The sequence below is a fragment of the Stenella coeruleoalba genome, assembly GCF_951394435.1.
Source record: "Stenella coeruleoalba genome assembly, chromosome: 5".
NCBI classification, from domain to species: domain Eukaryota; kingdom Metazoa; phylum Chordata; class Mammalia; order Artiodactyla; family Delphinidae; genus Stenella; species Stenella coeruleoalba.
In genome coordinates this window covers 75570713-76009008 of record NC_137150.1, presented here as the reverse complement: position 1 = coordinate 76009008, position 438296 = coordinate 75570713, and the positions used below count along the sequence as shown (strand labels likewise).

The window sequence follows — 438296 nt, the reverse complement described above, 5'->3', positions numbered from 1 at the left end:
ACTCCTGGCTCGCGTCGAGCTCGACAAGGACCGGAGTTGCGGACGAGGCGGGACGGAGAGGTGTCCTTGCGGGCGGCGCCTCCCCGGAGCTGGCAATGCCCGGGCGCGGCGCTCGCAGATTCTGCCTAAGCGGAGCCCAGCGGCACACGCGGCGAGGCAGCAGCTAAGGCGGCTCGGTAGGGGTCCCGGCGTGGAGACCAAGCGGGCGCCCTTTCCTCGCGGCGGACTGGGAGCGACTGGGAGGTGCGGGCGCCAGCCAGCATTATTTTCTTACGAGGGGTGGGGAGGTGGGATGGGGGGGTGGAGAGGACGGGGGAGGGGGCGGCGGGCGGAGCAACAGCTCCCGAGCCCTGGGGGAGGGTCCTGGAGCCCAAGGGGGCCGTCGCCCGCATCCCCCACCTCCCGCGTTGAGAGTGGAGCTTGGCCCCCTAGAAAGCCGAGCCCAGCCTTCAGCGTGTCCGCGCAGGGGGGCGGGGGCGAGGACCGGCTCCTGCAGCGCGGCCCTTCCCCTCTCACCTCCCCCTTCCCCCAAAACGGAGCGGAGCTGGCCCGGACCCGCTGGCCCAGGAGGGCTGTCGCGCCGGCTCCGCAAGCTCCAGGCTCCTCGCCGCCGGCTGCGGGCCCGCCGCTGCCGGGCGCAGAAGGACTAAGCTGAGGGCGGAATCCGGCGCAGTACCGCCGCCGTTCCGCCCCAACGCAGGCGGGCTTCTCCCAGGGAGCACGGCATCCAGAGATCGAGGGCCGGCGCTCAGAGGCAGCCGGCCGAGAGGGGCCGGCCCAAGAGCCGCTGCGCCCCGGGGGCGCTGCGGGGGAACCCGCGGGAGCCGGGCTCAGGGCGCGCCATGCACGCCTCGGGCCCTGCGCTGCTCCGGCCGCTCGCGCCGCTCCTCCCTTCTCGCCCGGTTGCCGCCGCCGCCGCCGCCGCCGCCACCGCCGGAGCGCCCTCCGCATCCCCTCCTCCCGCCGCCTCCCCGCCCCCCGCGCCGCTCGGGCCTCGGCTCACAGCGGCGCGCGGCCGCCTCCGCCCCCGGCCGGGCCGCGGCCCCCGCCTCGGCGCCCCGCTGGCATCCTCAGGCCCGGCCTCGTGAGGCGCCCGGTACCGTGGGGGCCCCAGCTCCCCTTCCTCACCTAAAATTCTCGCCGCGCCCCCTCCCTCCCTGGCGCCTGGAGCCGCGTCCAGCCCGTGGTCCCTTCGCCGGACGTGGCTGCCGTGCGGTCCTCCCCCGCCCCTTGCTCGGGTTCCTGCGCCCCTAGTCCTAGCTCCCCTCTTTTGTATCCCCCTTTAATCCCCATCCCCCCATTCAACCCAACTTCAGCCCCCGCGCTGCGCCCCCCTTCCCCGGCCCGGCTCGATTGGCCGCTTCCTGAGCTGTCATATTTGAGTCCGGCGCTCTTATTGGGCGATTCTCTGGCCGGGCGGCTATACCAAAGGAGGGCGCACCGGCCTGGGGGCGCCCAGGCAGCGACTGCCGCAGGGAGACGAAGACCAGAGTCCCTGGAGGGCCGGAGGGGCCCAAGAGCCAGACCCGGAAATGGACGGTGGAGATGGAAAGACTGAGTATCTCTGAGGCGCAGGAAGACAGTGACGTGAAAGATGGAGATGCAGTGGGTGAGGCCGATGCAGCTAGGGCGGGGCGGACAGGAACGCTTTGGTGGAGAGTTACCCAGAGGGAACCCCACAGACAGCATTACGAACACCTGGCGTTTGTGAAGAGCTCTTTGCCCGTTCATACTTTTTTTTTTTTTAAATCTCATTTGATTCCCCTCAATAACCCTGGGTTGTGACAGGGGACAGGGCCCGTGTGATTATTCCCAGTTTATAAATGCGGAAACTAAGGCTTCAGAGCCTAATTAACTTGCCATGGGCCACACAGGTCTCCTGACTTGCAACCGAAAGATCTTTCGTCAGCGCCAGGCTGGCTCCCTACCTAACAAGGTGTTAGCCTACCTAGCAAGGTGTTAGCCGGAAGGATGCGCCCCAGGGCAGGGTGGAGAGCCCCGGCTGGAGGAGGACGGGGGAGAGGGCAGAGAAGGACAAGTTACTCCTGCACAGCGCCAGCGAGAAACAGGCAGGAGTGGAGAGGACTTTACTTCGGGTCAGAGAGGACCTAGGCCTGTGGAATGATGTACCTATCCAATTCCCCTTGGCCCTAAACTGTCCTGCTGGAAGCTCCAGCAGTCTAAACACTGGGATGGGTGGGGACGTGTCACCTCTACTCCGGGGAGGGAGAAACAACCTTCACTTTACTCTTCTTCCTCCAGCTCTCTCTGCAGAGCTTCTGACAAAGAGGCTAGAGGTCTGGGTGAGCTTCTCTTTCTTTTTCTGTTGGTCATCTCTTTACAAATTGGAAGATAAACCTTGCCAGAGTTACAAATTGGGAGGAGAAACATTCCAAGAGATCTGAATAAACTAACCCTAGAGTATTCCGGCCTTTGAGTAATCAATCCAGGATTAGCAAAGTCATAAAAAGCACCATGAATTTAGTCAGCAAACATTCATAGAGCATCCCCTGTGTGCAAAGCACCGTGCTAGGTGCCTTAGGGATAGAGAGGTGACTCAACTCTGGTTACAGTCAGGGAGGGAGAGGAGCTAAGCCACTAATTCCAGTTCAGAGCACAGTTCAGTCAGTGTTCAATAGAGGTCCAAAGAGAGCGTTTTGGGAGTTTGGAGAGAGGAGGCATTAATTCCCACTGTAAGGGCCAAAAAGACTCTAGAGGTTGAATCTGGGGCCAGCAGAGAAGGAGGAGTCAGAAGAAAAGGAGGATGGACTAATATTTATTAAGCAACAACAATATGTCTGTGCATCTTATTGTCGCATAACCGTTTTGAGGAAGATGTTATTCTCTCCACTATAAAGGTGAGAAAACCGAGACTTAGAGAATCAAAGTTTGCCCAGGGTCCAGAGTTTGTAGTAGAATGAAACATAAGTTCAGTCTGCTCCTTGCACTCTGCCACACAGCCATGTAGCAAATACGATATGGGAGGAACACTGCATGGACAGAAGCCAGATGGCCTTCAATGTGATTGGGTTCCATCATTGATTCCCTTCTCATTCCCTGAGCTCTCCCTAGGTCATTCCTTTACATTTTATTCAAAAATTTTAAGTAACCATCATCTTATAGCAAAAGCTATGTATGATTAAGTGTGTAAAAACTAGAATAGAGCAAGACAAAAGAAAACACATTCATAATTACAACACCTAGAAAGAACCATTAACATCTTAATTCTTTTCTTAACAAAAAATGGGACTTTACAAAGAGTTTTAGAATCTGCTTTTTTCTACTTAGCAAAATATTGTGGATATATTTTTATGCCAATAAGCATCCATCTACAATATCCATTTTATTGTCCAAACAGAATTCCATTGCATGAATACAGCATCATTTATTTAACCAGTCCCCTACTGTTGGACATTTTTCACTGTCTTGGCAGTTTGTAAAGTTTCCACTGTTTTACTGTTATAAACAATGAGCATTTTTGTAGATAAATCTTCACACACATCTTTACTTGTATCCTTAGGAGAAATTCCTACAAGTAGAATTGCTGGGCCAAAGGATAAACATTTTTTCGCTAAGCATTTCTGAAATCTGAGTCTTCAGCCCCTGCCTCCCTTCCCAGTTCCAAGCTTACCCCTGTCTACTGGAGAACTCCCCCTGGATGTTCCTTGGTATCCACCAGCACCCCAGATTCAGAACTCCCAGATCTTAGAGTGGTGAGCCCTCCTATCCCAGTTCCCAGAGTCCTGCCACCGTGCCCTTGTCTTTTCACTTCTGTCTCTTCTTCCACATTCTCTGGCTAATACCTTCGCCCAGATCCTCCCTACTCATTGCCTAGACAATTACCAACTCTCCCTCCTTGCCCTCCAATCTGTCCTCCACTTTGTCCCCATCTGATCATGCCTGTCACAACCCAACTGAAAACTGTCCCCAAAACTGCCTCTTCCTCCCTGCTAGCTTTCACTATCCACCACTTCCGCACATCATCCAGCCACCGTAACGGCTCTTTAAATCTCTGCAGAGATCACCCTTTTCACATGCACCCCCAGCACGAACCAAATCTGTAGCATCTCTGTGATGCCTCTCTAATGCCTTTTCCTCCCCCACCGCCCCAGGCTGCTAGGCACTCCTTCCTCAGTTCCCAGCACACCTTGCTTTTATCTCTATTATAGCACTTGTTACATTGTATTATCTTGACTTGTTTTCAGAGCTGTCTCCACAGTCTGCTGAACTCTTTGAGGGCAGAATTGGTATCTTACTCATTCTTGTGCCCCATACCTGGCACATAGGAGGGACCCCTTGGCTGTCTGTTGGATAAAGAAATGGTACATCTGGGGATTAGTGATGGGAATTGAGTCTGAAGGGTGGGGTGGAGTGAGGGGACTGACTGGCAACCGTGGGTGAAGGTGGGTTGGGCTCTTTAACGCTATGTGGAGGAGGGTGGGCTTCAGTTTAAAGACAATGAAGAGTCCATGAATTGGGGGACAGGGGTGTCAAGGGCCATTATGTTCTGGGAGGCAAACTCTGGCAATGTTGTAACGAGATAGGAAAAGCAAGATCCAAGAGCAGAGGGGACCAGTCAGGAAGCTGTGGCAGAGCAGATGTATTGATTGATGGAGCCCAGAAGTGACATGGCGATGGGAATGATGCCACTGGCTGGAGGACACCTGTGAAGGGCTGATGAGGAAACCCAGGGGTCAACCACCGTGTAGAGGAGGAGTCCCAAAGGTCAGATGAAAACCAAGAAAGGTGGGCGTCACAGGAACAAAAGGCAGAGGTTTTGAAGAGCTGCTCCAGGATGTGCACCTGGCCATTGTCATCAGATAGGGGCTGACCACCTCGGGCCTCTCTCTGAAGTGAGTACTTGGCTTGCAGAGGGGAGGTGCCTATGCACCACAGGACATAGCAGGCCCTTTGGGAGGTCTGCAGACCACCCACCTCCAGCCATCTTCCCCTTGTACCTCAGTTACCCTTCAGGACTTCATTCTTCATTTCCCCCAGCCATCTTTTTGGAAGAATAGCTCCATTTTGGAAATTAGAATATTAACATTTTAGAATGTTTAGAAATATTTGTACAAGTGGGTCTCAGTAATACTCTTGTACCTAAAACTACTTTCCCCACAATGCTGAAAATCCCACCATTAGATAGTCATGCTTCGGGATGACAATTATTCCCTAAAAATGAATGCAGAAAATCTAGAGACAGAAAGTAAATTAGTGTTTGCTTAGGCCTGGAGAAGAGGAGGAATGGGAAGTGATGGCTAATGGGTACAAAATTTCATGACCCTCCTTCTTTGGGAAGGTCATGAAAATGTTCTAAAATTAGATTATGGGGCTTCCCTGGTGGCGCAGTGGTTGAGAGTCCGCCTGCCAATGCAGGGGACACGGGTTCGTGCCCCGGTCCGGGAAGATCCCACATGCCGCGGAAAGGCTGGGCCCGTGAGCCATGGCCGCTGAGCCTGCGCCTCCGGAGCCTGTGCTCTGCGACGGGAGAGGCCACAACGGTGAGAGGCCCGCGTACTGCAAAAAAAAAAAAAAAAAAAAAAAAATTAGATTATGGTGATCATCGCACAACTCGAGAAATATACTAAAAACCATTGAATTGCACTTTAATCCAACGGGGTAAACTTTATGGTATATAAATTACATTTCAAGAAAGTGGTTGAAAAAATGAATGCAGATACCACTGGGAGATTGAGGGACTTTTACCAGGACTGCCAGTCGTTATTAAGTTAGTGTGGATTTAATCAGCAGGCTTCCCCCGCTAAGGCCAAAACAAGTTTCTCTCACTGAGAGAATGGATGCTTGCTCTTTTTTGTTTTGTTTTGTTTTGTTTTGTTTTGTTTTTAACATCTTTATTGGAGTATAATTGCTTTACAATGGTGTGTTAGTTTCTGCTTTACAACAAAGTGAATCAGCTGTACGTATACATATATCCCCATATCTCTTCCCTCTTGCATCTCCCTCCCTCCCACCCTCCCTATCCCACCCCTCTAGGTGGTCACAAAGCACAGAGCTGATCTCCCTGTGCTATGTGGCTGCTTCCCACTAGCTATCTGTTTTACATTTGGTAGTGTATATATGTCCATGCCACTCTCTCGCTTTGTCCCAGCTTACCCTTCCCCCTCCCTATGTCCTCAAGTCCATTCTCTAGTAGGTCTGCGTCTTTATTCCCATCCTGCCCCTAGGTTCTTCATGACCTTTTTTTTTTTTAGATTCCATATATATGTGTTTGGATGCTTGCTCCTTAGGAGTAGGAATGAGTTAGGGAAAGGAAGGAAAGAACAGTTGGGGCCACTAAGCAGTTTCCAGAGCAAATGGAACCAGAAAAGGGCACAGGTGCCTGGGAGCAGGAAGGAGGATGGCAGAAATGACAGCCAGTTAGGAATTGGAGGTTAAAAGCGAACTTTGCCTACTGCCTAGGAGAGCCCTGCCTTGTAATGAGTTCTTCACAAGGAATTAAAGAACTCTAAGAGCCCTAGGTTCTCTTAAGGGTGAAAGAATCTTAAAGATCATCTAATTCCCCAAAGGTGTGTCAACCTCCCCTGGATATTTGCATTTTGAGAGCAAGTCGGACACCTCAGACTAGATGACTTACCTTTCCTTTGAAGAACTAACTTACTCTCCCCAAGTCAGAGAGTAGCTAACAGGATGGAACATTGTGTGTCTTGAGGGTAGGTCATCTGTGGAGGCTTGGGCCCCAGTGTCTTAGCCATTGGGCACAGATGGCTGAGGTCCCTGGGAGCCATCCTCCACCCCAGCCCGTCCCCCACCAGGAGCTCTCAGGAGGAACCAAGAACATCAGCCATCTTACTCTTGACCTCTGTCTTCCTTGGCTTGGGAATCAAGGATGATAAAAGTGTGCAGTTGGCCATAGGGAACTGGGCCCTAGATTTTTCCAGACTCTACACTCACCTCCAGACCTCTGGGCCTCAGGGAAGAGGAAATGTTCAAAGAGCTCAGGTTGTAGCTGAGGTGGAAATGGCTGATAATAGCTCGATCTGCCACTCTCCCAGGTGTTGACATTTGCTTTGTAATGGAGGCCGTTAATGCCATCAGCTGGAGTGACTAACATGTTCTTTCAGTTGCTGCTGGAAGTGGGAGACCCTTTGCGGCCCAGGGCCTTTTAATGCCCTCTAGTCACAATACTAGATCACTCCTGATCCACAGCTGCCAGCCCTTTGGATTGGAATGCCCACATTCCACGCTGTATCTTTGTTCCTGTTCTTGACTTTGCTTTCTTGCACTTTCTCCTGAATCCTTTTTTCCTAGAAGTATGGGAACATCCCCATGAGTCACTTATTCTTTCAACACACATAAACTGATTACCCATTTCGAGCAGAAAACTATGCAGCACATAGTCGAGTGGGGGGAGCCCAAGAAGTATACCAGCAAGATGCCATCCCCAGGAAGTCAGAGGTGAGGAAATCACAGAAGGAGCTGGAGAACAGCACAGTGCCAGCAGAGATGGGCTTTGCAGCTCATGCCAAGTGCTGCTTGAACAAACAGACGGCTGAGAACTAATAGGAGAAAGTATTCTTATAGGCGGGGGAGCAAGAGGCTTCTGGGAGATGTGAGAAGGGGACAGAAGTGTGTGTGGGAGTTGGATATACAACAACTGGATGGAGTTTTGAGGATTCAAAACATTCCTCTAGTCACAGAAGACCACGTGTTGTATGATCCACGTATTATATGAAATGTCCCAAAGAGGCAAATCTATAGAAACAGAAAAGAGATCATTGAGTGCCTAGAGCTCAGGGGAAATGGGTGTAGGAGGTGGGGATTAATTGCTAATGAGTACAATGGGACGGTGAAAGCTGTTCTAAGATTGTGGTGATGGTTCCACAACTCTAAATATACTACAGAATAATTGAATTTCATACTTTAAATGGATGAACTTTATGGAATGCAAATTATATCTTAATAAAGCTGTTTAAAAATGGGGAAAAAGTGGGATCCAAAAAGACCATTCCCTCAGTAATCCTGCTTAGTTATAGAAGGAACACCCTAGTTTTAAGTTCCTAGTCTTTTCCTGTATGAAGTCTCTTTTTTATTTTCTCCTGGCCGTAGCGCATGGCTTGTGGGATTTTAGTTCCCTGACCAGGGATTGAACCTGGGCCCTCAACTGGGAGAGCATGGAGTCCTAACCATTGGACTACCAGGGAATTCCCTGAAGGCTCATTTTTAAGGTAAAAAACTTTTGAGGACCTCAACATGGTATATATGTACTTTTAGTTAAGAAAATTCATAATGGTAAAAAGCTATTATAAATAGCTATTCTAAATTTAGATTTTCATTTAGTAAATGAATTAATACTTTACTAATCCCAGTAGTATTTATATACGGTAGAAAAGTGGTTCTGTATTTGTACGGGAGCATTTTATATGCCTACAGACAAGGCTTAGTGGCCCTCTCTCAAAATCTCCTTGGTCCTTTGGGGTCCTCAACCCACAGTTTTAGAATCCTGGTCCGTGTTCTACCAAGGCGTGTTTGATTCAGCTTCTCTGTCAGGTGAATGCTTATGGGTGGGGATCCATTAGCAGAAAATGTGATACAATTTCCATCCCATGATGTTTCTGCCTCTTCAACTGCTCAGGCAAAATGGCACCCTTTCTCCTCCCAAACCAATGAGCTTTGCTGAGAGCAGATCCAGCACAGAAGACAGCCAGAGCCATGCCGGTTGGCAGACACTTGTCTTTAGCAAATGTAATTAAAGGCAGCAGCAAGTAAGTGCCTATTAATTTTTCATTAGAAAAGTCAAAGGCAACCTTCTTGGAAAGCAGCATCATTGAACTTCAGCCTTGGTGTTAAAACCAGGCTTTCCCCCACTGTGTATATCTTCTTCCACGAGTACACACACACACACACAGAGTGAGTCCACAACCCCTTTATAGAGCGTGGGAGAGAAAGAGTCAGAGACCATCACCCCTATACCCTTCAGAGGTTATTTTGTCCCATCCCCTGTCTCAAATTACCCCAATGTCTATCTGCATATGTAACTGCCTGTGTATATGAACCTTATACAATATACTGATCTCTCCCTAAATTGTGTTTACGTACCCGTTTGTGTAGTTTGAACCAGATCTTAGATGCCCTTGGGGAGATGACTATTCAAAGCTCTCTATGATGATTCCTTTTGTAAAGAATACACAGTGCTTGCACTCTGACCTGTTTTTTTTTTATATAAGCCAGGGGCAATATGTGAGTCAAGAAGAGGGGATTCGGGACTGGGGCCCAATCTGGCCCTATCAGCTGGCTCTCTGTTGGTAGGCAGAGCCGATTCAGCTGGCTCTAGGCATCAGTTAGCTCATCTCTTTCTTTTCCTCCTTGTACTTCCTTATTAAGGCATCCCACCTGATGAGAAAACAGTCTTCCACTCAACACAGAGGACTAAGGGAAGAGCGCTAAACCTGGGGTCAGAATACCTGGAGGTTCTACACCAGCTCTGCCACTTTCCAGCTGTGTGATATCCGACAAGTCACACGTCACCTCTCTGAACTGCCGTCCCAGCAAGGGTAACTGCTCTCCTACCCTTCACGATTCGTTATGAGGATCCGGACAATGGTGTGAAATTCCTTTTCACATTATCCACCATTATGTAAAATGGGAATCATTCTTAATAATAGCGAATTAATAAAGTCATTCTTAATAAATCCAGATATTCATTTAAGAGGTTAGCATGGAATGAGGTACATCTCTCAGGGTCTCAGGCTCTTGCATACATTTATAGATGACTGTGATAAATATTTTTATGTCTGTGCTGCGTGTGTACCAGCTCGTCTAGTAGTCTGGGAGATCTACCCTTTCATCTCTGCTGTGTTCAAAGCAGGGCCCCCAGGGCCATGCAGATGAGGTCTCTGTTCTCAAAGACCTTCCCTCTTTCAGGATTCTGACAGACTGCAGCCTGTCTGCCCTGCAGACTGGAGAGCTGCGCCCTCCCACAGGCGTGGGTGGTGATTTGGGTGGTGATTAGAGTGGCCTGTGAGGCGCTTGAGCGGTGCCGAGTGTTGTTTCTCCTCTCACTGGCCACTCTGCTTGGCCTTGGAGTGGTTTAGTCCAGTCTCTGTAGCCCTGACTGTGAATCTGTGGTTAGGGATGGCGAGCTAAGCCGTGTTAGCAATCGTGCTGGGGCTGGCTGACCTTCCCCAAGCCAGGATAATCTCTTTCCCTGGCAACAGGCAGAAGCACCAAGGGACAGTGACAGATTGTGAAATCCTGGGGCTGGGCTTTCTAGAATTACTTGAAAAGAGAAAAGTGTAACAATACCTTGCGTTTGTGTAGTTCTTTTAAAAAGAAAGAAAACCGTTTTTCAAAGCTGTTCAAGGAGAAGGCAGCTTTGGAATTTTCTGGTAGAGAGCAAACCAGATGGGTAAGAAATGTATTGTCTTATTCTTATCGACGCAGTAACAGTTTGAGAGTGTTAGGAGAAATCTCTGCTCTCCCCCCACCCCCTGCCCCACACTGTACACAGGTGGGGATACGGAGGAAGAGAGAAGTAGAGTGACTTGATCAATATTACACAGCATGAGGGGCAGAATTTGACCTAAACTTCTTGACTTTTATTGTCAACCCAAAGCAGACAGAGGATGCAGAAGCTGAATGACCTAACAGCTTGTTATGTCCACCTGGGATTCTGGCATGTAGACAGCTCTTCCTGAGTCAGTCTTTGTACCTGGTTCTCTGGGGCATACAAGAATATGCTTCACTGCTTGTAGGTCTGAAAGCAATGAAGAAATGTAGGGGTGGTACATGAGAAAAATTGCCGTCCTCTTGCAAGATACCTACCAAGGATCTTTAAGCAAGGCAGGAGCAGACTCAACAGGCAGGGACGGACAGGGCTGCTTGTGTTGCCTGGGGAGTTTCAGTGCTGTGTGAAGATTTAAAGAAGGTATCAGCAAACTCTGACCACTGGGCCAGACGTGGTCACTGCCTGTTCTTAGACATAAAGTTTTGTTGAAACACAGCCACAGTCATTTATTTTTGTCTCAACCTGCTTTTGCACTACATGCAGAGTTGAGTAGTTATGACAGATTGGATGGCCCGCAAAGCCTAGAATCTGTACCGTCTGATCCTTTAAGAAAAAGTTTGCCCACCCGTGCCTCACACCATACACATAAAAATTAACTCAAAATTTATTATAGGGACTTCCCTGGTGCCTGCTGATCGAACACGTGTTCGATCCCTGATCTGGGAAGATCCCACATGCCACGGAGCATCTAAGCCCGTGTGCCACAACTACTGAGCCTGTGCTCTAGAGCCCGCAAGCCACAACTACTGAGCCTGCGTGCCACAACTACTGAAGCCCGTGCACTCTACGCCCGCATGCCACAACTACTGAGCCCGCGTGCTGAAAACTGCTGAAGCCTTTGCACCTAGAGCCCGTGCTTCACAACAAGAGAAGCCACCACAATGAGAAGCCCACGCACAGCAGCAAAGACCCAACACAGCCCCCCCGCCAAAAGAAAAATTTATTATAGACCTAAATGTAAAACTTCAAACTGTAAGAAGAGTACACAGGAGAAAATCTTTGTGACCTTGGGTTACAAAGATTTCTTTACCACAACACCAAAAGCAAAATTCATTATTTTTCAAATTATTCAAAAAAATTTTTGGTAAATTGGACTTAGGCAAAATCAAGAACTTTTCAAAAGACATTGTTAAATGAATGAAAAGACAAGCCACAGACTGGGAAAAATTATTTGCAGATAAACATATCTGATAAAGGATTTGTAGGCAGCATCTAAAAAGAACTCTAAGTGTGATAATGAGTAAAGATCCCAATAAAAATGAGCAAAAGATTTGAACAGACACTTCACCAAAACAGGGTGAAAATATACAGATAACACATAAGGACATGAAAAGATGCTCAACATCATTAGCCATCAGGGAAAAGCAAATTAAAAATCACAATGAGATACCACCACAAGCCATAAGAATGGCTAAAGTTCAAGAGTGATCATACCAAGTGTTGGACAGGATATGGAGCAACTGGAACTCTCGTATGCTGCTGGTAGAAATGTAAAATGGTACAACCCCTGTGAAATAGCGTGACAGTTTTTTTTAAAGTTAAGCATTCACGTACCACATGTTCCATCAATTTCACTGCTAGGTATTTACCCAAGAAAAATGAAAGCATATAAGAATATGTTCACACAAAGACCTGTACACTAATATTCATAGCAACTTTATTCATAACTAAAAACAACACAAATATCCATTAACAAGTGATTAGATAAACACGTTTGGTATATCCATGTAATGGAATACTACTCAGCAATAAAAAAGGATGAACTATCGATACATTCGACAACATGTATAAACCTCAAAATGATTACAATAATTATCCTGACTGGAAGAAGCCCGACAAAAGAGAGTATATACTGTATGATTCCATTTATAAAAAATTCTAGAAAATGCAAACTAATCTATAGTGATAGAAAGCAGCTCAGGGGTTGCCTGGGAAGGGCAGGGAGGCAAAGAAGAGCAGGAGAGATTGACTGAAAGGGAAACTTGGGCCAGGGGTGTGTGTGGGGGGTGGTAATTGACGTTCATTGTCTTCATTGCGGTGATGGTTTCTCAGGTAGGAGTGTGTGTGTGTGTGTGTGTGTGTGTGTGTGTGTGTGTGTGTACATATATATGTCAAAACATCAAATTGTACACTTTAAATACGTGCAGACAGTAAAGCTACTTTTTAAATTGAGGTCAAATTGACATGTAACATTATATATAAAGCTATTTTTTAAAAGGAAGAAAAAGCCCTGAGCTTGTTATTTCTTTCTTTAAACACTCTGTGCAGTTTGAAGCAGCTGGCCCCCTCCCCAGGTTTTATATTCCTTATTCTCACTATAATGATTTATCTCATCAGCAACCCTGTCCTCCAAAGCCTTGCCTTCCTCCTAGGTGACCACATGTGATAACTGTACGCCGTGGTGTGCTATGGACGACCAGAATTCTATCTCCTCATGTTAATAGGATCACTGTTGCCTTTGGATCCAACCAAGTCAGATATCCAACCTCAGATTCTCATTTCTTTGAGAGTCTATTGCTGGCCACCATCCTGGTATCCATCAGTCTATCGATGAAGGTTAATTACAGAGAACTGAATTCATAATTAACTGAAGCAGAAAGGAATGTGTTAAAAGTTGCTGGGGACAAGTTCAAGGAGGAAGGTGTCAGTCATTCCTGAATATGGGAATTACCTCAGTATGTGGGGAATGATTTGATTGTAGAATAATTAAATCTACATTATAGAAGTACCTTTTTAATGGTGGTTCGTGCCCCCCACAACACATAATAATTTCCCAAACCCTCGTCTTGTGAAATTTCTAGAAAAACTCCAGGGATAGAGAACCGGGGATCAATGGCTTATTCCAGGGATAATTCCCTGGGGTAGGGAAAGAACAAGGTAAACCTGGAACACCTTGTTGGGCTAGAAAGCAAAGAAGCCCTCAAAGATTAATGAGGACATGTCAAAAGAACACAGGACACTGCACATCTATAAGAATGGCTAAAACGAAACAACAACAAAAACTTGACAAGTTCACAAGAAGAGATTCCAGCCGACTCCAGGGTGGCTCAGGGACCCAGCCAGCTGCCGTGCAGGGAGACACCTCACCAGACAGCACCTGGGTATGGATCGAAGATACAGCATCAGCCTCCCTGGAAATCTTTGAGGAACCTGAGGAAAGTGTCCTGGTAGAAATCAGGAGCCCTGGGTTCTGCTGCTAACCTGCCTTGTACCTGCCCATGGGCAGGTCTTTTCCTCTTCTGAGCCTCTGTGTCCTGTGTGTTCAGTAAGGGGAGGGGGCACCCTAAGTGTTTTCAAATTGAGTTTTCTGCAGCCCTAGGAGCCCTTGGATTGCCTTGGGACACTGCAAGGAGAGCCAGGGTTAGGGGTGAGCTCCACCTAGAACAGTCCTGCTTTCATCTGTTTTATGTTTGGCAGATATAACTCTCAGTTGACAAACTCAGGAGGCACAGAAAATATGAATTCCTCTAGTTTCTAAATTTCTAAATTAAATTCTGACTCCCATGACCTATTCCCAGAAGCTGGATGAAATATTCACCCCGAATATTCTTGGATTTCTCCTCTCAGATTGTGCCTCACTTCCAGGACACGGGTGTCCACTAAAAAGCCGTGTCTCTGTCCAGTGGTCTCTGTGAGTCCAGCTGTCTCTGCTGATTCTGTGCCACTCCTGGGACATGGGTGCCTTTTGGAAGCTGACCAATGTCCCCTCTGCCTTTCTCTTCCTCATCCCACAGACCCCTTTCTCTAGCCCACCCTTCGCCCTGGGAAAACTCTCCCTAGCCTGGGGGGATTCCCTTTTGTGTTTCTTTAAGACATTCATTCAGTCAATGCCAGTGAGTCCCCGTCATGGGTTGAACTGTGTTCCCCCAAAAAAGATATGTTGGAGTCCTGACCTCCAATAACTCAGAATGTGACCGGATTTGGAGAAAAGGCCTTTAAAGAGGTGATTAAGTTATAATAAGTCTATAATCCAATATGACTGCTGTCCTTATAAGAAGAGGAAATCCGGACACAGGTAGGCACAGAGGGAAGATGACGTGAAGAGACAGAGATGACGACCATCTACAAGCCAAGGAGAGAGGCCTGGAATGAAGAGTTCCCGCACAGCCCTCAGAAGGAACCAGCACTGCTGACACCTTGATCTCAGACTTCCAGCCTCCAGCACGGTGACAATACGTTTCTGGTGTTTAAGCCACTCAGTGTTTTGTGGTATTTGTTTGCAGCCTCGGGCTGCAGGAAACTCAATTTGAAAACACTTAGGGTGCCCCCTCCCCTTATTGAATGCAGATTCCTTCTGCCTCTTTTACTTCCCTTGCAAACCCTTTAAGTCCTCCTGAGCACTGTTAGCTCTCCTAACATCTGATTGAATGGGAGAAAGGGATAGGGAAAAACAAGTAAATATTTCATAGTTTCATTCAGCTACACATACACGGGCGAGCAGAGAATCAGAGGCTTAACTGCTTAAAAAATCACTAGGCTGATGAGTTGATGATTGCTGTCGTTGGGTGATGGGTCCATGGGGGTTCATTGGACTATACTCTCTACTTTTGTGTATATTTGAAATTTTCCATTATAAACCATTAGAGAGAAAAAAGGAGAGAAAGAGAAGGGAAGCATCACTCCACACCACTGGGCCAAAAGATGATGCAGGTGCTTCCATCTCTAGAGCTCCTCACAGTAGCATCTGCCCCTCTCCTTATCCCTACCAGCCAGACTCTGCTGACAGCATCAAGAATTACCCCGCGCCCCATCCCCAGCTGAGGCCACTGTCACCAGAGCCCGCGCCCAATTTTTAGCCTGGAGACTTCCTTCTCCAGCCAGGCTTCAGCACTGAGGCCTTTGCAGCCCTGCAGCAGCTGCAGCTGCACAGAGCAAGGATGGCAGACAGACCCTCCTGGATCTCAAATACACAGCAAACCTCATCACCACCTGGGCTGCCTCGCTGGGTCCTCTTGGATGGCTCCTCGCTCCAGCTCCTCTCTCTCCTTTTAGGAGTTGTTTCCCCTGCATCCTCTTATTATCACTTATCATACCAAATAACTACCCCAATATTACAAATGATCACTCAAATTACATCCTGAGACACAGCTACAGTGCCTCATGCCCATGACTCCCCATCATCAAAAGCTCTCCCTGACCCTCAACTCTGGGGCAGGGTGAAAGAACCCATAAAAACAGTATTACTAGGGCTTCCCTGGTGGTACAGTGGTTAAGAATCCGCCTGCCAATGCAGGGGACACGGGTTTGATCCCTGGTCAGGGGAGATCCCACATGCTGCGGAGCCACTAAGCCCGTGTGCCACAACTACTGAACCTGTGCTCTAGAGCCAGCGAGCCACAACTACTGAAGACCGTGTGACTAGAGCCCGTGCTCCGCAACAAGAGAAGCCACCGCAATGAGAAGCCCGCACACCGCAACGAAGTGTAGCCCCTGCCCGCCACAACTAGAGAAAGCTCGCGCACAGCAACAAAGACCCCACACAGCCAAAAATAAAAAACAAATAAATAAATAAATTTAAAAAACAAACAAACAACACAGTATTACTCGTGGCATTTCAAATGAGCTCAGGATACTGCTGGGACCAGGGTCACATTACCCCTGGCACTAAGGTTAAGTAGTCAATAAACAGCAGCCCAACAGTTCTCAGCTTCCTCGTGCCCCTTTCAGGGGCCACTCTTTGTTTTCCCTTTTAATTCCTCTTCTAAACTCACTTCTTCCTTTAGAGCCCACTAGTGCTGAAATTTCCATTGGCAAAATGAGAAAAGGAAAATGGGCTTTTCATGGGATTGATTTAATGAAATTTAAGAAAACTGTCCTTTTATTTTAGGATTATGTTCTTCTTATTTTCTGGTCTTAAAATATCTTTTCTTCCATGAAGCAGTGATATCAGTGTACCGCAATATATAAGTTGGGGTTTAATTGCAGGTATAGCAGTCACTCTAGCTATTTTAAGAAGGAAATAATTTAATACAGGGATTTAGGACTTTACAAGATCGTTGGAAGGGCTGGTGGAGCAGAGGTAGGCTGGGCTTCTCGGAGAAACTCCCAGAAGAATCGGCCTGCCAGGAGCTCTGCCATGATCAGGAATCTGGGGAATCAGGGAGCCGTCTGCCGGCTCCAGGACCACATCACCCCCGGCAGTGATCCACAGATCCACATCAGCAAAAGGGATGCCACATGTTGGCCCCTTGACACACCAGAGCCTGGGCCTGGAATCTCTGCTACCGCCACCTCCGGGAAAACCAGATGTTTTTGTCTCCCCGCTAGTCAGGAGAAACAGCAGCAGCGCAGAAGCACGCGGTTGGCCGCGCACTGCCTTCTCAATCTCAGGCCAGGGCATCTGCCTGGCAGAGGGTGGGTCACGTGTGCACCTGGAGCTGTAAGGCCTGCTGCACAAAGGATGGAGCTGCTTCAGCCAGTCTGCAATTCTGTTGCTCAACTCCCACATTTTACTCAGGTGTGAAATCCAAAATTTCCAGTGGGCACAGGGTGGGGGTGGGATCAGTGCTCTAGAGCGTCCCCGTCAAGGACAGAAATTAAACTACTTAGATACGTTATCTAATAAACATAGGAAGAGATGCTCCTCCTCATGAGTCACCAAGAGGATATGAATTAAAATCACGGTTAAAATCATTACTGCAGGGCTTCCCTGGTGGCGCAGTGGTTGAGAGTCCGCCTGCCAATGCAGGGGACACGGGTTCGTGCCCCGGTCCGGGAAGATCCCACATGCCGTGGAGCGGCTGCGCCCATGAGCCATGGCCGGCTGAGCCTGCGCGTCCGGAGCCTGTGCTCCGCAACGGGAGAGGCCACAACAGTGAGAGGCCCGCGTACCGCAAAAAAAAAAAAAAAAAAAAAATCCCTACTGCACACCCAGTAGCATGACTGAAAAGAAGAAGAGTGACAACACCAAGTGAGCGCAAGTATGCAGAGCGAGGAGAGCTCCTGTTCACTGCTGGTGGGAACACATGCTGGTACAAACACTTTGGAAAATTGTGTGGCGGTACCTACTAAAGCTGTAAGTACAGATGACTTCTGACCCACTAATTCCACCCTAATTCCATCAAATAAAAACAGGCATGAGAATGTTCATGGCATCACTATTCTTAAGAGCCCAAAACTGAAGACAGCCCAAATGTCCATCGACAGGAGAATTAATAAACAAGCCGGAGTATATTCACATAATGAAACACTACAGAGCAATGAGAACCAACAAACCACAATTGCGTGCAGCTGCATCAGTGGACATTAAGCCAAAAAAGACAGACACAAAAGAGCGCATTCCATGTGTTTCCAATTAAACAAAGTGCAGAAGCAGGGTCTTGGGAGTTAGCATAGTGGGTCTCCTTGCAGGTAGATAGGAACTGGTAGGGAACATGAAGCAGGTTTCTGGGGTGTTGGTCATGGTTTTTTTCTTGACCGGGATGCTGGTTACACACTGGGAATTTCTGTCTTGCTGTACACATGATACATGCACCTTTTAATGTATATATATATATACGTTAATTAAATTTACAAAATGAAACAGACAACTTAGCTTTCAATCTTTCCCTAAGCACCTTCCCACCCCCCACCCTGATAATAGTGATGGTTCCATTTACGGAACACCTACCGTGAGCCAGGCACTGCAGGTCACACTGCTGATTCTCACTATCTCTGGGTGAGGTGAAAGGTCATTTTGTGGATGAGGCACCAGAGATGAAGAGTAATTACGCAGCTTGTCCAAAGCCATCCAGTGGACAAGCGGTTGAGCCATGAGTCAAACCCACAACCCTACAGCTTGTGCCTTTCCCCTTCAGAAGCCCATTGCTTCTCCAGGATGCTTGGTCTCTTCTCCTGGTCTGCAGCCTGGCTGGGTATGTGGTTTTTTGCCAAAGATTTGGCTGTCTCCCTGTCCCCTCCCCTCCGTCCCCTCCCCTCTGCCCCATTTCCCCTCTGCAGGAAATGCCAGCAGCTTCCACCATCACCAAACACCCTAGAGGGCAACATGCTGTTCCTTGATGACAAGCCCCAGGGAGCCACCGACCCTTACTGTCACCACAGGAGGGTGGTCTAGCATTCCAGAACTTGTCCTTGCCCTTGTGCCAGCCTCTCCTGGGAGCGTCTGGGCAGTGTTTGGGAGCTCTGTCAAGCCAGGGCCTACAGGAGCAGGGCTGGCAGATTCGCACCCATGACTAGTCCCCTGTGACCATGTCTGGGTAGAGTAGGCTGAGACCAGCGGCAGCCAGAGGCCCTGGGTCCTCTCAAACCTCACACCATGACTGGCTCTTAGAGGAAGTTCCTGATGCCCTGGGGAGGCCCCTCCCACAGGCCTCGGGCGTGGCCTGGAGGGCGAGCTCCTCCTCCTTCCCCCCTCCCGCACTGGCGATGTCAGTGCCTGGTGTCTGTGCGGTGAAAGGAAGTGCTGGGTGCCGAGCTAGGCATGGAACTGTAGGGTCAGATGTGATAGAAAAAGATGCGGTGTCCCTGCCCGCAAGTAGCTAACAGCCTTGGTGGTGACAGCACCTAACATTTGTCGAGCACTCACTGTGGGCTGGCACTGTTTCTATCTCTTTATAGGCGTTATCTCATTAAGGACTTAAAAGCACTCTTTGAGACAGGTACTCTGATTTCCGTTTTACAGATGAGGGAACCCAGGCTCAGAAGTTGAGTGACTTGCCTGGCAGGCCCTCTAAGCTGGCCCAGTCTTCCCCTCCCCCTCACGTTCACTATCCTTGTGTAAGCTCCCCCAGTTTGAGCGCAGGCTGGACTTACCGCCTCGCTTCTAATGACTAGAATAGGGTAGAAGTAATGAATGTTGCTTCTGAGACTGAGTTATACAAAGGCTGTGGCTTCCATCTTGGGCACACTCTTCGTTTTCTGGGATCACTCGCCCTGGGGGAAGCCAGCTGCCTGGTGGGGAGGCAGCCTAGTGGAGGGGTCCCTGTGAGTACATTTGGAAGCTGCTCCTCCCCCAGGAGAGCCTGAAGATGACTGCAGCCTCATAAGAGACCCCAAACCAGAGCCATGCAGGAAGCTGCTCTCGCGTCCCTGACCCACAGAACCATGAGATAGTAAATGTTCGTGGTTTGAAGCAGCCGAGCGTAAACAGATCCTGGGGGGAGCTGTTATGTAGCAATAGCTGGCTAATCCATTCGCCTGCACTCATGCAGAGAGAGCTGGAAAACGGACCCAGGTGTGTCTGACCCCAAAGTCCCCACTCTTAACCGCTCCTGGTACTGCTTCCCCTGAGTCATGGAAGGACCACCTCAATGCCTGAAGTGAACTGAGACTGCCTAGAACTAATGATGAGTCTGGGAGCCGAGGAACTTAACCATTCTGTGCCTCAGTTTTCTCAATATACAATGAGGATGATAATAGTACCCAATTTCATAGGGTTGTCACGATGATTAAACAAGTTTATACATGTGAAGCTCTTAGAATGTAGTGAACATTCAAAAAGAGATAATATTAGTATTAGAGGAAATAATGTGTGCAAATATTGAATGAAATAAGATTCGGCTCAGTTCAAGCTCCTCTTAAAAATCAGTGTTCTTGGGGCTTCCCTGGTGGCGCAGTGGTTGAGAGTCCGCCTGCCGATGCAGGGGACACGGGTTTGTGCCCCGGTCTGGGAAGATCCCACATGCCGCGGAGCGGCTGGGCCCGTGAACCATGGCCGCTGAGCCTGCGCGTCTGGAGCCTGTGCTCCGCAACGGGAGAGGCCACAGCAGTGAGAGGCCCGCGTACCGCAAAAAAAAAAAGTAAAAATCAGTGTTCTTGTTTGCAAAATGGAGATAACAATATTGTCAGTCCTTGTCGTCAGGATTAGGTGAATAGCAGTGTCTGGAATGTACTAGAAGCTTCATAAATGGCACCTGAAGCATGATGATCATGACTAATGTTCTAAGGGTGGCACGTGGAGGATAAATGACTAGTGAGTACTGTTGCAGTCCAGCCCCTGTTGACCCCACTCTCCTGAGACACCTCACATTCCCCTGTGCTGGGGTCTGGGAGCCGGCTGAAGGTGGAGGGCGAGATGAGGGTGTGGGCAGAGAGCCTGTGGTTCATGGGAAATCCATGAAGACGCCTAGACCTTTCTTCTGGTCCTTGGGAATGTGCTCCCTTAGAGCACTGGGCTGGCAGCTAATAGGTCCCTCAATCCTCCAATCATGGGATTATGTTAACAATCCCAAGAAGGAAATTGGTTCCATGAAAATCCCCAAGTCCCTGGGGCTGAAAGGCTTAATGAGTTCCCAGCACCAAGGACGCCACCATTCCTCATTCCAATTGATCTTTCTTGCGATCCCATGGTTTGTGTACAAAATATACTCCAAAAGAAATAAATAAGTAAATAATATAAAAAAAAGATGGGCCTTACTCTGCAGCCCTATGTGGAAATGTTTGAGAAAATGTGATGACCATCTTTGTTCAAAGATTTGGAGATTTGGGAAACATGTTTGTATAACTTTCCCAATTTGTCATTGAGTTTTTTAGCATAGTGAAGAACCAGATACCATAAAGAAAACACAAAACACATAGTCCCCAAAATGATACCAGAACATACTTTTTAAAAAGTACCGGAACTTCCCTGGTGGTGCAGTGGTTAAGAATACGCCTGCTAATGCAGGGGACACGGGTGTGAGCCCCTGTCCAGGAAGATCCCACATGCCATGGAGCAATTAAGCCTGTGAGCCACAACTACTGAGCCCATGTGCCACAGCTACTGAAGCCCGCGCGCCTAGAGTCCATACTCCGCAACAAGAGAAGCCACCACAATGAAAAGCCCACGCACCGCAATGAACAGTAGCCCCCACTCACCACAACTAGAGAAAGCCCGTGTGGAGCAATGAAGACCCAACGCTGCCAAAAGCAAATAAATAAAATAAATAAATTTATTTTTTTTTAAAAAGTACAACTGCAGAGCAACCCAAATGTTGCCTTTTTCACCGAGGTCCAACAACGCTGGCTATGAACTTCAAGCAGGAAAGACTTGGATTGTGATCCTGTCTGAGGCAGATCACTTCCCGTCTCTGGATTTTCTCATCCATAAAGTGTCAGGCTTAGATCTATCACTGGTTTTCAAGTTGGGTACCTTGGAGCTCCTGGGGGTGCCCTGGGAGGGGTTCCACCCCCTAAAAAATCAGAGCTTCTGCCCTTTTGTCGGCCTCACATTTTAGGATTCAGATTCTGATTTTTTTGGAAAAGAGCTTTTCCTGCTTAGGGAAAAAAAAAAAAAGACTTGAAAGCTACTTTCTTTGGTCATCTCTAAGGTCCTATCTAGTTCTGGTAACATTAGAGTCTGTGTTCAAGAGGAGGGAAAGGGCGGTACAAATGGCATAGGAAACACAGGAGTCAGACTCAAAGGAGAACTTCCCTAATAGCAAAGAGCATGGAAGGAATAACATGGAAGGAGAGCTGAGGAACTTTCATTTGCAGGGATCTTTGAGAAGAACAGCAGAGGGCTTAGATGCAAGGAGGTAGGTGAGTTGATTCCATGGCAGGAGGATTCCACTGCCCTGTGAAATTCCTACATGGGCTGAGCAATTCCTGGATGGGGAAAGGCCCTGCAGACCAGAAGGCACAGTCTCTCTTCTACATTTCTTTCCTTCTACCTGAACTTACGTCTCCCAGCTTTGCAACCTGAGTCACACATTCAACAAACATCCAGGAGTGCCTACTACATGCCAAACCCAGTGCGAGTTCTGGGGATGCAGCCGTGAACAAGGCGAAAACCCCTGCCCTCTCGGAGCCTACGTCCTAGAGGGCAGCACAGAACTTGACCTACAAACGGCAGTCATTTAGTGCCACCCATACTAGGGCTCCAGGAAAGAAATACAGAACAACAAGAGCGACCGCAGGGAGCTGGGACCCAGGGGTTACTGGGGTGGGTCTTCCTTGAGGAGTGATATTTGAGAGAAAGGTGAGAATTAACCAGGTGGAGAGGGAAGAGGACCCCATCCCACAGAGGGAGCCACAGGGAGGGTCTTCCAGCCTTTCCCTCTGATGCACAGACATGCTTCCAATTTCTACATTAACCAGCTTGCGCCCTGGGTGGTCTCACTGTCTGAGTTATCTTCCCCACCTGTCCTCTGGTGCGTGCTTCTCAAACCTGAGTGTGCATCAGAATCAGCTGGGCGCTTGTGAAAACCACGTCCCTGGGCCCCGCCCCCCAAGTCCTGAATCAGTGTCGATGAGGCGGAAGGGGATGAGGCTGGGGGCACAGCACAGAGCACCCTGTGGCCTTGGGGCAACAGTAAAAGCGATATAATTAGTGTAGTCACGGAGCGTGCGGGTTCTGGAACGCCCTCTGGCTTTATGTCCAGGCTCTGCCACTCACCTGCCAGGTCACCATGGCCCAGTTACTTAACCTTTCTGTGCCTCAGTTTCATCATCTGTAAAATGGGAGTCCAGCAGTATTGACTTCGTAGAACTGTTGGGAGAAATACACAAGTTAATATACATGAAAAAATATGAACAGTGCCTGGCACGTTGTACGTGTTAAATATCAGCTACTGTTATTCTCCATGGGTCGCCCTTGCGTTAGGGGCCAGCACGTGGGTGAGTCACTCTGCATTTGGAGGAAGTGCCTCTGGGTTTTCATATTCCTGGGTCCCCTGGCAACATTGTCATCAAAGAAATACCAAAAGAAACCTACCCTGAGGTAATGCTGCCTGAGGGTAGAGGACATCCTGGGGAGACTTGGGGGTGCTGAGCATGGACCAAACAAACCCCTTCTGCTCCAGGCCTCTTTCTCTCACCCTAAAGCCTCAGATCAGCTGCCTTGATTTATATTTATTCCATATTGTCAGCTTTTACTCCTGCACCTGTGGATCTGATATCACCTGAGCACCTCTCCAACATATGGTCCCTCCCCTGTGCTTGACTAAATCACATGGTGTCAGGGGCTGCCTGAGAGTTCCCAGAACTCACCCCCTCATTGTTCAGAGGAGGACACTGGGACCCGTGGCAGGGAGGGAGAGAGTGACACAGCAGGGACTCTGTGATGTGGTCCTTTACAGAGTCCAGTGTACTTTCACCAAGCTGGTGCCTCCCAGTAGGAGGAGAGGCGGTTACCTTCACCCCTGGCCTTGGTCACGCCTCCACTGATGGTTTCCTTCAGCCCATGACTGGGCTCCAGCTGGAAGACCCCGGGCAGATACGGGGTCTGGGCAGGCATTGGAGCTTGTCATTCGGAGGAAGGAGGGGAACACGTGGTCTGAGGCCCTGGCTTGTCCTACTGGCCTGGCTTCCTCGGATGAGCCCAGCCTGGGCCTGAACAATGTCCTCCAACCAGATGAGACCCGTCATTTAAAGGAGTTCTTGCCCTCAAGGGCCAGAGGCACTGCCACCTCTGGGGCCCCTGGGGAGCAGCCTGTGCACTTGGACTCCTTACTTCCCGGGACCACGAGGTGAGGAAGCGGCTGAGGTTCCCGCAGTGTCTGGCAAGGTGGCCACAGCCTCTGCTCTGCCCTCCACTGAAGCAAACTCAAGTCCCTTCAGCCATTTAACGAGCAGGGCAGGGGCTCCTTTACTCCTCCCAGAAACCCTGTAAACTAGGTATTATTTTGTCCCTATCTTATATGTCGAAGAGGCTCGGGGAAGTGGTGAGGGCAGAAAGTGGAGCAGGAATCAAACTCAGGCCTGACTCTGAAGCTCCGTGTTGCTCTGTCTCCAAGTAACCAGGCAGAGGTTGGGGAGGTTGGTGCTGGGCAAAAATAGAACCACACAAACCAATAACATAGGGCACTAGAGAGCGGTGGAGAGAAAAACGGAGATAAATTAGGGGGACTGAGGATCAAAAGAATGAGAAATTAAAGAGGAGAGGGAGAAATGACATCTCCTTTGTGTCCCTACAGCAGGGGCTATACAGCTGCTTTACGCCTGCTATGTGCAGGTACATCCGGGTATAGCAGGAGAGAGACCCTAGATGTCTGAGCTACACATCCGAAACACAAATGAACGCACGGCCTGGTGGGGTCGCCTGGAGAACCTGCCCATCCAGAGGGAGAGCCTCCACCCTGACCCTGCCATGTGCCCTGTAGGACTGGGGCCCAGGGTTGCCAGAACTCCAGGGCATTTTTTCAAGAGAAGCAGGAAATTAATTTTTAAAAATGTGAACCCTCTTAATTTAAAAATGTTAGTAACCAAAACAGTTTAGCAAATCATTTTAGAAAAGGAAAAAAAAAGCCACGTTCAGCTCACAGACTGCAGGGGTGCAACCTCAGCTTTACCGCACTTGTTTCCATGAGGATCTCACCACCAAACTGTGAGCCTTTCCAAGGCTTCAGACCGCAGGAGGAGCAGTGTGGGCTGGGGGGATCGAGAATCGAGGGTTAGGAGACGGTGAGGAAGAAGCATCCAGATTTCTAGAAGGGAACCAGACTAAGCGAGACCAATGCATTGCCAAAAAGATGCAAAAGAGCCATTCTGCCTTTGACCCTGGAGCTGCCTTCCACCTGTTCTCCGCGGCCACAGCATTGCCAGAGCCCTCAGCTCCAGGCGGAGAACATGAAGCTATGGGCGCAGGAGGGCTGAGTGGGGCAGAGAGGGAGGGTTGTTTGGAGGCGGTGGGAAGCAGCTCAGCCTGGTTGCTGAGAAGTGAATCACATTTCCATGTGATGGGTGCAGTTCACACTTTGTAAGGGAACAGGGAGCAACCGGAGCCTGACTTTTCTAAATATACCAGGGAAGCCAACTTGCCTGGCTCTGAATCGAGATTCCTGACAGGAGGCTCGGCGAGCCCTGGGATCCCACATTTGCAGGCTGCATCCCAGGCTGTGCTTCTCCAATGAGGGGAGAGGGGCTGATGCTGGGAGCTGGGACTTCCGGAAGAAGCCCACAAACTTCCTTTCTTGGTTTAATACCTGTAGGAACTCTGGGAAACCCTCACGGGCCTGGGTTAAGCTGTACCACCTCGGGGTTTCTGCGGTCAGAGGGGCCACTGGAACCCCACAGCAGGCCTCCTCCTCCTGTCGCCCTCAGCCTTCCCAGGGCTGCCTGGCACAGACCCCCCCGGTTGTGTCCTCCAAGCTTCCGGGTACGGGCAGTGTCCCTGACATCTTTTCCAGGGTCTGGGAGGGTCCATCTCCCCCGATTCTCCAATCTCCTTGTAAGTCTGCACCTGAAATCACAGTGTGGGCAGCTGAGGCTCTGCCTCCCTCGACAGGAAGCTCAAGTCCCTGGAGGAGCATCGTACACCCAGAAGTGGCCTGCAGGGCCGTGCTGTGGGCTGGGAATGCGGGGTCCAGCTCTGCCACTGACCGCCTGTGTTCCTGTCTCTCCTTGGACTCAGTGTCCGGACAAGTGGAGGCTGCAGGTGACGATGCTCTTGTGAGGCCCCTTCCGGTTCTGACATGTCATGGTTCCCTCGTGTACAACATGGGCTGGAGGTTTGGGAAGGTACGAGGTGGGTGGTGTTCAGTGACAGTTCTCCATGGAGCAGGTGGGGCTGCTCATCTTCTCCTGACTTTGAATATGAAATGAAGCAGCCTCAAGCAGCTGGCAGGCTATGAGAAGTGCCTGGAGCTTTCAGCTTGATCAGCTGTCCTAATGCAGGGGAGAAGAGGCAGAGGTAATCAAACAAATGTAGGCTTTAGCCTGTGGACAGAGATGCCCATGGCATGTGGGCACACATCTGGGCACCCTGGGCACTGTAGGCCGGGCCCAGCCCAGCTCCGGGGAGGAGCTCTGGTCCTGAGCTGCTGCGGATAAGCAACCCCCAGGCTGTGAGAATTCCTCGTAACCAAACTCTCAGCTGTCATCAGCTTGGCTAATGAGAAGCGCCTGAGGAAAAGGCCGAGTCTGGTGGGGAGGTAGGGTTTTAAGCTCAGACCCCCAGGGCTCCGACTGGAGGTGTCAAGCAGAGTGTTGCAGCCTGGAACCCAGGAGGTGGAGCCCTTCCTGGACCTCCACCTCCCATTGCATCCACTGGGCTTCTCAGGGAGCCTGGTTCAGGGGGTTGCCAGGGGATCCAAGGGCACCAAAAGTCTCCAAGGAGCCGGCAGCTGTACGCTTTGAGAGACTATCTGGGTGGGGTACCCCCCGAAAGTCATCCTAAATGAACCCCCTGCCCCCTGCCAATGCCCCTGTGCTCCAGGGAGCAGGGAGACAGCATGATGGAGGGAAACCACTGTGCGCTTTGGGATCTGTGGAATTTGGATCGAATCCTGCATCCATCCCTGTTCAGAGGCCAAGCCTGAACACATGAGCCAAAGCTGCAGGCCCAGCCCCTTCTTACCACATTGACTTCCTAAGTTTCTTTAAAGGACTTACTGGTATCTGAAACGACCCTATTTAATCATTTGTTTTTGTTTCCTGCCAGTCCCCCAGACCCTAGTAGAAGCCTGGGGACTGAGAATACAGTGGTCCACAAGCCTGGAGGAGTTCCCACCCTTGTGGAGTCTGCAGTCTTGACAGGCAAACAGGTGAGAAAAGATGGCAGTGAGAAATGGGAGGGAAATATAAGCACTGTCACAGTGGCCTCAGAAATTACAATATTGCATGAGACATACTTCACTGTTGCCTGAAACTCTCACTTAACGGGGCTCCTGGTTTTTTCTGGCTCCCTGGCGCTGTGGGAGCATCCAGGAAGTACACCAGGGCCGGTCCTAGGACCTCGGACAGGCACTTCCTGGAGGCCAGGCCACAGCCACTCCTGAAGGACAGGAAGGAATTCACCAGGTGGAGAGGGAGAACCTCCCAGCAGAGGGAATGTGCTGGACAAAGACCAGGAGGTGAGAGCCAGGCGCCCCAAGGGCCTGATAGGTCTTCATGAACATGGGGTGCAGAAGGGTGGAGACAAAGCCGACACAGGTCGCAGAAAGTCACTGGGTCAGGTTCAGGGGTCTGGACGTTGCACCAAGAACAGTGGAGTTACTGCAGGCTGAGACAGAGAACGCGTGATAATACTCGCATTTGAAAAGGCTGTTTTGGCTCTGTATGGAGAATGGATTTGGGGGGAGGGCAAGCATGGAAGCTGACAGCCGGTTGGGAGGCCACTGCTGCCGTCCAGCTGAGATGGTGGTGGCCCAGATAAGAGAAGAGGCAGCGGAGGAGGGACGTTGATAAATTCTATTGATCCTCTGGAGATAGAATCAATAGGATTTAGCGACTGATTAAAAACTAAGTGAGGGCCAGTGAGGGAGCAGAAGAGGGGAGATGACTCCCAGGTTCTTGGCTTGACCAGCTGGTGGATGGGATGCCATCCAGTGAGGTGGGAAAGACTAGGACGGGGGAGGAGGAAGGGATTGTGGCAGGGGGAGGCGGGGAGTTTCATTTTGGATAGGCTGAGCTCTGGGCGCTTACGGGATGCCCAAGTGAAGGGGTCTAGTAGAGCTCTGAGACGGATGCAGGCTTGAGTCAGAGGCCTGCAGTCATCAGCACAGAGAGGAAACGTGAAGCCGTGGCAGCCCTGCTCCTCCTCTCCAGCTCCTGCGTCAGACTCCAGAGGGCCCTGGCTGGGCGGTGACAGGGGGCACCGTGGCCTGAGCCTGATCCCTTCCTGAGCACCCAGTCCCATGGGCAGCCCTCCTGGGTTCTCACCGATGCCCAACATATGGGAAAGTGACTCTTGCTGCCTCATCTTCTGATTTCTCTTAGATGGTTACATAACATGTCTCAACTTTAAAGTGTTCACAACTGATTCAATTTAAAAAAGTAATGTGGGGGCTTCCCTGGTGGCGCAGTGGTTGAGAGTCCGCCTGCCGATGCAGGGGACATGGGTTTGTGCCCCGGTCCGGGAGGATCCCGCATGCCGCAGAGCGGCTGAGCCCGTGAGCCATGGCCGCTGAGCCTGCGCGTCCGGAGCCTGTGCTCCGCAACGGGAGAGGCCACAGCAGTGAGAGGCCCACGTACCGCCAAAAAAAAAAAAAAAAAAAAAGTAATGTGGGCCAAAGAGAACATGTTCAAGGGCCAAATCTGCTCCGGGGGCTGGTGATCAGGGGCCTCAAATTTGAAGTAAGGAGTTAGGATGGAACCTTCAGGGTCAGGAGCCCTGAAGGCAACGTTCTTCAGAGTAAGCCCCTGGACCAGAATCCCCCGGGAGCTTGGGTGAAAATACAGCCCCAGTCTCTATCTCCAGTGATTCAGATTCAGGAGCTCTGAGGGAGCCAGGAATCTGATTTTGTCAAGTACCCTGGGCGATCCTTGATGCACTCAACCTGTGAGTCAGGGGGTTTTGGCAGAGACTTGAGCAAGTTTGGTCAAGGAGGCAGGAGGCAACCAGAGGAGCGGGCTGTCCAGAGCAAAGATCATTTCGAGAACCATGTTGGCTTCCTGGGAGGCATTCCAAGATCCCTCTTCATTCTCCTCAGCATGTCTTGGCTCCTTCCCAAGGAAGAGGAATGCTAATCTTTGTGCTCAGTTTCGAGATTCTGATGGAGCTCCATCTGCTAGCGAGAGGGAGTGGAGTCAATGGGCATCATTAGGAGGTTGGTGTACAGGGGTGTGGGTCTCTCTTCTGGCTCTTCTAGCCATTAGGTGGTGCGCAGAGCCAAATCTGCTCTTTCTCCCTGGATGCTTTCCTGTCCTTCCCAGCCCAGGCCAGCCTGGAGCCAAGCATGGTGGCACAGGCATTCCATCTGTGAGTACTTCTTCCCTGGAGATGGTGGTGTGTTGGGTCAGCCTTTCTATCACAGTGGTAGGACCTATGAACAACAGGGTGAGAGGTAAGCTGAGCAGGTCTCACGATTGCCTTTAGTCTGAGCTACTTCCTCTTACTGGTTTAGGAAGCATGAGTGTTCTATGAGGAGCTTACCAGAATGCTCCCCTGGGGCTCAAGCCACAGTTAACCATTACACATTTTGTTGGCTGGTTCCCCCTTGTTTCTTTCACATACACCTTCATTAGAGATGCATGGAGAAAAAATGAGAGTTCTGGGCCAGGACTGGGTATTGCTGGGGCCCCCAGTCTACTCCAAAACCATATCATTATTTCTAACATCCAGCAGGTAGTACCCCAATTTCAACCGTACAACAAGGACCACAAAGCATACACTGGATTTCCTAACAAGGAGGTCACTAGTGACCTGGAACAGAGCCGTGTCGGTGGCATGACAGGAAGAGCCAGGCTGGGTGCGACGGGAAGAGTGGGAGGTGAGAAGCAGAGGAGAACAGGAGGAGAGAAGGTGGAGGGCTGGGGTCAAAGCCAAGATGGGGAGGCACTCCATGGGAAGAGACGGCAAAGAGGAAGTACAGAGAGCATGGGATGGCTGGAGTGAGATCCCTAAGTGTGTGTGTGTGCGTGTGTGTGTGTGTGTGTGTGTGTGTGTGTGTGTGTGTGGTGGAAACATCTAGAACACAAGGAGGGGATTAACTTTGGACAGAAGGTCACCCCTTCCATTCTAACAGGAGGAAAAGAAAAGGGTATGCTCAGTATAGGTAAGTCTATAGACGTGGTGATAGAAAGTTGAAGGAATTGCTACCTGATGGCACATTTCTCTGAAATTGGGGGTGTTATCCTGGGCTGGGAGTGAGTCAGAGGTTTAAGGAGGATGGAGTCTAAAGGGAATCATGGGCAGTGCCAGCCAGGCAGCCCCAAGGGTGAGGCGCAGCGAAGGGTAGCAGCTGGATGATCCCAGCTCAGGGTTTTGCCAAGAGGGTGCAGTGGGAGGGCAGAGGGGCACGGGGGTTCTGATAACAGTGAGAAGAATGGTGGAGTCTGGCAGGAGAGTCTGATGGGAAGCCTGAGGGGTCATGGGCAAGAGAGATTGGGGAACAGGGAGAGATGGGGAACAGTGAGAGAGCTGGAAGCTTCAGAAAGCCATGGATGGGTGTGAGCAGCAGAGGGCAGGGCATAGCCCCGGAGCTGCCCTGGCCGGGGGTGGGGGGGGGGGGGGGCGGGCAGAGAACTGGTCCCAGCTGTCTCACTATGTGGCCCTGGAGAAGTCACGTGCCCTCTCAGAGCCTCAGTTTCCTCTGCACAGAGAGTGATGGCTTCTCTGGCTCCCAAGCATCTAGGTGGTGAGCTGACATGGGGAGGATGCCACCCAGAGCGAAAGGAACTCTAAGGCCTTGTCAGATAACAGGGCACACCAGGACAAAGCAGCCGTCACCTGGTGACGTTCAGGAATGAGGGTAAAGTCAGGGAGATGATTTCCTGACACCAGGAGCCTCAAAGAGGACATGAGCCTGAGTAACGGGCTGACAGCGGGCACTTAAACTGGGGTGTAGGCACGGGGGAGTGGCAGTTGGCTGATCCAATTTGGGGCTGTTGGTCCCAGCTGGGTCTTCTCAGACAGATAAGTTCACATCCACTGGTAGGCTCCCTTTAGACGCACCAGAAAGTAGCAAATGGTAGACTCCATCCAGGGTTGCTGACACCTGGGTTCTCAATCTCATGTGTAATTCATTACCTATTTGAGATGGTGGTTTATTAAAAACAAAAAACAAGGAAAATCTTCCCAGATCCCAGGCTAAGCCCTCGTGCATCTCTTTTTCTGTTGCCCCCAGGACATGTTAACATCCTCTGATGGGGAAAGCTGCTAACAGATTAGTATTTTTCATGGTGTTCAAGGAGCTCTAGCCCTGAAGATGTTTCAAGGATAAAGACTGAAAATAGCTTTCGAAAAGCCTGCAGTAGCACCCCATCTCTTGGAGAGTCACAAACTGCATTCAGGTGCAAAAAGATCTGAAAAGCACAGCAGGAGAGAAAACTTTGTTTCAACTGAAACTACAGAACCGCTCCCCCCAGCATATCCATACTCCCATGCCCTCATAACTAATATTCTGTGGCTTTCACTTTGACATACATTGGCTAAATAAACCACCTGCTGTAAGACTATCCCTGTCTGCCCTGGCACAGTCAACTAGTGTGGTTGTAGAGGCATTACGTGTGCCCTTGGTTATCTATTTGGTATGTCCCAAGTCGGTGTCATTTAAACAGCTCTTGAGGAAGACTTTAAGGCTGTTAAAGAGACAATAATCCATGGCATGAATAGAAGTATTTTAAATCTATGAGAAAACTCACAGTCCAAGAGTCAAGTTAACTCACACCCACAGAGTGTACTGGACATGCTGCAGACAAGCATTCTCGGGGCCAGACACGGCCTTATAAGGTGGCCTGACATTTTTTCATGGCCCCGGCCACCCTCCAAAAATATCCAGAGACAGAAGAGTGGGAACTGACCTTCCTGAACGTTTCAAAGATTAACAAGCAGGCTCTCCATTAAACAGGAGCACTAACACCTGCTTTACGACCAGCTCCAAAATCTCTCATTTCAAAGCCAGGCAGCCTGCAGGGTCCCAGCCGGGGAGGTCTCCCAAGGCGGAAGACGATAGCTGGAGCCTCAAAGCACGCATCCGAGCTGGGTTTTTTTGCTCTAAAAAGTGTTATTTCCTGTACCCCTCCAGAATATGCTTTAAGATCGGGCTGCCTTTAATTTATATGGACAAGAGAAATCTGTGACTAATTTGCTATAGTGCGCCTTTCTGCCCCTTCCGCGCCCTTGGACCGAAGCTGTGTTCCAAACGCCTTTGACTCCCAAGGCCCCGGATCGCTTGTGAGGTGCTGCCCTCCAGCGGGACAGCCCAGCTACGACAACACGGAGGCGGAAATCGCCTTTGGGTTTTAACCAAGTCCAGCATCTGGAAATGCATCTGGATTGCATCCACGAAAGTCAAAGATAGATGTGGAAGCACTGCCGTTGTAATAAGTCCATGTTCTGGAATTAGTGAACAGAAAACACAATTTCCAAACATAAGCAGATTTATGAAATGGGTACTAGGTGCTTAAGTACACCGCCTCTCACATTTTATTTTTGCTCATCAAGTGACTTTTAAGGTGAATTGCCTTTTTATGGGAAAAAAAGATTATTTTTGGTAATGAGACCTACCCCTATAACAATAAGGGGTATCGGGGTATCTCTCTAAATTTGAAAAAAAAAAAAAAAGATTAGTTTCTCACATGTTTAAAGTAAAAGTGTTGGTCAAAAATAACCCCAGACAGCTCTCTCTTCTAACTCTGGCTCCCAGTTGCCGGCAGGGGAATGTTTAATAGGTGTGGCTATTTTTGCTAATAGTTGTTTAGAACAGTTTCTTCACCACTAAACTGTATAACAACGAACCAGTCTATTTGTAGTGCTGGGATTAAAAAAAAAAAATGAGGAATTGCAAAGCTAGTCTTCATTCTTGTTAAAGGGAACAGAACAACACAGCAGTATTTTCGGAACGCTGTGTGTAACAGTAGGTCTCTTAATTATACCAATGGTAATTCCTCAGGCTGGGGCTTATGCTAACACAGTACACATAGTTGCCATAAAATATGACAATGACAAATTACAAAGCCCTGGCTGGTTTCCCATCACCACCCTAAGACTGAAAGGTTGTGTTTTCTGTGTAGCCTCTACTATTAACTTTACCTCCGTTCTTCAATTTCAGTTGAAATCATTTTCTTTCTTTTCATAAATGAAAGCCTGTCTCCGAAGCAGATTAAACTCTATGTGAGGAGAGAGGTGGTCCTAACCACTGTGCTGGTAATGCCTGTGGCCAGACAGCGTTCAGAAAGAAAATGTTCCTCTTTGGAACAAAGACCACGGTCCTGGACAACGGTGACAACTCTGAGAAAAACTTGGCAGACTCAGGAGGGGGCATGTCCCTGCTGGAGGCACCCTGAGATCACCCAGAGAAATAACTAGAAAGCGACCGGCACAGGGACGCATCAGCACTTTCATTATGAGGTGAGGAAATCTAGGGTCTAGTACTAGCAGGTCAGAAGTGGCTGAGCCGAGTACCCTTCTCAGTGTCTTTCTGCCCACTTGTTACTGTGGACGTCAGTGTGTAAAGTAGTGCCCAGGATTGCTCTGTATTTGGAGTTGTTTTCAGGAGGAGGTACTCAACCACTTGACCAAGTACTGGTTTTATTATAAGATGAACATTGCTGGGCAACAGTATTTCCCCTCTCCACTTACATTAGAAAAGTTAGATTAAAACACACACACACACATTGTAAGAAAAGGGCCCTCAATCTTTTACTGGTTAATTTTTTATTTTTCTTGGTCCCCTATATGAGGAATCTGTCTTGTCCTTCTGCAGCCAGGTTGGAGACTGGCTTGGTAAGCTTGAAGACTGACTGGTAGGAAGAATGACTTTTTGGAAACCTCTTAATATAATCTGTTTATTTTTCCTGTAAGTGTAGAACCATTAGTGAATAGCAGAAATAGATTTTAAAACTGTAAAGAAAGAGCTGGAATCCGTTAACAGAACTGTAACTCTTCCGTAATCCTACAACACCATTCTCAGGCCAATTCAGTGTGAAAAATCACTAGACTCACTGGTCAGTATTTCAAATCCAGGCAGAGCACACACCAGTTTATTTTGAAATGCAACACAGATCAGTATTTTATGAATACAACTTATTACTACATTATCAGGTAAAAACAGCTTCCAAATGCATGCATAGAAAGTTAAGCATAGTCTTTGAACTCCTTATTTCTAAATATACAAAAAATACATTTAAATTATATAATTTTAGTGAATCAAAGACTTATAAAATTACAGTTTTGGTTTTCCCAACATAGAAAAAATATAAAAATGACTATATATAAGGTTGTATAATTTTTTACCCAAATTTCAAAGGAGCATTATGTACTGATATTGTCTTATAACGTTTTATCTGAAACTCAGAATTGAAAATAATTTGCAGGTTGTACCACATCAATGCCAACCTTTTATTATAAATGAATAACCAGAAACATGAGTGAAGTGAGGGCACAATCTCTTCACATGCCTTAACGCTACATTGTCTAAACCCTTCCTGTCAGAAGTTTGCTCCAGAGGAACGTTTTCATCAGGAAGGATGTGCTTTATTCCATGACTAACTCTCCACGGTGCCTTTGATGATAGTCAGTACGTGTTAAATGAATGAACCCAACCTTAGCAAATAGAACACAGCAAGATGCGGATTAGCAGCTCGTGTCTACAAAGCACTACTGCGTACCTCAAAGAATTTTCTGCCAGAAGGTGGTACCCGAAGTGGGGGATCTGAAACACCCAATCAGGTGGGGGGCTGGGCAGTTGATGCCTTTGACTGTGCCCTGAAATGAAAACGGTAAGTCTGACAAAATACCCACCAAAACACCACCTTCCTCATTCACACTTTATAAGAAGATGTGACATCTGGTGGGGTTAGATGTTCTCAATTCATAAGAGAACACCACCACTTCCAAAGAGAAATGAATTCATGTTAGAGATAAAGAAACCAGTTACTGAGAGAGGTGACTGAAGGACACGGTGGCATGGCTTACTTATCTTCAACGAGCATTTCAAATGTTGATGGACAAAAATGCACACTGGGGTTGAGACCCTTTTTGAGAAGGGAGTTGTTCGCTGCGTTCTTGTTGCCAAAGTTCAATTTGATGCATAACCACTATTTGTGACAGGCTGTTTTTCATAGTGACAGATTATAATAGAGAGGCCCGAATAAAACCCCCAAGCCAGCAATCCTGGAAAACCTACATTTCTCATCCCATCTTCTACAACTATTCCAAAAACAAATGAAAAAAATCTTACTCAAATTAATAATAAGGCTAATATAACCCAAATTGATTCTATTTTATAGTAGAAATACATTTTTGGAAAAATAAAAAGAAAAAGCATGAAAAATAATCTTTCCCACATATTTTGTTTATCAAATACAAGAATAGATTCTAATCTCAACACGCCCAAGTTAAGAGTGCTAACTTTAAGAAGCAGAATTTTAATGTTTAATTCAAAAATAATTTATTACACATCTACCTGCATTAAATTATAGGCTGCATATTTTCTTCTCATTTTCATCTTAATTTTCAAGCTTCTATGAAAATAAGCATTTAAAAATTAGTTTTCCATTACGACACTTCTAATATTAGCAATTATATTTTAATTGATAATCAGTCAGTAAGCTAGACTTTTACAGATCAACCAATTAAAAAAAGCGGGGGTGAAGTTTGCACAAAGAACACTCTGTGTTTAAAATCTAATGCACATCTAAACTTGGGCTTTACATTTTTATCCAACCCTTTCCTGAAGAGCCTTAAATGCACAGTTTAGCAATGAAAGTATGGCGACATCATGTTAATTAGACAATGTCCATATGTCCAAAGTATTTCTTGGCTGATCCAAAATGTGGGGACAATACTACTTTTAGCTCATGACTGCCCAACTGGAACATTTCACTGCCTCTGGACTTACAACTTGGTGGGAATTACACAGGACCATAATTAGGAAGAGTATCCAAACAGAAGAGATGAATGAAAACGTGAAGGTAAAATAATAAGGGCATATGAACCCATTCCTGACTGTTCTTCCAGACTCCATTTTTAGAGTAACGCCTTCCGTGTGCTTTCGTTAATGGATTCTTTACTCCTGTGCGACTAGACTGGCGTCAGGTCCCTAAGTAAGAATTGCTCTTGGCAAACACCTTGCTCAAGGGTGTTCTGAGAATGGTACTGTGAAAGGTACTTGTCGCTGACTAGTGACTGAGCTTTCCCTTTCTGAGAACTGTCATTCTGTTAAAATATGATTGAGGCTGAGCCCCAGATAAAGTAGCTTCTCTACAATATACACATACTTATTAAATTCAGGCACACTTCGTAGTGGCAGGCAGTAATGACTCGACTGAAAACAAACAAAAGGGTTCTAGCTGTTTTCTGATTATAGGCACTACTCCAAAGTTTCACAGACATATATACATTGTATAAGTCATTCACTAGATAGGGGGGAAGGTCCCAGCCATAACTTCAGAGCATTCCAGAGGACAAATGGCTTCCAGCATGCAGTCAAGCACTTTGAGAGGGAATGCTAAACACACTGCAGACTGAAACATAGCTGCTGCAAGCTGGGCACTGAGCGGGCACAACTTCATTACTCAGACTGTAACGCTCAAGTATTTAGTATTACAGATCTTTATTTATCAGACACATGAAGGAAACAGGAGGATAAAAAACGCCAAACCCCTTTCCAGCGCCATCATAAGTACTGGGAACTTCTGGTGGAAAGAACATGCTGAGATGGACCAGCAAGGATGTTTTATGTAACAGCTTTTGTTTTGTTTTTTATAAAATCCCAGGCCCACGTGACACTGGATTTTGGTTTTTGTTTTGTTTTGGTTTTTTTTAGTATTTTAAAAAAAGTTCTTACTTATTTTCTATGAAACGTACTGGGAACAGAAAAAGTCTGCAGCATCTTTTGTCATTGGAAAGTTTGTTTCTGGGGGTGTGCAGGAAGCAGGAATTATTCAAATTTCTTGTGTTCTTCAGTATGAGAAAGGACCTTTCTTCTCTGGTGTATCATGTGGAAGTATAACTGGGGAAAAACTGGAAAGAAAAGAAAGAATTCATTAAGGAGACGATTTAAAATCACATGTTCTATGTAAAGCACACGGACTTGAGGTCCTCTCTGACTCTCTGACCACTTTCTCTTTCAGCAACTAAGGAAGGTAACAAAGTGGGCTTGGAGAGAGAGGAAAAACACAGAGGGACTGACTTTCCCGCTTTAGCCGAGGGGGAAGGGTAGTGTGGACTGGAATGACAGACACTACTGACATTACCATTACCAATCAAGATGCCACAGAGCCGCCAAATAATACTCTTTACACTCTCTCATATTATCTTCACATTTAGTCTCTGATTCCCCAACAACTAGGGGAAGAATTCTAGTGATGGAGTTATTATTCCTGTTCACAGAGGAGGAACTCAAGCCCCAGAGAGGGTGGGCGCGTGCCTGGGGTCTCACAGCAAATCACTGACAGAGTCAGGACCAGGCTCGGGGCTCCTGACTCTTAGTCTCGGCCTCCCTGTTACTGCACTGTCATCAGGGAGGATCTCCTGAAAGTACTTCCAGAGAAAGGCTGTTCTTTGAGTGGGAAGACTGAAGAGGGGGAGGAACGCTGTGACATTGATCTGAACACCACTGAGCGAGGTCTGGATGAGGAAAAAGTCCACATGAAAAGCAAGCCCTCAGGCACCGGAGGTTCTGTTCTCGGTCATTTAATAGATTACTTTAAAAAGGACTGGTTCTCAAATGAATAGGGTGGTCCTGCCTCCCTAGGGAGTCCTTAGAAATGCGGGTGGGGGGCGAGTATTGACGGGGGCAGATTACTGGCATTCAGCGCAAGGGGCCAGGAATGCCAAAATCCACAAAGTATGACAGTCCCCCGTGACGAAGCACTGTGCCATCCCAAATGCTTATAGTGTCCCTGCTGGGAAATGCCAGTTTAAACTACCTGACCTTCACAAGGTTACTGTAAACTGGGGGTTCAAAAACCATGTGAAAAACTCCAGTGAGATGGTCTTGGATGTACACTATCCCTCCTTCCCTTCCCAACCGCTCCAATCTCTATTTTTTAGACAGTAACCTGTGTTTTGGGGGAGGTAATTTCTACTACTGCCAACTCTCCTCTCACAGTTTCTTCCTTTTTAAATGGATTCCAAGTTGGCCAAATGTCAAATGATCCTCCCAAAGTACTCCAAGACATCAGTGGGTGTGTGCACACAGATCTGACAAACTGCAGAGGAGGCCCCAGTGCCGAACTGGGCTGCCATCCACTCCACTCACTATTTGCAGGCAGGAAGTTATTCACAGAAAAGACCCAGCTTGTGCATAAAATTCAACAGTGAGAGAACTATTTTGGTATGAAAGCCAGAAAATTTGACAAGCTCTATAATCTAAAAACTGGAAGTAAAGATATAATTAAACCATAAGGAATGCTAATTGTAATCATTTGAAAATGTGTGGCCAGTCACATTTCTACAGACCTACTTTAGTAAAGGGAAACTTTGAGGCAAAGTACACCAAGGACTTTTCCACTGGCTGCATTTGTTATTACGCCACTCATAAGGTGGCTGTAGCCCCACAGGCTCTGAGGGAGGACGACGATCCAGAAGCCATTCATTAGGCCCTTAGTGGCAGCAAGACGGCCAAGTACACCTTCTTCATCCCCCAGGCAAGGGCCTCCTGGCTACAGAGTGTCAGGGGTCAGAACTGGAGAGCCGATATGGCCCTTTCATTTTTTTACATCTTCCAGAGGTTTCTCAGTGCCCAAGAGAAAGGAATGTGTGGGGGAGGCCAGGAGAATGGGGGTACTTGGGTTGGAAATTCTCTACTGCTCTGAGAGTGACTCCCTGGTGACCAGAACTTGGGTGACACTGTCTCCATCTCAATTACCCACAAGTTCACACTGAATCCAACTACAGTGGCTGAAACAATTCCAGATGCATGGCTACTGCTTTTAACTACACTGAAAATCTCCACCTGCCAACGGGCCATTTAGAAGTCTACCCTCTGCTCTTACAGCTCAGGACATGGAAGGTGGAGATGGCGGCTGTGCACGTTATGTGTGTCTGGCTTGGTGTGTCGGAGTCGGGGTAGGGAGCTGTGCGTGTCACTGGACCCACCTTCCTGTAAGGAAATGGGCTCTCTTAAGACTTGAAGGCTGAGAGCAACTGGAAATGCTCTGCTTGGGGCAAGTTTCTTCTGTTCCTCTAAAAATCAGAGGTGCGGTTATGGTTACTGACAACGTGGAGAGTGCCCTGCTTCTTGGCGCCCTCACCCTACTCATTGTTTCTCATTTCTCTCAGCCTGTTTTTTAAGGCTATAGCTAACTTTCTACAGCCTTTTTAAGGCTATAGCTAACACCCCTATAGCTAACTTTCACCAATTTGCACAAGGATGGGGGGAGGTGATGTAAACAGGACTTAGATGTCTACTGAGTCCTGTGGATACTGTACATACTCATACTGCATCTGCAGCAGAGGAGGAAAAGAGCATCTTGCAAGGGACTCCAAAGCACCTCGATATGAGAAAACTCCCATGGCTGCGGCTCATGGGCCACACACAATATGGGCTATGTGTGCACCAACGCAACAGCAGGTCAGGACCATAATGAAGAGGTGCTGCTTTATGTAAGATATGTATATCATTAACTCCCCATTAAAGAGGGTTAAAAGAAACGTAATTGTAGAAAGGAAACCAAATTTGGTAAAGAAAGCTGCATTATCAACAGCAACCTCTCCTAACTCTGCATTTTCTTCTCATAAATACCAAGTTTTGGAAAGTTGGAAATGTGCAGCTGGCTGGAATGAACTGTACAAACTGGTCTCAGTATTAACAACCTAAACAACTGAAAACATTCAGGGCCATTGGCTCAGGCCAGAAGCATAGTGAGTGCCAGCAGACACAAATATGGTCTGCATGACCATCCTGACCGGGGTGGGGAGTTAGGGATTTGGAGGGAACCTTTTAATCCCTGTCCTTGTTCTACAAGAGTTAAACTGCCTTAGAAATGAAAGAATACATCTTTTAACCAAGCCAAGTTCCCTTATCAAAAAGAGGCTGAGAATGGAAGAAGGGGGAAGGACTGAGGTAAAAGCAGACGTCTGTTGAGAGGAGAGCGCTGCCCTACTCCCTGTAAGACAGCTGGCTCTAAGGTCTGTGTTTTCTCTTTTCAGGCCAAGAAGGACAATCCCAGAGAACTGGGCTTGTTTTCCTTCAGGAATCTTACCATCCTATCCTCCTGTGCTTGACCAGGCCCCTTCGCTACGCTGAGAGGTCAGCAGGCAGAAGCAAAAGGCTGGGCAGCACTGCTTGCCCACCAGAGCACAAAGAAGACTCCGAGGTGCAGACAGACACGGGCTGCCCCGGAGAACTGCTCCTGGAACAGAGCCCCTCCTCCTCTTCCACAGACAGAAAACCTTGCAGCAACTCTGAGGTAGGGGCCCCAGATTTCTGACAATGACGCAGCACCTTGTTATTGGGTTGATTTCATGATATTCTCCTTGCCCCTCTCCCAGTCGCCCAATACAGCATCTATCGCCATTCAAAGACCTATGTTGAATTTAAATAAATCCTGTGGTGCTTGCTGGGATATGTGTTAGCCTGGGTGTGGCAAAGCTGCAATTAGGAACTGTTGCTCTAGAGACTGGAAATGAAACTCTAGGGGAACAAAATTAGAAAGGTGAAAAGCTCTAAGTTAATTTTTATTACTTAAATTTTTACACTCTTCCATATTTATCTTTTGTTTGAAAATCAGCTACCTTTTACATTGGAAGAGAGATGGCCTTTAGCCACCATGGTTCTAGCACCAGAGAGGAGGACTTGATCATTAATAAGAGTAGAAAATGAGTCATGTAGCAGAACTGCATCCAAGAACTTCCCCAAGATAAACGTTCACATGAAATCGGGGTGGGCTTTTTTCCTCACAACGCATGAAATGCAATTTTCCACAGGGGACACAAACATGTCACCTATGACTGTTAGGATGATTCACTCAATTGATGCTGTGGGCTGAAGAAAAATCCAACCCTCCAGTCTGAATTCAACCTGAGGTTTAGCGGAGAACGTAGCATCTCTCTCACAGACTAAAATAAGATTCAGAGTCACAATGCCTATGGAAGTAGCTAAATGAGAAGAAACATTAACTTTACGTGTCCTTGGGTAAAACAAGATCCTTTTGGATATGTGGAAATCAATCATAGGATTGCAACTGAACATCAGAATTTGAGAAGAGGAGTAAACAACTCTTCCTCAGCAAACGTGACTCATTTCAGAGAAGCCTCAAACATGGCTTTTTCTCTCTGTTCATGTGCTGATAGACATGTTTGATTATCCATATATTTAAACCTTCAGAATTATTAAAATAATTGGAAACCATCCTGAAGATAACACTATGTCCTATTCAGATGACTCTGTTTATTTCCAAACCAGAAAGTAAGAAATATAGAAAAAATAAATTAATCTATTTTTATTTTATTTGTTTCTAGTTAACTATCAATTCCTTAAAAGTGAAGTAACTGTCTATTTTGATACAGTAAAAATGTAAAAATCTCTTTACAGTGTTTTTCAAATACCACAACAAGCAGTTCTCAAGAGACAGAAAAACTCAAGGTAAGGTCTTTAATGGCTTTCCACTCAGTACTCTCCTCCAATAGACAGTTAACCTATCCTGGAATTCACTGTTTAAAACACACACTGAGAAGGACTGCATTTTGGCAGCTGTATTGAGAAGGGTTCATCTTTATTCAATTACTACCAGAGAAAATTCCCTCTGACAGTCGGCATTCAACAAAAACCAAAGCGTTCCCAATAAATTAGATTTACGGTGTAAAAACAACCAAAGGCATTTCACTCTAGTTATTCTTGAGCCAATTTCTGAAACATAAATAAATATATGCATAAACATCTACTTACTTGGAATGTAGGAGATCATTATCAGAATTAGGAACGCGTAATAGTCAAAAGAGAAATTGTATTTGTTAGGTAAACTGATGGAGTATAGGCCAGACTGTCTGACAAAGGGCAAAGCGGCATATATTGTGAGCAATTCTCCTGACACTCCCATTGGGTACAGCACAATGAAAAGCGTGTACCTAAAACAAAACAAAACATTCATTACTGAGGTTCGAAGCCAGCTTTAGTAGAAAGATGCACCCCCACCAACACTGATTACTTGGTAGAAAGCTATCGTTTATACATTTCCCTGTTTACCCACTGCTTAAATTCAGGTTTTACAAGCCAGTTTTTGAAAAGGGCCAAAGCAAGTATGCTTCTGAATGTTCTAAAAAAATGTGTTTGGTCAGCCTCAAAATTTGGCCTAAATAAACAACTCTTCAAAACAACTCCCTAAAATAATTGAGATGATGCCAAATATTGGTGAAGTAGGGGCACTGAGTCATGGTTTATACTGAAGGGTCCTGCCTCGTGGGGTGGGGGTGAGTTTGGGGGGGAAGGTGTCGGAGCATGGTGTCTAGGAATCCCTACAATCTACACCAAAATCTGGTCTGTGGACTGAAAAAAACAGCACATCCAACGTGTGTATACTGCTACAACTTTTCAAATGTCTGTACGTGCTACTGTGAAAAATAAAATATATCCTAATTTTAAAAGACATTAAAAATTTTTATGATAAGCCTTTAGTCATTACATAATTTTCCAGTCAAAAAAACTACAATTACTATCACATGGGTGACTCCACACAATTTTTTTCACTTTAAAAAAAGGAGTTCCTCAGGTTTCAAAAACAATTCAGAGAGGTTCATCCTATGGAACTAACGGGAAGCCATTCTGAGGTGTAAGTATTGCTAAAGAAATCACCAGCTCAGATTCTAAAAAGCCTTTGGCTGTTTGTGGCTGACAATAAATACTGGGCTCTCAGTGTCCAGGTACAGGAATCGTGCTGAGAAATCTGTGACAAAAGAAAGACATGTTCTCCATTGCTACCTTCAGCCACGCTGAGGAGGATGGTGGGAAAGGAAGACTCTTCCATGGGCCACAGAAGACAATGGACAAAAGAATCTTTCTCTAATTGTAAAATCAGGGTTTGGTCAATAAACTTTCCCTATAACCAGGATAGACAGCTTTCACAAGTCTGCCCAGCTAGGTTAGAAACTGCTATATTTTTCCCATTTTCCTAATACAAATGTTTATTGAAAAAAAAGAAAAGAAAAAGGAGAAGTTCACATGCTTGAAATGTTGGAGACATTTGGTTTATGTCTCTGTTTAATCACTAGACTCATAAATTGTCTAGGAACCATCGTTGCGGAGCACAGGCTCCGGACGCGCAGGCTCAGCGGCCATGGCTCACGGGTGCAGCCGCTCCGCGGCATGTGGGATCCTCCCGGACCAGGGCACGAACCCGTGTCCCCTGCATCAGCAGGCGGACTCTCAGCCACTGCGCCACCAGGGAAGCCCCCCAAGGACAATTTTGATCCTTTGGCTTTGTCACTCCTTCCTGTAGTCATTTCTAACTCAGAAAACTGCTCACAACTGTGTCACACATTAGTTCAGATAATTAGATGAACTATCAGCCTTTTACACAATTCATAACAAATATTACTGCTAAAAATAATCAAAGCAAACTAAACTGATAATATGCTAAAACTGCCATGTAACATTTGTTATTAATTAAAAAGTAATTTAAGAGTTATCTTGTTGGCAAAATTGAGACAAGAATTGGACTTGGTCCATCAAAATGGCAGAAGCTCGTCAGTAAAATTTTCTATGGACAAAAAATGGATGGTATATCAAATCTCTTTTGAATAATTTAACTGAAAAGAATTGATCCCAAGGAAATAAGTAGAGATAAAAAATTTTAAAGTGTTTCTACTAATCAAAGTTATGTACAGTCACGTATTCTGATGAAATCTACAGACCAGATTTCTACCTAACCCGTCTCACACAATTTCGTATTTATTTACTTATTTATTTATTGGCCACGCCGCGCAGGTTGCAGGATCCTAGTTCCCCGATCAGCGATCAAACCCAGGCCCACAGCAGTGAAAGTACCAAGTCCTAACCACTGAACCACCAGGGAATTCTCACAATTTTATTTTTAGAAATAAAAAATAGTATCTAGGCAATAAAGGAAAAATACAGTGATAGATCACTTCAAAAGTTAGTCTTCATTCCCTGTACTTCTTTACCTGGCCCATTTGATGAGGTACGGCAGATGGTTTAATAGACTGAATGTATAAAAGGAGTAACGGATAATTTCTGTGATTGTCCAGGCAATAACAAACAGGAGGACACTGTCTTCACTCTGTACCTGTAGGAAAAGGAAGACAAAAGCAAAAGCAAACACATAAAACATCTTAACAAAGAAGCACTCACCATGCGGGGAGCCGAGTCCCTCACCCCCCTTACAGAGCTGGTGGGTTGAAGAAGTCGACACAGCCCCTGGTCTTCATTCTCAGTGGCCATAGCACAGCACAGAAAGAGCTTACCACGTAAAGGAACACATGCATGCCTATGACAACAATTGTGTAGAGCCAAGTGAGAAGGAATGCGGCTTACTGATGAGTAAGAGAGACAGGGAGGGGAAATTGTATGAGCTGTAGCCCACAGGGAGAAACACACACGATGAGTGAGTTTCTGCATGTTCGTTTGCTGACCTGATGTGGAGAATGTGAACTGGCGTTAGTAGGAGCCAAGAATGGTTAGGTAAGATGGCAGAAGGGTGAATTGGTGGAAACCTTGGGTTCCATTAACAAGAATTTTAATTTGATTTGCATGACAACTTGGAATCCAAGGAAGTTTCAAAGAAGGGCAATATAATGATTAAAACACAACTGAAGCTAATTCCCTGGGCAGGATGAATTCACGTGAGGGAGGCTGGAGACCAGCTATGAGGCAGGGCCCATTTATTCTCCCCCACTGGTGACTTCTGCCCCCCCCGGATGAGGCCTGGTTTAACTCAAGGATTACAGAAGCTTCCATGCTGATCACAGGAGGTGGCTAAAGCCAGAAGAGCTTTGGAATACTTAGCCTCCTCTGAAGTTGTTTTCATGCTGAAAAAAATATATACTTTTTTTTTTAACTTTTAAAAAAATTAATTAATTAATCAATTTATTTTGGCACGCTGGGTCTTCGCTGTGGTGTGTGGGTTTCTCTAGTTGTGGTGCACGGGCTGTAGAGTGCATGGGCTCAGTAGTTGCGGCACGTGGCATCTTAGTTCCCCGATCAGGGATTGAGCCCGGGCCCCCTGCATTGGGAGTGTGGAATCTTAACCACTGGACCACCAGGGAAGTCCCCAAAACAATATACTTTAAACAGAGCTCCTTATGTATGTTTTTTAGGGGATGTTCTCACTAGATGCCTTAGACTGCAAATCTTGCATGAAAATTTATTACCGTGGTATTAACTTTCAGCACCCCCTCTTCCCACCTCAGCTAGGTTATGATGATCCTTGGCACTTGGAAACCGATAATAAGAAACAACCTTGCACACCAATTCACTTATATTTTCTTACATCCGAAAAGAGCAGTTAGAGAGTTGAATGTGAATAAGAAATTCCACTGAGGAAATCAAACAAATTTCAATTACAAGATGGATCCTCTCTTACTCCTAACATCTAATACAACAAAGGTATGGCATTCTAACCTTAACTTTTGCTTTTCTGCATTTGCAATGTTAATTTAGCACTTACATTCTTCCTCAGAAAGTGTACATGGAGTGATCCACCTACACAATGAAATAAGTAGTCATTTACATACCTATTAACTAAATTGCTCTCACAAAGAATTTCATAAATCCATAGTTACTACCCTCTAAAAATAATAAGAATTTTATACTGTCAAGAGCAAGGGTACTTTTTGTTTTCCTGGCACTCTTATATTAGCCAAAGTAAAGCAAAAGCTAAACCCCTCTAAAGCTTTCATGTTTCATTTTTCAGTCTGTCCCCAAATCCTTGCTTAAAACCCATCTATACTAAAATATAATTTCAGAGCACACTTTGCTTTTTGATAGACTTTGTAATCCTCCTCATCTTAAGGAGATATGTTTTTACAGCTATGGGCTGAAGCCTTCCTTAAAGACCTTTGGGTTAAACAAGAAGTTCTTCTAATATTTTGCATTGTAATCGTCTTGAAAGCAGGGAGCTTGTTTTATTCATTTTTGATTCCCAAAAGCACTTTGTGATTTTCTCAAGTAGGAGCTCAACAGATATTGGTAAAGCAAAACAATTCAATCATAATCAGTGGCCTGCTTTTTGATACCTGATATTAGTTTCTACGGAGTCTTAGAGGCCTTCAAATAAGGGAAAAGCAAACAAAGAAGCCCCCCCCCACCCCCCCCCCCCCCCCGGCCTCCCACTCTGATCCAGCCTGCAGGTTATTTGATTCACTGTCCCACCGCCCCATTAGACTATAAACAAAAGAACTGTAACAAACTCAGACTCAGGATGAATGTGAAAACACTCTGTTCCCAGAATCCAGCTGTGAAGACCATGTCACAATTTTAAAAAGACTAAGGATGGGGAAAATGATCATTCTGTACAAATGATATCTTCAGATCAATAGGAAGTACAACATGTTATTAGGGAGGGGCTCACATAAAGTCAGAGATCAAGCTTATCTAATTTGCAGATAAGTATCCAATAACACAAAATAGGGGTAGAATGGAATGAGTTAAAACCAGGAAGATCAATGAGCAGGTTTGGGCTAGGTTGACCAAAAATGTCTTGAAGCCATGTTTCAAAGCTGCATGTTCACAATCATGGCACACACGGGGGAATGGACCGGGGGCAGCCTGGCTGGCCAGGAAACCTTCCTTTGCCTGGTGCGGTGAGCTGCGTGTTGGACCCTCCACACCGTAGACAGCAGGTTTCAGCCCCCTGCTCTACAAAGGGAGAGGAGGCGTGGGGAGTGGGTGGCTTGTGTAATTTAGCCAAGGGAGTTTACAAAGAAATTCAAGCTGGAGAAACAAATGGGTGCAAGAGAAAAACCTTTACAAACAAATAGCATCACCTGTTTGCTTGAAAAGGCTCAGGGAGCATCAGTATATGAAAAGCTGTCATTTTTATTACATTCAAAGAAAAACAGCTGGTGCCACATAAGAAAATCGCTATTGTAGAAACCCTATTCTTCTTAGCATTTTGGAACCTACTGCTTACCACTCTGGTTATTTCAAAGAAATCCCCTGATCATGCTTTCTCTGGTAGGTGTTCTTTCCTCTTCTTGATACCTTTTTCATTTGTGAAGAGAACAGATTTTGGTAAAGTCTCGGAGGTGAGAACTAGAGTCTCTTAATGGTAGAACTGTGAACAGTATGTTTATCTCAGTCTCCTCTGGTTGCCATAATAAAATACCATAGTCTAGGTGGCTCAAACAGCAGAAATGTATTTTCTCGCAGTTTTAGAAGTCCGAGCTCAGGGTGCCAGCATGTTTGCTTCCTTGTGAGGAACGTGAGAGAGAGAGGGAAGTTCTCTCTAAAAATATGTAAAAGGTATCATGTGCAAGGATATTAGTGCCTTAGAGGCATGAATCTCATCGTGAAGATCCCACCCTCACGACCTCATCTAATCCTAACCACCTACCAAACGCCCCCCCCTCCAAATACCATAACACTGGGGGACTTAGGGTTTCCACGTATGAATTTTGGGGGACACAATTCAGTCCAAAGCGTCGTTTCAGACCAGGTGTTGGCAAACTTTTCCTGAAAAGGGCTAAACAGCAAATATTTTAGGCTCTGTGCCATATGCGGCCTTAGTCAGGTATTCTTTTTTGTTGTTTTTTTACACCCTTTTAAAAATGTAAAAACCATCACAAATTGCAGGCTACATGTAGCCCACAAGTCAACCCTGTTTTAGATTCATTTGACTCCCCCAACTTTCCCTGTCTGTTAACCTCTACAAATATCATTCTTCAGCCTTCCTTTGGCATACTCTGCGTGTGTGTGTGTGTGTGTGTGTGTGTGTGTGTGTGTGTGTGTGTGTGTGTGTATGTGTTGTGTTTTGCTGGGGGGGTGGGGGAGGCAATATATCTATAACCAATGGACACTATGGAAAAAGGATGTAGTCTTAAAAGAATACATATAGGCAAGTTTTTCATGTTACGTCATCTTAAAATCTTAGTAATCTCCTTATGTTTGTGATAAAATATATATAACTTAAAATTTACCATTTTAATCATTTTTAAGTGTATATTTCAGTGGCATTAAGTACATTCACCATGCTGTGCAACTATCACCACCATCCATTTCCAAACTTTTTCATCATCCCAAACAAACTCTGTACCCATTAAATAATCTCTCTCCATTTCTCCCTCCCTCCAGCCCTTGGTAACCACCACTCTACTTTTAGTCTTTAAGGACTTACTCATTTCACAACACTGTAAATCAACTATACTTCAATTAAAAAAAAAAAAAAGAACTTGCTCATTCTAGGTACCTCAATTAAATGGAATCATGCAATATGTGTCCTTCTGTGTGTGGCTTCTTTCATTTAGCATAACGTTTTCAAGGTTTATCCATGTTGTAGCATGCATCAGAATTTCCCTCCTGTTAAAGGTTGAATATTATATTGTATGTAAATACCACATTTTGTTTACTGATTCAACTACTGACGAACATTTGCATTGCTTCCACCTTCTGGCTATCGGAATAATGCTGCTGTGAACATGGGTGTACAAATATCTATTTGAGTACCTGTTTTCAATTCTTTTGGGTATACCTAGGAGTGGAATTGTTAGATCATATGGTAATTCAATGTTTAGCTTTTTGAGGAACTACCAAACTGTTTTCCACATTGGCTGCACCATTTTACATTCCTACCAACTGTGCAAAAAGATTCCAATTTCTTCACATCTTCACCAACACTTGTTATTTTCCTTTTTTCTTCCTGACAGTAGCATCCTAATGAGTATGAAGTGGCATCTCGTCGTGGTTTTGATATGCATTTCCCTAGTGACTAGAGATGTTGAGCATTTTTTCATGTGCTTGTTGGTCATATGTGTATCTTCTTTTGAGAAATGTCTTTTGCCCATTTTTAATTTGGGGGGGAATAACCTCTTTTTAATAATTATGATCACAATAGCAGTAAAAATAATTATACCTAATAGTTACTGAACTCATACTACCTGCCAAGCACTTTCTAACATATATTACCTCTTCGAACCCCCATTTTACAGATGAGGAAAGTGAGGTTTACAGAAGTTGAATCCAGGTCTTGTCCCAAAACTCTGAACAGTTCTGACTTGTCTTCTTGGGCTTTAGACATACACACACACTCCCCTGTTGCTGTGGGGAGAACATCTCTCTTGCAATTGAGGATGGGGAGGTGAGGGAGAGGCACAGAGATGGCAGGTGTAAGAGATGGCTAGTATGGTTGGAAAATCAGTGACATGTTGTAAATAAGTAAACTGAGCAAATAAATCAATATATTAAAAAATGGACTTCTCACTGTTGGAATAGGTATTTACAAACATGGAAGGGAGACGCTAGAAAGAACACCAAGATGTTGAATTGTAATTGGAGGAATCAGTATGAGCTCATGATTTTATGTGTGCGTGTGCGTGTGCGTGTGCGTGTGTGTGTGTGTGTGTATACACATATACACATACAGCGATGTAAATACTTTTAGATATACATGTGTATGAGTATATACGCATATAGATGTATTGATACATATATGTATATAGTAGCTTTCTCTACTGAGAGGACCAAGAAGCAATAACATCCCAGTAGCGAGGAGCACCTCAACTACCAGATCTTGGTTCCTAAATATACCATCCTCCACTAAAAGGAACCAGGCTCCTTGGCATAATGGCTGATTCCAGGGCTGGGGCAGGGGAAGTACAAGATGATTCTGGAAATCTTTTTATCAGAAAGTAAGGAAATGCTCAAACAATGATGAAGACAAGTCAAAAGGACAAGAAGAAAGGGTTCCCACTGACCAAATCACAGACAATTTTAGCATCAAAGTAAATAACAGATTACAATCCACTGGATTATACAGGAATTCACAAGTCCAAACTGATATAAATAAAATAAATAAATGAATAAATGAGAGAAAGGGAAAGCTATTCCTTACAGTAGGATGCCAACTAATACATGGAAAAGAAATGACATAAGTAGAGAATCACCATTTGGTAGCCATCACAGAGCTGGCTGATAGAGACCAGGAATCATTCCCGAAAAATACTGATCAATAAAACAGGGAAAATGGTGACTTGAAGGTGGAGAAAGCTGGCAGGCACCAACAGAAGCAGGTGATTGAGGTCAACATCACCAGGGGTGGGTTGGGTATAGTCATGGTGCTGCCACCTCATGTGATACCCTGAGAAGAGCATGGCACCATTTCTCTGGTATTTCTGCCAAGAATGCATGGCTTGAACTGGTTATGAGGGAACACTGGATGGATCTAGGCTGAGGGTCACCCTAGGGAAATTAAGGCCTATACTCTTTAAAACTGTTAAGGACATGAGAGACAGATCAGGACTTCTTAGTCTTAGACTGAGGGGTCTAAAGAGATCTGACAACTCACTGTACATATGGCAACACCCATGTTTCTCCCTTCCCTGTGTATCCTGGTGCTTAGCACAATACCTGGAGCATAGAAGATACTCAGCAAATATGTGCCATCCAGGAAGGGAAAAAAAGACACTTAGTTTAGACAGTTAGTGAAATGTGAATGAGGCCTGCGGATGGGACCATAGTATTGTATCAGTTTTGGCTTCCAGACTGGAGGGTTGTTATGCAGGTGATGTAGGAGAGTGTATGAAACATGTACTTGGGTGACAGGACGTCATGTACAGCTTGCTCTCAAGGTTCAGAAAAAAACGAATGATAAGGGGTAGATAAATATAGAGGAACAGGTGACAGGAACAGGAACAAATGTAGTAAAATGTCAGTAGTCGGGGAATCTGAATGAAGGAAACATGAGAGTTCTCTGTACTGTTCTAGTTCAAATTTTCGGTAAATTTGAAATTACTTCTAAAGAAATTATTTTAAAATATCACCTGACAGCTAAGCAACCACTTTGGGGACATAATTAGAAGCAAACAATATCATCTGGTTTCTATAAATTGCTTTTGATATGAAGCCGCTAAATCTGCTGGAAGAGGCGGGCTCCATAACCATAAAAGAAGATACAAGAACATTTATAACGAAGACTACCAATAAGAGCACACTTGAGAAGGAACAACAGGTTTAATGCTGATCCTAAATCTGTATCGACATCACTGTTGTCTTACACTGTAAGTACCCCAAGGGCAGGTCCGAAAACTCGCTTTGAAAAGGGGTTAGCTTACTTAAGAAGCAAAATCAGACTTTCAATAAATGCTTTAGATTAGGATAATAATGATGATTAAGATAATGATAACTCCCATTTAGTAGGGCTAATTATTCCTTAAGTATGGTAAAAGTAATTATGTCTAAATTTTCACCAGCTAACTGTGAAACCATTTTAATAAGTATAAAAGAATTCATTCCTATGGGAAGTCAATTATATCTCTCTTCTAAAAGTCAATTATATCTCTGCTTCAGGACATAGAATTCAACACAGTTGTGTAGAAATTTGTCACTATAATTTTGGGAAAAGATTAGGTTACATTATAGCTAATATGTACCTAACATTTATTGAGCACTTACTAAGTGCCAGGCACTGTTCTAAATGCTTTATATGTATTAACATATTGCATCCCCAAGACCACCCCATGAGGAGGAACAACAGGGCCTGTTGAACAGCTCCTCAGGAGCTAAAACAGCTGGGCAGCGGAAGCGTGACATGGTGCCAGCACCCTGTCTTTCCCGCCTTGTCAGTTATCCCACTCTACCGTACTGCTCAGTTCTGCTCCTGAGCAAGCCCTGTAAGGGCAGCACCTGTGATTTCTCCTTCCCATGCTTCCTAGTGCTTAGCACAATACCGGAGCAGAGAAGGTACTGAATCAGTAGTCTGACCCATCTGCAGCCTGGCCTGCATGTTCTCTGCCTTGGTTGAAACAGCCTTGGGTGAGGAGGGCAGCTCCCCAGGGAGGGTGAGGCCACAGGGCTGCTGCCTGGATGGTGACGTCAGCAGAAGGTTTGGGCTGGGGCACTGGACAATTCTGACGACAATCCTGGTCCTTTCCATAACTTTCTGAAGCTTTTTTGAATAAAAATGTAACTCACTTAGTTATCTGCTTAAAAGGAATGTCATCCTTGACAAGAAGTTGAAATGTAATAAATATTGACATGTGGTGGTTTAAAAAAAAAAAGATGTCTGGATTAGCGTCTTTTCACATGGTAATTTCATGTGTAAATTGTCCTTCATGATTTAGTCTTTATTAAAAATCCATGATAGGGTACACGGTAAACAAACCAGAAAATAATATTCCTTTTCTATGGAAAATGCAAGTTATATATTAATATTCTTCCCCTTTAAAGGAGAAAAAAATGTGCATCTACATAGATTTTTCTTAACCTATAATGACAAAGGGAACTGGTTAAAAAATTATTTTCATTACAACACAATAACTAAGGACTAATTCTTGACATGGATGATGGCCTAGTTAAACGTTTTGGCCTACGAAAACAAGTCTTGGTCATGAAATTAACTTTTCTGAACATGCAATGAGAAAAATGTATAAGCATGCGGTAAACAAGCAATGCATGATCAATTCTATATTTATGACAGACATGCAGGTCTGAATGCTAATATGTTCCCATTAGTCCAACTTTAATGCTACTATCTGCTCAGCCCATTTCCTGGGAAACATGAAGGAAGAGTGGCAGGTTCCTACCACTAGCCTCTTCTCCAGTCATTGCAACTCTTGAATTAAACAGACCTCCAGGCTTCCAGGCTGCATATCCTTATCTCTCCCAGCCTCAGCTTCCTCACATGGAAACTGAGGCAATATTTGCCTTTGCATGGTTGACGTGAGGTCAGAAAAACCTATCAAATGCTTAGTGAAATGCTAGCCATTTAATATACAGCAGTTATTACTATTATTCCATGAAAGAAAAATTCAATTCAACAAATCTGTATTAAGTTTCTACTATCTATGCTAGCCACTGCTGGGACCCAGTACAGGTTGGTGGCTGCCTCTTAGGCTTAATTAATTACCAAGATGATATTTTGTTTGTTGTTGTTTTGCTTCCTGTTGGTAAGTGTTAAAGGCATTAGCCTGTACCAACTCTGGGAGGTCTAAGGATCTCACCAGCTGCTAGCCTTTCCCAATGATCTTCCTGAGTTCTGTTTGATTTTCTCACCTCCAAAGAGCACATTATTAACTGAAAAGTTTTCATGCAACTATTTCCTTCAACCAAACTCAAACACGAGGACTGCATCAGAATGGGGTCATGATTAGTCCCACCTTGATCATATATACCCAATACAGTCTGAGTATTCTACGAAGCAACAGTCCTTTAACTACAGCAAGACAGCCCGAGAACAGTATTCCCAGCAGTAGGTTACTGTGGCCGCATAGGGAGAGCTGGGGCATACTCACCCCACTGTCCGCCCCAGACCTCTAAATGTATCATCCTAGAGTGCCTACCCAACACTCTAGAGGGGACAGGATTGATCATTGTCAGAAATGTAACTGACATGGTCAAAAGAACACGAAATTGGCAATATACACTGTGAAATGTCAAGGTTCTTTTGTTCTATGATGGTTTAAGAATTGCAAAAATGTCAGTAAGACAGAAAATAAAAACAAAGGCCCCAATGAAAACAAACAAACAAAGAAAAAAACCCTCAAAGGCTATGAATACCATCCCCTGGAGCATAAATATTAAAACAATGTCCCATGATCCTGGTCCACATATATTTTGAGTTTGTACAGTGCTTTAAAAAATAGTTGAGCCAGTTTTTTAAGTTAGAGATTTCACATTAAAAAAAAAAATCTGTATTTCTGCTTTTTCTTAAAAGAGCGACTGCATAACACTCGATCGATTTGCCAATCACTAGCTGAGGTGAGCACGGCCTTTCTTCTGAGATGATGTATACCCTCTAGTCATCATATTCTCCTTGAACTTTCCTTTAACACCCACCTGTGGGACAGACATCTGGTGCCAACTGATAAGCTCTGCTACAGATGGCAAACTGCTACACAAATGTAACATGACTATTTGAAAAACTCCAAAGTTTTAAAAACTATTAAGTAGTATATAAAAACTTGGTTAATTTGATTAGTTTTTACACTTGAAGCTCTCAACATACACTTCTTTGAAGCAGTAACCTCAATAAAAGATTCCCTAAACTTGACCTAAAAAGACAGCACCAATGCAGAAGGCAAAAGAGATGCATGATTATCGAGTTTTTGGTTATGCTGGTAATTTTTTTGCCAGAGAAAAATATAGTAAAGGGGAGAAGATGCAATACAAACGATTATGGCAGCAATTTAGAGAAAAGTCAAGTTAAAAGTCTTTAATGCATCAAGCCTAATAATTAGTCTCCTCCCTCCCTTCCAAATGCAAGCACACCCTCAGCATGCTTCCACACACAACCACACATGTGTATCAAGTCACGTCTTACAAGCTCCCAAAGCGCACCAGGGTCACTTCAGACTGGAAAAGGGTCCTCTCTCTGGAAAATGCAGATGACTTAGTAATATGCTTTATTTTATCCACGATGCATCACAGCTTTTAAATGAGAGCTTCTTGACTATATAGGGCTTCTTGATATGGGTAGGTAAAAAAGGTTATTGAACCCTCTTCCCAGATGCAATAGAAATACACTTCATATATATTTCACAGGAGCAGGGGGACAGGGATGATTTCTTCAGGTTCCCCTGTCATCTTCAAGATTCCCACTGAGACCAGTTACCTGCTGCATTCACTGTGTAGGTCAACTATCAGGAGACTGAACGTACTGGTATTCTTGTCCATTTATATATTTTTAATTAAGTTATCTGATTCTCCATATTTATGCTGAAAATACAGTTATACTGAAAAAAGCTACAGCATATAAAGGACCGATTTGGCAAAGGAGCAGATAATTTAAGAGACAGTTCCTCCTCCTACATATTAAAAAAGTTTTCCAATGAATATTTATCAATGCTTTAAAAATGCCACTCATTGTACCGTGGAGCACAGCTGTTTAAAAGCAGTTTATAGCTAATAATTTTTAACTTTCCTTGACTTTGCTGACATGTTTTAGCAATGCTCACGATGTATGCCACCAGCTCACTTTTAGTGTGAAATGAGAATCTCTGAGCTCACTGGGATAATAATGTTGACTATATTTCTATGGTATCTTTGAACTCAAATGGGAGAGAAAAGGCCTGTGAAATGGTTTTCAACAAAGGCATATGTGGGACATGTTATCATGGTGAATCCACTGCAAAGGCCAAACTGCAGGTCTCTCAAAGGTAGGGTCTATATGGCCTCTTGCCTCACCAGTTAATCAACTGCTACCTCTGCAAAAGATGAGAATACCATCCACACTGTTTCCCACACCTGCAATCAGGATTTTTATGACAATTTAATCTAGAGTACTAAACAAAAAATCCCCAGATTTAAAGAATACAGCATACCAAAGTATACCATATAAATTTCCTTTGGCTACTTTTTTTTTTTTTTTTTTTTGCGGTACGCGGGCCTCTCACTGATGTGGCCTCTCCTGTTGCGGAGCACAGGCTCCGGACGCGCAGGCTCAGCAGCCATGGCTCACGGGCCCAGCCGCTCCGCGGCATGTGGGATCTTCCCAGACCGGGGCACGAACCCATGTCCTCTGCATTGGCAGGTGGACTCTCAACCACTGCGCCACCAGGGAAGCCCTGCTTTTTTTTTTTTTTTAAATCACACAGTCATGCACATATGAGATAAAATATATGGAACCTAACTGACTGAAATAAAGAGAATGGTAAATAATATTACACTGAACAACTACAGTAAACTCCAGTCACATGTGGCTATTTAAAATTAAATTACATTAAAATTCAGTTCCTCATTCACTCTAACTTCATTTCAAGGGTTCAATATGTGTTCACATACAACTAGTAGCTACTATATCGAACAGCACAGACACAACATTTCTGCCATTACCAAAAGTTCCTTTGTACAGTCCTGGGATAGAGGAAATATCCAAAAGAAAAATGCTGGTAACCAACATGTTTCTATCACTATACAGGACTATACAGTTACCCTTTTTGGCTTGAAATAAACACCTGAATTCACTTCACTTTCAAACCATGGGTGAAAACTGGTTTGAGTGTCAAATTCACTTATTGGTAACTCTCCACTGACTGTACAACTTGACAGCACACTTCTATGACACAGGCTTACTTCCCTGCATTATTTATTCTTCAACTCAAGCTGATGACATATAACCAAAGCTGAAACCACTTAGGCTCCCAGCCTGTAAATCTCATCTCAGGTGCTTCTTTGGGAAACTACTATTTTACACGCAAGGTAACCTTTTTTTTCTTTCATCATTCTCATTCCTATTCCATGACAGTTTCCTAGTGCCAAAAGTCAGACATCTTTGTTAATCTCAGGACTCCAAGTATCCAGATTTGGCTCTAAACAGGCTTCCTACTATTTCTAAGTAGCAGCAATTACATATATTAAGATACTACCCAATAGTATGAAAATGTCTTATGCTTGAAGAGGATTCATTCCAACAATGAGCTTCTGTGTCAGAAATTCCATTATCAGAAATAGAAGGAAAAAAAATTAGGAGGAAAGTAGGAGACACCACTGATACATCCAGAACGTCAATTAAATGGGGGAGAAGCGTTTTAGCATAATATTTTAAAAGACTAACTGAACTGTAAATGCACTGGGAAACCCAAGATCTGGAAGTTCTGGGGCAGAGGGAAAGGAAGAAACCAACAGTGCTCAGGCCTGAAAGGCCTGGCCATCTGCAGGGCAGTCTGGACTGGGCAGGCTGGGGCAGGTCTGGCTTTGAGTCCCAGAGGAACCTCATAGAGTGGGGCACTTTCCTTTGGAGCTGACAGGTCAGGCCCTGGGCCTTCCTGCCCTGAATGACATTCCCCCAAATGAAGATAACCGTGCAATCTTCCAGGGAGTTTGTCTGGTTTAACTGCTCCCTCTCGTGCCAGAATTGAGGAATGGGAATGGATGATGTCAGATTTAGCCCTTGGGGTAAGAAAGCAAAAGAAAAGGTCCCGAGAAACTTCAAGTGTGAGGGTGTTTGTGGGGCAGGGTCACCGATGGAGGAGGGTGCAGTGGAGGAGAGCCGAGAGGAGAAAAAGATTAACATTAAACACAAATGAAACTGATTTCCTGATTTTGCTGGGCCTGGAACCTATTCAACTATTAACTGACAAAGGGAGGCTATGTTCTTGTAGGATGTAGTGGTAACACTCATTTGTATGGTTTAAGATGTTTTATTTTATTTTAAACACAACTGACTTAATTATCAAAGAACAGAGTATAATACATTTTGAACAAAGGAATGCCACTGAAGTTTTCCAAGGACTACAAAAGAACTAAGACAATGGGAGAAAGATGCAACATGGAACATCAGAAGTGAGCCTACACTGAACCCAAAAGGATCTAAATATTTTGCAATATTTTGAAATAAAATTTTTACACATGGTTCAAGAAAATGTTGGAAAGGGACAGAAAAACACTGAGGGAAAAACAGACAACCTGATTTTGCCAAAATCACCTATGCTAAATATATTCAATGTCAAAGTGAACCATCCAGCCTTGGGAAAAGTAACACTATCTTTAAGTGTCCATTATTAACAGATGCGGAAGTGGCATTAAAGTACTGCTACAACTGTCTTGGAGTTGTCTAAAGTCTGACAGTGTCTGATTAGCAATCAAATAATGAGGCTTCCCACCTTTAGGAGAGGTGCTAATTTTAAAAGTGAAGGTGATGCAAATCCACCTACAGAAATATTTAAAATAGAAAGTAAGGGAACAGATGGAGTAGGGTGGAGAACTTTAGACATTTAGCACTCAAGGGGCCAAAAGATACTGAATGTCTCCCAATGTCCTTTGCTAACTGAGATGGAACGTCACTGTGGAAATGGCCTGGGCTAGAAGACAGTGGCGTGGCTTCTGGTCCAAGCACAGTACCCAAGGAGGGAACAACGTGCCCCAGATGCAGCCTCTCAGCTCCTCATCTGAATGATATGGATAAGAAGGTGCCCTTCCTGCCTAACCGAAAGCCCATGTTCATGGATGGCCGTTAGGGACAAGGAGCACGTGCAGCCACAGGAAACATGCTAACAAGAGAAGCAACCTCAAGAGGCAGCAAGAGCATGAGTGCACCGCGAGCCCAGCTGGAGGACCCAGTAGAGAAGGAAAACCTATAATGCAGCACAACAGGAAAAGGATCATGGAGTATCCTCCAGGAAAACAGTCGTGGAGTATCGGGGACACCACTGTACTTAGTCCTTTAGCTTCCACAAGAGTGAAAAAGGAGAGGAAAAGAGGAAGAAAAAAAAAAACTGTGTGGCATCTATGAAGGAAGTAGCAATCCTTCTGAAGTGAAACTGCTTTATAAGGGGTTTCAGAAGCTGCTCAGCAAAAAACTGCATGCTAGAGACCTTGATTTCTAAACACTGCTGCCTTGTTTTCACGTATTCCCCTCAGTTAATCTCCACAAAAACTCTGTGAAATGAGCAGGACAGATACCAGTATTACCATGTCACAGATGAGAAAAACAAGGCTCAGAAAGTTGAAGTGCTCTGTCCTAAGCCACAGGGTAAGTGTCGAAGTGCACACTCACCCACTCCTCATGAAAATGATGGCTGTTAAGCCTCCATGTTCTAGAATACTGAATTGGACTTACCTAGAAAATAACAAAAGTGTCCAAGGAAGATGACATTTCTTGAGAAAACCAAAGAAGAGAGATGTTTGTGCAGTATTTCCTTGGGTGGAAACGATAACAATCTACCTGGAATAATGAATGATCTACTTGGTGGCGCTGGCCAGGCAACAAGAAGCACCTGCCCAGGATGGAGCCCTTCCCTCCAACTCGCCCCCCAAACAAATGATGCTTTAGCTTCTTTAATGCCATGGTTTCAAATCTGCCTCTGACTTCAAGGTGGGCCCCTCAAGCTTCCTCTTACATGCAAGTGAGCCTCAGCTCCACAGACACTAGATTTTGGAGAAGGCACCAGAAACTCCACAGTCCCTCCACTTAGCTGGGTAAGGGAACTCCAGGCTTTCATTCTCTAAGAATGAGACTATGGCTCTCAGATTTGGGACAGAGATGGTGAAATTTGGTTAGGTCTCGAGGAAACTAAGCAGAAGTGGGAAGTAAAATCAAGAAAAAAGAAGGGCAAATAAAATTACAGCACAACACTACAGTTTCTTAGAGCATTTCTCAAACCTTAGAATTCATCAAATTATCCAAGGAGCTTAATAACAGTGATGATTCTCTGTCTCCACTCCCCAAAATTCTTTATCAAATGTGGGGCGGGACCTGGAAAGTGCATTTTTAAGAAGCTTTCTGGTAATTCTGTTCCAAATAGTCCATAAACCCCAGTATGAAAAATAGTCTTGGAATTTTCATGGAGAAAGGCCAATTAATTGGAGAGATTTAATCAGAGTGTCCTAAAATGAGCACTAAAAAACCAGAGAAGCACATGGGCAAAGCGCTGCAGAAGAGCACCCAGGGCCTACAATTGACTTTGTACATTTCACATGTAAACGACCTGAGTGGAGAATCATATGCATGTGGTGTGACAGAACCGCTGAAGAGGAAGAGTGCTTCTGGGTCTGAGATGGGGGTTTTCAACTCCACACGGGATGAAGAAAGTATGGTTAGCACACAAAAATAAGGATGTGTTTACATCACATTTCTAACCGGTGAGAGCAAGTTCTGATGCAGTGGGAAGACTGTGAATTCAGAAGTCTGCTTTTCAACTCTGCCATTTGACAGACAGTCATTTGCCTCTCTAGCTTCCAAACTTTAAATGGAACTACAACCTACCTCAAGAGACAGTTGTCAAGAGTGGATAATTATAACATATTTTAATAAAGCCCTCTGTAAACTGTAATGCCTCAAACAACAACAAACAGCATAATGATATCTTTATCATAACTGGAGGTTACTAACTTTCTTAAACACTGATGGCAAGCTTTTTGTAGGCATCTTGCTGAGAAGTTAGCAGAGACGGCAGATTAAGTGTTACAGAGCCCAGTGGCATGCCAGAAAGAAGTGGGAAACAGCTGACTGGTGAAATCAGGAGAATTTACGGAGCATTCCAAAGGAATGTGGGCAAACATCCTTTTCTCCAATGGTGGCAAAGGGTGAGGAAGAAAGGAGAGAAGGCTCAGCACTCCAGAGTATAGTCTATTTTACACAAATTACCGCTGGTAAGGTGTCGAAGGTGTTTGTTGCACTTAGGCTAAAGTCAGCGAGAGCCCAGCAACTTCTTACTCAACCGCTGCCCATGCCCTGGGACTTCTGCTCCAAGAACATGGCGATCTTACACTAAGAACTCCGGAGAGGATGTGTGTGGGCTTCTCCAAAGAGGCCTGGGCCAGGAAAAGGGACAGTGGCCTACCTGTGTGTCCAGGAATCTGGGGCTTGGCTTAGCTACTTTTGGACAAGGAAGAATATGTGCCCTGTGGACTTGTCTGTTTCTGAAGGGGGGTCATAGTGAGGGACAGAAGGTGGCATCTCCCACTGCAATTCACTCTGAAAAATGTCAATCTTTTTTCAGTTCAATGAGGAGACAAAGACACAGACCCAAACAGAGGGTGAGGGGAACAAATGCCCCTAGAGGCCTGATGTGGCAGTAGCAGTGGGCAGCCTGGCTAAGGAACGGGAAAGAAGCCAGTTCAGTTCTGGAGGTCAGGTGGGAAAACTGGAAAGGAAACAGGTTAGCTAGAATTTCTGATTCCCTCCTGTATCCCTCAAACCCTATGTCCCACCCTGAGCTTGTCTGTTTTATCAGAAATTTTATTTTGCTTATATAAAAAGTCCATTTAAAAGGAAAGAAGTGGCAAGGTTATTTGCTCTGTTAGGTCAAGAAAAAGCTTTTGAGCATAGAGACATTTTTTCTTTAATATCCTGCTCATCAAGGTGTCCTGCTAGTGACGGTGGGTCCTTATACATCATTAAAGAAAACCATCTGATCACCTTTTAGTTCTATGATATACCTGGTGACATCTACGTGACTAGCATTCCATGCAGTAAAGAATTATAATGACAAGTAAGGATGCATGTCCTAACGGGCGTCTTAAAAGAAAATATACCTCAAATATGAAAAAAGTAGTATCTAGTCTTAAAAGGTATACAGGCTATACCTTAGTACATCATGTACAATTACAGAAAACAGGGGAATGAGCATAGAAAATATAAGCAGGCCAGAGAGGGTGGAACAACAGTCCAAATCCAAACGTAATGCTATGAAAATGAAGAACCTGTGTCCACTTTAGAGGGAAATATGATGTAAAAACAAACTGAGAATGAAAGTAGAGTACTGTGAAAAGAATTTGAACATTACTATGAGAAAGTGATATATATTTTATGAAGCAGTTATTTCTGAGGTCAATTTCCCTATGCACTGGTTATGTGATTCCCACCATTAAAATAAACAAAGCTGGATATAAAGAAAATACAGATATTTTAAAGATGTTTCGGTAAAACAGAAGAATGGAAGTTTAACAGGGAAGCCATATGTAATGTTGTATAGAACAAACTGAATTATAGCTAACACGAAACTCTACGCAGGAAAAATAGCCTTTGGCCAAGAGAAGGGGGTGAGGAACAGGTCACAGACAGCAGACTGGCCTCTGAAACGCCACAGCAACAGCTATTACCTATTAGCAACTTGGGGTGGGCCAGGAGGGAATCTACTGCCATAAACAAAATGATGAATGGGTTCTTTTCAAAGAAAAGGGGAATGAGGAGAAAAGAAGTGTGATCTTGGAACAGCAAATACTATTTACGTGAGAAAGGAATAAGTCAATTAATCAATAGGGTATATGTGAAAAGAAGAGGACCCAAGAGGTGACAGAAAGACAATAAAATTTACTACAGTCCTAAGAAAATGATATGTTAACAATAGTAGAAATTGGGTAAGTCTGGTTGCAGAGAAACAATTATGAATATGCAAATCTAACAAGCATATAACTTAAATTACTGTAAGGCTCAAATATGACACTACCTGTGAAACCATCTGTTAAATGTCAAGTCTGTGCATCTGTCAGGCAGGAGGTTACTGAGGGCAATGGCCAGGTCAACACAGTTGTAATCCACAGAGACATTTAATAGCTTTCTAATCCAAGCTGTCTTCCTGCTCTGCCCAGGAAATCCTGGCAAATGTCGGTAACAGCAATATGGTAACAACTGCTTAACTTGAACTGTAATCATTTTTGATTTACCTGTCTGTCTACCACCCTGTTTGTCAGAAGTGCTAATAAGCAGAGGAGTGGTTTTTTTTTTTTTTTTTTGCGGTATGCAGGCCTCTCACTGTTGTGGCCTCTCCCATTGCGGATCACAGACTCCGGACACGCAGGCTCAGTGGCCATGGCTCACGGGCCCAGCCGCTCCGCGGCATATGGGATCTTCCCGGACTGGGGCACGAACCCGCGTCCCCTGCATCGGCAGGCGGACTCCCAACCACTGCGTCACCAGGGAAGCCCGAAGAGTGGTTACTGAAGCAGAGGAGAGGAGAAGCAGAGGTCATGAACAACCCATCACCTGGAGCATTAGCTCCTGGACACCTAGGGTCTGACTCTACTGGCAAACTGATTAAACACTCCAGAGTTGAAAACACTCTATCTTCATTTAATTATCGAAAGTACATAATTACCTGTTTAAGAATATAAATGAGTTACTATTAGGAAGAAAGTTTAAGTCACTTAAGACTATTGGGAAATTAAAAATTCGGGTTGCTGGTTAAAATGGAAAGGACAGAGTGTATACACAAAAGTAAAGGAGGAAGAAATACAGGTTAAAAATGATTTATAGAAAGAACTTTGAAACCAATGAAAACAATAACTTTTCCTGACTCCAGAAACAAGAATGAGGTCAAGGGGCAATATGCTACATTAGGATTTACTTGCCTGTTTTTGACTTTTTTTTTTGTTTTAAGAAATGTAATTACTCTAAAAAGTGATCATGTAGAAGTATGAGATTGTTTTACATTCTTCCTACACAGCAAGTGTAGACAGACATCTTCAAGGAGTGAAAGAGCTTAAAAGAAAAAGTCTGTGAATCTATAACAGAAACAATAACTTAGCTTAGTCAATTTTGCTTAAAAACTCATTAGCTATGTGCATTTTTCTGTATGTATATCATACACCAGTAACAAGTTAAAAAAATCATTAATTAAAATACAAATGGAACTGTCTAAGTAAATTCTGAAAAACAAAATGTTTTGACAGGGATTTCAGAGTAATAGAAGACAAAGAAAAAACCAGAATAATGCTAACGGATTAGCAAATTTCATGAGGCTAAAGAAGCCAATAATGCTGGTGATAAGTTACTGGGACTGGAAAACTGAAAACTGAATCTTCCTGGTGGCTACAGGTACTCTTCCTCACGATGACATTAGCAAGTAATAACTGACTTTTAAAAAGCCAAAAACATACTAGAAAACAATTCTCTTCCCTGATACCAGAAAATGAAAGCTTAGTTGTGGATTTACACCCATGGTAAATCCCTCCAGTTCTTACAAGAAGCATCCCTGGGCCTGCCTGGGTATCCACCACCCCAGACCCCCAGCAGAGGGTATCCACCACCCCAGACCCCCAGCAGAGGGTATCCACCACCCCATATCCCCAGCAGAGGGTATCCACCACCCCATATCCCCAGCAGAGGGTATCCACCACCCCAGATCCCCAGCAGAGGGTATCCACCGCCCCAGACCCCCAGCAGAGGGTATCCACCACCCCATATCCCCAGCAGAGGGTATCCACCGCCCCAGACCCCCAGCAGAGGGTATCCACCACCCCAGACCCCCAGCGGAGGGTATCCACCACCCCAGACCCCCAGCAGAGGGTATCTGCCACCCCAGACCCCCAGTAGAGCATATCCACAGATCCCTGGGCCTGCCCAGGTATCCACCACCCCAGACCTCCCAGAACCACTAGACTCAGCACACTTGGGAATTCCATTAACCCTGGTGGGCTGGGTGGAAACAAGTTTGTTTCTCCTGGTCCTACAAAGATTGGACTGTTCTGGGAACGCATTAATGTCTCTCACTTCCACAACGGTCCCACTACAAGGATGAAGATGTCCAGAGTTTATGGTGCTTGATCCAAACAAGAAAGCAGAAAAATATAACTGAGGTGCAGACCACATCCATACCAGCCCAATCTCCAAGGGAACTGAGATTTCAGGACTTTGTGTAATAAGTCTTCTCTTCACAACACTGCATATTTGGGGTATGTTTCCCACTAGTAACCCAATTCCTACAGTACAAGGGATTTTTATCTGGGCTATACTGATATGACCTGGAGTTCCATCTTTAGCCATAACACACATGTGAGAAAGAAAAGTTGACTAACATTTGTTAAAGCTGATAGCTATTTTATTTTTGTCAATTTAAACACTTACCTCTTTGACGCTATGTGTTACTGCCCATATTAAAAAAACTCTTGACATCACCTGGAAAGAAGTCAGGACAACAGAAGATGGAACAATTCCTGAAAGAAATTTTAGGATGGGTAAATAAATGTATTGTACTAGTTTCAAAATGTAATAGATCTTCTAAAACATCAAAATTTTAATGTTTAAAGCCAAAACTATCATGAGCAACTGAAACTTATCTACGTTGCTATATAGACTATGTTTTTCTATGTAGTCAATATTAAAACTTTTTTCCTCCCCCAAAACAATAAGATTGTTAATGGCAATAGCAAACCACAGAATCTAGGTACCTTTCGTAGGCCTTTCAAAACCACTTATACAGGTAGAGAAAATAAAACCACTGCTTAACCTTTAAAATTAGACATTGAAAGTTCCTTTTACAATACGCATTTCAAAAATGAACAGGCAACTATGGAAGGAAAATCAATGGTATTTGTGTCACTGGAATATTGGAAGCTCCTGGATATCAGACTTGATATGATATACTATCTAATGGTTAAATTGGCATCTTTTATAACCCACTTGAAGATTCTGCCAACAAGTGGACAAAATCAAAGTTTATATACCATTTCTTCTTACTTTGTTCTTAACAGTAAGCATTGGTACAATTATCTTCACAATGTTCTCAAGTTATAACACTGGAATCATGTTTAGTTATTTCAGATAATCATCAAGTTCTGCTAAGTTTACATTTCTTTGGCTTCTCCCTTCAGTTCCTACAACCACAATCTAGAGACCAGCCACCACCATTATATAAAATTCTTCCCTCCTTTAATTCATCTTAAACCCAGCAATAAGTCATTATCTGAAAACATTCTCCTATCTTTGTTAACTTTACACTGGAAAGGAACTGCTACAAAAATAAAATCTGGAAGCAGAATTATGGGTATGCAGTCCAGTAGCCTCTCCACCATTCCTCACTGGTCTTACTGCTCCCAGCAACTAGACTTGACAACTTTCCGGACCTGTCAAGTTGCACGTGGGCAGCTCCACACCTGCCAGGAACCCCTCATCACGGGTTGTAAATTCTTCTTCCGCTTTAAAACTAACCTCATCTTCAATACATTCAGTGGACTATCCCTGATCAATTTTCATTCTTCTGAGCCCTCTAAAATACACTCAGACTTCTAGACATTTATATAGTTGGACAAACTACAACTTGCCAAAAGACCATGTGCAAATCATATAAAGCTCTATAGGTTTGGCTATGAAAGAAAATTATATCTTAGAATGAGTTTTAAAGAAGATCTGGGCTTTTAAGAGGTAGGATTTGGTTCTCAAAAGCAAGTAAAATGGACATGTCAAGCACAATGCTTGGCATATAAAGATGCTCAATAAACCTTTGTAGAATGAATAAAAGAAAAATATAAATGTACGGACATATAAATCAATGGAATAGAACTGAGAGTCCAGAAATAAACCCTCACATTTACAGTCACTTGATTTTCAACAAGGGTGCCAAGACAAGTCAATGGAAAAATATTTATTTTTCAACAAATGGTGCTGGGACAATTGGATATCTACATGCCAAAGAATGGAGCTGGGATACTTTCTTACACCATATATAAAAAGTTACTCAAGATGGATCAAAGACCTAAATGTAAGAGGTAAAATTATAAAATTCTTGGAATAGAGTTATTTACATAGATGTAAATTTTGTGACCTTGGATTAGGCAATGGTTTATTAGATATTACACCAAAAGCACAAGAAAAAAAAAAGGGCTTTATCAAAATTAAAAACTTATGTGCTTCAAAGGACACCATCAAGAAAGTGAAAAGAAAACCCCCAGGTAGGAGAAAATATCTACAAATGTATATAATAAGGAAATATATACAAAATATATAAAGAACTCATAATTCAACAATAAAAAAAACTACCCCATCTAAAAATGTCAAAGAATTTGAATAGACATTTTTCCAAAGAAAATATGCAAATGGTCAATAAGCACATGAAAAGGTGCTCAGCATCATTAGGGAAATGCAAATTCAAATCATAATGAGATACACTTCACGCCCACTATCATTAAAAAGACAGATGATAACAAGTGGAGATGTGGAGAAGCTGGAACACTCATGCATTGCTGATTGGATTAGAAAATGGTGCAGACACTCTAGAAAACAGTCTGCCTCAAAATGTTAAATACAGAATTACCCTATGACCCAGCAATTCCACTCCTAGGAATATATATACCCAAGAGAAATGAAAACATATGCCCACAGAAAAACTTGTACATGAATGTTTGTGGTGGTATTCATATTAGCCAAAAAGTGGAAATATTAAAAATGTCCATCAACAGATGAATGGATAAATAAAATGTGGCAAAGCCATATAATGGGACATTAGAAATAAAATAAATAAAAAGTAATAAATAATAAATAAAAGGAAATGAAGTAATGATACATGCTACAATATTAATGAACCTTAAAGCATTATGCTGAGCGAGGAAGCCAGTTACAAAAGATTACATGTTGTATGATTCAATTTACATGAAATGTCCAGAGTAGGCAAAATTATAGAGACAGAAAGTAGATTAGTGGTGACCTGGGACTGGAAAGTTAGGAAGAAAATGGAGAGTGACTGCCAATAGGTACAGGGTTTCTTTTCGGGGTGATGAAAATGTTCTAAAATTGATTATTGTGATGGTTGCATAACTGTAAATACTGAACTGCACATTCAAAATGAATGAATTGAATGATACGTGAATAAACCTTTTATTTAAAAATATGTACGAATGAAGTACAGAGCCTGATGATATAATATGTAATACTGCCAAAGAGGCTAATTAGTGAGTCAAACATTAAGTGTATATACTTAGCCAGATCGCATTTCAAATAAGAAAAACTAAAAAAGATTGACAAACAAAAAGTTTTCCTAAATGAGTTATTAAGCACTTGCCACTCAAGGAAAGATCACCACTCTTTCTAGCTTTTTTTTTTTAACTCAAAGGCCAGCTCATCACATAAAAACATGATTTTTTTTTCCTTTTATTTCTGCTCTTTCTTTTTTTACCACTGAAACAATGGGCTAGACTGCTAACGGTCTGAGCAGTGCTCCAGGGTTGCTGCTATATTTGGGTAGGGATCAAAAAAGTCCAGGATCTGGGGGCTTCCCTGGTGGCGCAGTGGTTTAGAGTCCGCCTGCCGATGCAGGGGACGTGGGTTTGTGCCCCGGTCCGGGAAGATCCCACATGCCGCGGAGCGGCTGGGCCTGTGAGCCATGGCCGCTGAGTCTGCGCGTCTGGAGCCTGTGCTCCGCAACGGGAGAGGACACAACAGTGAGAGGCCCGCGTACTGCAAAAAAAAAAAAAAAAAAAAAAAAAAGTCCAGGATCTGGACCTCAGATTTCCAAGTTCAAAAATCTAATTTTATGCCACTCACGAGCAAGAACTAGGCTCTTGGGAGACTGACTCATTAGTCAAATCCCAGTTATTAAACCAAAATGTCAATTTATTCACTTGTAATAAAGGCACAGCCTTTGTAATTACTAAATGTCTGGGATTTTAGAGACCCTCATCTAGGGGTGCTTTTTTCTGCTGTCAAAATCAGAATGCTTTGTAAGTGTGACTTTAAACAGAGGCATTTGGGAGATCTGAAGATGAATATCACAATTCAGTTATATACAGCTTTATTAATTATCCCTTCTCTACTATAAAGCTCCCTTTTCTAGGAGACATGAATATTTATATATGTTTCCCTTTCAAAAGTGCTAAACAAAAATTATCTGATTTTTTCCTTAAAAGTAAGTTTTGGTAACCAAAAACAAAGATTTACTTTTCTGGTAAATTTCCCATCAGTCTTTTCTTCTAAGTATATTTTTACATACAGTTCAACTTCTATTGTTTATACTCTTTGTGGCTTGCTTTTCTCATTTAACATTTTAAGAAATTTTCTATCTTACAACAAACATATTCTTCAAAAATTTTAACTTGATTCATAATATTCCTTTGAGTTGAATATGTTTGCTTACCTATTCTCCTTCTGTGAGACATTTAAATTGCTCCAATTTCTTGACACTATAAATGAAGTAATGCAGTATTACAAATAACACTTAAAATTTTTTGAGGCTTAGACCTTTTTTTTTTTTTTTTTTTTTTGCGGTACGCGGGCCTGTCACTGTTGCCTCTGCCGTTGCGGAGCACAGGCTCCGGACGCGCAGACTCACCGGCCATGGCTCACAGGTCCAGCCGCTCCGCGGCATGTGGGATCTTCCCGGACCGGGGCACGAACCCGTGTCCCCTGCATCGGCAGGCGGACTCTCAACCACTGCGCCACCAGGGAAGCCCCTTTAGACCCTTTTGTTAAAAAAGGATTATTTCCTTGGGACAGTTCCCAGAGGTATAATTGCTAGGTCAAATGGCATGAATGCCTTCAAAGCTCCTGAAATATACCGCCAAATTGCTTTCCAAAAAGTTTGTATCAATATACACTCCCGCCAGCAGCATAAAAGAGTGCCTGCTTTAGCACAGCCCCAGAAGTGAATTTAAATCTTATTAAGTTAGAGAATAAAAAGCCGATCGATGCTTTCTAATTTGATGCAGATGCAGAGATGTTTCTGGCTTTGCCTGCAGGTGCTTCTGCATTCCCTATCCAGGGAATCTACCTACTTAGGCACCTGAATCTCTTCCAAGTGATGCCATCCATACCAACTCTCACTTAGCTTCTACAGCATATGAACCTACCTCAACCAGTCACCCAGCAATTAGCACTGCTGGCCCTCACCTGACAGCCCAATCTCAAAATGCCTCCTCTAAGAGATCAGTAAAAAAGGCCAGTGGGAGGAACGAACCCTTTCATAGGGAAGATCATATGAAGTCCAGGAGCTCCAAGTTTATCCTTGGATTCAAGCCAGACAAACAATAGAGGGCCACACAGATGAAACATATTACTTTAGCTCTGAAAAGAACTGACATCACTGAGTTGGGTTTATTGTTATCATCAGGTCGGTTTCATAAGAACTGGTTAAAAAATTATTACCTTATCTGCTGTAGGAATGGTATGCAGTGTAATATCCACCCTATCACTCAATACCCCTTCTATAAAGCCTCAAGTGGGAAGTCTGTTTAAAAACTTAATGTTAAGAAGTGTTTGCTCCTCTCCTCTCCTCTCATCATTCCTCTCCAATGATAAGAATTATATAACTCAGTTGCCCTTTTCAACTTGGTAGTCAGAAAGTTTCTAGCCAAATATGAAGCATACTACAGTACTATATTTTGTGTTTAAGTTACCACAAATCCTTGTGGAATGAGGAATACAGACAGATAAGACAGACCAGATCCTCTTTCTTTTCTAGACTTCTTACAGTCAATCCCACTGTGTTAACATTTGTTATACCATTACCCTTTATTTGAATACAATGTTCATTAACAGCATGTTCAAACTACCCAAACCGCACATTTTTTTTATTGTTGACTGCTTCAATTGGTTGTTTCCAAATGACGGAGAGATTCTGCAATCTTATCAGTAAGCTATTACTAGATCAAAATTCATTCAAAATGATTACTAGATATCTATTATTTGTTAATTTAATTCAACAAACATTTTTGGAGTACCTGCTCCGTGCCAGGTACTGTTCTTCATGCTAGGGTTACAACAGTGAAGGAAATGCCCCTGCCCTTGTGAACTTACACTCTCAGGCTATAACTGATTTACTTTGGGATAGCTTTTATTTTTAGCACGTTTTCCCTGAAGTTGATGTGAGGCTACTAAACATTTATAAACTGGAAAATGGCATGAGTGCTTCTTGGTTTCAGAAAGATATCTCTGTCAGCAGTGTGAATCTTTGGCAAGGCAAGGTTATAAATTGAGAAACAATTATGAGAATTTATGTTGAAAAGGCAGTGAACTTTTGAAGCAAAACACTGGCAGATAAAAGCAGCACAGGCACTTGTGTGAGTGCACATAACAAGCAAAAGCTGTATAAAGGGGATTCGGCAATCAGGTTCTTGTTTCTCCAGAACCAGGGTGCTCTGAGGACTCTCCAAACAGTTGAGCCCTGCAAAGCTGAGCAGCGCTAGAAATCCTCCCTGCCTGGTGCAGCCCTCACATGGGCCAGGGTAGTGGGATTGGGAGACTGGCGACATATGACCAAGACCAGTTGAAAGTTAAGTACAGGAAAGGCAACACAGGCTGGGAGCAGAGTAGCATAGTGTTCAGACGGAGCCCACTACCAAAGCAAGAAAGGACACACAAAGTTGGGGCCAGAAATTCAACTAAATGATGGAAATTGAAATCAGAATCTCCCTACCGAAATTCCAAATCCACGAACTAAAAGTAATAAACATTAAATAACAACAACAAAAATCACTAGCAGCAACCAGAAAGGAATGGGGTACAACTTTATGCCATATATTTTAAAAAGTGCTAGCCAAGAAAGGATTATTGCACACCTCCTGCTTTGTTCCCAACTCCCAAAAAGTGATATTGGTGAATCAACAAAATCGCAAGAATTTTCACTAACAGGACTAGATTGGGAGAGAAACACCAATTTCTGACTGGAGTGTAACAGATGTGGAGGCTGGAAAGTGATGGGGAAGTAACTAACTGGGAGCCACCTCACAGATGCTAACTAAGCCTTTCAGACCCCCCAGAGTTGGAAGACTGGTACAAAGTTCCCTATGAGGACAGGATATACTTTCTACAGGGTTGAAGAATCCCAGGATGAAGCGATTAAATCTCAGAAGAGAAGGAAGAGCTCACCTGTTTTTAAATAAGTAACTCGTTCACACTGTTCAAAGCTTTTAAAGTATAAAAAGATACACAGAGAAAAGTCTCCCTCCCAGTTCCATCCTACTACCACTCAGGTGCCTTTCCTACAGGCAACCAATTAATTTTTTGTCTATCATTCCAGAGATATATTTTAGGTATACAACAGCAAATATGTAAGTCAATGTATAAAGATACATTTATACACACTCTTTTTCCAATTTTTTCCACAATGACAGTCTTTTCTTCTTTTAAAAATATCCTGATGATCTTTCTATATCAATACATGCATACACTGTTTTAATTACTGAGGCTTTATGTTTCAATATCTGTGTACTCTCCTAAGCCCTACCACCATGCCCTCAGCATGTAGAAAAATACATAAATCAGGAAAACCTTCATCCTTAAACTGTAGCTTAGAGGGGAAGACAACTGAATCTTAAATACTGTGGAAATGCAGTCAGGGAGGATTCAGTAACACAGCAAATAAAATGGCTGGACAGGGCTGCTTGCCCTTTAGCAAGACGAAAAGACATGGCAACCATATGAACATAATGCAAGAAAAAAACAAAAATAAAGCATGCATTGACGGCAGGAGGAGAATTCAGATAGATTCGAAGCACAAGAAGGATCTGAGGCACCACTGCTGGCTTTTAAGATGGAGAGGCCATGTGCAAAGACTGGAGAGCAGCATTCAATTGCTGAGAGCAACCTCAGGCCAAGAATCAGCAAGGAAACGGGACCTCAGCACTATAACCACAAGGAACTGAAATCTGCCAACAGCTTAGAAGCAGATTTTTCCCTAGAGTCTCCAGATAAGAACCCAGCCCAGCTGATACCTTGATTTTGGCTTTGTGAAATCCTAAGCAGAAAACACAGCTGAGCCCACTCAGACTTCTGACCTATAGAACTATGAGCTAATAAAGAGGTGCTGTTTTAAGCCAAAAAGAAAAAAAAAAAATTAAATCAAGAATAAATAAAATAAAGCTTGCATTGCATTTAAGGGAAAAGTCAAAGATTAAAGCAACTGGAAGGAAGATAATAATTACAGAAGACAAAGACCATCCAACACAAGAATAATTGTTATCCCCAAAGTAGAAAACCCAATATATGGAACAGAAAATGTATTTAATGTATTTAAGTACATTAATGTATTTAATGTATTTGGGTGTAATCCAAGAAATGAAAGAACTAAATCTGTATTGAAAGAATACACTGTATCTCAGAAAACAACTGATAGTGAATAAGTAAAACCAAGAACTTTCTTGGTTAAAAAAACAATACTTTGGGATCCAGGAAAAAAAGCAAGTTACCTACAAAGTGGCAAGAAAATCAGCCTGGCTTCAGACTTCTCCACAGCAACATTCAATGTCAAAAGACAATGAAGCAACACTACAAAGGTCTGAGGGAAAGAAAGTATGTTCAAGAATATTACACCCAGACAAGATGTCATTCTAGTGTAATGGCAAAAGGTAGACGTCACTAAACGTGAATGAACTTGGCACATAATGCCTATGTGACTGACCCCGAGAAACACATGCTGTCAGAAATTCAGCCAAACAAGATACAAATCAAAATAAAGAACTCAGGAATGGAGAAGTCATGGCAAAAGGGCCCATAGTAGGCAATGAATCCATTCATATATAACACTAAGACAAAACAATTATGGTAATTATGGTTATAGAACAGAGTGTAAATGCTTATAATTTATAATATTATTAAATTAGTAACAATTTAAAAATGGAGTCAGGGAAGAAGAGATGGAAGAATTAAGAGATATTGCCTAAAATATTGCTAAATGTAATTCTAATCTAAATTTTTCATAATCTTTTTGTTAAACTTTAAGGGGCCTTTTAGTAAATAATGTATCTCTCATGGTTAAAGGTTTTACACCATATTCTTTTTTATAAACTCAATAATTTTAATGAAAAACAGCATGTATAGCATGAGCTATATAACTTGATTTTACTTTTTTTTGTTGTTGTTGTTGTTTTTTTTTTTTTTTTTTTTTTTTGCGGTACGCGGGCCTCTCACTGTTGTGGCCTCTCCCGTTGCGGAGCACAGGCTCCGGACGCGCAGGCTCAGCGGCCATGGCTCACGGGCCCAGCCGCTCCGCGGCACGTGGGATCTTCCCGGACCGGGGCACGAACCCGTGTCCCCTGCATCGGCAGGCGGACTCTCAACCACTGCGCCACCAGGGAAGCCCATAACTTGATTTTTCTATCCATCTACTTTTTCTTCCTTATATTAATATATATGTGAAAAGAATGCTCCCTGGGATGATGTTTATCTAATATAAATGACGATTAGCACTACTGGTACAATTTTTTTAAAACTTTATGTACCTTTACACATTGTTTGAACTCATAAAAAACATGAGTTAAAAATTTAAATTAAAAATCATCATTCTTAACAAGAAATGAAACATCTGGCATCAGCAAAAGATAATTCTGGAATTGAATTAATTCCAATCTTAAATAGGAATTTTCTTAAATATTTTCTCTTAGAGTACAAGCTATTCTTAGGGAAACAAAGTATTTCTGGCCAAAATGAAGAGAAAAGTGGGAGTATGAAATTCAAGGAAGAAGATTACTGGCTTCTTTTGTTTTTGTTTTTTAAAGAAGGACTGACAGAAGATCAATTTTCTTTTCTTTTTTTCCAGAACATAGAAAACTGGCCATGCCTCTTGGGCTTGCAGCACCTGACCCCCCCAGAAAGCAATTTTCAATATATTTATCATAACCACACTTACTTTATTGAGCTCTGACAAAAGAAATTTGTGTCTTACACTGAAATCAACAGCAAAATTATGGTATTTATATGATAACCTCTGGATTTATTTGAGATTGGCATTTCGAAAAGACATACTAAACTGTAAGATGGCATTACATTTTGTGTTAAAAGGATAATGTTACTAAGTGCTTATTTTTTACCAAATTGAAATGGATATAAAGGAGAAGCATAAGAAATCAGGTACAATGATACTTCATGTGTCTAGCATTGGGAAAAACCGTGTAGTTCGAATGAAATCTTTTCCCTTTATGTGACAAAACTTTAAATACAGAGGTGCTTCTCACACTGGGGCATGTATACCCCAAATATGTGCTTTAGGGTCCAATCCAGCGACATGCTACTAGCAGTCAACTTACTCAAACTCAACAGTATGAACTCAACCAAAAGAAAATAAGATAGAAAAATACATTCATGCGGGCAACTTTACCCAGCATTTCAGTGTGAATGTGTGCACCGGAGTGAGTGGTGGTCTCGGGTCTCCTGGCCATGTTGATTGTGATTTTACTGTACAAAGATAATATAATATTCATCTAATGAGGCCCTAAATGCGAGCCAATTATTTTATCCGGCATTCAAATGAAGGAAAAGTAAACACTTGCAACACTGGAGGGAAAAGTGCCTGTGCTGGACTCACTGAGAGTCGATACTAAGTTGTACTGGTGTATGAACAATTTCAGGTGTTTTTCATTGGAATTTTACCTCTACATAAGCAATTCCACTTTAGAAGACAAAGCCACAGGATATATATAATGCATCTTCATGGTTCATTAATTTTCCCTGAAATTCGGGGGGGGGGGAATCCATTTTTACATTAAAACATAAAGAAGGGGACTTCAAGTGTTTCATATTTATGGCAAGTTATCTGGTCTTTACTCTCAAACCCCTGGAGAGGAAGTATACTCCTCACAGATATTAGGCAGACTTGAGAAAAGCTGGAAAAGCACTATGATACATAATAAAAATATAAGGTAGGAAGTTGAGTGCATGGAAAAAGGGATAGAAAAAATCTCTTGAAACCATGGGAGAAATCAATACCTAAATGGATGTGGTGAAGGCCTGTACACTTGCTTGGGGCAGAACACAAACTTGGCTTAGAGCTCCTTTATGACTAATGTAATGAGAGAAAACAATCCAAGTGTAATTTCAGTGTACATGAAAAAAACAGAACCAAGGGGCTCATTTTTGTTTTGTGTTTTTTTTTTGGCCACGCCACTGGGCCTGCGGATCTTAGTTCCCTGACCAGGGATCAAACCCACGCCCCCTGCATTGGAAGCGTGCAATCTTAACCCCTCGACTGCCAGGGTAGTCCAGGGGCTCGGTTTGAGCATGTACTTATACGTAAAATGGCTTTGACTACAGTAGTAGTTTCAAGTTTACTGGATGTCCTCTATACACTTTTCTGTTTGCTTTCACTGTTTCCTGTTTCAGATAGTTGGCTCTCAGAGTGTCTGCCACTAGCTTGCTCTTCCAGTTAACTGAGGTTCTTACATGTAAAAAGTAACAATAAACTGGCTTTAAGAGATCCAGAGGCCTCTGAAGGAAATGAGCTCTGGAGGGTTTTATCAAATATCCAGAGGCTTTCTTTCATTTGTTTGTTTACTTTTGGGGTCTCCATTTTTTAACAAAGTTACTGGAAGTCTAATCTCTGAATGAGAGCAAAATATAAACATTAAAAAAATGACACATTTCCAACCATTCTGAAGATAACATATTATAAAAGGGTGACACATTTTGAAAAAGATGAAAACATAAAAATATTAGAAGCCATTCTCAAAGAGGACACAACAAGTCAATTATAAGTCATGGAACCTCACTCAAACCTCTGTATTATAGTTAGCATTCCAATAGCAAATTGCCACCTGATTAGTTTTACTGTTCATAGAGCTGTAGGTGTTTTAGATCAGACTGTTAAGTGCAGCCTCGAAATAGGGATAGTTCATATATATTTCACCAGCAAAACGACATCATAAGCTTTTCTTAAAAAAAGAAAAGATTTATTAGTACCTCTATTTTTACACTTACCAAGTTTTGTCTTAATATACTTATGAAAATTCTATTATGTAAAGCTTTTTCAAAAGGCTGAACCCAATCTGATTGTCACTTACTGGAAATAACAGAAGATTTAATGTCAAGTTTGAGAGTATAATCATTTCCTTACTACTTGAAAAAACCAACAATCACGGGATTTCACTTAAGCAAACCAAGAAATACACTTCTGCTAAACCATGTTTTTTCTCAGAGTTCTACCAAACCCTGTGAGTAGGGAAGGAAGATTGAAGATGAAGTTTAACTTTACTAGAAGGTTGTGAAAGAAGGCTTTCTTGGGAAAGATTCTTTATTTAAAAGAGCAAGTAACCATAAGGGTTATTTAAGTATGGTGATGTTTAGCTAAGAAAATCTTGGCTGTCAGAGTTGGAAAGGATCTAAGAGATCAAGTTCGACTCAGTTCTTGATAGATGAGGAAACTGAGGTGTGAAGAGGTAAAGAGACTTGCCAAGCTTACATGATAGTTGAATACAACAAATTAATATTAAACAAATTTATGTTTAAAATTTGGTGGTTATTCACAAAGAAGGTTAATTATTGGTCAATATGTAGCTATAAGAGAATTAAAGTATTAGCAACCAATACGACAAAAGGTTAACATTCGAAGCATATAAAGACACAATTGTTTTTGTCTTTTAAAAAATCAAGACCTTAATGGACAAATAAGCAAAGGGCATAGTAGATAATTCACATAATAAAAAACATAATAAACAAACATGGAAGTATATACAATTTCATAATTAGCAAAAAAAGTAAGAAACAAGAGTAACCTATGATTTTTTATGATTAACTTAGTGAATATTAAAAATAATCCTTTGCAATTCAATTTGGCTTTTTTTTTTTTGGCCCTGCCCTGCCCTGCAGCATGTGGGATCTTAGTTCCCAGACCAGGGATCAAACCAGCACCCCCTGCAGTGGAAGCACAGTGTCCTAACCACTGGGCCACCAGTGAAGTCCCAATTTTGCAATATTTTTGTTAAAAGAATCTTCATACTCTTTGAATTAGTAACTACATGTGAAAATGTATGCAAAAGGCATAATCCAAAGACTAAAAAGTTCACATATCAACAGATATTGGTTGAAAAATTAATATTAAAAAATGGGGGCAATCTAAACATTTTCCACTGGGAGGCATGACAATACATCTAATTCAATGAGATATTTTGTAATTTAAAAATATCAGTGAATACAAGATAAACGTGAAACACCCTGTCATATCAGAAAGTAAGGACACTAAAAAGGTGACTGAGGTTCTATCATAAAGGACTCGGAAGACAATCTGAAGATGCTCCCACTGGCCAAAGATGGCCAATTTGAGCATTAAAAAGAAGAAATACAATGGACTGAATCACACCGGATATGTTAAAATTCATGAGTTCATGATGATAAAATAAGAAGCAAAGACCTTCACTGTCCCTTTGACACGCTCTGATTTGTGTTGTATGGAGGAAGGAGTGTGTGTGTGCGCGTGCACGTGTATATGAACATGCATGTGCGCGTCCATTAGTATCAGTGCCTGCCTGAGTCAGGAAAATGACATCTCTGGTTCTGTATGAGGACAACGGTGTATAAAGCAACATGAAATGCTACCCCTCATTTTGTTTTAACTTACAGACTAATGTCAATTGTTCTCAGAACGGGATTTTTTCCTCAAAATTGAAACTTTTTCCTTTTGGGTTTAATGAAGTATTGCTAGTTGAAGCCAGTCTGACATGGTGACAGAGCTGTTAGACTGATGAGAAGTGTTGCTGCCTGATTTAAAGCCAAACCCTGAACCCTTTTAAAGAATAAAAAATATTGTATATGGGAAAAAACCCCACAAACTTTTACTGGTTTTCTTTAGAGGATTCTGGGAAACCAACACATTATTCTGAAAACTGGTAAAGGGAAAAAAATCAAGCTTGAAAAAAAAGAATATATATATCTTGTTATGTCACAAGAACCTAAGGAAAGCAGTTTGGGAAAGGGGGAAGGGAACTGGATAAGTGGAGAGCCAGGGTGGGACAGGGGCTCACTTTTCACTGTATACCCTTTAATGAATTACCTATTTGAAAAATAAACTCATTTAAGTATCACTATAGAGATTATGTAAAAAAATGGAAAATGGTTATATTAAAGGGAAAAACAGCAATCCAACGGTAGCCACTCTGATTTTAATAATGTAAAAACCGTATATGCACGTAGACCAGGCCTGGAAGGAAACACAGAAAAACAAAATTGCTGACTAGACTTGCAGAATTTAGGGCATTTTTTCCTTTACATTAAAATGAATTCCCTTGTTATATTTATAATGTTATTTGTCCAATAAATAATGTTAAGGTGGGAAACATAGTGTTTTCACTCTGTTACCCATACTTGTAGGAAAGCCCAGATATTTGAACCTTGAGCCCATAATCAAGGCACTAAGAACCATTTGCAGGCAACTTGACTCTTACTGTAAGCAAGAGATCTAAGAAGGATAAAAGAAAGGGCATACTGAGGGCTGTTCATACAGTAGATGTTAAAAGTACAATGACTCTGCCCAGCTCTATTTCCCATTCCTGCACTAATGCGGGGGTGGAGGCGGGGGTGGCATTCACTGAGTAGGAGGCCAGCAGAACATGGAAAGAGCCTGTTGACAGCGCATAAAAGACACACACTGAAAACGCTACTTGCAGGAGGAGTCAAGCTTGTCAAAGTACTGCAGAGGCTGGGAAAGTGAAGAGAAGAGAAAGAGCAATTATAACCTGAACCTAACAATTCCTCAGCTAAATTTAACTAGAGAGGTGGAATATATCTACAGCTTGAAAATGATAGGCAAATGAATGTTCAGGTACAAAAAGGCCCAACCTACACAGAACTTTAAAGGGTCATTGTAAAAAAAATTTCTATTTTCATATCAATCATCTGCTATTATTCTGAATATATTTCAACTGTGAATCCCTCAAATAAATAAATGGACTTAAGGAGGTATAAGGAAATCCTAGGCTCAGAGCAAAACCTTTTATTTCTTGTTATAAGTCAAAATTAGTAAGGATTTATTAATGTCAAGCTTTTCCAGAAACATTACTTTAAAAACTTTTAGCTATGAATAATGAAAATTAAACAGTCACTTCCATTTACCTTTTCAGGTTTGAAATGAAATTATTTATTCGAAGCCTTCCAAATTTTTATGTCAAGAGATATATCAGTTAATATACTTATTTACACTGAACTGTGTTCACAAATAATTCCTAAATATATTACTTAAACACCTAAAATACATTATCCTAAAAAACAAATACTTTATATGCATTAAAATATATATCTAAAAGGTAATGATAACTATTTCTGGGTAGTTAGATTAAATTGATTTTTACTTTCCTCTTTATGTCTTTCAGTATTAGCTGATTTTAAAAATAATGTGCATGTTTCACTTTTATATAGAAATAAGGTTATTTTAGAAATAAGGCCTTTTCACTTAAAAAAAAAATCACCACAACATGATTTAATAGCCACCATATTACAAATTCTGTTAAGAATAAAAATGGGTAGAAGTTCAATCAAAACAATGTATAATTGTTTCCACACACAACTGATTTACAATTATTTTAGCAAAAAAAAAAATCACACGTAATCAAAAATCTAAGTTGCAAACAGCTTTTGGAAGAGTTTATTTATTCAGATACCCCCTATTCTAATAAAGACTTTGCTGGGAGGAGTTGATCATATATAAAGTCATTACTGAGATGTATGATCACATATATTACTTAGGGGTACTGAGATTTATGACCATACATATTGTCTAGAAGTAAACCAATCTATGTTTTTGCTTTTCAAATCCAACTTTAAAAATATAAGGCAGATTAATTATTCACATCAAGTACTCTAATATCACTATATTCTGTTGCCAAGTGGATGGACTCATGCATTGCTCTACTGGCTCAAGACTTGAGCAACCATTCAAATCCTTTGTGGCAACCACTACTGGTTGATTATTCAGTGTGCATTTTCCTCTCTTCCTTACTAACAGAGTACTGCTCTTATATGGAATAGCAGTGTACCCTGCTAAAACACTAGCTTCTTTGGAATCCCCTGCAGTTGGAAGAAGCCATGTGGCACAGTTCTGACCAATGAAAAATAAACAGTTTCTGGAAAGCCTTGCTGTGCAGCCACTTTCTGCCTGTAATGTGACATGACACCACATAACTCATCACAGCCACATTATAACTACAGGACCACACGCACCAAGACAAAAGTGACACACTGCCGTGAACGGTAGAGCAGAAAGACAGATTTCTTGTTATACGTGAAAAAGAAACTCCTATTTGGCTAACGCACAGTAGTCAGAATTCTGGCACGTATAGCCAAATGCAATCCTACTTATATACTCTTTCTTTTGCAGTTGAGAAAATGGACCAAAAATCTGAAGGGAATTTGAGTAGACTTAAGAAGTCAAAGTATATCAGAGTGCAGGACAAGGTAACACTTTTAAAAAGAAGCTATTCCAATTACACTTTCCAGTCATGAAGACTAATGGCACCTGTAAGAAAGATGGTGAAAGTTTGGTGTAATATTTTCTTCTGGTTAACAATTTCCTAAATCATCTATAAACCAGATTTCATATCTCAAAACAAAATCACAAATATTTTATGTCTAAAAACAAAAGCAAAAAATCTGCTCTCTTTTGCAATTATGACATGTGGTATTCATGAGCATCTTTTAAAAACATTTTCCTGGAGCCAAGAATGTGGCTTGCCAGGTCAAGATCTACCAGATATAACTGCAGTATTTACTGCAACATTTAACTATCATAAATAGTTCATTGCCCTTAAATGAATCATTTTTCTTTAAGTGTTGGAAATGTGATTACCCTATTCCCCCTGCACAGATTATTTTAAGGAAAAACTCTACCCATAAGCACCATACTCTAAGCAAATCACCCACAGATCTAAGAGGAAAATGTTATATGAAAGGAGATAAACTCTAGAGAGCTAGAAAATAGTATTTTACTTGATTCTTCACAGTAAACAAAGTACTATGAAGAATCACTTTGTTTTGAACTCCAAAGAAGTTTAATAAATATTTACGGGCTGAATGTGTGAATGAACCCTAAGAATAATCAACACAGATCCCATATCCCAGAGCAGGTTCCTGTAAAGTTTAGGAGAAACCCCTTTTGAGGTTAGAGTTTCAGAGTGGAGAGGGATACCATTTCCTCATGGTGTGTCATTATGAAGCTAAATCTCTCACAGGCTATTCTACTACAGGTGGAATCTACACCGAGTGTCACCAGCTTATTTTGCTCCTACCATGTATCCCTGAAGTACCTGCCAAGATGACCAGAAACTCTGTATTAGGTGCTATCTGTTAGACCATGATTTACTTTAAACTATATAGAAGTAAAGGGAGAAACAATTAGGCTATGCTGTTGCTCAACCTACAACAATAATACAAAAATCTACTATTAATTGAGAGTACTCTATGCATCAACCATGGTTCTACATCCTTTACTTATATTAACTAATTTACTTCTCACAACTCCTATGAGATAGGTGCTATTATTTTTCTCTTTCTTTTTTTTTTTTTTTTTTGGCCGCCGTGTACAGCATGCAGGATCTTAGCTCCCCGATCAGGGATTGAACCAGGCCCTCAGCAGTGAAAGCGTGGAGTCTTAACCACTGGACCACCAGAAAAGTCCCTATTTTTCTCATTGTATAGATGAAGGGAACTGGGGTCCAGAGAAGGTAAGTAACTTGCGCTAAATCACACAATGAGTAAGTGGTAGAAGCAGAACCAAACCCAGGCAGTCTGGCTTCGGAGTCCATGCTCTTAACCACTAAGCTATACTACCTCCAACTATAGGAAGGAGAAAATCAAGCAAAACAAGCCCGTGGATGGTTTTAAAATATGCCCACAAATTCTTTGATACTCCTCCCTTTAAGAGGTAGCCTACTTTTCCTCCCCTTGAGTGTGGGATGGACTTAGTGCCTTGCTTTGAACAAAAAGAAAAAGGTAGGAGTAATAGTGTGTGATGTTAGGGACTAGATCATAAAAAGCACTGTGGCTTCCTCTTTGCCCTCTCTCTTAGATCATCCACTCTGGGGGACACTAGCTGCCGTTTCATAAGGGACTTTCCAGCAGCCCTGTGTGGAGAGGACCAAGTGGTGAGGAACTGAGGTCCCCTGCCAATAGCCATGAGAGTGAGTTATCTCAGAAGCACATCCTTCTGCTCCAGTCCAGTCTTCAGCTGACTGCCGTCCTGGCTGGCATCTGACTACAACCACGAGAGGCTGAGCTAGGACCTCCCGGCTAAGCTGCTTCTGAATTGCAGACGCACAGAGACTATGAGAGAGGAAATGTTTGTGATTTTAAGTCACTCAGTTTGGGGGTAATTTTAATGTATCAATAAACACAGAACCTTTCATCAGAACCATATTTTCAATATAAAATTATATTTTAATACATTTTGTGTAAAATATATAAAAACTTGTATAATTAATATGTGTAATTACACAATCACACAAATTGTATAATTACATAACTATCTGTAATTATATATAACTATATGTATAAGCACATATAATGTACATGTTATAGATATAAAATATATACCCACATATATGTAACTACATGTAATATGTAATTATATAATTATATGTAAGTATAAATTAAGTAAAAAATGATTTTGAGTGTCTGCTCATTCCGTGGAAGCAGTAACCATTTTAATCACTGCAGAAGGGTAGAACAACATATCCCCAATGTCCCTTCAAAAGCTACTCTATTTACTTAATAAAAAATTAAACAACATATATTAAACATATATACATGTAGAAAGATTATTCCTGCCTTATATCGTCACATACTCTTTACTTTTCCTCTTTTCTTATAAGTCAATAAAGAAATAATACATTCCAGCTCCAAAAATCTATCATAAGAACAAACTGTCTATTTGATTCCTAACAGTCTATTTAAGGTGCTAATTTGCCATTATTTATAGACTTGATTCCTTTCTGAGAAGCTGTCATTAACAGAATAACTTAGGAGTTCAAAACATTCTTTATTCAACTCAACTGCCTCCTGGAATTGTTAGTCATACACCTCAAGGTTACAACTATGAAGGCTATGAAAAAGAGCCACCATTACATACACCAAGATTAGTTGACGCTCACTGATTGATATTCCGTTAAAGCCCTCATTCCTAATCATTTAGGTCTCTTTTATCAGATTGGAGTCTTTCTGAAGGTGTTTCCTGCACCAATGTTTTAACTGTCTGTGGCTTTCAAAGCACTCCAGAGCTGTCATTTGGAAACCCATGTATGCCCAGAAGACAAGGGAAAGAGAGAAAACAGTGAGCTGGCTTCTAGTCTAGAAGTATTTGATACTTTGTCCACACCATTCTCCCTGCTTCAGGCTTTAGAAATGGTACTCTGGCCTCAAGCTGTCTCATCCTAACTCAAATTCTCTAAAGGAAGAAGAGTAGAGGCATGACCATACCTGGGCAATGAGGGCTGAGGAGAGTCTGAGAACAGGAAATGCAGGCGGAACAGATTAGGACGAAAGTGGAAAAAGAAATGGAGAAAATGAGCAAAACTGAAGAGGCAGGAAAAATAGAGGGGAGGAAGAAAAGGCAAGGAGGAAAAGAAGGAGGAGTAGAGAGATTTCAGAGGAAGACATGAGAGCACAGAGAGAATAAAAACATGGAAAGGCAAAGAAACAATGTTCCTTCAAGGAAAAGAGAGCAAGTGTGAGAGAGAGAAGGGTGTGGGGGGGATAAATGGTGAAAAAGGCAAAGAAGCGGGGGAGTCATAGCTTACCTCTAGGTCTCTCATTAGGCAACTAGTAGAAACTGGGAATGCCACTAACAGATCCAGAGAATAAGAGAAAAAGCAGGTCTGAGATAAAATGATGACTTAAACTTTATACATCTTGAGTTTGTGGTGTGCATAAAGGAGCCAAGTGGCAATGTTCATCTGGGCAGCTGAGTTGGAAACTCAGAAGGCTGGTGTGGCCCAGAAGAGAATATGTGGGAGCCAATGAAGCTATGGGGAAGGTGTGGTGAGGTCAAAGAGGGAAACTGCACAGGGAAGAAGAAGAAGGCTAAGGACCAAAGCCCAAGTACACCAATATTTGAGGGACACAGAGAGAAAGAAGAGCCCGTGAAAGAATCTAAGGACAAGTGCAGGTGACCTAAGCCATAGGAAGAGAGCTAGGAGAGGGAATGGGCAGGTGGAAGAGTGAACTGAGAAGCAGCAAGGGAAGTGCTGTCCTTACGGAGAATGAGGTTTCCATTAAGGTAAGAAAGTTGAGGAATTATTCTGTGAAGACAGAGGTGAATTTGCTTCCAGTGGAAAAGGGTTCCAAAAAGCATTGTCATCTCTCCTTCTGTGCTCCCATACCCCTTTGAACTTATCCTTTGGGCAAAACTTTTGTCACACTCTGCTTCATGCTTGTGTCCTTGGCTTGAGAACAGGATGGGGTCTGCTGATATTTGTATTCTCGGTGCTTAGTCAGTACAGTGCTTGTCACCTGGCACAAACTCAATAAATGCTTGGAGGTTTTCTGAAGGGCAATGGGAAGTATGCGTTAGTAAAAGTCTTAAAATACGATATGACCTTTGACACATTTCTATAAATTTATCTATAGAGACTAGTCACAACTGTGTATAGATTTAGCTACAGATACAGTTATTTGCAAACTTTATTCAACAAATACAGCATTGATTAAAAATCACAATGTCTACATAATGAATACTATACAAGCTCCAAAAATTTTTATTGACCATCAATAACAAATAAACCTATACAAAACCTAAACCCTCAGCACAACTAAAAGATATAGACAACTACAGACTCAAATCACATGTAAGTAGAACTATAAACACCAAATTCCAGCAGAGCCATGTCTTGAGCCTCTACTGCAAATCTTTATGGAAAGTGAGAGTCTGGAAAAATGGCATGTTAGCAAGAAGAGAGGAACAGAGGGCTGAAATTTGAGGTAAAAATTCCCCCAGGAAGAGGCAGTCCACCCTAGGTACAAAAGCACTGAGAAAAACACTTTGTTGATTAGACTAACGACAGAGAAGGGAATTACTTAAGTCTGTGGGACCCAAGTGGCAATCTCAAAAAGGCATCACTTCTAGGGAAGAAATGGGTAAAAGGGAACGGAGAGATGTCTTTTAGTGAATGGATGGTGAAGGAGGAAAGAGACAGGAGGAAATCTGCACTCCTGTAACACAAATGAGAGCTCAAAACAATTGACAGGCGTACAAATCCTATTCCTACTGATCTCCTCAAACAAAAGGCATCCTTTGAAGAGACTGCACTTCATATGTTTACAGATAAAAGTGTCCTCAAGCTAGTAATCTTATAAATCAAACCAAACTTCCAACACTAGCCACACAATGAATACATAAAAGCAACTTACAATCGTACAAAACTACTATCAGAAGAAAACAAAAAAAGAGGATCAAACATTTTAGCTAATGAAAATGCACTCAAAAAAAAATCACAAAGGAAACTTTAACACAACACTCCAAACTGAATATTATTAAATAAGCATTTGAGTATATGAAAAATTATTTTTAATCAGAAGTTCAAAAACTAAGAACAGAAATGGACCAAACCAGGCAGAAATGAAACAAAAGCTGAACTCAGGACAGAAATAGAAGAGAAAGACAAAATGATATCTGACCTAAGGACTACTTAAATTTCAGGTGATCAAAAGAGAATACATTCTCTTTTGTTAAATGAATACATTCTCTTTTGTTAAATGAAAATTTAACAAAGGGCACTGAAGAAAGGAAGCAAAACAGCGAAGAGAATAAAAATGAAATTAAAGTAAAAGGGATCAGAGAGAAAATGGCTGAAAAAGAAGGGAGGCAAACAAGATCTAACATACAGATATTTGGAGCCCCTGAAAAAAAAAAGTAATGAAACAGAACTAAAATTTAAAACTATAATCCAATAAAACTTTCCAGAAATAAAAGAAGGCCTGAATTACATATCAAAAGAGGCTACTAGGTACCTGGGAAATTGCCCTGCAACAGTCAACTCTAAGGCATATCCTAGTAAAACTATTAGACTTTAAATATAAAGAAAAAATTCCTCAGTGATATCAGCAGGTTGGCAGAATAGGATTTTTCAGCATGAAACATCAATGTGAAAAACTATCCTCACAGAAACATCAATTTGAAAAATTATCCACACATTAAAGTACTTTCACAATAGCTAAGGATTCCAGGTGAGAGATTACAGCACCTGGGTGAAGCACAGAAATAAGAAAAGACTCACTGAAGACCAGAATAGGAAGGATGACCTGCATCACCCTTCACCATCAAGCCTGGGTAGCATAGTACAGAGGGAAATACCCTCCGATGGGGGAAGGAGAGTGAAGTAAACACCCAATTTCACCACAAACTCCAGCACTAAACCTATCCCTGCAGCCCCTGGCTCCAGTCCAGCCCTCGGGGCCCCAGGCTCCAAGCTGGCCCTAGTGCCAGGCAAACCTCCATGGCCACCAGCTCCAGACTGGCTTGCATGGACCTAGGACCCAGGCCTATGATCACAGACCCAGGCTCACTCCAGTGGCAGACTGGCCCCTATGGACCCAGGATTCAGACACACCCCAGCGGACTCAGGTGCCAGGCCCACTAATCTGCTGACCCAGGCACAAAGCCAGCTCGCCTGAGGACTCCAGCAGCAAGCTGACCCACAGACCTCATCAGATAGCCTGCCCAGAATTTCTGGCCAGGTCGACTGGTGAAAAGCTTTCCAAGCTGAAGCCAGTTTATAAAAACAGACGGCAATGCAAGGCTAAGGGCATGAATAAACAGGGAAACATGACACCATCAAAGGAACAATAAAGTACTTGTAACTGATACTAAAGAAATGGAGATCTACAAACTGCCTGACAAAGAATTCAAAATAATCACAGAAGAAGTTCAGTGAGCTACAAGAAATGCAATTAGATAACAAAATGAAACAAGAAAAACAACACATGAACAAAATGAGAAGTTCAACAGAGAAACAGACATCATAAAAAAGAACTAAATAGAAATTCTGAAGCTGAAGAACACAATGACTGAACTGAAAAATTCCACAGAGAACTTCAAGATCAGACTTGATCAAGCAGAAGAAAGAATCACTGAGCTTGAAGACAGGTCATTTGAAATTTGTCAGTGGAACGAAAAGAGAAAAGAATGAAGAAGTGTGATGAAAGCCAATGGGAAACCATAAACTAACCAATACATACATTATGGGAGTCCCAGAGGAGAAATGGGCAGGAAGAGAAAGAAACTATGGCATTATTTATTTAAGGAAATGATGATAGAAAACTTCCCTAATCTGGAGAAGCAAACAACATCCAGATCCATGAAACCCAAAGAACCCCAAAGAAATTATATATACAGAGATCTTCACTGAGATACAATATAATCAAATTATCAAAAGTCAAAGACAAAGAGAATTCTGAAAGCAGCAAGAGAAAAGCAACTCATCACAGTCAAGGGAATCCCTACAAGACTAACAGCAGATTTCTGTTAGGCCAAGAGACGATGATATATTCAAAGTGCTGAAAGAAAAACAACCCCTGCCAACCAAGAATACTATATCTAGAAAGAGTTTACCCTTCAGAAATGAAGGAGAAATAAAGACTTTCCCAGACAAACGAAAGCTGTGGGAGTTCAATATACTAGACATGCCTTAGAAGAAATGCTAAAAAGAGTTCTTCAAGTTGAAATGAAAGAACACTAACAACACGAAAACATATGAAAGTAAAAATCTTACTGTAAAGGTAAGAATATTGTCAAATTCAGAATATTCTAATACTGGAATGGTGGTATGTAAATCACTTTTAACTCTGATATGTAACTTAAAAGACAAAAGTATTAAAAATAACTATGGCTACAATAATGTGTTAAAGGATACCCAACACATAAAAGATGTAAATTGTGATACCAATAACAAAAAAACATGGGTGAAGTAAAAGTTAGAGTGTAGTTTTTGTATGTGGTCAATGTTAAGTGGTTATCAGCTTAAAAGAGACTATTTTACTATAAGATGTTTGATGTAAGTCTTATGGTAACAACAAAGATAAAAACTATAGTAAATACACAAAAGATAAAGAAATCAAAGATACCACTATAAAAAAAAATCAAATCACAAAGGAAGACAGGGAGAGAGGAAGAAAGGAACAACAGAACTACAAAATGGTCAGAAGGCAATAAACAAAACGGCAATAGAAATAGCACCAATAATTACTTTAAATGTAAATGGATTAAATTCTCCAATCAAAAGACAGAGAGTGGGCTTCCCTGGTGGCGCAGTGGTTGAGAGTCTGCCTGCTGATGCAGGAGACATGGGTTCGTGCCCTGGTCCAGGAAGATCCCACATGCCGCGGAGCGGCTAGGCCCGTGAGCCATGGCAGCTGGGCCTGCGCATCCAGAGCCTGTGCTCTGCAACGGGAGAGGCCACAACAGTGAGAGGCCCGCATACCGCAAAAAAAAAAAAAAAAAAAAAAGACAGAGAGTTACTGAACAGCTTAAAAAACAAGATCCAACAATATGCTGCCTACGAGAGAAACACTTTAGCTTCAAGGACACATAGGCTGAAAGTGCAGTGATGGAAAAAGATAGTCCAAGCAAATGGTAACCAAAAGAGATCAGGGGTGGCTAAAGTACATCACACAAAATAGACCTTAATTAAAAAACTGTCACAAGAGACAAAGAAGATCATTACATAATGGTAAAGGAGTCAAATCAAAAAGGACATATTAATTTTGATTATATACACACCCAACATTGGAGCACCTAAACATATAAAGCTGATAACAAAATTGAGGAAAGAAATAGCCAGCGGTACAAAATTAGCAGGGCACTTCAATACCCCACTTCCAACAATGGACAGATCATCCAAGACAGATCAACAATATGGAAACAGCAGACTTGAACAACACTACAGATCCAAAGGACCTAACAGACACACAGAGAACTTTCCATCCAACAGCAGCAGAATACACATTCTTTTTCAAATGCACGTGGAACATTCTCTAGGATAGATCACATGTTAGGCCACAAGACAAGTCTTAACAAATTTAAGAAGACTAAAATCATATCAAGTATCTTTTCCAACCACAACAGTATCAAGCTAAAAACCAATAACAGGAATAAAATTGGAAAATTAGATTCAAAAGGGAAATAAAAAATATCTTGAGACAAATGAAAATGAAAACACAACATACCAAAACTTATGGGATGCATCAAAAGTAGTTCTAAGAGGGAAGTTTCAGCAACAATGCTTACATTAAGAAAGATCTCAGCTTCCCTGGTAGTGCAGTGGTTAAGAATCTGCCTGCCAATGCAGGGGCACAGGTTCGAACCCTGGTCTGGGAAGATCCTACATGCCGCGGAGCAACTAAGCCTGTGCGCCACAACTACTGAGCCTGCACTCTACAGCCTGCAAGCCACAACTACTGAGCCTGTGTGCCACAGCTACTGAAGCTCATGCTCCACAACGAGAAGCCACCGCAATAAGAAGTCTTCTCACTGCAACAAAGAGTAGCCCCCACTCGCCGCAACTAGAGAAAGCCTGTGTGCAGCAACAAAGACCCAATGCAGCCAAAAATAAATAATAAGTAAATAAGTAAATCAAAAAAAAAAAAGATCTAAAACAACCTAATTTTATACCTCAAGGAACTGGGAAAAGAAGAACAAACTAAGCCCAAAGTTAGCAGAAGGAAGGAAATAATAAAGATCAAAGCAGAAATAAACAGAGACTAGAAAAACAATAGAAAAGATGAATGAAACTAAGAGCTGGGTTTTTTTTAAAAGATAAAATTGACAAATATTTAGCTAGACTAAGAAAAAAAGAAAGAAGACTTAAATAAATAAAATTATAAATGAAAAAAGAGGCATTATAATGATATCACAGAAAAACAAAGGATCATAAGAGACTACTAAAAACATTTATATGCCAACTAGATATCCTAGAAGAAATGGATAAATTCCTAGAAATACAACCTATCAAGACTTAATCAAGAAGAAAGAGAAAATCTGAGCAGACCAATAATGAGTAAAGAGAGTGAATCAATAATCAGAAACTTCCCAGTGAGAAAAGCCCAAGACCTGATGGCTTTACCAGTGAATTCTACCAAACATTTAAGGAAGAATTAATATGAATCTTTCTCAAATTCCTCCAAAAAAACAGAAGAGAATACTTCTAAACTCAGAAAATAAAATAACAGGCCAATACCTCTGATGAACACAGATGAAAAAATCATCAATAAATACTAGCAAACCAAATTCAGCAGCACATTAAAAGGATCATACATCATGATCAAGTGGGATTCATCCCTGGAATGCAAGAATGGTTCAACATATGCAAATCAATAAATGTGATACACCACATTAACAAAATGAAAGATAAAAGTCATATGGTCATCTCAATAGATGCAAAACAGCATTTGACAAAATTCTAAACCTTCTCAAAAACTCTCAACAAATTAGGTATAGAAGGAATGTATCTTAACATAATAAAGGTCATATATGACAAATTAACATCATAGTCCATGGTAAAAAGCTGAAGGCTTTTCCTCTAAGGAACAAGACAAAAATGCCAACTTTCACCACTTCTATTTAACATAGTACTGGAAATCCTAGCCAGATCAATTATGAAAGAAAAAGAAATAAAAGGCATCCAAATCAGAAAGGAAGAAGGAAAATTGTTTTTGTTTGCCAATGACATGATCTTATATATAGAAAACTCTAAACTTCACCCCCCCTCCCAAAAAAAACAACTATTCAGTAAAGTTGCAGGACAGGAAATCAACAGAGAAAAATCAGTTGTGTTTCTACACATTAACAATGAACTATCCAAAAAAGAAATTAAAGTCAATTCCATTTACAATATCATCAAAAAATATATAAATATTTCAGAATAAATTTAACCAAGGGGATAAAAGATCTGTACACTAAAAATTATAAAACACTGATAAAAGAAATTGAAGACACAAATAAATGGAAAGATATCCTGTGTTCATGGATTGGAAGAATTAATATTGTTAAAATGTCCATACTACCCAAAGTGAACTATAGATTCAATGCAGCTCCTTTCAGTATTCCAATGGTGTTTTTTACAGAAATAGAAAAAAAAAATCCTAAAATTCACAAACACAAAGGACCCTGAAAAGCCAAAGTAATCTTGAGCCAAAAAAACCCCCCAAACAAACAAAATACAATGCTAGAGGCAGTATACTACCTGATTTCAAAATATACCATAAAGCTTCAGTAATCAAAACAACATGGTACTGGCATAAAAACAAACATATAAACCGGTGGAACAGAATAGAGAACCCAGAAATAAATCCACACATTTATGGTCAAAAGATCTTTGAAAAAGTTGCCAACAACACATAATGGGGAAAGGATAGTCTCTGCAATGATGGTGCTGGGAAAACTGTATATTCACATGTTGAAGAATGAAACTGGACCCTTATTTCATGCCACGTAAAAAAAATCAACTCAAGGTGGATTAAAGACTTAAAATACAAAATCTGAAACTGCAAAGCTACTAGAAGAAAACATAGGGAAAAAGCTTCTTGACATTGGTCTGGGCAAATTGTTTTGGATATAACCCTCAATGAACAGGCAACAAAATAAAAAACTGACAAATGGGATTGCATCAAACTAAAAAGTTTCTGTTCAGCAAAAGAAACAATCAACAGAATGAAAAGACAACCTACCTAGATATCTGCAAATAATATATTTGATAAGGAGTTAATATCCAAAATATTGATATATGAGGAACTCAACTCAATAGCAAGAAAACAAATACCAAAACAGAAAATGGACAAAGGACCTGAAAGGGCACTTCTCAAAGGAAGACATACAAAATGACCAATAGGTATATGAAGAAAGCTCATCACTAATCATCAGGGAAATGCGAATCAAAAACCACAATGAGATACCACCTCACACCCATCAGAATAACTATTACAAAAAGCCAAAAGATACCAAGCGCTGGCAAAGATGTGGAGAAAAGGGAACTCATACACTGTTGGTAGGAATATAAATTGGTATAGCCATTAGAGAAGATAGTATGGAGGTTCCTCAAAAAATTTAAAATAGAATTACCATATGTTCTAGTAATGCCACTTCTGGGTATACATCCAAAGGAAACGAAGTCAGTATCTTGAAGAGGTGTCTTTACTCCCTTGTTCATTGCAGTATCATTCACAACAGCTAAGATACTTAATCAACCTAAGTGTTTACTGATGGATAAATGGATAAAGAGAACATGATACACACACATATATTATCCAGCCTTAAAAAAGAAGGCTGTCATTGCAACAATGTGGGTATATCTGAAGGACATTATGCTAAGTGAAATAAGCTAGGCAAGAAAGAGAAATACTCCATGATCTCACTCATAGGTGGAATCTAAAAGAAGTCACACTCATAGAAGCAAAGAACAGAATAGTGGCTGCTTAGAGCTGTGGGATGGGGAAAAAGGGGAGATGTTGGTCAAAGAATACAAAGATTCAGTTGTGCAGGATGAATAAGTTCTGGAGAACTAATGTACAGTATGGTGACTGTAATTAATAATATTATATTGTATACATGAAATTTGCTAAGAGAATAATCTTAGATGTCCTCACTACAAAAAAAAAGATAACTGTGAGGTAACAGATATGTTAAGTAGCTTGAGTGTGGCAATCATTTAACAATGTATATTTATACTGAAGCATCACACTGTGTATTGTAAATATATATAATTTTTATATCTCAATAAAGGTGGAAAAACAGAAAAATTTTTATGATTTTCAGGTAAAAAGAAAAAATATCTTTTTTTTCCTTTTGGCTGCGTTGCATCTTCATTGCTGCGCATGGGCTTTCTCTATTTGTGGCGAGCGGGGGCTACTCTTGGTTGCGGTGCATAGGTTTCTCATTGTGGTGGCTTCTCTTGTTGCAGCGCACGGGCTCTAGGCACACGGGCTACAGTAGTTGCAGCACGCGGGCTCAGTAGTTGCAGCACGCAGGCTCTAGAGCACAGGCTCAGCAGTTGTGGTGCACGGGCTTAGCTGCCCTGCGGCATGTGGGATCTTCCCAGACCAGGGATCGAACCCGTGTCCCCTGCATTGGCAGGCAGATTCTTAACCACTGCGCCACCAGGAAAGTCCCCAAAAGACAAAATATCTTAAAAGGGCAAGATATTAGGTTGGTATCAGACCTCCCAGGAGAAACACACAAGCAAGGCCGAGTAAAGAACATAATGAATGTCAAACTGGAAGTTCTGGCTAATGCAGTAAGACAAGAAAAAGAAATAAAGTATACAAATTGGAAAGGAAGAAACAGAACTATCTTTATTCATAGATGGCATGATTATCTATACAGATCTACCCAAAGAATCTACCAAAAAACCTCCTGGAACTAATAAGCAAGTAGAGCAAGGTTGCAGGATACAAGGCCACTACATAAAAAGCCAATTGCTGTCTTCTATGCCAGCAATGAACAACCAGAATTTGAAAAAAAAAAAATTTGTAATAACATCAAAAAAAGGAAATACTTAGGTACAAATCTAACAAAATAGGTACAGGATTTTTACGTGGAAAACGTCAAAACAATGATGAAAGAAATCAAGTAAGATCTAAATATGTGGAGAGCTAGTCCATGTCTGTGGACTAAAAGACTCAATATTGTTAAGAGGTCAATTCTTCCCAACATGATTTATAGATTCAACACAATATCAGTCAAAAATCCTAGGAAGCTACTTTGTAGATATTAACAAACTGATCCTAAAGTTTATATGGAAAGTCAAAAGACCCATATAATACTGAAGAAAAAGAAGAAAGTTGGAGGCCTTGTATCTATTACAACCAAGACAGTATGGTATTGGAAAAATAACTGACATTTAGATCAACAGAACAGAATAGAGAGCCCAGAAATAAACCCATGCAAATATCTGATCTTCAACAAAGGCACAAAGACAATTCAATGGAGAAAGGATAGTCTTTCTAATAAATGGTGCTGGGACAACCGATGTCCATATGTGAAAAAGTGAATCTAGAAACAGACTAGACATTTTTCACAAAAATTAACTTGAAACAGATCACAGACCTATTTGTAAAGTGTAAAGCTATAAAACTTCTGGAAGAAAACAGGAGAAAATCTATGTGACCTTGGGTTTGGTAATGAGTTTTTAGATACAACACCAAAAGCATAATCCATGAAAGAAAAAAATTCCTTCATAAAAGCAATTTTTTGGTTTTAAGCTGGTTAAGTGTAAAGTTGGTTGGTTTTCAGTTAAACTTTGGTTAAGTTGGACTTCATTAAAATTAAAAACTTCTGCTTTGTGAAACAGACTATTAAAAGAATGAAAAGACAAGTCACAGACTGGGAGAAGATATTTACTAAACATACATCTGATAAAGGATTTACATCCAAAATATAGTAAGAATTTTAAAATCTCAACAGGAAAACAAACAACTCAATTAAAAAGTGGGCAAAAGATGTGAACAGAAATCTCATCAAAGAAGGTATACAAATGGCAAATAAAAATATAAAAAAATGTGCACATCATTTGTCATTTGAGAAATGAAAATTAAAATAAGGAAACTCGGACTTCTCTGGTAGTGCAGTGGTTAAGACTTCAAGCTCCCAATGCAGGGGGCCTAGGTTAGATCCCTGGCCAGGGAACTACATCCCACATGCATGCCACAACTAACAGTTCACATGCCACAACTAAGGAGCCCGCATGCCGCAACTAAAGGAACCCACGCGACGCAACTAAGGAGCAGGCGAGCTGCAACTAAGGAGCCTGCCTGCCATAACTAAGACCCAGCACAACCAAATAAATGAATATTAAAAGAAAAAAATAAAGGAAACCACTGCATATATACTATGATGGCTAAAACCCAAGGTAGCAACTGCTGGTGAGGATGCAGAGCAACAGGAACTCTCATTCATTGCTGACAGGAATGCAAAATGGTACAGCTACTTGGAACAGCCTGGCAGTTTCTTACAAAAGTAAACAGTCTTGCTATATGATCCAATAATTGTGCTACTAGGTACATAATCAACTGATCTGAAAATGCAAAAAAAAATTTTTTTCCCACACAAAACCAGCACACAAATATTTACAGCACCTTTATCCATAACCATCCCAAACTGGAAGCAAACTAGATATCCTTCGATAGGTGAATGGATAAACAAACTGTACATCCATACAGTGGAATATTATTCAGAAATAAAAAGGAATGAACTTTCAAACCATGTGAAGATATGGATGAATCTCAAAAGCAGATTGCTAATTGAAAGAACGCTGTGAGGCAGGAACTGTTATTAAAATACTAGTGGAAAGATGTTCACTATGAATGAAGAAGAAAAAATTCCTTTCCTAGGAAAGCTGTACAAAACTATAAAAGACATACTACGTCATACAGATATTCCAGATATTCCAAAGTGTTCTTGCTTCCTTCATTAATACACTATTTAGCATTCAACTCCTGCTGTGGAATCATACATCAAAGAATTCTTTTGCTAAACTTTCACTTTTTGGCTCAATGCAATTAACTCGGTCACTAGATGGTGTTTCCAGCTTTGCTGGACTAATCTTGATTTTGAAGCTAAGAACATAAGTGGAAGGTTTACTGACTTCAGACTGTCACAAACCATCTGACCAGAGATCTTCTGAAATACTTTCTTTGTCTCTAGCTTTACAATTAAGCAAATTAAGGTAATTTTTAATTTTAGAGATACCCTGCGCCTATAATTAAGAAATATTTATGAGATAATCTCCAGGGCAATGCAGGAAGTTTCAGCTTTTTGTTACCTAAAATATTAATGATCAAGGCATGAGAGAGCGATGGAAAAACATCCACTTCTCTTTTCTCTCTCTCTTTTCAGTTTCAGCTATTGATTCGTCACTATTTTTATTGGACGTCCTCCAGAAGTCCTTACCTTCAGAGTGTCTCCTTACTAATACAAGGGTGCCATCTAGTGATGGTCATGGGTAAATGTATGCCATAGAAAGTGTGTGTGTCCATCTCCCACCCCAATTCAGTTTTCTGCTGGGGCTTTCAAGATGCATTGAGAAAGCAAAATAAACAAATGGGACCTAATTAAACTTAAAACCTTTTGCACAGCAAAGGAAACCACTGACAAAACGAAAAGAGAACCTACTGAATGGGAGAAAATATTTGCAAATGATATGACTGATAGGGGTTAATCAAAATATATACACAGCTCATACAACTCAACATCAAAAAAACCAAACCAGCTGATTAAAAAATGGGTAGGAGAACTCAAGAGACATTTTTCCATAGAGGACATGCAAATGGCCAACAGACACATGAAAAGATGCTCAACACTGCTAATCATCAGGAAAATGCAAATCAAAACCACAATGAGATATCACCTCAAATCTGTCAGATGGCTATCATCAAAAAGAACACAAATAACAAATGTTGGCAAGGATGCGGAGAAAAGGGCAGCCTTGCACATTGTTGGTGGGAATGTAAATTGGTGCAGCCACTGTGGAAAACGGAAGAGGTTTCTCAAAAAACTAACAGACCTACCATATGATCCAGCAATTCCACTTCTGGGTATATATCCAAAAACCCCCCAAAACACTAATTTGAAAAGATACGTGCACCCCAATGTTCATAGCACCATTATTTATAACTGCCAAGATATTGAAGCAACCTAAGTGTCCCTTGACAGATGAATGGGTAAAGATATGGTATACATATACAATGGAATACTACTCAGCCATAAAAAAGAATGAAATCTTGCCATTTGCAGCATCATGTATGGACCTGAAGGGCACTATGTTAAGTGAAATAAGTCAGACAGAGAAAGACAAATACTGTATGATATCACTTATATGTGGAATCCAAAAAATGCAATAAACTAATGAATTTAACAAAAAAGAAACAGACTCACAGATATAGAGAACAAACTATCGGTTACCAGTGGGGAGAGAGAAACAGGGAGGAGCAGGATCAGGGTTGGGGATTAAGAGGTACAAACTATTGATACCATGTATAAAATAAATAAGCTATATGGATATATTGTATAGCACAGGGAATATAGCCAATATTTTATAATAACTATAAATGGAGATAACCTTTAAATTGTGAATCACTATATTGTACACCTGTAACATACAATTTTGTACATCAACTATACTTCAATAAAAAATGCACTGAGAGGGAAAATGTACTAAATCTATCAATACTGTACTTGAAACAAGTTTCCTAATACTCATACATAGGTATATTTAAACATCTAGCGCATCCTCCTTTTCTATTATTGCCCAGATAACTGACCATCTCTGAAGCTACTTCATAGTTAGTTTCATGGAATTTCAGATCATCCAGCTGAAAGGAATGTTAGAGATTATCTATTATCTAGTCAAACTCCTACTTCTTCAGATGTGAAAACTAATGCCCAGAGGGAGGATGCCTGACTTGCTACACAGCTAGTAGTGTTTCCAATGGGGTTGGTCTGCCTTAGCTTGGTTCCTGATGGACTGGAAAACAAGATAATATTACCTTACCGAGAAGATATTTTAAAATATCTCAGTAACAGGCTTCCATTCAAACCAAACCCCTAGCTGTTCCTGCAAGAATGGCAAAGGGTAAAATTCCCTGATCTAGGCTCTATTCATGGCTTTCCCTTTTCCAACTGGGCACAGAAACCCTCAGGGATTATGTTTTGCCCACTAATAATCAATGGAAGAGCTGCTACAGCTTACTGAGTGCTTGCCAGGTGCCAGGCAGTGTGCGTGAGCTCTGGGTAAGCCCCTCACCTTCCCTGCTCAGGCACGTTGGGCTCCTGATGAGCATATGCCCTATTTGTCCCTTCCCTTCATCTCAGTACATTCAGTCACAGCCAGGAACAACTTACGGAGCTGGATGTTCCAGGCAAAGGGACATTTTATGTACAAAACCATGGAGTGTGAAAATGCAAAGTTTATTCAGAGAAAGTGGCTGAATCTTTGGGTATGAGGAGCAGAAGACGCAGGTGCTAAAACTATCTTTCTTTCCTCTTCTCTCTCTGTCTAGAGGGGAGGAGGCAAAATGTGATCAGGAGGCAACAGAATAATCAAAGCGCCAAAGTAGAGGGAGACTAAGCTAGACTGGTCTGAAGGGCTTGGCTGATTTGGGAAAGATTATGAACATGGTCTTGGTAGAGTTCTGGTGTCGGGATGCTGGGAAATGACTGTACTCAATAAATGACAAAGACAGAATAGCAAGGAGTTGACCAGGCCTCTAACCTCCCCACTGCACCCAGACAGCCCACTGCACCCAGACAGCCCTCTAGGCAGCAGACACAGGCCGGCCTGCTGGGAAAGGTTAAGTCCATTTCCCCACCTCAAAGGGCATCTCCTTCCCCTGTCAGTACTACCACTAAACATGCCCCCAGGCAGAAAGCAACTTCTGAATCTAAATCTGCACCATTCTGTATTCTGTAAGCCAGGAAAACTGGCTTGGGGAAATGGGTCCCAGGGTTGGACACACTAAGAACAGGGTGGAAGAGAGCCAGCAAGGTCCATGTGACCCTGTGTCAGTTCCCACTAACAAAAGGGGACATAGATCTCAGGATCAGAAATTTGTACTTTGGGAATATGGCTATTTTTATACTGTTTGTACTTTTGATACTCATTCCCTTTTTGTTCTTTCTCACTTTTGGTAAAGTTCATTTAAAAAATGTCAACTAAGCTAAGAGGCACCAAAGAAGGCAGTTTTGTTTCTGTGCCCAGCCATACCCATGAGGGCTGGGCGCAGGGGTGAAAGCAGAATTCCAGGTGAGCAAATCTGGGGGAATAACCCCTTTCCTCCACAATGCTTTCCTTCCAGAGTTCTCTTCTGCTGCAACACGGAAGGTTCTGGGTCTGGCTTTAGTAATATGTGAGGGCATGTCCTTCACAATATTGCACTGTAAATGAGTAATAAAAGCTTGAACCTCTGGGGGGCCGGGGAGGGGGTGCGGATGGGAGGAGGCGTTGCAGTTTGGAGAGGATTTAGTTCATTCTCACTGGTGGGAGGGATAAGATTTCTGGTAGGAGACTGGGTCTTCTGGTGCTTGTCTCTCCGGCAGCTGCCCCTTTCCTCCCTGGCACCATTTGTTACTTAATAAAATCAGTCCGAAGCAATATGCTACCTATTAATATTAGGGTGATTACAAATTTCTTAAAATTAATTGTTAAGAAATAATTAAGTAAAAGGTATCATCAGTTTACGAGAGGAGTGCAAGCTGGAATGTACAGCAAATATTTGAAACCACAAATCTAGGATACCTACGTGAAAGGGCTTCTGTCCTTGTCTGTTGATGATATCAGAGTGCTAATACTCAACTTCAGACATAATACCCTCTGGGCTATGACTGAGATCCTGTTCTACAGTTTTCAATCAAGAGAACTTCCAAAGTTATTTATATTGACAGTATAATTTCCAATACAAAGGTTCACCAAACACACAATGTTACATCTTATTAAGAGTATCATCAGGGGCTTCCCTGGTGGTGCAGTGGTTGAGAGTCCACCTGCCGATGCAGGGGACACGGGTTTGAGCCCTGGTCCAGGAAGATCCTACATGCCGCGGAGCGGCTGGGCCCGTGAGCCATGGCCGCTGAGCCTGCGTATCCGGAGCCTGTGCTCTGCAACGGGAGAGGCCACAACAGTGAGAAGCTCGCGTACCGCAAAAAAAAAAAAAAAAAAAAAAAAAAGGAGTATCATCAGTTCTAGTCTCTCTACCTCTAATTTCTATCCCAACAAAGTGGGGTAACCATACTCTGGAGTTAGCTGAGAACCACCCATATCCAATATGCCTCTTCCACAATCTAATCTTGAGCACAACACAGAAAAACAGGTAATACTTCTTTCAGTACAAACTGTACCATGTGGTTAAAGAAAACCACAACTCTTCTTTGCAGTCTTGTAAAAGACATGTCTCAACTGGGTTTTTAAATTCTCATTTCCAAAAAGAAAAACACTGTGTAAATAAAAGCATTATGAATTTTGGTCTGAGGGCTGCGACCACAGTATTTAAGAAATCTTATCCCAGAAAAAGACAAATACTGTTTGATCTCACTTGTATGTGAAATCTAGGAAACAAAAACAAAAAACAAAACTCATAGATACAGAGAACAGACTGGTGGTTGCCAAAAGCAAGGGGTGGAGGTGCGGGGAACGGGTGAGGGTTGTCAAAGGTACAAACTTCTAGTTATAACATAAACAAGTCCTGGGGATGTAATGCAGAGCATGGCGACTACAGTTAATAATATTGGATTGCATATTTAAAGTTGCTAAGAGAGTAGACCTTAAATGTCCTTATCACAAGAAAAAAAATTATAACTATATGAGGTGATGGACATTAAACTTATTTTGGTGATCATTTAACCATATATACATATACCAAAGCCTTATGTTGTACACCTGAAACTAAAACAATGCTATATGTCAATTATACCTTAATTAAAAAAAATATGTCCCCAACATGTGCTCAAAAGGGCTATCACTTGTCCCCTTTCCCTCCCTGCAAAAGAAATCTTGTTCCTGCATTATCAGTGGAGAGCAAACAACCCACTTTAAAGAAGTTGGGGCATGGAAACCCATTTGGAAGGACAGAGGCCTGACTTTCTTACAGAAATGAATCCCTCACGTGGAATTTTAGTTTACTATTTCTGGAGGCTATTTTTGCCAAGTTGCATTGTCACAACCATGGACAAGAAGCAACTCCAACCCATACTAAGAACAGGTGGCCCTGAAGCACTCACTTACACAGAAATTACAATTTAGGAAAAATAAGAATATGGAAGAGTTACACTTATATAAATCTAAATATGGAACATTACATTAGGGACAGAATAAAACTTTTAACATTCTATGACATTATTATTGTTAATAATAAGAACTATCATTTTATTGGGCAATTTTCAACATTGCTATATCTTAGACACTAAGCTAAGTGTTTCTCATGTGTGTCCTCTCGTGTTTTCACAACAACCCTAGAGGTAGGTATTATTATCCTCCTTTTATTGAGGAAGAAATGAAGGCACACAAAAGTTGAGTTACATCCTGAAAGTAACAGCTAGTAACCAACCCAGGTCTGACTGAGGTCTAGACTTCTCATCAACAATATGTAAACTAAAGACATCTCAAGGCATTAAAACAAGTTTCTAAAAGAACAAGCTATCACAGTGAAAAGTTTCAGAAAGCAACAGGAAAATAAACCATCATTCCAAAAGTAAACTTAAGTCGTATGAGTAAAAAAATAAAGGGTTGCCTTTAGGCTAATGCTAGAAACAGCCTATTTATTAGTATTCTTACTGATTTTTTTAAGAAACTGAAAACATTTTGAAACAAGTTTCAGAAAATTTCACCAGAATTTAGTAAGATTATGATCAAAAGTTCACTGAGCTCCCACTAGGAGCCATGAACTGTTAGGTGCTGGGATACAGAAATCAATAGGAGACAGTTCTCATTCTTGGAAAAATTCAGTGATCTTGGTGGGAGATATAGGTATAGTGACAGACCATAATACATTGTGGAAAGTGTGATAACAGAGTGAGTTGCAGGGTATTACAGAAAAGTGAGGAATGGTATGTAATCTAGCCAGAGAGTGGTAGGAGAGTTTACTGGGGGAAGCTGCCAGCTGCAGGGGATGGGCTACCACTCCGGCAGAGCACAAAGCCTGGGCACAGACCAGAGGCAGGAAGCAGTGCAGTAGTATGGGGGGCCGGGGGGACGCAAGAAGGTCAGGGTTGCTGAAGCACAGAGTGGGAGGCAGGGAATGGACATAGGTAAGGCTAGGGAGGTGGGCAGGGTCCAAATCACGAAGATGTTTAAACCAGCGAAGGGCTTTAAGCATGGAAGTGACATGCTCAGAATCATCCTTTAACTCAGTCCCTCGAGGACTGTAAGCATGGATTTGGAGGCACACAGCCACAGGTTCAGCTTCTAGCTCTAGGGCTCATTAGCTAAGTGAACTTTGGCAAGATATAAAACCTTCTAAGCCTCAGTTCTGTCAACCGTAAAATGAGAAGTAAGTAGATTATGAATGTAAAGCACTGAAACATAGTAAATGCTCTTATTATAATGATCGCTCTTATTATTACTAATATTAATATTATAAACCTACAAGTTCAGGGAGTGTGATATGGGAGTCCAGATGAGACATACTCAGACCCTGAACAGGGCTGGAAAAAACAGGACAATCTGAGAACTATTTAGGAAACAGAATTGAGAAAACCTGATGACCACCTGGCTATGGGAGTATGGGGAAAGGAGAGGAGACATCATGGATGAGCACTAGGTCTAGAATGGGTGACTGAATGGATCGTGGTTGGAAGCTGGTGGAGCACCTCACAAGAAGAAGGAGGCTGCTGAGGAGAAGGAGGTGGACATCTAGGAGTGGACATCCAGGAGCTCATGGGGTGAGTCTGGAGCCTGGGGTGCAGGTGTGGCTTGGAGTTAAAGAACTGAGGGTCTTAAGTACCTCAACCCATGAGAAGGGAAGAGATCACCCAGAGGGCCTGTTCAGGCAGAAGAGCAGTGTGCTGGGCCAGATACTGGGAACACCCACAATTAAGGGGCAAGGGGAGAAAGAAAAGCCCCCAAAGAAAGAAAAGAACCACAGAGGACCAGAAAAGCCAGGAGGGCTCAGTATGATGTAAAATAAAAGAACAGGATGTCACAGAGGGGGTCATCAGTGGTACCCAACGTAGTTGAGAAGTTCAGTACATTCCAAACATTAAATTCCTCAGAATTTAACAGAAACTCGTGCTGATTTTAGACCAGAGGGCAATTTTAGTAGGACAAGGGGTACAGAAGCACAACTGCTGGGTTAAGGTATAAATGGGAGCGTGGAAGTGGAAAGAGTATACCAGAAATCTGGTAAAAGGGATGAAGAGGACTTATGTAGTAATGAGGGAGGAAGGCAGGGTCAAAGGTTAGGTTAAAAATTATTTTTAGGATGGAGCATTCTGAGCATTTTGTGAGCTGAGAAGGAAAAGGCAGATGACAAAGGGTGATGATGCAAGAGAGAGAATCACTGATGGAACAAGGTTCTTGAGAAAATAAGAAGGAATTTTAAAGTCCTGTGTGTCAGGCACCAAACCAAGACCTAGGGACACCTGTCCACAAACCATCAGAGGGGAGTGTGACATAGATGCTACTCCTCGGAGTGCATCCTGCCAGAGGCGCTCAGAGGGGCGCCCATCTGAGTGTGGCTTTCCTGAGCCTGAGCCTGTGCCTGTTCAGCTCTCTGCTCCCACCACCCACCAGTGTCTGGCCCCACCTGGTAGGCATTCAATCATGTTCTTGGTATGAATGAATAAATATACTTGTCAGAAACTTTATTTCCAGGGGTAGAAATTTTATAGAGGCATGAGAATATATTCTAAGACAGATAAAAGGAATTTGTGTATTAAAATACAAGGCAATATTAATTAAAATAATAATACACATGCTTGGAAAACATGCATCTAATAAGAGCTTTGTACGGAGGCAGCTAAAGGTTAAGAGAGGGGGGAGACTGGGGGCACAGGGTTCAGTCATATGGAGAAGGCCTGAACTGGTTCCAGAACTCTCTCTGGCTGAACATATCCCCCAATCTACAAATTTAAGCACTTAAGAAGGGACAACTTTTTCACCTCAAAACTCTAGATAAAGGACTAAAAAGGAAATGTATGTAAGATTATTCACTAGCTGAAACCCGTTCACCGTAAAATAAAGTCAGTCAGGTGGGCTCTGGCTCAGACTGGCCAGGTCCCAAGTGAGGCTGTGCCATTTACTGGCTATGGGACCAGGTCCCTTGACCTTCTCTGGGAAAGCAGACCACATGACAAATGAGTCTCCAAGCTCCTTGCAAATCTCTTGCTTAAAGGTGCTAAAGCAGTTTCCTAACCTTCTGAATCACGTTCCCCTGAGAATCTATGAAAGCTATGAATTCTACCCACCTTCCCAAGCAAACACAGACACATCCATACAAAATTTTGCAAATCATTTGAGAAATCTCTGATTGTAGACCTCCTCCTAGTGAGAAAATAGCCGAGGTGCAATTCTTTATAAGGAAGATGTTTGTCTTCCTTAAAAGTAATAGAGCCCAGGTATCATAGTGATCCCTTTAAGGCCCATGGTAGAGAGTTTGCTGTGTGTCCACCTGAACCGTAAGTCCCCTCATCTCTGAATTCCCCAGTGCCCCGAATATAGTAAGTACCCACTTAATTTATCCATTATGTTGATCAGGGCCATAATGGTTTGAATGCATAGTTCTGGAGTTTTCAGACTTTTGGTGCTTCTCAGTGAGTAGCAACTTCAAATCCTCCCTTGGAGAGACAAGTCCACATGCACAGCAACCGCTATGGGTTTACTCCACGGGGTCTATCAACTTTCCAAAATTGATTTCTGCTTAGAGGAGTCTAGTCGCCCCAGACTAGAAGCTATGCCTTAGTTCCAGAGCAGAATTTGATGACCCTCCGCATTCCCCAAAGAGGAATCACATTGTATCTGCTTTTAGCAGAAATCTCTCACATTGATATAACCCTTTGTACTTGTACATTCCAATCCCTCTCACATACATTAAATATTCATCTGAGAGGTAGGCAATAAATGCAGTACTCCATTTTAAAAAATAAGGAAAGAGAGTATAACATTTAAGTAACCAGAGAGGGCTTTCAACAGAGCCCAGCACTCCAAGTCACATTTTTATAAATATGCCAGGTGTTTCTCTATTTACCCTTGTACTGAGAAGGCAGGAGAGGCCTCTTTAAATTGACAAACAGCCATGGCATTTAATAAAGTGTTCAGTGATAACATCTAAATAGTACCCATGATTTTAGAAACCAAAAGCCTAAGCAATTTTATATATAATGATTAAATAGGTTAGTTTTTCAATGTTCAGTAAGAATCTAATCAACCTATCATTCATGACTTAAAAAAAGAAAGCAGAATCCACTCTACATAAGTTGGGGGGCAATTCCATACTCACCTACTGCACAATGTAAAATCTAGAGAGAAAAAGGGGGGAAAAGAGAATTAGTAAAGATCAATAATATTATAGTTTTATTTCATACAAACTAGCCTTTCAGAAGAATAGAGCAGTGTCTGCCAGCAATATTGAATTCGAAAAATGAACATTCAATTTTTAAACTTGGCTACAGACTATTTAACAAAATGTAAATTCTAGTTCAGTTTTTTGTTTATTCATTTTTAGTTTGTGTATCTATGGAAGATTTCCTAAGGAATAAATCTTACCCAGTAGTTTAGCAAATGTCAAGGACCTCTTCTATAATACATCAAATGGTAAGAGCAGCCAGTGTACAACAACTCCCATGTCCCATTTGTACAGAACAGAACTATCACAGACTATGGAACACAAGATCAGAAGAGCCTTTTCCTACCCGGCAGGTCCTTCAATGCAGACATTTATTCTACAAAGCTCTACCCTTGGACCCCATCTTATCTCATTCTGTGATCTCATTATAGGGGTATTCCCAGTCTAATCTCTAACCCCAGATTTCTTTGAACTCCAGGCCCACATTCCTTTGGACATCTCCATCTAGGTGTACCAGCAGCAACTCAAAGATGGCATGCCGGCTTCCCTGGTGGCGCAGTGGTTGAGAGTCCGCCTGCTGATGCAGGGGACGCGGGTTTGTGCCCCGGTCCGGGAAGATCCCACATGCCGCGGAGCGGCTGGGCCCGTGAGCCATGGCCGCTGAGCCTGCACGTCCGGAGCCTGTGCTCCGCAACGGGAGAGGCCACACAGTGAGAGGCCCGCGTACCACACACAAAAAACAAACAAACAAACAAAAAAACAACAAAAAAAAGATGGCATGCTTCAGCAGGAAGCTCACCCCTCCTTTCCTTCATACCTACCATGCCTCTTGATCACCAACCCCCCCACTCTCAGATTCAACTGCTCTTTCCTTTCCTTCACTCCCAAGTCAAACAGGTTTCCAAGTCCTGCCAATGCTTTTGGCATGTATTCCCCAGTTTTTTATTTCCAGCGCATGGGTGAGACTGCTATCTCCTCTCCATCTCAATGGCCATCTAACCAGCCAATTAGGTTCTTCCAAATCCCCTTCCAAATTCATCCTGTATCTGGCACTGCTTTAACCTGGATGGTGGTAGTAAAGAAGTAATTTGAAACCATCTACAAGGTTGATTTAATGACCAAAGCTTTTCTGGATGATAAGACCTAACAACCATTGCAGTGCATTTTGGAATACATTTCTCAAGCCGTCATTGTGTTGTTTGAAACTAACAATAACCCTGGCAGATGGGCAGGACAGATATCTCTACTTGCAGATGAGAAAATGAGGGCTTAGAAACACTGCTCAGCTTCACCAAGGTAGTAAGTGATGTAGCGGATCAAGAACCTAGATTTTATTCCTACTATACTGCTTTTTGTATCATTTCACTGTACATTAGTTATACCTGAAAAAGCTATAACTTGACAAGACTTAGCTCTATCTAAAAAATGCCTAGCGACTTCCCTGGTGGCTCAGTGGTTAACAATCTGCCTGCCGGGCTTCCCTGGTGGCACAGTGGTTGAGAGTCCACCTACTGATGCAGGGGACACGGGTTCGTGACCCGATCCGGGAAGATCCCACGTGCCGCAGAGCGGCTAGGCCCGTGAGCCATGGCCACTGAGCCTGCGTGTCTGGAGCCTGTGCAGTGAGAGGCCCATGTACTGCAAAAAAAAAAAAAAAAAAGGAATCTGCCTGCCAACGCAGGGGACATGAGTGCCAGCCCTGGCCTGGGAAGATCCCACATGTCACGGAGCAACTAAGCCCGTGCGCCACAACTACTGAGCCTACACTCTAGAGCCCGTGTGCCACAACTACTGAGCCCATGTGCCACAACTACTGAAGCCTGTGCACCTAGAGCCTGTGCTCCACAACAAGAGAAGCCACCACAGTGAGAAGACCGCACACCGCAATGAAGAGAAAAGCCCACACGCAGCAATGAGGACCCAATGCAGCCAAAAATAAATTAAAAATTAAAAAAAAATTAATTAAAAAAAAAAAGAATCCGCCTGCTAATGCAGGGGACACAGGTTCGATCCCTGATCCAGAAAGATCCCACATGCTGCAGAGCAACGAAGCCCATGTGCCATAACTACTGAGTCTGTGCTCTAGAGCCTGCGAGCCACAACTACTGAGCCTGCGTGCCACAACTACTGAAGCCCGTGTGCCTAGAGCCTGTGCTCTGCAACAAGAGAAGCCACTGCAGTGAGAAGCCCGCTCAATGCAATTAGAGAAAGCCTGTGTGCAGCAACAAAGACCCAACGCAACCAAAAATAAACAAAAAACAAACCAAAAAAAACCATGCCTAATAAGACTCTGTGCTCAAGTCTATGATTTCACTAAGTTTTTTCTGAAGGGAGGAGGATGGGGGTGGCTTGGATTAAAAAAAAAATCAAGCTGCACAAATATGTCGATAACTGATAAAAGAATTACCAGACTGCAAATCTTATATTTTTCAAAAGAAAACACTGCTAAGAATCTCAAATGTGTGAATATTACAAGATAAGCCAAACCTCCTGCTGCAAAGTTGAGGAAAACTAAGATACGTGCTGACTGAAATGAAATGGAATCAAAGACGAGTGATGAGCATCCTTTGAGACAAGACAGATGATAGTGCCTAGATAGAAAACCTATTCTATTCATGTATGTGGCAAGACATCCAGGCTGCTGATTTACAATAGGACACTGCAGGAAAGGATGGATAACCTTAAGGCCTATCATGTCTTCTTTGTGTGACAGAACAAATCTTAGTCCTATGAGACCCAATCTCCCCTTTTTAATCACATATTTTATAATGCCTCCTTTACTAAATATAAAATTCATAGATGATACAACTTACTTGCACAAAAATTAAAACAAATAAAGTGTCCTAACCAATATGTAAAGAAGAAATAAAAAGGTAGTAGTTTATTTAAAAAAATATGTATTTCCACAGATAAATGCTTGGGGACACAATGACATAATGAAGCAGTCAGATATATGTATCAACTTATGATGAATAAGTTTGGATTTAAAAATAAGAATACAAGAAAGCACTTTGGATAAGAAAAGGAAAATAAAAGAACAGAGGTACAGACCAACCCTAAAATAAAAACAGTATTAAGATAATAATGGACATAGGGGAGTAATCTTAACTGAAGTTAAAACAACACAGCAAGTAAATAACAAAGTAGAGAAAATGAGGAAGTACAACATTATCACAAATGAAGCTAGGTCTTATTTATTTGTAAGTGTGGTGTCAAAATAATCCCCTAGATTATGTCATGGGATAGGGTAGGAAGAAAGTATCACAGAAAACATCCTTCTGCTTTGAAATCCCACTGGGACATACAATCTGTGCCTGGTCTGTAAAAAGAACTTGGAAACAATATTCTCTGAATGGTGTGATAAGGAAAAGAAGATGGATTAGACAAAAAAACAGTAATGCAAGATGTGATAAAGTAGTTGTTTAACTGTGGATAGTTTTAGGAAAAAACTGAACTGTAGTGATTCAAAAAAAGGCAGTATAAAATATTATTAAAATAGTTATATTAAAGAAATCGAGGGGGCTTCCCTGGTGGGGCAGTGGTTAAGAATCTGCCTGCCAATGCAGGGGACACAGGTGCCAGCTCTGGTCCGGGAAGATCCCACATGTCGTGGAGCAATTAAGCCCGTGTGCCACAACTACTGAGCGTACGCTCTAGGGCCTGTGAACCACAACCACTGAAGCCTGTGCGCCTAGAGCCTGTGCTCCACAACAAGAGAAGCCACCACAATGAGAAGCCCATGCACCGCAACAAAGAGAAAAGCCCACACGCAGCAATGAAGACCCAGTGCAGCCAAAAATAAATTAAAAATTTTTTAAAATTTAATTAAAAAATAAATCTGCCTGCCAATGCAGGGGACACGGGTTCGATCCCTGGTCCAGGAAGATCCCACATGCTGCGGAGTGACTAAGCCCATAGGCCGTAACTAGTGAGCCTGTACTCTAGAGCCCATGGGCCCAACTGCTGAGCCCACGTGCCATGACTACTGAAGCTCACGCACCTAGAGTCCATGCTCCCCAACAAGAGAAGCCACTGCAATGAGAAGCCCATGCACCACAACGAAGAGTAGCCCCCACTTGCCGCAACAAGAGGAAGCCCGCACGCAGCAACGAAGACCCAATGCAGCCAAAAATAAATTAAATAAATGAATTCATTAAAAAAAAAAAGAAATTGAATGAGATCCCTGCATTTAACGAGTCTCCATTAATTTAAAGTCTGAACAGGAATCTCAATCTGTTCCATATTTTCAATCAAAAATTTCATTGCTTTTGCAGTTATAGCACTGTTGCACTGGAATCCTTTTCAACTAAATATGCAAGCTGAAAATGCTATAATGTTTAAAGAACAGAATGTGCAGAGTGAACAAATTACTCAATTATTTTGAGATGATACCTTTATTTCACTTAAGCTCCCTATTCATACCAACTGTGCTAGGTAGAATCCTAAAGATGATTCCCTAAGATTCTTGTACCTTGGTTATCCAATCAAACACTAAACAAGGTACCACAGGGCGGGAATTTTGCAAATGTAATTAAAGTCCAAAGTCAACTGATTTTAAGGCACAGAGATTATGTGGGTAGGCCTGATCCAACCAGGCCAGTCTTTTAAAAGCAGAGAGTTTTCTCCAGCTGGTGGCAGAAGAGGAACTCAAAGATATTCAAGGAACAAAAGATATTCAATATGCCATTTCTCACTTAGAAGATGGAGGAGGCCATGTGCAGGGACTGGAAAGCAGCCTCTAGGAGCTAGGAGTGACCTCCAGCTGATAGCTAGTAAGGAAATGGGACCTTAGACCTACAACCACAGGTTAAGTGGATTCTGTCAACAAGCTGAATAAGCTTAGAAGCAGACTCTTTCCCAGAGCCCCCAGATAGAAGCCAACCCAACTGGCACCTTAATGAGACCCTGAGCAGAGAACCCAGCCAAGCCCAGTTTCTGACTTATAGAACTGTGAGCTAATAAATGAGTGTGGTTTTAAGCCACTAAGTTTGTGGTATTTTGTCATGCAGCAAGAGAAAACTAAGACAATGACCTTCTTCTAACTTAATAAGCTTTTTGTTTAATTTCTCGTGAAGATTTTTAGTATGAATATGTACTACAAAACTATCAATTTATATTTGGAGAGGGATCAGCCCATGGTATATACAAAAGTCAGGGGGAATACAGACCTCCACTGGGTTGGACTGTCTCAGACAGCGCAGGACATCTACTTATAGCACCCCCATTCATTGTGGCAATCAAAATACCCTCTCAGTTTTCTAAATCGCACTCTAGAGGGGTCACACTGCTCTTGCTGAGATCTACTGAGAATTACTGAACTAAAATAAGCATACCTCATTCAGAAGACTTGCCATGTTCAAAATCTCCCTTGAAAATATGTCATCGTGCTAATGATCCAATGTCAGCTGCTAGGAGTGTTCACGCGGTTGAATGCTCCCCAATGTGTCTGCCACCCGTGTCTGTGTTCCCTGGGTGAGCCCCCCTTCCCCAGCCTCTCCAGGAGACCCCCCAAAGCCAGCAGGAGACTGGGGCATGAATGGAACTGGTAGAATTTGTACACAGGCAGCCAGGCTCCAGCGCTGGTGCTCTTAACCACTACATATATTGTTGATTTTGAGATCTGTGCCTTACAAACCATAAATATTCAGAACTTTGAGCAGTACATTTGCTTCTCTCCTGTGTCTGGAATGAGAGATAACCAGAAGTACAGATTTAGACTCATTCATGAGCAGTTTCTAATGGTTTAGCTGGATGGTCAGGGACTTGGAAGGAACAGGATTGGAAGATAGTGACAAGGAAAGTTGGGGAAGAAGTATGTGGATGGATCTCTTAGAATGGGCATAGACATTGAAAATATTTGTCTCACGTGAATGCTCACCAAATGGCATCTACTGTAAAGGAGACTCTTAATGATGGTGGACAAAATGATGGACACTATTAACGTCAACTAGACTCTTCCCAGCCATCCCAGTGTTTCCTCAATAGACCCATGAACAAATTGGACACGTTAACAAGAATGGAGGCTACGCACGGGCTCAACAACATGAACTTCCTCTTAGCAAGGCAGACCTGGTTAACCCTACTGCTGAGCGCCTAATCTGCCAACAGCCGAGATCAGAATTAAGTGCCCCATAAAGCATCATTTCCCAGGCGGACAGCACACAACCTGAGGGTAGGTCGATTACATGGGATTTCTTCCACCAAGGAGGGAGCAGACATTTGCCCTTACTGGAATAAACACATACTCTAGATATGGATTTGCCCTCCTTGCCCACAATGCCTCTGCCAGTGTCGCCATCTATGAACTCACAGGGTGCCTGATCTGCCATCATAGCATTCTACAAAGTATTGTGTCTGATCAAAGAACTCACTTCACAGCAAAAGAAATACATACATCAATGGGCTCAGGCCCACTGAATCATTTGCTCTTAACCACATATGCCATCACCCAGAAATGCCTGGCTTAGTTGAAAGGTAGAATGATTTACCGAAGACTCAGCTATGATGCCAACTGGGAGACAGCACCTTGAAAGAATAGGGTTCTGCCTTACAGGACGCAGTTTATACTTTGAATCACAGATGCTGTATTCCTCGTCACCGGATTACACAGGTCCAAGAATCAAGGGGAGGAAGTAGGAGTGGCTACTCTCACTATTATACCTATTAAGCCACCTAAAGAATTTCTGCCTTCCATCCTGGCAACTTTGAGCTCTACTTGTTTGGAGAGTTTAGTCTCCACAAGGTTACTGGTTGCACCAGGTGACAACAATGGTTCTACTGAATTGGAAGATTAGACTGGCATTTGGCATTTTGGGCTCCTTATTCATGCTACTGCACCAATAGGCAAAAAAAGGGGGTTTATCTATGGATGGAGTGGTCAATCCTGATTGCCAAGGGGATATCATGTTGCCATACACAATCGAGGCAAAGCGGACTATGTATGGAAGCCAGGGGGTTCTGAGGCACCTCTTAGCATTTCCAGTAGTAAACGTTAATGGAAAACTACAGCAACCAAAAAGAGGCAGAATGACTAAGGACTCAGACCCCTTGGGAATGAAGGTTTGGGTCACTGCTGTGGGTAAGGGAAATATGGAATGGGTAGTAGAAGAAGGAAGTCACAGGTATCAACTATAACCTCATGACCAATTACAGAAAGAAAAACTGCAAAAAAAAAAAAAAAAAAGCAGTAAACATCTCTCTCTTGAACACTTTCCATTTCCACCCAGTGGCAATAAGCTCATTTTAGTTTCAAAATTCAACCTCAATGTTGAATGTCATCTTTCACAATAGGTTACTTCGAAACATCTTTTTTGTAAAAGTTTCTAAGATTTGCACTAAGGAAATTAATTTTGTAAGTTACCAACAAGTTTGTTCAGTTTCATTTTTTAAAAAGACTTCCATTTTTTAACGAGTAGTTTTAGGTTCACAGCAAAACTGAGAGGAAGGTACAGAGCTCTCCCATTTACCCCCTGCCCCCCACTCAAGCACAGCCTCCCCACTATCAAAATCCCCAACCAGCGTGGTATGTTTGTTACAACTGATGGACCTGTACTGACATATCACTGTCACTCGAAGTCCGTAGCTGAGGGTTCAATGTTGCTGTTATACCTTCTATGGGCTTGGACAAATGTATAATGACATGTACCCACCGTTACAGTATCATACAGAGTAGTTTCACTGCCGTAAAAATCCTCTGTGCTGTGTCTATTCACCCTTAAGTTTCATTTTTAATCCAAGGTAAAATAACAAAGTCCAAAAAAGAGTAACAAGTCTCAAGAGGAATACGAACCCAAGCAGCTTTAGTTCATGGATTTAACATCATTCAGCTATAGTAAGTCCCAATTTCTGTCTTTCAATTCAAAATTCCACATTCTTGGAGAAAAGTCTGACCAGCCCAGTTTGGGCCAGGTGTGCAACCCTGGATCAGCGAGCTATGGCCTGACAGGCAGAGTCAGGGGTAGAGATGCAGCTGGTATGGGTCTAGTGGTAGAACTGCGAAAATTTCCAGAGAATAAAACCCCCTGAGCTGGGCAGCTCCACAAAGCATGTCTACTACACTCATGTTATGGAGAGGTCTAGAACTAATTTGGGTTATGTTTACCAGTATTTGGTTAGTTTTGAAAATTATATTTATGATTTCATCTTTTCTTCTTAAACCTTACCTATATAATAACATGTAGCCTTGAAAGACATCGATATGTTATCAGCAGTTATCATTAGCTTATGACCGACATGTTTTTTCTTCTTTATGTATATCTGGGTTTTGCTACAATGAATATATAGCACTTATGTTATAGATGATTATGATTAGAGGCAAACACCTTTCCCCTCTCCTCTGGCTTCATGAGAAGGCTTTTCTTCCAAATATTTCTGGTCTCTCTCCACCCATTAATCACTTTACTTGGGAAAGGAAGGATGACGCATCTGATCAGTAAATTGGCAAGAATGGGGCATGCGTACCTCAGCTCCACCCTAGGGCTTCCACAGAGAACCCCAAGCTCTCTGGTTTTCTCCATGCTGCCCTGGCCCTTGCTGCCTGGGGGAGGCAGAGTCTACCTCTGGAGTTCAGTTAGCAAACCTGCCTGACTTGCACACTAACACACAGCCTCCCGCTAGGCCTTTATCACTAATAAAGGTGATTTTTAGGGTCCTTATACAATTTGAGTTATTTCCCAATGTTCAGAACATAAGCAAGAAAAAGACGGTATTTAGTGCACTCTCTCAAAGGTTTCAATCCAAACATGTTTTCAAAATCCTTTTATATCCATTTTTGAAGGAGGAAATAGGTGAAATTTCCTTAATCACTGTTACTTTTTCTTTCACTTAGTCTGACCTTTTTTGCTGTATTTGGCTCTATAATTTATTAATTCATTATCTGCTTTATTTTCATATTCTGACTGTGAAATGTTGAAGCCCCACAGCACTTAGAACTGGAAAAAAAGTGTTAAGGTCATCTAATCCAGAATATTCATTACAGAGAGGTTGAGACCAAGTGGCACAGCCAAGTCTTAGTACCCAAATTTCTTGTCTCCAGTGTTCTTTTACATATACTGTGACACTTCTCAAGTACAATTCTATTTTTACTTCTTTAGCCATTTCTGCCAGCTTTTCTATGATAATCATTCAGCCATTAATAAATTCCACCAACATGTGTCTACCATGTTCCTTCTGCGTGACAAATTGTAAATGCGGCAAGTTTCTCTTTGGCTTCTGCTCTGAAATCAACTTTATCTTAAGCAGGATGGTCCTGTTTTTCTTGTACGCTTGATCGTGGAAGGCTGGTTTGTCCTTTAGTAAGCTTACGTCAGTCTTTTACAGGCAACAGATTGTTGAATTTTGCTTTTTAAACGAGTAACCACCATCCTACCTTTTTACTTTGATAAAATTAATGAGTCTACTTGCAAAGACATCAGAAACAATGCATTTGTGTGTAGTCAATCATCCTATAAGTTTATTGTTACTGCTACTGTCTTTTTAATTTAACAGATGTAAAATTCTGTACTTCACTTTAAATCAAAAGATAACCTATCTAAGCTATTTTCTTCTTTTTTCAAAGAACTTTTTTAAAAAATAAATTTATTTATTTATTTTATTTTTGGCTGCATTGGGTCTTTGCTGTGTGTGGGCTTTCTTTAGTTGCAGTGAGCGGGGGCTACTCTTCGTTGTGGTGTGTGGGCTTCTCATTGCTGTGGCTTCTCTTGTTGCGGAGCACCTGCTCCAGGTGTGTGGGCTTCAGTAGTTGTGGCCCATGGGGCTCAGTTGCTCCGCAGCATGTGGGATCTTCCCAGACCAGGGCTTGAACCCGCGTCCCCTGCCTTAGCAGGTGGATTCTTTTTTTTTTTTTTTTTTTGTGGTACGCGGGCCTCTCACTGTTGTGGCCTTTCCCGTTGCGGAGCACAGGCTCCGGACGCGCAGGCTCAGCGGCCATAGCTCACGGGCCCAGCCGCTCTGCAGCATGTGGGATCTTCCCGGACCGGGGCATGAACCCGTGTCCCCTGCATCGGCATGTGGACCTCCAACCACTGCGCCACCAGGGAAGCCCAGCAGGTGGATTCTTAACCACTGTGCCTCCAGGGAAGCCCTCAAAGAACGTTTAAATCTTATTTTCCTAATTCATTTTTGTTTTCTATTATACTTTATTACATATTTATTACATATTATATCTTTCCTTTTTAATTTAAAGATTCACAAAGTGATATATATGTAAATGCACACTAAAGTATATAGAAGAAAAAGCAGAAATTCCCTTGTATTCCCCCCAAATACCACATCCGTCCTCAGAGGTAAGCGCAGTAACAGTTTGATATGCACCCTTCCATACCTTTTCCAATATCTGCAATTTGCTTTTTTTTCTTTTGATTTTCCTAACCTGAAAACATCACCATATTTTAATAATTATTCTCATTACTTTTGTCTTATGAATTAAAAAGTTTATAAACTCTGTTGTGACCTAAAATTTACATCACAAGGTTTGTGTTCCTTTGCTTTCCCTCCTTCCCACTTCGTTCTACCCTGGGAGAATCTGAAATATTTTATGAAATTACATGTGGATACCTTGCAATCTGTATGACGGTCTAAAGCTATGCTGTCAACGCAGTAGTCACTAGCCACATGTGCCTATTTAAATTTCAGTTAAAAGTAAATAAAACTAAAAACTCAAGATTTTTAGTCTCACCTGCCCCATGGGCTCAACAGCGGCTAGTATATCAGACAGCACAGATTTGGAATATTATCGTTGCAGAAAGTTCTTCTGCACAGTGCTAGTCTAAAGAATTGGTTAATTTTATTGGACTTCCCTGGCGGCACAGTGGTTAACAATCCGTCTGCCAAGGTCAGGGACACGGGTTTGAGCCCTGGTCCAGGAAGATCCCACATGCTGCAGAGCAACTAGGCCCGTGTGCCACAACTACTGAAGCCCGCACGCCTAGAGCCCATGCTCCACAAGAGAAGCCACTGCAATGAGAAGCCCGTGCATCGCAACAAAGAGTAGCCCCTGCTCGCCACAACTAGAGAAAGCCTGCATGCAGCAGTGAAGACCCAATGCAGCCAAAAATAAATAAATAAAAAATAACTTTATTAAAAAAAATTGGTTAATTTTATTTACTTATATATCAGTTAAAAACCCTTTGATAATGTTTTTTCAAAGTTCTATTATTTTGGTAGGTGTTTTCAAAATGTCTCCATCTGTAGGAAATTGCATGGTCTGTTATTCAGGAACCTAATGCTGTCTCCTAGCTTCATATGAATCTTTTTATTTTTCAAAGTCTAACGTCCCAAGTTGTTTTACCATTACATTTTAAGATCTCTTCTCTGCTAGAAATCACTTATCTTTCTTTTAAGTTTAAAAATTTAACAAATAGGTGCCCAGGAAGGGAAGGGATTTTTTTTCTTGAAAAACAGTGCCTATGTACAACTCCATATACTCTCAATAACCGTACTGAGAGGGGCTTTCCGTTCTGAATAGTTTTCTAGAATTTTTCCTGATTGTCTTTGAGTTATACTTTCCAATCTTTTCTACTTCTGGTAGCCGTACTTTTTGACAGGTTGTATACTCTCATTCTGTTTTCTAGATACCTTGGTTCTACTATACTATTCATCTGTTAAGTTTCACTACTTTCCTGTATATTTTGTTTTTCTGTTTTATTGATAATTAATTAGCTAGTCCACCAACACATAATATCTCTGATATGCCTGGCACTATGTATTTTGTAATGTTCTTTTTGACATTCAAATAGTACACTCTGAACAGTCCCAATGGTTTCTGCTCTGTAATCTGTTTTAGCTGAGACTATAACTAGGAACTCCTGCCTTTCTTGAATCTTCAGTATCACTTATTTCTCTGCACTGTGGCCTGCTTCCTGCCCTGAACCGCCACCATTGACATTTTTAGTTCTCTTTAAAAAAAAAATTTTAGCACACTCTTTTCTATAGCCAATACCTATCTTCTCTGAATACCGTATCAATTTGCTTCTATTTGCTTGAGTTGTTAAGCAGTGAGGCCTGTGTGGGTGGACTCCTGTTTCCCACAGTCTCCCTCTTCCCTTCTAATGTTGTGACACTTATTAATTATACCCAAGTTCTATTTCCCTCTGGTTTTCACACTGTTTCTGAAGCTGGTTTGTCTGGGTTTGCTGTCATTCCTGTTTGTGTCAGATAGCTCTACTATGACTTGCTCTGCTAGCTTTTCAGAAGTCTCTTTTAGAGGGCTGGTTTCTCAAAACAAGTCCTCAGAATAAAGTTAGTCTAAAATGTGCATATAGCTTGTGTTTCAGAAGTTCCTTTTTAAAATTACTGAGAAATTAGCATGTTTCCAAAAGGAAGAAAAATATTACAGATGATGGTTATGTCCCCAGATGAGTTCAGAAAGGCAAAGTTAATATATAACGTGCCTAAAGTATTAGTAATATCACAGAACCCAACCACCTAGTATCTCTGTGGGAAAAAATCATCCAGTAGTTGAGGCAAAAAGACAAAAACTGGCAGGGAGATAAGATGGGAGCCCTCTTCCTACAAATTCTTAAGATTTTGCTATATTTTAGAGAAATATCCAAAATCAGTTTCCTATTATTTCATTAAAGGATCTGAGGAGAGTTGTGATGTGAGGCATGAGAATTAGACCAGAATACAGAGATGGGGCTTAGAAAACAACAAAAGCTATCTTCTCTCCTTCACTGCTTCTCCAGAACCAGTTCTGCCATTTCAGACCCAGTCCTAAATCAACTCTAGGAAAAGATAACAAATGACACTATTTTTCTTTATTTTATTTTATTTTTCGGTAGATAAGAGGGTTCCAAGCATTAGACGGAGATGGAAGAGAATAAGAAGGAAAGGAGGTGCCTGTGGTCCATTAGATATTCCAAGATGGACAGTGGCAGGTAAATGATATTGAATACATGTACTGATGTACATGTGTTGAAGATGGTCTGTATTAGTCTCAACAATTAATGTCTCTGCAGAGCAGTCCTTAACCTACTGGAATCCTCACTGTCAATCACAGAGGCACATCCAATTACGAGTATTTGAAAATGTCTTTGCTGCAATTACATTCTTATGTTAACTAAATATATTTAGAAATCCAAATTCTCTTAGAAATAATTTTAAAGCGCCATAATGTAGGATCTTTAATTTCTAAACTTTAACTCAGTTCTTAACAAAGCTGGAAAGATAGTCTGTCCTTATCCATGAACATCATGGACCCGAAAAAAAGAATAAAGTAAAAAGAAAATTTATCCGGCTCATTATAGATGAACAGCATTTTTTTTTTTTTTTTTGCGGCACGCGGGCCTCTCACTGTTCTGGCCTCTCCCATTGCGGAGCACAGGTTCCGGACGCGCAGGCTCAGCGGCCATGGCTCATGGGCCTAGCCGCTCCGCGGCACGTGGGATCTTCCCGGACCGGGGCACGAACCCGCGTCCCCTGCATCAGCAGGCGGACTCTCAACCACTGCGCCACCAGGGAAGCCCCTGAACGGCATTTTTTAAAAATTGAGATATAATTCACATATCACAAAATTCACTTATTTAAAGTGTACATTCAGTGATTTTTAGTTATGTTCCCAAGGTTGTGCAACCATACCACCATCTAATTCAAGAATATTTTCATCACCTTAAAAGGAAATCCTGTACCCATTAGCAGTCCCTCCCCATTCTCTCCTCCCCACAGCCCCTGGCAACCATTAATCTACTTTCTGTCTCTATGATTTGCCTATTTTGGACATTTTGTATAAATGGAATCAAACAACACATGGCTTTTTGTTTCTGGCTTCTTTCACAAAGCATGTTTTCAAGATTCATCCATGTTATAACAAGTACCAGTAATTCACTCATTTTATGGTATGGAGATATATTTTATTTATCTATGAATGGCATTTTAAAAATATACTTTTGCTACCTATGTTAATTAGCTCTCAGATTCAACTCAAGACACATTGTAGTTATTCACACACTGATCCCTTGGCCCACAAAGTTATCAGTATTTTACTTTCTAACAATTTATAAATCATCTCATGCCTTACCATCTTCACTGTATTGCGTCTCATTACTTTGGTAAATACTTCTTGGACTTAATGCCTAGCACCACTTTTCTATAAATTGTCCCTTCCCTCCAACTTCTATATGGTTAATGTGACCCTACTCTTGTCTACAGGTCCAGGAATAAGCACCTGATTCAAGCTGGACATATATAGGCCCTTTGCTAGGAATATGGAAATGGAAATAATATTGTTTTTAATTAGCTGCTCTCGATTGCAGAAACTACAATCTCAGGAGTTTTCTGTTACCATTGTCTGCCACACAGACTAAGAAACCAAAAACAAAACCCAGTCTGCAAGAAGAGAAGAATCAGAGAAAAAGAGAGAGAGACAATAGTAGAGATAAGAGACAGAGCAAGACCTCCTGGGTTCCCTGTGGTGCTCCAGTCCCAGATTCCAGGCCATTCCTAAAGCCCAGCTGCATCCCCACCCTTGGATTCCATGGGACATACTATACACTTATAATAAATTCCCCTTACAGTTTAAGTCAGTTTCTATAATCTCCAGCCAAGAGTCCTAACATAGTCATCTACCCAGTAGGATTTTAATGTCTTTACTAGCAAGGGCTCAACCTCCATGGCACCCATTACAGTGACTCAAACACATACTTATTTAACTATCACCTGTGGAATGTTTTGAAAAACTATCTATAAAAATTACTCAAGACATTCTTGGATACGTATGTGGAAAAAAATTAGGATTTCTGTCTACTTTATTAAAAAGCTATATTATTGGGACTTCCCTGGTGGTCCAGTGGCTAAGCTTCCATGCTCCCAACGTAGGGGCCCAGGATCAATCCCTGGTCAGGGAACTAGATCCCGCATGCCGCAACTAAAGGTCCCACATGCCGCAACTAAAGGTCCCGCATACCGTAACTAAAGGTCCTGAATGCTGCAACAACAACAGAAAGATTCTGCATGCCACAATGAAGATCCCGCACACAGCAATGGAGATCCTGTCTGCCGCCGCAACTAAGACCTGGTGCAGCCAAAGAAATAATTTTTTTTTTTTTTTTTTTTTTTGCAGTACGCAGGCCTCTCACTGTTGTGGCCTCTCCCGTTGCGGAGCATAGGCTCTGGACGCACAGGCTCAGCGGCCATGGCTCACGGGCCCAGCCGCTCTGCGGCATGTGGGATCTTCCCGGACCGGGGCATGAACCTGCGTCCCCTGCATCGGCAGGCGGACTCTCAACCACTGCGCCACCAGGGAAGCCCCAGAAATAAATATTTTTTTAAAAAGCTATATTATTGTATCACAAACTCAATATATCTTTGCACCCATTTTGCAAAAAATCATTTAATTTCCTCAGAAAGTCTTTCTGTATTACACTACTACATGCCCATTTACACTTGCTTAGTAAATGTTTTATATTTTTAAAAAGCAAAGTGTTATATTTTCCTAAGAAGATTTGAAGTTTCTTGACAACAAGTAATCTCTATTTCCTCTTAAAGCAAATTCCCACAGAACCTACTAAAGAATAATCACACAGATTACTATTCAGAATATTCATGCAGAGATATAAGTGAGCAGCTGACCTCCCTGGACTCATTTTTTCCTCCTATAAACACGGTTTATTGTCAAGCACGAATAATTTCCATAAGGACAACTTATCTGTAATTAAACAACACTAAGCACATTATTATACTATGTAGGTTAGGTAGGCAATAAAACATTCCTTAATGGACGGCTCAGGAGATGCAGCTCTAGCAAGCCTGCTCTCTTGTCTCAGGTTGAGGGGTCTACTGCCATCACTGCCATCTACAAAGCTAATTCTCTGCACATCCCAGGGAGTCTTCATTCATTTTGCAGAGTTCTTTTCCCAAAATCAAATCCAGGATTTGTCACCTAATTGGGTCTTAGTGGGGATAACAGAGATAAAACCAGAACTCCAAAATATTTTCTTAAATCCCTATTAAAAATTTTATAGGGATAAATGCGCTAATCCCTCCAAGTCTAAGATCTGGTTCCTGAGTAGATTTTGCATCACACTATTTAATGTCACAACCTTCCCTAAGATATCCTTAAATTTTAAAAATTATACCTCTAATATTACCAAGTCTTACAGAGATAGAATCCCCTTTAAATTAGTAAATTATTGAAGTATTCCAGTTGGATACAACTTACTATATCAAGCACTCAGGCAGTTTCTGATGGTCTTGACTCCAAACTTGGTTCTCTGTAGCTTGAGAACTGTGCTGGCCAAAGCTCTGACAGACAGGTGATACTTATTTACTACTGCCCCTTTCCCCCCAAAATTTAAGCCTCTAAGTTTACAATATGGCCCACACAAGGATTTGCTAGTCTCCTCAAACTCAAACTGTTAGGGCAGAAAGGAACTTTACAAATCTACTTCAAACTAATTATTTTACAAATGAGAAAACAAGGTGGACAAGAGATAAATGACTCGCCCAAATTCACAAAGTAAGTTGGTAAAACCAGCATGCTTAGAATAAGGGCACTCAGCCTCCAGCTGTACGTTCATTTCATCATACCATCTAACTTAAACATATAAGTATGGACAGTATTGAAATCTCTCTGCTTTCTGGGAGAAAAAAACCCAAAACCTACAACTTTCTGCTTTCAGAAATGAGGGTGAGGGCTTCCCTGGTGGCGCAGTGGTTAAGAATCCGCCTGCCAATGCAGGGGACAGGGGTTCGAGCCCTGGTCCTGGAAGATCCCACATGCCGTGGAGCAACTAAGCTCGTGTGCCACAACTACAGAGCCCGCGCTCTAGAGTCTGTGAGCCACAACTACTGAGCCCGCATGCTGCAAATACTGAAGCCCACATGCTGCAACTACTGAAGCCCATGCATCCTAGAGCCCGTGCTCCTCAACAAGAGAAGCCACTGCGATGATAAGGCCACACATCACAACGAAGAGTAGCCCCCAGCCTGCCCGCAGCAACGAAGACCCAACGCAGCCAAATATAAGTAAATAAACTAATTAAAAAAAAAAAAAGAGGGTGAGAGGTTGAGGTAACATCTCATTTCATGGAGATAAATGGTCTTTTCTTAAACAGCCTTCCAAATGTCATGATGGGCTTGGCCTAAAGGCTAGGTAAAATGAAACTGAATATCAGATCTTCTCTGCAACCCGAAAATTTTTCACCATAATGAACTATGGCAGCTATGGTGTGTGCCCAAAGCTACCTCATTCCCCCTTTTCCATTAACGAAGTCTACAGTCCCTTGGCCAGAAGTATGGGCATGTGTCCTAGATCTGACTAATCAAGTATTTCACATCACTGGCAAGAGTGATTGGTCTAGGTAAGACCAACCAGAAACCTTCCCTAACGCTGAAAAAATAAGCTCTCTCCCACCAGGTGGAGAAGGCAATCTGCAGTAGGAGAGCCTAAGACTAATATTCAAAGAGAAATAGAGAGAAGCAGTGATGAGAGATGGAAAGAGAGTGCTGCAACATCAAATCCTTGGTTCTCATTCCCAAGCTGGTTCCTTTGATTTTGTAAGTTAACCCTATTATCTTTATCAACTACAGAAGCCAATAAATTTCCTTTTGCTTAAAATAATTTGAATTGCAAGTCAAAAATCCTATCATATACTTACCCCAGAAGACAGGACTGGATATATATATTACCCTTAATACAGGGAAATTAATAAACTATTGTTTAAAAAGGTTTTTGGAGGCTTTTAAACAGGCTCTACTATTTCTTATATTTATCATTCCTGACATCCTACACTCACCAACTTCACTGTTCCCATTATATGCCCGGTCCCTGTAAGTATCTGAGTTTGCTAACACTTCCCTAGGAAGTCCCTAGAATTTTTAAAAATCCTAATATAAGCTTGTTTCATTTGATTGCCAATAAAAGTTAAATGTAAAATATATTCCAGGTAATACAAGTTAAATGAGATCTTATTTATGTAGAATGTCAAAAAGATAAACCAGGTATCAACATTATACACGGCGTTCTACGAGGCAAGTTTTCAACATTTAAAGCAAATCCAGCAGAAACATGGCTACTTCAATATAATTTAGTAGCTTGTTTTTAATTTTAAAACAACAGAAATCAACAACAACAAATCTCAGGACCCACCTCCAATAAGGCTCCAGTTTGGAAGAATTTCAAAGGCTTTTCAATGGAATAATAAAGGCTATGATAGCTACCCTTAGCCAGGTATGCTCTGACCAGACCAACAGCTATAACGAGCCACCTAAGAAAAAAGAGCAATCAGAAGAAAAAAAAAAAGTAAGTAGGATTATAATAGAAAGATGTGGCAATCATAGATATTACTAAAGGTGACCTCAAGATCTGTGTCCTAGGTTTATCGATTATCACTCTCAAACGCTAAGCTGTATGTAATGCACAGAAATGTTGCACCTCCAGCAGCACCCTACGAAGAGTGCTTTTTGCAAAAGCACAGTGGCACCTCACCCATCTGGAGCTCAGCTTTTTGGCAACCTTGCCCGTTGAGAACAAGACCAAAAGGAGGGAAATAAGCTAAATTGGTCCTTGAGCAGCTACATTAGGTGCCAGGAAGTCCAAGACAAGAGAAAAAAACTATTAAAGGAAAATTTTAAATGCCCTGTGCAGTTAAAGGGTCTGTAGTAACAACAGGGTGGAGAGATGTTTTAAACTATTTTTAGAAGTATCTCATTGAACATACCCCTACCTTAAAATCTATTCTTTTAAAAGACTGCAAATGACATATGAATAAATGGTTTGTTTTTTAAAAAGAATAAAAGGTTTTTAAGCTGAGATTCCCAAAATCAATTTAGTAAAGAAAGCCAGATCAATACAAAACACAAAACAGGGAAGCACTTAGGCATATGGCTCTGAACTCTACATTTCTGTTCTACTGTCCTCCAAAATAAATTTCTCAGGCCTTGTAGTTTTTTATTTGTTAAGTTCCATAATTAAATGAGGTATATCACTATTAAGGTGTGTCTCCTTGAAGGTGCTAACAGATTTATTTATGTGTAAAATCTTAACTAAGCAGTGGGGTATGTGGTCTATGTTATTTCTAGAAACTATCATACAAATACATCGAACAAGAGTTTGTAAAAAAAAAAAAAAAGAAATGAATTCCTTAATGGTGTAACTGGTTCAGCATTTTCAGTAGCCTAGAAAAAAAGCTTACTTTACTCTCATATCCCCAACTTTTCTTCTGGTTTAAGATACCACTCCTTACCCTCCACCCCATTCTCTATGTTCATGGTTCAGGAATAAAGGCTTCTTTTCGTCTTCCCCAATGTATCTTAAAATCCCTCTTCAGTACAATGCTCTCATCAAAGCCCTTGCTAAGATGACAAGAATTTTTATATATAAATACACACATATGCACTGATGAATATTCTTTTAAAATCATTCTGTGACCATTTATGTGATAAAGAAAACGTGCATCTGTAATATGGCTTCTAAACCCAGAACTACTACTAACAAGTTCTGTGACCTCAAGTCAAGCAAGTCACAACTTCTCTGAGCCTAGGTTTCAATACTGGCTATTTCTAATACTAGCCATAAAGCCTATGATCCTCTCAAGATGTGTTTGCGTGTGTGTGTGTGAAAAAAGCAAGGTGCTGAAATGCTAATCATTAGCATTCATATTTTTAAAATACCTATGTACACATATTTGCTTGTATCAGTATCTGAAACATAAACAAAATTATCTGCCTTCCAGGGAGGAAATCTGGATGGAAGGGAAGGTAGAGGGAAGATTTTCACTGTATGCCGGTGCATACATTTTCAATTTTGCACCTGGCCAATGTATTATCTATTTTAAAAATAAATAAAACTGGATGTTCATTATACAGTTCTTTCAACTTTTCTATATGTTTGAAAATTTTCATAATAAAATGTTAAGAATTTTTTTTTACAAATTTATAAAATTTAAAAATATATAACAGTCTGATCCTGTGATCCTTGTCATCAAAAATAATGGGGTCAGAGAATTAGAGGAATCTTGGAGATCACCTAGCTCAACTCTTTAGTTTTTACAGATGAAAAAACGGATGTCTTGAGAAATAAAATGATTTATCCAAGGTCACACAGTTAGTGTCATAACTACAACTAAAAACTCGCTGCGACAAGGGATGGACTGAAATAAAGGAGAAACAAGAGGGGGTAAAATCTGTTTCCAGGGTCTATTACGCTTCTCCCCAGTAACTCTGCCTTCCATCTCTAGTGTCTTCCCCACCTCAATCCATCCTACAAAGTCTAAACTCACCTAAAGCACAGGACTGCTCATGTCACTGGGCAAAAACTTTGAACGCTGTTCCACTACCTTTCCCATTAAAGTTCATCCTGGATTTTGAAAACAGCCGCCGAGATAAATGGTCAACTCTGCAGACACAGCTCCCTCCACTCCCTTTGGGGAGAACAGCTCGCCATTCGTGACTTGCCGCCTGGGCTCTCAGCGCTGCAGGATCGCCCGGCACAACGCCCCTCAGACATGGACGTGTGGCTAGCCCATACGTCCTCCCAAGGCCCTCCGGACCAGCGCCTGGGCAGCCTCCCCCGAGCCCCCTTGGAGCACTGGAACTCCAGCTCGGTACCTGGGAACTTGCTCGACCCCCAGCAAACACCCAGGCGGATTCAGCCTCGACTGCCCCCGGAGCCCAGGTGCCGGGGACCGGACTCCCGCCACCGGGGCTGCGCTGCGCGCGGCGGGCCAGCCGGGCCGCTCCTCCTGCCGCAGAGCCCCCTCCCCGGCCAGACTCTCTCCCCGCCTTCCCGAGCCCCAGCCTCACCCCGCGGTCATCACCACATTGTAGATGACCAGGTACGCCGTGGCCAGAGGCCCCGGGCCCTTTTTCTTTCGCGAGCCGCTGGCTTCGCCGGCCCCGGCCCGGGCCCCGCCGCCCCCATTCCCTTTCGTCGCTGCAGTCGCCGCGGCTGCCGCCATATCAAACGCCGGGAGCACGCTCTCCTCGCGCGAACACCTCCGCCCAGACTGGCCACTGCGAGCGGGGTGGTGGGAAGGACAAGGGAGAGGCGGGGCCGAGGCCGCGGGGCGGAGCCAGGGACAGCGCCCACGGCTGCCGCCATCTTGGAGGAGGGCAAAGACGCTCCCGGCCCTCCCGCCCCTCCGCTCGCCTCAGTCGCCACCGCCATCGTGGAACAGGGTAATCACCGCCGCTTTTGCGCTTCCGGTAATAACCTCCGGCGCCATCTTGGATTAGGTCAATGTTGTGTTTGGCCTTATTCGACAGGCCAGTTGTTTCTGCCGTCTGGCTGTTTCGTCGTCCCTGGTTATTCTCTCTCCTATAATTTCCGCCTCTGTGTGGGATTAATAAAATGATGCTTTCATTTTCCCTTCTCATCTTGACTTCTCGCAGTGGTCGTATCTTCACCCCTATACACGCGGTTCGAGTAACCTGCCATTTTGGGTCAGGGCAATTTACGCTGATTTCGCTTCCCATCATCCCTAGAGGCCGGCGGGAACTGCCCTTTATCTTAACTGCTAGCCGGGTTGAAGATTCTGTCTCTGAAGGTTTATTCCCTGCCTTTTGATTTTAAGTTACTTGTACAGTGGAGAACGTCAACGAGAAGTATGTCCCTTTTACTATCCGATTAAAGTTGCCCGTGTGGCCTAGGATCCAGTGTCATTCTTGAGGGCCTGGAGGATGCCCAAATGCGTCTTCCAGCCCGAAGCCGCGTGGGCTCGCCCGTCGCCGAAGCCCGTCGTCGAAGCAGGACGAGGATGAGACGATTAGGCTGCCGGCTAAGGGTGAGGTGTCGAGTGGAGCGAGAAGCTTTCCACCCACAGTATTCCAAGGTAGAGGGATGTTGGCTTATATGGAAAACATGTCTGCTTAAGGAAAGCGGGACAGCTTGGGGAACCTGCTTCAACCAGCTGACCTCACTTTCCATTCACTGCTTTGTTCTAGCGGTTTTTGGTTTGTATTAGAAGTCTCCTAACCGTCAATTTTCTCATGGCCAAATCTCTCTTTAAATTAATTACTGTACATGTGGTGGTATACGATACTTATTTATTCTTTCCAGTAAGTATTTATTTTATGGAGCGTCTGCGAGATTGCACTGGGGTTCATGGCACTAAGTGAAAGACCAAGTCCTCGATCTCCCAGACGTTATAGAGGGAGCCAGGTGAAAATAACTGTGTTAGTTGGTGAAGAGTGTTATCAGTTAGGAAGTTGTTTCAGTAATCCAGGCCGTAGCGAGTAGTGGTTTGGGCCAGAGTGGTCGCAATTGAGGTGATGAAAACTGAATTGAATTCTGGACATATTTTAGAAGTAGCGCTGATAAGATTTGTTGATATGTTAGCTGTGGAGTGTGAGGTAAAAGACATTATGAGTAGCTTGGAATAATTGAGTTGTAGAAGAAGCTATTTTGAAGGCAGAAATCTGAGATTTTATCTTTTACTTGCTGAGCTTGACGTCTGTTAGACATTCAAGTGGAGAGGTTGAGTAGACAGATATAGACACTGAGGTTCCAGGAAGAAGTGTGGACTAGAGGTATAAATTTGACAGCCATCAGGGCGGTGATGGTATTTAGAGCCATGAGATATCTAAAGATTGAGAGGTAATAACTAAACGGTTGTCAGTGTCTCATCCTTACAGCCCCACCGATTGTGTAGAGATCCTGTTGCCTGGTTTTCCTGACTTCTTTAAAGTGCAAGTTGGTGTACTCACGTTGCAGACTGTGATCAGAGGGAAAAATTTTTGCAAAGGAAATAAAGAAGCGAGTCATTTTGCAGAGCAGATAATCACTATCTAAAAGATTCTTTCATTCATTTAACTGATATTTTTCCCAATATAACCTGCTTAGTGGGAAAGTAGGAGGCAGGAATGCATAAAGCTCTGTCGGAAATCAATTTAAAACTCAACGTATCTTCTTACAGTCACTTAGACTCCAGTCTGTTCTCTCCAGTATAGTCACAGTGATCTTTTCCAAATACAAACTTGTTCATTTCTACTACCTTCCCCCCACTCTCTTATGACATTTAAATGGCTTTTAATGGCAATTATGGTAAAGTATAAAATATTTAATGTGACCCACAATAATGTGCGTGGTCTTAACTCCTACCTGCTTCTTCAGTCTCACGTCACACCATGCTCTCCCTAGACATACTACCTTTAGCTTAGTTCTTCCAATGAGTGATGAGCCTTTCTGCCACAGGGGCTTTGAGCCTGTTGTTCTCTCTGCCTAGAATCTCCATCCCTACCTTCCTCCTTCTGATCTAAGTTTGCCATCACTTTCCCTAAACTTCTGGAATGAGTCATTCACCTTGTCTCCACGTACTTCCTCTCATGACACAGGCCACAGTAATTTTATATTTACTCATGTGACTTCTCTCCCCAATAGACCACAAGTTTCATTAGACAGGAATAGTGGTATTTTCTTGTAGTAGTGGTTTGTTTGAGTTGTTTGTGTTTTCCCCTTCATTGCCTGACACATTGCCAGCAACATGATTCTGTCTGGATCAAGCATGATTTCTCTAGCAAAAGTAATTATTTCAAGCCTTAGGACTATCATGACACAAGCAGAGCTCATTAGAGTTCTTCTGTGAAATTGATATGAGGATGCTGGAGTGTAGTGTTCATCTTTTTGTCAGGATTATTAAAAATAAGAGGTTGCGCTCCTGGCTCCAGACAGTCACCTTCCCTTCCATGTGGGGAGAGGAGAAACCAAGCAAACACGAGGGACTCTGTGTTTTGAGGGCTTTGGGTCTTGATTCCAGTCCCTGAGGTCTGGTACTTGATGCTTTTCCTTCAATTTTGTGGGTTTTCTCGTTATTCTCCCCAGCAAGAGAGTCAATATATTTCTTTTGCTTAATCTAGCAGTCCCAGAACAACAACAACAACAAACCACAGCTCTATCCCATTTGTTCCAATAAAAGCCCTGGAAAGTAATCTCTTTAGTTTGACTCACATGCCCATCACTGAGCCAATCATTGCAACCAAAGGGGATACAATATGCTGACTGGCCAGGTCTTTGTCATATACACATAGCAGGAGGAGGGAGGCTTCACCCAAACTATATAAATTGAGTTTATACATCCCCCGCATTTGGGGGGTATAGTTCCCCCAGCGGTAATAAGGGAGTTGTTATCAGCAGAAGAGAATAGATGTTGGGCAGGTATGGTAGGCTGAAAAATGCCCCCCCTCATTGATGTCAAATATCTGTGAATGTTACCGTATTTGGAAAATACATTAAAATTAAAGATCTTAAGATGAGAAGATAATCTTGGATTATCCAGTGGGCCCTAAATGCAATCACATATCCTTATAGAACAGACACACAGAGAAAAAGAGTCACACAGGAAGAGGAGGAGGCAGTGTGACCACGGAGGCAGTGTGACCACAGAGGCAGAGATTGGAGTGATGAACCACAAATCGAGGTATGTTGACAGCCACCAGAATCTGAAAGGTGCAAAGAATGGATTCTCCTTTAGAGCCTCCAGAGGTAGTACAGACTTGCCTTGCAATACCTTGATCTCAGACTTAGAGAATTGTGAGAGAACAAATTTGTCTTAAGCCACCAGTTTGTGGTAATTTGTTACTGCAGCAACAGAAAACTAATACAGCAGATAAAAACAACAGATACTGAATGCATATTATATGCCTCCAAGTATCTTACTCCAAGCCGAGTATTGGGAGAATTGCTACATTCAAAGAATAATTGAGAATGTTAAGCAGGTTAGAGTGGTCTAAATAAACATTATTTCTGAGGACTACAAAGCAGTATTGTTGTGAGGAGAGAAGTCAGGAAAATCTTCTTGAAGGCATGTCTCAAACATAATCATAGGGATGTGTTATGAAAAGGTTGAAAGTCATTAAAGTGAGAGAAGATAAAAGGTAAAAAATGTAAGAGGACACAGCCATGTTGTGTCTACAGAAAGCTAACAAGGGTGAAGGGATAAAAATAAGTCTAAATAAATAGTTGGGACTTGATTGCTGGACTGAGGAATTTAAATTTGAACTAAGACATGGTAATGAATCAGGTTCTTAAATAGTTATAGGTTGAAAATATTATCCGAAAAGAAAAATCAACTCCCATTTATTAGTTTCCTATTGCTGCTGTAAAAAATTATCACAAGTTAGTGGCTTGACACATCATGGAATTTATTGTCTTAAAGTTCTGTGGATCAGAAGTCCAAAATGATTCTTTCAGGGATAAAGTCAAGGTGTTGGCAGGGCTGGTTCTTTCTGGAAGCTCCAAGGGAGAATCCATTCTTTACCTCTTCCAGCTCCTAGAAGTTGTTGGCATTCCTTGGCTACAGTCACATCTCTCCAGTCTCTCCAATCTCTGATTCTGTTGTTGGAATACCTTCTCTGATTTTGATTCTCCTGCTTCTCTCTTACAACAACTTTTGCGATTACATTGGGCCCAACCTGATGGTCAGGGATACTCTCCCCATCTTAAAATCCTTGGCTTAATCTTATCTGCCAGTCCCCTTTACCTTATAAATAACAGTCTGGGGGTTAGAGCCTGGACATATTTGGGGGCTATTATTCAGCCTACCACATTCCATTACCAAAAGAAAGGGAGGGAGGGAGAGAGAGAAAACCCCAAAGACTTGAAAAATGATAAACATTCTTTAAACCATTGCTGAATTTGCAGGAAAGTAAAGGGTATCTCCAAAGTGGGGATCAGAAGTGGAGTGAGGGCTTATGTTGGGCATGGTAAAGAATAGAAAATTGAAACCAGAACAGTGATCAGTTAGTAAAAGCAAAAGCCAGGATTTCTCTGAAGGTAAATGCTAATGCCAGTGCTAGGGCTGAGACTAATCAAGTGAGTTTTCTAGGGCTTTTTCTATTTGGGCACAACCCATTGATTTCAACATACGAATTTTGAGGGGGTCATAAACATTCAGACCATAGAAGTTGCCTTCCTTGACAAAAGGGATTTTGTAGGTGTGATTAAATCAGGGACCCTGAGATGAGGAGATCATCTTGGATTATCTGGGTGGGTCCTCTGTAATCATAAAAGGGAGGCGGAGGAAGAATCAGTCAGCCAGAAGGCAGTGTGACTACAGAAGAAAGTCAGAGTGAGATGCAGTGTTTTTGGCTTTGAAGATGGAGGAAGGGGCTTCCAGAATCTGGAAAACACAAGGAAGTAGGTTCTTGCCTAGAGCCTTCAGAAAGGAATGCAGCCGTGCCAACATCTTGATTTTAGCCCAGTGAGTCCTGTACTGGACTGCTGATCTACAGAACTATAAGATAGTAAATTTGTATTGTTTTTTAAGCCACTAAGTTTGTGGTAATTTGTTACATCAGTAATTGAAAACTAATACAGTAATACATCTGTATCGATAGCAGCCAAAAAGCATTACTAGAGGTAAAATCTTTCATAATAAACTGTTCTGTTCACCAGGAGAACAACAATTTTAAACAGGTATGCATAATTTAAGAGGTATGGCCTCTGTGCTACTGTTCCAATTCTACGTAGAGAATTATAAAACATTATTGGATGATGTTAAGGAAGACCTAAATAAGTGGAGAGATACTGAGTTCATAGATTGGAAGACTCAATACAGTAAAGATGACAGTTCTCCCCAAATTAATTTATAAATTGCATGCAATCGCAATCAAAATTTCACCAACTAGTTTTTGTTGTTTGTTTTGATTTTTGTGGAATTTGAGAAGCAGATTGAGATTTTATATGGAAATTTTAATGGTCCAAAAATTACCAGGATATTGGGAGAACTTGCTCTACAAGGTAACTACATTTATTGTAAACTATAGTTTTACAATTAAGACAGTATAGTATTAGCATAAGGATGGCAAATAGACTGATAGAACAGGATAGAGAGTCCAGGAACAGACCCACACATATATAGTCACTTTATTTATGACAGAGATACAGTAGGGAAAAGATGAACATTCCAGTAAATGATTCTGGGAGAAGTGGATATTCGTATGGGAAAAAAAAATTTCCTACCTCACACTATACACAAAAATCATTTCTAGACTTAAAATGTGAAAGTCAACATTTAAAGCTTTTAGAATTAGTATAGGAGAATATCTTTATGACCTCAAAGGTAAGGAAAGAATTTTAAAACAAGATATAAAAAGTACCAACTGTAAATGAAAAGGTTGCTACTTTGACTATATTAAAGTAAAGGATTTTTGTTCATCAAAAGATAGCATAAAACAAGCAAAAAAAAAAAGCAAGGTACAGAGTGGGAGAGGATATTTGCCACACATGTAATTAATAAATGACTAGTCTCCACAACGTATGAAAACTCCTTCAAATCTGTAAGAGATAATTACATTGAAAACGTGGGCAAAAAATATATAAATGACCAGTAAACATATGCAAATATGTTCAACCTCTTATTAATCAGGGAAATGAAAATTATAAGCACAGTGTGATACCATTAGCCATTCTCTGGAGTGGGTAAAATGAAACTGTTTGGTAACACCAGCTGTTGGTGAGGGGACTGCAAGTGGCGAGTTGGCACATTCACTTTGGAAAGCAGTTTGGCATTATCTAGGAAAGTCAAAGATACACATATCCCATGACTGTTTTTCTAATGCCAGGTTGATGGCCTTAAAGATTCCCTAGGGTACATATATCAGAATATTCAAAGCAGTATTTTTCGTTATAGTCCCACACTAAATGGAACACATCTATCTACAGTAGAATAAATAAATAAATTGTATATCTTACGATCGGATACTTTACAGCGATGCAGGTGAACAAATTGCAGCTCTATTCAGTTATAGCAGAGAAATCTCAAACAATATTGAGTGAAAGAAGTAAGGCACAGAAGAATACATACAGTATGATTCATTCATCTAAAGTTAAAAATCAGGCTAAATGAAAAATTATATTGTTTAAGGGATTCATACACAGGTGGTAAAACTAAAGAAAAGCAAAGAAATTATCATCACAAAAGTCAGGATAGTGGATACTTACCCAGGATAGGTAAGATAGGTGGATAGTGGGGAGGGAGGAATTTATGACCGAGAGGGGACAAGTAGCAAGGATTCGGAGAGTGGCAGGGAGAGGAGTTCTGGGAGTAATGGAAATGCTTTATTTCTTCACCTGGGTGGTGGTTATATAGGTTTTTCCCTTAGTGATAATTCATTAAGATGTATATTTATGTTTTGGGTGCTTTTTGCTTATACTTTATATGTTAGATATACTTTATATGCTTGATATACATAAATGATATATAATGAAAAATAAAGAGGAGTCCTGATAGTAGGAAATACTGCATCAGGATGATCATGTAAGAAGCTATTGTAGTTAATCTGGGTATAATAAAGATGTTAAGGGGGGACATCCCTGGTGGTGCAGTGGTTAAGAATCCGCCTGCCAATGCAGGGGACACGGGTTCGAGCCCTGGTCCGGGAAGATCCCACATGCCGCGGAGCAACTAAGCCTGTGCACCACAACTACTGAGCCTGCGCTCTAAAGCCCGGGAGCCACAACTACTGAGCCCACACGCCTAGAGCCCGTGCTCCGCAACCAAAGAAGCCACTGCAATGGGAAGCCCGTGCACTCCAATGAAGAGTACCCACTGCTCGCCACAGCTAGAGAAAGCCCAGGCACAGCAACGAAGACCCAACGCAGCTAAAAATAAATAAATAAATATATATTTTTAAAAAAAGATGTTAAGGGGACAGCATCGCTGGCACCTCTTTTTTTTTTAAAAAAAATTATTTAGTTATTTATTTATTTTGGCTGCTCTGGGTCTTAGTTGCGGCATGCGGGATCTAGGTCCCCAACTAAGGATTGAACCCAGGCCCCCTGCATTGGGAGCACGGAGTCTTACCCACTAGACCACCAGGGAAGTCCCTGGCACCTCTTTTAAAGGGAAGCTGCTGAGGCAAAACCCTGGTGACAGATAGTGGCCATGTTTTGTACCCTATTATCTTCATCCCTTTGACTACAGATAGGAATACATATACAGATGGTAAGACTATACAACCAAGCAATGAAATGTTTATCACACATTCAGGATAGTGGATACTTCTGGACTTGAGCTGGGCACCTGATCCAGGAGTTATTGATAGGGAGGCACCCCTCTTCCTCATCTTTTCATCTCCATAAAAAAAGGCAACTTCTGTACAAAAGAGGTTATGTACTAATCAGATTTCCAGCTTCCTGAACAATGGAGACCAAAACTGGTTAGTTAGAGAGGAGTGTATTGAAAGGACATTGGATAGCTCACAAAATTGATGGAAAAGCTGAAGAACAAGGTTTGGAACATCGACAGGAGCCAAGGGAAATTAGACATCTAAAAATAGAGACCAAATCAATACACAGGAAGAGTTTGGTTAGTATCTAACAACTTCTCTCATTGGCACAGCCACCATTGGGCATTGGATGCTGCCATTATTGTTTCCTCTGTCACCTCTGGAAAGATTCTAAACTGCCATTTACTTCTCTGTGTTATTCACTCCAGAGTCGAGGTTGTAGGTAGGAGCATATTGTTGGAAGCTGACATGCCCAAATTCTAGAGACAAGGCAGATGGGAAAGGGGCTATTTGCCCACACTTGAGCTTCTTTATTGGAATTACCTCCAAATAGGAAGTGTGTTTAGATACTGGGTGGCCAAAAATGAAAGACACCCATCACAGGAAATATCAGAAATAAACATATCTGGCCCCACAGGGAGGAGGAAAGAGTAATATGATTAAGATCTGTGAAATTCTTTGGGCCATGTTTTAACCGGGGGACGAGAGATTCTGCACAGTCAGGAAAGGCAGCCAGGCTGACTCTTACTTCTGCCCTGCAGTGCATCTTTTCTAGTTTCTCTGTCTGTGATTGGGAATAGGGAGTAGGGTGTAATTCTGATCAGCCCTGTGCTACTGGCCAGGCTATCTTCAATTCAGGAAGCTGAAAGTCCAGATGTCAGCAATCTCCATGGTTGGTCACGTGCCCCAAAACATACCCTTATAGGGCTCTCTCTTTTTCTTTTATTATTTTTTTATTGAAGTGTAGTTGATTTACAATGTTGTGCCAGTCTGCTGTACAGCAAAATGACTCAGTTATACACATATAGACACTCTTTTTTTATATTCTTTTCCAATTTGGTTTATCACAGGATATTTAATATAGTTCCCTGTGCTATACAGTAGGCCCTTGTTGTTTATCCATCCTGTATATAATAGTTTACATCTGCTAATCCTAAACTCCCAGTCCTTCCCCTACCCCCTTCCCCCTTGGCAACCACAAGTCTGTTCTCTGTGTCTGTGAGTCTGTTTCTGTTTTGTAGGTAGGTTCCTTTGTGCCATATTTTAGATTCCACATATAAGTGATACCATGTGGTATTTTTCTCTTTCTGACTTACTTCACTTAGTATGATAATCTCTAGTTGCATCCACGTTGCTGCAAATGGCATTATTCCGTTCTTTTTATGGCTGAGTAGTATTCCATTGTATATATGTACCACATCTTCTTTGTCCATTCATCTGTCCATAGACATTTAGGTTGTTTCCATGTTTTGGCTATTGTGAATAGTGCTGCTATGAACATAGGGGTACATGTATCTTTTTGAATTATAGTTTTGTCCAGGTATATGCCCAGGAGTGGAATTGCTGGATCCTATGGTAATTCTATTTTTAGTTATCTGAGGAACCTCCACACTGTTTTCCATAGTGGCTGTACCAACTTACATTCCCACCAACAGTGTAGGAGGGTTCCCTTTTCTCCACACCCTCTCCAGCATTTGTTATTTGTAGACTTTTTAATCATGGCCATTCTGACTGGTATGAAGTGGTATCTCATTGTAGTTTTGATTTGCATTTCTCTAATAGTTAATGATGTTGAGTATCTTTTCATGTAGAGGGCTCTCTGTTAATGGCCAGATAGGAGATGGTGCTGAGGTCATTCCCCACCTTCCTGAATTGTTATAGTTTCATTATCATACAAAACCCTGCAGAAAAGGAGGGGTGAGTGATAGGATTCAAACTCTAAATTCCACTCTAAACTTCCAGTTAGCCCATAGAATGGCCAGTGATATGACTAATATGAAAAGGTTATATCACATTATTCTTTTGAGAATTTGAGCTGACACCTGAGCAGATGTGGAGAGAGGAGACGCTCTATGAGAGACTGTGAGATAGCTGCCTTAGTACTTGATGACTTTCTATGATCAGCTTCAGGCCATAGGTCTCCTTATAAATGGTTAATAAACACACCAATGAAGATAAATAACATTTATGAACAAATGATGATTAAAATGATGAGATAGATGCCCCCCTTTTTTTCTTCTTCAGAATGTCAAAGATAAAAATAATACTGTTAGCAGGGATATAAGGACATGGGTATTCTTAAATTTTGCTACTGAATGTACAGACTGATAACACTGTCTGGAAGGCAGCTTGACAATACATAGCAAAACCTTCAAACCATGAATGTCCTTTGACCCAATAAGTACACTTCTTGGAATTTATCTTAAGGGATTTAGCTCAACTTTTTTTTTTTTTAATTTTATTGAAGTATAGTTGATTTATAGTGTTGTGTTAATTTCTGCTGTACAGCAAAGTGATTCAGTTATATATATTCTTTTTCATATTCTTTTGCATTATGGTTTATCACAGAATATTGAATACAGTTCCCTGTACTATACAGTAGGACCTTGATTTTTTTTAAAAATTTTTTATTGGAATATAGTTGATTTACAACGTTGTGTTAGTTTCTGCCGTACAGCAAAGTAAATTTGTGATATATGTGTGTGTGTGTGTGTGTGTGTGTGTGTGTGTGTGTATCTCCACTCTTTTTTAGATTCTATTCCCATGTAGAGGACCTTGTTGTTTATCCATCCTATATATAATAGTTTGCATTTGCTAATCCCAAACTCCCAGTCTTTCCCTCCCCCACTCCCCTTCCCCTTGGCAACAAGAAGTCTGTTCTCTCTGTCTGTGAGTCTGTTTATCTTAAGAAATTTAGGGTGTGAAAAAAGATTTAGTTAGTTATAAATGCTCATCACAATGCTATTTACAGTATCAAACTGTTGTAAATAATCTAAATGTCCAGCAGTCCAGACTGGTTAAATTATGATAGAGGTTTAAAATAGTATAGCATTCAGACATTAAAAATGATTTTGCAGAAACTTAATTTCAAATGATTCAGCAAAAATAAAGTGTGTGTGTGTGTGTGTGTGTGTGTGTGTGTGTGTGTAACAGAGAGCACAAGTGTGAGAGAAATTGTGAGCAAAGGGCAAATGTGGAAAATGATGTGATTGTTAAGACAAAAACTATAACAGGTCAGAAATGTCTACTCTGCCTGCAAGCTAACAAGGTGGCCTGGCCCCCACCCCACACACTCTCGTATTTTCATGTATATTTTTCTTTCAGGGCCCAGCCGCAGCAAGGGGCTCCAGATTTTTGTCCCTGGAGACCATTACTGCCAATTCTTGGGGTCTTCCTCCCAAAGGACAGCCTCAAGGCATTGTTCTCTCTTTGTGACCCAGCCCAAGTTCCAGTACCCTGTGCTGAGGAAGCTGGCCTCTTTACCCAGGTCCCTCAATGAGGAAATGTTCTCTTCTTTTGAATACCATGGAGGACACACATGGTCTGGGGCCTGGTCCAGGTGGATGGAGTGTGGGGTTTCACAGGAAGAGGAGCAGGGCAGAGCTTGCTCTCAGGGTGTACTTTGTGGCTTAAGGTATGTGTGGGGGTTAGTCTGGGTCCAGATAGAGGGGCAGGAAGAGGATGTATGTATGTATGTGTATGTTTATATATATAAAATAAAATATACATGTTATTTATATATATATTATACTGTTACATACACACACACACACACACACACACACACAAATAATGAGCCCTCTGAGCCACAAAACAAAAACAGTTTATCATTTATGGCAAAAGCAGCAGCCAGAGCAACATCTTATGTTGGTTACCAAGCCCCATCCACACAGGGCAACATAGTGAGGGCCAGATGGTACACCTGCATATGCAGTGGGGTGCATTACAGGAGAGGAACCCTGTAATGGCATATTGGGGGTGGTACATTCTGATCCCCTTCAGCTCCTTATACAAATATTAGGAAACTCTGATCTTATATATGGCTGCTGGTGACCTGTCTCTCCTGCCCTCCAAAGAGAGAGAAACCTTGTCTTTGTTCTAGAATGTAAGCCAGTCTTCTCCAAGATGGGAAGGAGAGGTCTTTATCTTTACTATTCTGAACATCTCTGGGAAGAGAAACATATCTAATCCTTACCCTACTGGAATGTCTCTGTAGGGGAGGAAAAAAAAAAACCCTGTATCCTCTACCCTCTTAGGTTCAGTGTCTGGGACCCTGCGAATTGAACTGATAAAAGATTAACAGGAGAAAAAGGTTTACTTCATATACATGTGGGGGGCCTCACAGAAATGAAGTGAAAACCCCAAAGAGGTGGTCAGACCCAGAGGGTTATATACCATTTTAACAAAGAGCAATAAGTTTGTGGAGAAGTGACAAGACAAAGGAACGTGGGTTTAGATTTTTATGGGCAGTGAATTGTGGGAAGGTAAGCTTGTGGGGAAAATTAATGGAAGATAAGGGTTGTTTTTAGTAAAGTTTGTTATGTAGCTGCCATCTCTGGGCTGAGACGAGTTTAGAGTCAACTCGTGTCTGGTGATTAAGTGTTATTGTGCTCTTCCTGATATATGAGAGAGGATGGGGACACATTCACAAAGGGAAATTTATGCCCTGCTTTTAGGCAAATAGGGGGAGGATAGAGAGCTTTTTCTGTATCTGCTGTTTCTCACTTGCCTTCAGCTCAAAATAGTCCTTATGCCAAAGTGGCATATTTGGGGGGTGGTACATTCTGATCCCCTTCAGCTCCTTATACAAATACTGGAATTGATTGTAAATGCTTTTGATCAGAAGACCTGAATTGTCCAGCAAAGTGAGATGTTCAGAGTGGATCATCTCCGAACAATATGGAGTGGATCATCTCCCAACAGTATTCTACTGAAGGGTTTAAGAGTGTTTATCGAACTATTCTATCAATCTTTCTCCAAGTTTGAAAAAATTTTAAATAAAAAATTGGGGAAATAATGCAGAGATGCATTTGATATGGAAATTGTTTAGAATATATTAAGTAGAAAAGTGGACTATACATGGTGTGTACTAAGATCTTATTTTTATAACAGTTAGGTATATCTGTCTATAGAGAGAAAAAATCTATAAGGGGATATACCAATATATTATTAGTGTTTATCTTTGGCTGAGTAAGGGCATTAGGTTTTTTGTTTTGTTTGTTTTTGCGGTACGCGGGCCTCTCACTGTTGTGGCCTCTCCCATTGCGGAGCACAGGCTCTGGACGTGCAGGCTCAGCGGCCATGGCTCACGGGCCCAACCGCTCCATGGCATGTGGGATCTTCCCGGACCTGGGCACGAACCCGTGTCCCCTGCATCGGCAGGTGGACTCTCAACCACTGTGCCACCAGGGAAGCCCTAGGTTTTTTTTTTTTTTAATGTTCTTTCTGTTTATATGTATTCTGCTTTTCTTTCCCCAATGAGTGGTTTTGTGAGTAAATTTTTTTCTTTAAGTTTATCAAAAATGAATCCCTTTATGTCTTCTAATGAGGGTAGATAGCAGTGACATGTTGGTTTTTTCTACCCCCATCTTGGATGTACTTAAATTGCCCTGCAAAGTGGGGAGGGAAGAGAGTGAAAGATAAAGAGAAGAGGAGAGAAACCTAGGAGAAGAGACAGGTCTGGGAGGATTTTTCAAATGAAATGCTGATCAATATGAATTCCCTTATTTACCTTACCTACCTTACAAAATCAGTAAATTCTTTAATATTTTTGTGTGAGTTGAATATTTTGGTGGGAAACTCAAAAGGAAGAGGAGACAACAGTAGTATTGGTTACATTTTGGGTGCTGCCTGGGATTTTCAGAGTAAAGTGCACTGCCTAGCTATATTTAGGATTAAATCATCGCCTAGAATAGTGGTTTTCAAACTCTTAAAGATTATTGAGGCCCCTAAAGAACTTTTATTTATGTGGTTTATAACTACTTTATATTATCCATATTAGAAATCAAAACTAAGAAAAATTTAAATCACAAGAATATGTAAGCTGTCAGAGTGATGACATTATCACACATAATGACACCAGAAGTAAAAGCAACAAAAGCAAAAATAAACAAATGGGACTATATCATACTAAAAATCTTCTGTTACAGCAAAGGAAACCATCAACAAAATAAAAAGGCAACCTACTGAATGGGAGAAAATATTTGCAAATCATATATCTGATAAGGAATTAATATCCAAAATATATAAAGAACTCATACAACTCTATAGCAAAAGAACAATCCAATTAAAAAATGGGGGCTTCCCTGGTGGCACAGTGGTTGAGAGTCCGCCTGCCAATGCAGGGGACACGGGTTCGTGCCCTGGTCCGGGAAGATCCCACATGCCGTGGAGCAGCTAGGCCCGTGAGCCATGGCCGCTGAGCCTGCGCGTCCGGAGCCTGTGCTCCGCAACGGGAGAGGCCACAACAGTGAGAGGCCTGCGTACCGCAAAAAAATAATAATAATAATAAAAAATGGGCAGAAGATCTGAATAGACATTTTTCTTTCCAAAGAAGACATACAGATGACCAACAGGTACCTGCAAAGATGCTCAGCATCGTTAATCATCAGGGAAATGAAAATCAAAACCACAATGAAGCATCACCTCCTGCCTGTTAGAATGACTTTATCAAAAAGACAAGAAAGAACAATTGTTGGCAAGGACGTGGAGAAAAGGGAACCCTCGGGCACTGTTGGTGGAAATATAAATTGGTGCAGCCACTATGGAAAAAAGTATTGAGTTTCCTCAAAAAATTAAAAATATAACTATGTGATCATATAACTATATGATCCAGCAATTCCATTTCTGGGCATTATCTGAAGAAAATGAAAACACTAACTAGAAAAGATATATGCACCCCCATGTTCATTGCAGCATAATTTACAATAGCCACGATATGGAAACAACCTCAGTGTCCATCAACAGATAATGGATAAAGATGTTTTTTTATATATATATATATATATATATATATATATATAAAATTTTCATAAAAAAGAATGAAATCTTGCCATTTGTGACATGGATGGACCTCGAGGGCGTTATGCTAAGTGAAATAAGTCAGACAGAGAAGGCCAAATACTGTGTGACCTCTCTTATATGTGGAATATAAAACAACAACAAGAACAACAAAAACCCAACCAACATCATAGATACAGAGAACACATTGATGTTCTCTTTGTTGGGATTGTTGCCCGATCCCTGTGTTTTCTGAGTTGCTACTTCTCACTCTCAGTTGTGTCTGCTGTCCACCAGTCTACAGCTTCTCTAGTCTAACTTTATTTATTTTTTCCCTCTGGTCTAACTTTAAAAGACCCCTTTTCCTGCCAGCGTTCGAGGAGAGACTGTCAGAGGGCCTGTCGGCTAAGGGAGGAGATGGAGGGGGGACAGTCAATCTAATTCCTGTTTTTTGCCTTGTTCTGTGGTAGGACTCAGCTTGCTTTTTGACGGTTTCTCCCCGAAGATGCTTGCAGTGTGGAAAAAGTTGAAACGAAATTACTTACCAATTAGTTTATCCCAAAATTTTGTCAACAACTCAAGTCTAATGTATCACCTCTCTTATTCTTTGCCCTGTGGGTTTAATGCCTTTTGTGCCTTTACTTTCATTTTAGTGAGGTTTTGGGAGGCAGGAGATAAGTTCAGGTGTCCAATCTGCCACGTATGACCACTAGCCTCAATTTAGTTTCCATAGAAACAGCTTCTCTTCCCTTCAGCACCCCATTTTTATTGATTTATATAATAATTAAATTATGTAATTACAGTTGTACAACTGGCATAAAGAAGTTTAAGAACAAATCCAATTGACTCTTGGTAAATAATACTACTCAGTGGCCATCAGTTAGTAGAACAGAAGTGTGTGGGCTCCAGTTCATTTATTTTACAGAAAGAATGAAAATTGTGGTTAGGTTGGGCAAGTTGGATTAAATGGAAATTAGTTAACTGAGCTTCTACATTAAATAAATGAATATAAGACATTCATTAACAGGGTGCATTTTATTTCTATTTTATTTTTTTAACATCTTTATTGGAGTATAATTGCTTTACAATGGTGTGTTAGTTTCTGCTGTATAACAAAGTGAATCAGCTATACACATACATACATCCCCATATCTCCTCCCTGTTGTGTCTCCCTCCCACCCTCCCTATCCCACTCCTCTAGGTGGACACAAAGCACCGAGCTGATCTCCCTCATTAACAGGGTGCATTATTAAAAGTCTAAATGATTTGGCTTCTTGGACAACCAATTTAACTTTAAATGACTTTATCTGTGTTTAAAAACTCCTTGAGCAAGCAGATGCCTTTCCAGAATCAGGCTCTTTTCTGTACTTTGAACGTGGGTACTATTGATGTGTTCAGACTGACTTCCTGGACTCTGGACCCTTGTCTGTCCTAACTCCTATATATCCCATCCTACTTCTGCATTGATTTCCTGGTTGGACTTTTGACCTGCAATGACCTCAATGCATCAGTGAGTTGATGCCTTACATTCCTTTTGAGGCTCCCCTTCATAGGTACATGGTTCCCTCAGTCTCTAACCTTTTAGGCTTCTTCAGAGTAAAACTGACTTGCCTTCCTGTTGGCCTTCTTCTCTGCAGGAAGTCAGGTTTCAGCTTCTGTGCTCTAAGTAAGTTACCTGCTCATCTGTTTGCTTTCCACCTTCCAAAATTCTGGTATTTTTCATCTTTCTTCTCCCATATTTGTCTTTGAGGGGTTTATAGCTTTAATAAAAAGTATTCCTTCACTCTCGGTTTAATGGGGTTCTGAAGAGAACGGTTACTGCTTGTCTTCTGGAGTTCATGTTTGGTCTTCTCTCGACTATGGTAGCTTCCCATTTTCTAAACCCTTAATCTCTTGATTCTCCAGAAAATAGGAGCATTTTGAGCTTTCTAGACAACTTAAAAAAGGTGTCTACCTAGTCTTTTCCTGGGACTGCCTAGCAGAGCCCTATTTGTTCTGTGGTTAATATACTGCCAGAAACAAGTCAATGTGAATTAGCTTTTGTAAATATGAATTAAAAATTAGAGAACTTTTGGGGATTAAAGGTTAAGTGTGTGTTTAAAGTCAAGCCAACTTTGAGAAATTTCCTCTTGATTGGAAATTAAGACTCATAAGGTCAGATGAGCTTTTCTCTTTTGACTATGAAGAAGAGAGTATTTAGAGACTGGAAGTTAAAACTTTTCCGGAGACCAAGAAGGCAGTTGTAGCATTTCCTAAACTCAGAGCAATTGTGTTTCATACAGCTGTATGTGCACTTTCAGTTACAAAGATGTTTTTCCGGAGGTGGGTGGAATTTCAATAATTCTTTCCATCTTTCATTAGTGTATAACTTTTCCACATATTTGTTTTGTTTCTACAGAAGTATTATCAGTTCCTTGCGGGTAGAGGATGTTCCTGACACATCTTAGCATCTCCGAGTGCTAGAAGGATAGAGCTGACCGTAAGGATCAGGTACTGTGCATGAGCTCTTTTAATTTTTATAACGATCTGTGAAGGAGGAAATATAATTTCTCTAATTTTATAGGTGAGGAAACTGAAGCACAAGCTACACAACTCCAGTGAGAAGCAGAGCTGGAACTGATTCCACTTGGCTGATTTCCCAGGTCAGCTAGATCCTACCCCTCATATCCTGCAGTGCTTGCTTTCAGTGAACAGGTGAGATGCTTTCTGGAGAGACAGATCTGGGACTTCATGGAGCTTACAGAATAGGCTGTATGACTGCTTGCTAATAAATGTCTGTTAAATCTGACCAGAGGCTATTGGTCATTGTAACATACCATCTGGAGCAAGACTGTGAAGAAGCCCTATAGCTTAACCTGTCTCTTAACTGTTGGAAGCTACTGATGTCTGCCCAAAAGAAGCTAATAATAATGAATTGACTTTTAGGTTAACTTGTAACCTTCTTCTTCCTTAGTTATCTCCAGCTGGAAGAAATCTAGTCCCAGAGAGTCAAATAATGATGTCTTGTGAAGAGTTCTCATGTACTTCTGTGTGGTCACTACTGGGGCTGTGATCTCTGACATGAAGCCCTCCTTGCAATGTACAAGCATTTGGAACACTGGCAAGGCCTGTGAGCTAAAATTTCAAACAACCAGCAGTTAGAAACTGACTGTTGTCTCTAAGTGCTGTAGATCTCCTGGGTATTTCCAGTTCCAATGGGAAGGGAGTTATGATCAAAGCCACTAAGGTTAAAATGACTGTAGCTATCAGGATGGCCCCTCCCCCTTCCTTTTGGTTCACTGTCAGAAATCTTGCCCCAGGGGTGCTGTCTCTTTCTCTGCTATCTCAGTTGTCCCTGTTGGATGCTCCCCTGTCTCAAGTAGCTACAAGTTCCAAAAGCACCAGAGATTTTTTGCCTAACTGGTTGCTTCATATCACAAGTAATCTGGTAATTGCTTGTGAATTGCAGGTCTCTATTTCGATTTTGTGGTGAGAAGCACAGAACTGGTACTTTTTAAATGTCTTAAAAAGTGAAAAAATATATGAACATAAATAATCAAACACAATAATGTAAGTATTGAGTCTGTGTTATCCAATATGATTGATGAAACTATAGACCATACTTTCCAGACTGATTTCATGTAAACTTTTATGTTTTAATTTCACAATTTGAAAAGTGATATGCATAGTTAAGGTAAAATTTGGAGTTTCTCTTTTCCTCCTAGTCCATCTAAAACAGTGCTGTCTAATAGAACTTTATAGAACGTTTTAATCTGTGCTGTCCAATAAGATAGCCAGCCACTAGTCACATGTGATTATTGAGCACTTAATGTGGCTAGTGCAGCTGAGGAACTGAATTTTAAATTGTATTTATTTTCATTAATTTAAATTTAAATAGTCACTGGTGAGTCATGGCTACCATATTGGTCAGAATAGATCTAGAATACAGTGATGACCTTATAACAGGATAGTCTAGGCTATGTTACAGCCACAAAGAATGCTAAAATCTTGGGGATTTATAAGAACAAAGATTTATTTCTTGCTTGTGTTATGTACTCATTTGGGATTGGCTTGGGACCTAGGTGGATAAAGTAGCCACCATCTGACATGCTGCCAGTCACTATGGAGAGTCTTGCACCAGTACTTAAATTCTCTGGACCAGAGGGGATGAACATCACTTCTGCTTCTACCTCGCTGACTGGAATTAGTCACACAGCCCCATCTCCCATCTCACACAGGGAGTCAGGAATGTGGTCCTAATCATGTGCCAGGGGGCAAAGAGCCTCAGTAATGACTGTCACAGACATTAGCTTCCTTTTCGAAATACAGAGGCATTCCCAAGGGTTAAAGAAAGTAGTATTACCTGTGTTTTCTTGAAAAGTGGAGAGTTGAGTTTCTTTAGAATTCAGTTATTCTTTAGCTCATTGATACTCAATAGCACAGATGTATTAAAAGCACAGATTTTATTAAAATGTGTAGAACTCAAACTTGATAAAAAGACTTTAAGTTAGAGCTGACAACAGTCAGCATGTCTTTTTAGTTATACATAGAAATTCATTTAATATGAAGCTCTGCGATGTAAGGAATAATCAGTGGATTGTTTTTTATATGTTTGGGAAGAGAATGGAATGGAAGGAAATTGTTTTCTTTCAGAATATAAGGTACATTTTTCACTAGCGAGGAATAAAAAGTCCTTTTCTTTAAAAATAATAATTTCCTCACTAGGAACATTTGTGGATTGTGGTTGCCTTAAAAAAGTGAAACAATTTAAATATTATCTGGACAATGGATTCTTTCCAGACTATACTGTGGAATCATAGAATCATCTAGTCTAACATTTAATAGTATGTCTTGATTCTTTCTAGAATATCTACAGTATTGTTTGAATACTCGAGGCCTGGGGGGGCCCACCATCTGATATCTGAAAACAGACTTCCTGTGAAGCAGGAGTGATGGTTTCCTGAGAACAAATGCTTCACTATCAAGACATGGAAAGATAGCACTCGGCTGCTAGTAACAAATTGCACCAAAGTTACAAATGCAGACCAAGCCTTGGTAAATATTAATGACGATGATGATTTTGTGACCTACTAAAAATGTCAGATTTTAGCATTATGAGCGTACTGTAGATACTAGAATGTAATTGAACCAAAATGATGCTCGAGAGAAATTTTGAAGTAAATGTGCAAATTAGGCTACGCAGTATAAACTAGAAGTGCCCAAGTCATTCTGTTCCTTAGTAAAGCACAACCAAGTAAGCCTTTTTTTTTTTTTTTGGCTGCTCTGCGAGGCATGTGGAATCTTAGTTCCCTGACCAGGTATCGAACCCATGCCCCCTGCAGTGGAAGCGTGGATTCTTAACCACTGGACCACCAGGGAAGTCTCTCCCAGCATGTAAGCCATTTATGCAGCAGAGCATTTGTTTTTAGTTTCTGACATCTGTTTGGGTCGTCTACAACTGGTGGCATGGAAGGGAAAAGAAGGCTGCAAAGACTGAACAAAGAGCATGCACTGTGGTAGCCTTTATTTAAAAATTGTGAGCTAACTACAGTTGTAGTGTTCTCATTTACCATTCTGATGGCATAATAAACTGGGAGAACATTAACACAACTTCAAGAAGGCATCAAAAAACCTGTAAACAAACATACACACCACGCATGCGCGCACATATACAGCATACATGCACACGAAGATTATAGTCTAAACACAATCAAAAGTGATGAAGAAAAGCTTTGAATGCTCTAAATCAAATTTTAAAACACTTTATTATAATAAACTGTGGCAATACTGTGGCTATATGAAAAATGTTGTAACTGCTTAAAAAGCAAAAAGAAAAATACTGGCAATTTGAAACTAGCAGCAAGAAGCAGATAAAAATAGAATGGAAGATAACATAAGACTAAGTAACATCAAAATTCTAATGTTGATACTGTGTAGGATTGCACTGAAGTAATTTAAAATTAGTTCTTAAGGAACTCGCAAAAAGTCCCTTGAAATATTAAACTGCTGCGCTTTACAAACAGTGGAAAAGAAAAAAGTATTTGGAATGTTACACACACACAGAGGAAATGTATTAGGCATATCAGTTTATGGTCTTTGTTTATGCCCTTCAAAAAGTTTTATAAAGAAAAATTTAAGTGCCAATGTAGTGAAAGAAAGTTAAAAATTCCTAAAGATGCAAGTCTGAGTGCATTTATCAGGTTAAGAATATATTTCAAGGTCGGGGGCAAGGCATGACTGATGCACATTCAAGAAGAAAAGTCTCGTGGAATCCATAAGGTAAGTAGAGTTCTCTGGAGCACGTTTAAAAATGAAGGTATATTAAACTCAGACTATCCTGAATGAGATTCCAAAGTATGTGGAGTTCTATAGCTGAAATCTATTTCATAGTGGCCAATAAATAATTAAGACTAACTTTTCAGCAAACTGTTTTTTCATACATTCAAACACAAAAATCTTTACCACACATGCAGAGCTGATATTCTAAAACAGCGCAGGTATGAATCCTGGTTTCAGAAAAACACATTAACAAGGATTTTTTTTCCATTTTTTTTCCATAGGTTCCTGTAGAAATCTTCAAAGAGGGGATAAGTTTAGATCTCCTACTGATTTTGGAAGAAAGGAGATTCTGTTTTTCCTAAGGAAGCCAGTCATCCATGAGCAGGAGACGGGTCTTCAGAATCTAAGAAGTGTAATATCCCTAATGCTTAAACTCATGGCAAGTCCAGATCCAGAAAAACTGGCTGGTAGAACAGGGGATGGAAATGAAAAGTTCAAATGTCTATAGTATGCTTTGGAAATATTGTGCCTCGTAAGTTAAAATGGCTCAACTGCCTGCAGAATGAAGTGCTACAGGACTGGAGGAGACCCGGTTCTCTGGAGTAGGAGCTGGGAGAGACCCCCATCTCCAGGGACCCTCTGGGCAGGGCTGTGACCTTGTTTTTTCATGAGTGCTTTCAGTTGGAGAATTTATATGACTTTGCCCAGATAAAGCTTCCTTATGTTACTTTTTCTCTAAAATTGGTTGGTCAGGCAAGTTACTGGTGATTTCCCAAAATGAAATCTAGCTGTACTAGAATCTTAAGGTGCCAGCTAATTTAAATTAATGCCCCTTAGTAACGCTGCTGGGTATCAACCACTATTGCTGAAGAATCAACCCCCAAATGACCTAACTAAGTAATCTATCACACTAGGTGCTTCTACTGTCTTGGGTTTTTTGAGCTTTAGAGAGATAGTCTTTGTAATATGACTTAGAAACTGCTTCTCTCTGGCTTTGTTTCATTCTTCCTCCTCTTCTTCTTCCCCTTCTCCTTCTCCTTCCTCCATGGTTTCCACAATGAGCTCTGCTGTGCAGGTGGCTTCTCCAAGACTGTTGACAGCCTTGCAAGTGTACTTGGCATCATCATCCCCGCAAACATCACTAATGATTAAAGAGCAGTTCCCATCCTCATCATAGTCTATCTGGAAGTGGCGGGACTCCCTGATTGACTGGTCATCTTTGAACCAGACGACCTCAGGGTCTGGGTATCCTGTATCATAGGGAGGGAACACAAGTTGCAGAAACTATTATTTAAAACTTATTATCAGTTCATGCAAACTCTTGAGCTACCTCTATTGATTAAGGGGGTAAAGGGAAAAAAAATTATGATGTTGGCTTTTACCATCTATTTTGATATTTACATTTGAATAGGGGCATGTATTGTAAACACTAATATCTGAAACGCCACATAAGGTATTGTACAGGCATCCCGTTCCCCAGCCATGTAAGGCTTGTACCACCTCCCACCTTAACACAGATATAGCTAACTCCCCGGAACACTGTCCCAGTTCCAACCACATGCCTGGAGCTAAATATCTTCTTGGATTAAAAGAAAACTTTTTTTAATCTTGTATAAAAGAACTTAAATAAATTTAAATAAATAAGAGTTAGAAAAAATGGGCACAAGGGATCTTTTGGGGGTGATGGAAATGTTTAAAAATTGGATTGTGGTAATGACTGCACAATTCTGTATATTTCTAAAAATAATTGAATTGTATACTTAAAATGGGTGAATTTTATGGTGTATAAATTATAATTCAAAGATGATAACAGACCTGTAAAACATAAATTAGGGGAACTGACAATACTGCTAGGAAAAAGAAAGCAGTATTTGTCTTAGTTTGATCCAAAGACAGACTCATTCGTCTCATTTTATGCATTAGTCATGTTGCTGCAAAGTTCAGCATTAAAATATATGTTTTATGTCTTTAAAAACATAATAATACTAACTGACTGGTTTTTAAACTTTGGAGAAGTAGTTTTACAGGACAAAATTGTAGCCCCAGCTAGAATACAAATTACACATAAGAATTCTAACATTCTTTTCGAGTAGAATTTTGCTTTTAACGAACAGCATCCATATGCTTTACTTTCTCCTCAGCATCCAAAGTGATGCAAATACCAAGAAAATAATCCCAAAGAGAAAAGTAAGCAAAAAGATAATTATTATGAAATAATATTTTCTAAAAAATAAAGGAAAAAGTAAAGAACTTAAGACCCAAAGACAGCGGTGATGGTGAGAGCTACAAGCAGTGGCCCAGGACTCTCAGCAGAACCCCCAATCTGAGCACTTCCACACTAGCAAAGGCAGCACATCCACTTTTTAAAAAAAATTGAATGAAAAAAGAGAAAGATTATGGTAGGCGAGGCATTTATAAGGCATCTTGGTAATATAGTGATGCAGGAGAAAAATTGTTTTTTCATACCTACCTTTGGGTTACTTTACCCAAAAGGCATTATCTAGCCATACTGCTGGAGAATCTTACAAAGTGGGAGGCATGGTTCGTTATCACTGCTGTCCTGTGCTATGCTGCCTTGGGGAAGTTGGTCTGACCGAAATGGGAGATAGCCCTCCACTCTGGTTGGCACACAACAGTCACAGACCTGAAGCAAAGAGGCCTGTCTTATCTTGCCACTTATCTTTCTAGAATGTTGCAGTCTGTTGAGACTGAAATGCTATGTGTCACCAACACTGCTAACTTCTCAGGTGCTATGCTAAGATCCCTTAGGGTCCCTTGAGCTCTAACAACTCATTCTGGCCACGTTATTTCTAGCAGGCAGAGAAACATGGGGAAGACAGCACAAGGGCCTGGATCCCAACTTCCCTCAGTTTGAAGTCACACCGCAGGCTGTCTCTGCACTTACCAGATCCACAACTTTTCCCTTGACTCCATGACATCTTTAAAAGACTTGAAAGGTTTCCCCTTTCCACATGTTATCTCACAGTCTCCAGAGCCACTCAAGGCATTAGACACTGTCTTACAGATGAGGACTAGAGGCTCAGAAGAGCTGAATCACCGCCCAAGGTCACAGAGCCCAGTGATTAACAGCAGAGCTGCCTTCTCTGCATCCTATGCTCTGTGCCAGCCTTCCTTTGAGAGCCTTTGGTGGGCAGTTCACATGCTTCCCATAAGCTTGCAAAGCTCATTTCATTAAGCACATTCCATAGCCAAATAGGTCCATGATAAACCACTTTTAACTTGGGTGTAGTGGCTGATGTAAGTAGGTGAAATATCCGGTGTGCCCTCAGTGAGTCACTGAATGGCCCTAATCTTAAGCAGGTAGAGTGGGGCAGTGGGCCAACTCCTCCTGACCCATTTTCCCTCACAGCCTGGCTGCCCCAGAACTGACATTCTGCCAAGGGCACACAGTAGGGGCCCACCAGCCAACCATACCCCTTTTGTAGGTAAGGGAAGAACAGCTACAAACTTACCTTCGATCTTGCAGTCAAATCTAGCAGCACTTCCCTCCACAACTTCTAAATCACGAATGGTCTTAGAAAAGTAGGGTTTTACATGGGGCTTTTCCTCAGCGACAGCCTCAAGGAAAGCTTGGGAGACATCTTCTAGAAGACGGGGAAGAGGACATGGTAATTTCTTTATTCCTTGTTCTCTCCTCTTCCCTGGTTTAAAAAAGCTGACTTCTTTTTTTCTTTTTTAAGTTGTTATAATTTAGCAAATAATGGCGCTTAGAGGACTGAATCATAAGCACACCTTTCTCCTGGGGACTGGCTGGCCTGCTGCCAAATGATTTTGGCAGAAGAGAGAACTGTGACCAAACTGGGGAAATGTTTGGACTCCCTCCCTTATGCTGACACACTGAAAAAGGAAATAATCTTTAAAAAAGTTATCTGGCTGCATTTCATGCTGCTTCAGGATTCAGTTGAGGGTATCGAAGAAGGACGGAAGCACGCCATCCCACCTGATCTCTGTACCCCCTCTGCCCTCCTCTGGAAGCAGCAGGCCTTCATCTGCTCCTTGGAAGGGAAGAGCCAGGTCCTAGAGGCATCTGCGATTTGCCAATAGCTCTATTCTCCACACGGATACTGCCTTCACAGTGTATGACTCTGGACCAGGGTTTGGGATTGGTCCAGGGAAAAGCTGTAACTTTGAGTGGCTCCTGATCCTCTCCTTCCCCTTCAGGCTATTTCTGGGTCACCTGGAGAGTGGCAGGGCTGGAGCAGGAGGGACCAGGCCCATGTGCAGCAGTCTCGGTCCCGGGCTGCATCAGAGCAGCTCAGCAAGCAGCCTCACCGATTACCCTGTCTTATGCACAAAGGGAGCTAGACTCAGCTTCTCACCTTTGGATACGAAAAGCATCAGGCAGTGGTGGGAGGTGGAGGAGTGTCTCAGGCCAAATGAGCCACCTCAGGATAAGGGCCAGACCCTACATGCATCTGAAGCAGGAAGAGGCCAAGGCCTTCACTGAGGAGATGGATGGGGCAGCATCTCAAAGACGGTGGGCAAGTAACTAACCCTGTTGGTGTCTAGGAGGGGCCCTGCCAGTCACTGTCTACCCAGTTCAAACGACATATTCCAGCATCATGAAAAATACCAAACAAATATGGACTATATGAGTCAATTTTTGTTTAAAAGGAAAACGCAAAGACACGTTAAAAAAACGGATATTTTTAAAAAGTACACTGCTATATGTGATTTTTATTTTATGTTTGCCTGTTATACAAGCATCGCTTTTGTAATGAGAAAAACGAAACTTTTAATAAAGCCTTTGCTAATTCTTATGTAAAATATAGGGAAAAGGTTAGTGGAGATCATCTAGTTCTATTAGACAAATAACTCTCCTTCTGAAAATAGTTAAACCTAAGGTGAAACAATTAAAGAATACTACATTTAATAATTATTGTCAGGGCAGTGTAAAAGTAGTTTCAAATTTTTCCTTGTAGATTGTATTATTAAAAAACCCAATCCCCCCACCTTAAGAAAAAAAAAACCTCTAAATGCCTGTCCATCCCCCATCCCTTCCTTTGTCACCATCGGGCTGGAGAAAATCTTCCTGGAGCTCCTTACCTTCAGATTCTAGTTTTTCTGCATTGAGTGGGCTGGTTGGTGACCCTGTTGAAGATTTCCTGCCACTGAGCCCTGAGATCATTGCCATAGAGGAGAGTCTTCCAATGGCTCTCACAGCATTGCCCGTTTTCTGGAAAATAGACACTGGCGTTGGACTCAGGCGGTGTCACTGGTTCCAGCTGGGCAGCGGGGCTCAGGGAAAAGAGCCCAGCCCAGGAGAAGCAGCTGTCCTTGAAACAAGGGCCTCCTGCGTGCCGAGGTTCTGCAGAGGAGTGAGCCCAACCTTGCTCTGCTCAGCACTATCAGCGTGTCAGAAGATGTTCGGAGAATGGAATGGGGCCTGGAACCGATGTGTGCGTTAATGTGACTAAACAAGGTCAACATGAGACAAAAACCCTTTTCATACTGTGCTTCAACTCCCATAAAAGGGATAGTTTATATAAAGCAACTGCAGGCTGAGACGGCTCCAAAGACTTAACTGCTGACAGGGCCCAGTGGAGGCTGTTTCTCATAAAACAATGCTAGTGATAGGATTTTAATTGGCCAAGAGAATAGTTACTACGGATCCCACAGGTCCCGCTGGGAAAAGAGAAAAAAAAAAAAAAGGCCTTCTATTGACCATAGGCAAGTCGCTTAACCTCCCTGGGCTTCAGTTTCCTTCTCTGTATAAGGAGGGGGTTGGACAGGATGATCTCCAAGGTCTCATTTAGTTCTATTTATGATTCAGATACTTAAAGAGATTTCGAGAAATACTCTGGCTGGCCCCAGCACAAGTCTACAGTTCTTCCCTGATGTACACCCAGCATCAAAAAGCAGCACCCAAAGAAATGAAAAGCACAGCACTTTGCTTTTCTTAGTCAAGGCACCTTGGGAGAGGACAGAATTTTTACTGAAAAAGATGCCAGGACTTGAAAATTTTCTTTGCATTGTGAAAATTCTACCAAGCATAGGATTTAGGTCAAGAAGTCCCCAATTATACACATTGTGTCTGTGTTTCTCACCTTTAAGTAAAGATTCTCATCCCTTTTCTAAGGTCAATGGAATGACTAAGACAAGAAACTAAGGCATAACCACTGCTTTCCAGCCCTGCACCCAAAGCATCTTTTGAGGCGTCCAGATGCTGTGCACCACAGACTAGCTGCTGAGAGAGGAAGGAAACAGCCTGACAAGGGACAGGCTAGTTCTCTAACCACTCATTACTCTGCTAACGTGTGCAAATCACTTCCCCTCTCTGGGCCTCACTGTGGGACCTGAAGATTCAAATCTCCCTGCAGCTCTAGTCTTCTACAGAAAGACTGTGATTCAGACACGCAAATGTGCAGCAGGGAACGCTCCCCTTGAGCCCATGGGCTCCCTAATCCCAAACACCTGGATGCAGGACTGTCTCCACTTGTATGGTGTGGAAGAATGAAGTCTTTCCTCTTCTGTTAACAAAATGACTAATACGAAGCTATGAGAACAAGGCAAATCAAAGCGTTACAATATTTCAGAGAAGGTGGCAAATAACAAACGAATAGACCACACATTGGGGGAAATTTTCCATCAGATGGAGCAATAGACCATATAATTTCTAAAACAGGAAGAAATGTAAGTGCTCAACAGGGAAAATCTTAATAACCCACACATCAGAGGTCAATCTTTGGAAGCTGCTTCACGGGAAAAACTAGTTGGTGGGGAAGTTATTTGTCAGAACTGTATGTTCTAGCCTTCCAGTTTCATGCCTTTGAGCTGAAAATTGGTTGCTGCTTTACTAACTGAGACCTTTGGAAATTTTTAAAACATCAAAAAAGAAAGATTCAATTCTTGATAAGTTCCATTCTTGTCTTGAGGAGGCCTTTTTCTTGTTGGACGGCAATTTGCCAAGGCTGGGTTCCTGTGTTCCAGGCGGGCAGGGTCTGTAACGGCTTCCCTAACAGAGCACAGACTCCCTCCCCTGGGAGAGCCAGCGAGGGTGACTAACCAGCCTGGTTTCCCAGGACTGAGGGATTGCCCAGGATGAGGGGCTTACAGGGATAAAGCTGAGACAGGCCCTGGAAAACCTCGGCAAGGTGATCACCCTAGAGCCAGCCAGCCATCATGGGCCCTACATAAACACCAACAGCCCCAAGACTACAATTTCCCCTGAGAATGCGTATTATCTAAATGTGATGGCCAAGAGTACTCCGTGCTATACTGAGTCAAAAGCTTTCTTCCCCAAGGCCCTTTGGTCCATACTGCTGAAGTCTTTGTGGTTCTCAGAGAATAAAGATGGCTGCCCACAAGCCTCCAATTCCTAGTCCTTTGCTTCCATTTTGCATGCAGAGGCCCTGTTATCCTGCTCAACTTACCCACCCTCAATGCTATTACTCACCACCACGTCTCTTCAACATTCTTTTGATATAAATAAAAAACCTACCCTCTTTCAGAATAACTTCATTCTAAAATCAATAATACAATGAGTCATCTATCTATTGCTTGCTTGTTGGGGCTTGTTCCCATGTTACTTCCTTCCCCTTTTATGAAAACCACACCAGGGGCTTCCCTGGTGGCACAGTGGTTAAGAATCCGCCTGCCAATGCAGGGGACATGGGTTCGAGCCCTGGTCCGGGAAGATCCCACGTGCCACACAGCAACTAAGCCCATGCACCACAACTACTGAGCCTGTGCTCTAGAGCCCATGAGCCACAACTACTGAGGCCACGTGCCACAACTACTGAAACCCCCGCGCCTAGAGCCCCTGTTCTGCAACAAGGGAAGCCACCGCAATGAGAAGCCCACGCACTGCAACAGAATAGCCCCCGCTCACTGCAACTAGAGAAAGCCCGCGCGCAGCAACGAAGACCCAACACAGCCAAAAATAAATTTAAAAAATCCTTAAGAATGTCATAAGCTTTAAAAAAAAAAACTACACCAGAATGATAGCAAGGAAGCTTTTCTTACGCAGCTGTAGAGCGCTGTGGGCCCCCTGTGCTTGCCCTGGCCCTCTCCCTCCACAGCACACCCCATTCTATCCCCCTCCACTCCACTCCGCCTCAGCACACAGAACCTCAGCTGCTCTCAGAGGGAACCCCCTATTCCAGGGGTGCTAAGGTCCTGGTATCCAGAGTTTAAAATGTGGAAAACATTTTCCTAAGGAGGAGATGTAACACAAGGTGGTCAGATACAGCTGAACTATTACCAGTGACAATATGCTTCAGGGACATTATGTGTTGAATGGGATTTTGCAGACTACTTTTCTATGTAATTTTGTGAAACATAACCACTGTTTCTGTGGAAAAGCCATTTCCAAATGCTGCTACCTATATTAAAATAGGAAATTAATGTTCCTTTTCTGAATTCTGTCCTTTCCCTTCTCACTTTCAGAAAACCTTATGGCTGATAACACTGTAAACAACAAGAAAAAAATGTGATTCAGATATCACCACAAATTATGGTTTCCGGACACATCTGACTGAAAAATTCCATTTATTTCCTCTCCCATTTCCTTATCTCTTCTCTGCGCCTATCCCCTGGGTTTAGGCTCTTCCTGGCTTTGGTTCACCAGCAGATGTGTGGATGCCTCCAGAAGCCTGAAGTAATAAGGCTGCCCTTTAGCCCACGGCCTCATCCAACCAAAACCCAGTGCAATTCCCTCCTCTGAGAACTGCCCCACCCCCATACCAGTCACCGTATCTGCTCCAGAAATACCGCTATTTCTTTGAGATCTACTGGCCACAGGATCATTAATAAAGCCAACCTTTGATTTTGTGGTCCTCTTGTGGCTTTGTTTTTTTTTAAAGAATATTTGCTCCTCTGATTTCACTGGACCCTAATGGCACCAGAGGGTAAGGTAAGCGGCACACGTGTTCCAACTCACCAGGTACTTGACAGAGGCCAGGAGATCCACCCAAACCTTCAGGCGGGGCTAACCAAGAACTGACTCCCACTTCGGGGAGGCCGCTGAGATGTGCAGGGGGTGAAGTCTCTCAGACCCACACACCCGAAGCCCCTCTCTCACCTTTGCTCCTCTCAACCTTTGTGTGAACTTGGACTTTTCAGTGAACTGCGGTTTAGTCATTCTGTGTGGCAAATCACCAGTGTCCCAGTTGCCCCTAAAATGGTGGTTTCCTTGTTCTCTGCCACAAAGGCAAGGTCCAAATGCCCCAGTCCCCTGAATGCCCAGCTAAAAGACTGCTCCTGTCAGGCCAGCATGATCAGGGTGAGGTCCAGTTCCCACCTCTGCGCCTTTTCCTCCGTCTGTGCTGTTATCCCCTCCTCTCTGTGCTCTACTCATGTTCCATGGCCAACTTCAGACTCCTGTCAGACTCACATCCACCTCTGGTGTGACTGGTTCCATTCTCTGTCCGCACTCACATATATGGGAATGGAGAGCTATAGTGAACATTTATAATTCTTGGTGTGTGTTATGTCCTTTTATGTCTATTTGCTTCAGGTCCCTGTTACACTGTACATTCCTTGAGTATAGAAACCATGCACCCTCCAGTAGCCCAGGAATTTTATAATACTAGTAGTGATAATAGAAATAAAATAGATCATGATAAGTTCTCTATGGTTTTGGATGATCATTTTCTCCATCTGCTAACAATCAGAGGCGATTTGTGTCATTAAACTGTGTGCTGTTAAGACTCTGTACGCTGGAGCCAGTCTCTGGGTTTGAATCCTGGCTTTCCCACTTACTAGCTGTGACCTTGGGTGACCTTCCTAACCTTTCTCTGCTTTGTTTGTCTGAGAACTGGGGATAACAATAGTACCTGCCTCCCAGGATTAAAAAACTACATAGAGAGTGCTTTGAATGTTCCCTATACGTGGCCAGCCCTCCATACATATTGGCTACCGATCTCATCTGTGAACACTTACTATGTGCCAGGCCATGTGCTAAAGGCCAGATGAATATTCTCTCATATAATTCTCACAACAGTGAGAATCTCACAAAGATTTGGTACCACTAATATCCCCATTTTATAGATGAGAAAACGAAGGCACAGCAAGGTTAAGTAACTTGGCTAAGGACATGTAGCTAGTAACATGCAACCTCTCTATGTCTCTCCCATGTCTCTCTTTGTGGAACATGTGCCCACCTCCTTCACTGTAAAGAAATGCAAGACCATCACGCTACCTATAAGGAGATCACATTCTCCAGGGCTGCCAAATAGTCCTAAAGGTGACATTGCTCATCCCTAGTCACGAAGACATGGAATGTCAGTCTTGGTCCCAGACTATTTCAGAAACAAATGTAAACATTTTTGGAGTGAGGCCAGGGCAAGTTGGGAATGAGGGTAGCTTGAATAAAGCAATTATGAGGGGCGACATCCCAGTCCAAAGTGACCCCTCATTACCTGCCATTTTCTTCTTGCCATGTACTTCTTCATCCGGTCCTTGGAGAGTTTCTTGGCCTCCATGTTCTTGGTGTCTTTCATTAGCCATGTATGCTGAAGGCACTGGGTGCAGTCCAAGCGGTTTCTAATAGAGGCAGAGATCAGAGGGTTTCTGAGCAGAAGGGGACCACAGAGACTGCTGGTCAGATCAGAAACGGGAGGTCACCTGTCCCTAGTTACACAGGGCAGAGCCCAGGGCTGTCTGCTCCCAGTCCATCCACCATGGTGAGAATCACTGTGCTCTTGGCCTTTTTCCTCTCTTGGTCTGGGTTACACTGACTAGACCCAGAATACATTAGTGTTGAGAAAGCCTAAACACCAGTAAGCAACTGGAGTCTCATGACCTGCCCTTGGGGTCTAGGGAGGCTAAGTGCTGGAGGGCAGACATGTCTGGGAATGACTGGCACCGTATTCCAGGGTGGGGTCATTCTGCTGGTCACGTGGGGGCTGGGAACTGTGGAGGCCCGATCCTTCTGCCTCCTTGTCTGATGGAGAGAAGAGTGAAACCTTAGGCCCAAACCTTCGAGAATCAGTGAACTCTCAAATCTTATGGTGTGGTTGAGTATCAGCTTTTTCCCATTAAAACTCAGAGATCACATTCTCTGGGCCTGGGGTCACAGCCTAACTGGCCAGTGGTGGAAGGTACTTGGCCACACTCAGGCAGGCAGCTCCTACATGAGCTAGATACAAAATAAGCATCCAGCTTTGTACAACCTATGAATTATGACAACCTTAGAACTGCACTGAAACTCATTTAATCTTCTGAAAGCTCTGGGAATCTAGAAATATTTCAAGGCCATCACCTTAATTGTCATAGGACTAATGAAGCCCAAAATACCAAGTGCTAACATATGTAGGAAAATGAGTAAAAGTAAATTTGCTAACTATAGCAAATGTAGTGGTCTTTAGATAAGGGGATATGGATTATTTTAATTTTCTTATATTCAAAGTTTGTACAACTTACATGTATTAACTTATAATAGAAAAACATTTTTTAAAGTGCTGATAGATGGAGATTTCTGGTTGAAGAGATGCTGAGTTTGAGTTTATGGGAATCTAGTGTCTTGATCTATATGAAATCAATTCTTTGGTGAGTCCATTTTACGAGCACAGAGAAGCCAACACGTTTCTGAATAAACTCAAGGTCAGGTGAGAAAATAGGGTATACACACAATACCTCATTTACTACATCTTGGGTGAATGAAGCCTGGTTGACAGAAGCCATCCTTGGACCAGAGTTGTTAGGAAGGAGATCCGCACCTCCCTGAGGCACCTGGGGAGCGGGGACCCATCACACGGGAGGGGCATCTCGGCCCCCCGCAACATCTAGATCCTCCTTGGGTCACGCCTGCTTCTGAGGTGAAGACTGGGGCAGCAAAGTGCTAAAAAGACCTCGCTGTCAAGGAGTGTGGAATGTCTCCTCTGGAGGAGTTTGGCCCTGAGCTGGCTAAAAAGGACTGAGAGGTGGGTGCGTAACCAGAAAACCAGACCGAACCACTTAAGGGACCCTCTAGCCTCGCTCCTTTAGCAACTGTGCTCTCATGTCCCAGACAGGATTTCCCCCAGAGGGGGCAAGACGACCGACAGCCTCACAGGGGTCTGCGGGCCAGGGAGACAGGGCAGAACCTAGGCCACAAAGTCCCCTTGGTGCACATGCAGAGCCTCTGGGCTGACTCCTCCCGCCTTCCTCCGGCACGCCACCCGTTTCAACACCACCTTCTGGGGAAAAGCTTACAGCTGCTTGTATTGCCAAATACGACTCCCCGGGGCCCCTGGAGCCAGGCCTTGCCTCATCTGGCCACCTGTTCACAGAGTGGGTGAGGCGCCCGACAGCCCGTGGCCCCCCGCCAACACCCCACCACTCCCTTGCCCTGCTGCAGGCCGGCCCTCCCGGCACGTGCACGGCCCCTCTCCATTTCCTACCGTAACGGTAGCTGCTTCCCCTCGCCAGTGAATTCTCTCCAGCCACACCAAGACCCCCTCAACCTCCCCTCCTCTGCTCTAGCCTCCTCTACTGCTCCCACCTCCATCCTCTTCCCCCTGAAATACTGACTGAGCACCTTGGGCGTCTGACCTTTCCTCACAGCCTTAGGCCGTCTATATGCCTGAACACTCAGGCCTCCTGACGTTCACAGATGTTCTTTATTGTCATCTGCTGACCACCTGGGCAGCTCCAGGCAGCCCCAGAAGGTGGAGGAGAGAACCTCACAGTCTGCACGGTTGCAGGGGACAGAGATGGAGCTGGGCCCAGTGGCCTGGGGTCACAGCCTAACTGGCCAGTGGTGGAAGGTACCTGGCCACACTCAGGCAGGCAGCTCCTACATGATCTAGATACAAAATAAGCATCCAGCCAGAATAGCTAGGAGTATGGTCAGGACCGGCAAACAGGGTACCTCCCCTGCAAGCCCCAGAAGGGGGGCTGAGGATTCCGCAGGGCGGCTGCAGGCCACAGCTGTACACGGAAAATAAAAGGGGCTGTTGTTATTCACACACAAGCTGCCTCATTCCGTCAACAGGCAGTCAAGCGCTGCTTTTCAGGTGAGGTTTCTGTGCTTCGAAAGACAGGAGAGTGTCGGGCACCAGGGAGCAGGACCCTTGCGCACGCAGTGCCCATTCTCCCCTCCTCGGGTGCGGAGGGGCCCACGACAGGGAAAGAGAGTCCCTGCCTCTGGACCCCAGTCCGGGGAGTGGGGAGGCTGAAAAGACTGAAATCGCGACCCATTACTTCATATCTTTCTTTAGCAAGCTGCTGATAAAGTCCTTGGCGTCATCGGAGATCTCATCGAAGGCCTCGTCGTCAAAGTCCCAGGTGGCTGAGGTGACGTTGGCTAAGGTTTCGTTATCGTTGTCACCCATGAAGGGGGACAGTCCACTGACCCTGGGGGAGGAGAGAGGAGAGCAGTGAATGGGGGAGGCCAGCAGGGAGGGCGGTCCCGCCAGGGGAGTGCTCCCTGAGGTCAGAGGTGAGAGCGCCCCCCACGCCCCCACGCCTGCCTCCCCTCCCACCCAGGAGAGAAGGGGGCGTGGCTCTCAGCCTCTGCCCGCTGGCTCACTCACTGTACTTCTGGGGTGTCGCCCGCCTGTTGACACCACCTGCCTGTGAAGCTGAGGCGGAGGGACTTTTCTTCAGTTTACCACTTCCACACAGCACTGCAGGGCCTTCCTCCCTGCCTTCTGTTCTTCCCCAACACCCAGGCGAGAACTTCGCCCTGCAGAACCTTCTCCAAGGTCCTGGGGGGAGGAATGGCCTCCTTCGCAGGGCTCCAGGCATGCGCGCGCGCGCGCGCACACACACACCCCCCCCCCCCCCCCCCCCCGCCGTGGACTGGTCACGTGGTACAGCACTCATCACTGCACCCTGTCCCGCCCTCCCACCTCTCACCATCAGCATCAAGAACAGGGCCAGCCCAAGTGGGGCTCGGCAAGGGTGTGTCCACGAAGGGTGGACCTGCAATGCGGGTCGGTGATCCATCTATACTTGACGTCAATGCGCCTGAGGCATTTAGGCCAAACCAGAAAACTTCCCTCAGAGGAACCATGGCCTGTTCATTCGCTGGGTGACCTTGGACAATTCCCCTCATCTCTCTGTGTCAGCTTCCTCCTCTGTTAGATGGACAACCTGCTACTTGGAGTGGTCACCACTGCCACCTCTCCCTGTTCTCCTTCTCCTGTGTCCTCATTCTCATAACAGCAGACATCTATCAAATGTCCACTATGTGCCATGCACTGGGCAGAGAGCTAAAACAGATGGACTCATTCAGTCTTAACACCACCCTTTAAGGCAGGTAACTCATTACTTCGTTTAACAGATAAGGAAACTGAGGCACCAAGTGGGGGTAAGTAACTTGCTCAAGGATTTGCAGTCAATGAGCCTATTTCTTTTTTTTCTTTTTTTTTTTTTTTTTGCGGTACGCGAGCCTCTCACTGTCGCGGCCCCCCCTTTGCGGAGCACAGGCTCCGGATGCGCAGGCTCAGCGGCCATGGCTCACGGGCCCAGCCGCTCCGCGGCATGTGGGATCCTCCCGAACTGGGGCACGAACCCGTGACCCCTGCATCGGCAGGCAGACTCTCAACCACTGCGCCACCAGAAAAGCCCAATGAGCCTATTGCTTAACCGCTAATTTGTACAGTCATTTCTAGGAAGATGAAGTAAATCACAGCGTACAGCACTGGCAGGAGGCCTGGTCCGCAGTACGGAGCTTGGTCTGTGACCATAGCTATTATGCAGTTCTTCTGTACACAGTTCACCCCCACTGCCCCATCAATCTGTGATCTCTGGAATGACTCACTTACCAATAGCTTAAGCCAAATAAAATTTGGAAGGTAAAGTATCTCAAAGCCGAACGGAGCAGACGTCTGGCTTACTGGCCTCACTTCTCACCTCTGGCGGGCACCTCATCTTCCCCCCAGCCGTGCAGCCCGCCACTCACCCTGACCTAGGGCCAGCTTCATGGGCCTTGGAAGAGCCCCACTCTTGGCTTCATGCTCTGCTGCCATCATTTTGAAATTCTTAATGTTTACACAAGTCACCCCACCTTTTTATGCTGCACTGGGCCCTATGATTTATGTAGCTGGTCCTGCCCTGTCCCCACCTGAGCCCCATGAGATGGATCTAGGGCCCTCATGCCATCAACCTTCCAAGTTAAGGCTTCACTAACAACCCTTTCCCCAAATCCCTCATCATAAACAATAATGCAAACCCCTCGGGAGCTGTTTTGGCATCCAAGAGGCATCAGCTTATGAAATACACTTGGCCCTGAAAAACTAAGTTTTGTAAAACAAAATCTATTGAAATATTGCAAGGAAAGCTTGCCATGGGAGGAACCCTCTGGTGAAAATCTTCATTAAAAAGAAGAAAAAGAGCTTTTTCAGTGTGAATTATCTCACCCTAATCAACATATTTGTGCTTTTGAATAAAGGAGTTTTATAGATGGCATTAAAATATCTTAAAGCAAGACACCCATTTATGTTCTCAGAGGGCATGGAGATAATCATTCTCGATCATATCACAATGAGGGAAGGGTGGGACCTCACCAGGCCAGAGTCTGTGCTGTTATATGCTATTCCTTTCCCCTCTCTGGGCCTCAGCTTCCCCCCTTATACACCAAGGGTACTGGACTAGAATTCCTAGGGGCTCCCAGGAAGCCCATAGGCTTAACTAGTCCCATCAAGAAGCAGCCTGACTCTTGCTTGCCAGCTACATGCTTCATTCTGTCTCTGCACTTTCCATTTGAAACAAAGAGGGGAAGTCCTACAGCACTCCAAGAGATCGCCGGGAGGGGGGGGGAGGGGGCAGGGAAGTAAACAACCCTGCTGTGGAATGCTGAAAGGCCGCCTTCTGTAAACCTCCTTTCCTAATTAGGAACTGTCATCCTACAAAGATAGGGCTTAATCTCTGTGATGTTCATAGTTGGGGAGAGCCTCCTCTCCTCTGGCCCCTGGCACTCCTCCTTCCTGGCAGCCCATCCATCTGAAATCCCTCCCAAGCCTTGGCTGGCTCCTCACCTGCCCCAGCTCCCCCAGCATTCCCCCTGATAAACAGTACGTCTCTAAAATAAAAAATATGCAGAGCCTGACGATGAAGACAGTATTCGAATTTTAGTAACGCCTTTCCGTGGTGGTGGGATTTTGCAGAATTTTTAAACTTCCTTTCTTGTACTTTTTCTTTATTGCTAGAATTTGCATAGGATCATATATGGTTGGGTTGTTCAACCCAATTAACAAACATAGTAACCCTAGCATTAAAAACACAGCTACTCACCTCTTTTCCTAGTCTTACCTAGGGTTTTAACTGAAGGGGATCAGAGTATACCTCCCCAAAATATGAACTTGGGCATAAAAATTGCCTTGAGCTGAAGGCAATTAGCCCTTTGTCCTCCCTTTTTCTGTCTAAAAGCAGGACATAAATTTCTCTTTGTTAAGGTGACATAAATTTCCATTTGTTCTATTTGTCCATTTCTTCTCTTCCCAGGAAGAGGAGAAAGACTGTCATCTGCATATTAGATATCGCCGAACAGTCCCTATACATTTCCTAGTCACCTTGTCACAATTTACTCCCTCCAGAAGCTCCAAACCCTTTTTCCTTCGTCTAGTTATTTCTGTATAATTTATCACTCTTTGTTAAAGTAGTATATAAGCCCCAAATTTTAAAGGTAACTTGAGTCACATTTCTTTATGAACACCTGTGCATATGTACATAATTAAATCTGTTTTCTTTTTGTTAATCTGTCCTTTTAAAAAAAAATTTATTTATTTGGTTGTGCCAGGTCTTAGTTGCTGCATGTGGGCTCCTTAGTTGTGGCATGTGAAGTGTTAGTTGCAGCACGCATATGGGATCTACTTCCCTGGCCAGGGATCGAACCCGGGCCCCCTGCATTGGGAGCGTGGAGTCTTAGCCACTGTGCCATCAGGGAAGTCCCGTTAAACTGTCTTTTGTCAGTTTGACTTGCAGACCCCCAAGAACTGAACCAAAGAGGTAGAGGAAAGTGTTTTTCTCCCCAACATAACCAGTGAATTTGTCTGGTTTTCACAAAATTGTCATCAGTGTGGGCAAGTTCTTGGATGGTCTACTTTTTCCTCACTTGACATTGTCTTTCACAAGTGTATACAGAGTCTCAATGTTCATTTTTAATGGTTAAATATTAGTCTTTGTGCTAATGAGTCAACTAAGGACATGACTGCAGGGTGTTCTAATTTCTTAATCTCTTACTGCAGCCAAACCTCACCAGGGAATCTGATGCGGGGGCGTGTTCTGCTTGGAGGACAGAGCATGAGGAGACAGAAGGCAGAAATGCCTCTTGAATTACACTTTCTCTGTGGTGCTTTTTAAGCAGATGACTCCACTGCATGAATGGCCAGCAAAGGAGGCCATACATCTTCCAGCAGAACTGCTGAGCGCTTAGGAAGGGGTTAGTATTTTATCCCATTTTATCCTTGGATGCTCATTCCCTGGTGTGGTGGGAAGATTTGAGAGGGCTGGTCAGGCCCCACAGGAAGAGCTGGGCATCGTTTTGTGCAGTAGCCTAGGAAAGACAGACCCAGGGTTTAGTCATGTTAACCACAGCCCAAGTCCCTGGAGAGCAAAACCTGCGGGTGGTGTCTGGGCCTGGTGTGGATGTGGGGTGCCTGGAGGTCTCAGGACCTGCAATAGAGAGCATGTCTGGACTCAGCAGCTAAGAGGGAAGAAGCAGCCCTGGGTGGAGCTGCTGGATCCCTCTGAAGAGCCCTGCATCCAAATCTGAGTCTGAGTAGGTACCTGATGCTTGGGCACTGGGACTTCTCCCCAGCTCACTAGGCTGCTGTCCCCAGAAGGTAGATTCCAGACGGGGATGGACCTGCCTCGCTGGACCATGGTACGTGCTCACAGATGAGCTGAGATGGGACGTCTGCAGCTGAGCACAGCAGGAAGATGGTAGGGAGGAGAAAGCAGGGCAGCAGCTTGGGGGAGGGGAGGAGGAGAAGGAATTCTGGGGTAGGGGTGAGGGCAGGACACAGAGAAGGGTTTTGGTGTCTCCATAGGCAGTAAGGGAACAGCAAGTCCTAAGGAAATGGGGGGAGGGAAATAAGAGAGGGAAGGAGGTCTTAGAAAAGGAGGCGGGGCTTAGAATTTCTTCACCGTTGAAGTGTGGCCTAGAGAGCCTGGTCCTCTCTCTTCCTGCCAGAAACCAATGGGTATTGGTAAGAGCAGAAGTCTCCAGCAGATCCACGAAACCTGCTTCTCCCTTCAGAATCAGGGGTGAAAGGGTAAAGGGCCCCCAACCCCACCTGCTACATCTCTACCCTGCCTGGGGACCCTGCGCAGGCAGTGGAGCCAGGTCTCCTGTACCGTGACAGGCTCTGCCCCGATCCCTCCGAGGGTGTGAGAAGGAGTTCCTTCAGCAAAGTCAAGACAACTTACGGGACACAGCTGCTCACTTAGGAGGTGCTCACCAAATCTGCGCTGGGGGAGACACCTGTTACCACTCGTCCCCCAGCTCTCCATACCTCACTGGCCCCAGAAAGGAGATGGTGGGGAGCGGGGGGCATCCTCTGGCAAGGACTCCAAGCTCCAAAGAGAGGGACGGAGGGTGCACGAGGGCCGCCAGAGAACCTCTTCTGGGGGCTTCCGGCAGTGGCTCCAGAATTCTGCAGAGCAGGGGCTGGGAGGAAGCAATCTGGCTGGCTGCACCTTCCGTTCTCACACCACATGCCCTGCCGACAGCCCAAGCTGAGGAGAGAGACTCCCAGACCTCAGTCCCCACTGTGAGAGCAGCAGGAAACGTCCCGCAGGGCAGAGCAGCCCGGATGCTGGGGAGGCTACAGGAGGCTGCGTAGGGCTGGCCTGTGTCCGCCACCCCCACTGCTCACCTGCCCCCCTTCCACAGGCACCTCTCCACCCTCCTCCCACCTCCGTCCCGATGCCTTCAGGCTGGTGCCCCGTTCATCAAAATTATTTTCCCCCCATTTCAAAAAGCCCTTCCCTATTCCTAGGTCTCAGCTTTAAAAGTAATCTAGCAAACCATGTAATCCAAATTACTTCTTCCACCTCAAAGAATTTTCATTTTAAAATAAAGTGCTCTTATGAGCCAGTAATTCTAGTTCTAGATTATATATCCAACAGAAATGCATAAAGATATTCACTAAAGCACGTGTACCGGAATACTCACAATAACCCGAACTGGAATCTAGCCCATCGGCACAGAATGGATAAGTCAACTGGATGAAGTTCACAGGGTGAAACACTATACAGCACCGAGAATGAACAGCCTACAGCTACACACCATAATGTGAATGGGGGCCACAAACAAGGTGGGGCAGAAGCCAGACACATCTTTCTGTATGATTTCTTTTACATAAAGTTCAAAAGCAGGTGAACATGGTGCGTGATGTTAGAATGGGGATCAGGTTACCCCTGAGGAAGTAACCAGAGCCTGGGCACCGGGAGGGCTGCAGGCCTGGTATTGTGTGGTTTCCGGGTCTGGGTATAGGTGTGTTTACTGTGCAAATTCACTGAGCGTCTAGTCACCGGTCTGGCCCTGACCCGTAGGGAGACCGATCGTCCTAGTTTGCCCAGGATGGTCCTCACTGCAGCACTGAAAGTCCCGTATCCTGGGAAACCCATCAGTGCTGGGTGAACTGGGACAGCTGGCCATGCTCTAGGACTGTGGGAAGTGGGCAGCCATGTGGGCTTCCCTGGCTCCTGTGACCTCAATGCCAAATGAAGATCGAATCTCTGCCATGCCCCACCCCCAGGTTTATTCTGAGGCCCAAACAGATGGTCCTGATTCTACAGCAGTGGGAAAACCGATGGAGAGAGTAAGGCAAGTCTCCATGATGGCTGCAGGGGGACCCAGGGCCAAGCCAAGCCACAGGGCAGCTGCGTCTGAACAGAGGGAGCTGACAAAAGACCGTGTCCCAAGACACTCTCCTGGGCAAAGGTCCGGCGTGAGCCCATCCAGCCTGGGGCAGCCCCCCCTGCCCTGCTCTCCTTGATTTACCAAGGGGCCAGCACTACAGAATCCGGCACAGTTTCCTTCACTCCTCAGCTCCTTTTCTCCTGGAGGGGACTGGGTAGGGAGAGGCAGGGAGATGCTCTCCTGGCCAGAGTTTCTTCTCTGCTGCTCTGGGGGAGGCTGTGTGGGTGGGGGTGACCCCAAGCAGGGAAGAAGATGACTCTCTGGGGTACAGAACCTATGACACAGGTTCAACTGAGGTAGGCTGTCCTCATAGCCCACAGGGAGAGTAAGACTCCTGAGCACGTGAAAAAGCCACATTGGTGCGCACACACACACACACACACACACACACACACACACACACACACACACACACACACACACACAAAATCACTCTGCTTCTGCTAAGGCTTTTGTAACAGTGGTTCCTAAACCTGGCTGTGCAGTAGAGTCACCTAAAGTCATTTCTCACACTGGGGTCTGAAGACCCCATGGATCTAAGAAAGTATTCTTAGAGGTCAATATTCACATTTTCTGTGAAAATGTTTAATTTGTCCTTTTGCTTTAACAACAAAAACTTTTTTACAAAATGACTACATGCATATCTGCATTTTCGGGGAGACCATCCCATAACTGTGTGATGCCACACAAACTCAGGGGTGCCACTAAGGCTAGTGCCTGCTTGCAGCCTCGGGCTTCAGAGACTAAAGCGGTCAAATCCCAACACGAGGGTGTGCTCTAGGGCCTGGTACTCAAAGGGCTGTCTTCAGACCAGCACCACCAGCAACCAGCGCCTGTTAGGAATGTGGATTCTCAGGTCCCCTGGAGCTTCTGAATCAGAACTTCTAATCTAAGCAGCCCAGGTGATTCCTTCATATTACTGCCTGTGAAGCACTGGTCTAGATTACTGGCCTTCCCTCTTTTCTCCAGCATTTTTTAACGGAATGGCTTCCTATTTTCCACCTAATTTCCCAATTCTAATGACTACACAGTAGCTTTCTGTTGTCTATGGGTCCCACTAAAAGCTCTATCATCAAAAGTGCTTATTAATTAGTCTGTATACTGGATGCAGAGATGAGGCTGGAATTTGGGGTCCCTCTGCCGTGAGGATGGGGTGCGGTCCTCTGAAGATGACGATGACACCCACAGCAGATGTACACCTGGCCTCTCTCCCTGCTTCTCTATGGACCCATGTACGCACATGAAGGTAAATGCCATGGCACCAGCCACGTTCCTGTCCTCCTGACCAAAGGCCCCTAGGTGGCCAGCATCAAGGATGGTGAGGGGCCCAGAACTGGGCTCTTGCTGTGTAGAGCTAGACGCTCCTGCAGAAGTGTGACGTGGGCTGTGGACATCACCAGGAGCACAGAAGCCAGGCAGGCCAGCGAGGAGGGGGTTGGGAGCCTACCGCCCTCCTGACTCTAGGCGGGCTCCCCATCAGGACCCGCCCTGGTCCCGTCAACAGCAGGGCAGCCTGGGGACCCTCCCGCCGTGCGCCCCAGGACTCACAGGATGTAGCAGATGACCCCGATGCTCCACATGTCTGTGGCGTAGCCAATGGGCTCGTAGTTGATCACTTCCGGTGCGACGAACTCTGGGGTGCCAAAGAGGACCTTCAGAGAGCCCGCATTCTCTGCAACCAGGATGGAGAGGGATCAATCGCCAGAACGTCCCTAAGCCAACCCGAGGTCAGCAGATGCCTGGGAGGGACACAGGCGAGGCCGGCCTTCAGCGGCTCTCCCCCTGCAGGACGGCACAGGGACAACAGCCTCCTCGTGGAACAAGGGCATGGACACACCAGTGGAACCGCCCTGCCCCGGATGGAATGGCTCTCCACGTGTCTGTCTCTCCCATGAGTTCCCTGAGACAGGGGTGGTGACTTGTGCTTGAAAATAATCTCTACCATTCAGTCTGTCATTTGTACCCTGCTGCCTGCTTTACGAGGACTTTCCTATTTAATGCTCTGGCCAAGGAGGATGACCCCCATCTCCCAAGGAGAAAAGGGAGGCCCAGGGAGTGACTCCCCCCCAACCCTGCCTCCCAGTAAATGGTGCTCAGGACCTAACCCAGGGGGTCTGACTCCTGAGCCATGTTCCTCCCCTGCCCCACCCACCTCTCCACATCTAGTGTCACATCTCTCTTCCCAGGAGCTGCTGGGAGGTTAGTTGGGAAAAACCATAACCCTGAGGTGGTGCCTCTGAGCCACAGAGGACCATCACCCACCAAAATGACTCTTGGGTTGGGTACTCAGGCCCTGAGTGCCTTCCCCTAACGTGCCCTGCCTCCTGAAAGGGCAGGAACAGCAGTGTTGCTTCAGAGAGCCCTGGACTAGGCCCCAGGTCCTCATTCCACCCCAGCTCATCGTGGGACTTGCTGGGCAAAGCTACTGTGAACCTCGGTTTCCTGGTCTACAAATTGAGGCTCATAAAATCTGCCCTGCCTGCCTCCAAGCGTTGCTGTGAGAATCAGATGAGAGAAAGTAGGTGAAAGTGCTCTGGAAACTGTACAGTAGGGTGCAAAAGTGAGGAAGCACCATCAGCAAAATGTTCTGCTGCTGAAGGCACCAGAGTGAAAAAAATAATGATAAAACAAATGAAAACACCTACAAAGTGCTTACCATGTGCAAGGCACTGCTCTTATCCCTCTCTACCTATATTAACTCAGTGAGCCCATAACAGCTCTATGAGGTGAGTCCTACTGTTACCCCAATTTACAGATAAGAAATTTGAGACATAGGTTCCCACAGCTAGTAAGTGGGGGGGGGCAGTCTCCACGGTCTGTGATCTCAGCTCCAATCCAGGGCATCCCCTTTAATACTGTTGTGTCTAATACAGTGCCTGGAACACACACAGCCATGGCCACTGCCATGACGTGTTGGTGACAACAGGAAAGGTGGCTCGGCCTTACCCAACCTCCTGGCCAGACCGAAGTCGATGAGCTTGATCCTGGTGCCTGTCTTGTTGACACACATGATGTTCTCGGGCTTGAGGTCCAGATGGACAATGCCCTGCTTGTGGATGTACTCCACCCCCTCCGAGATCTGCCTCATGTACTTGATGCACTCCCGCTCGGTCAGCTCAAAGTCCTCATCGATGATGCGCTCGAACAGCTCACCCCCGGACACGCTGCGGGGACAGAGGGGGTGCTCAGACCACAGGAGCAGGGAGCCTGGCTGGCAGGAAGCCTGGCCAGGGCAGGCTGGGGGAAGGGGTCACGGCCAGGAAAGCCCAGTGTATGGGGGTGCCAGGCATTTTCTGCAGCTTCCTGAGTCCCAGACCACTGCCCCGTTATGTCGGTCCCAGTCTTCCACTGTGTGAGGACGGCCCGGTCCTCCTGGTTTCCTGCTTGGGGGATACCGCCTGTGCCCACTAAGCTTTGGAGGGGTTCAGGGAAGCATCTACTAGGTAGTCTCAGAGGTGGCCATGAACTGAGAGATCTAGAATGATCTCCTAAGCAAAAAGGGTAACTGCCAGGCAACCTCTTTCCCCCAAATGACTATAGATGTAAGGGATTATCCTGTTCTCCAGCCATGTCTTCTGGTCATAAAGAATTGAAGTTTAAAAACTCAAAGTACCCATAAGCATTTGTTTTGCATAGCCAGAAGCAGAGAAATATCTTCAATAATACAGAGCACCAGCACATTTTGTAAAAGTCTTTGGCTGTAACCTATTATGCTTACAGTTGGGATCGATTTGCTTCCTCTGGCTAGGCCTATAACATCAGTTTACTCCTTCCAGCCATAACTAACTTGCCTCCCCTGCTCCCTGGCCCAGGCTGGGAGGTTAGTACATCCTTCCTGCCTGGATAGACTCTGGATCCTGGCCATGGTGGTTCTGGGGCCTGCAGTGGGCGTCTTTTCTAAGGATTGGCCAGCCAGCCTATTTCCCTTCAGTGCAAATTCTGAGTCACATGGGGCCTCTCTGTTCCCCTCTCCCGGCCTTCCAAACCCACCTTCCTTGCTCGCTGCTCAGAAACCTTAAAGCATCCCCTTGGTAACTTATGCAGCATCCAGACGTCAGTAAGTTCTTTTTTTACAATGGCCTGTGATCCACCAGCTGAACAAGGTTGAGTGGGCTTCCTTCGGAGCCTGTCCTCTTCCAAGGGGCTTCCCTCTTCTAAGGGAGTCATCACAAAGATGGGAAAGAGCCGAGTTTGAATCCCGTCTCTGTGGCTTGGGCAAGTTACTTAACCTTTCTGAGCCCCAGTTTCCTCATCTGTCCCTCCATCACAGTAGTTAGGAATGAAGGAACTTTTGTGAAGCGTCATGTCTGACACACAGTGGGTGCTCAGCACATATTAATTATCATCTGACAACCTGCTGCGGGCCAAGTGGATCTTGTTACTGACCCCTGAGGGAGAGACAAGACAAGGACGCACCATGGGGCCCAGCACACGGAAGCCTCTGTGGGTTTCCATCACCACAGGACAAAGACCTCTGGGAGGGCTGAGCAGGAAAGGTCAGTCTGTGCCAGTGGCCGCTGCGGGGCGCTGGAACCAACGCTTTAGAACCAACCGAGAAGGAGGTCCTTGTGTGGCCAGCAGGTGGCGCCTCTGTCCTCAAGCCCTTCATTTCTGTTGCCCGCCACCCGGGCTCTAGGTCAAACTCTAATCTCCGTTCTTAGGTTCCTAGGTTTCAGGCCATTCTTAACATCTCTGAGCCCCAATTTCCTCATCTGTAAGATGCAGATAAAAACAGCACTATCTCACAGGGTTGCTGTGAAGATTGAGTGAATTAATACAGGTAAAGTGCTTAGAAAAGTGCCTGGCATATAGTAAGTGCTCAATAATGTTAATTATCTTTTTTTTTTTTTCCTTTTTAAAGAACCAGTGGGGGCTCTTGTTGAAAATACAGACTCCCAAGCTTCTCCCCTGAAGATTCTGATTTAGAAAATCTTGGAAGGGTTGTGATCCATATTTTTAATGAGTACCCCAGGTCATTGTTAAAATCAGACAAGTTTGAGAAATATTGGCTTACTCAGTTACCACCCCTGGGAAGCCAGCTGAAATTCATGTCCTCCGAGAAATCACTCCCCATTTCATCATATGATCTTTCCCTCCCTGGGTTCCCACACTCTCATCTCTGCACTTTCCCCATCAAGTCTGCCTTGTCTTAAAGTTGTTTGTGAACATGTCTGGAAAAGGTACGGCTCATCTCTAGACCCTTGTTTTTACCTGGCAATATCTGGCACAGACAAGGTACCCCAAAATGTTTGGTTTTAAATTTAAAATATTCTGAAAAAGCAAGAAACCATTTTTTGCAGTGTCCTTGGGAACGTCTGAGGCAATGAGTGGTGGAAATCTGAGCCGTGGAGATAATTACTGCTGCATTTCTAGAGGTAACCTATTCAGTAGAGGTGCAAATATAGGTTCAAACCTATTCAAATTTAGTTGATGTATTTTGAAAACTGTCCTTGTGGTCCATTTTCAAGGATGGAAGGGGTTACATAAACAGTTCTATATAGGTTTCTTTTCAAAACGCTCAAGACTGTGGGTGGAAAGAAGCTGCCACCCACAGAGATGGGATAAAGCCATGGGCCAAGACTGGGCGGAGGAAATGTGTGCTTAATAAATTAACAGTGATGAGTGAGTGAATGAATGAGTGAAAACCTACCTTATTGCAAGGGATCAAATTTATCCCCCAACTGTAGACATTGGCCAGCGCTCACTGGCAGCCAGAAGGACGACACTTCACGGGGCTCCAAACCCAGACCCTCTCCTCCTTGTCTCATGCCAGCTAGCTGCTTATTCGTTGATCAGTTTTGCCAATGGCAGCATGAAGGTGAGATGGGCAATGGATGGATGACTCAGCTTAAGCTGCACATCTGCTTCAGTGCTCAGGGGCCCACCAGCCCTTGGAATGTCCCAAAAGGACCAGCCCTGACTCCAGGCCCGGAGCCTGAAGGAACTCCTGTATCAGAGCAACACTGCTACAACGATAGGGGCCTGTCTCATAATCGGAGGTCAGAAAGGCTGAAGACACATTAATTCTGGGCTCTCACTGTATCTGAGGCGGCTGATCTGAAGCCTGGGGCCCTGCAATACATTTTCATTTTTCTGTATCACCAGGGATTGTCCTTCTCTTAATCTCAGTTTCTCCACCGAACAAGGAGAAGAGCAAATCGTACAGCTGAAAGCCAGCCTTTGCCTTCTCAGTGGCCAGGTCTGTTTAAGCTGGAAGGGAAGTACAGATTGAGTATGAACCTGCTCCTTCTTCTCTGGTCGAGTTCCTATCAAGGGGCAAGCTCCTTACCCCAAGTGCAGGAGAATCAGCTGGCATCTGTGAATGTAAGACTCACTCCTGTCCACGGGGGAGGCGTGGGGTGGAGGGATGAAAGCCAGACCAGCTGAAGCCCTCGTCCGTTTTCTCCCAACATTTTCCATCCAGCTTGCCAACTCCCAATTCCAAGCTAAGTATGGTATTCTGCCCACTGGTTCTGCTGCCCAGCCTCACCCAGGCTTGGTTGCCTCCTACCCGCTCCTGCACCTTCTCACGAGCTTGCTCAAGGTTTAAGTTCCAAAGATAAGACATTTCTTCACATGTCCCCACACGCCCACGCTGCCTGGACCAAGCAACCTGTTCTACAATAAATGTGAAAGGCTGCAGCCCACAGGGCTATTGTGAGGGTATAATGAGTGAGGCCATGGACATGGGCTAAATCTTTCCTAGAAGTGGGGAGGGAAGTTTGAATTCGGGGCTGAAAACTGATTCTAAGAGACGAAGGAAGATTTTCTTTGAATCTGTGTACAAGTTCCACAGAGCTGCAGAATTTTAGAACCAAAAGGGAGTATAATCCAAATATCTCTCCTCGCTGAAAGGATTTAATAATTACAAAATCACAGCTCGACAGTAATAGAAGCTGACCCCAGGTTTCCTGAATAGTAGGATTTGTTCCACAAACCAGTTGGGTGTTAAAGTGCTCACAAAATAATTTTAAGTGAAAAAAAGACCAGGATATAGAAAAAGTCAATGCATCATACTCCTAAGAATAACTCGCAATTATACAGCCTGTGCCTGACACACGTTATTCCATCTAATCCCCACATTGTACACGAGATGGTTTATAGCCTCCTTTTACAGATAATAAAACTAATGATTGGCACAGTTGGGCAACTTATTCAAGGTCGTCAACAAGAGGCAGAGCAGGGATTGAAGTGAGGTTTCTGACTCAAGTCTGTCTCTTAACCACGACTGCCTTTCCTGAGGAACACAAACTGAAAGGAAACACAGCAAAGGTTCACGGAATGAGAGGAGTCACTTCTCAAACTGGGGATGCCTCACTGGCTTCACCTTTCCCAGGAAGGAACACCGAGATGTTGACACAGCCCTCTCCGAAGGACTGAGATCCCTGAAGCTCGGGATGAGCAGTTCAAGGATGCTGCAGGCAATTTCAGAGTATTGCTAAAGCTTTCAAACGCACATCCCCTTTGATCCAGCACTCCCACACTTCTGGGAGTTTACCCTACAGATGTACACAGGCATGAGTGTAAAGCTATATGTACAAGGTTAGAGACACTGCCTTTTTGCAAAAGCCAAAGCCTGGAAACCATCCAAAACCCTATCAAAAGAAGACGAATAACCTGTGGTCTATGCATGCGCTGAGATCCCAGGGAGCAGGGAGAGTGAGGAAGCCCCCTGGCTACTGATGTGGGCCTCTCTCCAAGATACACTGTTGAATGGAAAGAAGCCAAGTATAGAATATTGAGTGAAACTTGTCTTTGGGTTAAAAGGTGGGAAGTATGTGTATATATACATACATACATACATACATATATATATTCATATATGAATAATATAAATAATATATGCTTGCATTTTCATAAAGAAACTTTGGAAGGACACAGACAAAACCAACAAAATTGGTTACCGGTGGTGCTGAGGCAGGGTAGGAACAGGGTAGATGGGAGACAGGGGTAGGAATGGGACTTCTCATTGTGTATTCTCTTGTATTTTTTTATATGATTGTATCATATACTTTTAAAATTCAGATTAAAAAAGGAAAAGAAATGATTAAAAAATACACATTGGGCTTCCCTGGTGGGGCAGTGGTTGAGAGTCCGCCTGCCGATGGAGGGGACGCGGGTTCGTGCCCTGGTCCGGGAAGATCCCACATGGTGTGGAGCGGCTGGGCCTGTGAGCCATGGCCGCTGAGCCTGCGCGTCCGGAGGCTGTGCTCCGCAACGGGAGAGGCCACAACAGTGAGAGGCCCGTGTATCGCAAAACAAAAAAAAACAAAAAAAAACCACACTATGGAGCATGTGTGTGTGTGTGTGTGTGTGTGTGTGTGTGTGTGTGTTTGTGCACATTCAGACCAGCACTCAGAGGGGAGAGAGGTGAAGGACTGGGACTCAAAGAAACAATGGAGTCCAGGAAAGCTTTGGCTGGATGTCATCTGGTCCTCCCCCTGCCTCTGTACAGCCCAGCTCAGAAAGCGCTACTCTTTGGTGAGTGAGAGTTCAAGAGAGAACAAACCAGCGTGGACCAGGGGCACACAGAGCAGAGCAGGAGGACGGGAGCGAGGCTTACACTCCTGCATTCTGAGCTCCCAGCCCTGGGCCCCCTTCTCTCTCACAGGCCGGTTGGGAAGCTGCCCTGTCCCCCCTCTTCTGCTCTAAAGCCACTCTAGGTCAGAATGCCCTGAATGAAACCAAGGAGCCGAGGGGTAGCCCTGAGCCTTTCACAGGGAGGTGAGGGCGAGAAGGGGGCAGGGGTCCTCAAAGGCCTGCCAGTGTGTTCTGGAGATGAGCAGAGGGGGCTGGTGGGCAGTGGGTCAGGGCCGGCACCGTGCACAGATGGACTGTCCCCAGTGGTCAGCACCCGGCCATACGGGCTGCCGAGTGTCGTGCACATCACACCCTGGCCCACAGTGCTCTCCATCTCGGGGCGGAGGGTGGTGGCGGGACAGCGGGGGAGTCCCACAAGGGGATCCTGGGCCGCCCCGCGGCGGGACACTCACATTTCCAGGACCATGACGATGTTGGCTTTCTCTTCGAAGGCATCCACACACTGGACCAGCTTGGGGTGGTGGAGGCAGTTCATGATGCTGATCTCCTGCCGGATGTTCTCCTTCTCTTTTGCTGAATATGCCTTGAAGAATTTCCCTGCCCAGATTTTTCCAGTTTTCTTCTCTACAAGTCGAAAGACCTGTCCAAATTTCCCACTGTGAATGAAAGGAGGAGAGAAAAAGCAATTTAGCCCAGCTTTCCACTGACCTGGGATTGGCAAGTGATGGACCGTGGGACCCATCTGGCCTCCCTCTTTTTCTAAATAAAGTTTTACTGGAAAACCGCCATGCCCATTTGTGCCCAGATTGTCTGTGGCTGCTTCTGGGTTTCAGGAGCAAAGCAGTCGTTGCAGCATAAACCAAATGGCCCACAAACCCTAAATATCCATCATCTGGCCCTTTACAGAAGAAGTCGGCCAGTCCCTGCTCTAGGTCAGTGAAGCACACTGCGGATGCCGTAAACCTACTCTCCATCACTTGTCAATGTCAGCCCGGGTCTGGCCCCCCAACCCTGCCCTAACCCTGTCCAGTCTTGCTGTTCTTTCAGGACTGTCATCTCCTTGGGCTGAGGCCTCAATCTTGGCGACAGACTTCCTTCCCTTTCCCCCGCGAAAGGACCCGTGACGTCAGGTTGGGGAAGTCCTCCCCAGGTACCGGGAATTTCAGAGTGGTTGCCTTCCTTCCACGCCTTTCCAGTACCGGGGGCCTGGAGACAGCCTAGCAAGGCCCCTGCTTCCCACTGTAGGGATGGCAGTGGTGGCATTCCGCTGACACCACTCCCGCCCCAGAGCAGGGTCCTCGTTCTTCAGGACTGCGATGAGGTTGGTGTCACTCCTTTATTGGACAGAAACCCTCCGGAAATAAAGAGCTGAGCCCCATTCCTCTCTCTTCCACCTCCCCTCCTCCTCCAGGGATAGTGGGCGACAGGCAGCCCTGGGTGCTGCTGCTGGTGGGCACAGCCTGGCTGTGCCGAGGGCCCAGGGTTGTGGTCTGAGTCCACTGGTGTCTCTGCAGCCCAGGGAAGAGCCTCAGCAGAGACTGTGGCCTGAGTTCACAAAGCGAGGGGTGATGACAGGAGGTACATGTCAAGGGGGTGCGTTCTCCTGAAGCACTAGAGCTAGAACTGCTGAACGGCGAGCACGGATCAAAGGGAAGGGATCCTAAGGACGGGCCGGGCCAGACCCGCTGCCCTGGGTTATGTCCTATGTGAGGGGTGGATTGCAGAGGGGGACGGGCCTGCTCAAGCTTGCGGAGGGATCCCGGGGCACAGCAGCTCCTAAGAGAGCCCTGGCCGGGTGATGCTTTCACGGGTGCCAACAGGTCAAGCCCTCCCGGTTCTGCAGGAACCTCAGTCTGGGGAGTTGGCAGGACCCAGGGAAGGACAGGAAGAGGAAGCAGGGAACTTAACCTCGGGGCCTGCGCCACCCTCACCCTGGGCTCCGGAAGGGTGCTTCCCACTCCACTTACGATCCTAGTCTCTCTTCGATGTCATAGAAGTCAGACACTTTCTGGTCAGTATTGACCACGACGGTCCGATAATCGACCTCGGGCTCCTTTTCATCTGCAGGGTGGGGGTCGGGGTGAGTGTGAGTCATCAGACCCCTCACCCACCCCCGCTCTACCCCTCGAGTCTTCCCGAGGACGGGGGCCAGCACTCACCATCATCTGACACCTCCACTTCATCCTTCGGCTCTAGGGGGAGAGAGGGCGTGGGTGATTAGTAACGAAGGCCCACCGAGAGCAAAGCATGCCGGGGGCCCTGTCGGACTTCAGCCTTCCCAGGCACAAGACCACTAAGCCCAGAGCTCTGGGCACCACCACAGGGTCAGTGGGTCCACGCTGCAACAGGGCCACGTATACACCGGCAGGCGCTGACCCTCACCCAGCCTCTCCTCTGCCAGCTCTCCCCTCCATCCACCCCCCTCTAGCCTTGAGGTCCCCTAGACATGCCCTTCTTCACATCTTTTCTAGTCTCTCTGACTTTCAGAACCTACACACAACTACGACAGTCCCTTTCTGCTCCGGCTCAAAAGTCGGCAACTTATAATTGCTACTAGTGTCAGATCCATTTATCCATTTGCTGAGAACTCTTTCTGGAATTCCAGCTAGGTACCAGTTATTGTGCCAGTGATCATGGGTGTACAAAACAAAATACAGATGGCATGATCTCTCCTCCTTTCTTGGAGCTTATATATAATTTCGTTGGAGAGGCAAAAACACATATCCTTGAAATATCCATTACGAGTGTTATATAATCAAGCACAAATATCGCAGTACAAACTGAGTAGACCATGGAGAAAGGTGACACAAGTGGGGCAAGTACAAAGTCAGAGCAATTAGTCTAGGAAGAAGGAGCCCTTGAGTTGTGTCTTAAAAGAAATGATGGAACACAGCGAGGAGGTGGGTGACGTCATGCAGGAAGCCAGCAGGTGTTTATGGGTATGGCAAGGAGGGACATGAGCAGCCCACCCTGGCCGTTCACAGATGTTTCAGTCGTGGATGGGGGGTCGTGAGGGGACAGGCTGGTGGCCAGAGGAATACACCCACTTCTGAAGTCCAGGCTTTCCTTTGCTTTGGTATAATTAGTCCCTAAAGAGCCACTGTGGCTTCTTGACCTTCGCCAAGTGCCCTTCCCTTCCGGGGCCTCAGTTTCCTCATCTGTAAAAGGAAAGCACTGTACTTCTAGGTGGTTCTCGGGTCCTTGGCTAGCCCCGGACGCCATGCTTTGCGATGTGCTAGGTGCTACTCGGCCATGGTGTGGGGCTGTGTCCCGTCTGACAGCGGGAACCAAGGGAGGCTTCCTGAAGAGGTCGAAAGACCTGAGGAAGCCAGAGAGGGAGGCCAAGGATCTCTAAAGTGTGTGTGTGTTTGTGTGTGCGAACCACTGGGGGAAAGGGTGTGATTTGCTGAAGCTCGCAGCAGAGCAAGACTGAGGACAGGAAAGGGACGGCAGATGGAAGGAAGGCCAGGGCAGACGGGGCCGAGGGGTTGGTCAGACACTGCCCAGAAAGGAGGGCTTGTGTGGGAGCGGGCCCAGCTCTGTGTGCTTCGCAAGTGGAATGCTGGCGGTGAAGGCGTGGGTCGGGGACCAGGTGCAGCTTGAAACTGTAGACAGTGAGTCTCTCTGTTAGGCTGAGGGCAGAACAAATGACTGAAAGCTAAGCAGGCAACCTGAGAGAAGTCACACAGTTCCCATGCAAGATAAGTACCCCTTGCTGGAAAAGAGTTTTGAGAGAGTTTATAAGCATGTGACCGGGAACAAGAGAGGCTATGATTTGTTTAGAGTTCTTAAAATGCTGTTGATGAAGTTTAATTTTAAAAAACCAACACAAGTGGGATTGGGAGGAATATTTGTCACAGAAAGGAAAATGCCATGGAAAAATAAAAAAAGGATAAGGTCGATGGGGACTCTCAGATTAGTGGTGGGGTTCACAGATACTGTCGGGATGTGAGTATAACTGATCAAGTCTTCTAAATCACAGATTTGAGAGTTGACAGTGACACTGTCAAATTCACAGATGACCAAAATGTACTTGAGAGCAACACACCTGGAAGGTAGTAATGGAGTCATGTGTTCAGGGAGAACTGAATCATTCAGACTTTCAGCATGACAAGCCCTAGGGTATCTAGTTAGAACCAAAAGTGGGAGCCCCATTCCTCAAGCAACTGCTCTGGCCAACAGAATGCTGTCACTGGGGACGTGTGCACCGGCTGCAAACAGGTGTTATTACTCTGCCCTTGGTAGAGCCTGGGGTCATGTGATCCTAGAACCCTGGCTGTTGGCACTGATAAAGTCTCAGTGGAGCTGGAGGAGGCGTGGGCCATTGAAAGGAAGAGCTGCCATGTGAAGATGATCAGAAAAGGTTAGGCCTCTCTGGTTGGGAAAGAAGCCTAAAGCAGACGCGATAAAAAACAAAAAAATCACAATAGCCAAGGGTGAGATTAGGGTTATGAACTTTCACCAACTCATGAATACTATAACGTGGGAGAACAGTTTAGCGTTATACCTCACATAGGAGGAACGCTGCAGGCATCTGGAAATCACATCTCAAGAGCCACCGGAAGAACGATAAATAGGTTCAAGAGATGTTTAGGTTAGTTCAACAATGGTATGTCAGACGGGGATTTAAGGAAAGCGAGAGATTCAAGTCAATTCAACAATCACTAACTGAGCACTTGTGGATGCCAGTCACTGCATGGGGCCTTAGAGACAAAACATTAATGATAATACCCACATTTAGTGGCAGGGAGGCCCCGTCGTCCTGATCCGTGGTGCCCTAACTGAGACAGTGGTTTGACCTCTCCTGACCTTTTTGTCCCCATGCCACATATCCTGGTGTAGAATGAGCAACAGGATGAGAGAGTACAGAGAGACAGGCTCTCCTGGCCTGGAATCTCTAGGAGGAACCGTCTGTCCTCTCCTCGTGAAGGAACAGAAGCAGCGCTGTGAGCCCATGAGGGGCTTTCCGATGACCTGTTTCCCGGAGGCATCTTCCAGGTGGCCCTGAAAGGGCATGCAGTTCTAGAACTGGCCTCTCCCCATCTCTCTGACACCAGTTAGAGATGGAGCTAGCCTTCTTGCCCTCCTCTCAAATACCACACCTACCCTCAACTCCTGCCTCTCTCCTTAGCAGTCAAGATGCAGCGTGCTTTCCTGGTACCAAGGCTGTGGGGTCCAGCTCAATCTCAGGGAACCCAGGCCCCGGTCTCTGGCTCACTGTTACACAGCAACCCTTCCTCTCTGTGGAACTCGGACCAAGGCTCCAGGCTGAGACATTTCCCTTCCTCCTTTTCCTTCTCGTCCTGTCTCCACTCTATTTGGAAAGGAAATGGCCATGAGAGGAGGAACCCCAGAGGCGTGGGGGAAAGGCCACAATTCAATTAGCCAAGCTCTCTGAGCATAAAGAGGTAGTAATGAGAGAGGTGGCCACATGGTGTCCATCTTTCCGTTCAGGAAGGAGCTAAACTGCAGTAGAAGGGACTTCAACGAGATACTTTTTTAAAAATCCACTCAGAAAGAGCTGTGAGATCCAAGAGCTAAGTGGAAGAACTATTTGGAAGATGGTTCCAAGATATTTCTGCAGGCAGATGACACCATCCCCCTGGAGTGGTGTTTCGGGGAGGGCCGGCTGAGCGCTCTGGCCCTCACGTGGCACGTGTCTAGCCGGCTCCCTGGACAGAGCGGTCCCTTTGCACGGCGGAGGGCTGCTGGGCGCCCAGCGGGCACTAGAGGGCGCCCGCGCCCCGGGGAGGGCAGCCGCGGCAGCTCAGGGTGAGCGTTTGATTTCCGCTGCTTCTCTGGGGGCTCTGCATCTCTACCCCACTCTGCAAGCAGCCTCTATCACAGCTGTTTGCTAACAACTATACAGACTAGAACAAATTAGGATTAGGAGCAAGGACGGAGCGGATTTCAGAGTTAGAGTTGAGTATGGTGGGAGTGGAGATCCAGACCTGGTTGGGATGGGAGAGAGCGGCTGCGTTGGGTGGGAGGGGGAAGGGGAGGTGCTCGTTTACTCAGGTTTGGGAAGACGAGGAGGGGTGCTGTCAGGTTACGGGTCCTAGACTTAGCGGGGTGGGGGGCTCTGGCATAAGGAGGCCACAGAGCTGGGTGGAGACCTGCATGCTATGCTGTGGCCTCCACCGTATCCCTAGAGCCCCTGCAGCACCTGGAACACAGGAGGGGCACTGGACACACTGAGTGAGTGAATGCAGAGTGAGGGCGGGGATGGAACTGAGAGGTCCGGATGAAGCCCAAAACTGAAGTTGCTGAGGCAGAGGCTGGAGGGGCCGTGGTAGCGGTGGGAAGGTGAGAGCCAACATTAGCTGTGCTTAGAGGGAGGAGGGTTGATTGGCACTGACTTTTTATGACCACCAGACCCCACGGGCTCACAGAAATGAGCTACTATAATCACATCCCTCTTCTACACATGTGCACACACACACACACCCTCCACTTCTCTGAGAGCCATTGCACTTTTAAAGAGGAGAGAGATGATCAACCCAGGCTATAACTGACAGGCTTCTGAGCCGTCCACAGAGCTTCACTTGGAAGCCACACCCCCTTACCCTCACCCTCCCATCCCCCCCTTCATCCTCTGCCCCTCAGAGGATGTTCTGTGCTGTTCTGCCCCTTCCCCCTCCCATCAGGGACAAGCCAGCTGGACCTGGGGGTGGGAGCATCTTCCAGCCTGGAAGCCCTGGGTGGCCTGGACCCCTCCTCTGGATTGCAGGCAATTTCAACATTTCCCTTTGTCTGCTTCCTGCCAGGACGGGCCCCAGGAAGAGAATCTGAGGACCACAGAAGGGGGTTCAGCTGGCCTCAGGCAAGAAGGGAGAGGCCACCTGCCTGGACCCAAGTGGTCCCAGCCCCTCCTCCCCACAGACCGTCCTCACAGCCCTGGAAGCTGCTGTCCTGGCCTCCTAAGAGCCACACGCGCAGCTCCTGTGGCCTCTGGTCCTCTGTGTGGGGCTCAACAGGTATTCTACAGTCTCTCCTGGTACATGCCCTAAAAGACCTGGAAGTTTTCCCTTCCAGCTAATGCACATCTCACTGCCACGTTACCCCTTTTCTATCACTTTTCTAGGAGGTTGGGAGTCATCTTCTTGGACAAAGTAATATGCTAAAAACGTGCAGACTGGAACCTGGCTGCCTCTCCTGGCACGCCCACTCGAACCAGTCTGCTTCCCATTCTGCTCATGTCAAAGGGCGGCCGATGACAGTTTTGTTACTGCTTCTCCCAGAAGACATCTGTGAGCGGCTGGTGGGCAGGAGCCCCATGAAACTGCAAAGAGGTCTGGCAGGGCTCTCTCGGGCCGGGCTCCACGATCCACGCCGCCACAGCACACTGTGGCTCTCAGAGAGACCTGCCCTCTGGGGGATCTCTAGGGCTCCCTGGGCAAAGGCCCCCAAGACAGGGCTGCACAGGCAGAATTATAAATTTGGTGTATTTTCCACTGGCAATCTCCAAACTTTCTTTCTGGAGCCCTCATTTAATTTGAAAGTAAAGTTTAATATCTGTTTTATGCCTAAATTTTGAAACTAAAGAGGGGTATCAAACTGTAATGACAGTTTCCATACGTATGATGCCTCTGGCTATATGGTGATTTCAGGACCTGCGCCCTGTCCAGGTCCTTTAGTCTTCTCTCTACCTCACATCTTACAGCTCTCTCTTCTCCTAGAAGTCTTTCACTTGTTTTCCCTCCACCTTCCTCCCTGCCCCCTTGCCTCCATCTTAAATTCACAGCGCTCGTTTTCTTCTTTTCACATGAAACTTCTTGAAGTAACGTTCCATACTCCTGGCCTCTCCTTCTTCCATTTATTCCTTAGCCCCAGGCCAACCATTCTCGACCCTGTGGAAACGCTATGGACTTTGCTCTCAAAGATCACGGCTTATCAAAGGGCTGAATCCAAAGATCTTGCATCCTCATCTCTTTCCTCTTTGACACTCGCTGCTTCCATGTTTCTGCAACACAGCTCCAGCCTCCCCTTGGTTCTCTCCCCTCTCAGTCCTTTCTCCTGGTCGTGCAGGCTCCTTCATTTCTGTACCAGTGTAGACTTTCTTTACCCCCCTCTCTGTGAACTTACTGATGCCCATGGCTTCAATTACCAATTAAATAGTGAAGACCCCCCCGCCCCAAACCTGTAGCTCGAGCTTAAACCTTTCTCCTGAGCTCTGGATTCAACCATCCAACAGTCTGAAGACACCTCCCCATGGATATCCCTCAGACACCTCAACTCAACAGGACCGAAGCCAGAACTTCCACCTTCTCTGGGACTCCCTGCTATCTAACCTCCAAGTCATTGGGAGGCAGCCTGGCCTCCTCCATTAGTTTAACCAACGGAGCTCAGGCTCAGGGTCAGACAGCTCTGAGTTCAAGCTTCAACACACCATTTCCAAGCTCTGTGACCTTGGGCAACTAGTTTCACCCCTCTAAACCTCAGTTCCCCTATCTGTAAAGTGGGGGTAATGACAGTATCTACTTCGTTGAGTTAGATGCGTGACATAATGCACATAAAGTGCTTAATGTATGGTTAGCATATAGCAAGTGTTTAATATATGTTAGCCGCCATGAATCATAATAATCAACCTCTAAATGGCTCTTGAACTTGTCTTTAGTTGCCCAAGCTGGGACCTGGGAGTAATCTTAGACTCTTCTAACTTTTCCCTTGAATTCTCTGCCCCAGAAGTCATCAGGAATGGTCAATTCCACCTCCTAAGGAGCCTTACTATACCTCTCCCGGACTACACCACAGGGGCTCAACCGGTATTTCACTGACTCCAATCTCATCCCCCTAGTCCACTTCAGTGCTTCTCAAACTTTCAAGTGTATATGAATCCATGGGGGGTGAGGGTGGATAATGTTAAAATGAAGGTTCAGAAGGGACTAGGGAAGTGGGGGGCAGAGAGTCTGCATTTCTAACAGGCTCCCAGGATCCCAAGACTAGTGGTCCAGACCACCCCTTGGGTTCCAAAGGTCTATTCTTCCTCTAACTCTCTTTCTAAAAACACAGATCTAATTGCATCAAGCCCCTGCCTGAAAACCTTTGATGAACTCACGATTTTACCCACACTCTCCTTTTCGTGTTGCTTCCTCCTGTTCTATCTCACACAGCATATGCCCTGGCCACACACACGAGTCTCCAAATGCCATGCATTTCTACCACTTTGTACCTTTGCTCACACTGTTTCCTCTGTGAGGAATGCCTCTCCCAATCTGCCCTACCTCTTGGAATCCTATTCCTTTTCCCAAGACTCAGCATACGTATTACGTCTAGGAAGTCTTTCCCAACCTTCATGGCAAAATTATTCATGCTTTCTGCTATGTCTCTGCAATTTGTTTATACTGGTCTAATAGGATGCAGCCCATCTCATTATAGTTAGCTGTCCTCCTTGTCAGATTTTATGCTCCCAATCTTATCGGTCTTCCCTGACACTGAGTTCACCCTCAAATATGAGTGCAAGAGAGGAGGGAGCTGGATGAGTGGGTAGGGCAAGACGTTGAAACTATAGGTCTACCTGAGCTCCCGCTTCCCAGGACTGTGCTTCTGATTAACACACCATCGGCCCTGCTGGGAGTGTACCAAAACCGGTGGTTCAGTATTTTTTGAAGGATCATAGGTACCTCTTTTAGAGTATAGATCAGTATCACAACATTGGAAATCAAGATTCCAAAAGACTCTGCCAGCCATCAGTGATGTCTTGTCAGTTCCCTTGTACCCACCTCAGTTCAGCCTTCTATACACACAAGGTAAGTCATGCACATTTATCGCAAGCCGGGGATGAAAGGAAGGCAGCCTACCCTCAGGTTTCTCTCCCACCACTGTGAGTTCAGACTCCTGGCTCGGCTCACTGGTTCCATAGACGTTGATTGCGCGCACACGGAATTTATACTCTCGGTCAGGCAGCAGGTCGTGGATGTTAAAAGAGGTGCTGCGGCATGTGGCTAGTTCCTTCCACTTCTTGTCCGCCGAGTCCCAGATCTCGACGCTGTAGGACTGTACGGCACTGCCCCCATCGTACGAGGAGCCGTACCAGGACAGGGTCAGCGAGGAGCTGCGAATGTCAGAGGCACAAGGCGTGCCGGCCGGGGGGTCCGGCTTGTCTGGGGAGAGAGAAGCACAACATCACCCAACTCTGCAGGACTGCAGGGCGAGAAGTTCTTTAATTGGCTCTGTCATGAGGGAGAAGCCTGGAGAACAGGAGCTGCGATCCCTGGTCCTGGCTCTCCTTCCCTCATCCACACGGCCACACCTAGGTACATACCTGCCTATGTGGAAAGCCCCACAAATACCGATTTGCTCAGAAAAAACCTCTTTTTTGGTTAGTTTCCAGTCTACACATCATGGTTTCCTGTGCTTTGCCCAAGTCAAAAACATATTTCTCTGTGTAAACAGACCTAGGAAGCTGCCCAGGAGGCATGGACTGCTTCCCATCAAAAATATGCTTTGAGAGAGAGTTCAGTGTGTGTGTGTGTGTGTGTGTGTGTGTGTGTGTGTGTGTGTGTGTGTGTGTGTGTGTGTGTGTGTGTCTCCTTCAGGCCTGAGGTCAGTGACCTGTGACATAACCAGGGGTCAGTCTCCACTTTCTCTAGGACCTGGGAAACACCTGCCCCGCTGGGAGTCAGTACAGCACAGTGAGCTCTGAAGTCACACACTGGGTTTGAATACAGCTCTGTCTTCATTCATTACTTGTTAACCCCTCTGTGCCACAGTTTCCTCGTCTGTAAAACGTGCATGATAATAGCACTGGATCACAAGGTTGTTGTGAGATGTTCTTAGAAAAGCGTCTTGTTTGAGTAGCCTTTACTGTCATCATTATTGCAGAAGTTTATTTCTAACTTTATAATATATAAAAAATTACTCCTACCCTCTCTCTGTCATCCTCCTAGGACTGGTATAAAATGAGATAGAGAATTTCAAAGCGAACCACCGTAGCAAATCACAATCATCCCTGACTGAGGGCCAGAAAATGAGCTGAGGACACAAACTGGGAGCGGCCCTTTGTCTGGCCGCCTTCCCATTCAGACCAGTAATGCTAAGAACCAGTAACACTGCCAACTTCAAGGCAAATCACGGTAGTCAGTGTGTTCATTAATGCGGTTCTTTAGTTCTGCTGATTTTTGGCAGGTGTTCATCTGAACAGAATTCGATTCTTCAGATTTAGTCTCTGCAGGTGGTTGGTTTAGTTACAGATACCAGTGTTCACTAAGCCTTCATCTCCTCCAAGACAATCTGAGTCCTAGAGCTCCCCAAACTGGCAATTAAAAGCCATGTTTTATGCTCTGTGAATTTATAAGCTATGTGAATTCCAGCTAATTCCTTAACTTCCAGGACAAGTTTGTCTTTTTCATTTGGAAAATGGGGTTAATATATATCTACCTCTTAGGGGTTTTGCAAGCATCAAATAAGCAAACCCAGGTAAAAGTACTTGATTTCTACTCTCCTTCCCCTCAGCAAGGTAGGAAGGCCAAAGAAAATCCCTGCAAATGACTTAAGCATATTGAGAAGAAAAAGAACATTCTGCCTGTGTATGTGTCCATGCATACACACACACCTATACATACATACACACACACACACAAACACATACATATATACCTATACACACATCCACATCCACATATACATATACACACACATACTCATTTCCCCCCTCCCCCAAGCCCTGCTGCTTCTACATCCAGCCAAGAACGCACTGCCCGGAAGCCATCCATACCCAGCAACCCCAGCCTGGGCTGACTCGCCCTAGAATGACTCTGGGACTGTGACAGCCACTCCCCACCGGTGGCAGTCACGCTGGAGGCCTCCTATGATGGAACCACTTTCACGGGTTGTTCAATATGTTCTCTTAGAAAAACTGTTTGTTCTGAAAGATATGTTGGTCTTTTTAGAAATATCTCTGGTGTTGGCTAAGATGTTTATTACTCTAAACTCTCTTACAGGCAAGTGGTTCAAGTCCTCTCAAGACCCAGCTAAGGAAGTCAAAAGGCCTAAAGAAAGATGAAGGACAGACTCCCTGCCTCCCTCCCTCAAAGGAAATGCCTGGAAAACCGACTGGACACGTTTAATGTCCTGTAGTTTCAGATGACGAATACAGATACACTCCACTGACTGATATTCTCCCCTCCTGCTTTGGTCAAGAAAAGAAAACTTGGAGAAATGGGTATTTTGGAAAAGGTACTATTAATCCCCTACCCTGTTCCAAATTTAGTCTCTTGGCTAAAAGAGAGAGAACTGACACAGGACATATGTCACTGCCTGCAGCATGAGAGAAGATGCAAAGTTTGGGGAGGGTGGCTTTAATTCAAAGTGAAACCCCAATGCTTTCAAGGAATTTGGTGCCATGTTAAGGAGTTCAGAACAGACGCAAGTTTGAAGTCATAGGAGATTAGGAGGCCCCACCCGCATGCCTGCCCCGGGAGCCACGGGCTGAGCCTGATGCTTTCTGTTCTTTCCAACCTACGGCGCTCCACATGGAGGCCGGATGAGCTGGGGACGAAAACCCTCAGGACAGAATAGACGTCCTCAGAACAGCCTGCTCTCAGGGCCAAAGAAACAGACGCACTCAGTCTGGGAGGGAAGCCTGGGCATGGCCTGGCAAAGGCCAGGCGGGCTCAGTGTCCGGGGCCCCGAGCTCCATGCTTCCTTGGAATTCTTTCGTGGCTCCCTGGAGACTTGACTAGCAGAATGGGAAACGCTGAGTCTAAAGGAAGGGGCTCCGATGGTACCAGTTCCAGGATTTTCTCTCCAGCAAATGTTCTCACTCCTGGGAAAACGGAGGATCTCATCTCTGCTGCTTCTCTGGAGTAACTGCGCTGGCAGTCCCTGCGTGCCTGTGTGTTTGAAGATGGTCTGTGACTGGGCCTAACCCCACCTGGTCCTCCCTCCACTGGCACCTCAGCAGCCACCTGCAGCTTTTAGAGAATGGCAGGGCTGCAAGGGCCCCCAGGTTATCTATCTGGGTAATCCCGGCCCTTCGGGATTAGGCAAGGCACTTTGCTTACCAAGAATACCCAGCTGGCCAGTGACGGAGCCAAGAGGAGATTTTAAAAGGTCTCTGAACCCTCACTCCAGGGGCCTGTTATTTTCCCAGCTATCAGGCTGAATAAGATCAAGAATGCATCTTGCTTAAGCCCAAGCCAAGCATTACGATGAGAAATCTCCTGCCCTTAAAAATCATGCAAGTTCCAAGCTCAGAGAGCATTGGGGGATTACTGGGTATCTGGGATCCTCTCTGCTTTGTTTTTCTCCTTTAAAGATACGCAGAGTGGCCTGTTTTTCTTGTGTTGGACAAGTCGCATGAAGGGCTTCATCTGGGTCCAGCTGCTCTCTCCTGCCCGAGAGGCCCCTCCCTCACCTCTCCGAGGCTGAGGCTGGAGGCCCACTCGTGGGCAGAGGTCCTCTGCGCATCACAAATCCCTGCACTATCTCTTAACATATAATAATAATTAGCCTTCAAAATAGCTAAACATCACTCATTTAAAGTAACTGAAGGAAAGACTAATTTTTTTGAATGAATTTATGTATTTATTTTTTTATTTTTGGCTGTGTTGGGTCATCGCTGCTGTGCGCGGGCTTTTCTCTAGTTGTGGCGAGGGGGGGCTACTCTTCCTTGCGGTGCGCGGACTTCTCGTTGTGGTAGCTTCTCTTGTTGTGGAGCACGGGCTCTAGGCACGTGGGCTTCAGTAGTTGTGGCGTGCAAGCTCAGTAGTTGTGGCTCGCGGGCTCCAGAGCACAGGCTCAGTAGTTGTGGCACATGCGCTTAGTTGCTCCGCGGCATGTGGGATCTTCCCGGACCAGGGCTCGAACCTGTGTTCCCTGCGTTGGCAGGTGGGTTCTTAACCACTGCACCACCAGGGAAGGCCAGGGAAAGGCTAATTTTTATCATCATTTAAAGAAATAGGAGTCAGAGACTATCTGAAAAGACAGGGGTACTTTAAAAAACATACAAGAAGAGACATTTACCGCTAATTAGTAGAAGTTGTGCTAAACTGGCCTTATGTAGCTGGCTTACAAATGGGTGCTTCCAAAGTGCTTGTAACTGTCTGGAGTAGGCCAAACAATTCCTGTTTCATCTCATTTACATTTTACATCTACTTAATCAACCCTGATCAGATAATACACAGATGTCGCTAGAGACATGCAGGTAAACCTGGGCTTCATCCAGATTTACTTTGGACTGATTCTAAATCCCCAGGCTCTGAATGAATGTGGATTTGCTGTACCCATCAACGCGAGTCCTCATTTTATTGAGCAATTCTATTCTTAGCTTTCCAAGGGGGAAGCAGACAGAAAGCCCTTCCCCTCCATTCCATTCCCCTCCCAGGACGGCATTTAACATGCCGCTCCTGCCAGCTGGCGGACAGCCACGCCAATGGCCCTGTCAGCACCGGCCGAGGAGAATGAGAAACTCAACCATAAAAGGCCACAACTGCAGCCCGTATGGTGGTGATGGGGGAGGGGAGTGGGGGGCACCGTGGGGAGCGTGGGGGCAGGGGGCGCTGGCCACAGAAAGGCAGTTCCATGGACTTGACCCTAACGTTCCCCCAGCAGGAGCAGATGAGAGAGAACACCAAGGAAAACTGGAAACTGCTACCAGCCGATGGGCGGGGCGTGGCACCAAATCAATACTTCAGGTTCCGGTCTAAGTGGAAAGGCGAACCGGATCAATAGCACCAATCCCCCCCCGCAAAGTGTTCCTGACTCCAGGAGGAGACAATTAAAATAGGAGTCACCACAGAGAGTGAGGGGGTCAAGGGTCTCTCCTGTCTTTTATAGATGAGAAACCTATTCCCTGAGCCTCTGGTCCACTGGCCTTCCCAGAGATAAAACTCCTGACCTAAGGAAACTAAAGAAAGGGGATCAGATCAAAGAACACCAGGTGAAATCCGAAACTGGGCAGAAGGCCTAAATAGACATTTCTCCAAAGAAGATATACAGATTGCCAACAAACACATGAAAGGATGCTCAACATCATTAATCATTAGAGAAATGCAAATCAAAACTACAATGAGATATCATCTCACACCAGTCAGAATGGCCATCATCAAAAAATCTAGAAACAATAAATTCTGGACAGGGTGTGGAGAAAAGGGAACCCTCTTGCACTGTTGGTGGGAATGTAAATTGATACAGCCACTATGGAGAACAGGATGGAGGTTCCTTAAAAAACTAAAAATAGAACTACAATACGACCCAGCAATCCCACTACTGGGCATATACCCTGAGAAAACCATAATTCAAAATGAGTCATGGGGCTTCCTTGGTGGCACAGTGGTTGAGAGTCCGCCTGCCGATGCAGGGGACGTGGGTTTGTGCCCCGGTCCGGGAAGATCCCACATGCCGCGTTGTGGCTGGGCCCGTGAGCCATGGCCGCTGAGCCTGCGTGTCCGGAGCCTGTGCTCCGCAGCGGGAGAGGTCACAACAGTGAGAGGCCCACGTACCGCAAAATGAGTCATGTACCACAATGTTCACTGCAGCTCTATTTACAATAGCCAGGACATGGAAGCAACCTAAGTGTCCATCGACAGATGAATGGATAAAGAAGATGAGGCACATATATACAATGGAATATTCCTCAGCCATAGAAAGAAATGAAACTGAGTTATTTGTAGTGAGGTGGATGGACCTAGAGTCTGTCATACAGAGTGAAGTAAGTCAGAAAGAGAAAAACGAATACCGTATGCTAACACGTATATATGGAATCTAAAAAAAAAAAAATGGTCATGAAGAACCTAGGGGCAGGACAGGAATAAAGACACAGATCTACTAGAGAATGGACTTGAGGACACGGTGAGGGGGAAGGGTAAGCTGGGACAAAGTGAGAGAGTGGCATAGACATATATACACTCCCAAACGTAAAATAGATAGCTAGTGGGAAGCAGCCGCATAGCACAGGGAGATCAGCTCGGTGGTTTGTGACCACCTAGAGGGGTAGGATAGGAAGGGTGGGAGGGAGGGAGACGCAAGAGGGAAGAGATATGGGGACATATGTATATGTATAGCTGATTCACTTTGTTATACAGCAGAAACTAACACACCATTGTAAAGCAATTATACTCCAATAAAGATGTTAAAAAAAAAAAAAGAACACCAGGTGAAAAGCTTTCGTGTGCACCACGTATGAAGGCCCGAAAGTGCTCTAGGACCAGCCTGCTATCCATCTGCTGCTCCTTCGCTGTCCTGAACGCCTGCCACGTGTGTGTGGGGGGGCAGTGGGCTGAGCATGACGGACAGTAGGAGGCCTGTTAGGAAGCTAGTTTGATATTTCAAGAGAGAGTTGACCAAGGCATGAAAAACACAGTGATTGAGATGGAGAGGAAAAAGTGACCTTGACAATCAGTCTGAAGACAGACTCTGAACTCAATCCTGGGATGTAGGAGATAAGAAAAAGGGAGTGGATTGGGGATTAGGAGGGCAAGGTGACCTCAGAAGAGCAGTCCCAGAAGACTAATGGGGCCTGGGGGTGAGGCTACAGGGAGTTGAAGATTGTTGCCAGGGAGGTGAAGAAGGAGACTCAGAGGAGAGACTGGCTCTTTCAGAGGGTTTGGCTGTGAAGAGAGAGCAGGAGAAAGATGCTAGGGTGGCCAGAGTGAGACGAGATACTGCAGGAGTTATGCGTGCCTGTGCGCATGGCGACGATGGGAGAGTCCTGGCAACATTTATGGGAGAAATTGGGGAGAAGTTGAAGAGAATGGGGGTGGCGGGGGTTGGAGCCCTCAAGAGCCTGGGGTCCGGAGCACAGGAGAAAGGTGGGCAACACCCAGAGCCTGGAGGGTGGAGTCAGCACGGGGACAGATAGAGAGACGCCTGCAGGTGTGGGACCACCAAGCCAAGCAAGTTCATGCCTGATGCCTCCTATTTCTCAGAGAGGCCAGTGGCCAAGGCCTGCAGGGTAGGGGGTCTCGAGGAATGGCTGTCTCAGGGTATGGGAGAGGGCACTGACCAGCGCTGACGCCCTGGCTGAGCCTGGACATTGACAGAGCCCAGCACTGAGTCTGCAGATTGATGTGGTCTCTCTGCCGTGCCCTGAACTCAGGCAGAGCGGCAGTGAAGTTGAAAGGCAGCACTGATTCAAGGTGAGGGTTTGCGAGGGGACTGGGGTTGGGGGCAGGCAGTGGACCAGGGGGAGAAGGGGTCACAGGGGCTAGCTGGAGAGAGTTGGAGTGGTAGAGCTCAGAGTCTGGCTAGAAAGGGAAACTGGGAGGGGATTCATAGGACGAGGAAAACGCTGTGTGTGCAAGGTCTGGGATTCTCAACAAGCACGAAGGGCAGCAACAGTGTGAGAGCAGGGAGTGGGAGAGCGGGGAGAAAGGGAGCCTGTGGGCAGAGGGAACGCGTGCTGAAGCAGCGGCCCCGGGAGATGAGGCCTGGAAGTCCATCATCCCGCCTTCCCTGCGCCCCATCCCCAGACTCACCCACAACGGTGAGGTTGACCTGGGCCTGCCTGCTGCCCAGCCTGTTCTCCACCAGCAGAGTGTAGCAGCCACAGTGCTCCTGGCGTGCAGCCCGGATGGTGAGCTTGCTGACGTTCTCACTGTTCTCCACCTTGATGTGCTCACTCTCCTGGATCTGGGACAGAGAGTGGGGCAGGCACTGGAGACTTTGAGCCAGAAAGGAAGGGGGCTCCGACCCACACTCCTCACCCCTGGGGATGTGGATACAGCTGCTCGAGCTGTGTGGGGCTGGTCTTGTCTGGGCTCTGAGCTTCCCCCTAAGCGGGGAAGACCCTCTAAGGTCTAGACTCTGAGCTTCCCCCTCTCCTGCATCTAGAGCCAAGCTGCCCTGACAGGGTCGAGATCTGGGACGAGCAGGGAGGGTACTGAGCAGGGTCTGGTGGCCGGGAGTGAGCTGTCACTCTCTGCTCCAGACCGGAAACAGGGCACATTCCAGCCCCCTCCACTGCTCTGGGATGGGATGGTGGGAGAACAGATTTGATCAAAATCACTTACAAAGCCCACCCAGTAGGTTCTGACCTCTTCTGTGCCGTCAAATACCACAGTCACCAGCCAGATGTGGCTATTCAAATTTTAGTTGAGTGGCAAATCATCCAAATGTCCATCAACGGATGGACAGATAAACAAAATATGGTACATCCAGAAAACGGAATGTTATTTGGCCATAAAAAAGGAATAAAATATTGGTTCATATTACATCATGGATGTGCCCTGAAAACGTAACGCTAAGTGAAAAAACCCAGACACAAAAGAACACATATTGTACGATTCCATTTATATGAAATGCCCAGAATAGGCAAATCCAAAGAGACAGAAAGCAGGTGAGAGATCGCCAGGGTCTGGGGGAAGGGGAGAAATGACTACGAATGGGTCTGGGGTTTCTTTTTGAGGTGATAAAAATGTTCTGGAATCAGAAAATTGTAATGGTTGCCCAACCTTGTGAATATATGTACACTTTAAAAGGATGAATTTTACGGTGTGTGAATTATATCTCAACAAAGCTGTTACAACAATTTTTAATTAACTGAAGTATAAAATTCAGTTCCTCAGTTGCACTAGTCACACTTCACGTGTTCAATAGCCACATATGGTTAGTGGCTACTCTACTGGATAACAGACATGGTACAGTTACATCACTACAGAAAGTTCTGTTGGATGGAGCTGGGACTTGGCTCAATGTCTCTGAAGAGGGTTGAGATTCCATCTTACTTCAGACACCACTAGCCCAGACAAAACCCAAGCAAACATGCTTTGGGATAAGGCCAGCTTCTCTTCTTCATCTTTTGAGTCCAACTCTTCTTTCTTCCCCAGTACTAGCCTCCCACCTCTGAGCCTTAGGACAATTTGAATGGGTTGGAAATAGAGCAACAGAGGGCTCAGAAGAAGTCATCACACCTTCTGTAGAGGTCCTGATCCAGGGCCAGCCTGCCGGTCTGGGGCCCCTGCTCATCAGGCACATGGGCACACACTACCAACGTGGGATCAGAAAAATGGCCAGGCTCCCCAAGTTTCTCTAAAAGGAACTGGTGGTTTGGAAATTCAAACATTTTCCTCTAGGACTGTTGTTATAAATGGAAGTTAGATTTCTGGGTCAGTAAGCCAAAATTCTGTTTAACGTACAACTGATCTACTCAAATACTCAGGTGCACTTTTATCTCTCCAGCATGTGGTAAGTTTAAGTGGTCGCCACAGATAGGGTTCAGTGAGCTGGCACAGAATCACAGAAAGCTCTAGAGTCTGAGAGGTCATTTAGGTCACTGGTTCGATTTTCCTGACTCCAAGTAGAATTCTAGACAGAGATACCCAAATCAGGTGGGGGCCATAGGTGGTTTCTGTTTTCTCCTTCATATTCTTCTCTATCACACAAATTGTCTATAAAACAGGCATCCTTGCTAGATGTAGAAGAAAAGGTTATTAAGAGCTCAGATTTGGTGGGTGGGTGACAGGGGTGTGAGGGGCTCTCCCATTTCTCAGGCCCCTGTGATGAGCAGCGATGCTGCCCTTCATCACAGCATTTCTCATCCCTTTCGGCCCACGATGGCTCTGGAACTTGTGTGGGCTGTTCTCGGGCCACTGCCCTCTGTTACTGACCTGCTTTCGGAACTTCATCCAGGTGCAGGTGATGGGCTGGGTGCCGGCCACTTTACCCAACAGCTCCACAGGCTCTCCTGCACGCACCTTTTGGTCCTCAGGAAACTGGATGATCTGAGGGGGCACAGCTGGGGGAGGACAAGGGAGAGAGTGAGCTCCGAGGAGGAGGGAGCCTCAGACATTCTAATCTCATTCGACGCTGCCAGCCACATTGGTCTGTTGCTCCTCTCTCACCTTCCGGAACCTTCAGGGTAAGACTGAGCAATGACCACTGCTTCAGACACCTGGGCTGACGGATCTGCTAGGTTTGTTGGTCTCTTGATCCTGATTCCCTCAGAAGTGACCCACACAATTTATAAGGCATGATTCTCCGTTCGTTGGTTGTTGTGGAATTTGTGCCTTACCCTAATTTTTTGAATCTGTGACCTTACTCCTTTATTAGTTACAAAGCATCTTGCCTTCTAACCTCCAGGTCACCCTGGCTGACAGGCTCAATATGGTTCATATCCTCAAATGTCTTTCCATGGAAAACAGACAGGGTTTCCTATCACAGGGACATACAGAGCAGAGCATGAAAACAGCACAAAGTGGATTATCTCGGTAAGGGGCAGACTGGAGGACAGAGAGGTGAGCAGGATTTCACAGCAGGGATGGGAAAGTCACCAGTATCGTGTGATGCTGTCCATACCAGAGAAGCAGGAGAAAAGGCAAGTAGTGGAAGAGGGTGGGGGACCAAGGTGTACAGGGACTCTTGGGGAAATTTCAGCCTGAATAATGCAGAGCTTGAATCGGGGAGCGGGGTGGGACCACATCCCCAGTGGTCAGTCTAGCAGAGCAAAGGGTAAACCCCTCAAAGCAGATGACTCCCTCGCCCGCAAATGTTGCTGTGACCAATTACCTGCCTTCGGAGGTGTCTTGGGGGCAGGTTTCTTTTTCACAGTTGCATCACCTGAAACAAAGAAGTTCACAGGTTATTTTCTGTTATTATTATTTTTTTTTACAAGGCTCCTGAATCCTAGGAGGGCACAGTCTGATCCACTGGCCCCTCATCCAGATGGAGCCCTCCCTTGAATATGTCTTTCTGGAGACCTTGCAGTCGCACATGGACAACCTCATGAGCGACTGAATACCACTTCTCAACAGGGCCTCTGGAGGGGTCCCCGGAGCCTCCAGGGAGATAAAAACTCTGAAAAATGCTTAAGCTTCCATTGTCCATTTCTATGATGATAACCCCAAACTCACTAACTCTTCTCTTACCCTTTCAGGAAACTCATAAGGGAAATTATGTCAGATAAACTGACTAAATTTAGTCCTTGGTGTGGATCCAAGGGTCTCAGGCTTCCTTTGGGTCACAGACTGTGGACCGTGGCTTTTATTTTTTTAATGTTTGTTGAATGGATCAATGAATGAACAAACAAATGAATGAACAAACCAATGGTCTCCTTCATTCTTACCCCACCCCATTCTCCAAATGACTCACATAAGAAAACTGACCCAGACAGACCAGTTTTGCCACACTAACCTATTCATTTGTCTAAATAGCAATATGGCGAATATGTAATAAGCTATCTTCATAGCTTATTTTCATATTTCTTTCAGAACTTTGTTCAAAAGTCATCTAACGTACTTACCCAAGTGAAATGAAAACCTACATGCACACAGACACCTGTATATGAATGTTTGTAGTCGGTTTATTTGTGATTGCCAAAAACTAGAAGTTATCCAAATGTCCTTCAACTGGAGAATGAATGAACTGTGGTACAGTCATACAAGGAAATACCACTCATCGATAAAAAGGAACAAACTTCTGATATACACAACATGAATGGATCTCAATGATTCATCTTTCTCTTCTGCTAAAAGAAGTCAGACTCAAAGGCTGTGTACTGTATAATTCTATTTGTAGGACATTTTAGAAAAGGCAAAACTGTAGGGACAGAGAAAAGGTGGGTGGGGAGGGGTTGACTACTAAGGGGCACAGGACATATTTTAAGGTGTAGAAACCATATCTTGGTCGTGGTGGTAGTTACAGGACTATACGCATTTGTCAAGAACTGTGCAACAGAATGGGTGAATTTTACTGTATGTAAATTATAATATGAAAAATGGGAAAGAGCTGCTTAACCAGTGAGATCCTCCCTAACCACACTATATCAAATAGCTGTGGTTTTATAATAGATTGTCCTTGTTTTTAGGAAATATATACTGAGGTATTGAGGTATAGAGGACACCACATGTGCAACTTACTTTCAAACTGTTCATAAACAATAATGTGTACGTGTGTATGTATACGTGTATATGTGTTTGTGAAGAGGTAGAAGGAAAGAGAGGTTGAAAAATAGAGGAAGAGAAAGAGAGAGAACATATGATAAAGCAAAAATGATAAAACATTAAGATTTGAAGAATGTGAATGAAGGGTATACAAGAAATATTTGTACTATTTTTGCAACTTTTCCATAGTTCTGAAATTATTTCAAAATAAAAGTTAAACAGAAAGTTAAACAATGTTTTATCCAGCCAACATGATGTAGTTGTTCAAATGGAGAAAGAGAAAGCAGTGTCTGTTGAGGAGATGGCTGGGAGGTGCGACACAGGGTGGACCTGAGGACTCGAGATGATCTAACCTGGAGAGAAGAGCCCCATTGATCAGGAACCGAGTGACTCAGAGTAGAGAGTCAGGGTGATGTTTGGTGGGGGGTGGCTGGAGCACAGGGCTGGTTTCAGAGAGCAGTGGCACGAAGATGGCGTGACAATTTAAAGAAGATAAAAAATTCAGTTCCTCGGTCACACTAGTCACATTTCAAGTGCTCATAGCCATGCATGTTTAGTGGCTTCCATATTGTGTAGACAGAGAGCACTGCTATCATCACAGAAAGTTCTATTGGACAGTGCTGGTCTAGAATGTCAAGTTTGAGAGTTAGGTCTCTGTCCTGAGTAACAGGAAGTCCTAACACAAACGGCAGTCCAACTGGGCTAGAGGACCCCTGGAGGTCTTTCTAGTTCCAGGGCACAAGAATATCCAATTAGGAGGCTATTGCCATACTCTTAGGAGAAACACATCAAGGTCCAGCCTTGGCAAAGGCAGCAGAAAAGAAAATACAAATAAGAGATGGAAGAAAAGTTAAAAGAATTCCGGGGCTAAACAAGAGGGAGGAACAAAGATTTCTCAGGGACATCTTCCTTGAATAAATGGGAAAAATTTTATCGATGGAACGTGGAATCTAGGAGTGAAAGATGAGGAGTTTGGCTTGGCTCAAGAGAATGTGGTCGATGAAAGAGTTTAATCTGTGTATTGGCTAGAAGCCCAGGATCAGAATTCTAGAGATAGTTGGTGGAAGCTGAACGACAAAGATTTTAGGATCCAACATGCAATCATTAATGGAAACTGTGAGGATGGGTCAGTTCTTTGGGGAAAAGAGTACAGTGAAAGATGAGAAAGGGCCAGGGTCTGATCTGAGCTGATACTCTCAGGGAGGAGCTGGGCTGAAGGAGAGGGGCTGTGGAAGGACTGTTCCTGAAACCCAGGGTGGAGGAGGATGGGTACTGGGAGGATACGACCAGCATCAGGTGATGGGTGGTATTTGAGAGGGCAGGTTGTGTGGGATGGTGGGGTCAGAAGTTGCTCTAGAGTAGATTCTCAAGGACACAGCTAGGGAGTCAACTAATCCATCAAGAATTCTGGAGGTGAAAGGGACAAAGAGAAGCAGGTGAAGAAGAGGAAATGTCAAGCTAACGTTTCTTCCAAGGTGAGAGAGAAGAGAACAGGTGTGAAAGCAGAAGGCTAGGACTAGGTGGAGAGGAAGAGCGCAGAGACGCTGGCAGGGAAGAGCCGGGGAAAGCCAGATCCCTCGGGAGTGCATACTGGATGGGATGCGGAACCCTCAGAATTGGCCGAGCCACAAAGCCCCTGCTTCCCTGCATCCAGGGCAGCTGGAAGGGAGACGGCACAACTGGAAGAGAGCAGCCCTCAAGGGAAGGAAAGAGGGGCTCCTACCAGAGCCGGGATCTGACCTCCTGGGAGCGGGAAAGCCATCTCTTCAGAGGAACTGTGTGGAGGGCTGTTGTTATGGGCTGAGTGGTGTCCCCCGCAGTTCATATGTTGAAGCCCTAGCCCCCAATACCTCAGAATATGACTATATTTGGAGACAGGAACTTTAAAGAGGTGATCAAATTAAAAGGAGGCTGTTAGGGTGGACCCTCATCCAAACCGACTGGTGTCCTTATAAGAACAGGAAATTTGGGCACACGGAGAGACACCAGGGATGCACACGCAGAAAAAGGGCCGTGTGAGGCAAGAAGCCCGCCACCTGCAGGCCAAGGAGAGAGGCCTCAGGAGAAACCAAACCTGCTGACACCTGATCTCAGACTTCCAGCTTCCAGAACCGTGAGACAATACATTTCTGATGTTTAGGTCCTCCAGTCCGCGGTACTTTGTTATGGTAGCCCTAGCACACTGTAGCTGCGGATGAGCTCTGGGGGCAGGGAAGGAGACTGCCAGCCCCTGGAGTGGTGGGCTAGGAGTTAATCAGAAGGCAAGGAAGGGCACAAAGTGAAAGCAGATGACTCCAAAGTGCCCCCCTATACTATTCTTGGGGGCTCTGGGTAAACCTACCTGGCCAGAAGTAGAGCCTGAACTAATAGCAATATTTCTATGTTACAGTTAAATAAGATTGAAGGCCAAAGTTTTATGGTAGTTCTACAAATTCCGAGCGCCTCCTGTTTGAATGGGTTAGCATTTGAAACTGGTTTGGTTCCTATCAGTAACAACTATTTGAAACATTAACAATGTTCTGTATCCTCTTCTATACATATTTTATAGGACCATCTGCTGAAATCCATTAACTGCGTTCTGTGCTTAGGAGAACATATTTAATGGATTAGGAAGCAGAGTCACTGGATTCTAATCCTGGTTTCTCGTAGAGAGCTAGACTCAGCAAGTTGAGTTTCTAACCCATGATGTCATCATCCTTTTTCTCACTGGGTTCTTACCCCAACCAAACACAAGCAGGGCACTTCACGTTGTTTCCATTTCATGAAAAAGGAGATGGATTTGAATAAAAGTCAGATGACTTGCTGGGTTTATAAAACGACATGTGGCCAAGTGAGAAACAGGACTTAACCCTCTTGCTGCCCAGTGTATGGCTGCTTTCCTCCTGTTTCCTCTTAACTCCAGCTGACAATCTGCCCCGTCCTCAAACCAGGTCCTTGAAACCTTTCTCTGTCCCTTTGCAGAAATGCAGTGGGTGTAGGCTCTGGCACTGGACTTGGGTTTGAATACTGCCCTGTTACTTCCTAAGCTGTGTGACTTATAGCCTGTTATTTAACCTCTTGGAGCTTCAGTTTCCTCATTCAAAGACTGTGGGAAGAATAAATAAAATTTGTTGTAAAGAATTAAGCTACATTGTAAAGAAGGTATAGCAATAAAGTGCAAGCTCTAACACCAGCCCTACCACCCATTCACCTTTCTTCCCCAAACACATCCCCAGAGGACTGCTCTGTACTTTCCTTCACCTGTTTAGTCTCCACACTGTTGGTCAGGTCAGCTTTATACCTATACGAGGTCGCTCATGCTGCACCTGAAGCTCCTTCCCCAGTTCATGTCCTCAGTAGAGGGAAAATTCTTGCTGGTCCAGATGCCCAAGCTCTCAGTACTTCTTGGGTCACTAACTAGTTTCTTTTCCTCTGGATGCACCCTTCTTATTATCTTATTATTGCTGTCAGCCCTTTGTCCCTCACCCCCTTCTCCAGCACCCCAAACTTTCTGTGCTAGCCATTGCCAGAGAGGAGTATCACAGAAGGAAAATAAAATCCAACCATCTTTGCAAATCTCAGACACAGGGTGAGGCAAGGAGGGCAGAGTGTCCTCCCTCTCCTTTTTTTTTTTTTTTTTTTTGGCGGTACACGGGCCTCTCACTGTTGTGGCCTCTCCCGTTGCGGAGCACAGGCTCCGGACGCACAGGCTCAGCGGCCATGGCTCATGGGCCCAGCCGCTCTGCGGCATGTGGGATCTTCCCAGACCAGGGCACGAACCCGTGTCCCCTGCATCGGCAGGCAGACTCTCAACCACTGCGCCACCAGGGAAGCCCTCTGAGTTCCTTTTTTTTATCCCTCTTTCTGCTGCCCTCATTTTTCCTGGAGCCCAGACCTCTCTCCTGGGCCCACCCATACATCCCACTACCTGACACCATTTCCCTACGCACATACCGCAAACCCAACACATCCAAAACCAAATCCAGGTTCTTCTCCCCATACTGCTTCTCATCCCCATTTCTCCCAAGGCCCCCTCCCTGCCCATATCCGGTCACGAGCTGACATCTTTCAATTCCATCAACAAGATAACCTCCTTGGTCCCACTTCCACATCCCCACTGTTACCATTCTAGTCCTAACTGTACCACCTCCTAGACCTCTGGTCCCCTTTCCCCACACTAATACATCCATCACTCAGTGGCCAAAATGGTCTTTCTCAAATGCAAGTCTGATGTCACTCCACTGTTGAAACCTCTCCAGTGGCTGCCAACTGCCTCTTAGGATCAAGTCCAACTCACCTGACAAGGGCCTTCAAGATTTGTCCCCGACTTTCAGACCCAGCCTTCTTTCTAACTCTTGGGGAACACCCTCACCCATGCCCTGTATGCTCAATGTCAGTGGTTCTCAAAATCTAGTGTGCATGATGATCACCCGGGAGACTTGCTGAAAACACAGATTCCTGACCTTCCTGGGGTGTGGATGTTGCCGGTTCCTGTGCCAGCTTCTGGGGGGCACTGCTCTGTACTCTACACTGAAGGCCTTTCAGTTTCTGCAATGCCAGGATTTTGTTGTCAACTCTTTGCTGACTCTTGCACATTCTGGGACAGGTCTCAGCTCACGCATCACTGCTGCCAGGATGGGTTCCATGCTCCTCCAAGGCAGTTCAATCAGTAGTCATCACAAGGCACTGCAATTGCAGAAACCTGCCCCCAACACACATACACCCCAGCAAGCTCCCTGGGGACAGGAACGAGGCCCATCCTGTTCATTTCCTGTATCCTCAGGGCGTAGCTCAGTACCTGGCACAGGCTTGAAAACAGCTCTTAAAGGAATAAATGGAACCCCCGAGGATCTCTGTTAACATGGGAATTCCCGAGAACACTCCAACCCACCCCTGGGCTCTGATGCTCAGAGATAAAGCCCATTGGCTTGAATCCTTGTGCAACTTTCCACAAAAAGGAGAAGGTCCCTTGCTCTGTTACCAGTTAGATCAAAGCTGCCAGGTGCTGGGCCTTCTACCCCAGACAGGGGACTGAGGCTGGAAGAAGTGAAGCAACCCAATAAGAACATCACAAATCAAAGCACTGAATTTAGAAGGTTTCTGGGAAACATGGGGCTGGGCTGGGAAGGCTGGCCTCCAATTATCTGGGTAATCCATCTTCTGCTTTTGCCCCAGCCTGCCCCCACCCACCTAGTCCTGGTCTCATGAACCTTCCTCTGCCCTGGGAGGGCAGAGGTCAGCACCCCACAGAAGTTTCCAGACTGCTCAATCTGAAGACACATGAGTCCCTCTCTCCAGTGATCTCCAGAAAGATCAGAGCCAGCAATTGGGAGATATTTACAGAGCCTGAAGGCAGGTCTTACAGCTTCAAAAGGGTCTGAGATAATGGAAAGCCAAAGGGAATTGGGGAGGTGGCATGAACAGCCTAGGGTACAGGGAGGTTCCTGGATCTCCGCCTCTCCGGGGACATTTCCTTTTTTAGGTAGCTAGCTAAAAATAGACATCAAACCCTTCACAATTCCCAAAATCAGCATTAACTTTCTGCCACGAGCTCCCGAAGGGGACTCGGGTTGGGTGACGTGTGGAGGGACAGCACCCACGCTGCAGGGCTGTGTCAGAACAGGACGGTGGAGGTGAGGACCTGGGGGTGGAAGGCTGAATCTCACTGTCCTGCACTGGGGGAGGCTCAGGGCTCCAGAGGACTTGAAACCACCCCCCCCCCCAGCAATGTCCCTCTCCCTCCCCCCACACACATTAGGCCCTTTCCAACCCCTCCTTACAAACCTGTGGAAAAATATTAGTCATTCTCCCAGAATGAACATCTCTGGGCAAATTTCCTATACACATCCCCTCATAGCAAAGGCTGTCACGTAAGAAGATTCCAGAGGAACACTGCTCCTCTTGTTACCGCAAACACCCAGCCCTGAGCCCCCAGGGCACAGAACGTCAGGACAGTTGTGAAAGAGTCAGCCCAGCATGGCCAGGACAGCAGTGTCAGTGTTGTTTGATGGGCATCCTCCAGGCCCTTCCCTGGGAGGATCCATCCTGCCATTAAACTGGCTTGTGGGAGACAATGGAAGAGCTGGGAAGGATCTGGAGGTGGCAGCCCGGGAGTGGAAGCACAGGTCCACATGCGTGGTGTGGTGGAGGGTGGCATGACCACCATCACTCCTCAGAGACCAGTATTTTGGTTGGGAGTAACCAGGAGTTGGTGCCAGCTTTCAAAGACATTCATGGAAATAGTCCCGCTTCTCTCCCGGGCCCATATCTTTCCCTGTCAAGCAAGTCTCGATGCCAAGTCTTAACCCCTCCAGCATTTCCTTCCAGCCCTCTGAATCCTGGAGAGCGTTTGATCAAAAGAAAGATTTGATCCTGGAGAAAATCTTCTGGATAACTGGACACTGCTTTTGATATCCAAAGACGCTTTCAAAGATGACTTTGGGGTTCAGAGAGAGACACATACAGGAGTCCAAGGCCAAGATATCTAAGAGCATCGTAATCTGGGATAGTAGTCAGTGAGGTCAAAGTGACCGGTATGAGAGGTGAAGCTCAAGGTCAAGGCCAGGCATGGAACGTAAAGTGGTTCAGCTGTATCCTCCCCAGATCCCAGAAGCAGGGGAACTCAAAAATACATTGGAAAAGTGAAATACCTATTATATCCCTACTTCACACCAGGCACTGAAATTTCAGAGATGGACAGGCACTGGTTCCTGTCCCCTAGTTGTAAAAGCACCTTGTGGATGTTCCTCTCTCTCTTTCCTAAAAGACCGTCAGCTTTACGGACTGATAGGAGGAACCCCTGAGCCTGTTATCGCACTGGCAGTGCCTCTCTGTATTTTCTCAAACCATCCTTCAACCTCATCAATGCCTCTCTCACACAAAATTCCAGTCAGATCCCCTCCAGCTGGACACACTAAGCCTGGACTCTATGCATAGGGCCTCCTTCCCATCAGGATATCTCTGCTGCTGTGTGTTCATGCTTGCCGGAGCTTCCACCCTTCATGTACCAGATGATACAAAGGGTGTTGGCCAGCCCCACCTGCGCTGTATCACTCCAAAGAAAAGCATTCTATTGAATGTCTTGATGTCAGAGCTGGAAAAGGCCTGGGGGGTCAGTCGGAGAAAGTCCCCATTTGACAGGTGCAGAGGGAGGAAGGGCTTTGACTGAGGCCACATGTTCAATTAGAGGCAGAACCAATACGTTCATTTCCTGCTCTCCAGCCCAGGGGCTTGTTTGGCTATGGCCTGGGCCTGAGCACTGCCCCACCGGGCACAGTAAATGGGCATCTGGAGGTCCAACAAGGAAGGGTATTGCTGTCCACCCACGCCCCCCATCCCCATCACAGTGGGGATACTTCTCCCCCAGGCCCACGCACGTCTCTCTTGTTCTCTCTCCAAAGGTGGGAGACGACCCACTCTGGGCTGGAGGAGTGCACAAAGTTTTCCAGGAGTGCTGAGACTGAATTCCCATCAAGATGGGGGAAAGCAGCCATAAAGGATAGAGGGACAATAGACAAAAACTGAATATGGGACCGTGGGTTAAACAGTATCGGTTCAATGTTAAATGTCCTGATTTTAATAATTGCATTGTGGTTATGTTCTTAGGAGATACACAGTAGATATTTAGAGATCAAGGGCATGATGTCTCTATTTGTAAATGGTATATATATGTCTATATGATGAATGGTGAATATATATGAACAGATATAGTGTATATATAGTATATATACAGTGTATATAGGTACATAGATATGAATATTTGATGAATGGTGTATATATATATGAGTTTATACACAGAGAACGACAAAACAATGGAACAAAATGCAAATAATTGATGAATCTAAGTAAAGGGTGTACAAGAGTTTCTTGTACTATTCTTGCACCGTTTCTGTAAATTTGAAATTATATCAAAATAAAGTTAGAAAAAAATTCCCATTGAGAGGCATGCAGCAAAGACCCTGACAGGTCTCAAGATCCAGGGAAGCACGCCGGCTGTCACACTCTTCTCCCCCAGCTCTGATGGTAGCAGATCTCTGTCCCCACTGGTGGACAGTGTCCACTGTGTGGACAGCACAAGGGATGGCCCTGAGACTATGGAAGGCACAGGGTGGCGTGGGAGGAACGGAGATCAGGGTTGCCCTCACAGTGCCCACATGTAACTAGCTGTGAGCTGTGAGACTCTGGGCAAGATAGTTTAGTTCTCTAAGACTCAGATTTGCTCATCTGTAAAATGGGAACAACTATTTGTAGCTCAGTTGAATAAGACTTGCCTGAAGTGACATAGATTGAGTGGCTAAGATGATGCCTGTTGCATGGGTGCTCAAAAAACTCTTGTTTTGTGTGATGGGCAGGTGACTGAATCGGAGGCCCTCACGATAATACCTGTGCATTCCTCCCTCCCTCCAGTCTCCCCTCACAAGAGGAGTGTTACAGCTCCTCCTCAACGAAACCAGCGTTTCCCTCATCCCCAAACCTTCCCAGATGACCCCCTCCTCACTTCTGTACCTGTGAGTTGGTGTCTGTCAGGTTAACTTGTACTCTCGTCAGTTTTCTCTCATCCGGCCCCTTGGGTTTGGGCAAATCAGCTTGGCTTTTCCCTCACGCTCCCCAGAGCTAGGCAGCAGCGGTGCCCCTGGGGGCTCTCAGGCCAGTGTAGACAAGCATTATCTACTTTCATACCTGACAGCTCCCTCACAGGACCAAACATCCGAGCTGGGGAGGGGAGGGCATGCAGACAGGGATCTGGCCACCATCTATTTGACTAGGAAACCACTCAGCCTTCCCTCAGTCACTGGAGGAAAGATGGATTTCCTGCTTAGATTAGGTACTTCCCAGCCCTTGATGAAAATGAACACACATACACAGTCAGACCACTCAGCAACGTGAGAATCTGGGCTTTCTCATGGAAACAGAGATGTCTGGGACTGGGGACGGCAATGCTAAGAGAAAAAGGCAAGTTGCAGAGGTGTACAGGCTGCATAATTCCATTTCTGTGAGAAAAAAATCCAACTGAGATATTTGCATGTGTATATGTGAATATTCAGAAAAAAGTAATTGTGCATTAATTTGAGGAGGTGAGTGAAATTAGGGGTAAGATGAAAGAGGGCTTTCACATTGTACTTGGTAAACTTCTGTACTAGTTAAAATGTTGAAACAAGAAGGCATGCATATTTAACTTATGTAATTGATAAATCATATAAATTATCCCCCAAAGTGAGAAAAGAACTGGGGGTGCAGGCCTAAAAGACACCCCCTTCATTCCCTATCTCTGGGCAGCTGCCTTCTCAGGAGCCTCCTGGGAAGGAAGCCCCACAGTGGTACACAGGCACCCAGGAAACTCTGCAGGTTTCGAAGGAAAAGTGCTGCTAATGCTCTCAGTGCCCCAGGGAGTGACAGGCTGGGATGATGGGGGCCAGGAGGCGTGGGCCGGCAGAGGGATTCAACATGGCCATTACTATACATAGAGACACACACCTCCATTCTTTTGGGAGTAAGACATCTGTCTGTAACTCCACCGTGAAGGCTTTCTACACAGAGTGAAATTCCCCTTCAGCAGACAAGCAGTGTCAGCTGGAGTTGATGCAGTCACGAATGCGTTTGTTTGCCACGGAGATGAAGCACTTGCAGTTGCCCCTTCCTCTGAACAGCACTGCCCACTGAGCCCCCTTCTCTGCACCCTTCGGAGGGGAAAGAACCATGGCGCCCAGACTCCACCAGAGCATCTTGCTCTCTCCCTAAAGGCAGGTGATGGAAATGCCCTGAGGACCTGGGCCGGGGGCCCGCGGTGGTTCCACATTTAATGGAGTTAGAAGAGTTAGACCCGGTTCTGCTTCTCAAGACCAGCGGTGCCAGGGCACCGGGCTTCCCTCTGGACAGCTAGTTTCCAACCTGGCTGACAGCACCTTGGAATGGCCCAGGAGCATAAACATACACTGAAGCCGGGATCCCACTGCCAGAGATTCTGATCTAATTAGTCTGGGGTGCAGCAGGGAGCAGTGGTTTTAAATGCTCCCCAGGTGAACCTAACATGCAGCCAGGGTCGAGGGCCCCTGCCCTGGAACTGCACGATGACAGCTTGGCTGGGGTTTTCCACAGCCTTCTCTTCTCCAGGGCAAAGAGCCCAGGTCCCGGGTCTGCTCACTGTCTCCAGTTTGTTTTTCTCTTTCACGGCTCTCCTCTGACCCCACCTCACTTCCCTCGGGATCTCACCGGAATAGATGTGCCAGAGCTGAGGACAGGAGGCTGCTGACCTCCCAGCTCGAACTCCAGGCACTCCTGCTTCTGCCCCCAGGAGAGGAGAACAATCGCATCAGACCCAGTTCACCAGCACTTGGCGCTCTTATGAGACCCCATGTCTCTCCCGAGGACTTTTTCCCGTAATTAAATAGAACACAGGCCCAAGAAATCCTTTCGGAAGATAAAATCATTAACCCATTCTCACCAGGTTTTTCTTAGAATTGTTTATGCATTGTCAACAACTTATTATTAAACGTCGACTTTTGATAATTGGAGGCTCCCAGTGGTTAAATATCCATGAGAGGGCCTCCCTGGTGGCGCAGTCGTTGGGAATCTGCCTGCCAATGCAGGGGACACGGGTTCGAGCCCTGGTCTGGGAAGATCCCACATGCCGTGGAGCAACTAGGCCCGTGAGCCACAACTACTGAGCCTGCGCGTCTGGAGCCTGTGCTCCGCAATGGGAGAGGCCACAACAGTGAGAGGCCTGCGTACCACGATGAAGAGTGGCCCCCGCTCGCCGCAACTAGAGAAAGCCCTCACACAGAAACGAAGACCCAACACAGACAAAAATAAATAAATATCCATGAGAAATTATCATTCCACTTTGGCTGCCCTGTCACACTGAAGGCTGAGCGTGCTCCCCACCCCCAAAAGCTTGGCTGGTAAAAACTCCTCATTGGGAAGGTAAATAGGTGAAGAGATGAGGACAAAACTAAGTTACAGAACACTGCCTTGTAACAGAAAAAGAGAGGCAGCCTTTGAATTAATCTAGCTCACTTCCCTTTATTAGTATTGGTCATTAAGAGTTTGTCTTGTCTTTTGCTCTTTTAAAACACAGAGTGTGCTGGGGATGCCCAAGCAACCCCATATCTTTTGTTAAAACTGGAGGTTTCGAAGCATGCTTCTAACAAAATTAGACCGATAATTAATCAGTAGCGGAAGCCAGGGCTGCGTTATGACCTTTGTGGAGTCTAAGCACTTTTGCCTCTGAAAGCTCCTTCCCTTCACTAAAGAAAAACAAAAAGTATATACTTACATACATACATACATAAATTATATTTTACAACTGCACTGGTATAAAGATGAATATATTAATGTTATGAATTAAAACATTTTCTTTGACCTAAAAGTTAAATTTTCCCCTCATTTTATAAGATATTGAAATATTTTTGTGGGCCTAAAAGCACCGTGGACCCTAGGCACAGTGCCTAAAAGCTTGTAACGGGTTCTGGGGGAAGCCAAGATGCAAAAAGAGGGAGAGAGCCAGGCAGAGTCATAGGAGAAGCCCCTTCCCTGCTTGGCTATTAGACCACAGCTGCAAGCTTGTTCTAAGAGATGGTGGTAAGGCCTTTCTATGAGCAGGTCACGGCGCTGGCATCCTGAAAGGTGCACCCCTACGCTGGCCCAGCTGGAGGCCCACGGAACTTAAAAAGGAGGAAGGAGGATGAGACACAGACACGTCACCGTGACCCTGGGAAGAGGACAGCCAATGGCAGAAGGGGGATGCTGAGTGCTATGGGGGCTCACGGGAGGGAAGAGTTCCTTTCAGCTGGAGCAAAGACGAGCTCAGGGATGAGATGACTTTTCAGTGGGAGCCTGTCCCACAAGAGAGGTGCCAGAGCAAAGGCACAAAGGGAGGAACACAGGGATGTCCGGTGCACACAGAGGAGCTCAGTTTGGCTTGAGGATGAAACGGGAGTAAGGAGCTGGGGGGCAACGCTTGGAAAGAAAGGCTGAGGCTGGATGTCAGAATGTGTGCTCACATGTGGCAGGTGTGCCAGGATGGCAACGTGTGAGGGGTTCACTTCCACGGGACTGGTGGGCTCTGGGGACCGCTGGGCACTCCAACCAGGAGTGATCTGATCAGAGCCACTGTGTTAGAAGGTCTATGTGGCAGGAAAGACTCAACTGGGAGAGATTAGGGGAAGGTCTCCCAGGGTTCTTGGTGGGAAGCAGAAGAGGCCTGAGTGACGATGCCACAGGATGTGGATGTGCAGCACTACTCAGGCCTTGGAGAGGTGGGAGGGGTGAGAAAAGGCCAGCGGCTCGGTCACCGGGAGCTCACAGGGCACCAGGGTGGTGGCAGGGTCCAGGCTCCGAGGAGCACAGGCATGGAAGTGGCCGGCCCTCAGTCCCGGCTTTGCCTGGAAGGGCTGAACGAGTACTTACTCTCTGTTCCTAGCACGGAAGGAAGAGAGCTCTTTGGCCTCCGGGCTTTCATCTCCGGGGCCTTGGCGTTCTCACTGGTGGGGGCATCTGGAACAAAACAGGTTAACGACAAACATGAGTAGGCAGCTGCCCAGGGGAAGAAGCAGAAGAGGCATCGCGATAAACATCCCACCTCAACCCCAACAGGTCCTCCCCGTCCCGGCTCCACTCTGAGGGCCCTCAGCGCCTGCCGGGCAGGCCAGGCACCTTCCTCTCAAGAGCACCAAAGAAGGAGCGTCCTCGCCACCCAGCCTTATAAATCAGGGGCAGAGCACAGCTGCCCTGAAGATGGATGGACAGGCTACCCTGGGAGCTGGGTAGCGCTCTCGCCTCTGCTGCAGGCACGGGCCGCCAGAATCGCATCACTGGCAGGGCTGGGGGACAGTCAGAGCCCCTCTGCTCACCAGTGCCTATCTTTTCCCTTCACTGGGTCTTAACGCACTTGGGCTAAACATTCTGGATTTCCAAAAGCCCACTCTGTGTAGAGAGGTCTCTTGAACAGGGGACGCAGGGGTTGGGCTGCTGCCCTGGGCTCATGGTCTGGAGGGGGCTTGCAGCCTGTTGTCTCTGACTCTTGTACCGAGGGACACTGACAGTCAGACCTCCAGACCTCCAGATGAAGGCCTCTGAGCAGGCGGCCGGCACGCCTCACGGGCTCTGGACTGAGCCTTGGAGCCCTTGTGGGGGCTTCCGCACCCTCCCCAAAGCAGAGCCACTGGAACCCTGCAGCGGCAGCCTCTGGGCAGAGCTGAAATGCTGCCCGGGTGAGTGCACCACTCCGCGGGGCTGTCCTCCGCTCCCCCTCTTCCCATTCATGCCCAGTGTGGAAGATGCCGGGGGAAACCCTCCTTTGTCAGGGCAGCAGGGTGACATAGCGCTGGGCTGGGTGGAAAAGGCCCTCACTGGGCCGAGAAGAGCCTGGCCTCTAGCAAGCTGCTGGGACCGGGATAAGAAGGGGCTGGCTGCACCGCTATCACTGGGCTCCAGCACTTTCCCCACAAGGAACTCTCTTCAGGGACTAAGCTGGGAGGGAGCCTCCCCCTCCCAGTCCCTTCCTGTGCATCCTTTTCCTGCTCCTGAAGAGGAAGCGCAGAGGGAGAAAGGAGGGGTGGGACTTTCCAGCTGCGCTTGGCCACATTCCTGTGGCCTGTCTGGGGAGGAAGGGCCATCTCCCTGTCCCCGCCTCCACGGTGGGGCAATCCCAGACTCTAACACGTGCTCTCGCCTAGACTGGGCTTCTGGGGCTTTGCGGGGTGGGCTCGGAAGCACAGAACCAGGGGCTGGGCGGGTACACTTCCCTTGACATTTGTAGATCAGGCTGCCATAAACCAAGGTCATGGGGTGAGTCTATGGTTCCCTGTCTGGGGCCCTCCCTTCTTCCCTTCCTTCAAGACCAGCACTTCTGACAGCACCAATGACAATTTAAAGAAAGGCGCACCCAGAAATGTCTTTGTTTTCCCCCCTTTTAAGGAAGAGGAGGCGAGGCCAGAGTGTGCACAGACAGTCCTCTCTTCCTTGGCATGAGTACTCGCTTTGCCGTCTTTTTCCCAGTGAGTTCCGGGGCATCAGAGGAGGGAGACGAGGAAGGACCAAGATTTTTTTTTAATTGATGGGGAAACTGAGGCATAAGCAAGCAAAGGAGGAGAGGCCCAGTTTTCCTGGGCTCCTGAAAGAAAGGAGATGGGGACTGAGATTCCTTCTCTCCTCGTGGGGTCATGATGGGCTTTGCTTCCAAGCATCATTAGAGTAGGGATGGAGAGAAGAGGGCTCTAGCTGCAGCTCTGTCATCAGCAATCCTGGGATCGTGGGCCAATGATTTCAGCTGCCCTGGGTCTCTGTTTCCACATTTGTACAAGGGAAACTACACTTATTTTCTCTGCCTCACAGCACTACAAGGCTCTAGGGAGAGAATGCGTGCGACGGTGATCATTTACCTGTTCATTCATTTCTCCTGTTCGCCGCATTTCCAAATCCGCTTTAGAATCCTCCACCTTCACAAAGCCCTCCCGGATGGGCCCCTGCTGTATGTTTCCTGCCTCCTCATCCGTCCTCAGCTCTTGGGTGCCTGCTTTACACTGACTTGTGAGTACACCACCCCGTCATGTGCTTTGAGCCTTGTTTGTAGATGTTCCTTATCTTTCCATCTGGCCGTGAGGAAAGGGGCTCACGTTTCCCTGGCCGACCAGGCACACCCCCAGACTTGGAGCCCCACAGGGGTGCCACGAGCCCCCTCTTCCCTCTGCAGCACCCCCGCCCCCTGTGGGCTGCGCCTGCACCACGAGCCACCAGCCATCAGTCTGTCCGTGAGAAGCAAGGAGTGCGCTGAGAGGACCACGTGCTTAATCAGAACCAGCTTTGCGCTCACATGGCTGCCCAGGGGATAAAAATAATAGTAATAAAAGTTTAAGAGCAGCATGTATTTTCTGTCTATTTTAATCAGTTTGTGATGAAACTGAACTCCCTTTCTAGATCTGGGCCCCAGGGCTGGAGTTCTTTGCTGGTCTGCTGGTGCCCCCAAAGAAGCAGTGGGGAGGAAGGTGGTGGTGTGAGGAGGGGGGGTGGCCTCAACATAGAGAGGAAAACGTGTCCTTATATGGACAATGCCTCACCCCTTCCACTCCTGGGCTAGCTCTGGGCTCAGCCTTCCAACGCAGCATTTCTTCTTCTGTCTCCCCCGACAGAGGTCATTCCCAGAGCTGCAACCCTAGGTAGGGGGAGTGAGGTCTTGGGAGGCTTCTGGGGGGCGGTCTGAGCTTCCAGGAGCCCCAGGAGGGGGCAGGGCAGAGGGGCTGGCCTCTCTCTCTCTCTCTCTCTCTCTCTCTCTTGCTCGCTCGCTTGCTCTGCCCAGGAGCGAGCAGCATGCTGGCAAAATCAGGAGGGAGAGAGCTCTGGCCAGGATGAGCGCCTTCCTGGCTCTGCAGGCCGGTGACTGTGAGTCCTTGGGCAAGTTCCTGACCTTCTTCAGCAGGAAACAGGGAATAACAACACCCCAACAGAGGAGCGAATGAGATGCGGAGTAAGAGGTGGCATTTGTTGGGTACTCAGGCCGTGCCTGGCACCATGCTAAGTGCTTTACACCCCTGTTTCGGGTTGAACCACACCATTTGCCAATATTCAAGTGTTTCTGACCTACTAAAAGAGCAATTTTATTTAGTTCAACCTAATACATTTTAGCTGCCTGAGACCATATGAAGAACAAATGGGGGTGGGAGCAGACTGAGGCCAACAAAAGAAGTGGGGTCGGCTCAGCCACAGTCACCAGGGCACCCTGGCCATGGAGGCAGTGGACCACAGCGGCTAGGAGCCAAGGTGTGGGTTTAAATCCCTACCCAGCTAGTTATTAGCTGCATACACCTCACATTAGGCTTTAAACTCCCTTCTTACAGTTGCAAATCGCCCCGAGTCACCAAATCCATGGCTAAGGCTCAGGCTTTGCCTTATTTTACTTGGCAAAGGCTTTTGACACAATGATCTCCATCATTCCTTTCTTATTGAAATGATCACCCTTTGGCCTCTGGGACACCCCCCTCTGCTTGATTTCTTCCTGCCTCACCATGGCCAGTCCTTCTCCGTCTCCTTCGCAGACCTCTGTCCTGCCTTACTTGTCAGTGTTGGGCTCTCTCCTTCCCTCCTCCATCCACATCCACCCCTAGGGACCTCATCTACTCCCGGGGCATTCAGTGGCCTCACGAAGATGGCTCCTCACGTCCTGCCTCCAACCCCGACCTCCCTCCTCAACTCCAGATTCATCTAAAGGTCAACCTACGCGACAGGCCCACTTGGATGTCTAATGGACACCTGAAACTTCACCTACACGAAAGTCTTGACTGTCCCCCACCCCTACCCATCCTGATCTTAGTAGGTGGTACCACCATTGACCTGTGCTCCCTCACGAAAACTAAGGGTCATCTTTGACTTCCCTTTCTCTCTGTTTCCAATTCATCAGCAAATCTTATCAGCGGTACTGTCAAAACATTATAAATCTGGTCATTTCCCACCTCTTCCATAGAGTCTAAGCTGCCATCATCTCATGCCTGGGCTATCGTGGCAACCTCGAATCTGCTCTCCCCCTTACCCCTCCTGGGTCTGGTCACCGCCTGAGTGATCCTTTACAACGGCCAGGGCTGTCCCGCCGCACTTATAATAAAATCCAGTGTCCTGGTCACAGCCTACATGGCCTTGCAGATCTGGTCCTCCTCAGTCTCAGTTCCTACCACTCTGCCCCTGGCCCGGGGCTCGGCCACCCTGGCCTCCTTACCTCTCCTTCTGGGAGTGTCTCCCGTACAGTCTCAGCTCAGGGTTTTGCTCCTGTTCCTTAACCTGTGCCGTGCTACTGCTGGGACGCCTTCCCAGATGCCTTCAGGCCTCTGTTCAAATGCCTCTTCCTCAGAGAGGCCTCACCCTCTCCAACAACAGCGCGCTCCCCCATCACCCTGCTTTGCTTTCTTCGCAGCATGTGTTGTTGCCTGAGATCGTATGACATATCTGTTCATCCGTATTTTTGTCTCTCCCTCACTCGAATGTAAAGGCTCTGAGAACAGGAACTTGTTTCGTTCACTGCTTTTAACCCCAGCCCCAGGAGCAGAGCGGGCACTGACATACGGGTTGAGAGAAGGCCCATGGGGACGCCACCCCCTACCAAATGCACACACCAGCCTCCACGGTTACAAAGCCCCTGATCTCACTGGTAGCTGAGGCCCGATGCCCTTGGCAAGGTGGTTGGGAAGGGCAGCCTGATCTGCCTGGTCTTGGGATTTGGGCCTACAAAGGGCTTTGCTTCCTTACCTCTCACCTGGGTCTGAATGAGAGCGAGTGGGCCACTCAGGCCAGAGGTGCAGAAGGACTTCCCAGCAAGAAGGGCTGTTAGTAAGGAAGACCTGGATCTCTCGGAAAGTGGACACTGCCATGTTACTCACTAGACAGGGAGGCCGTGCAGGTGGTGGAAAGGTGCAGACTTTGGAACCAGACACACCTGGGTTGGAGTCCTGCCAGGGTAACTCATGCCAGGGAGTCATGTGACTCCCTGTGCAGGGTGGCTCGAAGGGCCTGGGCTTTGGGATCAGAGACAACCAGGGAAACGGCATCTCCTGCTTACAGTCTGAGTGACTGGGGAAGGCTGCTGACCCTCGCTGAGCCTGGGTTTTCCCACTGAGAAAGATACCCTGCCCAACTGCTGCATAAACTAAAAATGCACAGGAGTTTCTGGCCACGGCAGGCCATGGCAGGTCTTGAAGGTCAGCTTTTTCTCCTCCTGGGTGAGTTTTCTGACAAGTCCTTACCCACCCCAGGCTTCAGCTGCCTTCTGTGGTACAAGTTGACATGTCTGCTGCTAACCTGGAAGGAACGGCGGTATGACCATAATCAAGTGCACAGGGCTTCCCTGGTGGCGCAGTGGTTGAGAGTCCGCCTGCCGATGCAGGGGACAACGGGTTCGTGCCCGGGTTCGGGAAGATCCCACATGCCGCGGAGCGGCTAGGCCTATGAGCCATGGCCGCTGAGCCTGCGCGTCTGGAGCCTGTGCTCCGCAACGGGAGAGGCCACAACAGTGAGAGGCCCACGTACCGCAAAAAAAAAAAAAAAAAAAAAAAAAAAGTGCACAGAGCACGCTTTTTCTTATGGAAACAACCCAAATGGCAGGATTAAAAGAGCCAGATGTGCTGCATTATGAAGGCTCCCTCCCTCTGTCTTTCCTACAAGAGGGAAGTAGTAGTGTGGCTAAGACGGAACAGCCAGTGAGCCAAAGTCGTTTTCATGAGGTCTTGAAATATATCATTCTATTAGTCACAGATATATAGTCTAAATGGTGTCCAGCACAGGCTACGTGAGTGATAGTGAGTGACTGTCGGGGGCAGGGCCAGCCTGACATCAGCATTAGCTGTGGTCCCCACCCTGAGACGAGAAGGACCTTGCAGCCCCTTAGGAGGGAAGCAAGACTGGTCTTATCCAGAGGTTCAGTAGGGCAGCTGCAGATGGAGAGCAATGGAAGACCCTGCCCAACAGCTAGGCTTCAAAGTTCAGGCAAGGTTACTTCTTAGGGCAAGCGGTTCTTCACTGTCTTTTAATTCATGACTTCTTTTAAGAATTTGTTTAAAACCTGTGGACCCTTTCTTCAGAAAAATGCTCTAACCCACAAACACATAAAAGTTTGCCTATAATATCAAAGGGTGCATGGGCCCATTGGGACCTCTAAGCCAGGTACTCTCGCCTAAGGGTGCGGGGAGAGCTGAGAGGATCGGGGACATTATGATGGCCAAGATTAGAAGGAGACTAACTTAGGGGCAAAGAAAGCCCTTTAAGTTGCAGAATGAATTCCCAAACCTTAAAAAAAAAAGAATCCCCAAATGTATTCTCTAGGGAAAAAGGAAATTTTTAAAAATTTTAAAAAATGAGCCATTTGCTCTTTCTGGAAAAGGTGCTGACACTTTGCAGATAAGGAGAATGAATTGCAGTCCTGCCTTCAGCTAGCCATGTAAATAGGACCCAAAGAGGCTAGGGATTCCCAAAGCAGATAACCTCATTAACAGGCAGGGCTTCCTTCTGGAACCAGCATGGGTCCCAAGTGTGGCGCTGCTAGAAATAGGTTTCTGGGGTCAAGTTCCCAGAAACACTGTTTTTTCAACTGCAGTACCTGTCTAGAAAGAAGCAGAACTCTGATCTGGGTGGGTGACAGGAGTAATCAGAAGCAGCGGCCCCTAGCCTCAAAACATGTGTTTCAAGCCCCCTTCTGAACTGACCATACACTTTGACCCATGGAATCTGCTCCCTTAGACTCCAGAGCCCCTGTGACAAACACATTCACAGAACTCCAGGGAGACACCCACAATATTCTACAGTGTCAGGTTTACTGTTGGCTACTGACAATTTAATTTGTGTTACCATTATATGTTTTTTTAAAAAAGACTTTGGTTTTTAAGACTCTCTTTTCTTTTCTCCCACTCATTAGGTATCACGGATCTCAGCTTTTATGATCAGGAAACCATATTACAAAATCCAGAATGGAGACAAGGATTCCACATCTTGTGGAACGGGGGTGAAACAGGTTAGGGGTTTAGAAGCCAAGTGATTATATTCAAAGTCAGAGGAACAACAAAACTGGTCTTCAAGATGCCTTATTTGGACACTAGCTTTTAACGTGTCACTGATAGTTACTAACCAGGCATTTCAAGGGCAAGAAATTGTTTCCCCCAAACTACCTTTTTAGACAGTTCCAGGCAAGTAACGAAATACCAAGAAAGGGCACTGGATTGCAAGTCCCAAGATGGGACTCTGGCCCTGGCTTGGCCCTCAATAGAGCAGGGAACCTCACGAGGGAAGCTTTCCCTCTCTGAACAGCCTGGGTGTCCCGTCCCAAGTGAGGGTGGTGGCCTAAACCATCTACTTCCAAGCCTCTTATTCTAACCCTACACAGAGGAGAAAAGGAAAGTCACAAACACACTACCTGCATTTCTTTAGGACAAATCCCCATTCCTTGCAGCTTGGATTCGCCCCTTCCTCACAAGAAACACCACTCAGACCTGGTAAGCCTCTCCGTCCCCACGCGTCTCTTCCTCTCCCTCTGCTGTATTACGAGTACTTTTCTCTAACTGCAGAGGCAGGCCTGTCCCCGTTACCCGAAGCCTCAGCCCCTACTCACCTCCTGGAGGAAGTGTCCCCACTTGGACCTCGCTCTGCTCCCTCTTCCTCACGGGTCTGTCCTGCTGGCGCTGACACTTGTTCTCTGCGGCTTGTAAAATACTCTGTAGTCATTTTCCTGTGGGTGTGTCTTTTCTCCTCCTGCCCTGTCTCACCCTTTCCTGCCTGGCATGTGGGGGTCAGGACTGGGGAAGGGGGACCAGCAAGGTGAGCCGCCCTCTTCCCAGCCGGGGGCAGGGCTGTGAGGTCACAGGGGACCACCAAGTAGAGCTCCCACTTTCCTTCCTGGCTCATTGTTTTGCAAAAGATGGTTGGTCACCCACAAAGTGAACCCACAAAGCCTCAGGTTGGGATGGCAGCCTCGGCTGCAGCCCTGTTCAGGTACGGTGGGCAGGGGGCGCTGAGAAGCGGGATTCTACGTGTGGCAGGGGTGGGAGGGCACGACCTACCGTCCACGGTGACTTGGCAGGAACACTCAGCCTGGCCGGCGCTGTTCTTGGCTACGCACTTGTATAAGCCTCTGTCCTCGGGCAGTGCCTTCTCGATGGAGACGGAGCACAGTGAGCCTGGGTGGGAAGAGGAACGTTTGTTGAGTGGACCAGGTCTGAGCCCAACACCTGCCGGGCACTTGGAGCATCAGAGCAAGTGTTATTCACACGCCCAGAAGTCAGAGGCCCTGTGGGAACCAACCTGCTCGCCCCACCAGAGCCAAGGCACTTTGCTGATAATCCAGATTCAAAATAACTGATCCCTAAGTATACCCAACCGCCCCCGACCCAGGCAAGTTCTCTCACGGGGATGTGATAGAAAGGCAAGAAGAGAGAGAAAGAGCCTCTGCCTTTGGAGAGCATCAGCACAATAGAAGGGGCAGATGGACCCAGGCCCTCACACTGGATGTCACCGAGAGAGACAAGCAGTAGTCAGGCTCAGGTCCACAGACTGTGGTAGGGACACTGGCAGGTGAGGACACTCTGCCCTGCTTACAGCAATGCTTCTGGGAATGCATCCTACAAAAGGGCATTTTGAACAAAGAGGTGAGCGGGGGAGGGCAGGAGCCCCTGTCCAGCAGGGACACTGGCCTGTGGGCTGATCTGTTGGGAGGAGACAGTGACCAGCCTGGGACCCTGGAGCTGGCTTTTCAGGAATGGTATCTGAGCTGAGAACCATGGCCGATGAGGGGCGCTGGGCTGGGAGAGGGCCTCTGTGGGGCTGCCTCTCTCAGTGCAGGGTCCTTTGGTCCCCTCAGAGAGTGATGGCCTTCTTTTCCACGGGGCTACCCTTGCCCCAGCACACCTCTTCTGGCCTGGTTGGGGGAAGGAGAGGTCAGGCTGGGCATGAACAGAAGTCTGGTCCTCACCCATCCTAGCTCTCTCATCCCAGGGCTGGCTACTTCCCTGGGGGACACGTTTGGGGAGTTTCCCTTAGGGTGTGGGGAGACACCAGGCTGAGGACTGGGCTTGCTGGGCCAGGCAGGAGCAGCAGTACCCTCGTTCCTGCCATCAGACACACACACAAGCCAGCAGCACGGCGTCCTGCCCAAAGCTGCCCTGTCGTCAGGGCAGCCGTCATCATACGAGGAGGAGGATACAGCCAGAGCCACGTGCATCCTGTCGCCTGGAGCCACCGGCTCCGGCCACCTCCCTTTCCGCCACACTGCCCGGCACAAGTCACTGGCTCTGAGCGGGCAAAGCTGTGTGCGTCCCAGGTGTGTGTGCGAAGCAGCATGGCCTTTGATCTCAAAAGTCCCCGCACCCCCATGAGACAGATGCACAGACTTGACCAACAAACACCAGGATATTCAGAGAGAGGAAGGGTGATGTCAGTTCTGCCCAGAGAACCTCACTAAGGCTGGAGGAGACCTGGGTAAGGTCTTCAACAGGGAAACCTCAGTCCTGCCGACCCCTTGGGGGTTGATCTGCGCCCCTCCCTCCTACACTCTGAGACCCCACCTCTCAGAAGGACCTCACTATGCTCTCCCACCGGGGTCGGCAATGCCTCAGGATCGCTTCCCATTGTGGCTAGGAGACAGAATTTGCAGACGCTGCAACAGAAAGGATTTAGGTTGGATTTTTAGGAACTCTGTGGTGAGAGTGAGAACTATATGAGGCACAGGAATCAGGGAACGAGGGTTACTATCTTCTAGAGAGAGACACTTCCATTCATCTGGGAGGGCAGGGGCATGCGCAGATGACCTCCGGCCCCCAAACGTGAGGCTTAGAAGAAACGGACCCCATCTTGCCATCTTCCCTCAGTCTGAGGCTAAGGCTCGGGGAGCAGATATCCCACTGCCAACAGACATCCTGGTCGAACCCTTGATTGTCTCTCAGCTTCAGTCCCCCAGCTGCCTTCAGCCTTAAACCCAAATGGGACAAAACAGTAGTGAGACCCCCGGGAGAGGTGGAGCATGTAGACCACAGCCCTTGCCCTTCACGGGGGGGAAAGCATCAGAAAGGCAGTTTTTCCAAGCCGTTCAGAGCCTGGACCCCTGGCCGTGTGCGCGGGCTGGGGGAGGGCCCCCGGCAGGCCTGGAGGCTGGGCTGGCCCAGATTGAAGCATCTGGTATTTCCTGTGGGACAGCTTATTCCTGACCTCCAGAAGAAAAACTGTTTCCCAGAGTTTTTTTTGAGAAGGCTCAGCCTGGTGGGGAATTTTGAGAGGAAGGGGAGGGGGATGGGAACCAGGGATCCAATGAAGGGCTCAGCTAGACTGGTCCCTGGGAGAGCCCCTCAAGGCCACAGAGTCTGAAGACCACCCCACCGTCTTGTGCTTTCTCTGAGTGTGTGGGGAGAGGAGGTGTGGGGTGTACGAGGTAGAGGGAGGGGTCCCAAGCCCTAGAGGCTCTGCTCCGAGGCTGCCCTCAGTCAGCAGTGTCTCCCGACCTGGTCCCCCGGCATGCCGGGACAGTACAGCTCAGCTCCAGGTCACCTCCTCAGGGATGGTGCCTTCCTTGCCGTCTCTAAGCACCCCTGGCCATAGGTGGACCTCTTCTGTGCCCTGAGTTCACCTTTATCAGAGCTTGCCTCCCAAGGCCATTACTGAAACACACGCCTCTCTCCCACGCTAGATCATGGAGGGCAGCGACTATTATGAATGTTTTTCCTGAGCCTGGAATGCAGTCAGTTTAAAAACAAAAATCTGCCATTCTGAGAATGTCCAAGGCATATTTCTGGAGCAGGTGATCTGGTAGGATCTATGCAACAGAAAGTCACGAACACTTAATCAAACAACCTACCACTGAAAAAGATAGTATAGTTTCTAAAAGGAAAAAAAAAAAGCCTAACTCAGAATTCTTCAAGTGGATTATGCATACAATGAAAAGGGCTAGAATACAGCCTCGCACATAGTAGGTGCTGTATAGATCCTTGTGTTCTGTAGGATGGACTAATACAGGTTTTGAAAAGCCTTTGCAAGATCCCACACTGAAGGCAATTAAAAATGAATCATCGGTTGACAGCAGCAACAAAAATGAATCCTCATTCATAGATGGGGAGAAATGTTTGCCAGGGACAGAAGCCTGGCCCGGGGACAGGAAACAAGGCATAAAGATGAAAGCACTTCTCAGGAGCAGCGCAGAGTCCACTGGCCAGCCATGGGCCTCCTAGTCCTGGGCCAAGGCCTGAGCAGCACTGCTGCGGGTCCAGAAAGGGCCTGGTGAGGCCACCCTGCAGGCCTGGAGGGCAGGCCCAGCTGCTGTAAGTGAGCACCCTCCGCCCTGCCGTTCTGGGGGACGCAAGAAGAGCAAGGACTCCTCCACAGGTCCCTCCAAGAAGGAACAGTCAACTCAACTGCCTGCCATCACGCCTCTCCTGCTCTCCTTGGTGCTAGACAGAGTGGACATAATCATGTTTTGGGGGGCCTGCGGGCTATGAGCCCTATTCAAGTACAGGGTTCAGAGAAGCACCCCGAAACCTATCAACAGTGCCCACCAGCAGTAGGTCACAGACACACACATTGATGGGGGAAGGGCACAAGAGTCTGTCATGGCCAAAGGCCCCAGGGACAACAGTCTGGGAAGGAGTCCTGGGGGAAGTGAATCTTGATCTTAGATGAGGTAACAGAAGGGGGTTCAGTGCAGTGGAGCAAGTATGGTTCCGAGCCAGGGAGGCGGGGGTGGAGGGGATGCTCAGGAGGGTGTGAAGGATGGGGAAACCCACTTAGCAACCCCCCTTCTCCCTACAAACCCCTCAAAACACCAGCTGCCTTCCTTGTTTCCACTGGTGCCGTCACTGTGAACCAGTCACCCACACATGGACACTCAGCGCTCCTCCACCCCTTCCTCTCCTCTACCCCAGCCGCCCACCCTTCCAAGCCAGGCAACAGGTTCTGTTAATTCTGCCTTTGCTTCTTGCACTGGTTATCTCCTGTCTGTGCCCATGGCTACCTTGTTGGTCCAGGCCTCACCACCTGTCTCCCCACCCTCGTCGGTAAGCTCCTTCCTTGTCTTTGGGCACAGAATCAATCAAAAGCCGTAAACCCCAGCTGTGTGTCTATTGCTCTCCATTCCCAACTCTTACATGGCTCCCTGCTGCCTTTAGGATTGAGTTCCTTCTTAGTATGATAGAGGATGCAACGGGGCCGATGCTGGGAGCCGGCCTGCCTTGGCTGCTGCCTGTCCTCCTGCCTGGGAAGCCCACACCCTCCCTCTCCTGCTGCGGGCCCTGCCTGCCTTCACACTTCAGATCAAGGCCCTGCTCTTTCACCGCCAGCCTCTCCCTGCGGCCCAGCACTCAGCCCTCTCTCCTCTCACCCCCAGCAGCCATCATCGGCACTTGGCTGGAAGAGGTTTATCGCTGTGCGTGTGTGTCCTCTCTTTCCAGATCTATCGGGAGCAGATTTACTCATACCTCTCGGAGGTCCCACTCCCTGCAGCGGAGCCTCCTGAAGTGGTCACTGACGAGGCTCTACCACAGGTTTTCTCCTGGGTCTGTGTTTGACCTGGGCTCTTGTAGACTTGGACAGGGAAGCACTAGAGAAGGGACAGTGGACACAGTGTGGCTGCTGCTTTGAGACCAGGCCTTCTCCCTACCAGGCCCGTTTCAAGGTCAGCTTCCTCTACTGCAGTGAAAATACCAGAAACTCACAAGCCCAGAGGGCACGGCCAGTCTTCCAGCCTCCTGACAACTGTTGACAGTGTTGCGGAATAAACAGCCATTAGCCTTTTCCCTTGATAGACAACACTCTCTGGGGAGCTGATCAGGGAAGGACCAGGATGCTGACACGCTAACAAGAATTAACTAAGAGGTGATACAGCACAGCGGTCTAGGCGTTGGAACTCAGCTGCCTGCCTTCCAATCCCAGCTCTGTTACTAACTAGCTGTGCAGCCTTGGGCAAAGCGCTTAACTTCTCTGTTAGATGGGCAGTATAGTGGTTGTGAGGATTAAATGAGTGAAAAGCATAGTAAGATGCCTCAGTCAGTGTCTCGCACGTGGTGTTCAATTAGTGCAGGCTACTCTTATTTTTCAAAGGAGAATTACAAATATTTAGAACCTTTTTAACAGTTGGTTTGGGGGCTATCTCCATAATTCCCCCCCGCCCCCCCGGCCCCAGTCTCTCTCTATCCTCTCATTGTCCTGGCCTTCATTTAATCATGTCTTCTTCCCCAGCTTTAGACCTAAAGGGTCTGTCTGAGGTGCTTTCTGTGGGAGGTGACACTGGAGTAGCCAGTGTAAAAGGGTCTCGGCACCCAGCAGCTATGCTACATCAAGGCACCCTGGGTATGAACAGCCCATTCTAAGGGCTCAGGTGCGTTTCTGAGACCAGAGCTGAGGTGTGCTTACACTGTTTTGTCCAGTTGATTGTTTATAGGCAGCTCTTGGTGGCTCTGCAGGTTCCACGCAGGTCCCACAACAGCTGCACAGCCATGGGCATTGCCCTCAGCCGTCCCGACATCAGCTTCCCCGAGGGTGGTACAGCCACGGACCTCACAGCGTGTAGGACTGTGGGACCACACGTGTCCCCACGACGGCAGCTGCCCACCTTCGGTCCCGCCCCGAGAGGTCACCACAGGGTAACCTGGGAAATTCTCCTGGTCGAGGTTTCGGGTCAGTTTTACCCGAAACTTTCCAACAGGGAGGGGCCCACAGAGGTGGCAGGGAAGGCTGGGCATCCACTCCCCTGGACATCTCATCCCACCGTGGTGCTCCCCCATACCTTCCTGTGTGTGGAAAGGCCGAACTAGCAGAGGCAGGGGGATGGATGAGATGACTTCTGGAGGCCCCTACCAAGCTGAGGATTTTCATGTGGAAAAGCTATCGTGTCAACACATTAGCAGAAAAGACACCCTTTTTTTCTCTCCTGGCTAATTTCCCCTTTACTCCTTCAGCAGTTAGATTCAGAACGCTCAGCTGCTCCAGATTTGCTGTCTGAGCTGCAGAGTGAAGACAGAAACTCCATCGCGAGGGCAGAGGGATGCCATTTTCAAATGCTTCATTAGGGTTTTTAAGAGGAAGAAAGAAAGCCAGATGAGGGGTGAGGGAGGGGTGGAGAGGGGTGCCGTCAGAGGACGGGAAGGAAGGCAGCACAGCGGGGGGAGTGCTTCTGTCTCAGCTGATCTGGATTTGACAGGATCTGACTGCTAGGGCCTCTGCCCTGACTGCCCTCTACCCCTCAAGGTTAAAATGCCACGACCCCGGGAGCTTGTGCCCTGCCCTGTCCAGAGCTACCAGCATCAGCCTCGAGTCAGGCCAGACTCTACCCTAGGGCCGGCCACCAGAGTGGGGCGTGGGAAGGCTGCTGTCCTTGGAGCTCCCATCCAGGACTGGGATTTACGGAAACATTTCAAACCAAATGAGGGGTCAGAGAAAATACCCGTCTCGTCCCCATCTCTTCTCTAGGTTAAACTGGCCCATCTGAGAGCTCCAAACCCTGAAAGGCCCCAGATGGCAGGCTTTAGGGCCCCCCCTCTTCTCTCCACAACCCAAGAATGTGAAATACCAGCAAACGAAAGTCTCATCCAAATTAGGAAGCGAGTGGCTCTGCCTGCCTGTGAGTGTGTGCCGTAGGGGCTGCTTGGGGTTTTGGCTTGCCCCTCGGGTCCCTTCAAACACACAACGTTATCAAGACTTAAGTTGTTGACCCCAAATCACATCCCGTCACTGCACACCCTGACCTGAACCTAAAATGCTGCTTCAAAGGCAGTTCTCAGCCCCAAGTCCCTGGTCAGCCCTAACCCCAGTGCCCCCATTTCCAAGCCTATGATCGGAGCCTTCTCTGGGCCAAAGCTGGGCATTAGCCCAGGCCTGCTCTGAGGAGCCACGCCTAGGGGTGCCATGAGGGGGCTCTGCCAGACAGATGCCGAGATCTGGGAATGTGCCTGGGGGACCAGGCACCCACCCCTGTCCCCCAGCCATGGAGTGTGGCGGGCACCAATCCCGTGAGTGAGGGGCACAGAGAGTGGCCTTTCCCACCCAGGCTCTGGGCTACTAACACCATCAACAAGCCAGGGCTCCAGGAGCTGACGGTGGCTGGGACAGAGCTACCCTTCCTCCCGGCCCCAACCGTGTTACCTTCTTGGGAGAGGACAATGAACTTGGTAGTCTTGAGCGTCTTTCCATTCAGGGTCCAGGTGATGGTGGCCGGGGGGTCAGAGGACACCTGGCACTGGAGCAGCAGTTTCTCACCCTCCACCACACGGAGATCTCGTAGCTTCTCCTTGAAGGCTGGGGCTGTCCCTTGGCTCTCGGGTCTTTTTTCATTATCTGTGGCCCCTGCATGGCCCCTCTTGCAGTTCACATCATTCTTAACCTCCTTCTTAAGTTCTTCATTCCCAGCTGGTTTTGGGGCCTCGGATAACTTGGCATTGCCCAAGGGTTTGGGGGTCTCGGCCGGCTTCGCATTGCCCAAGGGTTTGGGGGTCTCAGTCAGCTTGGCATTGCCCATGGGTTTGGGGGTCTCGGCCGGCTTGACATTTCCCAAGGGTTTGGGGGTCTCAGTCAGCTTGGCATTGCCCAAGGGTTTGGGGGTCTCGGCCGGCTTGGCATTGCCCATGGGTTTGGGGGTCTCGGCCGGCTTGGCATTGCCCAAGGGTTTGGGGGTCTCGGCCGGCTTCGCATTGCCCAAGGGTTTGGGGGTCTCGGCCGGCTTCGCATTGCCCACGGTTTTCAGAAACCCTGAAGGCTGGGCATTGCCTACAGGCTTGGGACCTTCTGCTGCCTTGGCGTTCAAGGCTTCAGAGCTGTTACCGCCATTCTCTGCAGGTAGCGTTTTCTTACTGCCCAATACCGAGCGGAAACCTGGGGTGGCAGGTTTTGGAGGTGGCACCTTCTCAGGCACAGGGGTCTTGGGGGTCCCCTTCTTGGCCAGGACAGAGCGGAAGTCCACCTGCTGGGGGCTATGCACCTTCCGCTCTTCCTCCGACACGGTCTTCGGCTTCACCTGCCGCTGCAGGTTGGCGCGGAAATCCATCTGCTCGGCTGGGATCTCCTTCAGGTCCTCTTCAGGCAAGGTCTTGGTACTCACCTTCTTGCCCAGGAGGTCGCGGAAGTCCAGCTGCCCCACCTCCTGCTGGCGGATGGCCTCCTCGGTGTGCTGCCGCGTCTCCACACGCCGCGTGAGCACCCCACGCACGCCCTCGCCGTCTCCCTCGTCGGGCCTGCCCTGCCCTCCTGCTGGCCAGCCGGGCCTCAGGCTCCCGTAGCCGCCACCGCCACCACCATCAGCGCCGGCTCCCCGGCTGCAGAGGCCCTCACCGCTGGCAGGCTCCCTTCCCCTGCGACCAGTGAAGGGAAAAAGGAAAGTAGCAGGAGGAAAAGGGGCTGGGTAAGAAAGAGACGTCGGGGAGAGCACATCCCCAGGGAGGGAAGGAGGGCGGGGGGAGGGGGGCTGGCCAGGCCGTGTTTATAGAAGGGAACTGTGGTGAGAGGCGCTTGCTTGCTTCGTTGGTTGTTACATCGGTAATGACTTCAGTAGCCTTATAAGGGTGCATGCCAAAAAAAAATAAATAAATAAAAAATTTCACCCCCCTCTCCTCCCCGGCTCTCCCTCCCTCATCCCCCTTCCAATCTCTCCCTCTTGGCTCGGGCAGCCTCTCCTGGAGGATACAAACAATCTGGGGCTGCTGGGCCGGGCCTGCTGGGACCAGGAGGAAGGTGGGCGGGTGGTGGCACGGGGCCTGGCTGGGCAGCCCCTGGGTGGTACTCACCGCAGGACAGCTCTGGCAGGGCTGCTCTGTAGCATCAGTGATACCTGGCAACTGCATTCACCAACCCGGTTCCTGAAGAATTCAAGGGATCAGTACAGATCAAGAGGCTTTCTGGGCCAAGGGCCTGCCCAGCCTAGGGCTGTGAGGAGGGCGGGGCAGGCAGGAACTTGGCCCTGGGCTGGCTGGCTGACCCCAGGGAAGACAGGACCCTGGGCTAAGCTGTGACCCTAACACACCCACACCAGACCTAGATTTAGGGCAGGGCCCTCCCCCACTTTGGTCACGCTTTATTTTTCCAGCTCTTGTTTAAAAAGAAAAAAAAAAAAAAAAAGAATCTTCTGGGCAATAGCTACAGTAGGCATCCAGAAGTAGGACTACTTTTATGTAAGTATATTACAAAAATTATACGATCCATCCATCACTCAGTCAAGGAAGAGTGAAGACTAACACAGCTAAGGGCTGGGATGGAGCCCCTTGGTCTAGACTGTGTGGCCCCGGTCAGCCTGCGCAGTGACCCTGAGTCTGGCTCCATGCTCCCTTAATACAGAGGTGGTTATTCCTTCTCCTCACAAGGTGCCCCTACCTGTAGATTTGTACTGATCAGCAATCAGTAGGGTGGGATGGGAAAGTTACAGGTCTTGGATTCAAGTAGACCCAGGTCCCAACCCCTTCCCCTGCTAACCAGCTCTGTGAGTTTAGACAAAATTACTTAACCTTGATGAACTTCATTTTTCTTACCTATAAAAACAATGCTGGGCTTCCCTGATGGTGCAGTGGTTAAGATCCTCCTGCCAATGCAGGGGACACGGGTTTGAGCCCCAGTCCGGGAAGATCCCACATGCCACGGAGCAGCTAAGGTCCCCTTCACCTGCTCATGAAATGAAAATACCCTCCAATCCCTACCCATCAGCAAATGCCCTCAGATCAGAACCTTTCGTATTAAAAACCTAACAGGTATCTCCCTACAAGGGTGACCCATTTTCTTCTTCCATTGGGTGGAGAGGGCTCCGGATTCTTCAGCCCATTGTTAAAGCTCTTCATGACCAGCTGAGGCCCCTCTGCTCAGGAAGGGCTGCAACCAGGCTTGCTGTGCTGGGCTTACAGCAGATCAGCCCTCTGACCCTACAAGGCTGCCACCTGCTGGCATTTCTGGGCTCTGACCAGCCAAGAAGGTTCTGCTCAGACGAGGGGAAGTGGAGGGGCAGATCTGAGAGCCAAAGGTGACTCTGCCTGATAATAACCACGTTGTATGCAGCACCTTCCAGCCTTCGTGACTTGCAGCCACTATCTTTCTTCTCCCCACACAGCCCAGTGAGGCTCAGAGCACTGCTCTGCTCATTCACTGCAAAGGGAAGAAAGGGAGGCCCAGGAGTTTCCGGGATGCAGTGTTGGGCTCTTGGGGTCTCGCACTCATTCCCTGCATTTGCCATCTTACTTGCACTTCAGGGGCTGACACATGCCCCAGACCCTACCGTAGACACAATCCATCTCACTTACTCATGGCAGCTCTGAAAGGTTGGAGTCAGCATTGTTTTTTGTTTTGTTTTTATTTATTTATTTTTTGCTGTGTTGGGTCTTCGTTGCTGTGTGTGGGCTTTCTCTAGTTGTAGCACACAGGGGCTACTCTTTGTTGCGGTGAGCAGGCTTCTCATTGCGGTGGCTTCTCTTGTTGTGGAGCACGGGCTCTAGGTGCTCGGGCTTCAGTAGCTGTGGCACGTGGGCTCAGTAGTTGTGGCTTGCAAGCTCTAGAGCACAGGCTCAGTAGCTGTGGCGCACGGGCTTAGCTGCTCCGTGGCATGTGGGATCTTCCCGGACTGGGGCTCAAACCCGTGTCCCCTGCATTGGCAGGAGGATTCTTAACCACTGCACCATCAGGGAAGCCCAGCATTGTTTTTATAGGTAAGAAAAATGAAGTTCATCAAGGTTAAGTAATTTTGTCTAAACTCACAGAGCTGGCTAGCAGGGGAAGGGGTTGGGACCTGGGTCTACTTGAATCCAAGACCTGTAACTTTCCCATCCCACCCTACTGGCTGCTGCTCAGTACAAATCTACTCTGGGACATGTGTGTGTTTGTGTGTCTCTGTGTGTGTGTGTGTGTATCAACTGCAGGCATGTGGGCTCCACCTGATGGGCACCTGTGCCTGCAGGCCCATGTTTGGGAACGTGTGTTATGTCACTCCCACGTGGACAGAGAGCTGAGCATGTGTCCCGTAGCTCTGCCGATGTATGTGGGTATCTACCTTGCTTTGCCTGGCCTCCCTCCCAATGGAGGACCAGCTCCGGGTCAGGCCCCAGCAGCCCACTGTGTGGCAGATGACTCTTGAGGGTCCCGGGGGGGTCACTGTTCACTCCTAGACACTGGGACCCACATGACAGGAGGAGAGGTTGATCTTTCGTGCTCCCTAACCCTCCTCTCACCTCCTGGTCACCTTCCTCAATGTTCAAGCTCTTGGGGATGCAGATTCAAGGTTTGGGGAGTTTGAGGGCCCAGGGTGCTCCTGTGCTCCACAAACAGCAGTTAGGTGCCTCCTCAGTGTCAGGCCCTGGGAAAGCTGGGAGGCCCTCAGAGCATCCTGAGAACTCAGCACAGAAGGCTAACAGGGCTTGGGTCAACCATGGGAGGTCACTTGGGGGTGAGGCCCAGCCCCCTGGCACCCCCCTTCTGCCAGGCTGCTGGCCAGTAGAGCCCACTCTGTTCCCGCTTTTCTTTCAAGCACAGGGTACGGGGCCTGGGGTTGGAGTGGGGCAGGACAACAGGATGCCCAAGGGCCATGTTTTCTGGGGAGCCCTTTTCGACACCTCCTCAGCTGAGTTTCCTCCTCTCACAAGTAGCACACAGCCCAGGTGCAAAACTCAGGAGCAGACACTGACCAGATGGCCCTGCTGTGCCCTCGCCAAGCCCCTCAGAGGCTCTAAATGGTGGGGTGCCCTGACCCCCAAGCTGGAGTAAGCTCTATCTCCCCATGGGGGAAGCAGGTAAGCACTTCTGTTGTTTCCTATTACCTGCCTTGAAGGAGGCAGGTACAGGTGGCCTTGCCTAGGCCTCACCCTGAGGTACCCAGGCAGTCTGAGGGGGCAGATGGGAGGTAGAGAACTTGGGATACCATGGCTGGCCCACTATGTATATCATTCCTTGGCATGGGGGTCACTATGCCTGCAGCCACAAACTTAAGTCTCTGCTAGACTTTGAAGGCTAATCCTGGGTTCTTCTGGAGCCTGCAAAGGTCAGAGAGGCCTGTTGCCTGGAAGCCACACCCCAGATAATCTAACCAGCTGATCAGCCTCTTCGGCCCTCTTTTTTTTTTTTTTTTTTTTAATTTATTTATTTGTTTATTTTTGGCTGCGTTGGGTCTTCATTGCTGCGCGGGCTTTTCTCTAGTTGTGGTGAGCTGGGGCCACCCCTTTTTGCGGTGCACGGGCTTCTCATTGTGGTGGCTTCTCTTGTTGCGGAGCACGGGCTCCAGGCACACAGGCCTCAGTAGTTGTGGCTCGCGGGCTCTAGAGCGCAGGCCCAGCAGTTGTGGCGCACGGGCCTAGTTGCTCCGTGGCATGTGGGATCTTCCCGGACCATGGCTTGAACCCTGTCCCCTGCGTTAGCAGGCAGACTCTTAACCACTGCGCCACCAGGGAAGTCCCTTTGGCCCTCTTTGGTGCCTGCACATACTGTATTCAGTTACAAAGTCAGGCCTGAGACTGAGGCGCGACCCCCACGTACAGCCCAGGTGCTGCCACAGAGGACATGCGGCTGTCGCCCTGTAAGCTGTACCTTTTACAACTAACAGAATCCTTTGTGTTCCCTGCCTCCTAAACCCTGAATAAGAAGCCCCAGTCTTTGGTTACAAAGCCTTGGACGCTGTCCCACTCTGAATCACCCACCCCTGGAATGGATTTTATATGCAAAATTAGTTTAAAGAACTAATTTCCTGGCAAGTATCAATTTTTGAAATATTTCAGCTGGAATTTGGAGCTGACTTTTTGACATTTCCCCTTTTAGTTCAGAAGACAAGGGCTAGGGGAGGGAAGGGGAGGTAGAAACCAACCACCCGTATGTACCCCCAACTTCAGCAGGACAGAGAGTACCTGTCCCACCCCCACCCTCAGCCTGGCTTCCTCCCAGCCTCCTAGTCTCCCTCCTTGAAAGGCATTCTGTCCTGGGTCTAGGTCTGGTTTCTCTCTAGGTCTGGGTCTGAGAAAAGCCACAGGGCAGCGGGCCCCCTGGCAGGCCTGGCACACACTCCCCAGGGCAACTTTCCACGGACTGGCTCCTTCTCACTGGGGACAAAGCCAAGGCCAGGGCAGCAGCCTCCCAAAGGAATGAAGAGGCTGGACTCTGGGGAGGGAAAAGGGGCAAGGGCTGCATGTGTGGGGACCCTAGTGCGATGTCCCAGGCTTCCCAAGTTCCCAGTGCACTGAAACAAAGAATGGAGGAGCATCTGATTTAAAGACAGAGCTAGGCTTCCAGTCTAGGCTCTGCTACTCACCTTTGGGTGGCCGTGATCCTGAGGCCTCAGCTTCCCCCATTATTAAACAAGGAGGTGGCTAGATAACTTCTGAAGTCCCTTCCAGCTAGGACAGTCTAAGTTTTATGACTGTCCCCAGCTGGGCCCAGACAGTCTGCCTGCTGACCTCCCAGTGCAACCCTCCACTCTGGCCTGGCAGACTTCCCACAGCCTTGCTTTGTTCTTTCCTACCCTCTCGTGCTCAGCCTATCCAACGAGACTTTACTCATTTGCCCCAGAATCCCACAAAAACCTCATCTCTTCTAGGATGTCTAGCTTGATTACATGAGTATTATCTCAAAGCACCACTCCTTTCATACAGACAAGCTCTATTCTAGCATACCATCAGTTTCCACTGCTTGTACTGGCCTAGAGGAAGAAGGAACGATCTTCTCTCCATTTTGGAGGCAGATCGGCCTTCCTGATAATAAATGGTTCAGACACGAGGCAAAGGCCGTTGATGTGTTCTGAGCATCCTGCTGATGGTGGTAGGATGACCAGTCAGCCCATGAACATCTCATCAGCTGACCACAGACATGTCATTAGCTCAGTTGAGGTTTGCTGAGCCTTGCCCAGCTAAGTAGAATTCCCTAGCAGATCCAAAGATGCCCAATGAATAATAAATGGGTATTTTCTTAAAAGTCACTAAGTCTTGGGATGATCTGTTATGCAGCGAAAGCTAATGATGCAAATGTAAAGCACATGCCCAGAAAGGACCCAAGCAGACGGAGCACACGCTGGGTTTTGTCATTACTGTAGGAACAATGCTCCGTCCTGGCAGTAGCTTTGCCCTATTGCTACAGAGCTCAGAGACTTGAACATGATGGGCTCAGCACAGGGAAATGATTGATCCAGGAGAGCAAGCCCCTTGCAAAGTGGCCAGGCACCTGAGCCAGAGCAGTCCAGCCATCTTCAGGACGTGGCACAACCTGTTTGCAGAGTCCAGGGGCAGACAAGTGCTCTTCTTCAATGCTAATACCAACCCTAGGGGCTGGCGTTCTGTCTCTGTCAACCCAGGGTTGGCATGGAATTTTACGGGTTAGAACATTTTGAGGGTAGAAGAACATTTCTGGATCACATTCATATAACAAATAGTTACCAAATGCTGACTACGGGCAGATACTGTTCTAGGCACTGGGAACACGGCAGTGTGCCTTCATGGAGCTTACCTTCCCATGTTTCCTAGAAAGACCTTGAAAGGGAGGAAGAAGGAGTGGGGAGAGTTACCGTCCCTGCAGTGGTTTTAAATGTCTACAGATTCTTTGATACTCCTTTCTCCAAGAGGGGGAACTTAATTCCCCTCCGCTGGAGTACGGGTTGTACTTAGCGACTCACTTCTTGCAAAGAGAGTGTAGCAGGACTAATAGTGTGTGACTTCCAAGGATAGGTCATACGAGACACTGCAAGTTCCAACTCGTTCTCTCTCGGACCACCAACTCTGCGGAAGCCAGCTGCCATGTCATGAAGACACTCAAGCAGCCCTAGGGAGAGGTCCACACAGCCAGGAGCTGAGGCCTCCTGCCAACAGCCCTGTGAGTGAGCCATCATAGATGTGGACCCTGCAGCCTCAGTCGAGCCTTCAGAGACAGCAGCCCCTGCTGACATCTTCACTGAAACCTCACGTAAAACCCTGAGCCCAAGCTCATTTAGCTAAGCAGCTTCAAATTCCTGACCCATACAAACTATGAGAGTATAATTGTTTGTTGTCTGAAGCTGCTACGTATGGGGGTAATTTGTTACTCTGCAATAGATAATGAATACATTCCGTCTATCCTGCTGCTTTTCCAATTTGAATCCATCTTCCCTCCTTCCTAGTCTTCATATACGAAATAATGGGGGAACAAAAGCCAGGATGTAATAAGACAGAGGACTCTGGGGAACTGAGCTCAGAGGAGAAGGCTCTCAGTGAACCTCTGTTGTATTGAAGTGGAAAAAACAAAAGCAAAAGCACCAATCCTGCACTCTCTTTACCTTGAAGCCCAACCCCACGTTACTTTGTGATTCCTCTGGCTTCCCAGCCCCAGGTAGGGACTTTGCCGGGAGGTAGGAATTTGGGGGGTAGGGGTTAAAGGAGGTTGGCAGGTCATGCAGACTCACTTGAGCAGGATCTCATACTGGCCGGCATGCCAGGGCTGCACGTTCTTTAGAACCAGGGTGAACACGTCCTCATTCTGTAGCACCTCGAAGTGGCCAGTGTCTCTGGAGAGGGCTTTGCCGTCCCGGAGCCAGTGCACAGTGGGGAAGGGGTCCCCAGCTATGGCACAGGAGATGAGGACACTCTGGCCCAGGCAGGCTGTCACGGAGCGGGGCTTGCTGATGAACCAGGGCTGGATGCCATCCTGAGGCTCTGAAGTTAGCAAAGGATTGCGTTAGAGAGGGAGGCCTTTCAGCAGAGAGCATTCACTCGACTCTCCATGGCAGTGAAGGTCGGAAGATAGAGTGTTACCCAAAGAACAGCTTGTCCAGAAATCACTTTTATTGAACATACAGGTAGAGCACATCCTTCTCATGGCAAATCTGTCTTGGTTACTTCTCACAGGATAATATTAACATGAATTTGTATATCCAAAGCATGGGGAGGTTGTCCAGAAGGTACAGGGGCACTGGGATAGGTGCCAATGATCTGCGTGACATGTGTACGATTAAGGGTTGTCACTTGCTTCATGCGTGCTTAACTTGTCTCTCCCCTTAAATATGGGTTCTCTCAAGGCTAGGACCATCATAGGCCGTAACTCATCTGTCACTGCCAAAGCGTTAGTGTGTTAGGAGATAGCTCTCCCAGCACTCTCCGAAGCTTGACACCAGTACCCCAGAGAGGGCAGGAGCTTCAGAAGGTAGGGAGAGGAGGACCCACTCAGCCACAGCCTCAGATGTAGGATGGGGAGCTGCCACTGGGGCTGGGATGGGACCCAGGGAGCGTGGGGTCCGTGGTGGGGACAAAGTAGACTCACGTGCTTTTCTCGCCTCCAAATCACCTTTGGAGAGACCATGGCAGCAAAGCCTCCTGCCCCTGCCCCTGCCCGCCACTGGTCAGCGGGGCAGCCTCACCTTGCACTGTGAGCATGGCCTGGGTGCGGACCTCTCCTGCGCTGTTCCAGGCTTCACAGGTGTAAGTGCCCGTGTCCTCCGGGAACACTTCCTGGATACAAAGGCTGTGCTGAGTGCCTCTCTGTTCAAAGTGGAAGTCCTCTGACTCCTGGATCTCATTCCCGTTGTGAAGCCAGATGACCTCAGGGGGTGGGTTCCCTGAACGGGGAGGAGAGGCAGGGGAGCTCGTCAGGGAGGTGCTTCCCCGGGCTGTGCAGCAACTCTACTTAATACTATGACGTTGTATTGCATAAGTTTTCCCATCCATAACATATTCTAACCCTATCTATCTCAAAGGTTCACTGGGAGGATGAAATAAATGAATACCTCAGCAGCCCACTAGAAACGCTGATTAGAATAGCATCTGGCACAAAGAAAGTACTCAATGCATGTTCATTGTAATTACTTAACAACGGATTTGGGGAAACCAGGAAGAATCCAGAAGTGAAAAATATTACTTCAGAGATAAAAGAGGAAACCTAGAAGAATGGTTTTTAAAATTAGAATTCAAACTGCTTGATAATGCTGAGTGGTAGCTGGATCAGTGGGTTCCACACTGTTTCCTGCTGTGCACACCTCACACCTTGTGTACATGCCCAGGCAATGCCATGGGGACTTCACAGAAACTCCCTTGTCAGTTTTCACCAAGGGAAAGCTCCCTTAGCACTTCATTTTGCTACCATACAAATGTTGTCCAAGGGTGAAGATGGGTACTAGGCTTTCCCGATGGGTACCAGGCTTTCTAAACCCAGCTCATGGTGGAGAGCATTTTCACTTTTACTAGTCTACTTCCCCAGGTAGCTTCTAGCCATTTGTTTGGGCATAAAACAATGGCCACCTGTGAGGGTTTCCTCTGCAGAAAGAGCTGAGCCATTGCACTCTGCTTCCAGGGGAGCAAGTCCCCGGGAACGGCTGCTGAGGGAGGCTGCGTGGTATCAAGCTCTTTCAAGGACAGAGGAGACCACCATCTGTCTCTGATGGGGTAGCCAGCACGTGTCTGGAGGCCAGGTGCAGGGTGCCTCTGATTTCTATCAACTCGAGGAGTATGTGCAGGGGAGGGGACCCGGCCTCTGCCTGCATTGTCCCGGGACTGCCTTCAGCCTTTGGGAGCAGGGAGTTCATCCTAGGATCCCTAAAAGGGTGAGCCCATGGGTTCTCTCCCAACTCATCTTTATCGCTTCTGCAACTCAAAAGGAACTGAAAAACCAGAAAGGACCTCCAGGCTGTCGCGGGACTGATCAGAGGCCAGCATGAGCCTGCGTCAGTAAGTCTGTCCCAGGATATTCCGCAGGCTTCGCTTGCCGGCTTCTAGCAAAAACAGTAAAATCTCTCACTGGGCTGTTCATCCCACACTCGTGTCACCCCACCCATTTGAGAAGGACCCCTGTTCTATCTTCTCACCTTAACATTTGAATAGAGCAACTGAGACTTACCTTCCAAGGGTTAGAAAGTTCTCACATCATCTGGTTTTGGACCTGTGTTCACAATCTTCCAGCTACATTGGCCATACTATGTTCTCAGTTAATCCCTCACCTCTCTAGCATGGCCATCTTCTTCCCTGGACCACTTAACCTCGAATCCAGAAAATCCAGCCCAGAGAAAGCAGAAGAGAGGGACCAAGAGGCTCCACTTCTTTGGGCCCACTGACTGACAGTCCTAGGCTGCCTTTCTGGTAGACAGTGATCTGAGCGGGATGTCGGGAAGCAAAGCCCATGTTGCAACCATGCCCGTTTTCACGTATACCCCGGGGACAGAGATGCAGGGACACACCTGACACCTGGACTGTCATGGTGACCTGGCTCCCGTCCATGACTCTGAGATCAGAGAGGCCTTGCAGGAAGAGGGGCGCGACGGGCTTGCTGGAGGCCGTGGGCAGGAGGTACTCACTCTTCTCGTCACTCTTCTTTTCTGCGTGGCAAAAGAATGTGGGGTGAACAGTCACTCATTCATTCCGCAGACACAGACGAAATGAGCACTCAGCACATGAATGTGTTGGGGCTCAGGTTCCCACCAGAAACTGACCGCTGCCGGATAAGGAGCTCGGGAGGCCCTGGAGATGCCTAGGAACAAGGCGTGCCCATTTCCCTGTGGTACGACAGTGCTCTTGCCTCACAGCAGGAAAGGATGAGGCCTCTGTAGGGCCATGTCCAACCTAGGCTCTGGCTCCCCAGGAGCACTTCCAGGGGATGGAGGCTGGGAGTGGGGGAACCAAAACTTGGCACCTTATGAGACTTTTTTCCCCCTTAAATTGTATTTACTCTTTTGAATAAGTGATACATTCATATAGCATAAAATTCAAAAGGTACAAAGGGTATGTGTACAATCTCCCTTCTACCCCTGTCCTCTGGCCAAATGTCTCTCCCCAGAGGCAACCGATTTTCAGTTCCTTGTTCACCTTGCCAAAGATGGTCCATGTGTATAACACACAATAGCATATAGGTATACTTTTTAATTTTTCTTCTCTTAAAAAAAATGATAGCACACTATACACAATGATTGGCATCTTGCTTCTTCATCTAACAATACAGCTATCCTTCAGTATCTGCAGGGTACTGGTACCAGGACCCCTTGCAGATACCAAAACCTGCAGATGCTCCAGTCCCTTATATAAAATGCATAAAACCTAAAATCCTCCTGTATACTTTAAATCATCTCTAGATTACTTATAATACCTGATACGATGTAAATGCTATGTAAAGAGTTGCCAGTGCGGCAAATTCAAGTTTCCCGTTTTGAAACTTTCTGAAATTTTTTTTCTCGAATATTTTTGATATGCGGTTAGTTGAAGCCGCAGATGCAGAGCCCATGAGGGCTGACTCTGTATCTTGATGTTTCTCATAAGACAGAACTGGAGAGCTTCCTCATTGTTTTCTATGACTGCATGGTGCTCCTTTACCATCTCCTGAGATTTTAAGCACCTCAGGAAAGGCAAAGATGCTACATAATTAGAATGACTAAAATTAAAGACGGATCAACCTAAGTACTGGGGTCTGGCAAGGATGTGGGGCAACTAGAACTCTCCTACACTGCTGGTGCGAGTGTAAAATAGTACAGAGCCTTTTAAAAGCAGTTTGGCGGGCTTCCCTGGTGGCACAGTGGTTGAGAGTCCGCCTGCCGATGCAGGGGACATGGGTTCGTGCCCCGGTCCGGGAAGATCCCACATGCCGCGGAGCGGCTGGGCCCGTGAGCCACGGCCGCTGAGCCTGCGCGTCTGGAGCCTGCGCTCCGCAACGGGAGAGGCCACAGCAGGGAGAGGCCTGCGTACCGCAAAAAAAAAAAAAAAAAAAGTTTGGCAGTTTCTTAAAAAGTTAAACATACATTTAGCATGTGAGCCATTCATTCTACTCCTGGGTATTTACACAAGAGAAATGAAAGCACGTATCCATACATTTTTGAGTTGCACACAAACATTCACAGCGGTTTTATTCCTAACGGCCCCAAACCGGAAACAACTCAAATATTCCATCAACAAGTGAATGAATAAACAAATTATGATATACCCGTACAATGGAATACTACTCGGCACTAATGAGAGACACTACGACAGGGACAAATCTCACAAAAATTACACTGCACGAAAGAAGCCAGGCGAAGGAAGAGTACCTAATGGATGATTCCATTGACATAAAATTCTAGAAAATGCAAAATATAGCGACAGAAAGGTTGCCTGGGGCAGGCGTTCTGGGGAGGGATTGTAAAGGGAAACAAGGAAGCATTTGGGGATGATGGAGATGTTCATTTTTTAAAATTGTGGTGAAGGTTTCATGGGTGAAGGCTTCAAATTAAACACCATAAATATATGCAGTTTGTTGTACAACCAAAACAGGGGGGGGGGGGTGGCGGAATCTCTCTCTGGGAGGGGGAAGGAGTGCACGGGCTAGACAAAGACGAAAACTAGAACAGCTCTCTGGGTTCGGGGCTGGCCTACTCACTCCCGCTCCATTCGCTGGGGAGATCGGTTAACAAACAGGCTTTCCATTATTCTTAGAATCCTCCCTGCGCCGGGCTCTGACCTGCCTCGTGTGAGCCGCACAGGGGAAGGAGCCGTAAGGTTAGGTTGGGCTGGTGTCTGTTTCCCACACAGGATGGCCCTCGTGCAGGGCAAGCTCCCAGCTGCCCCGTCTCTGGTCCTGCCCTTCGTCCTGTGAGCCAGGTGGCTTTGACCTTCAATAACTCTTTGTTAGCCTTCTTATTTTTGTCTTTGGGGGAGGGGGGCAGGGGTAGGGACCAAGGAGGCTATGGTATCTCTAAGTTAAACTCTAAGTTTGGGGGAAGAGGGACTGTGGTATTTTGAGTTCTTTTTAGCACAGGGCCACACATACCAGACCTTCTCCTGGAAGCCTGAAGCCATGAGGACACATTTCCAGGGTGCTTTCCATACCTGGGAAAGGCCTAACTCCAAACTGGCCACTAGATTTTTATCTGCTGGCACTGAAAACAAAATATGGTGCACAGCAGAGCACACCCAGCATGGCTTCTGGGAATGAGGCGAGAGAGAGAGGCTGGGAAGACCAGGTAGGTAGGAGGACAATTTTCCCCAAGGCACGTGCCGTGTGAAGGGCGTGGAGCCAGAGTGCAAGGGAAGACAGGGCCCATGACCAGAGGATCGGCTCTCAGAGCCATCCTGCCCCAGCCCCTGGCATCACTGCCTTTGACAGGGGGCAGCCTGGCAGCCTTGGCCTTGGCAGAAGGCCCCGGGAGTGGGCTCCGGGGGCCCAACATTGGAAATGCAGAGATCTCCTTTCTCTGACTGAGTGGCAGTAGCCAGGGAAGCAGGCTGCCTCAGGAGAATTGAGGAATTTCCTGTCTTGCACAGACTGAGAAGGCTCGAGGACAAACTGTTTTTGCCTGTCCAGGGCCCTCCCTGTTCCCGCCTCTCCGCTCTCTCAGCCAGAGTCCCCAGCTTCGCAGAGCTCCCTGCAGATGGGCTCTTATTCCTAGGTGCTGTGGAAACATCAAAAACTCCAGCTCCCTTTCCTTCAAGCCAGTGCAGCTCCTCTTTGACCCCCACCGTCTCCTGGGTCTTCCTACTGCCCAGTTTTCTGGCCTGGGGCTTTGGCAAAACCAGGCCACCCTACGGGTCTCGCCCAGTGGGGACTAAATGCCTATCTATAGCTCCCTGTCCTGAGAGGGTGGCCTGGGCACTGACTCCCGGGTGGCAGCTCACTGGTTCTCTGAAAGCCACTGAAATGTAGGATCTGAAGCCGGGTCCTGGTCTTGGGCAAGTCACTGTCTCTCTCGGAAGCTCGACTTCTTCATCTGTATTTAGGGTAATAACAGTATCGTCACAGGACCTGGGGGTTTGAAAGAGATAATCTGTGAAAATACTTTGTCCGGCCATCCAACATCAATAGTCGCAGGTGTGAGAGGCTGGCGCGAGAGCTGACTCACACCTACCCGCTTGGGCGCAATTAGCTGGTGGGTTTATCAGCGAAAGAAGAACAAACAGAGCCTGGACCCTCACCCCAGGATTACAGACTCATTTTGATGTAACCTAAGGGAAATAACCTAAGGGGGAAGGAGTGCACGGGCTAGACAAAGACAAAAACTAGAACAGCTCTCTGTTCTAGTATTGTTAGGAATACAAATGTGCTGCTTCAAAAGGCCACGGATGCATCTAAAGTAGATCTAAAGCAATCTGAGAACAAAACTTCACGGCACTCCCTCAGAGAGCGATGAGGGAGAGTGCCCGCATCTGTGGGAGCCGCCCCTGGCAGGCATTTAGTTCCAATGTCACCCATCGCCTCTGACCCTGTTCTTGCCTCCCCAAAGCCCCACTGTAAGAAGGAGAGAAGAGGGAAGTGACTGGGAGGAAATGTGCAGAATGAACCTATTCTCAGACCTGCCGTTCAGGGTCCCATGGGACCAGAGCTACGGTGAATCGGGCTCGTGGGTGGCTGAGGCATCCCCAGCATTCAACCTCCCCAGGATCTTCACAGAGTGAGAAAACCCACCCCCTACAATTACACTCTGCGCTGGGGTTCAGGAGCCAACAAGGATGTCAGTTTTGAGACAAGCAGCTTCCTCTAGGCGACCTGAGAGAAGCATCCCTAACGTGAATCCTGAAACCCCAGTCCTAACTCCACTGCCCCACTTTACTGGTAGTGAGGCCAGGACGTGCTCAGGTGAAGGGAGTTGCCCAAGGTCCCAGAGCCTGTGACAGGCAGACCTAGAGCTCACCCCAGGTCTCCTGACTGCAAGGCCAAGGTGTTCTGGAGGTTGTCTCTTCCAAGGGAGCCAGCCACCTCCCGTGATGCCCATGCTGAACTCCCCATGAGGGCAAATGTCCTATGCTGACCCCCATTCTTGATCCTTGACAAGCCAGAAGCTAACGCAGGGCAGGGAAAGCCGGCGAAAAGGGCAAGGCGTGTGTATGTCATTTAATTCCAGAGCCACACACAACTTCTTCTCGCTCATCTGTGGCTGACGGACCACGTATCAGTTTATGCTCACTCTTGTGTGGACTTAGATAAAACAAGAAGAGACAGATGGAGACAGGTGCTGTGAACTCACAGCCTGAGCTGCGTGATCTGAAGCAAGTTCCCTATCCTAGGCCTCAGTGTTCTCTCCTCTAAACTGATAAGAATACTACAGTTATCATCAGCTACTGACAATCATGCAACAGTGATAAGGTAATGCACACATCCTCAGTATAATGCATGACAAATACTGCAGGGTTTTCAGATGATTCAAAGGAATAACACCCATAAAACAGCTACAAGAATATCTGACACATGATAAGTACAGGAATAAATGTTTTGTGCCTTTCCTAACCCAACTGACTGTTTTTGGTTGAGCAAACTCAACCTGACAATAACTACGATGAGAAAAGTCTCCCAAATCTGGACATTCACATGTAATCAGGCAGAGAACTGAAAGGTCTCAGCTTCCATTGAGATAACATTATAATAATTCCTTACAAAGTTCAGCACCTCACCATTCTAAAGGATTCTAAAGGATGTCTGCAGCTCTCAGTTTATCCTCAACACCCCCTGAAGTAGGGAAGACTGTGCCCTCATTTTACAGCAGAAAGAGCTGAGGCTCAAATTGGAGAAGGAACTGTTAAAGCCAATAAAGTTGACTCCATCCCCTCAAACCATATATAAGTGGATTAAAGGTAACATCTCTCCCAAACTTCATGTAGAGAAAGGATTTGTGCACATCTTAATGACTAGCTTCCCATAGTACATTTCTAGTGAAGTAAACCCACCCAGTGATGAAATAGATTCTTCCTCTGCTCCTTCCGAAAAACAACTGCTTCTTTCCTTCAAGCCAGTAATGTAGAAATTCCTTCATGATCACGTTGATCTACGAGTCAGTGCCCTCTATGCTCTTCAGGTGCACTGCTACGATAGCAACTTCCCGAAAGGCATGTTACTCCTCTTTTTTGTTCGCTTCTATGACATGGAGATTATTGAAGAAGAAGCTTTCTTGGCTTGGAAAGAAGATAGAACCCCAGAGTTTCCAGGGAAAGGCAAGGCTTTGTTCCAGGTGAATCAGTGGCTAACCTGGCTAGAAACTGCTGATGAAGAAGAACCAGAAGAAGCTGACTATAAAAGAACCAGTCAAAGCCTTAAATTGTGGAAAACATACTGTGGCTATGATGTAACTGCATTTGACCTAACCACTGTGAAAATTCATTCCGCTGTAAAGTTTTCACAATATTTAAAGCAGAAGCATGTCAGTTAGGATTTCCTTCTGCATAAGGTTTTTTTGTAGTGTAATGTCTTCATTGTAGTCTACCAACAAATATTTTAGGAGTATCTTTAATGTTTAGATAGTATATTAAATGCAGCATGCAATATTACATCATAAGTTCTCAAGCAGAGGCAGTCTATTGCAAAGACCTTCTTTGCTGCCAGTTATCATAGGCTGTTTTAGGTTAGAAAACTGAAGAGCAACACTGAACACTGTAGAAATGCACTTTGCTCAGTAATACTTGAGTTGTTGCAATATTTGATTATCCATTTGGTTGTTACAGAAAAATTCTTAACTGTAATTGATGGTTGCTGCCGTAAGAGTATATTGCCTGTATTTCTACCTCTAGTAATGGGCTTTATGTGCTAGGTTTTAATATCCTTGAGCCTGGTTTACTTGCACAAAACGGATCAGTCTTGAGAGATCGTAAATGCCCTTGAAGTGGTCTTCGTGGGTATGAAACAAATTGTGAGAATTTGAATTGGTCCCTCTTATTATAGTACTGAAATTAAGTCTACTTAATTTATCAAGTCATGTTCATGCCCTGATTTTATATACTTCCTTCAGAGAAGGAAGCTGGTCTGTCCTAAGAGCTGACATGGCCAACGGAGTCCTGGTCTGGATGCTTCCCTTCCTGTCCTGAGGACAAAGGCCAGCTGCCTAGATTCCACTGGGAGCTCTCTGTCACTGCGCTCATGCCCAGAGCCGCCGATTCTCCTAGAGATGTCTCTTCTAGGGCTGTGCTTTAGATGTCACCTGGCACAGTCCTGGTTTGAGGTGGGGAAGGCGGGCCAGGGTCTGAGGTGAGAGGCCCCCAGTGGCCATGGAGCCTCAGGGAACCTGAGCCTCCTTCATTTGGGGAAGGCAGGCACTGGCCGTGGCACACCAATAGCAAGGGAGGAATCCCTGGGACCCTATGACAGACTTGCTACCCAGCTCAAATGGGGCCAGACTAGATAGACCCCAGGGCTTCCCCACACCTGTGCTTCCTCTGCTTTGCTGAGACCAACCCCAGAGGGGCCCTTCTTTCTGGAATAAAGGATGGGCCAAGCCTCCTCGATTTATTGGCCTAGGACTAAAGATCCGAAGTGGACTTATCTGTTGCTCTGGTACTTGGTCAATTGGGCAGTGGCTCTCCACTCACTCACTGACTTAACTCTGCTGTTGAACTGAGCAGCCAGGTACTGGGGGCTCTGTTCCATTTTGAGAGAAAGGAAAAGGACCTGGCCTGTCCTCCAGTGGGAAAGACAAGAACTAAGATTAAGAATGCTGGGACTTCCCTGGTGGTGCAGTGGTTAAGAACTGTCTGCCAATGCAGGGGACACGGGTTCGAGCCCCGGTCCAGGAAGATCCCACATGCCGCGGAGCAACTAAGCCCATGCACCACAACTACTGAGCCTGCGCTCTAGAGCCCACATGCCACAGCTACTGAAGCCCGTGCGCCTAGAGCCCGTGCTCCGCAACAAGAGAAGCCACCGCAAGAAGTCCCCGCACTGCAACGAAGAGTAGCCTCTGCTCGCCGCAACTAGAGAGAGCCCGTGCACAGCAATGAAGACCCAACGTAGCCAAAAATAAATAAACTAAAAAAAAAAGAATGCTTATAAGCAGTTTATTGACAAGTAAAAATGATGCCACATAGACTAAGCTGTAGCAAGACTTAAGAAAGGGAAAGAGGAGCGAGAGGAGAGAAGAGAGGGCGGGAGAAAGAAGGGACATGGAAGAGGGACTGAGGGAAAAGGAAGGAGAGAGATGTGGGGGGAGCATTGCTTTCTGACCCTACATACCCTCCGAATTTTCCCTCCTTGGCCGTGTTTGCTCTGTTTTGACTCATCAGAAACTGTTTTTGAAGACAGTTCCTAGTCATGAACTCAAACATAAAATTCTTGCTCTGGGGAAGCAAAAGTATCAAACAAATGACTTCTCAGGGTCCCAGAGCAGCAAAGTAGAAAGCGGATGGGCTGAGGCAGCTGGAGGCCTAGAGCTGCTGCCTATTAGCTAGGTTATTGTGGCTTGACCTCTGAGCAGCGATTTTCTTCATCTGTAAAGCAGAGTTAATTCAAAAGTGGAAAGTGGAGTTGTTATGGGAATTAAATAAAACCCACCAGCTTTTCTAACTGATTAGATTTTGTCTATCAAAACAATGTTCCTCATTAGAAAAGCTAATTGATAGTGGTCTTGTTTCAACACTTATAGGAACTGGTATTAACCCAATACTAGGTTTTGAAAAGCTCTTATTTAGAGGAAGTGAAGTACCCACACAACAGGTGCTATTTGTTACCTTTCTCATGAATTCGCATACAGTAACCGGTATAACCCTGCTCCTCAAACCTGGAGACACGAGTGAGGGCTTTGGCTTCTCTTGGGCTTGAAATTAAGAAGCCCCTACAGCCTTTGTCCCAGTGCTGGTGTGATGGCAGCGTCTCCCTCTGTACTGCAGTCATTCTCCTGTTCTTCCCTTCTGGGTCCTTCATCTCTACGGGTTTAGCAAGAAAAACAATTCTGAATTTCTCCTTAGAAATTTTCTCTGGAAGTTTTCTCCACCTGTCAACTTGTACCAGCCTACACGCTGCTCTCTAGAGCACCCCCATGGTTATGGACCTGAATTTGCACACACATTGAGTAGTTTGCCTTGAAAATGGCCCTTAGCAGGCTCCCAGCTCACTCAAAACTTGTGTCAGATTAAAACAAAAAATTATAGAATGTTACCTTTCAAGTGTTTAAACAGATGACACATATATGAAACAGAGACAGAATACCCTACCATCTTAAGAGCTCCTGAAACCGTGTACAAGTCCCTGGGTCCTTGCCATGTTGTAACAAAAACAGAAATGAGGTTTTTCCTCTCTTGATAACAAGGAAAATAAAGGGAACAGTGAACAGGTGAGAGAAGAAACATAAACTGACCTGAAAGAATTAATCGATCCTAGTTTTACTTTAACTGTTACTAATCTGTAGTGTCTGTAACTAGATTTGTCCTTCACAAGCTAACCTCTAAGGGCTCTGACATTATGTGAATTACATCCTGCACCTATCACGCCCTAATTCCCCGTGAATTACATCCTGCCCCTAACACTCTCTGATCCTGTGTGAATTACATCCTGCACCTGGTGTTTATACTCCCTGAACTCTCTTGTAGCAAATCACCCCTTGTAGCAGTCTGCATTTCAGAAAGGTGTGGGCCAGTAACTCAGACACAACAGACTGAGCTGCCGCAGGCAATTACCAGGCTGCCTGACACCAGCTGTGACTGTTTTGAAATAATGCAAGAAGAAAAATGCAAGACCTTCATTACTTTGATCCTTATCACCTACCCCAGACTGTGAGCTCCACCTGTAAGACCTCTTCTGATTCCCCGGGGGTGGGGGGTGGGGGGGGCACAGTTCTTGAGGTGCTAGCCTACTCTTTGCCTGGCAACAAATAAAGTTTCTCTATTTCTTTTCCTCCGGAACTCTGTCTCCATATTTCTGCTTGGCATTGATGCACAGAGAGCCAAGATTTTTGGCATCACTCCCCAGGGCTTCTCACCTGGGGAGGGACCACTGCCTGTCATAGCTTTTACTAAGTCCTGCTGTCAGAGCCTCAGGCCCGGTCTCTCAGCATCTTCCCTGCTCTGACACCAGCGTCCCTGGACCCACAGGTTGTCACCAAATAAAGGTGGACATGGAAGGGCCCTCCCCTACTTCCTAGCATCCCCCACTCCTCTCAGGTGTGCAGCCACGTGGACCTTTTGAAGATGCATAGTTAGGGGGAGGGAAAATCATTGCATTTATCTCCAATCTGCTGAAGATTTTCCTTAAGCTTTGAACCTGAGCTATTTTGCTTAGTCATAAAAATGCAAAATACCATTCCAACAGCAAATCCGATTCACTCCAAACCCTGTTATACTGCGGAAATTAAGTAAATTACCAACAAAAGGCAGTTCTGGAAGCACAATTCTCCCTTCTTCTTTATTTGGTGCTCAAAATCCAGCAAGGTCCAGGGATCATGGTCTAGCTTCCTCGTTTCCCTAAGTTCCAGGACTGTTGACTCTAGAGGGCTCATCAAGGAAGCTTACCTTCACCCAGCCACTCCCCATCTGCAGAGCATTTATGCACGGTGCAAATCCCTCCCCGGGGACGGATGCCAGCTCTCTTCCAACAAAAGTCTGTCTCTTAACCAAATAAACCTACTTAGAGCATCAGCAAAAGGTCTACTTCGGTGGGCATAAAAAGAGATCCTTCCCCCCATAGCCTTGCTCTCTCTTTTGGCTTTTCTTCTCCCCATTGATTTCTCCAGAACCTAAAAAGCAAATGGGAAGAAGCGGCAAGAAAAAGAATGAAAGGAAACAATGACGTATGGCATCCCCAAAAGGATCTCTGACCAGTAATGATAGGGTTGCCAGATGGGAGGCAGGAATCATTGCAACCATAGCCTTCTTACTGCCTTAGAAGTTATAATCAGACTCTAAATGTAAAGGTAAACCATCCAAGCCAGCAGACGTTCCCTCCCGAGGCATGTCTGGGAACCATACTCGCCACCACACTGTCAAAGCACACATCACATTTTGCCATTAGGAACGCAAAGCTGTAATTCTGGATGGCATTCCTGACCAAGAGCTCTGGGCAAATGAATGCTAGAGATGACCTGCAATGGCTGTAGAGGTAGACCACGATGTAGCTCTAATTGTCCAATTAGTAAAATAAGGCTCCAGACCCATGACACGGAAACAAGCACACACTCAGAAGTCCTTCTGTGACAAGAAGGGCCCCCATGGCGCACAACACCAGTTCCGTTGTATCAACTTGTATAAAACTAAAATATTGGTTATAAAATAATTTAACATTGATTTGCTGGCCTTCATAGAATTTAGAGGACTTTGGACACATATTGTAGGCAGACTAAAGTTCTTAAAAAACAAACAAAAACGACAAGGTAAAACTGATGTATATCCTTTCCCCTCAATAAGTTTCTCTTTAGCTGACGTAAGCATTAAAAATGTTTTCAATCTATGTGGAATCTTAAAAAATGGTACAAATGAACCTATTTACAAAACAGAAACAGAGTCACAGATGTAGAAAACAAACTTATGGTTACCAAGGGGGAAAGCGGGGGAGGAGGGATAAACTGGGAGATTGGAATTGACATGTACACACTACTATATATAAACTAAATAACTAATAAGGACCTACTGTATAGCACAGGGAACTCTACTTAATACTCTACGATGACCTATATGGGAACAGAATCTAAAAAAGAGTAGATATATGTATATGTATAACTGATTCACTTTGCTATACAGCAGAAGCTAACATAATATTGTAAATCAACTATACAGTACTCGAATAAAAATTAACAAAAAAAGGGTTATCTCAAAATTTTTTTTTAATGTTTTCAGTGTTTTTAAACTCATAGAGGGAAAGATTATACAACGTCCAAAGTGCCTGCCAGTATCCTCCAATTAATGGCAGGAGGCTGTCAGTACTCAAAGCTGCCCCACAGCGAGCTTGTCACTAATCTGAAAACCAGCTGGGCTTCTACGGATGCTTTCACTGCCTAGTGCATGGCTGACTTCCCTGGTGCCTGTTGCTTTCGTTAGAGGCTCTTTATCGAAACAAATACTCTAATAAATATGCTTTATTAAGTTTCATTTTTTATTTTAGAAATCAGGTTTTTTAATTATTTTTTTTTTAACTTACCCACATTTTATGTCCTTAGGTACCTTTAAGAGCCCAGCAGGTCTTCACTTAAATAAACAAACCATTAGGCTGAGACACTGTCTAAATGGGCACTATTAGCAGGTTAATAAATCTAGTCACTTAAGAATTTTAGCCTTGACAAAGATACTCCAGGGGGAGATAAATTAAAATATTCTAGCCTAAGGAAGCCTCCACACCAATGACTCAGTGCAAATACACGGAAATATTCACTCCCCTTCAGATCTTCCTGGCTTCTGCAGGAATTTAGATTAATCATCCTTTAGGCTCCATCTGGGTCAGGAGGGAAGACTTTCACGGCCTGGTTAACTACTAGGGACATTTTTCCTAGTGTGGGAGGAGGAAAGCAGGAATATTTGTTGGGGGGCTTTTGAGAGCTAGTGTGTGGGTTTGCTGAGCACTCCCATGAACCCTGAGACCCCGGACATGTGAGGAGGTGGAGGGAACACCCCCTGCACTACCGGGCAGACTCACCCACCGCCATTGCTCTTTCATTCATTCACTGAACACATGCCCTGCCTCTCTCTGAACCCAGTCTCTACCACTGGGCCCCTCCACTCCCTTTGCTCCAGACTCACTGTCTCTTAAATAGGCTGACTTGATTCCCAACTCAGGGCCTTTGCACTTGCTGTGCCGCCTGCCTGGAGCACTCTTTTTCCAGTTCATGAAGTCTCTGCTCAAAAGTCACCTTCCCCAAGAGGTTTCCTCCAGCACCTAACTAAGAAAGGATCCCTTCCAGCCCCCTCTCTATTCTCGTTTTCATAATAGCACTTGTCGGTATCGGATTAAGCCAGGTGTGGGTGATTGCCCATCTCCCCATCAGAATGTAACCGGCAGGAAGACAGAACCTGTCTCTTGTTCATGGCCGCTTCCCCAGAACGATGCCTGGCACCAAGGAGGTGCTCAGTAGAGACCTGCTGATAGGTAAGCACAACCATAAGGGAGGTACAGCTGGTTAGAGAACTCACCCCAGAGGAAGTGACATTTGTGGGAGGGAGTTAGATTTGGGGAGGAAGAGGTTACAGAGGAGAGAAGGCAGAGAAAGCAGGGAAAAGAGGCTGCAGAAATCACGTCAGAGCAATTGCCAGAAATTGCTGAGCCAGCAATCTCTGGATGATTGCAAAACCTTGGCGAAAGGTTAAAGAGGTGAGAAAGAGCACCCATGTCTGGCCTTCAACAAAGTATCTGCTGAGCTCTCCTCCAGCAAAAGTTGCCCGGGAACCTGCTCCTCCCTGGAAACCAGACCAGGGGAGGGAGAGCCATTGCCGAATGGCGCCCTCTTGTGGCCAGAGCCCCCAGAACGGATGCTCAGGCTATGGCTTTAGTGTGTGGCCCTACACTTCCCTTCTCTGATTCTGATTCTCTCTTCCCTTTACCAAAACCAAACGACCAGACAGACAGACAGAAAAACAACCACCCAGTGTGGCAAAGTTGATCCTTTGGTAAGACCGCTCCTCAGACTTGCATTTTGAAGGGAGTTCACCTGTTTAAAGGTCGGGACTCCGTTGCACAATCGTAAAGGCACCCACTTACTGAGCACGTCCCATGTTTGGAGATCATTAGTGCGTTTGTTAATGTAATCCTCACAGTACTTGGGGTGACTCTCAGTGTCCCCATCACACAGAAGAGGAAGGTGAGGCCCGGAGAGGAAACAGCAGCCCAGCGGCAGGGCTAGCAAGCCGTGCTCAGGACGCACACCTGGGCAGGTGCTCCAAAGCCACGCCCCAGCCGTGGTCTGGGGCCACACGGATGGGAGAAAAAGGCCAGGAGGCCTGGGCCGCTGAGGGAGAGGCCAGGACAGTGGTCGGCATAGTAGGGGACTAATGCCTCCACTACAGTCGTCTCCCTCCCCCTGAGCTGCCCCAGACACTGCAGCCAAAGAAGCTGCCGATAAAGAAAGAAACACTCCACGGCTGAGGCTGGTGCGGGACGCGGGCCGCAGCCTCCTGGGGACCCTGGGGGCAGAGCCAGGGCTGTCACGGTGCCAGGCTCGGCCTGCCCCGACCCTGTGCAGGCGGCCCAGCACGGCAGCCTGAGCTCGGCCACGTCTCAGCCTCCTTCACCATTTATGGTAGCTGAGCCTCTGTTTGGCCTTCACAGCCCAGTCCGTCCGCACACTGGGAGGGGGCCCTCGCTCACACAGGGCTGCTCTCAGAGCAGATCCACGTGGCTCTGGCAGAGTTCTTGCCGGGGACCTCTCTGTTTCTGCTTTGAAATATGCTCAGATGGGCAACCACCCAGGACCTGCCCCTCCCACAGACCTGGGGGCAAGGAGGACAGCCCCCAGGCCGAGTGGGAGGGCCTCCTCGGAAGAAGCAGGGCCGGTCTCCGGCTGGCTGGCCAGTGCACACGGGCACTTCACAGGAATCGCAGAGAACTTAGAGAGGCTGGAGGGAGCCTCTGCAGCCAGGCCACAGCCAAGTCAGGGCACCAGTGCCACTCCTCCATCCCTAGGGGCGACAGTGGCCAGCCCCGGGGGCGAGGGTCAGCCCCACTCTGGGGCCAGGGGACTTGCACTCTGCAAAAGGGCAGGAAGTTTCAGGGGCTTTGGTGATCTGGGTTCACAAGGCCAGTGTGGCTCACGACCTTGGGGTGCTTAGGCAGTGACATTGATTTCTTGAGACCCTCAGACCCTTCTACGTAAGATAGGAAGAGCACTGCCCCCCACCCCTGGGCTGCTGCTGCCCACATACAGCGAGACTCTCCCCAGGAGGCCGAGCCCTGCGGGAACAGAGCGGGGAGGCATGTCTCCTGCTAGGTTGCTGGAAAAGCAGGGCACAGTGCATCTGTTCCAAGCACCCGGGCCCCAGTCACCGGGGGAGCTGGGGGCCTGGGCTCAGCTGGGGCTGGGGACTCAGGCTTACCGGAACACCTGGGGCCCAAGAAGTCCTTCCCTGGCACTGTCACCATGCCTGCCGATACCACAGCCCAGACAGCGCTGTCTTGAGTCTGTGGCTCTCCAGGGACTTCCTGGGACTAAGTGCTTGGTGTTGATCAATGGGGGACAACCATAATAATCAGATTACTGGACACCAGGCTGGTGAGGTATAAGAGCAAGCCTGGGGCGCTGGGGAGGAGCAAGGGCAGAAGGAAAAGGGGGACAAACGGTGGCCCTCTGGAAGCCTCAATACTGGCACTCGTTACCCGGTGTCTCCCAGTGTCCCCCAGGGCGTGAGGGGTCATTTGTGAGAGCCTAAGTCCTCCAGGGATACTTTGTCTTTCAGTGCGTGTGGTTTTCTGCCTACCAGACTGGAAGTTTCTTGACCCAAGGGAGTCTTTGCCTCTTTCCCCTGCATCTTCCCTCAGCCTTGGTGGGGTGAGGGGGTGGGGACTGGCCTTGCATGTCCATCTCCCATGGCAGACCCTGGTCACTGTGAGCTCCTGGAGGCCATCGCCTCCACCTGCCTTTAGGTGAGGTGCCCTTTCTCCAAAGCAGATGTGTTGGCAGGAAAGGTGCTTCCAGAGAGGTGCCCAGGGGCTCCTACCATGGACGGTGACCCGGGCGCTGCAGGACACCTGCCCCAAGGTGTTCTCGGCCAGACAGGTGTAGGTGCCCTCGTCCTCTGGGAGGGCATCCTGGATGTGGAGCTCAGCCACGCCAGCCTCGCAGGTGGAGTGAGCATACTGGATGGGCTGCCCTGTGGAGGGAAGCACAGGAAGGCTCAGGCAGGGAGCACCCAGTGGCAGGGTGTGAGCCCTGTCCTCAGCAGGGCAGCTGTTGTCCTGACGGCGATGTTCCCCATACCTGCTCAGCCCCACTGAGGGCTAATGATGTGTCGGGACCACCCCCAGCCAACTGGACGGAGGTTCGAGGAGGGGAAAAAGAGGCAGGTGCTAGCGAGGTAAAGGAGAGGGAGTGATTGTGTGTGTGCAGGAGCAAGGCCGGGGCTGGTAGGACTTGGGGGGCAGATTCTGGAGGCACTTAGAATGCAAGCAGGAAAGGGACAGAGTCCTGTGCATTCTGTTTAAATAAATAGTCCCCAAATCTACATCTTAGACTTCACAGAGTCCTGAGCCTGGAAAGAATCTGACAGGGTCATCTGGCCCATAGCCCAGCCTCAGGCAGAACAGACCTCACCCAGACTGCACATGAGGCTCCCGGCTCCTTTCAGATGTCTCCAGAATCAATGATTCCATTTCCCATTGCAGATATTTACCAGAAGCAATTCTGCGCCCTCAACCTAACACTGCAATGACATGCATTTTAGGATTCACAGAAAAGATAAATACAGGGAACTAAAAAACGACTCTGGCCCTTTCTTCCAAGAGTCCCTTGCATGGAGGGCCCTTTATTCAGCTCACATAAAGTCCTGCATGGAGACAGAAGTGTGTGGCATGAAATTCAGTGGTTTCTTTAATGCTATATGTTCCCGTGATTTTATCATTCCAGGATGTGAGCTTTCATTTCCAGGGAAAAAAAAGGAATCTCATTACTGAAGATCCTGGCCTTAGAGCAGGAATGTTTCCATTCACCATATACGAAGCAACTGTCAGTTCCTTCCCTTGTCAGCCCAGGCTCCTGGTTTGCACATCATAAAACTGGGGGTGGGCAGTGGCAGAGGGAGAAAGTGCAGCAAAAGGTCCTCTCCCTGCAATCCAATGTTTTCTTCTGCACATAGCAACACTTCACATCTCCATGACAGGCACCGCCAAGTCAGCCACAGGGCCAGAGGAAAGAGATTCCGCTGGCCCGACTGCACTTCATAGAAGTGGGGCTGGGGGCTGGGAGAGCCAGGGGCCAGGATCCTGCTACTGAGAGGACTGAACACCCGTGTGTGTGTTTGTGTGTGTGTGTGTGTGTGTGTGTGCGCGCGCACGCACGCATGTACCTAAAACCTCTCTTCCTTAGGAATACCAGTACATTCCATGACTGCCATCTAAGTGCCTCTGCTATTGAAACCTGTGCCAACAAGCTGTTTGAGAGCTCTCCTTTTACTGGAGCACAGCTCATTTTGGCTCCACAAGCATGGGGGGAAATGGTGGCTCCAGAAAGGAGTTGTTGGCTCAGGGCACTCAGAATTAGGCAACACAGAACTCCCAGCTCCAAGACTGGTGAGATCAGAGTCGGCGGCCAAGGGTCCCCGACTTGTGCATGATCGCCCTCTAGTGGGAAGAGTGTGAAAATGCCAAGATTCGCCAAGAGTAAGGTGGGGTTGCTTTTCAGTTTGGAGAGGTGTAGACCAGGGGTCAGCAAACTCCTACTCGTGAGCCAAATCCCACTTGACGCCTGTTTTTGTATAGCCCAAAAGCTAAGGATAGTTTCTCATATTTTAAATGGTGGGAAAAAATCAAAGGAGGAATATTTCATGACGTGTGACAATTGTGTGAAATTCACATGTCCATAAATAAAGTTTTATTGCAGTACAGCCACACCCATTCATTGACATGTTGTCTCTGGCTGCGCTCTGTGCCATGACAGCAGAGTTGAGTAGCTGTGACAGAGACTGCATGGTCTGCAAATTTGGAAATACTTACCAACTGGTCCTTTATTGACAATGTTTCTTGATGTCTGGCCTGGAGTGTGAGCCAGGCGGAAGGGAAACTCTCTTGCTCAGAGCCCTTCCTTTAGTCCTTAACATCCATGCTCTGTTCCAGTTGCAAGGAGGCTGCCTCCTCGCTCAGTCACGGAATCCGATAGGAGCTCTGTCCGTAGAGAGGGGTGGAGACCCCAATTCTCACCTCTCTGCCCAAGAAGACCACACATAGGGAGACCCCAAGGCAACTTCTCTCACTGACTAAAGATCATTTCTAGCAAAGCCTAAGCAAACTGTACCAATGAGGCAGGTTCACAGGCAACATGGCAATGGTGCAGAAATGACTGGGGCTATTTGGTGCACAGGTGACGGGCCGCTGCTCCCTTAAGGAGCCTATTCCATCAGCGTGAGAGCTGCCAGAGACCCGAACCCTCTGTTCCAGCCCAACTCCTCACCAATAAAGAAGACGATACCCAAAGAGGTAAAGGGGGGTGTCCAAGGTCACCCAACCACTCAATACGGAGAAGGACAAGTGCAGATCCTTCATTCTCCCTGCAGATCCCCAAAGCAGACCCCACTCAATTTCACCAATTTTATGGACTGTTCTCAATTCTAATAATAGAGTACTCCCATACTTTTGGAATTTAAAGACTTTTTTTTTTAAAAAAAGAGAAAGGTGATAATATATAATAATTTTTTTTTCCCAAAGGACCTTACTTGTCAAAAAAAAAAGTTGGGATGTCTCTATAGGACTATAATGTTAAAAAGAATTACTGGTCTATAAACCCCCAAACCACTTGCCGCCAAATAAAAGGCAAGATCCCATGAGCAACTGCTAGTGTGGTTCATTAATCTGTTGGTATATTTGTTCATTTATTGACTCAACAAATATTTATTGAGGCCCACTCTGAGCCTGGCCATATGAAAAGGAACTAAATTGCTTGTGCACCTAGGTGCCAGGCATCTCATTAACTGTTTTATATAAAGGATCTAATTTAATTTTCACAACTGCCACCCTGGAAGGTAGGTGGCATTATTCTCGTCTTGCAGACGAGGAGCTCAAGGTTCAGACTGGAGTAAAACTTGCCGAGTGTCCCCAGCCAGGCATTAGCAGACTCCCAGGTCCCGCACTCTCTCTGTACCCTGTGCTTCCTTCTCACGCATAAACGGTTCAGAGTGATATGTGGGGAAGCCAAGTGAGAATGCAGCCAGGGTCAAGGGCCCAGGCAGCTGGAGCAGGGGGGGACTCACCATTGAGCAGCCAAGTGATTCGGGGCACCGGGGTCCCCTGCACCGAGCACTGCAGCACAAAGTCCTGGCCCTCAACGACAGTGCAGTCCTTCAGGACACTGGAGAATGAGGGGGCCGCCTCCATCACGGCCAGCCCTGTGAAGGCAGAGAACAGACAGGCCATCTCAGATCACAGCTGACCCGTGCTGTTGACTGACCGGAGGCTGACACCTCACTGCTCTGGGCGCCCAGGGCTTGCTTCTTTGGTGGCCTGGCTTTGCCTGACCCATCATCACACAGGGAAGCAGGCAGCGCCACTGAGGCAGAGACCTGGAGCCTGAGGCAAAGTCACTGGCAGGGGCTTTTTCACTGTCACAAGACACCCCAGGTCTGGGAGTGCTCAGGACGAGGCTGCCCTCTCCTCCGGGACACAAGTCCCTCCCCACTCCCTATCCTGTCTTGACTTTCATTATCCTGGAGCATCCGCAGAGCTCCTCCTTCCCCCTTTCTTGGCCCTATTCTACTTTCTGGTGTCTTTTATCGTCTTTGACGTGTCCCATCAGACGATGCACACATTTTTTTTCTTTATTTTAAAAATCCTTGGCCAAAATGTTTCATTAGATTGAAAATGTGGATAAAATAGATTTTTTAGGAAAACATAAATTGCCTAAGCTGACTCAAAGAACAATTTATAAATTAAAAAAACAGACTGGCAACCTCTATGATCTAATCACAGAAATATCCCCTTATGGTTTACTCAAGAGATATATGTACAAGGACGAACACTGAAACATTGTATGTAATAGCTAAAGACCCTGCACACTCTTGTGAATATCTTTTTCACTTGCAGAGACCACATGCCCATTGGCGAGGACATTTCAATTTTAAATTATTATAATTAATTTTTCCAATTCCAGGACAGAATCAAATGACAAGGACTTACATGGGTTCTAGTTTTCCAACCTAGGCCAGTGATTCAGAAGCACTGGGGGCCTAGGACAATGCATTACTCAGTCCCCCCCCATGATTCTGATGCACAATCTCACTGAGAACCACTGAGCTGAACTTTCCAGAAGCTTTCTAAATAGGTGAGTTGGGGAGTGTTTTGTAGTTTGGGGGCCATAATTAAGAGCAATAGGGATAGAAAATCTCTTCTACAACACCCAGAACATGCTGCAGAAGAGTCAAGGTGGCTGACAGCTGAGAAAAGGCAACTGGATTTGGTGATGAGAAGATATCTCACTGGTACTTTTCAAGAGGCTATTCCATACAGTGATGAGGGGAAAACCATATTATACAGCAAAGGTTTAAGGGCAAAGGCTAATATTCGAGGGCTTACCAGGTACTTTTCCAGAGGTGACAATGCCACGAGACTGCTATCTTTAGCTCGTTGTATAGATGAAGTTCATAATTTCCCATAGTCAAGCCCGATGGTGAAGCAAGGCTTTACACCCAGTTCTCTGACTTTACATCCACACTTCCTCTAGCCCCGAGCTCCCCTAGAGGGAGAGTAGCAGTGGGAGCACAGCTACAAGTCAGGATGTGGTGCATCTGAATGGGACTGGCACTGAGGGAAGGGATGCCAGCCTATCTGGACAGGTGGGGGGAGGCTCCACCTCCACCCCTTTGGACGGCATCGAATTCCCCCATTAGAGAAATGCCTTTGGGGGTCACTGAAAACAATATGGGCTTTTGTGTCAGACCAACACGGGTTAGGAATATGCTATTTTTTACAAGGCATGGGACCTTGAACAAGTCACTGAACCTCACTACAGCTCAGTATTCTCATTTGGAAAATGGGTGTAACTCTATCTCGTGAGATTGTTGGGATAACTGAACGGGGCCATGCAAGTAAAGCTTTTAGCATGAAGTCTGGCACATTGAACAGGCTTTCGGTGGGGGATTAGCTGTTATTATCAGCTAATAACTGGAGACTGGAGTAGCACCAAGTTTTGGGGTAAAAGAGTGAGAGAGAGAACGTGGGAGCTTAAGGGTCACTGAAGCAGAAGGAAGTTTTTTTTTTCTTTTTAGTTGAGGGGAGAGCAGAGCACACCCGTAGGGAGGAGAAAGAGGCCTCTAGATAGGGGGACAGGGAGAGACTGAAGAAATAGTGGGAGAGTTAATCATTATTAGACCCGATCTTTGTGGGGATGGGAGGGATGGAGAGAGAAGTCTTGGTAAGGGAAACAGGCAGCTTTTCTGCAGCGATAGGAAGAAAGAGAGGAAGAGGCGTTAGACGACCGACATCTTGGTGAGGCCTTCTAGAGAACAGCTAAGGAGAAAAGCAGTCAAGCAGGGCTTCTGGAATGGCAGACTAAGGACTTCCATAAGTCTGCCCCTCCAGACGAGGAACAGGGACGCTGGCAAAAGGACTCAACACCCGCTTTCTCAGAACTCTGGAAATTACCCGAAGGCTTGCAGCATCCTGAGCAGCCTTCATTCTAAAACAAACACACACACAGCTGAATCCTGGTAAGCACAGCTAGCTTTGTGGCATGCCCAGTTTCCACCCCCTTGCCCAGCTCTGCGGTGGCTTTAAAACCCACAGCGTCTTTCACCCCCAACTTGCTGCAGGTACGGTCTCCACGCACAGCTTCCATTTAATAATAGTAGCTAACACTCCCACCAAAGCTTCTTGGTTTTTAACCTTTGGTGGACCCAATGTTAGGCGAGTCCCCCGCCCTGACACAGAGTCCTGGATGACGAAGCTCAGGTTCCCGACATGGGACCTCTGCCTACAGGCGCTCCCCGCTCCAAATGAATGGATACTATTCCTTGCGGAGGAATCCACAAAGGTAGTAAAATTCCCAATTAAGAAGTGAGTCAATGGTATACAGTGAAAAGCAAGACTACCTCTCACCCCTTCCTGGACCCCCAGTGTCTCTTCCTAGAGGTAACTTGTGGACCCTTCCAGAAATGTTTATGCACACACAAGCATCAGTTTGCTTTGTGGACACAGATTTTTTTTTCCTTTAACACAAACAGCATATGATACACACGGCTGTCTCTGCACTTGGCTTGTCCCCCGTACTCACATATCTCGGATGGGTTTCACTAGCAGGGTCTACAGGTCAGGCACATTCGTTCCCCTGGCTTCATGGCATCTTACTGTGTGAATGAACTAGTAAGCTCTTTTGTTTGAAACATTTATTATGGCAAATTTCAAACATACACAAAAGTAGAGAAAGCTGTATAGTGAATCATCATATCCCTGTTTCTCAACTTTCATAATGGCCAATCTCACTTCATTCATACCCACCACTGAGTCCCACAACACATGGATTATATCTGAAGTAAATATCACAAATCATATCATTTCACCAGTAAATAACTCAGCTTATATCTCTAAAATATATGGACTTTGAAAAAAATCACCACGAGATCCACCATCACATCTTAAAAATAGCACTAACTCCTTTATACTGGATATCCTGTCAGTGCTCAAATTTTCCTGATGTTCTTACAAACAAAAATTTTTTAAGGTGTCTCCATCAGGATCCACGCAAAGTCCATGTATTGCAACTACTGGTGTCTCTTATGTGTCTTTTCATCTAAGTTTCCTGCAGTTTGTTCCTTCTTTCCTTTTGGCTTGCAATTTACTTGTTGAAAAAATAGGTGAAGGTTATTTGTCTCATAGAGTTTCCATCAGCCTGCAATGTGCTGTGGTTTAATAAGTTCCTCAACAGTATGACATGAGTCTAGGGTCCCTAAACACAGTTCTGTTACAGTAGTGAAAAAATATAGAAACAATCTAAATGGAAACAATAAGGCCATGCCTAAACATCATTCTATGAAATATTATAAGGCCATCACAAAGCATGCTTTTTTTTTTTTTTTGTGGTACGCGGGCCTCTCACTGTTGTGGCCTCTCCCGTTGCGGAGCACAGGCTCCGGACGCACAGGCTCAGCGGCCATGGCTCACAGGCCCAGCCGGTCTGCGGCATGTGGGATCTTCCCGGACCGGGGCACGAACCCATGTCCCCTGCATTGGCAGGTGGACTCTCAACCACTGCGCCACCAGGGAAGCCCCAAAGCATGCTTTTAAACGATATTAAAAAATATAGAACGATGCTTACGTAATGTGAGCAAATTAGAATAGCAAGCAGTATACAAACAGCACAAAGCTAAACGTGTTCTAAAAATATTAAACTATCATTTACTTCTGAGTCATAAGATTATATAGAGTGTTTACATTCCTCTCAATGAACATGCACTGCTTTTATAAACAGACACTATAACGAGCACAAAAGATGTGGCCCTCACATCACCTCACATCACTCTCGGTGTGTCGATCTGGTTCTCTGTGAGACTTGGCAGCCCACAGCTGGGCTGAGCCTGGGGCCTGGGCATGTTTATTCTGAGGTGATTCGGATGCGAACTCCTGATCAGGAATCACTGTCCTGGAGCAGTGACTCTGGTCTTGGCCGGTGTGTGGGGGCGATGTTTCTGTTGGGTGGTACACCCTGGGCAGGGGGCTGCAGGAGGTGACGCTTGTGCGGTGTGTGAAGCACCCCACAGAGGTCCTCCCTCAGGGAACCCAGGGTGACCTGGAGGAATGTACTCACTTTTCACCAGGAGGGTCCAGCCACAGGACACCCGGCCTCGGACATTGGTGGCCGTGCAGCTGTAGTTCCCGCTGTCCCTGGCCCGGGCTCTCAGGAGGCAGAGGTAATGGGTCCCCCCAGCTTCATACACCTCGATGGTGCCTTCTCTTCTCCTCAAGGGGGCCCCGTCCAGGAACCAGGTCACTTCAGGCTTCGGGATCCCTGAAACTACAGGGCCAGGTGGAGGACGGGAGGCCCCCGAGAGCACGCTGGACTTGTGGGGCACAGGTAGGGGTGGAAAGGCTGAGCCGGAGGGCAGAGCCCAGTCCCGTGTGCGGCCGCCCTCCCGCTTCAACCTGCTTTCTTACCCCTCCACCCCACATCCCAAGATGGAGGCAGGGTCCCTGGGGAGGAAGGCTACAAGGTGATAAGCTAGGTCTCCAGGTCAGCCAGAGGGAGGAAAGAGGAGGGGCCCCTGCGGCTTGTGTGCGGTGGAGATGGTGGTGATGGGTTTCCCGCGGAGGGTGGTGAGAATTAGGGCTCAGGGTCAGTGCTGTCTCTAACCATGAACAATGGGTCACTGCTAGGAGTTTCTCCAGAACAAGAGACATGACGAGATTGAGTCCTTCCGGAGGGGAGACCCCTGTAAGGTGCTTCCTGGGGTCGGGGGATACAGGAGACTCTGACCACTGAGCGGAAGGACGGGAGTGGCCCCCCGGGGGCTAAGTGTGGGCACCAGCGGCCTCAGGCAGCTCTACTCACCCTCGCATCTGAACTTGACCGGCTGGTCCTCACTGACTTCCTGGCTTTGGGGCTTGGTCTCAAATTTGGGGAATGTTGTGTCCCCCTGGCCCTCCGTGGGGACCTTCCTGGTAGCAACCTGGCCCACAGTGTCTTGGCTTCCCAGGCCACACTGCCTGGCGTGGAGGGCGGCTGGAGGGCGAGCAGCTGGCTTCTCCCTCTCTTCTCTGGAAGGAGACGGGGCACCCGAGACTGGCACTCTCGGTGCCAGCTGCACTTTCGCGGCCTGCAGGGTGATGGTGCTGGAAGTCTTCTGCAGGACGGGGGTCCTCAGGGCCTTTCCGGGCGAGTCCCCCACTGGCTCCGGCTCAGATTCCCTCAGGGGCTGAGGCTGGCTCCCCATGGCCCAGGCAGGGGAGCCACCTCTCTGGATGCTGGAGCAGTTCTTACTCTCAGCTGCAGCCTCCAAGCCATCCAGTTTCAGCCCCTGAGCGACTCCATTGGTCACTTCCTTCCTGATGTCTGAACTGGCCACCTTTGTTCCTCTCACAAGCGACCTGTTTGGTGGGTTGCGTGGCGGGGGACAGTGGGGCAGAAGAAGAAATAGAACAATCATCTGGTTATGCATTACAAGCCCAGACTCCAGGGATTACAAAAGCCTACAGATCAAGACAGAGTAAGAGCCGATGTCTTTCTATGCAGTTTGCTCAGTTTCCAGGCAGAAAACAAGCAGCCATTCTTCAAACCCATCCCTAGCCCAGCGTTCTATCCACACTTATTACATCTGCCCTTTTTCTCTTCTCCACGAGCCCCGACCTGGTTCGAACACGCGATGTCCCCTGTCCACGCTGGCCCTAACCCAAGTTCCACGTAGCACGCACCGTCCATCTTTTAAAAACATAAATTGAATGACATTTTAAGCTTAAGAATTTCCAACAGCTTTTCCACTCGATTAAGAGTAAAACTGAGCTGTTCAAGACGGCCTGCAGGGATGCCATGTGGGAGGTGGCTCTGCGTGGACGCCCCCCCGCCCAAGACACTGTCTCCAGCGCCTACCAGGCTGCAGCCCCTCAGGGTTCTCTGGCCCCCAGGCTCCCTCTCAACTCACCACTTTCACACCTGCAACACCTCTGTTTGGAACACTTTCTCCCTGGGCTTTTCTTCTCCTAGCTCATACTACTCCTCACAGGCCTGGGCTCCAACATCAAGCTTTCGAAGAGGGGTCCTCTGACACTCTACTCCAAACGAGCGCTTCTCGCACTTATGCTTAGCGCTCATGTTTTGTGTGGCTCTGCTTAAGGCCCTTCTCTACACCAGACAGCTCGCCATGCCTACCCAGCATCTAGCACAGAGCCTCACGCTCAGGAAAGGAAGCTCTCCCGGTGAAGACGTGCTGGGTGAGCAAGTAGATTCTGGCCTTGAACGTGGAGGGCATCCTTGCAGAGCAGTGCCCTTCCTAATGACAGCTAACTAGGAAAGACACTGAGCAGGGTCTTCAAGAGTCTCGATGCTGATGGCAAGCCTGACACAGGATCTGGACAGCAAATTTCAATAGAATAAAACTAAACACCCCAAATAAAACAGTGCCTCCTAAACAGTCAGTTCTCCCCCCTACATGGTGACTCAGAAATTCAGGGCGTTTCTTGATGACGAGCCCTCTTTTCTCTCAGGGCGTTTCAAGATGGAAACATGATGATCACAAAGCCTTCACATACCTATTGGCAACGTCCAAGCCTGGAAAAAGGGAGAAGGTAGAAGGACCGTTAGTGGAATGTTTTATACACCAAGAACAGCAAGTGATACGACAACGATCTCTTGTTTATGACAGAGTTTGGCTTCCCAAACTCTCACTTTCCCCATCACCTATGGTCCTCCCTCCCTCTCTCCTTTCAGCTTCCCTGGTCCTGAACTTCTTGGGTTAATCTGATAAACTCCTCTGAGCCCTGGAGACACTGTTAAGCTTCCAGCACTGCCCTGGGACCTTTATGGCAGGCTCTGCTGCCCCGCCCTGGGCACTGGAGCTGCCTGTTCTCTAGCCCACAGAAGGAAACAAACACCACTCTACTGACAACTTCAAACCCAGAAAGTTTAACTTGCATGTGGCCCTCAAAAAGAAACCCCCAGTGATCATTTTTGACAAATACCTGCTTCATTTTAAAGTATACAGAGAAAGTGTAATTTTATTCAGTTCTTCAAAGAAAAAACATACAATTACTAGATATGTTTTTCTTGCCACACGATTTTAAAACATTTTTATCACGGAAAATTACAAAACATACAATAGTACAGAGAAGGATATAACAAACACTGAAAGCCTACACCCAGATTAGGGAAATATCAACCTTTTGCCAATCTTATCTATCCCTTTTTGTTTTGGTTATTTGAGGGGCTTTTTCTGGGAATATTTTCAAACAAAATGTCATTAAGTGCTTCAGAAGGAGACAGTTCTTTAATTCAGTGCCAGGGCAAGTAAAGGGAGAGGGACTAAAACACTTCTCCAGATGACTAACAGCAGGTCCTGAGCCTGTAGTGAGTTGTGAAGCCAAATGCTATGGCCAGGACCAGGGTTTTTTCTTTTTCTTTTTTTAAAATTGCCAACGTTTTCTTATGTGGTAGTTCTACACTTTATTTATTTTTAAATATTCATTTATTTATTTATTTATTTAGGCTGCACTGGGTCTTAGCTGCGGCACGCGGGATCTTTTTTTTTTTTTAGTTTCAGCATGTGGGATCTAGTTCCCCAACCAGGGATCGAACCCGGGTCCCCTGCATTGGGAGCATGGAGTCTTACCCACTGGACCACCAGGAAAGTCCCCAGGGTTTTTCCTTTTAATGGTGTAGAATGGAAGAGAAAATGCCAGCATGTACTGTACATACTACTACTCAGGATTGTTTCATAAAACTTGTTTTAGTTAAATCTCTCTCTCTCTCCATCTATCTATCTGTCTATTTATCTATCTATCTATCTATCTCCTGGGCTGCAATGTAGAATAAATTTGTTTCTGTGGGTAGCGAACACACTTGGGCCAAAAATGTACAGAAAGCAAGAAGGGGTATTTTCTGAGAAAGGAAAGAGACGGGGAAGAGGAAGATCAAAGAAATGAGGGTAAGAAAGGAGGAGAGAGTAAGGTCGCTTCCCTCCCAGATCCCCAAATCCCACCCCGCTCAAGGTTCCCGCTAGAATGAAGTGACGTCAATCCCCTTCCCCCTCCACACACTCTGGCTTCCCCAGGCTGGACTTGGCAGAACCAAGGGGAATGTAAGGGAGAGGCGTATTCAAAGAGATTTCAAGAGAAGAGTTTACTGGGGCTGATGACTACAGCAAGAAGAGACAGGAGTCATAGGCGATGCTGAAATGCCCAGTCTGGTGGGAAGCAAAGAGTTACATTGAGGGAGCACCTGATCTGAACGACAGGATGGATGACAAGATCAATTTCAGGCAGGTTAAATCTGAGGTGATGGCAAGACATTAGCAACGCCCACTCTTCCAAAAGGCAATTAGAGATGTAAATAAAAAAGGAGTCTGGGCCTTCTCTGGTGGCGCAGCGGTTGAGAGTCCGCCTGCCGATGCAGGGGACACGGGTTCGTGCCCCGGTCCGGGAGGATCCCACATGCCGTGGAGCGGCTGGGCCCGTGAGCCATGGCCACTGAGCCTGCGCATCCGGAGCCTGTGCTCTGCAATGGGAGAGGCCACAGCAGTGAGAGGCCCGCGTACCGCAAAAAAAAAAAAAAAAAAAAAAAGGAGTCTGAGCAAGAAGGAAAAACTGAACACAGGTGTGCAGACACACGTGAAGCATCTTCCTCCATGGCCGTGTCTGTGCTACCCTTTCTTCTGATTCAAGACCCTGCCCCTGGGGAGGGACACACGAGTAGGTAAGTGCGACACATGTCACACACAGACACGTAATGAGCAAGCAGCTCCTTCTAGGAGGGTAGGGACTCCAGGAAGGGACAGTCCGGCACTAGCCCTCCCACCGCCTGATACCTTGGATGGAGAGCTCAGCAGACATGGAGGCCTTCCCTGACCCGTTCACCACCAGGCACGTGTACACTCCCACGTCATCTTGGTTGACCTCGTGGATTTCCAGGACTTGCATCCCATTCTTCTCAGACATAGACACACGGGAACTGGGCTGCAGGGGAACATCTCCCTGGGGATGGCATAGGCAGCTTGGTCAGAGAAACTGCTCACCTTTTGACTCTGTCCTACCTGCTGTCAATCCAGGTGGGACAGACACCAGGCATGCACAGCAGGGCCCTCTGCTCTGGGCTCTGTCAACATGCTTGGCGAGCAGCCTGAGGGCAACCCAAGGGTCCTGACTCGAGGAGCATGGATGCGCTGTGGTGTTCGGTCCAGCTGAGGGCAGGTGTATGGAACCTATTTCGAAGGAGCCCTAGTGTGAGGTGGGAAATCCTATATTCCTCACTTTAGTTCTCCTCTGTCTTCCTCTTCCTTTTACTGATGTTCCAGGGTCAGTACAGGAGAATCAGGAATCAGGGAAAAGGCATCCTGTCACTCATTTTTATACAGGAGTTCCGTCTGTGAAAAAGCTCCTCTCCCTGGCCTTGACCCCCAGAGCTCCTCATTGCCCTGTTAACATGGCTGCCCCCGGCCACTGCTGCCTCCTCTTCCCCCTCCCCCACCCCCCCACCTCTGTCTTCACATTGTTCAGCCCTGAATGATTTATAAAGCACTCCCACGTGGAGCCTCCCAACAGTATTTGGAGGTAGGTGGGATCATCTCTGCCTCATAGATGAGGAAACTGGGGTTCTAAGAGATCAAATGCTTTGCCCAGCATCTCATGCTTTGTCAATCAGGGAGCTGTGCCTTGAAATCAGCCCCAGACTTCAGACTCCACTCTCTTGACATGGTCAGGTCTGTTTTGACTCGGAAGTTTTATACTGTTTTGTGAGCGTGTGGATTACAGGACATCGTGGGCTGAGTAACACAGGGAGAGTGTGCAAACAGGGGCAAGAACGGGCACGGCTACCAAACACATGAGAACCTCAAGGACGCTCTACAGTTGAAGTGGAAGGGACTGATTGGGAAGACCGACTCCCCGCAGTCCAGGGATCTAACCCAGAGTCAGGGCAGACAAAACCTCACCTTGAGCCAGGAGACCTGTGGCTGGGGCCGGCCAGTGATCTTGCAGGAGAATCGCCCCATCTGTCCTTCTTTGACCACCGCTCGGCCCAGCTTAGTAGCAAACTTTGGTGGGCATTCTCCCCAGATGCTGGGACGGGTCTCCACCGCAGGGGCTGCAAATCTGTCCCTGTAAAGAAATCAGCAGAGAATCTACAGCAATGCAGATGCTTTTCTCTCTGTCCCCACCCAAGTTACTTACGTTGGGCTCAGAAATCAGCAAAGGGCAACCTTCCCAATTCTGTGCCTCAAACACATGTCTGAAAAGATCTGTGGCACCGAAACCTATTGCCTCCACCTCCTGAGCGTGCAGCCAGCCTTCAGTCACTAGCCTCCCGTGAAGTTAGGTATGCTTGAATTCTACCGAGGTCTGGCCAAAGCCCAGCTTTGGCCCACAGACTGTGATCAGAAAGCAGAAACACCATGTGCCATTTCTAGGCTGGACCCATCAAAACCTCCTGTGCTATTCTCCACAGCCTCTCTTGCCCACTCTTCTGGCTGGATGCAGAGTCCTGCTGAGGCTCCGAGGCCTAGGAGACGATGGAGCCACAGAACAGAAGGAGCCTGGGTCCCTGAAAGATCATAGGAAGGTTTTCCACCTGTGCAAGAATATGTGCACTGACTTTGCTTGAGTAAGAAATCACCTTTCCCTGTGTCGAGCCATTGCAATCTGGGGGCTTGTCTGTTACAGCAGCCACTGTTCCTTACCCTCACCAATTGAGGCTTACTTGCCATACGAAATTCACATACTGACTGCCCCTTGTAAGTCTGCTTGTTTAAGTCTTCTGACTATTTGCCTTGGTTGTTAGGGACTCCTGCAGACTCTGGCCACATAGCCCACTTGCATTTAGCAACTGGACTCGTCAAAGGGGTATCCATAGAGGCCTCCAGGTCAGGAGATGCGTGTGACTGACACATCACACCACAATAGGCTCCTGCTTTAGTTATCACAACCCAAGATGTTTGAGAAGACTTGCTCCCCAGGCTGTTCTGCCAAGGCCTCAGGAAACGCCAGTGACCTTACGCTGGGTTGGACATCCTGGAACTTACCCCAAGGCTTTGGAAACAAGAGGCTGACCGTGCTTCTTCACAAAGCCCCCTGCAAGTAGGAAACAAAGAGAGAGAGGCTTGAAAAGTCCGGTCTGAGCCACACACTGGGAGCAACAAAAGCCAGAAAGAGTCAGCGGGGGCGGGGCGCGGATAATGACGGAACAGTTCACCCTGACCGAGCCCATACTGGGTCAGGCTCTATGGTGGGCGCTTTACATGCGTCGTCGCACGGATTTCCTGCAATACTTTAAGGAGGCTGGTATTACAACATCCTTCTATTTTTTTAAACGGGTGAGAAAAAATGAGATTCGGAGACATAAAGTCGCCCAGTTGAGTCACAGAGCCAGTAATGGTACAGGAAAGCATCCCGGTTTACCTATTCTAGAACACTCCACCATTCTGCTGAGTGGTTATATGCCCCTGGACCTTCCACTCGGGGATGATCTGTGGCGATCAGGACCTCTCCAGAAAAGGAGCCAGTTGAACGGACAGGGGAGATGCACATGCATCTCTCTTACTACATCTACTCCTTTTTGACCCAATCACCACGCCACCCTTCCACTTAACGCCCAGCAAACAGCAGGGTCTGTCCCGCTGGAATGGAGCAGATCACAGGAGACAAGCTCCAGAGCAGCCAGCACCTCCCAGAACCTGCACCAGCGGGACGCTGGGCACTGCCAGTCCTGGGTGAGGGGCTGCTGTGCTGGGAGGGAAGCAGTTAAACAGCAGACTGTGCAAGGCGGCTGGGCTCAGCTCCTTCACCCAACTGCGGCTTCACCCAACGTGACCAGGAGGTGACTATACAGCAGTGGGGTGTTTTTGAGGAATGGGGAGGGGGAGAGGAGGGCATTTTTGAGATAACAATCAGCCTGGAAGCTGTTCTCTTTCTGAGACACACTGGGAATGTTTTTGTTTTTGTTTTTTTTTGGCGGTATGCGGGCCTCTCACTGTTGTGGCCTCTCCCGTTGTGGAGCACAGGCTCCGGACATGCAGGCTCAGCGGCCATGGCTCACGGGCCCAGCCGCTCCGCGGCATGTGGGATCTTCCCGGACCGGGGCACGAACCCGCGTCCCCTGCATCGGCAGGCGGACTCTCAACCACTGCGCCACCAGGGAAGCCCGGGAATGTTTATTAAACTCCACCCAAGGCACGCATGGGAAGGGTAGAAGTCATTCCCTGATATCGGCAGGCAGCTGTAATGGGAGATCTGCAGGGTGTCTCCCGGAAAAGGGTAAACTTCCTTAAATTCCAGCGCTGATCACATCTATGTGAATGCATAGGAACATCGGAATGGAAGGTGAAGGTCACGGCTGAGTACCTCCCTCAGCCATATCTGGTTGAAGGTTATACCAGGACCTTAGTGGAAAAGGGTTAATAACAACGCCTGCCTCACATGTAAGCTGTGATGCCACATGGGTTGGCACTTGCTGTACCTGCATTCTGCTTAACATAACTATTTAGTGAGCCGTGTACAGTTTTCATCCCATAATGTGGGTTTAGTTCTTGTCATTCAATTCTCTGTTCAAGGTTAAAAGAATTTATACGCTGATAAAAGGAGAGACCTGCTCTGGGAAGGCCCAACTGACAACTGCAGTCAAGATGCTGGGGTCCCTCGGACACCGCTGGAGGAAGTGCTTTTAGAAGGTATTTGAGCAAATGAGAATCATCAGCTTTAAAGATGCTCTGCTCTTAGATCAGCATCTTCCTTTCTGTCTCTCCAGTTAAAGGAAACGATGCTAAAAGTAGGAAAGAAAGTTTACAAAGCTACTCACTTTGGTCTTGTTTGTAGTAGTAAATATTGGAAACAACATAAATGTCACACAGTAGGGAGACAATAAGTGGCTTAGTAAAATGTACAATTAGACATCGTATTCTGCCACCAAATTATGTTTAAGAATATATGAAACATGCAGAAATATGTTAAAAATATTATATCATTTGCTCTTCAGCACACTCCAGCTGGGCTGTGATGCTCTCCACTCCACGGAGCTCCATTCCGACCACCATCTTGCCAAACCCAGTGGTTAATCCTCTGACAATCTCACTCAGTAGCACCTGACAGCAGGGGCCACTCCTCTCCAAAGCACTTTCTCCTCCAGACTCTCCTGCTTTTACCAGGTTGCCTATTCTTTCCTCAACCTCCTTCTCTTCTGGAACTTTATCTCTGAGAGCACCCTAGGGCTGAGTCTTGGGTCCTCTCCTCAGCGCTATGGACTCTTCCCCGGGGGGGTCTTAGTCCCATAGCTTTAAATAATATCCATAATAACTCCCAAGCCATACTCCCACCAGAACTTTTTATTCCTCAGAAGTATCCAGGCCAGTGCCCAGCACATAGTAGGTATTCAAATATTTGTTAAACGAATGAATTTTATGAAAAAAAGAGCAGCATGCAAAATTTTCTATTCAATGTGATCATAATCAGGTAAAAATAAGATAAAATACCCAAACATAGTGAAACAACCAGAAGAAAATATATCAAAACGTAATCGCCTCTTATACATGCTCTATCCCACAGCACTAGGCACACACCAATCACTAAGACTCTCATCTAAAATATCCAGGTACCATTCACTGCACTTATCATGCTACTGTACCACTCATTTCACATTGGGGTAAAGATCTGATAAAAATTAGACTGGTCAATAGATAACCAACAAGGACCTACTGTATAGCACAAGGAACTACACTCAGTATTCTGTAATAACCTATAAGGGAAAAGAACCTGAAAAGGAATATGTGTACATATAACTGAATCACTGTGCTGTACACCTGAAACCAACACGATACTGTAAATCAACTATACTTTAATAAAAATAAATAATTAATTTAAAAAATTAGACTGATCAACAGATGAATGGATAAACAATATAAGGTCTATCTATACAATTAAATATTATTCAGCCATGCAGAGAAATAATGATACATGCTACAACAAAGATTAACTCTGACAATTTTTGCTAAGTGAAAAAAAGCCAGACACACAAAACATGTATGATTCCATTCATATGAAATGTTCTGAAGCGGCAAATCCACAGAGACAGAAGGCAGATTGAGTGGTTGCCGGGGGCTGGGGGAGGGGGGAGTGGAGTGACTGCTCAATGGGTGTGGGGTTTCTGTTTGGGGTGATGAAAGGTTCTGGGGCTAGACAGTGGTGAGGGCTGCACACCATTGTGAATGTACTTAATGCCATTGAGTTGCACGCTTTAAAAGGGTTAAAATGGCAAATTTTATGTAATATGTATTTTATCACAATAAAAAAATTATACTAAGAATCTTTAAAACTCTTGGGAGCTAAATGTCTTAATCCAAAGGTTAAAATTCCTCTACTCCTTAAAAGATAGAGCAAAAATATGGCATTTCCTCAAAGAATACCAAAAGTGTGCTGTTTGGAGGTACTTCTGTATCAGAGTAAGAGCAGTTTATGGTACAATCCAAAGGTAACATATAAAGCAGTCAGCTAAAAATGGAATTGAGGAATGCTCATCTTTTTTTTTTTTTTTTTTGCAGTACACGGGCCTCTCACTGCTGTGGCCTCTCTTGTTGTGGAGCACAGGCTCCCGACGCGCAGGCTCAGCGGCCATAGATCACGGGCCCAGCCGCCCCGCGGCATGTGGGATCTTCCCAGACCGGGGCACGAACCCGTGTCCCCTGCATCGGCAGGCGGACCCTCAACCACTGCGCCACCAGGGAAGCCTGAGGAATGCTCATCTTAATGTGTGTCAACACCAGAGACATACATCAAAGCAAACAGAGAATTGGGGCTAAAATAGCTAATAGGCAAAAATTTGAGGTTGCAAACTGTCAGATAAGGCAAAATTAATTTTGTGAATGTATGAAAATCTGGCAGAACAGCAGGGCTATGTAGAAAAATCAGTGGAAAGGGGATTAAGGTAGAAATGCCCAAAATAGAAGAGTAGGTTAAGAGAATTAGTGAAGACAGGATCGAGTTAGTGAGAGGGAAAAAAAGGCCAAGGCACCAAAGGTATTTAAACAGTCATCTCAGATTTTTCAAGAATGAGTAAAAGAGGATGCTAGCAGGTTTTAGGAATGAAAAGTTCCATAGTGGAGGTACTAAGCACACTTTGTCAAAGACTGAGTAGACACAGAGAATGCTGCTGAAAGGGGAATAATGTGATCATGATGGTAAGAAGAAGACATACTTCTAAAAAGGTGCGATGATATAATTTATCATCCAAACAGAGACTCTGGACACTGAAAGGGGCATAATTAATAATTCTGCCCGGACAACAGGAGTAAAATCAGGACTGTTCCAGGCAAACCAGGGAGCAGTCACCCCACTTGCAGGCAACTTCAAAGGAGATTTTAAGGACTGCTTAAAATAGTGGTTCTTCACTCAATCAGAACAAATACCCACTTTTTATAACATGTATTTAGCAATGTCCCCTGTGCCATGTTGAATCAATATTGGCCGCTAACCATCCGTATATATAATTCCAAAAAGAAAACAAATGTAAAGCCCTGACTGAAATGTTAAGGAGAAACAAAAGGAAAGGGAAGTATAGTAATGTTTATTTCAATATGGAATTTCAATATTTCGATAGTGTACATCAATAGATGTTCAAGCATGTCTATTTCAATGTAAATGCCCAAGCACTTTAGAAGACATAACGAAATAGATGCCTGCACTGACTCATAGGCATGTTTGGATCTGAAGGTGAATGATCAAAAAACACACTGTACAAGTAGTCACGGAAATGAACGAACACAGGTATACAGGCGGACGCTAGAATAAAAAGTAGTGTTAGCAATGTTATATGTCAATTATATCTCAATAAAGAGAAAAAAAGAAAAAATTAGTAAAGAGTCGTGTTAGGATAAATAACAGAGAAGACATTATATAACAAAGAAAGAATGAAACCTTAAAAGAAGATAACACAGCAAGACAAGTTACAGACCCCTGAAGTAGAGAAAATGGGGGAAAAAATGACTATAAGTGTGGTGTCAAAACAATTTTCTGCTGTATGACATGGGATCCTTGAGACCTCATCTGTACTAAAACACTGATTCGGTCCCTATTATGCATAAGGCATTGGTTAGAGCTTCAGCAAGTAGACTGATGTGTGTAATAAAAGCTAGCATAAAACTTGAGCCTTAAGAGAAAAGCAAAGTGCTTCAAAGATGGGGGAGGGGACACCCCAGAGCAGGGCCTATTGAAGATCTTGAGTTTCAGTTTAAAGGTGGATCATTGGAGGATTCGAAGGGAGGGAATGATAAAATCCCATCTGAATTCTTTGAAAGATATTTTCAGCAGCAATGCGGAGATTAGAGTAGGGTATGGGTAGAACTGGGGAGACCATTTGGAAATCTGTGCAACAGGACGGAGTGGATAGGACCACGATGGTGGCAGTGGGGACAAATGAGAACTGGCACAGCAGGATCTGGTGACTGACCAGGGAAGCGGAGGGAGGGAGCACTTGAGGATGACGAGGTGGCTGGGCTGCCCTGCTTCCAAAGGAGGTTTGGGTTATCACCTGTCAAGGTTTCAGCTGTGTCTTCCAGAGGGCGCTAAAGTCCTAACCATAAATGTTAATGCACCTCGGCCAGGGGCTGCCTGTCATTGTATAAATGGGGGCCTCACCCTATATAAACAGTTCACTCTACAGCCTCCACTCAGGCAGGGAGCTCTGGAGGTCACTGCCACAGTCCACGTTCACTGGAATGTACACATGTACATTATTCTTACACTATGACACTCAATAACAAATACAGTTGACCCTTGAAGAACACGGTGGTTAGGGATGCCAACCCCGTGCAGTGGAAAATCCACGTACTCTATCTCTGCCTCAAAAATGAAGGAATTGATACATGGCTCACCCAAGGGCAGGAAGCTGAAGCTGTTCTGCAGAATCAGGACTCAAACCCTAGTTCTTTTGATTCTGCATATTGTGATCTCTAATTGAACACAAACTTCCTCCCACACTAAGTTAATTTAAATATCTGTAAAATGAAAATACAGGTACTCTATTTATTGAAAAAAAATCCATATATAAGTGGACTCATGCAGTTCAAAACTGTTATTCAAGGGTCAACCATACATCCTTGCGTAGAGGCTAAGGAGGTTATCCCAGGGCGCCTAGTAGACATTTCAGGAGTTCTACTTGGGTCCCCAGGAAACTGATGCACTAAAGAACCAGTTCTTCCTCAGGGGGTTGAAATAAAATATCCACCACTTAGAAGACAAATTACTTCCTGGTCACTGATGGATAAGGTAGTCATATATCCTACCCAATGAGTTCAAAGGAGTAGTGACATGAAGTTTTGTTTTGGAGGGGGGCATAGTTGAATAAATTGCGGCCAGCGATCTCTCAATTGTCTTACATAAGTGCTCTGAAGAGGAATTTAGCTCCTCTGCAGAGACAAAATAGCTGTTTTCCTTAGAGTCTTCTTTCTGAGGCCAAGGAGCACAGGCATGCCAGCTCACTTCTCAAGAGTCACTTTCCACTGTGATTCCCTCCCGAAACACCAAGCCAAGTAGCAGGTATTCCCTTCAGTACTTAAGTCATAAAGACTGATCTTGTGTCAATTTATCAGGAAGGAAACCAAGAGAAATTTACCTCTGGTTTGAGCCGCTCCCCGCTTGTGGGTCTGACGTGGTAGGAGTCATCTGGCTGTGGCTACTGTACAGGTGTCTGATCAGAAGCCACCCAGTGAGCAAGTGCAGCATAGGGGAAGGTTATTTTAAGCATGGTTCTGGAGAAAGTCATTGTACTAATAAGCAACCCATTTTTGTTGGGGATCATGCAGAGTGATGGTGTATCAAAGACTAATGGAACACATGAAAAATCTGTGATCGTAATCCTTGTAGTAAACCCATGTGTTCAGAAAAATAAAGGTAAAGTTAAAAAGATTCATGAAGCAAAGCAAGCACATAGTAGGTCTGTCCCTCAAGCTGTGGCTAAGCGCAGCAGTTCATCTGGAGAGCTACATGCCGTAGGAAAATGGAAAAGCAACAATTCAGGGCAGAATCGTCCACTCATACTCTGGAACGGATATGACTCTAAAAACCGCCTCGCCTCGTGCTCCAGACCTCCCACAGGCTCCTCCCAATCTGTCCTTCAGCTTTATTTCCCACTACTCTCTGCTCCTGCCCGTCTACTCACCCCACCCTCCACCCCAGGCCCTAACTCTTAACCACTTTCCTCTCATCCCCAGCATCAGAATCATAATCTGCCATCCCAATCTCACTCGCTCTGTCCGGGCTAGCCAAGCCCCGCCTCCTCCAAGAAGATACCGCAGACCATTTCAGCCTCCAGATGTCTCGTCCTCCTCTACGTTTACAGAGCGGAAGCGCCAATCATTTGGCAAACAAACCTGTGCTGCCTTGGGGTTGTGCTTTTACTTAGCTTTCAATGTGTCTACGTCTTAGCTGACCAACCAGGTTCTTGCAGAAAGGACCTGACAAAGCATTCATCTCCCACACGGCACCGCACAAAGCCAGCACTTCCTAAATGCAGCCTGATGTTGTTGCTTAATTGCAACATAACAATGAAATATGAGGTCAAGAAAGTCTCTTGAGAGCAATAACCAAGTCTTGCTGCTCTTAGATCCCAGCACAAAGTTAGCACATGCAATGAGGTCTGATGAATGAAGAAGAGGCTAGAACTACAAGCAACTGGGAAGGGTCTGGGGGTGGAGATGGGAGAAATGGGTAGAGGAGTTAGAGATGGGAAGAAAAGATGGCAGCTGGGCCAGCCAGGGGTACTGGCGTGTATTTTGGAGGGAAAAAGAGGCAAAGTGAAACTGGAAGGTGAAAACAAAAGAGGGAAGGGAGAAGGAGATTTGGAAGGCATGCTTCCAGAACAGAATGGGACCAAGTCATTTGTCATCTAACTCTTCCGTGTAGCAAATAAGTGAGGCAGTCTTGACACACAACTGTTTCACGGCAAAGAGACTGGAGGGGCAAAAAGAATCATCTTTATCTCTACCATATTTATATTTTTCCCATTGATGAGACAGAAAAGGACAAGAACTCAGAACATTTTAATATTCTGACTGGGTAAGAAAAAAAATAGGGCATATGCCCCTACAGAAAGAAGAGTCATCAGCGAGTATAACAGACTGAAAAGAGTTTATAAAGAATACAAATGGGAAATATAATTACAGGTCTTTAAGAAGGTAGAAAATTTAGGTAAAAGAAGACAGTACAAAAGAAGAGAACAACAAAACAAAAGGAGAATCACGAAAGACGTTCTTGAGGAATACAATAATTTAAAACTCAGCCATTGTAAATAGACATGGGCTCAAATATATAATGTCATCAATTCAATCCAATGTGAAAATAAAGGGATCTGAGAAGTCTGACCCTGGAAAAGGGTAGTAGCAAAAGACATGGCGCAGAAGCATTTCCTACAAATTCAAAATCACCAGAGAATGCTGGTGCCAGCAGCACCAGAATAGCTTGGCTAGCGGTCACTGAGGCCAGTCTTCTCCCTTAAATCCCATGACATGGGGTCACTCTCCTTTCTGCCGCCACATTCTAGGTGGCCTGCCACCTGGCTCTCTTTTGCTCGCATGGTCAGGGAGCACTTAATTCTATTGCAAAAGTGATATTTGTTACCTATTTATAGTCTCTCTTTCCCCATTGGAAGTAAACTCCAAGGGGGCAGACAGCCTGTCTGAATTGGGCCTGACACAGAGAGAAACAGAGTGGTGAACGAGGCAATGGATAGAGGGATGCACTCTTTGCTTGTGTGAGACATTCCAAGATGAGGGGACATGTCTTTGCTTTTCCACAGAGACAAAAGTGGCAGCCTCAGAACCTATCACCTACAGGGGAGGGAGCTGGGGGAAGAATCACCCAGGAATGGAGGTGAAGGAGGAGGAATTTGCATGAAGGATAGTGCACTTAATAGAGAAGAAAGAGTGATGGTCAAGGCTGGATCCAGAAAGGAGGGAGGAAACAGGTCTTTGACTACCCCCCACCTCCATTTATTCATTTCAAAGAAAACTCCCAAGAGGAAGGAGCCCCTGGCCGAATCTATTCCCCAGCGAACACATATTCACTATTTTTAAAGTTATTTTTTCAGTTGTTCATTGCACTCTTAGGCGGAGTCGTTAATGGCTTGGAATTTATTTTTCAGAGATGAAAATAAACTTTATCCACTTCCTCTGAAACTATCGCTCTCCACTCTCTTGCTACTCTTCTTCCCCTAGATAAGCCCTTATTTCTCAACATCATCTTTAAAGCTTTACTCACTGCCCAGTGCACCAGACATGTTGATCATGACTAGAGTAACCATGCAATTTATTATCCAAACTGGGACTCTTTTGAATGTCAAAGGAGGCTCTATTTATAATTACATTGGTAGAGCAGGCATGCTGGGATGAATGGTCACCCTAAGGACACTTGCTGTGACCATGGGTCTGCAAAAGGGCAACCACTTGCCCAAATGCTCACATTTGAGAATCATTTGTACTAGGAAAAATATATCACATCTGTAACTGAATCCTTCCTTGCTACTCCAAGTGTGACCTGTGGACCAGCAGCACGGGCATCACCCAGGGGCTGGTTAGAAGTGCAGACACTTGGGCCCTACTCTAGGCCTACAGAACCAGAATCTGCATTTTAACAAGATTCCCCCAGGTGATTTGGGTGCCCTTGCATTTGCATTAAACAAGCCTATAAGGTGAGTATGAGCCATCCTGAGGCCCCGATCACCTCTGGGCCTCCAGTTTGGCCTTCCCCGGGTTCCTGAGCTCATGGCCTTAAAATTAACCCTCTATTACTTGAAATGACTTAAGTGACTCTCTGGTCCCTGAAACACAAAGGATCTTCTCAAAGTCAGACCACCACGTCTCGGGTAAATCTCTCATTTCAGCCCCACCCCTCACTCCACCCCATGGCCCTAGGTTCACTCTGTGGATGTGATTGCCCAGGACAACCTGCCACCTTGTTCCTACACGTGGGCTTCTCTTTTTTCTCCGTGTAAGCCTTGTTTATCCCTATTCAAGCTTCTAGAGCTGTGCTGTCCAGTACAGTAGGCATTCGTCACCTGTAGTTATTGAGCTCTTGAAATACGGCTGGTCTGAATTGAGATTGTTACCATGTAAAATACGCTGCAAATGTTGAAGAATGTAAAATATCTCAGAAATAATTTTTATATGTTGAAATGATAGTATCTTGGATATACTGGGTTTTATATACTGCGTTACATATACTGCGTTAAGTTAAAGTATTTTATTAAATTCGATTTCAACTTTAAAAAAAAATGTGGCTACTAGAAAACTTGAGATGACACGTGTGGCTCACATGATACAGTCGACCCTTTAACAATGAGGGGGTCAGGGGTGCCCACCCTCCCCGCTGTTGAAAATCCATGTACAACTTAGAGTCAGCCCTCTGCACGTCCGTCGTTCCTCTGTGTCTGCGGTTCCACATTGCAGATTCAACCAACCTCAGACTGTGTAACACTGTGGTATTTACTATTAAAAAAGATCCCCATATAAGTGAACCTGCGAGGTTCAAACTCATATAGTTCAAGGGGCAATTGTATTTCTCTGGACAGTGTGGGGCTAGAGAACAGGCTGTGGCCCCTACATTATACAGAAAGCTCCCAGAAAGCAGGCACCGCGTCTCTTCCCTGCTCTGTGACCAGTCCTCTGGAGGTAGGTGAGTGTCAGGGCTGGCTACACAAAGCCTTTCCAGGGCTCAGACTAGGGCTGCACAAGGTCATGAATGGTCCTGTCATGAAGATGCTTGCCCTCAAGGAGGAGAGTGCATGCTTCTTGGCCCTGGTTACCAAAGGAAATCAGAGGAGAAAGCTTTCTCCTCTATTCTCCACACAAGGATTTCCCTCTGCAAGTAGTTCTCAGGATATTAATGCCACGTTTGAACATCCCAAGGTTACCATTTATTGAGTGCCTACTATTTGTCAGTGCTGCACTGATCTTTACACAACCCACGGGGCAGCCATTAGCATCAGTTTACGGAAAAGGAAATAAGGTTCGGAAAGGTTAATTTCCCCACAGTCAGAAATGAGTGGAGCTAAAATCCAAGACCGTTGGATAGCACTGCCTTCTAAACTTGACCATTAGGGGGTCAAAAGGCTCCATATATGAGTCATGCTCTTAATTCCTGAAGCTCTGCTCTTTCCGAATAAGAAGCATAGCTAAGAAGCAAAGCACAGGGAGCTGGCGAGAAGCAGGAGGGCTGCTGGATTCCCTTTGCAAGGGTTGGGCTAGCCTGGCACCGTCAACAGCTTATCCACGGCATCAGAGACCAGAGTGGATCCTCCCAGGGCTATGGTCTATGGGGTAGTCCCAAACCACCCATGGGCTGAAACTGGCCTCTGATGCAGAAGCAGAAGGTATACAGGGCCATTCACATTTAAAGGTACTGCAGCCTTTAGGTCATTCTCTACCTCCTAGGGTTAGAAGGCATAAAGCATCTTCGATGATCTCAAATTGAAACCAGAGGGGAGGGCGCAGGGCTGAGAGCCTTAGCCTTCTCTCATTTGCTATAGTTCTCCTGCCTTCTTTCTTTTCCTCTGCCCTGAGCACCATGACCTAATAAAAATTTTCCTGCTTAGTTGAGACATCAGATCTAATGTCCTCACTGATGGGAACAAAAAAAAAAAAAAAAGGTTTCATACGAAACCTGGGTTTTATATAGCTCTCCTGTACTCCTAACCCACTCCCTTCCTTTACAATGGATCACAAAAAACAAGGGCTAGCCCAGGTTGTAGAGACCACTGAATTCAAACCCTTTATTCTACAGAAACAGAGATCCAGAGTTTAAAGTTGGCAAAAGTTGGGACCAGAACCCTGAACCTCTGATTCCCCGTTTCCCCAGCTCCAAATAGAAAAACAGAAAAGGGGTGTTATAGACTACATTTTTGTGTCCCCACCCAAATTCATATGTTGGAGCCCTCACCCCACACAATGTCACTGTATTTGAAGACAGGGCCTGTGAGGAGGTGACAAAGGTTCAGTGAGGTCCTAAGGGTGGGGCCCTTAGAAGAAGAAGAAGCGACACGAGAGTTCCCTCTCTCCACCATGTGAGGACACAGCAAGAAGGCGGCTCTCTGCAAGCCAGGAAAAGAGCCTTCACCAGAAACCAAATCCTGCTGGACTGATCTTGAACTTCCAGCTTCCAGAACTGTGAGAAAATTCATCTCTGTTATTTAAGCCATGCAGTCTGTGGCATTTCGTATTGGCAGCCTGGGTTGACTAATACAAGGGGATAAAGTAATTTTTATTTGTGGGCCTCAACTCAAAGCTTGGGCATTGAAAAGTGTATATTGTAGGGGAAAGCACAGCATCAGAACTGGCCGAGACGAGGGTCATTCAGAGAGTGACCAGGGGCCACCTTCCATGTGCAATGCCCCAGCCCACAGGTACTTGAAGGCCATTAAAAGGAATGCGTCACTCAGTTAAAGAATTTGGGGAAAGTATCCAAACTATGCATATTCTGTTTTGTGAAACAGCCTGTCTGTCCTTTCCTGATGCAAGCGAACAAGAAAAACACTGGCCAAGGTACACCTCGCCCCCTTCTGGAACCTTCTCTGGCACACAGTGTCCCCTGAAAACCAGGTTGGGAGGACTGTTTTCTGAGAAAGGAGAAATGAGTCTGACCCTCTGGTTTATAAGCCCTTAGAAAGGCCTGGAAGGGTGGAGGGAACCTTGCCATATTTCTGAGGGTCTGACGAACCCACATGTCCTTTTAGACATCAGGGCTTTAAGCAGCAGCCAGTGGCCTGAACTGGAAATGTTCTCGCCAGTGGAGTGCCTTCAGCATGTGGGAGATACACCGGCAGCAAAAGGAACAGTTTTACTTATGGTCAAATGTTCTCCTGGAATTTTTAAAGTTAATAAACTTAACAGAATTTTATTTAAGTACAAAGGAAAAAGAAGGCAAAATAACTAATCAGTGTTAACACACTTGTATGTTTATCTCCTATACATTTTTCTGAGTTTTACAAAGTTGTTTATGATGGGCATGTACTACTTTATAATGATGATAATAAACATTGCTCATTCTCTAAACAGTTCAGTATCTAGCATGTGCCAGGAAGTTTTCCAGATGCTGGAGATAACAGCAGTAAACAAGCTAAAGTCCTTCTTCTCCTAGAGCTTCCAGTTAGAGGCGGGGCTTGGGGGAGATAATCAAAGGGGAGGCAGTGACAGTCCCAGGAGAAAAATTTCGGGTGGAGTGAGAGGATGGCGAGTCTAGGGGATGAGGTCGTCAGAGAGGGTTCTCTAAGGAGGGGACGTCTGAGCAGAGACTGAAGGAAGTGAGGGGCCGAGTCAGGGGCCGGGCTGCGGAAAGAGCTCTTCTTTACGCAGGGAACAGCCGGGTGAGGGCCCTGAGGCTTTGCTCAAGGACAAGCAGAGGGCCAGTGTGACCACAGTGGAGCGAGCAGGGTGAGGAGTGGTAGGAGAAGGGTCTGGAGAGCCAGGCAGGAGCGGGATGCACTTTGTAAGGCCATGATGAGGAATCTGGTACCAGTCTCAGTGTGAGGGGAAGCGAGGGGAAGGCTGGAGCAGAAAGGGAGGCGATGTGTAGTCTGACATTGTCCCCTCGGATGCCTCCCTTGTTCCAGGGACCACATTGCCCCCATCAGACTAACAGGTCCTGAGTTCCGGGATGGGGATGCTTTCTCTTGTGCGTCCCTCTCCCAAGAGAGGGCTGAGGCAGGAGCTGCAGGCCTTGGGGAAACTGATGGCTCATTTCTCCCCAGGGCTTTCACCTCTTGGGACTCACCTTCTACCGTCAACTCCACTGTCACCTGGCGGGCACCACTACCATTGGTGGCTTCACAGGTATACTTTCCCTTGTCCTCCTCACGGACAGCATGAATCACAAGGCTGAAAGTCCCCCGGGTACCACAGTCCAGCAGGAAGCGGCCCCCACCGGCAATGGGTTGCCCGTTTCTGTGCCATGTCACTTGGGGCTCTGGGTAACCCCGGACCTTCAAGGAAAAGAAGAAAGGGTGAGAGCTTGTACATAAAGAGTACTTCCTATGTGGCAGGTATTGTTCTGGGTGCTTTACATGTATTAGCTCTTTTAATCCTCGTAACATCCCCTGCAACAAATACTATTTTCATCTCCATTTTGGAGACGAGGAGATTGAGACGCAGGGTTTTGGTAGATTTCTCGAGGTCTTGAAGGTAGCAAGTGGCCGAGTCAGGCATCCTGGCTCCACAGCCCACCACACAAGTGTCTCTCAAGCCTGGATGCATGACTAGAATCACCAGGGGGAGATTTAAAGCAATACTAGTGCCCAGGTCCGACCTTGGACCAATTAAATCAGAACCCCAGTGTGTGGGGACTGAGCACGGGGATTCTAGAGCAGTGCTTCCTACTCTAACATGAATCACTTGTTAAAAATGCAGATTCTGCTTCTATAGGTTTGGGGCAGGCCTGAGATTCTGCAGTTCAGACAAGCTCTCAGATGATGCTGAGGCCGCTGGTCCCTAGAACTCACCTTGGGTAGCAAGGTTCTAGATCTGAGCTGCCCAGTAATGGCAGCCACTAGCCACACGTGGCAGCTGAGCGCTTGAAACGTGGCGGATCCTGAGTTGCACTGTAACTGCACTGTGAATGTAAATTATACGTGGGGTTTTGAAGAGTTAGTATGAAAAGAGAATGTGAACTACCTCGATAATTTAAAAATACTGATTACATATTGAAAAGATAGTCATTTTGGTATACCGGGTTAAATAAAATATATTGTTAAAACTACTTTCACTTGTTTCTCTTTACTTTTTTAATGTGGCTACTAGGAAAGGTACAGCTACATACATGCCTTGCGTGATGTTTCTATCAGGCGGTGCTGCCCTAGACCACTCTTTCTCTACAAATAGTTAGCAGCTAACATCTGTTGAGCGCTAAGTGTTAAGCACTTTTCTAAATACTTGGCATATCTGAGCCTCACAGCAACTTGTTCAGAGAGAAGATACTTTCCCAAAGAGGGGAAAATGCAGAGAGAGACAAATTCCAGGAAATCACCTTGAGTTTCAGAGAAAGTTCCCCAAGGGCGCTGAAACCCCTGAAACTCAACAAGCCCTTTGGAATGGACTCATCTTCGGAGGAGCAGGGCTCAGACTGGCCCGTCAGTGCACAGCCTGGGACCTGAACTGGGGGATTTTAGCACTGGAAATGCACAGAAGACATCACAGAAACCTCCTGAGAGAGAAATTGTTGGCGTTACAAACAGGTTGTAACAGTAGCTTTTATCCACGGATCCACTCCAAGACAAGAGAGCAGAGATACAGATGAAGCCAACCCAAAATTCCCTGGATGACCCCAAATTACATTTACAAAGAAAGCCTTCAGTGACCCACAGCAATACTCCTCCTATACGCCCCAGCAAGGTCAGAGAGGAGGCCTTATCAGCACGTGGGAGAAAGGGGAGGGGAGGTGGCTGTGCCGTCACGCCTGGCCATTGCAGCCTCACCAAGCACGTACCCTATCTCAGGGTGATGCTGTTGAAGGGGACTACGTGCATATTATAATGCCTATTATAATACGAAACAAAGTGTCAACAGCGATTGCCTCTAGGTCTCTCTTTTCCTTTTACTTAACTGTCATTTTCTGATATTCCTGCAAATAACACCCCTGACCTTTGTAAAACAGAAAAAAAATTAAATGAAAATATGTGTTCCTTTTATATTCGTGTGCCTGTATAATGAACGTATACCACAACCATTCATTAATCTGTGGAGCCCCTCAGGGCACTTAAATCTAGAAATGGAAATTAAAGTGGCACACAAAAAACATTATGCATGTTTGAGGGCAGCAAATGCCACATGTCTGTATAAAACACATCACCTTGTGGCACTATCTTGGCACAAAGGTTCATGCCAAGGAATATCAGAAAATCACTGTGTTAAAGCATTCTTTTTCTCTGTGAAAGCATATTTTCAGGAAACAACTAAGGAAAGAAACTCTTTCCTACAGAAGGAAGCCCCTTGGGAGTCTGGTCCTATAGTGAATCTGCGAATCATCATCTTCTCCTCCATCCTGTCAGGCAGAGCCAGCCTCACCTCCAGATGATCAGGTGGCCTTCTGTCAGCGTCAGAGAAAGGCAGTGCAGAACCCTGGGACTGGGAGGAGATGAATCATTAACTTCACCAAAGGCGTCCTTAGCATTCCACGAGCAAGTACTCTGGCCCCCTGCAGCGGTGTCAACTCTGTGGCCACCAGGGCCTGAGGCGTCAATGTTTAACTGGGGACATTACAAGTGCTCCAGACCTCAGGGACACAGATCCCTCTTTCCCTTTCCATTTTCCTCTCATTTTCAATTTTTATTTATTTAATTCATCCTGGTTGCACCAGGTCTCAGTTGTGGCATGTGTGCTCCTTAGTTGCAGCATGCATGTGAGATCTAGTTCCCTGCCCAGGGATCGAACCCAAGTCCCCTGTGTTGGAGGGTGGGTTCTTAACCACTGCACCACCAGGGAAGTCCCTCTCATTTTCTACATACATATACATTCCCCTCCACCCCACACCAACAGATCCACCTTTGCAACACCCTTCTATATTAAAATATCCAGGGATTTTTAAACATGCTGAAATTGGTACCACTTAGAAAGCTGTGGTTTGCAATGGACTTTTGTACACCCTGCATCTGAAGCAAAGGCAGGAATTTCTATGACCTTTTTCCGCTCCAAGGTCTGAATGATTTTCAGCTCCAATTCTTATCCTCTCAATAATGAAAAACTTGTTCAACCACTACCTAACGTTACCTAAAAATTACTCAACTTCAAGTAAACTCATTTTTATTGCCGGCCCACTATCCTGGGCTCCTGGGTGGGGAAAGAAGAGAAGCCTGGACTCACACCCGTGGTTGTGTGACAGCAGCCCTGCCCTCCCTGGACGCCTTATCTGCCTTCACCACGGGCCTTCCACCAAGAAGCCACAGATGGGGGATTTCTTACAGCCCAGTCTAAGACCACAGTAAAAACCCAGTGATACTTTAGTTTTCAGAGGTCTTCCACATATAGAATCTTACTTGATTCTTGCAACACTACAAGGGAGGTGTCTTGGGTTGGGTTCCCAGGAAGCAGAACCTGAGATAGGGATTCAGGAACCCAGGTCTTAGTCAACAATCAGAGCAGCTGGGAATGGGTGTAGCAGCCTGGTGCAGGGGATCTGAGTGGGGTACCAAAAGTGTCTGTGACAGCATGCAAGGCCAATCATATTATTAAGCCCAGAGAGCAAAGGAAAGAGGCCTGGAGAAGTGGATGATTTGCCAGCAGTAAAGTGGCAGATCTGGGACCACAATTTTGGTCTCCAAGTTGAGTGGCTGTCTCTCTGTGCTTCACTGTAAATTCATTTTTTTGGTGACATAAATATTATAGAACCCAAAGCATTAAAGGTCTATCTCTAATAGACCCTAAGTCTCCTCTAGGCTACAGCAATATCTGCTCCCCACTTTGGGAGAAAGCCAAAGAACTCACAAAAGTCATGGCCATCCCATAAGCAAGTCTTGGGCTGTTTCCCTGGAGTAACAGGAGGACAGTGCTATAGACTGAATGTGTCTCTCCAAAGTTCATGTCGAAATCCTAACCCTTAATGTGATTATATCGGGAGATGGGGACTTTGGGGTGAGTAGGTCAGAAGGGTGGAACCCTCATGAATGGGATTAGTGCCCTTACAAAAGAGATCCCAGAGAGTTCCCTCACCCCTTCTACCGTGTGAGGACAGAGTGAGAAGCTGGCCAGCTATGAACCAGGAACCGGACCTCTCCAGACACTGAATCTGCTGGTGCTTTGATTTTGGACTTCCCAGCCTCCAAACATGTGAGAAATAAATTTCTGTTGTTGAAACCACCCCACCTGTGGTATTTCTGTTATAGCAGAAATACCCCAGTGGTCTAAGATAGACAGGGATGGGTGCCATGCACATGCCCAAGACACGCCTAGGGAAGTCAGTGTGGAACAGAGAAGACAGTGTAAGAGCCAGGCCTGAGTCCTGGGTCTGACTTGTCTTCCTAGCCTCTTCAGGTTGTAATTCCTTCCTTTCATGGAAGAGAAAACAGCTCTTGATAGCTCAGGCTCCTTCCATTCCTGAAATAGTCTGGATCTAAATAGTGACCCACTTAGCTTCTGGGGGAAGATTCTTTCCTCTCCCTCCAGTCTACCCTGGGCCCCAGCCCACAGCCTTAATACTCTCTAATCCTCCATAAGGGAAAATCAAGTGACCACAAGGAAGAAGGCTTGTGAACATGAGTGGGCAGCCCTGACTTGTCACCATAATGAGTTTTTGGAAATGGCCCCAAAGAGGGTCATTCTAAGGAGAATCATATTTTTGCCACAGTAAACCACATTTAATTGGAGGTTGTGTTCTTGAACAAAAGCCTGGGATCAAGTAAATCAAGGGCATAGCTGACAATCTGTCATACAAATAAAGATATAGTAACCATAACCCCTATAATAATTTAAAATAGTAAAATTGTGCTCCAGTGCCATAAAATGTCCCCAGCGACTTTACGGCCTCAAAAGGCCTTTAAAGGAATGGGGGCTCATCCTGTGTGTGTTGGATGGTGAGGCGAAAGCTGGGCTGCAGGCGGGCAGCTGCTCACTGCCATGTCACACCAGCTGGCCGTGCTGGAGAGTTTTTCAGAACCTGGTGCTGTCTCAGGATCTACTTAATGATTGAAAGTGAAACATTCTTAAGGGTACTGTCTCTTCATTTTTCTCTGATGTGTGTGAAGGGCTTGCAGTTAATTCCAGTTTGCCCAGGACAGGCTACCAGAGCATAAGCCCAGAACAAGGCCAGGTTCTCTGGCCTTCACAACCCCTACAAGACTCAGAGCAACACATCTGCCTTCTCAGCTCGGTGAGTGGTAGAAAGGGGGTGATTTTGCTGTTTTTGATGATCTCCTGCACGTCTTTTGTTCCCGGGTGGGCCTGTCCCTGTTTGCACAATGCGAGCCCACACAGCTGCAGTGCAGAGCTGGGCAGGACATGAAACTGAGACTCTGCCCACAATGGGGACGGAGGGAGACCAAAACGAGTGAAGCCAGGATTACCCTAAGGCCAGGGTGAAAGGAGACGGCCCGGCAGGACGCTGGGGAGTTGGGAAGATACACAAAGAAGACGTGAGCAGTGAGCTGAGAAGTCCTTGGGGCTGGGAACAATAGATGGAGGGGTTGTCAATAAGTATTTCTTTGAAACCTGTTGAGTAACTGAATCGACGATGGGAAAGGCTGAGCCTGAAGAATGGGAAATTAAGGAAACCTGCTGGACAGATGCCCCACCTCACCCCGCCGCAGGCTGGACAAGCTGATTCTGCAACACAACTGTCTCCGTGCTTCCTATGATTGCCGGCCTGTCTGTAGCACATCACTCTGAACCTCTTCCCCTGTTTCAAGGCAGCTTCTTCTATAATAAAGAAATTCTCCTATGATAAATGACTAGAACAGGGCTGGTGATTTAAAAAGTGAAGAATAATGGGAAGTTAATCAGTGATGCTGAGGAATGTGTGGAAGAATTCTCTGTCCCATCTCCAAGTATAAGCTCACCCAGATAATAAATGGACATGGAAGCACAGAAAGGAGAATTAAAACATTAACACCCCCAGCAAACCAGACCACAGAAAATGCCTATGAAACTTACATCATGGGTGTATTATGAGAGTGGAGAGTGAAGGGTCAGCCATGGGCATGGCATGACCGAGCTTAGCAGCCTGGGTCTGTGTCAGCAACTGGCACACGGCCCATTGGACAGGCGGAACTTAATGAAGGCTTTGAATAATCCTGTTAACCAACAGTCAAAAGCCTTAAGTGAACCCACAGAACCCATCAGGAAGAGATCATACCAGCTAAAAACAGCAACTAGTGAGAGGCTTAAACTGCTGGATGCTCCCTGCCCTTAAGTTCAAGTTGTGAAACAGCGAGGACCAAAGCAGTTCCACGAAACACAAAAGCAGAATGCAGAGCATCAGTCCTCAAACTGGCCCAGAGAATGCCACCTGGGCCATCAGGGAAAGATGCTCCAGGTCTCTATCTGTGATCAGCCACTCTCACTTTCTTTTCTTTTCTTTTTTTTTTAACATGCTTTATCATATTCTTTTCCATTATGGTTTATTATAGGATATTGAATATAGTTCCCTGTGCTATACAGTAGGACCTTGTTGTTTATCCATTCTGTATATAACAGTTTTTATCTGCTAATCCCAAACTCCCAATCCATCCCTCCCCCACCCCTCCTTCCACTTGGCAGCTACAAGTCTGTTCTCTAATGTCTGTGAGTCTGTTTCTGTTTCCCAGATAAGTTTGTTTGTGTCATATTTTAGATTCCACATATAAGCGATAGCATATGGTATTTGTCTTTCTCTTTCTGACTTACTTCTCTTAGTATGATAACTTCTAGGTCCAGCCATGTAGATGCAAATGGCATTATTTCATTCTTTTTATGGCTGAGTAATATTCCGTTGTGCATATATACCACATCTTCTTTATTCATTCATCTGTCCATGGACATTTAGGTTGTCTCCATGTCTTGGGTATTTTAAATAATGCTGCTATGAACATTGTGGTGCATGTATCTTTTCAAATTAGTGTTTTGTCCAGATGTATGCCCAGGAATGGGATTGCTGGATTATACGGCAACTTGATTTTTAGTTTTTTGCACTCTCACTTTCTATGGCGTTTTCTTTTCCTCTGGCCCAAGACACAGACAACCCCATATCCCTACATCTGCCAGACTGAGAACATCCTGTTTCTCCCACAGAGAGTACGAGACAGGCTATAGCTTGGCAGTCTTGGGTTATACCTCAGGCCCTTCTGAATGTTTCAAACAAAAAGCTTGATTTCCTTTTATCTAGCTCACCTTATCAATGCATGCACCTTTTTGATTCCCTTTCTTTTTTTAAAAAAATTATTTATTTAATTTATTTTATTTTTGGATGTGTTGTATCCTTGTTGCTGCACGGGCTTTCTCTAGTTGTGGTGAGCTGGGGCTACTCTTTGTTGCAGTGCGTGGGCTTCTCATTGCAGTGGCTTCTCTTGTTGTGGAGCACGGGCTCTAGGCATGCAGGCTTCAGTAGTTGTGGCACGTGGTCTCACTAGTTATGGCTCATGGGCTCAGTAGCTGTGGCTCACGGGCTCTAGAGCGCAGGCTCAGTAGTTGTGGCACAAGGGCTTACTTACTCCACGGCATGTGGGATCTTCCCAGACCAGGACTTGAACCCATTGTCCCCTGCATTGGCAGGCAGATTCTTAGCCACTGTGCCACCAGGAAAGCCCCTGATTCCTTTTCAATGACACAAGCACCTGAAATTCTGAAGCAGTCCAACAAAGAAATAGAATTCTAAGTGTAATAGGGAAACTCTCACATTGATGTTTTCCTAGTTTTTCCAAATTCAGAGTTTTCCTATAAAAACAAGTGTTCTTCTGTTTGAACTCTAGTCCTTGTGGGATGGCTGTGGGATTCCAGCCTTACTGCAAACCTCTCTACTCAAAGCCCTGAGTTCTGGCTTTACCCCCATCATGATGGTGTCCAAGGACACGGCATCTCCAGCTGGTGAAGCTGGCCTGGGAGCTCACTCTCCAGTTTCTACTGCCAAGTTGAGATATACTCTCAGATATATTAAAATACTAATAAGAGGCGTGTGGTATCATAGAAGTTTAACACATTAGTGCTGTGGCTTGGTTTTGTTTGATTTGCTCAGGATCTCCTGCCTACCTTTCCCAGTGTAAGCTACTCCTTTGAGGCAGCAGACTCACTCCTCTACCCACCACAGGTGAGTCAGGTGGAGATGCATTAGGCAGCCGCCTCCCGGCCCAAACGCTCAGACTTCCATGATCCACGTCAGCCAATCAGAGCCCTTCCCTGCAATTTCAACCAGAATAAAGGGAGACCAAACTGTCTCTTCACAGGGACCTCAAGCTGGGAAGATGTAAGCCTGAAGCTATCTGTCCACAGCCATATTCTCCCATCCCTGCCCCCTGTTTTCTTGCCTCCACCTAAGGGAAGGAAGCCATGTGCAAAATAAGACATCACATACACAGTGAAGAAGAAAAGAGAGGGAGGCACAGCCTGGCAGAGCTATGGCAGAGCGGGGATCCACTCAGTCATACGAGACAGTACATGTCTTTCACTCAACCCATGGAGTTGGTTTGTCCCTTGCAAACAAGAGTCCTGACTAATTCAGGAAGGTATAGGGCATCTGGAATCAGACAGACCTGTGCTGGATGCTGGCTGCACCAAGCAACAGCTGCCTGACTTTGGGCAACCCTCAGTTTATACAACTGTAAGATGGGATGATATCACTATCCACTTCCATGGACAAGTTTCTGACCAAATGAGATAGCATATGTACAACAGTATATTAACAAATTCGAAAGGTTAGATCCTCTGTCTCTCCTTTTCTTCAAAGTCAGGAATTCCTTATAATAAGTTACCTTAGAATCCATTCAGCTCCCAGCTTTAACAGCAGAAAGCTGTATTTCTGCCCTAAGAAACACCACTACTTTGTGAACTTCTGGGCTTGTTGAACCTCATCTTACACAACTCGAATTCTTATAGACAACTTTGAGGCACCACGCCCTTAATTAGATAAAAATCTAACCCTTTAAACTGAAAACACCTTCTGCCTTCGCTGAACTGGCTTATTATTTTTATTTAAAGAGCAAACCCCTTTTGAAAAGTGATCATTGATTTTATGTAACATCACAAAGCACATTTCAAAACAAATATCCACTCTACAGTTTTGTCTGCACCATCATTCCACTCCTGTAATACCACGTGCAACTCTGAGACAGAGGCCATCCCCTTGATTTCTGCCTCACTGACTTATGCAGCCCTGGAATGTCAAGGGCATGGGCAAATTTCGGGAAGGAAATAAATCTGGGGTAATAAATCTGAAGTTTCTGGCCAGTCCTGGTTGGATCTGGGGAGACAGAGACATACTTCACTGGCAGAAGAGATGGAGCACAGGGCTCCTCCCCAAATAATGCACAGCCCACTTGGCAACGGCGCACGACCCCTCACAACAGCACAGCCCAGATGCCACAAGACTCAAAAACTGGCCACAGATTGTACTGGGAAGGTCCCGGCCTATGAGGACTCTCAACGAATATGAGGCGATTCTGTTTAAAAGCAAAGGTGGGCCAAAGTGACCAGGGGGTCCCAACAACCTAAGAATATCTCGGCTTGGCCCCCTTGGCTTAAACGGGCTCCCCTGGCAGCCGCTGACCACCCGCTCTGCAGGCACGTCATCGCACAAAGCCTGCATTCTGCTTGGACTCGCCCAGGTGGCAGCCTGCGAGGGAGGTGGGGGAGCAGGTGGGGCTTTGGCAGCAGGACCTTGCGGGCTGCCTGCATCCGTATGGCCAGGAGGGGGTCTCTGTGATGCTGTCAGAAAATACCTGGCACGAAGGGTAGAACGCAGCTGTGTGAGTTTGCTGCTCTATGGCAGAATGTCCTCCCCAGGCCCTGCTGCTCAAAGGTACCCTGATCTGCATAGAGAATCATGCCAGATAAGGAACTGAAAGCTGCTCCCTGGGCAACGTCAGTGTCTGACTGCCCACTGGGCTGAAAAACACAATCAAACATGCTGTCTTAAACTGTTTTCACTCTCACCAAGACAGGTACACGGTCAAAATGTACATTAAGTCATTAAAAAAAAAAAAAAAAAAAGCAGGCCTCTGCTCTACCCCTCCCACCCCCAATTTCCACTTCCTTCAGGAAATCACCTTCAAGTCTTTTGGCCATTTCTTTTGGTATTTTTTTCCCTGTATTTCTAAATAACAGCCTTACACAACGACTTATTTTATTCTTTTTAATTTTAGACTTTATTTCTTAACATCTCTATATGGAATATGAGCTTTCAGCCCTCAAATCTTCCCCCACCCCCACCCCCAATAACCACATCTGAATTTTTATTAAGCCAGTGTGTTAGTGTTTGCTTCATTCTAACTTTGCTCATTGCCAAGCTACATAGTATATTACTATTACATTTTTCCTGGAGTTAATACCTGCCATACTTTTGGTTTGATTCGTTTTTTAAGAACCCAACTTCTCAAGAGAACTATAAAATTCTTCTCAGCAATGGTCAAATGCATCAGATAATGAATTCATCAGTGGCTTTTATTTTTTCTTCTTTGGAGAGAGCCCTTCTGGAATCTTCTGTCATTGTCCTCCAATCTAAACTCTATGCTGTCTAGGTCTGACACACAGTGGTCCAGGGACTTTCAGTCACCCATCCTCTTTAACCATCCACTTTGGTTAAACATGTCCCCTTCCAGTGGTTTCTTAAGGACAATTTAACCTTTCTTAAGGTTAAATTTTTAAACCTGGCATTTCCAAAAGTATCAATATTCTACTTTATACGCAACTTACAGTTTATCTAGGAAAGGAATTAGAGCAGAAAATCTCTTTCTCTTCAGAATTTTGAAGGTATTGCTTCATGGCATTTGCAGGCAATGATTCTGGCATCCAGTGTTGCTGTGAGAGGGACAACGCCAAGGCGGTCCTTCCTCTATGACCCGGTGTGTGGTGTGTGGTGTGTGGCGTGCGTGTGCATGTTTTCATTCCAAATTTTTAGAATCTTCTCTTTATCCCTGACAGTCTAGAGTTCCGTGACGATTTGCTTTGGTGTGGGTCTTAGTTCACTCGTTGTATTGGACCCTTGGTAATAGGTCTTTTCATTATTGGCAATGCATATCTTCCAATTGTGAGGAATTTTTGTGTTTTGACAGTTCTCTCTCTATTGTTTTTTACTATGTTCTCTTTACAGAATTCCCGAGTTGGATATTAGCCCTACTAGACTGACCCTTTACATTTCTCTTCTTTTCTCATTTATTTTCCCCTTCTTTTTGTTCTCTCTGGGAGACTTCCTTGACTTTCATCTTCCAGCCAGTCTACTGAAGTTAATATTTTAGCTATCATTAATTTTTTCAAAAAATCTTCTTTCTCAGTTTTTCAAAACTGCTTTGAATAAACTCCTCTTCTTGTTTAATGGAAGCAACATCTTATCTCTGCGGTGAGATGAAATGTCTTCAAAGTCTTCTGTAGTCTTCTGTTCCTACTTGGTTCTTTTTCTGGTTCTTTTTGTCTCTTTCATAACAGAGGCTTCCCTTGAACAGCTGATGGTCCTTCACTGACTCTTCATGCATGTGAGTGAAGAAATTAAAATCTCTGTGCACACAAGTGGGGCCTTATCAATTTGTTGGATCTCCCAGTAGTGTGAATGGGTAAAAACTCTCAACTATCCATATCTGTGGATCTTGTTTCTTGAGATGATCAGTTTTCACAAAGAGAAAATCTTCTGAGTCCCTGCTTAAGTGGTGGTGGTTTGGACACAGTAATTAAGTCTTGTCTACCAGCATTTGCGACTCTGACTGAGGGAAGGCCTTGAGGGGTCTCATCTCATACGGTGACTTTCACTTAGCCCCTTGCCCTTTTGAGTACAACACCTCACCCTGCCTGCAGCTGTGCCTTGTGCCCAGGAGTTGAGAGTTGGTCAAGTTCAGTCTGTCCTCAGAGAACCTTCGATCTTTCAGGTGGAGGGGAGGAGCAGTGGCCCGGCACATGGAGTATGGAAGGGGACTGGGGACCCTAACTGCTCCTTATTACATTTTCTTTTTTGTAGTACGCAGGCCTCTCACTGTTGTGGCCTCTCCCGTTGTGGAGCACAGGCTCCGGACGCGCAGGCTCAGCGGCCATGGCTCACGGGCCCAGCCGCTCCACGGCATGTGGGATCCTCCCAGACCGGGGCACGAACCCGTGTCCCCTACATCGGCAGGCGGACTCTCAACCACTGCGCCACCAGGGAAGTCCACCTCCTTATTACATTTTTAACCAATCCTCCAGTTTTCAGTTTCATTCCACAACCCAGGCTTTCAAAATACACGGTGCCTCCCACTTCTCAGCCTCTTTAGGAATTGTTTTGGCACAGGCAGGCTTACTTTTTCTTATTTCCCACTCCCTAGCCACAGGCACGGCACAACACAGAAAGCTAAAACCCGTCAGCCAATCATCTATTCATTTTCCACCATCCATCAATTCGTTGACATGGCCCATCAGCTGCTGTCTCTCTCTCATTCTATTTGTCCCCACAGATTAATAAGTTTTCATTTTCTTTTAATAAAAACTCATTTTAAGGATGGCTATCATAAAAACAACAACAGCAAAACAGAAAATAAGCAAGGATGTGGAGAAACTGGAATCCCTGTGTACTGTTGGTGAGAATGTAGAATGGTATACCTGCTGTGGAAAGCAGTATGGTGGTTCCCCCCAAAATTAAAAATAGAATTACCATACAATCCAGCAATTCCACTTCTGGGTATAAACCCAAAAGAACTGAAAGGAGGGACATGAACAGATATTTGTACACCCATGTTCACAGCGGCACTATTCACAGAGCCAAGAGGCGGAAGCAATCCAAGTGTCCGTCAATGGATGCCTGGATAAACAAAATGTGATATATACATACAATGGAATATCATTCAGCCTTAAAAAGGAAGGAAGTCGTGACACATGCTACAACATGGATGAACCTGGAGGACATTAAGCTGAGTGAAATAAGCCAGTCACAAAAGGACAAACACTTAGATGATTCCACTTAGATGAGGACCTAGTGTGACGATATTCATGGAGACAGAAAACAGAATGGTAGTTGCCAGGGCTGGGAGGAGGCGTGAAATGGGGAGTTAGTGTTTAATAGGTACAGAATTTCCGTTGTGTAAGATGGAAAAAGTTTGGGAAATGGGTGGTGGTGTTAGTCGCACACCATTTGAACGTATTTAATACCACTGAACTGTACGTACACTTAAACACGGTTAAAATGGTCAATTTTCTGCTATGTATATTTTACACGATAAAAAAAATCAGTGAGTCATACATACGTGGATCTATTTTTGAACTCTGTTTCAATTATCTGTATGTTTTTACCCCTTTGCCAAATACTACATACACTGCCTTTGGTACAATAGCTTTATGTTAGGTACTAAAATCAAGAAATAAGTTTGAAAACATATAAATCAGACCAAAGTCACTCCTCTAGTTTAAAAATTTCCAATGGTTTCTCACTGTACTAAGAATAAAACCCAATTACCATGGCTTACAAGGCCCTGTGTGCCCTGGTCCCTGTCTATTTCTCTCCCCTCTCCATCCCTGCCCACTGTACCCCTGCCACACAGGTCTTCTCTCCACCAGGAAATAAGATGAAGACAACTGGTACTCTACCCTGGAGTGGGTCCCCACCTGCGGGATGACAGGGGCACGCGATCGACCAGAGCACGCACGGTCAGTGCCGCAGAAGAGGCGTGGACGGAGGACTGAAGGAGCCCGTGGAGGATGGGGGGAGCCCCGTGGTGGCACTGCTGCTGTGAGCTGAGCAGGATTCCGGGGGCCACCCCGCAATACAGCGTCAGCCCCCAGGGAGCTGGGGTGGGGTGGCGGATAGAGCTGGGTAGGTGAGAACCAGCCACTCAAGTCTGACTAGGCAGGAGATGGTTCCCAGTAGCTCTGCCAGCCTTGCGGCAGCCCCTCAGGATCCCCACCCGGATGGGCTCAAGGAGAGGTGAGCGGAGATGGATCCCAGGCCAGGGCAGTGGGAGCACAGCCTGGGAGGAGCCCTGGGGCTCCAGTCTCCCTCCACACACATCCCAGTGTCATCCGGGCAGTGATCCACAGCCACTTCTGCCTGATTCATTGCTCCTGCCAACTGAGTCGCATGCAGTGCAGCTCTTGCACAAGCTGTTGTTCAGGAATTTTAGGGCAGGGCCCCAGGGGACACAGGAAAGAGAGCAGAAACAAATGCCAGGACCCTCACAGAAGGTCCCATTGTGAACAAGCCTGTGCATGGTGGTGGCATGGGTGTCTGCTGGTGGCATGTTGGGGGCAGGGAACGCCAAAGGGGTTTGAGTCCTAGTTCGAAACACACATTTAAAGCAGATGTAGACTTCCCAGTCCGAACCACTGATATTTCTTTTCTGAAGAAGCATCTGGAAAAATGGAGGGAAAAGCTGCCCAGTTACTTAGTAAAAACAAACCCCAAACTTTCCTTTCCCCCCTCCTGCCAATGTCCCTTTAAAGTATGTGATCCTCAGGGATCCACGGGGGCTGGGTCCCAGCTATGATCACTGGCTAGAAGGCTAGGATACCTCCCCAGCCCCCAAAGCTGTGTGCTCAGGGTCAGTGGAGCCTGCTTCCGCCTGACCAACACATGGCTGGTCGAGAGGAATCAAAACCAACCCATTTCCCAGACTGCTACAAGAGAAGCTTGAGGGTTTCCTGTGTTGGGAGCTTTGCAGCCCAAATAGCCCTTCTCCCCGTGTCCTAGAATATCCCTAGTGAAAGGAGGAGGGTAAACAGTCTGCAAAAAGCCTGGGCATGCGTTTTCCTTTCTAATCACAGAGTACTGTAAGAAATGCGATAGGCGCCACTGTTAGAGCATCAGCGTCGAGGAGCCTGTAGGCTGGGCTTGGCCACGGCCTCAGTGTGGGTAACTGCTCAGAGGATTCCAGGTGCAGCCCATGAAGCTGCTAAGCATGAGTGGAGGTGCTGGCAGGCACTGGGGTCACCCTTATAAGTTAGGGCTCTACTGACTCAGAGCAAGTCGGCTACAGACAACTCCAGGCCTGAGGAACAGGGAAGAGGTAAGAATGGGTTTGCCAGTCCCTGGGGGAGTGTCAGGAAGCGGCAGTGAGAAGCAATTTACAGGGAAGAATGGTGCCTCTGGGGTGCCTTCAGGGAAGAGGGCTGCTGAAAAGATGGCCTGGTTCATACTTTGCGTTGCAAAAAGGGTCAGCTTCAGGTTGGCTACTAAAGGGTCTGTAAACTTCTTGTGCCCCTAAGAATCCACTTTAGCCTAGAAAAGCTTAACTCTTTCTACTGCCACCACTCTCACCTTCTCAGAGAGACCCGAGCCTCTGGGAATTCTGGTAACACTTTCTGCCTCTCACCCGACACCTTCCCATGGTAGCTGCTTCACCCACACTGGGGCCCACTGTAGCCTGAGCAGGACAGGGAATTCCTGGTCCAGATCCCAAGGGGAGGCAGGCCAGTCTGCAGCCCAGAAGGAAGGGGCATGCCTGGGGTCCAGAGCCCATCACTCTCAGTGGCAGGAGGGAAGCGTGAGAGCAGTGTTTATTCCAAAGCCGTTTTCTGTCAAGAGCCTCTCAGCCGGGTCCAGGGCCGGGGTCCCATTTCCAAGGTTGGTGTTTTTCCCTTCCTTCTGCTGGACAGGGAGAAGTGGAAAAAACCAGCACTGCCTTGGCCCTCAGCTTCTTTGGAGCTGATTTTGCTCCCCCTGGCAGGGTCTGACATGCAAACCACAAACACGGGCCACAGCAGCGTCAGAGTCCTCAGCTCTGCTCCCCAGCTGGGTCACCAGACCCGCGTGACTCACCCAGGCAAAGATCCCTGACACCACTCAGGGCTCAGGCCACTGCTGCTCCTGTCCTCACTCCACACCTAGGCCACAGAGGGCCTACTTCTCTGAATATACCTGTAGCCTGCGTACTGGGGACAAGGCTCCCGCTCTAAAGAGATAGTACTTATTTTCAAAGCTGAAAAGAAATATCCTGCAGCCAGGGCTAAATGCCAGTACAACCAATTCTCAGTTATTTCCCTGATGCAAAGCTCTATTTCCATTTGTCTACAGGATGTGTCCTACATCAGATTTATCCTCCTAATTTTGTCCTTTTAAAAAACGCTCACCGTACACCATTAGGTGAACGTGATAGATACCTTAGAGACCTGCGGCTAGTGGGACCAAGAGAGGAGCAGTTCCAAGACACCACACCCTCCCCCTCTCTGCCCCCTCCTCCAGAACCACTCACTCCCCACTAGAGAGTCTCCCCAATTATCCAGCGCCCTCTGATCTCTCTCACCGCCCAGCTTTCAGAACTTACACTATTCTCTAAAGTGACCGCATTTTAAAAACAAGCAGACATTTATCTGTTTAAAATCAGGCCTGTTCCAGGAAATCTGGGCCAAACTAATCACCATTACATCACCTTTCATATTTCTTTCTGCCCTACAGCAAGCACAGTGACCATACTTTCCATATAAAATCAGGACACATTATCTGACAAGAGATTCATGGGCAACCTCCAGGTGCAAGGAGGAGTTGGTGTTATAAAGTCTCAACATCAAAACACTGGAACTCCAAGAATATTTGGATGACTTTACTGGAAAAAATGAGAATATTTTGAATCAGAATGGCTGACAACAATCTGAGATGTCAGCAGCTATGACAGTACCACAGGTTATGCTTTTTTTCTTTTTTTTCTGTACATGAATGCCTACATCTGCTTTATTCATAATAGCCCAAGTTGGAAACAACCAACTATCCATCACACAGCTTATGCTTTTGTTTATTCCAGGCACATTCAGCATAGCTCCCTACAAGACTGTGAGTTACCTAAGAGGGGGAACTAGACATGTTACCTATTTTGAAGATCTCTCCATGTCCAGCGGGACTACTAAATCCACTACTGAGTGGACGGTTGACTGATGTCTCTCCTCTCCCATCTTTAAGTCCCAGCTCAACTATCATTTCAGAAACACCTTTCTTGATGTCCCAAACTCGGTCATGCTGTTATGCTTTCAGGGCACCCCATGTTCTTTCTTCAGTGGGTTTCATCAGAGTTCATAATTCATCTATATTTAGTTATTCTTGCCTGTCTCATAGCACTAGACCACAACTGCTTGTGGAAAGAACTACAGAGGTTTGGCTCATCAGTGAATCACCAACTCCTTGGCACGTAGTAGGTGACCAACCAGCTTTTTTACATTAATGACCTGGTCTCTCTGGTAAGTCCCAGGACTTCATATTTCTCCTTTGCACCAACATTGTTATTAATTACTTGAACGAAGACTGCAAAGCTGCTCGTTGAGAACTAGAGTTAGCATCAATACTGGGGGCACAGAGGCTAACAGAATCAACATGCTAAAAGAACAAATGTCCAAATAAACAGAAAGTTAGCAGAGAACAAGTACTGTGAAGGTTCTAAATCATCAGCTAGACAAAATCAGAGTGGCAGGGGCAGCTCATGTGTCAAAGGAGCTGGCAAGAGTCTCCTAAACTTCATCCAGTCTTAAGCTATACTACAGAGCATGGTGTGTGAACAAGGAGAGGGCAGCCGCATGCTGCCTGACCACCACTGCCAGGTGCCACAGGTTAACTGGACATGGATGAAGGGGCTCATGATCTGTGAGGTGATGACCATGCCTACTGCCCCTCTGGCACCTTGCTGGTGCTCAACAAATGTTTACTGAAGGAACATAAAGGCTAGTTGATGGAAATAGGTATATTTAGCCTGGAATAAAACACACCACAAGGAGGACATAACTGTCTTCAAATATATAAAGAGCTCTTGTATAAAACAATCATGTGCTGCATAGCTCCAGAACAGGGATGAACAGGTCCAAAATCTAGGCAGATTTAAGCTGATACAAGGAAGGGTAACAATACCTGAACAATGAAAGGGACCAAGTGTAACATGATAGATCTCCATCCCCAGAAGTCTTCACAAGGAGGCTGGAGAACCATCTGGCTGGGATGTTGTCCAGGGAAACTTCATCCCCTCTAAGATGACTTCCACCCCAAATCCTAGTCTTCTAAGAAATTAACAGAGCTGAATGCATAAAGGTGAGAGAGAACTTGAAAGAAACATTACATTTATGCTATAAATAACCTTTGTGCTATGAATACAGAGCTTGGAACGATCTGTTCCTTGAAGGGTTTAATGAACTCACCCACGAAACTATGTGGATCCAGCATGTTTTCAGGAGATGTTTCCTCAATCTTCTAATTTCTTCCACTGAACTTTTCAGGTTTCCAATTTCTTTTTTTAGTCAATTTTGGTAGTTCCTATTTTCTTAGAAAAAATACATTTCTTTCAAGATTTCCAAATGTATTGTCAGAGCTGAACACGGAAATCTCATTTTGTCAACTCCAGATCTGTGGTTAGAGTCTCATTTCTAAATTTTATTTATATTTCCTGTTTTTCTCTGGTTGGTCTGGTTGGCCTTGCCTATTTCCTATTTCCAAGACTAGTCCTTAAATATATTCATTAATATCATTTTTCTACTTTTAATGAACTCATGTCTTTTATATAAATAAAAGAAATGGTCTCCTTTGGTTTGTTCTATTATTTGATTTTGTGAGTTGAATAATTGGTTCATTATTTTTTAGTATTTTTTGTTCTATAATAAAAACATTAAAGACTATGAATATACCTCTGATACTGGCTTTAGCCAGTTATAAACCAGCTACTCAAAAAGCAAGATTGTTTTCAAATCTAGTAGCTATTACCAGTTAGAAAAGGTACACACACACACACACACACACACACTTCATCTAGGAATAAACTTAAGATGTGCAAGGATCTATGTAATGAAAGTTTCAAAACTTTCTAAACAACATATGAGAAGTCTTGAATAAATAAAGAAAAATATTTTGTCCTTGGGTTAAAAGTAATCAGTGGCATTATACTATTAAATATGGAAATGTTAAAAAGCTATAATATTAAAATGTTAACTGTCTTGGTTCGGATACAAAAATACATACATTGATTAATAAAGCAGTCCAGAAAATCCAAAAACAATCTCTATACATATGACTTTAGTACATGATAAAAGTGCCTTCAAATGAATGAGAAAAGAATAAATTATTAAGTAAATATGGATCATTTTTTTAAAAATCACATTTAAGATCCCTACCTCACACTACACAGAGAAACATCCTTTTTTTTTTTTTTTTTTTTTTGCGGTACGTGGGTCTCTCACTGTTGTGGCCTCTCCCGTTGCGGAGCACAGGCTCCGGACGCACAGGCTCAGTGGCCATGGCTCACGGGCCTAGCCGCTCCGCGGCATGTGGGATCTTCCCGGACCGGGGCACAAACCTGTGTCCCCTGCATCGGCAGGCGGACTCTCAACCACTGCGCCACCAGGGAAGCCCAGAAACATCCATTTTGATTAAAATGTTAAAAGTTTAAAAAAAAGCTAGAAAAAATGCATATATAATCTTAGGGATTCCAACTATGATAACAATGGCAGAAACTATAAAGATATTTAGCCACTTAAATTTAAAACTTTTGTACAAAAGTAAAGTTATGACCAAAATTAAAAGGTAAATGAATGAAAACTATTTGAATTACATATAGAAAACAAAGGTGGAAGTTCTTAATACATAAGTTTGTATAACTAAGGAAAACGAGTACATAAAGAAAAAAGTAAAGGGTATGGACAAGAAGTTCATGAGACAGCCAAACATATAAAAAATGTTTAATTTAAAAGTGATCAAGTAATGCAGATGTAAAGAATGGACTTGAGGACACAGGGAGGGGGAAGGGTAAGCTGGGATGAAGTGAGAGAGTGGCATGGACATATATACACTATCAAATGTAAAACAGATAGCTAGTGGGAAGCAGCCACATAGCACAGGGAGATCAGCTCGGTGCTTTGTGACCACCTAGAGGGGTGGGATAGGGAGGGTGTGAGGGAGACACAAGAGGGAGGAGATATGGGGATATATGTATATGTATAGATGATTCACTTTGTTATACAGCAGAAACTAACACACCATTGTAAAGCAATTATGCTCCAATAAAGATGTTAAAAAAAAAAGTGATCAAGCATATGTGAAATAAAATGTGATACTGTTCATTATTAAAGTTTGTTAATTTAATAGGTAAAGTGATAACCAGTGCTTATAAGAGTATGGGAAAATTAAATTCTTAAACACTGCTGATGTGAGAGTTACAATTTGAACTTCATTTTTCTTACCTATGAAATTAACATAGTAATGGTGATCTTACAAGGCTGTCTTAACAACTTGGAAATAGCTAGCAAAAGACTTTAAAAGATTCAATAAGTCTAATATCTGCCTTAGGAATTATCGAAGTTGTCCATGATGATGGATGTAAGTTTAAGTTATTTAAAAGAGCAAATATTGTAAATCCAAATGTCATGTCCAAAACTTAATCTATTTAAAATAACTATCCAGCCAGATGGCAGCCACTGGGGATGGAAGCTGGTCGTGGCTACAGTGGCGGGCACACCATCATGTCCCAGAAGGAATATTCCGTCAGCACTGTTTAAAGGAAGGAAACTGCAAAGCTTTGAAATATTCATTTTTGAATGTAAAAGATCAATTTTGGATGCCAGATCAATTTAGAGGATAAAAGGATACTGACAGGATGTTGAAACCAAGATGAAAACAGCAAAAGGATTTACTCTACTCATTAAAACAGAGAAGCCAAAATAGGAAGCATACCTTTTGTCACATCTGTTTCATTGGACCAGCTTTTCCTTCCATGGAACACTGGAGAATATGGATGAGTTCTGTTTTTGAATATGTATGAATGATTCTCTTGCTCTAAGTTATTTTTAGAAGAAAAATTTAATTGAACAATTATGGGCTGAGAGTGAATAAATCTGTTTCAAGAATTGTTCTAAGGCATATAAATTAATTAAATTTAAATAATTATGGTACAAAGATGGGATGAAATACTATACAGCTATTAAAAATTATAATTTTGCAGCACACAAGAAAACATTAAATATTAATTTACATAAAAGGGCAACTTATAAAACTACAGTTATTTAATATGTATAATATGGTGTTTAATAACCATATATGTTCCTCCTGGTATAAAAGGAGAAAAATTGAAAGGAAATATACAAGCATAGAAACAGCTTCTTTCTCTGGTGGTGGGATTGTTTTCTTTTCTATACTTTTCTGTATTTCCAACTTTTTTTTTTTTACAGTGAATATATTTTACCTTCTTGAACAACACCAAAAACATTTAAAAACCTAACTTACTGAAGTTCAAATTATGCAAATTTTCTAGGAGCCCATTTTTTGGAAAGTAACTAAAAAAGAAAACGGCTGTGACTAAAAGTCCCCTCAGAAAGGAAGACTGAGGGAAGGGCACGCCATACTCGTCTGTAAGAAAATCCAGCTGAAATCGGCACGGCTGGTGACCAGCTGGAATAAGACCAAATGGGCTGCGGCTGTAGCAGAGCTGGCAGCATTCTCCATGGAAGGCCCTTTGCAGCAAAGGGTGGGAGGCTTCTGAATGGGAGCTTAGAACAGTGTCCTCACTCCCTAGCTGGTGTCCAGCAGGACCACTGAAAGGACTTCAAAGGACAATGAAGTCCATCCGTCACTCGCCCAGGAGACAGCCCACACCCCACACCCCTGCCCAGAGAACCTCACATTGGTTAACTCATCCTGCAAGGATGCAAGTCAGTGGTTAACTCCAAGCCTTGAGTGAAATAGCGACTGTGGTCCTGGCCAAATCCTCTCTCAGGTTTAACTGGTTTCAACCTCTGAGCTGGAGTCTGATCCTGAGTAGAGCCACTGCCCGTCCCCAGCTGAGGCTGCCAGGGCCTTGGCAGAGTCCTGGGGCTGAGCTCCATCCATGGAGCGAGACAGTTCTGGGCATGGAAAAGCAAGGGGAGGCTGGGCGCCAGCCTCCTCCCCAGCTGTTTTCAATAAGGCTCCACTTCTGAGGTTGCTGGCAGACCTCTGGAAAGATCTGAACCAACCTCACAAAATGTTTTCCATCAAACCCACAATTAAGTAATATTCTCTTAACTCATGAACTGCACATGAAACCTTTTTCCTGTCACTTCTTAGCTCCTCTCCTAAGCAACCTACCAGCAGGTCAGGCTGGGATTACAGAGCTTTTGTGGGGTCAGCGGAGACCACAGCACAGGCTTCCCGAGGCCATTACTATGCCTCCTCCTGCTACACAAGGATGGAGGGGTTGAACATTTGGCCTCACGATGTATAAGCCACATTATACACATCATTTCATTTAATCCTCCCAATGGCCCTGGAAGGTCAGCATTACTATGCTAATTTTACAGGTAATAAAAATGAAGTTCAAAAAGATAAGTCATTTGTACAAGATCCCCAATGCATGCTTTTTCCACTACAGCCTTCCAAGGAGGTCAGATAGGATTGTGGGCAAGAAAATTCCACGTATCAAAAAGCTATTCTAAGACCATCTGGTCTTTTGGCAAGATTTAAGCACCACAGCCTTATTTTGTAATTGAATAAATTAGTGACTCCTAGAATGACCTAAGATGGATCCCACCTTCTCCATGAGGTCTTCTGAGTGCTTCTTGCCAATAGCTTTTATCACATATTTTATAGTATTTTATATTCTGACCAAAGGGCATTAGGTCTTATTTACTGAGGAGGGTTTGTTTATTCACTCACTTGACAAAAGCTTGCAAAGCACCCTTCCCCGGTACTGCGCTAGTCATTTGTAAGAGATACACAGATGATTATGAACTAGTCTCGACTCAGGGAGTACAAACTCTCAGAGAGGAGATGGAGAAGACAACAAAGGAAATCTTATAAGACAAGTGCACACACACACACACACACACTCACACACACACACACACACTTTACCTCCTTAATCAGACTGCATCAATGCTTAGTGAACAAGAACCGAGTCTTCAGTGTTTTCCTGCTCATAGGACCTAGCCCCGTATCTGCTGCACACCTATGTTAGAGTCAGTACAGTTGGCCTGGCCCCTATCTTAGGAAGCCTCTTTCTACTGGGGGAGACAGTATCCACCTCTAAGGGTCCCTCCTCTGGGATCCAATGAAGACAAAGTGACAAATATACTCTGAATAAGGATATGATTCAAAGGGGAAGATTAAAATTAGTAAATATTTGGGCCAGGACCTGATGCGTGGAGAAGAAAAGGGAAAAAGAAAAACAAGGAGTAGTTCAAGACTTGACCCTGTGTGGTTGGTGGAATCTCCGAGCCTGAAACTATGAGATCTAGCCCATCCCTTTGTCAGTCAGTGTCAAGGAAGCTGGCACTAGGAGGTTAAGGCAGGGGCAGAGGCAGACTGGGGCCTAGAGAAGGATTCTGGCTCAGAGAGCAGTTTGGCAGATACAGAAAAGAACCAGGCTGTGAGCTGAGGCAGGGAGAAGCGGGGGACAAACTGACACACTAAGTTTGTATCTCACAGATGAAGGAGCAATGTCAAGCCAAAGACCAGCCTTTGGGAAAGCACTGGAACTTTAAAAGGCCCAAAGCCTTTGTCCCTGTAGTCCCTCTACTGCAAACTAGTCAACCCCAAGGAAATAATATTAATTACTGAATTGAAAGCTTCATGTATAAGATGTTCACCAAAATTTAATTTGTAAAAGGAAATACTGGAAACCATCTAGATAACTACCAATGGAGGAATGATTCAGTAAATTGTAGCGTATCAAATTTAATGGAATATTAACCATTAAAACTGGATTGACAGAGTGACTTGAAAAATGATATGTTGGGTGAGAAAAGGCAGGATACAAAACAGTATAAACAATTTTTAGGTGGTTTTAGGACAGTATAAATGATCTTTAGAGAGGTGCTATGGGCAGATTAGTGATCATGTTACTAGTATAATGCCTGCCATTTTATTAGGGAAGTACTGTGTGTTGACATCAACTCCCCAACCAATAATGCTGTGAGGCAGCAATTATTATTATTATTATTCCCTGCTCTCTATAGAGCTTAGAGAACAGATCTTAAAGCCCGTGCTCTTTCTACCCCTCCCACTGCCCTATGGCACGGAGGCTCTTGGTTCCCTACACTACATTTTATGACCATTTAAGCCCTGGCAAGGCCATGTTTACAAGCACAGGGTTGACCACTGCTCCCTGAAGAAGGCAAGATGAACTAGGCCTCCCAGAGGCATTCACCCACATTCTGCCGCAGCTGGAGTCCCGTCTCCCTACCCATCCCTCTAACCCCCGAAACCTTGGAGAGATCATGCCTGACTAGGGGGAACTGAAAGGTCCGGGGAGCATCACCAAATGTAGAACAGAGAGCTCAGGGCCACAGGGAAATGAGGTGTGGAGCAACTGGGGGGTGGCCTGAGCTGGTTTAGGAACAAGGAAGAGCAGATGGCTGGGTGATCTGAGTTCTGGGGAGGAGGGGATCGCAGAGCAGAGAACGACGACAGAGCCAGGGTCCTCCACTCTTCTGCCCAATAGCATCTCTCACTGCCTTTAAAATCGAGATAGTTCCCCTTATGTACACACAGAAAATGTGCACATATCCCCAGGTACATACCACAGGAGAGCTCCTACTAGTTATGTCCTGTGATTATATCTCCTGAGTAAATGAGCTTACTTTTGAAGGATCTTGTACCAGATCGTGATTCTTAGGAAGCTTATCGTCACATCTGAAACCCATCTCCATCAACTCTACAAGACTGTACAACACTCATTTCTGTGTGCTCGTCTTATCCCAGGTCTATTATTCCCTCCCCATATCTTCCCTTTGCTCTTTTCTGATCTCTCACCTCTATGCCAGTAAAGGATTCAAAGCATTATAAAATTTAATTTATACAAGGGCAATACCACCCCTAAGGGGGTGAAAATTGGTTTGGGGAGAAGGGGGCAAAAAACTTGACTCTTTTTTAGGTATAAAGCACTATATACATACAGTTCATAAAGAGAGAGTACATCCTTGAGAACCGCTGATCTCTGGGAGTCAACCCCGTGCTCGAGCAATAAAGAGAACACCTTCCCTCGACCCCAGATCGTCAGACACATCATTCCCAGAAGTAAATTACGTCCGGTCCCCTCCTGCCCCACAGCCTCAGCCCCACCCACGTGCAGCTGAGACCTGTAGCCGTGACCTGTGCTTCTACCTCTGAGACCAATGATTTCACATCAGTGGTGTGGAGAAGAGCCTGTGTAGGGCCGGTGTGCTCAGATGCAGACCCCGTGGTCTCACCTCAGTGGGGCTGGGATGGGAAACTCCAAGCACCCCAGTGGCTTCTGATGGACCCCACTTTGAGACACACTCTCTACACAGGGTCTCTACCAATGACTTAGGCACCTAGGTATCCAGATTTTTACCCCAAACTCCAAAAAACTCATGCCTTGACTGTCAAAAAGGAAGGGGTGGGGATGGGGGAGGTGACTGATTTGACTTTATTATAAGAGCTTTGCCCCAGGTAAGTCATTAATCAAGCACCAGCGTTCCTTACATGTGTGGGGGACCCACCAGTTCTAGGTCATTATGTTCATCACTTCCAGAACCAGTGTCTCCTCTCTCCTCTCTGGACTTAACTGTGGCAAGTCTCCCGGTCCTCTGGCCCCACAGGGGATGGCATTGACTGGGGTGGCGCCTGGCCCCGAGTGGCCTGGCTGTGAGGGCCGCAGCCCGGGGAACCGGCCTCCACAGCCTCGGCTTCCCCGCACTGCTCACAGATGAGGTGAGGCCAGCATGACAGGCTGTGGAAAGTATGTCCAGGTGCCTGGATCCCTCGGCCTCATGCCTTTAAAATCAGGATCCAGATTTGATTTGCTTTTCCTTGCCTTCCTGGCTCCAGCTCTTCCAGGCTCATTTTTCACTCCCCTGTCAGGCTTTCCAGGGCTGGGGGGCCGGGCGAGCCAAGACCTTCACACTCCACAGACAAGCCTCCCCCGCCGCCGTCCACGCAGGCTCCCACCCTGCTCCCACCGCCTCAGCCTACCCTGAATCCCGCAGGAGTTTTCTGAGGGGGACGGACCTGCATCTCTTAGAGATGCACTGGCTCAGGGACCCAGTGTGTCACCCAGTGAGAGAAAAAGACTGGGCCTATTTCTCATTCTCACACCACTCAGCCAGCCCTGTCGGGACACAGCATCTATTCACTGTCACAGTGCCCCACCCGCTCTCATTTCAGAGTGTCCTTGAACAGAGGCCGAGGTCCAGGAGCGACCCTGAAGGAGCCATCGGGTCTGACATCCCACCTTCCCAGATGGCGTCCCAACCGTCTGGGACGTGTGTGTGGAATGAGTGTGGAAGGGCTGATTCACAGCCTCAGCTGACTGAGAGTGTGAATCTCTTTGAATGGAGAGACGGGACGGTCTCCTGGTCCTCTCTGTCATCTTTTTACCCCAGGTGCACCTGACACCCTGCAGAGAGCTACTGTTTGCTGAACTGAGTTCACCTGTAAACCACCCACTCAGGCCAGCCTGCCTGAGCGTCGCAACTTCCTGTAGCCCTGGGGGTCAGCTGGTGGGCACACGAATAAAACCACTAGGTCTCTACTCCAAAATCTTATTTAAATTTTATGTTTATGGAATCATGGAATGTTAGAGCAGGAAAAGGCATCAGAGTCAGCTGGTCCAACCTCTTTATTTATAAATGAGGAAACTAAAGTCCAGAGGTCAGAGCAAGTTAGAGACAAAGACCCAGGTATAGGACCACCAGCCCAACCCTCCTGCTAGCGTCACACCCTTGGTTCTGAGACAATCCAGCTCCCTATGATGGCCAGCAAATTGCCAAGCAAAGAAGTTTACAAAGGATGGGATTTTAGTATCACTAGGCTGACTGCAGTTGTATTTAAATTTAAATCCTTGTTAGCTATGATCTAACTACGCCTTACTGAATACCTGCCACGGCAGGGTACCATCCTTGATGCTATGAAGAATACAAAAATGAGTAAGAAATGGCCCTTAAAGAGCTCTCATTCTAGTGGCAAGCACATAAATAACCAGAACATAAAGCCAAAGACAGACAGTATAAGAAAGCTCCAGGTGATTCAGAAGGAAGGGGAACGTAACTGGCAGGGAGAAGCACGATGGGCTCCCTGGTAGAAGTGACTGTTGAAAGAGCCTGGGTATTACTTATATATCTGGGGTCTAGATTCCAGTTAGAAATATGACAGAAGTCAGGGAGACAAAGCCCAGGACCTGCTCAGGGATGGTGGGGTCAGGTCGTAGGGTGGTTGGGAAAAGCACTGACCCAGGGGACTGACCCACACTGTGGACAACACCGAATGCCAGGCAGGGAGCCTGGACCCCAAACCATGGAAGTCTCTGGGCCAAGAAGAAGAGCTGAAAGAAGAACTTTGCAGAAGATGAAGTCTGGATGGGGCTGAGTGAGGAGCACCCGGGAGCCCTGGCAGGTTAACCCCTCCTGATGGGTGGGCTCTCACCCCTCAAGGTGTGCCAGCCATTCTTCAGCTCTGCTGTCCACTAGTGGATGGGCAGATTCGACTCACAGAAAGTGATTAGAGACCCGGCATCATTCTTCAGTCTACTTCTCCCTGAGAACACTGTGCTCTGGGAGTCACTGGGCCTCCATTCATACATTTCATTCCACTTAATCCTGCCTATTCTTTCCCAAGAGCTTAGAAATGGGACACAGGGTGATCAGCACTTTCTACCTTCTAACAAACCTAGAAGGGCTTTGTACATTATAACTTTTTATCCAAATGAATGGTGTATTATTAAAAATCCATCCACTGATGGATGAATGGATAAAGAAAAGGTGGTGTATATATATATAATGGAATATTACTCAGCTATAAAAAAAAAAGGAAATCCTCTCATTTGTGACATGAATGAACCTGGAGTGTATTAAGCTAAGTGAAATAAGTCAGACAGAGAAAGACAAATACTGTATGATCTCACTTACATGTGGAACAGAGGACTGGTTGCTGGGGTGTGGGTGGGGGGATGATTTGAGATAGGTGAAGGGAGTCAAAAGGTATAAACTCCCAGTTGTAAAGTTAAAAAGTCCTGGAGATGTAATGTACAACATGGTGACTATAGTTAATAGCACTGTATTGCACATTTGAAAAGTGATGAGAGTAGATCTCAAAAATTCTCATCACAAGAAAAAAAATTTATAACTGTGTGGTGATGGATGTTAACTAGACATATTGTGGCGATCACTTTGCAATTTATACAAACATTGAATGATTATGTTGTACTCCTGAGACTAATATAATGCCTATATGTCAATTATATCTCAATTTAAAAATAAGACATAAAGAGAACTCCAGGGACTTCCCTGGTGGTCCAGTGGTTAAGACTTCGCCTTCCAAAGCAGGGGGTGAGGGTTCGATTCCTGGCCGGGGAGCTAAGATCCCACATGCCTTGTGGCCAAGAAAACAAAACATAAAACAGAAGCAATACAGTAACAAATTCAATAAAGACGTTAAAAATGGTCCACATCAAAATATCTTTAAAGAGATCTCCAACCCCAAGATGTTGGAACTGAATAAAATAATAATATGTTAAATATGGGAACAACTGTCAAGATTGTTTGGTGCAACTCCCAAGCTGACTTGTGGATCCCAAATACTACAGTCCTCAGAAGCCGATACAGCCCTCCTTCAACACGTCTGGTTCTGACCAGCTAAAACAGTACCTGGCTCATGGTAAAGTGCTCAATAAACACAAGGTGAATGAATCAACTCCAAACACTCCAAATCTACCTTATATAAAAGCAGAACATTCATGATGCAAGAGATTAAAATTTAGAAAATCCACAGACTGAACAAACAATCTCTTATTACTGGGCACCTACCAGGAGCTGGGACTGTGACACATGTTTTAAAAATCAGACATGTGAAATAGAGAACAAACAGTACAATATATGAATCATAGAATTTCAGATTGCAAAGGGCCTTAAGGGTCATCTAAATTTATTATAAGGAGGAATCTGAGACTCAGGGAGGTTTGGTGGTTGGTTGAAAGCTTTGAGGCAGCTTCATAGGAACCAGAACCCCAGTCCAGTGTTCTTTCCACAATATATTATGTTATCCATCCAATCAAATCCTAACTTGTAGAATATAACCCTCCTAGAATGTGGCAATGGAAAAGAATACAATGGACTGGAGGATCTGGAAAAGGCTTCAGAGAGGAGGAAAAGTTTAATTCTCCACTACCAAAATTGATAATCCATTAACTGCAAGATCACTAATGATGGGGATCACGTTTTCTTTTTCTTTGTAGTCCCAGGATCCAGAGCACAGAGGAAACTCAACTCATGTTGGCCAATTTTAAAGAAAGTTGTATCTTAATTAACTTCACTTAAAGTTGGAAGGAAGTTGTATATTACAAGGAATGTGAACATCTCAGCTTCCATAGAAATTGTATCTATGTAAAAAACAACCAGGCCTCCACAGGCTCTCCCATTGCCCATGTAGATTCCCACTGATGAATGCCAAACTGGAGCTGCACACTTGTCCCTCGGGCCACCATGAGCAAACACAGAGAATAAGAAAAGCCGAATCCGGTGTCTCCATCTCTCAGTGCTCATTTTGCCACACAATTTTGTTTCCATTTCAAAGCAGACAGTCAAGTAATTGGAAACATGTTAAAATAATAGAGGCCCAAAGGCCTTATTAGTAGAGACAGATGTATCCACAAAGCACCGTCTTCTCTTCCCTGAGAGGTAAACTGTCACCGCAAAATTAAAAAACACGGACACACAGAGAACTTACAACAACAAAAAATTCTATTTACATGGTTCCGATTCCTCTTCTAATTTTAGGTAGTGAACACGTAGATGCTTTTGGATGGCGGTGCTCACACTGCATAGAGTCCACACTCCACTTCTCTTTCCACTTTGTGTTATGCACACACGTTTCCATTTAGGGGTATAGCTCCCCAAATGAGGTATTTCTTTAAGTACCTCCTTTTGAGCAAAAACTAATTCCTTTTTGTCATTTTAAATAGTGCTCTGAACATCCTAGTATCATCTACTTTTCTCCTTCTCCTTTAAGAGTTAACTTACAGTGCCAAAAGCAGAATTCTTGGCAAAGCACATGAACAGTTTTACCATGCCTGTAACGTTCTGCCAGTCTGGGCCCAAAAAGGCTGAACCAACAATCGGTGCTCCCGGCATGGTTTCCTGTTTCACCTGTTTCCTCACAGCACCAACGGTGGGCTTTTGGCATCTTTTGCGTTGCTAGGTTTTCAGGTACATAAATACTTTAAAGGTATCTTAATTTCCATTTGTCTAGTTGCTGGCAGTGTTGGATAATGTATTTTGATGCAGTGCTATAGATTTTTCCACACTTAAACTTCATGTTCCTTTCAATGTAAACAGTGTATTCATCTTTGACCATTTATCAAATAGAATCTGGACATTGAACTCAGATAGATATACCAACTCTTTTTACTGGCAATTTTATTGTGTTTTTTAGAAATGACAGAAGTAATTCCTTTCAACTGTTAAAAAATTTCAAGCTGTAAGAATGTGTACAAGGTAAAAGGTGAAAGTTGAAGGCATAAAATGACAAAAGGTTTCCTCCCCTCTCACTCTTTCCTCTCCCTAGAATAGTATCATTTTCCAGATATAACCACTGAAATCATCTTTCCATTCTTCTTATCATTAAACTCTGTAATTCTAGGTAATATACTCTGGGTCTCTTTCTTGATTTAAGAATTTAGAGAACACTTAGTGGATTCCCACTATGAATGATGAGAAATTTCACTGGCTTACACTGCCCCTCTCTAAACAGTCCTTTTCTGATTTTCAGATCTTCTATTGGACATTAATGACAAGATCACAAACTCAAACGCCTATAGATACCCAAGTATACAAAGTGGGTGGGGACAAGAAATGTCATGAGGCTCTTCCTGCCCATCTATAGCTTTCCCACTGTTAACATGAATGTGGCTAGGGAAAAAGCAAAGTCATAACTGGCAACAGAGCAGAAGCAAGAAAAACTATAATCCTGCAGCGTGTGGAACAAAAACCACATTCACAGAAAGACAGACAAGATGAAAAGGCAGAGGGCTATGTACAGAAAGACAGACAAGATGAAAAGGCAGAGGGCTACGTACGAGATGAAGGAACAAGATAAAAAAACAAGATAGGACATTCCATCCAAAAACAGTAGATTACACTTTCTCCTCAAGCGCACATGGAACATTCTCCAGGAGAGATCACATCCTGGGTCACAAGTAAAGCCTCAGTAGATTTAAGAAAATTGAAATCATATCAAGCGTCTTTTCTGACCACAACGCTATGAGATTAGAAATCAATTACAAGGAAAAAAACGTAAAAAACACAAACACATGGAGGCTAAACAATACGTTACTAAATAACCAAGAGATCACTGAAGAAATCAAAGAGAAAATCAAAAAATACCTAGAGACAAATGACAATGAAAACACGACGATCCAAAACCAATGGGATGCAGCAAAAGCAGTTCTAAGAGGGAAGTTTATAGCAATACAAGCCTACCTCAAGAAACAAGAAACAAGAAGCATCTCAAATAAACAATCTAACCATACACCTAAAGGAACTAGAGAAAGAAGAACAAACAAAACCCAAAGTTAGCAGAAGGAAAGAAATCATAAAGATCAGAGCAGAAATAAATGAAATAGAAACAAAGAAAACAAGAGCAAAGATCAATAAAACTAAAAGCTGGTTCTTTGAGCAGATAAACTAAATTGATAAACCATTAGCCAGACTCATCAAGAAAAAGAGAGGACTGAAATCAATAAAATTAGAAATGAAAAAGGAAAAGTTACAACAGACACTGCAGAAATACAAAGCATCCTAAGAGACTACTACAAACAACTCTATGCCAATAAAATGGACAGCCTGGAAGAAATGAACAAATTCTTAGAAAGGTATAACATTCCAAGACTGAACCAGGAAGAAATAGAAAATATGAACAGACCAATCACAAGTTATGAAATTGAAACTGTGATTAAAAATCTTCCAACAAACAAAAGCCCAGGACCAGATGACTTCACAGGTGAATTCTATCAAACATTTAGACAAGAGCTAACATCCATCTTTCTCAAACTCTTCCAAAAAATTGCAGAGGAAGGAACACTCCCAAACTCATTCTATGAGGTCACCATCACCCTGATACCAAAACCAGACACGGATACTACAAAAAAAGAAAATTACAGACCAATATCACTGATGAATATAGATGCAAAAATCCTCAACAAAATACTAGCAAACAGAATCCAACAACACATTAAAAGGATCATACACCATGATCAAGTGGGATTTATCCCAGGGATGCAAGGATTCTTCAATATATGTAAATGAATCAATGTGATAAACCATATTAACAAATTGAAGAATAAAAACCATATGATCATCTCAACAGATGCAGAAAAAGCTATTGACAAAATTCAACACCCATTTATGATAAAAACTCTCCAGAAAGTTGGCATAGAGGGAACCTACCTCAACACAATAAAGGCCATATACAACAACACCCCAGCAAACATCATTCTCAATGGTGAAAAACTGAAAGCATTTCCTCTAAGATCAGGAACAAGACAAGGATGTCCACTCTCACCACTATTATTTAACATAGTTTTGCAAGTCCTAGCCACGGCAATCAGAGAAGAAAAAGAAATAAAAGGAAACCAAGTTGGAAAAGAAGAAGTCAAACTGTCACTGTTTGCAGATGACATGATACTCTACACAGAGAATCCTACAGATGCCACCAGAAAACTACTAGAGCTGATCAATGAATTTGGTAAAGTTGCAGGATACAAAATTAATGCACAGAAATCTCTTGCATTCGTATACACTAATGATGAAAAATCTGAAAGAGAGATTAAGGAAACACTCCCATTTACCACTGCAACAAAAAGAATCAAATAACTAGGAATAAACCTACCTAAGGTGGTAAAAGACCTATACTCAGAAAACTATAAGACACTGATGAAAGAAATCAAAGATGACACAGATGAAGAGATACACCATGTTCTTGGATTGGAAGGACCAATATTGTGAAAACGACTGTACTACCCAGAGCAAGCTACAGATTCAATGAAATCCCTATCAAATTACCAATGGCATTTTTTTTTAACAGAACTAGAACAAAAAATCTTAAAATTTATATGGAGACACAAAAGACCCCAAATAGCCAAAGCAGTCTTGAGGGGAAAAAATGGAGCTGGAGGAATCAGACTCCCTGACTTCAGACTATACTACAAAGCTACAGTAATCAAGACAATATGGTACTGGTACAAAAACAGAAATATAGATCAATGGAACAGGATAGAAAGCCCAGAGATAAATCCATGCACCTATGGTCAACTAATCTATGAGAAAGGAGGCAAGGATATACAATGGAGAAAAGACAGCCCCTTCAATAAGTGGTGCTGGGAAAACTGGACAGCTACACGTAAAAGAATGAAATTAGAACACTCCCTAACAGGATACACAAAAATAAACTTAAAATGGATTAGAGACTTAAATGTAAGACCGGACACTATAAAACTCTTAGGGGAAAACATAGAAAGAACACTCTTTGACATAAATCACAGCAAGATCTTTTTTGATCCACCTCCTAGAGTAATGGAAATTAAAACAAAAATAAACAAATAGGACCTAGTGAAACTTAAAAGCTTTTAAAAAGCAAAGGAAACTACAAACAAGATGAAAAGACAACCCTCAGATTGAGAGAAAATATTTGCAAACGAAGCAATGGACAAAGGATTAATCTGAAAAATATATAAACAGCTCATGCAGCTCAATATTAAAAAAAACAAACAACCCAATCCAAAAATGGGCAGACGACCTAAATAGACATTTTCCAAAGAAGACATACAGATGGCCAAGAAGCACATGAAAAGCTGCTCAACATCACTAATTATTAGAGAAATGCAAATCAAAACTACAATGAAGTATCACCTAACACCAGTTAGATGGGCATCATCAGAAAATCTACAAACAACAAATGCTGGAAAGGGTGTGGAGAAAAGGGAACCCTCTTGCACTCTTGGTGGGAATGTAAATTGATATAGCCACTATGGAAAATGGTATGGAGGTTCCTTAAGAAACTAAAAATAGACTTATCATATGACCCAGCAATCCCACTACTGGGCATATACCCAGAGAAAACCATAATTCAAAAAGACACATGCACCCCAATGTTCACTGCAGCACTATTTACAATAGCCAGGTCACGGAAGCAACCTAAATGCCCACTGACAGATGAATGGATAAAGAAGATGTGGTACATATATACAATGGAATATTACTCAGCCATAAAAAGGAACGAAATTGGGTCATTTGTACAGATGTGGATGGATCTAGAGACTGTCATACAGAGTGAAGTAAGTCAGAAAGAGAAAAACAAATACCGTATATTAACACATATATGTGGAACCTAGAAAAATGGTTCAGATGAACCAGTTTCCAGGTCAGAAATTGAGACACAGATGTAGAGAACAAACATATGGACACCAAAGGGGGGAAAGCGGCGGGGGGTGGTGGTGGTGGTGTGATGAATTGGGAGATTGGGATTGACATATATACACTAATATGTATAAAATGGATAACTAATAAGAACCTGCTGTATAAAAACAAACTAACAAAAAAAAACTGGCAAGAGACGCTTGCCCATGTGTTGGGAGATGACTGGGAATCGGAGTTGGTTGGGACTATAGCAACCTGGCAAAGACATGCTTAGATGTAGGGGTAGTACCCACTGACCAAGTGTGGCCAGATCTTATTTTTTGAGAAAAGCCATTCAGAAATGAATTGTATGCGTAAGTTTTCCATTTGTAAATCTTAGCTCAAATGTTTTGAGAACACTGCTGACCAAACATAAAATGTCTGTGTACCAAATATGGCTGATGAGCTGACCATTTTTTACCTCTTTCATTATGGTTTTAAGTCATATACTCAAGCCTCTGTTATTTGATCCATCTGTTTTAGATGGTATCTCCTCACTTCCCACCATGTAAGATGAGGACAATAGTGCCCTTGAGTTTTCTCTTCCTCTCTTTCCCTCCTCTACCTTACCATTCATCATTCCTTTACTTTTGGCTTGTCAAAGCTTACAGAGTTTACCTTCTGTTCTGTAACTCTAACTAACACTTTAGAGCTTTGTCTATAGACTGACTTTTAAAAAAAGAACAGGGACTTCCCTGGTGGTGCAGTGTTTAAGAATCTGCCTGCCAATGCAGGGGACAAGGGTTCAATCCCTGGTCCAGGAAGATCCCACATGCCGTGGAGCGACTAAGCCCATGGGCCACAACTACTGAGCCTGCGTGCCACAACCACTGAGCCCATGTGCCACAACTACGGAAGCCCGTGAGCCTAGAGCCCATGCTCCGCAACGAGAAGCCACTGCAATGAGAAACCCGCACACCTCAACGAAGAGTAGCCCCCTCTCGCTGCAACTAGAGAAAGCCCGCGCACAGCAACGGAGACACAATGCAGCCAAAAATAAATTAATTAATTAATAAAACTTTTAAAAAATGTATAAAAAAGAACAATTTTCTTGATAGCAATATTATATTGTATAAATATTTTCTTCAAACATCTGGTGGCCATGAGTTAACTATTCACAATCTATGATTGAAGAACTAGTTCCTAAATGGAGGTTTTCCATCACTGTGTGTAGTCCTGTCACCCTGAATGAGGGGCCTGACTGCAAGCTTCGTGTCCCTGAGTGGGGCACGTCTACTGGTGGGTTTCACTTAGAGTGTCTGGGCATGGAGCAGCTGGACAGCAACTGGACAGTCAACACATTTCACCTAGTGGCAAAGTAAAAAAGACTTTCTTTGGAGATACTGATTAATATCCACACCAAGAGCTTCAGTTTTCTCCATAGAGATATTAAGTAAACATCCTTTAATCACCCCAATTTCTGCCCTACAGCCCACTGCTAGTCTCCAAATCCTTTCATCTCAAATATGTGGCTCTCACTTATATGTTATGGTGGGTAGTGCTGATGTATCCGTCCATGCAAACCCATGGAAATCCCTCATCCACTAATTCCCCTCTCCTGTTCTCAGTGCAACTCTGAATTAATTCTTTTTAACCCTTTATGTTCATTTCAATGGCACATTTGGAGGGAGGAGAAGTTAATAAATCTATTCAGTCTGGCATTTTGAATCAGAGTGGCCACCAACTTCTGACAACTGTACTTTCAGCATGACTTGCCCTGTCATTTCCCATTCTGCTGCTTTTCCTTTAAATACTTCAGGAACCAGCCTCCTTGTCATGAGAATTTCTGAGTCACCTGGAACAGACAGCTACTGAAATTTTGGGGAGCACATTCAAGCTTTCTGGGATACCAAGATTACTACTCTTCAACAAAAATGGAAAACAAAGATTTGTTCATCAAGGGTTTACATTTTTCTTTGAATGATTTTATGCCCTAAGGAAATTATCAAGAATTTAATGTCTTATTTCTATTGTGAATGGAACAGCCATTGTCAATATATCTTCTAGCTGTGGATCTCTAGTACGTGGGGACTGAATTAAATGCAAGAGTGGCCTTGATCAGCCCTCTCTGATAGCACTTTCTGTGATGATAGAAATGTTCCATAATCTGTGCTGCCCAACACGGTAGCTATCAGCCACACGTGGATACTGAGTGCTGAAAATGTGGCTAGCATGGCTGAAGAACTGAATTTTTCATTTTATTTAATTTTAATTCATTTAACCTAAATTTAAGGAGCCGCATGTGGCTAATCGCTATCCTACTGGACAACGCAGCTCTAGGCCTCAAACAACTCGTTCGCATTGAGGAAACAAAAGACAATAAACAATACCTGATAAAGCTGCACATTAATAAAAGAAAAACTGAGTCAGATAAGTAAGTATTCTAGGAATTCAGAGGAGGGAGCAATTGAGGGTTGGAAAGTTCAGGATTAGCTTAGATCTTCCTATGAGGTAGATCTATGTGCTATTGTTAAAAAAAAAAAAAAAAAAAAAGGCCAAAAGATGTTAAGCAAAAAGAGCAAGGTGCAGATCAGTATATGTACATGGGTCCATTTGTGTATGTAAAAGCATATACAGATTTATGCCTATATTTGCATAGAATATTTTCCTATATTTGCATAGAATATTTGCCTATATTTGCATAGAATATTTCCGGACGGATACCCAAATTGTTAATGGTGGCTACCTCTGGAGAGCAGAAGTACAGGTCAAGGGCAAGCAGCATTTTTACTTTGCTGGAATTTTTGTTTTAAAAAAAGTTTAACATTTAAATCATTTTTTTCTTTATAATAAAATTATAGGCACAGAGATGATTAATGAATAATACGTTTTTAAAAGGCCAAAGTAGTCAACTCTTTCCTGCGGTTATTACTCATGAATGATTTTATGTGATTATTGGGAATCTTCCACATCCTATTACCATGGCTCCTCTGTCCTCTACTAAAATGCTTTAAAGAGAAGACATACTTAAGGAAAGTAGCCTGAAGGAGGTAGGGTTTAAATAGGACCTTGATGCTGGCTAAGATGCAGTGGGAGAAGGAAGGGCATTCTTGATAAAGGCATGGCCTCAGGTAAAGAAGGGAGCAGGGAATAGGGTGGGGGAAGGGGAGACAAGACCCTAAGAAGCAGGGGACCAAAGCCCTATGGGCTTGACTGGCAAGAGGTCTCGAGTCAGACCCTACCAACCTGGTTCTCAAGGGAACCAAACACTTACAGAGCACCCATCATGTGGCAGGCATTGTGCTACTCCTGGGACACAAAGACGAATAAGAAACAGTCACTGAGTTCAAGGAACCAGATGAGACCTGTAAAAGGGATGACATCAATAGTGCGAGGAACACAAGATGTGGACGCTGAAGTACTGCCTCCTTCACTTTCTGACATAATCTTGGCAAGGTCTGTAATTACTCTGAGCCCCTGGGTTCTTCCTCTATAAAAAATGGGGATATGAGGGCATTATGCTAAGTGAAATAAGTCAGACAGAGAGAGACAAATACTGCATGATGTCACTTATATGTAGAATCTAAAAAATACAACAAACTAGTGAATATAAGAAAAGAAGCAGACTCACAGACACAGGGAACAAACTAGTGGCTACCAGTGGGGAGGGCGGGGAGGGGCACTGCAGGGGTGGGGCGTGGGAGGTACAAACTACTGGCTGTAAGATAGGTTTAAGGATGTATTGAACAACACGGGGACTACAGCCAATATTTTGCAATAACTGTAAATGGAGTATAACCTTTAAAAATTGTATTAAAATTTTTTTTTAACTTTTAAAAATGGGTATAAAGTCACTTTACCATGAGGACAAAATGACGAAGACCATATGCCTGGCGCCAGTAGGCCTATCACACTCTGTCCCCACTCCTAATCGATAGGGAAGATAAAATGCTTTCCTTGTTTACCCTTTCTCCACAAAGGTGATACCAGAACAAAGTACCGCTGTGTGGGTGAGCAGGGCTGGAGTGAGCCACAGGGAGCAAGGGAGGAAGAGGGGTCAGGGCTGGAGAGCTTGGAGCTGATTGGAAGGGCCTTGTGGGCAGCGCTGAGGAACCTCATCCCAGGTTCGAGGACTGAGGCAGGCAGGTGACATAGTCAGACCTGCACTGTCGGAAGGACCAACTGGAAGGACAGAAGTCAGGAAGCAAGAAACCAGTTTCCAAGCCACTGCAAACCTCATTTAATCTCCTCTAAATTCCTATAGTACAAACTATTTAATTGAACAATTTCAAGCATCTAATTATACTGTCATAGCCTACTGTTTTATAGGTACACGTTTTTCTCAAGAACCACATCATTAAGACTTCTGAGGACAGAGAATTCCCTGATGGTCCAGTGGTTGGGACTCGGCACTTTCACGCTTTCACTGCCGGGGCCCGGGTTCGATTCCTGGTTGAGGGGGGTGGGGTGGGGACTAAGATCCCGCAAGTCATGGCCAAAAACAAGACTTCTGAGGGCAGAAAGCAGACCAGATGCTTCCTTCAAACTTCTCTAAGTGGTTGAGCGCTTCTGAGATAGAAGCGAACTGGGCAGTTAGTGGGGGAAGGATACCAATGTTAGTTAAAGTGGAAATTGAGTTATTCTCGCTTCCATGGGTCAGGCCTTCCCTGTTCCGTTCCTCCACCCTCCACGCCTTAAACATAAACATGTCTTAATGAGGCCAGGCTAGCCCGTTGTTGTGAAGCCCCCTTCAGTGAACGCTGAGCCCCTCAGTCTGGACTGAAACCTCATTTGGGCTGTACTTCAAGAGGCACTGAAGTATCAGCTCGTTTCATTCACAGCACAGCCAGGGCCTATCACTATGCTTGCTTTTTCTGATAAGAATGAATTCCAGGGCAGAAGGGAAGAAATCTCCAGTAATTTTAGTATTTTTCCTACCATCTCGCTCCTTCCACACTTGACTCCATGTTGGGGGAAGCAGCCCGTCAGCACTTTAGCCGCCCTCGGGGGCAACAGAGCAGCTGGACGCATTTCAGTCAGCCCTTGACATGTGCGGGCCTCCGCTATCTGTCCGTGGAGGCCCCCAGCACCCTGGGCCCAGCAACACTCACGAGGCAGTGGCACAGTCCATCCTATGCTGTCAGGGTCCTGCTATACCCGTGGGCGGACAACAGATCCCTACATCTGAGTTTCATCTACCTTCTTATCCCCCCAAGCAAACAGCTGCCCCTTGACCATCCCACTCAGGCCTAGGTAAGTCTTCTCATGGGAGTAGGCCCACCCAGGCCTTAGAAGTGGGCTCAGGGCCCCTTGGTAGAGAATTCCAGGGTCCTGGGTGCTCAGAACATGGCAGATGGTGTGGCTCCACTGGGTATATCCCTTGAGCAGAGAGATCCCCTGCTCTTGGGCAAGGGTGCAGCCAGATGAAGGAACAGGGGTTTCTAGAATGTGGGCTAGGTTGCCTGGGTCTAAAGGTGGTACTGATGAGACATAGATCCAAAGTTGTATGAGTTCGGATAACTATAATCTCCTTAAGCTGGCAGAGGAAAAAAAAAAAAAAAAAGATGGGGCAGGGTAGGTAGCTTTGCCCTAATCAGTAGACCCTGATCAAATAGCAGTTTTCTGTAATGACATTAAATCACCACTTAGCGCCATATGGTTGACTCTCTCTCATAGACCCTAGACCCTGTTGGTTCAAGCCAGATGGCCACAGCCAGGGAGGCACAAATTCCTCTAGAATGCTTTAACTGCACGGCCACATTCAACTCAAGCACTCCCCTCACTGTTGGTAGATTTGGTAAAGGTCTGAAAGGGTTTTTTAGTCCTTCTCTGTGTTATGTCTTCTCCCCTGTTATTCCCATCATTTAAAGAGACGATATCTCCACATGCATCTCATTAGGTGTTGTTTATCAGTTAGGAACACTTTCTATAAAATCTCCTGTGTGAATAACCACAGCCAAAGATCCTATCTAGAAACCTCTCTAAGCCTTAGGACTTCTGTCTCTTAGCTGCTGGTCTTTATGCTCCCTCCACAGCTGTAGCCCCCCACCCCCTATGCCCACCCCAACCAATCCTTTGTATTCTGGCTTGTTCCCTCATGGTTTTAACATGGCTGCCTGAGCACCAGCCATCAAATCTGCATTCACGGCAGGAAGCAGGGCAGGGGTGGAATATGAGAGAACCAGTGACTTTTGGTTTCTTTCTTTTTTTGCGGTACGCAGGTCTCTCACTGTTGTGGCCTCTCCCGTTGCGGAGCACAGGCTCCGGACGCGCAGGCCCAGCGGCCATGGCTCACGGTCCCAGCCGCTCCACAGCACGTCGGATCTTCCTGGACCGGGGCACGAACCCGTGTCCCCTGCATCAGCAGGCGGACTCTCAACCACTGTGCCACCAGGGAAGCCCTTGTTTTGTTTTAATCAGAAAAGCAAATGCTTTCCTAGGAATACACTAGCTGACTTCAGCCAAATGTGTCACTGAACAATTCTTAGCTACAAAGGAAAACTTCGCAATGACCTCTAGAATGGAAAAGGGAAGGGCAAAGAGGGTTGGTCGTGGGTTACACGTTGGTCCAAAGTATCTGCCACAAAGTGGAAAAACCCTAAAGGATGTGACGGACTGAGACCCACAGAGCTGAACATCTCACAGTTTGGAACTTCTCAGAAAAAGACAAGAACCACAAGGGGCACCTGTGGTCCTGTCTTAGGGTCACCAAGACTTTTCGATAGAAAGAGGAAGGCGGGGAGGAAGGGGTTCATTAAGTCTTTGGCCTAAAAATAGGATAAAGGGGGGGGGTGGGCAACAGTTTTTACCTCTTTCAGGAATAAAACCAGAAAACACAAGGTTGAACCAATTTCTGATTACCAGCTTCAGAAGGCAGTAGGAAACAAACCTTTATAACTTCCTCACATCTGTGGGGCTCATTGTGTTTCTACAGTTATGGGAGGATCCCGTGCCCTCTGCAGAAGAAGCTGGGACATCCTAGGACCCTCCACACCCAGGCTTTAGGGCTTGAGCTGGTAGTGGCAACTTTCTAGAGGGGTGTGGGGGGGAGAGGAAAGCAGACAGAGGCCCTGAGGGCTGCTGCAAGGAAGAGAAGGGTTCCTGCTGGCTGCGATGGGTGCCAGCCTGGGCCTAAGAAGTAGCTTGAAGGCTTATTTTAAAAGTCGCTCAGTTGTAAGAGATTCTGCAAGAGCCCAGTGACTGGAGACCTGAGGTCCTGAGGTCGCTGTGAAACTGACACCAGGACCGGCTGGTGCAGAATGAGCCTCTACAACAGGATGCGTCCCAGGGCCTGGACAGAGGGGTCAGCTGCAGGACAGGTCAAGTGGCCACAGCAGAGCAGGTTAACATGCCCTAGAGGCAGAGAACCCCTGGCTGTGATCAGGGGATGACCGTTTGGCGCTTGGTCTTTTAAAACTAGAAACTCCTGCTCTAAGCTCGTGTCACGCAGGTCACCACCACCCTACCCTTCCCTTCTCTGAGGGGGGCAGGTCAGGAACACCCGCTGCTCATCTGCATCTCTGTATCCAAACAAAAATTCCTCATTCTGGAGTCACTGGACGTGGCCCTTCCCCGATGCAAGGTGTTCCTTTGCTTCAGTGATAATACCCACTCACAGCACGCTAGCTTACAGAGCGCTTTCTAAGACAGCCCCTCCCTCTGTGTTTCTCTCTGCAAGTTCTGAGATGGAGCCAGACATTCCACCTAACATCTCTCTGGAATTGTCTTCCTTCTGTGTCCACTATACACCAGCATGCTCTCAAGGTGCTGTTCTGGGTTAATTCCAGGAAGCCGGTGAGCGGTAACAGAGCTCCAAAGGCTGACCTCTAAGGAACACATTCCCTTTGACCTATAGCCCACATGTAATATACAAAGTCAACTATTTCCTCAATATAAGTAAAATAAAATGTTCACATAGAGAATGCTCTACTTTAAGAATACTGCAGTCGGCATTGTGAACGCGTGAAACGCCATTGAATTGTTTAAGACAGTTAAATTTAGGTATGTGAACGTCACCTCATTAAAAAAAAATACTGTTATTACTACACTTCTTGACTTTATGAACTGCTCTGACCATTTTCTTCTTCAACTCGCTTTCTTTTCACATCCCTGCAGGCCAGAAAATATAGAAACAACTAGTTATTTCTTCTCAGATAAGGAAACTGAGGTCCAGAGAAGGTCTGACCTGCCAAGTAGAGGATAACTGAGCAACAGAGATCTCCAGTGTGTGGACTCCTGGGCCAGTGCTCATTCTACAAAGGTTCCAGGGCAAACAGCCCAAAGGCTCCGCTCCTTCATGACCTCCAAAGTCAGCAAAGGAAGCAAGGCCTCTTCATCTGCAGAAGCTAAGTCATCTCTTACTCTCTGAATTTGAGGGAGGAGTTCGTCTCTGACAAGCAATAGGGCAGGAGGGCGGGTGTGGATAAGTTTTGCTAAGCCGTTTTTCACAAGTTCATTTTGAATTTTTTAAGTGTAAGTCCAGTGTTTTATAACATATTCGCAAAGTTGTGCAACCACCACCCCTACCTAATTTCAGAACAGTCATCATCCCCAAAAGAAACACTGCATCGCTCAGCGGTCACTCCCCACTCCTCCCCGCTAGCCCTCAACCACACTCATCTACTGTTAGTCGCTATACTTTTGCCTGTTCTGGACGTTTCAGATACGTGCAGTCATTCAATAGGTGGCCTGCTGTGTCTGGCTTCTTTCATTTAGCGTGTTTTCAGTGTTCATTCATGTTGTCGTGTGCATCAGTACTTTACTCCTATTTCTAAATCCCCAGGGACTCTTCCTGTTGCTTCTTTCCTGCCAGCTGAGGGGATGTGGGGATGGAGGGACCACAGTCAGGGCAACAGAAAAAAGCCCTCATCCTGGTAGAGCCCAGAGAGAAGAAACAGACCCCTCAGCAGCATCACCAACATTCCCCTTCTTCAAGTAAAACATATGACGAGGAACGTCAGATCCACCAGCAAACAGTTAACTACACAGGCCTGTGCAGAGCACAGAGCCGCTGAATACACTCCAGCCAAACGTGCCACTTAAACAGAGGCAAGGCCCAGTGTCGTCCAGGAAGAGTGATGCTCTTGACTCCTTCCTTCCACATGCTTTCAGGTCCCTGCTCTTAACTTGTAGACTCATAGCACAACCTCATCTTCTGCTCGGATCAAAGCCTTCTAGCTGCTAAAGCATTTCCTGGGGGAGATCGTCCGTGTTTAATCCAGGACAAATATTACTTGCAAACCCCTGACTTCCACGTGCATCTCTGCATCAAGCTGATGATCTGACTTCCTGGCGGCCTGAGCCAGCAGCTTACTAAAAGTCTCTCCAATGGGGCATAACCTCCATATTCTTACAGCTATTCTTCCCATCTTCCTCTTCTCCTTTCTAGTACAAGGTGGACGAGGAATTATCATTGCCTGCTTGCAGAGGAAGAAATGGAGGCCCAGTAAGGGCAAGAGACCAGTACCCATTAGCAAAAGGTGACAGAACTGAGATAAGGGGTCCTAGCTCCCACCCCATTGCTCTGGATGTACCATGTGGATACACGAGAGGGTCAGTTAACCAAACACTCCTTCCAGGTAGGAAGTGAGAGAAAAGTGAGAGTTAGTTCTCAATTGTCAGATCTGAGACGTCCTGCCACCAGCCCCCCTCTTCTTCTCCTAGAATCAGGTGCACGAACCCAGAACACGACCTCCATTAATAGCAAAACATCGGCGTCCCTCCCCACCCCCAAATTCTCCAGCACGGCCCAAAGTCAACCATAAACAAAAGAAATAGGGCCAGTGGGCGTATCTCCACTTTACTTGTGAGTCCAAAAGGAAAGCAGGCTTTCTGGCAGGTCAGCCCGCCGAGGAGAAGGCTGGAGCAGAAGCAACCACCCTGCCCCACATCCCCTGCAAGCCGCCCGCCCAGCCTCACTCCTTACCCTCCCTTCAAACTTGGCGGTGGCCCCTTCCTTGATGCAGAGGTTCCGAGGGGGCAAAATGAAAGCAGGGGCCTCGGTCAGGGGCATGGAGCCGACTCTCGAGGGATCCACAGTGAGGGAGGTTTTGGAAACGTGTGTCGAGGCAGCCAGCTTCACATCCCCCATGGCCTGCAAACAGGAAGATAGATCAGGTCAGACGAGACAAAGTACAGCCCGTCCTCCCTGCAGGCGGCTGACGTGCCCAGGGGGCTGGTTGGGGCCGCAGCGTCGTGGGCTTTACAGGGAGCTCCACTAGGTCAGGGGCCGCCTGGAGCTCCTCTCTGGGAATGAGAGTCCCTGGGTCCCCTACACGCACAGCTGCAGGGGTGAAGCCCCGTCTGCCCCAGACGCCAGCTCCCAGGGCCACGTCCTGGTCTCCCCAAAACCCCGTGGAGAACTTCCAGGAAGGGGGCAGCTAGAGCAGGAACAGAGAAATCAGATGTTCCTCGGCGTTTTTACAAGGGATATCTGAAGTCATACTTAAGGCACTGAACCTTCAGAATCTGTATCTGCGTTAGGCACTCAAGGTGAAAGTAAAAGCTGCTTTTGCCTGAACTGTGAGGGCTCTTGGGCTAAAGAAAAATGAGACCCACAGTCCAAGAAAGACAAGAGTTTAGGGTTCATATGGCAAGGATCCCGGGGGAGGGGAGGGGAGGTGAGAGTGCGGGGTTGAAAGCAGGGAAGGAAGCAAGGCTAGGGAGGACCCTAGCCACTTCTGGGGACCGGAGTGTGAAAGAGCCTCAAAAGCCATAGAACGTCAGAGAAGGGAGCATTTTAAGGTTGTCCAGGCTCACTCCTCCATTTATAACTGAGGCCCAGAGAAGGTAAGTCACTCAGAGAGACAAAGCAAAATGATGGCATCACTGGCAAGTAAACCTCAGGCTCCTGACTCCCGGTCCAGGGCCCCGTTGGGACTAGACAAGATGTCTATGGGGGCTGGCAGGTTGATTGGAACGAAGGGATTTCCTTAGGATTAATTCTAGAAGTGGAATTAGTAACAGGTATGAATCAGTTCCTGGTTGCAAATTACAGAAATGGACTCTGGCTCTCATAAATGGAGAAGGGATTTGTTGGAAAGACAGGGAGTAGGGAAGCTATCAAAGTCCACAGGAAAGGCTGGAGAACCAGGCTGGGAAAACAGGCAGCAGTCGAGAGAAGCCAGGTTGTCAGAGCCTCTAGCCAAGGTCACTGGACACCCGTTGCCACCCCCTGGAATATGTCCCAAGTATCCCTGCTCCAGATTTCAAGTCCAGATAGGAGCCTCACCAGGCTGGGATGGTTCCAGGTTGGGGACCACATCTTACTCAGCATGGAATCCACGGTACCTGGCCTATCATAGCCCTGCAACAAACGTCTGCTAAACTGAAGAGGAAGAGTATTTACAGTTTTTATTTTTCTGTTCATTTTCTTGGGATCGTCAGTCACAAGCCTATGTCCCATGCCAAGTGGGGTGAGCTGACAGAAATGAACAGTGATAATCTGGGCATGTAGTTAGTTTGTTTAAATTTAATAACACCTAACAAAACTAAAATGGAGGTTACAAGTTAAAGTAACAAAGACCTAGGTTTGTTTGTAACAGGGCACATCCCCTGCTTGACAAAGCCAGCTTTCTCTTTCACTGATGAGGTATTAGCTTTGCAAACAAAATCCTTTCCAAATGATAAGACTCACAGGTTCACTGTAGTAAGTAACAATAAAAACCAAATTTATGCAGCACTTACTATATACCAGGAACTATTCTAAACACTTTACAAATAATAGCTCAATTGCTCCTTACATCAACAGTGTGAGACAGATGATCTCATCATCCCCATTTTATGGATTAGAAACCGAGGCTCACTGAGATTAAGTCATTTGCCCAGGGTCAGAGTATTTAGTAGGGGGCAGAACTGGCATTTGATCCCAGGTGTCTGGCACCAAAGCTCCTATTCTTAACCACTGGACCCTCTTTTTTTTTTAAATTAATTAATTTATTTATTTTTGACTGCGCTGGGTCTTTGTTGCTGCATGCGGGCTTTCTCTAGTTGCAGCAAGCAGGGGCTACTCTTTGTTGCAGTGTGCGGGCTTCTCACTGCAGCTCTTGTTGCAGAGCACAGGCTCTAGGTACATGGGCTTCAGTAGTTGTGGCACGTGGGCTCAGTACTTGTGGTGCACGGGCTTAGGTGCTCCTCGGCATGTGGGATCTTCCCGGACCAGGGCTCGAACCCGTGTCCCCTGCATTGGCAGGCGGATTCTTAATCACTACACCACCAGGGAAGTCCCCCACTGGACCCTCTTGCTTCCTATTAGCAGTCAGAGTTGGCTGGTGGGAAGGGGGTCTGAGGTTGGGGTCATAAGCGAGAAAGCTGACAGCTGCTACCACACACACGTAACACTGAGATCTTCCGTATGACACAGCATACCAATGACAACATTAAAAGGCATTTGATGATCTGGGATAAAATGTTTGCAACAAGAATGAAGGACTAGGATATTTTATATATAAGAAAACAGCCTGACAGATAATGGGTAGAGCTATCACTTGGACGGTTCACAGAAGATAGACAAATGACCACAACACAGGTGGAAGCTGCCTAGCCTCAGTCAGAATCTAAGAGTGCAAGTCAAGGACAAGTTATTAGTTAAAAAAACTAACCAAATGACATTTAAAAAGAAAGACAACATACAATACCGGTGAGACTCTGGGTACTCATATCCTTCTGAGGAGTATAAACTAAAGCAATATTTCTAGAAAGCAATTTGTCAAAAGGATTCTGAAAAAAATGCCCATCTCTTTCCCCAGTAATCCTACATTTAGAAAGGTATTATTGGGAAAGAATCAGAGATACAGCCCCAAATTTATATATGAGAATGCTAATCACATTACTTATAGGAAAATAAACAGAAAAATAATCCAGTTAAATAGAAATAGGAAAAAAAAAACCAGTTAAATATCCAACAGTGAGAATTGGTTAAATACAGTAGAATATCAGGCAGTTATATGAGTGTATATTTACAAGGAAAATAATAATAGGAATTTAATGATATAGAAATTTTAAACTAAAAATAAGTTTCATTATGGAAAATTTCAAACAGAAAAGTAGAAAGAATGATAAAATGAGCACCTCAGATACCTATCACCTAGATTCAACAGTTAACATTTTGCCATATTTATATCATTGTGTTTGTGTATGTGTTTGCAGAACCATTTCAAGGTAATCAGGATATAATTTTAATGACAAGAATCAGGATATAGTCATTCACTCAATTAAAATATATTTATTGGGGCTTCCCTGGTGGCGCAGTGGTTGAGAGTCCGCCTGCCGATGCAGGAGACACGGGTTCGTGCCCCGGTCCGGGAAGATCCCACATGCCGCGGAGCGGCTGTGCCCGTGAGCCATGGCCACTGAGCCTGCATGTCCGGAGCCTATGCTCCGCAACGGGAGAGGCCACAACAGTGAGAGGCCCACATACCACAAAAAAAATAATAATAAAATAAATAAATTTATTGAACATCCACCATGTTGCAAGCTAGGGGCTAGGGATACAGCAGTGAACAATTACATGTGTGTGTGTGGTGAGTGTGATAACATGGGGTTCTTATATCCTGCAGAGCCTCCCAGGACCATACCCCAGAGGCGACACTGTTCCCTCTGCCCTCCTCCACTGCCACTGAAGTGAGGTGACAAATACACTCTGTGCTGCCAGCGCCAGGGGTGGGGTGGAGTGAGGGCAGGTATCACAAGGGTCGTCGCCAGCCGCAAGTCCAGGGCACTGCTACTTCCAGCTATTAGCTGGGCAAGATACTTCAACTCTCCTGGCCTCAGTTTCCTTTTCTATAAAATGAGAATGATAATATCAATCTCACAAAGTTGAGGGGAGGATTTGAATGACAGTATATACAAAACACTTAGTACAGCATAAAAGGCACTCAATAATTGGTAGCTGTCAACATGGTCATCATCCAGCTCCCAAAGGGAAAGCAAGTTCCCCAACCCTGCAGGACAGACCCTTTTCACCAAGGATGGCAAGCCCAGGCAAGCCCAGGCCAGCCTGATTATCCTCAGGGCAAGGGTATCTGAGTGGGATTATTGTATAACAGCAGTGGGAAGCATATGGCAGACCATGAGAAGGTGGGTAGGAGGGCCTGGGGCCCCTTGACAGCCTCCGCAGCACTGTCCTGTGTGTCCTAGCATGGAACGGGCAGGGTGCATGCACCCGACATCATGCTCAGCCCTAATCTCACTCAATCTCCTGGTCCTGCAAGGCAGTTCTGATTATGTTCCTTTCACAAACGAGGACACCAGGGCTCAGAAAACCAACTACATTTGTCCAAGGTCACATAGCTAAGAAGTGGAAACCAAACTGAATTCTGATCGTAGCCATATCCTGTGGGCTTCCTGGAGGGCCCCCGGACCCAGACTAGGCATTTCCTGCCTTCCTCAGTAATGGGAGATGTGATAGGCAGAGGCTTGGGAGTTGCATAAAGGAAGGGGGGCGGGGGAATGTAACACCCCCTTCTGCTCTCACTTCTGGCTTTCAAAGACACAAGACGCTTCCACTCTGCTTTCGGGGGAGCTGGAAACTAAGAGTGGTGACATCGGGCTCAGAATCCTCTCTATAAATCCTCTTGATCTTGACCTTCTGAGGTCTCCCGAAGGCCCTGGATGCTATCATCAAAAGGAACATGCTCGGCCCCATACACACAGAAGACAGAAGTCTTCCACCCCTGGGCAGGAGGGAAGGTCTGGCTTCAGGTCAGAAACAGAACAGGCAAGTCAATACAGCAAGTGCCCTGTGAGGGGTGGGGGAGGGTGGGTAGGGCAGTTATTAACCACCACACAGGCAGAACCAGAGCCCAATCCCAGGCTGGCCAGGCACACCAAACAGCTCTGCTCGGCCCATCACCCGGCCCACTGCCATCAGCCGCATAAACATATTCCGTCCACACTGCCAATTAATGGTTACTGGCATATCTGGAATGCTCTACCAATAATAATTATTATAATAATTATAAATCAAACCAAACCATCCTTGTTCCCTTCTAACCCCTCATCCAGCCTGTTGACCACATTCCAGTCGAGAGCACCAGAGGGCCTGGGTGGCTTCTGCAATAATTTCTCTATCAGCAGAGCAGTACTCAGTGGCTGGAGTCAAATACACCTACCCAGGGGGTTTTGTTCAGCACCAGTTAAATGCAGATCGATAAGAGACAGAAGGTAAATGGGAGTGTTTTCTTAATTTCACTTTCAGATTTTTCATCATTAGTGTATAGGAATGCCAGAGATTTCTGTGCATTAATTTTGTATCCTGCTTTACCACTGCAACAAAAAGAATGAAATATCTAGGAATAAACCTACCTAAGGAGACAAAAGACCTGTATGCAGAAAATTATAAGACACTGATGAAAGAAATTAAAGATGATACAAACAGATGGAGAGATATACCATGTTCTTGGATTGGAAGAATCAACATTGTGAAAATGACTCTACTACCCAAAGCAATCTACAGATTCAATGCAATCCCTATCAAGCTACCACTGGCATTTTTCACAGAACTAGAACAAAAAATTTCACAATTTGTATGGAAAGACAAAAGACCCCGAATAGCCAAAGCAATCTTGAGAACGAAAAACAGAGCTGGAGAAATCGGGCTCCCTGACTTCAGACTATACTACAAAGCTACAGTAATCAAGACAGTATGGTACTGGCACAAAAACAGAAATATAGCTCAATGGAACAGGATAGAAAGCCCAGAGATAAACCCACACACATATGGTCACGTTATCTTTGATAAAGGAGGCAAGAATGTACAGTGGAGAAAGGACAGTCTCTTCAATAAGTGGTGCTGGGAAAACTGGACTGGTACATGTAAAAGTATGAGATTAGAACACTCCCTAACACCATACACAAAAATAAGCTCAAAATGGATTAAAGACCTAAATATAAGGCCAGAAACTATCAAACTCTTAGAGGAAAACATAGGCAGAACACTCTATGACATAAATCACAGCAAGATCCTTTTTGACCCACCTCCTATAGAAATGGAAATAAAAGCAAAAATAAACAAATGGAACCTAATGAAACTTCAAAGCTTTTGCACAGCAAAGGAAATCATAAACAAGACCAAAAGACAACCCTCAGAATGGGAGAAAATATTTGCAAATGAAGCAACTGACAAAGGATTAATCTCCAAAATTTACAAGCAGCTCATGCAGCTCAATAACAATAAAACAAACAACCCAATCCAAAAATGGGCAGAAGACCTAAATTGACATTTCTCCAAAGAAGATATACAGACTGCCAACAAACACATGAAAGAATGCTCAACATCATTAATCATTAGAGAAATGCACATCAAAACTACAATGAGATATCATCTCACACCGGTCAGAATGGTCATCATCAAAAAATCTAGAAACAATAAATGCTGGATAGGGTGTGGAGAAAAGGAACACTCTTGCACTGCTGGTGGGAATGTGAATTGATACAGCCACTATGGAGAACTGTATGGAGGTTCCTTAAAAAACTACAAATAGAACTTGCATATGACTCAGCAATCCCACTACTGGGCACATACCCTGAGAAAACCATAATTCAAAAAGAGTCATGTACCAAAATGTTCACTGCAGCTCTATTTACAATAGCCAGGAGATGGAAGCAACCTAAATGTCCATCATCGGATGAATGGATAAAGAAGATGTGGCACATATATACAATGGAATATTACTCAGCCATAAAAAGAAACGAAATTGAGTTATTTGTAGTGAGGTGGATGGACCTAGAGTCTGTCATACAGAGTGAAGTAAGTCAGAAAGAGAAAGACAAATACCGTATGCTAACACATATATATGGAATCTAAGAAAAAAAAATGTCATGAAGAACCTAGGGGTAAGACGGGAATAAAGACACAGACCTACTAGAGAATGGACTTGAGGATATGGGGAGGGGGAAGGGTGAGCTGTGACAAAGCGAGAGAGAGGCATGGACATATATACACTACCAAACGTAAGGTAGATAGCTAGTGGGAAGCAGCCACATAGCACAGGGAGATCAGCTTGGTGCTTTGTGACCACCTAGAGGGGTGGGATAGGGAGGGTGGGAGGGAGGGAGATGCAAGAGGGAAGAGATATGGGGACATATGTATATGTATAACTGATTCACTTTGTTATAAAGCAGAAACTAACACACCACTGTAAAGCAGTTATACTCCAATAAAGATGTTAAAAGACAAAAAGAAGAAGAGACAGAAGTAAGAAGAGAAAAAAAGACGGAGGAGGGGATCAGAAGAGCAGTGGTCTGAGGGCTGGAAGCCACACGCCGCCATATACACACAATGCTTGGGCCAAAGCTCACCTCCAAATAAGGTTTTCACAAGTAGCAGAATGTATTAATCCTTCAAAGCAGCACTAAATTAATTTGACTTTAATTCGATCAAAAGCACTTTCAATTGTCTCCTGAACCCAGAAAGGAACACTTTCAACTATGGCCAAGAGAGAGGGCAAAAAGACTGAGGCAAAAAGACTCAGAGAAAAGTTTAAAATCAAGAATCAAGTTACACAGCAGAACAAGTTTAGAGCAACCAGCTGCCCCCTTCCCTACCCAAAGTGCATACATTTTAAATGATCGTAGTCCTTAAGCACCTGATCCGGCAGCAAGGCATCCTGGAGATACCATACCTTCCCTACAGGGAAGGGCTCCCAGTGGGCTCTGCACTGGAAGCCTGGCCGACAGCCATGAACCCCCGGAGCCACAGGCACACAGCAAACACAGCAAACCACCGAGGTGCAAATGCCCCAGGCAATGACAGCTTCCTCTCCCCACCTTAATCCTCTCTCTTCAGAGCATTCAAATCCTGACAAATTCCCTAATCTCTCCTAATCCTGGAACGAGCTGCTCCTTGGCTGTGGGCTGTGCCTGCTGACTTGCTGTGACCCACCGGAGCAGGCAGTGCGGCAGGGTCACACACCAGAGAACGGACACGCCTTACCGTGACCTCTTCCCCGGGCAGCTCTCCCATGAGTTGGGATGCGTGGACGGCCACCTTTACCACTGTACTGCAGAGATGCCTGTCCAAGGTCTGTCCGAGAAGGAAGACAGTGAAGGAGAGCCAGAGATGTAGCAGAGCCCAGTGCCAGACTGAAAAGTTAAGGGGCGTTCGTCTGACTGCTCAGATGTTGCAACTTGCGTTGCACGGAGCAGCCAACTTCACCCGGTCAGAGGGATGTGTGGTTCCAATCCTCCTGGCTGGGGTGACTTTTGAAACCCCTGGCTGCCAGCTGCAGAGGCTCTGAGTGGAGTCCCGGGGAAACCCGGGATGGAAGCTCACAGGTTTTTACTTGTTCAGAGCTGCAGGTTCCAATCTGAGTGTGGAGCAAAGGGAAGACACTGTCAAGCTGAGAGCTGAGTCCGTGGAGGGGCTGGGCACACCCCCAACTCCACATCTGGCCTGGAACACTACCCATCCCTAGGCACATGTGGCCTGGGATTACCACCCAGGGCTCGTGGGACCCTTGCCTCCTGAGACTCAGCTCCCTCCTCCTTGAGCTGAAGAAGCCCTGTTTATGATCCCTGGAGTGGGAGCAAGCTCAGAGAGCAGATGGATGGGGGACTCCTGTGCTCCTGTCTTAAGGAATCTGGGCTGAGATTTGAACCATGCTCCACAGACTGTGTTCACGGTGTTGAGAACAGGACCTAGCAGCGTGGGTCCTGACCCCTGGAGAGCTGCAGGAGTGGTCCCTGGCGCATACTTCTAAAACATGGTAGCAAGGTGATGCCCAGTCCAGTCCTTCTCCTCCAGGGGACAGAAGGTATTTCCATAGTTCCAAAGGAATCTCTCATCCTATGCAACTCACACCTTGGGACAGACTGCAGATGTCCAAATCAGAAATGATGTGGATTTAAGCTTTTCTACTGGCTCATGTCTGATTCTTGAGTAACTGGCCTTCTCCTAACACCTAGCTGACCCCTTAGCCACTAGCTCAGCAGTTCTCAAACATTTTGGTCTCAGGGTCCCTTCATACTCCTAAAATTATTGAAGATCCCAAAGAGCTTTTGTGTGTGAATTGCTGCTATCAATATTTTACTGTATTAAATTAAATTTTTACTGTATTAAAACTAAGAAATAGTAGTTCATTTAAAACATCAATAATAAGCCCATGAGGTTAACATAAGTAACACTTTTAAAAGAAAAATACATTTTCTGAAACAAAAACAAAGTTTAGTAAGAAGAGTTGTTTGTTTTTGCAAATTTATTTAATGTCTGGCTTAACAGAAGACAGCTAGATTTTCATATGTGCTTCTGCATCCAGTTGGTTGTGGCATCACGGTGTTCGTACCTGCTGGAAAACTCCGTCTGAGAGAAAAGGAGAGTGAAAAAAGCAATGACATCTTATTATAAAAAGCAAATGACATCTTATTACAAAAATTATTTAGACCTCCTGGGCCCATGAAAGAGTCCCAGGGTCCCCAGGGCCCACTTTGAGAACCATTGCTCTACCCTATCTCCTGCTCTCCCCATCACCATCTGTTCTTCTGTCCTCTGCAAAGCACACAAGTGGAAGGGGAATAGTGGTTTTATAGGAGTAGTGGTGTGAGGCTTTGAGGGGCAGGTGGGAGAGAGGGTGAATCAATACCTAATTTGATTCCATCTGTTTTTCCAAGGGGAATGGTTGAACATATGTGGACCGGAGAGATGTGAAGATACTGATGAAGAATACACCTTTAAGGCAACTGAGTTCTTGGTCAAGACTGGTTATGCACCACAGACTCTGGAAGACCTTGCACATGGTAGATATTTGAATATTTTATGGATAATAAAGGAAGAAATGAATCCAAAAAAACAATGCTACTCACCCTAACAGAGGTGACTCCAGATCTAGGTCTCCTAGACAGAGGTCTCTGGGGAGCCACCAGAGACTGGAAAGTCATTTTGAATTGGACAGAACTAAGGACAGTAATTTGGACAAAATCATGGAAGGTGTGTCTATCACATACATCATAGTTGGCCGCCATGCAGTCATGTGGTTATTTGATTAACATCTGTCTCCCCCACTGGAACATAAGCCACTCCACTAGGTCACAGGTCCTGGGTGGTTCGCTCACTACTGTATCCCTAATGCCTAGAATACGGATGAGCACACAGTAAGTTCTCGACAAATACTTGTGGAATATATGAATAAATTGAAAGTTGGGCTAAAAAAGCATAAAAAAATCACTTCCAAACTATGGTATCACTTAATTTTGTTGTGGAGCAAACATGTGAACATTAGAGAGAGGATGTAGGGAAAGGAGTGGACGAACAGGTCACAACAACAAACAGTCTACCTCTCTGGGGCCTGTAGGCATTTGGTTCCAGACACATGGGTACCAGTTCTGGCTCTAAAGCTGGCACGTAACTTGTGAATCCTTTCCCCTCTTTGCTTCTCAGGCTGCCTGGGTGTGAAGTGAGCGCAATCATACCCAGCCCTGGGTACACTCTCTGGGTTCCCTGCTGGCATCCTTGAGAGACTTGGGCCCAGGTTTCCGGGTTCCTAAGGGATATCAGGTAAAGCCAGCCCACTCCTTCCTACTCCCCCCACCAGCTGAGTTCTTCCCTGAGCCCACAGGGCAGCCCTTCATTCCCCATGGCGTCCTGGGCCTTTCCTCTTGAAAGACACATTAAAGGAAGGTTGGGAGGACTTCCCTGGTGGTGCAGTGGTTACGAATTTGCCTGCCATTGCAGGGGACATGGGGTCGAGCAGCCTGCGTGTCACAGCTACTGAACCCCGTGCGCCTAGAGCCCGTGCTCTGCAACAAGAGAAGCCACTGCCATGAGAAGCCCGTGCGCCGCAACGAAGAGCAGCCCCTGCTCACCGCAACTAGAGAAAGCCCGTGCGCAGCAACAAAGACCCAACGCAGCCATACATACATACATACATACATACATACATACATTTTCTAAAGAAAGGAAGGCTGGGCTTCTACAGGCAGGTGGCCTACCCGCTTCAGCCCGGCCACGTCATCAGAGGAGCAGACCACGGGCAGGAGGAGGGTGTCCACTCAGCAGCTCTACCCTGAGTGCCCACATCTTTGGCAGAAAGTTATTTTTTAATTTTCTTAAAAGGGGATCAAACCCAAAAAAACACAGCCAAAGGAACACACAGTGTGAACGAGTGAGGCCTGCTCTCCTGGAGCTGCTCTCTTACTGTAGGGATTCTTGCTTAATTTGAGATTTAATGAGACCAGATGAGAGAAGCTTTCTGCAGTAAAAGTCACATGCAAAAAGAAATCAGAGCCAGAAACCCTGATTATAATTAAATTAGCAGCATGCACATTCCTATCACAGTCTTAGCCACATCCTAAAGTTCACTCAGCTCATTAGCAGTATCATCCCTGCAGAAGTAAGTCTGGGGTCACAGGCGTGTTTATTCAACCATCCCCTTCTCAAATACCCTGCCTCCCCCTCCATCCTGCTAAGCCACGCCGATGTGCCCGTGAGATGAGCACAGTGAGGACTCAGGCAGGAGCAGCCCCACCTCGGTCCGTGGGAGCCCAGGAAATCCACTGGGGGAGCAGGAACGGTGCTTGTGGCTTCCATCGACAGGAGGCCCCTCGGCAGGGAACAGACTGCTGTGCAGTCAGATGTGCATCCTCCACTGTGAAACTGTGGCCTGAAAAAGTGACCACCTCTGAAAGTCTTAGTTTACTCATCTGTAAAATGGAGCTGCTATTAATACTCTCCTACCTGCAGGGTTGCTATGAGGGTCAGCAATGTGTAGAAAAAACAGCCCGGCCCAGTCTCTGCCAACGCAGGGGACATGGGGTCAAGCGGCCTGCGTGTCTGGCACAGAATAAGAGCTCAATCCATGGTGGCTGCTATGGTTAATGTTGTTGCTGTCACTGCTGTTGTAAGATTTCTGTCAGAAGCTCAGAGCACAGAAGCAGCCTTGGCCAACAAGGGGGCCAGCTCAGGGAAATGGGCAGGCAGCACCTGACGGTTAAGTAGCTCAGGAGAGACGGAGGCTCCAGTGCCCACTGTGACTGCACCCGAGCCACTGTGTGACCTTGAGAAAGCCACTTCCCATCTCCAGTTCTCTCTCTGACCTGAAGGGCCTCTCTGGACCTTCCTGCCCTAGTTCACCTGTGTCTCTAGGACTGTTGCCAGCTCTCCATAGGATACCTGGGCAGGTAGGAAAGGTTCCAGCAGGGGGAGCCAAGCCCACAGCAGAGACAAGATGCTTTGGGACACCAGGAGAGGAGAAAGAAGAGACTTCTGTTCCAGGCCCTCCACGGAGGGCTTCACAGGCGGACAGGCACATCTGGTCCTCGGCGCACACCTGTGAGACACAGGCACGAGCCATGAAGACTGAAGCCTGGGCCAGCGCTAGGAATGGGCATGAATGCAGTCATTCCGGCTTCGCAGCCTCTGGCCTCTCCCAGGTTGAGCTGCTGATTCTGTGAGGTCTATCCAGAGAGGGGCTGGGGCTGAAAGAGCTGAGGGGAAACCCCAGGAAAAAGAGGAGAAAAAGGAACCAATAATAGTTCCTGTTTAGTGAGCACTTATTAAGTGTCAGGAGTGGACTAAGTACTTAAGGCGATTCCCTTAGCAGAGCGGCAAATATTAACAGCAAAATTAATGGGGCAGGGTGCTGGGGAGAGCCATTTGCTCATAAAGTAAGTGGAATATATTCCTTTTCTTTCTACCACTTCATTCTTCTTCTCCTCCCTCCCATTTAGCCAACATTTAGTCATTTATTTTGAAACTGGAGTCTTGGGCAGGGGGAGCACATGGAAGGGGTGGCAGGTGAGCAGGGGTGGTGGGTGCGCTATTAGGGATGTAGTGTCTGAGGGGTGAGAGTGGAGGAGAGGGAGAAAAGGGAAGGGTCCCCACTCTGTGCCCTGAGTCTGCCCAGCCATTCCTCTCCTGGTCTTTAGTGAAGCCTAGGAAAGCTCTGGAAAAGAAGGCCCAGGAAGGGAGTCCATGATTCTGCTCATCACACCCTCCCTGGAGGGACCCTGAGCAGCTTCTCCAGCTCCAGACAGGCATGTCCCATCCCCTCTTTCTGAGCCACTGGAAGCACATGCTGCCCCTCAGCTTTCTGCCGGGAGCTGGCCCTGTGGTGATGATCTGAGGGGACCGGCCCAGAGGATCCTGTGCTGGGAGGGCCCTTGGATTCTAAGGACACGGCTGCAAGTGAACTGTGAGTGGAGCTCGCCCAGGCCCGGCTACTGAACACGGACCCAGCTTCTCTCCCCACAGTTTAGGGGAGTTGCCTTCACCCCATGGCCTGTGTCTCCTGGGAAAACACTAGCCCTGTGGCCGGACCAATGCCTGGCTGATGCGAGGAGAGAGAATGAGAAAGACCCTTCTGTGTGAGGCCTGCCTTTCCCCGTGACAGGCTCAGGCACTGGCTGAGTCGACAGGAGGGTCTGCAGAGATGTGGATGCTGGTAAGTCCTAGGGCTGAGTTTGAAGACTCTCTCCAGCCACAGGCGTCCACAGCTCCTGCTGGACCTCCTGGGGTCCAAGCTGCCTCCAGCACATCCCTGCTTCCCCGAGCTTCCCTTACTGAGAGGTGTGGGGATCCTTCTTTGGCAAACCCTGACACAGCATGAGAATATGAGGAAAGCCAGCCTGCTTCACCAACTCCCACAGGCTCCGGGATTTGAAATGCGAATTTGTAATTGTTTTCTACTTACTCCCACAGACGAAACCTGCCTCTTCCAGCTGAAGCCAAAGGCCTGGCCAACAATGTTTCTAGTTTCTCTCCCACTCTTGGTTAGCATTGAGACAAGGGGGCAGGTGCACGGAGAAGAGGAATGAGGAGGGAGCCAAGACCGGGTGTCGCCAACGTGCCAGAGGACGGAGGGTGCAAATCCTGGTGAGTTTTTCCCCTGGAATGTTTAGGTTGGCTGCCCCAACCAGAGAGAAATGATCAATTCCTACCCTAGGGTCAAGCCCAGAACTGAATCAAGAACACTGCTGGGGTAACCGCCACTCCTGGGACACTAGGAACAAGAAATTGACAGTCTACGAGTAAGCTTGGTGGTGATGCCAGCCAGTGGACTTGGGCAAGCCATCCCATCACAGGCTGTGGAGTCAGACATGCTGCACTTGAACCTGCTTCTGCCACTTAGTAGCCAGATGACCATGGGTGATTTACTTAATCTCGCTAAACCTCAATTTTCCCATCCGTAAATCTGTTCTGTAGGGCTCTGTGGAGATTAGAGGGAAGGTCAAGTATCTAACACAAAGTAGATACTCAGAATACCCAACACACTGGAACTGCAATGCAATTTCTAGCCATGCCTGGCACATAGCAAGCACTTAGCAAATGATGACTCTCTGGTAACAGTCAACTAGGAGGACCAATCAGAGATATCACATTTCACTTATATGCTCTCGTTCATTGAAATATTGCCTCAGGGACTTCCCTGGTGGTCCAGTGGTAAAGAATCTGCCTTCTAATGCAGGGGACATGGGTTCAGTCCCTGGTCAGGGAACTAAGATCCCACATGCCGCAGGACAACTAAGCCCGAACGCCACAACTACTGAGCTCACGTGCCTCAATGAGAGAGCCCATGTGTCACAAACTATAGAGCCCACGTGCTCTGGAGCCCTCGCGCCACAACTAGAGAGAGAAAACCTGCACACCACAACTAGAGAGAAGCCCATGCCTCAATGAAAGATCCTGCACGCCTCAGTGAAGACCCCGCGTACAACTAAGACCCGATGCAGACAAAAAAAAAACAAAGAAATTTAAAAAAAAAAGAAATACTGCCTCAAACATAGCCTCATCTATCACAGAGAGTAGATTACTAATTCACACTCTTACAGTGACTTCTTTTACTCAGTTACTTGTCATTGGCTAGACAATACGCATTGCTCTCATCCCAAATTCTAGCTTCCTGGTTAGAACAGTGGAATACGGCTGGATCGCAGAATGTGAGGGTTGGTAGGGGACCTAAATCATCTAGCCCAACCCCCTCACTTTACAGATGAGGAAGTGGGCCCAGAGTGGACTTATGTATCCTCAAAGACCAGAGGAGGGCAGGGATCTCTGAAGTTTCCAAGGCACGAGAATTCATGAGAATGAATCCTGATCATCTAAGCAAGTGAGCCCTGCAGGAGAGAGCTGAGCTGGGCAGGGGAAGATGGTGGTACATGTCTCAGTGCAAGGAAACTCACCTGGGAAAGGGATGGGTCAAGGGAGGTTTTGAGAGATACAGTCATTAAATTGATTGAAACTAGGTTGCAGAGGGCCTAGAGGGTAGCATGTTCTTAGATAATGCTACCAAAAGCTTTTGCTTTATAATAAACTTCGAGCTACTGACAATTTATGCAATGCTTTCCCAATCAAGATCTCATTTCAACTTGACAACATATTGAGATACGTTACAACCCCATTTTATTGATAGGAAATCTGAGGCTCAAAGACCAAGTGACTTGCCTAAAGTCAATGGCTAAGAAAGCAGAACTAGAATCCAGTCCTTCTTACTCCAAATCCTGGCTCAATTTGGTAACATGCTTGGGAAGGATTCAGCAAGATATGTTGAACCTTATCATAATAAACACCATGCCCAAAAGGAAGTTTCCAGTATAACAACTGTGTTGATATTCCCTCAGATTTTATTGGAATGATATCTGATGCGCACAGATTTGACTAACGTAGTCAATCCCTTGCCCAGAGAAAGCCCCTTTTATTTGTCCCAAAGAAATGGGTGACTTCATTTCAATCCCTCATGCCTGAGGGAGAGACCATGCTTACTGGCTAATCTCTGGCAAGTCTATGTAGGACTCACGCCACCATCAGTAGATATGCCTCACCCCACGCACAGAGATGCTCTCTCTTCCCGTTCACAGGCCAGACATCTCTCTGTTCTCCCCCAAAGTGTGCTGCTCTTCTCCAGACTCCCCTCGGTTCTCCTCCCTCTGGCTGGGCACAACCCCAGACCCTGGCCTTGGGTGCTGCATTAGAATGGCCAGGAGGATGCTCTGGCAGTGTGACAAGCCCTGTGTTTCCACAGGCAGTTCACCCCTTGCCCTTACCTGCCCTCCCATGACATGAGGACCTGTCCCCAGTACAGCCTCCAGCTCTGGATGAGAAACAATGGCTTAGTGTTTCCTGGAATTTACCTGGGGTGGTGGAGGGATGCCAACCCAACCCAACCCAACCAGGTTTATCAGCCCAAGGGAGGAAAGTCAGGCTCAGACACAGCCCTGCTCCTCCTTCAGGCTTCTTCAGTCTTCACTCTGAGGGGCTGCATCATCTTTCCTCCTCTGCTGGTAGCACCCACCTAGCACTGTGCAGTCCCACTAGGGTGAGGGGCACAGGGGAGCCTGTCTCTCGAGGTTCCTTTAGGATTCTTGGGTACCAACCTCAGGCCCTTTGTGGAGGAGACTTGCTCACCCTGGGAACCTGAAATGTCAGGGCTGGAAGGGACCTTAGAAATGATGCCATCGGGGGGACCTTCAAGATGGCGGAGGAGTAAGACATGGAGATCACATTCCTTCCCACAAATACATCAAAAATACATCTGCATGGGCTTCCCTGGTGGCACAGTGATTGAGAGTCCGCCTGCCGATGCAGGGGACACGGGTTCGTGCCCCGGTCCGGAAAGATCCCACATGCTGCGGAGCAGCGGGGCCCGTGAGCCATGGCCACTGATCCTGCGCGTCCGGAACAGGCTCCGCAACGGGAGAGGCCACAATAGTGAGAGACCCTCGTACCACAAAACAAAACAAAACAAAACAAACAAACAAAAAATACATCTACGTGTGGAACAACCCCTACAGAACACCTACTGAACGCTGGCAGAAGACCTCGGACTTCCCAAAAGGCAAGAAAATCCCCACGTACCTGGGTGGGGATTTTTCTGGCAAAAAATTGTACCTGGCAAAAGAAAAAAGAAAAAACAGAGACAAAAAGTAGGGGCAGGACCTGCACTTCGGGGACGGAGCTGTGAAGGAGGAAAAGTTTCTATACCCTAGGAAGCCCCTTCACTGGCGGAGACGGGGGGCGGGCCGGAGGGAAGCCTCGGAGCCACAGAGGAGAGCACAGCCACAGGGATGCGGAGGGCAGAGCGGAGAGATTCCTGCACAGAGGATCAGTACTGACCAGGCTGAGAGGCTTGTCTGCTCACCCGCTGGGGCGGGCGGGGGCTGGGAGCTGAGGCTCGGGCTTCAGAGGTCAGACCCCAGGGAGAGGACTTGGGTTGGCTATGTGAACACAGCCTGAGGGGGCTAGTGTGCCACGGCTAGCCGGGAGGGAGTCCAGGAAAAAGTCTGGACCTGCCTAAGAGGCAAGAGACCATTGTTTCGGGGTGTGCGAGGAGAGGGGATTCCTTCCCTGTGTGCCCACAGAAGGCAGAGCACCGCCTAAGTGAGCTCCAGAGACGGGCACAAGCCACGACTATCAGCTCAGACCCCAGAGACAGGCATAAAACACTAACGATGTTGCTGCAGCCACCAAGAAGCCTGTGCGCAAGCACAGATCACTATCCACACACACATCCCAACATCCCACTGGGAACCTGTGCAGCCCTGCACTGTCAGGGTCCTGTGATCCAGGGACAACTTCCCCGGGAGAACACACAGGGCACCTCAGGCTGTTGCAACATCACACTGGCCTCTGCCGCTGCGGGGCTCACCCCTCATTCCAATTATGACTACCGTTCCCCTCCCTCCCCCAAGCCTGAGTGAACAAGAGAGCCCTAATCAGCCGTGGCTTTAACCCCCTCCTGTCTGGGCCGGGAACAGGTGCCTGAGGGCAACCTAAATGCAAAGGTGGGGCCAAAACCAAAGCTGAAGCCCAGGAGCTGTGGGAACAAAGAAGAGAAAGGGAAATCTCTCCGTGCAGCCTCAGGAGCAGTGGATTCAATCCCCACGATCATCTTGAGGTACCCTGCATCTGTGGAATGCCTGAATAGGCAATGAACGAATCACCCCAAAATTGAGGCGGTGGACTTTGGGAGCACCTGTAGATTTGGGGTTTGCTGTCTATGACTGATTTGTTTCTGATTTTTATGTTTATCTTAGTTTAGTTTTTAGTGCTTGTTATCATTGGTGGATTTGTTGATTGGTTTGGTTGCTCTCTTTTTTATTATTATTTTAATAATTTAAAAAATTTTGTTTTTAATATATTTTTTTTCTTTCTTTTTTTCTCCCTTTTCTTCTGAGCCGTGGGACAGACAGGGTCTTGGTGCTCCAGCTTGGTGTCAGGCCTGAGGCTCTGAGGTGGGAGAGCCGAGTTCAGCACATGGGACCACCAGAGACCTCCCGGCCCCACATAATATCAATTGGCAAGAGCTCTCCCAGAGATCTTTGTCTCAACGCTAAAAACAAGCTCCACCCAACGGCCAGCAAGTTCCAGTACTAGACACCCCATGCCAAAAAACAAGACAGGAACACAACCCCAATCATTAGCAGAGAGCCTGCCTAAAATCATAATAAGTCCACAGACACCCCCAAACACACCACCAGACGTGGACCTGCCCACCAGAAAGACAAGATCCAGCCTCATCCACCAGAACACAGGCACTAGTCCCCTCCATCAGGAAGCCTACACAACCCACTGAACCAACTTTAGCCACTGGGAACAGACACCAAAAACAACGGGAACTACGAACGTGCAGCCTGCAAAACGGAGACCCCAAACACGGTAAGATAAGCAAAATGAGAAGACAGAAAAACACACAGCAGATGAAGGAGCAAGGTAAAAACCCACCAGACCTAACAAATGAAGAGGAAATAGGCAGTCTACCTGAAAAAGAATTCAGAGTAAAGACAGTAAAGATGATCCAAAATCTTGGAAATAGAATGGAGAAAATACAAGAAACATTTCACAAGGACCTAGAAGAACTAAAGAGTGAACAAACAATGATGAACAACACAATAAATGAAATTAAAAATTCTCTAGAAGGAATCAATAGCAGAATAACTGAGGCACAAGAACAGACAAATGACCTGAAGATAAAATAGTGGAAATAACTACTGCAGAGCAGATGAGAGAAAAAAGAATGAAAAAAATTGAGGACAGTCTCAGAGACCTCTGGGACAACATTAAATGCACCAACATTCGAATTATAGGGGTCCCAGAAGAGAAAAAGAAAAGGTCTGAGAAAATATTTGAAGAGATTATAGTTGAAAACACCCCTAACATGGGAAAGGAAATAGTCAATCAAGTCCAGGAAGCAAAGAGACCCCATACAGGATAAATCCAAGGAGAAACATGCCAAGATGCATATTAATCAAACCATCAAAAATTAAATACAAAGAAAAAATATTAAAAGCAGCAAGGGAAAAGCAACAAATAACATACAAGGGAATCCCCATAAGGTTAACAGCTGATTTTTCAGCAGAAACTCTGCAAGCCAGAAGTGAGTGGCAGGACATATTTAAAGTGATGATAAGGAAAAACCTACAACCAAGATTACTCTACCCGGCAAGGATCTCATTCAGATTTGATGGAGAAATTAAAACCTTTACAGACAAGCAAAAATTAACAGAATTGAGCACCACCGAACCAGCTTTACAACAAATGCTAAAGGAACTTCTCTAGGCAAGAAACACAAGAGAAGGAAAAGACCTACAATAACAAACCCAAAACAATTAAGCAAATGGTAATGGGAACATACTATCGATAATTACCTTAAATGTAAATGCATTAAATGCTCCAACCAAAAGACACAGACTGGCTGAATGTATACAAAAACAAGAACTGTATATATGCTGTCTACAAGAGACCCACTTCAGACCTAGGGACACATACAGACTGAAAGTGAGGGGATGGGAAAAGACATTCCAGGCAAATGGAAATCAAAAGAAAGCTGGAGTAGCAATTCTCATATCAGACAAAATAGACTTTAAAATAAAGACTATTACAAGAGACAAAGAAGGACACTACATAATGATCAAGGGATTGATCCAAGAAGAAAATATAACCAACATAAATATTTATGCACCCAACATAGGAGCACTTCAATACATAAGGCAAATGCTAATAGCCATAAAACGGGAAATCGACAGTAACATAACAATAGTAGGGGACTTTAACACCCCACCTTCACCAATGGACAGACCATCCAAAATGAAAATAGGGAAACACAAGCTTGAAATGATACATTAGACAAGATGGGCTTAATTGATATTTATAGGACATTCCATCCAAAAACAACAGAATACAATTTCTTCTCAAGTGCTCATGGAACATTCTCCAGGATAGATCATATCTTGGGTCACAAACCAAGCCTCAGTAAATTTAAGAAAATTGAAGTTGTATCAAGTATCTTTTCCGACAACAATGCTATGAGACTAGATTCCAATTACAGGAAAAAAACTGTAAAAAATACAAACACATGGCAGCTAAATGATAGGCTACTAAATAACCAAGAGATCACTGAAGAAATCAAACAGGAAGTCAAAAAATACATAGAAACAAATGACAATGAAAACATGACAACCCAAAACCTATGGGATGCAGCAAAAGCAGTTCTAAGAGGGAAGCATACAGCAATACAATCCTACCTCAAGAAACAAGAAAAATCTCAAATAAACAACCTAACCCTACACCTAAAGCAATTAGAGAAAGAAGAACAAAAAACCCCCAAAAGTTAGCAGAAGGAAAGAAATCATAAAGATGAGATCAGAAATAAATGAAAAAGAAATGAAGGAAACAATAGCAAAGATCCATAAAACTAAAAGCTGCTTCTTTGAGAAGATAAAATTCATAAACCATTAGCCAGGCTCACCAAGAAAAAAAGGGAGAAGATTCAAATCAACAGAATTAGAAATGAAAAAGGAGAAGTAACAACTGACACTGCAGAAATACAAAGGATCATGAGAGACTACTATAAGCAACTATATGCCAATAAAATGGACTACCTGGAAGAAATGGACAAATTCTTAGAAAAGCACAACCTTCCGAGACTGAACAGGGAAGAAACAGAAAATACAAACAGACCAATCACAAGCACTGAAATTGAAACTGTGATTAAAAATCTTCCAACAAACAAAAGCCCAGGACCAGATGGCTTCACAGGCGAATTCTATCAAACATTTAGAGAAGAACTAACATCTATCCTTCTCAAACTCTTGCAAAATAGAGCAGAGGGAGGAACACTCCCAAACTCATTCTATAAGGCCACCATCACCATGATACCAAAACCAGACAAAGATGTCACAAAAAAAGAAAACTACAGGCCAATATCACTGATGAATATAACTGCAAAAATCCTCAACAAAATATTAGCAAACAGAATCCAACAGCACATTAAAAGGATCATACACCTTGATTAAGTGGGGTTTATCCCAGGAATGCAAGGATTCTTCAATATACGCGGATCAATCAATGTGATACACCATATTAAAAAACTGAAGGATAAAAAGCATACGATGATCTCAATCGATGCAGAAAAAGCTTTTGAGAAAATTCAACACCCATTCATGAAAAAAACTCTCCAGAAAGTAGGCATAGAGGGAACCTACCTCAACAAAATAAAGGCCATATGTGATAAACCCACAGCCAACATCGTTCTCAATGGTGAAATACTGAAACCATTTCCTCTAAGATCAGGAACAAGACAAGGTTGCCCACCCTCACCACTATTATTCAATATAGTTTTGGAAGTTTTAGCCACAGCAATCAGAGAAGAAAAAGAAATAAAAGGAATCCAAATCGGAAAAGAAGAAGTAAAACTGTCACTGTTTGCAGATGACATGATACTATACATAGAGAATCCTAAAGATGCTACCAGAAAACTACTAGAGCTAATCAATGAATCTGGTAACGTAGCAGGATACAAAATTAATGCACAGAAATCTCTTGCATTCCTATACACTAATGACAAAAAAGTCTGAAAAAGAAATTAAGAAAACACTCCCATTTACCACTGCAAGAATAAAATACCTAGGAATAAACCTAGCTAAGGAGACAAAAGACCTGTATGCAGAAAACTATAAGACACTGATGAAAGAAATTAAAGATGATACAAACAGATGGAGAGATATACCATGTTCTTGGATTGGAAGAATCAACATTGTGAAAATGACTATACTACCCAAAGCAATCTACAGATTCAATGCAATCCCTATCAAACTACCAATGACATTTTTCACAGAACTAGAACAAAAAATTTCACAAACTGTATGGAAACACAAAAAACCCCAAATAGACAAAGTTATCTTGAGAAAGAAAAATGGAGCTGGAGGAATCAGGCTCCCGGACTTCAGACTATACTACAAAGCTACAGTAATCAAGACAGTATGGTACTAGCACAAAAACAGAAATATAGCTCCATGGAACAGGATAGAAAGCCCAGAGATAAACCCACGCACTTATCGTCACCTCATCTTTGATAAAGGAGGCAAGAATATACAATGGAGAAAAGACAGTCTCTTTGGTGTACAACAGAAACTAACACAGTATTGTGAAGCAATTATACTCCAATAAAGATCTATTAAAAAAAAAGAATGAAATTAGAACACTTGCTAACACCATCCACAAAAATAAACTCAGAATGGATTAAAGACTTAAATGTAAGGCCAGACAGTATAAAACTCTTAGAGGACAACATAGTCAGAACACTCTATGACATAAATCACGGCAAGATCCTTTTTGACCCACCTCCTAGAGAAATGGAAATAAAACCAAAAATAAACAAATGGGACCTAATGAAACTTAAAAGCTTTTGCCCAGGAAAGGAAACCATAAACAAGACAAAAAGACAACCCTCAGAATGAGAGAAAATATTTGCAAATGAAGCAACTGACAAAGGATTAATCTCCAAAATATACAAGCAGCTCATGCAGCTGAATATCAAAAAACAAACAACCCAATCCAAAAATGGGCAGAAGACCTAAATAGACATTTCTCCAAAGAAGATATACAGACTGCTAACAAACACATGAAAGGATGCTCAACATCACGAATCATTAGAGAAATGTAAATCAAAACTACAATGAGGTATCACCTCACACAGGTCAGAATGGCCATTATCAAAAAATCTACAAACAATAAATGCTGGAGAGGGTGTGGAGAAAAGGGAACCTTCTTGCACTGTTGGTGGGAATGTAAATTGATACAGCCACTATGGAGAACAGTATGGAGGTTCCTTAAAAAACTACAAATAGAACTACCATATGACCCAGCAATCCCACTACTGGGCATATACCCTGAGAAAATCATAATTCAAAGAGACATGTACCACAATGTTCACTGCAGCACTATTTACAATAGCCAGGACATGGAAGCAAACTAAGTGTCTACTGACAGATGAATGGATAAAGATGGGGCACATATATACAATGGAATATTATTCCACCATTAAAAAGAAACGAAACTGAGTCATTTGTAGGGAGGTGGATGGACTAGAGTCTGTCATACAGAATGAAGTAAATCAGAAAAAGAAAAACAAATACCGTATGCTAACACATATATATGGAATCAAAAAAAAAAAAAAGTTCTCATGAACCTAGGGGCAGGACAGGAATAAAGACCCAGATGTAGGGAATGGACTTGAGGACACAGGGAGGGGGAAGGGCAAGCTGGGACGAAGTAAGAGAGTAGCATTGACATATATATACCACCAAATGTAAAATAGATAGCTAGTGGGAAGCAGCCGCATAGCACAGGGAGATCAGCTCGGTGCTTTGTGACCACCTAGAGGAGTGGGATAGGGAGGGTGGGAGGGAGGGAGATGCAAGAGGGAGGAGACATGGGGATATATGTGTACATATAGCTGATTCACTTTGTTATACAGCAGAAATGAACACAACATTATAAAGCAATTATACTCCAATAAAGGTGTTAAAAAAAAAAAAAAAAGGCAAAGTCCACAGAAAAAAAAAAAAAAAGAAATGATGCCATCACACCCCCAACCCCGGAGTGGAGCAACTCATTCCTGGAACGTGAACTATACTCAAAGATCTGGGGGAAGCATTTCTATATGAGAACCAATGTGTTCACATTGTTGTACCAAATGACAACTGTAAGTTGATTTTACAAATTACCCTAAGACTTCAAAGAAATGTGATGCTTTCTGCAAGCTGTTTCAGGCTACACCCCAAGCCCCTACCCTCAGAATACTAGTTCTTCCTCCAATTCCCTGGGGATGGCAGAGTCAGAGAAGCACTGCTCCCACCCAAACCCTGTATCACAGAAAGGAAACTTCAGGTCCAGCCCAGTGAAGTGACCGTGAACCACAATATCTACTATTACTAATAAAAATAATCCATTTACTGAATGCTTACCACGAGCCAGGTACTCTACTGAGAGTTTTACTTAACTTTCCTTTTCAAAGCAACTCTGTAAGAGGTATGATTTTCACTTTAAAGATGAAAAGAAGACTCAGAAGTTGAGCAATATATCCAAAATCGCAAAGCTAACAATGACAGCTACTTCTTAGCAGCTGGATTTGAACCCATGCCTCTGAGTCCAAGGTTCAGAGCCTTGATGACAATGTCACACCGTTAGTGATGCAAGAGGGAGGAGCTGGGAGTGGGTCGGAGTCCAGGGTGCTGGTGTCTTGTCCTGGATTATTATGCATAGCCCCAGAATACAAGGGTGCCTTAGCTTACCCTCGGCCTATCAGTAAGAAAACTGAGGTTCAGAGAGAAGAGCGCAACTTAAGGCCAGAGCCACCAAACTTCAGAGACAGCATCTGCTAACAGTGGGCTCTGTGGGAGTATCCTAACCTCTCTGGGGTTAGAAGACCTCTAACATCCCTCCTGAATGTACCAGTTATAACCTGACTTGCACATCCTGTCAGCCTTTGTGAGCCTGAGCACCTGCGGGGGCCTCATTCACTTTGGTCTGCAGACAGCAGCTCTGACAAGTTACCCTTAACCTCCCGCCAGGGGGCTGGACTGGGGTGGGGGGTGGCGGGGGTGCGTGCTAAGGGAACTCGTTTGACAATTGCAAGTCACTCCTGGTTCTGAACTGATCGACCAGCCTGCTAGTCATTAGCTAAGCCCTGTATGCCAGGAAGCAGAATGTATGCACAGTAGCCAAAAGCCACAGCCACAAGCACGCACACCCCTCTCAGCAAGGAAATTCCAGAAGTTCATTCATTCCTGTGGTTCGCATCTATAAGAATCTTCTTCCAGATCCCAACTTCTTAGGTCCCTGATGTCGTCTAAAGGCCTACTCCACATCTGGACAAAAGCATGCTGAAAAGATGCGACTGTTGTGACTGCTTAGAATATTTACATTATCTGTGGTATCCATGTTGATCGCCTGAGCCAATCAAGCCAGGTTTATCAACACTGTGCTCCCAGCAGGGCCGGAAGAACCCTGGCTGAAGGGTCAGAACACACAGTCTGTCCACACACCCATCACTGTGTGTTTATCCAGCTCTGTCCCGGACCCCATGGCGCTCTGTGAGTTGGGAGGAAAAGGGAGCAGAACATCAGGGGGTGAAGAGACAGGAGTTCGAGAAAGTTGAGACTCAGGGAGCAGCTTTGGAAGGGCGAGCACTCCTCACTTTGGCCTTGAGGAGGCCTCTGGACAGCAGGAGCCATCAGCCTGCTGGGGGAGAGCCCCCCCACCCCGAGAGTAGTTAAAGGCAGCTCACAGCCTGCTTGCTTCTCCCCAGCCCAGCCCAGCCCCTCAGCTCCCACCCGCTCTGTCGCAGCTCCTCCTGAGCGTGTTGCAGGTTCTAGAGTCTCGCCTCCAGCTGTGGCTCTTTAAAGCTGAGCCACTCGAGGTTCACACAGGCCCCACCTGATGTTCTAAGCCTGTCCCGGCTCCCCCCGGAGCTGCTGACTGGGGAGCCCCTCACACCTCGTCTAGACAGGCTCCAGGTCCCAGGACATTGGCTGGGGGCGGGCAGGCCACCACCTCTCACCTTCCCTTTCGTGCTCCTTGAATAGGAGGGAGAAGCCACTCAAGCACCAGGTGTGCAGGCCCTCGGCCGTCCTGCTGTCCCCTCACGCTGGGCTGCGGCTCAAGGCCCTTCCGCACCACGCCTGCCTGCCTCCCTTCCTCCCTCCCAAAGGACGCCCTCTGCTTCTCTGTCTCGGCAGGCGATTAGGGATGTTGCTGAGAACATCCAGTTCTTAGCATCTGCAACAATGGACGATAACGGAGAGTGACGCATTTTCTCCCGTAAGGACTTTTCCCACCAATCATGTCTCCCTCCCTTCCTCCTCAGGCGTCACTGAAGATACTGACAAGGCTAACATGTGTCTCTTCTCCTCTCCCACACCAAACCTGCTCCGGACGGGCGCTGTTGAGAAAGAAAATGGCGACCCCTGGGAACCCGGAGGAAAGGGCATGGAGAAAACTGATGGGTAATGGAGAGCACGGTGCATCAGCAGGAACACAGCCAAGTGTGACTGACCCTCTGGAGAGAGGACCGAGCTCACAGGTGTCAGCTCAACTGGCCCCAGTGGGGAGGAGAGGGCCCCTGTCCCTCCCATCTTCTCTCGGAAACAGGGGCCCAGCAGGAAGATCAAGGGCTACCCCATGTGTCAGCGGGGCTCACACCTGGCCAGGGGAGCACAGACCTTGAAGACAGGGGACTTGGAATCCTACTGGGGAGGCCAGATCAACAAAGGAGAACAATATAACCACAGGGGCCAGGAAAGTGGGATTGGAAGTAAAACAGCTGGTGGGCCCTGGCCTGTTCACTGGGACTTGGTAAACCCTTCCCGTTTTCCACTCCCGAACCCCACAGTTCTGCACCCTGCTCAGGACACGCAGCCAACACAAATCAGCAGTTCGTTTCTTAGCATTTGCCTAGAGGGGAGCATGGGCCCAGCATTTACTGGGTGTTAAGTGTTCTCTCTCCCCCGCAGTAATAAGATGGGTACAGGACTCTGAAAGGAAGTACGTTGTTTCCCATCACTGCAAAGCTTTGAAGTGGCCATCCTAGCTGTTAGAACATTTTCTCCAGGGCAATTTGGGTAAGCTTCCATCCCCTGTACGTAGCAGCCAACCAGCTAGGCCTCTCCAGGTGTGGTCGATGAGGCCAAAATAGGACTGCTAAATGTGCTTATCCATACCAAATAGACCTATTCAATTAATAATGCACTTCTAACTATTCTAATGAAACAATTTATCATTCACGCTGGAAGTAAGAATCAGTTTTCCTCTCACTCTGGTTTTTTATGATTACTCAATTCGGGATTTTTCTGAGAGAAAGCAGTCCCCTGGGACTTCCTAGAGTCCAGTGTTTGATGGGGGGAAATTATTGATACTGAAGAACTCTGCTCCCCCTCACACCTGTTAGCTGGGGCTTGGTTCCATCTCCCCGATGGCTTTGTTCCTCTTGGTTTCTAGGCCAAAGTGAGCTTCTGGGAAGCTGCAATTTGGCACAAGTGCGTACTTGCTTGGGTGTCCTCTCTCTCAGCTGATCTTTGCAGGTTCCTGGCAAGTCTCTCTCTTAGCTGAGACAATGCTCCCCCCCCCCACCCTCTTCCCGCACCTCTTAACTAGAAAAATAAAATAATATCCAGGTTCCAGAAGGTAATTTCTTGCTTAAGCCCAGGAAAAGCCGAAGAGAGCTAGCTTATCCCCACATCTGCCACCTGCAATGCTCAACCAAACAACAGGACAAACCATCTACGAAAGATCTAGCTATCTCTTCACTTCTGCAATCCCTGAAGCATTTCTTTGCCTGTTCGTGTGCACAGTGAGCTGCATCTGTATGGCTTCCCCATGGACCAGAAGCCCCTCTGAGCTGACACTGTGAGGAGATGCTGCCTAAAGGACGTCCCTTGAGTCCACTCCCCGAGCCCCGCGAGGTCCAGCTGGGCATCTCTGGGCACTCGGGGTCGGACCCGTCCTCCTGTGGGCACAGGGGAGGGGCCTCCTCCACAATCGCACTTTTCTTGCAAGCTGAACCTAAGGCCAGGCTCCCAGGCTGCATCACAGATGGTCAGCTTGGTGCTCTGCTCTGAAAGCGGGTTCCCAGCAAGGCAGCCTTGACAGAGCCAACGGAACACGGGGTAGACACCAAGAAAGAAACAGAGCTCTCCCAGGCCGAGTTCTTGTTGGCTTCAAGTTATTTTCTACCACTTCAATGTATTTCTGCACTAGCCATATATAGGCTTTTCTATTAAAATTCCAGAACTTTTCTAGGGAGAACTGCTCCCAGGTGCACAAATAGGAGGACGGCTCAGCTGACAAATTATCTCTTCTCACTGTAGATACTCTTCTGCTCAATGAAAACTTTAACGGTCATGCACTCAATTTGTGGGATAGGTAAGGAAGGATGGAAGTGAAAGAGGAGCTCCTGGGTCAGAGTGAAATATGAATTCTAGCTACATGCTACAGCAGCTTAGGAATAACCACTGTGATTATTCTACCACTAATCAGGACACAGAGCTGTATTCAAATGGGCCACGTCTCCATCAGGCCTGGGCCTGCCTCAGCATCAGGGAATCTTAACTCACCAGCTCTTATGCACTAGAGGAAACCGGCAGAGCAATTACCATCAACCTATATTGTCCTCCTCCTTCCTTTTCAATAACTAGGGTGACCACATGACATATTACCCAAACCAGGACTCTTCTGAGAGTGAAGAGAGGAACTACCAACACTTATGCCGGGACTGTCCAGGGGAAATAGGATGTGTGTGACCACCTACTCACTCCCACCATCTCCCTAAGTCTGGATGTGACACATGACTTCAAGGATGTGTTCCCTGGCCACATTCACTCTGTTCCGGCCAAGCTTGTACTTCACATGCCCTCAGTCCAGGAAACTGTTATGTTATTTCACGCACTGGGTTACATTTGGACATGTTCTCATATCTGTCCTCGCTCCTTTTCTAGACCATCAGTGTCTTAGTTTCTGACTTGTTTTTTTGAGCTATAGTTGATTTACAATACTGTGTTAGTTTCAGGTATACAGCAAAGTGATTCAGTTATATATATATTTTCAGATTCTTTTCCATTATAGGTTATTATAAGATATTGAATAGAGTTCCCTGTGCTGTACAGTAATCCTTGCTGCTTATCTATTTTAGGTAGTTTGTGTGTGTTAACCCCATACTCCTAATTTATCCCTCCTCCCCTTTGGTAACCATAAGTTTGTTTTCTATATCTGTGAGTCTGTTTTTGTCTTGTATACTGTCTTGTATATAGATTCATTTGTATTATTTTTTAGATTCCACATATAAGTGATATCGCATAATATTTGTCTTTCTCTGTCTGACTTACTTCACTTAGTATGATATTCTCTGGGTCCATCCATGTTGCTGCAAATGGCAATATTTCATTCTTTTTTATGGTTGACTAATGTTCCATTATATATGTACCACATTTTCTTTAACCAATCACCTGTTGATGGCCACTTGGGTTGTTTCCGTGTCTTGGCTATTGTAAATTGTGCTGCTGTGAACACTGGGGTGCTTGTATCTTTTCGAATTAGAGTTTTTGTCTTTTCTGGATATATGCCCAGGAGTGGGATTGCTGGACCATACGGCAGCTCTGTGTTTAGGTTTTTAAGGAACCTCCATGCTGTTCTCCATAGTGGCTGCACCAATTTACATTCTCACCAACAGTGTAGGAGGGTTCCCTTTTCTGCACTGTTTGCTGACTTTTTGCATGAACTTTAAACTCACTCTAGTTCCTTTGTTCCATCCACTTTTGTCATTGTTCATAAATAAATAATATTTGCTGAAAGTCTGGTTGTAAGTACGATTGCAAATGATTGCAAACTTTTTTCCTAACATAAATACTGTCGTTTTTTATATATTTTTCCAGTATTTTTCTATATATGTACTTTTTAAAACAAAATTATACATACACACTATCATTGCCTTCAACTTCATACTTTTGTTCATGCTAAACCACAATATTTTTCCTGGTTACGGAACATTCTTCCTAAGTCTCATTTTTAATAACTTTGTAACATTCCGTCAAGTGGATGAACCATCATTTACTCAATCACGTCCCTGTTATTTACCATTTAGGTTGTTTCCAATTTCACTAAAACAAACAACATCACAAGTCACAATTTCATGAACATAACTTCTCCTTCACTCTAGATTATATCTACTCAAGATATATTTCAAGAATTTCGATTACTAGGTCAAAGTGCTTGAAATTTTTATGGCTCTCAAATCCAGGTCCTCTTAATTTCTGTCAATGTACTACCTGGGGTGACTCCTGGCTCCCCAAATATTTTGCTCTCCTTCCTCAGCCCCAGTTTGATCTTGAGCTCCTTGATCTGGTGCCAGGGCCCAGGTATGAGCCAGGTCCAGGGATTCCCGCACAGTTTGAAGGGATGTGCACTTAGATATCTGACCAAGTTAGGCAAGGCTTGGGAAATGAGGCAAGTATTGAGCAAGACAGGGAAGGATCCCACCCCAAGGAGTCATGAAGTTCAAAACAACTATTGTTATCAAGCAAAACATGGGGCCTCTGCTCTCTCTCCTCTGTAATCCTGCCAGTGCGGGCAGCCCCAGATGCCTCTGAGCCTTTTCTGCCCAGCTGAGTCCTACCTTAACCTCAAGGTATCCTCTTCTCTAAGGCCTTCCCAGCAGGATTTATGACACAGGTTCTTGAGCACAGACTCAGACAAACTTTCCAGTCTGTGATAAAATACAGAAAATGAGGACAATACGTGGAATTTTTCATACAGCTCACTGCACATAGTTTAAAAGGCCATCCTTTAATCTCAGTTTATGTCCTTCACACTTGCTCGGAATTAATGTATTCTTTCATTTATTTGTAAAATTGTCCGTGGCTTTGTGTAATTAGTAGTTCGTTTACTTATGGCATATGTTTTGACAGCTCACTACCTGCCAGGTGCTATTCTAGACCCTAGAGACGGAGCAGCAAACACAAGAGACAAAGGTGCCTGACAACTAGCTTTTCTGATTGTGATATAAGTGCCCGACATGTAGCTTTTGATTGTTGAAGCCTCCACTTCAAAGACAGCCATTTGGAATAAACACAATGCCAGCTACAGGACTAGATAAACAGTCAGGCCGCCCCACCCATGAGGTTCCCTTTTTTTTAGAGAGAGCTCTGGTGACCTAGATAACTGACCGTTCGACGGTTTTTCCCTTCCTGTGCTTTAATTCCTGCTTTTATGCTTTAAATTCACCAATAAAGAGTGAACACTTGAAACCCTAGGTCCTCCAACCCTCGACCCCAATAAAGGCAGAACCCCAGGTCTGCTCCATCTCGTGCTCTCTCTCCCTCTCTCCCCCCACTCCTCGCTGTGTGGTCCCGGGGAGGCCTTGCACCCTCAGGGACCTGTGAGCAATAAGCCTTGTCTTTTCTAAGTTCCCTGATGGTTGTTACTGAGCTGCAGCTTGCAGTCTTAGTAAGAACCACAAGGGTCGGTCCAGCCACAACATTGGCTCCAGGTGGAAAAGTGTCTGTGGGGGACCACCACAAGCAGCACGGCCCAGGGGAGTGCCCCCAGGCGTCTCTAGCTTGCAGGATCACTATCACCAGGCCGAGAAGACCCTGAAACAGCGCCCTTGCTCTGACTGTGGAGGCTCTGTCTCCGCAGCGCCCTGGAGGGTGGGGGGAAAGGGCTCAGGTTTGGCCATCGCTGTATCTCCATGGTGGTGTCCTGCACAGTCACTTCTTATTAAACACTTGCTGGGGATGGGGTTTCATAAAGACACTGACACTCCCTGGAGCATCAGTGGGGACACTTGTGTGCACAGCAGAGGGCCTGTGGGCGGTTTGAAAAAGGGTGTGAAATTAACCAACTCTGGGGCCACAGTGCCTGGCTTCCGATCCCAGCTCTGCCGTAGGACCTTCAGCAAATGTTTTCTCCTCTCAGCCTGTGTCCTCCCTTGTAAAATGGGCAGGATTGTAACAGTACTTGCTTGAAGAGGCTTGAAGATGGAAGCCCTCCGCACAGTCCTTGGCACACCAGAAGCCCTCAGTAAATGTGACCTAGTTGTAGCAATAACAATAGCATCAATTGGGTGCTAAATAAACCAGCTAATAGGTGACTGTGTCAACATTAAACCAGGTGAAAGGTCACAGCCCAGAGAACCAAACTGAAATTGAAGGTACATTTGACAGGCCAGAAATGTTAAAGATATAACAGGGAAAATTAAATTTGTATATGAAGGAAGAAAAAAACAAACTGGCCAGACTTTCTCTTCCTTCTCCACATGTCAATGATAGAAACTGATAGAATTTCATTTATGTCAGTGATAGAAACAGGGCAAAATGCTCCTACCACATCCAGGTTTGTTCAATGATGGGCACATGCCAGAACTCAACCACAAATGGCCACGATTAGTTGAGGGGAACGGAACTAGGGAATAAACACACAAGTTCAGGGACTTTCCTAAAGTATGGACATTCCACAGACAGATAATTTCCAGTGCCACCCAGAACTCCGGAATTTAAGAAATCTGAGGGAGGGTGGGATGGGGTAGAAAACAGAATACTGGCCACAACGAGCAGCAGGACAAAGGCCCAAGTGTGCAGAGGTTGCTCTTAGCTCTGTGATTGAAATGCAACGCTGTGCAAATTTAATGTCGGCGGCTCAGATAAAATAATGTCAGCAGACTAGATAATTAAAGCTTTTTGGCTCACTTCTTTGTTCTCTTGCTTTCCGGAGGGAGGTCGATAGAAAAAGGAGACGGGTCCAGTAAACCAAGAATTCCTCAGAGTTTTAAGTATATTTTTAGTTACTCCCGACATCTGGGATAGCAGAGACATTATTTCGGGATCAGAGATCAGATCCTGATCATGCCCTTTACATGGGGCTAAACATCACTCTCTAAAATCCTTTGATGAGAATGCACTTATTGCAAAGATACGCACAGGCTAACTGAGACCACATTTAGGGTGTCTGTCGCTTCTGACAGATGTTTCTGGCTGAGTGGAACAGATGCCATTAAACCAGCTGCCACCATTCCTATTTTTCACCATCTTCCCAAATTCCTTCCTGGACCTGCATCTGGACCAGACCTGTTCCACTCAGGACTGGAGCTGCCCAAGACCAGGGGAGCGACCACGGGTCCACAGCCAGGTCCTTACAGAGAAGCAATGGACCCAACCGCCTGGTCCCACTTGCTTTTTAAAGCATGGGCTACTCGACAAGGAAAGAGTAAATCACAAAACCACAGACACAGTTAAGAGTGCAGGGAGATCTTCGAACTCAACCTCCCATCCAGTAGAGGAATGCTGTTCTGCCCCAAACTGGGCAAGGGTGGGACTGATATGTTTGTGGACAATTGCCAGGACCTGGCTGAGCCATGAGGCTGCTGATTACAGGGATGGAACCAAACCCATCAGGGATGGAGGGAGGACTTAGCCAAGATCCTGGTGGGTCCCTCTGTAAGAATGCCGGGAACTGCAGGACTAGGGATGCATCTGAGACTAACCCCTCCAGCCCCCTTAGGGCAGGCTGGGGTTCCCTAGAGTTAGAACTCCCCCCCACCCCACTCATGCAGGAACTCTCTCTGGGCATGTCTGACAGGTGAAAATGCTCAGAGAGGGGACAGGAAGGGGTGGCAGGGGAAGGAGTTCCAGTCACTGTGTACAGCAGGGTCTGCTGAGCCATGATATGGCTTCGCCTAACTGGACCCAATTCTGTCCCCTGGAGCCACATGAACTCTACCTTTCTACAAGACATGGCTACAAATATCTGAAGACAATCATCATTTATCCTTTATCCTTCTGCAGATGAAACACACTCGACCCTTTCAACTGTTCCTACTTGCCATTGTTTCCAAACCGTTTCACATCCTCTGGGTTCATGCTAGTTTCACCAGGACCCCCTTGGTGTGACCCTGAGGACTGAAGAAAGCACACAGGAGCACAGTGGATAAACCACAGGTGTGAATCTCGGCGCCATCATCCCCCGTGCCTCAATTTCCTCTGCAGTTTCCTCTGCAGCACCTGATAATCTTAGTCATGAGAAATGCGTAAGTCAGTTCATAGAGAACTCTTAGAACTGTGCCTGGTGAGGCAGCTGATACGCAGCTAATTAAGTCTCAGCTATTTCTTGGCACAATGCTTAGCGTAAGAAGTATGCAATGCGTATGCAAATCCTGCAGCTGATACTCCATTACTCACCAGCTTTCTTACTCATAAAACAACAGTACCACCTCTCAGCTTTGATGAGGTAAGTTGTGAGAAGTCTCCTGGTCAGTGCGTGGTGCAGAACAAGCAGGCCATACACACTAGCTTCCTTCCCCTTTGTACGGATGCAGCAGCTAGGAGCCATTCTCTATGGGTCTCTCATGTGCTGTATATCCGACAAGCACAGGCACTGACTGCCTTTGCTCCAGATTATCTTTTCAAGAATATGTGTATCATAAACAACCTTGGAAGAAAGAGTGTCTTTCTTTGGAGCAAAGAACAGGCATGCTTATTGTCCATTATAAAAGGTCTGAGTTCCCTAGTCTCAGGATTTCTCTCCACTGTGTGGGCAGGTGTCACCCTATGGAAACTGGAGCTCAAAGAACCAGTGAGAGAAAATGCTGGTTCTCTGGTCACTGTCATTGTTATGAATCATAAAGTCCTGTCCCTAAGCCATGCAGCTCATCTTCTGCCAGCATTCACGAAACCTTGGCAGCAAACTCACTAGCTTGCCAATTGGTGAAATCTCAGACCCTCCATAGTGATTAAAGACAACCTGTAGAGAAGAGACAGTGACAAAATAACCACCCCCTGACCCCTACAGTAAAGATATTAAATTATCATCAACCTTATCATAGTCTATCTACACTTAGCTGATTTTCTAAAAATTCTAAGTGAAGAATTTTTATTTATTTCCTTATTTATTCATTTCGATTTTCATCTTCTTGATTTTAATCGAAAGTTCCATTCATTTGAGGTGTCTTCTAAAGTTTTTTTGAGGGGAGACATCTTCTGAACTTGAAGGCCCCCCTTTCCAGTGCCTCTGTCAGAGGTGCACAGACCACAGTCTCTCCTCCCATTCCACTCACTTCTCCCACCAGACCAGGTAGACCCTCCTTCTAAATCTAGGTTCTCATCTGTAGCATGAGACACACGTTTGAATTGTATAAAGCTCTTGACAGGTTTCTACCTTCACTCAATTTGTGGCTAAGAGCACGGTGAGTTCTACAGTCATCCTAGGATGCTCTTTGTTCTCCCCTTACCCTTTACTGAGAGCACTGGGGGAGCCTCTATGTTAACACCTCCACTTCCAAAAGGTAGAGAGATGTGTGACCTATGGGATGCGACACAGCTGAAGATCAGCAGGACACCAGCTGGTGTAGTTAGGAAGAAGAGGTAAGAACACCCAGGTCCTGCTGGGAAATCTGGCCTAAAACCCCTGAGGTTGTAACCCAGAGCAAGTGGAGATCTGAGAAGGCGGCTGTGTGAATGGGGTAGGGAAGCGCAGATACTGTCATGGATGTGCTTCAGACTCATCTCTGGCACTAAGAAAGACAGGGGCACAGTTAGGGACAATGTTATGAAATGCAATTTCAACTCACCCCAAGGAGCTTAGTAGGAAGCCGGTAGATATGAAGCTGTCGGTGGTTCCAAATCTTCTTCAGACACCGTAAATTAGTGGGACAAGATCTTTACTCCCATCCTCTACCACTGCCACTACCACTGTCCCTTATTTTCAGATCAAGGATTCATGCCCATGACAAACTCTAGCTCACAGGTACCCACTGACTATTCAGATAAGCAACCAGTGATTTTCATCATTTTGTCCCTTGGGTACTTTCTTGCATTTTATATGTACCCTCCCTCTCCACCACAAAACTGGGTATATCTGGGTCTCAGCATCTGGCATTAAATTATAACATGTTTCTTTTCAAAAATAAATAAAAATAAGTGAGCCAATAAATCTCTTGAACTACAATGCTTTTTCTCTTATTCATCTTTTTAAATTGAGGGGGTTTTATTTTTAGATTTTACTGTCTGAAGATTTCTTACAATATTTTTAAGCATGACTGAGTATACCAAGATCTCAACATCTGGTCATAAGTTACTTGCAGAACTGTGGCATAGTTTTCTTTCTTTTGAAAAATAATTAATCTGTGATGGATTTAATGGATATCAAATGAATAATAACATAGTTTCAGCAGTAAGCTTGGACTTTATCAGGCCCCATGGTCAAGGATTACCCAGGAAAGTTTAGTAATTAGGTTCCCAGGGTAACTCCAGGGGATGGATCCTTGGTTTGCAGGCTTGTTACCAGCTTAAACTCTCATCCCACACCCCAAGTCTCCCTTGTGCTATAGAGGGCTCTCAACTTCTGGTCCTGCCTCCTCAAGGTGGCCTCCCATCTCTTCAAAGCTCTCACAGTGTCCCATCCAGAAACTGCTTTTATGCTTTCCTATGATTCAACGGTCCTCTGGTTTCATTATGTCTGTGTAAGAGACAGGACAGGATCCAAATCTCATCCCAGACTCCCGATTGTCAGAAAACTCATCTCTCTACCTACACAGATTAACTCCTAATGTACTCAACCCTTAGGGGGTTTTGAGGCTGTTCCACAACAGACTGTCCCCAGTCAGAGATGGCCAGACCTTCACACCTGGTTACCCCCACAGGTACAGATCAATAAAACCCAGTCAGTGGAATACTACTCAGCCATAAGAAAGAATGAAATAATGCCATTTGCAGCAACATGGATGAACCTAGAGATTATCACACTAAGTGAAGTGAGTCAGACAAAGACAAAGTTCATACGATATCACTTACATGTGGAATCTAAAAAATGATACAAATGACTTATTTACAAAACAGAAACAGACTCACAAAACAAACTTACAGTTAGAAAAAGGGAAGGGGAGATAAATTAGGAGCTTGTGATTAACAGATACACACTATATATAAAATAAACAAGATCCTACTGTATAGCACAGGGAACAATAGTCAATATCTTGCAATAATTTATAACGGAAAAGAATCTGAAAAAGAATACATACATGCGGGACCTTCCTGGTGGCGCAGTGGTTAAGAATCCGCCTGCCAATGCAGTGGACATGGGTTTGAACCCTGGTCCAGGAAGATCCCACATGCCGTGGAGCAACGAAGCCCGTGCAACACGACTACTGAGCCTGCGCTCTAGATCCCATGCGCCACAACTACTGAGCCCGTGTGCCACAACTACTGAAGCCAGCGCACCTAGAGCCCGTGTTCCGCAATGAGAAGCCCGTGCACCACAACGAAGAGTAGCCCCCGCTCGCCACAACTAGAGAAAGCCCGCGCGCAGCAACAAAGACCCAACACAGACAAAAAATAAAAATAAATAAATAAATATTTTAAAAAACAAAGAAACATTTGCTAAAGGTCCCTGCATCATCTATGAGGGGCCCACTGGCTCAGACTTTAAGGGTCCCTGGAGAAGGGCACCGAGTTCTGGGCAGCCTCTACACCGACCAGGTTAACGGCTGTGCTCATGAGGCCCTGTTTCCTCACTAAGGAGGAAAAAGAGAGTACTGGATGATTTCTGCAGCCCCATCTGCTCTAGGTTTTACAACAGAAGTTTGACTGTCCTCTTTTCCTCATTGCAAACTTCCGGGTCCTGAGCATAAAGCTGGTAACTACACAGAAAGGGCTTCACGCACAGCCCTCTCAGCACCAGTGGCTCTACTTTCAGCCCCATTTTAGCCGAGGCAAACCTGCCTTTAAAATAAAGCAACTTGGGCTTCCCTGGTGGCGCAGTGGTTGAGAGTCCGCCTGCTGATGCAGGGGACACTGGTTCGTGCCCCGGTCCGGGAAGATCCCACATGCCGCGAGAGGCTAGGCCTGTGAGCCATGGCCGCTGAGCCTGCGTGTCCGGAGCCCATGCTCCACAAAAGGAGAGGCCACAACAGTGAGAGGCCCACGTACGGCAAAAAAATAAATAAATAAATAAAAATAAAGCAACTTGCGTTAATTTCTCCATCCTTTGATCTTCTGCCTCTGCTGCTTCACAAAGTCATGGCTTTAAGGCTTCGCCTTCCAAGGGAGCCATGCTCAGACATACAGAGTGTTCACTTTGATCCAGCCTCCCCTGAATACTAAAATAATGCCTCCCATCTCAGATGCAGGTTCTGTATTTTCTTTCAGGCAGCAGTAGGACACCACTACTTTTTTTCTTTATCAGCCACTTCAGAGTCCAACCTCACTGTCATTTTTTTTTAATTCCTTTAAAGTTACAGGATTTATTTTCTTAATGAAAGAGCAGCCCCTACATACTTTTTTTTGCCTTTCCAAGTAGTCTAAGAGGCTACTCTCTCACTTCAGTGATGGGGCCATAGCTCAAAGCACCTTTAGAACCATGGGGAAAACAATCAGTGCTATTTAAAAGCACAGGCCACGCTTCCTCTCACTAATTCCTCTTTCCCTTCCTCTTCCTTCTCACACTCTTTGCTTCACTAGAATTGGTTGTGGCCCCATCAGCCTCCTTTGCGCTGAGAGTGAGCAGATGGCCCCCTGGCTGACACTGGCTGAGGACCCCTGACACGCTATAAGCCTGAGCGTCAGCATGGCGGCAACAGAAAACCCATCTCCCTCACTGGCTAAACCTGCAAAAAGCAATGAATCCCGCCCCCCCTCAAATAACACATAGGAAATCCCAAAAGATCACTGACATGTTTGAAATACTATTGAGAAATATATTTCAGAATATTATTTGAAATATTATTCACCATTGGATAGCTGCCCAAAGAAGTCCCCATCTAAACACTCACTCTATGTTACCCTAACACAGAACTTCTCACTAAACAGAGTGGAGATGACCACGTCTGTGCAGCTCTTGGTTAGCACCCGGAATAGCTGGGCGCACATTAACACGGAATTCTACCTGTGCGCCAACCCCAACGAGGTCTGCTTGACAAGGAAACAGAGGGTCAAAGGGGAAATCAAAACCGAATGGAGGGACTTCCCTGGTGGCACAGTAGCTAAGAATCCACCTGCCAATTCAGGGGACACGGGTTTGATCTCTGGTCCGGGAAGATCCAATATGCCTCCGAGCAACTAAGCTCGTGCACCACAACTACTGAGCCCGTGCGTCTAGAGCCCGTGCTCTGCAACGAGAAGCCACCGCAATGAGAAGCCTGCGCACCTCAACGAAGAGTAGCACCGGCTCGCTGCAATTAGAGAAAGCCCATGTACAGCAACGAAGACCCAATGCAGCCAAAAATAAATATTAATTAATTAATTAATTTCAAACAAACAAACAAAAAAAAACCAAATGGAGTTCATCACAGCAGCCTCCTGGAGCAGTGGAGGAAGAAGCTTGGGGCAGTCGGGAAGCTGGAGCACCACAGTTCGGCAGTACGAATAGCTTCTAGCAGAGGCCATGGCACCCAGCAGGCACTTAAGCAATCTTGATTCCTGGCTGGCTCCACCGATGGTCCCACTGACTTGACCAGTTCTAGAATTCTGACCGGCTAAGCCAAGGTCAACAGATAATGCTAAAGCATGTTGACTTCACCCCCACCTGCGTGGGCACCCGGCCAGGTGTCATCTCACCTTGGGCGCTGTGGTCCCCTCCGGCAGCTCCTCAGGGCGGACTGAGGGGGCGGGGTCAACAGCACAATTTAAACTCTGCCCACTCACCGATGTCTCCTCTGCTGCTTGTTGGGCTGAGAGGACAAGGAAAGAAGTCCTGGAGGTCTGCCTCACCGTGGGGAGCCCTCAGCCAGGACACTCGTGAAGTGTTCTGGACTGCAGCAGGGGCAGCCTATCTGGCAGCCACCTGGCCAGTGCCCGGCAGAAAGGAGGACAGGAAAGCCGAGGCGGGGACAGACATGCAACAGGGAGTGGAAGCGGCAGCCGGAGGACCTCATCACCAGAGAGGCTGTTGGAAATGTCCCAAGGTCAACAATTGTTGCTTTTATGACCACGTGTGGGCGGCTATGGGTTTAGAGTTCAGGAACAATGGTTACGAGGAGAACCAGAACAAGGTGCTTCCTTCCCCTACAGAGGACAGATGCAGGGGAGCCAGGGAGGAGGGTGCAGTGTCTGGGGAGAGTCCCTAGCAGGGATGAGGGAGGAAGGACACATGGCAGGCCTCTCAGGAAGCCATTGGGGTCTCTGGAGGGGCCCGGCTTTGGTGACACAGCCAGGGGAAGGGGATGCCCACAGGATGGGGAGAAAGTACCCACATCTGGGAGAAGACTGTCCTCAGGGGTGAGTGAGCCCCCGCCCCCCACTGTCCCAGGACCCAGCCCACGTCCCATGCCCCGCAGAACCCACATGCAGGCAGCCCACGGCGCCCACCCCTCAGCCTGGTCCAGGCTCCCGAAGTTCACCCCTTCTCCCCCCTTCACAAACCTGTTTCCCTCCAGCAGCAAATCTCAGATATTCCTTAAGAGCGAAACAAATACTTATATCAAGCGTATGCAGTAAATCCATTCTCTCAAAGGAACAAATGACTTATCTCTGAGCCCATTATGTGTTGCCCTTCCAGAAGGGGTATTAGTAAAAGATTCTTTGTAAACCCAAGGAAATCAAATGCTCATGACGGAATTTCAGCAGAGGAACTTTCAGGCGGAAAGGTCCTTACACATCCCTTCTATCACACAGGAGAACTAGAGGGTGGATGCTCAGTCTAGGGTGGTGGTCCTCCCCACTTTGAGGTGTACATTGAAGAAGAAATGGGAGTGACTGGACCCTCTGAAGAGGGGTGGGATGGGGTGCAATTCTCACCCTGTTACAGTGCCACGGCTAGACGTTCTTTCCCACCCGGACAGGGAGCTTCAGCAGAGAGCTAATCCCAAGGGTGCCAGCCCCACCTGAACCCACTTGCTGCTGGTAACCCGTGTGGCCACAGGACCAGGTGGGAGCTGAAGCAGGATGGGTGCTCCTGTAAGTAATGGTTTCTGTGTCTCTCATGGCCTAAGCCAGTCGGTCCCAGCGGAACTGCTCTCCACCCAGCAAGCTCAGTCCGTGTGCTGCCCCTCTACTCAAGGATTCTCCACCCTTGGTAAAGGGCTCAGGCACCTGTGGCTTGACCCTGACTCCACCTCCAGCTGGAGCACACCCAGCACCTCATCCTCGCCAGCCACTCTTCCGCTGGCTGCCAGCAGGAGGCACCTCCTCACCTGTTCTCCTGTGCCTCAGGCCCACATCCCACCCTGTGCCCACGGGAGCTGGGGATGCTCCGCGGAGCCCATTCTTTTGTCCAGCGGATTAGGCCACTTCCGGCTATAATCCTTTCACAGCTCAACCTGCATCAAGGATGGTTTCCAAAAGGACCCGAAGTCACTCACAAGAAAATACAAAATTAAACTGATTATTTAAAAACTAAAACTGTATAAAAGCTGATAATATATGGAAAATGGTTTTCTAAACTAATTTTACAAACGTATCAAGCATTACATCTGTCCCCTAAGTTTCATGACACTCATAGTAAAAAAAAAAAAAGGAAACAGAATGGGTCACATAATTCTCCTTGCTGTGAGGATGCAAAGGCACTTCATCAGGAAACAGTGCTAATCTCTGCAGAGAGGGAACTGAACATCACATGAACGATTCCACCCATAGGGTTTTCAGAAAGAAATGCTCACTGTTCGGCCCCTTTTTAACATCAACACTTATGAAAGTAAGAAAAATATTAAAACATGACTTGAGATTTTTGCAGGGAACTAAAGCAATGTCATTTGGGCAGGGGTCTGGAAGCTTAAATACAAGGCACAGTGATTCTCAGGGCACCTCACCACGCATTCTGCAGCAAAGAGGGGAAGAGGAAGTTTCGAGGGGGAGGGGCACTCGGAAATGTGGTGGGATTATTAATTCCCATATGACTTGGGGGTGGGAGGACAAGAATGCTAAAATCCTACATTAAACAGAATACTCATTATAAAGAATTATCTCATCTAAAATGCTAATAGTACCCCTGCTGAGAAACAGTGGAAGGGGAATCAGTAATTAGCATGACTCTTTTAATGCCTTAAATACCAATTAAATCTTCACAGAGAGTTGACAGCAAAGACTACAAGAATGTCTGCTCTGGGAGTACAGATGAAGGGGGATGCAGGCTTCTGATGTGTCAGTCCTGCTGGTGGTGACATGCCGATCATTTTATAAAGGGATTGGAGCCTGATGAGTACTGTTGGTTAGAGAGAGAGCTGGATGATGGCGAGCTATACGCATGCCTGTGGAAAGGGACAAACCTCTCCCGTTTTTTCTTTCTTTATATGTCTAAATGAGGACACAGTTGGGACATCAAAACTGCACATCAACACATCACAGGAGAAACTAGTCTAGAGCACTGATTTTCAAAGTGTGGTTCCCAACTAACATCACCTGGGAACTTGTTGGAACTACCCCACGCCGGCTGAATAGAAGAAACTGAGTGGGTCCAGCCAGGTGTGTTTTAACAAGCCCTCCAGGTGAGCCTGATTCAGGCTCAAGTTTGAGAATAGCCAGTCTAGAAGGTTTAGGGCTGAACATGGCCATTGGTCACCAGAGATATTTTAGAAATGCTGGCTCACCCCTGTGCCTAGTCTCTATTAGACTCTGACAGGGAGGGGGATATTGCAACATGTCTGCTGCAGGCAAATGATCAGGGACAGAGGGTCTGAGAGGGAAGACCTAAGTGATGAGAAATGGGAGCAAAGAGTGAATTATCAGGGGCCAATTTAAGTCTCAAGTCAGATTAACCACCCTAGAAGGATTTTGTTTTATTGAAACATAGTTGATTTACAATATTATATTAGTTTCAGGTACAGATAGTGATTTACAGCATTTACAGTGATTTACAGCATAGTGATTTAGTATTTTTATATATTCCATTTAAAGGTATTACAAAATAATGGTTATAATTCCCTGTGCTATACAGTATATCCTTGTTGCTTATCTGTTTTATACATAGTAGCTTGTATCTCTTAATCCCATACCCCTATCTTGCCCCTCTCCTCTTCCCTCTCCACATTGGTATCCACTAGGTTGTTTTCTACATTGGTGAGTCTGTTTTACTAGATATATTTAATTTTTTATATTCCACATATAAGTGATAACACAGTATTTGTCTTTTTCTGTCTGACTTATTTCACTAGCATAATACACTCTAGGTCCATACACATCGTTGTAAATGGCAGAATTTCATTCTTTTTTATGGCAGAGTAATATTCCATTGTATACAGCACCTTCTTTATCCATCCATCTATTGATGGACATTTGGGTTGCTTCCATATTAGCTATTGTAAATAGTGCTGCTATGAACATTGGGGTGCATGTACCTTTTCAAATTAGTGTTTTCATTTTTTCCAGATATATACCCAGGAATGGAATTGCTGGATCATATGGTAGTTTTATTTTTAGTTTTTTGAGGAACCTCCATACTGTTTTCCATAGCAGCTGCACCAATTTACATTTCCACCAACAGTGTACAAGGATTGCCTTTTCTCCACATCCTCACCAACATTTGTTATTTGTAGACTTTTTGATGATAGCCATCCTGACATGTGTGAGGTGATAACCTGTTGTTTTGACTTGTATTTCTCTCATAGCGATGTTGAGCATCTTTTCATGTGCCTGTTAGCCATCACTATGTCTTCTTTGGAAAAAAATCTATTCAAGTCTTCTGCCCATTTCTTCTTTGGATTGTTTTTTTTTTTATATTGAGTTGTATGAGCCATTTGTATATTTTAGATATTAATCCCTTGTTAGTTGCATCATTTGCAAATATTTTCTCCCATTCAGTAGATTGTCTTTTTGTTTTGTTGATGGTTTCCTTTGCTGTGCAAAAGTTTTAAGTTTAATTAGTCCCATTTGTTTATTTTTGCTTTTATTTCTTTTGCATGAGGAGCTAGATCCCCCAAAATATTGCCACAATTTATGTCAAAGAGTTTTCTGCCTATGTTCTCCTCTAGGAGTTTTATGGTTTCATGTCTTATATTTAGGTCTTTAACCCTTTTTGAGTTTATTTTTGTATATGGTGTGAGGAAATGTTCTAATCTCATTCTTTTACATGTAGCTGTCCAGTTTTCCCAGCACCACTTATTGAAGAGACTATCTTTTCTCCACTGTATATTCTTGCCTCCTTTGCTGTAGATAAAGTGACCACAGGTGTGCTGGTTTATTTCTTGGTAGAAGGATTTTGTTTTTAATCAAACTTGTACTTCTCTTTGAATAGTCAATACATTTATATGATTCAAAAGATTCAAAGGGTATGCAGTAAAAGGTCTTTCACCCTCCCCTGCTCCTAGGTATTCAGCTCCAACTTCCCTTCCTCAGAATCAGCCATGTCATCAGTGTCTTCTAGGAATATGTTATAAAAATACATATATGTTTTTGTCCCCACTTTCTTTCTTAAAAACACACTGTTTTGTACCTTGCTTTTTTCACTTAATATATTTTGGGGATTATTCCATATTAGACACATCAAGAACCACCTAGAAGACTTCCAAGTATCTGGAAACATACAACACCCCAGAGACATGTGTGCCTTCCCTAAAGAGAAGGAACATCTGCTAGGCATTACATGATTCCTGTGGATTTCTTAGTGAACCCTCTATAGAGAAATTGTCCTGAAATTCTCGGTTTGGAGAACTCTCCTCAGGCCCTACTTGTATGCTGTGTTATAACAGAAGGAGGTAATATGGAAACTCTGAGGTCATTAAAGTCCAAGAATAACACTACCAGATAACATTAGCAACTAGTGGGTCAGACACCCTATGATACACAGCAGAGGAAAGCTTGAACCCTGGAGAGAACTCAAAGCAATGAGATGACTTGAACTTTTTGTCTGTAAGACTAATAACCATGAAACACATTTTATCTATAGGAATTCACAAAACACATGAAAGGATAAAGACATGAACTAGTGAAGAACACTTAGGTCAGTTTTCAACACTTAGAATCAGATATATAACAGAATAAAATTATATATATATATATATATATATATATATATATATATATATATATATATAAAATCCCTATCCTTCTACAAGCTTCAGTTACAGTAACAGTTCCTTCAGAATTACTTTTTGTTCTGTCCTTCAGCACTATTAGTAGGATTAATGATGTTGAGCACATTTTCATATACCTATTGGCCACTTGGATGTCATTTTTGGAAAAATGTCTATTCAGGTCCCTTGCTCATTTTTTAATTGGGTTATGATATCTTTGTGGTGGGTTTTTGTTTGTTTTGTTTCTGCTATTGAGCTATATGAGTTCTTTATATATTTTAGATATTAATCCCTTTTTAGATATATGGTTTTCAGATATTTTTTCCCATTCTGTATGTTGCCTTTTCATTTTGTTGACGGTTACCTTTGCTGAGCAAAAGCGTTTTAGTTTGATATAGTCCCACTTGTTTATATTTGCTCTTGTTGCCTGAGTTTTTGGTGTCATATCTAAAAAATCACTGCCAAGACCAATGTCAAGGAGCTTTTTTCTTATGTTTTCTTCTGGGAGTTTTAAAGTTTCAGGTCTTCTGTTTAAGTCTTTAATCCATTCTTATTTGACTTTTGTGTATAGTATAAGGGTCTAATTTCATTCTTTTGCATATGGATATGCAAAATTTTCCCAACACCATCGGTTGAAGAGACTCTTCTTTCTCCATTGTGTATTCTTGGACCCCTTGTCAAAGATTAGTTGACTGTATATGTATGGGTTTATTTCTGGGCTCTCTATTCTGTTCCACTGATACATGTCTGTTTTAATGCCAGTACCATACTGTTTTGATAAGTATAGCTTTGTAATATAGTTTGAAATCAGGAATTGTAATGCCTCCAGCTTTGTTCTTCTTTCTCAAGAGTGCTTCGGCTACTCAGAGTCTTCTGTGGTTCCATACTAATTTTAGGATTGTTTGTTCTATTTCTGTGAAAAATGTCATTGGAATTTTGATAGGGATTGCATTGCATCTGTAGATCTCTTTGGGTAGTACAGATGATTTAACAATATTAATTCTTCCAATCCATGAACACGAGCTATCTTTCCATTTACTTGTGTCTTATTCAATTTCTTTCATCAATGTCTTATAGTGTTCAGTGTATAGGTCTTTCACCTCCTTAGTTAAATTTATTCATATGTATTTAATTCTTTTTAATGCTATTGTAAATAGGATTGTTTTCTTAATTTCTTTTTAGGATAGTTTATTGTTGGTGCCTCCAGCTTCTGACACAGGTTTTAATGAAGACAAGTTCCTTCTGCAGGGAGGCACCCCTTTCCAAAGGCCACATCAATTCAGAGAGAAAAACCAAAACAAAAGCCCCACAGCAAGAGACAGGAAGGAAGGGAAGCTATTCAAACTCCCTGTCCCTCTCTTCCATAGCACACAATAGCTGAGTCCTCTACTGGAGAATCATGGCTCCAAAAGAATCCCTCTGACCTGGTGTTTTCTGGTTTTAAAGCCTGCGTTTGAGCACTGTCACTATGGCGACAAGTCTGGGATGCTCTACTCTAAGTGAGGAAGCTTATCCTTCAAACATGCTTCTTGAGTTAGCAACAAAGGAATTCACTGAACCTCAACTAATCTCATATTCTCCTGGGAGACCTCTCTCAAGAGGCACTTTCCTCCCCTTGCCCTCACAAACCTCCCAGGTTTACACTGTTCGGCCAACAACCACATTTACATAGAGATTTACAGTTTACTGTCCACCACATCACCCCAATCAAGCCCTGAGGAGTCCTCTTCAGTCACATGAGCCTCTTCTACAACAACTAAACAAAACGAGGCCCTTGGTTTTAGGGAGCCCTTCCCCGGAAGGCTAGCAGACACAGGCCCTGCAGCTGAGATGGGACAGAGGAAGGAGGAGCGGGAGCGTAGGGAACTTACCCACATGACTTTTTCTTTTCCGAAGGGAAGAATCTGCAGTGGCTTCTAACCCTGGCAGGCCTGATGCCCACTCCCCTGAAGCTCTTCTCAGTCTGTTCCGGGCTGTTGTTCTGCCTTGGCTCATGTTCTACATCATTCCCAGCCCCAGCTCTTCCAAGAGTGGCTGTCGGCTCTGGGGAATTTATCCTCCCTGACTTCCGAGGGGTCTTCCTTAAATATGAGTTCTTAGAGTCTGCCCTGGCTTCCTATAACATAGGTGTAAAAGGAAAACTCTCCTTTACTTTTCTCTACTCTGTGATGACATTCTGCTTCACTTCTGGTCCCCACATGTGTAGAGGTTTGCCCCTCAACAAGCAATTCTCTGCAACACCAGCTGAGTGTCCTACAAGTGAATTCAATTCTGACACTATCTACCTGGAGAGAGCATCAGATCCCACAGACTGCCCCCACTTCAGATACCAACTGCAAGTCCAGGTTGTTACCTGGACTTCTGACTGACTGGCTATAAATCAGAGACTCCCACGACTCCCCTCCTCGAGTTTGATCACTTGCTAGAACAGCTCACAGAATTCAAGAAAACAGTTTACTTATTAGATTAATGGTTTATTACAATGGATAGTAAAGAACATGAATGAACAGTCAGATGAAGAGATACATAGGGTGAGGTCCGGAAAAGTCCCAAGCACAGGGGCTTCTGTCTCGTGGAGTCTGGGGTATACCAGCCTCCTGGCACATAGATGAAACAACCCAAAAGCTCTCCAAACACCATCTTTTTGGGTTTTGATGGCGGCTTCCTGTCATAGGTACGAATGAATACATCATTGGCCACTGGTGATTAAGTCAATCTCTAGCCCTTCTCTCCTCCCCAGAGGTCAGGAAGTGGAACTGAAAGTTCCAACTCTCTAATCACCTGGCTGGCTCTGCTGGCAACTATCCCCCTTCCTATGGTTTTCTAGGGGCTTTCCAAAAATGACCTCATTAATATAAACTCAGTGGTTGAAACAGGTTTCTTATGAATAACAAAAAACACCCATTTCATCTTTATGCTCTAGTGCTACTTAAGGAGTTAGGAACAAAAGATGTCCATATAGTTCTTATCACTTACGAAATTACAAAGGTTTTAAGAGCTATTTCCAGGAAACATAACAAATTTATTACATCAGCGTATCACAATAGGCCTACCTCTTATTAGTTTTATAACCTTGAGGAAGTGATTTAACCTTTCTAAGCCTGTTGCCTCTTCTGTAAGATGGGGGCAATTACATCTATCCAGATGGTTCTGATAAGGACTGAGGTCACAGATACATTCTACAATTCTTAGTTCCCTCCCATCCCAGCCCACTCTGCCCTCAGGGGGTAGGCAGTCTCAAATCCTAAGGAGGTTCATAACAAAGAGACAAAATGATGTACCAACCTCGCATTGACCTCTCTACCTTGTGACTTTGGTCATTTCTGGGTGATATGTAATTCTTTTCCTCCGGTTTTCAAAACAAACAAATAAGGGAGGCTGTTCAACCTCATTTGTCTTTATTATGAGAGGCAATGAGGTAGGAACAAAGATCATCCTAGGAGATAAAACTTGGTTCCAGTCCTCCCTGCTCACTGAGTTCCTCAGCCTCTCTGGTCTCCAGGAGTTTCTTTTTAAATACCTTACCTGTCTTACCTCCCAGAGGAAAGGGGCTGGATACGGTGCTCTGTTAGAGCCCCTTCCTGCTCTAAGATCTCTGAACTTTAAGGGAGTACCAAACATGAAACGGGAGTAAATCAGACTTACCAGAGAGACTGGTCTTGCCCTCTAGGAGTGTTCTAAAGTGTTCTAAACTCTGCCCTCACTTCTTAAAATAAACATTTCATTTCGGAATAATTTTAGATTTTTAGAAAAGTTGCTAAGATGATGCAGAGAGTTCCTTTAACCAATTTCCCCTAATTTTGACATCTTACATTACCATGGTACATTTGTCAGAACTACAAAACCAACATTGGTACATTATTTACTAAATTCCAGATTTTATTTGGATTTCATCAATTTTTCTACTAATGTCTTTTTTTCTGCTCCTGGATCCAATCCAGGATACCTCATTGCATTTAGGATAAAACAACTTTTAAATGGTGAAAGATTTCCAACATAGCGACAAACAGATCTTCAATAAAAAGAACATCAGATACACTGGAGGCTATTTTTGAGCCCTCTCTTCCCATTTTCAAGCCCTTTCCTTTCTCCCTAGAGAAGCATCATCACAAACTCATTGTTTATCATTCCCTGGCATGTTTGCATGGATTCCTAAAAAGAAAATATAAGCATAAACACTATTTATTATTGCTTTTCAGACTTTAAAACTTATATAAATATTATTCTTTTCATATCCTTCCATACCCTGCTTCTTTCATTCAACTATGTTTTTGAGATCCATCTGTTAAGAAATATAGCAATAGTTCTTTTTGCTCCTGTGCATAAGATGTACAGCATTTCATTCTATGAGTACACCACTATTATCATTCTCCTACTGATGGACATTTAAACCGTTTCTTTCTTTTCTTTTCTTTTTTTTGCTGCAATAGATATTTTAATGCATTTGCTGAAACATAAGAAAGATTCTCCATCTAGGACTAGAATTTCTGCATTAAAAGGTGTAACCAGCTTTCTGGTGGAGATGACCTTCCCATGATAACATGACTCTCGCAAAGGATCTCATTCATCCCTCTCCAGAAGAGGAGAAGAAGAAACACAAGAAGTGCCTGGTACAGAGCCCCAATTCCTATTTCATGGATGTGAAATGCCCAGGTTGCTATAAAATCACCACCGTCTTTAGCCGTGCACAAGCAGTAGTTTTGTGTCTTGGCTGCTCTATTGTCCTCTGCCAGCCTACAGGAGGAAAAGCAAGGCTTACAGAAGGATGCTCCTTCAGATGGAAGCAGCACTAAAAGCACCCAGAATCAAGATGAATGGGAAACCATCCCAATAAACGCATTTTGGATACATCCTGTTTATTGTCTTGTTTTACTGCTAGGAAGCTCCTACCTCACGTATTCAGGGGCAACTCTAGAGTCAGTTGGGGCAATCTGTGAAATCAAATGAAGGCAGTTTCCAAGTCAAAAGTCCACAGGGCTGAATATAAGGACTCCTTACCAAGAAAGAGGAAAGCTGTTGATGCCAACACCGCAAAGAGGGTAAAGAGGAAAATCTGGTAAGAACCCAAGAACTTCTGGAGGACACCTTAATCTTCACACTGATCGACGCATTGGCAGAATAAAAGAAGATAATAGTTATTTAATACATCCAGGACAGACGCTGCATTAAAAATCTTGTGTGGTCCTAAGAGTATCTAGCTGAAGCACTCAAAACCTAGCCCTCTAAGAAATTCTTTTGCTTCTTACCAGAGAAAAAGGGGTGAACTGTACTTGGCTCCTCTACCTCTTTTTGGCTTTTTACCTCTCTAACGTAATAAACTACAATTATTGAGTCTCTCATTTCTTTTCAGCTTACAAAAGAATATTTCAATCCTCTGCCACTTTAAAGTGCCTGTTACCTTTCCTGTGCACTTTAACTCCAGGTAACATGCTTCCCTTCACCAAGTTTGTGACAATGTATGGTGATTCAACTGTTACTTTTAATCCCTCTAACCTAAAACATTTCCTTGGATCACCAATGATCTCTTATATCCAGAGGCCACTTGTCCTTTTTTATTCAGGTGTCATTTCTAGGGAACATTCTGATTTGTATATAACCTTGTCCTCAATAAATCTTCAGACTTGTGTCTTTGAAGCATTGAAAAAAAAAGGTGTAACTAAATTGTTCCTTAAAGCTGTTGTACTGATCTACACTCCTTTCAGAAGTGAATGAGTCTGTTGTTCCACGTCCTCATCCATCTTGGAAGGGCATTCATTTTATAAATTAATTTGGTGACAACTGGCATCTTTATAATGAGTCTTCCAGTTCATGAACACTGCCTTTTTTCCCATTTATTAAGACTTTTTTCTTTTCAGTAATTGTAATTCCTCCAAAAATTTCCTGTACATATTTTGGTTAGGCATACCACTAGGTATCTTGAAGCTTTTATTACTATTGAAAATGGGATCCTTTATTTATTAATTTTTCTAATTGGTTATTACCGGTGAATAAGATTTCTATATGCTGATTTTGTGTCTAGGGAAACTGGCAAGCTCTTCCTATATATTTTCTACTTAAAAAAACTCAAGAAAATCATATTGTATGCAAATAAGGACATATCTTTCCAACATTCACAACATTTTTCTTATCTTGTTGCATTGGCTAGAATCTCCTGTACAATGCTGAATATGAATGGTGAGAAAGGGCATCTTTATCTTTTTCATGTCTTTACTGAAAAGAAGCCTAGGGTCTTATTGTTAAGGATAGTTTTTGCTGGAATATTTTGATAGATGCTCTTTATCAAGTTAAGGAAATTCCCTTCTAAGTTTCCTGAGAAGTCTATTCAATCGTGAACAAACACTAAATTCTGACAACTAACTTTTCTGTTTCTTACAGATTGTAGGTATTATTGATCTGTTAACATGATTTATTACATTAACATATTTTCTGATGTTGGATCATTCTTAATTTCATGCATAAACTCTACTTAGAATGTAAATATTTGAAACAGATTTGCAACTATTCCATAAGCATCTATGTTTATAAATTGGACTGTTTTATAATTTTCCTTTCTTGTATTCTTCTTGTCTGGTTTGGGTATTTAGGTTATATTATCATTGTAAAAGTAGATAGCTTTTCCTAATTTTCTATTCTTTTAAACAGTTTGTTAATATTAGGATTATCTACTTCTTAGAAGTTGAATAAAGTACAGATGTAAACCACCTAAGCCTGATATTTTGGAGAGATGAGGTCTTGGTTATCAGCTTAAGTTCTTTAATGATTTTTGCTTTTTGGTATTTTCTATATTTTTTAAAGTAGTTTTGGCAAATTATATTTACCTAGAAAACTATGTCTTTTCCCAATCCAAATTTTGTCATAAAATTCTTCAGAGTAGAATCTTATGATTTTTATTATCTATTACGCATCTGTAGTTATAGTTCCCTTTCTTTCAAAATATTATTTGTAGCTCTTTTTTGAAAAATAAGAAACTTAACTAGGGATTTATCTATTTTATAACTCTTTTTGATCCTCTAAATTGCTTTCTATTTCATTTTGTTTGTCCTCTTAGTTTCCTTACTTTTACTTTTCTAAAGGCTTATTTTCTTCCTTGTCTATCTTCTTGAGATGGACATGCATCGACAGTAATAGTCATCCACACAATATGTATTCTCCCTTTGTTCTTTATTAGCATAACCCCTATTTAGTTTGGGAAATCAATATGCCAAGCTAAAAGACAAACAAATTATGTTTTTCAGACTCCCCTGCAGCTAGGAAATGCCATATGACACACTTGTTACCAACGACATATAAGTGGAAATTATTGGGTAGGGCTTCCAGGAAAACTCTTTAATTACAGGTAGCAGACTCAGCTGGTACCTGCCTCTTTCATAACCTGTCCTTTTCTTCCTCATCATGTTTGGAATGTGCATACAAAACTGGAAGTAGAGCAGCCATCTTACAACCATGAGGCAGCTAGCATGAGTATGAAAACTAAGTTTAGATGAGTCAAAAGTTAGAAGAGCCTGGGCTATCATGGCATCATGGAACCTCCATATCTGATTTGAACTGTCTACCTCCAAATGAAATCAAGTCCCCCATAAAACTGTGTTCCTCTGAGACAGGAGGGAAGAGGGCAGGGCACAACCATTAAAAGAATGATACAACCATTAAGAACAGAGTATGACATAAACTGGTTAGAACCTATTAGGCCCTAGATGGTGGAAGATTTGACTTCCAGTAGACCTTGATCCTCATTACACACTCACTGTAATAATTAGCATGCTAAATGACATACCCACAGGCACCATGACAGTTCCAAGGCCAACCATAAAAGGCCAAAAAGTGGGCAGTGGCCCAATTCCTGGAAATCCCCGCCCCTTCCCCAACATAGTTGGAATACTTCCAATTTATTAGCCTATGAAATTACCCAGCCCACAAAAACTAACCATCCCATATTTTGGGGCTGCTCTTGCCTTTTGAGATAAGACTGTATTCTGTCTATGGTATGTGTATCTCTCTAAATAAATCCATTTCTTACCTATCACTTTGTCTCTCACTGAATTCTTTCTGCTATGAAACATAAAAAACCTAAGCTTCATTAAATCCTGAGACCAGGTGTGCGATTTCAATGAAAAGACAGTGGGTTCAAGTCCAAGTCTGAATTTTGGCTGGGTTTGAGTCCCATTTGAGGTGTGATTGGGTTCAAGTCCCAATCTGAGGTGTGCGGTTTCACCTCTGCAAAGTTTATGATTAACCTCTCCAACCAAAACTTTATTTCCTTTTTTATCCTGCACCAGTTTCCCTCAGGATTGAGGAGTATCAAAGAAAAGGGGGGACTGAAACTGAGCAGGACCCTGCAGCGCCCTCCCAGGTACAAAAGCCTTTCTGTGTCCCCTGTTTCCTGTTTGTAGAAAAAGGCTTTAGTGTCCTAGGCCTTCCCTGATTTCCAAAGAGCTGAGCCAGTTATGATTTAGGGAAGTGAGGGAATGCAGAAACAAAGGAAAGGCAGTCAAGAAACAATAGTTCAGCAATCAGAGTCCTAGTTCCTCTTCAAGGGATATAAGTAACCATCTGATGCATATCTTTGAGTTGTTCTGCAGGAACTAAGACTCCCACCCAGGTGGAGGATGGTGACTACATGCTGACCACAAGCACAGAGACCCCAGACTGGCTGGAACCAGAAGGTTGGTGATTAAGATTCCTGAAACACAACACTGTTTCCTCACCGCCAACCAATCAGAAGAAAATCATGCCCTCCACAACCTTCAGCCCAAATGGTGCCTTTAAAAACCTTATAGTCCAGCGAGCCAGGAAGATGGATCTGAGAAAAACCTATGTCTCATATCTTCTTGGTTGGCACCCTCTTATCAATAAACTGCTCCAAACTCTGATGTTTCAGTTTGTTTGGCCTTACTGTGCATCAGTACAGGAACTTGAGTTTGACAAAACAAACTTCCTGTTACATGACAAGATTAAACCTCTAGGTCATTTAACCCATGATCATTTACACACAGCCAAATGCCATTTTAAATAATACAATATTCAACTATCTTTCATTTTATTTATTTATTTTTATTTTTATTTTTTTTGCGGTACACGGGCCTCTCACTGTTGTGGCCTCTCCCGTTGCGGACACGCAGGCTCAGCGGCCATGGCTCACGGGCCTAGCCGCTCCGCGACATATGGGAACTTCCCGGACCGGGGCACGAACCCGTGTCCCCTGCATCGGCAGGCGGACTCTCAACCACTGTGCCACCAGGGAAGCCCATTTTTTTTATTTTTAATAAATGTATTTAAGGTCATAAATTTTCCTGAAAGAAAAGCTTTCTTGACTAAACTGAGAGATCAACTGTGCTGGTCCAGACCAGAAAGACCACCTAGCCAACCCAAAAAGTAGTGATATAAATGAAAATGGCCATGGTTGAAGTCCCTAAATTTGGGGGTGGTCTGTTATACAGTAAAAGCTAACTAATACAGAAATTGGTTTCAAGAGTCGGGCGCTGCCATGACAAAATCCTAAAACATGTGGTGCTGGCTTTGGAATAGGGCAGCGACCAGAAGATCAGTAAGGAAACAGACTGCAAAGGTGGCCAAAATGAAAAAACAAACAAACCCAGAAACCCACCTGCTGTAGCAGGTCTGGAAAATGCCGACTCATACTATGTAGAGACAGAACAGTTGGTAAAAGTGAAGTTGACACTACCTTGAGAGGAAAAAAAATGAACCTAATGAACTTTCGGTTACAGCTAAGTAGATCTCCAGAGAGAATCTGGAAAGGGCCACTTGGGCACTCTTCACTGCATGTGATAAAATATGGCAAGACAGAAGAATGGGCAAAAGAAGGAAATGTTCAGTTTGCAACCAGAATTTAGATGGAATACAGCGGGCCCAGGGCCTGCTGTGTTGGAAAATAAAACTCTCATCTCCAGTCTCCCCATATCTGAATAGTCTTCAAGTACAAGATTCTTAAAGTAAAAGGAGACCTTAGGACAAAGAGAAAAGCAAGGGTATGGCCGCTTGTTAAGATCTCTGAAAGATTTAAGATAGTGCCTAGTATGCTTTCTCAACTAGACAAAAAGGCATGACAGAAGCCTAATCCCAAATCACAGCGAATAAATCTAGAGAAAAAATAATTGTGGGTATAGCTTTTGTTGAATAAAGCAGACTATAATCTGTTACACCGAAAGCCCAAAATGTTTAAAAAAACAAAAACAAAACAAAACTATACCAGCAAAAACACCATCAGCTTGGACTAGAGGGAACTAAGATTGATTAAACTGCAAAGAAGGCTCTAGGCTCTCAACTACCCATGGGCAGGAAGCCAGATGAGAAAGCTGCTGAACTGTTAACATGGCCATTTCTTATGGAAAGGAAAGATTTCTCAAGATGAGGAACCAAGGGACTAGAGAATGGAGTCTAGGGCCTTGGAGAACAATGGAATGGGAAGGCACTCCCAGGAAGCAGAACTAAGCCCTGATCAAGGGCCTAGGGGGAATTTTAGACCAGTGATTTTATGTATCCTCTGATCTTCCCCCCTTTGAAGGGATGCGTCTATTCAGTTAACCTGTCTCTATCTCACCACTGTACGTCAGGTGTGCAGGGAGAAGGTGACTTGTCATTTTAATTCACAGATCTCTGAATCAAGAGGTGCCTTACCCAAGGATCCTCATTCATCCTGATGTGATAAGATCATGAGATCGCAATCTTCCAGCCTGATGCTATATGTAGGATGAGACATGTAAACTGGGAGAAATGTGAATAATTTGTGGCAAAGGAGCAAACTGTGGTAGATTCTAAAAGCAGCCACACACGTCTATACAATGGAATATTACTCAGCCATAAAAAGAAACAAAATTGAGTTATTTGTAGGGAGGTGGATGGATCTAGAGTCTGTCATACAGAGTGAAGTAAGTCAGAAAGAGAAAACAAATACCGTATGCTAACACATATATATGGAATCTAAAAAAAAAAAAGAAGAACCTAGGGGCAGGACAGGAATAAAGCAGCAGACATAGAGAATGGACATGAGGACACGGGGAGTGGGAAGGGTAAGCTGGGACAAAGTGAGAGAGTGGCATGGACATATATACACTACCAAATGTAAAACAGATAGCTAGTGGGAAGCAGCCACATAGCACAGGGGGATCAGCTCAGTGCTTTGTGACCGCCTGGAGGGGTGGGATAGGGAGGGTGGGAGGGAGGGAGATGCAAGAGGGAGGAGACATGGGGATATATGTATACGTGTAGCTGATTCACTTTGTTATAAAGCAGAAACTAACACACCATTGTAAAGCAATTATATTCCAATAAAGATGTTAAAAAAATTTTTTTAATTAAAAAAAATAAAAGCAGCCACAAATTCTTTTCCTCCTACCAAGGGGTGGAGTCTGTTTCTCCACCCCTTGAATCTGGGCTTGGCCTCGTGACTTGTTTTTGCTAACAGGACATTAGTAAATGTAATACAAACAGAAGATTAAAAAGTGCTTGCAAAAGGAGGCTTGCTCTCTGGCTGCATTTGGAAGCCTGGACTATCATGTGAACAGCCTCAGTAGACAATTTGGAAGATGAGAGGCAATTTGGAAGAGAACTAAGGCATCCCAGCATGCAGGCCGTCAACTTCCAGACATTGAAGCTATCCTAGATCATCTAGCCAGCCACCAGCCCATCACAGATGTATGTGATGGTCAAGATCAGCTGAGCTGGCCCAGATTTTTAAAACTACACAGCTACCCCAAAGATTCTAGAGCTGAATAAGATAGTGTTTCTTTTAAGCCATTAAGTTTTGTAGTGGTCTGTTATGCAGCAAACCTCAACTGTTACAATTATAATTTTTTTTTTACATAGTCCATAATTATCATCTTCCTGACTCTGAATATGGCTTTAACATCCCTCCCCCCAGAATAGCCTGCCCCATATTGCTATTGTCGCCTAATTTTCATTTTAATCATATTTTTAAATCACACACACACACACACACACACACACACACTCACACACACTCAGGAATTTTTTATAGGTTAACAGTTAAATGAATATAAATATATTTAATCAATTTCTGTGTTCACTGTTGTTTATTATATTGTGCATCCGTTCTCATTGTTTGATTTTTTTCCTTCTAAAGTATATCTTTTAATAGTTCTTTTAATGAGAGTCTTGAGTTTATACCTTTGGTCTTTATTTTTCTCTCACTGCTGTAGGATAGTTTGTCTAGGCATAGTATTCTAGGTCCAACACTTAGAAGTTGTAAGTCTGTTTTCTTACTTCTCCTGCTGCTAAAACATCTATTAGTCATTTATTTATATATGATTTTTCTTTTTTTTTTCGGTACATGGGTCTCTCACTGTTGCGGCCTCTCCTGTTGCGGAGCACAGGCTCCGGACGTGCAGGCTCAGCGGCCATGGCTCACGGGCCCAGCCGCTCCGCGGCATGTGGGATCTTCCCGGATCGGGGCACGAACTTGTGTACCCTGCATCGGCAGGCGGACTCTCAACCACTGCGCCACCAGGGAAGCCCCATGACATATTTTTAACTCTGATTTTTAATTGGTTGCTATGGACTGAATGTTTGTGTCCCCCCTAAATTCATATGATGAAGTCTCAACTCCCAATGTGACTGTATTTGGAGACCGGACCTTTATGGAGGTAATTAGGGTTAAATGAAGTCATAACAGTGGGGCCCTGATCAGATAGGATCAGTGTCCTTAGAAGAATAGACAGGAGAGAGCTCGCATTCTCTCTCTCCCTGCTACGTCAGGACACAGTGAGAAGGCGGCCATCTACAAGCCAGGAAGACAGTTCTCACCAGAAACTAAATCAGTTTTGATCTTGGACTTCCCAGCCTCCAAAACTGTGAGAAATAAATGTCTGTTGTTTAAACCACCCAGTCTATGGCATGTTGTTATGGCAGCCCAAGCAGCTTCATATACTGGTCTCCCCCCTGCCCTTGATAGTATGCAGTTTCACTGCGATATGTGTAACTGTGGGTTAACTTTTATTTAACCTCCGTAGTATTCGGAGATACTTTTGATCCAAGAACTCATAGTTAGTCAACTCTGGAAAATTATTAGCCATGTATTTAAATATTGCTTCTCTTTCATTCCCTCTGTTCTCTCTTTAACTTTTATTATAGAATGTTGAAGCCAGTCAATTTATCTTTCATATCTCTAAACTTACAGGGTAAGTTTCTCTGTACTGCTTTCCAATCTGTTAACTTACTTCAGTGGTATCTAGGAATCAGTGTACCCTATCTATTGTATCTTTATTTCAATAACTACAGTTTTCATTTCACATTTTAATTTTTTATATATATCTGATCTCATTTATGCTTTTTTTCATAATTCCTTATTTTTTAATGAAAGTTATGCCTTTTTTTAGGGCAGGGCACATCCTCTACCTACTTATTATAAAGTTATTTTCAGACTAGTCTATAAAATTAATTTCATTTGGGATAATTTCTTATTCTTACAGTTGATTCTGTTACCTCATTTATTTGCAATTTTGGAGTTGCAAGTTCCTTTTGAGTCTGTTCTTCTCACTTTTGTTACTTTGTTCCTCTCTCTCTGACCCCATTTCTCCTTGACCCTCCGAGCCCCCAGTGCAGAAGCACGTTGGGTGTTACAGTCCCACAAGAACACGGCAGCCGCAGTCACAGAACCAGCAGGCAGCTGGGCTCAGTTCCTGGTAGCAAGGCTATGTGCTTGTTCTTGCCTTCCTTAGCCCACAACTCCTGTCCCAGTCTCCTCCTTCCCTCTCACACACCCAGCCTTCCTTCCTGACTTGGTGAGCTCTTCTTCAGCCCTGGCTTCAAGCCTTACTCTGGTTTCTCAATGCCTGCAGAGCACTCTTATTTTTTGGGTCCCTTTATTTCATAGGAGTCAAACTCTTCATAGCCACTGCCTCCAACCAACCTACAGCACAAGAAACTTCAGTCTCTGATCACCTTTTTGCAATTCTCTTCTTTTATGATCCACAGAGACGGTTACTTCACATCTGAGGCTGGTGATGTCCATTTTTTGTTTCTCTTTCCTTTTGTCCCTCAGAGATATGAGTTTGGGGAATCAGTTTTCAAAATGTAAACAAAATGTACATTAGGAATCTGGTCCTCCTTCCCAAAGTTGCACGTGCCCCCAAAATGAAACTTTAACAAAGGACAAGGGGATCATATGTGAATGTCAATCATTTCTCTCTTGAGCCAGAGAAGCATCTCCACCTCACTAAAGCCTCTCTGTCCAAAAGGCAAGCATGGTGAGGACGGCAAAGAGAACCACTGCTCTTGGCTACCATATACCCTGGAGATCTGGGAACTTCTCCTTTTAGATCTAAGCTATTTATTGATCAAACGAACCAGAACAGAGGACTTTGGCAAGAACTTGAAAGACTAATATAATCTTTCCCATTCATTCAAAAACTTCAGTTAGAAAGAATGGGATGGAAAGAGGACACAGGAAATACTGTGATGTGGCATATTCAAAACTACAAGTCCATTCTTTTTGGAACAGAACTTGCTACACTGGGGCATGGGCACCTGAGTCTTCAGTGCCTGTGACGTTGTCCTTACAGTTACTGGACAAATAAAGGGATATAACTGAGTCTGGAATTAATAAGTGGAGAACGCACAACACAAGTAGCTTTCCTTCCCCTTGACCTGGAGAGAGACGTCTTCCTTGCCTATAAGCATATAGGGAGAAATTTCACTTTCCGTTGGAACAACTCAATTTGGCATTCCCCTATAACATACCACCACAACTCTCATCTGTTTATCCACCGGGAACGTCCCCGAATTGGCCTCATCAGGGTACCAGGTGGGATGAGATGGGGCACATCAATTTCAGCACTAACTTCCAGGGGTTTACTTTTGTATGTGTGCTCATCTGGGGGGTTGCTTTCTGCCAAGTCTACCGTAACACAGCCAGTTTTCCATTTAGCTACACGACTCATTCCAATATTTATTGAGCATTTACTGATAAGAACAGCTCCTATGTAATGGGGCCCTCTGTTTGCATGACAGTGAATTTTATATACTCATTTAATCTTCACAGCCGCTAGTCATTCAAAGTAGGCACTGTTATCTTCATTTTTCAATAGAGAAAACAGGCTTAGAGAAGTTTAGTAGTTTCTCAAAGTCACACAGGCTGGAGCTTGAATTTGGATATGACTCCAAAACCAAAAATGTTTTTGTTATTGCAATCTGAGGACACCCCTTCTTTCCTATAGAGAAACTGTGTGTTCCAGGCTATGGCCCTAAGTTTTCTACACTGAGGCAAGGCCAGCCTAAAACAGCCCACTCCGGAGTTGTCCCCTGGCCTGTATATATTCATTTTCCCCTCCCACCTCCATTCTGCCATTTGTGCTTCTGGGGCACTAACAACTCTCAGCTACAGGCAGAATCAGACAGAGGCAACAAGAATTTTTGGGTTGCTATTGGTATTGGATTCTGGGCCCTTCTCATTCAGGGCCCCAAGGTTTCGTAGTTTTCCTGCTGCCTAAGCTCTGGGGATTTGTCTCCTTGTCAAGCTTATTTTTATCACTTGCAGTGGTGCCCAGATCCCGTGGTATTGGCCTTGGCCCTGAGGATGGTATATAATAGGCAGAAAAATGCAGTGGGACTTGGAAGAACTGAGAGGTCTCCAGAAAGGGAGAGGCCTCGAAGTACGAAGGAAAGGAAAACTGGAGCTGGTTTCCCAGAAATGTGGATGGGCTCTAACCTTCCACTCACTCCTTTGGCCTCTTTAGTAATTCCCTGGACAGCCTGGGAGAGTCATGGGCCTCAGCTCACCAAAATGCTTCTCCCCACTCCATCCTGACACCTAATGTGCTAAGTGCTTTGTGGGCATTACTTCATTTCATCCTTATGACATCCTATGAGGTATAGGTGTTATTATCTCCACATCATAGATGAGAAAACCAAGGGAAAGAGAAGTTTTATAACTTACACAAAATCGCACAGCTAGTAAATGACAGAGCTAGGATTTGAAACCAAGCAGTCTGATGCAGAGGCTGTATGCTAAACTACTACAGAAATAGCCTCATAGAAAAAACAGAAAAGATGGATGTAAAATATGTGTCTATAATTAGTTACAGGGATTTGGGGGGATTGGGCAATGCTTGGTCAACACCATATTTTGACTGGTGAAGGGCTAGGCTCTGTGACCTTCCCACACACTGTCTTCTAAAGGATGCCCGTTCAATTGGAGTGGACAGAAGGGTTCTTGGCCCACAGCACATTTGACTCACGGCACTCACTCAGTAAATGTTAGCTAGAGTAGAAGCCCTTTTAAATAACCTCCATTTACCAGAATACCCTTTTAGGCAACATTCTCCATTCCCTCTGTACCAGATACTGCCTGATGCCACCATGCTGAATGCTCAGGGCTACTAGGTATTCTCTAGTATACCTGAACCTTCTGCTCCTTCCAGGTAAGCTGTTTGCAAGAGTCAGCTGGCTTGTCCCCAAAACCACTTTTTCCAATTGTATTTACTACTTAGATTATATAAGTGAATTCACATATAATTCAGCCTGATTCAATCATACCAAATGCCAGCCATTTCCAGAAACCTAACCCATGTTCAAAAGATGAAGTGTCATCATAACACAAGATGTTAGAAAGACTGTCCAACTATCACTATCATAGAAAGACTGTCCAACTATCACTATCATAGAAAGACTGTCCAACTATCACTATCATAGAAAGACTGTCCAACTATCACTATCATATAAAGACTGTCCAACTATCACTATCATATAAAGAGGTTCTATAACTCAAGAAGAAAAAGACAAATCATTTAATAGAAAAATGAGCTAAGGACAAGAACGATTTACAAATAGCGAGAAAACATGGCAACGTGCCCAATCTTACCAGAGGTAAGTAAAAATTAAATTAACAGTGAGATAGCATTTACTATCCATTAGACTAACAAAAATTTAAATGACTGATGTCATCTGGTTTTGGTAAGGTATGGGCAATCAAACTGTTACCAGTAATTTCTTGTAGGCAGTAGAAACAATACATTCATATACATAAATACATTTTTAAGGGGATTTTCAGTGTTTTCGGATGCAGCTAAATAAAAAGCAAAACTCACCCTCAGAAGGAAGAAGGAACTGTTCTAAACCTTAAACACTATTCTAAAACTGAAATTCGAAAAACATTTACAGCAATGTGGCATCACCAGATGAAGAGGTGATAATACGCACCCTCCTAAGAGGACTACTGTGATTTAGACGAGGACTTCCTAGTGTGGTGATTCAGACGCCCATCTCCCAACTCTGCTGGCCTATCTTGGCGGGTGTGGCAGCGCCCATCCCCAGCAGGCCCGGCACAGGACGCCATGCTGTTCAGCAACACCCCTCTCTCTCTTCCCCACTCTCTCACGTACAAGGCTCGGGTTGCACTGGGGTGGACAGTTTGCCTCTCACATTCTTTGATCAGAACATTGCTGGGTCTCCAACCTCTCATGCTTGAAACAGACTTGCTGGTATTTGAGCCCTTAGGACACCCAGCGCCTGCAATAAAATAAAGACTCAGCTTCTCTTGGAGACCCACTGAGCCAAGGACATAGTGTTCTATCTATACAATGAAATGCAGATTTCCCAATAAAAGGCAAAATTCTTGACTTCGGGAGGTTGAATAGGATGGAAAAGAATTCCAGCTGGTTAAAGTTACGGCCCTGAAAAAAGCCCTGTCTGAGAATAATTCTTGTGTCTGAGGCCAAGATGCTGTCATCTTGCCACAGGCTGTTAAAATATTCACTCACGGCGTGCTCCAATCCTCAAAGCTGTGCCCTGAGACAGTCTAAATTGGTCAATAAACACAGTGGTTCAGTCTTGCTGCCTTCTCTTCTGAAATTAAGAATACTTTAGCTGAATTAGTGCCAGGGCAAAATGTACAGGAGGCTGTATTTAGTTAAAAACTGGTTGGACACAATGATTACATGTTAAGATCATGAAAGAAATGTCAAGAATCCTCCTTCCTGCTGTACAGCTGAAAGAAGAAAGCCATAAAACAGAGTCAGCTGTGTCCTGTGGGCCTAATAAGGTGGGCTCTGGGGTGAGACTGCTGGGTTTCCTCCACAGCACCATCACTTCCAGCTCGGTGACCCTGACTAAGTCTCCTGGCGTCTCTGTTCCCCCATTTCCTCGTCTGAAATATGGGGATGCTAAAAGAGCTCACCACATAGGGTCATCAGAAAGGGCAATGAGTTAATCCACTGAAAGCCCTGCTCTCCAAGGAAGCACTCAAATGTTAGTTATCACCCCTGGAAGGGAGAAGTGGTGGGCTGGAGAGAATGCTGAAGGACTCGAATGTCTATCACCGGTTTGACAACCCCTGTAGAAGGCATTTATTCATGTGCTCTGCCCAAGCTGTCCTCTGGCCATTTCATGTGTTCAGCCATTTACCTCTGACACTTACCTCGTAGCCCTTTGGGTGTGTGTCATCTCCCTAACTAGATGGTGAGCTCCTGGAAGGCAGAAGTGGTGTCTTCACCTAGCACAGAGTCTGGTCCCCAGTAAGCACTCAACAAATATCTGATTGACCCTGCTAGCTGTTCATATGCAGAGTGAACTGGACTCAAAATTAATCACACAAACTCCATTTAAATGGGCTTTTCTAGAAGCGCAGCTAAACTTTGCAGGATACATTCATCAAAACCAGAGATAGAGATGGGTCTCTGTGATCCACTGGACAACGGCACTAGAAGGTGCCACCCCTGCCACAGGCAGGGTGCTCTCTTACTCGCTGTCTGGGAGCTCTCGTCGCTCTCAGCAGGAGAATCCTCCCTGCCCGCAGCAGAGCTCCAGGCCCGCAGAGACCCCGTGCAGAATCCGGGCAGCCGTCTGCATCTTTCCCCAGGAAGTCTTTAAGGCCCTGTTGGCTAAGCCCCGGCCATCTGGACCGGCTCCTGTGCCACCTGGAATATTTAGAGACCAGCTCCAGTTCACAATCCTAGCTTCGTACTCTGACCTCCTGGCCACGTGTTCTCAAACTGCCAAGTTGTGCAATTTAAGTTGGAGAATCCTGTGTCTCTCGAGGTCATTTGTTCATTCAGCAAGCTTCCTAGAGGGTCTTCTATATTCCAGGTACTAACCACGTTCTTAAAATACCAAATCGTAATAAAAATGACTAACATGCCATTTACTGAATATTGAGTATGTGTCAGATACTGTGTTAAGTGCCCTCAGTCCATTGTCTAATTTAATTCAGGGAGGTTGGTATTATTCTCATTTTACAGATGAGGAAAATAAGACACAGAGATGAAGTAACTTGCTTGCACTCCCATGGTCAGTGAGCTGCAGGGCTGGATTAAGGCCTGAAGCCAAGTCGGTCTGAGAGTAAGCACTCTGATCACGAGGCTTGCTGACTCTCCCTGCCTCACTTAATCTATTTCTCTTCTCTAGCTTTATGACTCTTGCTCACGTCACCCTTATCACCTATATTCAAAAGATCTAAACAAATTGGATCTTGCCTATCTCACGGGCTCTTCTGGACCAGGTTTGATGTGACAGGCTATCAAACCCCTGACGCTAAACAAACAAGGTGAAGTTCAGGTTGGGCCGAATAATATCGCCTTTCAGCACCTCTTGCATCCCTCCTCCCTTGTCCACCTCCCCCTTCCCTACTTGTCCTTCTCTCCTTTTTCTATCTGCTTCCCAATACACCCATTCAGGTATCCCACGGGCTCCCCAGCTCAACCCCAAATGAAACTCACCCTGCTTCCTGACTTCTCTGCCAACGCTTTACACTTAGCTGCCTGGTATTCACGTTGAAACCTCAGAGTCATCAGCATGAGAAGGAAACAGAGCATACTGAATAAAAATACAGGCTCTGGGTTCAAATTCTGGATCTGACCCTACCAGCTGCAGGACCTAGGAACAAGTTACTTAATCTAGCTCTGTCTCAGTTTCCTGATCTGCAAAATGAGGATAAAAACAGCACCTACCAAAAAAGAAAGTGTTTTGCCACAAATGCGGCAGGAGCAACTGGATATCCATTAGGGGAAAAAAAGAATTTTGACTCCCCCATTTCATATGTTACACAAAAATTAATTTGAGATGGATGATAGATCTAAACACAGAAATTAAAGCTATAAAGCTTCTAGAAGGAAATATAAGAGATGATCTTTGTAATATGGGAGTCAGCAAAAGTTTCTCAGGATATGGAGAAAAGAACAGCCTTACAAAGAAAATGATAAATTAGACCTTGTCAAAATTTAAAACTTCTATTCATCGGAAGACACTGTTAAGAAAATGAATAGGCAAGCCACAATTAGGAAAAAGATTTGCAAATCACGTATCTGACAAATAAGGAGTATTCAGAATAAATAAAGAATCCCTAAAATTCAATAAGAAAAACCACAATTTTTAAATGGGCAAAATATTTGAACAACACTCAGAAAGCAAGATATAGGGATCTCAGAAACATTATACCACGTGACAGAAACTTCAAACCAGAGAGTACATACTGTACAATTCCATTTATATGAAGTTCTAGCAAAGGCACAGGAATCTATGATTTAAAAATCAGAACAGTGGTTGCCTCTGAAGAGTGGGGACAGGGACTGATTGAGAAGGAACATGAAGGAATTTCCTGGGATGCTGGTAATGTCCAAATCTTGAAAGGGGCTTGGGTTGCACAGTTGCATGCTTTTGTCAAAAGTCAGACAATGGTACAGTTAAGATCTGTGCATTTCACATATGTAAATTTTTCTCGAAAGGAAAGTAATGTAAACAACTATTGAGCTCTAATTAATGGTACGTGTGCTTAAGTATTTAGGGGAAAATGTACTAATGTCTGCAACCTAGTTTGAAATGCATCACAAAAACAAGATGGTCGGATGGATAACAGTAGGATGGATAGATTCGTGACAAAGCAAACACAGCAACATGTTAATTTTAGAATCTAGGTGGAGAGTATATAGGTATTCACTGTACATTTGTTTCAACTTTGCTGCATATTTGAAACTTTTCATAACGAAATAACAGAAAATAGTACCTACAATATAAGATTGCTTTACCATCTTTTACCCTCTTTCCTGTCACCACTCACATGGTCTCCAACACCTGCTACCTTTACATCACTCACATTCCTCCCTTCGCTGGCTCTTCTGCAATCTCCAGCTAGGTCCAAGCCATGGACTCATACCTGGATTGCAGACCTACTGTCCTCCCTACTGCTGGTGTTCCCTCACTCCAATCCATCCTGAATGTCAATCTTCTCACTCACAGCTCTTATTATGTGAACGCTGCTGCTCAGCAACTTTTGATGACTCTCCCTTAACAATCTCAAAACTCACAGCCTGCAACAAGGCCTTTGCATTCCGGCCTCGTTCTATCAATATGATTGTCCTATGGAAATACAGAAATTCTTGGCTACAGTCAAACAACTACTTATCCCCTAACACAACACACACTTCCTATCCCAACACCCTTGCCTCCTCTACAGGAACCTATTCCTGGGTGTCCAGGGGCCCAGCTACAGGTCTCAGCAGTTCAGCATATGAACAGAAGGTGGTCAGAAAACTTTGGCCTTGACAGGTATGAGTTTCAAGGCCTCCTATAGAGACTCAGCAGTGTTATGCCAGCACAGAAAGCACCTACTCCCTTTATTCACTTGTTCGTTCATTCATTTACTCTCTAACTCACTTGCTAAGTACTTACCATAGCCAGATAATCTGCTAGAGGCTGCAAAGGAGGTAAAGTGACAGGACCCCAGCCTGAAGAAACCCAGTTAGTGAGAGTAAGATTGAAGAATAGTCATAATTCATAGTAAGTCCTATCCTGAAGGTGGCAGTACCAGAAATCTCACTCAAGGTTCATTCCAGATTGAGTCTGGTGAAAGGGTAGTGAGATCCCTGTGGCAATTTCAAAGCATGGCCTCAAAATCTTTGACACTCCTCCCACTGAGGTAGGGGAGAATCTGTGTTCCCTCCCCCTTGAATCTGAGCAGGCTTGTGACTGTCTTGACCAACAGAGTACAGGAAGAGTGATACTGTGTGGCTTCTGAGGCCAGGTCATAGAAGACCAGGCAGCTTCCACCTGGCTCTCATGGAGTGCTCATTCTCCAAAGGCTCCTGGGGACACTCCCTCTTGGAACCCAGCCACCATGCTGTGAAGAAGCCCAGGCCACATGCAGAGGCCACATGTAGGCACTCTGGCTACATGGGCCCCAGCTGACCCCAGCCTTCAAGTCATCTCAGCCTAGGCACCAGACTGTAAGTAAAGAAGCCTCCAGTGATTCCAGCTCTTAACCATTTGAGTCATCTGAGCCACCCAGGTCTTCAGAAAACATCCCCACCATGTCCTGCTCAAATTCCTGACCTGCAGAACTCCTGAGCATAATAAAGAACAATATTTATTAGTAGTACTATGCTGAACATAATAACGTTGTTTTATGCTGCTATGTCTGGGGGTGTTTTGTTACCAGCAATGGATGACTGGAACAATCCCTTCAAAAACAAGTGCTACTCATGGCAGGGCCCTGGGCAGCCTAAGCCGGGGCCCTGAATCCAACAAAGAGTGACACCCCCAAAGATTGTAACTGGAACACCCCTCTAAAATTTTTACCCCATTTATCAAGTTTATAATATCTTCAATCGTTTAACATTCAACAAATAACGTATTAATTGCCTAGATGTGACAGTTACTGTTTAGTATTAGATAAAAATCCCTGCCCTCCGGGAGCTTACTACCTAACGTAGACAGACAGTAAGTGAGACAAGTAAGGAAAATATAACCCACGTTGGATAGGGGTTAAATATAAGGAGAGAAAATAAAGCCGGGAGACGGGTGTGGGATCAATATTTTAGAGAGGGTGGCCAGGAAAGGCCTCATGAAGAAGGTGACTTGAACAAAGCCCTTTCGGAAAGTCCTGGGATGGGAATACCAGGCTCCCATGGCTGTCTCCTTCTAAGCACCCTTCCCATGTCACTTGCTCATACCCCATCAGCTAGACAGACCTCACAAAAATCCACAGGGTCAAGGAGCTTCTCCAACACAACTCTCAAATAAGAATTATGTGATGCCAAAGCAGGAAGGGCCCTCAGAAGCCATCCATTCTCACCCCCTCACCTTTCAGTGGAGAAACTGAAGCCGTGGTGTTCCAGCTGGCCTAAGACTTAACCTGAGACGTGCACGTCTGCCCAGCCCTGGGCTCTTGCTCCTACTCTCCACTGATTACTGGAAAACCCTTCTCCCTTGGTAACTAAGCTCTTTCTCCCTTGGTTGCATCACCCCAGCCAGTTGCACCTGATCCTCCCCATCTGTCACTGACATAGTCTGAGACCAGTCCCCAGAGTGGGTGGGTAAGGGAGTCCAAGATTAGAACCAGCACTGGCCCAAGACAACAGCCAGCATTCCCACCAATAGTGCTACCAATGCCTATAACACCTCCATCAACAGCCCCTCCACAATGCAGTCAGTGACACAGAAAATGGACATCTTCCACTTTCTCTTCTTAGTTGCTCTGTTGTGCGTTGAACTGGGTCCTCCAAAAAGTCATGTTGAGAGACTAGTTCAAGATGGCGGAGTAGAAGGACGTGCTCTCATTCCCTCTTGGGAGAGCACCAGAATCACAACTAACTGCTGAACAATCATCGAAAGGAAGACACTGGAACTCGCCAAAAAAGATACCCCAGATCCAAACACAAAGGAGAAGCTGCAGTGAGATGGTAGGAGGGGCGCAATCACAATAAAATCAAATCCCATAACTGCTGGGTGGGTGACTCACAAACTGGAGAACACTTATACCACAGAAGTCCACCCACTGGAGTGAAGGTTCCAAGCCCCACATCAGGCTTCTGAACCTGGGGATCCGGTAATGGGAGGAGGAATTCCTAGAGAATCAGACTTTGAAGGCTAGTGGGATTTGACTGCAGGACTTTGACAAGACTGGGGGAAAGAGAGACTCCACTCGTAGAGGGCACACACAAAGTAGTGTATGCATCAGGACCCAGGAGAAGGAGCAGTGACCCAATAGGAGATGGAACCAGACTTACCTGCTAGTGTTGGAGGGTATCCTGCAGAGGCAGGGGGTGGCTCTGGCTCACCGTGGGGACAAGGACACTGGCAGCAGAAGTTCTGGGAAGTACTCCTTGGCGTGAGCCCTCCCAGAGTCCGCCATTAGCCCTACCAAAGAGCCCGGTAGGCCCCAGTGCTGGGTCACCTCAGGCCAGACAAACAACATGGAAGGAACCCAGTGCCACCCAACAGCAGACAAGCAGATTAAACTTTTACTGAGCTGTGTCCACCACAACAACACCCAACGCTACCCACCACCAGTCCCTCCCATCAGGAAGCTTGCACAAGCCTCTAAGATAGCCTCATCCACCAGACGGCAGACAGCAGAAGCAAGAAAAACTGTAATTCTGCAGCCTGTGCAAGGAAAACCACATTCACAGAAAGATAAACAAAATGAAAAGACAGAGGAATTTGTCCCACATGAAGGAGCAAGATAAACCCCAGAAAAACAACCAAATGAAGTGGAGATAGGCAACCTTCCAGAAAAAGAATTCAGAATAATGATAGTGAAGATGATCCAGGACCTCGGAAAAAGAATGGAGGCAAAGATCGAGAAGATGCAAGAAATGTTTAACAAAGACCTAGAAGAATTAAAGAACAAGCACCAAGAAGAATTAAAGAACAAACAGAGATGAACAATACAATAACTGAAATGAAAACTACACTAGAAGGAATCAATAGCAGAATAACTGAGGCAGAAGAATGGATAAGTGACCTGGAAGACAGAATGGTGGAATTCACTGCAACAAAACAGAATAAAGAAAAAAGAATGAAAAGAAATGAAGACAGCCTAAGAGACCTCTGGGACAACATTAAACGCAACAACATTCACATTATGGGGGTCTCAGAAGCAGAAGAGAGAGAGAAAGGACCCGAGAAAATATTTGAAGAGATTATAGTCAAAAACTTCCCTAACATGGGAAAGGAAATAGCCACCCAAATCCAGGAAGCTCAGAGAGTCACAGGCAGGATAAACCCAAGGAGAAACATGCTGAGACACATAGTAATCAAACTCACAAAAATTAAGGACAAAGAAAAATTATTGAAAGCAGCAAGGGAAAAATGACAAATAACATACAAGGGAACTCCCATAAGGTTAACAGTTGACTTCTCAGCAGAAACTCTACAAGCCAGAAGAGACTGGCACAATATATTTTAAGTGATGAAAGGGAAGACCCTACAACCAAGATTACTCTACCCAGCAAAGATCTCGTTCAGATTCGATGGAGAAATCAAAAGCTTTACAGACAAGCAACAGCTAAGAGAATTCAGCACCACCAAACCAGCTCTACAACAAATGCTAAAGGAACTTCTCTAAGTGGGAAACATAAAAGAAAAGGACCTACAAAAACAAACCCATAACAATTGAGAAAATGGTAAAAGGAAAATACATATTGATAATTACCATAAAAGTGAATGGATTAAATGCTCCAACCAAAAGACACAGGTTTGCTGAATGGATACAAAAACAAGACCATATATATGCTGCCTACAAGACACCCACTTCAGACCTAGGGACACATACAGACTGAATGTGAGGGGATGGAAAAAGATATTCCATGCAAATGGAAATCAAAAGAAAGCTGGAGTAGCAATACTCATATCAGATAAAATAGACTTTAAAATAAAGAATGTTACAAGAGACAAGGAAGGAAACTCATAATGATCAAGGGACCAATCCCAGAAGAAGATATAACAATTATAAATATATATGCACCCAACATAGGAGCACCTCAATACATAAGGCAACTGCTAACAGCTATAAAAGAGGAAATCGACAGTAACACAATATTAGTGGGGAACCTTAACACCTCACACCAATGGACAGATCATCCAAACAGAAAATTAATAAGGAAACACAAGCTTTAAAGGACACAGTAGACCACATAGATTTAATTGATATTTATAGGACATTCCATCCAGAAACAGCAGATTACACTTTCTTCTCAAGTGTACATGGAACATTCTCCAGGATCCATCACATCTTGGGTGACAAATCAAGCCTCAGTAAATTTAAGAAAATTGAAATCATATCAAGCATCTTTTCTGACCACAACTCTATGAGATTAGAAATCAATTACAGGGGGAAAAAAACGTAAAAAACACAAACATATGGAGGCTAAACAATATGTTACTAAATAACCAAGAGATCACTGAAGAAATCAAAGAGAAAATCAAAAAATACTTAGAGACAAATTACAACGAAAACACAATGATCCAAAACCTGCAGCAAAAGCAGTTCTAAGAGGGAATTTTATAGCAATACAAGCCTACCTCAAGAAACAAGAAGCATCTAAAATAAACAATCTAACCTTACACCTAAAGGAACTAGAGAAAGAAGAACAAGCAAAACCCGAAGTTAGTAGAAGGAAAGAAATCATAAAGATCAGAGCAGAAATAAATGAAATACAAACAAAGAAACAATAGCAAATATCAATAAAACTAAAAGCTGGTTCTTTGAGTAGATAAACAAAATTGATAAACCTTTATCCAGAATCAACAAGAAAAAAAGGGAGAGAACTGAAATCAATAAAATTAAAAATGAAAAAGGAGAAGTTACAATGGACACTGCAGAAATACAAAGCATCACAAGAGAGTACTACAAGCAACTCTATGCCAATAAAATGGACAACCTGGAAGAAATGGACAAATTCTTAGAACAGTATAACCTTCCAAGACTGAACCAGGAAGAAATAGAAAATATGAACAGACCAATCACAAGTAATGAAATTGAAACTGTGACTAAAAATCTTCCAACAAACAAAAGTCCAGGACCAGATGGCTTCACAGGTGAATTCTATCAAACATTTAGACAAGAGCTAACATCCATCCTTCTCAAACTCTTCCAAAAAACTGCAGAGGAAGGAACACTCCCAACTCATTCTATGAGGTCACCATCACCCTGATAGCAAAAGCAGACAAAGATACTACAAAAAAAGAAAATTACAGACCAATATCACTGATGAATATAGATGCAAAAATCCTCAACAAAATACTAGCAAACAGAATCCAACAACACGTTAAAAGGATCATACACCATGATCAAGTGGGATTTATCCCAGGGATGCAAGGATTCTTCAATATACACAAATCAATCAATGTGATACACCATATTAACAAATTGAAGAATAAAAACCATATGATCATCTCAATAGATGCAGAAAAAGCTTTTGACAAAATTCAGCACCAATTTATGATAAAAACTTTCCAGAGTGTGGGCATAGAGGGCACTTACCTCAACATAATAAAGGTCACACATGACAAACCCACAGCAAACATCATTCTCAATAGTGAAAAACTGAAACCATTTCCTCTAAGATCAGGAACAAGACAAGGATGTCCACTCTCGTCACTATTATTCAACATAGCTTTGGAAGTCCTAGCCATGGCAATTAGAGAAGAAAAAGAAATAAAACGAATTCGAATTGTAAAAGAAGAAGTCAAACCGTCACTGTTTGCAGATGACATGATACTATACATAGAGAATCCTAAAGATGCCACCAGAAAACTACTATAGCTGATCAATGAATTTGGTAAAGTTGCAGGATACAAAATTAATGCACAGAAATCTCTTGCATTCCTATACACTAACAATGAAAGATCAGAAACAGAAATTAAGGAAACAATCCCATTCACCATTGTAACAAAAAGAATAAAACACCTAGGAATAAACCTACCTAATGTGGTAAAAGACCTATACTCAGGAAACTATAAGACACTGCTGAAAGAAATCAAAGATGACACAGATGAAGAGATATACCATGTTCTTGGATTGGAAGAATCAATATTGTGAAAATGACTATACTACCCAAAGCAATCTACAGATTCAATACAATCCTTATCAAATTACCTGTGACATTTTTTACAGAACTAGAACAAAAAATCTTAAAATTTTTATGGAGATACAAAAGACCCTGAATAGTCAAAGCAGTCTTCAGGGGAAAAAAACAGAGCTGCAGGATCAGACTCCCGACTTCAGACTATACTACAAAGCTACAGTAATCAAGACAACGTGGTACTGGCACAAAACAGAAATACAGATCAATGGAATTGGATAGAAAGCCCAGAGATAAACCTACACACCTATGGTCAACTGATCTATGAGAAAGGAGGCAAGGATATACAATGGAGAAAAGACAGTCTCTTCAATAAGTGGTGCTGGGAAAACTGACAGCTACACATAAAAGAATGAAATTAGAACACTCACTAACACCATACACAAAAATAAACTCAAAATGGATTAGAGACCTAAATGTAATACCGGATACTATGAAACTCTCAGAGGAAAACATAGGAAGAACACTCTTTGACATAAATCACAGCAAGGTCTTTTTTGATCCACCTCCTAGAGTAATGGAAATAAAAACAAAAATAAACAAATGGAACCTAATAAAACTTAAAAGCTTTTAAAAGCAAAGGAAACTACAAAGAAGACAAAAAGACAACCCTCAGAATGGGAGAGAATATTTGCAAATGAATCAACGGACAAAGGATTAATCTCCCAAATATATAAACACCTCATGCAGCTCAATATTAAAAAAACAAACAACCCAATGCAAAAATGCACAGAAGACCTAAATATACATTTCTCCAAAGACATACAGATGGCCAAGAAGCACATGAAAAGCTGCTCAACATCACTAAATATTAGAGAAATGCAAATCAAAACTGCAATGAGGTATCACCTCACACCAGTTAGAATGGACATCATCAGAAAATCTACAAACAACAAATGCTGGAGAGGGTGTGGAGAAAAGGGAACCCTCTTGCACTGTTGGTGGGAATGTAAATTGATACAGCCACTATGGAGAACAGTATGGAGGTTCCTTATAAAACTAAAAATAGAATTACCGCATGACCCAGCAATCCCACTACTGGGCATATACCCAGAGAAAACCATAATTCAAAAAGACACATGCACCCCAATGTTCATTGCAGCACTATTTACAGTAGTAGTAGTTAGGTCAGTAGTAGTTAGGTACAGTACAGTACAGTACAGTAGTACAGTAGTAGTTAGGTCATGGAAGTAACCTAAATGCCCATCGAGAGACGAAGGGATAAAGAAGATGTGGTACATATATACAATGGAATATTACTCAGCCATAAAATGGAATGAAATTGGGTCATTTGTACAGACGTGGATGAATGTAGAGACTGTCATACAGAGCAAAGTAAGTCAGAAAGAGAAAAACAAATATCGTATATTAACGCATATACGTGGAACCTAGAAAAATGGTACAGATGAACCGGTTTGCAAGGCAGAAATTGAGACAGAGATGTAGGGAACAAATGTATGGACACCAAGGGGGGAAAGCGGTGGGGGTGGTGGTGATGGTGGTGTGATGAATTGGGAGATTGGGATTGACATATATACACTAATATGTATAAAATGGATAACTAATAAGAACCAGCTGTATAAAAAAATAAAATTCAAAAATTCAAAAAAACATAAGTAAAAATAAAAGCAAAAAAAAAAAAGAAGTCACGTTGAAATCCTAACCACCCCCCGCCTCCCATCCAACCTGTGAATATAACCTTATTTGGAAATAGAGTCTTTGCAAGTTAAGATGAGTTCACACGGGAGCAGGATGCTCCCTAATGAAATGACTGGTGTCCTTACAAGAAGAGGGAAATTTGGACACATACACAACACACAGAGACACAGAAGAGAGACAGCCACGTGCAGATGGAGGCAGAGATTAGAGTGATGCATGTGCAAGCCAAGGAATGCCAGCAGTTTGTCAGCAACCCACCAGATGCTAAAAGAGACGAGGAAGCAGTCTTTCCTAGAGCCTTCAAAGGGAATGTGGCTCTGCTGACACTGTAATTTCAGACTTCTAGCCTCTAGGACTGTGAAAGAATAAATTTCTGCTGTTCTAAGCAGCCCTAAGAAACTAGCACCCTTGCGTATATAAAAAGTCTGGAGGTACCCGTGGTCCCCATACACAGGCTTTCTCCCTGTAATTCCAGGTCAGGTACTCAGAAGCAGCTCCCACCTCCCCCTTCACCACTCCTCATCCTTCATATCTACCAAGAGTGCATGTACCGAGTCCACCCAGGGAGCCTGCAGGAAGCAGGTGAGAAGCCAGTCATGCCTAGGGTTTGGGGTACAATTTGCTGACCACGTTGATCTATGTCTTGCTATGGGCACAACCTGTTTTATACGGTTTGGCTCCAACCAGTCTAGGATCTGTTGGCCTTTTTATCCTACTTAAGAACGACTGATGGTCCCTGTGACAAGCTGAGAGGTCACAGGGAAGTACCATCCACAGAAGACTGGTCACTCTCATGGGTCCAATAGCGACCTATTAAACAAAAATCATCCCAGTAATAGGCTCTTTGGCAATATGGAACAAAAGCAAAAAAAAAAAAAAAAAGAAGAGGATCGTAATGTACCTTTCAACCTGCTAATGCTATTCTTGGAATACCAAGGAAATGACACAACAGAAAAAAAACAAACAATTTGGACAAAGATAATTATAGCAGTGTTACTCATAATTGTGGAATAAAAACTGGAAACATTAATTGCAGAACAGTTAAAAGAGAGTGTCATAATAGTACCTAACATTTCCTGAGCCCTTACTATATGGCAGACAATACACCAAATGTTTTGCTTGATTATCTTCTTTCACCCTCATAAAAATCTTATGACAAAGCTGTGTTATCCCTTTTTTAGAGATAAACCTGTTCAAGGTCACACAGCTAGCAAGTGGCAAGTGACCACTACTTTATGCCCTCTGCTTAGAGTAGTGACTTTACCATGGCCATGTGAAATAGGACAAGTTCTTTTTAAATTCCCTGAGTCTTAGGCCCTCAACTATAAAACAGGAACAAGAATAACACCATAAGACTGAAAAAATTAAATGCAAAATGTGTGAACCATTAAGTAAACTATAAAATCATCATCCAAATGAAAAGTACTTACAGACTCAATGACAACTGAATATCTCATGGGGTGGGAGTCCAATTGTAGCCTATCTTGCATGCCGAGTTGAACAGTTAGAATTTTGTCTTTCATGTAGTAGAAGATTAACACTGTTTTTTAACCAGGGATGTTACACGTTAATGTTGTTTTGAGGTACGATAATATAAAATCATCTCAGGATGAGCAAACTGGAACTTTATTTAATTTCCAATCCTCTCACAAGTTTTATGAGCTCTCTAGTAAAAGCCCTGGTCTGATTCCTCCAGAGGGTGGGCAGGGTGGGCCTGGAAGCAACAGTTTCCTTGATTCACTGATTTCCGGCAGGAGACACAGGGGTCTCATCCCCTAACAACCGTACTCAGGGGTCTAGAATGCCAGCAAAGGAAAGCAGAGACCCCAGAGCACACAAAGAGGTGGGGGCGTCCTGATGGCATCTGGAGAGAACTCTCCTCACCCCTCCCACACGTCACTGGGCAGTAAGGATGGTACAGATGTGTTCTGTCCACAGTGAGGGCCTACACATGTATAAAGGACGGTTATTACTGTCACCAGGTCCTAGGGGTCTGACACTGTCAAACACCAGGCAATTATGCAATCGGTTCCACTCACCAGAGTCTGGCACAGTCCCAGGACCCTGTTCCCATCCCAGTGAACCAGGCTGAATAAGGCAAAAGCACCAAACAATCCCAGGCCCCACCCAGACCTGGTAGCCGGCCCCTCCCTACTCCAGAGCAAAATCAGACACTCAGCCCCTGAGTCACCCCTCCCCAGCCTTCAGTCAAAAAATACCTGAGAAGGGAGAAAGCGACTAACACCCCTCTCCATACCGTAGATGTCTAGTGGATTTTCCCATCATGTTTGTAACCTGTTTTGCATTTCTTTTGCCCACCACTCCCTGCTTAATATCCTTCAGAGTCCCCCCTCATCTCTCAGGAGAGGGGGTGGGGTGTTTAATGTAACCCTCGCAACAATGCTGGGAGGTTGTGAGCATCTTCATTTTAGAAATGAGTGAAGGGAAGTTCAGAGTAGTTAAATAATTTCCCAGGCTCACCCATCTAATACGTTGCTGAGCTGGGATTCAAACCCAGATGTGTGAGCTGCAAAGCCCGGACCTCCCCATCAACCACACACCTGCTCTCCCAGTCAACGAGAAGAAGTAGCCGAGATGGATTCTGCAACCTGCCTACACAAAATCTGTCTGGTGCACCAAGTTGCCATGGCACTACGTGGTCAACACATAGCTGCCAGAGACACAAAGGTCAGGCGTGTTCACATTCAGGAGCCAGACGGGACCCCCTCCTGCTCCGGCTCTCCCACACACGGCACACCCTCTGTAAAAGGAGACCAGGGCCCTGGTAGGGGTCAGTCAAGCCCTTTCAGAACACCAGCACTAGGCTGGCATCTGGATGCCTGACTTCCTGTGTCAACCACAATTCTTAGGAAAAGGAGAGAGTAATTAGAAAGCAGTGCCCCACAGACCAAACTTAAGTCATGTTTCCAAAATAGACTCCGAAATGAAAGATCAGCCTGTGCCTGCAGTGACAGCACTTGGGCCCAACTCCTCCACACAGCCCCCATTTCCTCTGAGCCCCTGAGGGGACCATAAAGGGAGGTCAGCAGGAGCACCATGGACATGCACAGTTCTTTCCATGGGCCGCAAATATTTACTAACCATCCACTATATGCTTGATGGGAGATAAGAGGTGGTACTATACTATGACCCTGGTCCTGAGAAGCTCCCAGCTCGGTGACAAGCTAAGAAACAAAGACATGGATAGGTGCAGACCAGATGCTCTAAACCAAGTGAAGCTTATCTCGGGAATGCAAGGCTGGTTCAACATTTGAAAATCAATCAATGTAATTCACCACATTAACAGACTACAGCAGGGGTGGGCAAACTATGCCCCATAGGCCAAATTGTCTGGTTTTGTAAATAAAATTTTATTGAAACATAACCATGACCATTCATTCACATATTATCTATGGCTGTTTTCATTCTACAAAAAAAAATGGCAGAGTTGAATACTTGTGACAGACATTATATAGCCTGCTAAGTTGAAAATTTTTACTACTGGCTCTTTTCAGAAAAAGTTTGTTGACCCTTGATCTAAATTATTGGGAAAGAGCCCGTTCACCCATAAAACTACAGCAACTCCAACTCCCTCTACTCTCTGTTCTACAGACCAGGTTGGGAAGCAGATGCGAGCATTTGGGTCCCAGACTCTCAGGGCTGGAAGACCAGGCCATTGCCTTCCACAAAGAAAACAGTCCAAGGTACAACTTCCACTCCTCCCACCCACTGGTCCCACTCTCAGGTAAAAACCTCAGGGCTCTCTGGAAGAATCTGGCACAGGCTTTTACTAAAGCTTTCATAATAAATGCTTGTAGATGCAGAAAAACTCCTTCTATTCCTCCATGTTCACCTTCCCAACCCAACTACCCCCAAAAAGGAGAATTCTGGAGGTCTCAAATCAATGATCTAAGCTTCCACTTTAGCAAACTAGTAAAGGAAGAGAAACTAAACCAAAGCAAGCAGAAGAAAACAAATAATAAAGAGAAGAAATCAATGAACTTGAAAACAGAAAATTAACAGAGAATGATCAAAGAAACCAAAAGCTGGTTCTTTGAAAATATCAATAAAGTTGACAAACCTCTGGCCAGACTGGCAGAGAGCAAAAAAGATACAAACTACAAATATTAGTAATGAAAGAAGAGACATCACTATAATCCCTAAAGACATTAAAAGGATAATAAGCAAATATTATCAACAATATTTGCCCATAAATTCTACATTTTGGATGAAACAAATTACCCCCAAAGCACAAACTACCAAAAAACACTCAAGTTGACACGGACTTATATATACCACCAAATGTAAAATAGATAGCTAGTGGGAAGCAGCCACATAGCACAGGGAGATCAGCTCAGTGCTTTGTGACCACCTAGAGGGGTGGGATAGGGAGGGTGGGAGGGAGAAGCAAGAGGGAAGAGACATGGGGATATATGTATATGTATAGCTGATTCACTTTGTTATAAAGCAGAAACTAACACACAATTGTAAAGCAATTATACTCCAAAAAAGATGTTTAAAAAAATCACTCAAGGAAAAAATGATGACCTAGATAGCTCTACATTTATTAAATAATTTAGTTTGCAGTTAAAACTATCCCAGAAAACACACCAGGTTCAAATGGCTCCACAGGAAAATTCTACCAAAAGTTTAAGAAATAAACAATAGCTACCCTGTACAACTCCTCCAGGAAATAGAAGTGGAGGAAACACTTCACAACTCCTTTTATGAGGTAACCAATACCCTGACACCAAAATCAGACAAAGACATTATAAGAAGAGAACTAGCCCAATATCCTTCATAAGTATAAATGCACACACACAAAAAACCTCAATAAAATGTTAGTAAATTCAACCCAGCAATATACAAAAAGATTAATAATATATCATGACCAAGTGGAGTTTATTCCTGGAATGTAGGGCTGGTTAATCATACAGAAATTAATTAATGTAACTCAGCATATCAACAGACTAAAGCAGAGATCAGCAAACTATGCAGCCTGTCTTTGTAAATAATAACTACTTGAACACAGACATGCGCATTCATTTATGTATTGTTTATGGTTGGTTTCATGCTGCAATGGCAGAGCTGAGTCATTGATTAGAGACCTTGTAAGAGTCGAGTAGAGACCTTATGGCCCACAAAGGCTATAATATTTACTCTCTGGCTGCTATGATCTGAATGCTTGTGTCCTTCCAAAATTTACATGTTGAAATCCTAACCCCCAAAGATGATGATATTAAAAGGTGGGACCTTTGGGAGGTGCTTAAGTCATAAGGATGGAGCTCTCATGAATAGGATTAGTGCCCTTATAAACGAGACTCCAAAGAGATCCCTAACCCATTCTACCATGTAGAGGACACAGGAAGAAAGTGCTGGCTATGAACCAGGAAGAGGACACTCTAAAACTTGACCATGCTGGAACTCTGATCTTGAACTTACCAGCCTCCTGAACTGTGAGCAATAAATTTCTGTTGTTTATAAGTTATCCATTCAGTGGTATTTTGTTATAGCATTCTAAACAGACTAAGACACTTGCCCTTTAAGAAAACATCTGCCAACTCTTGGACCAAAAAAAAAAGATATACATGATCATTTCAACAGATCTACAAAGAGCACTTGAAAAAAAATCATTATCCATTCAAATTAAAAAATCTCAACAAGCTAGGAGTAGAGGGAACTTCCTCAACATAATAAGGAATATCTACAAAAATCACACAGCTAGCATCAAACATAATGGTATGAGACTGAATGCTTGCCACCTAAGATTGGAAATAAGACAAAGATGTTTATTTTCACCACTCCTTTTTAACATTATACTGAAGATCCTAACCAGCACAACAAGGCAAGAAAAATAAATACAAGTCAAATAAATTAGATTGAAAATAAAACTGTCTTTATTCACAGATAACATATTACCTGCATAGAAAATCCCAAAGAATCTTAAAAAAAGCTACTAGAACTAGTGAGTTTAGAAAGGTCACAAGATACAGGGACTTCCGTGGTGGCGCAGTGGTTAAGAATCTGCCTGCCAATGCAGGGTACATGGGTTCAAGCCCTGGTCTGGGAGATCCCACATGCCGTGGAGCAACTAAGCCCATGCACCACGACTACTGAGCCTGTGCTCTAGAGCCCACGAGCCACAACTACTGAGCTCGCATGCCTAGAGCCTGTGCTCCACAACAAGAGAAGCCACCACAATGAGAAGCTCACTCACTGCAACCAAGAGCAGACCCCGCTTGCCACAACTAGAGAAAGCCCACGCACAGCAAAGAAGACCCAATGAAGCCAAAAATAATAAATAAATAAATATATAAGAAAGGTCACAAGATACAAAGATTAATATACAAAAATCAATTGTTAGAAAGAGAAAAGCTCAGGGAAATAGTTAAGAGGCAGAGGAGGGTTGAAAATTGGTTCTATAACTCAGCCTCCTAAATTACATATTTTTATGGTGTTGGTTAGCTTCAAACAATTATATACCAATTATATTAATTTCCAAATTCTATAGGTACATATTTTGGTACACTTTATCCTCTGATTTAAATCTTTTTAAAATCCACTGAAATAACATGTCAATTGTATTTACAGTTGACCCTTGAACAGCATGGGTTTAAACTAAGTGGGTCCACTTATACATGAATTTTATCAATAGTAAATACTACAGTACTACATGATCCTCGGTTGGTTGAATCTGCAGATGCAGAACCTCAGATAAGTAGGAATCACAGATACAGAGGACTGACTCTAAGTTATACACGAATTTTCAACTGCAAGGAAGGTCAGTACTCCTAACCCCCAAGTTGTTCAAGGGTCAACTGTACTAGCAATGAACAACTGGAAAACAGAATTTTACTGAAAGTGCCATTTACAATTACACCAAAAATATGAAATACATAGCTGTTAGTCTAGCAAAATATGTCCAATATTTACTATGCTAAAACTACAAAACACTGATGAAGAAATCAAAGACCTCAATAAGTACAGAGATGGAGTTTATTTATGTATTAGAAGACCCAAAACTGTTAACATGTCAATTCTCCCTAAACTGATCTATAGATTCAATACAATACTAATGAAACTTCCAGCAGGACTTTATGCAGAAACCAATAAAATGATTTTAAAATATATATGAAAGGCAAAGATATAGAATAGTCAAAACAATTTGGAAAAGGAAGAACTAAGTTGAAGGATTCACACTACCTGATTTCAAAACTTAAAACAAACCTACAATAATCAAGACAGTGTGGTATTGCTGAAAGGATATACACATAAACCAATGGAACAGAATAGTCAGAAACAGACACACACATATATTCTCAACTGATTTCCAACAAAGATACAAAGGCAATTCAATCCTTCAAGGGGAAGGATAGTCATTTCACTATGGTGCTAGAGAAATTGGACATCTGTATGCAAAAAGAACCTCTATCTATACCTTGCTCCATGTACAAAAACTAACTCAAAATGGATTAGACCTAAATGTAAAACCTAAAACTATAAGACATCTTAAAGAAAGTACTGGAGAAAATCTTAATGACTTCATATTAGGTAATTCTTAGATACAACACCAAAAGAATATATTTTTTCAATTGATAAATTGGACCTCGGCAAAATTAAAAACTTCTGCTCTGCAAAAATAGACTTTGTTAAGAGAATAAAAAGACAAGCTATAGACAATGAAAAAATATTTGCTAAACATGTCTGGACTCATGTCCAGAAAATGAAAAATTATATCTCAAAACTCAATGAAAATGAAACAAAGATGCTAAACATTATTATTCATTAAGGAATTGCAAATTAAAACCACAATGATAAAAGTATACCTATTAGAATATCTAAAAATTTTTAAAAGTCTGGCAATACTAAGTGCTGACAAGGATATGGAAACTATAACCCTTGTACATTGCTACTGGGGATGCAAAATGGTAGAGCCACTTTGGAAAACAGTTTGCCATTTTATTATAATACACCATATCACCCAGCAATCCCATTCCTATTTACCCAAGTGAAGTGAAAATCTATGTTCACATAAAAACCTGTACACAAATACTCAGAGTGAATTATTCATTATTACCCCAAACTGGAAACAGCCCTAATGTCCTTCAACTGGCTAATAGAGAAATACATACAATGGAATAACACTCAGTAGCATACAGGAATGACCTACTGGTATACCCAACAACACAGATAACTCTGCAACACGCTGATAAAAGTATACCTACTAGAATATAGGTATGAATATCAGAATATAGGCAAAATGAAAGAAGGTTAACTTAAAAGGCTACGTACTATATGACATTCTGAGAGAGGCAAAATCATAGGTACAGAAATCAGACCAGTGATTCCCACTTAGGGTCTTCAGGTGGTAGAAGAGTTTACTATAAAAGTGCCCAAGGTGGGCTTCTCTGGTAGCGCAGTGGTTAAGAATCTGCCTGCCAGGGCTTCCCTGGTGGTGCAGTGGTTAAGAATCCGCCTGCCAATGCAGGGGACACGGGTTTGAGCCCTGGTCTGGGAAGAACCCACATGCCGTGGAGCAACTAAGCCTGTGAGCCACAACTACTGAGCCTGTGCTCTAGAGCCTGTGTGCCACAACTACTGAAGCCCGCATGCCTAGAGCCGGTGCTCTGCAACAAGAGAAGGCACCACAATGAGAAGCCCGTGCACCACAACGAAGACCCAATGCAGCTAAAAATAAATAAATTAATAAATAAAAAATTTTTAAAAAAAAGAATCCACCTGCCAAATCAGGGGACACGGGTTCAAACTCTGGTCCAGGAAGATCCCACGTGCCACGGAGCGACTAAGCCGTGCACAACTACTGAGCCTGCACTCTAGAGCCCGCAAGCCACAACTACTGAAGCCTGTGCACCTAGAGCCCATGCTCTGTGACAAGAGAAGCCATGCAATGACAAGCCCATGCACTGCAAGGAAGAGTAGCCCCTGCTCGCCGCAACTAGAGAAAGCCTGCGCGCAGCAGCGAAGACCCAATGCAGCACCCCCAAAACTAATTAATTTTAAAAAGAAATTTTTTTAAAGTGTCCAAGGCAATTTTTGGAAGTGAGGGAAATATTCTGTATCTTGATTGTGGTAATGCTTATATGACTATCTATGTTTGTCAAAATGCAAAGTTGTACACCAAAATAAGTTAATCTTATTATACATAAATTATACCTCAATTTTTTTTAATGAGAAAAAAATGTCTTAAAAAAGATTCTGGGGACTTCCCTGGTGGTGCAGTGGTTAAGAATCCACCTGCCAATGCAGGAGACACAGGTCCGATCCCTGGTCCGGGAAGATCCCACATGCCGCGGAGCAACAAAGCCGATGCGCCACAAATACTGAGCCTGCACTCTAGAACCCATGAGCCACAACTACGGAAGCCCACGCGCCTAGAGCCTGGGCTCCGCAACAAGAGAAGCCACCGCAATGAGAAGCCTGTGCACCACAATGAGGAGTAGCCCCCGCTCGCCGCAACTAGAGAAAGCCCGTGCACAGCAATGAAGACCCAATGCAGCCAAAATTTTAAAAATTAAAAAAAAGAAAAGATTCCGCCATGATGCAGCATGGAAAAGAAAAGTTATTGTGTAACTAAAACAACACCTACCACTTGTCAAGCAATGGAATCAAAGGCAATAGAAACTGCCACATGTATCAGAATAAAGCATAGACTTTTCAAAGATAGGAAAAGTTGGTGTCACTAATTCATGTGCAACACATGATCAGCTGGGTACTGAACAATAGTTTTTTCAAAGCTTCCAGTTAACTTTCAGAAGAAGACTTTTAGCAACATTATTTTCTTATAGGACTTAAACCAGAGCTAAAAGTTTAACCTAAATGAAACGTAGATAAAACCCTGGTATACTTTAGTACTCCTCAGAATTATTCTGTCGATCCTAAAGGGGCTGAAGATGTCAAAATCGTGGGCACACACAAAATCAGCCAAGGATCGCAAAGACAGTTAATAGTTCTATCTCACTTATGACCATAAATGCAAAAAAAAAATTCCAATAAAGTATTAGAAAATCAAAGCCAGCGAGGTGTTTACCAAAACTATACATGACCAAGTATTTATTCAAGAATTTATCTTAGGAATTCAAGGATGGCTCAACATTCAAATATCATGAGCACACATTATCAAAAACAGCATTTTATCTTGAAGTCTTGTGTAATTCTGATAGACAAACACAATTCAGAAGGATCTGAATACTTTGATTGTGATAATGATAAAGAAAGTGAATATGAATAAAAGCATATTGAAATTTAGAAATTCTTCTAAAATTGTGTATATTAAAGGAAGTGTTTTTTTCCCCTAAGAATCTAGAAAGTGATATGAATCTTACAGCCTATGGTAACTTGAAATCAAGAAAATATGGGAATGTTATCTCCTTTCACTATACAACTATTACCTTTTTTTTTCTCTTCAACTAGCCTGAGTTGGTTTCTGTTAATTTTGAAGAATCTTTCCTAATACACAAATCAAAGAAATAATTACATAGTGAAAAAGCAACCAAGATTGATTCTCAAATCTGGCTGACATTGGAAACACCTGGGGAGCTTTGTAAAAACAGATTCCCTGACCACACCCAGGTCTAGGCTGGGGACTAGGAGGCATGGATTATTTTGCCAACAAGGCTCCCAAAGGAATTTTTGTTATTAGTGGGATCTGGAAGACTGCTATTAGGAGATAAAGGCTTTAGGCATGTCTTTCCCTTGAAGTTTTTTCTGTGTGGTTGTAGATATAAAAATTTTAGCATGAATAAAACTAAACAAGTAAACGTTCCATAATAATATATGACTTGTCACCATCAAACAAATTTTACAGGGACCAATTCAAGGTTCCTACGGAAGTTCAAATGAGGAGGGGAACTTGAAGCTCAGGAGGTCAAAGGCAGTCTCCATTTTGGGGCAGGTGCCTGACATGTATTAGGAACTTGATTCATTCCCTGAACAAATATTTAAGGATAGAAGAACTTGTCAGACAAAGAGGCAAGCGAAGAATATTCCTGGAGAGGATAAACTCATAAACACAAAGAGATAGGAAACTGGGTTCAGGGACAGTAAGTTAATGAGTCTTGTTGCCTTGGAGGTCAGATTACAGAGGCCCTTGCGCTTCAGGTTAAGGCTTTTCTGTGAGAAGCAGGGAGCCACTGAAGGTTTCTGAAGGTGGAGTGACACAGCCAGACTGGGCTTTAAGATTAACAAAGCAATCAAGTGTAACATGTATTTGTGCCACAGAGAAGCCAGTTTATGGTCCAAGTGTGAGCTAGCAAAGGTCTGGTCGTGAGCAATAGCAATATGAAAGTAAAACCCAGGGATTCTCTCTGCCTGGGATAACCAGAGCAGGGGGTAACCACAGGAGGAGGGGCTGCGTGGCCGTGGTCATCTGCAACCAGCCGGTGCCCTAGGTGACTGCCCAATCACAACAAAAGCCTGAGAACTCCCTAAAACACTTCCGTTGAAACGCCATGGGGTAAAATCAGTAGCAACTGCGTTAACTGTCTCATGCCCAGCATGAGGCCCTGCGATGAAGATAGAAGCTTCGGTAGTAATAAGAGGAAAGTTACGGGCACACTGAAACAGCCTACTGCCTCTTCTTGAACATATCCATTTCCACAAGGTTACCAACCAAGTGACTATGCTCTGTTGACACTAAAACAAAAATATGGACTGAGAACTGAACCTGGATAATGAGGAAGGGTAGAAACAGGTCCGTTTCAGGCACATTCTCTGAATAGGCTTAGTACTCTGCAGGAAAAGTGCATAATGTTTAGGAGAAAAATGGAAGTTATGCCTAACCATGAGGTAGATGAGTGAAAAGTACCTTCTCTGGGAGCAGATGGGAGATGCCTTAGGATCTTTCTTGAACACTCCCACTCACTCACTAGCCAGGCCTTCAACCCAGCACCTGTGGCGTGTCAGGTACTAAGACTACTTACTGGTCTAAGAGTAAGGACACGGAGATGAACCATGGCCTTTGCCCTCAGGAACTCGAGGCCTAGTGGGCCACCACACCTTATAACTGCATCGCAATAAAAGTTACCAAGCATTTGTTTATCTGCCCACGGCCTCCTCAGGCAAGCAGAGAAGGGGTCCACGTGTTCATGGGATCTCTGAACCCCTAACTCCAGGCTGGGCTCCATTTATATGTGCCCTTGCAGAGACCTGGACAGCGCTGGAGCTGACTCCAAACCACGGCCTCTTCCTGGTTTGTCACACAGCCTCAGGAGACATTCTACCTAGTCCAGCCCTAAAAAAGGAGAAGAGCATTCCTGCCAGGGTCAGTGCAGATGGCCAGAGCCTCCAATGGTTCATAGGGTGAAAATTCCTGTGAAAGATGGTACATTCCAGAGTCAAGGCAGACCCAGAAGACAGTGTCAGCCACAGGTGTCGAGTCTAGCTATCAGGTGGGACGCGGGCTAGGATGTCAGGGACGGGTGGAAGCTGTGTGGGCAGATATAAGGCACGCAGGGGCCCTGGCAGCAGAGAGATGGCAGTGATCACAGAGTCAGACCAGATAAGGAACACTCACCTCTGCTCCTCAGGGCACCCTCAGACTGAAGAGGCCAGCCTTCAAGGACTTCGGAGAACCTGGTGGGACAGATGATAGAACCGACATGCATCCATTTCTCTGGCCGAGGTCAGGCCTTCCCACCCCATCACCATCCCCCACCAGGGTGGAGTGATAATAGCTCTGGCTGTTCCCGGTTCTGCCACCAACGCCTTGGCCCCTTAGACGAGGGCGTCCACCTCACGATAATGCAGGTGTCAGGTGGACTGACAGAAATGAAGCATGAGGAAAGAACGCAGAGCCCCGGGAACCCAAAAGTCTTCGTGGGATGGGCTTGCACTCTGGCTATAGATTTGCCTCACATAATTTTTGATCCAGTATAAAGTGAAAACAAAATTGTTCCAGGAATATTCTGGGCAGCAGAGGGAAAACACCCCCAAAATAAATCTCAGGACAAGCTGTCCTGCATGGTTGAGAGCTCTCCACAGGGTCAAAGGTTCTTCACCAGGTTCTAACAAAGGAGGAGCTGAGAGCATCTGGACACTGGAACCAAGTGTTCCCACCTTCTTCTCTTCGGGCCTGTACCCACCCTCCCTCTTCCTCATCTTCGAGGCCTTTCCTTGTCACGCCAGCCTCTGAAATTCCCCCAAATGAGTCTGTGCCAGAGAACTTATCCCTGTTTTCTAATTATATACTTCATACATGTTAGCTGTCTCCCCACAAAAACCCGAAGTCTCTTGGGCATACTAACTTCCTTTTATAATCCTCCACAGGGCTAGGTGGAGAGGAGGTCTGTAATTCATGTTTGTTGGCCGATGTACAGGTCATTCCACAGACCTAGCGAACACTACTCAATATGTAGAAGAACGGGTATTCCTTCTTTTGTGCCTCCTTATATCCACATATTCATTTCATTTTTATGACCACCTTCATTGTCAGAAGAAGAAACTGCAGTCAGCCCACAGAGGTTGAATATCATACATCCAGGAACATCCAGCCAGTAAGGGAACAGGATGGCTCTGAACCCAAGTTTAACTCCAAAGATCACATTCTACTCTCACGCTGCCTGTCCTGCCAGAAATCTGAAGGAGAGCTACGCTGTACCAGAAATATCCATCTCTGAAAACAAAAAACATAAACAGCATCCTCAACGACGGAAGCTCAACAGTGTAGCTATTTGGTTCCTGAAAGATTATGAGAACTAACTCATGAGGTCCTGCGTTAACAAATCAGCATCCATCCGATCTGGGGGCCCAGGGTCCGGGGTGGGGGGAGGAGGGCGGAATCAAGCAGCAGATCCGAAAGAAAAGGAAATCCTCTCCTCATCCCGTTTCTTTTGTCTCCAGACGGCCCAAGAGAAGAGGGGAGGGGAGAAAGGGGGACAGAAGTGCCAACAATGGGGGGAGGGGACAACAGTGGGATATTCAAGAAGCCAGATCTATACATAAATTGCCACAGCTCCCTTGTAGGGTGTCCATTGTACGCATTCACCCTCAGATAAAAGGGACAGTGAGCAGCGGAACAATGTGAGCCTCTGGAAATCCAGCCTTATCCCCACAAGCTACAAACAGGGAGCAATTCTTACTGGCTCGCCTCCATTTCACAAGGGCTGCAGCCCTGACAACAGGTGCATCCAACAGGGCAGGAGGGACGCATCTGCTGACCTGTAGTGACAAATACTGAGGTCCACCCACCTTGAGAGTGTAAGAACTGCATTTGCTCAACCTGTTGGCTTAAAACAAATGGAAAAGTATGAAGCCAAAACTCAATAAAGAGACAAGGGCATTCATCTGCGGAACTGCACAGGTGGGAGAGGCTCACACGGCAGACCCTGGCCCAGCACACTCACCTTTCAGTGCTTGTGGAGCAGGGGGCTAAGGGAGCAGAAGGGAGGAGGCAGATGTCACGTGGCACAGGATCCTGTCCTAGTGACTCTTCTGCGCTGTTCTCACTCTGGACTCCCAGCCCCATGCCACCCAAGTGTCCACATGCAAACAGTCCTACCTCATGTCCTCTGGGTGCACTCTCTGCAGGTCAGAGGAGAATGACAAATAGTCAAGCTGGGAGAGGACAACGTCTTCTGTTGGGAAAGGTTACTTTCTAAGGGTTGTACTCTAAATTTCCCTACATTTACAGAAAGGATAGGACAGGAATTTTTTAAGAATGAACAATTTCCCAATCAGAGTGTGTTGGTTTGAACTGGGGGAAGGGCAGTTAGGCTTCCAAGCGGCCCTGGTGTATATTTCCAGAATATGAAGAAGTGTTGTTCTCAGAAAGATACTAAAAGTCCACATGTTCATGGGATCTCTGCACCCCTACCTCCAGGCTGGGCTGCATTCTCAAACTGTCACCTCTTGAACCTCTTAAAAAGCAAAGCACCAATAAATCAACTGTTTCACAGACTCAGACTCATATCTTGGGGGGGAAGCAAGGAGTCATTCTTGTAGACACTGAGTACACGGTGACCCCAGAGCATTCACAGTCTATTTCTCTGAGGCTGGGGCAGAACTCCCCAGCTACGATCAAAACCCCTCCTCCACTTGTGGCACTGCAAGGGCCTCTCAACCCCAGCACCATCTGGGGCCAGCCTCCTTTTCTGACAAGCCTTCCCAGCAGACTCCCCTGCAGCTGCCAGCCAGAGGCCCCTGCCCTATAGTGACTACACCTGTCTGTCTAAGGTCCAGGCTGCAGGTGAGTCCACCTAAGCTTACCAGTTAGACCAGGAACTTCCCCAGGGCCTAGTCTGCTCTGTACATGTCCCCCAAGATCTAACCCCTGAGGAAAGTCTCCTGATAAGAGGATCAGCAAACCTCATATAAAGAAAATACTCCAAGGCCCCAGCTACCCCCTCCTCAGTTATTTAGTTACTGCACAAAAGAAACCAAACACACAGATCCTTTGCCACTGTGGGGTAGTTTTCCGAGCTCATGCCTAGTAGTGCCCGAGGACCAGCATTTTTTTGTATCATGAGTGAAGGGACAGAGAGGCACATCTTGGTGAAAAGGCTCTTGTCCCCAGAGTACCCACTACCCCATCCAGCAGCCAGCGTCCAGCCACTCCCCACCCAGGGCCAAGTACCCAGGCTCCTCCCTGCTCTGGATGAAGGCTACTGGCCCACCTAGGATGGGAGACAAAGGGCCAACCTCACTCTGGGCATGAAGAAAGAACATTCCATACCAGCCTGGGGCACTATGGTGCCAGCGGCCTCACCTTCTACATCCCTGCAGTACGCAGGGCAGGGAAAGAGACTACGACAGAGGATCACCGAAGAGAGAAGGGAAGGGGGTCAGGAATTTAAAAGTAAAGAGATGGAGGGGAAGAGGGAAATAAAGTGAAAAAAACAAAAAATATTTTACTAGAACCTGAAATGCCTTTTAGGCACCCAGAAGCACCTACACTTCCCCCAGAGACTTGCATTGTGGATCCCTGATGCTTTGAAGTGTGAGGGGTTCCCTAAACGGTTCTCTCAAGCCCCTCATTTGCAAATAACTCATTGACAAGTTGTGCACTTTGACAAAAGATTGCACTAAAGCAGGGAAGAACCTACAGCCCCAGCTGGAAGGGGGATGCAACACTAGGCAGGCTCCCGAGGTCTTGGGGGGTGCGGGGGCGGATTGCACATACTCTGCTCTTTGCGCTTGGAGAGAGGAGGGATGGTAAAACCAGCGGCCTGAGGCCTGGCACTGTTCCCACCGCCCGGGTGTTCCCCCACCAGGGCCCAGCTCCTTCAATTGCAAGGGCTATTTTTACCCCTTCTAGGACTCAAAGAAGCTGGGTCTTTCTCCCTCAGGTTACTATATAGAGGATGTGCCCTCCCAACAACAACGAGATGCTCTCCCCATCAGCCCGTCTTCACATCTGCAATACCACTCGTAGAAATTCAGCCCTTTGGGTCTTGAAGAGTGTAAGTAGCCACAAGTCCCAGGGAGGAGCTCTGCCTTAACCATAGACAGCTAACACCTGGGAATTAGTTTAGCCTAAACTTTCCAACCGCAATGATCTGTGAACAAGGGTCCTTCAACCATGAAACTCCGGTCGAAGACAAGGAGGCACAGCAGGCGAGGGGCTTCAGTGAGGAGCAGGGAGGGAGAGCAAGACTGTGACGCCCGACGCCCCAGTTTTGCCTAGGACGCCGGGGCTGCCGCCACTGCCCTATCTTCCCTGACTCGCGTTTAGGCTAGAAGGACTTTCACGTGGCACCTTCGCCCCCGCAGCTGGGAGAAGAGCCCACCTCTCTTCCTTGAAGGCTAGCGGCTATTTGCAGCCCTCAAATCAAAAGCGCCCCCTTCGGATGACGCCTATAGAGACAACGGCATAACTGTCTCCAAGCACCTCACCTTTCAAAAGAAAACCGTGCTGCCTGGAAACGCTGGGGTCGCCGCCTTACGCGCCACACCCCGCCCCAACTCCTCGCCGCACGTAGGAACCCCTCTCGAACAGTGGAGCCAGGGGCAGGCTCCCGAGGGAGGGGGTCCCGACCCCGGGACCCCCGCCCTCGAGGAATGACTCCCAGGGACCGCGCCGGGACAAAAGCGTGGGGCGGGCTCACTCACCCGCGCGGCGAAAGCGGCCCGGGAGCCGAGGCACGGCGCTCGGCGGGGGCGTCCCGGCCACCGGCGCGCAGCGCAGGTTCAGCGCTCAATCCGCCGCCGGCTGCGGACCGGGCGGCGCTGGGAGCCCGCGAGGCCAGTCCCGCACGGGACGGGGCGGGGCGAGGGTGAATAGCCGGCGAGAAAGCGAGCAAGTGGGAGAGCAAACGCGAGCGTGCCAGCGACTGAGAGCACGGCGCTCCGAGTCCAGACCCAAAAGGCCGCCTCTGGCTCACACGCGCTGATTTGCATGTCATTTGCATAGCGCTCTGGGAATGGACCTGCGGTCCTTCCGCCACGCCTACCCGCCCTCCTCCCACTGGTCGGGAGAGGAGAATCCGGAGCGGAACCGAGCGCTGGACGTCGGTTCACCTCGCCCTTCCCCCGCACCGCCCCAACTCCTCCTTGCACACCGGACTGGTGGCCTTCAGGGTGTTTTCTCATGTTTTCCCGTGGAAGACCACTTGATACACAAAAGAAGAACACACTGGAAAAACTCTGTAGACTTTAAAATTAATTTTTTCTTTGATATGGCTATCAAAAACAACAACGAATCGAGTACATTCCCCCAAATGAATGCAATTTTGGTTTTTGGACAAAGTATCGCGAAAAACTTGCTCATTTTCAAAATTGGACACAAGGTGCAATTTTGTTCTGCCTAGATAACACAGTCCTTAAAAAGGCGGGTTCTGGGGTTTCCTTGGTGGCGCAGTGGTTGAGAGTCCGCCTGCCGATGGAGGGGAGACGGGTTCGTGCCCCGGTCCGGGAAGATCCCACATGCCTCGGAGCGGCTAGGCCCGTGAGCCATGGCAACTGAGCCTGCGCACCCGGAGCCTGTGCTCCGCAACGGGAGAGGCCACAGCAGTGAGAGGCCCGCGTACCGCAAAAAAAAAAAAGGCGGGTTCTGGAGTTGAGAACCCTACCGCTTACTTTACAGCTGCAAAGTTTGGGGCAAGTTACTAATCTCTGTTACTCTGTCTTCTTATCTCTAAAATGGGACAATCTGCCTCATAGGAATGTAAAGGCTTCACTGAGATAAGCCAGGTAAAGTGCTTAGGATAGCGCCTAACAGTTACTTTTAAACGTGCGAGTATGATCTATATCTACTTAATGGAGAGGCAATCAGACCAAGGCGAGGCACAAAAGGAAGGTAGAGGTAGAGGAAGAGGCTATAGATGGCAAAGAGAGAACGGCCTAAGATTAGAGACAGTCTCTGAAAGGTTCAGGCCAGGGTTCCCCCACCCAATTCTGCTGTTAGGCTAACCAGACCCAGCTCTGAGAAAGCATTTCTATATCTTATTTCCCCTCAGAAGATCCAGCTGTGAATGCAATTTGAAACGTTATCATGGGATGTTCTGGATAAATATTAAAAATGTTCAACTCAGCTACTTCTTAAAAAAAAAAAAAATTGAATCTAAAGGAAGCAAAGTCTGTTCTGTGGTGGAGAGTCCCAGATTGGGAGACCTGAGTGTTAGACCTGGTTCTGGCACTAGCTTCGTGGAGCTTGTGGGAGTCACCATCTCTGGCCCTCAGTTTTCTAATCTGGAAAATGAGGAAGCTCCTTGGGATGTTTTTTGTTTTTTTGTTTTTTTCAGGCATCTTCCAGCTCTGAAATTTTAGCCCCAGGGTTCCTCTGATATTTTCCTTTGTTGTGTGTTAAGAATCCTTCATTGGTTTGGAGGATAACTATACAGCCTTTTCAAAATTAATATTTTTCCTCTTGCCTAATATTTAGTTTGCATCTGATATGAAATATTTTGTAGAGCTTCCTGATCTCTTCATTTGGACCCTTTCCTTCCCCCCCCAAACTGTTTATTCCAGGTAAAGGAGTACTTATTATGCTTTTTATAGTAAAATAAAACACAAGTACAGAAAAACCACACAAAACAAGTATATAGATTATATAGACTGGTGAATTTTTATGAGGCAAACATCCTTGTAGTCACCACCCAAGTCAGCAAATAGACCTCTGCCAGCCACCCCAGAAGCCTCTCCATGTGCCCCATCCCTATCCCTATCACTTTTGCTAGTTTCTTTACCTAATTATCTCCCAAGTTGCATCTTGCCCATTTTTTTTTTTAACTTGATGTGCCTTTTAAGCCTTTTGTTACAATTTATCTGTTGAAGGACAGTAGGCCTTTTGACCTGTGGAGTTTCCCACAGTCTGGGAACTGTACTTTTTATTTTTATTTTTATTTTTTTTTTGCGGTACGCGGGCCTCTCACTGCTGTGGCCTCTCCCGTTGCGGAGCACAGGCTCCAGATGCGCAGACTCAGCGGCCATGGCTCATGGGCCCAGCCGCTCCACGGCATGTGGGATCTTCCTGGACCGGGGCACGAGCCCGAGTCTCCTGCATCGGCAGGCGGACTCTCAACCACTGCGCCACCAGGGAAGCCCTGAGAACTGTATTTTAATAGGGTACTTCAGCATATTCCTCTGTCCTCTGCATTTCTTGCAAACTGGCAACTGCCCCAGAGGTTTCACCAGTCTGAGGTTCCATCTGTCTGGCAAAACTGCAGATGGTGGTGTGTTCTTTCATCAGGAGGTTGGTAATGTCTGGTTTTGCTCTTTTTCTTTTGAGGCTAGCAGGTGTTCATGCTGAATTCCGAGAACCCTGAATTAAGTCATTGAGGGTTGCAAAATGGTGATATTTTAATTCTATAATTTTGTTTTTATTTTTTAGCTGAATAAGTTTATAAGGAGATGTTTCCTCTCATTCAGTATTTTGTTACCATGAGATAAGTTCTTAAGAGAAAATTTGGGTAAATACTTGCTTTTTTCTTTTAATTTACCAGTTTCCAAGATAATGAATTGGTTCTCTGTCATCCTCAAAGGTGACTTAATTAGGTTTCTTAGTGTCATTATAATTCATGGATTTACATCTAGTTGATGTGTTTCAATCTACTGTAATTCTAATCTTTATTAAAGCTCAAACTGTCCAATCTTTGGCCAGTAGGTATCTTCCTTTCTACCTAGTATGACAAGATGTTCCAGGCTCATTTTGTACATTTGCTGCTCCAGACCTGGAATCAGCCATTTCTCCAAAAGAAGCACTAATTACCTTTATTTATTGATACCTTTATTGATATGGACACTAGGGGGTGTTCATTGCTACTAGGTTGGTAACTGTTTCTAGGTCTTTTCAATAGGTAAAATTGGGATAGAATACTTCATGAGTTCATGTTACTATTTCTAATGCAATTTCAGGACTACAGTGTTTTCAATTAACCCCTTCTAAATTACATCAGGATCTCAGAAGAAATTCCACATGGAGAATTCCAGTTCTCAAGAATTTACGGATCCACCAGAGGGCAGACAGCAGAAGCAAGAAGAACTACAATCCTGCAGCCTGTGAAACAAAAACCACATTCACAGAAAGATAGACATGGTGAAAAGGCAGAAGGCTATGTACCAGATGAAGGAACAAGATAAAACCCCAGAAAAACAACTAAATGAAGTGGAGATAGGCAACCTTCCAGAAAAAGAATTCAGAATAATGATAGTGAAGATGATCCAGGGCCTCAGAAAAAGAATGGAGGCAAAGATCAAGAAGATGCAAGAAATGTTTAACAAAGACCTAGAAGAATTAAAGAACAAACAAACAGAGATGAACAATACAATAACTGAAATGAAAACTACACTAGAAGGAATCAATTGTAGAATAACTGAGGCAGAAGAACGGATAAGTGACCTGGAAGACAGAATGGTGGAATTCACTGCTGCAGAACAGAATAGAGAAAAAAGAATGAAAAGAAATGAAAACAGCCTAAGAAACCTCTGGGACAACATTAAACGCAACAACATTCTCATGATAGGGGTCCCAGAAGGAGAAAAGAGAGAGAAAGGACCCGAGAAAATATTGAAGGGATTATAGTTGAAAACTTCCCTAACATGGGAAAGGAAATAGCCAGCCAAGTCCAGGAAGCACAGAGAGTCCCATACAGGAGAAACCCAAGGAGAAACATGCCGAGACACACAGTAATCAAATTGGCAAAAATGAAAGGCAAAGAAAAATTATTGAAAGCAGTAAGGGAAAAACAACAAATAACATACAAGGGAACTCCCATAGGGTTAACAGCTGATTTCTCAGCAGAAACTCTACAAACCAGAAAGGAGTGGCATGATATACTTAAAGTGATGAAAGGGAAGAACCTACAACCAAGATTACTCTACCTGGCAAGGATCTCATTCAGATTCGATGGAGAAATCAAAAGATTTACAGACAAGCAAAAGCTAAGAGAATTCAGCACCACCAAACCAGCTCTACAACAAATGCTAAAGGAACTTCTCTAGGTGAGAAACACAAGAGAAGAAAAGGACCTACAAAAACAAACCCAAATCAATTACCAAGAAAATGGTAATAGGAACATACATATCGATAATTACCTTAAATGTGAATGGATTAAATGTTCCAACCAAAAGACACAGGCTCACTGAATGGATACAAAAACAAGACCCGTATATATGCTGTCTACAAGAGACCCACTTAGGACCTAGGGACACATACAGACTGAAAGTGAGGGGATGGAAAAAGATATTCCATGCCAATGGAAATCAAAAGAAAGCTGGAGTAGCAATACTCACATCAGATAAAATAGACTTTAAAATAAAGAATGTTACAAGAGACAAGGAAGGACACTACATAATGATCAAGGGATCAATCCCAGAAGAAGATATGACAATTATAAATATATATGCTCCCAACATAGGAGCACCTCAATACATAAGGCAACTGCTAACAGCTATAAAAGAGGAAATTGACAGTAACACAATAATAGTGGGGGACTTTAACACCTCACTTACACCAATGGACAGATCATCCAAACAGAAAATTAATAAGGAAACACAAGCTTTAAATGACACAACAGACCAGATAGATTTAATTGATATTTATAGGACATTCCATCCAAAAACAGCAGATTACACTTTCTTCTCAAGTGCACATGGAACATTCTCCAAGATAGATCACATCTTGGGTCACAGATCAAGCCTCAGTAAATTTAATAAAATTGAAATCATATCAAGCATCTTTTCTGACCACAAGGCTATGAGATTAGAAATCAATTATGTGGAAAATCCATAAAAACACAAACACATGGAGACTATACAATATGTTGCTAAATAACCAAGAGATCACTGAAGAAATCAAAGAGGAAATAAAAAAATACCTAGAGACAAATGACAGTGAAAACATGATGATCCAAGACCTATGGGATGCAGTTCTAAGAGGGAAGTTTATAGCAATACAAGCCTACCTCGAGAAACAAGAAAAATCTCAGATAAACAATCCAACCTTACACCTAAAGGAACTAGAGAAAGAAAAACAAACAAAACCCAATGTTAGCAGAAGGAAAGAAATCATAAAGATCAGAGCAGAAATAAATGAAATACAAACAAAGAAAACAATAGCAAATATCAATAAAACTAAAAGTTGGTTCTTTGAGAAGATAAACAAAATTGATAAGCCCTTAGCCAGACTCATCAAGAAAAAGAGGGAGAGGACTCAAATCAATAAAATTAGAAATGAAAAAGGAGAAGTTACAACTGACAATGCAGAAATACAAAGCGTCCTAAGAGACTACTACAAGCAACTCTATGCCAATAAAATGGACAACCTGGAAGAAATGGACAAATTCTTAGAAAGGTATAACCTTCCAAGACTGAACCAGGAAGTAATAGAAAATATGAACAGACCAATCACAAGTAATGAAATTGAAACTGTGACTAAAAATCTTCCAACAAACAAAAGCCCAGGACCAGATGGCTTCACAGGTGAATTCTATTAAACATTTAGAGAAGAGCTAACACTCATCCTCTCAAACTCTTCCAAAGAATTGCAGAGGAAGGAACACTCCCAAACTCATTCTATGAGGTCACCATCACCCTGATACGAAAATCAGACAAAGATCCTACAAAAAAAGAAAATTACAGACCAATATCACTGATGAATATAGATGCAAAAATCCTCAACAAAATATTAGCAAACAGAATCCAACAACACATTAAAAGGATCATACACCATGATCAAGTGGGATTTATCCCAGGGATGCAAGGTTTCTTCAATATACGCAAATCAATCAATGTGATACACCATATTAACAAATTGAAGAATAAAAACCATATGATCATCAAAAAGAAAAAACTTTTATATATTAGCAAATAAAATCCAGTTAAAAAAAAAGATTTATATATAAAGTAATTGACCAAGTAATGTTTATATCAGGAGTGCAAATTTCGTTTTACATTTGGTAATACATTTCACCATATTAACAGAATAAAGGAGAAAATCCATATGATCATCTAAATAAAGACAGGAAAAAACATATAACAAAAATTTAACAACAAATTGATAAGAAACACTATCACCAAATTAGGAACAGAACTTCCTCAATCTGATAAGGAACTTCTACAGAAAAATATAGCACTGACGCCATGCTTAGTTATCACACTGTATGTTTTTGCTATAAAATTTGGCACACGGCAAGATTGTCCTCTCTCATCACTCTTATTCAACATTTCAGCAATAACGTGTAAAAAAGAATTAAAAGACATTCAGACTGAACAGGAAGAAGCAAAGGTGTCTTTATTTGTAGATTTCATAATTGTTATTTTAAAAATGCTAAGAAATATACACCAAAACTATTATATTTAATAAATAAATTTACCAACATTAGAGAACAATAGGTTAATATACAAAGAGTAATTTTATTTTTATTTACTAGCAATAAACAATTGGAGATAAAACCTATTAAAAAAAGAATTTATTTACTACTTTATTTCATATTAAACACACAACAATCACAAAGTAACAATATTAATACTATCATCACCAATTCTAATTGTTGAAAACAGTTAATTTTTGCATATATTATCCATTTTATTATAGTTGGGCTCTAATAGTTGTCAGCCTCTATAGCTAGCCCGTGTGTACTATAATCTTCCTCATTTAGCCCTCATTTAATCTTTTTTTTTTTTTTTTGGCCATGCCACACGGCATGCGGGATCTTAGTTCCCCAAACAGGGATTGAACCCGTGCCCCCTGCAATGGAAGCATGGAGTCTTAACCACTGGACTGCCAGGAAATTCCCAGCCCTCATTTAATCTTAGTTCCATAGGTAAATACATATTTAATCCTCATCATAAATTCCTTATGTCTCTCTAATCTAGCCATTTTGGTTGTCTGAAAGCTTGTCCTCTGTAGATTCCTTAGAATGGGCTTATGGAAAGAGTATTCCCTGAGTTTTTTTATGTTGATTAAAATATATCTATGCCATTTATACTTGAAGGTCAATTTTACTGGATATTTTACTTGACTTGCATTTTCTTTCCTTGAAAATCTTAAATATGTTTTGACACTTACTTATGGCATAAAGAATTGCTGTTAAAAAGTCTGATAGTCTACTTTTCTATCCCTTTTAAGTTATATGCTCTTTTTGCATAGATACTTAAAGAACTTTATCTTTTTTCATTAAAGTCCAGTGATTTTACTAGAATATGTATATTGATTATTCTGGTTTGCTATTTCTCAGGTAGACAGTGTGTTCTTTTAAAATGTAGCTTTAAACATATATATTAAATTTCTCTATATTTACATTATATATTTAATTTTAGGAAAGTTTTTCTGTAATTATAATTTTTAATATTTGTTCTGTTCCCTTGCTTTAAATTGCTTCCCTGGGAACTTCCATCATCTGTATGTTGGACCTCTTTTGCCTGTCTCCAATATTTGTTCCTTTCCCTCAAATACTTTGAATTTCCTTCTTCATTTCTTTTTTTTAAATTAATTAATTTTTATTTTTGGCTGCCTTGGGTCTTCATTGCTGCGCACGGGCTTTCTCTAGTTGTGGTGAGTGGGGGTTACTCTTCGATGTGCTGTGTGGGCTTCTCGTTGCAGTGGCTTCTCTTGTTGTGCAGCACGGGCTCTAGGTGCGTGGGCTTCAGTAGTTGTGGCACACAGGCTCAGTAGTTGTGGCGCATGGGCTTAGTTGCTCTGTGGCACGTGGGATTTTCCCGGGCCAGGGCTCGAACCCATGTCCCGTGAGTTGGCAGGCAGAGTTTTAACCACTGTGCCACCAGGGAACCCCCCTTCATTTCTTTTTGATTTTAAAATTTTCTCTCCTTTTCACCTTCTCTTTCAATGTTTTGTTTGTTGTGTTTCTTTGCTTTTGTGTCACTTATACTTTAATCTTCATTTCTCAATTTTTTTTTTTTACTATTCTAATTCTTCTTTGAATTCTGATCCAATTTCTGAGTTTCTCTAATTCTGATGTATGTTGTTCTTATGTCACTTTCTCAATGACTTTCAGCTCTCTTAGGACATTAGAGCTTTGATTTGTTTTTTGAGCATATCTTTCTGGCAGGTATTCATTGTAGGGATGTTAATCTGATCTGATCCTTATTCCCTTTTTTTTCCTTAGTTTTGCCGGAGAGTTGACTTTGACTCTTTTCTGTTGTTCATTTTAACATGAATTTTATTTTCCTGAACTTCTAGAAGGAGAATTAATCCAGATAGCTTTTTTTTTGTGTATGTGGTACGCGGGCCTCTCACTGCCGTGGCCTCTCCCGTTGCGGAGCACAGGCTCCGGACGCACAGGCTCAGCAGCCATGGCTCTTGGGCCCAGCCGCTCCGTGGCATGTGGGATCTTCCCAGACCCGGGCACAACCCACATCCCCTGCATCGGCAGGCGAACTCTCAACCACTGAGCTACCAGGGAAGCCCCAGATAGCTTTTTTAACTTCACAGAACTCTCCATTTTGTTGTTTCTGTGGAATGTTAAAAAAAATTTTGGTGGCTGGACTTCTGAGATTTCCTGGCTTTGCTCCTCTCACTCACTTTTATCTGGCTCTTCCTTTTCCTTCAACTCTGTTTTCCCTATCATGTCAATTTTTTTTCACTTTTTAAAAATTGTGGCAAAATATACGTAAGATATACCATTTTAACCATTTTTAAATGTACAATTTAGTGACATTAAGTACATTCACAGTGTTGTATAACCACCACCATTATGTATTTCCAGACTTTTTCATCATCCCAAACAGAAACTCCATGTACATTAAGCAATAACTCCCCATACCCCCTTCTCTCCAGTCTGTGGTAACCTCCATTCTACTTCCTGTTTCTATCAATGTTCCTAATCTAATAGATACCTCATATAAGTGGAATTATACAATATTTGTCCTTTTGGTGTTGTTATTTCATTTAGCATAAAACAAGGGTCATCTATATTGTACCATGTATCAAAACTTCATTTCTTTTTATAGCTGAATAATAATATTCCATTGTATGTATAAACCAAATTTTGTTTATCCATTCATCTAGTGATGGCTGCTTGAATAGTTTCCACTTTTTGGCTATTATGAATAATGACATTATGAATATTGGCATACAAGTATCTGTTTGAGTCCCTGTTTTCAACTCTGTTGGGTATATATCTAAGAGTGGAATTGCTGGGTCATATGATAAGTCTCTTTATAACTTTTTGAGGAACAACCAAACTATTTCCATAGTGTCTGTACCATTTTACATTCCCACCAACAATGCACAGAGGTTCCAAATTCTCAACATCCTTACCAATGTTTTTGAGATTTCTTATTTGACCTATGTGTTATCTAGAAGCATATTGTTTAATCTCCAAGTATTTGGGGGCATTTCCCAGCTATCTTTCTGTTATTGGTTTCTAGTTTAATTCCATTGTGGTCTGAGAGCAGACATTGTGTGGTTTTTATTCTTTTGAATTTAAGGTGTGCTTTAAGGTCCAGAATGTGGTCTATCTTGGTGAATGTTCCATGTGAGTTTGAGAAGAATGTGTATATTTCTGTTGTTAGATGGTCTATAGATGTCAATTTTTTTCCAGTTGATTGATGGTGTTGTGAATTCAACTATGTCCTTACTGATTCTACCTGCTGACTTATCTATTTTTGATAGAGAGGTGATGAAGTCTCCTACTGTAATAGTGGATTCATCTATTTCTCCTTGTAGTTCTATCAGTTTTTGCCTCATGTGTTTTGTTGCTCTGCTGTTACACACATACATGTTAAGGATTATTATGTCTTCTTGGAGAATCGACCCCTTCAGCACTATTTAATGCCCTTCTTTATCCCTAACTTTCATTGCTCTGAAATCTGCTTTGTCTGAAATTAGTATAAATACTCCTGCTTTTCTTGATTAGTGTCAGAATAGTATATCTTTTTTTTTTTTTTTTTGTGGTACGCGGGCCTCTCACCGTTGCGGCCTCTCCTGTTGTGGAGCACAGGCTCCGGACGCGCAGGCCCAGCGGCCATGGCCCACGGGCCTAGCCGCTCTGCGGCATGTGGGATCCTCCCAGACCGGGGCACAAACCCGTGTCCCCTGCATCGGCAGGTGGACTCTCAACCACTGCGCCACCAGGAAAGCCCAGAATAGTATATCTTTATCCAACCATTTACTTTGAATTTGAATGTGTCATATTTAAAGTGGGTTTCTTGTAGACGGCATAGAATTGGGTCCTGTTTTTTGATCCACTCTGACAATATCTGTCTTTTAAGTTGGTGCATTTAGACCATTGACATTCAAAGTGATTATTGGTATAGTTGGGTAATAAGCTACCATATTTCTTACTATGTTCTATTTGTTATCCTTGTTCTTTTCTCTGATACTCACTGTGAGAACCAACTTTAGGTATTGGAGGTGAAGCACAAAAGTGCAGGCCACTTCCCCACTCCATGTCTGGGTGTCTCTAAATTTTTTAACTCTTAGACTCCTCTACACTGAGCTTCCATCAATTTGTCAATTGATGTCAATTTGACAATTGTCAATTTGTCAATCCAGGTTTTTCCTCCCCTGGCGCTCATTCCTGCAGAGGTGTCTGTTCATGGGTTTTTGCAGTAAGCTGTGATCCTTTGTCTCCATCTGTTTGTCTCTCCAATATTGGAAGCAATGGTTTGCCCTGTGAGATCACTTCTCTTACAGATCTAATTAATTTTTCAGTTTGTTCAGCTTTTTATGTGTTGTCAGGGTGGAGATGTCCATACTTCTTACATTCCAGACCAGAAACTAGAAGTCTCTCATCAACATTTTAAGTTTTCTGGGATTTTTTTTCTTTCTTTTTTTTTAATAATAGCCATCTTAGCAGTTGTGAAGTATATCCCATTGTGGTTTTGATTTGCCTTTCCCTGATGACTAATGATGTTAAGCATATTTTCATGTGCTTATTGGCTATTTGTATATCTTCTTTGGAGAAATGTCTTTGAATTATTTTGCCCCTTTTTAAATTAGATTGTTGTTTTTTTTTTATCATTGAGTTTTAGGGGTTCTTTATATATTCTGGATACTAATCCTTTGTTGGATATATGATTTGCAAATATTTTCTCCCATGCTGTGGGTTGCCTTTTCACATCATTGTGTCCTATGATGCCAAAAGTTTTAAATTTTGATGAGATTCAATTTATCTATTTTTTCTTTTGTTGCCTGTGATATTGATGCCATACTTAAACTATTGTCAAATCCAAGGTCATGAAGATTTTCTCCTATGTAAGAATTTTATAGTTTTAGCTATTGCATTTAGGTCTTTAATCAATTTTGAATTAATATTTGTAAATGGGGTACGGTAAAGGTCCAACTTCATTCTTTTGCATGTGGGTATCTAGTTTTCTCAGTGCCATTTGTTGACAAGACTGTTTTTTCCCCATTGAATGGTCTTGGCAGTCTTGTCAAAAATCAATTGGCCATATATGCAAGGGTTTATTTCTGGACTGTCTATTGTATTCCATTGGTCTATATGTCTGTCCTTATGCCATCCCACACTGTTTTGATTATTGGGAGTTTTGTATTACGTTTTAAAATCATGAAATGTGAGACCACCAACTTTGTTTCATCTTTTTGAGATTGTTTTGGTTATTTGGGGGTCCCTTGAGATGTCGTATGAATTTTAGGACCTTCCCCCCCCCCCATATTTGCAAAAAAACATCGAGATTTTGAGAGAGATTGCATTGAATCTGTAGATTGCTTTGGATAGTATTGTCATCTTAATAATATTAAGCCTTCCAGTCCACAAACACAAGATGTTTTCTCATTTATTTTCTTTCTTTTCTTCTTTCATTTCTTTTTGTAATGTTTTGTAGTTTTTGGTGTAAAAGTCTTTCACCTCCTTGGTTAAATTTATTTCTAACTACTTTATTCATTTTTGATGCTATTGAAAATGGAACTGTCTTCTTAATTTACTTTTCTGATTGCTCATTCCTAGCATATAGAAATGCAACTGATTTTTGCTTATTGATTTTGTATCCTGCCCTATTATGACAATTTTATTCCACTTCCAAAAATTTATCCTTAATGTGAAGTCCTGTCCTGAAAGGGAATCCTGGCTGGTCAGTTTTAAGAGTTAATGGGGGCTGGACTGTACCAGTCCTTATAAACTATGGCTAATGACTAGAGATCAAGAGGGTTTGCATAAAGTTATTGGAAATATATCACTTAACCTGAAAAATACCATGGTGCAAACACACAAACCTAGGGCACGATGGCTGATTTGTCAAGATTAAATAAATCAGCTTCAGAGAGAAATTTTTCTGTTTGTCCCCTTTGATGTCCTGAAATAATGCAAGTTAGCCCCATCGCCCCACAGCAAGACACTAGTTGTAGAAAATATTCCTTTGCTTGATGGGGATGGGGTTTCCATTTATTTTTACTGCCTTCCTAGGAAGTTTAATCTGCAAGTCCTGGCCTCCATCTGTCTGTGCACATCCTCTGCACTTCCTTCCTGTCTTTGGATCCCTTCTCTGGCCTGGTCCTCTTCATTGCTGGGCCCTTATTAGGAAAGCCAAAGGAGAAAGAAAGGGAAGAAAGAGAAGGTAAAATATAATTGATTAATCTCTGACAAGTGTCAAATATTAAATAGCTCACCTTAGTTTATGAATTCATTAAATCCACCTAGATCAGCATTAGTGGATTAAGGTTAAACTCAGTTTTCTGCATAATGAGAATCTGTGGCCAGATGATATCATCTATTAAAAATCCTTTGTTTTTCAGAAGTAGAAATGGAGGTTAGAGAGTAAGTCATACATTTCCACCTCAAATTTGTTGTGTGAAGGGAGTATAGTTTAGTGCTAAGATCTTCTGAGTCAGCCACTTGGTTTGCATGGCAGCTTTGTCATTAACTAGTTGTGTGACCTTGGACAAGTAAATTCTTCTGGGCCTTAATTTCCTAATTGTTAAAAAATGAGATACAAACGAAATAAACCCTGTCTACTTCATGGTGTTGTTTTGAAACTTGAATGAGAAGATGCACTGCAAATCGTATTAACTCTGGCCTCCAGTGGGCTAAAATTCTTTCCATTATCTATGAATACACAAAGTGAATGAAGGAGTATATTTATTGTAATTATTTATCTGTGGAAATAAACAACGACAAAAAGGTATTCATTGCAAAACCAAAACAATCAAACAACATCATAACAGCAAAATGGCATTTCTAAGAGGGAAAAAACAAACAGAAGAAAAACTTCCTTGGGAAATTTTTACCCTGGATTATCCCAGCATGTTTTATAATGGTCTCCTACATGTCCATGTACCCACTAGAAAAACTGGCTAATTAAGTCAAGAGCCCTCACGTGAGGGCTGACATTAGGATGTTGGCTAAAACAGCAACATTCCAGATTCCTCTTCTTTGTGGGTCTTCCAGGGCTCATCTGGTTCCCTCCCCCAACCTCTTAGCAAGACCTTACCTAAATGATCTTAGAGAGATGCATATCCACCTTTCCTTCCTGATAATATGAGAAGGAGCTTTCAATTCAATTACAAGTTCCAGTGACTGGACAGTCTGTCTAAAAAGTTCTTTCTTATGCCTTTATAATCTTCATGCTGCTAATAAAATTCCATTCAAATCATGTTAGTGACAAAAATTCTAAATACTATAAATAAATTTAACAAGATAGACTCAAAATCTATATTGAAACAAACTGAGGGAAAAAACTATTAAAAGACACAAAATAGGATTTTAATAAATTGAAAGTCATATCATGTTCCTAGAAGGAAAGACAATAAAAAACTGTTAATTCTACAAATTTTAATATATAAATTTAATGTAGTTCCAATTAGAATTCCAACAAGGTTTTTCTTGGAATTAGATAAAATGATTCTAAAATTCAATAGAAAAAGAATGCCAAAGAATAGTTAACACAACTATAAAAATGTAAGAAAAGACAGAGTGGGTATGTACAGGGGCTTACTAAGATATCAGTTGTACTATAAAGTTTATGTATTCAAATCAATATGGCATTAGTAAGGGTGTATAAAAATGTATTTGTGGAACAGAATAAATAATTGATAATTATATTACAGTGGCTATTGTTTGTGTGCCAAACTGGTAGTTCAATGAGAAAAAGATGAATTCTTTTTTTTTTTAAAGTGCAGTCATAACAGGCTACCCATCTGAAAGAAAATAAAAATGGACTACTATATTATACTAAATTCAAAAGTAAACTACAAATGGATTAAAGATTTTAATGTAAAAGAAAAATATTTTTAAACTTGAAGAAAACTGTCTACGAGATTATATGTACAATCTATGGTTTGGGGAGACTTTCCTTACCAAGAACTAAGAAACTATAAAATAAAAACAAGCATATTTGACCATATACAAATAATTTTTTTTTGTTTGTTTGTTTTGGCAAAAGATACTAAGACAGTTAGTTGCAATCAATATGTCTGGAAAAATGTTTGTGCTACTATATTCTCACAAAGGATTACTTTCTATACAAAGCACCCTTAAAAATTGGTAAGACAAAATCAACAATGGGAATAGAAAATTGTGCAAAGGATACAGACAAACAATTCACTAGTGAGTAAAGCCAAAGGGCCCAACAAACACATGAGTATGGTCAAATTCATTCATATGGTAGAAATCAGGGAAATAAAAATGAAAGTAACATAAAATTGCTTGACACCCATCACACTGGCAAACACAAAAACAGCCATAGCAAAGCTTCCACTGATCAAATGTGGGACAATTTAAGTACCAATAAGAGTCATAACAACAGTGGATTAAAACACATCAAATAAATTTAATCCATGAATTCATAATGATACTGAAAAACAATTCACCACTGAAGGATACTAGGGAACCAATTCATTATTTTGAAAACTGGTAAGTAACTGGAAAGAATTAAGCATTTTTCTTATTTATGTAAATGAACTGTTAGGCAACCAAATAGCAGATGGGAGGGAGTTTTTCTTTATAGATGTATTCTGTGTCACAAATGAAAAAGGATAGAGTTGGACGGTCATCATTTTGCAACCCTAATGGATCTGGACATTGACAATCAGTGGTTGCTAACATCACAAAGGGAGAGACAACCAGACATTATGTGAGTCCCAGTAGAGGAACAGACACCATCTATGAATTATTCTTGTCATAAAGGTCAAACCTGAATTTGACCAAGCCTCTAGATTCCACTACCAATTCACAGGAAATAACTAGGATAACATTCCACTACAACATAGGGATGCAACCTACAAAATTCAGACTGCAAGAAACTTCACGGCACTGACAACTGAGTTCTTTTAACAAATAAATTGTAAGGAACAAAAAGATGGAGAGAGAGACTATAAATTAAATGACACATAAAACACTTTAATTCGTTGCAATTTGTAGGCCTTATTTGAATCCTTACTCAAATAAAATGTAAACACTGGCTGAATATTTAATGAATAATTATTGTTAATTTTTTAGATATTATAATAATATTGTGTGATTTTATCTTTTAGACATACTTTTTTTTTTTTTTTTTTGCGGTACGCAGGCCTCTCACTGTTGTGGCCTCTCCCGTTGCAGAGCACAGGCTCCGGACACGCAGACCCAGCGGCCATGGCTCACGGGCCCAGACGCTCCACGGCATGTGGGATCTTCCCGGACCGCGGCACGAACCCGTGTCCCCTGCATTGGCAGGCGGACTCTCAACTACTGCGCCACCAGGGAAGCCCTAGACATACATTTATACTTATATTTATAAATGAAATAATATGGCATCTGGAATTTGCTTTAAAATAACATAAAACAGGGGGAATTAGGGACAGAATCAGCCATGGCAGATGGCGGTTGAGGCTGCCAGATAGGAACATGATAATTCATTATATTATCTGCCTACTTTGTGCATGTTTGAAATTCTCCACAATAAAAAGCAAACACACACACACACACACACACACACACACACACACACCCCCCAAGCCATCGTTCCTATTGCTGACTGCGTGGTATGCATGAAGGCAATTCTCACACATGGCTGGCAGAAATGTAAAGTGTTACAACCTTTGCAGAAGGCAATTTGGCAAGATCTATTTTTTAAAATACATATATCCTTTGTCCCAGAAATTCTACTCCTGGGGCCCTATTCCTCAGGAATAGAAGTAGAAATCCACAAAGCCACATTACAGGTATGTTTACTGTGAAACTGTTCATAGGGGAACCCAATCTACAGCCATCTACAGTCTACAGCAGATTTGGTAGACTGGTCCACACTCCCTCTAGTTCACCCTTTTCTTATGTGTCTTTCTATTTTGCAGAGGCTGAAAAACTAAAGACATGGTTCCCAGACTGCCTTGAAGCTAGTGTTCTAGACTGTGATTTAATTTCACCAGTCAGATGTACTAGTGCAGCTCTAACAGACGCAGTATGGGTCTGGAGTCAAAAGTTCTGGCGGTAGCTTCCTACCCCCCCAAGTTGCAGGTAGGGTGTCATGATTCTGGAACCTGCAGCTGGGACAGCAACTTCCTGACTGTTTGGATGTTGTAGTTCCCTTGGGGGGCAGGTTCTTTGGGACCGTTGTGGGAGTCATCCCTGGAGGCCCAGCCTAGAGCCTGCTATATGGGTCCCTCTAATGATTTACTAAGTCCCAAATTTCCTACATTAAATCATTTTCTACTTAAAATAACTAGTTTCTGTTATATACAACTGATCCAAATTATTGAATAAATTGTAGTATTACATCTCCATATCATAGAATATTAAAAGAATGAATTAGGTCCATATAAATGACATACTAGTCATCTAGAGGGATTTTCATAGGTACTTCTAAGTGTGAGAAAATAAAAATACAGAAAAATGAGTATCTTATGACCCATTTTTGCAAAACAATGATCAACTCCCTGAAATTTCTATAAATACAAGGATCCATATAGGATTTTATGAGCATGGAGAAAATACTGGTTATGAATATAGGTTACAGGTGTGTGGCTAGGGAATACAAAAGGGGCTAATATGGGGATAGGAGGTGTAGAATGAATGTTGGTGAAAAAAAGCAAGCATGATATGATCTTACACATATACATTATTTGGTCAAAATAAAAATTAAGCGACACATAGGTTTGAAGTAGAAGCTTAATAGGAATCAAAGCAGAGAGAAAAACAAATTACAAGGAAATATTTGAAGAAATAATGACTGAGAATTTTCCAGAATTAGAAAAGGATGTAAGATCACTGATTTAAAGAGCTCATAGAGCACTAACAGGATTCATTAAAAACAAAAACAAAACACTGTCATATTCATTAGAGTGAAATTTAAGATCATCAAAGCCAGAGAAAATTTTAAAGGCTTCCAGAGAGGAAAATTATATCACCTTGAAAGCAACAAGGCTCTGGTCCATGACAGTCTTCCTCAGAGCCACTGGGAGCCAGAAGGCAACAGTGTAATGTGCAAAGTGCTGAAGGAAAACAAGTTTGAACCTAGGATTTTATATCAAAGCCACTATGTTTTAAATCTGATATTCCCTCATCCTACTGTCAATTTTGCCTTCGCTTCTGAGGTGGCTTAATCTTTTCCTTCCATTTCTTTCCTAAACTCTGCCAGCTTCTGCTTCATTTCCTCCTGCTGTCTCATCGCCTTGTCCCTAAGTTTTTGCTTCTCTGTTCAATGTTCTTGATTTTAATAAATATTCGTTAAAATCAGTTTTAAAAGTTCATGGCCAGAGACTTCCCTGGTGGTCCAGCAGTTACGACTCTGTGCTCCCAATGCAGGGAGCCCGGGTTCGATTCCTGGTCAGGGAACTAGATCCCGCATGCTGCAACTAAAGATCCTAAGACCTGGCACAGCCAAAAAAATTTTTTTAAGTTAAAAAATTAAAAAAAAAAAAAAAAAAGGTTCATGCCCAAATATTTAGTCAAAACTTTAAGGCAACTTTTTTTTTTTTTTTTGTGCGGTACACGGGCCTCTTCACTGTTGTGGCCTCTCCCATTGCAGAGCACAGGCTCTAGATGCGCAGGCTCAGCGGCCTTGGCTCATGGGCCCAGCCGCTTCGCCATGTGGGATCTTCCCGGACCGGGAACCCGTGTCCCCTGCATCGGCAGGCGGACTCTCAACCACTGCGCCACCAGGGAAGCCCTATGGCAACATTTTTTTGATGTTTTTATTTACTTATTTTAAAATTTATTTTTGGCTGCATTGGGTCTTTGTTGCTGCACACGGGATTTCTCTAGCTGCGGCGAGCAGGGACTACTCTTCCTCACGGTGCGCGGGCTTCTCATTGTGGTGGCTTTTCTTGTGGAGCACAGGCTCTAGGCACGTGGGCTTCAGCAGTTGTGGCAGGCAGGCTCAGTAGTTGTGCTCGCGGGCTCTAGAACACAGGCTCAGTAGTTGTGGTGCACGGGTTTAGTTGCTCTGTGGCATGTGGGATCTTCCTGGACCAGGGATTGAACCCATGTTCCGAGCATTGGCAGGCAGATTCTTAACCACTGTGCCACCAGGGACGTCCTTGATAAGGCTTTTAATTTAGTTTTATTTTTCTATTTCTTTTCTCTTTTCTTTCCTCAAAAAATTCTAGTATAGATCCTCTGCTGGTCCTTCTTGATGACTGATTTTTTTTTTTGAAGCAGATAAGGAAGGTTTTCCTGGATCAGCTATTTGCAGAATGCTTGTGTATAAGAAGGGTTGGAATTTTCCTTAATCTTCAGTTTTGTGCAGTGATTTGTTTAGCGTTACTTCTCTACATGGCAATAGGCATCTATATTTTCCCCCCAACATAAAGCTTATCGAACTTCTTTCCATTGTCGTAAACTAAGGATTTACAACGTTTCCCTCTGGGCGAGCTGTTCATCATTAAGAAGCGTACTCTGCTAGCTCTTTCTGCTACCTGGAACCCATAGCATCCCCTCTCTGTTTCTTATCATATGTACCCTGCTTGATAACTACTGCTTCTGGCAGTTCCTCTAGCTCATCTGTGACTTGGTTTTAGAGCTGCCTCCTAGTTTTCCTCACAAACGGCATTTGTACTTCTCTTGTTTTTGATTTCTACAAAAGAAGAGGAAAGGACAACTTTACACTTCCATCTTCACATTGAAATCCAATGGAAACTATAGTTTAAATGTGAGGGTGACAAAAAAAAATATTCGAGTCCTCAGAAAGTCACCACACAAAGATACTCTTTAAAAGTGATATCATCAAAAAAAAAAATGATATCATCTAGAAGAAAAATAAATATGGAGGACACCTAAGAGATGAGTATTAGAGGAAAAGAGAAAGAACAGCAACCCAAAGCTAAAATTCTATATGACACCAACATGGTGTGAGTGTCCATCAGCACTATGTGTCTAGTTCCTTTGGTTGCAAACCATCTCCTCGGAAGTTGTAGCATTTTGAGCTGGAGAGTCTTTGAGATCGTATTTCCTCATTTGGCAGGTCCTTGGGCTCTAGGTCCCTCAGAGGCACACTTTGTCTTGTGTTTAAATACTCAGTGTGGCACACACTAGAGAGCTAATGAATTATAAATGGTTGAAGGTCACAAAGACTATGAAGACAGACTCACTTGGTCACCTGACTCCCAATCCAGGGCTCATTCTCTTCTAATGCACCATTATTAAAATGAACTTTCCCATAGACTTAAATATCATTGCCTTTTCAAGTGTCTTACATTCATCAATGATCTATCATGACCTTTTCTCAAACTTTGGCCAGAGATACAAAACGACAATTTAAATTCTCATACTCTTTATGGGTAAGTTAGGGGACAAGAGGAGCTGCCTTATGTGTTAGTCATCCATCATTACAGAAATCTGACCAGATGGCTTTTTAGACCAGTTGAGATGGTGGGGAGGGAAGAGGTGATGACAAGTGGTCTGAGTCTCTGGTGAAAAAAAATGATCATTAGCTTTGTGGCAGGGGAAGGGTGGAGTGGTGGCATAGAGGTCACTGCTCTAAATGGTGAAGACCTACTTACTCAAATATTTATTGGCTTGTTCTAGTTTGTGTACCATCTTCCACCAATCTATCTCCCTATCCTAAGACAGCAAGTTGGATAGTATTGACCTAAAAAAAAGAAAAAGAAAAAAGATTAATTTTCTCTCCATCTATTGAGGCTCTGGATTTAAAATTTTATTTTTCCTTTACTCCTTTCTTCTTGCCAAACCACAAACTACTACCCTCCAGAAGGATCTGTTCTGCTTGTTTTGGAGCTGCTGACTCTTAAAATACTTGATTCTGGTCTCCAACCCCATTCTGGGGCTAGAGCTCACAGCCAAGTGCAGAATAATCTGGAAAGGATGGTGGGGTGAAAATATGTACCTTGGCTGTGTGCTCCCTGCTGGGCAGTGGACCTCATTCCTTGTTTTAGATTTGAACAAATGTGTCCGTCTCCAGCTCCAAAGGGGACCACATCTTCCTGCTGGAGAGTCTGTGATACTTCTGCATGTCTCCTTGAGATCTCCATGGAAAATGAGCCCTCTTACTCTCCAGCGGAACAGAAGATATTGCTGGGGTCCTGGAAATGTCCGAACTCACTGTGAATGCCAGTGTTGATGGGGGAAAACTCATGTAACTTTCTCCATCCATTTTAAAAGCAAGTTTAGATAATGACTTTTGATGGAAATGGCCAAGTGGGAAAATTGTTTTACTAGCATTATGCCACATGTTAAACAGAGAATTTAAGAACATTGTGTGTCTTTCATAAAGCAAAAATGAAACCTTAAGTGTCCAGCACAGTACACGCCCATATACATGTAGACCAACTATATATAATTAGTGATCATTAACAACTATTTACCACTGACAGTTTGCAAAGCATTTTTACTTATCTAATCCTCATGATAAATTACAGAAGGAATTCCTTTATTATTAGACCATGCTAGTAGAGAGAGAATGGCATACAGCTAGATTCTGGTGACAGATTTGGGGACCCAGGGGTTCAAGTGGTCATGAGATTCACCTGATATCAAGGAGACAGCATAGTGAAGAAAGTAGACTGAGAATCACAATATCTGGTTCAGGTGTTAGCTGTGGGGCCTTGAGCAAACGTCTTCAATATTTTTGTTTTCAATTTCCATATTTCTAAATTATCCTTGCACTGGTGACAGTTTAAGTTTCTGCCCTATCTCCCCTCCTAAAGATCTAAGAATCTGTGGCTTCTCCACAGCACAAGCAGTAGTGTGCAACTGTTTGCTAAACAAGTGAATTTTGCTTCAGAAGTTAATAATAGGTATAAAGAATAAAAGTTACAAGGAGGCTAACGCTAGGAGCTTAGATGTATGTAATAAAGCTATAACAAGCTGTTGCATGACCTTGCCCACACCAGGAGGAAATTAACTGAAGCCTCGATGACCATTTGTCAGGGATTTAGTTAAGTCCAGCAGTAGTTATTAACTGCCTACTATATAATAGGTACCTAGTGTCACGGGGTGTCAAAGATGAATAAATCCTGGTCCCTGCTCTTACGTACACAGGGTAGGAGAGGCTGAAATGTAAACTGATGCATCAGTAGAGGTATATGCAAGGTGCAGAAGTTGTACTCTGGGTTTGAAGAATGAGTAAGAATTTGTCAGGAGCCTGAGGAAAAGGGTGGTCCAAGCAAAAGGTACATTTGGGATATTACCAGTAGTAGGTATCACTGTAAAACAGATTTCCTCTTCGGGTATGAGAGTGAGAGAGAAGACTTTTATAGATAGAAGTGCTTTCAAAAACCAATTTTAGGCCCTTCAGAAGTCCCTAAGATCTTACCATCTCTGATAATAATTCTCTGGGAGGTCATACTCGGGCCAACTGCTTTAAATAAAATATGCCCAGTTCTCTACACATGATATACTAAAACACCAATATATAAATTATATAGTCATAGAACACATTTGTTTAAGCAACTTTAGGCAAAAGGAAAGCAAGAATTAACAGATTTGAAAAATGATTAAGGGAGTGTTAGCTCATAAATCAAATTCAACTTTAGTGTAATGCTTAAATTCTAGACTCCTAAAAATAAATTTTGAGAAAGGGCCTCTTACTCTAATAATTAAAACTTTAACCACTTCTGTCATTCTTTGTGACCTTACCCCATTTTTTCCTTCACAGCACTTACCCTTTGCTTGCGTCACACTGTAACATAAGCTCCTTGAGGGTAGAGAATACCTGTCTTGCTCACTGTTGTGTTCTCAGAACCCAGAATAGCACCTGGCACATATTAGAGCTTTCATCTCATTTATTCATTGAATGAATGAATGAACCTTTAGCTGAAGGGATTGCCCCATAATATGAGCACTAGATACACTTAAGTTGTGATTTGGCTGCATATGCCCTTTCTACCTAACTAGGCTTTGCAATTCTGCCCTACTTTCCATGTGGTTGAAGGCCTTTATTTTTAAGGCACTTGACATAAATGCCACCATTAGTAAAAAGTAGAGATTTCTGGACAATTCACTAAACTCCAAGGGTGGCAAGAATAAGAGAAAAATGTGCACCAAGTACTTCTTTGGCTTCTTTAGCCCTGATTCTAGGATCCCTACGCTTGGTCAAATAGAATCAGATTCTAATTTCCATCTTCAGTGGTATTCACAAATACTAAATCCATAATGAACAACCTGTACATTATCTCCACAGATCCAAGAAAGGACCGTAGAATAGTGACAAAATGCTGGAGAATAGTTCCTTCCTATTCTACAGCCAGTACCTATCAGGAGACCCTGAATTCATCCTTTCAGAGGTTAGGGGACAGTCCATATGCTTTTCACATTCTAGGATATCAGAAAAGGTTTTGTGAGAACACCGGGATTTGGGACTAGAATGACCCTACTGAGACGATGATGAGGCAGTTACAATGACTCCTAGTGTGAAGATCAGAACTACTGAGAATGGGCCCTCTTCCTCTCCTTTTTAGCCCACTCTCCATTATCACTACCGTTATCAAGACTTACACTGGAATTTAACTCTGAACTTAACCAAGAACTTGATTTTTCATTTTAGGCAGTGCTTGCTCAGTGAGACTTGAACTGATCAAATTAAAAACCTTGGCGTCATCTTTGAGTTCTCCTTCTCTTTCATTTCCTATTAAGTCACCAAGCCTATTGAAAACGTTTCCATTTGTCTCTCCTTTTTCACTCTTATTGCTAAAGGCTTATCAATTTATGTCTGGACTACTGCAATGGCTTTCTAAGTAGTCTCTAGCCTCTCTCTCCTCTAATCCTTCTTATTTACCATTACTCTATGCAGTTTTAAGAACATCCAGTTTCATCTGGTGATCCTCAATTTAAAAAAAAAACACCCCCAGGATACCCTTACACCCAATGATTTCATAATGTATAATGGTCATTCCTCAGCCTGGAGCTCAAGACGTTCTACAGTCTGACCCCAGCTCTTCTAAATTGTGTTACCGTCATCTATTACTACCATTACCATAAAGGAACGTCAACCCTCTATTTTAGTCAGGTTGCTGTACCTAACATTCTCTGAATATACCACTCAGCCTCCACATTCTGATGATGCT

At 44.8% G+C, this 438296-nt stretch overlaps 3 protein-coding genes and 1 long non-coding RNA gene across 16 annotated transcripts; 2 read left to right on the top strand and 2 right to left on the bottom strand.

The window, feature by feature from the left end:
- Positions 1-32596: 32596 nt before the first annotated feature.
- On the bottom strand, positions 32597-125708 carry HACD2 (3-hydroxyacyl-CoA dehydratase 2). 2 transcript variants are annotated; one of them, XM_079922591.1, is made up of 7 exons: positions 125483-125708; positions 122829-122946; positions 104681-104699; positions 64160-64248; positions 43890-44011; positions 41659-41837; positions 32597-36788 (listed from the first exon to the last, which is right to left on the bottom strand). In XM_079922591.1, exons 1-7 carry the CDS (start codon positions 125635-125637, stop codon positions 36706-36708), a joined length of 765 nt encoding a protein of 254 aa, XP_079778717.1. In that variant the 5' UTR covers positions 125638-125708; the 3' UTR covers positions 32597-36705. The 2 variants fall into 2 exon arrangements, with proteins under 2 accessions (XP_079778717.1, XP_079778718.1); XM_079922592.1 differs by lacking the exon at positions 125483-125708 and adding an exon at positions 124960-125076.
- A 130-nt stretch (positions 125709-125838) lies between these two features.
- On the top strand, positions 125839-146039 carry LOC307186916. Its single transcript, XR_013828505.1, has 3 exons — positions 125839-126510; positions 143082-143377; positions 145528-146039. It is a non-coding gene; the product is annotated as an uncharacterized lncRNA (long non-coding RNA).
- Positions 146040-146171: 132 nt separating this feature from the next.
- Positions 146172-414789, bottom strand: MYLK (myosin light chain kinase). 12 transcript variants are annotated; one of them, XM_079922579.1, is made up of 34 exons: positions 414554-414789; positions 410022-410080; positions 323243-323410; positions 279194-279401; positions 265471-265519; positions 264385-264550; positions 263263-263428; positions 260993-261011; positions 259299-259834; positions 258558-258764; positions 254014-254148; positions 250774-250926; positions 235668-235805; positions 233859-234056; positions 232908-233157; positions 226312-226383; positions 224678-225879; positions 217621-217737; positions 217173-217262; positions 209501-209587; positions 195744-195794; positions 194846-194973; positions 192716-192869; positions 185099-185401; positions 177458-177490; positions 177266-177359; positions 175751-175954; positions 169704-169921; positions 168306-168429; positions 160088-160240; positions 157324-157447; positions 152009-152138; positions 150415-150546; positions 146172-148191 (listed from the first exon to the last, which is right to left on the bottom strand). In XM_079922579.1, exons 3-34 carry the CDS (start codon positions 323405-323407, stop codon positions 147941-147943), a joined length of 6057 nt encoding a protein of 2018 aa, XP_079778705.1. In that variant the 5' UTR covers positions 323408-323410; positions 410022-410080; positions 414554-414789; the 3' UTR covers positions 146172-147940. The 12 variants fall into 12 exon arrangements, with proteins under 12 accessions (XP_079778705.1, XP_079778713.1, XP_079778714.1 ...); XM_079922587.1 differs by having other exon boundaries at positions 150415-150543; XM_079922588.1 differs by lacking the exon at positions 217173-217262.
- LOC307186915 (small ribosomal subunit protein eS27-like) lies at positions 371225-379067 on the top strand. The gene has a single exon (XM_079922593.1). It carries the CDS (start codon positions 372545-372547, stop codon positions 372794-372796), a length of 252 nt encoding a protein of 83 aa, XP_079778719.1. The 5' UTR covers positions 371225-372544; the 3' UTR covers positions 372797-379067.
- Positions 414790-438296: the final 23507 nt, after the last annotated feature.

What these genes read in the sequence shown, in the direction of transcription:
- LOC307186915 (XM_079922593.1), top strand. Translation starts at nt 372,545, where the DNA reads ATGACTCTCGCAAAGGATCTCATTCATCCCTCTCCAGAAGAGGAGAAG.
- MYLK (XM_079922579.1), bottom strand. Translation starts at nt 323,407, where the DNA reads ATGGGGGATGTGAAGCTGGCTGCCTCGACACACGTTTCCAAAACCTCC. An exon ending in CAGTATGAGATCCTGCTCAA is followed by an intron (nt 226,384 to 232,907) that starts GTGAGTCTGCAT and finishes TGAATTCTTCAG; the next exon opens with GAACCGGGTTGGTGAATGCA. An exon ending in AGTGGAGGTGTCAGATGATG is followed by an intron (nt 177,360 to 177,457) that starts GTGAGTGCTGGC and finishes CCCACCCTGCAG; the next exon opens with ATGAAAAGGAGCCCGAGGTC.
- HACD2 (XM_079922591.1), bottom strand. Translation starts at nt 125,637, where the DNA reads ATGGCGGCAGCCGCGGCGACTGCAGCGACGAAAGGGAATGGGGGCGGC. An exon ending in AATGTGGTGATGACCGCGGG is followed by an intron (nt 122,947 to 125,482) that starts GTGAGGCTGGGG and finishes CTTTTTTCTTAG; the next exon opens with GTGGCTCGTTATAGCTGTTG. An exon ending in TAACACATAGCGTCAAAGAG is followed by an intron (nt 44,012 to 64,159) that starts GTAAGTGTTTAA and finishes CTTTTCCTACAG; the next exon opens with GTACAGAGTGAAGACAGTGT.